Raw genomic sequence first — 576,716 nt, forward strand, 5'->3', positions numbered from 1 at the left:
CTCTGGGTAGTCTCTGTGTAGTAAAATATACATATTTAACTAAGAAATAAAACATGCTATTTTGTTGTTCTTTTTATTCTCATTTCCTTGACGACTACTGTGGCTGACAAGTTCTATTCATGTCCTTTGCTCATTTTTATTCCTACCCGTCTTAGTGGTCCTTTTGCTAATTGGCATACTCGTTATTACATAAGGGTAAAATATATTAATCCTTGCCTTTGCCCTTGTTGAGTATATATTTCCCAGTCTATCTTGTGTGTGTATGTGTGTGTGTGTGTGTGTTTTGTTTGTTTATTTTGAGACAGAGTCTCGCTCTGTCACCTAGGCTCAACTGTAGTGCCATCACAGCTCATTGCAGCCTCAACCTCCTGGGTTTATGTGATCCTCCTACCTCAGCCTCCTGACTAACTAACTGGGAGTACAGGGCATCATGTCCCACTGACTTTTGTATTTTTTGTAGAGACGGGGTTTCTCCATGTTGTCCAGGCTAGTCTTGAACTCCTGAGCTCAAGCGACCCTTCCACCTCGGCCTCCGAAAGTGCTGGGATTACAGGCGTGAGCCACCATGCCTGACCTATCTTTTGTTTGGTTATGTATTTTTATATGAAGGTGTTTTAAATTGTGTGCAGTGAAATCTCTTAACTCTTACGACTTCTTCAGTTACTCCCAAGTTTGAAAAGTTACACTGCCCCTAGAAATTTGACAAATATTTATTTTATTTTCTCTTGTTCTTTTAGGGTTTGATTTTTAAATATAAAGTCTTCATCCACTTGAAATGCATTGGGATGAATGTGTGACATAATGACTTTTCTGCCAAATATCTAACCAAGTATTCTAACACCATTGATTGAATTATTCTTCTCTTCCACATTATTTCGTGGTGCCTTTTTGAAAAAATAGACATGAAATTATTATATATAATCCAGTCTATATCTCTTATAGACCCTACTGTGATCTCTGTTCTTGGAAGACTATTTCAGTTATTGCTTTGGAATTTTCTACAATGTGGAACTCTTCACCATCATTTGTCCACCCTACCAAGAACACATATACTGACTTTTTAAAGTTAATTACTATTCATCTTTGTTCATGTAAACTTTAAAACATTTTCCTTTTCTTTTTTCCCCCATTGGAATTTCATTTGGGAGCCATTAATCCATAAGTGAGTTTGTGAAGAACTGACATCTTAAGACGTTTCTTAAGTTTTCCAGTCTGGCATACCCTCCCATTAATCAAAGATTGATTAATGGAACTCAATTTTAACTCTCTCAGTAAAGTTTTGGGTTTTCTTTATAGAGGTCACGCACATTTCTTGTAAAAAATTACTCCCAGGTACTTTGCTACTTTATCTTTTTCTTGCTGCTGCAGCTGGAATCTCCTTCTCATTATATTTCCTAATTGCTTCTCAGTGGTATGTAGAAATGCTACTGATTTGCACAAAATGCATTTAGCTCTTATTCAGCCTTTTAATTTAAATTTTTATTTTTTTTACTACGTGTCCTATCTTTTGTCAAGGAGAAGCATTCATGAGAAGAATGTTTCTGTATCATTTACAAAATTCATCGTTGCCATGTTACTATGCCCTTCAATGAAAGATAAACACAGATTTCTTTAATGATGCAGAGTTATATCAGTGTCCTCTGTATCCCTGGTCCTTGAAGCCCTGTTTTCCTTTCCACCTCAAGGCCGGCCCTGCAGTTCCAGCTGCTGCCCACAGCTGTCACTCAGGAATGCTCTTTCCTGACCCCAACTGCTGCTCCTTGCTTGTGTCCTTAGTGGTGCAGTTCCTGCCTTTGGCCCTGGGCTTGGCCAACCCATTCTGAGAGCCATTCATGGCCTATGGAGTTTTGGCCTCTTGGTCTCTTGGTCTTCATGAAGCCACTCTCTGGTTCTGGTGTCACCAGATGCTGCTACTGAGAGACTCCTTGGCTCCAATTGTCCTGCTCTCCTGGGTGTCCTTCTAGCCAGAATAAACTCTGGCTGTCCTTTGGAGGTGAGGGTCTAGAAGCAAGAGCTCATTTTGTTTCATTTTGTTTCCCCCTGAAATTTAAAGCTAAAATTGTGACTATTTAGCTTACCTCATGTTCACCCCTCTTTTATGGTTTTTCATCTTAATCTTTTTTCATTGCCTTGTTTTATTTATTTATTTATTTATTTATTTGAGACAGAGTCTCACCCAGGCTGGAGTGCAGTGGCAAGATCTCGGCTCACTGCAACCTCCACCTCCCCGGTTCAGGCGATTAACCTCTGCCTCCCGGGTTCAAGCAATTCTTCTGCCTCAGCCTCCCGAGTAGCTGGGACTAAACACGAGCGCCACCACGCCCGGCTAATTTTTGTGTTTTTAGTAGAGACAGGGCTTCACCATATTGGCCAGGCTGGTCTCGAACTCTTGACCTTGTGATCCACCCACCTTGGCCTCCCAAAGTGCTGGATTACAGGCGTGAGCCACCACGCCCGGCCCTATTGCCTTGATTTATATATGATTGAGTATCATAAACCACCTCAAATCTTTTCTTAAAATAGGCAAGATATAAGTCGTAAGTCATACCATACGCAGATGGTACTGTTAAATAAATCATACCATAAACACTATCTGGATTAACAAGATTTAAAAAAGAATAAAACAGTAGGGAAAGGACACCTACAAGTGGTACCGTATGACCAATTTTCCATTCAGAAAACAGGCTAGAATAACTTTTGGTGTTTATACACGTATGTATATATGTGTATATATGTATGTATGTATATATAGTGGTGTGTGTACAGGTTGGTATTCAAAACACATTTGGCTGGGCTTAGTGGCTCATGCCTGTAATCCCAGCACTTTGGGAGGCCAGGGCCGGCAGATCACTTGAGGTCAGGAGTTTTAGACCAGCCTGGCCAACATGATGAAACCCCGTCTCTACTAAAGATACAAAAAATTAGCCAGGCATGGTGGTGCACGCCTGTAGTCCCAGGTACTCAGGAGGCTGAGGCACGAGAATCCTTTGAACCTGGGAGGCGGATGTTGCAGTGAGATCATGCCATTGCACTCCAGCCTGGGTGACAGAGCAAGACTGCATCTCAAACAAAAACAAAAATAAAACATACCTTCATGCACAGGTGATATTAAAATATTTTAAAACAATATGGTAATTGAAATTAATCTATGAGTCGGGTGTGATGTATTGAAATTAAAATTAATCTATGGCCACCATTTTGGGAGGCTGAGGGCAGAGCAGATCACCTGAGGTCAGGAGTTCAATACCACTCTGGCCAACATGGTGAAACCCCATCTCTACTAGAAAAAAATACAAAAATTAGCCAGGTGTGGTGGTGTGCGCCTGTAGTCCCAGCTACTCGCTACTCAGGAGGCTGAAGCAGGAGAATTGCTTGAACCCAGGAGGTGGAGGTTGCAGTTAGTCGAGATCATGCTGCTGCACTCCAGCCTGGGCGACAGAGTGAGACTCCATCTCAAACAAACAAAAAAACAAAAAAACAGAAAAAGAAAAAATTCTATAAAAAAGTATAAATAAAAATTTAAAATACATTCCCTTTTATTCTGTAATAAAACTGCTTTAAATGATGTAAGTTGGAGTGCAAATAATGTATCCAATAATTTTAATAGTCTCTCAACTGTTTGTTGACTTTTAAAAATTAGTAGTGTGATCTTTCTTCTGACCTTGCTGCACTGACAAAGTGATGTTCCCCTCTCAGCCATGATTTGATACAGGCAACTGCATCAAACTCTTCCAAGCACTTCCTCATTGAACTAGTGGTCATTAGGTTTCCATAGCCAGGGACTTTGTTGCAGGCAGAGTGGCAGAGCCCGCCGCCTGCTATCGCAGCAGGTGCTGGATGCCAGTGCTTCCCACGTGGACTAGACCCAGAGTGTTTCACCTCGACCCCTGCCCACGACCTGCAACCCTTCTTGGAAAGCAGGAAACAAGAGGGTGGGTCTCCTTGTTGTCGGAATACTCCTGGGCAAGCTCCTGGATCTGATTGAGGAAAGGGGTGCTACCACCTGCAGATTCCTGGCATCACTACCAATAGGACCCAGAACAAATCCCCAGCCTTCAGCGGATAACTGCCACCAGGTGGCGCCAGCAGCAGTGGACCTGGACAGTTTGGACTCCTGCAACCCTGGCTGTTAAATCCTCAGTCACGTAACTAGCCTGGCACTAAATGACCTCACATTTACACGATTGAATTTTTTGGACTTTACTTTCTGCGTTATGGGTGGGGGAGTTAAATTTTAGATTGTTATGAGGCTGTACCTTAATTTTTTCTTTTCTCGTCAATGTTGTATTTAGAAAAATTTGAAATCTAGAGAAGTGTTACAAGAATAGTACAGTGTTATAATGAACACCCATATACCTTTCACCTGGATTCATCAATTCTTAATATTTTGCTATAGTTTCTATTTTTTCTCTCCTTATATCTGTGTGTATATATCTTTTTCTGAGCCATTTGAAAATTAGTTGCATAATCGACTCTTCATCCGCCAATACTGCAGCATGTGCCCCTTAATAACAAGGACATTCTTCCATATAACCACAGTCTCACTCAGGAAATGTGACATTAATGAAATATCATTATCTAACCTAGAGATACTAAGATTGAAAAATTGTCACAATAATGCCATTTTAATATACAGTTTTAAATCCAGGATCTAATAAAAAAGATCACAGACTGTATTTAGTTGTCATGATTCTTGAGTCTCCTTAATCTGGTGTGGTTCCTCAGCGTTATTTTCTTTTTTTCCTTTTATGAAATGACCATTTTTGGAGTGTCCAGGCCAGTTTTATTCTAGAAAGAAAACTGCTAGCCACTCACTTTAAAATTAATTCTAACACACACACAAACCTGGTTGGGGCTTCCTGGTGTGTTCTTCTGATCCCATTTTAACAAGTATATCCCACACACGAGAGATTGTAAAACAAAAAGAAATTAATCCCATGAAAACTGGCAGACCCAAGTTCATAAGGGACTCCATCTAAGTTAAGTCCCAATTAGTTCTATTAAATTGCTTCTAATAGGCATCTGGGTTTTGTCCAGTAACCTTCCTTTCACAGAGACACTGCTTCGCTCTTCATGTGATCTCAGTGGGCTGTCAGTCACGGGACTCAACTCCCCACTGTGGTGACTGGTTTAAGGATAGATGCAATGTGACCTGAATGGAGCCAGCATCTCCCCTGAGAGATTACACATGGATTCTGAAAAAGAAAGGCTCTCTCTTCCTCTGGGATCATGAGATAAATGATAATGTTGGCTGGAACTATTTGTGTTCAGCTTCCCGATTGTATAAGGGGAAGCTCTGCTGCAGAAGAGAATAAAGTTTACGACACACACAGAATGAAGCTGTGGCAAACTGAGATAAAAAGATCAATGAGGAGAGATGGAGTTAGTGCATGTGACATGGTTAGATCCATGGATCTAGCCATGCCTGAAGTTAGTTAGATGGTGCATACGTTGAGCTGGGTTTCTGTCTCTTGCAACTGAGTCTTGACCAATGGTGCTAATGATTTAAGGACTTGGTCAGAATCCCTTAGGGATATTTTTCTTTGCCACTGTGGAAGCCTAGATAAGTTACCAGGGTTCTTTGGCTATAGGTAAGGATCACAGTACTCACTTCAGAGGTACCTGTTGTGTAGATTAAGGAGATAACTAAGTAACCACTTCACAGTGCCTGGAGCATGCTAGGGAATCCATGAATGTTAGAAACCGGTACAAAAATCTGCCAGGCTTCTGCCATTTGCTTTGCGCCTTTGAATTTTCCCTCAGTCTCCCCAGATGAAAACCAGACTTTACTGAGAATAGTGCTTTGTCAGATAGTAATCATCACTCACTGTCAGCATCTTGGTTATAGTCATTCCATTTGTCCTATAAACAACATGAACAGATCATTAATATGCCTGGAGGATCTTCAGCATTTGACTAGTTATTATTTCTCCAAGTGAGAGAGAAGCCACTGGTGAGGCTAAGCAGCATTTAACTGCACTGGCACTTTTGGCAGCAGGCATTCCCAACTCAAGCTGAAGTGCAAGCAGGGGGAGGAGGTGGCAGGGAACAACACTGGGGTTGGTATGTTGAGTTTTTGCTACCCACTTGCACTCATTTTGGCCTCCTTTGTCCTCTTTCTGCAACTATTTCCAGAAGGAAATTTGTTCTGTCAGAACCCACAATATCCTTATGTTTGCCGCTGTCAAAGGGGCTAGTGGCAAATACTCTTTTGGAAAAGCAAAATTCCCAGAAAAGAGATAATGAGGTTTATGTTTGCACCTTCACAACTCAAGCATTTAACAGAGATTCCAGAATTGCAGAGTCTCACAATTGCTGCATTTTTCTTGGCTCCTGCTCTAAGGACCTCAGCAACATTAAGAAGTAGCCACCCCAGGTGGGAGCTGACATATATCCTGACTTGCTCAGGCCCAGGAGATCAGTGGAGGTGACACACAGTTGCTGGCTGGAGCAGGCTATCCCACGGCTGGGTTTTCAGCTGGCCTGGACTTTCTGCCAACTCCTTGGTGGGGTTGGAATGGGAGTGAGGGTGCAGCTGTGACCTTTCATGCCTGAAAAATCTGCCTCAAGTCGGGAGAAAGTGCTGGGCTTGCTTTGTGGAGGTCAATCATCCTAGATGTTTTGGAGTTGAGGGCTGGAAGCAGGTGATTTCACTGTACTGCAATTCCAAGGGTCTTAGTTGCAGAGTAATCTCTTCCCCTGCTAGGATTCACTTGCATAGGGCAGGGACTGGTGGGTGGGCCTAGCAGCAGTCTCTTTGCTTAAAGAGCTATTAGATTCTCCTGGAAGAGTTCATCCTAAGGACAGAGATCAAGGCACACAATTCAGTCCAACAACAATGTCCAGGCAGGAGGAGTGGTTTGCGTATAGTGCAGCCCAGCTCCCAGGCACTCTCATCCGAAGCCTAGAGGAGGCGCTACGAGTAAAAACTAACAGCTGCTCTCACACATCTCACATCTGTGAGTATCTGAACACAAGTCAGCTTTCCTTTGGGCTACACTTGGTGTGGGGCGGGGGCTAAAAGGCACAGAAAGAAACTTTCCTCCCTCCTAACAGAGCAGCTGCAGGGTGGGACTCTAGAGGGTGCAGTAGGGAGGTGGCCGCAGTGGTGGGCCACAGGGAGGGCCCTGGGTGCAGCTCTGGTGGGACCCATAGCCTCCATGGGAGCCAGTGCCCTCTGGTGGACACCAGCGGGAGTACTGTGCTGGTGCAGCTTGGTGAGCCTGAGACCTCCCCAAAGACCTCCATGGTGGCTATCAGATGATAGCATAGGAGCTTGAACTGGTGAGCCCATGAGCTCCCCAACCCTGATTTTCCAGAAATAATTGGGAGAAATGTTAAGATGGACTCATGACCATATAGTAATGAAGGGATGGTGGGAGAGATGTAAAGGAAATATGTCTTCCTACTGTCAATGTAAGCCCATTGTCTCTGTTTTACTCCCAAGAAGTGTGCCCTGGGGTAGAGGGAGAAAGGGGGCATAGGTGCCATCTGTAATTTCAAGTCCACTTATTCAGATGATAAATGGCTTGTGCCACAGAAGAGGGGAAATGAGAAATGACACAGGGCTGTTTCACTTAATTGACAGAGAAGGAGAATTTGGAGGAAGCCTGGTTTAACGCCATGGTGCCCTCAACCAGCATCCAGGAATCATAAAGGGACTTTGAAGGTCAACTCTTAGCTATACTTCAATTCCCACTGAGGACCAAGAATCTAGAGTTAACTTTAGAAATGTCTTGGGATTTGTAAGCAAAGATTCTGGTTTGAGCTGAAATATTAACAAGAGGAATGACCACACCTAAATTCACAAAATGTTTCAAGGTATTCATCTGCTCACTTGTATCAATAGCAGGTCAATTCCATGATTGGCAACAAAGTGAAGTAAATAGGAAGCAATAATACCCAGGTAGCTCCAATGCAGGCTTTTTAGAAATACCACGTGCAGAAATATTGATTATACTTATTGTCCGTGTTAAATGTATTCTACTCTAGTAAGACTAATTTGTACACAGAAATGTAAATCTCTAATGTGATTGCTGAAGCCATAAGATTTGGGGTTTTTTTCTGATTTGATTCTGGGGTGGCACACTACAAAAGACACTCACTTTGTAATCAACCTGGTTTGTTCTGCTTTTCACTAGCTTGTGTGGCTTTAGGAGATCATACCTCTCAGCTTCAGTTCTCTTACAGGTAAGATGTGGCTAATAACATCTTGCTGAGTTCCTGTTACTGTGTGCAAGAAAAAAGCATCCCTAAGTTTTAGTATCGGTTAATACAGTACAATATTTGTCATGACCTGATTTCAACAAAGTCTGTATAAGCAAAAATAGCTCGAATAATTACACATTGCAAATTAAGCTGACCACTGAAACTATAATGGCAGGTGCTGGCAATTAGAGCCTCAGGTTGGGTCAGCACTGTTTGCTCCCACTTTTCTATTGGGGATACAACTTTTAGGGGTGCTGAATATAAAGCTCAGCAACTCAAATCTGAATTACAGCAATTAGAGTTTTAAATTGTTTGAACTTTGATCTATCTACCAAGGTGAGATGATATCATATCCTGGAGAAATAAAACCCAAATACTTGGATTAAGCACAAAGCAATATAGGGCTGTGATGATGCTTTATCGAGCATTTCAGAAAAACCAAAACCTGAAGAGGAAATGCGCGTTAAGTTCTAGTTACCCTGAGTTTCTACCTTTGCTTACCCTTTAAGTCATTCTCAATGACTGTACTTCATGCGTCAGGCCCACAAAACATAGAGCCACCCCTGGCTAGGATAGGCAGTGTACCATGAGGGTGCAGAGATAAGACACTAGGTCAGGCTAGGATGTGAAACTTAAAAATGAGACTTGATGGATGATAAGGAGGTTAGCTCCATAAATAAAGAGAGAGCAGTATAATATTCCAGGAAAAAGGAACAGTCTGTGTCAATGAGTGAATAGATGATAGATAGATAGATAGATAGATAGACAGATAGATAGATAGATTGATAGATAAATACTCTTTGCCTAGAAATAAATGTATCTCCTAAATCTGGCTAGAGTTTATGCTAGTTAATGAATAATACTGACCCTTCTCCCACTAGAAATAGCACAGTGGCTAAGGGCAGCATTGTACTGTGGATTGGTTAGATCCTGGTGTGTATCCTAGCTCTTCTGGTTAGTAGTTACCTAGGTGATCTAAAACTAGTTTTCTTCCTGTACCTTTTTAGTCCTTAGGTATTTCAGTTAAATAAAAATGAGGACATTAATATTTAACTCATAGGGTTGTTGCAAGAATTAAACGAAAATTTGTAAAGCTCTTAGCACATTCTTGGCATGTAAGTAAGTCCATGTAGATTTAACCATCATCCATCATCATCAGCAGGCGATTTCTATCCAAAAAAAAGCAGTGACTGAATGTTACAGCCACTTGAACAACATTTAACAAACACCAAGGTGAGCTAGGTAAACTCAAAAGCTGAGGGCACAGGGGCATCATCTGAAGATCTTTATTGGTCCAAACACATGCCTCAGCCTGTGAGACCAGGGACTGGTTGGGATTGTTGGCTTCTGAAGTGGCACAGAGAATTGGGCTTTATCCAGGCAATACAAAGAAGCAGAATGGTTCATCTAGAAGGAAGTTCAAGGGGTTGCTGTCCTTGGTAAGAGCCGACACTGCGGACTGTAATGTTTCCCCTACAGAGAGAGTGGTGGCATGCCCACAAGAGACAAGTTAGAATGCTGTCTCTAGGTTGGGCGCAGTGGCTTACGTCTGTAATTCCAGCACTTTGGGAGGCTGAGGCAGGTGGATCATTTGAGGTCAGGAGTTCGAGACCAGCCTGGCCAATATAGTGAAACCCCATCTCTACTAAAAATAAAAATAAAAAAATTAGCCAGGCGTGGTGGTATACACCTGTAATCCCAGCTACTTGGGAGGCTGAGGCAGGAGAATTGCTTGAACCCAGGAGGTGGAGGTGGCAGTGAGCCGAGATCTTGCCCACTGCACTCCAGCCTGGGTGACAGAGTGAGACTCCATCTCAAAAAAAAAAAAAAAAATACTGCCTCTAGAACTTACTGGCTCTGTAACCTTGCATAAGTTATTTGATATCTTCTGTGTTTCTTCACATTTAAAATGGAGACACTCTACCACCTCCCAAGGTTGTTGTGGGCATTGGACAAATGACTGAAAGCAACAGACGGAGTCGCTGTGATTGATGGTGGTGGTGTTACCCACAAGCATCCAATTCTTAGACAACTTGTTTTTCTCAGACAGCAGAATGCCTATAATAACTATTTCAGGGAAGATGAATTATTAATTTATTATATACTTAGATTTACAAGGAAGGAAGTTGGTCCCTTTAAAACAATAACATTGATTTGCTTAAATAGCAGAAAACAGCACTCTTCCATCCTTATTTACAGACTCTGGAGTCAGTTCGAATACACAGTGTCACATTAGAGACATACATTCTGACCTGCTGACAAAATATAAGGGTCAAAGGATCAATTAAGTCATCTTAACTCATCCGTGGCAGGGAAAATATTTCAGCTAAAACATGGATCTTGATTCTGAAATGTAAGACAGCTGAGCTAAATCAGTTCCTGTATTCACAGAAAACAGCATCATTTCCTGGCTTGTTGCCCAGCCTTTGGAGGATGTGACTGATGAAAGGCAGGCAGAACCCCACGGTGGGAAAAGAGGAGAAAGAAATATTTATTAAGCACTTACTCTGGCCAGGAGGCCTACCTGGCCATTTCACACAAGTGGGTCACCTCACGTCTTTTAATCCCCAGAAACCTACAATTACTGCATGGAATGGAAAAGGTAGGATCAGAGGCCAATTTACTGTCATTCTTCCGCCTCAGGACTCCTCATTTACATGTGTCCCTTCTAAATAAGTACTCATTTTATACCTAAATTTGTAACTTATTATTTTTCTTAAAGCTGCCCCCAAATTGTACAAGCTTCTGGATCCACCAAGCCAGGATTCAGCCCTCAGCAGGACAGAGAGAGTACCCTGGTCGTGGAGCTAGAAGGCTTCCAGGAGGTGTGTTCAAAATGAGATTTAAGCAAGAGAAGAATTTTTACTACACACAGAAGCGGAAGGCCAGGGGAAAGGTGGGCAAAGAAATTAGGCTATGAGAAGACCGGGGTTGGGGTGGTTTAAAACATCCCCATGTGATATGGGTTGGCTGTGTCCCCACCCAAATCTCATCTTGAATTGTAGTTCTCACAATCCCCACTTTATGGGAGGGACCCAGTGGGAGGCAATGGAATCATGGGGGTGCTTACCCTCATGCTGTTTTCATGATGGTGAGTGAGTTCTCACGAGATATGATGGTTTCATAAAGGGCTTTCCCCCCTTTTGCTTGGCACTTCTCCTTGTGGCTGCCGTGTGAAGAAGGACTTGTTTGCTTCCCTTCCACCATGATTGTAAGTTTCCTGAGGCCTCCCCAGCCCTGTGGAACGGTGAGTCAACTAAACTTCTTTCCTTTATAAATTACCCAGTCTCAGGTATGTCTTTATTAGCAGGGAACAAACTAATATACCATGCATTCAGGAAGCGCGAATGCCAGAGAGCTGGATGGTTGTTGAGAAAGGTATGCTGGCTGGCAGGGGCAGCGGGAAAGGGATGGTGCAGTGAGGGAGGGGCAGGAGAGATGCTGGAGCCAGAATAGGAAGGGATATTTGCACTGAGCTCTTCAGAATGTTGACTTCTATCCTGCATGCTAGAAGGAACAACTCAAAGATTTTCAGGAGCCATTGTTTTTTAGGATTACATTTGAGAAGCACCTCTCTGGCAGCAGGATGGAGGACTACCTGCAATTAGTGTGACCAACTCTCTAGCTTACCCAGGACTGTCTTGGTTTTAGCCCTGAAAGTTCTGTATCCTGGCAAACCCATCAGTCCCAGGGAAACTTTGATAATTGCTCACAACTGCCTGGAGTAGGGTGGGCCCAATGCCAAGAGGACTACTTTGGAGATTGTCTCAGTGATCTCCCCTGAACTCCAGACTGTATGTCAACAATTACCCACATGACAGCTCCATTATGATGTCTAATTGATATCTCAAAGTCAATGTGTTTAAAACCTCAGGACCTTTGCACATTCTGTTCTCTCTGCTGGAAATGGTGTTCCCCAGGATAGCTACGTGGTACACCCCTTCACCTCCTTCATGTCTTTACTTCAATCCTACCTCCTTGGTGAGGGCTTTTTTGAAACCCTCTTTATAATCACAACCCCTACCCGTGATGCTTCCTAATCTTATCCTTGCTTTGGTTTTTTTCTTAGCGCTTACCACCACCCAGCATACTTAAAATTTGTTATTTCTGTGTGTTCTCTTTTCCCCACTAGAGAGAAAGTTCGTGAGGGCAGGATTTTTGTTTGTTTCATTCACTGCGTCTGGGACAGTGCCTGGCATTTGGTACACATCATTTTATTGAATACATTAAGTCATTCTTTTTTTTTTTTGAGATGCAGTCTTCCTCTGTTGCCCAGGCTGGAGTACAGTGGTGAGATCTCGGCTCACTGTAAGCTCTGCCTCCCGGGTTCACACCATTCTTCTGCCTCGGCCTCCTGAGTAGCTGGGACTACAGGCACCCACCACCACACCTGGCTAATTTTTTGTATTTTTAGTAGAGATGGAGTTTCACCGTGTTAGCCAGGATGGTCTCAATCTCCTGACCTTGTGATCTGCCCACCTCGGCCTCCCAAAGTGCTGGGATTACAGGCATGAGCCACCGCACCTGGCCACATTAAGTCATTCTTGATTCCTGTCAATTCTCATACACCCCAGAGACAATTCATCAGCAAATTCTGTTGGATGTATGTTCAAAATAGATCCAGAACACATCTGGTTCCTACCACCTCCACCATTTCCACCCTGGTGCAAACCACATCATCACTCGCCTGAATTATAGTAAGAGCATCCCTACCTGGGCTTCCTGCTTCCACCTTTGCTTCCTGTCAGTCTGTTCTCAAAACAGCCAGGGGGATCCTGCTAAGTGTAAAAGTCAGATCACGTCACTCTTCTGCTGGTTATCATGCTCCTGACTTCCTATCTCATGTGCAGTAAAAGCGCCACATCTTTACAAGTTGCTCCTGGTCTGCCCTCTGCCCTTCCCTCTCTGCCCCAGACGTTCACCTCGGCCTCTCCGTGGTCATCTTCAGCTGCCTCCAGGCTCCCGCTTGCTCTCTCTGCTCCAGCTGCGCAGGCTTTCCTCTTGAGCTTCAAATACACCAGTCGCTTTCCTGCCCCGGGCTTTTGTGCTTGCCATTTCCCTCTGCCTGTAATACTCTTCTCCAGGTACCTGCACGATTGCCTCCCTCACTTCCTTCAGGTCTCAAATGTCTTCCTATCAGAGAACCTTCTTTCTCAAAGGTGAGACCCACCTTCACACTGCTGAGCGCCCCCGGTTTGCTCTCTAGCGCTTGACACCTCCTGAGTCACGCATAGTGAATTGTCTATCATCTATCTTCTCCTCTCCCCATCCAGCCCTCTCTCCCACTCCCACCCACACCCACACCCACAACGTTCTTGGGTGTAAACTCCATCAGAGCAGGGACTTTGTTGGGGATGACCCTCAGTGCCGAGAACAGCAGATGGTACAATGGAGGTCTGCAATAAATATTAGTGAAGTGGATAAACATTGAATGAAGCGTCTATGCCAGGAGCGAGGAGGATCTGAACTAAGGAGGGAGCAGATGTAAGACCAACTAAGGAGGTATGAGCTGCAGAGTTTGTTGGAAACAAAAGAAATCAGAGCTCAGGCTCATCAAAAGTAAATTAACAAAATAAATTAATTTAAAATTAATAAAAGAGCTTTCATTTCATTTCTTTTATTTAAAATAGAACTAATGCCTTATGACCCAAATTCCCTTCCCTCATCTTTAGAAACATCAGAAGCCTGTGAGGTTGCTGTATGGAAAGAGCTGATTATCCTCCTCATTAGTAGAGACAGCAAGGAAGAGCAACAAACAGTTCAGGAAAGCAGTCCTTTCTCTTCTCTCCCCTTTCCTCCCACTGTATTTACCAACCTTCAGGGCATGGAGAATTTTGCTGCTCAAACCTTCTTCCTGACTCCATAGTAAAAAAAATAGTTGCTTAGCTGGGCGTGGTGGCGGGGCACCTGTAGTCCCAACTACTCGGGAGGCTGAGGCAGGAGAATGGTGTGAACCCGGGAGGCGGAGCTGGCAGCAAGCCGAGATTGCGCCACTGCACTCCAGCCTAGGTGACAGAGACTCTGTCTCAAAAAAAAAAAAATTGCTTTGCTTAAGTTGTTTATAGGCAGGCTGTTTGCTGCTGGAATGTGATGAAGGGCATTTCTCCTTTCTCGAGGACTGTTTTGTATTTTTAACTCATAAAAGTTATTTTTTTTTTCTGGCCGGGTGTGGTGACTCATGTCTGTAATCCCAGCAGTTTGGAAGGCGGAGGCAGGAGGATCACTTGAGGCCCGGAGTTCAAGACCAGCCTGGGCAACATAGCAAGACCCTGTCTCTTAAAAGAACATAAAAAAAGACAACAACGACAAAAAAACAAAATTAGCTGGGCATGGTAGCGCACCTGTAGTCCCAGCTACTCGGAGGCTGAGGTGAGAGGATCACTTGAGTCCAGGAGGTTGAGGCTGCTGTGAGCTGTGATTGCACCACTGCAGTCCAGCCTGGGGGACAGAGTGAGACCCTGTCTCAAAAGAAAGTTATTTTTTTTTTCCAACTCACCACCTCCCACTTCTCCCTACTCACCCCTCCAGGGCTTTCTACATGCTTCTCTTTTTGTGTCTTTCATAATGCTCATATTTACTGAACTTTGTGCTACGCAGTGCATATGTCTCATTTAATCTTCATAACTACCCTGTGTGGTGCTATTATTATTCCCATTTTACAAAATGGGGAAACTGATGCTTTCAGAGCTAAGTAGTGTAGTGGATACTGTCAGTGCCTCTCCCAAGTCCCTCAGGGCCTCCCCATTTCAACGGGACACTGACTGACTTCCTGCTGCCAGGATCTGTGTCTCTCTGCCTAAAGGCCTTCCCTGGCCACCAGAGCAGGCTAGAAGTGCTGGGAAATTAATGCCCACTTCCCACCCTGGCACATACCTCAGCAGACTTTAGCCAATGACTAACGGGAGTTGGTGTATAAATACCCCAGCTCCCTTGCTACTTGGGTGAGAGAGTACTGAGATCCATTTTCCACACTGGCTTCTGGAGGTTCCTAGTAGGATTACGCTTCAGTGGTCCACATAACAAGGTTCTTGATAATGAACCTTCTATTGCAGTAGAATCCTCATGTCAGCACCTGCTTCTAGATGCTGACCAAACTAAGATAAGTCTTTGCCTAAGACTGTATAGCTACCAGGTGGCAGAGCTGAGCTGCAGATGCAAACTGCCTGATTCCAGAACCTGTGTACTTCATCATGACGTACTACTTCTTTCCTTCTGTTTAGTAATTTATTTTTTTCTTTATTCCGTCCCTTGTAGTAGTGATCAACTTTTTCCTAATGTGTCAAATCATAGAAAAAAATAGTTACTTTGCTTTAAAATTTAAAACAAAAACTATCCTGACAACCCAATACGTAACTTTAGCAATTTCTTCAGATTGAAAATTAAGTTTATAATGAAAAATTTATTATAGTTGTGCAAGGACATGTTCCCACAAGTCTATGGACTAGGATTAATGGGGACATCATATGATATAAGTCATGACAGGAAGAGGGCCCCAGGTGGATTTACAATGTTAGGGGCTCTCTGTTAAGTTAAAAATGAATTTACTGGAAGGCCTTTGTCAGATTATGAAATTGAGAGAAAAGTTGGACAGGCAAGTCCCAGAAAGAACAGAAACCACAGCAGCTTTGCAGAACCAGGGACCAGAAACAAACACGCAATCTTTTCAGGGTTCTATAGTCATGTTGATTCAGCTTCGATCCTTCTCCATCCTGGTGAGTCTCATTCCAGGGACAGAGATAATCTGATTGGCTGAGCTGCAATGCAGGAAGGAGGAGAACTTAGATGGACACAAACAACAGAGGAGATACTTTTCCCAAAACCAAATCACCTGGCTGCTTCTACAGCAGATGGGATTCTGGGCAGTTAAAAGTAATAAATGGTATTGAGAAAGAGAAAGAAAAATGGCTGCTGAGTAAGGAAAAGGCAAGGGAAGGAGAAAACAGCAGCACACAGAGGAGACAGGGCATTCTGCAAAGAAAAAGAATGATGGATCTTCCCAGCTGCCTTCAGGGACCATGCAGTCTGCCACCTTCTGGCTTAATCCCCTACTTAATCCCTTTTGTCCATCCTGCCCCAGACTCACTGGTTTCCTTGTCATCCCCTATCCTACCAGGTACATAAGGGCCTCAGGACTTTTGCACTTGCTGTTCCCATTTCTGGAGTAGTCTCCCCTCTGATGTCAGCAAAACTACTCCCTTATCTCCTTCTGGTCTTTCTTCAATTTCACCTTCCCAAGAGATCCCTTTCCTGACGGCCCAGTCCCTCCACTTCCTACCCGCTTCTGTGCCTTGTCTCCAGGCAGAGATTCTGTAACTGCAGTTTTGAGAATCATTCCTGACACACAGGAGGTGCTTGATAAACATTTGTTGAATAAACAATACGTGGTTTCTCCCCTCTTTTTTCTATTATATTAAGGCTTTGGACATGAGGTTTCAAGCCACAGGCAGATGGGGATTCCCACTAGGAATGGCGTTCCAGTTTCTACATGCCATTTCCTGGCTCTGTGTTTTCTGTAAGTTAAAGTTTAGTTTCATAATCTTGTGCTTATGATAATAACAATATTTATATAAAATAATATAGAATAATAATCCAAGAGGAGTGGTTAGCATGATTATCTGTTATTTCATATAGTCCTAGGGGTTCTAGGAAAGTGAAAAGGGTAGGCCAGCAAGAGCATAAAATTAATTAACTGAGAAACTCATGGAAGAATGAACGGACCTCGGTCTTACTCAAATGAAAAATAATCCTCACCAAGCTTAAAGATCCACTTCCTGTGTGATTTTTATAAGCCATTTTTCTCTTAGAGTTTCAAAATACAGTTTAATTTATATATTTTATTTTGCAAGTCACCAGGCAGTAGTATTAAGCTTTTTTTTTTGGGTCTGCTGATTTGGGTACAAGTTGCAAAATAATGTTTTTGAATTAAATACATTACAAAGTCTTGCTCTAATTTTCTGAGATTAAGTAACATGAATTAGCTGAAGTTTGAGGCATAATAAAAGATAAATATGCATTATCAAAAATTGACTTAATGACCACTAAGATATAATAGCTAACATTTCTCGAGCACTTAAAATGGACCAGGCACTATGCCATGTGGGTATGTTCAACACAAATTTACATACATTTACACAAACTTACATTTCAACTTCAAATCCATAAACATTTATCAGGCCCTTGTGCTAGGCAATGAATATGCAAAGATAAATAAATCACAATTCATGTCTTCAACTTTTTTGTGTTAATTTCTTTTATTGAAATATGAATGAAATAATATGGAAAAATCTCCATCAGGTTTGAAGACGTGTGCCCTCATTATCTTCATCTGGGCACAAAAAGGTCTTCATACTTGGTTGATGCTGGCTTCATACTTGCTCATCTTCCCTGTATCATTGCCTGTTTTCTCCACAAATCATATCCTAACCCTACACATTTCCCTAAATAAGCCACATGTTCTTACAGCTTGTGGTCTTTATTCAGATTATTCCCTTTGCTTGAATTCTCTGATCTGTCAGCTGAATTCCAAATGCCCTTCAAAACTTATTCCAAATATCAACTCCTCCATGGGGTCTTCCTTGAAACCCCATTCCCCACTTCATCCCTTCATCCCCTAGGACTGATGAGCTGATCTACAGTTGTGGACTTTTTTTGTTTTTGCCTTTCCAGTGTCTAATTGCCCTTCTTTTGGTAACAGTGCTCTACTTTTCATCAATGAAATCACTTATCCCACTTTTAGTTCATAAGTTTTGGGTGAGACTGATCCTGCCTCCAGCTTCACAAGGTGGGTGCTTGATTTTAAAGTCCCAGTTCAGAGTCCCAGTGCGTGGCTCAGGGATGGACCCAAGACTCATCCAGACCAATGAAGACCAGCTCCAGGACATTTACTACAGCTGTTGAGAAAGGATCTCCCCATTTCAGATGAGGTTGGTAGACCAGCAGACCAATCTAGTGGTCACCTTTAGTCCACATGCAGAGAACGTATCAGAAAAAACCATCACAGAAGAAAGCAGAGCAAAGAGGGAGAGAGAAAGAGAGGCAGGTTTCTAAAGATGTGGATCCCGCTTTGAAATTCTTGAAAAGTTTACCTGGAGATAGATCAGCTGTTTCTTTTTGAATCAATGAATGAGCCAATAAATTCTCCATTTCCTTTAAACGAGTCTAAGTTGGATTTCAATCATTTGCAATAGGGAGCATTCTGTTAAATATACCCTTCCTCACTGTGAGATAGATGTATGATAGATACATAGAGATAGATATAGAGAGATAGATGTTATAAACAATAATCAGCACTATTTTCACTATACTGGATGTCTTCTCTCCCACAAAATTGTGAGGTTCTTAAGGAAGGAACATGTCCTGTTCTTCAATATCTCTTTAGTACCTAGCAAAGTGCTTGTTGAATTAGCAAAAGGATGAGTCATTCCTTTCTCTACATAAGGATGTAGTAGAATGCTATAGAACCTGAAATGAACTTAGCTAATCCCAGGAACGTTCCAAGCCATACTTAATGCATTTATGTCATATTGATGATGATGGAATTTATGGGATTAACCTTCATAACCTCCTAGGAGAAAATATTAGGATGATTACACCTATCATTTTGACACCATTCTGTTTATAAGAGATAAAAATCTCTACCTTTAGAAAAGTATGGTACCATGTGATATGGGCCAGAATTAATCCTAATAACAACAAAATCCATGTGCACTTACTATGTGCCAGGCTCTGTTTCAAGTGCTTTGCATGTATTCACTCATTTAATCCTCACAACAACTTTATGAGCTAGATACTATTGTTACCTCCATTTTCATCCAGGAAAAGAGGCACAGAGAGTTTTACCATTTGCTCAAGTTCACACAGGTAGCACATGGCAAGCCTTCCCTTCAGTAAAAGATACAGTCTAGGATGGTGGAGGCTAAGTCAAGAAAGGCTTTTAAATCGTGTCTTAGCTAAATAAAAGGAGAAGAAAATAAGGGAAAACCTCATTTTATAGAATAGAAAGCAAAGGTCCAGATTCTGTTTTATTTAAAAGTTCAGGGCCAGCTTTATGCAAACTAAGAAATTAGAAGGAGTTTTTAATTAGCATGTACTCGCCCCTTTCAATATCCAGCCTCTGTCGTCTTTGCCTTCCCAGGTACTCTCATCCCTCCCCTTTACCCTCTATGAATGCATGCTTTGGACAATGTCTACCCCAAGTCCACAACTCTAATCTCCCACTTGATTAAAATGCCTAAATTCCTTCCCTGCTTCCTATGGAGACTTTTACACACAAGGGTAATTAGTTTGTTCCCACACTGCTATAAAGAACTGCCTGAGACTGAATAATTTATAAAGGAAAGAGGTTTAATTTACTCACAGTTCAGCATGGTTGAGGAGGCCTCAGGAAACTTACAATCATGGTGGAAGGGGAAGCAAACACATCCTTCTTCACATGGCAGCAGGAGAAAGAAGTGGCAAGCAAAGGGGGAAAAGCCCCTTATAAAACCATCAGATCACATGAGAACTCATTCACTATCATGAGAACAGCATGGGGGTAACCACCCCCATGATTCAATTATCTCCCACTGGGTTCCTCCCATGACATGTGGGGATTATGGAAACTACAATTCAAGATGAGATTTGGGTGGGGACATAGCCAAACCATATCATTCCACCCCAGCCCCTCCCAATTCTCATGTCCTCAAATTTCAAAATACAATCATGCCTTTCAACGAGTTCCCCAAAGTCTTAACTCATTCCAGCATTAACCCAAAAGTCCAAGTCCTCTGCCTCAGCTGAGACTTTGCCGTTGAGTCCCTTCTGTCTATGAACCTGTAACATCAAAAGCAAGTTTAGTTACTTTCTAGATACAACGGGGGTACAGACATTGGGTAAATGCACACATTCCAAGTGGGAGAAATTGGCCGAAACAAAGTTTTGCAAGTCTGAAATCCAATAGGGCAGTCATTAAACCTTAAAGTTCCAAAATGATCCCCTTTGACTCCATGTCTCACATCCAGCTCAAGCTGATGCAAGAGATGGGCTCCCACAGCCTTGGGCATCTCCACCCCTATGGCTTTGCAGGGCACAGCTCTCCTCCTGGTTGCTTTCACAGGCCGACATTGAGTGTTTGTGACTTTTCCAAGTGCAAACTGTCCGTAAGTCTACCATTGTGGGGTCTGGAGGATGGTGGCTCTCTTCTCACAGCTCCATTAGGCAGTGTCCCAGTGAGGACTCTGTGTTTGGGCTCAAACCCCACATTTCCCTTCCTCACTGCCCTAGCAGAGGTTCTCCATGAGGGCTCCACCCCTGTGGCACACTTCTGCCTGGACATCCAGGCATTTCCATACATCCTCTGAAATCTGGGCGGAGGTTCCCAAACCTCAGTTCTTGACTTCTGTCTACCTGCAGGCTCAACACCACATGGGAGCTACCAGGGATTTGGGGTTTACACCCTGAGCTGTACCTTGGCCCCTTTTAGCTATGGCTGAATCCAAAGCAGCTTAGATGCAGGGCACCATGTCCCGAGGCTGCACAGAACAGGGGGGCCCTCAGGCTGGCCCACAAAACCCATTTTTCCCTTCTAGGCCTCCTGGCCTGTGATGGGAGGGGCTTCTGCCAAGGTCTCTGACATGCCCTGGGGACATTTTCCCCATTGTCTTGGTTATTAACATTTGACTCCTTGTTACTTATGCAAATTTCTGCAGCAGGCTTGAATTTCTTCCCAGAAAATGGGTTTCTTTTTTATTGCATTGTCAGGCTGTGAATTTCCCAAACCTTTATGCTCTGCTTCCTCTTCAACACTTTTCCGCTTAGAAATTTCTTCCACTAGATACCTTAAATTATCTCAAGTTCAAAGTTCCACAGATCTCTAGGGCAGGGGCAAAATGCTGCCAGTCTCTTTGCTAAAGCAAGAATGACCTTTATTCCCATTCCCTGCAAGTTCCTCATCTCCATCTGAGACCACATCAGCCTGGACTTCATTGTCCATATCACTATCAGCAATTTGATCAAAGCCATTCAACAAGTCTCTAGGAAGTTCCAAACTTTCCCACATCTTTCTGTCTTCTGAGCCCTCCAAGTCTCTAGGAAGTTCCAAAATTTTTCACATTTTTTCTGTCTTCTTCTGAGCCCTCCAAACTGTTCCAACCTCTGTCTGTTACCCAGTTCCAAAGCTGCTTCCACATTTTCAGGTATCCTCATAGCAGCACCACACTCTCTGCAGTATCAGTTTACTGTACTAGTCTGTTCCCATGCTGATATCAAGAATTGCCTGAGACTGGGTAATTTATAAAGGAAAGAGGTTTCATTGATTCACAGTTCTGCATGTCTGGGGAGGCCTCAGGAAACTTACAATCCTGGTGGAAGGGGAAGCAAATATGTCCTTCTTCACATGGCGGCAGGAGAGAGAAGTGCCACGAAAAGGGAGAAAACCCCTTATAAAACGATCAGATCTCATGAGAACTCACTCACTATCACAAGAACAGCAAAGGGGTAATCACCCCATGATTCAATTACCTCTCACCAGGTCCCTCCCATGACACATGGGGGTTATGGGAACTATAATTCAAGATGAGATTTGAGTGGGGACATAGCCAAACCATATGAAATGCTAATACATTAAACACTTCTCTCTTTCAGTGTACTGGCCCTTCTAAGGGGTGTTTGAATTTTAAACACCAGGCTCTAGAAAATAGTAACAAAAATCTTTAGTCAAAGGAAGATTTTGGCTTTGAACATTCCATATAATTATAGGCATATAGGTACAGAGTAACTTGGATGCTTTTGATAAGAAAATAACTATGGGTGATAGTCACTGAAAGCTTACTATGAGCAAAGCTCTGTGTCTAATATTTACATGATGTGGCAGAGATTATTAATTTCCCCCATTTTCCATTATTCAATGCATTTCTTTGATATTAAAAGAAATTCCGGTTTTTAGTTGGGCATGTGGCTTGCTAGAATAAAAACATTTCCAGCTTCCCTTTCAGTTTGAGTGGCCATATGCTTAAGTTCTGGCCAGTGGGTTAGAAACACAAGTGTCATGTGTAATGTTTGGGAAGTGTACTTAAAGAAAAGTGGCATGCACTTCTTTGTGCCTTCCTCCTTCCTGCTGGTTGTCCTGTATACATGACAGGGATGCTCAAGCAATTATCTTGGGCCATGAGGTGTGATGCCATGTGCTGGGATGGCAGTTGCCCATGCTGAGCTCTTCTAAATTCATCAATCATGTAAGTCACTCCTTCTTCTTTGGGAATCACAGAAAATCCCTGAGTTCTACCCTAATGGAAGTTCCACAAATGGAAACATGAGGAATGGGAAATCAGTTATCCAGTAATAGGAATTTTTTCTCTAATTTAATATGACTGGTAAAATTTATTTTTTTAAATATCACTTTTACTTTTGGAAACTAAAATTGAGTAATATAATAAGCGTACAGCTAGGACTTTAGTTCAAATCAACCTGTAAAATCATGTGTGTAATCACCATGCTATAGTGCACTAAGATCCCATTACTAATAATAGTATGCTGGTGAATATTTAGCTGGCAGGGGTTGGGAGGAAAAGCTCTGAATTTTAGTGTTTGCTGATTTCCTCAATGTAAATATTTCCACCAGGCTGATTTTAAGCAACCAACAATTCAGCAATAGGCTTGCAAAACTCCTGAAAATTTAGCAATCTCTTCTTGTGAGATTATATGAGCTAGCTCCAGGACACCTGTGAAATATACTTGGCTGAGCCTAAGAGACATTCCAGGCAAGCTTCAGGATGTCTCGGACTGTCTTTCCTATCACTCAGATTTTATGGGTTTGGCTCCACCTAGGATGACACCATGTCAGAGCTAGCAGAACACCTAGTGCACCCACATGATGTTGGTCATGAAGTGATTAAAGAGTAACAGCTTGACCAATGGCTTCTGAGGAAACTTAATGGAGCTACATAGGAAGTGCCATCACTTTCCTGTTCCTTTTTAATGGGCGATCCATTTTTGGAGAGACCACAAGTAGCAAATAACTCTTCTGGCCAAAGAGAGTTTAAAATGCTCCTCCTGCTGACAAAATGCAGAGAATGCCATCACTGGAGCTGAGGAAATACCATTTTGCCAAGAGAATTAGGGCTGGAGCATAAAGAGAAAGTGCTGTTGTCACAAATCCACGGTCAACACTTTACAGGCACGTTTAAGGAACTCAGTGCTTCCTACGGGAATCAATGGATAAAGACCCAATTCAATGAGAGCTGTAATTTGAGCAAGTGCTGGAGGAACAATTAAGACATTTAAAAAGGGGTCTGTGGTGACGAGGGCAATGTGGGATGCACAGATGAGGATATGGACAAAACCTGCCTTGAGAAAGCTCTCTTACCACATCCTTAGGAAGAAGGGTAGAAACTCTTAATGGAACCCACTGTGCATCCTTTGTAAAGTGCGGATGGTGGGTGTGTGCCAGAACTATAAATAGTTCTCCTGACATATTAGGTTCAGTTTCTCTCAATGAGTCATCTTGTTGACTACAAACATTCTTGAGCTAAAGAAGCTCTTCAGATTTGTTGAATACAGATACTCAATCTAGAGGACCCTGTGAGAGGCTGAGAGTCAAGGTTCTCCATGTTAGCAATATAGGACCATCAGCCCCAGCCCAGAATTTGATCTCACCTGAGGCCTAATCCTGTCTGTCTGCATTATGTAAGCAGGACATTTTTACCTTGCTTTCTGCTCTCCTTCACATGTCTCTGCTCCCTAAGAGAATCAGTTCCAAGGTCCTAGTGTTTTTGATCCAGCTCACTTTTCTTTGAATTTGTTTGCAAAACACACACTCTGTGGAGATTCTTTTGTTTTTTCCTTGTAGTAGCACTGTGCTGCTCCAAGGGCAGAGCTGTAGATGTCTTACATGCAAGTATTGGGGGATGAAGGTGTAATATTCACCTCTTAGTTCACGGACAAGCTTCTAAGGGTTCATAAACTCCTAGCTTGAGTGGATCATGTCACTGTGTTCAGTTTTCTGGGTAGTGGGCCTATTAGATTCTAAATGGACTCTGTGACACCCCCACCCCCCATCACCACCTGAATATTAAGATCTGCTGAAATTGTCCCTATCTTTTGGAAATTTTAAGCATTTGACTTCAAACTATGCCCTTTTTTTGTCATCCTGCCCCCACTGGCAACTTACACTTGGAAATGTGGACGTGACATCTTTTCTTCCATATTCTCTCAACATGATCTTCTTATCATTTATCATTATTATTATTTTTTAAATTCTGTACTGTTGAGAGAAAACTTTGGAAAATAGGTAAATGGATAAATGGGTAGTGTTGAAACTAATATTTCTTTCTTTTTTTTTTTGAGACGGAGTCTTGCTCTGTCACCCAGGCTGGAGGGCAGTAGTGCAATCTCGACTCACTGGAAACTCCACCTCCCAGGTTCACGCCATTCTCCTGCCTCAGCCTCCCAATTAGCTGGGACCACAGGTGCCGCCACCACTCCCGGCTAAATTTTTTGTATTTTTAGTAGAGATGTAGTTTCACCGTGTTAGCCAGGATGGTCTTGAACTCCTGACCTCGTGATCCACCCACCTCGGCCTCCCAAAGTGCTGGGATTACAGGTGTGAGCCACCGTGCCCAGCTGAAACTAATATTTCTAATCTGGGTCTAAGGCATTTCATGGAAAAATATTTAAGTGTTAATGAGAAACTACCAAAACGACTTTTATTAGTAAAAATATATGAAATCAGTGAATCCAAAAAATCAATATGTAGATAGGAGAGAGTCATTTTTAGCAGAGAAGGCATATAATGTGCTTAAGGATAAATTAGAGAACAGCAATGGAGCAAGAAACTCCTCTAATTCCTGGCCACTGAAAGTGTGTCCATGGATCAGCATCTTAGACATCATCTGGGAACATGTTGGAAATGCAGAGTCTTGGGCCCCACCCCAGACCTGTGGAATCAGAATCTGCATTTTAGCAAGATGAATTCCAGGTGATTCGTATGTAACCCAAGTTTGAGAAGCACTGCTGTCATCTATTTCCCCCATGCAAATGCAAGACCATGCCAAAACATCACACTCTGAAAATCAGAGCCAGGATATGTGAGTGGTGACTATATGCTGGAAATCAGGTTACACACCTGATGTGGATAATCTCACTAATCCACATGACAATCCTTTGAGGTAGGTACTATTATTAACCTCATTTTATAGTTGAGGAAATGGAAGCTTAGGGAATATGAGTAATTTACATAGATCTCCAGCCTGGATTCGACTCCAAAGCTCAAGCATTTAACCACCGCCTTAGATGAGAAGTATTTCTGCATTTAAAGAGGATCCGCTTTCCTTTTGTGAACTTAGACTGTGAGGGTATGGATTCTGTAGCAGGCAGGATTTTTTAACTTGCTAACATTTTATTTTGAAATACTTCAAACTACAGAAAAGTTGAGCACCCACATATCCTTTATCTAAATTCACCAATTAGCATACTGGCACACTTGCACTCTTACTCTATACAGATATTTTCTAAATCACATGAAAATAAGTAGTAAACATTAAATTCACCAATTGTCAGCATTTTGCCACATTTGTGCCATTTCTCTAAACAGATTGATGGGTATTTTCTTTTTAAAAAAATTTTTGTGGGTACATAATAGGTGTATACATTTATGGTTTACATGAGATATTTTGATATAGGCAAAATATCGATGTGTAATATGATGTGTAATAATCATATCAGGGTAAATGGGGTATTCATCATGTCAAGTATTTATCATTTGTGTTACAAACAATCCATTTATACTCTTAGTTATTAAAAATGTAGAATTAATTATTAAAATTTTTTATTTCTAATTTTTGTGGGTACATAGTAAGTGTATATATTCAAATAATCACATGATGGAAAATTGGTGTCCATCCCTTCAAGCATTTACCTTGTGTTACAAATGATCCATTTATACTCTATTTTTAAGTGTATGATTACATTATTATTGACTATAGTCCCCCTGTTTTGCTAGCAAGTACTAGGCCTTATTCGTTCTTTCTAGTTTTTGTACCCATTAATCGTTACCACTTCCCCCACCCCGCACCTTCCTACTACCTTTCCCGGCCTCTGGTAACCATCCTTCCACTCTCTATCTCCATGAGTTCAATTGGTTTGATTTTTAGCTCCCACAAATAAGTGAGAACATGTGAAGTTTGTTTTCTGTGCCTGGCTTATTTCATTTAACATAATGATCGTCAGTTCCATCCACGTTGTTGCAAATGACTGGATCTCATTCTTTTTATGGCTGAATATTACTCCATTGTGTATATGACCCACATTTTCTTTATCTATTCATCTGCTGATGGACACTTAGGTTGCTTCCAAATCTTGGCTATTGTAAATAGTGCTGCAATAGACATAGAAGTGCAGATATCTTTTTGAGGTACTAATTTGCTTTCTTTTGGTATATACCCAGCAGTGGGATTGTTGGATCAAATGGTAGCTCAATTTTTAGTTTTTTAAGGAACCTCCAAACTGTTCTCCACAGTGGTTATACTAACTTACATTCCCACCAATGGTGTATGAGGGTTCCCTCTTCACATCCTCACCAGCATTTGTTATTACCTGTCTTTTGGATAAAAGCCATTTTAACTGGGATAAGATAATACCTCATTGTAGTTTTGATTTGCATTTCTCTGATGATCAATTATGTTGATCACCTTTTCGTACACCCATTTGCCATTTGTATGCCTTCTTTTGAGATATGTCTATTCAGGTCTTTTTCCCATTTTTAATCAAATTCTTAGATTTTTTTTCTATAGAATTATTTGAGCTCCTTACACATTCTAGTTATGAATCTCTTGTCAGATAGGTACTTTGAAAATATTTTCTCACATCCTTTGGGTTGTCTCTTCACTTTGTTGGTTGTTTCCTTTGCTGTGCAGAAACTTTTTAACTTGATTTGATTCCATTTGTCCATTGTTTTTTTTTGGTTACTGATATAGTTTGGAAATTTTTCCACACCTGATATGGTTTGTCTCTGTGTTCCCATCCAAATTGCATTGCCAGTGTTGGAGGAGGGGCTTGGTGGGAGGTGACTGAATCATCTGGGCAGACTTCCCCCATGCTGTTCTCAAGATAGAGTTCTCACAAGGTCTGGATGTATGAAAGTGTGTAGCACCCCCCCCCACTTCTCTCTCTCTCTTCCTCCTGCTGGCCATGTAAGACTTACCTGCTTCCACTTCACCTTCTGCCATAATTGTAAGTTTGTTGAGGCCTCCTTCCCAGCTGTGCTTCCTGTATAGCCTGTGGAATTATGAATCAGTTAAACCTCTTTTTTAAATAAATTACCCAGTCTCAGGTAGTTCTTTATAGCAATGTGAGAACAAACTAAAACACCACCCAAATCTCATGTTGAATTGTAATCCCCAGTGCTGGAGCTGAGGCCTGGTGGGAGATGTTTGGATCATGGAGGCAGATTCCTCATGGCTTGGTGCTGTCCTTGGTGATAGCAAGTTCTTGCCAGATCTGGTCATTTACAAGTGTGTGGCACCTCCCCATCCACCCCTTCTCTTTCTTGCTCATTTTTTCCATGTGAAGTGCCTGCTCCCACTTTGCTTTCTGCCATGGTTGGAAGCTTCCTGAGGCCTCCCTAGAAGCAGATGCCGGTCCTATGCTTCCTGTACAGCCTGCAGAACCATGAGCCAATTAAACCTCTTTTTTTGTAAACTACCCTGTCTCAGGTATTTCTTCACAGAAATGCAAGAATGGCCTAATACAGTTGCCTGTGCTTGTGGGGTATTATTCAATAAATTTTTGCCTAGTCCAGCGTCCTGGAGAATTTCTACAATGTTTTCTTGTAGTAGTTTCATAGTTTGCGGTCTTAGATTTAAGTCTTTAATCCATTTTTGATTTGATTTTTGTATATGGTGAGAGATAGGAGTCTAGTTTCATTCTCTTGCATATGGATATCCAGTTTTCCCAGCACCATTTATTGAAGAGACTGTCCTTTCCCCAATTTATGTTCTTGGCAGATAGATAGATATTTTCTAAATCATATGAAAATAAGTTGTAGATGTTATGACATTTCACTCAACTGAACATGCATTTCCTAAGAAAAAGGACATTCTCCTACATTTGCAGTACTACTGTCACAGGAATGAAAATGAACAATTCTCAAATATATTCCAATATGTAATCTGTATTTAAATTTCCCCATTTTTCCCTAAGAATATCTGTTATTCATGCATTCATTTCTTTTTCTTTCTTTCTTTTTCTTTTTTTTTTTTTTTTTTTTGAGATGGAGTCTCGCTCTGTCACCCAGGCTGGAGTACACAGGTGTGATTTCAGCTCACTGCAACCTCCACCTCCCGGATTCAAGGGATTCTCCTGCCTCAGCCTCCCAAGTAGCTGGGATTACAGGCGTGTGCCACCACGCCTGGCTAATTTTTTGTATTTTTAGTAGAGACAGGGTTTCACCATGTTGGTCAGGCTGGTCTCGAACTCCTGACCTTGTGATTCGCCCGCCTCAGCCTCCCAAAGCGCTGGGATTACAGGGCGTGAGCCACCGCTCCCGGCCCTTTTTTTGAAAATTTTTTACTTTTAACCCAGGATCCAATCAACGTTTACACATTGCATTTCCTTATTATGTCTCTTTGGTCTGTTTCACATCAGAAAAAAACTTCTACTTTTTCCCTCATTACATTGACATTTTGAAAGAGTCTGGGCCAGTTGTCTTGTAGAATGTCCCACATTCTGGATTTGTCTTGTTGTTTCTCATAATTAGATTCTGCCTCCAGAATTTTGTCTGGAATACACCATAAGTGATGTTTTATTGCATCACATCAGGAGGCATGTGATGTCAGGTTGTTGCACTACTGCTGATGCAGTTTGTTAACATGATGACCACAGATCTCTTCATTGTTAAGATTACTTTCCCTTTGTAATAAGTAATCTGTGGGATGATACTTTGAGAATTTGCAGATATCTTGTTTCTTAACATCTTTCTTCCAATGGTTTTAACATCTATGGAGGATACTTGCCTTAATTGATGACTATATTAAAGGTGGACAAATAATAATTTCTTATTTTTTTAAATTTATCTCTGTTTCCCTTCCTTCCCTCTTCCGCTCTTTCTTTCTTTTCTTTCTTTTGTTTTTGTTTTGAGACAGGGTCTTTGTTGCCCAGGCTGGAGTGCAATGCTGTGAACCTGGCTCACTGCAACGTCAATCTCCTGGGCTCAAGCAATTCTCCTGCCTCAGCCCCTCAAGTAGCTGGGACTACAGGCACTACAGGCACATGCCACCACACCCAACTAATTTTTTTTTTTTTTTTTTGGTAGAGTTGGAGTTTCATCATCTTCCCCAGGTGGGTCATGAACTTCTGGGCTCAAGTGATCCACCCACCTCACCTATTAAAGTGCTGGGATTATAGGCATGAGCCACTGTGTCCAGCTAATTTTTTAATATTTTGTAGAGACAGGATCTCACCATGTTTCCCAGGCTGGTCTCAAACTCCTGGGTTCAAATGATACTCCAGCCTTAGCCTCCCAAAGTGCTGGGATTACAGGCATGAGCCACTGGGCCTGGCCTGCTTGCCCTTTTTCTTTTATTTTCTTTTCCTGCCCTCCCCTCCCTTCCCCTCCCCTCCCCTCCCTTCCCTTACCTTCCCTTCCCCTCCTCTCCCCTCCCCTCTCCTCTCCTCTTTCTTCCTCTTTCTTTCTTTCTTTTCCTTTTCTCTCCTTTTCTTTTCCTTTCTTCCTTCATTCTTTCTTTCTCTATCATTTTCTCCTTCCTTCCTTCTTCCCTTCCTTCCTCTCTTCATTGCTTACTCTCTTCCTTCCTTTCTCTCTCTCTTATATTTCTTCCTTGCCTTCTTTCTTTGCTTTATTTGCTGGCATTCTTCATAAAAAAGAACTTCCTCTCTCTCTTCTTTTTGGAGTATCACTATGGACTCACCTTTTTTTTTTTCAAAGTCAATGTTTCTTTGTCCTTTTGACATAGCTCCATTAATCTATGAACACTTCCTTGATGTTTGACACAAGATATCTCAATATCACCTTTTACTTTCCCTGTCCCAGACCTAGAACCGGCCAAGAAACTAATAATCTAAGAAACCCTGGTTTCTTTGAGTGGGAAATGGAATATAGAACCAAAGAACTGAGTGCAAGGTGTACTACTTGCTACTGAAGTATGATTGCTTCTGGGACATTTTATAGACAGAGTTACAGAAACAATTAAATGATGAATTCCTAATGATTCATAAATTCAAATAAAAAACAATTTAAGGCCGGGCGCGGTGGCTCACGCCTGTAATCCCAGCACTTTGGGTGGCCGAGGCAGGCAGATCATGAGGTCATGAGATTGAGACCATCCTGGCTAACACGGCGAAACCCCGTCTCTACTAAAAATTCAAAAAATTAGCCGGGCTTGGTGGCAGGTGCTTGTAGTCCCAGCTACTTGGGAGGCTGAGGCAGGAGAATGGCGTGAGCCTGGGAGGCAGAGCTTGCAGTGAGCTGAGATCGCGCCACTGCACTCCAGCCTGGGTGACAGAGCGAGACTCCATCTCAAAAATAAATAAATAAATAAATAAATAAATAAATAAATAAAAATAAATAAATAAATATAAATAAAAATAAGAAAACAATTTAAAACCTCAATTCCGCTATTTCATATACATATGCATTTTCCTTACTCCACAGTGAAAACACTCCAACATTAATATATTTACTTGTTTATACTATCTTACAATAAACACAGAATAGTTTCAGAATACAATAACCAATAATACTGCTATCAATAAACCTATTAAGTAAAGTTCAAGATTTCTTTGCAATTCTTCCGGTTTTAAGATATATTCTAGGCTGGGAGCGGTGGCTCATGCCTGTAATTCTATCACTTTGGGAGGCCGAGGCGGGCAGATTGCCTGAGCTCAGGAGTTTGAGACCAGCCAGGGCAACATGGTGAAACCCCGTCTCTACTAAAATACAAAAAATTAGCCGGGCATTGCAGTGTGCACCTGTAGTTCCAGCTACTTGGGAGGCTGAGGCAGAAGAATCTCTTGAATCTGGGAGGCGGAGGTTGCGGTGAGCCAAGATTGTGCCATTGCACTCCCACCTGGGCGACAGAGCGAGATTGTGTCTCCAAAAAAAAAGAAAAAAAAAAAAAAACAGAAGAAGATATATTCTATTAAGGATATACGTTATATATATCATACTAAATGGTATTTACAAGTTATTTGAATTAACTCATTTTACTGTGTGACTGTGTTATCTATCAGGTACAAAGTAAGAGTACTTTCTTTAATGTCAAGATTTTCTTTTATCTTTATTTTTATTTAATTTTATATTTTGAATATATAAAATTTTATATGGCTTAAAAGTTAAAACCATAAATTAGTTCTAATCAGGGAAGCCTTACTTGTATCTCTTTTCCCTATATCCCATCCACCAACCTCCTGTTGACAGCTATATTCATTAGTTTACTTTTATTTTTATAATTTTTTTGAAACAGGGTCTCATTCTGTCACCCAGGCTGGAGTGCAGTGGTGCAATCACAGCTTATTGCAGCCTCAACTTGCTGGGCTCAAGTGATCCTCCTACCTCAGCCTCCCAAGTTGCTGGGACTACAGGTGCACACCACCATGCTTGGCGAATATATATATGTGTAATATTTAAATATATGATAATATATTTATATATAATATTTAAATAATGAAAAAATATTTATATATATTCGCCGGGCATGGTGAATATACAGAGACAAGGCCTCACCATTGCCTAGGCTGATCTCAAACTCCTGGACTCAAGAGATCCTCCCACCTCAGCCTCCCAAAGTGCTGGGATTACAGGAATGAGCCACTGTGCCTGACCTAGTTTTTAATTTATCCTCCCTGACCTTCTTTATGCAAAAATAAGGAAATATTTACAAATTTGTATTTATTTCCCTATCTTTCTTACCCAAAATAACATATTCTGAACACTCTTTTGCACTTTGCTTTTTCTCACTTGGCTGCCTGCTACTCCCTATCATTCATGGAGATTTCCCTTATTCTTTTTCATAGCTGTATAGTGCTCCATTGTATAGAGGAACCATAATTTGTTCACACCCTGTGGATGAGCATTTGGGTTGTTGCTAAAATTTTTTTGTTACAAATAATGTAGTGAATAACTTATACTTTTTTTTTGTATTTGTGAAGGTATATTTTTAGGGTAAATTTCTAGCAGTGAGATTGTAGGGTCAAAGGCTTAATGTATATGTAGTTTTGCTAGAAAATGCCAAATTCCTGTCCATATGGTTGTATTCCTTTGCTCTCCCACCAGTAACATGTGAGAATATTTTTTTTTCCATAGCCTTGCCACAGAGTGCATTGTCAAACTTTTGACTTTTTTGGCCAACTGGATAATTGAGAGATGGCATCTCAATGTTATTTTAATTTGCATTTCTTTTATTATGAGCAAAACAGAGCATTATTTACATATTTAAAGGCCATTTGTGTATCTTTTTGTGTGACCTGCCTGCTCTTATCTTTTACATCGGGTAGATTTTTAATGCATATACCAAAAATCACCAAATTCTCTTTATAACTTTGGCATTTACGAAAGACTTTCACAAGTCATCTTATTTGATCCTAACAGATCTTGAAAGGCTCAGGAAGAATAAGGACATTACTATTGAAATGGAACAGTTTGAAAGACAGTTGTATTAATCTGGAAAATATGGGAGTACCTGCAATTATACACATGAAGTGTCTTGTCAGATGCTGTTAGAAACCTTGAACAGAATGTTTCAGGTAGAACATTATCCATACTGGCTGAGAGGAGCTTGTACCATCTTTAGAAGCATTTAATAAACATTCTAAGAAGTCCAAAGTTGTCACATAAAGCTTGAACTCCTTTCTGTCTACACTTTGCCTAGAAGGAATATTGGGATGAAGATGGGGGCTGGCAGAGTAGGAATGACACGTGGAAACATTATAGTCTGATGGGTCTGTTCACTTAGCTAGTTCTATATTTGTTTGCTTTTTAATCTTTGCTTTTCTTTTTCTTTTTATCCAGAATGTAACTTGAACTCTCCCCAGTTTCTGTAATGGTTGCTAAGCCCAGCAATTTTCCTTAAGCAGTTCCCTGCTAAGAACCTTCCATTTAGTAAACCAAACCACCAAATGCAAGAGGGGTCTTTATTTGGGAAATCAAGACCATTTTCTTCAGATGGGATGAACTGCTCTGCAAGGAATCAGATTGGCCCTCTGTCAGCATGATTTTCTGAAGTAAAAAGTAAAAGATGAATGTGCTTTGTCCACAAATGAAGTTAGCCAAGCAAACAGAGAAAAATAGCTTACCAGCTTCCCTATTGATCTGAAAATCACCTTCTCAAAGAAGTAAGGTGACAGAGTGCACGCATCTCTACTCCACAAACCACTGTCACTCATTGGCAGGAACAAAGAGTATCGAGTCTCTATTAGGCTTAGAGCTATCCTTAGAAATCATGTTAAAAATGCACACAGGGCTGGAAATGGAGGGGAATGGATGACTCAGGATTTCTCATGATGAATGCAAAAGAGCTACCCTCTGGGGCACTCCCTTGACTAAAGTAGAGGTCAGAAAAGACTAAACATGGATACCAAAAGGTAAGCACTGACTACAGGTAATCAAGCATTCAGGGTATCAGCATTTCTATAGAATAGTGTGGAAAATTACAAGTAGGTGGGACAAGGTGGCTCACACCTGTAATCCTAGCACTTTGGGAGGCCGAGGCAGGCAGATAACTTGAGGTCAGAAATTTGAGACCAGCCTGGCCAACATCGTGAAACCCCATCTCTACTAAAAATACACAAAAATTAGCCAGGCGTGGTGGCGAGCGCCTGTAATCCAAGCTACTCAGGAGGCTGAGGCAGGAGAATTGCTTGAACCCAGGAGGCAGAGGTGACAGTGAGCCGAGATAGCACTATTGCACTCCAGCCTGGGCTACAGAGTGAGACCCTCTCACAAAACAAAACAAAACAAACAGCAACAACAAAAAAGAAAACTAGAGGTAAAGTCTTTGCTGCATACTAAGATGCTCATGCTTAGAATGAAAGTTCACAAAGTCAGGCAAAGGGAAGTCAAGAAATAATGGGCAAATGTAGTTAGCAGATAAATTGAGAGCAGGAGAAATGAGAGCACACAGAAAAAGCTATTTACATCGGCAGACCACAGCCCCTTTCAACACACAACCACAGAAACTAGGAAAGGGGAAGAGAGTTGAGAGCTGGTTCAGCAGCTGGCATCAGGGCAGCTCTTCAGAGGGTGGTGGACAAAGCCCTGAGGCAGGAGGGAAAAATACCTTTGCTGGTTTCCTTCCCTCTCTACTCCATTCTTCTAGATTCTGTTGTCTCCTGATTAAATGTAAAAAAGATATCATCTTCATTATACCTAGTGCACTGTTTTTTTATTATTGAAATATAATTTGCAGAATACAAAATCCACACATTCAAAGTGTACAATTCAGTGATTTTTAGTACAATCAGAAAATTGTGCAAACATCACCATTATCTAATTCCAGAACATTTCCATCACCCCTGAAGACACTCCATATTAGCAGTCATTCCCCGCCAACACTCTCCACTTTCTGTCTCAATAGATTTACCTATTCTGGGCATTTCATATAAATGGAATTATACATGTGGCCCTTTGTGTCTGACTTATTTCACTTAGATTTATCTTTTAATTAATGAATTTTACTTTTTAGAGCAGTTTTGAGTTTTAGGTTTGCAGAAAAATTAAGCAGAAAGTACAGATGTCCCTTATCCCTCCGGCACCCCTAACATACACTTCTCCATTATCATTATTATTATTTTTTAAGGTTGAGAGTAAAGGAGGTCTTCAAGCCAAAGAGAAAAATCATGCCCTCCCTGGAACCAAGAGCTCATAGTCTTTAATAAAACTCTCCTTTCTCATTATCACACAGTACCCCCAGAGACAGCCTAGCTTAAGCTCTGCTGGCTTCCCTTTGCCTTTCAGGAAGCTCAGTGAAAGGCCAGAGATGAGCTCTTGGGAGCAGCAGTGACTCTCCAAGAATATGGACGTTCCTCCTTGACCTTGATGGTGCAGCATTGATTTGTTCTCTTTCACTTTAGTAAATATTTTAAGGCATTGAGGTGGATTTTAAACACCAGAGGCTTGTTTTTATTCTCATAAAACAACTGAATTAATATTGAAAGCACAAAATGATTCAACTCTAAATATGATGCTTCTCAACTTATGATGAGATTACATCCTGATAGACCCATCCTAAATGGAAAATAGTCATAAGTGGAATATCATTTAAGTTGGGGACAGTCTGTACTTGTTGAATAAGTATTCCTAAAATGAAATTGTTTATTTGCAATACATTTGTCTCTTCTGAGCACAGAGGACATTTGAGTTATAATAATTGGAATATTGATACTTTTCTGAAACATTAAAGATTTTTGCAAACATGGGGAGTAATTTAGGAATAATTCCCATGGAATTGGATTGCTTTTCAATAAAAAAATGCAGAGGACACATTGGGTAGGAAGTAGAAGGACATGATAAGATGCTCTCTTCATCTTTAGTTAATCTATATCTAGCAGGAAAAACTAGAAAAAATATTGCATTGGAAATAATAATCGCTACCAGTTGTTGAGTAATAAGTATGTTCCAGGTACTGTGCTAATCATTTTTACATGTATTTTCTCTTTTAAAACTCATAACAGTATTATGAGTTAGATGCTATTATCATTCTAATATTAGGAGCACAATGAGGCTAAGAGAAATGAAATAACTTGCCCAAGGTCTCGCATTTTGCAGGTGAATTTAACCCTAAAGTCTTTAAGTACTTGCTAACATGAGAATTGGAGCAGGTAAATTCTCATCTTGATTATGTGACTTAACATAATTGGGCCTTATTTTCTTCATCTGTAAGATGGGGGTATTGGACTATATCCGCGATTCCTAATCTATGGCTGCCTTGGAAACGTGCCACTCCATCTCCTAACCTCCTGTAGGGAGCATGGTTGACTGACAGCTCCCAGCTATTGGCCCTGTCAACCTGAGGCCACACTTACACCAGGCTGCTCCTAGCCAGTGACTGGGCATGGCAGGGGTCCTGGTGTTGACTCAGTGCAATTCCTCTAATGAGCAGTTTTGGCTGGAGGACTCCTCATCAACAGCCAAGGCCTTCTCAGAACTGTGCTCCAGGCTGAGGCTCTTGCTACCCAATCCTGCCTTCCCTCTCTCTTTCCCTGGTATTGGACATATGTTGTGATCTGAAAGCTCTCCCAGCCTACTCCTGTCCCCACCTAATTTATCCTGCACAGAAATGTCTCTCAATAAATCTCTTGAGCTTCTAATCCTATGATTGGCTTGGCTTCTGCTGATTAGAGAACCAGAACTGACTCCAAGTCCATCTCAGGGAGGTTGAGAAAATATTTCCAAGGGTTCAGAAATTTCCCATGTTCAACAAGCAGTGTCCAAAAGACACTCTTTATTCTAGCTTTCTATGAATCCTAGGTCTCACATTTATATGAACTGCTACTTTCCCAATGAACATGGTTTATAAATATAGCGCAGTCATTTCAGATCCTTGTTGAATTTATAGCTACTTGTATTATTATGTATGTGTTCAACTGGTGAATTTTATAAGAATGGTTGCTAAGAGTCTTCATGCTTGAAAATATTGGGAGCCACTGGGGTAGATGCTTACTCAGGGTCTCTTAGGTCTGGCATCCTTTGATCCACAGTAGAGGCAGTACAGATCAGTAGTTACAGAATAGTGCTCAGAGCTTGGGCTCTGCCATCAGATGGATGTGGGTTTGAGTCCTTACCTACTTCTTGCTGCACATGCTCAGCCACACTGAACATAACATAACCTCTTCAAGCCTTTGTTTCATCATCTAAAAAGTGGAGACACTAATAATGACTTTTTTTTTTCTTTTTTTGAGACAGAGTTTTGCTCTTGTTGCCCAGGCTGGAGTGCAATGTGATTTCGGCGTACAATGTGATCTCGGCTCTCCACAACCTCCGCCTCCTGGGTTCAAGCGATTTTCCTGCCTCAGCCTCCCGAGTAGCTGGGATTACAGGCATGCGCCACCACGTCCGGCTAATTTTGTATATTTAGTAGAGACGGGGTTTCTCCCTTTTGGTCAGGCTGGTCTTGAACTCCTGACCTCAGGTGATCCGCCCACCTCGGCCTCCCAAAGTGCTGGGATTACAGGCATGAGCAACTGTGCCTGGCCATAGACTTCTTTTTTTTCTTTTTTTTTTTTTGAGTTGAAGTCTCGCTTTGTTGCCCAGGCTGGAGTGTAGTGGCACGATCTTGGCTCACTGCAACCTCCTCCTCCTGGGTTCAAGTGATTCTCTTGCCTCAGTCTCCGGAGTCGCTGGGATTACAGACAGGCACCACCATGCCCGGCTAATTTTTGTATTTTTAGTAGACACGGGGTTTCACCATGTTGGTCAGGCTGGTCTCGAACTCCTGACCTTGTGATCCACCCGCCTCGGCCTCCTGAAGTGCTGGGATTACAGGCGTGAGCCACCGTGCCCAGTCCATAATGACTTCTTTATAGGGTAATCGTGAAGGTTAAATGAGAAAAATGAATGTAAAGTACTTAGCCTGGCTCAGAGCAAGTGCTAAACGGAAGTTCATTGGAATTATTATCATTACTCTTTTTTTTTTTTTTTTTTTTGAGATGGGGTCTTACTCTGTCACCCAGCCTGGAGTGCAGTGGTGCTATCTCGGCTCACTGCAACCTCTGCCTCCTGGGCTCAAGCAATTCTCCTGCCTTAGCCTCCAGAGTAGCTGGTATTACAGGCGCATGCCACCACACTCAGCTAATTTTTGTATTTTTAGTAGAGACAGGGTTTTGGTATGTTGGTCAGGCTGGTCTCAAACTCCTGCCCTCAGATGATCTGCCTGCCTTAGTCCCCCAAAGTGCTGGGATTACAGGCATGAGCCACCGTGCCAGCTATCATTACTTTAAGTACATTAAGTCATTCTTACTTTCATCTTGTGTATTCATCTTTGGTTCTAACCAAAAGATTGTTTATAGTGTATTTCATGTCCTTGACTCTTACATTATCAGGAAGGGAGATAGTATTTCTCCTTTTTCTAAATTTTATGGTTTGTCTTTCTATAAAAATTGCATCCTATGTTTAATATATGCCTGCTTCTTTGAGCTTAGACCTTTGTAACCAACTGAGCTTTCATTTATTTGTCGAGAATAATCTTGTCCCTAGTGTGTCTCCCCTGTGTAATATCCTTTCACAACCAATTTGTCCTTAATTCTCAGACTAGGGTCATATTAGCAACACGAAGAATAGAAGAAATCTATTATTTACACAACCCCATCTCAAATAGATGACTATTTCAGGCAGATTTAGGGGTTTGAGGTTTTGGGGTAGAGCAGTTTTTGGAATCATAGAAATTATTTATTGGAGCACTGATTTTACAGTTGACAGCAAGTCTTATGGGGTGCCTCATTAGTGGGACAGGTGCAAGGGCAGCTGTTTTAATTAATGTGTCAGGAATCCCTATTCTTGATTTCTATTATGGATTAAGGAAAAGCTACACTATCTACCTGATTGCACAAAAAGGTGGGACTGAGGAAGGGTAACCGTTAGGACCATTGTTAGCTGAAGGCAATAAAGTCCCATGCCTTCAGTGGCTAACACAGGAGCTTATTTCTCTCATATAAAATGAAGTCAGCAAACAGACGGTTGCTTATGTTGGTTTATCAGCTTAATGGTGTCCTTTATGTCCCAGAGATTGTTTTGGCCTTTCTTTCACTGTCCCAGAATGGCTACAGGAATTCCAATGATCATATCCAAAGTCAAGTTGAGAAGGAGGAGAAAGGAGAAAGGGAAAGGCAGAACTAGCAGATCCCGAGCACTGGATTGAACTGTGCCATGTGGCCCCCACCTAGCTGCAAAGGAAGCTGAGAAATTATGTGTTTAGCTGGGCATCTTCCTCTCCTGGACACAGACAGTATTCTGTTAGTAAAGAAAAGTAGAGAAAATATATTGGGAAGGCAACCAACACTGTCTGTTCTCAGAGGCAAGCCTAGGAATGTAACTCATGTTTATGACTTGGATCCACTTTCTTTTTCATTATGGGAAGAATGACAGGAGTAAGGAATGCTGTAGTAAATATATTGGCAATTATAATGCATCACAACAAACTTACAAGAGATGTCCACAATGCTCTAAGTTTCCACTATACTGAGAAATATTTGTGGTAAAACTTAGAAATCATATTTTTAGTCATGAAGAAATTTTTGGTATAACAATGTCCTGGCAATATGATTTACCTGCAATTATAGAATTACAGAATATAACAGAGATTCTTATTAAATTCTCTGATTTCTCTGACACAATGGGTTATATTTAGGGGAAAGTACATGCTGGAATCTGTTTGAAAGGCAGTTGTAATTCACTGAAATTTATTGTCCTCAAATTCACAAAGTTTTAAAAAAGATTCAAACTATATCAGGAGCTTACTCAAAATATAAATAGATCTTATAGTCCTGAGGTGTGCAATATAAAATAGGCCATTGCCTCAGGAGTTTCTTATGAAGATGCCTGCAACGTGAACTTTTGGACCCTGATTCTGCAAAAAAAAATCCATCTTCAGAACAAGATAAGATTGTGGAAGTTGAGTGAGTATCTGTCTGAGCTTTTTCTCACATGTATGGTATTTAACTACCTTTGTCAGAAATTACAATTTAAATCTGTAGCTTTCATTTCATTTATATTTTTAAAATACTACTAAAAATTAATTATGTGCTTATCATGGTTAAAATGAATAGAACTATTTGTCTAGTATCATACATTTATATTATATAATTTCCCCCTTCCCTCATACCTTTACTTCAAATCTTTAAATTGTTTAGGCTTTATCCTTTCCTTTTAAAAATTTAGTGAAAATTTCAGGTTATGTTCTTTATGGAAAATTTGAAACTACAGAAAAGTGAAAAAGAAAACTTCATACTATTTAAGATACATTTATAAGTGTTTATTTGTCTCAACCCTAATGACCATTCAAGATGGATCTATGCACAGATATACATTGATGAATGTGCCTGGAACATACTAGCACCTTCCTAAATCTTGGGACAAATACAACTATGTTCCAGTCACAGCTGATGCATTTGGTGAGAGCAGTCAATTTATAGGCCAGTTTGAAAATGGGAATGAGGTCAGGGAGGGCAGAAAAGTAGAAGAAAAAGCCAGAAGAGGCAGCTATGAGAGGCATTTTGATCATTTATCTATTATGAATAGACCTGGTATGCCTTTAGCTTTAAAATATATGTAAATACATATTATAACCAGAAGAGTGAAGTGATACAACTAAGAACACAGAGATGGTCACATAATCAGAACTCGAAGTTGAGCTTTCTTATCCTTACCCTAAGGAGTTCTCCCGCTAAAAATGGATGTCCAGATCATATAAGTGAACTACAAATACATTCATCTAAAAAGCCTCCTTTTTATATTTTGTATTTTTATATTTTGTGTATATTTGCTTGAGGATAGGTTGAGGAGATGAGCTATTTTAAAATATTGCCCTTATTTATAACTTTTATTTTCTTTTTTTATATCCTAACTTCTTCCCTTCCTCCCTCCCTTCCTCTCTTCCTTCCCTCCTTCCCTCTTTCTTTTCTGAGGGTGGGAGGGAAACAGTTTCAATGCATGGACTTCAGAATTAGACAGACACTGATTTGAATCCTGGGTCTGCCCCTTGCTAGATATGGGACTCTATTCAGCTTGTTTACATTTTCTATGCTGCAGTTTCTTCACCTATAAAACTGAAGTAAATACATTTGCCTTATAGTATGATTTAGGGCATAATGGTCAGTTAGGCTTGATTACACTGCAGTAGCAAATACACTGCAGTAAAAAAAATTTCAGTGGTCTCTGTAATACAAGTCCATGTGTCACTCTTGGAAAGTCAGCTGTGAGTCTGGGTGACTCCCCAGGGCTCAGCATTTAATTTCATGGCACCTGCGTATTAACATGTTCTTGTGTGATCACCATGGCAACTAAGTAGTGACACATATCATGTGACTCAGAAGTGCTTACATTTTTCTTAAATGAATAAACAGCTCCATGGAAATGCCTAACTTCAACAAGCTGGAACAATGCAATGCCCCTGTGTGTCCATAATGGACATGCTGGTAAACGGCACTAATACCTACTCCCGTCTGCTTTCCTCATCACTTTTCAATGTGCTCTCTTTCCTGCAGACAGAATCCATTTTTGCCTTCCCCAAGGAGACAATCCAATAACTCCATCTCACCACCACTTCACACTCAGAGTCCACGATGAAGCATACTTCAGATCCAAATTTGGCTTTTCTTGGTCCAGAGTCATATGACACAAGGTTCATAAAGTGCTTACTGCCTGGCCAAAAGCAAATTCATGATGACTAGCAGTGAGTGATAAGAGGTTAACAACAGCAGTGACAGTAGCATCTTACCAATCGTCTTATCACATCAACAATATCTTCTTTACCAGGACATTTTTATAGCCCAGGACATCCATTGTTTTGATAGTTCACGATCCAGTGCTCCTTCTTGGGGAATTCACCTCTTCTTATCTCAGTCCGTATGATTTATAGGGGATTTCTCCCATCCTTCAACCACTAAGGACAGGCGTATAACGAAGGCCTTAACAATCAATTTATTCTATTTTACCAGTCACAGAGGTAGGTTCAGGGATGGGTACATTACTTAAGTTGGTCCAGGAAGACTCAGTCTTAGGACTTGCACTGGAAAGGGGGGAAAACCCACTTCTTTTTCTCTGTTAAGGTTGCTGAGAGAATAAGATGAAAAATCCACATCTGCTGAAGGTCAGCATATGACCAAAGTGAGCGCCTTCCAGGAATGCTGCCAGTGCAGAAGGAGAGCCCAGCAGTGGTGAGAATGAGATGAGTTCTGCTGATAGTATTTGAGACCCTGGATTTAGCCACTGGTGGATCCCTGGAATTTTCAATAACCCGAACCATAATTTCTCCTTTTACTTAACCTGGTTTGATCTGGGATGTGTTACCTGTAGTGGTAGATTTCAAAAATAGCCACTAGGTTTTCCCCTCCATGTATTCATATCCTCTTGCTGTATAATTTTGAGGGTCTTTCCACTCAGATTCTGGACCTATTTATATGATTTGTTTTGGACAAAGAGGTGCCCACAACATGACACAGAAGGGTCTTGAAAAGTATGTGCACAGTGGGGCTTGCTCTCTCTTGACACTCTTTGGACCCCTCATCACTGCTGCCATGTAAAGAAGCCCAGGTCACCTTGCTGGATAATGTGAGATAAAATGGAGCAAAGGAGAATTGTTCCAGATGGCCCATCCTGGATTAGTCAGCTCCAGCCAATTCACTAATTGACCACAGATACATGAAAAAGCCCAGTAGAGATCAGCCAAACCTTGTTCACACCAGGAATACATCCCAGCAGTATCATGAGACAAATAAATGATTGCTGTTTTAAATCAGTAAGATTTGAGGCTGTTATACAGCAAAAGCTAACTGATACACTTGCCAGCAAGAGAGTGCTACCAGTTACAACCATGCTCTGGTAGTTCTCCTTTTACACTTTCTCTAGCTCTCTTTAAAACATACTAATTTTGTGATAGTTTAATGCGCCTGTAAGTAGGTACTCAAGGAGTATTTCTCAAATGCTTAAAATGAATAGGGAGACTTGAAAGACACTGTCTTTAGACCCCAGAATTGAGTCCAATGCTGAATATTGTAGGCATCAGGGAAGAGCTAGGAAGAAGCTGAGCATCTTTTCATGTACTTATTGACCATTTGCAATTTTCTTTTGGAAAAAGTCTGTTCAAATATTTTGCCCATTTGGTGACGAGTAGGGAGTTATTTGCCTTGTTATTGAGTTGTGACAATTCTTTATATATACAAGTCCTCAGTAGATATAAGTGTTACGAATATTTACTTTCTTGCAGTCTGGGGTTTGGTTTTTCATTTCCTAAATAGTGTCTTTTGAATAGCAAATTTTATAATTTTGATAAAGTCTAATTTATCGATATCTTATATGATTCATAATTTTTATGTTTAATTTTAGAAATTTTTACGAACCCCAAGATCAGAAAGATTTTCTCCTATGCTGTTTACCAGAGATGTTATGGTTTTTGGTCTTACATTTAAGGCTGTGATTCATTTCAAATTAAATTTTGTATATGGTATGTATAAAGGTAAGGCCTGCCTGCCTTCCCTCCCTCCTCCCTTCCTCCCTTCCTTCCTTCCTTCCTCCCTTCCTCTCTTCCTCCCTTCTTCCCTCCTTACTTTCTTTCCTTCTGTTCTTTCATTCTTTCTTTCTTCATACGGGTGTCCAACTGTTCCAGCAACACTTATTGACAAGACAATCCCTTCCCAGTTGAATTGCCTTGCCATCTTTGCTGAAAATCAATTGAATGTATAAGTGTGGGCCTATTTCTCGATATTCTATTATGTCCCATTGATCTAAGCTTATTCCAATACCACACTCTTGATTCTGTAGTTTTAGCATCTTCATTCAGGTAGTGTAAATCTTCCAAGATGGGTTTTTGTCTTGTAAAGTTGTTTTGGTTATTCTGGGTCCTCTGCATTTCTATATACATTTTAGGATTAGCATGTTAATTTCTACAAAAAGGCCTGCTGGATTTTCATATGTAATGGTGGATTACATAAATCTACAATTCAATTTGGGGATAAGTGACATCTCAACAATACTGAGTCTATCCATAGTCTATCCTTCCATTTAAGCCTTCTTTAGTTTCTTTCAGCAATGTTTTCTAGTTTTAAGAATACATACTTGACACAACTTTCATTAAATGCATTTTTAAGTATTTATGTTATTACAAATGGAACTTTAAAAAATTATTGTTGATATATAAAAATAGAATTAATTTTTGTTCAGTTTTAATAATTTGTGTCTCTGAAGGAATTTGTCCATTTCATTTATGTTGTCAAATTTATTGGTATGAACTTATCATAATGTTCCCTAAATTATCCTTTTAATGTCTGTAAGGTGTATAATAATGTTCCTCTTTCATTCCTAATATTGGTAATTGTCTTCTTCCATTTCTTCTTGATCAGTTTAGCTACATATTTTCAGCTGTATTAATCTTTTCCAAGAAATCGGTTTTGGTTTTATTGATTGTCTTTTTTGCTTTTGTAGTTTCTATTTCTTTGGTTTCTACTGTTATCTTTATTGTTTCCTGTCTTTTACTTGCTATGGGTTTAATTTATTCTTATTTTTGTGGTATCTTAGGGTGGAAACTTAGAGCATTGATTTGAGATCTTTCTTATTTTCTAATATAAGTAATGGAACCTGTAAATTTCCCTCCAAGTGCTGATTTAGCTACACCGTACACATTTTGATAATGATGTTTTTAAAATTTTTATTGTGTTCAAAATATTTTCTATTTTTTTGTATTTGTTCCATGACTCAATAGCTATTTAGAGGTATTGTATTAGTCCATTTTCACACTGCTGATAAAGACATACCGAAGACTGGGCAATTTACAAAAGAAAGAGGTTTAATGAACTTACAGTTCCACATGGCTGGGGAGGCCTCATAATCATGGCAGAAGGCAAGGAGGAGCAAGTCACGTCTCACATGGATGGCATCCAGCAAAAAGGGAGAGAACTTGTGCAGGGGAACTCCTCTTTATAAAAACATCAGATCTTGTGAGATTAATTCACTATCACAAGAACAGCAGGGAAAGACTTCCCCCCCATGATTCAATTACCTCCCACTGGGTTTCTCCCACAACACATGGGAATTCAAGATGACATTTGCCATTGCAACACCCAGAATTTGAGGATGAGATATAAGTGTCTGTTTTCAGGAAAAAAACATACATTGTTTATAAAACATAATACAATAAAGCACATTTAATATGGTAAATAAGATTGGATCTTATAACAAATTTTCTCCATATTAATGCATGAGACTCAATGCAGGGCATGTTCCTCAAAAGCAAATTCTACTTTATCTATTTTAAATTCCATTTTAGGTCTTTGAGGAATTGCCGCACTGTCTTCCACAATGGTTGAACTAATTTACACTCCTGCCAACTGTGTAAAAGCGTTCCTTTTTCTCCGCAACCTCACCAGCATCTGTTGAAATACCATTTAACCCAGCAATCCCATTACTGGTTATATACCCAAAGGAATATACATCTTTCTATTATAAAGATACATGCACTCGTGTGTTCATTGTAACACTATTCACAATAGCAAAGATGTGGAATCAACTTAAATGCCTCTTCATGATAGACTGGATGGAGAAAATGTGGTACATATACACCATGGAATACCGTGCAGCCATAAAAAGGAATGAGATCATGTCCTTTGCAGGGACATGGATGGAGTTGGAAGCCATTATCATCAGCAAACTAACACAGGGACAGAAAACCAAACACTGCATGGGAGCTGAATGATGAGAACACATGGACATATGGTGGGGAACAACACACACTGGGGCCTGTTGGTGGGGGAGGGGGAGGGAGAGCATCAGGAATAATGCTAATGGATGCTGGGCTTAACACCTAGGTGATGGGTTGATCTGTGCAGCAAACCACCATGGCACATGTTTACCTATGTTACAAACCTGCACATCCTGTGCATGTACTCCTGAACTTAAGATAAAAGTTGAAGGAAAAAAAATTCCATTTTAAATTTGGTTAAATTGTCATGAGTACAATCAGTGTTACAAAAGGCTTTTCATACAAGGACAGAATTCATGAATTAGTCTCCAAATCTATCTCACAGGTAAAAGTGTTTTTTGTTGTAAATTGAAGAGAGATTTTCATGACACTTGAGAAATGGAGACCAAGAAGCCAGAATAATCTGTTCTCTTCCTTGAGGTAAGAACTTGCTGTTCATGTTTACTTCTTCTGCAGTTTGTTCCAACTGGTTGACCCTGAGGTACTTGGGAATATCTTATTTAGCCTTTTCTTTCTTTCTTTCTTTTTTGAGATGGAGTCTTGCTCTGTCATCCAGTCTGGAGTGCAGTGGCATGGTCTTGGCTCACTGCAAGCTCTGCCTCCCGGGTTCACGCCATTCTCCTGCCTCAGCCTCCTGAGTAGCTGGTATTACAGGAGCCCACCACCATGCCCGGCTAATTTTTTGTATTTTTTTTTAGTAGAGACGTGGTTTCACCGTGTTAGCCAGGATGGTCTCAATCTCCTGACCTCATGATCCACCCGCCTTGGCCTCCCAAAGTGCTGGGATTACAAGCATGAGCCACCGTGCCTGGCCATTTAGCCTTTTCTTTACCAGTGCACCTTACTTCCTTTCAGTACAATTTATCTCTTTTTTTTTTTTTTTTTTTTTTTTTCTGAGAGTCTCGCTCTGTCACCCAGACTGGAGTGCAGTGGCGTGGTATTGGCTCACTGCAACCTCCGCCTCCTGGGTTCAAGCAATTCTCCTGCCTCAACCTCCTGAGTAGCTGGGATTACAGGTGCCTGCCACCATGCCCAGCTAATTTTTGTATTTTTAGTAGAGACGGGGTTTCATTATGTTGGTCAGGCTGGTCTTGAACTCCTGACCTCAGGTGATCCGCCCACCTCGGCCTCCCAAAGTGCTGTGATTACAAGTGTGAGGCAATAGGCCTGGCCTACCTCTTCATTTTTAAAGAAAATTGTCTAAACTGATATTTTAAATAAAAGGAAGATTTAGAAGGCAAAACAATCGGATGGTTTACATATACTCAACAAGACTAGGAAACGTGGGCCATGGAGTCCAGTTACAAATCCTGGATCTATCCATTACTAGTGGTTAATTAACCATGCTATCCCTCAGTTTTCATGTCTGCCAATAGTGGTAACAATAGTGTTAATTTCATTAGTGTGTGTGTTTATGAAATAGGTGTGTAATGAAAGCATATATATATATGACTTCTAAGTTTTATATTGTACACAATAAACTGTAGCTACTTTCATTGCTATAAATCTGGGAAATTTGATGAGAATATGTTACAAAAACACATAAAGTCTCAAAATATAAACTTGTATCTGCTTCTTTGACATCTTATTTTTTTTAAATAGAGCAATAGTTTAATTGAGGATTTTAGGACATTTCCATTTTGAGAACTCTAACTGAGAGGGGCTAACTGCTTCATATAATTTAAATGCATTTAACTTTGGGATTTTAAAAAGCAAAGGTTGTAATTTTATTTTATCTTTTTCTTCAGATATAGCAAATTATAGCATGGATCCAAGGGGGCTATTATTGTTATAACAAAAGGATATAATATTTAGCTATAATACTCCATCATTATAATTAGTTTTCCTTACCGGTGCATTTCAGATGCAAAATACTTGCTAGCTCATTATATTTTTTATCTCTATTGGGTCAGGTTTACTACTAAAAATCTGCTGAAAGCTATGTATATTAGTCTAAGTTTTCCAGAGAAACAGCACTAATAGAATATTCATATATATATAACAGAGCCAGTGGGATATGCATGTGTATATATACACATATATAATAAATCTCTTTGTGTGAGATTTTGTGTGTGCACATATATATAATAAATCTCTGTGTGAGATTTCGTGTGTGCATGTATATGTATATATGCATATATATTTTGTGTGTGTGCATGTATATATGTATATATAGCTATATACATATATGTATGTATATAGCTAATGGATGCTGGATACATATACATGCACACACACAAAATCTCACACAAAGAGATTTATTATAATATATTGGGTCATGTGATTATGGAGGCCAAGAAGTTCCATGATCTGCCATCTGCAAGCTGAAGACCCAGGAAGGCCAGTGTAGTTCGAGGTCCTGAGAGCCACTGGGCCAATGTTACAGATTCCAGTAAAAGTCTGAAGTCCTGAGCACGAGGAGCATTGAGGGCTTCAGGAAAAGATCCATGTCCCAGCTCAACAGTCGGAGAGAGAGAGGGAGGGGAGAATTCAATCTTCCTCTGTCTTTTTGTTGTATGAGGCCCTGAACAGATGGGATGATGCCTACCCACATTGGAGAAGGCCACCTACTTTACTCAGTCTGCCAATTCAAATGCTCATCTCTTCTGGAAACACCCTTAAAGATGCACTCAGAAATAATGTTTAATCAGATATCTGGGAATCCCATGGTCTGTGTCACAGAAACTAGTCATCACACTATGAATCCTCTTCTCAGAAAAAAAATTATATATATATATTCAATTTTAAATTGGGTTAAATTGTCATGAGTATAATTATCATTACAAAAGGCTTTTCGTACAAGGACAGAATTCATGAATCAGTCTCCAAACCCATCTTACAGGTAAAAGTGTTTTCAGTTGTAAATTGAAGAGAGATTTTCACAAAACTTGAGAAATGGAGACCAGGAAGCCAGAATAATCCGTTCTCTTCCTTGAGGTAAGAACTTGCTGTTCATGTTTACTTCTTCTGCAGTTTGTTCCAACTGGCTGGCCCTGATGCACTTGAGAAAACCAAAATAGGTGTGTATATATAGATGTTTTGATAGATGTATATATATCTGCATATATATACCTATTTCAAATGTAATTTTCAGGTGACTTACGAACCTCAGGAAGCCCATTCATGGGCCCTCTCCCCAACCCTCTAGTTCAGGGAGAGTTTCATGGATCAGGGTAAGAGTTTTCAGGATAAGAACCCCTTTTTTGATGTTTTGTCAGAGTAGACATTGCAATTCTGACATAGTCTCTGGCCCCAGCCAAAGTGTTTTGTAAAATGATTTCCATGCAATAGTCTTCCCTTAGTGAGGAAGATGCTTTTATTCTACAGAATAAAACTCACCCCAATTCAGGCTTCCTAAGCAATGATCCCTTCCTAACGCCTATAATCAAATATTTTTTTCCTCCCATACATTGCTTCATGCAATTAGTATTTTATAGAGTACCCAAGGTGGGCTAAGTACTGTGCTAGGTGTTGGGATAGCCTGAAATATAAGACATGGTTCCTGCTTTCCAGGGGAGGGGGAAATAAATGGATAAATAAATAAATTACAGTATGACGTGATAAGTGTTATAATAAAGATATTAAAACTTATGGGAATATAGAGTCCAACAGCAGCAATATTTTAAAATGTTTAAGTAAACTTTCAATAATGGATCAAATTCTACATCAAGTTGATTGTGGGCAATTGGAAACTAAAATACTTTTCAGATATATTTAAAAATGAGTATTTGCAGAATAGTTACTAAGCCACAAAATTGAAATGAATTATTAAAAATGTTAACTGCAGAGAGTCAGCCTCTTCTACCATCAATACAATGCAATGTTTAAGGCAGTTAATAAAAGTCAGTTTAAGTTCAGAACATGCTGAAAAGGGAAGAAGAACTAGTTTCTCTCAATCTATCATCTGAAAAAAAGTGTTTTCTTGGGAAGATTTAGAACACAGCTTTCATCAAAGTTGTGGCAGTTCATATTTTACTCCTGAAAACATGGAGAATGAATAAAACATAAGGAAATTTGAATGACAAGCTTGTCTTTATGAAATTTTATTGGCAAAATCACAAATCCTGGACCTCATCTTTCAAATGTCACTGCCTTAGTTAAGTCGTGTGTGAATCCTGCTAAGACAGAACCACTTGTTCCTCCTGGAGTTTCTGTAACACCCTGTATTTCATCACTGGTGTCATAATTCTTCCTTAACCTTTGTCCCCCTCAAGAATGTGAGGTAGGTGGAGACCACCCCTTCCCACTGCAGACCAGGACACAGGTAGCGGCTTAAAGATCTCATTACCACCTGACAACACAGATGCTGAGAACAACTGGAAGGCTCTTAAACCCATGAAGGCAGGAGGTTTATTTGTCTGTCAATTCCTCCCAAAGAGGCCAGGTCCCCTCGGTCTTTTATTTATTTATTTTTTTTGAGACGGAGTCTCGCTCTGTTGCCCAGGCTGGAGTGCAGTGGGGCGATCTTGGCTCACTGCAAGCTCCGCCTCCCGGGTTGATGCCATTCTCCTGCCTCAGCCTCCCGAGTAGCTGGGACTACAGGCAGGTCCCCTCAGTCTTAATTCTACTGTGGCACTGAATATCTCAAGGACTTGTAATGGTGTTATGTGGGGACAAGTTCAGGTAGCCTTAAGAGAGGTTAATTAATTAAATGCTACTTTTTGGTTCCTGCTAATTAGAAAGAACTGCCAAGAAGAATTAAAGTGCAATTCGTAACTCATTGTGATGGCCTTTCCTCATGACTCCATCTGAGCGGCAGCGATGGTAAATGGAGGAGAAAGCGCTGGATGTCAGAAGATAAGTTACAAACGGCCTTGGGGCCCAGCGCGGGCATAGAGGAGACTGGGGAAGCATCTCCAGGCTTAGGAAGGGGCACAAGAGGTGGAACAGACTTTAAGACGAGTGCCCAGACAGGGCTGCTGAGGTGTGGGGATGGTGAAGGGAGAACAAAGGCGCTGCCCAGGTCTGGGGGAGGCTTGGAGCGCTTGGGGAAGGCAAGCCTGGCCTGCATCGGCCCCCAGGCTAGGTGAGAGCAGGAGCTGAGAGCAGGAGCTGAGAGCAGGTTTCCCAGTCACTTTAGGCTCAAGGGTGGGCGGTTGCAATTTCAGCCTGGGGTTGGGTAGAGTGTGAGGCTGAAAAAAACCTGCGGGAGAGGCCAGTGGGGCCCTCAAGGGGCAAGGTCAAGGCAGGGAGCAGCCACCAAGACAGAGCCTCAGTTCTGATAGTGTCCCTGTCCCACCAGATCCCTGCAACCGCCCTGCGAGGTGAGCACAGCTGCAATGCTTAGCTCCATTTTACAGATGGGGAAATGGAACCTTAGAGACGGTGTCTTAACCAAGGGTCACCCGGCTGCTGGCTGGCTGACCGAGGGCCAATAAAGGACCAGATCCCACGCTCCCACTATCCTGGGCAGACCTGGCCCTCCTTAGGGGCTGGCTCCTCCTGTCGGCCGCAGTCTCAGCCTTGCGCTCACATGGGTAAGTGTGGGCCCCGACACTACATCCTAGAGCCTCGTCCACCGGTCACCCGCCGCCGCCTGGCTGCCCTCACCGAAGAGTGGGGAGGCAGGCGGAAGCGGAGGTTGGAAGCGCCCAACTCTGACGGCTGGAGAGCTGGAGAGCGCGGGAAGCTTCCCAGACAAACGCCGAGTTTTGTCTCCGCCAGATTTATTTGCCCTCGGTGCCTCCACCCGAGTAGGCGCAACCCCAAATGCAGCTAATGCCTTGACACCATCGCCCCCCAATTCCTCCCGCGCGGGCGTTTTACAAGGCCTGGTGATCACGACCTTCGACCCCGAGCCAGGAGGCCTCTGGGCCTTCCTTTTGGTGTGGTCTCAACTTTACACTTGGGAATGGCAAAGCCTCGCGGCAAGGGACGGGGTCGGGGTTGCACCTGACCCGAGGAGGCGTTGGGCGGCCTTCCTCTTTCCCCTGCTTCATCCCGCAATGGGTGCCACCGACTTATTGGGTCTCGTTCTCGCTCTCCCACTCCTTTCCCTCTCCTCAGCCAGCTGATTCTAGACGGAGACCCAGCACAATAGGGAAGGCGGGCTGAGACCAGCTCGGACATTCCATCACTCAACCTTGTGTGAGCTCGCGCCCTCATCAGATGCTGGGCAGGAATAGGACACCGGTGAGCGCCTCGTGGTAAGACAGAAACACAAACAGAGATGATAAGATGATGTACTGGGACAGGTCTGAACTGTTGGGGTCAGAGTTCGGTACTTAGTAGTCACCGACTTCACTAATAGAAGTGCGCAGGAGAAGGTTGCTACTCTCCCCTGTGCTTTGGTCTCACAGGCAAAGCCTTCTCCAGACTGTCCCCTGGGCTGGGAATCGCGCCCAGAGTCACGGGCGGCCAGACCCACCCCATGTGTTCCCCGGCGCGCTCTCCAGTGGAGCTTCCCTAGGAAAGGAGACCGTCCCGAGAGGCTGTGGCGCGCCTGGGACTCCCCGACCCTTGCCACGACATCCCTGCCACCCCTTTTGGCGTGAACCCACCGGGGATCCCGCCCGACGCCGGCTGCGCTGGGCCAAATCCGCGGCGCGCCTCTGCCGGGCACCTCCCACCTCCAGCTTCGCCCCTCCCCTCTCCCGGCCGCGCGTCCTCCGCGGCTGGTTCAATCCCCGCGGGGACCCGGAGCGCGGCTGCCGGTCTACGCCCTCTCTCCTGCCGCTCTCGCGGCGCAGCCCGGCCGGGGGCCCCCGCGCGCCGGCAGCTCTAGGGGCGAGCGCGGCGCGCTGACTGGGCGTGCTCAGCCGCGGAGCGCCCGGGCGCCGCTAGAGCCAAGCGCATGCACTCGCCGGGCCGGGCCGTCCAGGGGCGCAGCGCGCAGGGGGCCGCTCTAGCCGACGCCCTGGCCAGTCTGGGCAGGACGCGGGCCAGGATGGCCTCCCTCACCGCATACGGTAACTGGGGCCGTCGCGGGTTCCTGGGGCGGCGGGGCGGAAGGGAGGGGCCCAGGGAGCCGTCGAAACACCCGGGGAAACTTCGGGGTTCGCCTCTGCGGAGGGGTCTGGAAGGGAGGGAGACGGCGGCCGTGCGCGCCGCTCCTGAGGGGCCGATGTTCCGCGGGGTTTCGGGCCGCGGGTAACCCGGGAACCGGGTGTCTGCGGGAAAAACGCTTCAAAATTTGGGAGGATCTGGGAGCTTCGGGACTCTAGAAACATTCCCCTCGCTTCCGACCACTCAGGGGAAGGGACGCGGGTGTTAAGTCCTCCTCTAGCGGGGTGAGGCTTGGAGTTGGGAGATGTGCGTTCAGCCAGCGCTTATCTTGTCCCTGACTGACCTTGGGCAAGTTATTTAAACTTTTCAGCCTCTGCATTTCTCCGTCTGTAAATCAGAGAGATGAGAACATCTCTCTGACAGATGCTGTGGAGTTAAAATAATATGCACTGTAACATGTTTTTAATGCAAAAAAAGAAATCAGTTTGGAAATAAAAGTTTATGAAAAAGGAAGGCATTCATCGTTCCCCTGCCCATTGTTTTGTTAAATAAATATATATGAATAGACATATACATATATACATGTGTGGTATTGCATGGTTCTGAAGGAAAACAAAATCACTGTGTGAAGGTTTCAGGCTCAGCTAGAAATCCTAGCGCGCTGGGGAAGCCAGCAAGGCTTCTTATCAACGTTCTTGCTTGTGTGGATAAAGCAATTCTCTTTAGCCCTTTATCAGAAATACTGCTGAGACTTGGTTATAGGAAGCAGAAACTCAAGTAGACCTCCCTCCCTTCCTCTTGCTTGCAGTCAGTTGTTGCGATAAGATCTAGATTTGGCATTTTAAAGGGGAAAGCTGTGAGCAATTGATGGGGAATGTTCTGCAGGGACATCTCAAAGCCTGGGATGGGTGGGACGGAAATTACTATTCTTTGGTGTGGAATCTTCATTCTCTAGGCCAGTGATGTCCCCTGCTCATTTTACCAAGGTTAACAGGGTCAGTCTCTTTCTCTGGATTTAAATTGTTTAAAATGATCATTTAGGTGGCTCAGAGGGTTTGCAATTGATGCCTGGGAACCAGTAACAAATTGTGAGCAGATTACAAATTTCAGTCTGGTGGCCTGTTTTTTCTTTCCTCCAACCCCCTTCCCCCGTGCTCAGAACATTTTTGCTGGGATTTAAGTTGTTCTTACCTGCACGCACATTTAACACTCAACATTGTGGTTCCTGGGTTACCATCTGGGGATAATTCAATATGCTGATGGCATTTTAGGCATATTCATTGGCAAAACATCTATTTTTACACCTTTTCCTATCAGAGGGATCTAACTTCTGTTTTTTTACATCATTTTAGATTTTGTATGCTGCCCCATGGATACTGTCAGTAATAGGTTTACGTAATGATCAGTTCTGTACGTTTCTAGAAGCTTTAAAAGCTTAATTGAGCACCCAGGTGGAGAAAATGAAGTCAGAATAAGTGAAATCATTTTGAAAAGAAGTATATTTCAGTAATTAAAGGAAAAAGGTGGCAGATCTTTGTTTTTGGTGATTAAGAATTACACAGGTTTCTCATTAGACCCTTAAAGAGAACTGAAGCATATTTCAATAAAAATATCAATTAGAATTTCTGCTTGACACATTCTCCTCCTGCATCCATCCCTAAAATGATGCATATACTTGGCCACAAATTCCACGTTAATTCTTAGATCTGTAGCAGTGTGAGCTAAACCATGACAGAATAAATTAGTCCATCAGGGTTTTCAACCTAGTGAACAAGTTAAGGAGAAAAACATTGAGCACATTTAATACATTCTTCACCCACTGGATACTATTGAGATCATTATCTGATGAGAGCTTGGTCCAGCCCTGGAACCCTCCGCAAATCTTCTCTTTGACAATTGAATTCCTTGTAAAAAATGTCCCCTGTCAATTCTGTTGGATTTGGGTTTAGGCATCATGATGGGGGATGATCTAAACTTTTTGCCTGGAATTTATAGGGTTCAATTTTTGTGTTTAATTGACTGATTTAATAAATGCTTTATTCTTATCTTTAGCACAGGGGCTGCCAAGAGAATGAACAGTTACACTGTAGACCATGTGTTTTAGGTTCACAAGATGAGAGAGAAATTTGGCTTATGTAGGCATTTCATTAGCAGCAGCCTCTAGTAATCCTCATTAGCTTCCCTTCTAATATGCATTTCTGATCCCGTTCTTTCTGCATTTTGATCCTGCTCTTTTTGTCTTTTGAGCTTGCTCTTTCCGCATTTTAGTATGAATTTTTACTTTCAGGCCACCATCTAGACTCACATTCTAGAAATGAGAAATGAGATTAGGGTAATCAGTAACTGTAATCCCCACCGGTAAAAATATGTTCAATGAATGATGTTATTTTTAGAATTCTGGGTTTTTAAGGCCTCAACCCTTTATACTCACCACTGACATTTATTTTCTTGTCCTTTAAATGGTTTAGGTTCTTAACCACTTTAACTCATTAAATAACCATGCGCATGAGACTAAGGATGGGAGACAAGTATTTTTTAGAGAGAAATGACTGGGACTTTAATTGTTCTTGGCCATGCAAAGGAAGGCACAGAGGCTGTGTCCCCACCTGAACCAGGAAGGGCGTTGTGGTTAGACTCACAGACCTGGCCTGGACCTGTCAGCCGTGATGAGGCTTAATAAGGAGCTGAAAGAGCTGATAGAGCACAGTGATGGCTGTTTCATATAGGGAAGCCCTCTCTGAGGAGAAACTTAAGCAGAGAACTAAATGAAGAAAAGGAATGAGGCATTCCATTACATGGGGAAAGAGGATTCTTGGCAATGTGAACAGTAAGTGCAAAGGCCCTGAGTCAGGAATGAGCTTGTCATGTTCAAGGCTAGCTAGAAGGTCATTGTGGCTAGAGCAGAGAGAGCAAGCAGAAGACAGGAAGACAGTGCAGTCTGAGCCGGTGTTGTTATATAACTCCTCTCCCCTCATTTTCCTCCTACCTCTTGATTTTTTGTGTGTGGACTCCTTCTGCTAATGCTGATGTTTGCCTGGGTTCTCTCAAACTTTTAAATAATTTGACTCTCAACCATTTGGATGACATTGGTTAGATACCTCCCAGATGCTAAACAATGACCCCATGTGCAGAGTCAGTCTCGTAGTGGGAGACCTGTAAACTGGAGCAAGAAAGTTTTCAGAGTTGTAAGTAGAAGTGTGGGGTGTGCCTGGGCATGAAGATAATAATAATGGCACTTTATGTGAATTAGCTCAGTTAATCTTCACAGCAACTTTTAAGACATTGATCCAAAGTCAGCCCTATATTCATTTGAAGAAGTTGAGGCACAGATAGGTTAAGGAACTTATTTAGGGAGTGTAATGAGAGCTAAGCCTAACTGTGGAATGTGGGAATCAAATGGGGTGAGAAGACATGAGAGCCTAGGACATCATTTCCCCTCCCATGACTTCATCTTTATTCAGGTGACTCCCACATAGAAATCACCAGTTAGAACTTCTTTCTTGCATGTGCTATGCTTGTATAGTTAGCTGCCAGACTATCTGTATGCTCTTCTCTCTTTGTGTTAGCATCACAAACTCAATGTGTCCAAAACAACCCCCATCTTCCTCTCCTGTCCCTGTTTTCTATAGAGTATCTCCAACTACTGAGCTCTAACTATGTTCCAGGCTCTAGCCTTAACCCAGGGTTACTAGAACGAATAAGATCTCCCGCTGTTTCTGTGACAGATGGCAGAGTCAGCTGGAGGAGACAGACTCCTAAATGGAGAATTATAATGCAGTGTTGTAGGGAAGGGCTGGGTAGGGTAAGGGATGGGCCAAAACAGTTTCCTGGAGGAGGAGATTGGGAGAAGGCCAACTGGGAGAAGGAGGTCATTCCAGGGAGCAACAGCAACATGAATGAAGATGAAGGGGAGAAATGTCAGGGGTGTGAAGGCAGCCACTAGTAGCATGGTGCTGGTAGGTGGAACATGACATCTGAAACAGAGTGGCTAGAGGTTGAAAGGGGCCAGCATGCTCTACCCAGTCACCCTGGAATCCTGGAAGTCATTGTGGAGTCCTCCCTTACCAGCACATACTAACAGTGACCTTGAGTAAATTTTTGTTTGTTTGTTTGAGACAATGTCTCACTCTGTTGCCCAGGCTGGATTGCAGTGGCATGATCCTGGCTCATTGCAGCCTCTACCTCCCTGGCTCAAGCAGTCTTCCTTCATCAGCCTCCATAGTAGCTGTGACCACAGGTGTGGGTCACCATGCCAGGCTAACTTTTAATTTTTTTTTTTTTTTTTTTAAGTAGAGGCAGGGTCTTGATATGTTTCCTAGGCTGGTCTTTCCTAGGTGATCCTCCTGCCTTGGCCTCTCAAATCCCTGCTGGAATTACAGGTGTGAGCCACCACGCCTGGCCTGACCTTGAGCAAATTAATTCACCTTCTGTGTCTCAGTTTTCTCATCTGTAAAATGAGGTCACTAAGAAGTTAAAATGCAATAGTACTGTCAAGTGCGCAGGAGCAGTATGTAGTGCTCAGTAAGCATTAGGTATTATTATCAACTCCTGCTCCTAGCCAGTATACTCTCAATCACCAAGTCCTGTTGGTCCTTTTTCCTTAACATCTTTCAACTTTGCTTTCTCCTTGCCCTGCCCTCTGTTCTTATGCTAGTCCAGGCCACCATCATTGCCCACTTTGGCTGCAACAGTGGCCTCCCAACTGGTTCCTCTGCTTCTAGTCCTGGCTTCTTTGAATTACACTTGCAAATCTGATCCTGTTGTTCCTTGTTTAAAATTCTCCAGTGGCTCTTCTCTGTGTAGGGCTAAAAATTGAACTTCCTGCCCTTCTCTCTTGTTGCCTTTGACCCTAGCATCCCACCCTCTGGGCGGGAGGTTGTTTGAGGCCTTCTCAGGTTTCTGGACCTTGATGCATGCTCTGAACGACTCCCTCCTTCTTTACAAGGCCCCCTCTCTTTTCCCCTTGACATTCTCTGTCTGACTTGGTGCTTCCTCTGGGACTTCTTAGGGTAAGCCCTTTCCATAGCAGGTTCTAATTTTGTACTGCGGTGAGTAATCCCCTCTGTGGGTTGTAAAACTCAGATGACAAGGACCAGCTATTTTATCTTTGTGTTCCTTGTGCCTCGCACAGTGCCTGGCACATAGTAGGTGACCAGTACTTGGGTGTGTGACTGAGGGAGTGAATGGAGTATAGTAGGGGGCAGTACACCATGTGGAAGTTTTAAAAACTCCTTTTTCCTATTGCAAATAATAAGCATAATAACTTTTACCCTTCAGAAAAGACAAACAAGCAAAAGAATAAAAGCATCCAGACTACATGGTGAGATCAGGTACATGCTAGCTGGCTGGGACTTATGCTTTACCTACTAGATAAATCCAAGGAGCTCTTTAATGACTTCTCTTGTTTTTTCCCTACACCACCTGACATGCTTGTTATTATGCAAGCAAGACACTCATGGTCAACATCGATTAGGATCCTTTTGATTAAGAAGCTGCAGCAAAGCATGTACAGATTATTTTTTGACCTTCAGCCCTTCATATTTTGTAAATTTCTTTGTGGGGTAAAATTAAATTAAAAAATTTTTTTGATTCTGAGAAGCAGCATTTTAATTCTTTCCTTTAAAACGTTATGTTTTTTTGTAACAGTGTCATAGTCTGCTCTGGGCTGCTATATAACAAAATGCCAAAGTCTGGGTGGCTTAAACAACAGACATTTATTTCTCATAGTTCTGGAGGCTGGAAGTCCCTGTTGGAGGTGGTGGCAGATTTAATGTATGGTGAGGGCCTGTTTCCTGGCTTGTAGATAGTCATCTTCTTGCTGGATGCTCACGTGGCCTTTCCTTGGTGTGTGCTCAGGGACAGAGTGGGATCTCTGTCTCTTATAAGGGAACTAATCCCATCACCGGGGGCCCATCCTCATGAACAAGAAGATAGAAGAGATAGAGATTACCCAGCTAGGAGGAAAGAATAGGTCTTGAATATTAACTTTTTTCGTAAACCTATAAAATACACGGGAAACGTGGACTAAATCAACACATTGATATTTCTGAGGAACACACTCATGTATACATGTACATACACAAGTTTACACAAGTAAACTACATTTTTTTCTTACTAGTCAGTTCTCTAGAACCTTTTATAAACAATTTAGAGTGCTTTTAAAAATCTAAAATCTAAACCCAATTATGTCCCAAATGCCCCATCCCCAAATACTATCACACTGGGGGTTAGTGAGGGCCTTAACATATGAATTTTGGGAGGACACATTCAGCTCACAATAAGTAACAATGTGGATTTTTCTACTAGAATGTAGTCCTAGACACACAGTCCACAGCTCCCAAGGAAGTTTCTAGAACAAACAATTTAAAATAGGCTTTGTGAGTGCTTACTGTGTGTCAGGCACTGTTGTAGGTTCAGGAAGCAAAACAAAAACAAACAAAAAACAAAAAAACAAAAAAACCTTGCCTGTTTCATGGATCTTATGATGTAATAATAAGGCATGAATCTTTACCTCCTGAAGATAATGAAAACAGAATATAAGATTTTCAACAGTGAATCAAGTAGGTGTAAGTAGGAAAGGAAAGGCTTTTCTCTAATTAGGGTTCATGAAAGGGCTTTTGTCACAGTGCCTGCTGCTAGAAGTGGAATCAAAGGGACGCCGGGATAATGAGCACCAGACACAGTATTTAAAATGCAGGAAAGGTGATTCAAGTATTTGAAAGCTTACGGGAGGCTTTGGCAAACATTTCTTGTGCCTTCTATGCATTAGGCTGAGACAGGGTTTGAGGATGCAAGATGAGTAAAAGATGGCTTTGCCCTCTGGGAGTCTGGGTCTCACTCAGGTCTGATGCAGGTTGCAGAGGAGAATACTACTAGAACTATTACTACTTCAACTAGTATCTCTCCTGCCTGTCTTCTAGTGAAGTGGCACATAATAAATGAAAAAACGTTATGAAAACAGCAATACTGTCTTTGTTTTATGATAGTAACAAAGAGATCTGTTTGCATAGGAAAAGCTCTTCCCAGTGGAAACACACTTTATATCCTCTGATTGATTTTTCAGCACCTTAGGGAGAGACCTCCCAAGCCACCACTTTCTACCTAGGACCAGCCTGTGTCTACTATATGTTTTTTGAATGGATGAATTTCAGTCACAACAAAAAGAAAGTCCAGGCCCAGGGAGGTTAGGTGAGGAGATAGAGATTACCCAGCTAGGAGGAAAGAATAGGTCTTGAATATTAACTTACACAGCAAACATGGACTAAATCAACACATTGATATTTCTGAGGAATACCCACATGTATACATGTACATACACAAGTGAACTACATTTTTTTCTTACTAGTCGGTTCTTTAGAACCTTTTATAAACAATTTAGATTGCTTTTTAAAAAATCAGATGCAGTAAGTAGTTATAACTCACTCTATACAATAAACATATATTTTGTAAATTAAATGGTATTTCTAGTGCGCCAGTGTAGGTAGTTATTAAAGGAATCAGATGGTGAATATTTTTGCAAAGTCAGTAGTTATGCATCATTCTTCTGTTTGGTAAGTTCTTGGCTTTCATCTGTCCCTGTATATAAGCAGGCTTGTAATATGTTTTGAAAGGTTTAATGAAAACCTTTTCTTTGTAAAATTTCTCCTTACTTTCTTGTGAGTGAGATGTTTGTTTGCTCAGCCTTTGTGGATTGTGGATTCCAGGAGAAGGCTTTACCTCAGCTTCTAGTCCCTGTGTCTTTGTCAGGGAAATTGGTATCTTTTTTTTTTTTTTTTTTTTTGAGACGGAGTCTCACTCTGTCACCCAGGCTGGAGTGCAGTGGCGCGATCTCTGCTCACTGCAAGCTCCGCCTTCCGGGTTCACGCCATTCTCCTGCCTCAGCCTCCCGAGTAGCTGGGACTACAGGCGCCCACCACCACGCCCGGCTAATTTTTTGTATTTTTGGTAGAGACGGGGTTTCACCATGTTAGCCAGGATGGTCTCAATCTCCTGACCTTGTGATCCACCCGCCTCGGCCTCCCAAAGTGCTGGGATTATAGGCATGAGCCACCACACCCGGCCGGAAATTGCTATCTTAACTGTCAACCTGGCCTATGCCTAAAATAAGGACTTTGGAGCTTCATAGTTTATAAACAATAATCAAGCAATTATAAGAATTAGTGAAATTTCCCCAAATCAGAGTGAAACGGATGACATGAAGATGAATAACTTAAAACAATTGCTTCAGTAAATGCTACTTACTTCTTGGGCTAGACTCATGTCAGGATATCAGTTCTGGTTCTCCCACTTTCTAGTTGTGTGATGAAGAGCAAATGACTTAACCCTCCAGGTGCCATTACCTCAATAGAAAAGAAAGGGAAGGAGCCCATCATTCTTGTATTTCTAGCAATCTGAGCGGTCACCCCTCAGAACCCAGCCTGGGTTTGGCTGCCAGTCTAACTTGCCATTTACCTCGTGATGTGAAAGCCACTCAGCATTTCCTATTATGATTGTCAGGTAATTCTCTCAAGTAATGTCCTCTCACCTGAAATTACTTGGAGATGGACTTCTCCTCATGGTAGTTACGTGATGTGTTCATTTTGTGATAATTTTCACTGAGTTGTGCACTTGGGATTTGGGCATTTTATTGTATCTGTGTTAAACTTCAGTAAAAAAAAAAGTCCTTTCTTTTTATTTTTAAGGCCCTTCTGCCTTGGGGCAGGTCTTTCTTAAAAAGAAGCTCTTTGAATCACACGATGCATGCCATTTCTCTTCTCAGCCTCAGTCTATGAATATTCTGAACTAATCTATTTCTTGTGTTTCTCCCTTCCTGATTACACTTGTAATTCTCCCATTCCTAGCGCAGGGCAGATCATACAGGTCCTTAAAAAGTCTTTGGTTGATTCCTAAGGCCTTGAGAGTTTTGCTTATGGGCCTTAAAGTTAAGCTGTAGATCAGTGCTGCTCAGTTTAATGAGACTGCAAATCATTTGGATATCTTGTGAAAATGAAAATACTGATTTAGTAGCTTCGGGGGAGCCTGGAATTCTGCATTTCTAATGGACTCTCAGGTGGTGCAGCTGCTGCTGTTCAAGAGACTGCACTCGGAGGAGCAGGGTGGTAGAGAACAGTAGTTGGTGCTTATATAGTGAATGCTACCATGACTTATGCATGTGAACTGTATAAAGTGGCCCTGGTTAAAGGAACTAGACTTGGAATTCTGTTCTTTTAATTTAGACATTTTTGGTTGTGTTTTGCTTGATAGAAATATGCTTATATTCTCTGTTTTGTTTGGCCAGTAGTGCAACATTAAAAAAACTTTGAAAAAAATTGGTAATTTATACACACACACACACACAGAAAAGTGCAGATAATAATATTTAATAGTTGCCCCGGGACCCCCCCCGCCCATTCCCTAAAAAGGACTTCTACTCTGATTTTTATCATCACAGATTAGGGTTGAAAAACATGGCCTGTAATGATATTGATTTATTTTTTAATTGTTGAGATTTGCTTTATGGTCTAAAGTATGGTCAAGTTTTATAATACTTCACCATGGGCTTAAGAAGAATATATATTCCCTGACTGTCAGATGAAGCATTCAGTAACTGTCCATTAAATTGAGATTAATTGTACTGTTCAAATTTTCAGTGTTTTTACTAAAATTTTTCTTGCCCAAGCAATCAGTTATTAAGTATGTTAAAATCATTCTTCTCATGGTAGGTTTGTCTGTTATTCCCTGTAGTTCTGTTAATTTTTGCTTCATAGGTTTCAGATTATTTTATTCTGGCCATATAGATTTAACATTTGTTTATACCTTCTTGGATAATTGAACCCTGAACCTTTCATCATTATTACTCACCACCTTTATCCTTAATAATGCTTTTTGTCTTAAAGCCTTTTTCCTAAAAGTAATATAGGTACCCTGGCTTTATTTTGGTTAGTATCTGCTTGCTGCATCTTTATAAATATTTTACTTTCAACATTTGTGTCCTTAGGTTTTAGATGTTTCTCTTACAAACAGCATTTAGTTTTTTTTGGTTGTTGTTTTTAGAAATCCATCTCATAGTCTCTTAAATAGCAAATTTAGACCATTAACATGTATTGTTATTACTACTATATTTGAACTTATTTTTAACCATTTTACTTTGTTCTTTCTCTGTATTTTTCCTATGACTTTCCCCCTCATTTATTTCCTTTATCAAAGTTGAACTTTTTTGTTATATTCCTTCTCCCACTGTTCCTCACCACCCTACCCCATCCTTACCCCTTTGAACACAACTAACTGGTTTGGAAATGTAGTCTATTTCTGCTGTTTTAATAATTGCCCTTGTACTTTTACTTCAATCTTACTTAACAAATTCTACACCTATTCATTATATTTTGTTTAACTAACTCTAAATTTAATATGTTAACCTCTCCTCCAAACAATACTTTGAGCACCCAGCTCCTGGCTTGTATTCTATTATTATTTAGTATTTTACTTTTATTCTTTTTTTAAACCCTCCTATATTAGACATTAAAATTATTATTTTATATTGACAGTAGAGTTGCCCACATATTTACAAGAATTCCACATTCAGTGGAAAGACATAAATAGGCACTGTGTTTTCTTTTTCGTGGCGGTTAGGATGAAAGGTAAGATAGTTTAATTGTTGAGATGGGCTTTATTTTCTTTTGTTATAAGATTGTGTTGTTTATGAACACGCCCCCAAATAATTTGAGATAAATAAAATGTGTGTAGTTTTGTCCACACTTTTTCGCTAAGCAGTCCTCTGAAAACAGTAGATCTTGTTCTGTATGGAGCCTCAATGCTTAGCACATCAGATAACTGACTGTCAAAGATGTAACACCAGATACAGGAGGAACCTGCCTAACCCAACTTGTGATATTAATCTGTCCTCCTGTCTTTGCCTCTGCTCTCAATTGCTTTTCTAGTGTAAGACAAACCTGGATTCTGATTCCAGCTTTGTGACTTCCTGTGAGTGTGACTCTGGGCAAGTTCTTTAATTTTTTGAGCCCCTAATTCCTCATCTGCATAATAGAGTTATACCTTAAAAGAGTTGTTTTGAAGCTTAAATAATGGGTATAAGTGAAATAATAAATGTTCAGCATAGTGCCTGACAAAGAGTGAGTGCTCAGTAACTGATGGTGTCTAATTCCACCACCTTTTCTTTTTCCTAGGTACTTTTACAGAATTTGTATTCTAGGTTTGCCCTGCCATAATTTCCGCACTTCTCTATTTCTTTAAAAAAGTTATAGTGAACTATAATATACATGTAGACAAGTGAGGAAGAAAAATGTGTAATGTAATATATAATTATAAAATGAATGCCATGTAGCCACCACCTCGGTTAAGAAACAGAACACTTCCAGCATCCCCGAACCCACCCCTGCCCCATACTCTTTCATAACGCAAACTCACTTCTTCCCCGTCAGTGGAACCACCACGCTGACTTTTGTGCTAATTATTTTGTTGCTTTTCTTTATAGTTTTACCATCCATTATGCAGTAATAAACAATATAATTCAGTTGTGTTTGTTGTTGAAATTTTTATAAGTGGATTCACAGATATTATTTTCAGTTTGCTCCTTTCATTCCATATTTTGCTTGTGAGACTCATTCATAATATTTTGTGTAGCTTCACTTTAATTTTCTTTGCTATGTGGGATTCCATCTTATGGATATCCTGTTTCTTATAAGTATGAAATAAAAATATAGCTGGAGGTTGCAGTGAGCTGAGATCACACAATTGCACTCCAGCCTGGGCAATAAAAGCAAGGGCAAAACTCTGTCTCAAAAAAAAAAAAAAAAAAAAAAAAAAAAAAGGTAACACTAATTGAACACGTTCTATGTGGTAGGTCCTGTTATATAAATACTTTCTCATGTATTAAATAATTGAATGCTCATATAATGTTATAATATAGGTGCCTTTATTATTCTCATTTTACATATGAGGAAACAAAGCCACATAGAGAAGAAATAATGTGTCCAGGGGTTGGAATAGACTGTTTAATCTGGATACTGACTCTAGAACCCACAATGTTCATTAATCTCATTCATAGTCTCAAGTTTTCCCACTAGTTACATGATTTTATCATTTAACTCTAGGTGGTTCTTAAAGGATTAAATGGATATTCAGGCTCTTCTGTAAAATCTAGCCTTTTTGTTTTAATTCCAGTAGGTAAGAATACCTTCCTTCAGGTCATCACTTTGCACTTGGCAATTGCCACGGCTCTTTGTACTTTTGCTCTTGGAGTCTTTTCAAAATACTGCCACCAAAATTGTTGCCCTGGTTTTACCATTCAGGCTTGATTCAAATTGCCATAGTTTTGCTGTTCATAGCCTCTTCCTAGGCATTCATTTCCTAATTCAAGCATTCTGCTTGTTTGTTGATTACTGATTTCTCATTATGCTTTTTCTTCTTCATTCCTTTTCTCCTCCTCATTCATAGTCATTTCTGTGCTTATAAATCTCTCTCTCTCTCTCTGATTGTATACATTTTTTGGTGCCATTGACCTGTCCTATGAAAGTCTTCTTCCTTCCAAAATCTTATAAGTATAGATCAGGATAGAGCCCTAGAGAAGGGTTTAGAAAGAATGAGGAATGACAACTTTAGAGTACTTAGTTTGATATGTTTTAAGTCTGAATTTTATTGATTCAGCAAATTCCACAAATATATACAGAATTATTTGCTAACTATGGATTTCATGTAGCTGATTTATTTTTTTAAACCGTACCTCCTCCCCTGCCCCCCAAGAGTGAGATAAGCACTATTGTTACCATTTGCAGGTGGAGGAATCAGTACTTAAGGAAATTAAACAGCTTGGCCATGTTCAAAGAGGTTATGTGTAGCAAAGCTGGGCTTCCAACTTAGGTCTTCTGACTCTCATCCCAGTGCTTTCTCTTTGATCACAGCAACCTCTCTGAAATTAATAGGAAGGAGAATTAATTATTTGTTTGTTCCTTCTTTAATTTTGTTCCTTCCTTTTTTAAAACCAACGAACATTCATTGAGCATTTACCTTATGCCAGCCACAGCACTAAACTCTGGAAATTGCAAATTGGATAACATGTGGGTCTTCCCTGGACAAGCTCATGGTTGAGGAGATGTGTAAACCAGTGTAATCTTGCATGCCCAGTGCTATTATTGGAGGTGTGGCTAGCTGTTCAGGAAGCATTCTAGAGATTGGAGATGGTTTGGAGATGTTTCTTAGGGAAAGAGTTGGCCACATACACTTGCTAGAATTAGTTTTCCCATATTAAAAATAGTTTTAAAAATATTTCCTAGCATTTACCTTTCTGTTTGTGAATGTGCACTGGCCTCTGAGAGCCACCACTGTTTCTCTGTCCTCTGGCTTGCCACCTGCTTTTGTCAATACTTCCCAACTGCTTTCAAACCAAGGGCACCTATAGAAAACCCCTTAAAGATGACTCCTATTTCCTGGCTTCTCTGTCCAGGTACCTGCTGTTCTTTCCTGCTAAGAACATTCACCTACAAAGCCATCTTCTCTGTCAATCCACATTGTGTTCCCATTAAAGTCTGAATTGATACGTTTCTAGGCACCTTTTCTCTTTGGATGCATTTGACTAAATCCTAATAATTACTTCTTCCCCTCAGACCTATACTTTCCACCATTATAGATCAGAATTTTCTTATTGTCACATAATGTTCAAATGTTGCCTTTAGACCAGTGTTGCAACTATTTAATATGACTCTTGTAACCTGTAGTGGTTTATATTAGACAAAATGTATTTATTGTAATATTTTAAAATCACTTATACCCTATGTTAATTTTTTTACAGCAGTTTTAGGTTCATAACAAAATTAAAAGGAAGTTACAGAAGAGTTCCCAAACCCTCCTGTCCCCACATATACTCCCCTGTTATCAATATCTCCCACTGGAGTGGTGCATTTGTTACAATTGATAAACCTACATCAACACGTCATAATCACCCAAAATCCATAGTTTATATTAGGGCTCACTCTTGGTTGTTGGGTAATTTAATAATGACTTGTATCCACCATTGCAGTATCATACAGACTAATTTCATTGCCCTAATAATCCTATGTGGTGTTGCTGTTTATTCCTTCCCTCCACTCTGACCCCTGGCAACCACTAATCTTTTTATTGTCTCCATAGTTTTGCCTTTTCCAGAATGTCACATAGTTGGAATCATAAAGAATTTGGCCTTTTCAGATTCATTTCTTTAACTTAGTATTATGCATTTAAGGTTCCTCCATGTCTTTTCATGACCTGATAGCTCATTTCATTTTAGTGTTGAATAATATTCCATTGTCTGGATATACCACAGTTTTATTTTCCATTCCTCTATGGAAGGTCATCTTGGTTGCTTCCAAGTTATGGCAACTATGAATAAAGCTGCTAGGATATGCCACAGTTTTATTTTCCATTCCTCTACGGAAGGACATCTTGGTTACTTCCAAGTTATAGCAATTATGAATAAAGCTGCTATAAACATCTGTATGTAGGTTTTTGGATGGGCGTAAGTTTTCAGCTTCTTTCAGTAAATACCAAATACCAAGGGGTGTGATTGCTGGATGGTATGGTAAGAGTATGTTTAGTTTTGTAATAAATTGCCAAACTCTCTTCTAGAATGGCTGTACCATTTTGTATTCTCACCAGCAATAGAGGTCCTGTTGCCAGCATTTGGTCTTGTCAGTGTTCCAGATTTTGGCCATTCTAATAAATGTGTAGTGGTATTTTATGTTTGTTTTAATTTGCATTTCTCTGGTGTCTGACGTGGAGCATCTTTTCATGTGTGTATCTGCCATCTGTATCATCTTTGGTGATGTGTCTGTAAAAGTGATTGGCCCATTTTTTTAAGTCAGCTTATTTGTTTTCTTATTGTTGTTTTAAGAGTTCTTTGTATACTTTATATAACAATCCTTTATCAGATATGTGTTTTACAAATATTTTCTCCCAGTTTGTGCCCTGTCTTCTCATTCTGTTTGTATTATCTTTCATAGAGTAGCAGTTTTTAATCCAGTGTATCCATTATTTTTTTCATGGATCTTGTCTTTGGCGTTATATCTAAAACATCACTGCCATCTAGATGTTTTTCCTATGTTATCTTCTAGGAGTTTTTAAATTTTGTGTTCCTGCAATGTTTCATAAACAATTTCAAATACTCCTGATCTAGATTTGAGCTCTCTTCTGCCACATGCTGTCAGTGTGACCTTGGGCACGGCACTCAGCCACCTGGATTCTCAGCCTTTCCATCAGAGATGTAAGGGTGGCACCTACCTCGTGCACGAAATGTTGTGGGTGAAAATGCTGATATGCAATGCACCTGTGAGGCTTTGATTTCTTTTGCCCCCCTCTGCCTAGAACATTTTCTGTTCACGGTAATGAGGAAATTGATTCCTGTGCTGCACTTTTAGCTTTTGAGGGCATTGCATCTGCCCCTCTCTGTCTCCACTGCCACTCCTCCCATGGTTTGACCACCACTATTTCTCGTCAGAATACTGCAGCAGCCTCGCAAATAAGTCCTTCTACTCTCATCTCAGTGTCCTCCAATCTATCCTGGAAACTGCCACAAAGTGATCTTCCTAAAACAAAAATAGGATCCTGCTTTCTAGGCAGAAGCCAAACTTGTTAACTTGGTTTACAAGACACTTTGCAACCTGGCTGCTGCTCATCTCTCCTTCTCTTACTGCATTCAGCTGCTAACCCACGAAGCTGCCTGTGGCCTCTCAGCCTCCAGAGGATGGAGGATGGGGATGATAGCTCCCCTGCCTGCATCGTTTCCCTCAATTCATCCACTTTTTGCCCAGTCAGATAGTACTCACCTTTTAGGTTTTCATTAGGATGTTAAATTTCCTCCAGGAAACCTTACCTGATACTCTTTAGTCTATAGTCTGGGTCAGGCACCCTCTCTCCTGTCTAACTCCCTGCCCCCAACTGCCCAAGCACCCTTCACTCTCCCATTGTAATAATGATGACATGAAACTGCAATTGCCTGTGTGTAGCTGTCTGGGTTGTTTATTGATATGTTCTAAGTGCCCATCCCAGGGTCTGGCACCTGGCTCTCCCTAAACGTTGATGGGTGAACCACTGAATGAGTATGAGACTACCCGTGTCATAGACAAGGAGAGCTGGTTTATTTACCACCAGTCATATATTTACATTGTGGTCATGGTGTCTACTAAGTTATAATTAACCTTCTTGTCTTTTATTTTCTTAACAGACAAAGATGTGAGCAGCGGAAGTTATAACCTTTCCTCTGCAACGACGGGCAGCTACTACAGTTGTGTCAGCCAGATCACCATAGGTGAGCACTAGTGTCATTTTGATTTTTTTAAAAAAATATTATTGCCTGGAAAAGCTGGAGGTCAAGGGGGTGGCTGGGGAGGAGAGGGAAGAAAATATAAATGCATAGGCATTTATTTTCAGAATCAGAGCAATTGCTTGTGGACTCACTTTTCTGGATCGCCCTCTTGTGGATTTCTACTGCTTTTGCATGGAATTAGATGGAGGAAATGTCCAGGGAGATAAGAAGTCATCTCTTGTTCCCAGATCTTCATCATTTGCTTTAACCCTTTTGTTTTTGTAGCACCTGTACTATTATGCACTTGATAGTACAATCGAATTACTTTTTAAAGATTTATATTAATCTATTTTTAAAAGAAATAAGTGCAAATTGAAAATGCATGGTAAAAGTCTACTCTTTGCTGTTTGGAGAACATGCTAAGCAAGTGTTAGAGTGCTGCTGAAAATCAAAGTGAGACTTTCTCCTTGTTATGCTCACTCAACCTTAAACACTGGTTACTTTGGTCGAAAGTAGAAGAGTGAGCCGTGCCATTTTTCTTTTGGTTGAATCCTTCTTCTCCTTTCCATTTCCTTTCAAAACTTTCTTGATTCTAGAATGTTGGGCAGTGACTTAGAGATCAGAAAAGAAAAGTGAAGATAATAGCTACAGCTTATGCTTATTTTGCACTTATTGCCTGCCAGCTGCTCTTGACTCCCTGCATACATTATTTTACTTAATCAGAACTCTATGAGCAAGTTACTGTTATTTCTCCATTTTACAGATGAGGAAACTTGCGCTTTGCCACCCAGCTAGAAATTAATTACCCAAGATTTCATTCTAGGTCTGTTTGACACTAAATCCTATATACTCTTAAACACTATGCCGTGGCTTCTCAAACTCCAGCAATGTGGATGCCTATGCAAAGCATTAATGATGAACCTCTAAAATGGATTTAAATTATTTTTATTATGAGGTTACTTAAGTATGTTCAAACATAGAACTATATATAGACACCTTGCATTCCAAATAGCCATTAAAATTGATTTTGCAGATGAGATTTAAAATTCAGTAACCCAAATAAAAATACAAATTTACCACACTAATTGAATATGATGTATGTTGTTATTTTGCTGAAATGCAGTCACTGCTTGTAATGCAATGGGGTACTGGCTGCAGTGATGTTGGTTCTTTGAGTGCAGTACAGTTTTACTGCTAGGTACTTCATGATGACTCTGCATTGCTGCCACCTTTCTGAGTTCAACCCCCTGTGAAATCAATGTTAATGCTCACTGATGTGAGGTTATTGAATCTTCATTTGCCATGAATGTACCTCGGCATATCCATCTCTCCCCTTTTCTCATTCATTGTACCAATTGGTGCCAAACCTGATAGAAACACAAAAGTAAACCCAGGCATTAAAATTAAGTGGCAGGACTTGGTTCAGAATATGCTTGTATTAATTTTTAAATGATTAACTTTTAAATGAGAAACAAAGATAGTTTAAAAATTCTCGTGGAGAGCTCGCAGACCCTGGTTTGAAAACACTGAGCAACCTAAAATGCCATTCCCAGAGACATCAGTGAGACATTAAACATTAGCTAAGTAGTAGGAGGACATTTAGGGTTCACAGTAGGGGGGTGACAAGACAAATGTATGGATGAGAGAAGATTATTATGGTGGTGAACAGGATGGAGTTCCTATGGGAGAATCTGGTGTTGTAACAGAGTTAGTGGCTGTGACTGTGGTCTTGACATGAGACAGAAATCAACTAGGGAGGTGGGATGAAGAGGCGGGTCTAGGGGGAGAGGGATGGAATTGCTGGCAGGACTAGTCATTGGCTGGATATGGGGATAGTAAGTGTTCCCTGAGATTTTGCATCAGGGTGACAGAGTCTGAGCTGTTCCCAGGAATGTGGAAGTCAGGAAGAGGGAGGATGTGATGGTGATAGGTTAGATGTGTTGATTTGATGTGCCCGTGAGACTTCTCACGTCAGAATGCCTCACGGAAAATTAGAAATATGGAGAACATGTTCAGGAGATGAAGATATTGGCACTATCTGCACAGAGAGTTCAGTCAAATCTTTGGAAGAAGATGAGATAATAAGAGTGAGAATTAGTACGTTGTGTGTGTTTGGAGGACCAAGGACCAATCTTTGGGGGAAGCACGGTGAGGGTAGAAATAATGACAGAGGTAGGAGAACCAAGCAAGCACCTTTCTTGGAAAGCCCAGAGAATTTCTAGGACAGACTGAGGAGGTTGAAAATTAAAGTCTGCCTTGGTGACATCGTGAGAGCCACGTGAGTGGGTGGCGGGATGGGAGCCACGTTGCAGAGCTCTGAAAAGGGAGAGGAGGGCTGTGAGTAGAGAATTCTCTTTTAAGGTGCTTTTTTCAATGAAAATGGAGGGGTAGATAGTGTGAGGATGATTCAGTAGCTAACAAACACTTTGGGGAGCTTTCTTTTTGCCAAGCACTGTGTTCTAACTACTTTTTCTGTATTTACTCATTTAATCCTCAAAAAGATCCTGAGGTAAACAGTGATATTTTCCCCCATTTTATAAATGAGGAGATGGAGTCCCTGAGAGGGTAAAGAATTGCCTGAGGACATATGAGAGTAAGAGCTGCAATTTGAGCCCAGGTCATTGGGCTCCTATTGGATGACACTCTTGTTACCTGACATCTTGCAGACTTGGGCCAAGTGGCCTTCCCTGGTCCAGTCAGCTTTAGCTACCATGTCAGGGTGTTGGGTTGAAATGTATCCCCCAAAAAGGTACTTTGAAGTTCGAATCCCCAGTACCTGTGATTGTGACTGTATTTGGAAATAGGGTCTTTGCAGGTGTAGTTAAGTTAAGATGAGGTCATCTGGACTAGGGTGGGCCCTACTCCAATGTGACTAGTGTCCTTATAAGAAGGGAAGAGACACAGAGACCATACAGAGAGAGCTGTGTGATGGCAGAGGCAGAGATATGAGTGATGCATCTCCAAGCCAAGGAATACCCTGGGATTTCTGGCAACACCAGAAGCCTGGAGAGAGGCATGGAACAGATTCTCCTCTAGAGCCTTCAGAGATAGCACAGCCCTGCTGACACCTTATTTTGGACTCGCAGCCCCCAGAACCATGAGAGAATAAATTTCTGTTGTTTTAAGCCACCCAGTTTGTGGTACTTTGTCACAGCAGCCCTAGAAAACTAACCTCTGAAGGGGAGGTAGGTATGACAGATGCTTAATCTTCCCAGAAGGTGCCAGTGTAACAAGAAGGCTCTTGAATACTGCTTCAGTTCCCTGGCTCAAATTGGCTGAAACGATAGGAAATTTATTATTTCACATAACAGGGACACCAGAGGCAGGCCCGTCTTTAGGATGGGTTGATTAGGCTGCTCAGTGACATTGTGAAAGGCCTTCTCCCCTGTGCCTTCCTCTCTCAATTTATCTTCATGGTGGCAGCCACATGGCTGCAGGGTTTCAGGAATTGCATTCAGACCTGACAATGATCACAGGGTAAGAAGTTTTGGTGCCCTCCTCAGGCCATTGCTCTAGGAGCTGAGAAACTTTCCCCTGCAGCTCCTTGACAGACTCCTCCTATCTCACTAGGCAGGTCTGCGTCCCAAGACCCCATCCTTGAGCCAATCATTGACAAGGGAGATGGCATTATCTTTGGCCCTATCAGGCCCACCTGAGGCTTTTGGACAGGGATGAGGATGGGAAGGAGCCTTGTGTCCTGGGTCACAAGGCTGTGTGGGGTGGGACAGATTCCCAAATGAAGTCGTGGCTCTGTTGGGAGGGAGGAGGGGAATGATTCTGCATAGGCAATGGGCAATATCCACTGCTCACAGTCTGTCCAGTGCAAAGCACTTTTGCAATATTTATAGTAAGAACAAAAATACTTTACAACCTTAGACTCAAAGCACTAGAGGGAGGACAGATCTATGGATCATCCAAGAGGTGTTTTCTAAAATCTCCTTTGTTTTCTTTCATTTCTTGTACTTCAGTCCTTCTCTTACAGAATAGTCATCTCACACAGAAGTGTCACATTTGTGAGGGTGTTCCATTTAGGAAAATAGCATATGTGTGGATTTCCTAGTAATGTGGTTCCTAGATGAACCTATGTCTTGCCCAAAGCAGGGGGGTCAAAAAATCCAGGGAACAGAAGAAAGACTCCTCCTAAAACTATTCTGTTTATCCATGAGATACTCGATTAGCTCCTTATTTTCTAGATAAATTCCCATTTTAGCCATGTATGAGAGATTTAAGAACCACATAGTTAACATTATTTTTTCTCAAGACAGCTTACAATTTGGGGTGTTCTTTCTCTTTCTTCACAATTTTGGGTTCAGTGGGAATTGAGACCCCTATTCCTGCCTCCCTCCCCAAGAGGGGACATGATGGTGGGTGAGGGAGGATGAGCAGGCTATCAATGCTGCCAATGTGACATTTCTATTCTTTGCCCCGTGGGTATCAGCTGTTCTCTTGGATGGTTGTCTCTTCAAAATACTGTGGCTTCATTGTTGCTTTTAAATTGAGACTCATCTATTTATATTCCATCATAATTATGCAGATCTTGTCATAGCTCGTTTATATCAATAATGCAGATTAAAATATTTGCTAATGAACTCCATTTTCAGAGTAAATGATGTAGAAATTTCCTAAACAAAAAAGACTTGTTAGCTGTGTGAACTATATTTTTTCAAAATTAAATATATGCTATAAATTAGCTATAATTTTATATAAGAAATGCTAAAACCTGAAATCTTAGAGAGTCCAGAGTTCCTTAGAGACTTTTTATTTTTTTGGAAAAAGAACATATATTTATTTATTAAGTGTTTATGATGAATCAGATACTATATATTTATATATTTAACCGCATATATTTAAGGTGCACAACATAATGTCTTGGTATACATAGTGAAATGATTACTACAGTCAAGCAACTTGACATGACCATCATATCACAGTTACCTTTTTTAACATGTGTGTGGTAAGAGCACCTAAAATCTACTGTTAGCAAATTTCCAGTTCACACAAGATGAAGTTATTAACTCTAGTTCTCATGCTGTATATTAAATCTCTAGACTTATTCATATTACATAACTTAATTACAACTTGGTACTTTTTTACTTACGTCTTCTGATCCTCCTTGCTCCTGGTAATCACCGGTCCACTCTTTGTTTATATATATCTAAATCTTTATATATATATAATCTCTAAATCTTTATATATATATCTAAATCTTTATATATATCTAAATCTTTATGTATATATAATTTGTATATATATAAAATCTTTATAATTTAATGTAAATTAATCCTTATAATTTATATATATATAAAAGTTTATATATGTAAAAATTTTGTGTATAAGTGAGATCATAAACTTATTTTCTGTTATTTCACTTAGCATAATATTCCCCAGGTTTGTCCAAATTCATGTTACCTTCCCCATGTCTCAGACCCTATCCCTAGAAAGCCTCCCTCCCCTGAACTCCTGAGGAGCAGTTTCTGATCTACTTTAAAATGGTTTCTTTCATCTTGCTTTGTACTGTAGTTAGTTGTAGTTTATGGGAAAGAACATAGATTTTGGAGTCAAATCTGTGCTGAAGTTCTGCCTCTGGAACTTGATGTAGGCCAGGTTGAGATCCAGTTTTCTCATCTGTAAAACTGAAATTGTGATAGTCCCCTTGTACAATTGCTGTGAGGATTCTAGATCAGTTCTGCAGTTTCTATCTTATAGTAGGCCTTAAGTAATTTTTTTTATTATGAACACAGGTCTTATTTCCTTTATTGATTGGACTCTGAGCTCCTTGAAGGCAGAGTGGGCACTTAGCATGCGCTTAATAAACATAAGTTGATTAAGTGAACAAGAGCCATCAAGAGGGATGATGCCTGCCTGTTTATTATGAACATGCATTCTTAGCTCAAATGGTATTTGGTTTGACTAACAGCTAAGATTTTGGGGAAGTATGAAAATAAGCACACTATATGGCTTTGATTGCTGCCACTCACCTAATATGTTTATCTCACCAGGTTATGACGTTGCGGGGCCTGTGGCAATTGGGCTTACCCACTGGAAAAATCCATACGTACAAGGCAGACCAACCCTCCCATCAGATCTGCCTCTCTTCGTCTCCAAAGATGCAGGCATCCCTGTGTACCACCGATCCTTCACCCGCAAGACTGACCAGGCCACACCTTTGTCCTGTCCAGCCTCACTGTCTATCACTCCAGTGCCTTCTTACAGCAGTAGCAGCCAGGAAACCCTGAGTCAAGACACAACAGGTAAGTGTTGGCTTCCTGTTGGAGATTCGGGACTGGGTGTGTATAAGATTCCTTCATGCATTTGCCTGCTGAATAAATTGCATTTGTATTTCTGCTTGTGTGATATGATGGACCCCAACAATACCTCTATGTTCATACTGGCTTTTCTTTTTAATGAGATGGGGTCTCACTTTGTTGTCCAGGCTGGTATCGAACTCCTGGCCTCAAGCAATCCCTCCCACCTCAGCCTCCTGAGTAGCTGGGACTACAGGCACGCACACCACCATGCCCAGCTCTCACTGGCCTTTAATAGCTTTGCTATACCAGAAGGAAGGTTGAATGTGTATAGAAATATTTGACCTAAGTGCTAGTTCTGTTTGGTAAAATGTTATCTAGAAATCAACTCTGAATCAGAATTTCAAGATATGTCATATGGCTTTAATTTATTGAATGCTCTATTTAGTGACAAGATATCTATCTTGGACTAAACTCGTGTATTCAAAAAAGTCATCAAAAAGTCATCTTTGAATACCGTAGTTAATATCAATTCATGTTGCTCCACCAAATTGATCTATTTCAGGGGTCTGCAAACTACTGCCAAATCTGGCTGGCTACCTGTTTTTGTACAGCCCGAGAACTAAGAATAGTTTTTACATTTTTAAATGGTTGGAAAAAAAGTTTTTAAACAATATTTTGATACACATGAAAGTTACATAAAATTCACATTTCAGTATTTATATATAAGGTTTTCCTGGGACACAGCCACACTGATTCATTTCTGTATTGTCTATGGCTGTTTTCACATAACAGTGGCAGAGTTGAGTAATTGTACTCTTGCAAACGCTGAAATATTTATTATCTGGCCCTTTATAGAAAATGTTTGCTGACTGCTGATCTATGTGATCCTTGGAAGTCATGAGTTAAACAGTCAGGGCAAGAAGAATGCTTACAACATCCTGCCTTAAAATTTATCGCTTATATCACACTGGAAATAGCTGCAGAAATGGCCATGCAAGGATGGCCAGTTAATTGTTTTTATTTCTAAAATCTGAGTTGGAGGTTTAAATTATGCAAAATCTATCCTGCCATGTTTTCCTTCTATAGATACAGCACTTAGAGGTAATGGTTTAGTCAGCCAAATCCAATGTGTAATTCTGGTTCTGGAAATAAATCTTTGAATGTTGGGATACCACGACACTCAACAATTTATAGATGCTGCCACCTAGAGGTAAGATGCTGAGGTTGCAGAAGTTCCAGATTATCAAAACTAATCTTTAAAGCAGTAGATTGCAGACTTCACTAAAGGTTAAGAATCAGCACTGCACTTGTTAAAAATGAAGATTCCTGGGTCTTACCCCAGGGGATGCTGTGTCCATGGCACAGGGTGAGCTTCAGCAATCTGCATTTGGCAGGCTTTTCCTTCCTGGGATTTTGATTCCTGCGGTTCACAAACATACCTGGAGGACCCCCTCCAAAGGCTCTTTAGTCAAATGGCTGAATTGAAATATCAGGGATTGGTAATGAAGAGCACTGGGGAACATTTGCATACCATCAGTTCTGCACATGGCAAAAGTAATCATCTTTCTGACTGTCCTTGTTGAAGGTCAGTTTGACAGCGGAAAGAAATCACTATCTGGGGCTTGAAAATGTTTCTGTATAGTAAGTTTAAAATTTTCTGGGTTTTGCTTTTATTGTGAAGGAAAGCTGACTCTTCTTGCTTTAGTTTAATAAAATCAGAAGTTAATATATAAAGTACCTCCTTTATATATTAACCCAGGGTAGCTGAAAGCTTATGGCATTTTTTGGCAAAGAGGGGTGTGAAATGGCAGCTGCCAGATTAACATTTTATCATGGTTCCCTTAGTTGACTTTTTTTCTCCTCCATAGAGCACTATACTCAGAGTCAATCTGATTTTTGGATAAAGGTTTCTGTGTTTAACTTGGAGGTTTTCACAAACAAAAGCCTATAATTCTCTTCATTCCTGGGGACTTTCCATTAGCAATAAAATATTGATTTGTTCCAAGCAACTGCTTATTATTATTCTTACTATTAGTATCCTAACAAAGTAAGCCTGGACATCCAAATATATACTACACAAGCATGTGATAATCATTTTATCATAGAAAGTTATAGATGCTGGTATAGTTTTTGTAAGTCTCGACAATGACTATGTGTAGGCCAATTATTACATTTATTTGATTTTTTAGAACAAATTGTTGATTTTAATATGTATTTTTGTGTGAAAGCTTATAGTTTCCTTTCTTTTTATTTGTGTTTTAAAGAATAAAGTTAATTTCATTTTGTTTAAAAAATACAGTTTTATTACTCATTTATACTTAATTTTTTGCTTCTTTTGCTAGTTAAAAGAAAACTCTGAGGTGAGATAAGTCAGTTCAGCTATACTAGGATACCCTACAAATTCCAGACTTTGCCAGACATCCCTTCACAATTCTAAGCTATCTCTCTTCTCTATAAACTTTTGGACTGATATAGAGGAGCTGACAAGTTTTAGGCACAATATAACTATACAATTATTCATGGATTGTGAGAATTTTCTTATGTTTAAGAATTTCCCAAACACATTATAAAATCATTTTTCCATTTTATAAATCCCACCATTCTGCAGTCCTAGAAAGAATGCTTAATAGCAGAACACTAACTAAATGACTAGAGCTTCTTGAGCTCTCATTTTATTTAGCTGTGTTCGCTATTGTCACCATCCTATTCCATCATTCTTTCCCTTCATTGTGTGACTAACTTCTATAGTAGATTCTCTTGTATTAGACTTTACTTAACCCTGCTTGTCACCTTGTGCAGTGAACAACTTGTGAAACTGCATAGTGGTCCTGAATGTAGTTCTTCCTTATGACAGAAAAACTGTTTCCAGTGTCCAGCTTGGTCCATCCATCTATCCATCCATCCACTCACCCATTCATCCATCCAATATACACTAAGTTACCACTCCATGTTATGTATTGTGATAAGTCCTTGGGAGAGAAAATTAAGTAAGGCATCACCTCTATCTCAGGAGCTCAGAGTCTAGTGGAGGAGGCAGACAAGTAAGGCAAGCATTCTGATTCAGTGTGGTGTTAAGATAGATGATTTCACAAGACGTGATCACATATGTTTTTGTTTTAAATTATTTAATTAATATATTATTAAAATACTAATAGTATTAAAATATTTTAAAATATATATCTAAAATATTAGTACAAATACACTGAATGCAGAATATATTATTAAATTATTTCTTCAATTAAAAGAAGGTAAATTTGAGACAACCATAGGAGGAAAGCTTGGAAATGATCTCTATCTCAGATACTTTTAGTAGGTTTGACACACAATTTTTAAAAAAGTAAATGATGATAGTATTCAATTGATATTAAATTCATTACAAATAATTTATAAGCTTTGGTTTAAGAGAAAAGTAATTAGAAACTTTACACTTCAAAAAGTTGCTACTAGATACTGGACTTTGGGATATACTGTAAGAATTCTGGTTAAATCAAGAAATATTTTGAGGACAAAAATAAGGCATGAAAGGTATTTTAAAAATTAAAATGGAAATAACTCCTTCTTGCTTAGTAAGTGTCATAGAAAAAGAGTAAAACTATTGTCACTTTATTTCCTTCCAATTTTTATTTTAGGTTTGGGAGTACACGTGCAGGTTTGCTACATGGCCAAATTGCATTTCGCTTGGGTTTGTTATACAAATTATTTAATCACCCAGGTAGTGAGCACAGTACCTCATAGGTAGTTTTTTAATCCTCACCCTCCTCCCAACCTCCACCCTCAAGTAGGCCTTGGTGTCTGTTGTTCCCTTCTGTGTGTCCATGTTAACATGCAATTTTTGATAACCAAGATTTGTAACTTCCATCACCACTACCACCTCCGCCTCACAACTTCTCTTTCTAGTCATTCCTATATCCCCAGCTGATCCTCAATCACTCCATTCCTTTCTATCCAATCCCCAGCTGCATACTGATGCCCCCAAAGCCATATTTTCATGTCTGATTTCTCTGACAAGTTTTACATGTGTATTTATAAGTGCCTACTGGAACTTTCAACCCGGATATATCCCATACTATCAAAACTTATATATCCCGAATGGAACTTCCTTCTGGTAGCTCTCAAAGTTGAATTTATTATTCTATTTAATGCTGGCATAGTCTCATTGTGTTAGTTGGACTGCCATAGCAAATATACAACTGGGTGGCTTAAACAACAAACGTTTCTTTCTCACAGAAAAGAAAAAAAAGAGGCTAGGAAGTCCAAGATTAGGGCACTGACCGATTTGGCGTCTGGTGAGGGCTGTCTTCATGGTTTCTAGCTGGCTGGTCTTCTCACTGTACCCTCACAGGATAGAATGAGAGCGAGCTGGCCCTCTGGCTTCTTATTATAAGGGCACTAATCCCATTTATGAGGGCTCCACCCTCATAACCTAATCACCTCCCAAAGTCCCTACCTTCAAATGCCATCACGCTGGAATTAGGATTCCAACATATGAATTTTGGAGAGACACAAACATTCAATTAATTGCATCATCCACAGTCCTAATCCAGTGTTTTGGGTTAACCCCCTCATGCTTAACCTTCTGCTGGCCATCAGCCTCCACAGCCAGCTGGCTAACTTATTAATTATGTCTATTTTAGAAATATTGCTACTTCAAAGCTTCGTCTCCATCCCTACTGACATTATTTCTGCTCAAGCTCTCACTATCTCTCCTTAGACTAGTGCTGCTAGCAGTCTTGTTACAAGTCTTCCTGAATCTTAATTCTTCCATGACCATAGTTTAGCTTTCCCAATTCATCTCTCTCCCTCCTTTCCCTCACTCCCCCTCACTTTCTGTCTCTCCCTTCCTCTCTCTCCCCTTCTCTCTTTTGCTCTTTCTCTCTCCCTCCCTCTCCCACCTTTTCTTCCTCTTTTTCCACCTCCTCCTGCCCTCCACTTGAAAATCTCTGTTGCTTCTCCATAATAGAATAAAGTCTAAACACTTCATACAGGGTACAGGTACGTAAGGGCCTTCCTAACTAATTTTAACTGACTCTCCAGCATGTCTCACCGCTCTGTACAGATGTGTCAGCATAGTACTTACACTTGATTCTTTACTGTTCCCTAAAAGCTCATGATTTTGCACATCTGTGCCATCTACTTTGATACCTTTCCTTACATTCTTCTCCTAGAATATTCTTATTCTTCAAACTCAATTAAGAGTTTGTGAATTCTTTCCCTTTTTGCCTCAGCATATTTTGTTATTCTTTCTGTTTCCACTGGCAATTCTTATGCACAGATTTAATTTTGCTCTTATTGTACTCCAATACAGTTTTTTCATATGGCTACCATAATAGACGTAAATAAAGTTCTTGAGTTAGGAATTAATGTTTTGATCATGTACTTGTTCGCTCAGTGCAGAGCTTGGCATGTAAGAAGTATGTTTTCTATGACCATTGAAACTGCATATTAGACACAGTTGAAGAGAGAACTAGGCCTGGAAGATAGAGCTGAAGAAATTACCCCATTATCAGTACAGAGATATATGAGATACAAAAACAAGAAGGAGAAGGTTGAAATGTAGAAAGCAGAATGAAAAAGTTCAACATCCATTTAATAGAAATTCTGTCCTGCTTTAAGATAATAGAATGTATATATATGAGGAATATTTAAAAAGGCAATGACTGAAAGTTTCCCCAGAATTGATGAGGAGACACAAATTCTTTGATGTAAGAAACATGATGAGTGCCAAGTAGAATAAATAAAAATATATCCATATGTAAATGTATGGTGAGTCAGCAAAAATCAGAAACATCTTAGAAATAACCTGAGAGAAAAGACACATTACCTGCAAGTGAGAAACAAATTGTGGATAGACTTTCAAGTAGTAATGATAGAGGCTGGAAAACAGCAGCTTGATATCTTCAAAGTGCTGAAGGAAACGAAGGTCAATTCAGAATTCCAGATACAGCTAAGTGATCACTGGAGAGGGAGGTCAGCATAAGAAATTATTTGGAAAAAGACTGGGAAAAATGTATTCTATGCACACCTCCTGAAAGAATGACTAAACAACCTAGTTTAGAAAAGAAGGGTCTTGGCTGGGCATGGTGGCTCACGCCTGTAATCCTAGCATTTTGGGAGGCTGAGGCAGGCAGATCACCTGAGGTCAGGAGTTCAAGACCAGCCTGGTCAACATGGTGAAACCCCATCTCTACTAAAATACAAAAATTAGCTGGGCGTGGTGTCATGCACCTGTAATCCTAGCTCTTTGGGAAATTGAGGCATAAGAATTGCTTGAACCCGGCAGGCGGAGGCTGCAGTGAGCTGAGTTGGTGCCGCTGCACTCCAGCCTGAGCAACAAAGTGAGACTCTGTTATTAAAAAGAATGATCTTGAATCTAGAAGAAACGATGAAATAATAAGAAAAATATGTATATAAAAATTCAAAAGATCCCACTTAGAAGAATGATTTCTCAAGCAGGGATGATGTTGTTTCACAGGGGACATTTGGCAATGTCTGCAGATATTTTTGGTTGACACAACTTGGCAGGAGGTATCACAGGCATCTAGTGGGTGGACACCAGGGATACTGCTAAACATCCTACATGCACAAGACGTGGTCCCTAACTCATTGTCCCATGTTCACTGTCAATTCTTAACTCTCCTTCCTCCCTGGGTGTTTCTTGTCCTGTGTGTAGTACCTTGCCCTTGCAATGGGTCCCCTCCTTTAGGGCATTCCCAGGGCTCTCGTTTCTCTCCTAGGGCTGTGCTTGGTGAAGTATGATTAGCACCTTTGATTTCCCCTTTCTCAGGTTTCTGTGTTCTTTAACTCTCCCTAAATTGTATCTCATGCTGCACCTAGGCCTTTCTTTTTTGCTAATACCAGTTTCTCAACCTTGGTGCCGTGGACATTTTGGGCTGAATAATTCTTAGCTGTGGGGGTTGTTTTGTGCATTGTAGGATGTTTAGCAGCATCCCTGGCCTGCACCCAACAGACGTCAGTTGTGATATCTGAAAAAAGTTTTCAGACATTGCCAAATATATGTTTGCAGGCGAAATCACCCCCAGTTGAGAACCACTGACTTACACCAAAGTCTGATCCTGTTCTCTGAAGCTCTGCTTAGTGGCAGAAGTCTGGTACCCTAATCATTGATAATGGGTTCATGGGTTTTAATGCATTTGATCCTATTTTAGCAAGGGCCTTTTGCCAACCATACTCTAATCAAAAACATGGGGGGAATTTTTTTCCAAAGAGGAAGATTTTTTTCCCCCTTAAGACTACAGGTAACACCTTTGACACTTGCCCTGCCTGCTTCCCTACACCCCACCTCTCTGTGAAATTATGTCATGAATCAAACCTCCTCTGTATGTGTTCAAGACCATTGGTAATCTCCCTGCATTTCCATAAGCAGGAATCATTGAGAACTCTTCCCTTTGCCTTGTGCCCTCCTTCTCCGGCCTCACCATCTTCCCTTTAGTGGTCTTCTGGTGGGATTGTGTTTCTAAAAAAGAACACTAGGCTGGGTGTGGTGGCTCACGCCTGTAATCCCAGTACTTTGGGAGGCCAAGGTGGGTGGATCACAAGGTCAGGAGTTCGAGATCACCTTGGCCAAGATGGTGAAACCCTGTCTCTACTAAAAATACAAAAATTAGCTGGGTGTGGTGGCATGTGCCTGTAGTCCCAGCTACCTGGGAGGCTGAGGCAGGAGAATCACTTGAACCCGGGAGGTGAAGGTTGCAGTGATTCGAGATTGCACCACTGCACTCCAGCCTGGGTGACAAGAGCATAACTCTGTCTTAAAAGCAAACAAACAAACAATACTAATGAATTCCAAACATTCCTTATGGACTTTACAAATATGTTCCTCATCAGGAAAGGAGTTGAGAAATGACTATCTTCTGTTCCAGATCACTTCCCAGGAGTCTAGCTTTTACCTGTGCACCTAAGGTCTGAGCAGAGCATGGTGTCTTATATTGACGGGGAAGATGTTCACTCACCTTTCCTGGTGACCTTACCGAGCTTACTGGTACTCCATATATGCAAGCTCTGAAATCTTAGGTGCCCAATGTTATGTTGCTATGAATTTGCCTGGGGTATAGAATACCTTAGAAGAGGTGCCCATTTGATAGCATGAATTCAATGTCTTATAACAAATTGTGACCAGATACTTTCAGAACGGATGCCAAAGGAAACAGGTTTGATTTCAGAGATAGAGTGCCGCAGACAGTGACCCTGCAACCTGAACAACTGATGTGACCACGAGATGCAGAGTAATTGGACCTCACCAGGAGACTCATGTGCTCCCTTGTAGAGAAGCTGAGAGACACTCCTTGTCCTGTCCCTGCTTGCACACCATGTGCCCAGCCAGCCTGAGCCTTTCTGCTAGAGTGTTAGTTCAGCTAAATCTGTGGCACAGAGTAATGGAAGATCAGCTACCCTCTACAAAAACCAGGGCAATATAAATTAGAAAGTCTCTAAACCATTATATTTAAAGTGGGTTTCTTCTAGAGAACATAGAGTTGGGTCTAGTGTTTTTATCCATTCTGACAATTTCTTTTAATTGATGTCGTTAGACCATTCACAAGTAAAGTGATGATTGGCATAGTTGAATTAGTATCTGCCATGTTTGTAACCATTTTCTATTATTACATTTGTTCACCATTTCTTTTTTTTTCTACTTTTTCTCTTGCCTTTTCTGATTTTAATTGAGCATTGTATATGATTTTTAAAAAATGGGATGTCATCTTCCTACTTCCCTTTCTGCTTTTAAAAATTTCCCTTTTGTCAAAATAGCCCTGAAGGGGTATTTAGATTTTAATCGTATGTTATGGAATAAATTTTCCGGTTTGGTTTATATGGAGTGTGAATATGAGGGTTAACTTACTTAAGTTAGGATATTGTAACAAGTAGGGCATTTTTATGCATTTTGGAAGGTGATTTGTGGTTTCCTAAGATGCTGGCTGGGTAGAAGATGTCACAGTGGAAGGGAAGGCAAATTTGAGTTGAGGCTATTCAGGTGAGGGACCAGTGTTCCAAGCAGCAGGACAGTGTGCAAAGGCTGATTCCAGAGGAGCTGGGGGTAAATGTCTCCTTCACATTGAAGTTGAGTGCTGAATGTGTTATCAATAGAGGTATTGCCGCACAGGGTGGCTGGGTTCTCTGGGGCTGTTACTCTGGTCTTCCATGGTGCATTCCATGTGTTAATGGACATTTGTGAGCAAGCCCAGAATTTTAACCTCCATGTATACTACTTCTCTGTGAAAAACTAAGTTGGGAACCGCCTGGACTTTAGAACTAAGAGGATCATTGGAAATGTTCATTTTGACAAGAGCATTGGCTAAGAGAAATACATTGCTGAGCTTTCTTCAAATTTCCTATTTTCCTAAACTTGCCTATATTGTTCTTTTCAGAATTCAAGAACATTTCTTGTTGTTTAATTATCGATTCCAGCGGAGTCCTGTTCATTCTTCCTCCATGTGTGCTGGTTATTTAGTTTTAGAAGACTGAAAACACCAATGAATCAGGGAATGATTGGTGGCAAATGATGAAGACAAAGTCAATTTAATGATGTAGCTATGAAGTTACTTGGGGATTTCTAATATAAGAGACTGAAGAACTTGAATTAAAGCTGTGTTGAATGTGATTTGCAAATAATTATATATTTCAGCCATAAAATCAGATGGCTTTAAGATGCTCCAATAAAGTCATCCATTCTTCTAGTCATCTAAACTCTTGCTACTCAAAGTGTGGTCCACAAGAGCTAAGAGAGCCTGAGTTTGGATTTAAAAATATCGTCCAAAAGGGATAATGCGAGGGACATTTTAGAGATAGCTTCAATAGCACTTCGTAATTAATGGGATGTGATATATGACTGAATGGATGTCCCGTATATTTTCAATAAGGTTAAAATATGATACTGAAGCTTCATAGTTTAGGCCAGTGATTCTCAAACTTTAGTGTCAATATAAGCCCAGTGGACTTCTTGTTAAACTGCAGATCCTCATCCAGTAGGTCTGGGCAAGGGGTAGTGAGATTCTGCATTTCTTTTTTTTTTTCTTTTTTCTTTTTCTTTTTCTTTTTAGACAGTCTCACTCCATCATCCAGGCTGTAGTGCAGTGGCATGATCTTGGCTCACTGCAACTTCTGCCTCCTGGATTCAAGCACTTGTGCCTCAGCGTCCCAAGTAGCTGGAATAACAGGCATGCACCAACACACCTGGCTAATTTTTTTTTTTTTTTTTGTATTTTTAGTAGAGACAGGGTTTCGTCATGTTGGCCAGGCTAGTCTTGAACTCCTGACCTCAAGTTATCCACCTGCCTCGGCTTCTCAAAGTGCTAGGATTACATGCGTGAGCCACCACACCTGGCCTAGATTCTGCATTTCTAACAAGCTTCCAAGTGATGCCCATGCTGTCAGTCATGGAGCTTGGGATTCAGTACAAGACACAGGTAACAAAAAATATTATACCAAATAATTTGTGGTCACTAACAGGCAGATGCTTTGAAGGATAGGAATAATCCTCTTCTTAAAGATTCTTGGCAATACTGTTTTTATCAAAACACGCCTCTGAGTTCCCAAAACAGTACTCTATAAAGAAAATTTTCTTTACCACCAGTTATAAGTGGGAAGTCTGCTTATGCCCTGTTACAGGAATATTATTTGTCTGTGATATATAAGTGTCCAAACGTTTCCACAGACATTGTTTTGATATTAAAAACCAAATGAAAATCCCAGCAACCATGGTACTGACTCAAGAGGGAGCTTAGCTGTCTTAGTTCTGGTTCTCTGGGAAATAGATTTTGAGCCAGAGATGTGCATGCAAGAAGTTTCCTGGGGAGAGCAGTTGGGATCCGTATGTATGGTGTGTGTGTGTGGTAGATGGAGGGAAGCATAACCAGGCAGAGGGAAGATATGAGCTGTGATGATGCACAAACATGGCCTCAGCCCTCACAGAGGGATACCTGGAGCTGGGACAGTCCTTCAACATTGTCCCACAACAAAGCTATTGTAACCTGCCATCATTGCCTGGATGCAAGCTGCCACGAGGAATGAATGTGACCCTGGGGAATTCTCTTTGCGGGCAGTTTCCCAAGAAAGATTCAGCCGAGAGCCATCAGCAGCTGGGGGTGTACCATGGGGCCCACAGCATCCATGACATCAGCTGATGGAAGTGAAGTGTTTAGAAAGATCTACGCGGGAAAGCAAGTGGGAGAGAATGGTGGAATTCTCAGTTTGACCGCAAGCATGGAAAATCTCTGCTGACCTAAGAAAAAGGCCCAGAATCTGAGCAGGTTTTCCAACCCCCAGGAACTGCTGAGTATCTGGATTCTGGTTCAGTTTGTAGTTCTCTCCAGCAAAGAGGCACCTAACAGATTGGGAAACACCCTCTGGTCACTATTCCTCCTGGTTATGTGGGTATATATTTTGGAAACTATGCAGTTTTTGTCTTTTTCAGGCAAATAAGGATACAACTGATTTGTGGTTGTAATTGGAGAATGGAAGAGTTGGCTCACTTTCCTTGTCCCAGGTCGTGTAACTCATATTCATTTATTCAGCAGCTATTTATTGAGTGCCTACTTTGTGCCCAGTACTACATTAGGTGCTGGGTGTACTGGAGTGACCCAAGCAGACAAGGCTCCTTTCTTATGGAATGGCAGTGGGATAGGCTAGTAGAAGAGAGAGATATGAAATAATCACCCAAATAAGGAAATTTCATTAGCTCAGTGAAGGCAAAGGACACTATTAGGGGGTGTATAAAGAGGGCATTTAATTTGGATTTTGAAGATGGGGAAAGACTGAGGATGTGGTAGTAATTTGAGAGAGATCTCAAGGATGTGTTGGAGCTGGTGAAGATATAGTTGGAATGTGGAATAGGAGACAAAGACCTGGCTTGTCTTCTCAGCTTTGTGACTTATCATGTTACCTTCACACTAAAGACTTAACTTCTTTGAGCCTCAATTTCTTCATCTGTAAAATGGTGCAGTTATAAGACTCAAATGAGATAAAATAGGCAAAGTGTTTTTCAAATCCTAAAATGTTAGCGAAAGCTACTTTTCCTATTAATTATTCTAGCCCATGGATTCCTTCTCTCCCTTCTCTTAACTGTCTCCTTCTCATATTTCCTGTGCTGGGCTTCGATGCTGAGGTTTAGTTAATAGTAAAATGCTATGTAGTTACCTTCTTTTAGCCTATGGCTTTCAACATTTTTGAACAATACCTAAAGTAAGAAATATTTATGTATTGTGACCTACTACTACTACTACTTCTCCATCCCTTCCTTCCTCCCTCTCCCTCTTACACACACACAAACCTGAAAAAAAATTTAAGGAAATAATTCTTATTATTTATTACATACTCTGATATTTTTCATTCCATTCCATTCTGTTCCCCAAAAACAACAAGTCAAGATCCATTAAACAGATGTCACTGCTTACGAAGGAATTGCAACTCATAATTTGAACAAGATTGATTTAGATAATATAATACCTGAAATCCTTTGGAAACCTTATAGGGGTCACGCAATCTTTTTTTAATGTGTGTGTGTGTGAGGTCTGTTGTACAAGGAAATTATTTCTCTTTGAGACTGATTATTAATGTTCATTTCAAAACATCTATGGTGCCTATGGCAATGAGACTGTCTCCCAGAGTTGGCAAAGATGTGATCCCTCAAAAGGGCTCTGTATTCCCTGCAGTTCTGACATCTCTGGAGTCAGTGAAGAACTGTGGCAAAGGATCTATATCCATTAACCATTATTATGATAATACTGAATAACAAACAACCCCAAAACCTCAGTGGCATACAGGATTAAGCATTTACTCGTTTATCTAGAATCAGCTGGGACTTGGCCAGAGCTCTGCTGATCTTGGCTGGGCTCACTCAGTATCTTGGAGTTGGCTGGCTCTTGGCTGATCTAGGTTGTCCTCAATGGGAGCAATTGGGATGACTCAGCTGTGCTCCATAAGTCTCTCCTCTTCCAGTAGGCACAGGAATGTGCTTCCTGGCACATTCTCATGACAGTGGTGGAAGTGCCAGAGAAGGGGCCAGTCCAATCATGCAAGCACTCCAAGCTTCTGATGGCAGCGTATTTGCTAATAGTTCATCAGCCAAAGCCATGCCACATGGATGAGCCCAAAATTAAAGATGGGGCAGAATGTCTTATTCTCAGTGGAACAACACTGCTAAGCCACATGATGAAAGGCTGTGGAATTAGGGAACTGTGAATAATTGGGGCCAAAGACACAATCTATCACAGCCTCTCTATCTCACGTACATGATCTCTTTCACCCCAAAGAGGCCATTTTATTTTTCAAGTGGGCTCAGATCTGAGTCCTTTAGGCTGGGCCAGGAATATTTATCTGAAAGAGACATCATGCTGTCCTCCTCATACCCTGGGTAGATTGTCCTCCTTTTACCTATTCCAACCTGAAGTTGCCTATAAAGGCCCTCTCTTCCTCAGTGTACATCACTTTAGGAAGGCAGACACTTGCAGGCAGCCTGCTCTGCCAATATCTGAGATGTGCCTGGGCCTACCTGCACCCTAGCTACAGGCAAAATTTATATTAAGCCATAACCCACACTGTATTTTTTTCTCCCATTTTTCAGTTCTTCCTAGGAAAAGATTTATAGCATTATACTATAGTAGTTTTAGTTGATTCATGAAATTAGATATCTAAATGAGAGATTTTAATGCGTAAAGCTATCAATAGTACAGTACATGTCAAAAATAGCCTTTTGTTCCGACTTTTCCCCTAATATTTAGCTCTGAATTTCTGGTTGTCTATTGGACGTGTTCCCACATGTTCCCACAAGCACCTGTCCAAGCCACTTCTGTGTTCCCTGTTTCAACAAGCTGCGTCATCATCCATCCTGCTTCTGAAACACAGAGCAAAGAGTCATCTTTAACCAACCACTCATTTGCAGTCATCATCCCTCAGTTCTTTTGCTCTTGTGAATAATGGCTGGCACCATTATTCAACCAGACACTGAAATTGTTCTTTGTTCATTTACTGGGCCAGGTTCTATGCTAAGAACTGGGGATGTGAGGGTGACTAAGACATGACTCTCTCTTTTAGAAGCTCAGTATCTAGCAAAGGAGGTGAACTGTGAACACATAACTCACAATGTAATGTGCACCTATGAACACAGTGTTCTCTTCCACCCTTCCCACATCTAATTGCTCATCAATTCTTGCTCATTCTACCTCACAAATGTCCCTCAAGTCTATGCTCTTTTCTTTAGTCCTGTGGTCATTGCCATGGATCAAGTCTTTCTACTTTCTTGCCGGGGCAGGGGTAGTAGTTCCTGGCTGGCCTTCCTATCTTCACTCTTTTCCCAGTCTATTCCAACCCCCACCCCCACCACGTGTTGTCATTGTCTAAAACACTGATCTGAATCTGTGATTCCTTGGCTTATAAGCCATCATGGACTTGGTGGTCCTCAGTAAGTAAAACATAGAATTACCATATGACCCAACTATTCCACTCTGGGTATATATCCAAAAGAATTGAAAACAGGTATTCAAACAAACATTTGTAACAAATGTTCATAGCAGCACTAGTCACAATAGCCAAAAGGTAAAAACAGCCCAAATGTCCATCCATGGATGAATGGATAAACAAAATGTGGTATAATATATTATACAATGGTATATTATTCAGCTGTAGAAGGAATTAAGTACTGATACATGCTACAACATGGATGAACCTTGGAAACATAGTGCTAAGTGAAATAAGCCAGGCACAAAATACCACATCTTGTATGATTCCATTTATATGAAATAGAGTAGTCAAATCCATAGAGACAGAAAGCAGATTTGTGATTGCCAGGGGAGGGGAGAATGAGGAATGACTGCTTAATGTGTACAGGGTTTCCTTTTGTGGTGATGAAAATGTTTTGGAACTGGGTAGTGATGATGGTTGTACATTATGAATGTACTGAATGTCACTAATGGTAAATTTGATGTTATGTGCATTTTATCACAATAAAATAAATGTGTGTCCTTCTATACCTGCAAAACCCATCAATGATCTCTGGCAACCTGTAGTTTGAGTCCAGATTTCATAGTGTGGGGTTCATGCCCCTCATGGTCTAACCTGGCCTATCTTTTTAGCTCTGTTGCTCTCAAGCATCCTGCATTCCAGCTCTTCCTGGTGTACTGTTAACATTTTTGCTTATGCTCATCCCTCACCTGGAGTGCCTTGTTTCCCTTCTTTCTTGCTTGGTGAAATCCAAAGTCTGGTTCAGATGCCGATTCCTCCTCAAGGGCTTCCTCATACCCCATGCTTCTTCCTGTGTGATCCCATAGCACCTTATTCAGATGATTAGCCACCATGAATCATAGTTGAGTGTGTATCTCTGCCTTGCCAGATGGTGAGCACCATGCAGGGAGAATGTCTGATTTGAATTTGGATCCCTCTAGCCTTGTGTTTGATGCATAATAGTTGATCAATATTTATTGAATTAAATGACTTGATTATTTAAGTCTAGGTTCTATCCTGAAGCTAATGCTGTGTCCCTAATCCTTAATTTAAAATGCTGTAATGATCACTATGCCTGTACTTTGTTTACGATCATTTTTTATTATCTTCATCTAATTACCATTAATTGTCTTAGCTAATAGCAAATTTCTTCCTAGTTTGCTTGCACCTGCTTAACCCAAATATTTGTTTTCTTGGCAGTTTGAGCACTCACTTAGCTTTCACCTGTTTTCAAGTTTGCTAACAGTGCAGCTGATGTTCTCTCCTCTCCCTTTGCTATCCAAAGTCCCTTGAAACCTTAACATTTAACCACTTTCTCTGTGCTAGGGGGAATGTGACAGAGGACGAGTCTTCCACTGTTTTGTTAGAGGATCTTTGGGTCTTAGGATGACATAGTTTGCAAAGAGATTCTGAATAGTTATCACTAGGAGAAATAAAGTAGTTTTCCTTCTTTAATCTCAAGTCAGGGAGTCTTCACATGTCATTATTTTAATTACGTTTATTATTTTTTCAAGTGTCAGATACATTTTTCTTATTAATTAAAATGCAATTACAAAATTCTAAAAGTTATATTGAAGTGCTTTTAAATGCTTTATATTATCCATCTATACTGCTGGTGTCGAATTACAACATAGTAAGGGCTGTTAAAATGTTTTTGAAAGCTTTAAAAGGGCCAATATTTCAATATTGTGTGTCCTGAAATGCCACTTTACTTTGGAGCCTTCCTACATAATAAGCAGATTAGTGAAGATTCAGGAAGAAATTGAAGATACCATTTTAAATGTATGTATAGAACATTATTTATTTTTATTTTTGAGGTGTAGTCTTGCTCTGTTGCCCAGGCTGGAGTGCAGTGGTATGATCTCGGCTCACTGCAACCTCTGCCTCCCAGATTCAAGTGATTCTCCTGCCTCAGCCTCCTGAGTAGCTGAGACTACAGGTGCCCACCACCACGTCTGGCTAATTTTTGTATTTTTAGTAGAGATGGGGTTTCTCTATGTTGGCCAGGCTGGCTTCGAACTCCTGACCTTGTGATTCACCCACCTTGGCCTCCTAAAGTGCTGGGATTACAGGCATGAGCCACTGCGCCCGGCCTCAACTTGTTTTTTTCACTTGTTTTCTCTGACTCTTTGGTGGATATTTCAACTCTTGGGAGATCTCCTCCTTGAAGCTCTTCAGACGTGGGTTCTGTCCCACTTCTCTGTTCTACTTCTTCTTTTCCTTGCCTAATCCTTCTTCATGTCACTTAAATGTCAGTGCGTCTCAAATGCTTGTCCTTGGCTCTTCTTTCTTGCTCTCTCTGCTTTTCCTGGTCTTGTCCACCACTACCCCTATTTCACCTGCAATCTGTATTCTGTACTTTTATCTCAGACCTCCAACCTGAACTTCTCTGACTTCCTTCTAGACATTTCCATCTGGGATGTCCTGCAGGCACTCTGACTCAGATTAGCCAAAAATCGTCCTGTTGCCTCAGTTTTTTTTTATCTGTCCCTTCTGGAAAATGTGGAACTGTTAGTCTGACGGTTTTTAAAATCTGTCCCTTCTGCATTTTCCAGAAGGGACAGATAAAAATTGGTGAATGTACCCAGTTGCCCAAGACAGAATCATAGGCTGTCCTCTGCCCTGCTCCTCACATCCAGGTGGTAAGCCTGTTGAGTCTATCTCCTTCTATCCCCAATCTCCCTGCCTTGGTTCAAAGCCTTGTCACCTTTGACTGGACCATTACTTTGTCACTTGTCTTCCTTGGAGTCCCTCTCATTTTCCATATGGCTGTCGACTTAATCTCTCTAAAGCGCAAATCTGGTATGTCACTTCCTTTTGTAAAACTTTTTAGTTGTTCCCAATTGTGTTGTCTAGAGAACAAAGTTTATTCTCTGTAATGCTTCATGATTGGGCCTCTGCCCAATATTATCTTCGATTACTCCTACATACTCTTCTTTTTCTCTTGTAACTACAAAGGTGGGCCTGATTGTGAAGGCCTTGGATACCGTATACCATGAACTTGACTTTATGGAGGGTGGAGCCACTGCTGACTTTGCATTCAAGGAGAGTGAATTTCAATATTGGAAAAAACCTTTGAAGGCCACTGAGTCCACTTGCTCCGTTAGTTCCTGATAAGTGGATGTCCAGTCTCTGAACACAGACTGCCAACCTGCCTACTGTTCTTTGTTCTTCTTTATAAAATGGGAACAGTACCAACTTTCACACAAACATATTGTAAAGTCTAAAGTGCCGTTAAATTTATCAAGGGCAATTGTCTCACCTTTCTTTTGGATTCCTTTGCTTTTATGGTTTCTGTAGGAGTTTTTCCTCCTCTGTGGGTCTTCATCCATCTATGTCTATTTTACTCTTTTCGCCCATCTGCTATGATCAATTTGTATGTATTGTTCACTCCTTCAAGGACTGTGGATTTTAATATAAAGAAATAAAATTCAACACTCAAAACTTCCTTTAAAAAGAAAAGGCAGAAAAGATCGTGAGGATCACACCATACCCAGAAATGTCCTAAACAGGCTCTTTGGATCAGAGACTGGCAATTGAGGGCCATGTGACAGGTTCTTCCTTCTTCAGCCTCCAGCTTGTCTAACTGCAATGCTCTGATTCAGAATTGCACTGCTCATGGAAAGATTTTGGCCCCAGAGTCACCTGCCCGCGGTCTTGGCTCATTCAGAATTAGAGTAAGGCTGACATTGAACTGTACTTGAATGTGAGTTGTTAGTGCAGATGGTGGCCTTGGTGTGTAATGCTTGCCATGTGACTGGTGCCTGGGAGCAGATGGGCACCTTCTTTCTGTACCAGATGACACTCCAATCTTCCTCAAAGGCACAAGTGCAAGTGGAGTGAGGCAGTCTGGAGCCAGCAAAGCAAGGGGAGGCATAACCTTAGAGCTAGTCACCAGCATTCTGTCCTCTCTGGAGAGAATTGCTGGGGATGTATCCTTAGGTGCAAGTCTGGGATTTGGTTCCTGAGAGGATTTGTTATTCTCTTAAATGTTGTGATCCCATAATGACAGCTGACACTTATATCACTCTAAAGAATTGACAGTGTGCTTTCCCACACATGACCCTGTTTGATGTTCATATTGACCCTGTAAAGGAGTTATATTAATTTCTTAGGACCGCCACAACAGAGGACCACAAGCTGGATGACCTAAAACAACAGAAATCTATTCCTTCACAGTTCTGAAGGCCAGAAGTTTGAAATAAAAATGTCAACAGGCTCTGCTCTCTCTGAAGATTCTGAGGGAGAATCCTTTCTTTCCTGTTCCAGCTTCTGGTGACTCCTGGAATTCTTTGGTTTGTGACAACATTACTCAAGTTTCTACCTCTGTCTACACATGGCCTTCTCTTTGTGTCTGTCTTCCCTTTTTCTGTCTCTTATACAAACACCTGTCATTGGACTTAAAATCCATCCTAATTCAGGATGCTCGAGATCCTTAATCTTAACTATATGTGCAAAGACCCTTGTTCAAAATAAAGTCACTTTCTGAGGGTCCAGATGGGCATATATTTTGGGAGGCACTATTTAACTCACCACACTTGGTATTAGTATCCTCATTTGAGGATATGGAAACCTAGAGATGGTAGGTGTTTTACACAGAGACACATTGGACCATGGACTCTAACTCAAGTTTTTGGATGCCAAATCTTACATGCTTTCTGCTGCATCATATTAGTCTCTCAATATGTGGGTGTTTTTGTGTGGTGAGAATGTTGCTTTCCTTTCGTGTATTTATTTAGCACCTACTACATGCCTGATGAAGTATATATATTTTTGTTCAACTAAGAACAGACTGAAAAATTGGAGCTTTCTTATCTTCGTGGCTGAGACTAGAATCAGGAGAAAGCAAGTCAATGATGAATTCTTATCTTGGCTCAGTCATTTCTTTCTCCTTGTTCTTCTCTTTCCCACATCTTCAGGGATATCAAGAGGGACTGGGCACAGCTTAGCTTCTAGGGTTATGTGGTCAGTGTGATTGAGCTAACTTGGTAAGACCCGAGAACCCTCCCACATGCCTGCTAAATGGGAGCTATGCTGCTTCCTTCATTCCCTGGACAGAAGATACCTACATGCCAAGCCTAAAGCTTGAAAGGAAGTGTAAATATGAACTACTTTTTCAGTTTCTTAGCACATTTCTTAGGAGGGCCAGGTGAAACTGTGCTAGAGGTCAAGGTTGTGATGTACCATTTTGAGCCCGTTTCCCCATGGAACACCCAGTGTCTATTGCTAACCTGTTCTCTGGGCCTCCCCTGCTGGGGTAGTTTCCCATGCTCCCAAGGTTTTCCTTTCTTCTTCCCCCCATATAAAGACTTTATAGTCTCATGTGCTACTTTGTCAAACATTTGTTTCTTTTTATTTATGTAAACATTTTATGAAATATTTCAGACATGTGAAAGGGCATAAAAACAATATGACAAGAACACACATACCCAGCACTCACCTGCAGACATCAGACATGACTGATAGCTTTGAGGCCCCCATGTACCCCTCTCCTCCCTGTCAGAGGTAACTGTTGTTCTGAATTTGGAGTTTGCCATTCCCACGCATTTCTTTACAATCTTACTTCATTGCCTCTATTCTTGTGTGACACAGTCTTGATCCTAAAGGAACACTGGACTTCAGCAGGCTTTAAAGAAGGTCATTTGGAGTGACGTTTAGGAGAGATTTTGGGGGCTAATATTCATTGAATACCTACTATGTATTGCCTTCTGTGTTTTCCATGAGCTTTCACTGACAGCAGCCCTCTCTGTTTGGAGTCATTATCCTTGTTTGACAGCCAAGAAAATAGAAAGCAGAGATGGTGAATAACCTCCCCAAAGTCTAACAGCTGATACCTATTTGACTCCATCATGTGTTTCTCCTCAAATTGAAGCTCCTTTCTCTCTCAGTGAGAGGTGAAGAGGGCGCTGGTCAGGAGTGCTGGATGTGTGATTTAGACTGAGTGTCCAACCTCTCTGATCTTTCCTGTTCTCTAAAATGAGGAGTATTGAGTCAATCCCTAAGACTTTTCCTGTTTTAAAATTCTATGCATCTCTTAGAAATCTGTGGATATAAATGCTTTATGCTGTGGAGTCTCATTTCAGGCCCTTCCCCTCTAGTCTTGTAAAACGTTCAGGTAGATATCACTTTATCACTCAGAACTTCGTTTTGGTTACACCCATGTCAGTTTGCAGCTCCTCTTCTGTTCTGCAGGCTTGGAGGAAGATTTCTATACATCGTCATGGGCCAGCCCAAGAGGTGAGAAATGCCAAATACTCAAGCTGGCTTGCCCATCTTCTCCTTGCCATCTGTACCTTTTGGGCTTGTTTGGATAGCGAAGTCAAGGTGGAGAAACTCATCAAGGTGGAACATGGTCCTTTCTGGGTAAAGAGAGACTCAGGCTAAGTTTGAAGTAGGCACTCTCCTGCTTCTCATCCTATGTATCTTAACTTTCTCCCTTCTTCTTTCTCTGGGAGAGTTCTTTCTCTTGCCCCTTTGGCTACCAGGGACTTCCTTAATGCCTCTAGCCATTAACGGCAAAGCCTATCTTTGTGGTGCCTTTTGCTCCATCCCTCCTTTTCTTTTTCTTTTGTTCCAACTCCTAACTGTATTTCCCCCACTCCAAGCAAAACCCCAATTCTCCCTAGATCCTCAGTGGTGGAGGAAGGAAGGCATCTGTCTAGAAGGCATGAAGAAGTTTTGGCTGCTTAAGCCCCAGGCCTATGTCTCATCTCTTGGGGTGATTTCCAGTGGATCCTTAGCATTAGGGGTCCCCAAGACCACTTCCAGATTTGGTGATTTGCTAGGAAGACTCACAAGGCTCAGCACATACTCACAGCTAAGATTTATCATAACAAAAGAATACAAAATGAAATCAGCCAAGTTTCCAGAAAAGGTGGATGGGGCAAATTCTGGAGGAAATCAGGAACAAACTTTTAGAAGTTTTCCCAGAGTGGAATCACACAGGATGAGCTTAATTCCTTCAGCATGAATTGTGACAACATGTGTGAAGTGTCTTCCAGTGAAGCTCCTTAAAGACTTAGCACCCAGGGATTTTATTGGCCGTGTAGGTACCTCTGCTTAGCATGTGCAAAAATCCCAGGAAAGTGGGTGTTCAACATAAACCACATTGCCTGCACAAACTGTTTAGGCACAGTGAGCCACTCTTATCAGTTAGAGATTTGAGAAAAGCCTTCTGAAATCTAAGTTCTTAGATGCCAGTCATGTGCCAACCCTGCAAGCAAGACTTCCTAAGGAAAGCAATCTCAGGCCTGTTATGTTGACTTTTCTGCACAATTCTAGTCTTCTTTCCCTACCTAGGTCCTAGTTTCTCAGCTGTTCTCTGAATCTCTCCCCACCCACCTGTACCCATGGCTCCAAAGCTGCCCTTCTTTCTCTGCTTCTGGGTTTTTCCTTTCCAGAGCTCATAGTGGAAGAAGCTATGACCTCTCCTGCCCTCCAGTGTACTTGCCTCTCCTTCACTGAGCACACAGAGGCTTTATTATTAATCACTAGGGGGAAAGGGGCTGTAACAAAAGTAGTAGAAACCTTACAAAGTTCCCTTAATTGTGAGCATATCCTGCTTCCATTTCTTACTCTTCAAAAGTCATTTTTATAAGGTGCTGGAGGCTTTCCAGATGATTCTAAATGCTGGGATTTTCAGGACCCAGTAACTAACCCACCAGAGTTTGGAACAGTTGAGAGGCAGGTGCAGATGCTCAGCATATGGAGGTGAAAATACCACCTTTTTTCCTGATAGAGCTGTGGGGAGAATGTGGCCCGAATTGGATAATGCTTCCCTCTGCGCTTTCCATCCAGGCCCCAGAACTAGCCACCTCAGGCACAATTTGAGCCAATAGAGCAACCACTGATATGTGCTGGTCCCAGTGGAGAGGGAAGAAAGGAGACCAGAATCTCTAGTGCTTTTGACTTTTGACTAGACTACCTTTTCCCAGTTGAAAAGCAAGGCTCCCCTGGCAAGGGCAGGTGACCAGAAGGATCAGTTATTCTAGAAAGTTCTCCACATGAAAACCCAGAGACATGAGAACAAGTGCTTACTTCCCTGGGGACAAGTGCACATCTTCAACACTAGATGATACTGTAGTCAAAGGAAAGTGCAAGTGGGCTCTCTGCTTGGCTGGCGGAGGTCTCAGGCCCTTCCAGAACCTGCTCAATTTCTCTCTGGATCAGGCCTTAGAAAAACAAGAAGTTCTAATATTGACATGTCCTGAACACATACTCTGTGCCATGCCTCGTCTGTGGACATGCATTAATCCACTAGAATGCAGTTTCCATGTGGGCAGGGAGTTCTTCCTGTTTAGTTCGCTGCTGAGTCCTCAGCACTAAAACAGTGCCCAGAACATAGTAGGCGCCTAGTGGATGTTTGTTGAATGAATCATTTATTCCACTGAGTCTTCAGAACAGCCTTTTGAAGTACTAGATGAGATATTGGTTTCATTTTACAGATGAGAAATCTAAGTCAGTGAGATTAAATAATTTGCCCAAGACATGGAACCTAGTAAATGGGTGAGCAGGGATTTGAACCAGCGTTGTCTGGTTATAGTCATAGGGGTCTTCAAAAACCATGCCTGCTTGGCTTGCCTTTAGAATTCTGGATATGGCATACTCTACTGGCAGGGAGTTTGTCTTGTGTAATTTTTGCTCAGTGTCAGCATTGGAGCCTAGTTTCTCTGGACTCCATATGGCCACAAGGGTCTGTACCCACTGAACAGAAACCCACAGGCGTGGCAGCACTATCACCCCAGGAGCCAGTGGGTACTGCCCCTGCAACAGATTTGAGTAACAGATTTTTTCTTATTTTGAAGCAGTTGAGCCATAACAGAAACAAAGTAGGCATATTTCCACCAAGCAAAAAGGTTAAATGGACACATATTTCACACTAAAGATCAAGTACTCCAGAGGGTATTTGATACTCAGGTAAGCAGAATCTCTAGTGCTTTTGACTAGCCCTTGCTGTGCTAGCCCAGCTCTCCAGCTCCTTACACATCATTCCCCTTCTCCATCCACAGTCACCTGTTTACAAATGGCTGACTTTCAAATGGGCAGCTCTTGCCAGAGCCTCCTTATCTCCCCCAGTCCTGCTGCAGGAGCAGCTGGTGTCTGGTATACTGCTCCCTTTTCAGTTCACATAGGCTTGGGTGTTTTATTTCGGGTCATGTGGGCTTTCATGAATTGACCTTGAATTTTGCCACCACTTATAACCCCATTTCTCCCATTCATCTATCAATCCTTCTTTATTGAGGACATGTTGGGTTTTGTGTTATGATGTCCTGGCACTATAAGGTGAATATACTTACTCCCATAGTCACATGGAGAGCTTGTTTTCTGGGTTTTAAACAAAAGGCCTAGGAACCACTTTTTTTTTTTAAATTTTTAAATCAAAGACCAACTGTTATGTATCTCAAGTTCCTTTAGGATTTGATTCTTGCCTTTGTTTCCTGTTGGGGTAGAGAATAGCAGGATGTAGTACTTGGGTGAGCACTATGTCAAGACTCATATTTTTCCATTGCTACAATTCCACAAGATCTCAAGTAGTGTGTATCTAGGCATTCTGCAAATAAGAGCTTGAATATCTTCTGCTATTGTCATTTTTAAATGCAATTTCATTACATTAATAACATTCAGCTTCTATCATAAAAATGGTTCTCAAAGGCAGCTAATATACAGTGCAATATGGCATTATTGGATATGAACTACTTAGATTTGTCTAAGATTCTCTGACAAAGCAGTTCTGGAACTGGAACTTAACTATCTAGGAACCCAGCTCAAGATCCTGACTCCCTCCACAAGAAGTTTACTTTGCTCTGCCGTCAGGACATCAGTAATGTGTTTATGCCTCAGAGTTCTAAGAAAACTCAAGATTTTGCTAAATGTTTATTTCATCTCAGGACATTTCTTTTTATAAGTAAATAAAGCAATTTGACATTTTTACTCACTTTAATTATCCTTCTCAGAACACTTTCTCCTTGCAAACTCTAATAGCAACAATAACAGTATAATCAAGCAAGCAATACCATTAACACATATAATCAGCAATGGTTGCTGAAGTTACCTCTTGCATTCTCCAATAAGAGTGTGAGCAACGGTATTTGTTTTTACTTTATACATAATCAGCACATGTTTGATTAAATGATGCTCCAAGGAAGCATATAAACAAAAATGGTCACCTGGTAATTACCTTAGCTGTCCATGGCTGTTAGGAGACTTTTCCCACAGTTTAAATGCAGCCTGCAGTTAAGTATATTAGGTCTCCTTAGAGGCTGACTTGATCATGGTGTATAATCTTTAAATGTTCTGTTTAATTCATTGTGCTGATATTTTGTTGAGATTTTTGCATGTGCATTCATCAGGAATATTGGCCTGCAATATTCTTTTCTTGTAGTGTCCTCATCTGGCTTTGGTATTAGGGTAATGCTGGCCTCATAAAATGAGTTTGGAATTGTTTCTTCTTCAATTTTTTTGAAAGGGTTTAAGAGGGATTGGTTTTAATCCTTTAAATGTTTGGTAGACTTTACCAGTGGAGACATCAGCTCCTGGGCTTTTATTTGTTGGAAGGTTTCGATTGCTGATTCAATCTCCTTTCTTGTTATTCTTCTGTTCCGAGATTCTATTTCTTCATGATTCAGTCTTGGTAGTTTGTATGTTTCTGGGAACTTATTTCTGTTAGATTATTGGTGTATAATTATCTGTACTCTCTTATGACCCTTTGTATTTCTGTGGTCTTGGTCCTGATACTTTCTCATTCATTTATAATTCTATTTGAGTATTCTCTTGTTTTCCAAGCCTAGCTAATGATTTGTCAGTTCTGTTTATATTTTCTTTCTTTCTTTTTTTTTTTTTTTTTGAGACAGGGTTCTACTCTGTCACCCAGGTTGGAGTGCAGTGGCATGATCAGTAGCTCATGCAGCCTCAGCCTTCCAGGCTTAAACAATCCTCCCACTGCAGCCTCCTGAGTAGCTGGGACCATAGACATAGGCTACTATGCCTGGCTAATATTTTTAATTTTGTTTTTTGTAGAGACAAGGTCTTGCCAGGCTGGCTTTGAACTCCTGGGCTCAAGCGATCTTTCCGCCTTAGCCTCCCAGAATGCTAGGAATTCAGATGTGAGCTACCACGCCTGGCCTTTGTTTATGTTTTCAAAAAAAAAAAAAAGAGTTCTTAGATTGATCTTTTCTATTTTTAAATTTAATTAATTAGATTTTATAAATAATAATTATGTATATTTATGGGGTACAATGTGATGTTTTGATATATGAATACATTGTAGAAGGATTAAATCAAGCTAATAGATATATTATTCACCTCAACTAGTTTTTTTTTTTTGTGGTCAGAACATTTCAAGTCTATTTTAGCAGTTTTGAAATATACAATGTGTTTTTATTAACTCCGGTCACCATGCTATATAATAAATCTCCAAAATTTATTCATCCTATCTAATTGAAATTTTGTACCCTTTGACTAATATCTCCCTTTACCCTATCCCCAGTCTCTGGTAGTCACCATTTTACTCCCTGTTTCTATGAGATTGACTTTGTAAATATTCTACATATAAGTAAGATCATGCAGTATTTGCCTTTCTGTGCTTGGCTTATTTTACCTAGCATTCTGTCCTCCAGGTTCATCCAGGTTGTTGCAAATGATAGAATTCCTTTTCTTTTTAAAGCTATATAGTATTCTGTTGTCTGTGCTCTTATTTCTTTATGCTTTGATCTTAGTTCTGTCCTTTTGCTGACTTTGGGCTTAGTCTTCTTTTTCTAGTTCCTTGAGGTATAAAGTTAGCGTCTTTATTTGAGATCTTTCTCTTCTTTCTTAATGTAGGCATTTATTGCTATAAACATCCCTCTTAGAACTCCTTTGCTGCATCCTGTGAGTTTTGGTATGTTGTGTTTCCATTTACATTTGTCTCAAGATATTTTTATATTTCCCTTTTGATTTCTTCTTTGACCCATTGGTTTTCAGGAGTGTGTTGTTTACTTTCCCCATATTTGTGAATTTTTCAAATTTCATCTCGTTATTGATTTCTATTTTTATACTATTGTGGTATAAAAGATACTAGTTATGATTTCAATATTTTTAAATTTTTTAAGACTTACTTTATGGCCTAATATGTGATCTATCCTGAAGAATGTTCCATCTGCACCTAAAAGAATTCTGCTGCTGTTGGATGGAAGTCTGTTTGATCTATAGTGTTGTTCAAGTTTGCTCTTTTCTTATTGATTTTCTGGCAGAATAAACTGTTTATTATTAAAAATGGGGTGTTGAAGTCTTCTACTAGTGTTGTGTTTCTCTCTATTTCACCCTTCATTTCTGTTACTATTGCTTTATATATTTAGGTGCTAAGCACTGGGTACATATATATTTACAATTGTTGTATCTTCTTGATGAATTGACCTCTTTATCATCATATAATCATCTTATTTGTCTCTTGTGACAGTTTGTGATTTAGTCTATATTCTGAACACTCCTGTTCTCTTTTGGTTACCGTTTGTATGGAATATCTTTTTCCATTTTTTATACTTTCAGCTTATGTGTGTCCTTAAAGCTAAAGTGAGTCTCTTGTAGGCAGCATATAGGTATATTTTTTTCTTTTTAAATTTATTCAGCCACTGTATGTCTTTTTATTGAAGAATTTAATCCATTTACACTTAAAGTAATTATTGATAGGTAAGGACTTACTACTGCCATTTTGTAATTGTTTTCTGACTGTTTTGTAGTTTCTTTGTTCCATTCTTCCTTTCTTAACTGTGTTTCTTTGTGATTTGATTTTTGATTTTTTAGTGGTATACTTTGATTCCTTTTTTCATGTGTGTAGTAGATACACAAAATATTTTTTCATCTTTTCCTTTAAAGGAAGTACTTTATGGCTTCTCTTTGGCATATGCAAATTGCTAGCATCTCATTTGTGTATTTTGGGGCCATTATTAAGTCAAATAAGGGTTACCTGAACACAAGCACTGTGATACCATGATGGTTAATCTGATAATTTAGACAGCTACTAAGTGACTAATGGGCAGGTGGTGTATACAGTAGTATGAATATACTGGATAAAGGGATGATTCATTTTCCCAGGTGTGACAAAGTGTAACAGCACAAGATTTTATCATACATTCAGAATGGCATGCAATTTAAAACCTATGAATTGTTTATTTCTGGAATTTTTCATTTAATAATTTTGGACCATATTAGACCATGGATTACTGAAACTTTGGAAAGCAAAACCATGGAGAAGGGAAGCCACTACAGTTATAAAAGTGTATTTTAAGCTGATAACAACTTTACTTTGACCACGTACAAAAACTTTACACTTTCCCCACCTCACATGGAGGCTGGGTCCGTGGGTGATGGACTAGAAACTAGTTCTGAGGGAGCAGTACTGGAAGCTGAGTGGGGAGCTAGTGGGGCAAGCCTGGACCCTGGATCTAGTGGAACATGGGGCTTCATCAGTCAGCCTGTCTCTGTGGGTGCCGCCCTGGTCCCTTGGGCCATGGGGGCTGACCTGGCACTGGGGCAGTTCTGAAGCCTGGGGTTGAGGGAGTTGGCCTGAAGCCTAGGGCTCTGGAGCTGGTTTGGCACTGGCATAGGCCTGGGGCATGAGTTCATGAAAACAAGCTTGGATCCTGGGGCCATAGGGGCTGGCCTGGTGCCAGGTTTCACTGGTGCTAGGGTCCGTAGCCAAGTTGGGTGCCCACTTCCTTTTTCTTCCACCATTCAGAGGGTATCTCCACACTGTGCTGGCTGGGCTTGGGAGAAGGATGACATGGATAATGTGAAACTGTCCTTCTTACTCTTTCTAAATGTATCTTCTTTCTGTGCTACACCTAGATGCTATAATCTCTCACCTGGATTCCTTGACTCTTGTGAAGGTATTTTTATGTGTGAATAATTGTTTAAATTGATGTTTCTTTGGGGGGACCAGCACTGGAGTGTCCTATTCTGCCATCTGATGAACATCATTCTACCATACTGTGTTTAAATTTATATGCCAACATATTTGGCTCTTTATTTGGTTTCTGAGTGCCTCTGGGTCAAGAACTTTTTCTTATTTCTCTATTTTCAGTGTCTTGCACAGTGCCCCTACATAGTAATTCTTCAGTGTATTTGTTGAATTTAATTGCTTTACTTGGTTTATTATGGCTTTGAGTCGTAAATGCCATACTTTTATGTTAATGGTTTTACTAGTATTTCTGAACAACATAAAATTTGATATTTTTGTGAAACTTAAAATGGTATAATTTTCCTGAATTTTTATATTTCCCATAGTGAGTTGATATCACAGTTAGACCTTTCAGGGAGTGTGGGTGTAGAATTAAGTTTGGCATCACAATTCTGTTTTTATAAAAATCTCAAAGACATGTTGACTCTCTTAGATTCAAGTAATTAGCAGATATTAAAAATGTCATGTCATGAATCTCTGTGCCTGTGATAGCATCTAACATGTGAAAAACCATCTGTTCAGGTAGCTATTTACAATGTGTCAAGTAGCTTCTCTGTTGAAACCAGGAAACAACCAAAATACAATGACAAAAAACCTATTTTAAAAAAACCTATTCACACAATCATTTTTCAGCCTAAAAATCCATATTTTGTCACAGGAGGATTTTTGAAATCATTTTTTGGATTATATTCATTTAATTACAAAATTATTCATCCTCACTTTCCTCATCAAGGATGAAAGAATATCCTGAGAGGTATGCATTTGTAATTTTAATATAAAGGAAAGATGCTAGTGATCTAGCTGGCTCCTGAAATTGATCCGAACTCTTAATAAATAATGCAGAAAGGTAAATAGGATATCATGAAGGTAATAGAAATGTAATTGTTACTTTGGTGTTATGATCTAATAAGGAGAGTTTATAGTGTAGGCATCCCACTGGGGTGGAAAGAGGATACCCTGGGGTTTCAGTCTTGCCTCTACCCTTACCAGTTGTTGTCCATGGGCTTGTCTCATAGACTCTGATCCTAGTTTTTCTATTTGTGAAATGAGGCTGTTATAAATTTGCATAGTATTATTATGATGCTTAAAAAGGATGTACAAGGTAAAGGATTATTACAGAAGGGCAGGTCATCTGGATTATAGATTATTCCTAGGAAATAATTAAGTCAGTTCTTTGGACATAGTTAAGTGCAGATGCATTCTAGAATGATGTATTTTCACTCATTATATCTAATATGACCTCTACTTCTCCCACCCCATAGCTGTGTGGTAGAGCTGCATTAAGTTGCTTGAACTTAAAACACTTGCCACAAGCCGTCTCTTATGGAAGCCTTGGAGCCAGAGGCAAAATTATAATAGTTGGTTATAAGATATTTGCTTAACACATATTTCCAGTAGTAAAATAAACTGAATTTTATTGAGTACTATTTGATATACTTTCACATAATTTTTTTCTTAGCCAAATTTTCTAAAGTTTTAGGAGTTACCATGTATTGATTCCAAGTAATTCAGCATAGAGATTGTTCATTATGCAGACAGCAATAAAACACGTTATATTACTTTTAGAATTTATAAAAATGTTTGTCTCTGGTTGAATATTGCGATAGCTATGTAACACCGTGTTTTCCCTTTTTGCTTTGGCTACCAGGACACTCAAAACTCAACTTTCAGTTATAGAATGTTTTAGCCAGTGTCAGTGTTTCTTAGAGGGCTGTCCTTAGACTACTGCCATCAGAATCACCGGGAGTGCTTGTTCATGTGGACTCGGGTTCTTACCCCAGATGTACTAATGTAGAATTTTTCTATTATGGGCCTGAAAATCTGCATTTTAGACAGAACACTGTTTATTCTTAGACACTAAAGTTTGAAAATTACTGGCCTAAGAGTTCAGATTCTTTCTTCTTCCTCCCATTACATGGATTTTGATTTTCTGTTTCTATTTTAGTAGCTATATTGGCTATCTTATCCTAAACCATCCATAGCCTTTTTAGAAGTATGAAGGACAGAATAGCTGAAAACGTAGAAGTTCAATGGGAAAAGGTTATAGAAACCAAGATAGAGTCAAACTAAAGAGAATAGTTTCTGCCAGTTTCCTTGTTTTCTCTTTCCTTAGGTGAAAGTAAGGGACACAAACACCTCTTGCATTGAAGGAGGTGAGAAGGAGGACTTGTAGCTGGGACCTCTGAGCTCATATTTAACCCCCTGTTTCTGGTAGAATTGATGATGCAGATATCAAAAGGCCCTGGAGATCCATAGATTTCAGAATTAACAGAGTGGAAGAGGCCTTGGCTTGAATTTTTTTTTTTTTTTTTTTTGCATTACTTATCTGTATCTACTTTGATTGTAGGATCCCTTCTTATAAAGGGGCAGGGACTCTGTTTTATACCTCTTAGAAATAGCACAGTGTTTAGCACTTAGAACACAGTTGGGAAGATGAAAGGATGGAAAAATGGAAGGTAAATTAGTGGAGCTGGTGGGCATTGAGAATCCGAATTTAACCTATTGGTTTAAGTTACTGAGAATTCTTGTATCATTGAATATGCCGATCTTTAAAAATACACATTTTAGAGCCAAATCTAAGTTATTTAAAAATATGATCAAATACTCTTCATATCACTGTCATATTGAAGAGGAACGGGTTAAATTGGAACTACCAATTTTTGGCCAGTGAACCGACCTGCTGCAGGCAGGTATGGGCAGGAAAGAAGGGTTTGATGGGGGCCATGGCAGACCTGTTCATCAGAGCTCATCTAGGGTCAGATCAGTGGGTGGACAGGAAAGCTAGACCATGGAAATGACAGGCAGAACCAACTCTACTGACTCTTGCATAGACCAGACGGATCTGTCATGATCTTAACTGAGCTGGAGATAGCTGAGCTGTCAGGTGTCAGGGTAGCTGATTAAGTTAACAAGCCAAAATGAAAGCAACAGTCAAGCCTTTAACTACTTACTGCAATAGTGTAAGCAAGCAGCTAAGCTAGAGAAAGCACCACCCCCCACCCCAGTTCCATTTTCCCCCATGGACTGGTATACTTGTCCAGGGTCAGGTTTATCAGTGCAGACATGAGGGCTATCTCACTGCTGATGGAACCCTGAATAAAAGATTTCTGCAGTTTTATGGACCCAGGGGCTAGGAGAAGGGAGAGGGGAAGGGATAGGAGTGAAAAGCTACTGAGTACTGAGTCAGAATGGAGAAAAGCATCTTCAAAGTTTTCCCTACCCCTGACAAGGAGGTCTTGTTAGAAGGACCTGAGGAAGGCCTGGGTGACCAGTGGCCATAGATAAATCGGCTTCTGCATGAAGATGCCTAGGCTAGGAATGCGGGTATACGTGAGTGTGGTCAGGCAGGAGGGCCTGAGTCCTTGACTGCAGCTCCCTGCAGAGACTGCCATACATCATTTGTGCACCAAGTCTGGTGTGGGGAGGGCAGCATTCCCTGTGAGTTCTTCTAGGCAAAGCCTTTGTCATTGCCTATGATCACACATGAAAAATCACACATAGGATTTTGGTAGGAGCCAGACTCCTCAAGACCTTCAGTGGGAAACTGACTCTTCCTGGAGGGCCAGAACTGAGCTGGACTATATCAGGGCTAAGCAGGTATGTCAGCAATTAAAGAATATTTAGTAGGGCCTGTCATAGATATAGTAGGTGGTGAACTCAAGGCCACTATTATTACCACCATAAGAACATTCAGTTTGGTACTAGTTGAGGAAGCATGACATGGGACTATAGCTCTACAGCTGTCTTCAGATATGTGAAGGAATGATCATGTGCTTGTATGAGTTATGCAATATGTATTTGTTGATGAGTTTAGAAGATCGAAAGGGCGTTTAGTGTGGATTCAAATTATAGAATTACGCATAGGCCCTTGTTTCCCTACCTCTTTTCTTTAAATGCCTCTACTGCTTCTACTCCTCTGCCTGGCACATTACATCCCCTCACCGCCAAATCTCTGCTTGTCCTTCAAAACCCAACACAGACGACATGTGATTCCCAGGGAGTCCATGTGGCATAGTGGAGTGAGCATGGGGCAGGAAAACCTCAACCCTGGGATGTCAAATCCTCAGGGAGTCCTGATACTTCCCGAAATATGTGACCAGGGCAGATGCTGCTAATTGATTGCAAAATTTTCCCTTTGGAGCCTGACGCAGCTGCAGATCCCAAGGCAGCTCATCAGTAAACTACTACCAACCGATTAAGTAGATACAAAGGAAAAATCATATTGCCATGGTGACCTTCAGCCTTTCATTCTTCCTGGTCAGAAGAAACCTCCCAACCCCCTTGAATTCTTTTTAAAAATGGGTTTTCATTAATTATTGAGTAGATAGAAATTATTTATGATGTGTAAGGAAGATGTAAAAAATCACACGATCTCAAACACTTGTATATGCACTATCCAGTTTAAACAAAAGAACGTGAATGTTGCCTTTGAAGTCTCCTGTTTCCTGTCCCAATTCTATCCTCTTCTTTCTCTCCTGTTAGAGGTATCCAGTCTCCTAAATTTGAGGTGGTCTTAGCCCATTTAGGCTACTATAACAAAATATCATAAACTGACCAGCTTATGAACAGTAGAAATTTATTTACTTCTCACAGTTTTAGAGGCTGAGAAGTCCATGATCAAGGTACCAGCAGATTAAGTGTCTGGTGAATGCCTGCTTCCTCATTCACAGATGGTATTTTTCAGGGTGTCCTCACATGGTAGATGGGACAAGGAAACTGGGGCCTCTTTGATAAAGGCACTAATGCCAGTCATGAAGGCTGAGCCCCATCTCCAAATGCCTTGCCTTCAAATACCATCACCTTAGGGTTTATGTTCTGTCTTATTTCTTCAATTAGACTACAAGCTCCATAAGGGACTCAGAGTGTCCTAGATATTTGTGTTCTCAGAGAGCCAGGCATTACAGATTGAACCTGGTCATTGCACAAGAATATTTATTGAATGAAATAATTAAAGAGGGTCAATTTTGCATTATCCTTTCCCCCACACCCCACATTTAGACACATTCCCTCAGTGGTTAACTGAACACCTGCCAGGAATGTTGCAAGAGGAATTCCTACATTGGGAAGGATCTTGTACTACATAAGTTTCTTCCAACTCCAACATTTCTCAATCTCTGGGAAAATCTCTGACCTATCCAGAAAAGTTCCCTTTAGTATACAGAGGGAACTGCCTTTAAGTCTTGACCAACCAGCTTCCCTGGATCCCTTGGTTCTTTGCTTTAAAAAACCCAACTTTATTGTGAAATATAACATATATGCAGACAAGTGCATAAAACATAAATGTACACTATAATGAATGATTACGTAGCAACCAAGTAAATTTTAAAATAACCTCTATTGTGATGCCAGGTTGAAGTTCAGCCCTTTAGAAATTCAGCCCCTTGATATGATCTAGAAAGGGTTGGAAAACTATTACCTGTGTGCTAAATATGGCCCACTTCCTGGTTTTGTAAATAAAACTTTATTGGAACGTAACCATGCTCATTTGTTTTCATATTGTCTATGGCTACTTTCATGCTACAATGGCAGAGTTGAGTAGTTGCATCAGAGGTCAAATGACCTGCAAAGGAAATATTTACTGTCTGGCCTTTTTATATAAAAAGTTTGCCAAGTCCTCTTATGTAAAAATTTGCCAACTCCTGTTCTAAAGTCTGTCTTGAAAAAAATATAACCGTCTGTGCATCCTATGTGGTTTTACCCTCTCAGTAAAACAAGTCTAGTGAATCTCTGGTTGAGAAAAGGAAGTTAAATAATTATAACATTCAAAAATATTAAACTCTATGGTCTATTTTAATGAAATCTTAAGAATAGCCAGAAACTAAACCCAAAGCAAATTATCTCTAAATCTTGACCTCCTTAAGGGTCTGCTGAATTGCATCAACAACATTTTATAGCTAGAAGACTGGAGCAACCCAATATTTTTTTAGGTCATGGGGTGTAACTAATTGAATAGAAAAAGAGATCAACATCTTGAGATTATATCCCTGGAGAAGGCAACACCTGAAACAGATTGAGTTTTTTGATTAACTTATTCCTTAGTGAGTAGAGGTTAAACATCCAAGTAGATGAAAAGACCTAGAAGGAAATAGAGTAGAGCACACATCATTCTTTAGTTGACATTTGGAAAGTGCATTTGCACAGTTACCCTTCCCCCACAACATATGCGAATGCACTTGCACACACGTGAACACACACAGACACAAGAAATGATGCTTAGTCAAAGACAAACAAAAACGAGATGGCCACTGTCCACGTGTTTTCTACTATGAACACAGAAACTTTTGGCTTTAATTCTTTCCTATAATCATCAGTCACTTTCCCTATAGCAAAACCGATTTTGTTTCCTTGGACAATCTTGTAAATGAATATGAAAAGTAGGAAATAACTTAACTGCCTACAGGGGAAATGCATTTGAAGACAAATGATTGTATAAAGTTCATTTTTTAAGAATCAAGTGTAATTTCTTATGCAAACTGTATTTCAGTCTAAAGATCTCTAATGCTCATAAGGAAGTACCTTTTGTTGTACTTCTTTGAGGCAAAGAGAGAATTGTAATCTGAGAAAGAGATACACCATTCAAAGCCTGATTACACTGCCTCCTTAAATCTTCTCTCCCCAACTGAAAAATAATTATATATAAAAACATCTTGCTTTTCAAATTTGCATTTAAAGAACGCTTGTTTGGGGCTGTCCGAGTGAAAAACTGAGCACACTAAAATAGCAGTCTTTCAAACATACAGAAAATTATTTTTTCATCCCCAAAGGAGGTTGCTAGAAGTGTACCTCCTTGAAAATACGTTCGTTAAAAATGACATATAGAGCATAGACTCACAGAGTTTGATATCAGAAGGAGACCATAGACCCAAACTGAGACCCTCTCGTCTAAGAGAAAACCAATCCATGGTTGTGAATGCATATTTCTTTTTTTATTAGTTGCTTTGCATTCTTTATTAAAGCAGAATATAAACGATACCTGATAGTGGGACAAGTGGTTGGGGAACAGTGTTATCAAACAGATCTGGGCTGGATTCCTACATCTACGCTTTATAATTGTGTGACCTTGGGAATATGTCTGTCTCTCAGAATCTCAAGTATCTCACTTGAATAATGAAAACGATATGGATCTTTACCATTATGTTGTTTGAAGTATTAAATGAAATAATACCTATAAAAAGTCTTAACGTGTAGCCTGGAATGTAGTAAAAGGATGAGAAATAAGAGCACAGCATTCATGTGCTTATTAGCAGCCACTCCAAGGCTAGAAGTGATGCCACTAACACCTAGTCCAGATTTTTTCTTCCTATTACGATTATGAGTTCTTAGAGATAAGAGCTTTTTATTTGTATGTTTGTTTTTTAAGAAAAAAAAAACCTAGTGGCTTTCCCCCAGCTGTTGTGTTTTTAAGTACCTATGATTTCTTTTTTTTAATTTGCAGTCTGTACTAATGTGTACTGCGGCCACTGATTTTTCTTACCAGTTGATGAATATAGGCAGCACTGAGAAAAAAAGCTAACAGGCTGAATGATGATAATAGTTAATACTTAGTGAGTGCTTACTATATGCCAAGCACTGTTCATTCATGAATTTGTTTCTTTAATCCTCAGAAAACCCTATAAGGTAGCAGTGTTATTATCCCCGCTACACAGGAGGGGAAATGGAAGCACTGAGAGGTAAAGTAACCTGTCCAGTTTTCATAGCCAGGAATGAGGAGACCCAGGAGTCCAGGCCAGGCAGTCTGGCTTCACGCTTGCTCTGGGCTTGTCCTATGTCCTGGATGCCCAGGTTCCCCAGCCTGATCTGGGCAGTGACTGGATTGCTTGCTGGAGCCGAGGCTCTCAGAACCACCTCGCGAGGGCTCTTTGTAGCTCTCCAGACCGACCCCAGAGCTTGGATAAGTTAATGGTTTGGTTCATAACCACCCCAGGGATTCAGCATCAGAAATGACCCAGGACCCCACCTGCCTAAGATGAGAGGGTTGCATTTCAGTTTACTCTTGTTTCTAGACCTTTCATTGGGGGATACAGGGGCAAGGGCTCTAGTATAATTGCTAGAATCTGTTGAGATCTCTTTTGTGGACCATTGTTTGAGCAAGAGTAACTTTTAATGTGAAGGGGCTGCTTGAATTTGCCATAAAAATAATGGTAGCCTTTAAGAGCTAGTCTAAGGATTAATTGACTTAAGATTTTTCTTGTTTAAATCTCCTTCACCTTTAGGGCCCACCTGCTGGTCACTTGACCTTTTGCCTTAATTTATTTTGTAAATACTAAGCCAACAAGAGGAAAAGTGAATACCTTTTACAAAGACTTCCTTCTCTTTTGCATTGGGAGTAATTTTTCCTTGTAGATTAACTTTGGATGACTGGCTGGGGATGAGAGGATGATGTGCAAGAGTGACAGAATATGAGGAAATATGCAGGTAGTGGTATTTACAGTGACTCTTTAGGGACATTGCTTACCAAATGTCATTTAGTTGGCACAATGGGTATTCAGTCCAGTTTTAGAGTTATAAGGCACCCTGAAGACAATTTAGTCTTCATTTTTACAGCTAAGGAAGATGAAGAAAAGCAATTTAGTGACAGAGCCAGGACTAGAAACCAGATATCCTGATTTTTTTTTTTTTTTTTTGAGACAGAGTCTCACTTTGTCACCCAGGCTGGAGTGCAGTGGCGTGATCTCGACTCACTGCAACCTCAGCCTCCTGGGTTCAAGCAATTCTTGTGCCTCAGCCTCCCAAGTAGCTGGGATTACAGGTATACACCACCAAGTCCAGCTAATTTTTGTATCTTTTTTTTTTTTTTTTTTTTTTTTTTTTTAGTAGAGATGGGGTTTTGCCATGTGGGCCGGGCTGGTCTCGAGCTCCGGACCTCAGGTGATCTGCCTGCCTTGGCCTCCCAAAGTGCTGGGATTACAGGCATGAGCCACCATGCCCAGCCCACGTATCCTGATTTCTATGCCTTTTCATTTTTTATACTGTTTGCTGCTTGGGTAGAGTAAAAAGCCATGAGAAGGAGGCAGCCCTTAGAAACTCCCCTTGGCTGGGAGACACAGCCCGAAGATTCAGTTTGCCTAAGCTTGGGTTCTTTTATAGATTCCATTAGTTAAAACCCTTTTTCTAAGTTTTATATGGGAAAAGGAAAAAGTTGTATATAAAATATGGCAATAAATAGTGCCATTATTTTGTAATATTATTGCTTGGAATTCAGATTTATAAATTTAATCTTCATCTTTCCACTCTCACAAAATAAATTTTAGCATTTATAAAGACTATTTTACAACCTTTTACTCATATTAATATTTTCTATTCAACAATTGTGATTTGCTGTCTTAATATTCACTTTGTTCAGGAATGTTCTTACTTATCATCACATTGTGAGAGTCTCTCACAAGCTAAATGGTCTTGGTACTTTCTTGTCTTTAGAAGATAATGCTTACAATTTTTTTTTTTTTTTTTTGTGACGGAGTCTGTCTCTGTCACCCAGGCTGGAGTGTAGTGGCGTGATCTCGGCTCACTGCAAGCTCCGCCTCCCGGGTTCACACCATTCTCCTGCCTCAGCCTCCCGAGTAGCTGGGACTACAGGCACCCGCCACCATGCCCGGCTAATTTTTTGCATTTTTAGTAGAGATGGGGTTTCACCGTATTAGCCAGGATGGTCTCGATCTCCTGACCTCGTGATCCGCCTGCCTCGGCCTCCCAAAGTGCTGGGATTACAGGTGTAAGCCACTGCACCCGGCCGATAATGCTTAAAATTTTTGAAACATCATTTTCCTTTCTCTTTGCCATAGGAAGAGTTTCAGTGGACTTAAATACCTTTTGTGACAAGTGGGGGTGAATGTATGCTTGAATTTTTTCTGGGATCTTAAGGTTCTTGAAGGCAATGTGAGGTAGTAAGGTAGACAAGTATAATTTAATTAACTATATAAAAACTAAATATTATGGCAGCCTAGTTCCAGAACATTTAGTGTTGCATTCTGCTACCAGGAAGATGCAAAACGCAAGAATCCTAGTCAGATAAAGTCCAGCAAAGACACCTCCCATAAGCCTCCTTTCTGGATCTGGTTTAGGGCTGTCTCTTGCTGCTGGAGGTTGTATGGGGTGGTAGAAAGAACACTAGACAGAAGATCCAAAGATCTGGGTTCCTGGGATCTCCACCTGTGCTTTGGGACAGTTAATGTTACCTCTCTTGCCCAAAGTTCTCTCATTTGTAAATTCGGGTTACGGCTTAGACCAGTGGTTGTCAGCACAGCTATGTATCCTAATCAGTTGGAGATTTCCCAATATTTCATCACAAAGTTTTAAAACGCACAGAAATGTTGAGAGAATTTTGCAGTGAACACCCGCCACGTAGATTCTACCATTAGCATCGTATTAAAGTTATTTTTATCACATACCAATTTATATATCCATTAGTTGGGAAGCTTCACTAACACACTCATATCTGTTGTAGAATATATACCTTTGGGGTATTAGGCAGGGTGAAGAAGGGAGATTTCTCTTTCTCCTTTATATACTTGTGTTTGAGATTTTTGTTTAACAGTGAGCATGTATTACTACTACTATGACCAAAAGAAAAAAAAAACAAAAAACAAAAAAACAGAAAAACCCATAACAAAACAAATACACATATGCATATATTCCTGGGCCACCAACCCCCAGAGAGTGTGATGCAGTAGATCTGAGGTGGGGCTTAGTATTTTTTGAAGTGTAGCCAGGATTGAGAACACAGGACTATGCCTCTCTGAAGTGCCACTGGGGTTTCATAGTCACAGAGTTTATGAAATCTCTTTAGTGACAACCTGAAGCTCCCCTCTGTAGTAGATTGATTCCAGCTTCTTCTAGTTTGATTCCAGATTCTTCCTGGTTCATACTGGGCATTCAGCCGAATGCTGCTATTGGCATAACAATGAGCTTGCAGCCAGCAAAGGAACTGTGTAGGTGGAGACAACCTCAGAAGCATGAGATGCAGCTTTGCTTCTTGGCAATTTCTTTTTTATTCTTATTGATTCTACCATGGCAGCTGTTTCAGACCTCTATTATTGAGCCCTTAAAACCACCTCTTTTATCTCTTTATAAATAATCTGTTTGCCTCAATTGACACCATTGCCAGCCACTGTTGTAGGTGGCTCCCCAGTCACACTGTGTGGCTCTCTCCAGGAGAACCTTCTCTACCCCTCATATGTAGGTTGGTATGCCAGACTCCCCAAACATGCTAGCCTTTCCTCCTTTAAAGTATTTTTCTCAGACATGTAGTTGCCATTGCTTGTCTGTTCTGTCATCTCCACCATGCTGTCCCATTCATCTTTGTACCCCCAGTTGGTGGCACATAGTAGGTGCTTGCCATGTAGGCTGTAGATATTGTCCCTTTATATCAGTGATCAATGTCATTGCGAATTGTTTGGTATCCTTGATAGGGCTTTCATGCTCCAAAAATACTTTGTATTTCCCAGCCATTAAAAAATTAATATTTATTTCATTAATGTTACAAATTCAAAAACCTAGTTTTTCTTAAAGCTTTTAACTTACAAACTTTATTTTCCAATTTTCAATTTGTTTTTTTTAAGACAGGGTATTACCCTGTCATCCAGGCTGGAGTGCAGTGACACAATCATAGCTCACTGCAGCCTCGAAATCCTGGACTAATGCAATCCTCTTGCCTTAGCCTCCCCCGAGTAGCAGAAGCATGATACCACGCCTAGCTAATTTTAAAATTTCTTAGACAGATGAGGTCTCACTAATGCAGGAAAACCCCCAAATTGAGGCTTAGCTCAGGAGGTTTCTTAGCTTCACTCAGGAAAGAATTCAAGAGCAAGCTGACAGTGAAAGAAAGCAAGTTTATTAGAGCAACGGGGTGCAGCAAAATGGCTGCTCCACAGACAGAGCAGGGCTATCTCATAGACAGAGTAGCAGCCAATAGCACTCGTGGATTGCTGGCTAGCTGTATTTATACCTACTTTTAATCATATGCTAATTAAGGGACAGGTTCTTCATGAACTTTCTGGTCTGGGAAAGGATTAGGTAGCTCCCAGAACTGTATAAGGTAACTTCTGGGTCATTGCCTTGGCATTTGTAAACTGTCATGGCACTGGTGGGAATGTCTTAAATACATTATAATTAGTGTATAATGAGCAATGAGGGCAACTAGAGGTTGCCTTTGTTGCCATCCTGGTTTTGGCCCATTTCTTTGCTACATCCTGTTTTGATCAATAGAGTCCTGACTGAGGGTCGGAACACAAGTACTGCTGATCTCCTACCTCATCCCTATGTTGCCCAGGCTGGTCTTGAACTCCTGGCTTCAAGCAATCCTCTCACCTTGGCCTCCCAAAACGCTGGGATTACAGGTGTGAGCCTCTGTGCCCAGCCGCAATTTAAAATTTTTAGGTGTTAATAGTCACAAGGAATCTGTTGGTCATTGTTTGGCTTCATTTATTTAATAAAATTATCCTAATTATTTTAAGGCATTAATAATTTTAATATTCTGTCTTTTAAACTTCATTTGCCTGCCTAGCAAACAAAATCTAATTCTCATAAATCTAGTAAATTAAATATATGAACACAGTGAAACTTAGATTCTCTTAAACATTCCGATTTTGTAACAAATTTAGCAAAATTCTGTCATAGCTTTTAACTTGAACTCACAAGTCTCAGCTACTCAATCACTCAATTTACATTAGTCACAATGCTCATTTATTAGATACTCTAATGTGCCAAACTCTCTTAAATATTATAAACACTTTTAATATCAGACATTAAAATATTGATAAGAAAGATTTTATTTATAACAGTATTGGAGCGCTCCCTGGCTCAGTAGACATTTACTCACTGCAGTGGGAGCATTTCCACTATCAACCACAGAGCTGTTTTGCTGGTTCTTGAGGTTAGAGGCTTCAGGTATCCAGGCAGATTTTTCTTACAACTACAAGCAATGCATAGACCCCTCTTCCTTACATGCTGTATCAGTGAGGTTTCCATATATGCCTGTGCCCATAGAATGGTCTTATAGTCCCCCTGCTTTGGATTCTGGTTATACCTTGTCTAGTCTGATTTAAGTCTGTAATCATCCACCCAGCTTGCTTCCCTACTAGATTGGATTTAATTAATCTATTTACTGCTTGATTGTATTCTGTTTCTGTTTTTTGGCCACAACATTTAAATAATGTCTTACTGTATTGCGTATTTCTATAGCTCTGGAGAAATGGCCTTTAGTTCTAATGACAGTTAATAACTGTTTTGCTACATAGGGCTCCTTTCATTATCCCCTGCCATGGATGCATGTTTTGAAGACTAATAAAAAAGACAGCATTTAATTAATGATGTTTAATTTGTGATCACTTTCTTCTGGTTAACCAAAGACAAATTCAACTGTCTATCAGAGCTTCTTATCAGCATGAGATAATCAGTACTACAAATGGGTTGATATAATTCCAGTCAAAAGGAAATAACTGGTTTCTGTTTGTGTGCAGCTTGATCAGAGGCAAATACATAATTTTTGTGAGTCTCATTGGCAATCTGGAAACTGTTCATCAGCTTTTCATCACTTCCTTTGTGGACATCAGATTCAGAACCACAACTTAATCTTATCATTAGTCTGTCTTCTCTCCTTTCTCAAAAGCTGGGTCATCCCTTCTCAGTATCTCCTGGGGACCTTTCTTATTCATTGCCTTTACTTCCTACATCTCTGATCTCCACTCTTCACTATTTCTGTGACCCATATGCATCTCACATCTTTCCGATGTTAAAGAAACTCATGCCTGACTTTGTTTCTCCCTCTTACAATCATCTAATCTCTATCCTTCCAATGACCATACAAGTTTTTGAATGTGGCCCATAGAAAGAACCTATTCTTTCTCTCCTTACGTTTTACTTCTGTACTTCCTTCCTACTTGGCCCTATCTAAGGTCACCTGATTATGGTTAAAAACCATGGATTCCTCTTGGCATTTCCTAGTCTGCTCTCATTATTTTGGGTCTACTTATTTGGCTTCTGCATCATTGCATTTATCTGCCTCTCTTCTTTCCCCTCTGCCAGTCCTTAGTCACTTTCTCTACCTTCTTTTTTTCATGGAGGCATAATGAAGAGCATAGGTTTTAGAGTCAGGCAGACATAGGGTTGAATCTCTGCTTTTTCGTCACCAGTTGTGTGACCTTGGGCAATGCTGAACTTTGCCCAGCTTCAGTTTCCTTATCTGGAACATGGGGATAATAATACCTTACTTGTAAGTTGCTGTAAGGATTAAAAGAACAATCAGTGTGTAGATATGGTAACTGATATTTTATAGACTTCCTTCCCTTTGTAGTTTGTAATACTAAGGGTATTATCCAAAGTGTACTGAGGCTTTCTCTTTCCCACGAAGCAGTCAGCTTTCATTCTGTATATTAACTCCAAAATTTGTATCAAGCTCACATATTTCCCAACTTCCAGACACATATTTCTACCAGGTGCTAATTTTCTTCACTTGGATGCTTCATTAATCCAAAACTCAACATAATTCAAGCAATACTCAGCCTGTGATTACTTTCATTGTTAACAGAATCTGAATCCTCACAGTGGCTCCGAGGTTGGAGGCTTCTTCCTCCCTTCCTTCCTTCCTTCTCTCTTCTATCTACCCAACAACTGTGTCTTGAGCACTCTGTTATGGGCCATCCAGTGTGCTTTGCACCTACGGTACAATGAGGAGTATGACAAAGGCGATCTGATTGAGGAAGTGTGGTGGGTGCTGATGGTAGGAGGACAGACTGCAGTGGGGGCACTTCAGAGGATCCCCAGCAGAGTTGGGATGAGGTAATGGCCAAGTTTACATTTCTTCTCCTATTCCTACCCACCCCATTTTCAATAGATCTTACTTTCAATTTATGAAATATCTTGTTTCCATCCTTCTTTTTCATTCCTACCATAACTATTTCATTCAATCCAAGTATTCCAGGTACCTCGTTTTGGCTGGACATTCGTAAGACCTTCCCAAATCTGTCTCTAGTCAATCCATCTCCTTTCCAATTTGTTTTCTAAGAAGTTGTCAAGATCACTTCCTGAAGCACAAATCTGATCATTTATTTCCCTTGTTAAAAATCCTTATCGGTTATACCAGTCAGGATTCAGTATAGGAAAGAGAAGGCACTCTAAGTATTTAATCAGGAAAGGATTTAATGTGGGGTGTAGGTTTATAAAATCTAAGGGTGGCTAGATGAGCAGGCACAAGAACCATGTGCCAAGGATCTGCAAGTCTAGAGGTCAGGAATTTGCAGCTTTATCTGCTGTTCTTGGATCGGGAAGGCAATGATATTACTAGCCCACAACTGCGTTTCTTCACTTCAGAATGGTGATGTACCCTGGGTGTTGCTGCAGAAAAACCTCACATCTCTGTGATCTTACTTGTCAAAGTAGAAAACTGTCCATAAAGATCAGGAAGATGGTCTCCCTCTCATTTCCACCTTCCAAATCTCAGATAAGGGCAACTAATTAGTGGGACCTAACCTAATTTGTGGAGGCCATGGAGTGTAGTGTGGAAGAACACACTCCATGGCTCCATCTAGCCAGGCTGTCTGCTGCCTACGGCAAGTGCAATCTAATGTTCAAAGCCGTGTGTGGTTTTTCACTGTTGTATTTTGCTTAACCCCTTGTCTTCCGCCATCTGTTTCTGTCACTAGCAGTTGCTAAACAGATACTTGTTGAATGCATTAATGAACGAAGGAATCCACTCCTGACCCAATTCTCTCTTACCTTCTGGCCATAATGTTAGTAGGAATGCCCTTCCTGGCCTGTACCAACTTCTTCTACCTGCCAGAATCCTCCTACTCTTTCTCTAAGTCCCAACCAAATCTTCCCTCTTGTAGGGATCTTCTAACTACACCCAGAACACCCCTTGTCCCCTTTTGGAACACAGCGACTGTTTCCTTCATTGATATGGTACTCTTCCTCTACCCTTACCTTGGGGTTTATTCAGTATTTCCTTCTCCTTTTCTCCAGGCAAAGCAACTGCAGTTCTCTTCTAAGGATATTCATTTTCCTCTCTCTTATTGTTGTAATTGCAGTTGAGAGTCAATAATTTACAGATGTAGTTAAATCTTTTGTAGCTGATTCTCTCGTTTTTACTCTTGCGTAGAACCCCACATGCAGTTTTTCTCCTCTGCTAACATAGTTCCTGTTTTAGCCCTAGACAGAAATACAAAATAAATCTAAAATGGGAGGATCCTCCAAAGGAAAAAGGAAGAATTCTTGTTTATAGGTTTCTTTTTACTTTTTCAGTGGAATTCACGATATGTTCCCAGTGTTCTGGTTTGTTAGGCCTTGACCAGGGTAAGTGTATTACAAGAATATTCCATTCCCCTAACATTCATGTTTGGATTCAGTGCTGTAAAAGCAGGGCTATGCCGTTTGTCTGTGTGCTTGCCCCAGTGGATTCCTTAGAACTTGACTTTGTTTTATGTGGGGTGTAGGGAATCCTCTCACTATTTTTTTTTTCATCTTTTCTTTCTTCTTCTATTCTCTCTCTCTCTTTCTCTTTTTAAACAAAGCCCTTTGTTTTCTAGAGGTATCTACTTCGTAAGACAACTTAAATTAGTAAAAAGGCTACCTAGTCTTCAGGGAAATTCAGTTTTGTTGTATTTAAATAGACTTTATTTTCTAGGTTTACAGCATAGTTGAGATGAATGTACAGAGATTTCCCACACACCCTCTGCCTCCCACATATGCATAGCTCCCCCAACTACCAACATCCCCCACAAGGTTAGTATATTTGTTACAACCAATGAACTTACATGGACACATTATTATCACCCAAAGTCCATAGTTTACCTTAGGGCTCACTCTTGGTATGGTATATTCTATGGGTTTGGACAAATTTATAAAGACATGCATCCACCATCATGGTTTCATGCAGAGTAGTTTCACTGCCCTAAAAATCTCCTGTGCTCTGCCTGTTCATCCCTCCTTCCTCCTTCCACCTTGGCAACCATTGATATTTTTACTGTTTTCCTAGTTTTGCCTTTTCTAGACTGTCATAGAGTTGGAATTATATCATATGTAGCCTTCTCAGATTGGCTTCTTACACTTAGTAATATGCATTTAAGATTCCCTCATGTTCTTCATAGCTTGATAGCTCATTTTATTTTAGTGCTGAATAATATTCCATTGTCTGGATATACCACAGTTTTATTTTTCATTCCTCTACAGAAGGACATCTTGGTTGCTTCCAAGTTTTGGCAATTATGAATAAAGCAGCTATAGACATTCATGTGCAGGTTTTTACGTGGACATAAGTTTTCAGCTCGTTTGGGAAGATACCAAGGAGTATGATTGCTGGATCGTAAGGTAAGAGTATGTTTAGTTTTGTAAGAAACTGCTAGTATCTTCCAAAGTGGCTGTACCATTTTGCATTCCTTCCAGCAATGCAGATTTAGGAGGTTCAAAGGACTTCTTAAAAATTTATAAAAGGAAAAATTCATCCCTATAAAGGTGTAGAATGTTCAGTGGATGGCCTAGTTTTATTTTACCAAAATATGAGCATGTCACAGTCCTTTAAAATGCTCATTCTGCTTTCTCCTCTCAGCTCAAGTAATAGAACTTGAAATTGGTTGCAGAGAAATGAGGGGAAATTCTATAGCAATGGCACACTAGCTAATCACTCCTGTAGCACTGATATTAGAGTTCATTCTTAATTTTCTGCTTATGGATCAGCAACACTGAAGGAATGGGGAAAGCAAGCTGGGTCCCTGCAATTGCCTAAGTGGGCTTTCTTGCTTGCTTGAATTTAACCCGACCAAGGGGAGTGTAGTTCTTTAGGCGCTGATGGTTATTGCAGTTATGAGCAGAGGCATTTAATTTATTCCACTTCTTTGGATGCACTATAGCTAACTTCCTGTGAGGTAGGAAAAGGTGGGGGGGAATTAAATAATCCTCAAGCTGGTGTGAAGGGTCCCTTGTAAGCCCCAGTCTTGCCCTACTTCTTCAAGCCACACCTGTTCTTGGAATGGTACCTCTGCATTGGGGCAGGGCACTGGGCCACCAAGGAACATCAGCAGCCCATTGGGATAGCCCCAGTCTCTACACTGAAATTTTGTGCTCAGGAAGACAGGGTTTTTTTCCCTCCAAATTTGAATGCTGGTGAAATCTCTCCATCAAGCCCCTTCTGCCTGGAAGAATCAATACCTATTTCTCTGCCAGGCAATTCCAACTAGAAAGTGTGTTTGGAATGCTTTACTATCCCCAAGGTGCCTCAATTACTTGGGTTAGCATTAAAAGCCAAGGATTTCAGAGGATGAATCTTTGTGGGATAAATTAATGCCTGTGGTGTTTTATAATCTCAAGGAGAAGGAGATGTTTTAGATTTAAATTTTAATAAATGAGCTAATTAGAAATCAGTTCAGAGGGATTTTTAAAATTCTTTGTACTGAAGAATTTTTTCTTTTTAGCCAATCATACTCTAAATAATTCTACAGATATACACTGAGGATCCATATGTACCAGGCATCACAATAAGCTGAGAGGTTAGAAAGATAGGTAAAAACACTCTCCCATCCCTGAGGAAACATATAGTCTAGTAAGAGAGCCAGACACACAGAGACATCCAGTCTTTTTATAATCACGTATTTGAGTGTCTCCAGAGAGAGTTTATCTCTTGGGATACAAAGATGAATAAAACTCAGGGTGGGGACTTCTCTGAAGGAAACACATAGTAAGACAGTTATGCTACTGTGTGATCGGTGCCAAAACTTGGAGATGGGTTACTCCATTGGGGACATGCAGATGGACTGTCAAGGAATGCTTTAAAGAGGAGAAAGATGCTTGGGTGGTCCTTGGAGAATAAATAAGGATTCACAGGAGGAGGGCAGGGAAAAGAAAGTCCAAGCATTGGAAAAAGCCTGTGCCAGGACCCTGAAGTTTTCAACAGCTTGGTGAGTTTTGCAACTCTGAGTATGAGGATGTAAGTGAATGAGAGGATGCAAGTGGGGAATGATGGCAAGAAGAAAGGTAGGAGAGCAGTCATGGGGCTTGTGACAGGTCTCATCCTGCACACAGTAAGACGCAGAGGAGAGTTTTCTGTTGGAGAAGGCACGATGGCATCTTCATTTAAAAATCCTCGGGGTTGGCCAGAGTGAGGCTCAAGGCAGGGAGGCTGCTTCTGAGACTATGATATTCGCTCTGGGGAAAATTAATAGCTAGACTGGGGCAATGACAGCACAGTGAGGATAGAAAGAAGAAAGAAATGTTCAGGAGGTGATATGGACAAATGGGTTAAAGTGAGGATGGCACTGAGATTTCTAGCTGCCCTGTAATGTGGCCAAAACAGTCATCCATATAGGATTTTGATAAATGTCATTTTCTTTGGGCCACAGAGTAGATAGCGATGCATTTACATGGAAAAATGGAAAGTCAGAGGAAGTGCAAGCTTGGAGGAAAAAAAGCTTGGATTTGGTATTGGGTCTAGGGCATTTATTCCTTTAAAAAACAAAGCTAGCTGTTTCCTGCTGATGACAAATACATTCATATGCCTATTTGGTAGATGGACATGCTGTTGCTAATTGAAAATGCTCTAATTGAAATGACCGTTAGAAAATAACCTTCATACTTTATCCCTGATTGCCATGGTTATTTATTTATTAGGCCTCCTCTAAGGCTAGGCCAATGAGAAAAGAGGGATGATGTGGTCAGGCTTGGGAGGATTTTGTGTATCTCACCTTTGAGACAGCTCCCTGGGAGGAAAGAAAAGTTGCCTAGATTTCTGGGCTCCCTGAAGTCATTTGTGCTAGTTGATAATTCAGGGATCAAGTCTTCCCAGGATAGACTTGGACCAGATCGATTTTAACATAAAATAAGAGAAGAAAAATGTGAAATGGGATCTATTGAACTTCCTGACTTATTAAATAAATGTAATTTAACGTTTTTACTCAGTACCTTAGTTCCAGTTATAGAGGTGAGGATCAGCTTGCCATTCTTGGTCATTCCTGTTTCTGTAGGGTGCAAGAGTTGGCATATTATTTGTAGGTTTTCCTGTCACTGGATAGCATTTTAATCTTTGTTAATGGGTGTTACACGTTATTATGTATCTATATAAACTTGAACGTTGTTATACTACCCTGAGCTCCATACTAAGTGATCTCCTTGATTTCATTCCTACTCAAGAGTCAGAGATAGCTGGAATTTTGTACAGATGTAGAGAACATGGGAACAGTTGCATAAACATTGGTCACGCTGTAAATATTCAAGAAATCCATCTTGAGTGTATATTGAGTGTGTATTATGTTCTGGACACTTTTTAGGCCCTGAGGGCTCAGTGAGGAGCACAGAAGAAACAGTCCTTGCCTGAGTGGAGCGTACATGATAGTGTAGAGGATAGACATTAAACAAGCAATCAAATACAGTGGTTACAGATAGAGATAAATGTAATGAGAAAAAAAAAAAGAGTAACGAGCTGGAAAATGATTGAGGTGGGGAGTCAGGGAAGCGTTTCTGATAAGAAGCCATTCCAGGATCTAAGGAAAAGGGGTTCCAAGCAAAAGAAACAGATATGCAGACCCTGGGATGGGAATGATCTTGGTGAGTTCAAGAAACAGGAGGACAGTGATTAGGGCTTGTAGATGTGATAGAGCTGGGGAGAAATGGCTACCTTCTTCCCACCACTCATGGAATGCTTATTAGAGGCTCAAAAATATAATGGATGTATGCATACCATATATAAATATATATACCCCATCTCATGCTACATAGTCAGGCATTGTTATTCTCATTTCCTAGATGAGGGAACTGGGTCTCAGAGACCAGGTCTACATAGTTAGGAAGTCACAGAGTGAGGCAGAGTCAAGGCCTTCCCACTCCACTCTTTCCACCTCATCCTAACTGCAGACCAGCAGGACTGAAGCAAGGCACTTGGAATGACATAAGTGCTGAGTCACTGGCCTCCTAGGCTGCTTGCATGGAATACCTATCTTAACAAAATTTGCAATGGCTTTTTTGGTATATTAGCAACAATAACAATTATAAAGCAATGATGACAACGGTGACAATAGCTATGCCTACTACCATATGCTTTTATAGTTTGTAAAGTTCTTTATCATACAGCACCTCATTTGTAGCTCAGAAAAGTTCTCAAAGATAAGCGGGACAAGTTTTATGCTTCTCATTTAGGTTAAGAGATTGCCTGAGGTGACACAGCGCACTGAGCTGGGACATGGCTGTTGTGATTCTAATTCAGTGCTCTTTACTTAAACCATAGAAACTCCTGGTTGAAGGAGGAGATATATATGGTTCATAAGCTTGTAGGCATGAATTCCTGGAAAACAAGTTTGTCCTTTCTTCAAAGTGCTTTGGACTGTAAGGAAGAGGCATGAAAGATGGATTCATTCTTTGTGTACTTATTGAGCTCCTGTTGTGTGTCAGACACTGGAAATAACAAAGGGTCCCACTTAAATAGGTTAAAAGGTACTAATTTAGCACAGTGTTATCTGCTATTTGTATTTGATAAAAAGACGAGAAAAAACACTGCGGAAACACAGAGGAAGAAGCGATTAAGTAAGTCATTTTGGGGAATTTGAGGATGGCCTCACCGTGAAGATGGCATTGAACTGGGCCTTGAAGGATGATTGATAGTGGTGGGGAGGGATTCTCCAGGGAGAGAAGCAGGAAGGCTATTCTAGGAAAAAAGGATTATGGCAATAGAAGAATACACTCTCTGTGGGGAATAGCAACAGGTGTAACCAGGGCATGAGATAATATAGGAAGTAATGGTGGGAAATTATGCTGGAAATGTAGACTGAAGTCAGGTTGCAGAGGGCTTTGAATGTCAGGTGCAGAAGTGGGTGTATTTGGCCTGATCATCCCAGACCTGTTACAAGGGGATGGCATGATTATATTTGTTGTATTTTAGAAAGAAAATTCTAATGGCTAAGGTAGGTCAGATTGGAACCAAGGAGAGTTTAGAAACCATTATAATAGTTTAAAAGAAAGAATTGGTTGCAGCCCCTAATTCTGTGTTGAGAAGAAGTTTAGAGGTAACATTGGTAAGACTTAAGTACTGATTGGATGTGGAGACACTCCAGTTAGATTTTAAATGCACACGCTAATTTTCTAACATTGGTGCACACACACATACTTCTTATTTTGGCTTCACCAGACTCAGCCTAATTCTCCCTGACTATTTAAGTCAGCCACTGATTTATTTTTCTATCTTCAGAAAAAAAAAAAGAAAAAATTATAGGTCTGTGATCTTATGGATTCTTTCTGTATGATTTGATTTTGATGATCCCATAGGATTCTTCAGGCTAAGGAATGCTGACTGTGCAAACAAATTTTTGAAGACTTGGATGCTCTCATTATATTTATGTGCTGCAGATACCTACTATTTGGAATGGTTGTTGCTATTTGCAAACCCGCCTACTAAGCACTTTGGGGAAATTATTAGCAGCCATTGACCTCTGATAGGGAAACATTAGCAGTTCAACCTATCCTCTCTCCATTTCAGGTCTCCTGCTGAATGCTGAAGGATAATTAGGATTTTAGAATTTAGTGAGGGACCATACTTTAATGTGTATGTCAGTCCCATACTTTTCTAGAATATTCTTTCCCTCTATAGTATTATTCTAGTAAGTAAGGACTATTCCTCTTGGCCTTAAAATGTAATTCAAGGCTGGGTGTGGTGGTTCATGCCTGTAATCCTAGCACTTTGGGAGGCTGAGGCAGGCGGATTGCCTGAGCTCAGGAGTTCGAGACTAGCCTGGGCAACACGGTGAAACCCTGTCTCTACTACAATACAGAAAATTAGCCGGGTGTGGTGGCATGCAGCTGTGGTCCCATTGGGTATGGTGGCATGCACCTGTGGTCCCAGTTACTTGGGAGGCTGAGGCAGGAGAATTGCTTAAACCCGGGAGGCAGAGGTTGCAGTGAGCCGAGATCGCACCACTGCACTCCAGGCTGGATGGCAGAGCGAGACTCTGTCTCCAAAAAACAACAACAACAACAAAAATGGTAATTATAGGGTCAGAGTTGAGAAACAAAAATCAACAAATACAAATCATTTTCTCTTTAATTTATAAGCATTAGGAATTCATTTTTTGTTGCATAAAAGATTTACATTTAATCTCTGAGGTAAAAGAAGTTTCGGCTTCAACTTGGACTTGTGTCATTCCCACCTCATCCAAATTCATGTAACATGGTGGGAAGGGTCCTCTATTGTCTCATACATTTAGTCTAAAAGCATTCTTGGGGGACCCCCTCCTATGTTCAAATCAGTGTCTCCATATAAAAGGAAGCTCTGAGGCTGTTCCAGTTGTTCCTACATTGTCTTTGCCACTTGGGTGAGCGTTTTCAGCCTCCCTGAGCCCCAGGTGCCCCAGTGTACATAATACTTACACTATGGGTGCTGCAAAGGCCTGGAAAGATAGGTGGAGCCATTGGAGTCAACTCTGGCACATGGTGGGGTTTAGTTATTTTAGACACTGGCTTTCAGAAGTTAGATGGAAGAGACACAGACTTTTCCATATGCAGATTATAACTTAGTTTTCAAAACCATTAATTGGCAGAAAGTTATTTAAAAGTCCCAATTCTCATACCTCCATTAAAATATTCTGATGTCAAAAATGGAATTATGTGGCCGCCTACCCTCTCGGTGGTCTGGAAAATAGTCATATTTTCACTTTTTCTCCTTAGGCTAGTTACAGAACACAGAACCCACTTCCCATGAACTGTGTCTACCCTGGTGTTGAAAGACTGAGCTTGAAGAATACTTGTCTTTTAGCCTTTAGAAAGCTCTGTCAACAAGCTTCTGTGAAACAAAGTTCCTGAAAAAGCTATCTTATTTCTTTTTAAATAAGTGGCAGATACAGGTACATAATTCAGTTTATCTTGTAGTCAGGAAAAAGGCATTAAATCGTGCTGTTGTAGAATTTTAGCCACATTCTTTTGGCCATTCAAATGGCCATCGATCCAACAAATACTGATTGAGAACCTATTATATGTTAAGTACTACACCAGTTCAACACCAGTGAACAAGACACAATCGCTGATATCATCCCAAGTTTAATTGACTTGTATAAACAATCTGTACATTACAAAAATTAATGTTGTTGCTATCTGAAATGGGAGGCATTTTCTGTCATTTTTTTAGTAGAGAGGAATAAAGAGACCGAACTTTAAAAATTAATGGCGTTTGAGTTAATAACTGGAATACCTATTTTTATTGATCAATTGTCATATAGATGTGCAGTTACTTAATCCACTAGATAATTTGTATTTCTGCAGTATTTTCCATTTCATGCATCATTATAATGCTGTGTATTCAAGGTATGAACCCGTTTCATCAACAGTATTAATCTCAATTCATTTAGGAGCTTTAAATAATATTCCCTTATTAAGTATATTCTTGATATGCTGCCCATGCTTTTACAGTGTCAGAAGCCGTTAATGCAGATAAAAACAAACATTCAGTTAAAGAACCTTCTCATATATTAATTCGATTTCAGAAATTATTTGTGCATTTATATTTCCTGAATGGCTTCGGTTATGACAAACATCTAACTAGGCTAATTCAGAGCTTTGAGGCTAAAGTCCAGCCTCATGGATTGGTTTAATCTGAAGAACATTAAAATAGTAGAACATTTTCTGTCTTGGCAAGAATCATAGTGTTGAAATTTCAAGAAGAAGATTTAAATTTGTCCATGAGACTGTAAACTTCTTGAAGGCAAGGACTCATCTCTGTAGCCCTGATGCATAATTGATGTTCTTCAAATGTTTGCTGATTTGAGTTGAACTGAGGAGAATAACAAAACAGCATTTGAGAATCAAAGTCTCCCAGGTTTTCCTTATATAATTTACAAGGACTTCCCTGGCAAACTATCCTTTCTTCTTCGTTTAAAAAATTTCACTTTATTATGTTCATCTTTGATGTGGAACATTTTTTATGGCCTTCTGCTGTGACTCATTTTGGTGCTGAGTTATCTGCTTCCTTGGAGCTCAGCCCTTCCTTTTAAGCTGTGGTATTCAGGCTCCCCAAAGTCAGCTTGCCTACGGGTAGAGATCACAGCAAAATGTGCAAATGGTATTCCAACTTCTAGGTAAAAACAGACAACTAAAATTAAAAACTCTACATCATGTAAGTCACCTGGAAAAAAAAAACAGAAAACAAAACCCGAGGGCATTTGTATATTCCTGTTAACTCTTGACTGACTAAAGGGAGTTATCTTTTCTGCAGTGATAAAAAGGTGGCCCAAGACAATCTCCCCATCTTACAAAAAGTTCTGAAGTTTTACTGTGGAGTCCAATTAAACTGGCATTTAACTTCAGAAACTACATCCCTATATAATGTAATCATCACAACCAAATACAAATTAATTAATATATATGGACAAAGTTTATAAGTTCAATATTAGAATAGGGGAAAAGGGAAGTAGGAAAAGTTTAGAGTCCTCCACGCATCCTTCATTTATCACCAAGAGATTTGCTCCTTTGCTCCTTCTGTTAGTGTAAGTCAGAATTTCTCAATTTTCAGTGTGTTTATGAATTGTTATTATTGTTTATCCCAAACACATATTTTGTCTTATAGGTGATTTAAGAGCTCTAAAAGGGACATGTTAACTATCTTCAGAAGCTCACCTCTAACAATATTTCTATACCTATATTATACAAGAAAACTAATGAAGATTGACAGTCAAATTCCTGGAGAGACCTTTGACCCTTCTCTGTCTTAAATTTTTCACTTCTGAAATAGAAAGCCGGGTCACTGGTCATCTTATCCTGCACTTTGGGCATAAAGAAGCTTAGGTCCAAAGCGCCATTACTGTACTCATGATGACCCCTTGAAGGCACATCAGTAGGGCTGTCTGGACTGTGACATGCCATCAGACATCATTTAGGGGACTTCAAGTCTGGCTTCTTGCAGAGATGCTGTGGGATGCCTCAAAAACTTCCTGCATGGCTAGTGTAACTATGGGGCTTTAGATCTTTGTTAAATACAAGCAAACATTAACAGCAGCAGTGGAGAGGATAAGTTGCCAATCCTCCCAAATTTCTTTTCCAGGCAGGGGGTTGTCCTGCCGCTCTCAGAACTGGCTGTCATCTGCTGCTCTCTTGTCACACTGACACGGCCCCCTGGCTGGGCTGATTGGTCGCTGGCAATAACTGATATGGAATACTGATGTTCTCTCCGGCAGTTCCTTCCACTCTAAAGAGACTCCTTTTCATCCCTCTTCTCGCCTTTCCTAGCCCAGCCTAGTGCCCACCCTCCCCCGACCATGCCTCCCCTGCACCTGGGGAGGGGGAGGACCAGTCCTGGGCGTGATGCTCTGAGACGGTGGTGAAATCCACCAGGCTGCTTTCACTCCGGCTCGCTCTCCGGAGAGTCCTGTTCCAGACTTCTCAGGGTTTTTACAGCACAAACAACTGCATACGGCCCGAGGGGAGGCTGAAAAGGACTTGTGTGTGGTGGTTTTATTGCCTGTCATCACTTTGCTGGCCTCCTCCCGACTGGAGCCTGGAGGTTCACAGTGGATTTCTTTCTGCCGAAGACACCAAGGCACTGAGGAAGGATCCCTTCTCCTTCTGTTGACTCTTTCTATTTTTATGGTAAGTGCTTACGTTGAATGAGCTGCTCTGTTGCTGCAGTGAACTGAACCGTTCGTTCCCCCTCTTCCCAGCTAAGCTTAGTGACCTTCCTTCTGCATTTCCTCTGTTTTCATGGATCTTGTCTGGGATGATCCAGCTTCAAAAATGCCAGGGGTCATTTGCCTGGAGTGTTTGTCTTTTTATCTTTTTTCCATAAACGTGAGCTCTTCTGCTGTGATACGAATATAAGTGCTCTGTCTTTGTCCTTGAAGCAGCAGCCGGGGAAATGTGTTCACGATGGTAAACTGCAGCAGCGTGCAGGGAATCTGTGGAGGATGACTGACAAATTTGGGCAGGATGAATCCTCAGTGTGCCAGGGGCACTCACTCAGGATCAGAAGGGCCGGGGGTGACCTGCCCACATAGCAAACTCTTCCATCTTTGTGGATAAAGATGAGCACACACGTGTGAGTTATGTTGAGTCTGCTGTGGGCAGCTGTGTTTTCTGCACCTGCCCGTGTGGGTCTGGGATGACCCTATATCTTGTGGGGTTTACAACTTGGGCAGGAACATTCTCAGCAGGAGGAATCCTGAGCTGGCAGACGGAGTAGACTGCATGACCTCATTGCTTCTTTCCCTTCTGAGTCTCAGGGTACCCAGTTCTGCAAACCATATTTTACAGGCTCTTCAGAGAGTGGTAGGGCAGTGATGACAGGAACATTTTTGAGTTGACAACATAGTTTTGTCCTCCTGCTAGGAGATAAAATACTTTGAGGTTATTAGAATGGTTAGACTTTTCTAGGAGAACATAAGCAGGTTTCTGACGAAGACTATGGATGTGGCAGATTGTTTATTCCAGGGACATTACTCTTACAATAGTGCTCTAATTTTTCACCTGGTCTCCTGAGGTTTGCTGCAAAGAGCATCACAACTTCAAGTCTATTACTGGCAGCTTCTTGACGCCCAAAGGAAACCAAGAACATTTTATTAGTTTCACTCCTGTGCGTTGCAGGAGTCTCTCTTAACAGGGATTTTTTTTTTTTTTTTTTGGTAGCAGGTGTGTCGAACTATTTTGGTCAAAGCATCATTCCAAAGAATAGCTTCGCAGTTGTAATTCTATTTAGTTATTTTCAAGTCTTGGACCGGAGGTGGGTTATCTTATTTGTGTAGGTTTTTCCATTCTGGTCCATTTCACTCTAGAGAGGGTTCTTGCCAAATGTAATTCAGTCTCTGATTCATAAGGTACTGAACTAATACAATGTGATTTTTTGTGATAAGTGAGGGGAGAGAATGTGGGGTGAAATTTCCAGTCTCTCCTCCTGCTCTTTGGGAGTTTGGAATGTAAAGTTCCCTAACTGCTTGCTCATTTTCACTACTTTTATGTCCCCTGTTCATGTGGATTTTTCTTGAAATAGTGGTGATGACATCAGACATATGCCTTTACCTTCTTCTCTGGGTCCAAAGTAGATGCGTTTGTTGTTGTTCTGTTTTTGTTTGTTTTTTATTTCAGTGAAGGGTTCCTTGCATTTGTAAAAGCATACGTTTAAATAAAAAACAAGAATTTGTAGATGTTTACATGTTAGCCCTGTTCAAGAGTAAAACCAGCACAGAGGTTAACAGCAAAAAAAAAAAAAATTCAAAACAATTTTTAAAATATTATCAGCATTGCTTGGCTTAGCTGTTCTAATATCCACTCTTCCCTACACTCGATTGTGGTTCGCGGCAATACTGTATTGTAATTTGACTGTCAGACTGCTCTGCTTCCTCTTTAATTCTTTAATGTTTAGCTGTTTACTTTCATCCTTAATGGTGTGTTCTTACTTTGCTTAATCTTTTTTTCTCTTTTTCTAATTGAAAGGATGTTATATAGTGCCTGGTAACTCAACTGAGGATACTCATTAAGATGGAAAGTGTTAGAATCAGCTTGGGTGTCATGGAAATAGACTCAGTATTTCTCACTGCAGGCAATTTCAGAATCATTTAGAACATATTTCATTTTAATTAGTAGCAACTTTAGCCTTGAGAAAAAACATTATTTAGGTTTCCTTTATTTTGCTAAACAGATTGTGTACCTATGCAATCAGAATTGTATATATATGTGCAATTGTTTATATATATGTGTGTGTATATATATATATATACACACATATACAAGCGTGTACACAAATGTACTGTTGTTTGTACTGTGTCAATTGTATATACTTAAAAAATTGTTGTAGCATGCCCATTTGGAGAACAGAAGGAAAATTCCTCAGATATTGCTTTAACTGGCTTTTTTTTTTTTTTGGTAAGGATTTCCCCACTTCCTAGACCCCACTTCCAGATAATGCCTTTAAGAATTTCTTTGAATTGGGAGAGTGCATTTTTCAGCATTTCCTTGTCTCACAGCATGGTGTCATGTTAATTCCTTTGCAGGGTCTCTGAAAGCAGCATAGAAAACTACTGCAGGAAAAATTGATAAAAGCTGTGCTGAGCGGAGCCTGTAGCCTCTTGGTGTGATGAAGTCACTGCAACATTTTGTGTGTATTTATTTTGCTGCTATGCCTTGCAACTGATTTTGCTTGCAGACTTAGCAAATTGAAGTTATTTAAAATGGGTCTGGAAACACCTAGATTGGTGTAGATGCAGTTGATGCAGTTATTCTTTTTTTTTTTACACTCTTTAATTACAACTATCATCAAAACTGTGCTTTCACTGTTTCTTTTGGTGGTGGTTTAATTTGAAACTTGCAGCTTAAATTATAAACCAAGTCTCCCTTTTAAAGTCCTCTTGCCTTCTGCTTTCTCTCTTCTTCACTTTTGCCATTTTATATATGTGAACATGCCTACATGTACACAGACAAACTCAGACAGTGAAAAATGTACAACAATTAATGAAGAGATGATTACAGCTTTTCTTTTAGTAACCAAACTCCAAATGTTGAAACCATAATCATGTAACTGAGGGAAGAAATTGTTTCTGTTAGTATAAATATAACCTCATACTTCTGCAGGCATTCTTATCATTGAAACTGTTTTCCATAGTTGATTACCAGGACCAGAAATAGAATTGATTTTGCATTTTAATTAATGACATTCTGGATCTGTCTAGGTTGGACTGCCCTCAAACCTTGATATGTTTACTGTCTAAAAGGTCTTTGTGTTAAGAGGGGGAGTTTATGGGTGTTATAAAGTAAAATCATTTGATTATGTGATACAGCTTTTCTTTGGTAACTGAATGAACCATATCATTAGAATGTTGGCTGAATTTTTATGTTGCTTTTCCCAATATTATTTAGCCAATATAATCCCTTTTACCATCTCTTTGAGCCCCTTTTACAGAGTACAAAGAGTTATGTGCGACTCCCACATGAGGCTTCTTAGAGGGAAGACTGTTCTTCAGCAGAGATTCAGAACTACTTCTAGCACCAGCTCTGGTAATCTACTTGGAAAGGAACTTGCAATTCAATTGGCAACTCAGGCAGATTGTATAAAATAGGAGAAATGCTTCATGAGCTGTGTTGAATACTGTATTTTTGATCTGTGCCTCCCTACTAAATTCATTTAGGACTGTCTTTACTAGATCAGTTTTGCAGGGAAAAAAACATGTCCTCAGTAGCATAATAATCTATCCAGACTGTCATAAATGTTTATATTGCAAGTTATACTTCTTAGGAGTTGGAGGGAGATGGCAGAATTTTGGAGGAGAACCAAATCACAGCCCCAAAATAATGCAAGACGAAAGGGGAACATTCTTCCTATGTTTAGCATTTAATTCTCCAGTCAGGCTGTTTGCTCTTAAGTCTGAAGAGCGAAGAAATGTAAAAACACATAATGACAGGTTTTGTGGGCTTTTTCTCTAATAGAAATCTTTAACCCTTAATTAGGCATCTGCTGACTGACCTTTTGGTGTGTGTGAGCCAGCAGCCATTCTTATAGAAAGCAGACATAATGTAATACAGTAGGAATTCAGTTACTTACATCTTTCCTGTTGGTCCCCCACAGGGGACCTCCTCTGAGTGTCAGAGAGGGAGTGAGTGTCTGGAGACCATCAGAGACCACAGCCAGTCACAGAGAGATATCTTCAAGCCCCTTGGATTCCAGTTCAGCCCCCACCACTAACTGGCTGTGTGACTCAAATTCTGTATCTGCTACATGAAGCTTGGACCAGATAATCCCAGAGGACTGTAACCCAGCCATTAAAAATTGTGAAGTATTAATTCACTTCTATTTGCTACTAGATGAACGATTATTTCTAAGACAATTGACCCATATTAGACATTCCTGGAGGGAGTAGGCTGTAACTTCCTTTGACCCTGCAAAGCCCCCAGAACTGTGACAGTGACGTGAGCATCAGTGTTACTCAGAAAAGTGTGATCATGGTACCCTTCATGAACAGGGCGAATATGTATATGATGACTATCTGCTTATCCTGGCACATTTTGGAAAGTCTCTTGTGATTATCAAAAAGGACCTTGGCCAGGGGCGGTGGCCCATGCCTGTAAATCCCAGCACTTTGGTAGGCCGAGGTGGGCAGATCATGAGGTCAAGAGATCGAGACCATCCTGGCCAACATGGTGAAACTCCATCTTACGAAAAATACAAAAATTAGCTGGGCATGGTGGGGCGCGCCTGTAATCCCAGCTACTCAGGAGGCTGAGGTAAGAGAATCACTTGAACCCAGGAGGCGGAGGTTGCAGTGAGCCGAGATTGCGCCATTGCACTCCAGCCTGGCAACAGAGCAAGACTCCGTCTCAAAAAAAACCAAAAGGAACCTTAAAGAGCAATTTACCTAATCCTCTCATTCCACAGAAGTTAAGGAAGTGATATGACTTCCCCAAGGCTGGAGACTCACATAGCACCTGGGCCGGATGACTTTAGTGTAAGGTGCATTCATTTACTCAGAACCCTGCTCCATTCCCAGTGTGGGGCCCCTTCCATGATACACAGCTGACACTGTGCCATTCATTGTTCACAAATCTGCTTTGTGGCATCTGTCTCACTGGTGTCCATTATTTCTGGGTTCATTTCATGCAGATTACGTGGCTGTACCAGTCAGAGTGAGTCATATCAAGCAAATGTTTATGGTAATTTGTTTATGCTTGTGTGGAAATGCATTTTTATGTTGAAATTCTGCTTTTCCTATAAACATTTAAAGAATTTTACAAAAACTATGCATAGTTTTTCCCCTTTGCTTAAACTATTTAAATGATCATTGATTTCTATGTAGAGGGGGTGATGTTTGTGAATTAATTCCTTCACCATTCACTCATTTACCTGTTACTTACTGAGCACCTATTGTGTCCACCCTACTGCCAAGCAGCAGAGATCTAGTGGTGAGACAGCCAGACACATCCACTCCTCTTGAGGAGTTCAGAGTCTACTTATACTTCATGGAGTTGGTTGTCTTTTCATTGTCAGCCAGTGTTCTATTTACTGATTCACAATTTCTCAAAGAATCTGGTTGAAAAATAGTTTGCTTGGGCAGATTTTTTTCCCTGTGGTTATTCCATTGAGAAATTCTTTTCGTAGAAGGGCACCTTTGCTGTCGTGGTGACATATATCTTCCAATTTTCGAAGATATTATTTTTAGCTTCTGATTTTGTGACCTGACTGAACAGAAGAGACAAATTAGCTAAACTTATTTGCACTATTGTTGTGATTCATGAAATGACAATTCGTGTCTTTGATAAAACTTACCTGTTTCCTAGAATCTTAAACTGACAGCCTGGATAGCACAGTGTCCATGGAACAAATCACAGATTAAATACCACACTCCTTTGCCTTGCATATCAGGCCCATAACAGTGTACAGCCCTTGCTTCCTTGTTCTATGTCTGGTTCCGAAGTTCCATGGAATGCTCTAGGAGTACCAAAACCATTTGCAATACTCAGAAATTTACAGTGCTCTCACTTGCCTCAGTGCCTTTGCACATGCTATTTCCTCTTCTCTCTTCAGACTAAACTTTCAAAGCAAATTTGATGTCATCTCCCTTGGAAGTGTTTTGACACTTGCCATCCTTATTGACTTCTTTTGCCCAGAGCTGAGCTAGGTATACTATCTCTGTTGTTCTGTATCCCTCAGGACCTTACAGACTGTTTGTCTACTTGTCTCTCTCTCTCTCTCTCTCTCTCTCTCTCTCAAACAGACTTTTTGTTTCTTGAGGGCAGGGACTATATGTTCTGTACCTCAAATCTTGGTTTAGTGACTGCTGTAGAGCAGATAACCAATAATCCTTGAACAAACAGATGGGAATCACCATCTAAAACCTATGGTGCTGTCATTGGCAGCTTCTGCTCTATGTGGAGAGTTTAATTTTTCAAACCAATGTGACTATGAATTATACTGAGAAGGATAAAGAGATTGGCAGACATCCTGATGTAGTTCATTAGAAATTCTATTCAAAACCCCAGGAAATGTTTCTGCTTTCAAATGAGTTTCAGCAAAGTAAACAATGAAAATTTATTAAGTGCCTTCTATAAGCAAAGCATTGCATTAAGTACCAAGGAATGAAAGATTTTTTTTTTTTTTTAAAAGCACAATTCCTATCCTCCAGAAAGCCACAAACTAGTGAGGGTTTGTCCCATGTGTCAATGACTGGTAATGAGGCTGACTGCTATAAACAGAGACTGTAGTCAGCTGTATACTTGCAGATAAGGCAGGGGGTAGAAAGGGCATTCTAGACAGAGGGGCTGGCTTGAGAAGGAACTTAAAGTTATGATGGTCGTGCCAGCAATCAGGTGACTTTGATGGAGCAGGGGCTGGGGGGTGGGGTGGAGGGAAGGTGGAAAATGCAAGGAAAGATGAGGAACGTTGTGTGGGGAGATGGGAATGGTATCAGGAACTCTAAATGCTGTTTATTATTTTTGAAAGTTGGAGGATAGTTAATAGGGTCTGGAAAATGCCAAATAGAAATTTGTTTGGAATCTCTTCTCAGGTTTAATTAAATCAAAAGTCTGTATTCTGCAGGGAAGGAGAGCAGTTGCGCAGTACATAACTGCATAACACGTTTTTTTCTCACCCATCCCTTTTGCCCTTGAGGGTACACTTTGCCATTCAAAGTCATCACAAGGAAGTGAAGCCGGGAAGTCTAACTTAAATCAATCAGTTTAGACCTGAAGGGAGTTTAGCATTGAGATCACTGAGGTGCCTGTTAACAAACTGTCCAGGGTGTGGAAAACCCCCTGGGTCTTTGGTGCTGTATTTCTACTGTAAAAATTTAGTTATTTTTTTATTTGACAATTAACTTTGTGCTATTTACAAGGAATACAGTTGTTTTATGAACCAGTGAGATATGCATGTGTAAGTTTGTTTCATGTAGGTGAAAAAGTGGCTTGGAAAATTCTGTCTGTGATAGATTCAATTCATCATCAAAATATGATTTCTGCTTGCCTTGTCCCTCCTTTCTTTTTCCTAAAAGAATGAGTGAACATATTCTTAGGGAATGGTAAGTTGGTAGGTTTTCTGCATCTCATAATTAGATCTGACCAGATGACTCTCCACCTTGAAATTAGTCTAAAAAGATTGAAGAATTTGGAGGAAGATCTCTAGATATCTTGACCAGAGCATGAAAGCAAATAAATATTGCTTGTGGAGTGAGAGATGATGTGGTAGAAAAGAAGCTGCATTCATTCATTCATTTATTCATTCATTTGCTCACTCCACAAGTACTTAATCGAGCACGTACTATGTTTCAGCTTCCTGCCTTCATGGAGCTAACATTCTGGTCAGAGTGGGAGGGGGAGACAGAAAAACACATTAGCAAATACGAAGCAAGTCAGATGGTGATCAGTGCTATGGAGGGAAAAAAAATGAAGAATGCTTTGGCTGCTATTATCTTCACATTTGGTTCTCTTTAAAGTTATTTAACTTATGCATTATGGTTAGGTTATTTTCTTCTCTCCACTCATTGTTTTTAGCTGCCTATTTTTATATTCACTTTCTGACAATTCTATGATAAACCACCATCTTGAGGGTTTTTTTCCTCCTAGATAAAAGCAGCTTTTGAAATAATTGGAGTACTGTGAACAAAAGTTATAATGAAGCATTTACTTCTGGAATTGATTTAAAGAAAAGTACTACGGACATCAAAGCCCATTAGTATTTTTCTCAAGACTAAAGTTGTCAGAATTTAGAGGAACATGGGATGGAAATGGATCTGTCCCTCACTTAACTCTGAGAGGAGCAGTTTGGGGTGTTCTGAGAGGATGGGAGCTTGGAGTATAGGGAACTCCAACCCCGGGAGCAGAGAAATGGTGGGATCACCCATGAGCAGAGCTCATTCAGAGAAGAGACGGGAGTGAATTAGAAAGTGAACATGCAAAAATTGAGCAAGGAATTTCTCTTTGGGAGGAAGGGAGGTAGGGAGGATAAAACCAGTGAGATAAATGTCAGTGAATAAACAACATTTACAAGAACAAATTCTGCCCAATATAGAACATCTGAGTGAGCTGGTTAGTGGAAATGGTGCCTCGAGATAAAAAACAATATTTAGGGATTTCCCAATATTCCCATCCTATATTTTGTGGGATCTTTAATTCAGCATCAATGTTCCATTTTACTGCAAGCAAGCCTTTAGTCAATACTTTCTACCTTGCTTCTAAAATAATTAGGATTTAAAGGAAAATGTCTCCTAGCGGTGGAGTGCCTGGGCTCTGGGGCAGACATTGTACCCATCCTTACTCTGCCACTTACTCACCTTTGGACCTTGGGCAAGTGAGCTGGTCTCCTTGTGCATCATTGTCCTCAATTATAAAAATGAGATTAACTAATTACCCCTACCTCAGAGTTGTTATGAGTGATAAATGAAATAGTCCATGGAGAGCCCTTAGCACAGTGCCTGCAAGATGATTGCATTATCTAACAATTGTTAACCTGTTATTACCATGACTTGTCTCTCTGGTGTTAGTGGTTTAGAGAAGTTCTCACATGTATATATGTATTTTCCCCCTTAGCAGAGCTTTTTTTTTTTCTTCTTCAACTTTTAAGTTCTGCGGTAATGTGCAGGATGTGCAGGTTTGTTACATAGGTAAACGTGTGCCAGGGTGGTTTGCTGCCCAGATCAACCCACCACCTGGGTATTAAGCCCAGCATCCATTAGCTATTCTTCCTGATACTTTCCCTGCCCACACTGACAGGCCCCAGTGTGTGTTGTTCCCCACAGTGTGTCCATGTTTTCTCATCATTGAGCTCCCACTTATAAGTGAGAACACATGGTGTTTGGTTTTCTGTTCCTGTGTTAGTTTGCTGAGGATAATGGCTTCCAGCTCCATTCATGTCCTTGAGAAGGACATGATCTTGTTCCTTTTTATGGCTGCATAGCATTCCATGGTATATATATACGACATTTCCTTTAGCCAGTCTATCTTTGATGGGCATTTAGGTTGGTTCCATGTCTTTGCTATTGTGAACAGTGCTGCAGTGAACAAATGCATGCATGTATCTTTATAATAAAATGATTTATATTTCTTTGGGTATATACCCGGTAATGGGATTGGTGGGTCAAATGGTATTTCTGGTTCTAGGTCTCTGAGGAATTGCTACAGTGTCTTCTGCAATGGCTGAAGTAATTTACACTCCCACCAACAATGTAAAAGCAGTCCATTTTCTCCACAACTTTGACAGCATCTGTCGTTTCTTGACTTTTTAGTAATCACCCTTCTGACTGGCGTGAGATGGTATTTCATTGTGGTTTTGATTTGCATTTATCTAATGATCAGCGATGCTGAGTTTTTTTCATGTTTATTGGCCGCATGTATGTCTTCTTTTGAGAAGTATCTGTTCATGTCCTTTGCCCACTTTTTAATGGAGTGGTTTGTTTCTTTTTCTTGTAAATTTGTTTAAGTTCCTTGTAGACTCTGGAGATCAGACCTTTGTCAGATGGATAGATTGAAAAAATTTTCTCCCATTCTGTAGGTTGTCTGTTTGCTCTGATGATAGTTTATTTTGCTCCTCAGAAGTTATTTAGTTTAATTAGATCCCATTTGTCCGTTTTTGCTTTCATTACAATTGCTGTTGGCATTTTCATGTGAAGTCTTTGCCCATGCCTGTGTCCTGAATGGTATTGCCTAGGTTTTCTTCTAGGGTTTTTATAGTTGGGTTTTGCATTTAAGTCTTTAACCTATCTTGAGTTAATTTTTGTATAAGATGTAAAGAAGGAGTCCATTTTCTATTTTATGCATATGGCTAGCCAGTTCTCCCAGCACCATTTATTAAATAGGACATTCTTTCCCCATTGCTAGTGTTTGTCAGGTTTTTTCAAAGATCAGGTGGTTGTAGGGGTGTGGTCTTATTTCTGAGTTCTCTATTCTGTTCCATTGGTCTGTGTGTCTGTTTTTGTACCAGTACCATGCTGTTTTGGTTACTGTAGCCTTGTAGTATAGTTTGAAGTCCGGTAGTGTGATGTCTCCAGCTTTATTCTTTTTGCTTAGGATTGTCTTGGCTATTTGGGTTCTTTTTTGGTTCCATATGAATTTAAAAAATAGTTTTTTCTAATTTTGTGAAGAATGTCAATGGTAGTTTAATGGTAATAGTATTGAATCCGTAAATTACTTTGGGCAGTATTGCCATTTTCATGATACTGGTTCTTCCTATCCATGAGCATGAGCATTGATTATACCTATCCATTTGTTTGTGTCCTCTCTTATTTCCTTGAGCAGTGGCTTGTAGTTCTCCTTGAAGTGGTCCTTCACTTCCCTTGCTAGCTCTATTCCTAGGTATTTTATTCTCTTTGTAGCAATCACTTTCTTCTTCCTGTTTGTGATTAATGATTTTAGGGTAAATCTTTTTGGAGGGATCTCACTTTTTTTTTATTCAGTCTCTTAGATAGTTATTATAATTTGGAATTTACTTAGATTTTAAGTCTGTATCATAGAACCTAAACAGTGGAATTGGAGGACCATGTGGCCACAAGGTCCCTGGGAGGAGGACCCACTAGTCACAGTAAGTGATGTTGTGGCAGGAAAAGAGAAGAGTAGAGTGGATGAGAAAAGGAGCAACCTAACAGCAAATATGATCAATGTTCTTTTTCTCTGTTGCCATTCGGGAGGATTTAGGGATGAAGGCTCCTTAGGTGGTGTGTAGTGTAGACAGGCTACAGCTTGCAGTTTCCTGGAGGGAATAGCCAGGAGAGTGTGATTTGTATAAACAGGGGCAGGTGGCTAAGGAAGTATAGTTAGGTGCCAGTAAGTTTGTAGGAAAGAATTCTAAAAGTGGAATGCCTGGTTCACAGGGTATGTGAGTTTAAAAATTCTGATGGCTCTTACTGAATCACCATTAACAGAAGTGCGCCAGTTTATACTCCCATCAGCAATGAATGAGAATGCCTGTTTCCTCACACCTATGCCCACTAGCAAGCATTTTGATCTTTGCTAATCTGCTGGGTGAAAAGTAGCATCTTATAGTTTAATTTGAGCATCTTTTCATGTGTTTACTTTGTATTTTCTTCTTCTATGAGCTAACTCTTTGTTCATGCCCTTTGCAGGCCCACTTTCAACTATTGAGTTTTGATTTTGATTTTTAGGAGGTTTTTTTTTTGTTTCGTTTTTTTTTTTTTTTTTTTTTTTTTTTTTTTTTTTTGTGAGACAGAGTCTCGCTCTGTCACCCAGGCTGGAGTGCCGTGGCGTGATCTCGGCTCACTGCAACCTCCGCCTCCTGGGTTCAAGCAATTCTCCTGCCTCAGCCTCCTGAGTAGCTGAGATTACAGGTGCCCACCACCATGCCCAGCTAATTTTTGTATTTTTAGTAGAGACGGGGTTTCACCATGTTGGTCAGGCTGGTCTCGAACTGCTGACCTCTTATCTGCCTGCCTTGGCCTCCCAAAGTGCTGGGATTACAGGTGTAAGCCACTGCGCTGTCCAGGAGCTCTTTATATACTAGAAAAATTCACATTTCCTTATGATTTTTTTTACCAAGTGTTTCTGCTTATTTTGTTATTTGTCTTTGATATTGTTTATGGTATTTGAGGCATAATAAATTTTTATATAAAGTTGTCACATGTTTCTTTTGTACTTTCTGGGTTTTGTGTAATAATCAGAAAAGCCTAACCCACTCTGAAAAGTCATGCTTCTACAATTTCCTTTTGTATTTTTATGTAAATAAAATCATACTTATTTGATTCATAATTATTTTGGATTAGTAATGAAATAGAAATTCCATTTTATTTTCCCCCAACAACTACCTAGTTCTCTCCAAACATTTCAGGCACGATGTGTCTTTTCCTTGCTGGCTAGGTGGTGATTCTTGAGAAAGATGATTTTTACTTGGGCCAAGGCAGGGGTGACATGGAAGGGTATCATCATCTATGAAATCCCCTTATGTAGTTAGAACTATTTTTGGAGAGTCTGCTCCATTTTCTTGACTTCCAGTTTGTTGCAGTTCCACACTGTGTTAATCACTCTAGTTTTATGAATTTTAATATATGATATGGCTAGCCTCACCCCTATTACCCTTTTGTTCCAGGATTTTTTTTGATCTTCCTACATGTTTATTTTTCTGAATAAACTTTAGAAATTGTCTCATTCTAAAAAACAATCATGTTTTGGAGAAAGGGTTAAATTAAATTTATAGCTTAATCTAGGGAGAGTGTTTTTTAACTTTTAAGCTCAGGGGTACAAGTGTGGGTTTGTTGCATAGGTAAACGTGTGCCAGGGTGGTTTGTGACACAGATCAACCTATCACCTGGGTATTAAGCCCAGCATTTATTAGCTATTCTTCCTGATGCTTTCCCTCCGCCCCTGACAGGCCCCAGTGTGTGTTGTTCCTCATAGTGTGTCCATGAGTTCTCATCATTCAGCTCCCACTTATAAGTGAGAACACATGATGTTTGGTTTTCTGTTCCTGCATTAGTTTGCTGAGGATAATGGCTTCCAGCTCCATCCATGTCCATCCATGTCCCTGCAAAGGACATGATCTTGTTCCTTTTTATGGCTGCATAATATTCCACGGTATATATGTACCACATCTTCTTTAGCCAGTCTGTCATTGATAAGCATTTAGGTTGATTTCATATCTTTACTATTGTGAATAGTGATGCAGTGAACATTCACATGCATGTATCTTTATGGTAGAATGATTTATATTCCTCTGGGTATATACCCAGTAATAGGATTGCTGGGTTGAATGGTATTTCTGTCTTTAGGTCTTTGAGGAATCGCCACACTGACTTCCATAATGTCTGAACTAATTGACACTCCCATCAACAGTGTATAAGCGTTCCTTTTTCTCCACAACCTCACCAGTATCCTTTATTTTTTGACTTCTTAATAATAGCCATTCTGACTGGTGTGAGATGGTGTCTCATTTGATTTGCATTTATCTAATGATCAATGATGTCAAGCTTTTTTTCATATTATCGTTGCCACATGTATATCTTTTGAAAAGTGTCTGTTCATGCCCTTTGCCCACTTTTTAATGGGGGTGTTTTACTTGTAATTTGTTTAAGTTTCTTACAGAAGCTAGATATAGACCCTTGCCAGATGTATAGTTTGCAAAAATTTGGGAGAATTTTTTATGATACTGACCCAACCTGTCGTCACACAGGGTATATGTTCCCATTTATTCAGATCTTCTTTTATGAATCTCCTTAGTTAATGTTTTAAGATATTCTTCCTATATATTTTGGCACGTATTTTTTAAAACATTATTTGACATGGTTTATAAGTATTTGTTTAGTCTTCACATATTTGCAGAGGTATTGAGGAGTGAAAAAGGAATGGAAGTGTTTCTTTGACACCGTAAAATAGATTACCTGGGGAAAAATATTGAAACTTTGCATAAGTAAATGTAATTGATTCATTTTTTCTTTTATCTCTTCTGACCCTATATTTCGAATTGTTGATCTAACTATAAAAACGTATTTGTTTTAAATTTGCAATTGAATTTAGTAAGTGTTTTTCACACCCACAAATTCAAAGCACCAATTGCTGAGATTCTTTTGCAAAGTGTTCCATATCATTGTCTTATATTAATTCATTGACTATTAATTAATTAGCTTAGTAAGCACTTAATGAACACTTACTATAGACCAAATGTTAGAAATATGAAGACTAATAAGACATGATCCCTTTCATTGAAAGATTTGCTGTTTACTCAGAGATGGAATGAAATGATGAAAACAAAGAATTATAATAATATAAGGTAATGTGCTTTACACTCTGGGAGGCCAAGGTGGGTGGATCTGGATCACTTGAGACCAGGAGTTCCAGACCCACCTGGCCAACATGGCAAAACCCCATCTCTACTAAAGATACAAGAATTAGCCAGATGTGGTGGCATGCACCTGTAATCCCAGCTGCTCTGGAGGCTGAGGGAGGAGAATTGCTTGAACCCAGGAGGCTGAGATTGCAGTCAGCAGAGATCGCCCCACTGCACTCCAACCTGGGCGACAGAGCAAGATTCTGTCTCAAAAAAAAAAAAAAGGGTAATGTGCTTTCATGAAAATATGTGCAAGGCAGAGTTGGAACATGGAGTGGGAGAGCCTCAAGCTGTCCTGGGGCAATCAAAGAAGGCTTTACTGAGCAACCAGCATCTGAACTGAGACCATTCGGATGAGTTGCTGCCAGGTGGGCAGATCAGGGGAGGCTTCTCCAGACAGAGAAACTAGCAAGTGCAAAGGCACTGGGGCATGAATCAGTTACAAGTTATTCAGTCTATGGGGCTTAGGAGATTAGGCTTAGCCAGTAGGCAGCTGCCAGATCTCAAAGGCTTTATATGACATGCGCAAGAGGTTGTGCTATATTCTGTAGGCACTGGAGCAAATTGTGAGCAAGAAAAGGTCAGATTGTAGACTACATAACTCTGGTAGCCATATGGAGAGCAAAGTAGAAGGGTATGGGTATAAAATCAGGAATACAAGTATGGAGATTATAACAGTGGGCCCAGTTAGAGACTGTTTTCTCTTAAACTAGGACAGTGACATTAGGAATGACAGAGAGCCCCTATGGAAGATTTATTCATTCAACAATCATTTATTAGAATCACCTGTATGCTAGGCTCTGTGCTGGATGCTAGGCATGCAGCAGTGTGCCAGACAGATATGCTCCCCACTCCCAAAGCCATCCCATTCAAATGGGAAGAGCCTGATAAGGTGATATGTAAGTTGATATGTTAAGCAGTGGTATATGATGAAGCAGAATGCAGCAGGATGAAAGGGAAAGGGAACATGGTTAGGAGTATGCTGATCAGGATAGTCCTCTGGGCAAGGTGATGTTTGATCAGGACATGAGCTGGGGAGGGAGGGAGGGTATGAGCCAGGGAAATGGTGTCCAAGCACAGGGAAATGGTATCCAAAAGAGAAATGGTGTCCAAGCAGAGGGAACAGCCAGTGCAGAGGCCCTGAGAAGGAACTGTGCTTGGCATGGTTAAGGAATAATGAGGAGGCCAAAAGGGCTAGAGCAGAGTGGTGGAGGAGGTGGCTTAAGTATTTAGATTTTATCCAGAATGAGATGGGGAGCCAGGGCATTATTTTTCATACGGCAGTAGCATGATTTGACTGGCAGCCTTTAAGAGGATCTCACCTGCTGCTGTGTGGAGAATAGAGGGAGTCAGGGTGTAAGTAGGTCAGTTACAAGGCTGGTGCAGAGGTCCAGAAAGGGAGGTGATGATGGACCAGGATAGTGATTCTGGAGGTGGTGAGAGGTGGTAGAACTATGGATCTGTCTTGAACTTGGTACTAGAAGGATACAGGAAAGTGTGCATAGGAAGTAAAATGGGCAAGTGTAGATTAGATAACTGCTAAGTGTAGATTAGATAACTGCTAAGTGTAGACATACAATATTTTAAAGGGAGATGAGGGAAGTATAGCCAGGGAGGGTCACTTTAGCAAGAGCAGTCCATATGGTCAATAGGTCAATATGATGAGTACACTATCATGAACTCTTGCAGGCTAAACTTTTATTATTTGTATACTTATGAGCCACACTGGATTGTGTGACATGACTAAATAGAGAATTCCTGAAATTGCCTCTGGGAGGATGTATTAAATAGGGTCAATCAGAAGTACGTAAATGGTGTCTACTCTTGAGCAATAAAATTTATAGAAGCCACATCTAAATTTAGCTTTAAGCAATTTCGGAGCCTGAGAATTTTCAGGAAATAGTAATCAAAGCCCTGATAATACAAGAAATTGACATCCTTTTTGGACTGACATGGGAGAGGAATAATTTGGGCGGTCACAGAAACGGACTCATAGATCATAGATCTTGGGAATGTGGGGTCAATGAATTAAATATGGCTGAAAATTATAAATTACCTCACATATCCAATTGCTTTTAGCTAAAATCAAGAGAAAGGGCTTTCTAAAGCCGAGATACTTTTTTTCCATTAGCAAAGGGTTATAAGATGTTCTGGAGACTTGAGTCAGGCTAGTTCCCTTATCTTTGGAAGATATTCTTGAGTGATGCAGTGCTATCAGTTTCAAATAAGTATATTTTTGTAAATCAGGTGATGTTATATAATGAAACTGACATTTGTAAAAGTTTTTTATGGCTCCCAGCCAGGTGCCCCTTTTGTCAGACCCTGACTTTTGAAGGATTTTGGGCTGCTTATAAGGATTCAGAGTTCCCCTGCAAAATTGATGTTGGAAACCATACCCACAGTCTGCGCCAGTCACTGTGGACTGGATACATTTCCACAGTGTGAGATGAAATCAGAACTGAATGAGAGTGGCCACTGTTCTCTTGGCCATACCTGACCAAAGGTTCTAGTTTGATGCAGATTATTATTCTTTAGTTAACTGTACAGTAAACCATGCACAGTCCTCATTGTAATTAGGTGGGTTCATTCTTTCTTAATTTTACCTGCTGTTGTCGTCATGAGTCACAAAGTTGAATAACTCTTCAGTTATTATTGTAGCCAGAGTGATGGATAAGATAGACTCCCCTAAACCATGGTAGTCGATATAAAGCTTTTCTTCTCTTGCCCCCATAGTTAGCACTAACTGGCCCCTGTTTTGTATAACCTTATACAGACTTATGTCATAGTGCTAATGATATACCACATGTGTGTACACATATGCACATACCTACTCACATATACACATGCACACACATATATGTGTACACACACACACACGCGTAATTCCTCTTCTCTCCCCCCACAGACTGTAGTAGGCACTTTGAATCATGAATCGTTCTTATTTTCCTTTTAACTATTAACACTTAGCTCAGCATCTGGCATAAAGTAGGAGCTCAAAACATGGTTGTCGATTGAAATCTAGAACTGGGTTTTGCATTTTCTTGTTATTGCTTTGTTGTTGTTCTGTTGATTAAGTAATTCTATACCTAGTTTAGGTTTGAATTGCTTTAGAGACCCTGATGATGGTGCCTTGTGTTCTTGGCCACTTGATTTTATGTGACAGTCTTCAGCATATTCATAACTCCAAGCTTTACAAAACAGGCAATATTTTATAGGGAAGTAGCTCTGTTGCCTTTCTGGATGTAGAGGCAGCATGAGATTATAGGATAAAACTCCAATATGTTTGTATTTATGTATATATATATTACCTTATTCATACATAATAATGTGTATACATACATAATAATATGAAGTAAAAGTAGGTCAGAAGTAAAGAAGAGGTGGGAACAAAATGAAAGCAGGAATACAATTAAATTGCATGTCAGAATGACTTACATGTAAGATACAGAGGCCACCTTTAAAGGCTTTAAGCTTTCAATCAGCCAGAGGGAAAAGAACAGGCTTATGGGGGTAAAGATAAACCATTTGCTCAGGTTGATTTTAACCATACTCTTAGCACCAACATCAGATAAGAATTTCTCCCAGGAGTCCCTATGAAGAGTACATTGTGTTTCGTTATGAAAATCATCAAGCTTTGCAAGGCTGATTCTCATAAGACAATTTTGTGTTAATAGCATTGCCTCAAGGCAAAATTTTGTAAAAGCAGTCGGCAAGGTTCTGTTTAGGAATCAGTTCTCTGCTGGTCAGTTTGACTCAGGGATATGAAAAGTGGGTGGACTACTTGTCTTTAAGCAATCTTTCCTGTGTATTGTTTATCTCAAATAAAGCTTTGAAAATTGTTTTTTAACATTGAACTTGAAGTGGCACTATTCTCCAGCAAGTAAGGGCCTACAGTGTAGCTACTATTCTGTGTAGCTAGTTAAGGAGAGACCTGGCGTCCTAGCAGTGTCAAATGAAAGCTGGTATTAGCATCCATATGAGGAAGCTGACTTGCCTAGCAAAGACATTTACCTGAATAGCAGGTTGCCCTCCTTATTTCCAGGGGAAGCATGGGAGAACCAAGCAGCTCAGCCAGGATTATGCATAGAAAATTGTTTGGACCCACGTTATTGCTCAGACAAATGGGTGATCCTCTCCAAGGGCTTTAAATAGGTCCTTTTGGGGCAGGGAACCCAAACACTTAGCAAAGTACAGAAGGTTTGAAGGGAATGAATTCCCAGAGTCTGGATTGGATGCTCAGTCTCATTTCTCACCTTCCCGTTTACAATCCCTCTTTTTCCATTTTAGCAAAGCAAGGCATCCTTCTTATCCATCTCAGATCTTACTATAGTGCATTGTGCAGGGGTGTAAAAACAGCCTGGGCACCAAACAGAGCAGCAATTGGAAATATTTCTTTGCAGAGAAGTATGGTAGTGTGAACAATAAAAGACTTTCCAATATAAACATATGCTACATTGGGATAAAACTCTGTGGGGAAGTGGGCTGGATATGAGTTAAAGGAGAAAAACTAGCGATGTAAATTTTCCAACTGATAAAAAGGAGCTTGAGCTTGGTCAGATATCTTAAAAATGGTTGAATGTGGGATATGACAGTTGTGTTTTAAAACCTCAATGTTTATGTATGCCATAAATTATATTCTTTGTAATCCTATAAGCTTATGATGAAGTCAACTTAAAACTTCACTGAGTTGGGGCAGATCTTCAGAAGGGGATACATAGCTTTTTGTTTTGTTTTGTTTTGAATCTTTGGGCCATGCGTGAGCAAACATGTTTGAAGACCACTCATCTACTGCATGTAATATGGCTCTCAATCAGTCCTCTAGCTCTTGCATCGACCTCAAGTGTTAGGTCAGCCTCTAGCTGTAACTCCCCTCCCTGTTCTTACCACTACTTTATATTTACTTTAATATAAGTCTAACAGATTGCATCCATGATTCCTCTACCAAATAGGAAGATCTTTAATTCTCGAAAACGGTATACTATATACTCTGTAGTTTCCAGGAATTTTTTTGTGGTGCCTTATGTAAAGGCAAACTTTAAAAAAATTATTGAGATATAATTTACATATCATATAATTCACCCATTTCAAGTATAGAATTCAATAAGTTATAGTAAGTTTACCAAGTTGTGAAGTCATCATCATAAATCAGTTTTAGAACATTTTTGTCACCCCAATACGATTTATCATGCCCATTTACGTGAATGTTCCTATGTTTTTCTAATATTTAAGGGGCTACAAGTTCATATGACAACATGCGTAGAGAGCAGTAAGGATGGAGGAAAACAAGAGGGGCAGGGCCAGAATTTTATCATTTATGGAAGCATGAGTGCTAGCATCTTCTATTTTTATTTTTAAAAAACCACTCTGATGTTCTTCTAGTCCTTATATGTTTTTATTGATACAAATATAACCACATGTTAAGGCAGGACTCTGTCTATCTCAGTTTTGGCTAAGATCCCAATGGCCAAGAATACTAGATTAGGTTCCCCCATATCAGTTACCTATTTAGAACATACAAAACATTGTATGGGAGTTAGTTATTGTCTGCTCCATAATATGTATGAGGTTGATGTTGGGGCCCTGGTGAATGTGAGGGTGGGAGAAGGGTACTCCATCTTCACTTCAAACCAAGTGAGAGGAATCCTTATTGAACTTGACATTATCTCCTGATGGGAGTTTGGGGACATGAGGTTCACCTGAACCTGTGGAAGGCTGTGATGAGAGCTGCCGCTAAGAACAAAGTGGGAGAGGGGGCTGCAGGGAGATGGCCGCAAGTTGGTGGGACGAAGATGTGTGAGATTTTATCATGGATCAGGTGGATGCTCTGGGATCATTTTAACTTTGGAATGCACTCAAGAGGGATGCCTGGAGGGAATGGGGGAGAAACAGAGAGAGAGAGAGGGCATGAGCAAGTGCATAAGTGATGGTGGGGGGAATGGTTATCAGTTACCTAACTATTCTGGATACGTAAGAATGTAGTGCTTAGAGATTAGACAGAAAAATGAACCATTTGCCATTTGACCATCTGGGAGACATTATTGTATGGTCTTTAAATCTGATAAACCTGAATTTAAATCTCTCCCTGACCCTCAGCAAGTTACTGTATTTTTCTGAGCTTTCAGAGTTGTCATGGCCAGTATTTGTCGTAATGATATAATCATTGACTTTGACAAGTCCTGGAACTTGCCTTTCAAAGTATTTTTGATATTTGACACTGATTGATGAGTAGATAAATATGAATATTCTGTATAGACAACATCTATGATCTAGCTAGAGATCTAAAAGTCATTGTTAGGTACCATAAGCGTGTAACATATAACATTCAATATTTTGCAAAATCCATGGTATTTCATTTACTATACTGCCATTTACTTTCTTATTTGGATTACGTAGGTGATAAATTTGTACAAGCCTGTTTTCATATACTTTGAAAGTGTGTGAAAATAATTGTATATAAATGGTAATTCTGATTTTCTCTAGAATACAATTCAGATTTACCAGCCTTCAAATAATATTATTTTAGATACTATTGTTAATAAATAATATTTTTTATTTAGCAAATAACTTTACATATATATGTGTGTGTGTGTGTGTTTGTGTGTGTGAATTTATGCATATGTATTTTTCCAGCCAACATGAAAGTCTTTTGAGGACAAAATTGAGTATTTGCCATCACAAAACTATAAATAACTTAAAAATTTGGCATATTTAAATATTGCAGTAAGCAATAATACTTTTATCCATTTATGCAACTTTTGTACAGAAACAGATCTTGTAGATTATCAGGTAGGATCTATGGAGTGAAGTTTGATAAACTTTTAAAGACAATGAAGTTAATTTTTAAAACCTCTTAAACTCAACTCTTAATTATTCTTAATTGTGTTCTTTAATTTCTTAAATTGTGTTCCCAAAGCATTTAAAATATATAACTATCGTAGTACTGAATGCATGGCATAGTATTATTTCATTAATTCATTAATTTATTTAAAATGACTGTAGTGAACTCGTATGGTACAATCTCTGTCCTTATGGAGTCTAGAGTTCAGTGGGATAGACGCATGAAACAGACACATGAGTAATATATAATTACAAATTATGATCACTGTTATGAGTTACAGGCAAATGGCATGAGAGAATAACTGTGGAAGCATAATTTAATTGGAGGGAATGATTCTCTGATGAAAGATCTGAAAGATGAGTGGTCCATTATCAGTTGAGAATGGGTCAAAGAATATTTCAGATAGTGGGAACAGCATATTACAAAGGCCCTGTGGTAGGAAGGAGTATGAAATATTTAAGGAAGAGGCAAGGAGTGGATATAGATGCCTCATTTAGGAGGCAATGGGAATAATTCATTCTGGAAATGAGGTAAACTAGACACTAGATTAGACTAGAATAAGTTAGTGGCAGTACAGTTAGAAGTGAATGGATTTTAAGAAATAGTAGAAATTAGAGTCAATAGGACTTCAACTGTTTATAAAGGAGAAAGGAGAAGGTGTTGATAAATAAGGCTATTTGTAAAGGTGGATGGTTTGGATTCTAGCACATTGTACTGTGATTGTTATACCATAATTTATCTTCTGTGAACATTGCAAGGAAGTTTCTGCACTTATTTTCAAGTTTTGATGTGTATATTTTTACAATACTGTTCACTTTTCTAAACTTTTCAATTGTAAGTTTCTTATAATTGAGAATTGTTTTCTCTTTCTTTGGTATATGTCCAGAGTTCTTAGCCCTCTAAATTCAGTTGTTGTTGAGTAAATTTTATTTTTTTAAAAAATAGAGATTAGAACATCTGATTTCAGATATTTAAAAAAACTTAGATATTTATCTTGTGGGGAATGACTTAGGAACAGTTTTCTTGAATGTAGAGATTTGAAATACCAATTTGCCTTTGGGTCATTATTTTGTAGGAATGTGGGAAGATATAAAATTCAATGAGCAATATGATTAGGCATTTATATAATTCCTTAAGTATATGCTATGTAGATCTTTCAACATATATATTAAAAGATTAAAAAATGCTTGATTATCTGGCTCTGGGGTATACTTGTAAAACTTGCCTATTTGCTAAGGTCAAAACAGGCATGCATGTATTTTATATTCTAGCTTTATCTATGGTATATTAATAATATAACTGGTTTCCAGCAGACACAACCTAGAGTAATCCCTGCCTAGGCTTAGCCTAGTTAGAGCCTAGTTAGGTCTTCTTGGGTTTGGACATGATTTGAGATATTGAAAAGAAAATAATTGAGGAGATTCAAAGCAGTATTCTAATGAAGCTATATGCAGGTTTACTAAACAGCCAACTTAGCCATTTATCTAAAAAAATAATATATGTAAAATGTGGGTTTTACTGTAATATAATTACCGAGTCTCCTTACCAAAGGATGGGAAAACTTTATAGCCACGAGTGACAGAAAGAAACTATTGTTCAGTTGTTGGATTCCATGTTTATGTCTGCTAAACTGGTCATTGATTTTCATACTGTGAACTTTCTTAACATTGCCAGGTATACAGTTAGAAGACCTCTTATCCTAAATGCTTAGGACTAATTTCGTTGGTCAGTGGAAAAAGATGGTTAAATGAGGGAATAGTTAAAACAATATGATACATGCATTTCTTGAACAATTTATTTTAACCTAAAACAAAAATTAATTTGCTAATATTTTGGTGGGGGCTAAGGGTTTTACTTCAAGTAATAATTCATTAATTTTTTTGTTTTACAGTTTCTTTTTTGCATAATCATGCCTGGAATTCATTACCTATAAGGACATAGACACTTGTGAAGACAATCCTAGTGCAGAATTCATCTAACTTTAATGAATCATTTCATTAAAGATTTCATGATTTCCCTTATTATTATTATTACTTATTATTGAATGTATGACTCAGCCTTATAAAGTGTTTCCTAAACTTTTAGCTTATTTTAAAAATAGAAACACCAACTTTCTTTTTACATTTACATTTCATTTGTTTACATGGTACTTAATTAAAATTATATAGTTATAATAATAAGTATGAATGACATAAAAAGTTTTGGAAATGAGCACAAGTAATTCTTGTTAAACACTATAGTTTTAAAAAAGTGAAGGGAAATGGACCATTGTTCTAAAGATTAGACAACTTAAGCTATGAGGCTTGGTGAGCTGTGGGTATCAGTCTTTATGTTTAATAAAGGGAATGGAGATTGTTGGCTAAGTTGAGGTCAAGTAACAGAGCCCCCTTTTTGTGCTGGTTTCAGCCCATTACCCTTCAACTTTATTCACTAAATCAGATAGTTACAGTGCTGCTTAGAATAGCTCCTGATATTAAATAGTGTCAATAATAATACTTTAGCAGTCATCTCTGAGCTTCATCATTATAAACTAGATAAATAATTAAAACAAATAATAATAGAATGTTTAATGGGAGAAATAGGCACTGTTGAGAGAACAGTCTAAGATTCAGATCATTTAGCTCTATGCCCAGGGATGCCTTACTCTAGGTTTGTGACATTGAATAAATTGCTAAACCTTTCTGGATTCAGCTTCCAAATCTACAGGCTGGTAGTTCTCAACAAATCGTGATTTTGCCTCCCAGAGAACATTTGACAATATCTGGAGATATTTTTGATTGTCATAATCTGGGGAATGTTCCTGATATTTAGTGGCTAGAGGCCAGCACTACTGCTAAGATCCTGCAATACACAGGACAGGTCCTAACAAGAAAGAATTATCAGTTCAAAATTTTTGTAGTGCTAAAACTGAGGATCCTTGGGCTAGCTAATTTATGATGGTTTCTTCCTCTTCCCTATGTATCTATCATTCTCAAACTTAGGCTGATCATATATATATGTGTATATATATATGTATGTGTGTATATATATATGTGTATATATATATGTATGTGTGTATATATATATTTCTATTTTAAATAACCTGAGTAATGACATTAGATGAATTTTTTTTGTCTAGTAGGTGTTTAAATGATGCAATAGTAATTTTCAATGTCTTATATAACATAAACAGAGAAGAATAAATATAGCCAAAATTTACTACTCTGTACTTTTTCTAATTCAGCATTCCCAAATGTAAGTTAAATATAACTGTAGAAAACCCACAGTAGATTAAAATATTTATTCTTTCAGTAAAGGGACAGTTTACCAATGCTGTCAGGTAGATAGGTACCAGCAATATAGATAGGAAAGGGGAAAAGCTATGTAATGTTGGAGAGTTTAAATACTGTAATTCAGTTGAAAACTATATTTCAGCTAATAGCAACTTTGGGATTTATATATGTATATCCCTATGATTTAAAGTAAGATTCATCAGTGGTATAAAAATGATATTTTAGTGTGCTCAATTTTATGACTTGAGACCAGTTCAAAACAAGCATCACTGCTAGTATAATTCTAAATTATTTTGGAGGAAATGTATATTTTAAAATTCTTGGTGGTAATTAGTGATGATAGGTTCGCTGCTCTATACTTTTTTATGAAATAAAGTTTGACTTAAAGAACCTGAGAACAGGTTTCAAAAGTAACAGCATAGATACCAATCACATTTTTTCTGAGTTTTTAATTTGTTGACAAAATTTTTTTTAAAAAACTGTGATGAAAGCATGCGAGACTTGAGATGGCTGTAGAAGGAGAAACTGAGTAAGTTCCTCTTCTTGTCTTGTTTCCTCTCCCTATTTCTCCTTCTCTGTTTTGCTTACTCCAACTCCATGCACACTTGAATCACCATGAATGGTGCCCAAGTTGAAGCCCAAATCAAGTTCCTTAGTTGTTGGGGCCGTGTCTTATTTGTCTTTTGATCCCTGGTATCTGGCATGTAGAGTCTCTAAGTAAACTCTCTGCCCTTGACCTTTCTGCATATTATAGGCTCTGTCTTTGGGTTCCTCCCTCCCTCTATTTCCCTTTTTTCTGCTTCTCTCTCCCTTCCTTCCAGTTTAGTTTGGCATTTATAGTTTTCGTGGTTGTGTGGCTCTTTTCATCTAACATTTCTAGATGTTTAGAGCAGAAGGGGGGGCCCTCCCACCTGACCTCAGCCTACCACATTGTTGGAATCCATTCATTCTTCAACCTATTAAAATCTTACTCCATTTTATTACCAAGTAAACTCTTTCAAACAGTTAATTTATGATTCTCCTGGTTTTATTCTTACCCCATTCACCCCAGCAAGAAAGTCGGTTTCTCAAAAAAAAAAAAAAAATGCCCTTCTTTCCCTACCTGATTATTATGTAGCATGAGAATTGACAGAGCACAAGCAGGGAATGATTACACAACATTTTTAAAAACTCTGTGTTGAAATGTATTTGTGGCATTACTGTCTCAAGGAAAGCCAAATGCATGCCTCAGAATTGAGAAAAATGTAAGTCGGCAAGCTTATCTCTAACTCCCCATGATAAAATAAATTGAGTGTTTTAGAGCTGTCAGTAGTACTTGCGCAGTTCTATCTCTACTGCTATGTCAGTTAATATTTCCTCCCTCAAAACAAAACGAGTGCATAGGCAAAATGTAAGCCAGCAGTTGAGATTCTGAACTACCTCCACCAGTGGGTTTCACCCCAAAGTGTCTCCTGAAGGCCTATTCATCCTGGGTTTGCAATGCTGGGTTGCAATGTTAATCATTTTTTCATGTGCTGATGAGGAAAATGATAAAGTGATGGATGCTGCTCTTCCTTCTGCTTTGTCATCCTGACCCTGATTGTGCTGGGTGGACTTTCTCATTAACGATGCAAAGTCCGGTGATTTGCACTGTGCTCAGCTGGGCATCATTTCTTGTATCTTATTTTTGTTGGTCAGCATTATAGCTAGTTGTTGGAACTGATTTCCCTTGCACTCTCTGTTTGACTATGCCATGGCCAGCACACTTTTGAATGAAACCGCTGATGGTTGTCGAAACTAAAGGGACATTCCTATATTTTGGATTGGCTCACGAATTCACCTGTTGATGCCCTGGAGGTAATTTTCACTGGCTTTATTTATAGAAATGGCTTACACAGTGTAGTTGTGTCTAGTCAGTTGCCATATGGTACCCTAATATGCCACCAAATGGTAATCAAAACTTAGTAGTAAATTTTCAGGAACTAATAAAACAACTGTGATGGAGGAGCTTCATTTGGGATGGTAGATATCAGTGGCTGGAGCAATGAGGAAGGCCTTGCCTTTCTCTTAGTGCTATTTGTTAGACAGAAGTTTTTAAACAGGTATGTCCAGAATAGTACTTAATTTCTTAAACTATAAAAGCAATATATGGTTATTATTAAAAATCGATTTGGAATGGAAGAATAAAAATAAAATGACTCAGTTCATTTTTCTGCTATCCCAATACCAGCCTTGGAGAATATGCTTTCAGGTAATCATAGAGTCAGAGAAAGAATAGAGATGAAGACAGAGTCACATATGTGAAGTTAAAAAAATGTAAATTTATCACAATATATATGATTTTCCAACTTACTGTTCTCAATGAGTTTGTCTTGAAGAGTGTTACGTGTCAGGATATATAGGTCCACCTCATTCTTCATAGCAGCAGTGTGGTACTCCAGACCACAGATGCAAAACGCCATAATTTAGGTAAGCCTTCCATTATCGATAAACATAAGGTTATTGCCAATGTTTTACAGTTATAAACAGCAAGTTAATGAACATTTTTGTACATATATCTTACAGTATGTAGGCTGACATTGCCGTAGTATTAACACTTAGAAATGGAACTGATCATTCCATAGTTAGGCATATTTTAAATTTTGATGGATATTCTCAAATTGCCCCTCCCCAAAGACACTATATGAAAGTGCTCATTTCCTCCACATCCCCATCAATGCCCAGTCCTTTGCTTGATGGAAAAACAGTTTTGGGCATCTTTAGTGTTCTGGTCCACAGCTCCCATCCTGACCACACTCACCAAATAGAATCTTACTTTACTCTTGGACAGAACAGAACAAATTAAAACAAAATAAAAATAACAAGAAACAGCTCAAGAGATGTGGATCTTTTGAGCAGCTTAACCAAAACCTAAACAAGGCAAATAAAGTGACCCTTTGTTATCAGCAAAGGCCTGTGCTTCCTCTGTGCTGCTGAGCCACAGTCAGCTAGGCTGGATCATGTGGAGAACTACTCAACAAAGCTGGATTTCCTTGACCAGTCAGCAGGTAGAAGGTTTTTCTTCACTTCTTTCCCCAAAGTCCCAACTCGAGTCTAACTACGATTCGAAGAAAATCAAGAGCTCCAGTGTACAAGTGACAGAGACCATTTGTTTTAAGACTTAGCAGTCACCCTGTTCAGGTCTTCTTAAGGGAGACGGCAGCTCCTGGACCTGGCCACAGAGTGTGAGAAAGATGGTGGAAGAGAGAAAGCTGTACATACACACGCACATACACACACGCACAGGGCGAGACAGAAAGGCAGGAGGCAAATTTTTTCCAAAGAAATCCAAAACAATAGGTAAAGAGGATGGAAAAAAGAGAATGGTAACTGGGCATTACCTTAACCACTGGGAGGAGAACAAAAGTAAGTCTTAAATCTGATCAGCCATGGCTTATTACTTGATAAGGTGAGGTGAGGAGGGGAAGATGGTAGAAGAAACTTGATCTTCCAGTAGGAATCAATAAAAATTGTATTAGATGTTCCCCTTATCTTTGGGGCTCTTGTCTTACTCGTACTTCCTTTGTGGTAACTTTAGGATTCTCATGTTTCTCTTCCTTGACGTTGCAAAATTTGATATATTTCCATTTGTTTTGTTATTTCTTTTCAGATCTCACCGTTTGCTGTATTTTGCTTTGCGTAATATTTTCTTTTCCTTCTCTTTCTGCATTATTTGCTTTAAAACAACATATACACTAAAGAAATGTAACCTCAACCTTTTCATTCAAGTGTGTATTTCTGAAAAAAAATCAGATATTTACAGATAATGAATAACACCACAAAAGTTGTTTTATGCTGCAACTGTACTTAGGTTCAATGTCATCTTTGCCACCTTCTCCCTGTGTTATGTAAATATTCCATTTATTGCAGGCATAAAAATACCACCTTTCACTGTACTTTATGAGGAAATGGAAGCCAAATGACTTTTTTTTTATAGTTTAAAATTCATTTACTTATATATGTGGCAAATTCTAAGGCAAGCCAGCTCAAATCTGTGCCAAATTCAGGAAGAAAAGGATTATCACAAGAAATAATAAGTGGATTATCACAAGAAAGAAAAGGATTGGTAAAATATCTGTTATTTCACTTACAGGTGGAAGGCCACCCCTTTTTGTCATTTAAATGCTAAATTTTCTTCTCCTTTTTCATACCTTTCATTTTCCCTCTTGCTTTGTTTTTGCATACAAGCGAGTTGGGACATATATTGCTTCTATCTATCACTTTTACATAAAAGATAGAAATCCGGGAAATTGCAAAAGGTTTACAGTCTTTCCATAGACTAAAATCACGAGCCAGATGTTTTAAAACAATTTTATATTAAACAATTTTAAAACTAGTATTTGTATAAGCCAGTAAATCTATTTTTTTCATAAATGTCCTATCATGTTTTTCCCCCCATTGGGCACTTGGATTGGAACTACAAACCACAATCTTCAAATAATTATTAAATCTGAAAAACCTATGTCTTGTAGTTTGTGGTGACTCTGTAGGTAGCCACTGCAATAAAATCTATTTGGAGAAGGAGCTATTATCTATGCACAATGTGTATTTGATGAAATGGGTAGGCAATTACAGTTCACAAAAACACATACTGTATTAGAATAGTTCACATATAGCAAAGATAATTAGATTTTTCATACAGTAACCAGTCAGCCAATAGGAGTAAAAATGCTACAAATCTTATTTATAAAAAGTGCCATTAAAAGATAATCCCTTCTAATGTTGCTTGAGCATTTTTCTGGATATGAGTGGGCAGATGAGTAATAGAAAAATAACACTGACATAAAAATTAAGCCTGGGAGATTCCTGAGTTTGTTTTGTGCAACTTGGAGTTTTGAGGCTCTGTCAGGAGACCGCTGGAGACAAGAGTACTGGATTAGAAGCAGGAAGATCTGGTGCTTGACCTGACTGTACTGTCAGTCAGTCATGTGACTCATCCCCCAAGTCTCACACTTCTCATTTTCAAAGAGAAGAACCCTGTACTGCAGAGTAAGAGATCAATAAATGTTTGTTGAATGAGTAAAAGAATGAACAAAGATTTTAAAGATTCCTTTCCAAGATTCTGAAATTCCACTAGGAACTTGAACAAGCAATAAAAAGACAGCATTGCAAATTAAGAACAAACAAACAAACAAAAAAAAACTTTAGCCAAACATTCTATTTAGTTTAAATTTGTAGATATACAGATTTTCTAAATATCAGTTTTCCTCAAATGGACTTAAGATGACTTCCAGACTCAGGGTACAGTGTCACATTAGCTGGTTTAGCGAGAGTGTTGTATTCTACAGAAATGTGACTCTGAATAATGCCAGTTTGTCACAGATGGGGATGAAATCAGATTTTCTCCAAAACACCCAAATGTGTGATGCATAAAGCAACATTGGCAGCCAGTGGGGAAGATCTTATCAATGAAGTACACAAAGCTCTGAATGTTTACTTCGCAGAGGAAATGGCTTCACAGACCGGAAAATTTAAGTTGTCATAGAAACCCCCATGCCATATATTTTGTTTTAATTTGAGTATTGGCAGATTAAGAGGACTCAGTGACAAAGGAGCTATATTAAAAATGTTGAAATTGAGTGTGCTGGTTTTATTTTTTAACTTAATTGATATCTGTTTTCAAAAGGACTTTTAATATCTAGAAGGGCAAAAGTATTTCATGCAAATTGTGCATAGATTTCTGTTGAAAAACAATATGGCATTGGAACTTTTTGTTATAAAATGGTGTGTTTTCTCCTGTTTATTTCTTATCATAAATTATCTTTTTACCGTGGTATCATCAAAATAACTTCACTGGTATCAATTAGTAACATAGGAAGCTATATATCCCAACTGTCTACATTTTTATTCCAACTCTTTTACTTAAGGAATCTGATAGTAGCTGCTATTGGTTTAGGAAGGAAAATTAATAATTAGTTTGACAATCTACTTGAAGTCAAACATTTAGGAAAACAAACAAATACTGAATCCCTTAACTATCTGGAGAGCTAATATTTATTGAGGGACTGCTCTGGGCCTCGCTGTGCTAGATTCTCTATGTACATGATTTCATTTGGTCCTTCAACTACTCTGAAATATAAATTATTTCATTTCTTGATATGTAAGGTGAGACTAAGAAACATTACGTGATGCTCAGTAAAAAGGAAAATCTGGAATTTAAACTTTTTCAACATCCAAAATGGCACCACACTGCCTCATGTCATATAATTAACTAGACACAAATGTCTAAGGAGCAGAACAGACATTTTGTGATAGATAAGACATAACTGATTCTGTAGTAAGAAGAACTAGGAAGATGTCCAGGCCTCACATATGACGGCCCCTTCTGGACCAAGTTAGACCTTGAGTTAGTCTTCAGTAACTAGCATCCCAGCTTGGTGTGAAAATTTGGAACACTTAATTATGGACATTAACATATTTACACATAATTAACACTAATACCATTTTGATAAATGATTAAAAATATTCCTGCATATATCTTCAGCTTTTACAAAGGGAATTATGTGATTTTGGGTTTTCAATTATGTGCAACCTATTGACTGGACATTTTCTGATGTTTCCATGGAGGATTTAAGTGTTATTATGTATAATATGTTAGCTATTAATTTTTAAATAACAAGTTTAAATTGCACAAAATTACTTTATTATAGAAGCTGTTGCCAAAATCAACTGGCTTGGGAATGCACATCACTGAGGAATTTGAACCAATCAAATCATTAGCCAGAGAAATGTAATTATTTATAACTCAGCCAAGCTCTTATTATGGGCAAGTTAGTTGCACTTTTCTCCGCTCTTTTGTGGTTGATGTGGTATTTTATAATGAACGTAGATTAGTGGGAAAGGAGCAATATTTATAAGCAAAAGACAGTGTAACAGAGTGAAAAATTGAAATATGAAAAATTATGAAAGACGGAAACATTCAGAAAGCAGATTTTCTGAAATTGTGTTTAAAGACAGATAAATAAATATGTTTGAAGATGGAATTGAGAAAAAAAGATGGAAAATGGTCATTGCTCACAGAAAAAGATTCACTAAGCTTATTCTTTTGATGTGATATAATAGTGATTTGATGGATGCAGCTAACAAAATGTCTACAAAAAGCCCAGTGGTATCCATTAATATTGATGCATTGAGTTTCACTAACCGTATTCATGGATGTATTATTTCTAGCACCTTCTGTGTTTTTCTTTTTGTATTTGGTCCATACCAGCGTGTTGGGTGCTGTCCATGGTACTGGACCAGCGTTGCTTGCTAGGGCCTGCTGTTTGGGAGATTCTAGGGATGGTTTCCTCCTCCCAACCGCAATGGCCCTGTTCCTTTATCTTACACTGTGCTTGAATTGTAAATACAACTTGTGAATTTATTAGTAACATTTCTAGTTATTGTAGTTTCTAAGTATGAGATCTCAGTGGAGATCTCCAAACTTAACCTGGCTAAAACTGAGCTTTTATTTTTCTCCAAACCAGTTCCTCCTGCAGTCTCTTCCATCTCCGTCAATGGCAACTACATCCTTTGTTACTGAGGCTGAAATCTTCTTATAATCCTTGACTCCACTCTTTTTTTCACATCCCACATCTGTCAGGTCTGCCTTTAAAATATATTCAGAATCCGACCAGTTTTCACCACCTCACTGTGGCCATCCTTGTGTGAGCCCCCATCATCTCTCCCTGTAATGGACTTCTAACTGGCCGTCCTACTTATGTCCTTCTACTTCCCCAGGCCAACTTTTAAAGCCTGTTCTCTATATAGTAACCAGAGTAGTCTTGTAAAACATGTCAGGTCCTATTACTCCCTTGCTGAAAATCCTCTGATGGCTTTCTGCTTTAGTCAGATAGTAAAAGACAAAGTCCTTATAATGGCTCTTACATCATCTGGCCTTCTTGACTCTTCCTCATGTACCCTATTTCAGCCACACAGGCCCTTTTGATGATCCTTGAACACACCCAATTATGTTTTTGCTTTAAGACCTTTGTACTCGCGATTCCCTGTGCCAATACAGATCTTCCATCATTATATGCATAGCTAATGTCCTTACTTTCTTCAGGTTTTTATTTAAAAATATCTTTTTCATTGATATTTTTCCTGGTCTTTCTATTTAAACTTGTTAAAAAGAAAGAAATACCCCCCCATAACAGCTTATATTTTAAATTAAATGTATCTTTGTTGTTTTTTTATCCCTCTAAGATGTTGGCTCAATGAAAGTAGGAATTTTTTCTGTTTTGTCTACTGCTATGCCTAGAATAATGCCTGCATAGTAGGAGCTCAATAAATATCTGTCAGCTGACTAAATGAATGGAATTATGTTAACAGATGAATGATTTTAGCGGAAATAAATGTCAATATTTGATGATATAAATATATATATTAGATTATAATCATTTATCAGATTATTATTTTAGATAATAAAAGCATTTTTAGCATTGCTTGATTTATGGTTAGGATTCTGTATTTGGAGGTGCTAAAATGGGTAAGAAGTCCAGCCATTGCAGATGCAGAGGCCTTTAGCTGAAGCTCTAGAGCTGTTGGGGTCCCCAGGAAAAAGCTCACATGAGATCTCCTGATGCTACGCTTCTGGCCTTCATTATTCACCCCCATTTCTAACATATATATGTTGGGGGGAAGCTTAAGGTTTTCAGTGGTGTGGGGCTACGACGGGTGTCCCTTCACACCATTTCAAATGGATAGGGGTAAGTTATATCTAGAGTCTTAGTTCCAGAAACAAGGTTGTGATACATACTCCTGTTAAAAAATTTTTTTTTGATTAATGTGCACCAGCCACTAGGGGATGCTAGACACTCATATTCAGAGTAGGGTCCACTGTCTCATTGGGCTTGGCAAGAAGTCTGGTCTACCTACCTTCAGACCATTTCATTATTTGTATTCTTTTTAGCCTTTTGTGTAAAACTAACATTTATTTAATATTTCCTCCATTCCTCCTTTTTTCAGCACATTCCCCAATTGGAGAGGGGTATTTTGGATGCATCTGGGTTCTTGCTTTTAGGAACTGTGTTTAATCATGGAAACCTCATTCCTATTTTCCAAGTGGCAGTGACTCATGCGGGGAGAGTCAAGGCCCTGGGTCTCTGCTAGTGCTTTCCCCATCCTTTAGCATTTCTTCACTTTGCTAAAAAGCGTAAAAGTCTTTTCAGTGATTCTGTCTGTGGGTGTTGGAAAAAGATTTTAAGAAAAATGATTTTCAAAATGACTAGTATTTACACGTATGAGTCCCTATCTTTTCAAGTTTTTAGTTTCATGCCACTTTAGGAAAATAATAGCCCATGCGGTGCCACCTTATTCTTTATATCTTTTACACGTGATTGATTGTAAAGGCGATGAGGATACCAGTATCCATTGCCAGGAGGTAAGCAGGAATCAGATAAAAGCAAAGGGTGGAAGGTGGAGATAGAAATACATATATGAATAACATTCTTCTTCTCTCCAACTTCATATAGCTTATCAAATCCTTAATTTAGCTTTGGGAGGCTGGTGGATCACTTGAGGTCAGGAGTTTGAGACCAGCCTGGCCAACATGGTAAAACCCCATCTCTACTAAAAATACAAAAAATTTAGCTGGGCATGGTGGCATGTGCCTGTAATTCCAGCTACTTGGGAAGCTGAGGCATGAGAATCACTTAAACCCAGGAGGTGGAGGTTGCAGTGAGTCGAGATTGTGCCACTGCACTCCAGCCTGGGCAACAGAGTGAGACTCTGTCTTAAAAAAAAAAAAAAGCTTAATTTAAACTTTGATCTTAGGATGAAATACCCTCATAGTGTGCTCTGCTGTTAGAGATTCATGTGGGAAAAACATATATCTTGGTTTCTTTAAATAAATTAGTAGAGGGAAAAGCTGAATCGACATATGTTATCATATAAAGGAGTTAAAATCATGTTCTTTGGTGTGAATAGACCTTGGTTTGAAACTAAACTCTGCTGCTTATTAGGTGGGTAACTTCAGAGAAATTACTTTTTATCTCTCAATCCTCAGTTTTCTTATCATTAAATGAGTTTAATAACTTCTATCCCATAAAGTTATTGTGAAGATTCCTGGGAAATATGTATATACATATTTAATAACCATCAGCACAAAGAATGGCATGCAATAGTTGCTCTATAGAAGTTAATTCCTTTCCACTTTCATGTCAATATTTTTAACCTAGCTGTTAGATGATCTCAGATCTCAGTCCTAGTGGAGGAATTTGAACTGGACTTTTTCCTCCCTTAACATAGTACAATGTGTATGTAAATCACTAGTAGGAATTCTGTCATTAGAATTTTTAAAGTGTAAGTTAAAGTTAATATTTTGCTTTATGAATAAGATATTTTTGTTACTTCTGGGTGGATGTCAAGGAAGAAATCAGTACAAGGTAATCCCTTAATATTTCCTTGAAATGTATGTTTGTAGTATTATGCCTGATTGTAATAGCATGGGCAAAATCAGTTAAAATATAGTGAGCTGCACACAAAACCTTATATGAAATTCTTTCTTTGGCTTGATAAATGCCAAGACCTAATTCTTTGTGAAGTGGGTGCCATAGCTTTCAGTGACGTTAATATCATTCATGTAAAATCATTGTTCCTCCAGCATATTTTTATGGGTCTCAGAGGTCACGTGTTCACAGTTTGTGTAAGAACCAGCATTGTGGTGGAGTGGTGACAGAATTGCATTGAAATCGTGGCTCTTCTACTCAATAATTGTGTGATCTTGAACAAGTCTGTTAATCTGTGTGAGATACAGCTCTTAGACATATAAAGAGTAGGACTATAGTCATTATGCCTATTGCATATCATTGTATTGATGCTTAAGTGAAAGAATATACATGAAAGCAGTTTATGAGCTCTCAAGTGTTCTCCAAATGGGAGATGGTTTCTCATTGCCACATTTCTGGCTGCTGCTTTCACTTGTCAAACCACATTCCTGAAGCAACACAGTTTGCTGTTAAAGGGAGAATATTTAAGGGGCCCGAGATGCTGTAGGAAAGCCATCTTTCTCTTCTTTCTTTTCTAAATGGCAGCAGTAAGAGGTCTGTGAGATGGGAAAATAGGGGATTAATTAGAAGATGATTCTACATTTGCCTGAGAAGATGAATGATGTTTAATGCGCTTTGAGAATTAGGCAGTGCTCGGGAGTCCATTTTATTTTTCTACTTGAGTGTTCCAGTGTATTCGTTGAGTAAGACCTAGACAGATTATTTTACCTTATCCCAACATGCCTTTCTCTTTACTTTGGGTAAGCCCAAAGTGTAGGTTCTGTCATCACAGACCATCAGCCCTCTGTTCTTACAGCAGATGAACTGCCCCGGGACTGCTTCTTGGGTAATAATGGACATCACATGGGCCATCCAGCCACTCTCTGTTGGTTCTTATGTCATCCTTCCTGCTCAGACAGGGATTTCATACCAGATACTTCTCCTGCCATCATTGTGATCCAGCTGCTGAGATAACGTTTCTTACATTTTATTTCATTACTCTAGCATATTTATAAGAAATGGTTAATTTGACTTGAGTTTATCAGTGACTGTACTGTGAGCTCACTTTTAGCTTAAGTATCCACTTTGAGCACAAAAGTGTGGATTTTTTTAAGTTATTTTTTTCACTTTTAATGAGTATACCATAAGCTCTTATAAATATTATATAGAAATCTGTCTCTTATGGAAAGTAAGCTAGACCCATTCCTCAGTGACTAGCGTAAAAATCTATTTCTGCCTCACTAAGAGTTTAACATATGTGTACCTTTTATAATGCCTTGTAACTTGGCTAAATATGCCATTTTGAACTGATATTTAAAACTGTATAAAGATCCTGTGGTTATTGATAAAAGTACTTGATAGAAAATGCTGTGACATTTAAAATTGTCAGGCTGTACTGGATGACTTTTCCTTGAGGTTGTTGCAGACACTCCACAGTCGACATTTAGTTTAGTTGCTATTTCTGGTGGCACGTGTCTTGCATGGGCCTCATGAGTATGTTGACACTTGCGTATTGTGCATTTAAGAAGTACCTGGAGAGGACTCCTCCCCTGTCAAAAAGTTTTCTCCATCAGTTTTCCTATAGACATTTGCTACAATTCCAGGTTAATTTCTTTTGATTTTCTGTTTTTGAACAGGTTATTTTATGAGTGAAGTCACTCAATGAGTATTTCTTGTGTTCCTATTATATAACAAGTCCCGTGTAGGGTCTATAGTCAATCACTTCCACCTGTGGAAAAATAATTAGCTTGTTTGGATGGGGATAGGGAGAAAGAAAACAATTTGGGGAGGGCACTGGGCTCCTCAGTGTGGTAACACAAGGCTGATGGAGAGGAAAAGAGTGTATGAAACTTTGACTGTAGGAGATGCTTAATATGTATTTATTACATAAAATGTATTAAAATAAACTTGTGGTTCTAGCTTCATTAGGTTGTGATAAGGTGGAAGGGCCAGTGTCCTGAGTGTCAGAAAACATGGGTTTTGCATGGCTAGCCCTGCCACCCAGCCACTTAGCTGTGACCCTTTGAACAAGCCATTTCACTTTTCTGGGCTGTGACTTCTTTATTAGTAGAGTGATAGAGTGGGACTAGATGATTTCTAAAATTCCAGACTCTTCTGATTTTTTTCCTGAAGCATGCCACTTGCATTTTAATGAAAATATTGATTGTTAATATTTATTGAGAAGTATAAATGTAGCGGGCTGGTACCGTCTTTATTCCCATATTACAAATGATTCCATTTGTAAGTTAACAATCCTTAAATCTGTTCTGGTGTCAGAGCCAGGGTTTGAACTGAGATCCACCAGTTTCAGGTATGCACATGTTTATGCAACACAGCCTCCAGAATGAAGGCTGATGAAGACAGGGACGCTCATTCCCCACCCCCCAATCCTCTGTGTAAGCTTTGAAGATCACTCTGGAAGAGTCTACCTGTCATGAAAGAACGCAGATGACTTTTTAAGAATATTTATGTAGTCTTATATTTCAGGGTACCTGAGAGGCCCTTTAAGGTCCTAAATTATTTTTTGTTCTATACAGGAATCCTTTCTGTAAAACCCTTGACTAAAACTGTCTCTGCTAAAGGATGGGTATTGGCAGGTGTTGGGGTGAGTTGACGAAAAAGCAAAACAATAGTTTCTGTGAAAATGCATGTTAAAGAGAATTAGCAGTAAATGAACGTGTGTTTCCTTAAATAACCCAACACCCCAATCCACCTAGAACCGATGACTTTTGCTAGTTTTTACCCATCACCTCAGGAGTCATTCTGGTTTCTTGGAAACGTGTAAAGTATCTGCTTAGGGAAATATTATTTTATGTTGCTGATGTTGGGAGGTAGCATCTACTTTAGTTGAGGAATAGTCAGCTAATAGTTCTTTTCTTTGCTGTGCTTTTGCTTATGTATTTGTTCAGACCTGCTGCTTAATGATTTCAGCTGGCCACCTGCCATGTCAAAATCACTTTCCTCTCAAGATCTGTGGAACCAATTTTATCTGAACACAATGGAAAGGAACTCACCATTTTGAGCTACATATGGTCTTAAAGATACCATCTTAAATAAAGAGAAAGTGAAGAAAACATGGTTTCAATCATTAGTTTCTTTCCCAGAGCCACTTTCTCCACCTCTAATATATTGTTTATTTTCTGCTAACACTTTAAACACTTATACTCAGTTAATATTTCAACTCTTGTGTGAGGAATTGGTTTTTATGCTTTCTAGCAGACAGATTGCCTGAGACTGACACTTCTGACCAAGTAAAATAAGCATATTTAAAATGCTCTGTAGCTTATTTTCGCAACGTATTTGTGAACACTAGAACTTCCATATGGAAGGGACTGGGGGAGAGGATGCACACAGTTTGAAAAACTATTCAGGAACTGGAGAGGGTAATGAAAATGAAAAAATGTAACTTATGGCCTCCAATCTATCTTTTCAAAAAGTAATTAAAAACTGAAAAGCAAAAGAATAATTACTTCTTAGTTTAATACCCCCATTCTAACACCTGATGTAATCATTAGGGTTTGATGCAGCTCAAGATAAACATTGTATAAAAAGAGTAATATACAAATGGAATATATTGTCATTCACATGCATAAATAGATTAGCTTACTATTTTAGAGCACTGATTCACTAATTTATATTCAAATTTGTGTTTCTTACCCAATTCATGTTTCTAGCCTCACTTCCATTCCTGAGTCATAGTCAGGATGAATAGTCATAGCCTGAAGATTTAAATTTAGATGTTCTACCATTTACTACCTCATAATTAATCTCAAGTTTTATTCACCACCCCTCCAATTAAGAGGTTCTTCTATTAGTCATTTGATCTTCTATCTCAGTCTTGCTTACACTCCCTTGAAACCACACTTTGATCTTGTCTCAAATCTAAGCTCCACCTTTGTCTTACTAGTTGTGGGTTCTTGAGGAAGGTGTCTAGCAGAGTGTCTGGCTCATAGTAGGAGATTTTAAAGTATTGTTTCTTTTTTCCTTGTCTCAGAGCCTCATCCTTCCCCACCCATCCAGATGATCCTGTTCATTATTCAAAGACTAGATCTGATCACTTCTCTTACATGGACCCCATGGGACTTGCATTCTTCTCTGAGCCAAATAAGGAAACGTATTTGTCCCTTAATAAATACTCTGATTTATTATTTTCTTTTTCATGTTGTATCATTGGAGTTTTTGGATACAAGCAATAGAAAGGATTTGGCTGACATGGGTAAAGAGAGGACCTTTTGGGAGGGCTAAGGTAGCTCACTCGATTCACCAGTCTAGAGAACCAAGCTTGGGAATGGATGGGAAGCAAAGAGGTATCACATGGGTGAGAGACGAGGAATCTGGTGAACAGTCTCATAACAGGAGCAGTTGTTGAGCAAGCCACCACCACCGAGGTGAATGAGCTCTGACTGCTTCTTCCACTGTTGTGGCAATTGCTTAGGGTGCAAATAAGAAGAGACTGTGTGATGGGTTCAGCCCAGCTACACCAGGGCAGTTAGTGGAAGGATCTGCCCTTTCGACTGCCCTAGTACGAGGCCAGGCACCTGAACTTATTATCACCAAAGACTTCACACAGCAGGAGACACAGAAGTCCCTGAAAGGAAGTCTGGATGCTGTTAGGAAGGAGAAACTGAATTGCAGTGACCAGACCACCAAAACGTTCCCTACCATTTTTACCCTTCAAACTCTGGAAATTTTCATTTCCTGAAGAGCATAGATTGTAATTATGCTAGGTTTTGGAGTTCCTAAAGTTTGTATATTCATGACATATTTATTAACCCTTTAATATACATGTACCAACATTTATCTGAGGTGCCGTGTATATAGCAGTGTATACATAAACATTCCTGTCTTCCTGGAGCTTGTATTTTGGTGGCAAGGTGAGGCAGTCAATGAGCAAGATTAGAAAAATGCAGCTTGTATTAGTGATGTGTGATGGAGGAAAAGATGACATGGCAGGGCAATAGAAAATGCTATGGTATATGACTTGAAGTTTTAAAAAGTGATTGGAGAAGGTCTCACTAACTAAGGAGGGGACATTTGAACAAAAACTGATGGATGTGAGGAAGCTAGCAATGCAGATATATGAGGGAAGAGTGATCCAGGCAAAGGGAATGGCAAGTGCAAACACAGGTGCATGTGTTCCCCTGGCACGTTAAGGACCAGCCTAGAGGTCATTGCAGCTGGAGTGGAATGAAGGAGAAGGAAAGTAGTGGGAGATGAGATCAGAAATGTAGGAGGGAACCAGACTACCATAGATGCGACACATGAACAAGATGTGGCCTCTGCTTCCAATGGCCTTGTGGTCTAAGAGGAGGCACAGATGTGAAAGGACGTACTTCAGTACATTGCAGCAAGCACCAAAATTAGGCAGAGGGTGCAGGCTAACTGCACCCAGGCAGGAGGATGGGCCTGGTTAGATCTCTGCTTGTCTGTGAGCTCTTTGAGGGAGTGATGTATCTTATTCATTTTGCATCCTGGGTGGCTTGTAGAGTGCCTGACAAATACCTTTTGTATATATTTTTGAATTCATTTTGAGTGGTTGAATTACAGATACAATGGGCATAATGTGTGAGAAGGAGCAGGATTTTCCTTAATCACAGACAGAGGAGGCTTAGGGAAAGAGATTAAGGAAAATAGGAAAGCCACAGACGGTTGAAGAGCCAAGAGTTGAATCTCTGCAGTCTTCTCTCTACTCGGTACTTTTTCTGTCCTTGGCATCATTGCTTTGATGTTGTAAAGTATTGACCACATAAACTACTATAAAAGTTTTTTGAGAGGTAAGCATAATGTCTATATTAGTTGCATGATCTGCAACATCAAGGTAGTTGATTATTTTACTGCAATTTAGGGGTTTGATTTACTGGCTTATTTGTGCTGTTTTTTCCCCATGTGGACGGTTTTGTGCTTGTCTTTATACTTTTTCTCTACAGGGCACTCAAGGAACACCAAAATGTAAAATAGAACCACACCATTGTATAGCAGCTGTAGACAGATATCAGTGAGGCTGATAATTTGGATTTTTCTATTGCAACTGCTACTGCCATCTAGTATTATCTAATACTGAGTGGCTTCTTCCATGATGACTTCTTGAATTGTGAAGTGGAAATTTGGTAGCCTTATGTAACCAAGCACTTACATTATTTAATTAAGCAAGGTGCTACATGAATCAACAAAGCAACACAAGCTGAATATCAGGAAAACACATTTCAATTAGTGACAGCAGGACCAGTGCCTGAAGGCCCTATTCATTGGGTAGAAAATATGACAATGCCAGGGAAAAATGCAAATTCATTTCTTATAATATTCTGTGTGCTGAACTGCTAAACTAATATTTATTAGTAATCTTAGAGTCAGTAGTCTTTGCATATACGTTTTACTTCCTTTCCTTTATATTTCATTTATCAATAAGTTTTTGGAGTCCCCGTGGGTGAAAATGTTGATCTGTTAGGGATTTAGAAAATCTAGTAAAAGTTTGCCTGGGCTCAGAAGCTTATTAATCTATTTGAAAAATATGTGTCTGCCACTGTACTAGGCATTAAGCATACAAAAATGAATAAAATATGAAGTCTTTTTATATATATATTTTTATTATACTGTAAGTTCTAGGGTACATGTGCACAACATGCAGGTTTGTTACATATGTATACATGTGCCATGTTGGTCTGCTGCACCCATTAACTCGTCATTTACATTAGGTATATCTCCTAATGCTATCCCTCCCCCCTCCCCCCATCCCACAACAGGCCCTGGTATGTGATGTTCCCCTTCCTGTGTCTTTAAGCTCTTTCTGAACAGGAGAGAAGCCACAAACTATCATATAGTGTGATACGGGCTGTGATATAGAATATCTGGGAGTGCTTTGAGAACCTACAGGAAAGAGGAGGTCTTCTAATGAGGTCATAGGCAATGCTTCCAAGGGAGTTTTTCTTCAAATGGAGGAAAAGGAAAAGGGATTCTAGGTGAAGGGAATAGGATGACCCAAGGTCTAGGAGTTTGAAAATGATGGCACTTGAAGAGATGCATACAAGAATGCTGGGCTGAGGGATTTGCATTTGCCCCATAGGTAGTGAGGAGCCAGGAGAGATATGTGATATTCCAGGTTCCTGTGGATGAACCATCCAGGTGAAGACATCAGAATACAGTAAGAGTCTTAACTTTGACTGCAGGTCTAGAACTCACAAGGGAAGCTGGCTTGATAACATCCCCAAAGGAGAGAATTTACATTGAAAGAGGAAGGCTGATGACAAGACATTAGAGAAAAGCAATATTTTAATAGGTAGGTTGAAGAAATGATATCAGAGAAGCCAGGCTTTGCCTTGTGTTTGGAACAGGCCTGCCAGTAGATGCCTTTATAGTAAAAGATAAATAACAATAAATGAAATGCTTTTATTGTTAATAAAAATGTTGATGATGATGACAATGATAGTAGTAGCTAATACCTATTGAGCACCTACTCTGTACTGGGCACAGCTCTAAGAATTTTTCATTTAATCCTACAACAACCATATGAGATAAATAGTACTGTTATAATATCATTTTCGTTTGGCAGATAAGGAAACCAAGATGCAGAGGCTTTAAAGTCAGTTGTCCAAGGTCACACGGCTAATAAGCAATGGGTTTAGGACTTCAACAGTCTTGCTTCAGAGTTTACACTCCCTATCTGCTATCGTATCTTTTAAATAGTCTAACAACTGTTTGGGAGATGTCTTATCAAAATTGCTCTCTCGACCGGGTGCAGTGGTTCACACCTGTAATCCCAGCACGTTGGGAGGCCGAGGCAGGAGGATTGCTTGAGCCCAGGAATTTGAGACCAGCCTGGGCAACATAGTGAGACCACTTCTGTTAAAACAAATTAAATAAAAAAGTGCTCTCTCCCTGGGAGTTCAAGATTTCAGTGAGCTATGATTGGACCACTGCACTCCAGTCTGGGTGGCTGAGGGAGACCTTGTCTCTAAAAAAAAAAAAAAAAAAAGCTCGCTCATACCCAAAGTCAGGGCAATAAAGGTTTGAGTGGTCAAATAAAGGGTTGAGTGGTCAAAGTCACATAAAGGTAGAGCTTCAACAGATTATTTTTCTTTAGATTTTCAAGTCAGCATGAGGTTGTCTGATACAAACATCATAGATGCCATGGTTAAATGGTTCTGTTTCTCAGAAAGCCCCCTTTCTTCTTATAACTGCCCCTTCCTTTTTAACAGACCAGCTTAGCCTGCTCAGCATGAGTGAGCCTTGACTATTCAATATTCCACAGGCCCCTATAGGGCCTGTTGGTGGCCATGGTAGGGGGCATAGTGGACTTGCTGATCCTTGTGATTATTGAGTATGAATTTAAGATGCACATGGCTGAGGCTGGTGGTGGTGAAGGTGCGAAGATACAGCAGCATGAATCCAGGAGGTGGAGGATGCAGTGAGCCGAGATCGCTTCATTACACTCCAGCCTGGATGACAGAGTGAGACTCCGTCTCAAAAAAAAAAAAAAAAAAAAAAGATTTGCAAGAGTTACCACCTGCTGCTATAAGACTGTAAAGAGCATGGACTAAAACTGAATGGGGGTATGGGGTGCCACCTTGGCAGGAGTTGACTGAGCCTCAAGGTTTGTTTGGTTTTTGATGATTCTAAGCTGACAATCATAGGGAAAAAGAATAAGAGTGCACATTCAGTTTAAAACCAAAATATACTCACTATCAGCATAGCAGGAATACAGAATAAGAAGTCCACAGGGCCTGGAAAAGTCAGAAAAGACTTTGTCAAGGGAAAGAGATTACAGCTGAATAGGTGGAGGAGAAGGTAGCTTGATCAAAAATGTGCTGTTGGGAATACATATGGTAAAAACAAAAGATAAAGAGACTGGCCCAAGCATCAGGTCAGATGTGTGGAGAGGAAGGTGGAAAATAAAGTTTCATAAATAAAGTGAGGTCAGATTTTATGGGGCCTTCAAAGGAGTTCGATGTTTTAGCCATGGGAAAAATGGGGCAGGTGGGAATGCTTGAACTAGGAATTAATGATGAAAGAGGTATTTGAAGGTCATTAATCCTAATATGTTGGATTGCAGAGAGACTGCAGGTAGGAAGGGCAGTTAGAAAACTGTAATTATCAAGTGTTTGAGATGGGTTAAAGCCTGAAGGAAGATGTGGATGGAGGACTGAGAAGCAAGGAGCAAGTCCAATGGGCAGTATAGTTAGATGAAACAGAAGGGAGACTAAAAGCAGGTTCCCTATCTTGCCTTGAGGATTAGAAGACTGAGGACATCACCAATGAGGTACTTAGGAAGATAAGCCTATTTTCATTATTAGTTAGAAAACTATTTTTTTTTTCTGAATTGATTCTCCTAAGAATTTTATACTGTATTGTTTTCAAGATGGACATCATTCTGTCTTTGGGATGTGTCTTATACTTCTGCTGGCCAGGCCGTAATTGTGATATCATTGCTTTTGATTGTGGATTTGTACCAGAACTTGCAGAATGGGGGCCAGTGGCTCAGAAGAAAATCTCGGAGATAATATGTGATCTCTCTTTGAGGAGATGCTGTAGTACCTCCCTCTTGATGGCAGAGAGAATGATTTTGTGTGGAGAAGCACAGAAACTGAAAACACCAAGTCACAATTTATTTAGTAGATTCCAACTGCAAATAAAGAAAGTTTAGGGATACCTTAACCAGTTTATTTCTTTGTAATGTAGGTACAAGAATATATATTACAAAAAACAATCTGGGCAAGTTTAAAAGCACATTTTAATAAAGATAAAAAAATTTTAAGTGATAAAGTATTCTTTCATAGTTTAATTGGCCTTTTTTTCATTCCCAGTACATATGGCAATGGGGTATCTTACAATCAGTGGCATTTTCAAATAAATAAGGTAAAATATCCAGGACCCACTGCTTGTTTGAAATTTGCTTGCTGGAGTTAAGAGAAGTGAACATTTTAAAGATTTTTTTTTTCCTTTAGACAGAACCTTATTTCATTTGTGAAGGCTGACTGGACTTGGATGCTGCCCACTAGTTAATTTAGTGTGGCAAAAAATAAGAATTCTGTGTCTGGGCTTCACTGTCTGCAAAAATGAATGCATTATTGTAAAATGTGCACTAATCTAAAAAGTGTATTGCCTTCCTAGAAGTCTGAGTAATGTCTTACACACATAATCACACTGCCCGTCTTCATATGGACATGAGTCCTATAGTGCTTGAGAAATGGAAATTATTTGACTGCATCAGCTAGTGCATCGTACTTCTGGTTATTTTGAATTTTTGTAATCAGATGCTGCTGAGGCTGTGGCCTTTTCCCCACCTCCTCTCTCATACATATATATGAGTGGTGTGTTCAGTGAAATTTTCTGACATGAAAAAGAAGTCCTTAAACCAAAAATAATAATAATAATAATAACAATAAAGGGACCACTGTCTTAGAAAACATTAGTTACCCGTTCTCTTTCCTTCTCAAGGAGGAATGACTTCAGTGCAATTAACAATCCGTGTCTTTGTGTCCCAGTTTGATCTTGCCCAGTTTGAAACAGCTTGCACTACTAGATTGGTTCTTGTAAGTGTTGAAAGTTCTTAATTACAAATTAAATCTTGATCCTGTAACTTGGTAGTAATCCTACCATCTATATATAACTTTACGATTTTCAGAGGACTTTCTTTATTGAAGGCAGTATGAAGCAGGAAGGGCAGGCATTGTGCCACTTTACGGTTGGGGAAACTGAGACACAGAGAGAGTAAATGACTTGTTTGGGTCATAGCAGTTAGTAGTAAATGTCAGAGGAGGGATGGAACCTAGATTGGGTGACTCCTTGTTCAGTGCTCTTTTATTTTTACTTCTCCTGTTCATATTGAATTGTTTCAGAGGTTGGAATTAGGAACAAAATAAACCTATATCCCATTTTCTGAGTCACAGTCCCTCAGACATGTGAAGGCAGCAATCATGAGTTGTTGTTTGTTTTCCAGCCAAACATATCTCTTTTCCAGACTGTAGTAACATAGAGACCCCCTCAAAGATCCCTGATGTGACAGAGGTAAAGACATTTACTAGAGTCAGAGGTCAGCTTTCTTACCTGTGAATTGGCCAAAGGCATCTATTAGGCTATGGAATGTTAATTATTTCCTGCATTTGTCTTTGGCTAGCCTTCTCTAAATGCACCATAACTCACCTGAAAAACTACCAGATCATGTTGTTTTTGAGTTAGGTCACCAGCCCTCATCAGGATCTTTTAGGCATGCCTGGAACGTTGGTTGACAAAATCCAATGAAATGACCACCTATTTTTCTCTAGCCAGTGAGTCTTAATAGGAGGTGAGCAATGGGAACACCTTTAAAAAAAAGATGCCTGTGCCTCATCATATAGTTACTGAACCAGAAATGAGGGGAGAAGATCTCAAAGATGGATATTATGATGGTAAATACACTTGGGAAATTCTAATGTATCCCTGAGATACCACTGTCATACTACTAAAGCCTAAAATGACATTTAAAAAAATGCTACCACCTATTTTTATTGGCTCATACAAATCTTGTCATCATTTGATATTGTCATGACATCCGCCAAAATTATAACTGACCCAGGTCTCCCTACTCATGTACATATTCATTCATTCAACAAGTATTCATTGAGTACCTGGTACGGTGGATAAGGTAGTGAATAAGACAAAGTCTATATCCCACAGAGCTCGTATTCTAATGGGTAAGAAGGCAGCAAATAAATAAGCAGAAACATCTCTTAGGTAGTGGTAAATGCTACAAAGAAAGATGAAGCTGGGTGAGGAGATATAGAATAATGAATAGGGGGTTGCAAGCTACCAAAACAGAATGGTCAGGAAGGCTGAGGTGGTGACATTTGACAGTCCTAAATAAAGTGAGGGAGCATAGGAAGATCCAGGGTGAACGGTAGTCCAGGCAGAGGGAACAGCAAGTGTCAAAGTCCTGAGGACAAATTTGGACTGCTAGCCTTCATATTAGTTTAAAATCATTGTTTGATTTTATAAGACATACTAGCCTTTCAGAAATATAGGATATAATTGATCAGGGCCTGAAGGATGAACTCATTTTCTTCTGTTAGCTCCAGGTACTTCTTAACAATACTTAATCTACTTTTGCTGTTTGCTCTTTGTAGACAACAATGCAGAAGTTGGATGCATCTTCTATGACATTTTTGGACTTGTGTTTTAAGAGAGGTACATTGCCTCTTTGGGGATCTGGAATCTTCCTGATAGCGAGTCAGCAAGATTGGTGGGCCCAACACTGGCACATGTCTCAGCCAAATTCTCTGTGTAGCTTCTGACAAATGCCAAACTACTGGTAAATATCCACCCCCCCCCCCCCCCCACTGAAAGCCAAGGACAATAATATTCTTTATTCATTTTCTGGCTCTGAGTATCTTTTCTTTTTGTTTTTGCAGCCTAACCTTTTTGTCATCTTTGGCATTTTTCACAGGCTCCAGCTCATTCCTGGCTTTAGTTGAACTTTTCTGACATTCTTCATATAGGTCAGTGCTACTCTTATATTTCATTCTTTGTTATATGATTCTCCTTCCATCTTTTATGTGGTTGTTTTGAAGCCTGAACCCCTCAGAAAGTTTCCTCTGTGACCACATTATTTTCTCTGGAAGCCTGCTCTTTTATCTCCCCTCCGCAGCTGTTTGCAAGTGTGTGTATGTGTATGTGTGTGTGTGTGTGTGCCTGTCTGAAATGTTTTTTAGAGGCTCATTCCTTTCTGAGGTAGGTAGGTTCCTATTTAGAACTTCTGAGCCTAACATCATGCTTAGTTTACTTCTAATTTTAATGAACACTTTTATTAAGATCCTGTCTTAGTTCATGTGCACTGCTATAACAAAATACCTTAGACTGGGTAATATAAAGATAATAGAAATTTGTTTCTCCCAGTTCTCAAGGCTCAGAAGTTCAAGATCAAGATATGAGCAGATTCAGTGTCTGGTGAGGGCTGTTCTCTGCTTCCAAAATGGTGCCTTGTTGTTTTGTCCTTACATGGTAGAAGGTGGAAGGGTAAAGGGGCCTACCTCGATCCCTTTAGCCCTTTTATAAGGCACGAATTCCATCCAAAAGAGTAGAGCCCCCATGGCTTAACCACCTCCTAAAGGCCCCACCTCTTAATACTGTTGCACGGAGGATTAAGTTTCAACAAGACTTTTGGAGGGGACACAAACTTTCAAACCATGGTATATTCTAAATTTGTGTCTTAGTTCATCCTTTCTCTTTCACAAACTCCAGGATGACATAATTTATTTCCTCCAAAATTTCTGTCACACCAGCATCACCTTCCAGTGACTTCTTCTTCTTAGAATTATGATAGAGGAGCTGTTAATCTTCTTTTATAGCATAGCAATTGAGACCATGGGAAAATCTGGGTTCAAGTCCAACACCACCGCTTACTCTCTGGGTTGGCTGTAGGCAAATTGTTATGAAGACTGAAATAGTGCACACCAAGTGCTTTAGGAATGTGCTTGGTATATTTTTAGTCCTCAATAATTGCTAGTGGTTACCATAATCATTATCAGCATCAATATCATGATTCTGAGATAAGAAATTATTGTCAAGCTAAGTCAAGAATGAATAGATTCACTAAACAAGTATCTGGACTGTCGACATTCCCCTAACTATAATATTGTAACTCTGTAAAAATATTTCTAATCTATACTCAGAAAATATCCTTCACACCTTCTGTTCCTGAGAGCTTCAATGTCTTTTTATACAGCAGTTTAACTGTCCTCAACTTCTCGCCCCAAACTTACATATTCAAACATTCATCAAGATGTTCAACAGAATAAAGGGCCTTACCAATATCAAACAAGCACCCTTTAAAAGTGCTCTGTAAAATTATCCTGTAATTTAGAAGACAGGTAGACGACGACATGACCACATAAAATCCTGTTATTGTTAGGAATGATTACTACTCCTTCAAATACATACAAAGTCACTTTTAAGTTGGTTAGGCTTTTGAATAAGGAGAGAGGAATGGCTCAACCAGTCATTTTAGAATAAATAATTATCCCATGCTGATAGAGTGGAATGGAATAATCTGAGAGTGATTGTGGGAGTTTGGACTTCAATTTGAAATATACAATGAGTTGTTCATGTTGAAAAACTGACCAGGATGAAAGACTGTTGGAGTTATTAGATAATTCTCTTCCGATAGAAGCTGAGCTAAAAATAAACTTCCTGTTTACTTCCTTTCCTTTCATCTAAAGTCAAGACGATGCATGTCAAAGATGGCTGTGCTTCATTCATTCATTCATTCATTCATTCATTCAGCAGTTATTTATTGAGTATCCACTGTATATCAGGTACTGTTCTGGGCATTAGAATTACAGAGGTAAATGCAAGGTGCCTGCCTTCATGGAGTGTACACTGTACAGGAGGGGATTAGATTTAAGCAAGAGAATAAGCCAGAAAGATAATTTCAGATAGTGTTAAGGCCTGTGAAGAAAAGAGAACAGGCCAATGGAATGGGTAGTGCAAAGAGGGAGGAAATGAGATACTTAGAGACAAGAATGATGATAAGTTTCAGATCTGGGGAGCATTCTCTGAGGGGAAACTGGATTTTATATTCTATCCAGTGTGGATTGAGAAGCCATTTAGAGGTTGCAAGCAGGAGAGTAACATGTTCTGGATTTCATCTCACAGCAATTCCCCTGTGTTCTTAGGATAATGTATTGGAAATAAATCTGACTGGATGTGAGGATGCCAGTTAAGAGTCTGGTCCAGGAGAAAAAGGGTGGTGGATTGGATGAGAGTTGGGGAAGTGGGGATGGAGAAGAGTGACTAGAGTCAAGATTTATTTTGGGTTCTGAAGTGACAGGAACTCCCAACAGACACAGCTCTGTGGGGTGGTAAGGTAGAGGGATGTTTCTGACCTGCCTGTCTGGTGGAGGGTGGAACCCTTTGTTGAAATTAGAAAGGTAGAGGAGCTGGCTTTTTGGAGAGGATAGATATAGAGAGTGAGGAATGAAAAATTAAAGTCAGGGCTTTAAAAGCCTATGAGGCATCCACGTGGAGGTATAAAATAGTCAGCCGGAGGGATAGTCAAAGCAAGAGGGAAATTGGGGAACATTAGCATGTTCATAATATTAATACTATGGGAATAGGGGAGATCAACAAGGAAGAACGTAGAGAGAGAAGAAAAGAGGACCCAGGACAAAGCCCTGGAGAAATTAATTAGTGGGTAGAGAAAGAGGATGTTGAAGACTGAAAAGGAACAGCAGAGGAGTTGGGAAAACCAGGCAGATATTTTATTGCTAAATCCAAGAGAAGAGCTTTCAGAAGTTCTGAAAGTTGTCCACCATGTGAAGTTCTACTGGGAGATTAAGAACCGGAGAGCAGGAAAGGCCCATCATAGTGGCCAGATGGAAGTCATTGTGCTGTAAGCAAAAGTGTTTTGAGTGGGGTGTAGGTGGGTGGAGAAAAGATTACAGGGAGTGAGAGAGTGAATGGGACGTGAGGAAGCAGATGGAGATGGTGAGTGCACATAGTTTTTCAAAGAAGCTGTGAATGGGCGGAACCTGGAGGGGATATGAGTCATCACAGAAATATTAGACATTTCTGAGATGGCACCTGAAAGAAAAGTTGACCTGGGAGAGGACTGGCTGGCATATAGTAATTACTCTGGGGTTTAAAGGGTAGGAATGGCTTGAGGTTAAGGTCTCTGACCTCTTTTTAGCTTAGGACAATCTCTCTTCCTCTTTTGTTCCTCCCAAGAGGACGTTGTTTGAGCATCCATCCATGACTGAAACTTGCCTGTCCTTGTACATTTTAGTAACATGAGCCAATAAATTTGCTTATATTTTTATAGCTTAAGATGTTTGCAATAGAGTCTTTTTATTGTCTATATGGTACATATGTCTGTATCTATGTGATACATGGCTACATAATCATATAAATATATTGTCTACATGGAGTTTCTCAGAATTAAGAAAAAGCACAATTACTCTGTAGTTCACCCTAATAGTTATCTAAACTAAGGAAAGGGGGAATAAATGAAAAAAAGTAACATTTTATCATAATGTTGTTTTTAGATAGCATATATAGCATTTACTTTACCAGTTCATTGTAAGTTGGCAAACATTTAGAACTTGAAATGAAATCAGAGCTCATCTGGTTTAGTTTCATTGAGTAGAGGAAATGGAAGCCTAAAGGGAGTGAATGACCCATGGAAGGAAAGAACCTAGGACCTGGCTTTCAACCTAGGAACCAGAGCTTTGGAGTAACACAGACCTGGGTTTGAGTTCTGCCTCTGCCACCCATACCCTTGAAACTCTGGGTGAATTATTTAGCTGCTCTGTGTTTATTTTCTAATCCATAAAATGAAATTATAAGACATTGATCTTGTAGTTATGAGGCATATATGAGATTGCAAATTAACTAGCAAGGCGTCTAGCACATAGAAATCCCTTGATCAGTGTTAAATCTGTAGTGTCCCAAAACCTTGAATGAATTAGTAGTAAGCTGAAAAACATGAAGATCATCCTAGTATATAAAAATCATACTTTCCTCTCTTGTCTTCTTACTGTTAGTTTTTGGGTAAACCAGTAATTCCATTTTTCAACAAATTATTTGGATAATTATTGATTCATATAAAGTTATAAGAAATAACAGAAAGAACTTGTGTACAGTTTCCCCCAATGGTAACATTTTGAAAAACTTAATAAAATATCACTCAATAATTTGATGTTATGAACAACAAATATTTTACTGGTGCTAATATCTATTAAAACATCAGAAAATTCAATTTTATGTAATTTGGGACTAAAGCAATATCCTGAATTTCAGTATCTGTTGGAACCATTAGACAAATGGATCTAGTGCCACAGACAGCTGACTTTGCTCTGACTTGGTGACCTTGGCCAAGGCACTTAATTTTTATGCTCTAGAGCTAATTATAAATTGGGACAAAAGTACTCATCTCTGCTTAATTCAGGGGAGTGTTCCAGATTAATTCGATACTGTGCATAGGTATCCCCTGGCTATCTCTCCTGCCACCTTTCTTTATATACTGTCTATGTTTTCCTTTTCCTTCTTTGCCAACCCATAATGATTTTCTCAGTTTTCAAAGCACACCATGTTTTATCTCGTTTCTATACATTTTCTAATGCTGTTCCTCCATGTCTATCTTATTCCCTTCCTACCCTGCCTCCCAATCTATACATACACTTATTCTTCCTCCTCTTCTTTCCTTCCACACCCCCCCCCAACTTCTACTTAATTTTTGAAATCACAACTTTTACAAAATCTTCAGGGGAAGCTCTGCATAACCCCCAGACCAGATTAGGTCCCAGTGGTGTGTTCCCTTAGCATCCTGGGCCTCCATTCACAGCACTTTACCCCATGTCCTTATTGTGCTTTGTCTAGTGTTTGTTTTTACCAGTATGTGAAGTGAGGGCAGGGAGAAGATTGCCTTATTCACCACTTCATTGTACTTATCACAGTGTCTGCCACAGAGTGGATGCCCAGTAAATACTCATTGAATGAGTGAATGAATACATTTAATAAACATACACTTGCTTTTTTGGAAGGAAACGCTGTGCAGATCAGGTGGAACTGTGGGTGGTATTTCTATTTAGTATGTGACTCATCTATATTGAAGGCTGTTAAATGTTTAAAGTGTATCTTTGTATGGTAGTTTGGTTTTCCTTATTTCTTTCTTTTGTTTTCATGTCAGAATTACTGTGTAATTATGTCTTGCAAAACACCTCAAATGGTGGCCAAGATAATTTTTTTTTTTTTTGAGGTGGAGTCTCACTCTGTCACTCAGGCTGGAGCGCAGTGGTGCAATCTCGGCTCACTGCAAGCTCCGCCTCCCGGGTTCACGCCATTCTCCTGACTCAGCCTCCCGAGTAGCTGGGACTACAGGTGCCCACCACCACGCCTGGCTAATTTTTTGTATTTTTAGTAGAGACGGGGTTTCACCGTGTTAGCCAGGATGGTCTCGATCTCCTGACCTCATGATCCGCCTGCCTCGGCCTCCCAAAGTGCTGGGATTACAGGCGTGAGCCAAGATGAATTTTAATAGGGAAGACAAACCCAAAATAGAGATGAATGTTTACTGTGGTGCATTAAAGCATTAAAGAGTTGTGAATGTGAAGCTCTCCCCAGTCTTTAGTAACATCAAGTTATCTTGGTACAGGAAGCAAATAGCCACTTCTCATTTTGCCTCAGGTGGTGAAAAACTTCCCATTTTAGGCCAGTTGAGATTGTATGTGCTGTATGGCTATGAATGCCAAATATGAGTCTTAAACTCCAAATATGTGGCTGAGCTAAAAGTAATGTTAAATTGTACTGTCTGCTTTGGTGTCTTATAATGACTTAAAATAATCAAAGTAAGAAGAAATTTTTGTACCTATGTCAACTGAGATTTCATTTGTTTTTTTTCTTTTTCTTCCTGTAGATTAGGACTTATAAATGTTCCCCTTCAGAGTACTAGCCTTGATTTATCCCATTGTTCCTGCCTTTTGCTTTCTCTGTCTCTGGTGTTGGGATAGCCCAATAAAACCAACTTTCTTCTATACTCAGCAATTGCATTGGGAGGGAGGAGCAGAGACTTTTCCTTGTTTCATTTCTAGTCACTAAGAGGGTATTTTGAGCCTTGAGGTGTATATATCAGAGATCCTAGATACCTAGATCCTATAGTTGGTTTACTATCAGAATCACCAGGCAAACTTTTAAAAAAAGTGCAGATTCTGGGACCCATGCCCAAAAATTCTTATTCAATAAGTTTAGGGTGGGACTGAAAATCAAACTCTTTTGATGATACTGATGTATAACCAAGTTTGGAAACTACTGTTTGGGAATCCCAAATGCTTGAAACCCTTTGTGAGTCTTTGGTGTCTTTGGGCTAAAATTCCAAACCTTGAGCATGGTCCTTTGTGGTCTGACTTCTCCTGGTCCATTGCTCCAGCTTCTTTTCTGCACGCGACCCCCTCACACTCTTCTACTGAGCCATGGTAACTACCTGTAGGTTACTGATTGCTCAATGGATTTTCTTAACTTTTGGACATGGTGGAACATGTTTTGCCCCCTCCATGTCCTGGGTAATTCCTGTTGTCTTTTGGACTTCTCTCACCTACTCTGATAGAGCTGGGCTTGTCTGGGCTCTCCTGGTGCCTTATCTCTTCCCTTTCTTTTCCTACTTATCACACTGTATTGATTTGTCCTGCACATAGTGGGAATAAATAGATAGTTATGAATGGAATAAGTTGCTTGCTCAGTTTTCTGTCTTTCCTACTGTATTATGAGCTCCTTTAAATAAGACCTGCATCTTTTCCACTTTGTAGGCCTCGTGCACGTGTTAGCATGTGGAGAGCACTTAACAAATCATAGTTAAACATGTAAATTAATAACTGATATTGAAAATAAAAGAATCCTGTCCTTTGGGTAAAAGATCCTGCAGTAGTTAATGTTCTGAGCTGGAAAACATTTGCCTATTACAATAGACATGTATTTTACTAGAATAGAAAAGAACCTGGGCCATAAACAGTAATTGAGATTGGGAATATTAATAGAAAAACAGAGAAACATACAGTTAAATTGTTCTGTATGTATTTTCAAGTGTTTTATTTTATTTTCATATAGGTAATACCATCGTATGTTACAAATTTTAAAGATAAAATAGTATACAGGGAAGAAAGAGTCTCCTTCCTGCCTCATTTCTCAGCCACCAATTTCTCCAACCCAGAGGCAGTCAACGTTTTAGTTTTATACCTTTCACAAGACGAATGGTAACATAGGCTGCAGGCTGTCTGTTTGCTTTTTTACTTACTGGTTTGTCTTACTGGCAAACATCTATATAAATGAGTGAGTACACAAGGAGATTCTTTTTATCTCTTTCATTGTTTCAAAGTATTCCACTCTATGGATATATTCCAATTCATTTTACTAGTCCATTATTGATGGATTTTTAGGTGACCGTTTTAAATTCCATATCTGTGAATTCATTTTTTCACCCATGTCATTTTGCGCATGCACATGTATATGTAGGAAAATTTTTAGAGCTATATTTTCTAGGTCATTGAATGTGTGCTTTGTAATATTACCAAACTGCCAAAATGGGGATTATATCAATTGTTCTGTTAATTGTCACCACCAACCTCAAATACCTGGGACCTTGTGGGCTCCGGATCAATTGTTCTGTTAATTGTCACCACCAGCCTCAAATACCTGGGACCTTGTGGGCTCGGGCCATCAAGCAGATGGTCTTTCAGACTGTGCAATGTATTCTGTAATGTGTACATTTGGTTGAGATGAGTTGAAAGTATTTGAGAGTACCTGGAACTCTGAAGCTACCTCAGCTACCTGAAGCAACCATTGAGGCTGAATTTTCAGAATGTTAGTGTTTATCTATTAAATTAATCGTTTATTTAGGGATATTTAGTTAATAAATAAAATAATAAAATGTAAACATTTTCTCATTGGAGTTTTATCAGTATTTCTGCCATTGATCCTTGGAAAGGGGACTTATATATGATTAGAGTCAGGAATTTGGAAATCATAGGAAGTAACAGCAAAGTTGACAGTTGACTGAAATAATTAAAAGAAGGTCTAGGAGGACATGGTTCTTCCTTGTACACCTACTGGTCATGCCCAATGAGGAGAGTCATTCCTCCTATGCTTTCCATTTTGTTGAAGGATCATAACAGGCTGCACTTTCTGATAGAATTTCACATAGTGCTGGAGCCAGGTTCACCATCATTTTCTTTATTTTGGTTTGCATTTCTGTCTTGAGGATCTAAATTTTTTTCTTAGGTAACTTTTCTGGCATCAGAAAATTTTCTCAGGCATACATTTTACCTGAAATACTTATTATGAACAATGAATATTAATCATTCTATTGAGACTGGCAGAACCTAGGATCATGAACACCACACTTTAAATGTGCTTTTATTTTAAGTAAGAGTCATTTTTTTCTGGGATTTTTAAAATTGTTGATAAAAATTTAGGAAATTCAGAACTATATTTTGAAAAGGAAAGAAAATGTTTCTACCTTTATCATATGAATGCAGAAATTATTGATATTTGGTATGTTTTCTTTGATCTTGATTATATAGATTTCTTCACATTCTTAAACACTTATACTGTGCAATGTATGTAGCATCCTGAATTTTCAACTATATGAAAATTACATATTTTTTCAGGTTAAAAATTATTTTAAATGATTTTAATGAGATATTAATATTCTATATTATGCATATAACATAACATATTTAACCATTCTCATATTGTGGGATATTTGTGTTTCTATTTTTAGCTCTTTTAAAATGTGCTGCAGCTAATAACTTTTCTGTGAATGTTAGTCTATGACTATCTTGCTATGCATATTGCAAGTGGAAATACCAGATCAAAGGGTATCAATATTTTTTAAACTCTAGATACAAAAATGCCAAGATGCTTCCAGAGTAAGACTCTAATTTATACCTCCATCATCAATTTATGAAGTTGTCCATATCATATATTCTTTTAACTTTGTCCCCCATTTTTTAAAAACATGCACAATTATATCTTCTTGTTTACATTTTAAACATTATTATTAGTGAAGTAGAGTATTTTAAAAGTTTGTTACTCATTTTTCTTTCCCTTTTTGTTAAATATCTATCCCTGCCTATCCTTTTGTATTTCTGTCTTTAGGAGACTTGCTGCTTTTTCCCAGAGATTTTAATGTTCTTTCTATATAAACTATATTTCAATGGTCACAGATATTTTCTCCAGGAAATTCCAGCTTTTTTGCCTTTTAATTTTCTCAGACTGGGTAAATTTAAGAATTTATTTATATGAAGTCTACTAATCTTTTACTTTGTGAATTCTTTCTTTGCTTTTGTGTTGGGAAATCCTTTCTATATTCAAAGTGATGACAAATATTCATCCATATTTTCTCCTATTTTAAAAATAATTTCATTAAAGGATAAGTTCTTAAAGGAGTAATTCTATAATGTATCAGGTGGTGGGAAATGCAGAGAAGCAAAGTGAATCAAGTAGGGGGTATGTGAAGTGTGGGCTGTGAAGGAAGGCCTCGCTTACCAGATGCACCTGACCAGAGACCTGTGGGGGGAGGGGAGGGAGACAAGCCAACGTACCTGATGCTCCAAGCAGAGGGATCAGCAAATGTAAAGGTCCTTAGTGGGAGTATGCTCAGCTCAAGGGCTATCAGGAAGGCCTGTGTTGGGGGAGCAGAATGAGTGCTTGGGAGAGAGCAGGTGGAAATGAGGCCTGAATTTCAGAATAGGCCGGGGGCAGGAGCATTCTAGCCTCTCATAAACCATTTTGGGTGCTTGGGTTTTTACTCTTAATGACACAGGAATCATTGCAAAGACTTAAATAGGGGAGTGACCTGACATGACTTACTTTTAAAAAGGATTACTTTAACTGCTTGAGAAAGCATAGATATCTAAAAGAAAATGTCCAGGCACAGGGATCCTATGTATACCCTCCTTCCTTTTGAAATTTGTGCTTTCTTGCTTATAAACTTGCTATAATCTATACCTAATCTATTAAAAACATATTTCAAATAAATAAGAAAGAGATGGATGTAGCAGTTCAGTTGTGTTCAGATGTATGTAACAAACCCTGCTGCAGAGGTTGAATCCAGTGGGGCTTTATTTTTCTCTCATCACAGGAAACCTGGAGGAAGACAATTCAGGACTAGTTCAGCAGCTCAAGGAAGGCCTCCAGGATACAGGCTTCTTCTACTGTCCTAAACATGTATGTGGCTATCATCCTCATGTTGACAAGATTGATGCTTTCCTCCAGACACCACATTCTGCATCCTAGGCAGGAGGAAGGAGATGGTCAGAAGACAGCTGAAACTGTCTTTTCACTAGGAAACAAACCATTTTCCTGGATCCTCAGTAGTAGGCTTCTGATTACTTCATGGCCAGAACTGGGTCATACCACTATTCCTTGTGGGCACGTTGCTGCCTTGAATACCAGCTATACCTTCTTACTAAGGAAGATGGAACTAACAGTGTTTGTGATAATGGATAGCCTGTAGAAAAATGGATATAGATGAGTCTCAAAATAAAAATATACAAATATACATGTCCTAGTCAATATACATAAAAATTACAAAATCTGTAATATTCCAAAACGCAAACTAAAACTGTCAGTTACCACTTTGTCCGTCATGTTGGCAATTTAAATAAATCGATAACACTCAAAGTTAGCAAGAATAGGTAAAATGGGAATGTTTTATGGCGCCAGAGGTATAACCTTCCTGGGAACAATTTAATCATTCATGTGGTGTGTATGTAAGTGTATCTTATTGAGGGTTTGCTTTGCATTTCCCTGATGACTAATGAAGTAGAGGACCTTTGTACAACTTTCTAACCATTTGAATTTCCCCTTTGATGAGCTGCCTGTTCAAGTCTCTTGACCATTTTTCTACTTAATTATAATCTTTTTATATAAATATGAAGAGGTTGTTTATATTTTCTAGATACAAGCCATTTGTCTGGAATATGCACGGCAAACATCTTCTCCTAATAAGTAGCTTGCCTTTTCAAAGCTCTCTTAATAATTTATTTTGTGAACAGAAGTTTTTAATATTATATAATTTACCATTCTTTTATTGTTAAGTACATTGTATGTCCTGTTTAAGAAATATTTCCTTACTCCAACTTCATGAAGATATTTTCTAATATAATGTTCTAGAGATTTGTTTTTACCTTCATATTTATTAAAAAGACTGTCCTCTACAATTACTTAGTAATATTACCTTTGCCCTAATTTGAATGTTTTCATATGCATTGGTTTCTTTTTGAGCTTTTGCTTCTGTTCTATTGGTCTATTTGTCAATCACTGCACCTGTACCACTCTCTCTTAGTTACCATAGTTTTTAAATAACTTTTGGTATCCAAAATTTAGCAGGTTCTTCCCCATTTTTTTCCTGTTCAGAACCTATAAAGTCTTTCATTTACCTTTACTTTAGAAATTACAGCATACTTCCGTGACCTATTAACTTCCAATGTTGACTGAAGTATGCATAAATGTTTTACGTGTATATTTATCAAAGGCTAAAGGTAGTATCTCTGTCCTCTTCCCAAATAACGCAAGGATCTAAATACCATTTAACTACAATCTTCCCATTCTTACATATAATATTACAATTGTTCAGTATTTTACTTATACCTGCTTTTTGATACTCCCCAAATAAACCATTATTACTATTTTGTTGTTGTTTTTGTAGCCAGTCAGTAGTTCTAGGTAGACTTACCAACATGACAACCAGTTTATTTATGTATTATTGTTTTTGCATTTTCCATGTTCCTTCCGGATTCTGTCTGGCTTCTAAGAAGGAGCATCTTTTATGGACAGTTCTGAGTGATAAAATCTCTCTGGCTTACTTTCTGAAAAATATCTTTATTTTGCTTCATTCATGAATATAGTGTTGCTAAGTATAGAATTCTAAAGTGATAGTTATTTTTTCTTAGTTCTTAGAAGATAATCTTTTTGGATGTCCTTAGGAGATATTTTTTCATCGCTTTCTGTCATCTTCTGTAGCTGATGAAAGAAGTCTGTCAATGTAATTATGGTTTCCTTGTCAATAATTGTTTTCTCTGTTTGCTTTAGCTGTTTCCTCTTTTCTTTGGAAGAGTGCAGTTTTACTTGTTGTGTTAGCTGTGGTATGTTTAGAAATACTAGAGACCCGTGTTTTCCTTCTATTATGGAAAGTTTTCAACCATTACTTTGAATATTCTCTCCCTTATTCTCTCCTCTTTTATTTTTAGAATTTATGTATACACAGCATTGAGTATTCTGTGCCTCATGTTTCTTAATGAATCTTTCATATTTTTTATTTCTTCATTTCTCCATGCTGCATTCTGCATGATTTTCCCAGGTGTATCACCTCCCTTATTACCTCCCTCTTTAGTTGGTGTCTTTTTTGTTCCTTTTCAAAGCAACCTTTTATTCCCACAGAGTTATAAACTAGTCCTTTCTACTCATTCACTGTATTTATCTAATAGTCCATTTTAGATTTTCCTTTCTTCAGTTGTGGGGATACAAATTATTGTCTATTTTTATCTGCTTAATCTTCCTCATCATGTTCCATTTCCTTTTGTGTTTCATAGCTTTTCTTTGTGAGTTCCTCTTCTGCAGAAGTTTTGATAGTTGTTGTTTGTATGTACATTTTTGAGGAGGGGATTCCATGTGTCCTGGCTTCTCATGGACTGGGTGGCATTTTGAGGTCTGTGGCTTCGTGTAGGGAGACTGAATGCTAGCTTTCACCTCATGTGGTCCCAAGTTCATTTTTTTTTCTCCTCATACGCTTTATGGCCCAAACCCCTAAGTTCTAAAGTCTAAATCTAAAGTCCATTTGAAGTGCATCAATTCCTGCCTCTTGGTCAGGAATCAAATGCCTTCTTTGTTTCTATAGCTGGGGCATTCCATTTCTTAGTTTCAAGCTTGGCTTTGTAATGCTTTCTTTGTTGTATTTGCATGCATCATTTAAGTGTGTTAGTAATGTCATTTTGGTCCATCGTATCCTTTTTTCTCCCCTTTATTTGTTTTATTGTCAATAACTTCTACTTTCTGCCTTTAGCTTTAATTATTAGTTACTAAAACAACTTTATGCTAACATCAGAGGCTTATAAAAAATAGAAAAATTTCCCCATAATCCCATATTGAGTCAAAATGATCTATTTTTATTCTCTAGATATCCTTCAAATCTTTATTCATAGGGTGCTGTTGTTACAATCATGCCATATATTTAATTTTGTGTTATAACTCTCTTCTGGTTTACATTTTGCCCGTATTTCTTTGTAATCTTCAAATTACCATTTTAATGGCTCTATGATAGCCTCTTGAATTGGTGTACTCTATCATACTTACAGAGTTTGTTTTCTGTTTTTCCTTGTTTATACAAATTTCCCCAGAATATTTTTGCATTTGTAGTGTTTGCATTATTTTCTGCGGCTAAAATCTCAGAAGAGAGGATGTTAAATTAAAAATTCTTAACCATGCATTGCCAATTTGACCTTTGAATGGCTTTTCTCATTTTACAGTGACATTAGGAATAAATTCACATACCGACATAAATTTAATACCTACTGTGTGGGAAGTTCTGTGCATTTTGAGTGGCATAGTGACAAATAGGACCTGCTTCAAGTTTCAAGGAATTTACAGTGAAATCAAGGATATAGATATACTATCAACTTTTATAATATTAGGATAAATGGAGCAAGTGGTACAGTCAAAATCTAATCAAAGAAGGAATTTTATAGAAGAACTTGTATTTCAGCCAGGGATAGAGGAAGGGGTGGAGTTTCCCTGTACAAAGGGAGGCTGGATAATATTCCAGGCTGAGAGAACTTAACGGAGAAACAGCCAGAGGTATGAAAAAGTCTACAGTGCATTTGGAAACTATTGAAATCGATGGTGTGGCTGGAACAATGGGTGAGAGAAAGGAGCTTGTAGGAGACTTGAAGTACTTTGCCGAAGGATTTTGGTTATAATCAGCCAGAATTTTCATTTCTGCCACTAATTGCAAATGCTGGTTTGAGAAAAGCATGCACTGTAGATTCATGGTAGCCTGTGATTGGCAGAACCCACCAGTCTCCTATTTTATAGATGAAAACAATTTCTACGGAAATTAAGAAAATTTTCCAAGTTTACACTAGGAGTGTATCTGAAGGCACACTTGCTCCCTTTTTCAAGAAAAATTTGTTTAGCATCTGTTTGTAACTCAGTAGTAAGTGCTTGGAGGATAGAAAGTAAATACAGTATAGGGTCAACTTCTGTAGCCAGCTGGGGGAAAAACAAATCAATATTTGTAAAATGGCAGGATAAGACAATGATAGAAATGAGTAAAGGGTATTTTGAGAACACAGAAGAGGGGAAGCTATTTCAGCTTGGCAAGAAGGATGAAGAGTGGAAGATGGTGGCTCTATTAAATCATAAAGGATGGATAGGAAGAAGCTTGCCAGGTATACCTCACCCATGGTGAGGGAAGGGAGTTTCAGCCTGAGCAAAGGCACGGGGTAGGAATCAGCATGGTGGATGTGGGAATCAGAGCAGCTTCGCATTGTGGAAGAATCACATGTGAGGCAGAGAGTGGCAGGATATAAAACCAGGGCTAGATGGTGTTTGCTATGGTAAGTAGTATGGGCTTGATTTTTTTAGGGCTGCTGAGGATCTTAAAATATTTAAGAGGGAAACTTGGCAGGACTTTCTGATTGACTGGATGTGGGAGTAAGGATGTGAGGGAGAGAAGAGCAAAATATGATTCTCTGGTAGACTTCTTCTTTCTTCTCTAGTTAGTGAGTTTATCAAGATTTAAGATGGTAGTGGTTTTGTTTCAGCAGAAGCCATGCAGTGTGGTGTCATGTGGCAGTGGAAAAACCATCATGGGGCGTATGGAGACTCAAATGTTCCTGAAATGCCTGAGAGAACATCCAGGGACATTTGGAGGTCACTGCCAGAGGCCATGCACATTGTCCAGTTTTCAGTGGTTTCTCTTCGTTGCTAAGAAGCTTGAACATATACAGAATGCATTTAATAATGTTCAGAAAACCTTCTTAAGTGGACAATCTCAAATGTACAACAGACAAAGCAGAATCAGATATTTTTTTGGATGGTATACCTCATTAGTACAGAATAATTACAACATTAGGTGATAATAATAGCAACTGATATTTATGGAGTACTCACTGTTTTCCATGTAGGATGTTAAATGCTTTACATTCGTGATCTGACTTAATCCTTACCATAATCCCTACTCAAGGAAACAAAGGCACAGAGCATGTAATTACTTGCACACGGTCACTAACTCCAATGCAAACCCTGAGGCATGCCAACTCCAAAGCCCTCATTTATAAACTCCAGGCCATATTGCCTCCCCATGAAGCTGATACGCAGACAAGTGTGGTGCCACTTTGAGATTCTCTGGGTTCAGCTGTCAAACAATGACATCATTAAATTATCCATGTAAAATAAGAAGTTGAGTCCTCTATATCCGCTGTGTTTGAGGAGTGGCAGGATGTGGGATGAAAGAAAGAAATTGGATTGCCTCTGAAGCCCTCTGAATTTGTAATAGAACTACAGCCTCCTCAAACCAAAATTATAAAATAACCTACATCACTCTGAAAGAATTTTCTTACTAAATACGTTAATGTGAGAAGACAAAACCAAACCACCAAAGATAATATTTGAATATTGATAATATTCAAACCTCATTTGAAATCAAACCACTAGAACCAGAAAAGAAAATGAAATGTGACTATTTAATTCCTCAGCAGAGATATATGTATGAAAACATAATTTCTATCACTGGTGATAGGAGAATTTGATATTGAGGACTTCATGAGTTGGGAAGAGCGATTTCTTAAATGAAGGTGATAAAAGCCTGTATAAATAATACAGTCATGTATTGCTTAATGATGGTGATATGTCTGAGAAATGCATTGTTAGCTGATTTCATCACTGTGGGTACATGAAAGACTGCACTTACACAAGCTTAGCTAGTATAGCCCACTACATAGCTAGGGTACATGGTATGGCCTGTTGCTCCTAGGCTGTAAACCTGTACATGTTACTGTATTGAATACTGTAAAAAACTTTAACACAGTGGTATTTTTGTGTCTAAACCTAGAAAATGTACAGTAAAAATATGATATTATAATTTTATGGGACCGCCATCATATATGTGGTCCGTCATTATGAGGCTCATGACTGTCTAAGATAAAACTGTAGGCCTCATACCAAATAGAGAAGATTGGCAATATCTATATGTATATGGGTGTGGATTGTATAATTAATTTCTACTTAGTATCCTTTGCTTCTTAGAAACTTTAAGTTCCCTCAATTTAAAAAAATCCTTCTTGATTTCTTTTGCTTTTTAAAGATATTTTGATGTAAAAGAGCTTTTGTTTTTATTTTCTTTGCCTGGTTCTCCACTCAAAAATTTAATGCCTGTGTGACTTAGAATTCTCATAAGATTTAGCTTTCTGTCTTTTTACAGATATGAAGTGGCATAGTAGGATTTGGGGTCCATTTTCCCTCAGCTTCCTATTTCTTGCCAGTAGCTTCATTGCAAAACCACTCTACCATCTGCCCTGCTTCTTTTTCTGCTTCCACCCCCAGTTCCCTCATTTTCTAATTACTCCCAACAGGAGTGACTCAAACATATATTGGAAGCAAGATTCCCACAGTTGCCAAATAGGAGCAGGGAAGTGCCACGTACTAGGTTTTCACAAAAGAAGTCATTATGTATCTGGATTTTTATCTGCCAGAGAAGAAGAGGAATGCTTGAGGAAGTCAAGTCTCAGGGCAAAAAAGTAACATAATAAACAAATTAGAGAATGGCACTTTCACATTACCATTTCTGTTACATTTTGTGGTAGTCTTTCAGGCTGTTCACAAGTATATGGCTCCCTTCCTTTTTTGGGCTATAGTACAGTATCGTTCCGTGCTAGTATAGTTCGGTCCAGGCTCTTCTGCACTCCACTGAACTCGGATATGGCCATATGACTTGACTTGTTTTAGCCAGTTAAATGTGAGTGGCAGTGACAGGTGTCACTTCTGAGAAGAAGCTTTAAAAGCCAGTGGCTTTAAGAGCATATTTTGATGTCTTATTTTTGACAGTAGTTGCTCTATCAACTTGAGTCTTTAAGTGACAGTGTGAACAGAGCACCCTCCCCATACCAGCTGACTCATAATGGCCAGGTGACATGGGCAAGAAAGAAGCCTTTGTTGTTTTAAGTCACTGAGATTTGGGGAGTAATGTTATGGTGGCAGAATCTAGTCTGTCCTGACTAATACACTGAAACAGTTTTAGCATGTATAATCTCATGTAGTTAAGAGATTCAAATCATAATTCCTCCGATACATGGATCAAAGATAATAGAAGACAAACATTTAAAGTGTTTTTAAAGCATTCACTCAAAAAGAATGTATTTTGTTTGCATCCATATAGTAGCATCTAACCTATCGCACAATAGTTTTGTGTTATATAATAGATCTGCCACTGCTTCAGAGCCTCTGTGAGGGCAGAGATAAGGTCTCGTTCTTTTTTAATCCTGGCACCTGGCACTAGGTGTGGCATTTAGTGGGTACTTAATACTATTAGATTAGTGAAGAGGACTGAAAACTGCCTGGCACATGAGAGGTACTGAATAAATATTTGTACAGATATTAATGTTGTTAATATCTGTACCAAATATTCAGCACCTGTCATTAAAATTCATCCATCACCTATCATAAAATTAATTAGCATTGGAAATTCTCTTTGTACAATCACAAATAATTGTACAAAGTGCATTTTCAACATTTCAACCCCTTGGTAGCTACTGGGCTAATTTTTCAGGCACAAAGAAGCAGTTTAATGTGGACCCTCAAGTTGTATTTTTTCCTGCCACCAGGGCCTTTAAAGCCTTACTTAAGGAAGTACCATTATTTCAACTTTGGCAGGAGGGATGATACATTTGCATGTAAACTGGTTTGGAGTTTGATGCTGAGCTTGCATCGTGACCACCTTTCCACTGGACATTATAATTAGGGGGAAATTCTGATGCTAAAGCTTGGCCAGTGTATAGTTATTAATTCAAAGTTGATTATCTCACCAGGGATTGTGAAGAGTTTCATTTGGTTTTAAAACTGCCTAATACATGTTATTCTAAGGTGTTGGGAAATTATCAGTGTGGCTGCTTTGTGTGCTCTCCTTGGTCCAGTGAAAGCTTCACCTTACTCCTTGGCCCCTGCCAGCTCCTATTTTATCTGTTTCTTCCCAGGAAGGATTTCAGGCATCTGGGAACATACATGTACACAAGGTTGTTGTCATCAGGTCCCTGCTTGCCTACTTCCTTCTTCCTAAATTTAGATTCTCTAAATGGAGCTTACTTTCCTATGTCTCTGTCCTGTCTAAGCAGTTTCTCCATTACCCAAAATGCAATTCCCCAGGTTCATTAATTCATTCTCAAATATCTCTTAAGAGCCTCCTCTATACCAGGCATTGTTCAAAGCCTTGTGAGTACAGCTTTCCTGGAACTTCTATTTCATTGGAAGAGACAGATGATAAATAAAAAAGTAAATACAGTCATGCATCACTTAACGATGAGAATATTTTCTGAGAAATGCATTGTTAAGTGATTTTATCATTGTATGACTATCACAGTGTGTCCAGAGTTCGTTCCTTCTGGTGCATTTGTGTTCTCGCTGACTTCAAGAATGGGGCCGCGGACCTTCGCGGTGAGTGTTACAGCTCTTAAAGATGGCACAGACCCAAAGAGTGAGCAACAGCAAGATTTATTGTGAAGAGCGAAAGAACAAAGCTTCCACAGCATGGAAGGGGACCTGAGAGAGTTGCCGCTGCTGGCTTGGGTGGCCAGCTTTTATTCCCTTATTTATCACCACCCATGTCCTGCTGATTGGTCCGTTTTAGAGAGCACTGATTGGTTGATTTTACAGAGCATTGATTGGCCCATTTTACAAACCTCTAGCTAGCTACAGAGCACTGATTGGTGCATTTTACAAACCTCTTGTAAGACAGGAAAGTTCTCCAAGTCCCCATTCGACCAGGATGTCCAGCTGGCTTCACCTCTCAACAGTGTGTACTTAAACCTAGATGGTATAGCCTACTATGCACCTTGGGTATGTGATATGGTCTATTGCTCCTAGGCTGCAAACCTGTACAGCATGTTACTGTACTGAATAGTGTAGGCAATTGTAACACAGTGATAAGTATTTGTGTATCTAAACATATCTAAACATAGAAAAGGTACAGTAAAAATACAGTATAAAAGATAAAAAATGGTACACTTGTATAGGACATTTACCATGAATGAAGCCTGCGGAACTGGAAATTGCTCTTGATGAATCAGTTTGTGAGTAGTAAATGAATATGAAGGCCTAGGACATTACCATATACTACTGTAGACTTTATAAACATCCTACATTTAGTCTACACTAAGGTTAAATTTTTTTGTTTCTTCACTGTTAAATTAACCTTAGCTTACTCTTTTTGCTGTATAAACTTATTTAAAAAATGTTTTTGACTCTTTTGTAATAATATTTCACTTAAACACACATTGCACAGGTGTACAAAAGTATTTCCTTTCATTGCATTCTTATTCTATAAGTTTTTTTCTATTTTGAATTTTTGTTCTTTAAACTTTCTTTGTTAAGAACTAAGATACAAACTCACACATTAGCGTAGGCCTACACAGGGTGAGGAACATTAGTATCACTGTCTTCCATCTCCACATCTTGTCCCACTGGAAGGTCTTCAGGGGCAATAACATGCATGGAGCTGTCATCCATGATAACAATGCCTTCTGGAATACTTCTTGAAGGACCTGCCTGAAGCTGCTTTCTAGTTAACTTTTAAATTTAATTTAATTTTAATTTTTAAATTTGTATTCTTTTAGAGCCACGGGGTCTCATTATGTTGCCCAAGCTGGCCTCAAACACCTGGGCTCAAGCGATCCTCTCACCTCAGCCTCTGGAGTAGCAGCTGGAACTATAGGCATGTGCCACTGCACCCAGTTAAATTTTTAAATAAATAGAAGGAGTATACTCTAAAATAACAATAAAAAGTGTAGTACAGTAAATACATAAACCAGTAACATAGTTTTTTATTATCCTTATTATTATTATTTGAGACGGATTTTGCTTTGTTGCCCAGGCTGGAGTGCAGTGGTGCAATCTCAGCTCACTGCAATCTCCGCCTCCCAGGTTCAAGTGATTCTCTTGCCTCAGCCTCATAAGTAGCTAGGATTACAGGCGCCTGCCACCATGCCCAGCTAATTTTTGTATTTTTAGTAGAGATGGGATTTCGCCATGTTGACCAGGCTGGTCTCAAACTCCTGACCTCAGGTGATTTGCCCACCTCAGCCTCCCAAAGTGCTGGGATTACAGGCGTGAGCCACTGTGCCTGGCCTTTATTATCATTATTAAGTATTATATACTGGACATAATTGTGTGTGCTACACTTTTATGCAACTGGCAGCACAGTAGGTTTGTTCACATCAGTATCACTGCAAACATGTGAGTAATGCATTGCCCTATGACATTATAATGGCTATGACATCACTAGGTAATAGGAATTTTCCACTTCGGTATAATGTCATGGGATCACCATCATATATGTTGTCCATCATTGACTGAAACGTCATTATGCAGTGCATGACTGTATACGGTAAGTCAGGCAGCTGTAAGTGCTACAGTGAATAATAAAGAGGGAAGAGGTATTATGTTTGTGGAAGTAGGGTGGGACAGTGTTACTAATCATTTCAGGACAGGAAAAGCCTAACTGATAAGGTGTTAGGTAAACAGCTGAAACCTTAAGGAAGTGATGAAGAAAGCCACGAGCACATGGGGTGAAGAGGAGCTAGAAAGGTTCCCAACAGAGGGGACAGCAGGAGCTGAGGCAGGAGCATGCTTGGCAACTTCAAAGAAGAGGAAGCAGGCCAGAGTAATTGGGGATCAGAGCAGGATGGGCTGAAGTGGATTATACAGATCTTGTAGGGCTTTTTGGTCAGTGTTATTTAGTCTTTAGCCTGAGTAAGGTAGGAAGCTGTTGTGAGTTTTTGAGCAGAGGGTGCCTTAAGAGGATCTGGCTGATACGGTAAGAACTGGTCACCAGAACAGAAAAAGGGTGACCAGTTAGACATCTGTTAGATAATAATTCAGGCATGAAATGAAGGCATTGACTTTCAATACTCAGCTCAAGTGTTAACTCTAACTAGGAAGCCTCTCCTAACTCCCCTAGGCTGAGTTGAGTCTACCTCTTTTGAGTTTCTGTAACAATCTTACTCTTGAAATGAAGGCTTTCGGCTGAGTTCACTTATATTTGGAAGCTGACTATATAGTTGAGAGGTCTCTGAATTAATTTACAATTAGAATAAAGTTTATTTATAGATAAGTAAAAGGGCTAACTTAGTATATTATGTATTATATATTCATTATGTACAAATATACGTGCATTATATTATTAAAACTTAACAATAATTGTGGCAATTACTTAAAACTTTGTCCATTACAAAGATTTTTGGGACAGGATTATTTTGATAAGGTTTAAAATTGCCAGAAATGGTAAAATAAAAAGCAGAGTGACTCATGATGGGTTTTATTATTGTTTTCAAATTCTTTATAAACTACCCCGTAATGCCTATACCCACAGTGGACTGATCTCACTGCCTTGTCTTGATATATCACTGATGGTAAGATCTTTTATTCAAAGTGCCTTGAGCAAAAGAAAATTCCTTCAGGCACGGTTTGATCCAGGGAGCTCGAACAGTGTCATCAGAGCTCCTCCAAATTATTCCAATCTGTTTTCCATCTGTTTTCCTCTGGGTTGGCTTCCTTCTACAGCAGGCTGTCTACTTTTAGTTGCAAGATGACTGACAGTGACTCCAGCCATCCAAATGCCTTTCTCCAGGTCACTGCAGCAGAAGTCCCAAAATATGACTCTAACAATGTCGTATGCCCGTACTTGAACCAATCACAGTGGCCACAGGAATGCAATATTCTAATTGGCCTTTGAAAGTCAATATTCTAATTCTGACAGGCTTGGGTCACTTGCCCCCATTTGGAGCTGGGTATGGGGTAGGTCCATTTTACACGAATTACATGGAAGTAGAGGAGGAAAGGCAGGCCCCCAAGAAAAATTAAGATTGCTGTTAGCAGAAAAAGAGGAGATAGATATGGGATATTCAAGCTACATCCATGTACTACAAGCAATTATTTCTGATTCCTATCCAGAATTCTGTCCTAAAAGTGTTCCCACTTGGTAAATCAGGTACATAGATATGAAGTTCTCACCCCCGCATTGATTGCCACTGTAGCTTCCTCTTCCTTTCGTAGGATTCTCAGCAGGAATCCCCTCTTCAGCCTCTCACTCACACACCCACACACAGACACCTTTCATCATAAGCCCTGCTTTTGCCTCAAGGAGCTTTCATATTGTGTGCGTTCAGTAAAGCAAAAAATAATTCCTCACAAAATCGGCATTTTTTATTATACTTTAAGTTCTGAGATACATGTGCAGAACGTGCAGGTTTGTTACATAGATATACATGCGCCATGGTGGTTTGCTGCACCCATCAACCCGTCATCTACATTTTAGGTATTTCTCCTAATGCTATCCCTCCCCTAACCCCCGACACCCTGACAGGCCCCAGTGTGTGATGTTCCCCTCCTTGTGTCCATGTGTCCTCATTGTTCAACTCCCACTTATGAGTGAGAACATGCAGTGTTTGGTTTTCTGTTCCTGTGTTAGTTTGCTGAGAATGGTTTTCAGCTTCATCCATGGTGTATATGTGCCACATTTTCTTTATCCAGGCTATCATTGATGGGCATTTGGGTTAGTTCCAAGTCTTTGCTATCGTGAATAGTGCTGCAATAAACATATGTGTGCATGTGTCTTTATAGTAGAATGATTTATAATCCTTTAGGTACATACCCAGTAATGGGATTGCTGGGTCAAATGGTATTTCTGATTCTAGATCCTTGAGGAATCGCCACACTGTCTTCCACAATGGTTGAACTAATTTACACTCCTGCCAACAGTGTAAAAGTGTCTATATTTCTCCGAAAAGCAATGACAACAAAAGCCAAAGTTGACAAATGGGATCTAATTAAACCAAAGAACTTCTGCACAGCTAAAGAAACTATCATCAGAGTGAGCAGGCAACCTACAGAATGGAAGAAAATTTTTGCAATCTATCCATCTGACAAAGGGCTAATATCTATAATCTACAAGAAACTTAAACAAATTTATGAGAAAAAAACAACCCCATCAAAAAGTGGGCGAAGGATATGAACAGACACATCTCAAAAGGACATTTATGCGGCCAACAAACATATGAAAAAAAGCTCATCATCACTGGTCATTAGAGAAATGCAAATCAAAAGCACAATGAGATATCATCTCATGCCAGTTAGAATGGTGATCATTAAAAAGTCAGGAAACAAAATTTGCATTTTATTTTACCCTGTTGATGCTGTATAAATCCAGGTCTCAGCAGGAAACAGATGGAACACTCAAATTAGGATAATTCAAGAAGAGTATAATAAAGGGACTATTTGCAAAGGTGTGGGTATCGTGTAAGAAAAGCACAGGGACATTACAGCGCTGTGGGACTAGTAAATGAAGCTCTGTTTATCTCCCCCAGGTCTGAAAAAGGTTGGGGGAGGAGATAGCCATTGCCAGAGCTACCAGACTTGGTGGGGAGACACAGCCAGCTGTGGATGATTTCATAGGAAAGCCACTGGGGTAGTAATACTCTGACATCTCTCTCCCTTAGCTTTCCTGTCTTCTACAAGTGCCTTTCATTGGCAGAAGCCACACGGCAGGGGAGCCCATTGACAGAGTCCATTCCAGTCAGCCTCTAGAGTGGAGGGCAGGGTTGACAAGAGAGGAGAGAGGATACGGAGGGGAAGTGGATGTTATCCAGAAGAGTCCATCTCTTTGTCCTCTCAGTATATGTGCTTATCTTTAAGTGAAAAGTTCCTGTTCCCTTCACAGAGGACACAGGAAGTCTCATCGCTATGGCTCTATGTTGGATAATTTTACTTTAATCATACTGCCTCTTCAAAGCAGTGGCAGGGGAATAAAGGAATAATGGAAGGCATAGCACCTGCAGTTCTTGATTCTGAAGCATAAGGTGTCTACTCTCACCATGACTCCACGTTCCCCTTACCTTCTCCAGCTCCTCAGCTGGATGTGGCTGGATGGCGGTGACCCAAACCTTCGTTCTGCAGAATCTCAGTGCCACCCCTGCCCCCACCTTTTTGGATAGCTTCAGTGTTATTTGGTTCCAAGCATGGTCCTCAATGTTGTATCAGCAACCCAGCTGCTCCCTGGTAGTTGGGCTTACTCTGTAAGTCCTTTTCTCTGTGTTAGTTCAGTAGGATGATGAATCCAAACTACCTAGGGGCTGTCTTTGCTTCCAACTTAATGGAATTGTGGCTGTGTTTCCTGATAGAAGCATTTCTACATTAAACATGAGGACTTCCAAGGTCATGTGGTCAAGCTCAAGGTCATAGAGATGAGAAGCAAAAATTCTGTAAGTGGATAGTTAGTGATTAGGGTTAGAGTTAGGATAAGAACACTGATACCTCTCCTTGTTCCTGGTCCTGTGCATTCTGGCTGAGGAGGAGATACGTTATACAAAATACTGTTTATGTAAAATGCTTTTTGAATGCATATACTAAATTCTGTGGGACAGCAGCCCAACTTTGTAGAAGTTGTCTCCTCTCCTAGCTCCCACTGTAATTGAGCCTTTGCTCTAGACACTAACAAGACAGAGAGGCCTGATACAGTAAAGGTGTACTGTTATCCGCAGTAAGCAAATGGATCCCGATTTTCTTTACTGATGGGGCTGGAGGTGGGAGGTGAGGGCATGAGTACATTAGTCTGGTCAGTAGCTACATACCAGGCACCACACTCTGTGTTGATTGCTGCAATAAAAATATCACTTCTGGAGCCATAGTTGTGATTGGCAATATCACTTGGTTCAGTTTATGACTCTTGCTTAACGGTCTTCATGTCTTCAGACCATCTTGTATCAGTCAAGGTTCTCCAGAGAACCAGAATCAGTATATTGCCCAGATGAGCATTAAGCAAACTGGAGACCCAGGAGAGCCACCAGTGGTATATTTTCAGTTCATGTCCAAAGGCCTGAGCAGTAGGCGAGCCAATGGAATAAGGTCTAGCCTGAGTCTGAGTCCAAAGGCAGGAGAAAACTGATGCCCCAGCTCAAAGACAGTCGGGTGTAGAGAGTTAGTTCTTCATTATTCAGTCCCTTTGGTCTATTCAGTGTTTCAGTGGGTTAAAGAAGGCCTGTAGAGGACAAACTGCTTTACTCGGTCTACCCATTCCAATGTTAGTCTCATCCAGAAAAACTCTCTCTCTGTCTCTCTCTCTCTCACACACACACACACACACACACTCAGAATGACGTTTAACCAAATATATGGACACCCCATGGCCCAGTCAGGTTGACACATAAAATTAACCAGCACACATCTGTCTGACTGTTGCTGAATTAAATGAAGATAACATAGGAATTATGCCTACATTCTTTGAGTCCTGGATAGTAGCACCAAGCTCTGCAATTCCTCCAGGTGTGTGGCTTTGTTCTTAGTTTATTCTACAGGGAGGGGCAGTTTTAGGAGTGTCATTTTGCACTCTTTCATTGCCCTCATGCAATGAATCAGTAAACCAATGTAGTGTTTTGCCAGTTGATAAATATATCTGCTTCTACTATACAATATGGTACTGGGGAAATAACATCAGGATGGATCTCTGGTGCCGTTGGACCCACTCTGAGATGGACTCAGGCCAAGACTCTGTCACCTGTCTCCACAAGCCTCCCATTTGAATGGTGTACCACAGCAATATTTCAGAGAGCAACTTAAGTCTAGACCCACAGCTAACCTGGGGAAAGCCTGAGCCTTTCTTTCTTCAGTGCACAGTCACCCTGGAAACAGCCATAGGATGCTATGTGGGAGGCTTGAAGGGCGAGTCACAGCATGCACCTGAGGCAGCATTGTTGGGTCCCTCTCAAAGACACCCAGCCACTTTCTCTATTGAGAGGCTCTAGGTCAGTGGAACTTGGTGAGAGGCTAAAATCCTTACTATGGTGACTGCATTAGGTCCCAGCCCACGAGAGTAGAATTTTGTCTCTTCTATATGCCAAGTAGCACCTTAGTAGGTGGTCCATCTATTTTTGTTTCTATTTCTGAGATTATTTAGTCACCACCACAGATCCCTGTGGAATAAGATTTTGATTACCACTCATCCCTGTGGTTTGTTTCATTTACCTTATTTCTGATAGTTAAATGCCGCCAACCAGTTGGTCTCCCTTACTCTTGGGTTCCTTTATCTCCATTGATAACAAAGACACTGATTCCATTTCAGCCACCCCCATCCCATTTTCCAGGCTGCAGAAGAAAGCCACCACACCCAGGGCAGCCACCACAAGCTTTCCAAGAATACTCCTCCTCCCCCTTGTGGGAGTTGTGGTTAGAGAATGGCTGTTGCTCATCCTAGGTCCACTTCACCACTCCCATTTCTGAGACTTCAGATTTCTTCCTCTCCAGCAGGGATCAGCTCAGGACCAGATCATAAATATTTTAGGCTTTGTGAGCCAAGAGGCAAAATTCAACAGGTATTCTTGCCAAAGGCTGATAGTTTTGTTTGTTTGTTTAACATTTAAAAATTGTAAAAACCATTCTTACCTTTCAGGCCATACAGAAACAGACAGCAGGCCAGATGTGGCCCACAGTCTGTAGTTTGCCAACCCCCTTCTCCACAGGATGCCACAGAAGTTCAGTTGAACCACATAAACACAGACTACCCTTGAGTCCAGGCTTTAATTGTCCAATTAGGTAGATTACTGATGCCACTCCCTGGTACTCAACCTGAAACACTGAATCCTAAATCCGGGGTGAGTATATCCCATGAGTGAATTTAATGAGATCAAGCCTTATGTTTTGTCCTCATTGATCCAATGCCTTTCGAAACTCATACCTTCTCTCCTGGCTCCTGCCAATATAGACTGGTGTGAGGTTCTATAAATCTTATGAAAGATTTCTTATGTAAGGGATGTAGGCTGTCTCATATTTCTCCCTCTGAGCTGTGCTTGGACCTGAGTCTTAGATCAAGAGGCAGTGAGAGGTGATAGGAATGAGTCCTGAGGGAATGACCAGCAGGTTATTATGCATGGAAAAGCTGTTCTTCTTAGACAGGGAGGACAAATCTGTCCCCATGGGCAAGAAGATTTTGTGGGTTCGAAGTTTTCATATTTGTCCGTGTCTGCCCAAATGATCGCAATCCAGTTATCAGGGTCACATTCCCTTGATATGAGACCCCTCGTATGAGCTGATCATGTACTTGGTGCTGCAGCTCTGCAACTTTTGTTAGGCTCTGAGCTTTGTCCTCAGCCATATCTGCCGTGGGACTCTGGAAAATGAGGGGTTGCTGCAGTTATACCATCTGAATAGCTACAGGGACTTTCTGATTTTTTCTATGCGTGCTCTCAATTGTACATTCAGAGATTTCAGTTTCTCATTTTCCTTTTGTACACCTTCTAAGGCTGTGAGAAGAAGCCAAGAGACTCAACAGTCTTTATAGTCACTGCTGTAACCATAGCAATTAAGTGCCTCTGCCACTGACCTCCCAGCATCTCCCCTTCCACCTGCATTTCATCTCCTACCACTGCTAGAGACAACTTGAATAACTGATGTCACCACTTGTCCTGGATTATTTGTTTTCTGTTTTTTCCTGGCAAAGTGGTTCTACCTGTGTTTCTCAACAACATGATCAATCTAATCCTGGAATCCCACTTCAGGATCTCAATAGAAAACAGAATGCTCAAATTGGGATAGTTGAGGAAAAATTCATGAAGGGTTATAGAGGCCTAACCCAGTGATGATGAGGAGCAGTTACTGGGACTTGGAGACAGGCATAACTGTGGAAAGGGTTGCTGGAAAGAAGCTGGGATCCTAAGTTAAGCAACACAGTCATCACTTTTGACATTTTCCTCTAATATTTTGTGCAGTTATGCAGCAAATTGTATTTCAAAGGTAAACCTTATTTAAAACCCCATAGCATCATATGACTCCTATTTTTAAAAGTCTGCAAAATAATTACATCCCTTTCTTTAGTTATCCTTATCATATTCTACAGCTGATGGAATTCAGTTAAGCAGCATTGGTTGTCTATTCAAAACTAAATTAATATAGTGAGGATTTATTTTAAGTTTTCATTATTTTTTTTTACATCATAGCCCTTGAAACATGACAGTTTGTCATTCCATGTATTTGCAGGATTTTTTTTTAAGAAAACCATCCTGATTCTCTATTTTCTTACTTTCAAATACCATCACAGTATAATTTATTTTAATCCCTTATCCTGTGGGTCACTTTTATCTGATGATTGCTTTCATTTAAATTTTAATTGGGGTTTGAAAACTCTTTTTATGGACTGGAGGACAATAAGTAAACTTTTGTAGTATGGCAGGGTGATCTATAGTCCAGGAAATCAATATCTAGGCTTCTATATGCAGGAGCTGTTCAAGGCAGGAACTATTTTCTTATTTATTTTTGAAGTCACATTAGAGTTCCAAATGTATAATTATACAGGATTCCATAAGTTAATAGTATAGGCTTATTGGTTTTAAAGAAGTCTTCTTCTTCACAGTGATATTTTTTCAGGTATTATTGAGATGTGTCCTTATTTATCTGGAGAATAGATATACTTATTCTCTGCCTTCATTTCGTTATTGCTACCTAGTGGTAGGAGATGACAAAAAACCTCATCTAATAGGTGTCACTTATACCTCTTAACATCACTATTTCCAAATATTAATTGTTCCTTGGAAATCCTTTTACTAGGGCTGTTCTTGATGGTCTGTCTGCATTCATCACTTTGTGATTACTGAGTTTTCATATCACCTTAAATCTTTGATGAGCTGTTCCTCAAAGAAAGAAGGTCATTTATCATGTCTGTTTTACTGAAAGAAGGACAAGATGAGACAAAGAGGTATTACATAATTCAGTGTGCCTATGAAGCTTTCTAGGCCGTATTCCAAAATAGATAGCAGTTTCTTCAATCAAACTCTGTATAAGATAAATGAGATATTGTTTGGTAAGAACCCCCCACCCCACTTTGTGCCAAACTTGTTGGCACCCTGCAGTTTACAGCATGAAAGTCAGCTTCTCTGCACAGTGATTTTTAAGACTGCTAAAGGCAATCAGCTGTTCTTAGAGCTGTGCCCCAATGCACTTTATATGCCCTTCTGTTATAGCACTGAGCACCTGGTGGTTTGTAACCTTTTACAAGTCTTTTTCCTTCTGTAGACTGAATGCCCTGACAGCAAGGACTGTTAATTATTCACCATTCTGCATACACTCTGATTGGGTGGCTTACAAACAACAGAAATTTATCTCTTGCAGTTTTGGAGGCTGGGAGGTCCAATATCCAAGCACTGACAGATTTGGTGTCTGGTGAGGGCCAGCTTCCTGGTTCATACATAGCCATCTTCTCACTGCATTCTCACATGGTGCAAAGGATGAGGGAGCTCTCTGGAGTCTCTTTTATAAGAGCACTAATTCCATTCTTGGTTTGGGGTGGGGGCTCTGCACTCATGACCTAATCACCTCCCAAAGGTCCTACCTCCTAATGTCATCACATTGAGGATTAAACTTTCAACATATGAATTTTGGAGGGTCATAAACATTTAGTTTATAAAAAAGGGCTGCTTGGTGTATCATGGCCACTGAATAAATTTTGAGTAGCAATCTTACCTGGTATGCCATTGCATTTATATATGATTGCCACTAATAACTCAAATTACTGAATTTATGTTGTATCGATGATGCTGTTTTCCTAGTCTTAGTATTAGTAGCCAAATGGCCTTGGATTAACTTTCTCAATATTATTCATTCATTCATTCATTCAACATTTATTGAATACCTTACTAAATGGCAAGCTCTGAATTAAGCTTTGAGAATCCAAGAAGACTAAGACTTTGTTCCCACCTTTCCCTTCAGCTTCCCTTTCCTAAGATAGACATAATAAAACAATTGCATCACAACATGATGGATCCTGTCATAGTCAGAGTGGAAATAGAAGGAGATTGAGTGGGACAGGGGAGTTGAAAGATGCCCAGCAGCCCCCAGGGAGAGTGAAAACGTGATCTCAAGATCAGCTTTATTTTCTGACCAATTCTCATATACCAAGTGTGGTCAGGAACATATATTTATGTGTCTAGGTAGCCAGTTGCATTTCATTTTATGAAGCTAAGTGATTATGATGATTAGCTATGGGATTAACATACGTTTTCAGCTAAGCAAGTCATTAAAAACAAATGCAAGTACAATTATCTCCTCCTTTAGCTTCAGTAAATTAACATGTTATAGTAAGAACCTTGTTCATTTGTATGATGCTAGGAAAAAGCCACACAAATGACCTGCTTTTTACTTTATATTTCGGCAGCTATAATTTTGTAAAAATGGGACATGTTGGCCATCTGAAAAGCACTTAGTTGTATAACTTCTACAAGTCATTGAAAGTAATTATCACATCATAATCCAATGTTTTCCTGAGGTTCCCATGGGAAGTAAAGTATATTCTATCCTGATGTGGTTTGGATGTATGTCCCTGTCCAAATCTCATGTAGAATTGTAATCCCAGTGTTGGAGGAGGGGCCTAGTGGGAGGTGATTTGATCATGGGGGCGGATTTCCTCCTTGCTGTTCTTGTGATAGTGAGTTCTCACAAGATCTGGTTGTTTAAAAGTGTGCAGCACCTCCCTCTTGTCTTTCTTCCTCCTTCTTTGGCCACATAAGACCATGCCTGCTTCCCTTTTGCCTTCTGCCATGGTTTTAAGTTTCTTGAGGCCTCCCCAGCCATGCTTCCTGTACAACCTGTGGAATTGTGAGTCAATTAAACCTTTTTTCTTTATAAAGTACCTAGTCTCAGTTAGTTCTTTATAGCAATGTGAGAATAGACTAATACAGCAAATTGGTACTGGGAGTGGGCATTTCTGCAAAGATACCTGAAAATGTGGAAGTGCCTTTGGAACTGGGTAATGGGCAGAAGTTGAAAGAGTATGGAGGGCTCAGAGGAAGACAACTGGGGGAAAGTTTGGAATTTCCTAGAAACTTGTTAAGTTGTTGTAACCAAAATGCTGATAGCAATATGGTCAATGAGGTCCAGGCTGGGGAGGTCTCAGATGGAAATGAGTAACTTATTGGGAACTGGAGCAAAGGTCACTTTTGTTATACACTAGGAAAGAGGTTGGAGGTATCATGCCCCTGCCCTAGAGATCTGTGGAACTTTGAATTTAAGAGTGGTGATTTAGGGTTTCTGGTTAAAGAAATGTCTAAGCAGCAAAACATTGAAGATGTGGTGTGGCTGCTTCTAGCAGCCCATATTTATATTTGTGAGCCAAGAAATGACCTGGTACTGGAACTTATATTTAAAAGGGAAGTAGAGTGTAAAAATTTTGAAAATATGCCAGCCCAGCTATGTGGTAGAGAAGAAAAATCCATTTTCTGGGGAAGAATTCAAGCTGGCTGCAGAAATTTGCATAAGTGAAAAGGAGCTGAATGTTAATAGCCAAGACAATGGGGAAAATGCCTCAAAGGCATTTCAGAGCAGCTCCTCCCATCATAGGGTCAGAGGCCTAGGAGGGAAGAGTGGTTTTGCGGACTGGGCCCAGGGCCCCGCTGACCTGCGCTACCTCAGGACACTGCTCCCTGTGTCCTAGCTGCTCCAGCTCCAGCTGTGGCTAAAAGGGCCCTAGATACATCTTAGGCCACTGCTACGGAAGGTGCCAGCCATAAGCGTTGGTAGCTTCCACATGGTGTTAAGCCTTCTTGTGCACAGAGGGCAAGAGTTGAGGCTTGGGAACCTCTGCCTAGATTTCAGAGGATGTATGGAAATGGCTGGATGTCCAGCCAGCAGTCTGCTGCAGGGGTGGAGTCCTCATGGAGAACCTCTACTAGGGCAGTGTGGAGGGAAAATGTGAGGTTGGAGTCCCCCACACAGAGTCCTTCACTGGGGCACTGCCTTGTGGAGCTGTGAGAAGAGGGCCACTGTCCTCTGGAACCCAGAATGGTAGATCCACTGGCAACTTGTACCATGTGCCTGGAAAAGCTGCAGGCAATCTATACCAATCCTTGGTAGCAGCCATGGGAGCTGATCCCTGTATAGCCACAGGGGCAGAGCTGCCTAAGGCCTTGGGAGCCTAGCCCTTGCATCAGGTGGCCAGGATATGAGACATGAAGTCAAAGGAGATTATTTTGGAGTTTTAAGTTTTTTTATTTTTTATTTTTATTTTTTTGAGACAGAGTCTCACTCTGCTGCCCAGGCTGGAATGCAGTGGCATGATCTTGGCTCACTGCAACCTCTACCTCCTGGGTTCAAGTGATGCTCCTGCCTCAACCTCCCAAGTAGATGGAATTACAGGTATGCACCAACCTGCCTGGCTAATTTTCATATTTTTAGTAGAGACAGGGTTTTGCCATGTTGGTCAGGCTGGTCTCAAACTCCTGGCCTCAAGTCATCTGCCCGCCTCAGCCTCCCAAAGTTCTGGGATTCCATGCGTGAGCCACCACACCCAGCCAGGAGTTTTAAGCTGCCCTGCTTGGTTTTGAACTTGTATGGGTCCTGTAGCCCCTTAGTTTTGGCTGATTTCTCCTTTTGATTGGGTGTATTTCCCCAATGCCTGTACCCTCATTGTATCTTGAAAGTAACTAACTTGTTTTTGATTTTACAGGCTCCTAGGCAGAAGGGACTTGCCTTGTCTCAGATGAGACTTTGGACCATGGAGTTTTGAATTAATGATGAAATGAGTCAAGGCTTTGAGGAACTGTTGAGAAGGGATGATTGTATTTTGCAATGTGAGAAGGACATGAGATTTGGGAGGGGCCAGAGGTGGAATATGTGGTTTGGGTTTTGTGCCTGCCCACCTCATGTCGAATTGTAATCCTCAGTGTTGGAGGAGGGACCTGGTGGGAGGTGACTGGATCATGGCGGTGGATTTTCCCCTTACTGTTCTTGTGATAGTGAGTGAGTTCTCGTGAGATCTGGTTGTTTAAAAGTGAAACCCGGGGTACACCATCCAGACAGGAAGCCATGAAGAGAAAGGGTAGGTGATTTCACGCAGGAATGTTCTATGAGCCAGGGCAGCATACATCACTTCTGACCAGAACTCAGACACGTACTACAAGGGAGCCTAGAAATGTCGTCTAGCTGTGTGTCCAGAGGAAAAGAAGGAACTGGGTTTGGTGAATAACTAACCACAATGATGATAAACTTTTAAAAATTAATCACATTATCTATAACTGCCCCTAAACTGCTTCAAAATTTTCACAACAGCCTCATTCACCCAATTTCCTATTGACAAATATTTATTGTTCTCCTGTAATGTGTCAGAGACATTGAGCCAGAGTGGAGACAGTAGACGTGGTAAAAAGTTGATCAGATTACTGATATATTTTAAAGGTAAAGTCAATAGGATTTGCTGATGGACTGAATCTGGGATATAAGAGCAACAGAGGATTCAAGAATGACTTTCAGATTTTGGGCATGAGCAACTGGGAGGATAAAGGATGCCATTTATTGAAATCAGAGCACTGAGGTAGAGAGGTCATTTTGTGGGTTGGGGGGTGGGGATAACTTAACAGTTTGCTCTGGCCATGTCAAGTTTGAAATACCTCTTAGACATCCTAGTGGAGATGCCAAAGAGTCAGTTGAATAAACAAATCTTAATTTTTAAACAAAGTACAACCAGAGCCAGCTTCATGAGTGGGCAACCCATGCAGTCCCACAGGGCTCTCCTACATGGAAAGGTCCCATACTTGATGTAATGGTTTACTGTTGCAGTCTTGAAATTTTTAATAAATTACTTAGTAAGTGCTCCGTATTTTTATTTTTCGCCAGGCCCTACAAATTATGTAGCTTGTCCTGGGAGGAATTCTTTTTGAGGCAGTGGAAACTTGTAAGTGTGGGGTTCTGAAGGCAAGGAAAAGAAAACCTTTTGAGAAGAAAGAGATTGTGAGAGATCAAGGAATATAAAGACCAAAAAAAAAAAAAAAAAACAGTGGGAATTATCAAGATGGAATTGCTAGTGATGTCGACAAGAGCCATGTCCAAGGGTGGAGTGGGGGAGGATAAAAATCCTGTTGGAATGAGCTGAAAAGAGGAGAGCTGCCTATGGCCACAGTTTCCCCCTGCAGGGAGCAGGGAAATGGGATGATAGCTGGAAGGTTGTGCTGAGTCAAAGCATGTTTTTGAAAAATGAGAGAAATTAAAAATGTTTGTCTGCTGATGTGAGGGATTCAGGAGAGAGGGAGAAACTGATGATGCAGTGGAGAAAGGGAAGAATTACAGGGAAAGTACGTAAGTCAAGGACAATGGAGGACATGTGGAGGAGCTGGCTGTAAGAATAGTCATGTGATTCCATTTCAAAAGCAGAGAAGGCAGATTTCTCAAGACCATGTATTGAAGAGACTATCCTTTCTCCACATATGTTCTTGGAACCTTTGTTGGAAATCAGTTGACCATAAATGCATGGGTTTATCACTGGATTTTCTATTCCCTTCCATTGGTTGATGTGCCTGTTTTTATGCCAGTACCATACTATTTTGATTACTTTAGCTATGTAATATGTTTTGAAATCAAATAATGTGATGCTTCTAGCTTTGTTCTTTTTGCGCAAGATTGCCTTGGTTGTTCGGGATCTAAAAAAGTAAGAAATTTTGTCATTTGTGACAAAATGGATGAACCTGGAGGATATTATGCTAAATGAAATAAGCCAGGTACTGAAAGACAAATACTGCATGATCTCACTTATATGTGGAATATTAAAAAATAAAACTCATAGAAGCAGAGAGTAGAATGATGATTGCCAGGGGCTGAGGGTAGGGGACGGATAAAGGAGAGCTGTTGTTCAACGGGCACAAAGTTTTGGTGAGACAGGAAGGCTAAGTTCTGGAGATCTATTGTACAGCATGATGACTATAGTTAATAATAATATATGGTATATTTGAAAATTGCCAAGAGATTAGATTTTAAATGTTATAATCACAAAAAAAGATAAGTGTATGAGGTGCTGGATATACTAATTAGCTTGATTTAATCATTCTATAATATATGATATTATATATATATATCAAATCATCACATTTTATAGCATAAATATATATAATTTTTATTTTCCAAATATACCTTAATTTTTAAGAAACAGAGAAAGCAGAGTCTATGGGTTCCAGAAGGTTGGCAATTTGGGGTTGGTTCTAGACCACGTGCTTTTTTTTTTTTCTTAATGGAATATGAGGTGAGGTCAGCAGCTGAGGTGGTGGGAGGAGTCATGAGTTTGGTAAGAGTAACTTCAGAGAACTGAAAGGTTAATTTACTAGAAGATGGTAAGATTGCTGGGCAATCCTGTGCTGAGTTGCCATTTGAGATTTTGTGAATATCCATTTGCTGTCAACATCGTCGAGTGATGTTTTTTTCTCCAGCATCTTTCAGCTGCTCAGGTGCAAGTACAGAGTAGAGGGATAGTTGAGTTTAGACATGATTGGTTCTGTTATGGCTCTTATTTTACAGATGAAGGGACTAGGGTTCAGAGAAGAAAGTAACTTGCTAGTAATGGACAGAGTTTGCACATAAATCTTCTCTGACCCTCGACTCCAGGCTCTTAAGCAGTATGTCATATTTCAGAGCTGTTCTTAATATCATGGAATAAAAAGTGTAGATTCTGCAAACTTCTATCCCTTCCCCTAGTGGCGAGCAGGTGAATAAGCAATACTGTAATTTGTATCTCAACTTTTTTTTTCCTACTAGCATTATCTAAAAAGGGTATCTCAGCTAGTTACCAAATCCCAGCCTTGGGAATCACAAAGCAATATTGTGCATTGAAGATATGCTCATGGGATAGAAAAAGTATCACTGAGTTTGATCACCATCTCTCCTGCCTGCTGGCCATGTGACTTGCAGCATGGTTGTAAGAATCTGTTCAGCATTAACTGAGCACCTATGGTATGCCAAGCAGTAAGGAAGATACTGAGAAGATATTGATGAAACTGAATTTTGTCCTCCTAAGAATTATAGTCCAGGGAATTCAGTGAGATAGTATATGCACAATGTTGTGTCCAACACAGGGTGGGCACTTAATAGGTGTTAATTCTCTTTGCCTTCTCTATCCATTTGTCCTCAAGTACCTGATGACACCTCTTGGTGAAAATATCAACACTCACTGAGATACTAAATGAGGGCCCCACTCATGTGTAAATATCCAATGATGTTAATATTTAAAAATTAGTTCCCATCCACTGAATCAGAATCTCAGCAACTTTGAGTGAAGGCAGGACCCTTAACTGAGTTGAGTCTTCCTCTACCCATAAAAATATACTGTATATAACTTTTTCCTGAAGCTATTGGAATGAATACAAGTTAGCATGATTGTCTACTGGCAATACTAGAATAATCTCCCTAAGGCGTGCTGTTTTCTGGCTGGAAGTTATTTTATTCTGTTGAAATGTATTTTTTTAAATGAAAGGGGCATTTCCTTTTCCTATATTATTTGCTTTCAAAAAGCGAAGAGAATTCTTTAAACATGGCAAATTAACCACTGGTGAATCTTAAATTTTACCTTCTCAATGATGCATGTTCTGATTCACCAGTCAATATTTATTTCTAAGCCTTCAGATCTCAAAAAGGTCTATATGGTACCTGAGTTAGTGCATCTCAAGTAACCAACCCCTGGGAAGGTGTTTTATTTCTGTAACACAAATGAGGCAGGATTTTATGCCCCTGGAGGGGAGATGTTTGTCTTTTATCTCTATATTGGGGTACCTAATACAGGAAAGAGTGTTAAATGAATAAAGGAATGGACCCACAGTGGGGAAAAGGAGCTTGCTTGATATCAGTGTGTTTGAATTTATTACCATGAATCTCACTTTCTAAAATTGCTAGCACTATTAAAGTTTCTGACAGTGAAGCAAGCCATTGGAACATGTTTGTGGTGTGAATATTAGGTGTATTATTATGCACTCAATTTAGCTTTTTTATTTTATATAATTTCTCTCCAAGTGGAAATCATGTTCTAGGTAAAGGAACAAGAAATTAAGCAGTGTGGAGGTTAGATTCAACTTCCACTAATGGAGAAGATGACTTTGGATAACTATTGGCTCCAGTTTCATTTGGGGATTAGGGATTGGATTAGAATTTGTAAATCTAATTGTTGTTTCTCTGTAAAATTGGGAGACCCTCAGGGTTGAGAGCAGATCTTCCTCTTTTGCATCTATTTCAGCACCTAGCCCAGTGCATTGTAAATGCTTAATAAATACTAGATGAATTAAAAGTGAAGTATTCTATTTATTCTTTAGAGAAAGATACACAGACGTTTTTGCCAACCAGCAGAAATGAAGGCAGCAACCACTTCTAGTTTATCTTGTATTCCTAGCATCAGGCAAAATGATAGGGACATGGTAGGCATCCAACAACTGTTAATTGGCTCCTCCAATCACCCTTTTTTGTCATCCTTCCACAGGAATTTATTGAATGCCTTCTAAGTGTCAGAAACTTGGTTTATATTAATGAAAGAACACATTCCAGAGGAGTAGTTTTATTTGTATAGGCAATTACAAAGTAATGGGATACAGGTTATAATAGAAGTATGTAAAATTTCACTGAAGTTCACAGGGAGGAGAACCTCATCTGCTCGGGAGTTGGGGAAGACACTCCAGGATGATGAGGGTTGAGCTATTGAAAGAGGAATGGGATTTGTTAAAGTGGACCAGGGTTTGAGGGTATTAGAACACACTCCAGTTAGAGAAGATGGCACACACATGTTCTTGGAGCTGTGATATAGCACAGTACACATTGTAGGGGTAGTTTAGCATGGCTATAGGAAGAAGTGGGTAACATAGGGGAAGGAGGTATGGACAGAATTGAGAAACAGGGATGATTCTGGGAGGTTATTAGAGGTCAGAGTTTGAAGAACATCTCAAAACAGGAAATACTGACTGGTATCTGAGCTTCTCTAGAAGGCTGAAGTTAAATTCTATAGGTCATGTCTCAGTAATAGCAGTGGTAGTAATAGCAATGGCTAATATTTATTGAGCATTTGTTAGAGACAGGTGCCTTTCTAAGCATTTCATCTTCTTAATAACTTATAAGGTAGATATTGTCTTTATCCTCATTTGACAGATGAGGAGATTGAAGCGTAGAGGTGCCTCATTCAAGGTCACCGAGCAAGTCCAGACTTTAACTCAGAGGGTCTGGCTGCAGAATCTGTTCTTAATCACTATATTATATTACAACGCAGAAAATATAGTGTTGTAATGCTCCAAAGTTAATTTATACAATAATACAATCACAAGGATTAGAACTTCATTCTCACTTTAAATCCAAACAGCAGCATGAATCACTGCTTCTGCCTTTCATATGTTTTTTAATGGCTTGATCATTGTCTTCCTGATGATTTGATTATGTGAGGAGGGCAAGTTAAGGTCACTGCCACTAGGTGCTCACTGTTGTTGCCCATATGCAAGACCTCAGTAAAAGATGTCTATATGGCGAATGTAACTTTTAGCCAGGTCTTTGCGCTATGAGAGTATTTAGTCTGTCTGATCTTTGAAGATATCTATGCATGGACCATTGGCTCTAAAATCCCCCTCTTTGTATCCCCACAACAATGCATATTTTCATCTAGTGTACTCTTAAAAGGGGCCAGATTTTGTGAACATAGATGCCTGTCCTTCAGAGTTTATTTATAGAATATGCTCCAAGCTCAATTCCCACCTATGAGTGAGAACATGCGGTGTTTGGTTTTTTGTCCTTGCGATAGTTTGCTGAGTATGATGGTTTCCAGTTTCATCCATGTCCCTACATGGACACAGGAAGGGGAACATCACACACCAGGGACTGTTTTGGGGTGGGGGGAGGCGGGAGGGATAGCATTAGGAGATATACCTAATGCTAAATGACGAGTTAATGGGTACAGCACACCAACATGGCACATGTATACATATGTAACAAACCTGCACGTTGTGCACATGTACCCTAAAACTTAAAGTATAATAATAATAAAATAAAATAAAAAAAGAAGAAAGGCAGGAAGAAATGGAAGAAGAAAAAAACCCATTCCTTTATATTATAATACAAATGCATATTCATATTCTGAATTTTAACATTAACATTATAATAAAACTGTTTTTATCTTTAGGAAAAAAAAAAAAAAGAATATGCTCCAAGCATTTGCTTCTCAAATTCTCCACTATTGGATAACAAATAAGCCATAATGTAACAGGATTTTCATTTAGGTTTTTCCATTAAGCCTTAGCCATGGATTGTGATGGTATCTGGTTGAGGCCAGATCTGAGTTTAGTTTTTACTCTGCTGCCGAAATTGTTGTGTGATCTTGAGCCAGTCATTGCACTGTTCTCAACCTCAGTTTCCTCATCTGGAAAATGAGGGTGTTGGAGCAGACGATCAGTGAGCTTTCTCCCAACTCTTAACATTCTCTACTTGTAGAGTTTTTATAATCAAACACAATTATGTAAAAGAGAGAAAAGCAGTTGTCATGGAAACTGTTATTTAATACATAACACTGTTTCTTAATCAGCCTGTTTTCCTTGAAGAAATTTGCTTCTCTTGTGATACAGGCCCAAAGGTCTCCTAATTCTGCCTTTAGAAAGGCTCAGATTTCAGTTCCATCACTTAAGAATTCAATGCATGGAACCAGTTACTTAACCACCCTGTGCCTAAATTGCTTTATTCTAAAAGTGGTATTGACAAGAATACTGACCTCATAGTGTGGAGCATCAGGCCTGATGCACAACAACAAAAATGTTAATGATAATAATACCAATACAGATAATATTAAAAATATCTAATGTTTATTGAGTTACTTATTGCTACTCTGTGCTAGGCATTAGTAAATGTATTAACTCATGGAATCTTCAAACCAACCCTGTGGGGTAAATGTTACTATTAATCTCATAATTAGATCAAGTTACGTACTTGTCCCAAGTCACACAACTTGAACGGGGTGGAACCAGAATACTTGTCGAGCTACATAGGCCAATTTCAGAGCCTACACTCTGAACCATTAACGTTTCTCAATAATAACACTGTTAATACATAATTGTGAATAACCAGCATCTTTTATGGCCTTTGCTATATGCCCAAATCTGTTCTATCCTATGAGGTAGATGATATCATCATCTCTATTTCGTAGATAAGAAAACTGAGACCTCTAGAGGTTAATTAAAAACACATAGTTGGTAGTAGTGGAGGCAGGACTTGAACTCTTGCAGTCTGGCTCCTGAGTTCATATTTTTAACGATGATATCTCAGTATGAGCTATTATTACCCTACATCCAGTTCAGTTTTGTGTCCATGAATGATGTAAGATGATTATAGCTCCACCCACTAGATGATGTGAGCCTTTGGCAGTCTTCTGGAACTCTGTTTTTTTTGTTTGTTTTTTGTTTTTTTGTTTGTTTGTTTTTGAGACAGAGTCTCTCTCTGTTCCCCAGGCTGGAGTGCAGTGGCATGATCTTGGCTCTCTGCAACCTCTGCCTCCCGGGTTCAAGCAGTTCTCCCTTCCTCAGCCTCCTGAGTAGCTAGGATTATAGGCACCCGCCACTGTGCCTGGCTAAGTTTTGTATTTTTTAGTAGAGACGAGGTTTCTCCATGTTGGCCAGGCTGGTCTTGAACTCCTGACCTCAGGTGATCTGTCCGTCTTGGCCTCCCAAATTGCTGGGATTACAGGTGTGAGCCACCGCACCCAGCTGGAGCTCTGTTTATGCTCTTTGTTGATTCCCTATTGTGCTCCTAACTACCACAATCGTTTATGGAAAAGCCAAGCTGCGACACAAGTATCTTGCCATGTCTTATAAAATAAAACAAGAGGAGATAAGTACAAAAGTCTATGAATTTCAGGCCAGTAAGCTCTAAAATTTCAAACAGCAAATACAGTCCGTAAAACATTTGAGAGAGAGTTTACTTCAGTAGCTCCAATTATCTGAGCAATGTTTTCCAAATACCTTAGCACCTATTGATCTAAGAGTGAAGTAGGAGAACTTCTTTAAAGATCAGATAGTAAATATTTTCAGCCTTAAGGGCCATAAGGTCTCTGTCATGACTGTTTAACTCTGTTAAAGTGCAAAAGCAGCCATAGATGATAGTAAACAAATGTATCTGTGTTTCAATAAAACTTTATTTACAAAAACAGATGGTAGGCCAGATGGCCCAGAAGCCATTGCTTACTGACCTCTAATCTAAGAGAGAGATAGCCTACTGATAAAGTATTTAATGCCAATGGGTTTTGGGATAAGTGGCCTCTTGTACGTGCATAAAAGCAATAGTAATGACATGTTTATTTTTTCCTTCCCTCCTCATTTTTAATGAGTCCTGATCTTGCTGTTCCACATTTACTAAATTAGGTACTGGCAAAATGTGATAGTGTAGGCTTACACTATTCACATTACTATCTGCTACTTGACTCAATATATTGAAATTTGACTTTAAGGACAGACTTTCAGCAGTAGGAAGCAATGTTGACAAAACAACTTTTAAAAAAGATCATATAGAATGAAAACGTGGATATGTGCCTTGTTTTGAGCTATCTCAAATCCTTTTGCTAAATAAGTAGGGGGTAAATTATTTTAAATGGGGAAAATGGAACACAATTTTTAAATATTTTAAGGCATTTCAAATGGGCCTTAAAATACAACGGTTGTCCTCTGGAGGGATTTTCATTAATTATTAACCATATCAGAAATGTAATTAAGTCAGTGCTGAAATTAGTCAAGATCAGCTTTATAACTCAAATCACATAAATAACATATATGGGTTCTATGAATTAATCATTGTAGATTTGATTAAAAAGTTCCATTTCAAAGTTCATGCAATTTAATGTCATGTTGTTTCTGTTTTTCAAACATTTGTTAAACCAACTGTCTATAGAGGCACATTATATGGCTAAAGATCTAATTGCACCATTGTTAGCATAGAACTGTAGTCAGTAAATAATTAGTGGCTTGCATTGTGAAGTTTTGATAAATTTTTAGGCTTCTCTGAATTAACATTTGTCTTATGGTCAGTTAAGGAAATTAAATATCGATTAAGGAAATTCAGACAGGGCAGCTTCACAGTCTCCCTCCTCCACAGGGCCCCCCATGACCACTGCCTTGGAGGCTGTGCTGACTTTGGGGAAGGCCTATCAGTGGCTGTGACCTGGGTTAAGCTGATGGACCAGGGGCATTTTTGAGAATATTGATTAGATTAAGGAGAGGTGGGGACCTGTATTAGTTTTTTATTGCTTCTGTAACAAATTACCACACACTCAGTGCCTTAAAATGTCACCAATTTATCTTACATTTCTGTGAGTTAGATGTCTGGTGCAGGTCTCACTGGGCCAAAATCAAAGTATTAGCTGGGCTGTGTTCCTTCTGTCTTTCTGGAGACTCTAGGGGAGAATCTGTTTTATGGCCTTTGTTTTTTGGGATGGAATCTCGCTCTATCACCCAGGCTGGAGTGCAGTGGTGCGATCTCAGCTCACTGTAATCTCTGCCTCCCGCATTCAAGCGATTCTCCCGCCTCAGCCCCCCGAGTAGCTGGGATTACAGGCATGCGCAACCATGCCCAGCTATTTTTAGTATTTGTAGTAGAGGTGGGGTTTCACCATGTTGTCCAGGCTGGTCTTGAACTCCTGACCTCAGGTGATCCGCCCGCCTTGGCCTCCCAGAATACTGGGATTACAGGCATGAGCCACCATACCCAGCCTCGGTGCCTTTTCCAGCTCCTAGGGCTGCCACATCCCTAGACTCATGGTCCCTCTTTCATGTTTGAAGCCAGCAACATAATGTCTCTCTGATCCAAGCCACCAAAGGTTCTCTGTTTTTGAGGTCTTATGTGATTAGATTGCCCCCCTTCCTTTTGGATATCCCAGGATAACCCCTCCATTTCAAAGTCCTTAAATCTGCAAAGTCCCTGTTAGTCCCATGTAAGGTGACATATTCACAGGTTCCAGAGATGAAGAGTTGGGCATTTTAGCAGAGCCATCATTCTGTCTACCACACAACCGACATTCAGTGTATTGGATTCACTGTCGGCGCTTCCTCTGTTTACCAGCCCATCTTCTTATGTTTCAGCTTCTTGTGTCCTGACACCCATTTTTGTCTCAGTCCACTTTAAACCTTGTTCTTCTCAGTTCTCAATTTCTCTGACCTTCCTTTAGCATGCAGTCCAGTGGACCTTCTTCTGCTGAGAGCAGTATTGCTGGCCAGGCTGTCTGGGTTCAAAGCTAGGCTGTGCCTCATAAACATGACCTTTGGTAAGTTATGCAATATCTCTGTAACTCAGTTTTCTCATCTGTAAAAGGAGGATAAAGAATGTGCCTGGACTACATATGATTGATGTGGTGATTACATGCATTAATATATTCATCACTCTTAGAACAATGCCTGAGACATAGTAAACCATCAATACATGCTAACCATTGTTGCTGTGAATTTGGTTACTCTCCTTTTGGGTGCTGGTAGAAATTCCCTCAAGATTTTATCTGTGATTTCTTGTATTTTCTTCGGAAGTTGCAGCTTCTCTCAAAGCTTTAGCATTCATCCCTAGGCAAAGAACTCCAGCTGGACGCATTTCCAAGCTCTATACCTTTATTTCTGGCAGTACTAGGTGAACATTTTTGTTTGGATGTCCCAGGGGAGCCACAAAGCTGAACTTAACATCTTGCCTACCGAAATATTCCATCCGTGTTCTTATTTCTATTACTGTCTTTAGATCCGAAGTCAATTTTTATTCTTTCCCTCTCATTTACCACTAAACATCAAAAAAGTTATCAAATACTAAAGACTCTACTTTCAAACTATCTTTTAATCTATTTGTGTCCCCACTTCCACTGCTCTGATCCAGGCTTCTATGACCGTTACCCTGATTTGTTGCCCCAGTTGAAGTAGAACAGTATTCTTAAACCTTTGCTCTGATTATGCAACCCCCACCCCCAGACCCGCCCCTCCCTTCCACCTTGCTCCAGCATCTTAAGTGATTCCCCGCTGTCTTAGCATGGAGACTACATCCAGTGTAGCATATAAGTGAGTTTTCTTCAGGAATTCCCTAAAAATTTAAAAATTTCATACAAAAGTATGTTGTGAAGATCGTTGCTTTCAGTCTCAACAACCAGTCACTGCTCACGCATCTTAAACATGCTTGAAACAGGACATCTTTTCCTTTCATGAATGAGCCTTGTTCTTTCATACCTGAACCTTCACCATGGGGGGCGTGCTCTTCTCCTCCATCTCTGCCTATGAGAAATCTACCCAGCAATGAGGCTTAGTGACAATACCCACCACTCTCTTTGTGAAGCCTTCCCTGGTAGCCTTTCCCTGAACCGTGTAAGTCAGAGGTCAGCAAACTACAGCCCACAGGCCAAATCCAGCCTATTGCTTAGTTTTATAAGTTTTATTAGAACTCAGTCACACTCATTCGTTTATGTATTGTCTGTGGCTGCTTTTGGGTCTACAGTAGCAGAGTTGAGTAGCTGCAACAGAGACCATATGGCCCACAAAGCCCAAAATAAATTATGCTCTGGCTCTTTACAGAAAAAAACATGCTGACCCCTTTCTCCCCTCAGAGATTACATAGTCTACCTTGTGCATCTTTGACATCTCCTTCTGTTAGAGTCACTTCTGCACAACTTTTTTCCTGGCAAGAACGATCTCCTCTTGTAGACATAGATTCTGCCTTTTTCATCCTTGTTTCTATCCTTGGGCCTAGCAGGGGTAGGGCTCAGTAGTTGTTGGGGACAATAGATTGCCTGTAAAAAAATTTTTTAAACTACATTTTGCTCACTTGGCTAAGTGACAAAAATCTTATATAAAGCAGTGTTCCCTTTAGGGGGTTAGTGCTTATCATTTGATGTTTCTGGTAGTAAACCATTTCATGTTTCACTTCGAGAAGCGCTTTTTTGACTGCCAAGATAAGCTGCAAAATTGAGTCCAAGGATCTTAAGAAATAATATTCCTAAGCCATTTAAGCAGCTCACTTGGTGATCTCATTTAATAAGTGGTCCACTGAAATTTAGGATTGCAGAGTATACTTTTTCATTATGCATGGGTTTCACCATGTGAGGTAGATATCTAGTTCCTACTCAGCTATTTTTGTTGACTGCCTAGGGTATGATAATATTTGACCATGCTACTCTCTTATGAAAAATGCCAAATAGTTAAATTTGTTTTAGGAAAACCAGAGATTCCTCTCTTGCTCCTAAAGGAGAAACCAAATGACCCTGGGTTTCTTTCTTTTTTTTTTTTCTTTCTAAAACCCAAGAAGTATTGATGTCATGTCCTCCTGCGAAGTGCATTAGCTGTCCTTGCCTTTGCTGCTTTAGTACTGGGGAATGCCTCTGTCAGACAGTGAGCTCATGAGTGCAAGGACTCTGTCTTTTAATTTCTGAATCCTCAGTGTTTGGCACAGAGAAAGCTCTTGACAAATATTTATTAAATGAATAAGTCAATAAATAATTGAAGATCTCAGAAAGAACCTTTTCCCCAAGGTATTACTTTTAAACTATAAACTTACAATTGCCTACTTCTATCTAGTTCACATCCTTAAATATCACTTGGGAGAATTTCCTGTTGTGATGATATAGAGTTTATGTCTAGCTGTGGGAGGTCAAGGGTGGGCTACGTTGTGCCTAAGTCCACAGAACACAAGGAAAACCCTTAAACTTTTGTGAGGTGACCGGAAATAAATATCTGCTTCCTAAGTATTTCCCTGAGTGAGAATGTAAAGGTTTAAGATAAATTAAGTATCACAGGGTGAGACAAAGTGAGAAATTCAGGATTTAGATTGGCATTCAGAGCAGGGAGGGAAAAAAAGATGACCCAAATTGACACAAAATGAGAAAATCTTGGGAAATAAAAGTAAACGGTAGCAAATGTGATGTATTTGAGAACCTTACAAGGAGGTTTTCAGTATGTTCCAGTTGATTTATAGGATGTAGAAACATTAAGTGTTAAAATGGAAAGGGGTGGATTTTCAAGACTCTCACAGTGAGGGTTCAGTTAGGAATCAGAATTCCAACAAACAAACAGATTTTAATAAAGATGTTACAAAGGAGAGGCTGGGTTATGGAAATTGACAAGAGATGGTGAAGCACCCAGGGTCTAGCAAGGGTGAGGAGCCTTTATAAAACATGCCTCAAGAGGCAAGGGCAATATTGGAGCCGCGCAAGAGCAGGAGCCCTGGGAAAGGGGCTACCCAATAGGAGTAGACCTTGCAGAGGGCTTTCCAAATGGCTAGGGCCCTCACAAGTATTCACACAGGAAGGGAGCAGGGAAGAAGTAACTCAGCCTGTTTTTCCTCCCAACCTTTAGCTCCTTCTTGTGCCTCCATTGGCTGAGGCCAACTGGAGGCCTGTGAGGGAGCCCAGGTGATGAAGGAGTCACCTTCCCAGGACACAGAACAGGTGGAGAATGGATTTGAAGTAGGTGGAGGCCCACAAAACGTCACCAGCACAGGGACCATCTCCAGCCTTTCAGTTTACAAATGAGGAAAACGAGGCCCAGACTGGGGGAAATGAACACCTTGGAAATTCATCCCTTTCAGCCTTAACACTTAATGTTCTTTTTTTTCTTTTTATAGGTAGTCTCTTATTTTTATTATTATTATTATTATACTTCAAGTTTTAGGGTACATGTGCACAATGTGCAGGTTTGTTACATATGTATGCATGTGCCATGCTGCTGTGCTGCACCCATTAACTCGTCATTTAGCATTAGGTATATCTCCTAATGCTATCCCTCCCCCCTCCCCCCACCCCACAACAGTCCCCAGAGTGTGATGTTCCCCTTCCTGTGTCCATGTGTTCTCATTGTTCAATTCTCATCTATGAGTGAGAACATGTGGTGTTTGGTTTTTTGTCCTTGCGATAGTTTACTGAGAATGATGATTTCCGATTTCATCCATGTCCCTACAAAGGACATGATCTCATCATTTTTTATGGCTGCATAGTATTCCATGGTGTATATGTGCCACATTTTCTTAATCCAGTATATCATTGTCGGACATTTAGGTTGGTTCCAAGTCTTTGCTATTGTGAATAGTGCCGCAGTAAACATATGTGTGCATGTGTCTTTATAGCAGCATGATTTATAGTCCTTTGGGTATATACCCAGTAATGGGATGGCTGGGTCAAGTGGTATTTCTAGTTCTAGATCCCTGAGGAATCGCCACACTGACTTCCACAATGGTTGAACTAGTTTACTACTCATCTGACAAAGGGCTAATATCCAGAATCTACAATGAACTCAAACAAATTTACAAGAAAAAAACAACCCCCTCGAATAGTGGACAAAGGATATGAGCAGACACTTCTCAAAAGAAGACATTTATGCAGCCAACAGACACATGAAAAAATGCTCATCATCACTGGCCATCAGAGAAATGCAAATCAAAACCACAATGAGATACCATCTCACACCAGTTAGAATGGCAATCATTAAAAAGTCAGGAAACAACAGGTGCTGGAGAGGATGTGGAGAAATAGGAACACTTTTACACTGTTGGTGGGATGTAAACTAGTTCAACACTTAATGTTCTATATCCTCATAAATCAGTGTTCAAATGAGAAAGACAATAAGGACTGACTGAATAAATAAATGGAAGAATAAATTAATTTGAAGAATAAATGAATTTTTCATATCATAAATCCATTTTTCACCAACATGTTTGCTAGGTGGCATTCTAACCTATCAGTGGACCATAATATATTTAACTATTGCCCTATTAACAGTTATTTTTCTAGTTTCTAATATTACTATAATCATAATTATTATAGTTATGTCAGTATTAATTATAATTATGATACTAAGTACTATTTATTGAGTATGTCAGGCACCATGCTGTGTGAAAACATATACTTTTTTTAGCCCTTATTATGAATATTTGAAGTATGAATTTAAACTCCCATTTTGTAAAAGAGGAAATTGAAGCTCACGTAGTAACTCAATCATAACTCATCAGAAGTTCCACAGCTACTACAAGATAGACCCAGAATATGCACGAATATCCATTCAACACAAAAGTCCATCTCTCTATTGCTTCCCTATTTAATAAAAATTTTGAATGGAACATTTTCTTACGTAACTGTTAGTATGTCTTATCATTTTCTTGAGATAACTTCCTAGAAGTAGAATTCTTGGGTCCAAAGAGATGATCCTATTTTTAAGTAGTAAGAAATAACATTTAGTTGCAATTTGAAACATATTAAATATCTGTGAGAGAAACCTTATATGGGTATGAAATTTTTAGTTTTGTCAAATGATCTGATTGCGAATGGTGAGATAGCCATGTCTGAGAGCCCCCATTTTCTTATGTTACCAGCAGTGAAGAGCATCTTTTTTAATAGCCTGTATTTTTTAGAGCAGTTTTAGGTTCACAGCAAAATTGACTGCAAAATACAGACATTCCTTGTGTATCTCCTGCCCCTACATGTGCATAGCCTCCTCTATTATGACCTTCCCACACCAGAGTGGTACAATTATTACAATTGATGAACCTACATTGACACATCATCACCCAGAGTCCATAGTGTGTATTAGCGTTCACTGTTGGTGTTGTACATTCTGTGGGTTTTGACAAATTTATTACAATATGTATGCACCATTATAGCATTAAACAGAGTAGTTTTATTGCCCTAAAAATCCCTTGTGCTCTGCCTATTTCTCCCTCCTTTCTTCTTTCCTCGTGGCAACCACTGATCTTTTTACTGTCTCCATAGTTTTGCCTTTTCTAGAATGCCATGTAGTTGGAACTATGTAATATGTAGCCTTTTCAGACTGGCTTCTTTCACTTAGTAATGGTTCTTGAACATTTAAGGTAAGTAAATGGACAGTTAAGGTTCCCACATGTCTTTTCATGGCTTGACAGTTTGTTTTGTTTTAATGCTTAATAATATTCCATTGTCTGAATGTATCACAGTTTATTTGTCAGTTTACCTACTGAAGGACATCTTGGTTGTTTCCAAGTTTTGGCAATTATGAATAAAACTGCTGTAAACATTCATGCGCAGGTTTCTGTGGGAACATAAGTTTTCATCTCACTTGGGTAAATACCAAGGTGCATGATTGCTGGATTGTATGGTGAGAGTAAGTTGAGTTTTGTGAGAAACTGCCAAACTGTCTTCCAAAGTGGCCATACCATTTTGTATTTCCACCAGCAGTGAATGAAGGTTCCTGTCGCACTGTATTCTTGCCATCATTTGATGTTGTTGGTGTTTTTGACTTTCACTATTCTAATAGATGTGGAGTGGTATCTCGTTGTTTTAATTTGCAATTAATTACCCAATGACATCTACATTATTTTTTAAGATTTATTTTTATTTTAATATTTTATTTATGTACTTATTTTCAATTAACAAATAAAAATTGTATATGTTTATCATTTATAACATAAAGTTTTGAAATGTGTATACATTGTGGGATAGCTAAATCAATGCAATTAATACATATGTTATATCACATACTTGTCAATTTTTATGGTGAGAATGCTTAAAATTACTCTGTTAGTGATTTTTAAGAATACAATACATTATTATTAAGTATACCCACTATTTTGTATAATAGATCCCCAGAACTTATTTCTCCTGTCTAAATGAAATTTTGTATCCTTTGACCAACATCTCCACAACTGAGCTCCACCCCCCAGCTTTTGGTAACCGCCATTCTACTCTCTGGTACTTATGAGTTCAAAATTCCACAAATAACTGAGATCATGTGGAGTTTGTCTTCCTGTGCCTGGCTTATTTTACTTAATGTCCTCCAGGTTCATCCATATTATTGCAAATGACAGGATTTTCCTTGTTTTTCTTTTTAAGGTTGAATAGAATGTCTTTGAATATATCCACCACACATTTTCTCTGTCAATTTTTCCATTGATAGATACTTAGATTCCATATTATGGCTGTGTTTTGGCTATTGTGTCTAAAGTTGCAGTGACCACAGGAGTACTGATAGCTGTTGGACGTACTACTTTCATCTCCTTTGGCTATATACTACAACATTTAAAGAGTTTTAAATCACTCTTTATGAATTAAAAAAAATCTCAGGTTGTTTTCACTGTAGATGGGCTAGTAGGGTTGAGGAAAGGAGAGTGGGAAGGCTAAGCTATTCAAGGTTGTCTTCAATGACCACTTTCCCTTACTCACCCCCTCTTCCAAGGTCTTAGCTAATCTCCCAGGGACTGAACACTCTCCAGACAAAATCAACGTAACAGAAGTCTGGCATTTGAGAATATTTGAGTTTAGTTACCTGTAGTCTTCCTTAGGTATCCCTAGAAAGATTAGTTCCTGGATAACCACCTCCCTCCCTTCCCCAGATACCAAAATGTTCAAGTCCCTTACATGAAATAGCAAAGTATTTACATATTACCTATGTGCATCCTTCCATATACTTTAAATAATCTCTAGATTACTTATAATACCCAGTACAATGTAAATGATATGTAAATAGTTGTTATACTGTATTTTAAAATTTATTTTCCTTTATTATTGTTTTAATTGTAGTTTTTTTTTTTCTGAATATTTTCTATCCGAGGTTGGTTTATTCCACAGACATGGGAACTGCAGATAAGGAGGGCCGTCTGTACTTTGTTTGATACCTGTCCTGCCGGCTCCCTGCCACCCCCGGCACCCTCCGTTTCTTTCTAGAACTATTTACATTAATGTCTACTGTGAGCTAGGCATTGTGATAGGCATGAAATAAGACACAGTCCTGGCCCCACATTCAGGGGACATATATATAGACAATCACAGTGCAGTTGGGTAGGTCTTGGTGTAGTTATGTACCAGGTGCTAACAGAGTGCAGGGGAGGGACATGTGAGCTGAGGGTTCTGGGGATGCTTGGTAGAGTTAGGGGTTGGGAATAATGGGGTTTCTTCAGAAGGGTGGTGAATGAGCTGATCTTAGGAGAATATATTGGATTAGGGCTATGAAAGAGAGCATTTCAGGCAAGAAGGAGGATTTTTTTTTTTTTCATGAACTCACTACTTAGGACCAAACTGTGAGCACCAGCACTGTTTCATTTTCACCTTATGGAGACCATTATTGGAGGTGTGTTCATCAAGTTTTTTCTATGAACCAACAAACCCAAATCTCAGTGGTTCACACCCAGAAACATTTGTCTTTTTGTTCAGAGTTTTTTCAGGCAGCTGTTGTTTGCCTGATATTGGCTGGTTTAAGTAAGGCTTGGTCCAGGTTGCAGATCAGGTTTGAGTTTGTTCTTAGTGTCTCCTTCTGGGACCCATGGCTAGTCGGGACATGTGCTTTTTATGATAATAGCAGAAGCAAAAGAGACCAAGCCTAAACCACACAAGCACATTTCTGCTTTCATCTGTTTGCTAACATCCCTTTGACTAAAGCAAGTCATGATGGCCAAGTCCAAAACCAATGGAGCAGGGAATATACCTTCTCTCTCTATTGGGAAGTACTAACAAGTCACATGGCAGAGAGAAGTTATGAATTACGAATCAGGGGCAATAATCTACTCTGCCACTGTGGTTTCCTGAAATGAAGTCCTGATAGAATTTGGTCGCAGGGGGATTAAAAGGGAGATTCTCACTCAGCCTCAGCAACAGGAAAGAAAGAAGTTACAAAAAGCCTGTAAAGAATCTAAAGGAGGATTTGAAGGAGAGAAAGCACCAATAATCTAACTGCAGCACTTTATTTGAATTTAAGTAACGCTGGTCAAACATTCTTACAGGCTCTTACCCTTTCTGATCTATAAATTCTTCATGTAGATATTGAGCCAAAGGTTAGATCTAGAAAATATTATATCTAGTCCTTAGCATGTTGGTTTCTTTTCAATGCGCTTAAACGCTCAGTTAACGTGGCTTTAGACATAATTGTAACAGAATTACAAAGGACAGCACCTTGGCAGAAAGTTCTTCCTGGTTTTGATGTGTTGCTACTGCCAGATTTTTGTGACATGCTGATGCTAATCTGTCAAATAGCCTGACACTAAGTGAGAAGAGAAATAAAAGGAGGCATGACAGGGCCAAGGACCTGGTGTGGTGGAGGATGGTTGGGCAGTAGCAAATCCTCTCATCAGCCCTACTGAGACTAAGCAACAACCTATCTTCAGGTCTCTGGGTTCGGTGGTTGGGGGGAGCGGGGGCGGTCCTACGTGGGTTAGAACTCATACTACTCTCAGAAATGCACCTACTTTCAGTTACCCACCAATTCTGATGCTCAAAGCCCCTCCAAACCTGTTTTCTGTGGGTCCACCTGAGCTCGCTTAACTAAGATAGCACAAATTCTGCCCCCTCTTATGGGAACATACCTAAGCTAATGACACATGAGGTGCTACCTCTTCCGCATGTATACCTACGTGTTTGAGCTTTTTCCTCCCTTGGATGTGGGAGGGTATCAGTCTATTTTATAAACATTTTGTCAAGTGTCCTTTGAGTCAAATAAGAGAGGATATTAGAAAAGCTCCAGAAAACTTTGGGAGGCCGAGGCGGGCGGATCACGAGGTCAGGAGATTGAGACCATCCCGGCTAAAACGGTGAAACCCCGTCTCTACTAAAAATACAAAAAATTAGCCGGGCGTGGTGGCGGGCGCCTGTAGTCCCAGCTACTTGGGAGGCTGAGGCAGGAGAATGGCGTGAACCCGGGAGGCGGAGCTTGCAGTGAGCCGAGATCCCGCCACTGCACTCCAGCCTGGGCGACAGAGCGAGACTCCATCTCAAAAAAAAAAAAAAAAGAAAAAGAAAAGCTCCAGAAAGTTTGGAAAAGTAAATTCAGACCTGAGAGTAACCAAGAGAGTTCCCACCTTCCTTCTGGTCAATGTTCCAGGAAGGCGAAGCACTGGATTTACCCTCCACTTTGCAGTTAAAGAGGAAACTCGAAATAAATATTCCCTTCTACAGGTTTTTTTTTTTAATTAAGAATAGATGAGTCTTATGTTTTGTGTGTGGTGGTGACATTCAAAACATAGTTTTTCAGTGTTTTGAAAAGTAATTTACCTAAGAAATGACAAGAAGAGTAATGCAACACATAGACAGCATTGCTGTGAGTTGTAAAACATTGACAGAACGACAAATGTTCCTGTGGCATAGAGTCCTTCTGAATCACAGAAATGACATTTGGATGAAAGCAAATCATTTTTACATAGGCACACTGCTAACTGTGCAGTGAAGCCAGAAATAGCACACCTTGGAAGTGGGCCAGAGAGAAAGAACACCTAAGAATTTTATGTTATTCAGAAAAATTTTCACTTTTTCGGTAGGATTTTTGAGGAGTAAAGAAAATATTTGAGAGCCTTAAAGAAAATCTGAGCTTTGTTTTTTTTTTTTTTTTGAGACAGAGTTTTGCTCTTTGTTGCCCAGGCTGGAGTGCAGTGGTGCTATCTCAGCTCACTGAAACCTCCGCCTCTTGGGTTCAAGCGATTCTCCTGTCTCAGTCTCCCGAGTAGTTGGGATGACAGGCACCCACCACCATGCCCAGCTAATTTTTGTATTTTTAGCAGAGATGGGGTTTCACCATGTTGGCCAGGCTGGCCTCAAACTCCTGACCTCAGATGATCCACCCGCCTTGGCCTCCCAAAGTGCTGGGATTATAGGTGTGAGCCACTGTGCCTGGCCTTTGATTTTTATTTATTAAAATATTAGTCATTTATTGTGTTCCCGTATACTCATCAAGTGTCTCTTGAGAAAACTCAGACCAAGCAGGAAACATAGGCTTGATGTTTAGGAGACAGAGTAAAGTGGGAGGCATGACATGGGGAGCTGATCACACAGAGATTACAGATGGAGATAAGGAGTGCATAACATCCCCAAGGATGGACAGGATGGAGAGAAGAAAAGGCCAAAATCAAAACTTTGGAAAATGCCCACTGTGGTGGGCTGATAATGGCTCCCAAATATCTGTCCACATTCTAATTCCCAGAACCTGCAAGTGTTACCTTGTTTGAAAAGAGTCTTTGCATATGTGGTTTACTTAGGAATCTTGAGATAGGGAGATTATCCTCCATTATCCAGGTGATCCCTAAATGTCACAACCAGCGTCCTTATAAGAGAGAGGCAGAGGGAGATTAGACACAAACACTGAGAAGGTGATATAATCACAGAGATAGAGATTGGAGTGATGTTGTCACAAGGCGAGGAACACCAAGGAATGCTGGCGCCCGTGAGAAGCTGAAGGAGGCAAGGAATGGATTCTCCCCAGAGCTTCTGTCTACCTTTCTGGAGTCTTGATTGGCCTACAGGTGTTCAGTTTGCACTTCTGTGGAAACAGGGAACATACAGCAGTGACACAGAGCCCTGCCGACACCATGGTGAGAGACACCTGGCCTTCAGAACTGTGAGATGATAAAATCTTGTTTGAACTCATCCTGGTTGTGGTAATTTGTTAAATTGGGCTTTGGGAACTAATATACCCACCTTTGGGAACAGGAACAGAAAGAGTTTAAAAAAGTAAGGGGAGGTAGCAAGAAGCTTAAGTGTCATGAAAACGAAAGCCAAAGCAAGAGTTTAAAAACAGATGAGCAGAGGCAATGGTATAAACGCTAGAGCCTAAAGCCTAATGGGTAAAAATGAAGATTGAGGAGAATCATTGATATGATAGAAGCTAATGATGGCAGCTAACTTGTACTGAGCACCCATTATGCTGGACATTGCCATAAGCACTCTGCAGATATAAACTCAATTCTCACAAAACCCTATCAGGTATGAATTATTGTTACCCCATTTTACAGGTGAAAAAACTGAGGCAAAAATTTAAATAAATGCATTAAGTAACATAGGTGGTAAATGGTGTGGCCAAGATTTGAGCCCAGAATTCTGGCTACAGCATCCACATTTTAGCCACTACTTTGTACTAACCTCACCTTATCCCCCAAGGTGTGTGTTTCCCAAGGTTCTGACTTTGGGTCTTTTATCAAGTAAGGTAGATGATGTGTCTCAAGAGGAAAAGGTATTTTTGTAATGATTATTTGAGGTTGAAAGGAGGAAGATTAGGAACTTTATATCACCTGGACCCCATCTTCTCAGCTGAGTTGGAGAGGAGGCTATCTGATGAGGCTGAGGGAGGCAGCTAAGTTTCTGACCTCAGGGAGCCTAGGAAAGACAGTGAGGATACAATAAAACAGGAAGCACTAAATGAAAAACTTGCTGCACAGTGAAGCATGCTCAGTGTTATTTCCTTGACTGGCTTTTGGCACTGTGCCATCTGTGCCCAAGATGTCTGCACCATGTAGCGTGCCAAGTGCAGAAGGAAAAGGGACTGAAGGGGCATCATCGCCCCACACCTGCCCTATGGAAAGTACTTTGTTCAGAGACGAAGAAGGAATCCGAAAACTGCACAATATGACCTTTGTCATTAGAAACTCTTGAACGTTTGAGAAATGGACCATCCATGTACTGGCAGATGAATGAGAGTTCAAGGGCATTACATGATAAGGGCTAATTGCAAGACTAGAGACTGGAGTGGGTCAGAGGAACTGAAATGTGTCAAGGGGAAGGTACAGCTCTAGATAGTTCTTACTAAGGTCTTTGACAGCTGATCAAGAATCAGGAGGACATTTCAGCCTGGACGATGCCATGGGCCAAGCATGGGAGAGGGGAGAAACAGATGGTTCTTTAAGAGCTTAGGCCAAAGGACTCTCAACATTCTGGGCTTCCAATCTGTCCCCCACCCAGGATAGCTTTCTGTTAAGTTACTATTCAGAACCACTGCAGGCTTAAAACAATGAGTGTTTATATTGGTATTGAATCCATTAGACTGCATGGTATAGTGGAAAAAGGCAAGGTTAAAATATCAGTTAATCACTTTGTTGTGTGACCTTGGTCAAGTAACTTCTCGAGCCTCAGATTTCCCATTTGTAAAACATAGATACCAATTCTCAGGCTCTTATGGTTGTGATGATACATTAATGGGATAATGATCAATATCGAGTGTGGTGCCTGACATTTAATAGATAGTGTCAACAATTTTTTTTTAGACTAAGAACAAATTGGATGATGTAATTTATTGGCTGACAATTCATTTCTAAAGATGTGACTTCAGAATGTTCTATAAATGTTAACATTTTCAAATGCCCAGAGTATATTTTCTATCTTGCATACTAGCTATTTATTTACAAATCTCTTTCTCCCATTGACTTAGCCCTTGTGTGAGGAGAGCTCTTTTAGGCTAGGCCCTTTATCTGTACTTTGAGGACCCTTAATTCCTAGAGGAAGAACATGGATTTTTCTCAGGCATTAAAGATTCCTTCCAAATTTCCATGTAACATACCCACTTTCCTCATACCTATCTTCTCCTGGTAATATTCTTGAATTATTTTTTATTTTTAACATTTTTTGCTATGATCTACATTATTATATTTTAAAAACACAATTTCAAGTTATATATTTTAAAAAAATGCCATTTATTTCCATGATACAATTTCTATTCTCATTTACGTCATTTTGTGCTTCCTTCAGAAAAGTTATATAAAAGCTAAAAGTGCTGTGCTGAGTCAGAATCCTGTTCCCCTCAGCCCAATAAGCCTCTGCAAAAAGGAAAAGAAGAAATTTTTTCAGGAGAGCAGTCTATTTCATATTTGCAGACTGAGAGTGCATGTATCATCTGATGTTGACTTAAAATGTCTCTCCCCTTCCCTTCATCTGTCATCCACAAAGCTGTTTGCATTCTTCTGGAGTCTTGATGGGTCTACAGATGGTTCAGTTTGTACCTCCGTGGAAACAGGGAACATGCACCAGTGGCACAGAGCATGGTGGAGTGGAAGAAAATCACTCCACCATGATGTGGATGATGCATGTGTGGTTGATGCTGTGGTGTCTGTCCTACTTATAGAGAGAGACCTCTGGGAGTAGAAGGCTCATACTTGCCTAGGCACCTGAGCATCAGAGTGCCTGGGGGCAGCCTGCCAGCCTATCTCCTACGGGGCCACCCAGCCTGACAGTCCTAACCTGGGTGAATCTCCTGAGACCAAGGCTTAGGCTCACAGCATTGTGGGCTTAGAAACAACATCTTGGGGGCAGACTCATACCAAGCAATTCATGTGGAGGTAGATGTGTGAAAGCCCAGGATGTCCATCTGTTAGCTCACACTGAGAACCCTAGCTGCCAGGTAGACAGGAACACTAGCGTGAAAACTCTCTTCCTGTACTGGAAGCCCAATCCTAATCCATAGGTTATCCGGTGAGCACTGTTGGAATGAGGGCAGTTAAATGGATAAAGGAGAGTAAAACCATATGTCAGGACTGTCTGGCGGTGCAACTGGAATTCTTGAACTTAGTCTGTTTCTTAGATGAGTGCTGCCTATATTTGTTACAGTTTGTTTTAATGATTTCCTGGCTTAACAAGCCCTAATCTGATTTGAGTCATCCTTCCTTAAGATTTGCTAGAGTTTACAAATTGGCCCAGGTCATATCCTCTTTTTCCCCTGGGAAAATTTAAGGTGACCCTTCTTACCTTTGACATGACCTATGATTGGTGATTTTGCAGTTTACCTCTTAGCAGACTTGTTATTTTCCCTGTTTCTGGGTTTTTAGTAGACTTCTTATTGTAGCTTTAAAATAATTTTTTTTACATTCCATTTTTTTAATGTTCAATATCCATTTTAATGCATACAACAACATTATAAGGTAGATACTGTTTTATATCCCATTTACATATAAAGAAACCTGAGACTCAGAGGCTAATGAACTTGCCTAGAAATACCTGGCCAGTAAAGGAAGAGGTTGTGATTCAAACCTACGCACTCTGATTCCAATACTTAAGACATACCTGTGGCTACTTTTCTGAATGTTTCACATGTACTATCTAATGTAATCCTTACAGTTACACAATTTTTATTAAAAAGTACAGTTCTCACTCAGAAAGAAAGAAGGATTTGCATAAAAAAGAATTTCAAGCCCAGAAATACTAATATTACAGGTGTCAGGAATAGTAACATCCAGCCTACTTCCAGCCTTTCTCTCTCTCTCTTTCTCTCCTTCCCTCCTTTCTTTTCTCCCTACTTCCTTCTCTCTCTCTCCCTCTCCCACCCTCCCTCCTTCTTTCTCTTTTTATTTACTTACTTATTTATTTATTTTTATTATACTTTGAGTTCTAGGGTACATGTGCACAACGTGCAGGTTTGTTACATATGTATACATGTGCCATGTTGGTGTGCTGCACTCATTAACTCGTCATTTACATTAGGTATCTCCTAATGCTATCCCTCCCCCCTCCCCCTACCCCATGACAGGCCCCAGTGTGTGATGTTCCCCTTCCTGTGTCCAAGTGTTCTCATTGTTCAGTTCCCACCTATGAGTGAGAACATGCAGTGTTTGGGTTTTTCTGTCCGTCAATGATAGACTGGATTAAGAAAATGTGGAACATATACACCACGGAATACTATGCAGCCATAAAAAAGGATGAGTTCATGTCCTTTATAGGGACATGGATGAAGCTGGAAACCATCATTCTCAGCAAACTATCACAGGGACAGAAAACCAAAAAATCCAAAATAATTTTTAATTCTCTTTCTTATCGGTGTTTCTTAGCAAGAATTCTTCTGTAGTGAAGAATTTTCCCTCATCAACTAATAAAAAATGGCTAGTAAAGGCAGGATAAATGCTTGCTTTATTCCCTTTATTAATCTTCTGAGTAACGAATTGGTATCTTAGGAACCTCCAATGGTGAACAATGAGTGTTTTAAAAAGATACACATTGAACTCAGCCTTTCTTTATACAGTTGATATGCATCAGTAGATGGAGTCCATATTAATGATGTAATCTATATAGGCTGATGTAATCAATTCTACTTTTGAGGAGATTGACATGATGTCTGGAATTTGCTTTAAATACTCCAGCATCTAAAAAGCAAATCAACAACAAAGGGAGTGGGATCGATGAAAAAAAATTGGAAAAATCTTGATATTTGTTGACACTGGTTGATGAGTACATGGAGTTCATTATACTATTCATTTTGCTTTTGGTATGTTTGAAATATTTCCAAATAAAATAGTTCTCAAGATGCATATAATTCTAAGGTTATCAAGAGTGTAAATGTGAGTTTAGCCAACAACTTTGGCCTATCTGTGAATCTTGTGGAGAAAGTTCTTGATTTTTATTGAAATTCCAGATACCCCAACAGTAGTTCCTAAGCCCTACTGCTTTGGCAACAGCATGTCAAATATGTGCACATTTTCCCAGCATTTTGGAAGGAATTTTTATAAGAATTTTCAGATTTGACTGATTGGATCCTGATTCATAAAAGTCTTGTCTTGGTAACTAAGGATGTCTACTTTTGAGTGATGCATACCTTAAGAATTTGAAACATGGTTGCTTCTGTTCTCTGGACTTCATATGAGAGCGTAACAGCCTTTTAGCCATTCTGAAGTGACTTCTTCAGTCTAATGGTGCCATTTCTCATTCCAGGTTTAAGTTTATCTATTCATGGGGCTGAAAAGCGTTTGCAAATCCATCAACGGCGAAGTGTGGCAAGCCGCCCAGCGTCACGTCGTCGCCTGCCTGTGGTCAGGCATTCCTCACTCCCACCAGGCAGAAGGTCAATAAAAATGGAGGCAAGCTCTTCTGGAATCACTAATGGAAAAACCAAAGTCTTCCACCCAGGTGATGCATGGGGAAGTTCAACGGGGACCCATTTCAGTAGCAACCTGACCACAGTCTGCATTATATTTTTATTGTGTAAATATGCCATACTTTCAGCTAAGCTTGCTTTTGTTAGGAGTCTTGTTCTATTTCCCCTTCTGCTCACCTCAGTCAATGGTAAATATCACCAAGACGAATAAGAGGGGAGAGAGCTTGGTGGTTCAGAGAAGGTTGAGGCTATGTGCACAGTGGTAGAATCTAAATGAAAATCAGAGTGCATAAACTCTTGCTCAGTTCAGGAAAGCTCATTATATAATAAAACAACATAGAGATTTGGTCATTTTCCTGATAATTTGCTCTAAGATTGGTCAGGAAAAAAATTCAAGCCAAAAAACACCCACTTTGAAACCTAGGTTATCTGTGTTGGCTTGCCCACATCCTCCTGAGATCAGGAGAGAAGACTGGAGTCATTATATTATATTGTTTTAAGTCTTCTGGGAAGCATCTGTGATCTCTTTAAAATATTAAAATGATTCTACATTAAATGAAGTAAAAACATCTTATGTGCTTATTTGGGGGAAAAGCTCATTTAAGTATTCATTCATTCATTGAACAAATATGTATTGAGTGCCAGCTACATGCTAGGCATTGTTTTGGGTTCAAGGAAATATCAGTGACCAAGGCAATGTTCCTGCAAAGTGACTTTATAGAAACATCAAATTGCGAAAGAATTCATAAGTCATTGAGAATAACTCTCACCCAATCCTGATTCCTCTCTGTAATGTCCTAGTGGATGACCACACAGCTGCTACTGAAGCCAGCCTCCATCTCTACTCATGTCACACCACCTTCTCTCTCTTAGCATGTAACCTTGCTTCCTAACCCATCAAGAAACACCAGGGCCGTTGGGCATGAATTACTGGAGGTCCCTTATCCTCTCTCTTCAAATGTATTGCTCTTTATGCATCATTCCCCACTTTCCTCCAGTTTTCAGAAGATGAGGGGCCTCCCACTGTCTTTGACCAAGCTCTTACCCATGTCCTTTAGCCATGGTCACCTTTCACCTCTTCTGAAGCTTCCTCAGGAGAATGTGTCCTCTTGTTTTCATCTCTTTCACCCTTCCACACTGCTAGCTGTTTACCTTCAGTCTATGAAAAGGCTCAAGCTTCTACCATTCTGATCATTTAACACTGTACCCTTTTCCCTCTTCTGCCACTTTTTCCTCCTCCCTTCCAAGCCAAACTTCTGAAAATAATAATTTACTTTTGATTGCTCTGTTCTGTCGAGAGTAACCAACACAATCTGGTTTCTAGCTCCTCCATTCCATTCTGGCTGTTTTTGAGGCCCTCAGTGACCTCCTTTTATCACAATGTAGTGGATGCTTGCCAGACTTTCCTGATGCACCAGACCAAGGTGGACAACCCACTTGTTTCCCAAACACTGTTCCCTTGGCTTCCATGACAATCTTAGGGTTCTTCTCTTATTTCTCTCGCATGTAACTTTCCTGGTTTCTCCCACTCCAGCATCTCTTTCCTCCTCTTGCCTCCTTTCCCAGTACGTACCAAATCCAGAATGATTCATCTGTACCCCTAATCAGTTACTGTGCTTGTTCTACCAATTACAGGGTCCAGTTCAAACTTCTTAGCATGTTAAAAACAAATGCCTTTTGTGATCTGGCCCCTACTGCTTTCACCCTTCATTTTTTGCCCTCTTCTTCCTTAAGCTTTATTACTATAGTGCATCAATCAAGGTTCAATCAGAAAAGCAAAACCAGTAGAAAGTATGTACTAGAGACTAATTACAAAGAATTGGCTTTCATTGTGGGAGATGGCTAGGCAAGTCTGAATTCATAGGTCAGGCTATCTGCAAGGGCAGGCTGGAACTCTTGGGCACAGCTCTTAAAAGCTTCAGCTCTGCTTTTAAGGCTTTTCAACTGACCTAGATTATCAAGGAGAATCTCCTTTACATAAAGTCAACTGACTATGAACTTTAATTGCATCTACAAAACACCTTCATTGCAGCACTAGATTAGTGTTCATTGAATAACTGGAGACTGTAGCCTGGCCAAGTTGGTTCATCAAATAGACCATCGCATCTGAGTATATCAATGTGCTTTCACTTCTCTAAATATGTGATGCTGTTTCATGCCTCCCAACCTTTGCTCCTGCTGTTCTTTCTTCCCAGGATACCCTGGTTTTGCTCTGTTATCTTTGAACATGTTGAAATTACTTGTCTATCCGTCCACTGAAAGGTCTTTAAGGGCAGGGATTCTGGATTATTTATCTTTGTACTCCCAATAAATATTTGTAGGGTAGGACCGAACAAAACCTTCATTAGCTGTGTTTTAGACTACTACAATAGCTTCTGAATTTTTCTGCCTGCCTTTCTTTCAACAAGTACCTGATATACATCAGTAAACAAAGCAGACAAAAGTCCCTGCCCTTGGGGAGTTTACGTAGTAGCTGCAAGAGATAATAAATAAATATATTAAAGAGACCAACTGTGTAATCTATATTATAGTTATATGTAAGCTATATATAACATATAGTGTTTAGGGAAAGGATAAGTATTATGGATAAAAGAAAAAGTAGGGGAAGAGGGTAGCATGTTGCAATATTAAACATGGTGATCAGGGTAGGCTGAGTCACGAAGATGTGTAATCACTGACTAGAAGTTTCTGAGACAGCCACGTGGATGTCTGAGCAACTTCATTCCAGCAGAGGGACAGTTAGTGGACAGGTTGTAGGGTAAAAGTGGGTCTGGCAATTTGAAGAATAGTATGGAGGCTCCTCAACTTGGAGTGGAGTGAGTGAGGTGGGGAATCAACTCAGTGAGGTTGTAGGGACTAGATCGGGCAGGACCTTATAGGCCATTGTAAGGACTTTGAGCCCTATGTGAAAGGAAGCTCTTACAGGGTTTTGAGCAGAAGAATTCCATAATTTGATTTATATTTTAACAGGATGTAATATAGACTATGGGGAGAATAGATTATAGGAGGAGAGGATAAAAGGAGAAAGGTCAGATAGGAGGCCTCCAGAATGATCCAGTGGAGAAATGATGGTAGCTCTGACTAGGAACAGCAGAAGTAATGGTGAGAATTTAGAGTCTGGATATATTTTAAAGCTGGGCCAACAAAATATCCTAATGGATTGGATGTAGGGTAAAAGAGAAAGAAGAGCAAAGGATGACTGAAAAGTTTTTTTGGCCTGAGTGAAATCAGCTGAGATGGAGAAGGCTGCAAGAGAAGCAGATTTGGTGGGTTTGAGGGCAAAGGTGGGGCTGAGTTCAGAAGTTTGATTATAGATGTGATAATATTGAGAGCTGGCAAGATCTTGTGGGTGGTAGTTTGAGCTCCATGTCTGGAGTTTGAAAGATGATTGGTCTGTGAAAGAGATATAAAACTAATAGTTGTTGACATATAAGTGCTATTTAAAGAAATGAGATTGCAAGAGATGACCAAGGGAAGAAGTATAAATGGGGAAGGGAGAGCATCAAGGGCTGAGATCTGGGACACTCCAATAATAAAGGGTCAAAGAGGACATGAACCACGAGCAAGAAGGCCAGGAAAGAAGCACCAGCAAAGATGGAGAAAACCCAGAAGTGCCACATCTCAGAAATTACAAAAGTTTATCAAGAAGAGAAGAATGGTTTTCTAGGCTAAATGTTATTGAAAGTCAAATAAGATGAGGACTGAGAATTAGTCGATTTTAGTAAAGTGGAGGTCAATGGTGATTTTGATAAGAGCCGTTTTAGTGGAGTGGTGGGGATGAAACCCTGATTGAAGTGGATTTAAGGGAGATGAGAGGATATAAATTAGATGCTCTGAATATGGGCAACTTTTTTGAGCAGTTTTGCTATGAAGTGTAGTGAAGAAATAGGGCAGCAGCTGGAGGAGAAGTAAGGTCAAGAGTTTCTTTTAAAAATAGCAGCTCTCCAGCAGATAATTTATGGTGTTCAAGAGAGGGGAGAATTTGTGATGTGGGCATCAGTGAGAGGATGAGAGCTATGCACAATAGGACCATGGATAGTTTATCTGTGATAACTGGTGGGAAGGAGGCGTATGTATATAATGGCAGGTGTGCTGAGGGTCTAATAAGTTCTTTTCCTATGTTGTCAGCTTTATCTTTAATGTGAGAAGCAAGGTCATCTCTGAGAATGAGAATGGAGCCACAGGGAGAAAGAGAGAGAGAAAGAAAGATATGGAGAGGGGAAATATGTTTGCCAACTCACATTAAAAGGGATTTGAGATTCATAGTCATGAAACTAAAGTAGGACTAGTTATCATCATTGTGTAGTTTTTAATTTTGTGTAGCTACATGAGTAAAGACATACAGTTGGTGGTGAGTTGGATTTGAACAGCAGTGTGGTTTTGCAAAGGAAGTAGGAAAGAGAGAAAGGGAATCAAAAGTGCATGGAAGGGAGTGATGATAGTGATTCATTTTGTGATTTGGTAAAGAGGGTACAAGACATCAAGGGAAGGAGGTACAGTGAAAAGTTGGTAAGATCAATCGGTTGAAATTCCCAGAGGGTTCAAAAAATTGTGGGGGTTAGGGTAATAGAAGGAGGATCTGGAAGGATAAGAGAGGTGGTAAGAGAATGGAATGTGTGGCACTAATATTGTGGCACATATCTTAATAACATTTATTTAATTTTATTATAGTAATATCAACACAAGATGCTGTTACTGGTAATGACAAGGTTTAGGCCAAGGTACAAAACAAGGGACTATAAAGGGTAGAAGGCAAGATCATTGAATGAAAAAATTCCTAGGGACTGAGAGGCCAAGATGTGAAAATGATTGAGTCAAGAATTGAGTAGCTTTGGGAAGAATGATAAGCCAGGCATTAACTTTACTGAGAAATAAGGGAACATGATCTGGCAGGTAGCAGGAGAGTACAAAGATAAAGGGTAGAAGATGATGTAGTATAACAACTTGAGATTCAAGGCTGAAGGTGTTTGGGGAAGAGGGAAGAAGAATGGTCTGAAGGTGGATTTGAGACTCAAGAAAGGTATCTACTCCTCTTTCAGATGCGTTGGTGCCAGGGCTATTGGAGAAAAACAGTTCTAAGTGAAAGAGCCACAGGGAAGCATGACCACTGGGAAGATCCAGGTTTTCCTTAGAGCAAGGTGAATGGGGCAATCTGAGAAGAGATTGACGACATTCAGAGAATTCTGGAGAGCCCAGTGGAAGGTTTTAGATGTTGGACAATTGTCTTCAGTGGTTCTCTCAGACACCAAGGTTCTCCTCCAGAGAGGATAATTAGCATCAGCCTTCCTCTTCTTAAAATTGTTATGGCTATCCCGAAGAAAGTGCAGCCTTGTGAGCCCACCTTTTCAAGTCCTCTCCAATTTAGCCTCTCCCTACTTTTCCAGGCTTATCTCATTTTACACTGTCATTATCCATGTTATTCAGCTTCAGGCATCCACAGGCTTTTTAGTATTTCTCAAGCAGGCTTTTACTCTTCCATTTTCTTTGCCATTGCTCAAGCTCCTCTCTCATCTTGGAATATCCCTTCCCCTAATAAATGTCTACTAGCCCTTCTCATTCCTCAAAATGTAACTCAAATTCCGCTTCCTCCAAGAAGCTTTCTAGATCTTATAGTCAGAATTATTCCCCTACTTCCCCGTGCTTCCACAGAACTTAGAAGCCTTATCAAAGTCCATCTGTTTCTATGGTCTTATAGTTCTCCCAGAAGGCAGGAACTCTCCTCAATTCATCTTTGTATCTTCCGTCACTCCTAACATCATGCGTTGTCCCTAGTAGGTTCTTAATAAATGATTTTATGTTGTTTGTCAAAATCTGTTCTACTCAGCAGATATAGGTTAGCATTCTGAAGTTATATGGCGTAAATCTTAACTCTTCTTTCATATGACAATCCTTCAGTTGTTTAAGAAACTCATCCCTAGCTATTTTCCAGGTGAAACATTTCCTAGTGTCTTCAGTGCTTCCTTGAATGACATGATACTCAACTTCTTTACCTTTGTACCCTCTCCACTCTTAGAAACATTCTTATTTCATTGCTATCTCTTTGAAAATGCAGTGCCCAGAATTGAGTATTCCATTAAAGTCAAACGCAGGCAGTGTAGATTCAGTCTGTCCTTTCCTTTAATTGATATCCTGTGTTGATATTACTATAATACAATTAAATGAATGTTATTAAGATATTCCTAATGGTGTTTTATCAACATGGGCTAATTCAGCCCACATTGTGAGTTAATATTTCAAGTCTCTTCCCTCACCTTAAAAACACATCACTTGGATGAGTACGGTGGCTCACGCCTGTAATCCCAGCACTTTGGGAGGCCGAGGCGGGTGGATCAGCTGAGGTCAGGAGTTCAAGACCAGGTGGAGAAACCCTCTCTCTACTAAAAATACAAAATTAGCCGGACGTGGTGGTGCATGCCTGTAATCCCAGCTACTCAGGAGGCTGAGGCAGGAGAATCACTTGAACTCGGGAGGCGGAGGTTGCGGTGTGCCAAGATTGCGCCGCTGCACTGCAGCCTGGGCAACGAGCAAAACTCTGTCTCAAAAAAACAAAAACAAAACAAAACAAAAAAACATCACTTTACTTATCTACCCATCATTTTATCATAGATCCTTAAACCCTACATATGTCGAGTATTGGTTGAAAATATAAATAAAGCCAATCCTCTAGCCTAGAATTATAATTAAGAAAAAAATATATTAAGTTACAATTAGAAACTTGTTATTTAAAAAAAGTATTTTTAAAACTCATATTATTCTGGCAAGGTAGAATATGATTTCAGTTCCATTCTCTTTATTTTTAGTGTACTTGGACAAATGCATCATAGTTCTCTGTTGGGAAATTATGGAAGAGCTCTCAAACTGAGTTTCTTAAGTGCAGTGAGTCATAGATCTTAGTAGCAGCTTGGACAATTTAGTCATATTGAGGCCTATTAAGTCATCCATCTATTTTTTACAAAGTTAATAATCCCTGTTCCCGAAGTGTTCTCTAAGGCCCACTCGGATTGGTTACTAAGAACAAAAAGAGAATTTGGGAGTCTTGTAGATTTTCTGTTCCATCTGCCTGAACAATTTCAGTATGTTTATCCTCCTTTGAGTTTACAAACTTTTATGAGGGCCTACTATTTACTAACAAGGATTTATTGGGAATTTGCCCTCCTTGGAGTATTTTGAAATGGTGCAGAACTCTATTAAACATGGGTCTTAAGGCACTCAGTCATGTCCAAGAGAGACAATCAGTCAGGGTTCTTTGTTACCAACAAGAGAAACTAATCATTTAGTCCAAACAAAGAAGGAATTTAAATTTGAAGAATGTGGATGGAAAACCTAAAGAGCCAGCCTTGGAAAAGGAATCGAGAAATCAAGAATAGCTATTTGATTAGAATAGAATATCTTCTATTTGACTATCTGGAATGATTGAATTCTTACCGGTTTTTCTAGTTTTGCATCATTTGGCTCACGTTTTGAAGATTTAGGAGGACAGTTCTATTGGCTATGCACCTTTCCTTTGGTTGGACAGACAGTGCTGAGACAAATGATAGGACAGAAGACCTCTCTCTTCAGCCTTCATAGTGGGAGGGTAGGACTCCTTGATTTCTTCTGCTACCTTGACTACACACAGCGAGGGAGAAGGACTTCCCCAAAAGGAAATAGAGGTGATGTTAGGAAACAACTTTATGTGGAAGAATGCCCACTACAGGGACATGTGCTTAAGCTGCTGTGATAGAAGTCAAACTGTATTAAGGGCTGGAACACAGAAATAAATAAGGTTATGGCAGCATAACCTTATTATGCTGAAGAGAATTTAGAAAGACTCAAAACACATATGGTCTACCAATTTGACTTTGAAGGTCAACTAGGATTTCAACAGAAGGAAGAGGCATGACCATTCAGATGCAGGAAAGAGCATAATGATAGGAACGGTGCATTACACTGGTTCTGAAAGCAAGCTTTATCGTTAGGTGTTTAAAAGCTAGATATGTCACCTGATGGCTATTACAGCCTTAGACAAATTACTTAATTTCTCTGAATCTTAGTTTCTACATCAGTAAAATGAGGAAATTAATACCTACCTTATAGTATTAGGGCTGCCAAATTAAATACAATGTTCCCAATTAAATTTAAATTTCAGATAAACAAGTATTTTTGAAATACTTGTTTGAATTTTTGAATATTTGAATATTCCTAATTCAAATATTTGAAATTCAAATATTTGAAAATTCCTAAATATTGCATACGACACACATAATAAAAAATTATATCGTTTGAAATTCAGATTTAGCAGGACATCCTGTATTGTAATGTATTATGTCTGGCAATCCTACATAGCCTTGTTATGGCAATTAAATAATTGGTGTAGAATGTCCAGTTTGATTTTTGGCACATACTTGGTGTTCAGTAATAAATGGTTGATAAATAAAGAAATCATTTTTCTTGTCACCAACATGATAAGCAAAATTCAGAACCCTGAAAGTACCTATGCCTCAGAATCCTTGTTATCTCAGTTACCACTTCATTTAGCAGTTTCCCAGTTAACTTGTGCTAGAATACCAATAAGATGGTCTCTCATTATGCTGTATAAATACAGAAACCATTCATCTTCATCTTGTATTTGTATGGTTTCTCTTTCCTTCTGATTGTTTCAATTCTTTCTCCTGTTTATCAATTTCATTTTGACCTTATCCTTTAGACACTCATAATTAATGAATATTATTTTCTGCTTCCTTTATGGACCAAAAATATAAGTGGTAAATGGTACTAGGTTTGGGACTATAATTTAAGACTCAAGAGCATAGTAAACTGAAGCACTGATTTTGATTTTTTTGAGTTTGAAACTATAAAGCTTAGTGGATATAGATCAAATTATCCCAGCTAATGACTATGCCATATAAAATAGAATTGGAAGCTTTCTGAAATCTAAAATACTTCTTCTATTGCTTTTTCCTTATCTGTTAGACCCATCATACAATCCTAGAGAAGTGTCATTAATCACAGAATATGTCCTTTAGTCTCATTTAGAATTTGTAAAATAATGTTTTGCCGATATGTGTTATTCCCAAGTAATTTCTAATACAGGTTCTTTTATCTCACTTTTTAAAACCTATGGCCCTTTCCACATTTATGCATGATTATTGTTCCCTAAGAATCTATCTAGTATTTAAATGCTAGGACATAATTGATTTTCCAGGAGAGAAACATTAGGATTTTCTTGTTTCCAAACAGCTAGAATGATTAGTACTGTCTGTATACTTAGGCATTAAATGCATAGTTTGATAATAATAAAATTATAGCTACAATATATTAAGCCCTCTACCATATTCCCAACCTCAAAAACTGTTCAACTGTTTTCATTCATTATCTCATTTAATTCCCATAATATTCTCATGCTATTTTCCTTATTTGATGGGTGGGGAAACTAAGGCATGAAGAAGGGTAAGTACCTTGCCTAAGGTTATACAGCCAGTAAATGGTGAAGGCAAGATTCTAGCTCAGGTATTCTTATTCTCTTATTTAATGTGCTATTACTTTCTTCTTCACACAACTTGGCAGAAACATTTCTAGCAAATTATCATAAAAAAGCCTTAGAAAATTTAAATTAAAAGCCCTGCAGTAGCTCAAACCTTAGCGTAAGAAAACCATACTAAAGAAGGGACCAGTTAGGTTCTGTTGATTGCTTGTGTAATCGTCTTCAAAGTTTATTATTTCCTTCAGTGTAAGTGATGTCCACTTTGTAGCTTCTCTTTCTGGTCTACTATGCTCTGGACTTTTGTTTTTCATCCTCCATTTTTTGGGTTCTGATATAATAAAATTCATTCCTATTTCCCTGAGTTTCAAAGATTTCTTTCTGGAACCAATGTCAAGGCCTGGTCTCAAATTAGGGAACAGACTGTCTTCTGTTTCTCCCTTTAAAGAGCAGTACCAGAAGATGTGGGGAGAGGGAGAGGAGAGGATTATTAAGGAGAGACTTTTAAAAGAAGAAGGACAGTCAAGAAAGACTTGTTCCTAGTTCTGCCAAGAGTCAGGATAAACTTATGCTTTAGGGAAACAAAAATAAGGAAAAGATAAATATATGACCAATCTTTAGAATAACGATCATAATACTGCAACCCTACATTTACTTGATATTCTGTTGTTTCCAAAGGGCTTTCACAAATTTTTCTCCTGCATTTCATTTAGTCCTCATAGCAGTCTGTGAGGTGGAATTATGCCTATTTTACTATGGCATAGGAAGTGAAGTTACTAGCTCAAAAGTACAAAATTAGCAATTGACAGACCCCAACTAAAACCCAGGTATTTAATTTCTTATGTGGCCGGGCGCGGTGGCTCATATACGTAATCCTAGCACTTTGGGAGGCTGAGGTGGGCGGATCACCTGAGGTCAGGAGTTCGAGACCAGCCTGGCCAACATGGGGAAATCCGTCTCTACTAAAAATACATAAATTAACCAGACATTGTAGTGCAGGCTTGTAATCCCAGCTACTAGGGAGGCTGAGGCAGGAGAATCGCTTGAACCTGGGAGGTAGAGGTTGCAGTGAGCCAAGATCATGCCACTGCACTCCAGCCCAGGTAACAGAGCAGGACTCTGTCAAAAAAAAAAAAAAAAAGAAAAAAGAAAAAAAAAAAAAAGCTGAAGCAGGAGAATCGCTTGAATCCGGGAGACAGAGGTGGCAGTGAGCTGAGATTGTGCCACTGCACTCCAGCCTGGGTGACAGAGCGAGACTCCGTCTCAAAAAAAAAACAAAAAAACAAAACTTATTATGGGTGTTTTTTCCACGGTGTCAACTTTTTATCTTGAAGATGAGCATTAGTTAAGAGTGAAATTTTGGGGGCTTTCTATCCCCTTTTCTGAAAATAGACACTTTATTGAGAAGTGTGGCTGAGGTTTGCTTATAGGATCTAAGGAACCTGGCTGTTCTCTTGAACAGAACTGAAGCGTGGATGAGATAATCAGTCTTCCTATTTGTGAATGGATTTTTGGGGTGGCTGGAAGATAAAATTGTATGGAAAAAGCGACAAGGGCTACTTTGGACTTCTGTTTTATTTCTCATTGCATTGAAGGTGAATGTGGTGCCTTTCAGAACAGTTAGTGCTGTGGTTTAGAAATAACACTGTAATTATCCTTCATTTGAATCTCTTCCTCTTTAAGTGGGTTTTTTTAGATGTGTGATGTGAGTTTAGTCAATAGGTGGGGGTGCTTAGGAAAACAAGCTATTTTGGTCCTTGGCAAATGTGGGCATTGGTATCTGTGTTCCTTGCTATCATTTGCTGAGTAACAACATTATTTTTTTTCTAAAAATATATACCACATTCTTCTCTTATTTGCATTTGCTTTTCATTTTACTGAGGGACATATACACACACATTTTGATCTATAGGATGCATTTAGAGGGAATTTTCTGAAAAATCATTTTACAACCTTTTGAGCACAGAAAGTGAATGAAGAAGAGCCATAAAAAGGCAGCCACAAAGAAAAGCAAATGGTTAATTTCTGGAAAAGAGCATTGCGTTTTGTGGAATTTAAAACTGCTTCTTCTGCCTGAGGCTATTTAAAATAATTTTATATTTTAGAAGCTTGAAGAGATTTAAGTACAGCAATGTGCCCCTTATCCATAGCTTTGTTTTTCATCGTTTCAGTTACAATAAGAATTCTGAGAGAAAGACAGAAATTGCTCTATCATTATTGTTATAATTGTTCTATTTTGTTATTAGTTATTGTTATCAATCTCTTATTGTTCCTAATTTAGAAATTAAGTTTTATCATAGGTATGTATGTATAGGAAAAAAAGCATATATATAGGGTTCAGTACTATCCACAGTTTCAGATATCCACTGGGGGTCTTGGAATGTATCCGCTGAAGATAGGGCGGGATGCTTTAACCATTTAGCTCAGGATTATACAACTATAACTAGTAGAGCTGAGATTTAAAAGTCTAAGCCCTTAGCCATGGTGGATAGTCAGTTAATAGTGAGCTTTTATTTTGCTTGATTGTCTGAGTTTGAGCTGACAGGCCGATGCACAAGAGGGGCAGAGTCCTAGCTTTTTTGAGGATTGTCATTTCGCAAGGGCAATATTCCTTCTCATATTTATCTCAAGCCCTTCATGTATAAAGACTTATTCAAGACAAAAGGGTAAACAACATTTAGTGAGGCTGAAAATTGCACAGTTTCTGTTCTGTAACGCCTCCTAATCCTGAGTTTGTCTCTTCTCCTCATCTGCAAGAGCCCTCGTCATCACAACAGACCTCAGCATCTAGGAGATTGGAAGACACCACAGAATTCTGCCTATGTGATTCACAAATCCTTCTTGCTATTTGAAGCTTTGCAATTCTGACTTCCAGGCCCTCTAGGGAACTTTTAGTGCAGGGATGCATTATAACTTAGGAGATCATGATCTTACCAATCCTGGAAAACATAGAAGCAATTCTGCTGAAGGAGAGCCATTACTGGCCGATGCAGTAGAATTATTATTTCCATTTTAGACCTGAGAAATATCTGCCTGCTGTTAGCCAAATGTGGTTCTCCCATCAGGACCCAGTAAAGAACTTGGCCATTAGGACTACTCAGCATTAATCATTTGAGGGAATAGCTTTAGCCTTATAGTGACTAGTGTGAGTGAATCAATATGTTTATTCCTGCTAATATGAGCCAAGCTTTCTTCTGTAAAAGAATGAACTTACAACATCATAAGATTTATGGTTTTACACAATACTAATAAAATGACATGAATATTTTTTGCACGTATGAAGCATCTTCTATTGTGAAGCTTTTTTAGTTTATGCCACACACAAAAAAAGGATTTTGGTAAGTGCTACAAATAATGTTAAAAAAACAAGATGGAACTTTTTTTTTCAGAACCAGTAGCATTTCCTACATGTAAATCTATGGTTTCCAATTTCATATTCTCCAGAAGAGCTGAATTCATTTCCTTTCTCTCTTCTTCAGAGACTTTTCTTGAACACTGGCTGATGCCAGGAAAGTCTGTAAAGACAGAATGGACCTCCCTCCCTTCTTTTTTATTTTTATTTTTTTAAGATACAAGGACTCTGTTGCCCAGGCTGGAGTGCAGTGGCATGATCATAGCTCACTTCAGCCTCAAACTCCTGGGCTCAAGTGATCCTTCCGCTTTAGTCTCCCAAGTAGACGTGATTACAGGTATGCACCAATATGCCCAGCTAATTTTATTTTATATTTTTTTTTAGAGATGGAGGTCTTGCTATATTGCTCAGGTAGGTCTTGAACTTCTGGTCTCAAGCAGTCCTCCTGGCTCAGCCTCCTGCAGCTCTGGGGTTACAGGTGTGAGCCACCACACCCAGCCTTCCCTTCTTTCTTAACACCATTCTCCATCTCAGTACTGTCTTAGGAACACAGAATTCACCTATGGGGAGTTCAATACAAAACTCCCAGTTTAGAAAATGGGTTCTTTGGTGCCTCTTAAGTCCAAAAATATTACATGTGAGGATTTATTTTAGATATGTAGCTCAAGTTTTGAAATATCACTGCTACCTATTCTATAAAAAATGCTGTGTTTGAGAATTTGTATTAAGTATACCTCTCAGGACAGGAACTACCAAATAAAAATATTTGTAGAATATAAATAGAATGTAGACAGAAGCTCAGCTCTAGCAACAGTTATTATGAGGCTATCATAGAAAATATCATTTGTCCTCTTAAGTCTGTTTTACACACTCCCCATCTTTTCTGTGACATGGGGAGGGTAAGAGCTGATTTGTCAGGCTTTCCTTTATTTTGGTTTCAATATGAAGTAACTATTCCAAGTCCCAGGTTACAAGATTTTTAAAGTGGAATTGTTTTTACTTAGCCTAGGCCCCAAACCTGGAGTAGGCCCTCATTTTGCAGAGAATGAATATATAAAATTTGTAGTGAAGCACCTAGATCTAACATGATGGGCCAAATTATTTATGTATAATGTCTATAATTTGTACTACAGCCTCCAAAAAATTTTAGTTTCCCATTTTTTCAATGAGAAAGATAAGGCTTATTATTATTTAATGAGTCAAGGTCACATAAAAGTAGCATTCAAATCCAGGTTAGTTTAGTGCCAGTATCTCCTTTTTCAATCACTTGTGTTAATTTACATATATGACATATGTCTATAATTGATTGAACAAGGAAAGGAATTTTAAGTGATTTATTTAAAGTAACTAAACTAAGGCAATCTAATGAAATTACTAAGAATAGTGATTTGGTGAGTGAGTGGAGGGCAAGTGGAAAGTGGTAGTAATGTAACTTTTACATTGTTATGTGTCACAGCAGAAAAACCATATATAGTATATAAAATTGGAAAATCATGAAACAATGGGACACACACATAGAAGGATCCAACAGAGACTCTTAAAAGTCCTTTTTCCACTGAGGAAGAGGACAGAGATTGCAAAAAGGGTAGCTATTGATTTTTATTGTAAGCCCTTTGGTACTTTGATATTTTGTTTATTATTTGATAAAATTTAACAAGATTTTACTAAAAATCAAAAAGTTATGATCTATAATATGTCTTTCACAGTAATCTACTGATAACCTATCAAGATGCTTTAAATTGTAGACTAAAAAAAAATCAGAGCGTCTTCTTAGTTTATATTCATTATTGTTATTCATAATGTGAAATTGCAGTGAAAGAGCATTAACTGAGCATCTAATATGTTCAAGGCCTTGTTCTAGGTTTTATAGGAGATAAAAGGGGGATACAGTTTGATCCCAGGCTTCAATGTGTTACTGTCTAGTTGAAGGTGCTCTCAATGAGGAAGAAATCTAGATATGGAAAAACTAGGAACTTAAACATTTTCTTTGTCTGCTTCATACTGTGCTAGGTACTCTGACTCATTTTTCATAGAAAACATATACTATAGAAAAGACAAAATATAAAGAGCTATGTGAGTTCAGTGGATAGAAAAATGGTTTTTACTTATCAGGATCAAGAAATGCTTCCTGAAGCAGAGAATTCTAGGTGGGCCTTGAAAGCAAGAAGGGATTTCTATGGACAAAGAATGGATGGGAAGGCATTGACATATTTGCTAATCAAGAAACTTATGTTTGAAACTCATTTTTTTGTTGCTGTTTCTCTTGTATAAAAGTGCTTTGATGCCCTGGAAGTTGAGGCTGCAGTGAGCTGCGATTGCATCATTGAACTCCAGTCTGGGTGACAGAGTGTGACTGTCTTAAAAAAAAAAAAAAGCCTAGCTGTAAGCTAGGTACAGAATGAATTTTAAAAATATTGCTTGTCCAGCTAAAGACTTTTTATTAAATGTAAATGCTGTTACCAAAGTTACAGAATCACAATTAAGTATTGAGTATAACTTCTGTCCATAAAATGTGGGGAAACTTAAAGACAAAATGGAGATCACATGGATTTTGTAGCTATTCTTGATTTTTTTTTAATTGGTCAATGTGTTTCCACATATTTAGGGATCTTCTTAGCTTCCCTCTTTAATTTATTTGTTTAGTTTCCTTAGGATTGTACTTAATTGCATGTTAATTACTGATGCCCAGTGGGGCTGTATTTTAAAGAATCTTCAGTTTGAATCTATAGTATCTTTACCATCTTGCCTAGTTTTTCAAGTCTTTGTGTTCTGATCCAAAGGCCAAGATATCTGTGGCTATGGCAAAGAACTCAGATTCTTAGGTTTTTAGAAATTATAACAAAAAGCTATATGAATAACAATAAATAAATAAAATCAGTAGTACGAAGTAGGCATAGTACATTTTTTACATTGAAGTCATTTAATCTCTCTCACTTGGGCACTATAAGTTAAAGGTGGAGATTGTCATCTTTGAAGATTCATTGGTACACTGATCACTCTCCATTTAGGAAAGCTTACAAAAGTCCTTGTTTTACAGCTCCCTCTCCTTTGTAGTGTTAGACTTAATGAACGGCTTATTGTCAGAAGTTCCAGACCATTACATTATACTCTATGAAAGAGTATTCTGTATTTCTTCTAGAGCAGAGACAGAAAAATATCTTATATTTGGGGGACTCTATGTGTGATCATAATGTTTAGCATGAAGAGAATGTTGCATTTTGAAGCTGTTTGGTTTATACATTTTAAAAAATTACATGAATTTAGAAAATCTGTTATATTAAATTGGATATTTCACATCTATGGTTTAATATCTGCAGTCTTTATTTTCAGTCTTAAATCCTGAACTCCAAATAATTATTAATCTCCACAATCCCACTCTTGAATTTTTACATGTCTTTAAAGTTATAAAAGTGTTTTGTGCTAAGGGCAGTTGCAATGGCTCACGCCTATAATCCCAGCACTTTGGAAGGCTGAGGCAGGCAGATCACTTGTGGTCAAGAGTTTAAAATCAGCCTGTGAAACATGGAAATACCCTTTCTCTATACAAAATACACAAATTAGCCAGGCATGGTGGTGCGCACCTGTAGCCCTTGGCTACTTGAGAGGTGAGGTGGGAGAATTGCTTGAGCCTAGGAGGTTGAGGTTGCAGTAAGCTGTGTTCGCACCACTGCACTCCAGCCTAGGTGGCAAAGTGAGACTTTCTCTCAAAAAAATATTTTTATTCTTATTGTGAAAAACATAAAAAAGATAAAGTATAAAACAAAATCTACCCATCATTTCACAGCTGAGGGATAACTTCTGTACCTATTTTGAGTATTTTCTTCCTGTTATATTTTTCTAGTCATATAAATGGGTATGTTTTTTAATATGCAGTCATGCACCGCATGATGACTTTTTCATCAGTGATGGACCACATAAACCATGGTGGTCCCATTAAGATTATAATGGAGCTGAAAAATTCCTATCGCCTAGTGATGTTGCAGGTGTTGTAATGTCATAGTGCAATACATTACTCACGTGTTTGTGGTGATGCCGGTGTAAACAAACCTACTGTGCTGCCAGTTGTATAAAAATATAGCACATACAGTTATTTACAGTATATAATACTTGACAATTAAACTACTATGTTACTGGCTTATATACTCTACCTTTTATTGTTGTTTTAAAGTTTACTCCTTTTACTGATTAAAAAAAAAAGTTAACTTTAAGATAGCCTCAGGCAGGTCTTTTAGGAGGTATTCCAGAAGAGAGCATTTATATCATGGGAGGTGAGAGCTCCATTCATGTTATTGCCCCTAAGACCTTCCAGTGGAATAAGTGACATTGATAATCCTGACCTTGTATAGGCCTAGGCTAATGTGTGTGTTTGTATCCTCATTTTTTACAAAAAAAGTTTTAAAAAAGTTTTTAAATTTAAAACATAGAAAAATGCTTATAGAATATGGATATAAAGAAAGAAAATATTTTTATGGAGCTATAAAATGTGTTTTTGTTTTAGGCTTAGTGTTATCACAAAACAGTCAAAAGTTAAAAAAAATCTAAAAGGTTACAAAGTAAAAACTTACCATAAGATAAATTTATTATTGAAGAAAGAAACATTTTTAAATAAATTTAATGTGGCGTAAGTATACAGTGTTTATAAAGTCTACCAATGTGCAATAGTATTTTAGGCCTTCACATTCACTCACCACTCAATGACTCATTCAGAGCAACTTTCATTCCTGCAAGCTCCATTCATGGTAAATGCCCTATACAGAGAGACCATTTTTTATCTTTTATACTCGATTTTTACTGTACCCTTTCTTTGTTTAGGTATTCAAATACCATTGTATTACAGTTACTACAGTATTCAGTGCAGTAACATGCTGTACAGGTTTGTAGCTTAGGAGCAATAGGCTGCACCATGTAACCTAGGTGTGTGGTAGGCTATACCAACTATGTTTGTGTAAGTACACTGTATGATCTTTGCACAATGATGATATCTACCAATGCATTTCTCAGAAAGTATCCCATCCTTAAGTGAGACATGACTGTACTTGGGACATGTCTCTGTGTGTGTGTGTGTGTGTGTGTGTGTGTGTGTGTATGTATGTATGTATGTATGTGTGTATGTATGTATCTATCTATCTATCTATCTATCTATCTATCTATCTATCTATCTAATCTATCTGTCTATATTCTTGTATTGGTTTTCCTCACCTTTTCATTATAAACGAGCATTTTCCCACATCATTAAGTATTCTTTGAAGACAGAATTTAATGGCCTGTATGCTTCCTTTATGGTGCTTCTTTTGTGTCTTATACTTCTATACTGCCCTCTCACATTTAAAAAAATTATTAAAGGTTTTTGGAATCTTTGTTATTAAAAATTCTAGTTATCTAGTAGTCATAGCTACTTCTACCTGAGTTTATGAGCCCCTGCTTATGACAAATAACAAATAAATAAATTGGGCTTCTATTTATTAGTCTATTTAGGAAGTCACTTGTTTTTTAGCTTATGTAATGTGTTTTGTCTTGATCTGAAGTATTAGAACACAGGATCATTTTACTGGGTTATGTTGGATTTATTTGGCAAATCCAGTTCTCTTATCTCCAATAGCCTGTGTTTGTGACTGCTTGGATATGGGTGATTTTAAAGACTAGTGAAGAGCATGGATTGTGATTACATATTTACACCTCAATAGCTGTGTGACTTTGGGCAAATTACTCCATTGCATCGCACCTTCTTTTCAAGATTAAAGCCTAAATGATATCATAAAGTACATAGCCCAGAGCCAGGCTGATAATTGAATATTTTTGTTATTTTTCTGTCATTGTTGTAATTATGAGGTCTTTGGCCATCAAATAGAACAAAGCTGACTAGCCTTAGTTGAGATTGAAAAGCATCAGAACTTTTCTTTACCCATTAGAAGTAACTGGCCATGGAAGAAAAAAGCAAATAACCCATTTTAATTCTGGACCAGCAGGAAGGCGTCTTTGTCTGTCCTGTCTAAGAAACTCTCATAAGTAGCTTCAGACTTTGCAATGAGGCAGCTGCATTAGTGCATCTGAAAAGTTCACTGCTGTGGCTGGAATGTTAAATAGCAGTTCTTGACAGTGACCGAAATGCATACCTGGGGTCTCAAGGAAAGGACTTAGGACTTCCTTTTCGTTATTCACATTGTTCAATACCTAGTCTGTCTCTATATAAATGCCAGTGTTGCTTTAATAAATTATTATGGATGATCATAGTAATACCTGTAGCTGCTATTTACTGAGTGCTGACTACGTGACAACTAAGGTTTTTGTGCATTATCTCATTTAATCCTAGTGGCTGCTCTGTGAGTCTGTTATCATCATCCCTATTTCACAAAGGAGGAAACTAAAATTTAGAGAGGTTCAGCATTATCTAATAAGAATTTCAACGTTGGTCTCTCAGACTCCAGAATCTGAGCTTGTAGCTTTGCTCTTAGCTCTGTTGTTTTGGTTTTATAATTACTGCATAGCCTCATTCATTCATTCAGCCTGAGAATCTACTTTGTTGAGAATCTACTTCATGCCAGCTCCTGTTCTAAGTGCTTGGGTTATAGCATGCAGGCAAAGTCCCTGCCCTCCCAAGGCTTATTTTCTATTAAATATAATAGAATATTAAGTTACCTTCAGGTGTTTTACTCCTAGAATAAGCGTTCCTGTGAGGCTATGAGTTATCTTATTCTTGAGCTTTAGGAACGTAACCGAAATTTTGTATAAGGCTGAGTATACCTCCTAAGCTTATGAGATTTCTACAGAATTTCTACAAAATACTGGAAGCTAGGGCATGTTCCATTTTATGCATCAGGCTGTTTATTTTAGCATTGGCTTTTTAGCCCTGGCAGACTCCTCAAATCGGAGACGTTCTTACTGATTACTTTAAGAAGCTTTTAGAAGGTTTGGAAGGTTTATTGTTCGTGATAAAGCTACTTTTTGATACCTTGGTTTCTTTGACTTCCTTAAATGTTCTATAGGTGTATGGAGCAGCATAAAAACTTTCTTTCTTTAGAACATGCCAAAAATACATCAGACAAACCTAGAACAAGAGGCTTAATTACTTCATAGAATAAATTTTCAAATTCGGATACAGTTGAAAAATAAATGATGAATCGGGGAGGTCTAATTATGAGGGACCTAAGTATTAATACCTTGTTTCCGTAATATCAAGAATATTAAATCCATCCTTAAGAATGAATTATTATAAGAAGAAGATGATATCATAAAGTGTTTGTGTTAATGTCACATTTAATCCATGTGGAAGCTGAAAATAATTTTAAATATCCTTAGGTAGAGGCTATGTTATATTTTTTACGTAGGGAATTATCAGTAAATACTATGAAGTGTGTTTCCTTATAAAAAAGTAGTTGCCTTATTTTGCATTGGAAATACAAGTGAACCTTTTTGGTCCCATAAAATGCAAATGGCTTGTATATGTTCCTTTTTTTTTTTTTCTTAAGTCCTTTGTCTAAGAAGGAGGATCATTGGCAAACCAGCTAGCCATTCACTTTGGATTTTGACATAGCTTCTCCTTGGGACCCTAATGACAGACTCTCTGATAACCAGTGCAAACTCCATGAATATCTTTCATTTCTCTAGAAGGAGGTGTGGATTTGCAAGGCTACCAGCTGGATATGCAAATACTACCTGACGGGCCAAAGAGTGATGTGGACTTTTCAGAGATTCTTAATGCAATACAAGAAAGTAAGTTTCACTCAAATTTTAAATTCGCCGTGAGAGAAGAAGCTATTATAATACTTGGGAGGGGTAATAAACTAGAAACCTTAGATGTCAAGCTTTAAAAAATATTAACAAAATGATGTCTTGAAAGAGATACTGTGCAAAATAATTTTGAAACTAGAAGAGATAGTGAAAGAGGTTTAATTTGTGAGATTAAATCACATAATAGTGGAATTTTTGAAAAAGCTATAACGGAATGATCAATTCTGTATATTGTATTTCATGTAATAATATTTAGTAAACCTTGGAGTATTGTAAATTTTTAGATTTCTTGATTAATCATAATCAAAGAAAAACCTTTAAGAAAACAAAATACAATTCCTCTGCTCAAATGGAAGTAATAAGAGGGAAATGTTAGTGGAGCAAGGTGAAATCAGGAACTTCTTCTCCAAAATGAGTATCTGGAGTCATTGATGATGGACTGCATGCCAGAAGTGAACCCTCATTTTCTAAGCATTTTGAGTAATCAAGGTTTGCTCTTCTTCGAGTATTTTATTTCTGTTTTATAGCTTTCACTCAGAATTTTATCAGAATCAACACATTTACTCAAGTTAAATATTTAGCATTGAGGATGGGTGATGCGGTGTCTCATACTAAGTCATTACCATTGATATTTCATTATCAGAGCTCTAATTCTAGATGATGAAGCTCCTCTTAATATCGAATAATTTATCTCATGTTGGATTTGAGGGATTTTGATGTGAAGAACATTGTATAAACAACCATTGCAATTTTTTCTTACTTCTAGTTTTGGGACATTGCATTTTCTTTTCTTTTTTTATTATTATACTTTAAGTTCTAGGGTACGTGTGAACAACGTACAGGTTTGATACATAGGTATACATGTGCCATGTTGGTTTGCTGCACCCATCAACTCGTCATTTATATTAGATATGTCTCCTAATGCTATCCCTCCCCCAGCCCCCCACCCTACGACAGGCCCTGGTGTGTGATGTTCCCTGCCCTGTGTCCAAATCATCTCATTGTTCATTTCCCACCTATGAGTGAGAACATGCGGTGTTTGGTTTTCTATCCTTGTGATCATTTGCTGAGAGTGATGGTTTCCAGCTTCATCCATGCCCCTGCAAAGAACATGAACTCATCCTTTTTTATGGCTGCATAGTATTCCATGGTGTATATGTGCCACATTTTTTAAATCCAGTCTATCATTGATGGACATTTGGGTTGGTTCCAAGTCTTTGCTATTGTGAATAGTGCCGCAATAAACATACGTGTGCATGTGTCTTTATAGTAGCATGATTTATAATCCTTTGGGTATATGCTCAGTAATGGGATTGCTGGGTCAAATGGTATTTCTAGTTCTACCTCCTTGAGGAATCACTACACTGTCTTCCACAATTGTTGAACTAATTTACACTCCCACCAACAGTGTAAAAGCATTCCTATTTCTTCACATCCTCTCCAGCATCTGTTGTTTCCTGGCTTTTTAATGATCGCCATTCTAACTTGTGTTAGATGGTATCTCATGGTGGTTTTGATTTGCATTTCTCTGATGGCCAGTGATGATGAGCATTTTTTCATGTGTCTGTTGGCTGTATAAATGTCTTCTTTTGAGAAGTGTCTGTTCATATCCTTTGCCCACTTTTTGATGGGGTTGTTTGTTTTTTTTCTTGTAAATTTATCTGAGTTCTTTGTAGATTCTGGATATTAGCCCTTTGTCAGATGGGTAGATTGTGAAAATTTTGTCCCATTCTGTAGGTTGCTTATTCACTCTGATGGTAGTTTCTTTTGCTGTGCAGAAGCTCTTTAGTTTAATTAGATCCCATTTGTCAATTTTGGCGTTTGTTGCCATTGCTTTTGATGTTTTAGTCATGAAGTCCTTGCCCATGCCTAGGGACATTGCATTTTCTTGTTAACTTTCTTATGAATAATTTTATGCTTTTTAGTTATCCCCATTTATCATTATACCGTCCTCTTGACCTTATGAGATAGTTATTACCTCCACCTTACAGATGGAACAACTGAGGGTGGAAGAAATTAAATGACAGGGGAAGATGATAATAATGGAGACCAGACTGCAATGATGGCTGTTTGTTCCTTCATTTAATTCCTTCATGAATGTGCTCAGTACAGGATTTAAACACATTGAGGTGAAGGATCCTGAAACTGAAGATTAGGCTACTTTTAAAAGAAATGTTTTTAGCAGAGAATATAAGGGGATCAGCTATTTATTCCGGTTGAACAATCCCTTTATATTACATTAATGAATAAAAGAGAAAAAATTTCCACAAGAGAATAAAAATCAGATTATTAGACATTGGAGAGAAAATAACTTTTCATGGAAAGTTATAAAATTATGTAATTACTTCACTTGATTTGAAAGATGATAGGTTGTACAGTGCTCAAAGAGTTCAAATTTTTTTTCAATAAATGATAAAAGTTGGCTTCCATGCAAGTGCTAGAGGTGAACTTAAATTTAAGGAGTGGGGGCTAGAATGAACTTGCATCAGAATGAACTAAAGGTTAGTAAGGTACTATTTTTATAGTAATTTTTATTACCAGATCTTAGTAAAGACGTGTGTATCTGATGTTAACTGTTCTGTAGTTTAGAAGGGTGATCTTTCTATGAACAGGTAGAGGAGTATAAATTTATGAGTACTTAACAGAAGAAAAAGGAAATGTTACTTGACTTTAAAATGCAAATCCAGCCCTTTATAAGTTTATGCATTTTCTATTGCTTTGGAACTAATTTATTTTCTTGTTGCAAACAAGTTTTGTGCTAATTAGATTTGAGAAGCTGCCCACACAGGCTGGGTCATTTCTGGAAGGAAAGATTTTGGGCCATTCAGTCTCTATTTAGGTTCCAAATATGATCGAAATTTTTAGCCAGTTCATGGAAATCTCCAAGCATAAAAATAGGTAGCTTGGTACTTTAAGGGACTGTAGCTTAGATTATCGTTTCTGGAAAGCTTTGCGAGACCATCGTTAAGTGTGTAAAGAATATGGAGTTCTGCGACTGGCCCCAGTGTGTGATGTTCCCCTCCCTGTGTCCATATGTTCTCATTGTTCAACTCCCACTTATAAGTGAGAACATGCGGTGTTTGGTTTTCTGTTCTTGTGTTAGTTTGCTGAAAATGATGGTTTCCAGTGTCATCCATGTCCTGTCGGGGGGTGGGGGGCTAGAGGAGGGATAGCATTAGGAGAAATACCTAATGTAGATGACGGGTTGATAGGTGCAGCAAACCACCATGGCACGTGTATACCTATGTAACAAACCTGCACGTTCTGCACATGTACCCCAGAACTTAAAGTATAATTAAAAAAAAAAGAATACAGAATTCTGAACATCAGTATAATTCCTCTCCTTTTTGTTAAGATTAACAAGATGATGGAAAATTTTCACTTTTTTCTTCAAATGTTGTGACTATTTATATATAGTATATATATATATATGTATGCATGTATATATGTGTGTATACATACATATACATACATACATATATATACATACATATATATACACACACACATATATATATATATGAGACCTTCAAGATCAAGCTAGAAGTGCATATGTGCATGCTTACATGTGTGTATTTCAAACATTTCTTGAGTGTCTGGGGTAGGCTGGCCATGATGGTGTTTTCCCAAAGTATCTCTTTTCAATCTTAACCCTAAGTAATAATAGATAAGATTTTCTCCATTTTAAAGGTGAAAAAACTGAATATAGCTCCCCAAGGATATATGGTTACTATGTGATAGAGTCAATATTTAATTGTATGTTCATCCTTGTTCTGCTAAATACTAAATTAAATAAAAATGATTAGGAAAAATGAACTACTTTGCATTTTTAAAGTTGTATTATATTTTCACATCTTGATGCAAGAATTTTGCCACCATGCTTCTACATTGTGAAATACATTTACAGTATTTTATCTTTTAGTGTGCATACCCTAAGTATATCCTCATCTCTTCTAAAGATGTCTCAGAGTGGCTGGCCATACTCAAGTGCTTTTTCAGATCCTCCATATTAGATGTACAGCTTATAAAAAAGAAAAGAGTTATTTTAACCATCCATCCATCTTGCCTGTCATGTGTCAGGTACTGTGCTAGGCATAATACCTTAAGGCAGTGGTGAATGTTTGGTACAAAGTCTAATTCAGGAAAAATGAAAACGTTTTCAGATCACGTCTTGTTTTGGTGTTCAACAGGAAAACAACTTGATTGCTTTTTAGGAACAGGCATTTACATGTGAAAGTATAACAAGGGTGTGTTTGTGTGTGTGTGTGTGTGTGTGTGTGTTTGTTTCTTTTCGTTGATGTTATTTGTCCCTTCCTCTCTATTCTCACCCTTCACTCTCCATTCCAAGATGGTAGTCAGGTACCTTGAACTCCTTTGTTTCAGCAGAGTTTTGTGTTAACTAAAGTTCCTGCCTTTTTTTTCTGAAAGCCTGAGCTTCCAAGACTGATGCTTGTATGGAAGAAGAAATTGCAAGAGAGATGCCCTGTAGAGGGAGCCAGGCTTCTGGTAGGGGGAATGGAAAGGGAGGGAATGGCTATGTTGCATGCCTGGGAGACTGCAGGGGAGCCACCTGAACTGTCAGTCACACAGAGAGTTCCTGGCCTGAGAAAGGAACTTAGGAGTCTCTGGGAAGGGGGCAGTCTCATCTTCCTGTTTCTTTGTTTTATCTCCAGTGCCTTGAACAGAGCATGGAGTGTGGTAGGTGCTTACTAATATTTGTTAGTGATTGAGTGAACGTGTGGAATCACTGGAGACTTGAAAGGTGGGCAGCTCAGTAGTAACCAGTGTGTCTTGGACACCTGACTGCTCTTTCTAAATGTTCTGCTCTTTACAAAACTCCTAGGACCTTTGCACAGTTCTGGATACATGAGGCAGGAAAGTGGGAGTGTCAGCAATAACTGAAATTAAATTGTCCACGAAGCCGGTGGAATGGGAACTTGCAGATAGATTTAGTTTGATGCAATGATAACAACATTACAGTGCAATTCCTACTCTTGAGTTCATCTAGTAAGATTCAAACCCTCCATCCATAGTTTAAGGAGTGGAGTGCCTACTCAAATCTTATGTACAGTAGCACCTATTAAAACAAAAATAAACAAACAAAAAGAAAAACACTGCTTTTTTAATCACCAAAGTTTTCAAATCCGAACATTTTAAGAGGTAAGCATTTTAAAATATTTCCTTCTGAAACTTGATTGAGAATCATGTCTTAAAGCTCTGCAGTCCATGAATCAGGTGTATGTGTGTGTGTATGTATGTGAGCATTTATTACATTAGCTGGCTACTGTGAAGCATGTCATTCAAAGGTTATACTGTACTTTTTCATTCTCACTTTAAATTATTTTCAATGTCCAGCCCTTTTTAGAGACCATTCATCCCCCTACCATTTGTTGCCCACCCCTCTTGTTTTGCTCCTAGTTTTTCCTTTCATGATTCCCAGCATATCTGGATATATACTGTAGGGACACTCTTGAATGGCATCCATACCCTGAAACACATGATTGTGTTGTATTCCATCAGGTTCTGATGAAGGAAAGAGGGCACAAGATAGTGTTTGCAGTGAGATCTGAGGAGTTAAAAGGATTGTGGGATCATTGTTATCCTGCAGTCTGTTTGTGCTTGCACGTGTGTCTACATAATCATATAGCTGTGCCTACATTAGGGGTGGTGTATACTTTTGTGGCTGAGGAGACTGAGTCATTTCTCAGTGACACCGAGTGAGTCACTTTGAATCTAATTCTTTAGCCCTGATTTCCAATTTTATTTTTAACCTGCATGGTCATGCCATTTCAGAGGAGCAGATGGCAGGGTATGGGGTATGGGGGTGAGCGGGGCCGGGGGGGCTGGCATATATTGAGCAGATAATCTTGTCTGGCAATTTTGTGGCTGACCTTTTACCTATGTTATTTTATTTAGTCTTTAACTCTCTTTGCCTTAATTTCCACATCTGTAAAAGGAAAATAGTAATAGTACATCTATGTAAAGCCTTTAACATAGTGCCTGGTACACAGTCAGGGGTGTATAAGTGTTGACTGCCACCTTTGTCTTTATTCCTCAATCATTCATTCTGTCTGGGAAATTGTATTTCCATATTTAGAAGATAAATAAATATTTAGAAAATAAAGAAATTAAAGCTTGAATAAGTTAAATATCCCAATCTAATAGCTAATAAGTGGAAGGGCTGGCATTTGAACTCAGGTCTGTCTGAATCCAGAGCTCATGCTCTTTCCAAAGAAGGTGAAATTGTGGTCAGTAGACTTGGAGGCTCTTTTATGCAGAGCATGAATGACCTCACTTTATGTTATGGAAAGGTCGCCAAGGCTAATGAATGAGCAAAGATTGAATTAGGCACATAGTTCTTCTCTAAATGTCATTCCCAGGGCTGTAAGAAGTGCCATCATCATTATTTGCCTTTTTATAGAAGTAACCAAGGTGTTCACCTTTTTTTTACAATGAAGTAGTAGTAAGAGAAGCTCTTCTTAGCAAATACGCTAAATCAGAAACAAGTTAATGATCTCAACCCCATTGTGGAGTGCTGGGGTTATATACAATACCATCATCTGTGCTGTTTTATAAACATTGCCATTATTGAGCCAGGTGATGACAATGACATCTTTTTTTATTTTAATTTTTAATTTTGGTGGGTACATAGTAGGTGTATATATTTATGGGGTACATGAAATATTTTGATACAGGCATACAATGTTTAGTAATCACATCAGTGTAAATGGGGTATCCACCACCTCAAACATCCATTCTTTCTTTGTGTTACAAACAATCCAATTATACTTTTAGTTTTAAATGTACAATAAGTTATTATTGACTCTAGTTACCCTGTTGTGCTATTAAATACTAGATCTTATTCATTCTATCTAATTATATTTTTGTACCCATTAACCATCCCCACCTCCCTTCCGCTCTACTACTCTTCCCAGCATATGGTAACCACCATTCTACTCTCTATCTCCATTAGTTCAATTGTTTTTAGTTTTTAGTTCCCACAAATAAGAACATGCAAAGTTTGTCTTTCTGTGCCTGGCTCATTTCACTTAACATAATGACCTCCAGTTCCATCCATATTGTTGCAAATGACAGAATCTCATATTTTTATAGCTGAATAGTACTGCATTGTGTATATGTACCACCATTTTCTTTATCTGTTCATCTGTTGATGGACACTTAGGTTCCTTCCAAATCTTGGCTATTGTGAATAGTGCTGCAGTAAACATGAGAGTGCAGATAGCTAGTATACTAATTTCCTTTCTTTGGGGTATATACCCCTAAGCAGAATTGCTGGATCATATGGAAGTTCTATTTTTAATTTTTTCAGGAACCTCCAAACTGTCCTTCATAGTGGTTGTACTGATTTACATTCCCACCAGCAGTGTATGAGGGTTCCCTCTTCTCCACATCCTTGCCAGCAGTTGTTATTGCCTGTCTTTTAGATAAAAGCCATTTTAACTGAGGTGAGCCCTGATTTCCAACTTTATTTTACAATGAAATTATATCTCATTATGAAATCTGAACATTTTACAATGAGATTTCTCATTGTAGTTTTTATTTGCATTTCTCTGATGATCAGTGGTGTTGAGCACCTTTTCATGTGCCTGTTTGCCATTTCTGTGTCTCCTTCTGAGAAATGTCTTATTCAGACATCTTGCCCATTTTTATTTGGATTATTAGATGTTTTTCCTCTAGAGTTGTTTGAGCTCCATATATATTTTGGTTATTAATCCCTTCTCAGATGGATAGTTTGCAAATATTTTCTCCCATTCTGTGGGTTGTCTCTTCACTTTGTTGATTGTTTCCTTTGCTGCGCAGAAGCTTTTTAACTTGATGTGATCCCATTTGTCCATTTTTGCTTTGGTTGCCTGTGCTTGTGAGGTATTACTCAAGAAATCTTTGCCCAGTCCAATGTTCTGGAGAGTTTCTCTAATGTTTCCTTTTAGAAGTTTCTTAGTGTGAGGCCTTAGATTTAAGTCTTTAATCCATTTTGGTTTGATTTTTGTATATGGTGAGAGATAGGGGTCTAGTTTCATTCTTCTGTGTATGGATATCCAGTTTTCCCAGCATCACTTATTGAAGAGACTGTCCTTTCTCCAATGTATGTTCTTGGCACCATTGTCAAAAATGAATTTACTATAGATGTATGGATTTGTTTTTGGGTTCTCTGTTCTGTTCCACTAATCTATGTGTCTGTTTTTATGCCAGTTCCATACAGAAATTAGTTTTAAATGAATATTTTTTTTAAATCTCATGACTTTTTGTTTGTTTGCAAAGGCATATTTTAAATCTCAATAACTTTCTGTGGCAGAAGGAAGGTTCCTGCTGTCATATCTGTAATAACTAGAACCGCAGGTTCTTTAGGGAGATGTCAACACAACCATTTAATTGTTGCCAGAACACACTAGCAGAAGTTTCTAAACTTTTGTAAAAGCAGTAAAATGTATTTTTCCCCAATATATGATCAACATATAACTTCAATATACAAAACAGAAACTGAGTTGTTTGGTATAGGTAGGGGTAGAAGGTGAGCCTTGCCCGCTCAGTTGTCTCTTTGTCTGCTCCATGGCCCCTGAAACTCCTCAAAAGGGCTGTAGGGTTCCAGAGAACAGAGATTGAAAACTGCTGGCCTATTAGAAGGGAGTAAAATCGGCTAAGGAAGCATTATGTCCTTTCTAATTGCTTTATTTATTTATTTTGAGTTTTTAAACTTAAACCTCCTTTTTTCTTATTGGTAAACCAGGCAGCCTTTGCCTTAGGGATGCTGTCAAGATACATTTGAAGAATAATGAGCATCTAGAGAGTCTTGGGCTTGCTCGTGTCATATACATGCTAAATAGTGTTTAGTTCTTAAAATCCCAGCCTAAGGTGTTCAAAGCTGTATTGTGTCTTTGTATTTCCGTGAATTTTTAAGACAATAATGGATCTATTTGTTAAATTTTAGAAAGTTGTCAGAGCTGTCAGACTACAGATGTAAAGTCTAGCTTTATTCAGATAAATGTTGAAATGGCAACAAGATAATTGCTTGGTGGTTAAATGACTTCCATTCTTGAAAGCCAAACATGATTTAAGAACAGTAAAATGCTTCCCACAAAAACAAAAGCCAGCTAGAAATGGTATGGATTTGGGGTCTGAATTGAATGAAAATTCATCTTTGTCACTTACTAGCTGCATGGCCACACTTAGCATTTCTGAACCTGGCTTCTTTATAATAATACTTGTCTCATAGGTTGTTTTGAGAATGAAATGAGAAAATAGACCTGAAAATCATTAACACACAGCAGGCTGTCAGTAAACTGTAATTCCTATCTTTGTCTCCTTTCCCACTTCCTTCATGTTTAATCTCTGTGATTCTAAGAGAGAAGTAGACATTTTCAAGCCATCTTACTAAGGTAATCAGAATAAGAAAAAACTGAAAATTGATGTCATCCTACAATTAGCTTTTATTTATCTTAAAATGCATATTGAGTGTCTCCTACTTGGTAGCCCTTAAGCCGAATTGGAGCTACCTTAGCTCTTCACCTTAAAGGGACCTTAGTCTAAAGACATAGAGATGGACTTATTATAAAACAATCTGGTAAGTGTTAAAATTGAGATATAAACATTTTTTGCATTCTAAAATATTCCCGGAGGTGTTCTTTTTTTTTTTTTTTAAGTGATACTTTGAGGTCAGTATGTAATCCCTTGAGAATTCTGAGTATCAGATGCAATAACTTGGAACTTAGGACAAAAATAGTATAATGAACTGGCGCTCTAGAGAATGAATATAGATACTTGGATTATGCTGCAAAGCCCTCTTCTGTCTTCTTCAATGACCTGTAATTTCACCTTCTTTTCTCTGCATCTGAAATTTATATATCTGAAACTTCTATACTGTAATATCAAGGTGGGGTTATTTTGCTGCATTTGGAAAATAGAGAAGTAAAGAAAAGAGCAATGAATCAAAGTCTTTGATTTTTTTGATTGTATTTCTTACTGTCTTCTAGGCTATTTCTAAAATACACTTGCTGGTTTTTTTTTTTCATTGCCTTTATAGCATTGATTCCCAAACTTTGTTCTCTTGCCTGGAAGTGTGAGGGCTTCCCACTCATGTCATGTCCAGCACTTAACTCTAAATCTTTGTTCAATGAACAAATGGCAGAAAATAATTCATTAATTAGTTCGTCCATTTATTTGAGTCCTTGAAATATATTTGTGATCTCTTATCCATAGGGTATTAACAATAGCTAACATCTCAAATGATTTTCACTGGAGGAATAATTGAAATAATTGCAAATAGTTGATTTGATTAGTAGATTTAGTATTACCAAAGTAAATTCACCTTTTCATCATGTAAAGATCACCATGATCTGCCTGCCTGCTGGTCCTCTCCTGACTTTTCTGCTCTGCCTCCATCCTGGGATGATGTAAACCAAGCCAGCTGTCATAAATCTCTGAGTTTAATGCTTTACTCAGACTCTTTAGCTGATTTTTCGTCTCCCAGGCAATTTAAGGTCCTTGATCCTCGTTGTTCAGTTATAATATGTGAGTCCTTGCTGTTTTGTTCCCAAGTCATTTTTTAGGCTGAGCTTCTAATCTTTGCAATAGGGAATCATTTGAGTATCCCCCTTGCCTTCCCAAATGCATGGTATACACCTACCCTGACCAATCTGTGCTGCCTAATTCTGTTCACACAGCCCTTCCTGGGTCTGAATGAAATGCAGATCTATTACTTGAGTTGCATGGTAGTTTTGCATTTTCTCTCCTTCTTGTCATTCTTTTTTTTTTTGCATTTTTTTAAAATTATATTTTAAGTTCTAGGGTACATGTGTACAACGTGCAGGTTTGATACATAGGTATACATGTGCCATGTTGGTTTGTTGCACCCATCAACTCATCATTTACATTAGGTATTTCTCCTAATGATATCCCTCCCCGAGCCCCCCATCCCACAACAGGCCCCGGTGTGTGATGTTCCCCGTCCTGTGTCCAGGTGATATCATTGTTCAGTTCCCACCTATGAGTGAGAGCATGCGGTGTTTGGCTTTCTGTCCTTGTGATAGTTTGCCAAGAATGATGGTTTCCAGCTTCATCCATGTCCCTGCAAAGGACGTGAACTCATCCTTTTTTATGGCTGCATAGTATTCCGTGGTGTATATGTGCCACATTTTCTTAATCCAGTCTATCATTGATGGACATTTGGGTTGGTTCCAAGTTTTTGCTATTGCAAATAGTGCCACAATAAACATACATGAGCATGTGTCTTTATAGTAGCATGATTTATAATCCTTTAGGTGTATACCCAGTAATGGGATTGCTGGAATGGTATTTCTAATTCTAGATCCTTAAGGAATTGCCACACTGTCTTCCACAATGGTTGAACTAATTTACACTCCCACCAACAATGTAAAAGCATTCCTATTTCTCCACATCCTCTCCAGCATCTGTTGTTTCCTGCCATTCTAACTGGCGTGAGATGGTATCTCATTGTGGTTTTGATTTGCATTTCTCTGATGACCAGTGATGATGAGCATTTTTTCATGTGTCTGTTGGCTGCCTAGATGTCTTCTTTTGAGAAGTGTCTGTTCATATCCTTTGCCCACTTTTTGATGGGGTTGTTTTTTTCTTGTAAATTTGTTTGAATTCTTTCTAGATTCTGGTTATTAGCCCTTTGTCAGATGGGTAGATTGCAAAATTTTTCTCCCATTCTGTAGATTTCCTGTTCACTCTGATGGTAGTTTCTTTTGCCGTGCAGAACCTCTTTAGTTTAATTACATCCCATTTGTCTATTTTGGTTTTTGTTGCCATTGCTTTTGGTGTTTTAATCATGAAGTCCTTGCCCATGCCTTTGTCCTGAATAGTATTGCCTAGGTTTTCTTCTAGGGTTTTTATGGTTTTAGGTCTAACATTTCAATCTTTAATCCATCTTGAATTAATTTTTGTATAAGGTGTAAGGAAGGGATCCAGTTTCAGCTTTCTACATATGACTAGCCAGTTTTCCCAGCACCATTTATTAAATAGGGAATCCTTTCTGCGTTTCTTGTTTTTGTCAGGTTTGTCAAAGATCAGATGGTTGTAGATGTGTGGTGTTATTTCTGAGGACTCTGTTCCGTTCCATTGGTCTATATTTTGGTTTTGGTACCAGTACCATGCTGTTTTGGTACTTGTAGTATAGTTTGAAGTCAGGTAGCATGATGCCTTCAGTTTTGTTTTTTTTTGCTTAGGATTGTCTTGGCAATGTGGGCTCTTTTTTGGTTCCATATGAACTTTAAAGTAGTTTTTTCCAATTCTGTGAAGAAAGTCATTGGCAGCTTGATGGGGATTGCATTAAATCTATAAATTACCTTGGGCAGTATGGCCATTTTCATGATATTGACTCTTCCTATCCATGAGCATGGAATATTCTTCCATTTGTTTGTGTCCTCTTTTACTTCATTGAGCAGTGGTTTGTAGTTCTCCTTGAAGAGGTCCTTCACATCCCTTGTAAGTTGTATTCCTAGGTATTTTATTCTCTTTGTAGCAATTGTGAATGGGAGTTCAGTCACGATTTGGCTCTCTGTTTGTCTGTTAATGGTGTATAGGAATGCTTGTGATTTTTGCACATTGATTTTGTATCCTGAGGCTTTGCTGAAGTTGCTTATCAGCTTAAGGAGATTTTGGGCTGAGATGATGGGGTTTTCTAAATATACAGTCATGTCATCTGCAAACAGGGACAATGTGACTTCCTCATTTCCTAATTGAATATCCTTTATTTCTTTCTCCTGCCTGATTGCCCTGGCCAGAACTTCCAATACAATGTTGAATAGGAGTGGTGAGAGAGGGCATCCTTGTCTTGTGCTGGTTTTCAAAGGAAATGCTTCCAGTTTTTGCCCATTCAGTATGATATTGGCTGTGGGTTTGTCATAAATAGCTCTTATTATTTTGAGATACATTCCATCAATACCTAATTTATTGAGAGTTTTTAGCATGAAGGGCTGTTGAATTTTGTTGAAGGCCTTTTCTGCATTTATTGAGATAATCATGTGTTTTTTGTCGTTGATTCTGTTTATGTGATGGATTAAGTTTATTGTTTTGCATATGTTGAACCAGCCTTGCCTCCCATCCTTCCTGTCATTCTTAATGGACTTCTCAGAGTATTTGACTCTCTTTCTCATTTAATGAACCTAACAGCAATATTCTACCAGGCAGATAATTATCAAACATTTTTCTATTTAGGAGAAGAAGTCTAAGGAAGGTGATGGGATTCATTCACAAATGACCCTGTTTGGATGAACAGCATCTTTGTGATGTTCGTGCCCATGGATAGAAAGGCCTCACTCCCACTCTGACTGGACAGTGAGCTCTGAGAGCAGGGCCATGCCTGGGCTCTCCAGTACTTCAGCCCCGGTTCCTAGCTCAGCTCAGTGTCTGCCCGTGGTAGGCACTGAATATACTTATTGATTAAAATTTATTTTAAAAATTGGTTAGTGTTGGAAGTTGAGAGTTGCTTTTTTCTTCTTAGAGAATCAATGTAAGTTTGAATCAAAGATTTTATTTTGTTTCTAAAACTTACCTTGTAGTTATAGCTGATAATATCAGAAACAGTGATGAAATATGGATGAAGTGCACATACTTTTTATGCCTGTGGAGTGTTTATATGGTCTACAGTCTTCTTACTGACCACGGGTTCAGCTGGACATTCTCTCACAGCAGACTTTCTAATCTCTGCTGAAGATACTGAGAGGCTGGCAAGTGATAAGGTTGGCTTAGTATCACCTATTGTCTAACAGATTGCCATGACTGACTGATTTCCCTGAGCTCAAGTGGCAGTAGCCCCATGACTTCCAGACAGTGATTCTGATGGGAAAGAAAGAGCTCTCTTCCTTTCCCAAGTTAGCTGCTCCTTCTAGAATCAAATCCCTTGGGCTTTTCATGAAGAGTAGGAATTCTCAACTTCAGCACCAATTAATATTCTAGGCTGGATCACTCTGTGGTAGGGGCTGTCCTGTGCATTGTAGGATGTATAGCGGCATCCCTGGCCTCTACTCACTGAATACCACTTTCACTGTCCCCCTCTCCCCAGTAATGACAATAAATATATCTCCAAACAATGTCAAATATGGTCTGGGAGACAAAACTGGTCCCAGTTGAGAACCACGGACATAGAGGGCATTGTTGAACTGATTGTGCCAGTGCCAGAAAGTAATATTGATAGAAGATGACCTGATATTTTCTATCCTTGGGAAAAGCCTAAGGGGATACATACATATATCAAGAGTTTCTCCTTAGTATGAGCCAGTCACCTAGACATGAACCTCAGTGTCCTTGTTCCCCCTTTATCTCACACCCCGTCCTAAACCATTTCTCATAACAACCATTCCAACTTGTAAATATCTCTTCTGCCTTCTCATATTGATAAGACCAAAATACTCACTTTAAGCTCCCAGAGTCTAGCTAGAATCGACAAATCAGCATTTGTTGTGGGTCTGCCATGTGTCAGTCACCCTGCTAATATGCACATTGATGTAATCCTCTTCGCCACCCTGAGAGAGAAGTTTGCTATTCCTGTCTCACCAGTGAGGAAACAGAAGCACATATTTACACAGCTAAGTGGCAGAGTTCAGAATAGCGAGCAGGTCCTCTGACTTGGTTAAACGATACTTTTATCTTATTGTTCAAATATCATCAACATCGACTTGAAATTTAATTTAATCACTGTCTGCTTGAAAATTTAATCACATTACTTGAAACCATGGAATCCTGGCTTGTGAATAAGAATCATGTTAGGAAAACCATATGCCAAGTCCCAGAACCATAGAATGTTAGAGGAAAAGGGCTCTCAGATATCGTTACATTGTGACCATCTTCAGGTCATCATTCTGTCATTTAACAAATATGTGTTGAAGGCTTACCTGTGCCAGAGCCTCTGTACATCAGTCAAGACAGACAAGGTCCTTGCCCTATGGAACTTACATTGTAATAAGGTAAACATCCAATAAACAAGTCTAATAAATAAATGAACAAATAAGATAATTAAGGATTGTGTTAAGTGCTGGAAATGAAATGAACAATGAGAGGACAACAATTATGGGAGGGAGATCTTTTTACATCCAGTGGTCAGGGAAGTTGTCTTTGATCTTGACAGCTCCCAAAACACTGGACATATTAGTCTTCCTCAAAAAGTGTTAGTTCCTCTCCATAAGCACCTAGCACAGTACCTGGCACAATGTAGGTGCTACAACCCTTGGCTGTATGAAAAGACCATGGTTTTTTTTCTTTGTAGCCTTATAGGTCTAAAATCCTATAATATATTGTTTTAGTTTCCTTTTGGTGCTATAGCAAATGACTACAAGCTTAGTGGCCTCAAACAATATGTTTATTATCTTATACTTCTGGAGGTCAGAAGTCCCAAAATCAAGACTCTCCTCTCTGGAGGCTCCAGGGGAGAATCTGCTTTTTTGTCTTTTCTGTCTTCTAAAAGCCACCCGCGTTTCTTGGCTCGTGGCCGCATCCTGTATCCTCAAAGCCAGCAGCATAGCATCTTCCAATCTTTCTCTCTGATTCTGGCCTTCTTGCCTCCCTCTTCTTAAGACCCTTGTAATTACATCAGGCCTACCTATATACTCTAAGACAATGTCCCCATTTTAAGATCCTTTGTTTCACACATCTATAAAATCCTTTCGGTGATAAAAAGGTAAGATATTAACACGTTCTAGGAATCAGATCACCTTTGGGGGGGTCATAATTCACCCTCTCGTAGTTAGCAATAAATGTTAACTTTATTCCTATGCCCATTATATTTTACAGATGAAAAACTTGGAAAGCTAAAAGTGTTGCCTAAAATCACATGCTTGGATATAGCTTTATACCTGGTCATCTCATCTACGTAGATCATCTCTATTCTCTCTATATCCAAACTCTGCTCTTTTCATTAGAGAATTCACCACAAGTTACGTGTCTTTGTTTTCTTCAGTTATTGCCACAAGGGCAGGAAGCCAGGTCACTTTTATTCACCAAGGTGCAATCATCACACAGCTCTATGCCTGACACACAATGTGCACATCTCTAAAATGTTTTTGAATGAAAGAATGAATACTGTATTACGTGCTTGGGTAAGAAGAACCCAATCCCTCATGAATTATTTTGTGCAGTGGCTTCTGACAGGTTATAAACCCTCAGCCATTTTTAAAGCATCAAAAGAAAAAGTGAACTGCAATGCTGGCCCATAATTGAAGTGGATAAAACAGAAGGGACTCAACCCATATCTTTCCTCTGCTGGTGATGAACTTAAATTTCTGGCGTGCTGTAAGGCACTCTGCATTTGAACGTGGTAGCCTGTACCTAGAACCGTGATATACAGCACTTTATATATTGACATGTTATTAACGTCAACAGTCTTTTGAGAGAGCTTCTGAATGGCTCACTTCATTATTTCAATTCAGGATAAGAGGAAGAAAAAAGGCCAAAAATCTAAGTGCATGCTTTATTGTTGCATTAGGTTTTCTCTGTTCTGTCTTAGAGAAGTAACAAAGGAGGAAAAAAATCACAGTTCTTACTGAATAGTTCAAGTGGCACGTTTATGGGTTCACTTGGCAAGCTATACGACACTTAAATGAAAAAATTAAATTTAATTTAAAAGTATAGGTCATCTCCAACCCTTTTCCAACCTAGAAGTCTTAAATCAAAGTACCTTATGCCAAACAACTATGTGAAGGAAAGCGAAACAAATATAACACCTCCTGCTATCATGGAAGACAAATTATATTTACATTACGGATGTACTTTGCTTTTTATTTTCCTTAATCTTGCCTAATGAATACACTGTTTGGTCAAACATGTTTTATGTCTGACATACTTTTCTTTTAGGAAATAATATGCTTGTCACTCAAGGAGTTAATGAAATGATGAGAAAATATGAACCCAAAGGGAGATGTTTTCTCTTTTAGCATTGCTTTCAAGATCCCAGATTTTTACCCACCTTATAATGTATTTACTTTGGTTCTAGTGGCCAAGGATGTCAATATTCTTTTTGATGAATTAGAAGCTGTCAGCAGTCCTTGCAAAGATGACGATTCTCTTCTTCACCCTGGAAACCTGACTAGTACTTCAGATGATGCCAGCAGATTGGAAGCCGGGGGAGAGGTAAGAGTATATGATTTCTTACAAATGTAATTCGTGATCCAGGCAGGAACCTGTGAAGCATGTTCCAATGGACTGTTTAAAGTCATAATCTCATTGAACTGTAGGCTCTTGTAAAACAAGGGACAGGTTTTATATTCCTTTGACATCCCCCATGTCTAAGCATATTTCAAGGATCCTAAATCTACCTATACACAAAACAAAGTTTCAGTTTTTCTTAAACCTATCATTTTTTTAAACTGTCCGTCATTTTAAGATAGCCTACATTCTTGAGTGTCTCCCACTGGTACAAAATAAACTTTACAGGGATGGGCTTCCTTGTATAGATCCCCCAGTGGGTAGAATAGTGACCTAAAATGCACCAGCCTTCAGTTGATTGTGTTGTCTGAAGTCTCTCTGAGTTTCCATTTGCCTCTGTAATCTGGAAACTTCATTGCAACTGTAAATAGACCTATCTATTTGTGTGCCATTTTGGAAAAATTAGTATTTTTTTTGGAGGCATTCCCCTTTGTTCAGGTTGTGTCTCAATAGAGTTTAATATTTCCTTTGTACATGTACTGGGTACAGGTAATAGGCACACCGAATCAGAGTAATTTATTTATTGCATATTCCTAAGGTTTTTATATTCCAGAGCTAGTTAACTGCTAAAAGGATGACACCTGGAACAGAGAAAATTGTTTACTCTTGCCAAGCTTTGCAGACTTCACCCCACAAACACCATATGCAGCTATCCAAGTTTCTTTTTCTGTTTTTTTTTTTTCTGTTTGTTTCATTAAAAAAAAACACTCATTCTGTTATTATCTGTTTACACAGATACTTTGGAAACCATAATGTGGCGTAAAGAATGGACTTTGAAAGGGACCTCAGACAGCAACTTGTCTCATCCCTGTAACTTACAGATGAGGAAACAGTATCAGAAATATTAGGGCTTTGCCAAAGGTGGCACAGCTCATTGTTCTGCTTGGAGCCAATACCCCTCCTAATGTCTTGGCTGAAGCCATTTTTGAAGGCAGATGCTAATATGCTGAATTCACAGGACAGCCTTCTTGCTTGGCAAATAAGTGTTAACTAAAGTGCTTATTCAGGTAGACTCCTGAGTGTCTCTTAATGTAAAATCCAAAACATAGTGAGGATTGGTCATCAATTGAAAATGTCTACATCAAGACATGGTACATGGTCATTCCATTTCCCCAGCTGAGATGTTTTTTTCGATTAAGGTTTGTGCAAGAATGTGGTTTCTAGCAATGGCCCTTCAGGTCTGGCATGTTTACCTTCTTCATACCACCATTGGAAAAGATAGAATCCACCCATCCACTTGGCTGGGTTTATAGACACAATTTTGAAATCTATTAGGCTGAGAAATTTGGCTCCAGCCCAGTGAGCCCATACTTGATGGTCTCTTTCAATGTTGTACAGCAAGCCCGAAGAGCCTGGATGAAAATTCAATCCACTCCTTTTGTTCTTTACTTTTTAATATTACTGCAAAATAATATTTGTAACTTCTATGTAAGTTACAAAGTATGATAATAAAATGAACACCTGGAACCACCATCTGATTTATGAACCAGAATGCTATTTTTCAAATTATAGTGACAAACTAATTGTAGATTACTAACTCCAGTTTTTTTTTAATGGAATGGAAAATTAATATTGGAGTGTATGAAAACAGAAAGGGTAAACAATTGTTTTGTGAAACTTGTCTCATATTTTGTATATGTATGTTTACATATATGCACACAAAGGTAAAATGTTTTTCTTGTTGTGGGTAAAAAAAAAAAAGAGAAACACTGAACTAGAATATTCCTAAAACCACGGAAGCTACTTTCAATCCCATACCTCTACCCTACCAGAGGTATCATCTTTCTAAATTTTATTGTGTTTTATTCTCTTGCTCTAAAGACAGTTTTACCACATAGATTCGTAGTCTTAACAACTTATATTTAGATTTACTTTATTTTATGCTTTGTAAAAAATGGTATCATGTGGTATGAAGTCTTCTGAGACTTGCTTTTTTTATCAGTGTTGTCTTTAAGATTCATTTTTATTGTTAGATGCAACTATAGTTTATGCATTTTCACTGCTGTATAATATTCCAGTGAATGAACTGTCTATAATTTATTTATCTATTTATTGTCTGTTCATGGACATTTGAGTTGACTCCAACTTTAAACATTTTTCTACTATTATAAGTAATGTTGCCATGAATATTCATATACATGTCTCCTACTTGCCTTATCAAGAATTTTTTCTCTAGGCTTACATGTTATGCACATATTCAGTTTTGCAAGATAATGTTAATGTGTTTTCCAGAGTGAGCATATCAATTTTCACTCTCATCTCACCTGCAGGATATGAAAATCCTTAGTTGCATCACATTCTTGGCTACACACGGTATTTTTAGATGTTTTACATTTTGCGCACTTAACTCAATGCTTCTTCCAATTTTTATTTTGTTTCCTCTTGATTACATTTTTCACTAATGAATATGTAATTGAACACAATGAAAAAAATTATTATTATTATTATTATTATTATTATTATTATTATTTTGAGATGGAGTCTCACTCTGTTGCCCAGGCTGAAGTGCAGTGGCGCGATCTGGGCTCACTGCAACCTCCACCTCCCAGGTTCAAGCAATTCCCCTGCCTCAGCCTCCAGAGTAGCTGGAACTACAGGCACACGCCACCATGCCCAGCTAATTTTTGTATTTTTAATAGAGACAAGGTTTCACCATATTGGCCAGGCTGGTCTCGAACTCCTGACCTCGTGATCCACCCGCCTCGGCCTCCCAAAGTGCTGGGATTACAGGCATGAGCCACCGCACCCGAACTGAAAAAAGTTATTTAGTTTTAATTGTTCTTTAACATTACTCACTTGAACCTCAATTTGATGAATGACTTAAACTGGTCCCTTTCTCTTTGTGTGCAGACAGTGCCAGAAAGAAACAAATCAAATGGACTTTACTTTCGAGATGGAAAGTGTCGAATTGACTACATCCTTGTGTACAGAAAATCCAACCCCCAGACTGAAAAGAGAGAAGTATTTGAAAGAAACATTAGAGCAGAAGGATTGCAAATGGAGAAAGAGGTAAATAGTTTGCTTGGATGAGAAAAAAATATATACATATCTATTCATATGAAGAGGCAATAAGAAATAAGCAAGCAGTCTTAATGTTAACCAAACATTTCATTTGGTCAGAGTTTTCCAGTCTTCAGAGTTTGGGGAATGTTCCAATATTTAGACTTTGACAGCACAGTTTGCTTTTGAGATAATTTTAATGCCAAATGATTCCATGAAAATCAAAATATTCTATTCCAATTAAATGGATTGTTTCAAAGTGTGATTCCTTATCTAACTTCCTACGTCTGCCATTTCTCTGTATATGTAAATGGAGGGTTCTGTTCGCGTGGATTAAAGAAAACTTTGAGTGAAATCCAGTCACTCTCTCTAGAGGCTCTTTTTACATTTCAGGAAATATCATGAGCTTGGGCATCCTCGTACACCAGAGGAGACTGCCTGGCCAATTTGGCCAAAAGCAGCTGGAACTTACAAAAAAGATTCCAGTTTTAAGAGACATTCAGGCTATTTTTTTCAGGTCCCCAAGCTCAAGAGTGCCTTACCAGTGTTTGGTTCTTCCCCTTCCTTCCTTCTCTGCATGGGGAGCTTCAAGGCAGAACTAAGTAAGGAATGTACAAGAGGCCAGCCAGGCCTCTGATAGTAATCCATGATGGGCTTATGGTGTTCTCAGGAATACTGTGCACATTTGTAGAACTTGGCCCGTTAACTGAATTATGTAACTCTTCTCGGCTTCTCCCTAAACATTGTGCAAAGCTTCTGGAGCTTTTCATAGTCAATAAGAACAACACATTGGTAATTTAAGATACTTCTGATTCTGTTCCTCAAGGCTGAGGGGATAGATCTTTGAAGTCAGACATCCAGGTTTTTCTTTGTATGATACAGTTGCAGTTCGTACAACCTGCGAGTTGTGCCAAGGTATCAAATATTAGAAGCATAATATGCATATACTTGTTATCTGATCTTGGGACACTTCAGATAAATGGGATTTTTTTCAGATCTGTTAGGCTGACCTCAGCTCTTGAATGTTTATAACACGGAAGCAGCATTTTTCTGGAATGTCTCCAAGAGAATTGGAAAAATGGTGAGATGAATGTGGCTGTAAGGAAACAGGTTCTTATTCTCAGGAAAGAAGAACCAGCTTTCTCAAAGACCATCTTAATTAGAGGTTCCCTGGTACAACAAACAGAATTAAAAATGTTGTTTCTTCCACCTTTGTGGAGTTCCAGAAAATCTTTCCTATACAAACTGAGTGTATAGTTGATAAATCTTACTCTTTAAGTTCTAAATTGTCTCAGACAATTGCATTTTTTTCTTAACATTAATAGCACATTCATATTTTTCTCCTTAATCATGCCTTCTTCTTTTATTCTCATTCCTAAGTGGCAGAATTTTTATATGAAGAAATAAAAGATCTGAATTGCTACTTAATCTAAAATAATGGAAGTCCTCCCTCTGACCCATTCTGACTCTGTCAAAATTCTGATTCCCATCAAAACTAGATAGCTTTGTTCAATTAATGCAAGATTTATATTTTAAGCTTCATAAGTATTCTCTACAGGCCTAGGGCTTCTTCTGTATAGATCTTTTCAATGTTATTTCGTGATTTATTCGTTAGAACTTAAAAAGCCTAATGCTTTTCCAAATAGCGCACATTAAAGTGATGGAAAGTGTCCTGTTGTGTATCCTAAAGCATCACCTGTACTGCAGTGTTTAGCTACCAGAATTTGAGGAGGATCATGCTGCCTGTTGTACAGTTGTGCTGCACAGTACAGTGTGGAGCATGCTGTGAAGAATGGACTGCTTGTACGATTTTGTCTATATACAAGATAGTTTTGTTTGTTGGAATTTAAAAAAAAAATTTTAACAGGTATTTATTTTAATGTGTACTGGAAAAAATAGCAATTGGAAAAAGGGAATTATCACTATATGGCAAAACATCATAAAAACTTATCTAAGCATTTCCCCCCTCCCCACTTTCCCCCAAAAGTTCTTCTCTGGGCATCACCTTCCATATTTCTCCTTTCCTCCACAATCTTTTAGACACTACAAACAGTTAGGTCTTCCCCTTTCTGGAACCTTCTTCACAAGTGACCTCTCCCGCTGCCTGGCTCGAGTCTTGCCCTGACTTTGCATAAATGGTGCAATTTCTCTCTAATGCAGCCTCCCAGCTCTGCTTTGCATCTTCGTGGACTCAGTCAGCTCAGCAAGAAAAGGGCCTTTGCAGGTTCTCTTATAGATAAATTAATTTTTCCCTGCCATAAATAATTAAAAGAAAATATCCCTTGGCTGAACAGTAAACAAACCTTCATCCTTTATTCTCATAATAAGTGGCAGAATTTTTATATGAAGTATCTACATTGTATTATTAAATTTAGAAACCGTTGGAAGTATTTTTATTTAAATCAAGTTTTTTATAAGCAGCTACAGCAGAAAGACAATTTTAATGGCGATTTCAGCTTCCAGGAGTTAATTCAACCTTTTATAGGACATAAAATGAAGAACTTAGTTCAGGGTGGAAAAGAAGAAACACCCTAGGGACCCTTGTATATCTGAAACGTTTGACACTATGCACATTTTATGAATTATTAGTATCTTCTTAATTAGCTGTTGTCATGATGTCTAACAATTATGAAAAACATGTTTCACAGACAGATGCTTATGTTTCCAAATAGACAAAGACAGGCTTTCTAGTTCAGTTTAACATCCTTATCTCTTTAACATTGAATTTCAAGAAACACAACTAGGATAATCTTTAATTCATGATAAAAGTGAGGACATAGTCAAGTTTAATCTTTCTTAAAACCTTTGCTCCAGGCTGATTAGTCAACACATAAGTGCTTGCTTTGGTACCCTGGGTCTTTAATATTCTGCAATTCAACTTTCATAATAGCCCAGAGAAAGCAATTCACAACAAAGTTCCCAAACAAAATATCATTGAAGTCCAGGTGATTTACTTCTTAGTATCTATCCACTTAAAGTGATTCCCTTCTTAAAGGTAAGCTCATATTTACTAATTAACATTTTCTATTTCTGATTTTTTCATTTTTAATTCTATGTCCATTATTGATCTTTGGATACCTATTTTGAAATCATTGTCCTCAATAAGACATTTATCTTTTCTTTTGTATAACTAGTAAGAGGATGAGTTAACTTTGAATTATTTGGAATGTGTGAGTAACAGTTGTACTAATGGAGCACCCTCCCGCTTCAGAATCATGTGAAACATTGGGGAAGACCTTTATCATTACAGTCCTTACAAAACTAATATAATTAGGTAAATCATATCATCTTGATGATGGTTATTTCATTCAAAAAATATTTATTGCACACTCACTCTATGCCAGGCATTGCTTTAAGGACTAGGATCTCAGCAGCAACAAATAAAACAGAAAAAAAAATCCCTGCTTTGTTGGAACTTAAACAAAAAATATGTACAACATATACAAATATCAGTAAGTGCTAAAGAGAAAAAAGTAAAGCAGGAAGTGTTGAGAGGGGCTTGCAATTTTATAAAAGTCAGCAAGAGTGGGCCTCTTTTCCACAGAAAGAGAATAGCAAGTGCAAAGAGAACAGCTCCACAGGATGGAGCATGCCTGGTGTGTTCATGGAACAGTGAGGATGCCAGTATGACTGGAGTTCACTGAGCAAGGTGAAGAATAGTGAGAAATTACACCAACAAGGCAGTGGAAGCCTTAGTGATCACTGGGGGATGTTAGCTTTTCTCTGAGTGACATAGGAAGCCACTGGAGAGATTTGAGCAGAAATATAAGATCTGTTTTCTGTTTTAATAAGGGCATTCGGGTTGCCTGGTAAGATTAGACTGTGAGGGGTGGAGGTGGCAAGGGCAGAAGCAGGGAGAATAATTAGGAGATTCGTTGCAAGAATCCAGGAAAGAGATGATGGTAGCTTGGTCAAGCACATAGAAGAGAGGAAGATGAGAAGAGTAGAAAGTAGCACTGATGGGAATTGCAGACAGATTGAATGGGCAGTGTAAAAAAGAAGAGTCACAGACTATTTGTCTGACACATGGTATTTATCTAAGCAGTTGGGAGAAGACAGTTGCCACTTACAGGGATGCGGAAAAGAGTAGGTCAAATTGTAGACTTGTTAAGATTGAGATATCCCAATGGAGATGTTGGGTAAGATAGAAGAGTCTGGGATTCAAGGAGAGATCTGGACTAGAGATACACATTTGAATGAGATCTCCAAAGGAGTAACTGCAAATAAAAATGAGAAGAGGTCCAAGGATTGAGCCATGGGGAACACTAGTGTTACAATTTGGATGATAAAAAGGAGGCAGCAGAAGAGACTAAGAAGGAGTCACCAAGGAGCTAGAAGGAAAATCTAGAGTGTGTGGTTCAGGAGAGATGGAGGAATCAACTGTGTCAAATGCTGCTGATGGGGTGTGTACGATCAAAGCTGAAAGTTAATTATTGGATTTAGCAATATGGCAGGTTTGGGTGGTCTGGGCAAGAGAAGTTTCAGTGGAGAAGTCAGGGGTGAAAGCTTCATTAAAGTGTCTTCAAGAAAGAATGGGAAGAGAAAATACAGAGACAACGAATACAAACAGTTCTTTCAATATGTTTCACTGTAAAGGAATGGAGAGAAATAGAATGATAACTGGAGTATGAAGTTTGGTCAATAAAGAGTTCTTTCTATTTTAGATGGGAGAAATAAATACATGTTTTTATGCTAATACAAACTATATATTTGAGATGGAAAATTGATGTTGGGAAAGAGTGGAGGAAGAATTTTTAGAGAAATGTCCTTGAAGCAATAAGAAAAGAATGACCACAAGTATCTCCCATTGCATGGACTCACCTATCTGCCTCTGTGCCCACAAATGCCACCCTTCCCCAGTGCTAAGGGTGTCCTGTCCATACTCATTGGTAAGGCCAACCCTTCACTTTGCTTCTAAGACCCCATACCTTCTCAGTCCCACTCAAATACATTGCTTCCAAAAGAGATAAAATGTAGTACGCTTTAAAAACTGAAATGCACAAACAATACAATTTGTGGAAGTAGTTTGTTTCTGTTTGCACTCATCTCTCAGAAGGAGTGAAAAATCCAACTGCAGTAAACACACACACACATGCATGAGCACATGTGGGTGCACAGTCGAGGTTGAATATCTTGGATACTTCTGTGTAATATGATACAAATTACATTATCAAAATTTTTATGCTCACATTTATTAATCACTTACTATTATAATTTCCATTTAACAGATGAGACCATTGGTAACTTGCCCCAGACAACATAAGTAGTAAGAGATAAAGCCATTATTAAAACCTAAGCATACTTGCTCTTTGCCCTTATATTGTGTTGATTTCTGGTATCTAAAGGTGAATTTCAGGGTTAAAGAAGTTAGGAGAGGCAGGGCATGGTGGCTCATGCCTATAATCCCAGCACTTTGGGAGGCCAAGGCGGGCGGATCACGAGGTCAGGAGATTGAGACCATCCTGGCTAACATGGTGAAACCCTGTCTTTACTAAAAATACAACAACAACAAAAAAAATTAGCCGGCTGTGGTGGCGGACGCCTGTAGTCCCAGCTACTCGGGAGGCTGAGCTGAGATCATGCCACTGCACTGCAGCCTGGGTGACAGAGCAAGACTTCGTCTCAAAAAAAAAAAAAAAAAAAAAAAAAAAAGTTAGGAGACAGGCTGAGAAGACAAGTAGTGTTATGAAAAGGAAAAGGTAAAGGAACAAGGAAAATTGGGATGAATAATGAAGTTGGGTGCTGCCCAGACTGTGGTTCTTATGCCTCTAGTAGCCATAGACTTGAATCTTGGTACATAACCACTTACAAGCTGAGTGGTCATGGGCAATTTATCAGATTTTTATGGATCTCTGTTTCCATTGTTAATCCTGAAGGTGATATAATTTATCGTAAATGATGAAGATTAAGTGGACCTATATATAGTGCCAATCTTTGTTTTTCCTAATTTTTACTTTTAAATTTCATATTATTGTTTTACTTCCAGTGTAAGTTGTTCAGCTACCTTCTATTTATGGCAAGTGATATTTGTTTTCCCTTTATGACTGATATAAAAGCTTTTTGTAAAATGATTATTTAAAAAAGGGAGTTATTTAAAGAAATATACAAAATTAAGATATTGTAGATGGTATTACAAATTTGACAAAAATTGTGAAGGTGGCCCGCGAATGATAGCATTCTGTGTTACTTAGCTAGTCCTTGTGGTGGACAGACTCTAAAGTCTGTGATGCCTGCTTCCTTTTCACACCTTCCCTTCCCCCTGAGTTCAGGTGGGACCTGTGGCTTATATTTAACCAATAGAATATGGCTTTTGCTATCATAGAATATGACAAATTTAATGGGATGTCACTCCTGTGATTATCTTATATGGTGTATAAGATCTCATCTCAGCAGACTGGCGTCAGAGAGACCCTCCTTGCTGGCTTTGAAGAAGTAAGCTACCATATTGTGAGACAGCCTATGAAGAGGGCCACCTAGCAAAGAAAGGTGGGGTGGCCTCTAGGAGCTGGCATCCAGCTGACGTCCAGCAACAAGCAGGGATCTTAGTCCTACAACCACAAGGAGATGAATTCTGCCAATAACTGAGAATCCTGGAAGCAGGTCTTTCTTCAGTTGAGCCACTGATGAGACTACAGCCCCAGGCAAGACCTACATCATAGCCTGGTGAGACCCTAAAGCAGAGAACCCAGCTCAGCTGTGCCTGACTTCCACCCTCTAGAAACTGTGAGATAATTAATATGTGTAGTTGTAAGCCTCCAAGCCTATAGTAATTTATTATGCAACAATAGATAATTAATACAGTGATTAAAAGTCTGGGATCACACATTCTGAGTGTTCATTTGGTTCTACCATTACAAGCTGTGTGCCCTTGTAAAAGTTAACTTATCTGCAAAATGAGGCTAATAATGGGATTTATCTCATGGGTTATTTTAATTAAGTGAGATCATTTATATCGAGTGCTTATCTCTGTGCCTTTTATATGGTAAGCATTTAGTAAACTTCATTATTATCATCATTACTGTTATCATAACGGCTAAATACAACGTGTTAACACTTTTATTTTGGAATAGTTTTCAAGGTAAACTTTAAGAAAAATTTTCATCCAGTTTACAAATTCTTTATAACGCAACCATTAGGAATAGCAACATCAGTGGGTCATATATTGTTACTGTGTATGCATTAATGAGATTTATAATTTAATGCTCTTGGAAGAACTCGGAATACATTTGGTAACAAGTTTAGCATGATCAAGGTTCAGATGTTTATCTGCTTGGAGAGGATTTGGTTTTAGATTCATCTGGGTATAAAGTTATAGATCAATTCAGAGCTAAACAACAATAGTAACAACAACAACAAAAACTGTATTTGATTGTCCATCCCAGTGTTTCTTTACCCCCATTCAAAGGAAATCTTCACAAAGATTTCCCCACTTAAAGAGCTAATCTCATGCAGATGGCTCTGTTCCCTTGTAGACTTCCTGCCCAAATTACCCTAATTTCATCCCCATTTATATACTGCAGCCACATCCAGCTTGTTGCTGTAGATGCTCTCTCAGCATCCAGAACTCCGAGGATACAAGAACGACAACATCCTCCCTTCCTTCACAGTTGAAAACATGATGATGAGTGTCTCAAATAAATGAGTGTCAGGACTATGTGCACTACCCAGATTTCTGTCCTCTAGGGCTTTCTGGTCAGAAAAGAAAAAAAAAGAAAAAGAAAATCAGACTTTTCTCCACCCAATAATCTCCACTTTACTCCACTCAATCTTCTTATATGTCACACACTTGTATTACCAAGGGTCTCAAGTTAAGGTGACAAGAAAGGAGAATTTAGGACAGTCATAACCAAAGAAGGAAGAAAGCAGATTTTCTTCTGAACCTCAGAGCCCTGGCGATTCCTTGAGTGTCTTTCAGGAGCTACCAATGTCAGTCCACACTTGTGGTGGCTTTTCTGTTAACTTGAGTCTTAGGCTGGATTTCCAAAGCATAAGCAGAACTTGAGGTGAGAATTCTTCCTCAAGTTGTTGATGGGTGGGGCAATCTCAGGAGAAAGGGGCATGAGAGGAGCAGAAGAGAACAGCTAAGCCAAAAGCATGGCCTCAGCTGGACACTACCTTCAGCCTGATCCCACAGGGGAACTCGGTAATCAGCAGGTGCAGCACAGAGCTGGTCTACTTTTCAGACACGGGCCCCCACGTCAGTCAGTCATTGGCTGAGGTCTGTGAAGGTGGTGAGAGGTAGGCACTGTCCGTTTGGCTGAGGATCATTCTGGGTACCAGCAGCATACATTACCACTGGTATTGAATTAGTAGTAGAGATGCTGCCAAATCTGTGGTATTCAGACAGCACTTTTTGAGATGCCAGCAAACATGAAATTCATGGGGGTCCTTGACCAAGTGAAGAGAGAACAAGTACACATTGGAATTTCTTCTGTTTTAATTTGTCAAGTTGTTCTTCTAATTTTAGGATGCTATTTCTCAAAGGTAAAGATTCCATGTTGCTAGTGTAATCACTTTGAGGGAGGACATACATGTGGCCAACAAGCATATTAAAAGCTCAATATCACTAATCATTAGAGAAATGTAAATTAAAACCACAATGAGATACCATCTCACACCAGTCAGAATGGCTATTATTAATACTAAAAAGTCAAAAAATAACAGATGTTGGCAAAGTTGTGGAGAAAAGGGAATGTTTAGACACTGCTGGTGGGAGTGTCAGTTCAATCACTGTGGAAAGCAGTGTGGAGATTCTTCAAAGAGCTAAAAACAGAACTACCATTCAACCCAGCAATCCCATTACTGTGTATATACCCAAAGGAATATAAGTCATTCTACCATATAGACACATACACATGTATGTTCGCTGCAGCACTGTTCACAATAGCAAAGACATGTAATCCACCTAAATGCTCATCAATGGCAGATTGGATAAAGAAAACATAGTACTTACACATCATAGAATACTATGCAGCTATTAAAAAGAACAAGATCATGTTCTTTGTAGGGACATGGATGGAGCTGGAGGCCATTATCCTTAGCAAACTAATGCAGGAACAGAAAACCAAATACTGCATGTTTTTACTTATAAATGGGAGCTGAACGATGAGAACACATGGACATATGTCTCTTCTTTTTTGAGAGAGAGACTTTGTCTTACTGGTTTTTGCATTCCAAAGACTTATTACAGTGCTTAGCTTGTGGAATCCTGAGTTTGCTACAAAAGATTGTGGATAGCTGATTTTCACAGCTGAGTCTGGGTAACAACAGTCAATTCATCTCCAGGGTTTTTCAACATAGACCCTATTGGCATTTAGGGCTGGATAATTCTTTGTTGTAGAGGGCTATTCTGTGCTTTACAGGATATTTGGCAGCATCTCTAGCCTCTACCCACTAGATGCCAGTAGCACCTCCTTCAAGTAATGACAACCAAATATATCTCCAAGCATTGTCACATGTCCTGGTGTGGGGGGAGGGAGGAATCATCCCTAGCTGAGAATCCCTGGGTTTGACCCTTGATCCAATATTATATGGTTTGTTGTAGTGTCTAGGGGGTAGCGCTTCCATTCTTTTATCCATGGTCAACCAACTTATTTCAGCACTCTTAACATCAGACTCTTGAATCAGAAAAGAGGCCTATGTATTTGAGGGGAAGAATAGAGTATGTGAAGACTGGCTCTCAAGCCAGACAGCTGGGATTTAGATCCACTTACTACTTCACCACTTACTAAGTGAATAACTGTGTAAAGCTTTTAATCTCTCTGTGCCTTAGTTTCTTTGTTTGTTAAGTGCCAGATAATTCCTATCTCAAGGGCTATTATGAGGATAAAATGAGTTAATAAATTACAATATGCTTAGGAAAGAGTCTGGACATATTGACAGCTTTAACGCATGGCTGTTGTTGGCATTGATGGTACTGATAAAGAAGGGAGTGATTTCAACCACTGGTCATCCTGTTCCTGAAGCTCAAGCATTCAATCCTGTCACCTCTTGGGCTGAGAGTCCTTGTGTGTCTGGGGAAAGCTGAGGGGACCTGGTAGATGGCAAGAGATATAACGATAAGTCCCACCTCATCACCAGGACTCAGTCCACCTACCACTGCCCCATATCAGTCTGTAGAATCAGGGCTGTATTCTTACTGGTTCATCTTGTTAGGGCAGTTTTATCAAATTGATGATGGTTTGAGAGAAGGTGTTCTCCCTCCTTTCCCTCCCTCCCTTAGTCTTACTCTAATTTCTGAGACCGGTTTAAAGATCTAAGGGCCTCATTATTGCCTCAACTGCTTTTGCTTATTTAGGTAGACAAAGTTTAATCAAAACATTTCTGTTGCCAGGTCAAGATGACCTGTACAAAGTTATCTTGATTTATTCAAAGGATTATTCCAAATCAACACGTATTTCATATAACTCACGCATATTACTTCAGTCAAGACAGACCAACTTTAAGGGAAAAAAATACCCATTATACAAGGCACAGCTGAAAAACTCAAGTCATTTTATGAACTATTGTCATCCCACAAAAAGAAACTTATTTAATCTAAAAGATTTCTCAGCAGTCTAAATTTAACTTCTCTGATATAAAGCACGTTTTGCATAATCATCATTATGTGCCACATGTGGGCATTGTATTATATTTATGAAAGGAATTGAAGTCCTTTGTGATACTTTTGCTCCTGCTGTTTTTGCTATGTTATGATAAATTGCTGAAAATTATGCAAAGTATATATCATGAATATGACACTAATTATTCATTAATGGCATGGAGAGATTTAAAAGCTTTGAAGCAGCCTGGAGAACTGTAAATCCATTTACAATCTCCAGCTTGTAACCCTTACAAGTGAAAAATTTGAAAAAGATGAAGTGTAAGCTGAGTATTATTAATTGAACTTGACATACCTTAGTTGCAAAAATGATGATGCAGCACTGCCTCTTGAGGCAAGGGCCCTGGCTTAGCTCACTTCCTGTTGTATCTTAGGCATATTTTAAGAGCAGTCTGTGGTATCTAATAACTCCATTTCCAGATGAAGTAATTCATTCATTCATTCATCAAATGTCTGATGAATATCTACTACTATTGAAGGAAGGGAGGCATTAAATAAATATATCAGATGTAATAGGTATTGTGGAGAAATATACAGGAATACTGGGAAGGAGTCACTATTTCATTTCAGGAGTTCAAGAAAAATCTCTATGATAATGGGTGAACTAAGCACAAAGAGAAATTGGAATTTGCATGTCTAAACCCAACTCTCTAAAGCATTGCAGAATTTTCCCACTGCTGGGTTTCCTTTGTTTTGTGCATTCCTATGCAGGCTGGCATGGGTGTAGGAAGAGTAAGTGGAGTAACTGAATGGGGGGGTATGGTAGCAGGGGGAATAGCTGGATTTGGCTGTGGGATAGAGGTAAACTCTGGTGTTTGCATCTAAATGAACAGGGAAAAAAGTCAAGTGCACGAGCAGTGTTGGGATTTTGGAGAGGCCCGACCTAGTTGCAAACACCTCCCTAACTTGTCCTTTTCCATTAATCAGTTGAACTCTCATTCTGGGTGCTACCTCTTCACTTTTGCCTACCCAGAAACCCAAAGTTTCTTCTTTAAAATTCTTCCCTAGTACTTATAATTGCCTAGCCCCTCTTTCATTCAGGGTTGTGCGGGAAAGCCACTCTGTGTCCTCCAGGAATGAAGTGTTCAATAAATAATTTTACAGCACTGTAAGACCACTTAAAAGGTTGGGCATGAAGGTCAGGGAATCCACCTCCCATCACTTCAGCCTGAAGCACCACAGCAGCAGGTCACAGGTGCCGGCGTGGAAGCCACTGGGATCTCACTAATGCCCTTCTGCAGCACATGATTCTCAAAACTTACCTGGAGCTGCTTCAAACCTCAAATCTGCCTGTAACTACCTGCCTGAGAAACAGCCTCTCCTTTCCCACCTTCCATCTGAGCACCCATCATTGTACACTTTAACCCAGAACTTTATGGAGAAGGGGATTCTGGGAAACCAGAACCAAGTTCTGGTCGCAGCTTCTCAGCAATGCAGAGGACTCAGAAGGAGGTGCTAAGGTGACAACAAACAATATAGTGCAGCCACCAGCCCTCCTAACAGGTTGTTCCCTGTCCCTTCATTTGAGGCTATGCTAGCCCCATCTCTGTAATACCCAGATGGTTTAAAAGTTGTAAGGTCTGAAATCTAACACCTGCCTTTGAGACAGAGGAGCAGCTATTTCTGTTTTTTAACATGGGCATGGCTGAGTAAATCACCCAGTCAGAGTTCCTCCCAGAAACCCACATCTTTGTTCTGATGCTAACGTTAGGCAACTGTCTTTTTTCAAAGCATAGCAGAATTCACTGGGACCCAATATTTAATTGGATAGTCAGCAGCAGCCACAAGCCTGCCTATGGAAATGTCCTTGTGTTTGTGATGCAGGGGAGGGAAAAGAAACAAGGAAAGACAAGCTAAAAATTCCTTCCACCATAACTGCCCACAGAGGAATTAAAGAAGGTTCCCTTTGTCGTGTCCAGCCCCTGCAGTGAGAGTATCAATCCTCATGCACACGTGTATTGAGCGTCTATTATGTTCCAGGCATTGTGCCAGGCACTGGAGAATAAAAAATAAATGTTCTAGTTATCTATTATTGTATAACAAACAACTCCAAAACTTGTATGTTAAAATAATAGTCATTCTTTTTGCTCTCAAATCTGCAATTGAGCAGGACTTGGTAGGGACAGCTTCCGTCTGCTCCATAGGACATCAGTCGGAGCAGCACTACTAGTGTCTGGAGGACCCCCCTTTTAAGGTGGCTGACTCACATGGCTGGAATGTTGGTGTTGGCTGTCAGCTGAAAGCTCAGTCAGGGTTGTGGGCTGTGGGCCTCTTCACAGGCTGCCTAGGCTTTCTCATGACATCGTGGCTGGGTTCTAGGAGAACAAGGTAAAAGTGAACTTTTACGACCTAGCCCTAGAAGCATTTATTCTGCTGTACTCCACTGGGAAAGGCAGAATGAAGGGGAAGGGACATAGATTCCACCTCTTGATGGAGAGTCATAAGGTTCTAGAAGATGTGTGGGATGAACAGTAATGTTGGGGCCATCTTTGGAAAATATAAGCTGCCACAATATGCTCAGCGTATTTGAGGAGCTCACTAACTAGCAATGAAGGCAGATGTGAAACGGATAGAATACAGTTTGAAAAGTTCTATGGAAGCCCTGGGGAATTTCATACTCTGCAGAGATTTCAGGAAGGTTAAGAGAGGTGACCTGGGACTTAAAGGATGATTAGATATTCACCAAGTCAGAAAGTAGAAGGGCATGGCATTCCAGATGGGAAACAACATAAACGATGGCATGATAGACTTTGAATTGAGGCCTTAGGGCTCCTCTGTGCACCTCTGCTTCCCAGACAGAGTGTGAATCCCATGAGGACTGCACGGATTTCTCCCTAGTCCACAGTGCCTGGCTCATCATGTCATCTTGACTTTCACATTATATATGCTCGCTTAGCAATTTCCCATGAACATAATTGACATCAGATACAATTGTTCTAGACCTTAATGACAGAGCTAGAAAGATGTGCATTTTATAGTAATTTTTTTCCAAAATGTTGCAACCAAATATCATTTAGCCTCTTTACAACCAAATCCATCACACTGTACTTATATTTAAATAAGAATCATCTCAATGCCAATTTCTTTCAGGCCAAGGATTTTACTAAACAAACTGTACCAGCCATTACCTACAAACTTAGCCAAGATCATGATGGTCTTCGAAGAAGGTGGTGTTACTGCTCACTAGAGTACTTTGTTTTTCAGCTCCATTCTTCTTTCTCTCTGTTTTCTACACATGTTGAAATTAAAAAGAGTTTTCTAGAAGACCAGGAGTAGAGCAGGCAGAAAAATGAAACTATACTACACATGATTTTCCTTGACCTTAGCAGTCCAGCAGGCAGGAAAGAAAAGTACATGTGGTGAGACCTTGTGCCCATTAGAGTTTCAGAAGTGCATTATGTCGCCTCTTGGGGACTCTCTTCCTCCTCAGTCTGTAGGTTCCTTTCTTCAGCCAGAATATTCTTTTGGATTGTGTAGCAGTAAATCACTTTGGCATTCATCTGAGGCTGCCTTGATTCAGTTTCTCAGACTCTAATAAGAATCTTCTGAAATCTAGTCTTTTATCAGTGACTCATGGATAACATCATATAGTTATAAAAGGGTAACCTGTTACAGGCGTTCGCTGTTCGCTGTTGCTTCTGATTGTTCAAGGGGATCTCCCCCAACTGCACGTATCTGTAGAAACTCCAGTCAAGTGAAAAACTGTTAGTCTTGATTCCTTATGTCACATAATGTTTTACTTAGTTGACAGAACACAGTTAAGCCATCAATTAAGTACTGAATTTTAGTTTGTCATTTCCTTTTTTTCTCTGGTCCCATTTGTACATAGCAAAGCTGTACCTTAATGCCTTTTTAAAATTAACTCTTTTTAAGGAAAGGGAGTTCTAAATAAACTCTTAAATACTTGGAACTGAAACTTTCTTTGAATGATGTCTTAGTTTATTTTGTGTTGCCACAACAGAATACCTGAGATGGGGTAATTTATGAAGAAAATATTATCATTTAGTTCATGGTTCTACAGGCTGGAAAATACAGGAAGCACAGCGCCAACACTTGCTCGGCCTCTGGTGAGGGCTTTTGTGCTTCGTCACATCATGGCAGAAGGTCAAAGTGGAAGTAGACACATGCGAAGAGAGGCAAAACCTGGGAGGTGTCCTGGCTTCATAACAACCTACTTTTGTGGGACTAATCCATTCCTGCAGGAACAGGTGCAGTCTCACCAGAGTGAGACCAAGCACCAAGCTACCCACAAAGGCAGCACCCTCATGATCCAAACACCTCTCACAAAGCCCCACCTCTCCACACTACCACACTGGGGGTGACATTTCAACATGAGTTATGGTGGAGACAAACAAACCATATCCAAACCATGGCCAGTGGGTTTAAATTGTCCAAAAATGTCATTGGGGAGTATATTGACTGTGATAATAAGCCTGCTGTTGAATTATCCCAACCATTTTTTAATTTATTATTTTTATTTCTTCTGACAGAGTCTGCTCTGTTGCCCAGGCTGGAGTGCAGTGGCGCGATCTCAGCTCACTGCAAACTCCACCTCCCAGGTTCAAGCGATTCTCACACCTCAGCCTCCTGAGTAGCTGGGATTACAGGCGTACACCGCCAAGCCCGGCTACTTTCCTGTACTTTCCAGCCTGCAGAACTATGAACTAAATGATAATATTTTCTTCATAAATTACCCCATCTCAGGTATTCTGTTGTGGCAACACAAAATAAACTAAGACATCATTTTTATATATTTTTTTTAGTAGAGATGGGGTTTCGCCATGTTGGCCAGGCTGGTCTCAAACCCCTGGCTTCAGGTGATCTGCCCACTTCAGCCTCCCAAAGTGACAGAATTACAGGCATGAGCCATGCCCAGCCACAACCATTTTTTTAAATCATTATTTCATGTCCCTCATTACTTAGCTTTGATTCTGTAGTTCATCATCATGACCACTCACAAGCACCTGAATTCTCTCACTCCTTTATTCCTTTGACTTATTTGCCGGGCAAAGCCCCGACCATGGTTAAACTGCATCTTGTTCATGCCCACCCCTGAGTGATTTAATGTTGCTGGAAAAAACATGCTGACTGGTTCACTTTACATCATGACCGCAGTCTCACACAGGTACCAGAGAATGCTCAGTGAGCCTGGTACTTTTGCTTCGTCCTCTCTATAAAAATCAAGTAACTTTCTTCCTCCCTCTTTTCCCATTTCACTCTCTCTCTCTTTGCTTCTTTCTTTCATTGATTCAATTTTAAAATTTCAATCATTAAAAAATCATATAGTGCCTGGCACAATTCAAGGCACTTGGGATACATCAGTGAACAAATCAGAGAGCCCCTACCCTTGTGAAACTCACATTCTAGTGAGGGAAACCGTGAACAATAAACATAATAAATAAGTAAATAATACAGTATGTTAGAAGGTGATAAATAGAGGGCCAGGTGCAGTGGCTCATGTTTGTAATCCCAGCACTTTGGGAGGCCAAGGTGGAAGGATTACTTGAGTCCCAAGTTGAAGACTAGCCTGGACAACATGGTGAAACCTTGTCTCTACAAAAAATGCAAAAAATTAGCCAGGTGTATTGGTGCATGCCTGTAGTCCGAGCTACTTGGGAGGCTGAGGCAGGAGGATTACTTGAGACTGGGAGGTTGAGGCTGCAGTGAGCCAAGATTGCGCCCCTGCGATCCAGCCTGGGCAACAAGTGAGAACCTGTCTCAAAAAAACAAACAAACAAACAAAAAAGAAGGTGATAAATGACATGGCACAAGAAAAACCAGAGCAGAGTGTGGGTATGAGAGCACTAAGGGAAAAGGATAGTCATTTTAAATAGGGTGTTGGGTGGGGGCTCACTGAAGGTGATGTTTGACCAAGATCTCGAATAGGTGGGGGAGTTGGCCCACTGTTACTTCACACTGCCCTCTCTCTGCCCAATCAACCTTCTCACCTGTTTTCTCTGCACCCTCATCCCTCTCAACCCCCCTCCACAGACACACACACACAGTTCTGCTGATAACCTTGCCTATACTCTGATAGAAAATGAAAATGCTCAGACAGGATCTTCTGTGACTCCCCACCCTCAACCTTCCCTCCCACCACCACTCTGTGTGTGCTGTCGCGGGAGCTCTCCTATTATTCGCTGAATCCCCTCTCACCTCACCTTCTCAAGGACTTTGCTCCTGTAATTGTCTTCCTCTATCTCTCCTGCATCATCATTTTTCCTCTCTACTCAGTTGTTACAAACATGCTCCCATAACTCACAAGATGAAAAATCTCTTGACCCCTATACTCTCCTCTAATGACCACTCCGTTTCTCTTCTACACTTCACAGAAAACTTCTTGAAAGATTTGTCTAGTGTCCTGTCTCCATCTCCTCACCTACCATTCTGTTTTCAAACTTCTCAGTTTGGGCTTTCTCCCTCACCATTTCACAGAAACCCCTTTTATAAAGGTGGCCTGTGATCAAATCCAGCAGTCATGCCGTCTCTGTTATCTTACTGGCCTCACCAGCAGCTTTCCTCCACATGGTGAGTCATTCCTTCCTTGAGAAAAACATGCTTCTCTTGGCTTTGGTGACATCTCATGCTTTCCTGGATTGCTTCCTTCTTCATTGGCTCTTTCTCAATCCCCTTTGCTCACCTTCTCTTCTGTTTGATCTTCAAATATTAGTCTTTTAAGACTTGATCCTGGGTCCCCTTTTCTTCTGTATCTCCATCTTCCTGTGACTTTTGTCCAGTTCCATAGCTTTATATAGCTTCTGCCTGTCACTCGAGGCTTTGTCATCTCAGAGGCTTTAGGCAGCAGGGTTTAGTTTTTGATCTCAGGATGGCAGAAGTGGAGGAGGAGGAATGCTCTTTGCTGCGACCAGGGACCCAGATAACAGAAGCTGCATCCAGACACCTGCCTCTGGGGCAGGGAAACACAAATCACACACCAGACTTCAAGGCTCTGCTCACAGCTCAATGGCTAGAGCTCATGATATGGCTCCTGCCTACCCAAGTGGGCTAAGGAGCTCAGATTTCCCTGTGCCTGAAGGAGAGGAGAACCGATGCCAGGGACACACTAGTGACCCCCACAGAAAATGTTTTCAAATGTACTTTATATATACATGTACATACATATTCACACACACGCACACACACACACACACCCTATAAAGTAGGTGAGGGTAGTTATATCAGCATTATACCAATGAGGAAGTGATATGAGTTGAGGTATAACCTATCAGATTTCTCTGTTATTAAAAATCATAAGAGCCCCATTTATTGACAGTTTTGTATAACCTTTAGGTAAAAACACTTGATAGACTATACCGCTGTGTGCCCTGTAACATCCTCTAATTTTGATCAGCATTTCACCAAGACATAAATATAACAGACTGAGGAGGGATGTCATAACCCTTCCCAAGTGCACATGTATACCTATGTAACAAACCTGCACATTCTGCACATGTATCCTGGAACTTAAAGTAAAATAAAAAAAAAAAAGACAGATAGTAAAAAAAGAAAGTATTTCCAAAGTTAAATTGCTTCCTCACTAGCAGAAGACACCAAATTCTTCTGTCTTTTCTGGGTCTTGCTTATTTCATGGCTGTTAATCTCTGCAGCGTACTAAGGGCATAGCGATTCATGGGTTACTGATTGGGTCATAGCTGTGAATGGCTGTCAGTGGGTTGATGTTTTGTGATAATAAAAAGTATACTGTGATGATAAAGTTGTCCCCAAGTTCAGTTTATCTCATATACCATCTAGAAGAGTAGGGAAAACATTATGATGGTCTGTAAGAAGTGAAGGGACGTTTGGAATTTTATAGATCAGAACTGACATTGCTTACTTCTAAGGAGAGATTTAGTACTGGGATTACCTACAAAGGGAGTATTTTCTCTCCCAATAGATAGTAGACCAACCTCTGTTCATACTAATTACATTATTTATAATTAGGGTCATCATTGCTTTGCTGAATTTTGAGTTCCCTGAGATCTTGAACTATGTCTTAACCTTCTTTGTATCCCGAGGGTCCAATTAGGGCCTATGCACTAGGCAACACAGTGCACAGTAGTTAAATCATCTTTAGGTGTTTGCTGAATGATTTTATGAGTCATTGTGTTGTGAGGCAGATAAAACATTTGCTTTTCATAATAGATCTAAGAAGGTGATGGAAGAAGGTTGTCTATATCAGGGTGTATTAATTAGCAGTATCAGATATACTCCCACTGCCGGTGGTCTTGTGGATAGATGTAGCCATATGACTACTTCTGTTCAATGGGCTGGGCACAGAAGTGTTATGTATCCTTATGAGGCCCTCTGAGCTCTGCCTTCCCTCTGGCAGAGTGACCCATCAGCATGAACCACTAAATCACTGCAACGAGCTGACCTGCAGTAGACATGTAGCATGAACAAGAAATAAACTTTATCATGGCACTAGCCGATAGAAATAATGTAATTTAAAATATTCGGGAGCTACATATAAAAGGTAAAAATAAACAGATGAATTTAATAATAGTTTTGCTTATCCAATAGATCTAAGATATCATTTAAACATATGATCAACATACGAATTATTGAGATATTTTACATTCTTTTTTTGTATATATGCTAAGTCTTCAAAATCTGGTGTGTACTTTCCACAGTCAGCACATCTCAATTTGAACTAGTTATATTTTAAGTGTTTAATGGCCCCAGTTGCCTACTGTACTGCCAGTATAGCTCTGCTGTTTGAAGTTACTGATATTTGGGGGTTATTAGTTGCTGCAACATAACTTAGCCCATCCTGACTGCTACACTAAACATTGATTTTCCTTGGATACCCTGATGAAGTAAGTCTTCCAGACTTGACATGGGGATCACCAGGGTTGGTACAAAGTGACAAAGAGTATGTTGCATCAGGGGATTCACTTTATGGCAACATAGAGAACCTCTAATGAAATGTGTGAAGATTTGTGCTCAGCCCCTCAGCACTGAACATCTCCTAATTGTGGCCTAGAGGAGAGTTTACTTTAGTTTCTCATAAATTTAGCCACATTGAAACCTCTGTGGTAAGAGGATGAATTTTTTTCTGCCTGATAATAGTGTTTTAACAAGGTAATCAATAATGTGAGAAAGCTACTCGAAGTCTCGATCACAAGATGTTCATAAATTCATTTAGGAAGCATTCCTTCTCAATGACTGTGTGCTCAGTAACATGCTGGGTGCTGGGAATACAACTGTGGAGAAGTGTACAGTCTCACAAAGACAGCAATGAAATCTATAATTAGAGTATTCATTAGCTGGAATATGACCTGCATTAGTTTTATATCGCGGCTGAAGAGATTACTTCAAACTTCAAGGCTTCAAGCAACCTATGTTTATGCTCCCACAGTCTCTGTGGGTCAGGAGTCTGGGTACAGCTCAACTGTGTCCTCTAATCAGGATCCCTCCAAGGCCACCCCAGGGTGTCTGCCAGGTTGCATTCTTTTCTGCAGCTCAAGGTCCTCTCGCATAGTTATTGGCAGAATTTAGTTTTCCTTGTGGTTGTAGGTCTGAGGTCTTCATTTTCTTGTTGGCCTTCAGCCAGATATAGTTCTCAGCTTCTAGAGACCCCTCAGAGACCCTCACACAACACAGTGGCTTATTTCTTCAAAGCGAGCAGGAGAATCTCTCTGACCTCTAGGCTCTTTTTTAAGGACTCATCTAATGCATTCGGCCCAATCCACGCTGCAATGGAAGGAGCCCAGCCATGAGGCTGTTGCAGTATTCAAGAAGAGAGATGATGGTTGCTCAAAGGAGGGTGGTGGCAGTAGAGATGGAGAGAAGTGGATAGATTAGAGAGAAGTTTAAAAGGTAGAATCAATAAGACTTGGTGATTTGTTGGATATGACATAAGGAAAAAAGAAGTTAAAGATGGCTCCTGGACTTGAGCTACTAAGAGGATGATTGTGCCATTTCCTGGTCTGGGGACACTGAGAAGAAGAGCAATTTTGCCAGTGAAGCAGATCCATTATAGACATTGATGTGTCTGATCTGCCAGTGAGACACCAGGTACCAGGTGCCACAATGACCACTGGCTACACTGATCTGGAGCTCAGAAGAGAGGTGTGGGCCAAAGATATGAGTCTTGGAGATATCAGCTAATAGGTGACATCTAAACCCATTACAAGGGATGAGATCATCTAGGGAGGACAGGTAGAATGAGACTAGAGCCTGGATGAAGTCCTCAGGGACCTCCACTTAAAGGTCTACTAAGGGGGAGGGAGTGGCAATTTCACACACACCAATTTCTTGTTGCTGTTACTAATGTCACTTTCAGGGAATGAATATTGTAATCATTTAGGAACATATAGTACTTCAAGAGGCTTCTCTCCACCAGGACACTGTGTGTGTGTGTCTGTGTGTGTGTGTGTCTGTGTGTGTGTGTGTATGTGTTGCAGAGAGGAAATTGCATCCGAATCAGCTGAAGAGCATTTGTAAACTACACTCACAAATTCCAATGTGTCCCTAAGGGAAAAGAATAACAGATGCAAAAAATTTCTTTTTAGAGACACGTGCCCTCATTTTTTAGAGAAAACTGGAGCTCATAAAAGTACAAGTCATTTGCCCAGTGCTACACAGTTGGCTAGATGATAGCCCCACTGAGAGGAGTTAAAGGAGCCCTTTAACCCTCGAGGAATGTACACTTATCCATCAGTTTCACAGGCTAGATTCCAGAAACATCAAGGAATTCTAGTGTCAGCTATTGGGGGTTACCCAAATGTCCCCCAAGCATTCAGTACCTGTGAGTGGAAGAAAGAAATTCTCACTTATTGAACCAGTACTATACAACCATGACAGCTCCAGAATGATGCTGCAAGGCAGATATTATTTTCCTCATTTTACAAATGAAGAAACTGAGGCTTATGAATTGAGTAATGTGCCCACAGATGGCAGAACCAAGCTTGAAATTTGCTCTTACTACTGGCCTTACATTAATTTTTAGGATGTTAAAGCCAACTGTATACATTGTGCATTGACTGTAATATATAATTAAGCATTCCTTCAAAAAAAAATTACAGTGGAATTGAGTTCATGAGCAAATACATAGTGTGAGCCTCTCAGCTTTCTTCTTGTGAAACAGCAGTTCTGAAGCCAGACTGCATTGATGAGAACCAGGCTCCATTCCTTACTTGAGTAAACTTAGCCAAGGTACCAGACTTCTTTGTGCTTTAGTTCCTCATTTGCAATAAATTAGAATAATAATAATACCGGGGTTGCTGTGAAAATTGAATGATTTAATGTATGCAAAAGCTTTGAAACACCACCTAACGTGTAGTGGCACTATGTAGCTGGTCCCGTCTCTATCATTACTATTCATTTGCATTCACTATGATTTTTTTTAATCCAAGAGGCTTATCTGAGTTTCCAATTAGAAATTAATATCTCCTCCTAGCCCCAGAATTTTAGAGTTTTGCTTTGTCCTCTTAACAGTATAGTTATGAGAAAGTGATGCCCAGATAGTTACCTAAGGGGATACAGAGCAGATGCAAGTGGCTAACCTGATTTGATCCTTCACGCTCAGTAAATTGAAACGTCAAGCATATTTATGCCTCAGGGCCTTTGTCTTCTACTCTTCTCACTGACTGGAATGCTCTCTCCCTGTGTAATAGAACAGCCTCCCTGAGTAATTTCTTCAGGTCTCTGTTCAAATGTAACCTTATCAAAAGGCTTGTCCACACCACTCTATCTAAAATAGCATCTCCTTCCCACCATTACTTTCTATTTTCTTACTCTATTTTTCTTCAAAGCACATCATCAGAAGTATTACACGTCTATTTATTGAGGGTCTGTCTCCCCATTAGAGCTTGAGTTCCGCAAGAGCAGGGATTTGGTCTGTTTTGTTCACAGCTGTATTCCCAGCACCTAGGACAGGCCCTGGAACATCACAGGCCATCAGTAAAGATTTGCAGAATAGATGAGTGGATGTGTGAGTGAATGCTAAGTTACAGTTCACACAATGGGATTCATGGCTATCTGCAAAGACCACCATGATTTACAGGTGCATTGTCACCTACACAACTTTGGGACAAACTGGACAGCTCCAGCCCCTCACTGCAGTTAAGAGTACTACCATCTGTCCAGTTCCCCAGGCCAAATAACCTCTTCATCATTCTAGGCACGGGATTTTTTTTTCACCCTCCTTATTTGTTCAGTCCCAAGTTCTTTCAAACCTACCTCCACTAGATCTCAAGTCCGTCTATTTCTCCTTTCGTTCTGGTTCTAACCACCATCTTGTCTCACCTGGCTACTAGAATAACTTTCTTATTGAACTTCCCACTCCTATGCTTCCTGTGGACCATTCTCTGCAAAACATGCAGCACGCACTTTTGGAAACAAGTGATCCCTGCCTGTAACTCATTAGTGGCTTCCTATTGGCCTTGGAAAATAAATCCAAACTTCTTACCACATTGTACCTGGCCTGGCATGATCATTCCCAGCCCTCTTCTCTAATCCTATCTTAGGTAACTCTCTCCACCTCACACTTTACAATGTTCAATCACCCCAGCCTTTTAGTTCCCGGAACAATCTCTGGGCCTTTGTTCTTGCTGTTTCTTCTGCTTGGAATGCTTCTCACTTGACTCTTCCTATGCCTAACACCGTCTCATCTTTCAGATTTCAGGATAAAAGTCACCTAATCACAGATCAACCAGCAAATCTTAATCAGGTGCCTCCAGTTCTTTTCTGCCACAGAACTATATTCTTTTCCTTTTTAAATACTTTTCATAATTTTACATCATGCTTATTTGTTGTCTGATGTCTGTCTCCCACTCTAGATTGTAAATCCTATCTACTGTGGTATATCCATCACCTGGAAGAGTCCCTGACACAGAGTAGCCACTTAATGAACATTTTTGGGTGTTATTGAATGAATGTCACAGACGAACCTGCAGGAAACCCTGAAGATACTGAGGGAAAAAAGACAGGAATTGGGTGCTTGGATCTCAGGATTTCTGGTGGTTCGGGCTTGTCATCAAAGACTGATAAATCCTTCCAAAATACTGGTTTCTTATTTATTACCTTCTCAGGTTATAATTTGAGTGAGTAGGAATGCTGTGTTCTTTTCACCATACCACCAATATGATGTGGCCCCTCTTGGAGATAACAACAAGCATATTTTTAGATTTACTATGAGCACCTTAACGGCATTATGCCATTTAATACGATTCAATAAGATATGCATTGCTATCATTTCCTATTTTACATTTGAACAAACTGAGGCACAGAGAAGTTAAATAGCTTGTTCAAGATCACAGGGCTGGTAAGAGGTAGATAAATGAATATAAATATGTGAAATCCAACCTCACAGTCCGAATTGCTAACCTCTGAGGCACAGATGCCCACATGGCATTGTACCTATACTCCCATAGTGGCCTCTACCAGCCCTTTAAATATCATGTTTATCCTGGACACACTTGCTTTGTATCTCTGGCCCAGACTTCTACCCTGAGCTCCAGACTCATTTGTCTAACTACCCACAAGACATCTTCTCCTGGGCATGTCAAACTTAACTTTTCCAAAACTGAGTTTATGATCTACCTCTGTACCCCCATCCCCCATGCCCAAACCTGGTCTGTCTCTATTTCCTCTTCTCAATAAATGGCAACAGGAATCATGAGATGTGGAGATGTGTGTGTTTATACTATATATATACACACACATGTATATATATACACACACACACATATATATATACACATATATATACACACACACATATACACACATGTATATATATATACACACACACATACACACACACACACACACACATACATATATATATGCATACACACTCCTTTGAGAGATGGACTGCTTGGATTAGATAGTGGCATGGCATTTCTCCTGCCTTACTGTTGCAAGGACTGTGACTGTTACATACCAAGGCATGGACCAAAATTTATTAAATAGAAGGTTTTCAGTATGTTCTTGCTGAACAAAAGAAAAAAAAATTTTGTGTGTGAATCTTATCTCTTTTTACTCCAGGTAATTTCCCATGATACTCGTTAATTTTCTCAGTCATTTTTCTAAGAATATTTTCCCAAACTTCTCTAAGTGGTAATTTTTCTCTCCCCAAGGTTTTATTCCCAGGAATTTGTATTGCAGTATATTAATGAAACAACTCTATGTTTCATAAAAATCATTTTCATTTCTTTTCACTTTGGCTCTTGTGCACTTGGATTTATGTGGCAAGGAATACTTAATAATAAGGAAAGACCTATCTAGAAACAGCGGTGTAATCATTTGGCAGTAGAGAAAAGAATGATTTATGGGCCATATAATTAGCAATCATCTGTTTCTCATTTATTTCTCAGGGCTGAAGTTCAGAAGGCATTCAGTAACAAGCAGTAGGTAATGCCTTCTCAGTTCTTCCTTGAAAAACTGAATATAAATAATAAGCCCCATACACTATATTTTCCCTTAAGTATGTAAAGAGGACACACACACACACACACACACACACACACACACACAGAGGACTCATAGATATTCATCGCCATTCAAGAGAATTCAGGTAATATTTTTTCTCAAGATAATCAAAAAAACCTTTAATAGCCCCAAATAAAATCACAGTTCATTAGTAACTTAAGTTTGCTTTACATGAAGGAAAGCCTCTTTATTTTTGTTGCTTTGTTTTCTAAAATATGAAATTCTTTTAAGATGAATTTGTATAAACTGATAAAGCAACAATTCAGTCTATGCATCTTAAATGCATTTGCAAAGCCATGGATTTATTTAAACTTCAGAAGTTATCAGGTATAATTCAAAAGGAAGTTAAAAGGTGAGGGTATGGAATCAGCTCTGTCTGGGGTAAACATTCAGTTTGGCTGTGGGTGAGCCACTTGTCACCTCTCTTTCTCCTCCTCTAAGAAACTGAAGGAAAACCACTCTCACAGGGTTCATATGGGAATAAGATGGGGTAACATGTGAATGTGCTTTGACAATTGCAAAACATGAAAAATAATAAATAAATAATATTGTTATTATTTAAATAATAAGTGATTTTTATCCAGCTGAATAAATCAAAACAGCTATCCTTTTATGCATAAAATGGTTGAGATCCCACGTCAGAATTTTAGTTGATTCAGTATGTGTTCAGATAATGAACTTAGCTTTTCTACATATAGAAATGTATTTATATTGTTCTCTGAGTGGAATATTTTAATATATTTTTAATGTTTACATACATTTATGAAAAGTCTTCAAATGATTATTTTCCCACTAGATTGTTTATTTTCTGTAAGACCTAACACTTACAGTAAATCTATGGAGAGAGTATACTCTAAGCGCTATATTCTGCTCTAAATCATTTGTTTAATTCAGTGACTCTATCACATTTCCATATAGTGTCTTCGGTGTTGCCCAATTTTACTCTTTCTCTCATAGGAAGATGAGTGAATATAGAACCTTATAGGAAAGCTAAGTGAATTTAAAGAAATCCCATTATCATGATTAAAATTTCCAACTTAGGAAGCCACAAAGCCTTCCCAGATCTGAAGTATATCTTCATATAAAGAAAAAGAACTATTTTTAGGAAATACAGTCTTTCTTCTGCTTTATAACTTGGAAAACTGTACTATGTATTGAAAAGCAAGCGGCAATCTTTTCTGAAGTCCAACAAATGCTCAGCTGAAAAGCTGTGAGACCATTTCAGATCCCCAAGGCATCATTGCGTCCACAGGCATGAAATGGGGCAGGACTGACTGTGTGTGTGTGATGTTTCTGTATGTTCTCTATGGGCATCGCAGCCTGTGAGCTCATTCACATACCCCTAACTACTTAGCTCTGATCTAAGCAGCTGTGCCGGGAGGACTGACCATAATAGGTTACTCAACAGAAGAAAACAGTGTTTACAAAGAGACAAAGCATTGGCCATCAAATTTTCAGTTGTTACTGGTTTGTCCACTCCCTGGACAGGCACCTCATTTGCAGTAACCTGCAGTGTTCACTCTAAGAGTCACTTCATTGACAGTCACTTCCTGCTTCACAGGAATCACAATATCCACCTAGGCCAGGTCTAACGGCCCACATTTCACTAATCATGTTCATGGATTAGATAAATATTGTGTGTGTGGTCCCTCCATGCCAAGCACTGTGCTAGGCCCAAAAGATCCAACTATGAATAACAGAAATATTCCTTGTTCTCAGGAGGGTTATACTCAGGGCACTACTTGTCCCAAGCCAGAAGATAAAACCTCATTTCAGCCTGAACTGCCAGAAAGTTAGACTTTTCAGACCAATATTAGAGAGTGCCTCCCACTACTGATGGGCCCTGGCCTTCCTACCCTTAGGAAATTCAGCATCACACCAGTCTCTGAGAACACTGCAGTTGATGCCAGTTTGATTTTCATAATATCTTGATGAGTTGATTTGTGTAGAGTATTTATAACCCTTGAATGTTTATAATTCAGGTCAAAAAGACTCTGAATTAAAGTATCATAAATGAATTACAACTTTACATCCATCTGCAATTTGAAAACAATTTCCCGGAGTGCAAATTTACCCCAGCTAGAGGAAAAAGTTGAGCTTCTATTTTTGTCAGTTGTGCAAAAACAACAAGAAGAAACAACAAAGGATTGTTATACAATACTAGTATAAGGAAAGTCTAGCCACAAAGCACAAAGTCCTAACATATCTGTCAACATTCCTAAACTATAAAAACTTAAATGCCATGCAGTCCAGATCAATCCTATATGAGAAAGATGGGGATAAGTAATTGGCCACTTTACTAATTTAAACTAGCTTGGCTCATATTTTCTCACTTTCCTTCTACAACTGATCCCTCCTTGTGGAAAGTGACTTCCAAAGAGAAATCTCCTAATTGGTTTTTCATGTCCTTTTGTCCAGAGGCATAGACCAAAATCTGTTGGATGGTTACTGGGGTGTGAAGTCCTAATTTTACTTCCCTATGTTCTGGGTTGATAAAAAGCCCTGAAGGAGGCAAAGGTCTTTGTCCAAAGAACACAGCTCTTTCAAAAAGCTTTGCCAGTCACCCACCCAGATTGCAATCTCACATCTTTTGGCTCCCTTCATCTCCACCACCACCAACTTTTGCTTTTGCCTGGATGACTGAGAACATTCCTTCTTCTCCCTCATCATTTATTCTCTATGAAACAGCCACAGTGACCTTTGACAACCTAAATCAAAGTGGTTTCCCAGTGTTCCTAGAATAAAGTGCGCTGCACGTCCTGTCTTCTGCTCACTTTCTCAGCCTCTTCTGATGCCACTCTTCCCTCCTTAGTACGCCTTAGCCCTTTGCTCTTCTTTCTCTCCCTCAACATACCAGGAAGCTTCCCAGCTCAGGGCCTTTGCACCCAGAGCGCTCATCCCATGCTCTTTCCCCAGCTGGTGCCTTCTCCTCCTTAGGTCTCAGCTCACATGTCACTTCCACAGAGGAGACTTTCCTTGACCCCTTGTCCAGATGAGTATGTAGCCCCCTCCCATAACTGTTTCTGTCATTACTTTATCTTCAGAACACTCAATATTATCTGAGTCTTCCCTCCCTCCCTTCCTCCCTCCCTCCCTCCCTCTCCTTCCTTCCTTCCTTCCTTCCTTCCTTCCTTCCTTCCTTCCTTCCTTCCTTCCTTCCTTCCTTCTTTCTTTCGACAGAGACTCCCTCTTGTTGCCCAGATTAGAGTGCAGTGGCACAATCTCAGCTCACTGCAACCTCCACCTTTCGGGTTCAAGCGATTCTCCCGCCTCAGCCTCCCCAGTACCTGGGGTTACAGGCACCTGCCACCATGCCTAGCTAATGTTTGTATTTTTAGTAGAGACGGGGTTTCACCATGTTGTCCAGTCTGGTCTCGAACTCCTGACCTCAGGTGATCTGCCTCAGCCTCCCAAACTGCTGGGATTAAAGGCGTGAGCCACCACGCCTGGCCTATCCTTGCTTTTCAACTTGTTTTTGCCTATCTTCTTTAACATTTTTGTAGAATGTAAATGTTATTCATACCTCCCTTGTTTACAGCTGGGTCTCCAGCTGACATGAGTGCCACACACACAGTGGGATGTTTGTTAAATGAATACTTGCACTTGTAAGGGTCTGGCCTATTGGTGAGGAATGCCCCAAATCATAAACTCTGTCCAGGTCCATGCATTCTAAGTTCCAACTCAACTTAAACTGTGGGAGCCTTGAATATACTTTTCAATTTAGTTTCTTTTTTCTGTTTCAGTCCTCTCTAATAAATAGTGACATTATCTTTGTGAAGTTGCATGCCCCATGGGAAGTCCTTGGAAGATATGCAGAACAAATGAATGTAAGAATGCCTTTCAGGTAGGTGGAAATGTATTTTATTCCACTCTCTCTGCTGCTTCACTGTAAATCTAATGTTCTCCTCTCTCAGAACAAATAAAACTGAAATGCAGATTGGAAGGCCATTAGAGGAGGGAATCTTTCAAATGTTTAGGATATGCAAATAAGCCTTCATGGCCAATAATGATTTCATGGCTTTTTGTGAAAAATTCTGGCTAATTTAGTTCTTAGCAGGTAGATATTTCCAGTGCCTGTAATAAAGAAGCATTTTCCAAGTGGCATTTTTATTTCCAAAGTGCCATTTTTAGAAGTCCTGTGTACTGCTGCTTTGAACAGCCAGACCACAGGCAGCAGTTGCACAGGGGCATGTTTTCATGTTCTTTACTGACTAGTCTCTTCCAGAAAAACATTAAAATGTATTTCTGTAGATACAAGTGCAAGAAATTTCATGACAGTGTGATCTTCTTTTTAAAAAAAAAACAAAAAAAACCACTTTTTTTAATTTTAAAAAGTCATAAATACTTTGCAAACACGAATATTGATATTTGTTCCAAGGGGAATAGAAAATACTTTGTATTCCTTAGTTATTTAAAAGGATTAATTTACCTTCATTTCACAATGAATATTTTTATTTTCCCTATGGATTATGGAAAAGTGATCTGCATTTGCTATACAGAAATAAAATATTAAACCTCAAATTAGAAATGCCAAGATATGTGGGTCTTTTGTAATGGAATCTGCTAAAAAGATGGATGGATGTAGTCCCAAGGACAGTTCTGAGGGGACTCGAAGAATAACGTACTTTTGGTTTGCAATTTGCCAGTAAGACCACATTAGGTGACAGAAATGAGGCAAATTGGTACCAACTCTACAGTCTGTCTCTTAATGAGCTGTGGAAAGTTGTGGAGACAAAGAACATTTATAGAGACAGAGAGAAGGGTTAGGGACTCATTTAGAGAAAGGCAATTTCCATTCACAGGCTTGTAATGTATCTCCCTGGTGCATCTTATCTTCTTTGTTCATTGGCCTGTATGTCCTAATACCAAGTCAAAATAGAGGCTATGATTTCTAGCATCTGTTTTCCTGGAGGCAAAATTCTCAAAATGGATAATAAATATAGTTCTGATCTTATGATTTATTTTTGTATTTAACTGTTAAAAAGAAAATCTGAGAACTCAAGGATTAAAAAAAGGAATACATATATATATCCACTAGGGAGAGATAAGGAATGTCAATTTAGATTCCACTGAAAATTTTTATACTATAATAGTTAAAGCCAAATATGTATCAATGATATAATAAGTGTCTAATGTGGATTAATACCATATTATACCTAAGAACCGAAAGAGAAAGAAAGAAAACCCTACAAAATATGTCTAGATAGAAATTTATACACCCCTCTCCAGTATAAATAAATCTCATAAAACCTTCTGCCAGAACACACTTCTGTAACAAAGAACCCAGGGAGATGATAGAAACTTGAGCAATGGTAATGCAAAGCCAATTCTCTTACTACCTGCAAAGGATTTTGTATCTGAAGGGCCTGGCCACATCATGAATAACACTTCTGCATGCCTACTACACAGCAGAAATGTGCTGCCTCCAAGCAGCATTAATACTGTTTTAATGCAGCATTGAGAGAATGTGAACCAAGCAATGAAATGAAAATGAACATGAACAATTATCTTCTTTTTAGATATAGGAATTCCTGCAGGACAATTTTAGAAGAAAATATTGTTAATGTGTGACACTAATTGACCTCATTAATATTGATGTAGGTTTACCTACTAAACATGGCTTCACTTGTTGTAACCTGATGGATTAAAAACTTTTGCTATTATTGTGTCCACAGTTTCAGACAAATAACTCTAGTCTAAGGAGATACATGCATTTCCAAAGGAGGAATTCTCCTACTACATCATTTCAACAAAATGTACAAACATCATTTTAGCTGAATTTTAATACGCAAAGAATCTTACCTGTATTCATAATTTTCTGTAGATTCATAATTTTCTGTACTTCTGAATCCCAAGTTTAGTCTCCATGGATTTTTATCCCTATAATGTTTAAAAGGAAATATAGGAATAGATTTCTTATGAGAAATTACAGTAAAACCTGCTTCTTAAATACTTATATGTCCATGGATATTTTTTATAACTAATAGACCTTACTTTTTAGAGAAATTTTTAGGTTTATAGAAAATTGAGAAGATACTAGTGTTCCAATATACCCCTTCTCCCCCAGCCTACAGTTTCTTTATTATTAACATTTTGCATTAGCGTGATATATTTGTTAAAGTTGGTGGACCAATATTGATAAATTCTTATTAACTAAAGTCCATAGTTTACTCTAGGGTTGACTCTGTGTGTGTGGTTCTGTGGGTTTTGACAAAGGCATATCATGTATCCACCATTGCAGGATCATGCAGAGTAGCTGCACTGCCCTAAAAGTCTCCTGTGTTTCATCACCTTCCTTCTCCCCCGACCTGTACCTCTGGCAACCACTGATCTTTTTATTGTCTCTATAGTTTTGCCTGTGTTTTAAAGCTTTCACAAATACGCAAAAAAATTGGTGATATATAAACTTACCATTTACAGAAGTCAGAGAGTTCAGTAACAGTTCGGGATATACATAAAAAGCACCTGTTTCATTATTATTCCATTCAGTTTCGGTTGAAGCCTGAAATATGGAAAGTGAGGTTGCATTTTAATAAAGAATCTAATACATGTATTCTCCATTCAAACTACACCAAGAATTTTCATTTTTAACATTTTTAAAAGATAGATATATAGCAATCTGACAGAATAAGACTGATTTTTGTATAGTTTCCAGAATTCCTTGATTTTACTTATTTAATTCATCTAAAGCCAGGGCCAGTGGTTAGCCAGTGTGCCCCGGTGTGGTTATGTACAGCTGGGTGTTGATGCTGACAAGTGAGTGTCCTTCCCATACTGGTTGTGAAATACATATATATATATTTATTTATATTTATATTACTCCTGTCTATACCATGAGAGACGTGTCTTGTGTAAACTTAAAATGCTATATAAATATTAGTTAATATAATAGCGTGCCCACTAAATTATGTATGTTGCCCTCTGATCCATCTTTGCATTTTCCTGGGGAAAAAAGCTGACCTCAGCTGAAGCTGTGCAAATACCAATCACTCCAAATTATCATACTGCACATGCTTTGTAGGCAAGGAGCAACCATTAAAAAAAAATTATGGTAATGGGTAGAGGAAGAAATATCAATGGAAACTGTTTCATAAGATTTCATGACTCAAAAACGCATGCCCTGTGTTCCCACTGTATTTCTCACTGTTAATCTCTTTTTAGTTTTTTCTTCTTCACCTCTTACAGGCTTCTATCTTCAATCTCCTTTCCTTCCTTGCTAGTTCAAACTGTAACTGACGATGGGTTTTCTTCTCGACTGGCTTCATTTTTGCTGTTCTTCCAGGAGAAAAATCTATTACCTGCCCCGCCGTTACAAGTTCATGAGCAGGTTAGTAGCACGCTCTGTCCTGACAGTGTTTGTCTTTCTGTTGGCCCGTGTGCTCCAACAATGACAAGGAGCTATAAGCTGGGGAAGATGAGCCTGTGTCACATGGGAAAGTTGGCTGCCATGCACATTTTAAAATCAGCTGTGTCTGATTAGCCTGAGGAGAAAAAAAGATGAAAACGTCCCTCTCCGCGTCTTCCCAGTAACTTCTTCCCACTTGGGGGGATTGCCATTCATCTGCAAGTGTGCTGGGGCTATTGCTTTTTAGCCCATTCTTTTTTTTTTTTTTAATTTCAATAGTTTTTGGGAAACAGGTGGATTTTGGTTACGTGGATAAGTTATTTAGTGGTGATTTCTGAGATTTTGGTGCACCCATCACCTGAGCAATGTATACTGTACCCAATGTGCAGGCTTTCATCCCTCGCCCCCTCTTTTTAGCCCATTCTATTAGATAAATTATCAAAAATCCCAATATCTTTGGCCTAGATGTTCTCCCTTCCCTTCCCTTTCTTTTTCTTTTTTCTTTTTCTTTCTTTCTTTCTTTTTTTTTTTTGAGACAGAGTCTTGCTCTGTCACCCAGGCTGGAGTGCAGTGGTACCATCTCCGCTAACCGCAACCTCCGCCTCCTGGGTTCAAGCGATTCTCCTGCCTCCAAGCGATTCTCCTGCCTCAACCTCTTGAGTAGCTGGGATCACAGGCATCTACCACCACGCCCAGCTAATTTCTGTATTTTTAGTAGAGAGAGGGTTTCACCGTGTTGGCCAGGCTAGTCTCGAACTCCTGACCTCAGGCGATCCGCCCACCTCGGCCTCCCAAAGTGCTGAGATTACAGGGTGAGCCACCACGCCTGGCCAATGTTATTTTTTTCTACAAAAATTCCTCCCTCCACTATATGTAATTTGAAAGCTTGAAGTGCAGATAGTCATCCTTAGCTGCTGGCTACTTGACTTCATGAGTGGGGTCCTCCTATGTTAGTAATATTTTGTTAATAACATATGCAGATGTATAGCCTCACTCAGGTGCCCTTCCTACCCTCTTTTCTGCCAAAAAAAAAAAAAGAAAAAAAAAACCCACCAGATGAAGATTGCATCTACTATACTTTGTATCCTCCGAAAGCTTGTTTTTCCTTGTTTTTTGAGGAGCTAGGGAGAAGGGGAATGCATCAATGATGATGTCCTCTAATTTGATTCTGTTGTGATCATTGGAGAATCTAATTTCAAAATCTTAATTGATCTTATGTTTTCATTCACCCTGAGCTGAGCTGAGCTGATGGTTAAACTGGGAAACTAGTAAATTTCTCTGAAAATCCTAGTTAGTTCAACTCTATGAAATTTAGAATTCAGGTTCCCTCTGTTTATATGCTATGTTGAGTGATAAATAAAAGAGTAGTTGGTACATTATGGTGGGTTTACTCAAATGCATGTTTACTCAGTGAAGTACAGTGTGAGAACTGACCTCCAAAGAAGTGAAAATGTTGTTTCTCAAAAATTGCCTGCGAGCAAGCTTATTGGCAGTTCTTTCATTAAGCAGTTGACATGACATTTGGATTCACCATGATTTAGATTGCTACCTTGTCACACTGTAATCATCTGTACAATCCTGATATAACAGTTTAGCCTATATTAATAGTTCTCAAACTCCAGCCAGCATCAGAATCACCTTGTTAAGGCACAGATTTCTAGGCCTCAACCCCAGAGTGTCTTGTTCAGTAGATCTGCAGTGGGGATGGGGAATTTTCACTTCTAATGGATTCCCAGCTGCAGCTAATGCTGCTGGTCACGGGACGATGTTTTGGAAACCATTGGTCTGTATGATAGGCCAAGCTCCATCTTCTCATTAAAATACGGATTTGACTGACTATGGGACGGGAAAACAAAAACCAATATCAAAGAAAACCTGAAGGAAACACAGCAAGGTGAAGAGAGGTTTCTCCCAACTTTGAGGGCTAAGTGGAAATATCAAGTTTGTACATGATACTGTTTCAGTATTCTAGATTCTAAAAAGAATGTAGGGTTGGGAGAAGTCTTATTCTTGTTTGGAATTGCCAAGTCAGCAAAGTCAGTATGTGTGGAACAGAGCACATTGGGGTCATAAAACCTATGTTGGCACTGGATGACTTTGGGCAGGTTACTTCACTTCTCTGAGCCTAAGTTTTTCACATTTATAAAATGATATTAACTTCTCCCCTGTATGGTTTATGTGAGGTTTAGTGCCTAGTATGTAGCTGATGTGCACAAATAGTATCTATTAATACTTATTACATGTAATAATTAATACATGTAATAATTAATAATTACATGTAATAATTATGTCTTTGCAGAAGGGTATCCTTCTATTCTTTCTGTCGTGCTTCTGAATTTGTTATCCATCTGTAAGTCTCTCCTTTCTTCTATCCTCTAGCAACTAGTCCACTAACTGTTCTGAGTTTATCTGCCAAGTAGTCATTTTCTCCATTTATATTCTCTATACAGGCATTGGCTCTACTTCCCACACAGTCACCTAATTTAAAACCTAAGGGTCCAGGTGTGGTGGCACACACCTGTAGTCCCAGATACTTGGGAGTCTGAGGCAGTGGGATCACTTGAGTCAAGGTGTTCAAGCCTAGCTTGGGCAACATAGTGAGGCCCCATCTCTAAAAATGTAAATAAAAAAAACCTAAGGGTCATTTTGGATGTTTTGCTTGCTCATCTAGTCAGTCTCTCAAATTCTGCGGGTGCAGATGAATATTTCTAAAAGTCTATATATTACTCTTCATTCCCACTGCCATTGACTTAGGCTGAGCTCCCATCACCTCTTGCCTAAACATCAGTTTATCTTCCTGCCTCCTTTCTGACCCCTTCCAAACTCTCTTCTATTCATCTCCTGAGTAGCAAATCTGATTATTGTCACTTGGTGGCTACCATAGAGTGATCACAATAAGGTTAAAAGCATTAGCTTAATTACAGCCCTTTATAAACTGTCCTCGCCCATCGCTTCCCTCCCACCACTCTTTGCTCCATCCATATTGAGCTCATCGTTTCCAAACATATGTTATGCTCACGTGGGTTTATGTGCTTTTGCGTATAGTGGTCCTTCTGGAAGATCCTTTCCTTTATTGTTCACCAAGGTGAGGTCTACTCAGTCCTCAAAACTCAGTCCACATTTTTGCCTTTTGCCCAGGTCAAATGATCTCTTTTCTGCTTTTCCATTAGAATCCTATGGCCCCATCACCCTGTGCTGTAATCTATGATGTAGGTGTCTAGCTCTCTACCTGGGTGGTATTTGAAGGCAAGGATGACTCATTCAATTCTATATTTCCAGCACCAAGCACATAGGAGATGGAGTGAATGAACAAATGAATCTCCACATGCGTGTATGAGGATTGGAGTAGGGAGAAAGGAAATCACGAAGAAAAGAAGCATAGAAAAACCAGGTCTGCCTAAAGTTTCAGACACAGCCTTGGGGTGAAAACATTTGCTCAAACAGTGGGGGTGGGATGGACAATAAGGGCTTAAAAGAAAACAGTGATAAAAGGAACTATAGAATCTCAAGGTTTTATGGGATATTAAATGCCATCAAGTCCAACCATTCATCAGATACTTAAACTTCTGCTTTCTGGTCAGCCAGTCTATGTTTGAACATCTCTGGAGATAGTAAACTCCCTGGCCCATCTGTGGGCAGCTGTGACTGTTACAAAGTTCTTCTTTAAAATAAGCTATAATCTCTATCTCTTTAGTTTTCACTCTTTGATTGGAGTTCTGCCCCCTGGATGGATAAAAAAATAATCTAGAGCAAAAAGGCAAAGCATGTGAGAAATATTCTGAAATATAGGCAAAAGGGCTTAGCACTTAGCAGCTATTTGGAAATTCAGAGTTGAGGAGAATGAGGTTCTGACACCTAAGGGCTAGGGAAAATATTGTTGGAGGTAAAAGAAGACTGGAAATCGAGAGGAGATACAGGTGTGGTGAGGAAGTTGACTTTTTAAAATTGATTCTGTATTATAACTCAACAGTAGATTTCTTAGGTGTTGGTGTCTTAAAGGCCTTTGGAACTGATGGCAAAGCAGCTGAAGAGAGTGGTAATGCTAGAGAATCCAGTGTGGGAGTCAGCATGACCTTAGCGAGGGGAGTGTATGGAATATCCCAGGAGGAGATGTAAAGGGTGAAGAGAAGAGCGCCTGTGGCAGTTCCTTTGAAAATCTGCATTAATGGGATGGGGGAGACCTGAGGAGAATGAAAAAGAACAATTAGAGAAGTAGAAGGAGAATGAAGAGAGGGTGGTGTCAAAGGCACCAAGAATGAGATTCCACAAGGAGGGCTGTGCTTCAGCTTCTGATGATCAATCAGAGATGAGAATCAATTTTGGATATTTAGAAGTTTCAGTAATCTCTGTGACAGCAGTCTCCATGGAGTGATGGTTCTCAAACATGTGTCAGGATCATCTGGAGGGCTTTTAAAAACACGGATCACTGGGCGCATCCCCAGTGTGTCTGATTTGGTAGGTCTGAGGTGGGGCTCGATAATTTGCACTTCCATCAAGATCCCAAGTGATACCTGTGCTGATGTTACTGATCCTGGACCACATGTTGAGAACCATCACTATAGAGTGGAGGATAATGGAAACCAAATTACAGCCAGTGGTGGAAGGATGAGGGCTGGATGAATCAGAGGCAATGAGGGTTCACTGCTACTTTGATAAGTTTCATGGTAGAGGAAGGAGAAAGAGGGGACAGGATTTAAAACAGGAGCCAAGAGGAGGAAGGCAGAGGAGACTATGACCTTGTGACCCATCACATGTTCTCCATGTGTGCAGAGGAGAGGCTTTGAGTGAATAAGAGCTTGAGAAATAAACTCTTCTTTCTTTTATTTATTTTTTTTTTTGAGATGGAGTCTCACTGTGTTGCCCAGGCTGGAGTGCAGAGGCACGATCTCGGCTCACTGCAAGCTCCGCCTCCCGGGTTCACGCCATTCTCCTGCCTCAGCCTCCCGAGTAGCTGGGACTACAGGCGCCCACCACCACGCCCAGCTGACTTTTTTTTTTTTTTTTTTGTATTTTTAGTAGAGGCAGGGTTTCACTGTGTTACCCAGGATGGTCTCGATCTCTTGACCTCGTGATCCTCCCACCTTGGCCTCCCAAAGTGCTGGGATTACAGGCGTGAGCCACCACGCCCGGCCGAGAAATCCTTCTTTCTAAAGCTGAAGGAATGGCTTACAAAACACTAGTCTTTGGGCTGGAAACATTGGTGCTACTTCTAGCGCACACATCACAACTACAGAAGAATTTAGGCATTGGAAGGTACTGGAAGACTCTGGGCCAAGCTAAAGGAAAAAGAAATCCCAACGAAGGTAGTTGATTCAGAATGGCCTCTCAAAATAGGCTTCATTGCATACCACATAGAATTAAGTCTTTGATATCACTGGGATGTGTGACTTTCTGAAGCCCAGTGTATGGTGTACATTTAAAATCCACGTTGTCAGAAAATGTTGCATCTACCTTAACTCTTCATTTCACATCAGAACAGACTGATTTAGATGATGGAGAGTGTCTTTTTCTTTGTAGCCAGCTCTGATATTCTAAATTGAAGGCCACATATACAACTTGCCATCTAGTAGTACATCAATAATGCAACACTGACCTCCAATATCCTAAAATTCCCGTCGTATGAAATCTTGATATTTAAGTTAGCTTGGAGTTTCATTTATATAAGTGATATTGAATTTTATTAATCCATGAAAGCATCTCTGAAACAAACCTATTCCCTAAGAATAAATGAATTAATATCTCTAAGGTTTCTGAGCAGGCAGAGAAATAAAGCACTTCTTCATAATATCTTTATTTTAAAAAATCACTTGACTCTCATAAAGCATACTCATGTAGTTCAGACATGGATTTTTGGAGTTAATGCTCTTTTTATCCATGTACTTGGTCTATTAAATGCTGCTTTCTTTCTTATCTTTGGACAGGCTTATAGCCATTATAAATTGCCTATCCAATAAAAAGGAGGAATTTATCATCTTTTGGCTGCCCTTTTTTTTTGCCTTCATAAAATATTGCAAATATAGTCTGTGGAAGATATGATTACAAAATAACAAATCTGATTATTATGGGTGGCTTGTAGGTGGAGTCTCATTACTACTCCTTCCTTCCACCCCCCATATGCATTCTGCCTGACTTGATCCTGGGTGAGGCTTGACAGTGTGAATGCTGGACTGTATTGCATTATACATTCAATGCAGTCACAACTTATCAGATGAGCATACAGGCAAAAGGACAAAATGGCTTGTGTATTTTCATCCTCGTTTTAAAAAACTAATACATGTAAATGTTCCAAAGCCTTTGGAGTCTTCTATAAGGTATTTAGGCTATGCTCCAAATAGTACCCCTGTGACCTAAAAGAATAACATTAGCTTTCTAAGATCTCTAAATTCTATCCAGGCAGAGGCTTGTAAATCTGGAGACTTGGCTCTAAGAAAATGAAAAACAAATTCATGCCTCTGCTGTCTATTATCATTCCAAGAGGGTGTCATTTACTGTAATGTAGAGCTGTGTGCTACTGAAAGAAAGAAAAGGAGGGAAGGAAGGAAGGAAGGAAGGAAGAAAGGAAGGGAGGGAGGGAGGAAGGAAGGGAAAAGAAAAGAAAAGAGAAAAGAAAAGAAAAGAAAGCTCATCTGTAGGTTCCCTCTAGGCATATCATCGCTGATAATGTAATCTGTTAGAAACATGATGCTATTATTATAATATTCTTTACTGGGGAAAAGTAGGTGTCTTCAAAGTAGGCCTGCTTCATTTAATTCAGTCTGATTAGGTTATCATTAGTGTACAGTCCCTCCTGGGTTGTTAGTGGCTCAAGGGAAATGACCTTTCTTCTACTTCCTCAGGCTATGCCCACAGCATGCAGGTTGGCATTCTGTACATTGTAGGCAGTTTATAAAGGTCTCCTGACAGGTTAGCATGTTGGGAGCAAGATCCTTTGCACATATGTGGCCTTTTCCTTAATCATCATCTCTCCTAAGTTGGGTAAGATTATCTCCCCTTTAGAGCTGAGGGAACTGAGGGTCAAAGAGATCAAATAGAACCTTCCCAAGACCAAACTTGGGAAGCCATCGCAGAGCTGGCAAGTTTGTACCCATTTGCTTATACTGTATTGTCAGCTCTTCCCAGGTACCCGGAATCTCACCTATCATGAATCAGCATGAAGGAAACCTGAGCTTACCATCAGAACAACTTTCTGTAAAAATAACTCACATTGTAGTCCAGATATTAACTTGACAAGTTAGGGCCAGAAATGCCCAAGTGTCTGATCCATTTTCCCTTTATTGATTTGCCTGTGTAGTGTGTAAGAGGGCTTTTGCTCAGTAAATAGCAAAAATGGAACAAAGTGACAACATACCCAACCAAAATCAATGCTAAATCATTAAGCCAATGTTTTCTCTTTTCTATTCCCTATTGGTGGAGGCTTCATTAAGTAAAGTCTATACTAAAGTCCACTCCTATACTGAAGAGACAAATGGGGTGCTTTCTGGTTAGTTGGTTTCCAGACTTTAACATATCTAAGTAAATTTCAGGGTTAACTATTTAGGGATGTTTATTAGGTGGGAACACAGACATCAATCTACTAGGGAGATTCACAGATTTTGAACTTTTATTGGGAAAAGAGCAATCTATGTAGAAGTTCATCATTATTGTCACCATAATTTTCTTCGTCCTAGAAACTATCACTCAATCGAGCCCTTTGTGCATCCAAGGCATTGTGTAAGCACTTGATATCCATGATCATGTTTAATCCTTACCATTGCCTTGTTCTATGGATTCTGTTGGCTCATAGAGGTTTAATTACTTGCCCAGCAAGGTCTATAAAACTGGAATGTGAATCATCAGCTTCCAGCTGACTCCAAAGTCCATCATTGTATACTAAAGGTTATCTAACATTGTATACTAAAGGTTATCATTAATTCAAGTTTGAATTAATCACATAAGTGACATAATCAAGATATTATCACCCAAATCACCAACAACCTGTAGTATCTAAAGAATATCTGGCTGATCATCATTTTAGAGATGAGAGCACTAAGGTTAGGTGAGGATAAAGGGCTTGTCCCAGGCCACACTGATGTATGACCACAGAATCAAGAGTCCAACTTGAATCTTATGCTTTCCAGCCTAGTGGCTTTTGCATTATGTGCTTCTGTCTTGCATGATTGAAGGGGGCCCTAAGTGAAGTCTGAGTGTGGCAAAGTTTGGAGACAGGAATGTGTTTGTGGAAGAGCAGACTAGGGGAGCACTCACTCATTATCCTGCCACAGAGAGATAGACTCTTGTTCCCAGAGCCACCTAACTGGGAGGTGAGAACAGCATGTGGAATGGCAGCCTTAACAGTGGGAGCCTGGCTAGCTGTTGCCAGGTCTTGAGGAGAGGATCAGACCGAGAGTGTTTTAAGAGGTGTATTCATTTCCTATTGCTGTCCTAACGCATTGCGACGAATTTAACAGCATAAGACTACACAAATGTATTAGCTCACAATTCTGTAAGTCAGAGGTCCAGGAAGAGGAGGCTCAACTGGTTTGTCTGTTCAGGGTTTCCCAAGGCTGCAATCAAGGTGTTGGTCACCCTGGGCTTTTATCTGGAGACTCTGGGGAAAATCTGCTTCTGGGTTCATTTAGGTTGCTGGCACAATTCAGTTCATGTAATCATAGGACTGAGATCTCCATTTCTTTATTGGCTGAAAGTCTTCCTCAGCTTCTAGAGGCTGCCTGCATTCCTTGCCTCCTAGCTCTTTTCATCTTCAAAGCCAGCAATGGTGGGTCAAGTGCTTCTCAAACTTTGAATCTCTCTGATTCTCCTTCTGCCACATCCCTCCTGCTAGAGAAAGTTCTGCTTTCAAAGGTCTCATGTGGTTAACTTGAGCCCATCTGAGTAATTCAGGATGCTCCCCCTATCTTAAGGTCTGTAACCTTCCTTACATCTCCAAAGTCCCTTTTGCCATGTAACATAACATATTCACAGGTTCTGGTGTGTACATCTTTGTGGGGGCAACTCTGGTAACCAGAGGAAGACACAAACTGCTGACCATGTTTGAGTGTTTGGTTTAGTCGTAGTGAAGTGCACACAGCATGCACAGCCGTGTGTAATGGAACCTGGACAACATGCCTTGTCCACCTGCTTCTGCTCAGGCTCCTCAGTGAAGGCCAGTTCACACCCTCCAGCCCCCATGCCCAACCAGTGTCTCGGGGATTTTATTTATTTATTTATGACACGGAGTCTTACTCTATCTCCCAGGCTGAAGTACAATGGTGCGATCTCGGCTCACTGCAACCTCTACCTCCCAGGTTCAAGTGATTTTCCTGCCTCAACCTCCTAAGTAGCTGGGATTACAGGTGCACACCACCATGCCTGGCTAATATTTGTATTTTTAGTAGAGATGGGGTTTCACTATGTTGGCCAGGCTGGTCTCACGCCTGTAATCCCAGCACTTTGGGAGGCCAAGGCAGGCAGATCACGGGGATTTTATTTTTAAGATGTTCTTTTGAATGTGTTTCTTCCACCACAGTTTTTTAAAAAGCCCAGTTCCTTTGCTTTCCATCACTTTTATGTTAGTCCTGTGTGGTCCTTAAGAAATTATTAATAATGCTTGCTATCTGTCTGGCAGCTTCTCCAAAGCATTTCATACTCACCATGTTTTATGAGCCCACTAACCACTCTGTAAGGTCAGTAAGATGATAATGATGATAATGATGATTATTGTTACTATTACCTCTATTTTATAACCTTGGAAAAGAAGGCTCTGAAGGGTAAATAACTTGTGGAAGGTCATACAGCTGAGGCGCAAGAGAGCCACCCCAGTTACAAATCTCAGCTTCCTTTTACCATGCCAAGCAGCATCCTCTTGCCTCCTTCTTGCTTCCTCTTTTTCACATATTTCAATTAATTAATCATTTTAATTACCCTGTTCTACTCTCTTTTCATCATCTCCACATTTCAATTAAATTGTGGTGCCACAGGCTGGCTGCTGAAAGCTGCCATTTCACTCCTATAGAGTAGTTATGCCTGATTTTTTTTTTTTACAGCTTTATTTGTTTTTATCCATGCTGAGCACTGTACCCAGCTGGATTCAATTCATAGTCATCGCACACAGAGCCCAGATTCTGTGGGAATGTGAATTTTACAAAGTGTGATCTGATTAGTCCTGCAGACTGGAGATGTGTGGGAGGTAAAAGCTCTATAATAAAAAACCTTTGGGCCAATGGCCTCTTTCTTGAATGAGTTTTAAGGCAATCAAATGAAATAAAGCCAAGAGCCATGGGGAAGGCCACCATCTTAGCTGAGGAAGTCTAATTTATGTGTCCATATAAGGACTAAATCATTGAGCATAGACTAGTGATAGATGCTGGTGAAACACAATTAACTTTGAATTAAAAAGCAAAAAACAGAAATGTTAAGCGGCAAGCTGGTTGCTCAATATTTTTATTTTTGGAAAAAAGAGAAAAACAGTAATAATAGCCAGCATTTCCTGTATACCAGACAGTTCTAAAGACTTTATATATGTATTAATAAGTTCATCATCACAACTCTACGAATTGGGTATCATTATCATGCCCATTTTATAGATAAGGAAACTGAGGCTCAGCAAAGTTAAATCACTTGCCCAAGGTTTTGCTGTTAATATTAACAGAGCCAGGATTTGAATCTAGGCATTCCAGCCCCATAGTTCATGTTGTCAACCACTGTGTCATGCTGCTTCTCTAAAGCCCATCATCTCACTATATTTTAAGTATATTTCTTTTGGGGCGGAGGGTTCTCTTGGGGAGGAGGGTCCTAGAGCCACTGTGAGATTCTTTTCAGTTTGACCCTTTGGGAGTTCTGAAGAAGGACAGCCACCACCAAGCAGAGTTGGGATCATGGTGAGGCTGGAACAATGCTGAGAATAAAGGAGATAGTGAAAGAGAAGTTTACCATTATTTTTTAGTTTGGAATTGATTGGTTATATAAATAATATTATCTTCAGCTGAGAGTTTCACTGTGATGGTTAATTTTATATGTTCAACCTGGCTGGGCTAAAGGATGCCCAGATAGCTGGTAAAACATTATTTTGGGGTGCATCTGTGATAATGTTTCCAGAAGAGATTAGCATTCAAATCAGTAGACTTAGTAAAGAAGCTGATCCTCCCCAGTGCAGGTGGGTGCCATCCAACCCATTGAGTGGAACTAGAAGATGGAGGAATAGTGAATTTGCTGCTGCTTGAGCTGGGACATCTCTCTTCTTCTGCCCTTAGACATCAGTGCTCCTGGTTCTCTGGCCTTCAGACTTGGATCAGGATTTGCACGGTTAGCTCATAAGATTCTGGAGAGCAAGAAGTCCCGCAATCTGCAGTTTTTAAGAAGGAGGCCTAGGAAACCTGATGGTGTAAGTCCCATTTCCAGTGTAAAGGCCTGAGAACTAGGAAGGCCAATGTCCAAGGGCAGGAGAAGATGGATGTTCCATCTCAAGCAGACAGCAAATTCACCCTGCCTCCACTTTTTTGTCCTATTCAGGTCCTCAATGGATTAGATGGTGCCCACCTGTGTTGGTGAGGACCAACTTCTTTACTAAGTCTACAAACTCAAACACTGATCTCTTCAGGAAACAACCCCACAGACACACCTCAAAATAATGTTTACCAGCTATCTGGACATCCCTTAACTTAGCCAAGTTGACACAGTAAATTAGCCATAACATTCACTGAAAAGAATACATTGCCATGTAAATATATTGTTTTAATTAGGAAAAAAATAAAGCATGACCAAATTCCACGTGTTTTCAGTTAATAAATTTAGAAGGTATTTTTTCCAGTAGTATAGACACTTGAGGTAGTGCTATCATTTTAAAGTTTGGTGTGGTTTTTGCGCCTTCTGGTGTTTTTCTGTGAACAGTGATTGGGAACTGTTCACTTGGAAGCCAGATGTTTTCATCAGCAGAAGTCAGTGGAACCGAGGGACCAGGGAGATAGCCAGAGAGAAAACTGTAGCTGAAAACCACTTTTAGGATACTGTTGTTTTCATTGACTTGGCTTCATTAGAGTGACACATGTGTGTCACGATGCCCTAGCACCATGAGAACCATGGAGCCTGCTTAAAAAGAGATCAATGAAAGCCAAAAATCCGGCTGCCTGCTGAGAGGCTGCTCAGGGGAGGTGGGAGAGGCAGGAAGCAAATCATGGCATGGAGCTCTCTGCACAACTCCCAGGATGTGCTGCCAGCACCCCCTCCCGAAAGTTAATTACAGCTAGAGCTCTTCTCTGACCTCAGATGTTTTCCAAACACAAAATGAATTTTTTAGAACCTACAGAATGTAAGTTAAGATCTCTGCTGCTTGCTTAAGGGACTGTTGGAATCCTTTTCAGAGCTTTCCAGCCTTGTTAGGACTGCTTGGTCATTTATTATTGGCATGTGGGTGGACATCTAACTCACAGCTGCTATTTCACAAACAGTAATAATATTGAGGCCACTTGGTGAAATCAAAACAACACTAGAGTTCTGGCTGTCTTCTTTCCATCTATAAAACAAGGATATCCTGAGTGCAGTGAGAGGGCCTGGAATGTGTGGTATGATAGTTGTGGCTCTGCGGAGACCTTCCTCCTGTGTTTCAGGGCATTGCTGACATGCTGTACCCTTTGGTCTTGCCTTCCATGTACCACAGGATCGATAAACAAATAAGCAGGTTTCGGAGATGGTTACCTAAGAAGCCAATGAGGCTGGACAAGGAGACACTGCCAGACCTGGAGGAGAATGACTGCTACACTGCCCCTTTCAGCCAGCAAAGGATCCATCAGTGAGTGTTCCATGTTAAAGCCCCATCTCACTAAGGATGTGCAGCTGTGGTAGAGCCTCACCCTGCACGCCTTTGATTCCTGGGCATGAGGAAGGAACAGCATAGTGCCCTTCTCCCCTAAAAGTCTTGTGAGTGTTCATATCCCTTTTATTTCAGTCAGGGGAAGATAACTGCTGTAACCAACAATCCCTGCATCTCAGTGGCTTAAGATGATACAATGCTTGCTCATGTGTGTGTTGGGTAAATGATCTTCTCCACAGAAAGGCAGTGACCCAGGCTCTGTCATTCTCATTGCTCTGCCAACTCCCTGTGCACGGAGCCCCCTGCAGGCTCATCTGCATCTAGCCAGCAGACAGGAGGAGTGGCCTACACCTTTTCCCATTGAAAAGAGGGTTTTTTGTTTTCCGGTTTTTGTTTTATCTTGGTTCACTTCTCAGTTCCCCTTTCTTCAGCAGTTCACTGGGTTGCCTTAGGAAAAGCCACATCACCTGGCAGCCCACTTGCTGAGTCATCTGTCAGATTGTCTCAGAATGGTTATTTGTCACTTTTGACATGGGGGGAGGAAAAACAAGTTGGCTAAGTCACTGAGCCTGTGAGGAACTGCAAAAATGAAAGAGAATTTACTCTGAAGCTTCTGAGATGACAAGAAATGATGGCTGGATGCAGGGCAGGGCAGGCAGGAGGACAGAAAAGCCTGCCGTGTGCTGGAGACTGTAAACAATAGGAGAAACACAGCCTCTCAGTGGAGGCAGAGATCAGGTCAGCCCCACCTCCCTTGCAACAAGATCAGGAATTCCAGGCCCTCTTGCTCCAGCAGTAGTGACAGCCTCCATAAAAATGACTTACCTGGAGGGAAGAAAAGGGTGATGGATTTAAAAAAAAAAAAAAAAAGGTTGCTGATTTTGTGAGAAAGTAAACCAGGCTGAGTGCTGTGGCTCACATCTGTAATACCTGCACTTTGGGAGGCAGAGGCAGGCAGATCACGAGGTCAAGAGTTTGAGACCAGCCTGACCAACATGGTGAAACCCCGTCTCTACTAAAAACACAAAAATTAGCTGGGCATGGTGGTGCACACCTGTAATCCCAGCTACTCAGGAGGCTGAGGCAGGAGAATCACTTGAACCTGGGAGGCGGAGGTTGCAGTGAGCCAAGATTGTGCCATTGCACTCCAGCCTGGGTGACAGAGTGAGACTCTGTCTCAGAAAAAAAAAAAAAAAAGAAAGAAAAACAAAAAACGAAGGTAAGCCAAATGGCAGTTTTCAAGAAGTTGCAGGGAGTGCCAGGTGGGGACATATTTCAGCAACAGAAAAACGGTTAAAGTCTGTGGAGCTCTGCAGGGCAAAGGGGAAAAGAAAAATCAAAGAATAGATGTTCTGAATCAAAAATGTGTAACAGTAAGAGCAGTCTAATGCAGGGGAAGCAACTCTGTACGCCTCTGAAATAGCCGAGCTGATCCCCACAGGTCAGATTAAAGCCAACCCAGCTGCAGTATGTGAACATTTGAAAGGGTCATTGAAGCAAACATGGAATTCACAGACTGGCCTCAAAATCTTAGTTCGATCCTCAAGAGAAAGTGGGAACTGGAAGGGACATAATGTTAATTCAGAGATCAGGGTGTTTTCTTAAGAGAAAAAGACAGAAAAAAGCTGATACGTTCCCATTCTTAATTTAAACCCCTACCATGTCTCTCTTGTTCATCTTGGAAGTTTTTTAGACAATGAGTTGTTTCCCTAATTCTTCCGGAATGATGTCTGGTTTACAGGCAGGTTTTCCCTGTGCTTCTACCTGTTTATGATAGAGTTCCTAGCACAGTGCAGAAGGGTATCACCAATTTTGGATGATGGATGGATGGATACATTGATAGGTTGCTGGGTGGGTGGGTGGATGGATGGATGGATGGATGGATGGATGGATGGATGGATACATGGATAGGTCACTGGATGGATGGATAGATGGATGGATGGATGGATGGATGGATGGATGGATGGATGGATGGATACATGGATAAGTCACTGGATGGATGAGTGGATACATGGATACATCACCAGATGGATGGATGGGTGGATAGATGGATGGATATATGGATGGATGGATGGATGGATGGATGGATGGATGGATGGATGGATGGATAGATGGATGGATAGTGTATATGGATAGGTCACTGAATGGATGGTTGGGTATACACATGGATAGGTCACCAGATGGATGGATGGATGGATGGGTGGATGGATGGATGGATGGATGGATAGTGTACCTGGATAGGTCACTGAATGAATGGATGGGTATATACATGGATAGGTCACCAGATGGATGGATGGATGGATGGATGGATGGATGGATGGATGGATGGATGGACAGATGGATGAATAGATACATGGATGGGTATAGGAGTGGTTGTGTAGGTGTATAAATGAATAGAGGAATAAATGAAGTAAGTGGTATACACTCTGGGATTTTATTTCACTTCAAAGGGAGGATATATGAGATATAGGTAAATGGAAGAAAAAAATGAATGAATATATGGATAGATGGATGGATAAATTAGTGAAGTATGTGATGTGTGCTCTGGTATTTTGTTTCACTTCAAAGGGTTATAGGTGTATGGAAGAGGAGGGTTTCCCACCTCCTCTTTTCATGCTGTTTATATTCTACAGTGTTCTTGCTTTAGAACAATACTTCTCAGCGTGATTCTTAAAGTCAGAAGCCCTTGGATACCCAGTAGAATTTCTAGGGACTAGAACTGAGAATCATATTTTTGGAAGTATTTAAAAATATATAATAAATGAGGGATGATTAGATTAGGGATATTTAGCCAACTCTCTCACATATTTGAGAAGCCCTTTTGACATGCTTTGGTATTAATTTGTCAAATAATTGATTTATTCAATAGTCACTAATTTAGTGTTCACTTCTTGCCAGGCACTGTCTGGGTACAGAGGGTATAAAGATAAACAATACTCAGTTTGGACCCTGGTGTAGTAAAGATGCAGACTATTTTAAATAATTGTAAACAGTATGATGGGTGTGACTTAAGAGGGGGAATACTCAATTCTCCAGATTTGGAGGGAGGTTGGTAAGTGATGAGGATTGATCACAAGAGAATGCTTGATATGGGTCTTGAAGGATAAGACTTGCCCAAGTGGATAAGGGGCGAAAGGCATCCCAAGAGGAGACAGTAACGTGTGTATAAATGAACGAAGGCGTGAAATAGGATGGAGTGTTTTGAGGAACCACAAGTAGCCTTCTCTGAGTAAGAGCATAGGTTTGTGAGGAGGACCTAGTGTTGTTTGAAAAAAGAGAGTGATCAATGGAAGATGAGATATCAAGACAGGAGAACCAAGGAAGAAAAAGCAGAGGACAGCTGGAATGAATCAAACCGAAGAACCAGACCTCAGTGGGACCAAGAGAATAGAGGCAATTTTATCGTGTAAATAAGAGGTGAAAAATTAAATAAGTGTCTTGAATATTATGAGTGGTGAGGATTTATTTCTCTTTGAAAATTGCCATGTCACATAGATAGCATCCCTCGGGTGTATAAAAGTATGACTTGAAGAATGCTGGCTGTCAAATTGGAAACAATTGTTGGGTACAATCAGAAAAGAATTCCCTAAGGATGTTTTGAGAGTGACATTAATGGATTTAAATTAATCAGAAGTAGCTGGTTAATAAGCTCTGGGAATTATAGCATGATATTCCTGGCTTTCCAAATATAGTCCAAAATCCCATGTGACTTCTTAGTTTTCCAGAATGTTTCATATTGTGTTTTTCTTGGAATACAAGCTAATAATAGAAATGTAAGTGTGTTCGTTAGGGGGTGAGGTGGGAGGAGGGCATGAAAATAGTAAAAAAAAAAAAAAAAAAAAAGAGAAAAACATTGAAAGTTTAATAAGTGTTTCATCAGAGACATTTCCCACTGAAAAACCTTTCGAGATTTTCCAACCTCCACCCCCAATTCTGGTTGAGATGTACTCATCTATGTTTTAGTAATATTTTTCTTTTCCTTAACCAATATTACCACCCATTTTAATTACTTTCTCCAAGTCTAGAGACTCCTTGAAAGACTATGCCTTTCTCACTCATTTTTGAATCCCATAGTAAGTGCTTAATAATGATTTTTTAAATGAAAAAATAAATGAATAGATAGAAACAAAAGTAGGAGAATCATGTAAGTAAAGAATAAAGCTGATGTGAAGTCAGCTGACTGCACACTCATCTCAAACCAAATCCAAGATACCTTCTTTTCAAATGTAGACTACCTCCATTGTTCCCTGTCTCAGTAAACAGCACTAATATTTGTCCAGTTGCTGAAACTGGAGTCTGGAAGCTATTCTAGACACCTCTCTCATCTCTGCTTCTTACAAGTTATACATCTCCACGGATTGATGATTTTACATCCTAAATATCTCTATACTTCAGACTTTGTCACTGTATTTCACTTGAAATTCAGAAATAATATAACAGGTCTCCCTGGTTTTACTCTTGTCACCACCAATCCATTCTCTCAGGTGCATACTGCATGGTGTCTTCAAAATGTGCATCTAATCATGTCACTTCATTCTCTTTAAAAACTTTAGACACCAAAATTATTACTATGACTTACAAGCTCTTAAATGCCTACCTGCACTGCCATCCCCTCTCCAGCCTCATCTGCCTTTCTTGCCTCCCACTCTTCATTTGTTGTGATCCAGACACATGCAGCCTCTCCTCTCTCAGCTCTTTGGATATACTCTGCCCCAGGACATTTGCATATGTTGTTTCCTCTCCTGGAATTCTCTTCCGATTCTTTCCTTCTTCATGTAGTATGCTGTTATTCATCCTCCAGAACTCAGCTCCAAAGACTCCTGCTATGGAAGCCTCCCCTGACCCTCTCCTTCCCCACTAATCCTTCCAAAGATTGGGTCTCTGTTCTATACTGTTGTAGTTAATGTTTCCTAGATAACATTTTTTTAACAATTGAAATGCTATAATTATTTGAGTAGCATATGATTAATGCCTGTCTCTCTAGGTAAATGGTATACTCTGTGGAGCCATAGGCCATATCTGTTTTTGCCCATGATTGTATCTCCAATACCTAACACAATACCTAGCATAAAATTGGCACACAATGCTGGTCTTCTAAATGAAGGAGTGAGGATTGAAGTCAGAAAGACAGCACAGAATAATCTAATTGTAAACCTTTATTCTTTAACTGCACTGTACAAAAATATTAAAGTTGAGAATCTATTAAAAAACAAATACCTGCCAGCCACAGTGTCTCACCCCTGTAATCCCAGCACTTTGGGAGGCTGAGGTGGGAGGATCACTTGAGCTCAGGAATTCAAGACCAGCCTAGGCAACAGAGTGACACCCATCTTTACAAAAATTTAAAACTAGCAGGGCGTGGTGGTGCATGCCTGTAGTCCCAGCTACTTGGGAGGTTGAGCTGGGAGGATCATTTGAGCCCAGGAGGTTGAGGCTGCAGTGAGTTATGATTGTGCCACCATACTCCAGCCTGGGCAACAGAATGAGACCCTATCTCTCAAAGCAAACAAACAAGCAAACAAACAGCCTAGCATTCCATTTGAAAATATATCTGTATTTAAGGAGGAAGAAAGCAAACCTGTGGGTGTACAAGTCAACATACAAATGCTACTTGGTCACTTTATATGAGCTTACCAAGGTGGGCCTACAGGTAGAAAAATTCTTATTGTATGCCAGACACTATTTAAGAACTTTAATACAATAGTTTGAGGGCTGAGGTATTATTATTATCACCAATTTACGGATGAGGAAAGTGAGGAACAAAATGGTCAAAGAACCTGCTATAGGTCGTACACCTAGGCGAGGCTACCTGTCTAAACAACTCCCAAATATCAGCAGTAGAACAGCATAGAAGTTTACTTGTTCACAGCACTATCTAGTGTGGGTCACTCTGGGGGAAGGAGGCATATGTCTCTGATTCATGTAGTCATTCAGGTACCTAGGCTACTGTTATCTTGTTATTCTGCCATCCCCTAAATCCCTTACAGACAAGGAAAAAGAGAGATGAGTGATTTTTTAGGAAATTTTTATGGGCCAGGCCTAAGAGTGGTATATAGCACTTTCACACACATTTCGTAGTCTAGAGCTTAGTCATGTAGTAATGCTGGGATAACTAGTCTACCTGTGTGCCCAGAAGAAAAAAAGAAGCAGATTTGCCGAATAAATAATCGCAGTCTGTCTGAGTGATAGAGCAGGAATTCAGGTTCGAACAGGAAGGCTCTAGGTCTCACCCTTATAAGCATTACGCTCTATTGTGAGATTTCTCAGCCTCAGCACTAATGGCACTGGGGCTGAATAACTCCTTGTTGTAGGGAAGAGTCCTGTGCAGTGTAGGATAGTAAGCAGCATCTTTAGCCACTAGATGCTAGTAGCATTCCCCAACCCTTTAGTTGTAAGAGAATCAAAAATGTTTCCAGACACTGCCAAATTTCCCCTGGTGGTAGTGGTGGGATGGGTACAAAATCACATCCCTTTCCTCCAGCCTTGAAAACCATGGTTCTACTGTCTTTCATCACATGACACCCTTTAGGCAGGGCCACCCATTCTCTGTGATAAATTAAACTCTATTTGAATCTAATGACTATGACAGCCAAGTCCATTTAAGAATTAATTTATCTCTCTTCACCTCTGTGCCTGTGAATGTTGCCCTGCTTAAGTATCATTGCCCTTCATTCTTAAAATGGCATTAGCGATGACACCCTTGAGGCAATTACTTTCTAAGGTCAATACCCATAATAAAGGTTTTCTGCTGGTAGACAGAAAAAAGGAAATATGCAAGAAGAGTCGTGTTACTTTTTATAATAGATATACAGGACATTCTTTCAGGAAATAGATCAATTCTGATTGTCTTTCAGAAAAATGTGCTAGATATAGACAGAAAAATGTTCTCCCCTGCATTTTCTGTGTTTTTATTATTACCATTATTTTATTTTTGTAAACACCCATAAAAATTGAGGTTAAATTAAATACCAGTTCTTAAGAGAAGAATATGAAATTTATGCTATGCTACGTGCACATATGTTTAAATATATATTCACTCATCCACGTATTCCATACCAGTTGTTGCTCTGGGTGCTTGGAGATCAACAGTAAACAGAAAGGCAAAAATTCCTGCCCTCCTGGAGCTTACATTGTAGCTGGGTGTAACTGGTAATAAATTATAAACCAGCAGTTGTCAGTGAGGGGTAATTTGACAACGTCTAGAAAAATTTTTGGTTGTCACAAGTTAGGAGTGGAGATTGCGACTAGTGTCTAACGTGTAGAGGCCAGGGATGCTGCTGAACATCCTGTAATGCACCCAACAGCTCCCCACAACAAAAAATTATCCAGCCTCAAAAGTCACTATTAGTGTGCTGAGGTAAACATTTTTTGAAGTCAATTTAAAAGCAAGTGAAAAGGGGATAAATGCTATGGGAACAGAGAAAAAGAGGGTGGGGTGAGGGGAATGGGGAGGACTGCATGGGGGTGGGGGTGCAGGTTGTATTTCCAAAAGACAGTGTTTCAGTTCTTCAAGGCAGGCCTCCTACAGAAGGTGTGATTGGAAAAAATCTTGCAGGAGGTGAGAAGGGCAGAGAGAGTTCCAAGAGGGGAACAGAAAACAAAACCAAGGCCCTAATCTGGGAGAAGCTCTGATTGTGTTTGGGGAAGAGAACAAAGACCTTGTGGCTGGAGCAGAAATACCAAGGAGAACAACAATAGTGATGAGTTAGAGGCGTGGGAGGGAGCCTGATCCTGTAAGGCCTGTGGGCTTTTACAGAGGAATGACGTGGTCTGACTTAACTTTTGACAGTGTCATTCTGACTGCTCTGGCAACTGCAGTCATCCGTGTGAAGCATGATGTATTTATATTTTTTCAAGTTTCTATCTTTTCAAAATCAATAATGAAAATACATGCCACATATAACTCAGCATTGACCCATTTCTTTGCAAAGCTTTTGTGTTGTACACAAAATGTTTTAACTCATGTACTGTGCATGTATGAAACAGATATTATTGAAAGACCCCTTGAAATAAAGTCTGCCTTTAAAAGGCACAGATTTTATGTGAAATAAAATCACATGGCTTTAGACTCCTACTTTCATCTCCTACTAGACCGTGAGCTACCTGAGGACAGGAGCTATGTGCCTGGGAGCAAGGGGCACCCAGGGAATGTTTGTGAGACCAAAGAGAACAGGAAAGGAGCAAGGCAGAATTGGCATTGTTACCGCTGGGGGACAGAGCCAGGGCTCTGGAGCCAGCTTCTCTGATCTTGATGCAGCATCTAAAAACTGTAGAATATTTAGAAGAGAAGTGAAAAATGCGGTCAACCACAATGGTCAATTGTGGTTTCCATGTCCAACTTGAACTTTCCCTTGACTTGATTCAGTTTTGGCTTTAGTTCTGCTAACTGATAATCTATCTTCTCTATCAAACATTTTACGGCCATTAAATTCTGTTATCAGGATTCACATCTGATACTAAGATATTTAATTCATGCATCACACTTTTTAATTATGTGTGATGTGTAGTATACAAAATGGGCATTATAAAAAGACCACCTGACACAAAATTTGCTTTCACGCCTTTTTCTGCTTCTATGCTGTGAGCTAGGGCATAAGAAAAAAGTCTAGAGAATAACAAAATGACATAGTTCTTTGTGCCTAAGAAAAAGCGCTAACAATGGAAATGTTGGTGCTGGGGTCATGGAGGGTTTGTAAGAATGGGAAAATGTTGGCTGGGTGCAGTGGCTCATGCCTGTAATCCCAGCACTTTGGGAGACCGTAGCAGGTGGATCACCTGAGGTCAGGAGTTTGAGACCAGCCTGCCAACATGGTGAAACCCTGTCTCTACTAAAAATACAAAAAATTAGCTGGGCGTGGTGATGGATGCCTGTAATCCCAGCTACTCGGGAAGCTGAGGCAGGAGAATCACTTGAACCTGGGAGGCGGAGGTTGCAGTGAGCCGAGATTGTGCCACTGCACTCCAGCCTGGGCAACAAGAGTGAAACTCCGTCTCAAAAGGCAGTGGGGCAGGGAGAAGAATGGGAAATTGTTGCTGGAGGGACAGTGAGTGGGAGATTCTCTGAGATTCTCTGTAACATCCCTTTGATTGTCTTCTTATCTTTTGACTGTTCTCAGCAGAAAAGGCAGCAAGTTAAAGCCAGTAGTGATCAGCCAATCAAACAGTGGTAGCACCAATGGCAACAATAAAAATGATAGCAACCACTGTTTACTAAACAACTCCTTCATTCCAGGGTTACACCATAGGTATATTACAAGTCTGTGAGGGTAAGGGTAGAATAATGATGGTCAGAGAGGCTGAGTGACTTGCTCATGGTTGCTCTGGTCACTGTTAGATGAGTGAACAGAAAGAAGTGTCTTTTCAGCTGGGTGTGGTGGCTCACGCCTGTAATCCCAGCACTTTGGGAGGCCGAGGCAGGCGGATCACGAGGTCAGCAGTTTGAGACCAGCCTGGCCAACATGGTGAAACCCTGCCTCTACTAAAAATACAAAAATTAGCTAGGCGTGGTTGCGCGTGCCTTTAATCCCAGCTACTCTGGAGGCTGAGGTAGGAGAATAGCTTGAACCCTGGAGGCGGAGGTTGCAGTGAGCCGAGATCCCACCACTGCACCCCAGCCTGGGACAGAGCGAGACTCTGTCTCAAAAAAAAAAAAAAAAAAAAGTGTCTTTTCTCCACAGTGCTGCCACCTCCTGTAGGTGCCACATAAATGGAGCCTAAATACAATTTTTCAACTGCCTTACCCTAGGGATAAGCCTGTGCATGTGAAGACATCTGATTTCCTTTGGAATTTATTGTTAAAGCATTCGAGATGCATTAAACAGACATGAAATAAAATGGTAAAAATATAAATGAATATTCTGAACCAAGGAGAATATAAGTTAAAGTAGGCATTCAAGTTCAGGGAAAAAGTAGGCTCAGATTTGCAGGCCTCAGTGGCCTATGTATCTGTAATGGTTGACGAATAAACTAGAAAATTGGCCTTTACACCAAAGGGGCCAAGCGGAAGGGAGAAACGTAGTAACTCATGTGATTCTGATTGTCAGAGACGAAGAAAACCAATACCATAGGTAATGGGTTGCTTTTTGACTCTGAAATAAAATTCTTGCACAGGGTCATTGGAGTGGACAGTGAAATAGTGATATGGTGGACAGTATCCCTGGTAACCTCTTTATCACAGGTGCCTTGCAGGACTTTTCTGAAGGCTGTTTCTGGTAGTCCCATCAGCATGGTTCTGAAGACTTAACTGCTCATGGCCATAACTTTCTGTGAGAGTTTAGGCAAGGTATCCAGCAAAATACTGCAGTATACCTGTGATGGTTAATACTGACTGTAAACTTGATTGGATTGAAGGATGCAAAGTGTTGATCCTGGGTGTGTCTGTGAGGCCAAAATAGATTAACATTTGAGTCAGTGGGCTGGGGAAGGCAGACCCACCCTTAATCTGGGTGGGCACCACCAAATCAGCTGACAGTGAACATAAAGCAGGCAGAAAAAACGTGAAGAGGCGAGACTGGCCTAGTCTCCTAGCCTACATCTCCCTCCCGTGCTGGATGCTTCCTGCCCTTGAACGTGAGACTCCAAGTTCTTAAGTCTTGGGACTCAGACTGGCTCTCCTTGCTCCTCGGCTTGCAGGCAGCCTATTGTGGGACCTTGTGATCATGTGAGTTAATACTTAATAAACTCCCCTTTATCTATCTATCTATCTATCTATCTATCTATCTATCCATCCTATTAGTTCTGTCCCTCTAGAGAACCCTGACTAATACAACACCCAAACTAATCTAGTTGTCTTTGTTGTTTGAACTGTATTCTTTAAAAACTAAATTTGAAAACTGATCAAAAAGCAAATAACATCACATTCTAGTTGAAAATGGTTCCATGTTTGAGAAACAATAGAAGCTAACCAGTGGGTACACATCTCTATACGTCAATGCATAAAGCCCTTCGTCATTTTATATCTTATCACAAGAGCTAGGCCTACAGGCTGCCCATCAGCCATGATTGTATGGCCACCTAAACATCTGACCCCACAGAAAGCTCTCTCACACTAGCCAGCTATGGAAACTCAGGTTGTCAATATTAGAGTCAGTCATTCCAGGAGGCCCCTCTCAAAACTCAATTTCAGAAAAGGTCATTTCAATAGAACCATATGAAATTTATTATAGGAATATGATAGCTAACATTCATATAGTGCTTAGTGGGTTCCAAGTACTTCACGGTTATAAACTCATTTAGTCCTGTGAGTAAGGTATCGTCATTATCCCCATTTTTACAGAGGAGGAACCTGGGGCACAGAAGGGTTAAGTAACTTATCCAATGTCAAACAGTTGGTAAGAGGTAGGGCCTGGATTTCAAGGCCAAGCATTCTGGCCCCAGTCTTATCTTTTTAACATTGCATGTTAGTTTTCTATGGCTGCTATAACAAATTATCACTGACTTAACTGTTTAAAACAACAAAATTTATCATCTTACAATTCTGAAGGCTAGGGTGCAACATGGGTGACACTGAGCTAATTAAGGTATGTCAAGGCTGCACTCCTTTCTGGAGGAGAATCTATTTCTTTGCCTTTTCTAATTTCTGGAAGCTACTACATTCCTTAGCCCATGGCTTCTTCCTTTATCTTTAAAGCCAGCAACGGTAGTTGAGTCCTTCTCACATCACATCACTCTGACTTTGCTTCTGTCTTCACATCTTTTTCTTCTCTGACTCTTTTGCTTTCCTCTTCCATTTTTAGGGACCCTTGTGATTATATTGTACCTATCTAAATAATCCAGGTAATCTCCCTGTCTTAAGGTCAGCTGATTAGCAACTTTAATTCCATCTGCATCATTAATTCCTCTTTGCCATATTGCTTAACATTCTGAGGATGAGGATGTGGATATCTTTGGAGGGCCATAATATTGCCTATCACAGCTGTACAAATTTGCCAATCCAAAAAGTGCCAAGGGTTGGGACAGAGGACAGGAAAGTTTTGATGGGAAAAAAGAAGGAAAGAAAAGAGAGAGGGAGAGAGGAAGGTGGCAATAGGATTTGGGGACATTAAATGAAATGACATATGTAAAAGACTTAGGGCCTGGCGCGATGGCTCACACCTGTAACCCCAGCAATTTGGGAGGCCAATGCAGGCAGATTGCTTGCAGCCAGGAGTTTGAGACCAGCCTGGCCAACATTGTGAAACCCCCTCTCTACTAAAAAAAAAAAAAAACTTTAGCCAGGCATGGTGGTGCAAGACTGTAGTCCCAGCTACTCAGGAGGATGAGGCAGGAGAATCACTTGGACCAGGGAGGCAGAAGTTGCAGTGAGCCGAGATCATGCCACTGCACTCCAGTCTGGGCAACAGAGCGAGACTCCATCTTAAAAAAAAAAAAAAAAAGGCTTAGTCCAGTACCTGGCAGATAGAAAGCACTCAACAAATCAACAAATGATAGTTATCATTATCATTATTACCACAAACCAGCAGTATACTGAGAATCCTTTGGAGAATCTGCAAAGTTGCAGTTGGTGTGTAATGGGAAAGTTTGAGGTGACAGAGACTGATTTTGCAAAGGCTCATAACTGACCTGAACTGGAATTGCTTTGCTTTTAAGCCAAATGTTACTCAGTGTTCCAGATACTTTGCCATTTAACATTTTATGTGTCAGTAACATATGACTACTTGCTTTTAAACTCTCAGCATAGATATCGGAAGATAGTGATTCTTCTAACCTGTGCCTTTTACTGTATTTTTGTTTCAAAGAACTGAAGAGTTTTTTTTATTGTTTTCATCGATCTGAAATCTTTAGAGAATCCTTCAGGCAGAGGTACCAAGATTGATTTACGTAGGATTAAGGTTCTTTTAGTGCCTCAATGACTTAAAGCAGTCTCTGAACACTTATTTTATTGCAGTTACTTATTCGGCATTAGGATCCTCAATATTCAGGTTGTTTGTATTGATCCTTAGAGTCAGGGGAAACATATCTATGTTCTGGAAAGTCTTAAACTGAAATGAAAATGAAAAAAGCCACGCATCTTGAGATTTGTGCTTCTCAAGATCATACAGCTCCTTTTAAGTAGGACATAATTTAATGACTTTAAAGGGACAAAGAGGTCACCTAATCAGGTGGGAAAAGCATACCTCTGGGTATCTGGAGGCCCAGTAGTTAGTTGGGTCTGTTATCTTAATATTTGTGAGAACATCTGTGAATAAGTCACTTGGAAATATTTTATTACATTTATCTATCTGTAAATACATAGTTTGTTTTTCTGCTTATCAGTTCATTCATTTAACAAACACTTTCAATGCCTATTATGTGCCACATATTGTACTATAATAGAAAAATATATACAATATGTTGATGTATATTTATGTGTGCATGTATATTTATGTGTGCATGTATATTTTTATTTAAAATTTTAACTTCAGTATGTTAAGTTCGATAGTCAAGAGGCTATTTTCCTCATCAGAATGGTAAAAGGCAATTTAAAACACCTATAGGAAAGGGAAAGAGTTGTCAAATTTACGTACAGTAAAATAAGGAGGGGTTAACCTAAGAGGAAGGAAGGGAACTAGGATCCCATCTGTTGCTATAGTATACGTATGTAGTCACACTGTGCATTAAGTCTTAGGAAACAACAGTGGTGAGAGGAGACAAGGAAGAGCAGAGGTGAGGAAAACCTAGTGCTTCACAGGCAGGTAGACACTCTGGTGCCCCATTGGTCAGTATTCTGTGCCAGGCTGTGCACTGCACGCCCTCCACATTATCTTTTTTGACCCTTGCAAAAACCCTGAAACATAATTTTACAGAAGGAGGCGCAGAAACTCAGAAACATTAAATACTTTAAGCCAGGGTTACCCAGTAACAAATAGACTTGGAGTTAGAACCCAAATCTGTCTCATTGCAAACCCATGCTCCTTCCATAATACAACCTGACATATATTGACTGCCCACTAGACACCGGGCTACCTGGGAGGCTACTGGTATTGTTATTTCCGTTTAGAGAAATGGAACACGGAGGAGTAAGTCACCTACCTGAGTTGCACAGTTGGTCAAAGTAGGAAAACACCCTGAGCAGCTGGGGGAGGGTCATTTCTGGGCCTGCTTCTGACTCACATCCAGGAGTGGCACTGGGGAGAAGGAGTTGTTAAACCTGTAAACTGTGAAGATGGTAGTTTATTCAAATAACCACTAATTCAAGACCACGTCTTAGAAATGTCTTTGTCTGTGGGGAAAAACCTGATTCTTCTCACTTCCCACTTTCCTCACCCCTGATACAACACCCACACCATCAGTTTGGTGTTTCCCATTCTAGATGAGTGATTTCACCACTGTGTGTTGACCAACCTTGACGCTCCCATCTTCCTCGCTGCCCACCATCACCACCAAATCCTTTCGGCCCTTCTCCTCCTTTCTAACCCCACTGCCATTGCCTTAGTGGAAGCAGCCACTTAGATGAACAATTACGACAGTCTCTTCACCTCTGTCTTTCCTCACTCCCAAATCTGTCTATCCCACTCATGTCACAGGACATTTGCAAGGCTGCTGGCACTGGTTCCTACAGTACCTGTGCACAGTTAGAAGAAGGACATCCTTCCTCTAGGAATATTCGTAGCGCATGGATTGGCAAGCAGAGTATGGACAGGGTCAACCCTTCATCATGCCCTTGGCTGTGCACCTGCAGGAGTGAATAATGCACAGTAGTGCCACGTGTAGTAACATTGCTTCCTTGCTTAACAGCTTTTAATGATTCCCCAGGGCCTTTGGGATAAAGCTTAAATTTCTTCACATGGCATACAAAACTGCCTTTTTAGCTTCTTCCCTTCTCCCCCCAGCCTTTTGGGCTGGTGCTCCTGCAGCATGGGAATGGAAGTGACCCTAAATATTCCATGACTATTTTTCCTCTTCCCAAGGTGTGCTCTCTTTCCTCTCACTCTTTGGTAATATCCTGTTCTTCCCTCAGTAACGAGTTCAGGTGTCATCTTCTTTATGAAACATCTTATGTCTCATGTCTCATGCAGACAGCATTAGACTTCTGGGCCCATTAGCCTCTGTAAATGCTTTAATTATGGCACTGACTATTATATCACAGTTACTTGTTTTCATGACTGTGTTCTACACAAAGCCCAATTCAGCAGCCAAAAGTAATTAGAAGGGAGCTCCAGACTAAGTTTCTCAAAGGACATAAAGGGAAACCATATCCTCAGCATCCATTTATTATCATCCTTTCCTCTCCTTCCTTAGTCAAAGGTCATCCTCCTACTGTTGACAAAAGCATTCCTCCTCTGCCCTAGCCTATACGGTTTTTCTTTCCTCTTCCTATGTTGCTCTCCTCCCCACAAACCTCAGCCCTCTCTCCTATTGCTTTCTTATATGGATTGCCACAGCTTCTCCATCAGGAAAAAAGAAAACACTCATCTTCTTCAGGCGAAGCCATAAATTACAGGATTATCATTGTTAGGTTAGAGACTGTGTCAGCCAGGTTCTGCTGGGTTCTGATACAACAAACCCTCAAATCTCAGTGGCCTGCACAAAGGTTTATTTATAGCTCACATAACATGTTAGCAACGGGTCAACTGAGGCTTTGCCTCACATGATTCCTTTATCATGGGATCTGGACTGAAGAAGCAGTCTGTAAGACATGCATTCTCATAGCAGAGGGAAAAAGTAATGGCACAACCACACATTGACTTTTGAAATTTCTGCTCAGATGTGGCATATATCACATATCCTCACACTCTGTGTGCCAAAACAAGCCTTATGACCAAGCATAGTATCAATGTGGTAGGGAATTATATGCTTTCTCCAGGCAGGGAGAATGTCAGTAACATGGTAATGAGTAGAGATATATTTTCAAAGCAGCAAATTGGGACTAATAAGACAGTATGCTCAGGAATACCTCGTATTAATATTGTTTTGTTTTGTCACATTCGCATGGCACATCAGTCTGTGAGCTTACGGGGCTCAGATGATGTCTCATACTTTTTTTTATGATTTACACGTAATTGCACATATTTATATAGGAGGAATAAGTTCTGGTGATCTATTGTATAGTAGGATGACTAGAATTAACAATCATGTATTGTATATTTCAAAATATCTAGAAGAGAAGTTTTTGAATATTCTCATTAGAAGGAAATGGTAAATGTTTTGTTCTGAACACCTAGCATATTTTTAGAAAAGGAATTTTCCATGCAAGTTAACAAAGACCTGGGCAGAAGAGAGATCTCTGTAGGGTAGAAATCACACTTGAAACTGGAATATTTGAAAATTCCAAATCAAAAATCTATCTTTATACTTGGGTGATATTCCTATCAGATTACCAAGCAGGATAGGTAGATGGCTGCTTCTGTGGTGTGTAGTTTCTCAGAGAAGGAGGTCTCCTCTCCAAAGAATGTTTCTTTCTCTAGATCCCTATACTACTTAGGTTCCATTCAGGAAAACTGAAACCTGGCAGTTATTTTTTTAAAAAAAGGATACTGTGGGGGAAGTGAAGAACTATAGTGTCGCAAAGGAAACACTGAAGTCAAGCAGATGATAACTGCAGGAAGTGAAGCAGCTACTGCCTCTAGAGTTGGGGGAGCAAAATGAAGAGGTTGGGGTTATCGGAACCAAGATGCTCAGAGAGGCCCTGTGGAGCTGAGCCTCGGACTCCTGGGGAGGAGATTCTGCCCTTGTGGTGCTGGGCCCTCAAGGATATGGGGCAACGGAGTGAGCCTAGTTTGGGGAGTGTTGCTTTTCAGCTGGAAACTGGAACCAGCTGCCATTGTGAGGTCAGAGGATCATTGCTGACAGGAACAGGCAGGCAAACAAGAAGGACCAAGGTCCTTTCACCTGTTCTCCCTTCCAGTCTCCCTCTCATGCCCTGTACTGACAGAGCATATCAGAGAGACAGACAGCAATGCAGAAATGTAGTTTGCAGAGTCTCTATTCTGGCATTGTATTATAGAAAAGAGTAAGGAAGGGGAAATCAGAGATAACTTAATAGACAGCACACTCCCTAATACCTGGAATTTTACAATTTGAACTTTAATCCTTTGGCTAAAGTCATCCTCAATTAAAATAAAAATGTCCCTTGGAAAGATGAAAATTTTAATGTCCTTCTTTATTGACACCCCATTATGAATAGTTTATTGAAAATAAGAAGAGGAAGCAAGAGATACAGATGAGGTATTTTGGCCGTAGCAGGGGCAGATAGAGAATGCCACAAAGATGGTGGAGGGCCAAAAAAGAGCAATGAAAACAGGGGGATCATGGAAGATAAATTTTACCAACTTCCAGATTTTGCAGATGCTTGGCAGAGTTTCTAGGACTTTGCTGCTCCCAGCAATATAAATGAACAGCAGGGACAGAGATGGATCTGTCCATTTGGTCAACATTCAGAACAACTCAGCTCATATAAAAATGAGACCCATGACTAAGATCAGACTAAGATGGAGGGAGCCATGGTTGAGTCACTGAATAATAAACTTATGCAGGGACAATTGCCTAAGTAATTCAAGCAAAACCTTACTATTGACTGAATTACAGTAGTGCCCTAATTAGTGGAACGCTGAGAGCTTAGCTTATTCTAAATTGGATTTTTCTGGTCTGAGGATTAATTAGGAAATATTTCCAGACTTGTTTTATAGATTAAAAAAAATGATTTCCTCTTTATTCTGGCTCACTTTTGAATAGCAAATAAAACTAATCTCTAATAAATTTGAATATTGCATTGTTTTCATTTTTGAGTGTCTATCTCAGTTGAGTCTGCATCAAGTACCAGTTCTGTGGCAAGAACTGTGTAGAGCTGGACAAAGATGAATGAATCATTTTCTGACCTTAAGGATTAATGGTTGAGCTCACTCAAGCTCTGGTTGGAAACACAGGGCCTGGGTGCCCAATCCCAGCTCTGTAACTTGTAAGGTATGTGATTCTGAGCTTCAACCTCTTCATCTGTAAATTGGAAATAATAAAAAATAGCCATATAATATTGTGAAAATTAACAACACAGTATATCAGTGCTTATGGTATATGTTCGATAAAGGTATTTTATTTTTGTTGATAATTTTGATGGAACCTTATATATAAATAGATAATTTTAGTATATGTGAATTCTATAAATGCTGATTTTCATGATCCAGTCTTAAAGGTAGATAGTTTAAGATTGGTGGGAAGTTTTCCCAATTCTAGGATATTACTTTTTTCTCTTACTTTTTTCTTCTCTTTTCTATAGCATCCTTTCTCCTTTCTTTTCCCCTATCATTTCCTCTTCCTGCCTCCTCCTCTTCTTCCAGAATTATCCAGATTGCTATCCACCTCTCCATTTCTCTTGGTTGTGTATACCTAGCCAATATCAAAGGTACTGTTTGGCCTACTGTGCCTTACCAATAGGTTTTCAACCTCTGGCTCAATTAATGCATATCCTTTTGTTAGATAACTGACTCTTTAAAATATTTATTGATGCAACCAATAAATAAAAAGAAAAAGGCTATTCCCCAGCCTTTTTCTACTGTGATACTTTACTTATGCAACATGCTCCCTCATGTTTTCCTGTTCCTGCAGAAAGCACGTTAGAATACCTGGGAGTAAAATGATCCTATTATAAAGGTACCTTAAATCCATTCTGATTTATTTTTTTAATCATTCCCAAGTTTTGGCATTCTAATCATCATTACTGTCAAATACACACCTCACCATTTTGTCTTATTAGGATGTTGTGACACATGGGTGAATAAGACCCCAAAATTTGACTATTGCTTCTTTCTTAAGACCTGTCCTATTGGACATGCACCCTTAGTCCTAGTAATGCTCTTCCTAAAGTAGGTACTTCCTCAAAACACTTGCACATGTGCATTTTGCAGAACGTTCATTAGAGCATTGTTTATAATAATAAAACTTTATAAATAGCCTAAGTATCCACTAGCAAGACAATGAGCCAGTAAACTGTACTGTCCCATACAGTAGACTTCTGAGCAGCAGGGAACATGATGGACTAGAGCTCCTTGTATGAACATCATGAACCTCAATGCTGAGCAAGCAAAGCAACTTGCAGGAGAGTAATTATAGCATGATACCATTTCTATAAAGTTCTAAAATATGCAATACTGTATTTTTAGGAATACCTGCATGTTGTGGATTATAAAACATTCCTGATAGTGGTTACCTCTAGGGGAGGAGAATACAATTAAAAAGGAGGACACAGAGAAACTTCAATTATATTTGCAAACTTTTGATTCTTAAGTTTGTTAGTGGGTATATAGGTGTTTGATGTCGTTCACCAGTGCATTTTTGTATGTTTAAACATATTTTATTAAAAGAAAAAGATGTTCACAAGATCTTATTTCAAAATAGCAGGAACTTATACACTGGGGGCCTGTTTGAACCATGAGAGTCAGTAATCTTATAAAAAGTGACAAATAGTGGGCCAGGCACCATGGTTCATGACTGTAATCCCAGCACTTTAGGAGGCCGAGGTGGGTGTATCACTTGAGGTCAAGAGTTCGAGAGCAGCCTGGCCAACGTGGCGAAACCCTGTCTCTACTAAAAATACAAAAATTAGCTGGGTGTGATGGCATGCGCCTGTAGGCCTAGCTACTTGGGAGACTGAAGCAGAATTGCTTAAATCCGAGAGGCAGAGGTTGCAGTGAGCGGAGATTGCACCACGGCCCTCCAGCCTGGGGGAGAGAGTAAGACTCCATCTCAAAAACATTTAAATGAAAATTTTTAAGTGACAAATAGATGATAATAAAAATCATGAAACTACCATTTATGAGCATCATGTGTATGTAACCACACTGCATGCAGTATCTCTTAATCCTCAAACATCCTCTGAAGTGGGTGTTATGGTTGTCCCCATTTGAAAGATAAGAATTCTAAGGCTTAGAGATGTTACTTTTCTAAATTCAAACAGTTAGTGCTTGGCAGAACCAAGATTCTAACCCAGGTTTGTTTTTTCTTTAACCAACAAAGTAGATATTATTGTATTCCTTCAAGATGTTGTCATTCCAACCAATAAGATATAACCTAGCTATATTATTTGGGGGGGAAAAGAGTGACCCAGAACTCAGAGTTTTGTTTTTGTTTCATTTGGAGATAAGGTCTTGCTCTGTCACACGGGCTGGAGCACAGCTGCGTGATCATAGCTTACTGCAGCCTTGAAATCCTGGGCTCAAGCAGTCCTCCCATCTCAGCCTCCCAGGTAGCTAGGACTACAAGTGTGTGCCAGCACACTCAGCTTGAGTTTCTAAAAAAAAATATTGCGAGCTGCCCACATGTTTACAATATCTTGGGCTCACAAAAGGTAAATTCTATCTATGAGGCGACTTCCCTCAAAAGTCTACCTTCAAGCTGGAACATCAGTATTTGTCAGTCTAATCTAGTGCATAAAATACTGAGCCCTAAAAGCAATAAGAATCATTGTGAAGATTCTGACTTTATTTCAATGTGGATGTTTTATTTTTGAAAATAATTCAATTTTTTAAAATGTTAGTTATCTTTGACAAATATGTTATTCCAAAGGGTTCCTTCCTTCCTTCCTTTCCTACCACCTTATAAATTAAATTAAAATTAGACATGTATACATTTTAAATAGCCCTACAAGGTTTGTTTTGAAAAACAGCAATCCCATGCTTCAACCCTTTATATTTGCCCCTCCCAAGAAGCAGCCCCTTTCAACTCTTTTACCTGTTTATTTTGGCAATTAATGCCTCATATCTAAATAAACTATTTTATTATTACTTTGCTGTTTTTCAGTTATAGCAGAATCTATTACTTCCCCCATAGAGAATAAGAATTTGCTGTTTGTTTCTTCCCTACAATTCTTACTACAGTAGATACCTATTCTTATCCTTTCAACGTAGTTATATTACAATTTAATTACATTATCATAATGTAGATCACTATTTACATAATGACTATACAAATGCTACCCAGAGCTAGGTCATATAGTACAATATGAATCATTTTCCTTTTTTGCGCTATTTTTGCTTGAACTGGAGTAACTCATTCTCTTGATTTTTAATTTTCAAAATTTTCTATGTACCTATTACTAATTCCATCTTACATTCTGCCAGTTATTTGGCAGAGTTTACCTAAATTGTCTAAATTTCAAGATGTTCAGATGCATCATACGTAATCAATTTCATCTTCCTGAGAAAATTACTCTGGAGCCTTCTGACAAGTTCCAATCTGAACTCTTGCCTTCCGCTCCTGTTATAAATTATCATCTTGGTATCTTCCTTTACCAAGGATATCCTAGGATTCTCTTTGTCTTTCACTTTTGTGGCATCTTCTGTTTCCTGTGTATCATTTCTTACACTTTTTTTATTGTACCCTCATTTTGCATTCTCTAGTGACTTCCTAATAAGATTACGTGGATGATATTATTTTTGCGATCATGCATACTGTTATGGGTCAAATTGTGACCTTCTGAAATTCACATGTTAATATCCTAACCCCCAATATCTCAGAATGTGGCCTTAGGTGGTGATAGGGTCTTTAAACAGGTAATTATGTTAAAATGAAGTTATTAGGATGGGCCCTAATCCATTATGACTGGTGCTGTTATATAAGAGAAAATTAAAACACAGACATACACACAGAGAAGATCATGTGAAGACATATAGAGAAAACAGCTATCTACAAGTCAAGGAGAGAAAATTTAGAAGAAAAAACTCTGCTGACAGCTTGATCTTGGACTTTCAGCCTCCAGAACTGTGAGAAAACAAATTTCTGTTTTTTGAGCCACTCAGGGTATGGTACTTTGTTATGACAGCCCAAGCAATGAAGTATATGTTCATTATACTGCACTCATTATGATAGTTGGGCTAGGTATAGAATTCTGTATAAAACCAAAATCTGTTTTTCTCACAATTTTTAAGTTCTTGATCTTTTAACTTCTAAAATTAATATTCAATATTCCTGCTGAGAACTTCAAAAACATTCCAATTCCTAATTCTCTGTGCGTAACCTTTCTCCTCTATGGAACCTTATATAATTGTCTCTTTGGCCTCAGTGTTCTATAATATCATAGGAATGTATCTTGATGTGGTTCTATGTTTACTTATATTACTGGATGCTCAGTGAACCCTTTCAACCTGTATAGTCTTGTCTTTCGGTTCAGAAAAATTTTCTTGAATAATTCTTGAATGTTTTAGCTGATTTATTCCTTTTTTGTCTTTCTGGAATTCCTATTTTTCAGTTATTGGACTTCCTGGGCTGATCCTCTAATGTCCTTATCTTCCTCTTTTTTTGATAATCTATATATTTTTGCTCTGGGAGAATTCTTCAAGTTATTTTCTGGACCTTCACCCCACTTCTTTAGGTCACTGTGTGCCCCAGTTCTAAGATTTTCTGGGATTTCGTAGTATAAATATTATTGTTCTTGGGTTTTCCCCAGAACTGGTTTAGCATTCAGTTTTTTCTGGTTTTCTAAGTCTATTATTACATAGATCTGTCTGCTTGGCACATTCCAACATTTTGATGCTGTTGTTTTGTGCTATCTTTGTTCTATGAGTGTTCTTACTGTTATTTAAACATACACACCCACTATGCATGTTACTATCATTTTCATGGGATTTTGAGAGAGACAGAAAAATTGTATGCAAATGTTTAATTTTCCATCTTTACTTGGAAGCTCAAGAGCAAATGTTTCTTAATTTGTATTTAACACTTAGATAACGAAGATGATATCATGAAGTACAATTAGAAATGGCCATTTGAATAAGGAAAATGACTCACAGTCCTTTACATTTCAGTAACCTGTCATCCTGATCTAAAAAAAGAAACTTTAAAATCTTTACCAAATAGTCAGAACTTTCAATGTTATATATTTGGCCTGACAATCTTCTCATCTTTTTGCTCATAAAATGTCTACTCAAGATTAGAAGTTAGATATTGTGCTGCAGTTGCCTAAGGCCCAGAAAACGCTCAAAATAGGCCTTGTCACATAAAAAATTAATTGGTTGCTTTGTTCCTACTTAGATTTTCATTAATTTGAGGACATAATATAAGTGACAGTTAACTGTATCACCTTTGCTTCTCCTTGTTAAAAAAGAAATACCTATTTAAAAGTCTAATTAAGAAAGTTTCCTGAAATATTTATTTTTAAGGCATTAACCTTCCCTTATTATATTATGGAATAACACAACTTTAAACATCAGAAAAGACTGGTATGTTGGTTATCTATTGCTACATAACAATCTACTACAAAATTTACTGACTTAAACATTTTATTTGCTTATTATTCTTTTGTTTTAGCAATTTGTGCTAGATTCAGCTGGGAAGTTCTTCCACTGCTTTCACCTGGAGTCAACATGTGGCTGCAGTTGTCCCTTTGCTCAATGAGCTGGACAGTCCAAAATGGTCTCTGTCATTCACATAGCTGGGGGATGCTGCCAGCTCTTGGCTGCATTTCTGTCTCCACATGGCTCATCTTCAAAGAGGCTCGTTTGGGCTTCTTTACCCTGGCAGCCTTGGGGCAGCATTCCAAGTGGGCAAGAATGGAAGCTGCAGAACCTATGCCAAAAAATCATGGAAATTACTTCTGCTGTATACTGTAGATTAAAGCCATTCACAAATCCAGCTCAGTCTACCTCTTGATAGAAGGAGCAAGAAATTCACATCCCAAAGGAGTGTATATACAGACATAGGAGGAATCATGGCCTTTTTTCTTTTTTTTTTTTTTTTTGCAATCTACCACAGACTGCTGTCTGGCTGAAACTTATTCACATTTTTTCCATATAGAAAATATTCTCATTCCCATTCCAGGATCTCCATGGGTCTCATCCCAATATTGCATCAGGTTCACAGTCTTAGATCTCATGCTCTGCATCAGGTGAGTTGAGGATGAAAACCCTTGGCTACAACTCCTCAGGTGTACACTCTTTGTGAGCCAGAGACCTGTGAATGAAAAAGACAAGTTACCTGCTCCCTACAATTCCAACACATGGTGATGGAACAGAGGCAGAATAATTACAATAGGTACTGCCATTCAACATGGGGAACAACAAGAAGACTGTAGCAGTCACTTGTTCACATTAATCTGAAACCCAGCTGGTCACATGCTTCAGGCTCCTTCACTCCAGGGTCAAAAAACCTACCTTGATTAGTTATCTGTTTCTGTTTCCTACTTTGCCACATGCCTTAAATTTTTAGATTCACAGAGGTCAATAATGTGACTATAATTCTAAAATAATTGTACAAAACCATCTGTAGGTAGTTAAGTGCTTCTTGACAAAGTTACCCCTTCCTCCTGAAGTTTTTAACCATGCAGATTTTCATACCTTTGAGAATACTTGTTTGTTTGACCCACCTCAGAAATTTCATAATATATGTAAAAAAAAAATGGAAAAACCATCTTCCTTGCCTTTACTTCCCCAAAAGTAGTACCACATACAAAGCATCATTATAAAATGATACTGATTTTGAGAATCTTCAAATTACAAAAAAAGTTAAAATTTATCTATAATATAACCTGACAGTTTCTGGAACACCCAGTGGTTCTCTATGGGAATCACATGATTTACTTATTTACTTGGGGCCTAGAGTAGAGCATGAGACAGACCAAGCCCTGCCCTCACAGAGCTTGCAGTCTGTAGGGGGAGAGGGGCAGACAACAAAAATGTAGACACATCCCCACCTCATCCCAGCTCTATTTTTAAAAATTTTAGGGAGTAAAACATAAGAGAATAAAACAGGGTAATGGAGGAGAGAGAATGAGTGACAGAGTGAGAGAGAGAGATTATTGGGGCAGGAGAGTGACTATCTTAGCTAGGATGATGAAGAGGTGACATTTAATTTGAGAACAAAATGTTGGGAAGAAACAAGTTGTGCAAGAATCTAAGAAAAGCATGATCAAAAGCCCTGGGCAGTAACAGTCTGGGTTTGTTTGTTCAGGGTCAGAAAACAAATTCAATGTTGCTTGTTTACAATGAGCAAAGGGAAGAAAGGAGATAAGGTCATTGGTATGGGCAGGAACCATGAAGGACTGTGTGGAAAGGTGAAGTCATTGAAGAGTTTTAACTGGAAAAGCATAAGATCTTATTCATTTTTTTTAAAAAATCATTGTGGTTGCTGTGTAGAGGATGGACAAAAGAGACAGTGAAATTAGATAGTACAGTTAGGAAGCTATTGTAGTAGTCCTAGAAACAACTTTGCAGTAGGAGGGTGAGAAAGGGTCAGATTCAGGATAATATTTGGGAAGAGGAGCCCAGAGACCTTGATGGATTGGATGTTGGGCATAAGAGAGAGGGTCAAGGATGCATCTCAAGTTTGTGACTTGTGAAATTGGGTGCACTTCAGTTCCTTTTTTTTCCACTTTTATTTTAGGTTCAAGGGTACATCTGGAGAAAAGGGAACTCTCATACACTGCTGGTGGGAATGTAAATTAGTTCAGCCATTGTATAAAACAGTTTGGTGATTTCTCCAAGCATTTAAAACATAACTACCATTTGACCCAGCAGTGCCCTTTTTTAAGATGGAAAAGCCTAGGGGAAGAACAGGTTTTTCCTTTATAAGGGTCCAGATCAAAAGTTCTGTTTTGGAAATATTTGGTTTGAGTTTTTTCTTAGACATCAAGCGAGATGTCAAACAGGCAGTTGAATGTGGGAGTTCAGTCATTTACCAGCAAGCCTTGATGACTTGCCTCATCAATACTTTATAGTCTCACTTTGTGACTATCTAACCCTATCCTTGGGCAACTAAGACATGGGGACCCTCATTTCCTGACAAGTAGAGACTCAATGAATTACCCAAGGACACACAACTAAAGTGGAAGAGCAGGGCTTGAACCAGGTCTTCTGGCAACCTACACATAGTCCTGTAGGGCACTGCTAACCCCTCCTCTACTCTCCTGCTTATTGTAATCAAGGGGAGATGCAGGGTTTTAAGATACCATTCTGGAGGCAGTGGGTGTGCCACATCCTCAAAGTGTCACCCATGACTTAGGCAATTGTTTATCCATGCTGTTCATATAGTATCCACCAGCCACATGTAGCTACTTAAATTTAATTTTTAATCAATTAAAATTAAACTAAGTTAAAATTCACTTTCTTAGTTTTACTAGTCACAGTTCAAGTGCTCAATAGTTACATGAGTACCATATTGGATAGCACAGATAAAGAACATTTTCATGATCTCAGAAATTTCTATTAAACAGTGCTGGAGTCTAGATTAATCTAATGTTCCCTTCAGTTATATTAATTTGTGAAGAAAGTGTAGTCTTATCCTAAAAGCTGTGATCTAAGAGGAAAGTTTAGGAAAAAAAGAAAGTTACCTGCTTTAAAATTAGCATATTTTATAATAAGCTGATTTTAGATCCAGCATTAATGAGCACCTTTCCCCAGCTCACACCCTTGAATATTTGTGTGTTTCTCATGTTATCTATGAAGGTGTAGGTTCCTCTGAGGAGAGAAACTAGGTTTTTTTCACCTTTGCATTCCCCTCTCAAAATATATAAATATACAACGCCCATGCCCATATATACACACCCTCAATACATATTGCTTTGCACAGAACAAACATAATATTTACTTGTTAAATGACCCAGCATATCACAGCATTTTACAACACTACTGTGGACAGTTGGCCACAGGAAGAACCTATCAATCAGAGCAAATAAACTCCAGGAGGTCTGTAACTAAAACCCGATTGCGCAGCGTATTTATTTCTCATTTCTCCCTTCCTAGCAAAAGGAATATTGGGACCTCAATCTTCCACCACCCCGGGTGAAAACGAGGTTGCTCACTACCCTAGAAAGCATAAAGGTCGAGCCTAGAGGAGAGTCAGTGGGAAGTTCAGGCCCTGGTCTGCCCATTACTTCATGAGCAGGCCAGCAAGGTCTTCCTCATGGGGTGTGATGGAGATATGCAGAAAGCCCTTCACACACATGCACACAGGCAGACCTGGGCCCCTCACAGTTCCCTTCACAAACGCAGGAGAAAATTTGGAGCAAAACAGATGTTTTCTGAATTCCTCCTTGCCACTTGCTGTTTGTGTGACTTTGGGCAAATTACATTAGCCCGTCAAAGTAGCAGGATAAGGAGATGTGTGGATATAGGCCTTGATCACAGAGTTGATGCTACACCCATTCAGCAGTTTATTCCCCTCTTCACCGAATTTCAGGGGGAATGTGAGAGCAAACCTAGAACAGAAATGTGCTTTCCTTTTAAGTTTTCTTTTTAAAAATATTTTCAAATGTTTTTTAAGAGGCAGAATCTCACTCTATCACCCAGACTGGAGTGTTGTGTTCATAGCTCACTATACCCTCTAACTCCTGGGCCTAAGGGATTGCCCTGCCTCAGCCTCCTGAGTAGCTGGGACTATAGGTTCACACCACCACACCCAGCTAATTTTTTTTTTTGTAGAGATGGGGTCTCACTATGTTGCCCTGGTCTTGAACTTCTGGCTTCAAGCGGTCCTCCTGCATTTGCCTCCCAAAGTGCTGGGATTGCAGGCATCAGCTACTGCACCCAGCCAAAAATTGCAGTTTTTTAAAAAATGTGTAATAGTACTTACACATGGTAAAAATTTCCTAAGTATGTACAATGAAGTTTTCCTCCTGTCTATCCAGCCACCCAGTTCTCCCCAGAGGCAACCAATGTTTTCCGAGGTGTATGTGTCCTCCCATAGTCATTCTGTGCATGCACAAGCAAATATGCCTATCAACATATTCATATGCATGTACTTCCTAATATGTGCACATTTTCCTCTGACACAAATAGCTGTGTGACTGTTTTGAACCTTTTCTCCTTGTCCTGTCTTGGAGATTTTTTTAGATCTACACCAAGGGCCCTTAATCTATTTACAGGTGCAGAATATTCCACTGTAGAGTTGTACCATAATTTTCTTATCCTATCCCCCACTGATTAATAATTTAGGTTATTTCCAGGCTTTTGCTATTATAACCCATGCCATAATGAACATTGTTGTACATCTGTCACTTTGCACACGGGTAAGTATATTTGTAGAATACATTTCTAAAAAAAGAAATCCCTAGATTAGATGGTATGTAGTGAAGATATATGCGTAGTTTTGATAGACCTGACCAAATGGCCCTTAAAGAGTTTGTATGTTTGCTCTCCCCCTAGCAGTGCATGGGAGTGGATATGAGTTTACAAGCCAATGTGAAGCCCTGGTCAGAGACTGAGCCCCAAGCCTCATGTTTGCCAGAGTTGCTTAGCTTACATTGTGTGCATGAGGGGATGGGGGATATGTGTGTGTATGAGAGAGAGAGAGAGACTTCATTTGGAGAAAGCTGTGGCTAACTGTGAGAACCATGATATGGGGAATCATCACTGTTCCTTCTCATAATCCTCCAGTTTGAAAGAATGACCCAGAAAATGAAAGTGTTCCACACCCCGCAGGAAGATCCTTAGACATGCAGTGTGGAGGCAGTAGTTCAGCTGATAGCTAGAAGAGATGGCAAGAGCAAGAGCAGAGGCCAAGGTATAAGGAGATGAGATTTAGTTTCATAGCCCCTGTGTTAGGTTATTTGCATTGCTATAAAGGAATACCTGAGACTGGGTAGCTTATAAAGAAACGAGGTCTATTTTGGCCACAGTTATATAAACCTGTACAGGAAGCATGGCACCAGAATCTGCTCCTGGTGAGGACTTAGGAAGCTTCCAATTGTGGTGGAAGGTGAAGAGAGAGCAAGCATGTCAGATGGCAAGAGTGGGAGCAAGGGCAAGGTGGGGCAGGGGGAAGTGGGGAGCCACACTCTTTTAAACAACCAGCTCTTACATAAACTACCAGAGTGAGAACTCACTCATTACCATGGGCGTAACACCAAGACATTCATGAGAGATCCACCCCCATGAACCAAACACCTCCCACCAGACCCCACCTCTAACACTGGGGATTCCATTTCAAAATTAGATTTAGAGGGGACAAACATCCAAACTATATCAGCCACCAACATTAGCTAGTGTTCTTCAGATGGTCAGCTCATTTGATCCAACTTTAAGTGTTTATCATGTGCTAAGCCCTTTACCTGTGCTGGAAATACAGAGATGAGCATGGCCGGTTTCTGCCCTCAAGAAGCTCACCCAAGGAAGTGGGCCATGTGGGCGGACAGCTTTCATGGAATGTAATAGAAACTACAGCAATGATGACAGCTAACTCTGAGAACATCTTCAATGCCAGCCAGTGGGCTCAGCACTGCGTGTCATCTCACTTAATTGTACAATAGCCCTGTGAAGGTGATTACAGTGTTATCCCCATTTCACAGATGAGGAAACCAAGACCCAGAAAAGTTGAGGGATAGCCCTAAAACCACATCATAGGTGGCACTACTGGAGTATATGCTGAGGTCTGTCTGACTGCAGAGTATTGAGATAAATCAGAGTGTTCAGCATACTCAGAGCTAAAAGTCGCTCCTCCTCCTCCATCAGTGGTTCTTTGCTTCCTTCTCTCTTTATAGCATCACATTAGTTGTTCTCACGCTGCTAATAAAGACACACCCAAGACTGGGTAATTTATAAAGGAAAGGAGGTTTAATGGACTCACAGTTCCAAATGGCTGAGGAGGCCTTGCAATCATGGTGGAAGATGAAGGAGGAGCAAAGGCACATCTTACGTGTTGGCAGGCAGGAGAGATCATGTGCAGGGGAACTGCCCTGTATAACACCATCAGATCTCATGAGACTTACTCACTATCACAAGAACAGCACTGGAAAAACTCACCCCCATGATTCGATTACCTCCCACCAGGTCCCTCCCATGACACATGGGGATTATGGGAACTATGATTCAAGAAGAGTGTGGGGACACAGCTAAACCATATCAAGCACCACACTGCATTTCAGAGTGAGGGCATGGAAGTCAAGCCAGGGCCTCTGGGGAAGATATGGCCTGAGCTGAGATTTGGAAACAAATGAATAAAAACCTGGAAACAAGAGCAATCTGGACAGAGGAACTCTCAGCTGACCTCCAGGAGACTCAGCCTCCAGGCCTCAGGAAGTAGCTGGCAGACAGAGGCAAGCGAGCAAACAGAGTCACCACAGGGGTAGCCTTTGGAGCCAGACTGCCTGAGTTCAAATGCTGGTTCAGCCCTTTTTTAGCTCAGTGACGTTGGGTGCATCACTTAACCTCTCTGATTCTTCACCTGTAAAATGTGGCTAATAAGTACTACTTCCCTTATGGGTTGAAATAGGGATTGAATAAGTTCATGTATTGAGACTGTTTAGAATAGTGTCTGGCACATGCCCTGTGTGTGTATTCCTCTACAGAACCTCCAGGCTCCAGGTACAGCCTAGATGTAAGGAAAAGAAAAACAAAAATTTGAAGCTTGTCTGTGGTGCTTATTATAGAGAACATTTACATGTGCTCAGAAAATGTAATGTGATGCTATAAAAAGGGAAGGAAGCAGAAAACCATTTAATGGAGGAGGGACATGGGCTTTTGGCCTTCAATTTTCTTGTCAAGCATAGTTGTGCTTCTCAGCTTTCAGTTATCATCTAGAATTGTGAGGCAAAATGTGCTTTTTATTTATTGTCTATTTCTTTATGACATCTTTACTTGGTGTTAAAATATAATGGCCTGTCTCAAATCAGGTGAAAAAGCAGAGGAAGATAAAATACAAAGAAACACATTCAGTGAGACTCTCGGTTTTCTCCTCTTCCTCTTTGATGCTGTAAAATGTTTTCAGAGATAAATGTCAGATAAATGCTGCAGCATCCTCATTTACCCACACAGCGTTTATCGCTCATCCACCAACTCAAATTACCTTTCTCCAAGAGCGGTATTCAGTAAGAGAATCCAAGAGAAGTAAAAGTGAGAGAAAAATACTTCGGTAAATCAGTTCTCATGATTTACTTTTTGTCTCCATATTCCCTGGCCTTTCTTTCCTTTATCTGTTATCCCAAAGTCACATTTCCAGCCCTGTTTCCAAACCAAACCCCATGCTTGGACTACTCTTTCTCGAGGCCAATTTTTTCTCTTCCTCTCATTATTTGAACAACTCCTGAGAATTCATTTCCTTGAAGAAAAACATTTAGCAAATTCCACATCATAAATTACCATGACCCTCACATACCTGTGTACCAGCCACTCACCGGATCCCTGGGCTACAGAAGTGATGATTCAGCCCTTTGTCCTGAATGAGCTCATGGTCTTACATGGAAGGAAAGGCATGCAGAAGGAGGTTGACCTTGCCTTTCTCTGGCATACACTCACATTCATTTCCTTGATGCTCTTGCTTCCCCACTATACTGTAAGCTTCTCAAGGACAAGGATTTTATCTGTTTTGTTTACCACTGTATAATTTGTACCTTAAAAGAGTATCCTCAGTAAACATTTGACGAACAAATGAAAAAAAAATGACAATATGGAATGATCAGTAAATTGATGTGCTTGCAAAATAAGAAATAGCACAAAGGAAGGAGTAACTGAATGCTTTGGGGGACAGAAGTGTAGTTGGAGGGGTGGGGAGACTTGCTGGAGGAGGTGACTTCTGAGCTGAGTGTTGGGGAAAATGCCTACATTTATATGCCTTTGCATGATGTCCAGCTTATAGGAGGTGCCCAAGGAAAGTTTGCAGGGTTGATAAACTTTATAATTTATGAAGGAGTTACATATACAGTATCTCTAATATTCTACCATTTTTTGCATTCGTAAAAAGGGGAAACATGGCCATTTCATGCTGGATTATGTAAACCTGGAAGCTCTATCTGCTACCTAGAAAACCTCTTAGTAGGGTACAAGCACCTACTGGAAAGCCGTGTGTGTGTGTGTGCGCACACACACATACACACACATACCTGCACATGCACCCTTGACAAAGTAGAGACTGGCTAGGGCACTTGCTGGGAGGCAAATCAATCTTAAGTGTGTGCTTTAGAAGAAAGATCCTATTCACGAAAGAACATGGAAAAGGTAAGGACAGAGGTGATTTCCAGAGACTGGCCTCTCACCTCACCTGTGAGCCAGACCACAGCTCATTACCTAACTCCTATATCCACCACCCAAGCCAGTTTTATATCTTAAAATTTCTGAAAATCCATTGATTATGCCATGGGAGAGCCTGAGGTAGGAGAGAAGAGGAGAGAAAAACAAAATGAATTTTTAGTTGAATTAATATAATGAGCTTACTGAGAAAAAACAAGATACAAGACCTAGACTTGCTATTAGTTTATTTTTAGGTTTCTTAACTTTGTTTAGCTCCAGCTCCTTCCTAGCATGAACGATGTTGATGCTGAAAACCAAAACTACTCATACCTATGAGCCTACTATCCTGGTGTGATCTCTGGCTCCCTCAGGCTGTTCCAGACACACCCTGTCTATGACTGACTGAAGACATCTGCATCTGAGCAACACCAAATTATAACAAAAATTAGATCCTTCACCTCCGATTAATTCTCAACTTGTATTTTTAATATATGTATGCAGCTTCATCATACACAACAAAGAAACGTTCTTCAACAATGCCACAAGAAGTAGAATCGTGCATCACATTTTACAAAGAATAAAATATGAAGAAGGAAAAAACAAGATTGGTAAGTAGTATGTTAGTATAACAAACTACATTTGGCATTTGGGAATTACAGACTTCTTCCCTTGGTTTTATTAAGTTTGTATCAATTCTAGCAATGCTTGTCACTTATAAAACCCCTAACTAATCCTTTGATGAATAATTCACAAGTGTAAAATCTTCGTCGCATCCTTAAATATCTTCTTTAAATAGCATGTTGTCTCATTTGTCTAAGATCATGGAGAAATTCTCTCATTTTAGAAAATGTTGTGTGCCAGGCACTGAACTAGATGTTGGGGAGATATGCATAGTTCTGATCTGGAGCTTGTGTTCAAGAAATTAAAAGCAGACAATAAACCAATAAGTAAATACAATAACATGAAGAAATTAAACTGGATGATGATACAGAGATAGGCTGGTAAAAGGTGGGAGTGAGTTCAAGCTGAGATTTGATGATGAGGGCAAGCTTCACTGAGAAGCTGAAATTTGAACTGAGACCTGAATGCTGGGGAACCAGTGTGGGAAGATCGAGGGGTAGGGTGTTCCCATGCAGAGGGAGCTGTAAGCACGGAGATGAGCTGTCCCACAAAAGCAACTTCTCCAGTCATCTCCTCCATTAAATAGCCTCTACCATATATATTTTAGGCATTTTTATGAGAATGTGTCCATATTATATTACACATTTCCTGCCTTATTAAACAGATTATTATATATCAGGAAGGGTTGGGTGGCTTTGTTCTTATCTCTTTTTCCAGCAAGTTTTTTATCAATAGTTTTAATAATGACCTATATCAGTCAGGGTCTAATCAGGAGACAAAGGCACAAGTAAATTGAACAGAGAAAGTTTTATATAAATAATTAACTGTGACAGGGGATTGGAGTAATGGAGGGTTGGCTAGTCAAGGGTAAGAATAACTCTAAAGAATACAGGAATAGCAGATGTTAGGAGCAGCTACCACCTCTGAGAAGACTCCTCGCTACAATGCTAAGCTGCAGATCCTGCTGGAAGAGGTACAGCCATGGCAGTGCAGTTTGCTGGGGGCTCTAGAAATCTGCCCTCTGGAGTACTGGGGGAAGCTGCCTCGAGTGGCTCCAAGGAAGTCATTCTTTGGGAGTTGCTACATCAGCAGCACTACTCTGTGAAGCCCCCCAAGGGGATACTGAAAATCTGCCTTTGAGGAGTACCATGTGTTTCCAGCCACCACGCACTGCAGGAGCTGGGTACTGTAGAAGTATGTGCTACAGAAGCCTGCTGAGATATCATACTGGTATCAGGAAGAGAAACCCCTTCCTCCTCCAGTGTCCCTCCCAGTGTCTTCTGCTGGCAAAGCTTAACATTGAATCAGCTGACAAAGGAGAAATAGTTACAATAGTTACATTATTGCAAAGCAGGCAATGAAGGTGCATTTGGAGCTGAGGGGAAATAAGTTAATATCTGGTGCATAGCCCAGATGACCTGCTCATCAAGCTTTCGGGTAGGGTGAAACTAGAAGGTTGCATTAAATGACAAGACTCAGTAGCTGGCACTCAGCCAAATCCAGCAAGATGACATTTAATAATTTTGCGTTGACCATTTCTAATGTGTATTTTCTTTTCCTTTCAGTCTTTTAAAAAATATTTACTAATTCAGTGAAAATGTTATTTAAACATACATTTGGTTATTAATGAGATTTGAGATTTTTCAAATGCTTATTTTATTCATTTACATTTGTTCGAATAGAAAAGGAAGTACATAAAATTTTACATTAATATCACTGTAAAAAATTAAAAAAATAATTTTTAAGGTAAAGTCTTACAGTCAAATTCAGCAAAACAACTACCTTGGTACAGTGTGGGAGAAATGTTGCTCAACATCATAAGAGGAACAGATTTGAGAGTTGAGCTGAATGCAAGCTTGGTGTGAGTCACTAGCATAATGACTCTGCCAAAAAAAAAAAAAAAAAAACACCTACTTTGATCCCAAGCTGCATAAATTAAAATATAACATGGAGAAATAGATAGCTTTCTAGTCCAGATCTGATTACAACTGGAATATTATGTTTTGTGAGAGTCAATGTATGGGGGTATGGTGAAGTCAAACCTGATTTAGGTCTTTCTTAACTTTGATGGATTTTAGTTAAACACATTCCCATTTCTCTGCATTAGTCATCCTTCCTTGAAACACATTCCTTCAATAAAGTCCTCTGTGACCATTCCAGCTTGAATGAATTCTTCTCTCTTCTGAATTCCTATGGCAACTATTTTTGGAGTCTATTTGATAGTTAGTCATATACAACTCTTCTTTTGTTGTCTTGAACTACATTCAATAACATTATGAAAATCTACCACATAAAGAGAACCACTCATAACATTTGCGTACTGAATAATTTAAATGTTACCTTAGTTACTTTTATATCTTAATTTCTTATTCATTCATATGGTTTTTAGAAACAAACTTAGGATGTGCTATGCATCCTTTTTACGAACTTTTTTCAGTTAACATTGTACCATAAACATACTAGAAAGCAAGTGAGTGAAAGTGAAGTTATTATTGCAGTAGCTGTTCTGAATCACTTCATAAAATGCAAATAACTCCAAATGGCATCTTCACTAATAATGGTATTATCATTTGCAGTACAACTTATGACTCTTTTTTTTTTGTTGAGACGGAGTCTCGGACTGTCACCCAGGCTGGAGTGCAATGGCAAGATCTCAGCTCACTGCAATCTCTGCCTCCCAGGTTCAAGTGATTCTCCTGCCTCAGCCTCCTGAGTAACTGGGATTACAGGTGCCCGCCACCATGCCCGGCTAATTTTTTGTATTTTTAGTGGAGACGGGGTTTCACTATGTTGGCCAGGCTGATCTCAAACTCCTGATCTTGTGATCCGCCTGCCTCGGCCTCTCAAAACGACTCTTTATGAGACACTAGTGTATTAAGAATCTGCAGCTGAATGCTGCTCATCTGGATAATAAGATCCTTAACTGTAAATAAACTGCCTTATTTATCTTTATATCATCACTGCCTAGCACAGTGCCTGGCATATAGTAGGAGTTCAATAAAGGCGTGCTGAACTGAAAAGCTTTTAAATTATTGTGCCTAATTTTGCGTCTCAAAATGTGGGATGCTTTTATAAGCAAAAGAAGGACAGAGACAGTGATTTTTAAATGTTCTGAAGAAGCACAGGAAGTGTAGTATTGTTGCTAGTCAGAAAGGGTCTTTATAAAAGTTTCTTTCATTTGATGAAATAAGGAGTTTTCTATTCAAAGACCTCCATGTGTTGAAAATTGGTAATAGGCCAGGCACATTGGCTCATGCCTGGAATCCCAGAACTTTGGGAGGCTGAGGCAGGAGGATTGCTTGAGCCCAAGAGTCTGAAACCAGCCTGAGCATAATGGTGAAACCCCATCTCTACAAAAAATACAAAAAGTTACCCAGGCGTGGTGGTCAGTACCTATAGTCCCAGCCATCAGGAGGCTGAGATGGGAGGATTACTTCTGGGAGGTCAAGGCGGCAGTGAGCTGAGATTGTGCCACTGCTCTCCAGCCTGGGCAACAGAACAGGAGTCTGTCACAACAAAGAAAAAGAAAATAATAAAAGAAAATTGGTAATGATGAACTGGAATCATATCTAATTAGAAATAACCAATCAGATAGTAAATTATTAAGCCACAACCAAGCATTATGCTGAAAAACATGGAGCAAAACTACTAATGGCCTGTAGATTCAATATTTCATTATCATCTTTGGTTTTGTAAATAAAAGAAATAATATGTTAGAAGAAATTTTAATTTCTTGATAGAACTAATGTTTATCCAGTATTATTTTCTGCCTGAAACTCTTTCTGAAAGTGGCATCTTGCATGAGCCAACATCGATTAGAAATAACATGAAAATACTGATTTGTAGACATGATTCATAAGGATATTTTAGTGGAATGTAAACTGCCACTATGTACATTTTTCAACTTCACTCTGAATTTATTTCAACTGTAAAAATCAAACCTGGTGAAACCCACTTTCAAAATAGAGCCATTTAATAGCTCAACAAAGATTTATTTAACAATGTGGGTGCATACAATAAATCTTGAAATTGATTTGTATTTTTGAATTTGGTGCTTAGAGGAGAAATTAGTAAAGTGAAAAAGATTTCAAATATTGGCTACTTTCTCACTTTGCAGGACTTTGATAAATTATGATAAACTTATAAAAGTTATCATCTGAGGCCAGGCACGGTGGCTCATGCCTATAATCCCAGCACTTTGGGAGGCCAAGGCAGGTGGATCAGTTGAGGTCAGGAGTTCGAGATCAGCCTGACCAACGTGGTAAAACTCCATCTCTACTAAAAATACAAAAATTAGCTGAGCATGGTGGCACTCACCTGTAATCCCAGCTACTTGGGAAGCTGAGGCACGAGAATTGCTTGAACCCGGGAGGCAGAGGTTGCAGTGAGCCGAGATCGCACCACTGCATTCCAGCCTGGGCAACAGAGTGAGACTCTGTCTCAAAAAAAAAAAAAGTTATCATGTGAGTCTCTTATTAGGTCCTTATGAATCCTATTTTTTCTAACATCTGGGATGTTTGAAAGTTATTGATGAGATATGTAGAATTCCCAATAGAGACTCCAGGGAATCAAAGCTTTCTACATAGTAATTCATTACAAAGGTATTTATTGAGGGCCTCTGGTGCGCTAGACAAACTATAAAGCCTTGTGATATTTGGATTTCAAATGTTTTTCTTAGATATTTAGTATTAATGTGAAGCATCTTAAAACATATTAATGTGTTACTATGATTAAAAGCATCTAAATATTGATTGATCCTCCATCAATGAAAAGTGAATCAGTGCATGTGCCATTTTCCAGTTAGGCTAAACCTCTAGATTCTGGTAAGGATCTAAAGCATAGGTAGCATTCCTCTCAAGCCACTTGAGAAATTATGATAATCTCCTTTGAGGTGTATTTTAGGAAGTAGCAGAAATCTTGATCTGAAAGGAGCTTTAAAGATCAACATGTTAAACTTCCACTTCTGGCCAAGATGGAGCAACAGGCACAAGATTTACTCTCCCACCTGAAACAATCACAAAAGAAAAAACAGACAAAATGTATGAAACAACTATTTTCAAGACACTGAATATTGGGCAACCCAAAACAAGGATCTCTGAGAGACAGAAAACAAATGAAATGAGCCCTGCTGGGCCCTATCTTACCACCTTGACATAGTTTCTAGACAGCACCATGAAAAGTGAGAATGTAGGCAGGACCTGAAAGACTCTCTAAGTTGAGAAGTTGTTGCTAGGAGTTGGGAAACAAAGGCAGCGAGAGTTCACAGAAAGAAGTACCGGAAGGCAGCGAGAGTTCACAGAAGGAAGTACCAGAAAGCAGAGAACTGCACAGGGCTAGAACCTTGAAGATCTGTAGAGGGTCTCCCTCAAGTATTCAGCAAGTGCTGATCAGTGCATACATGTCCGGAGAATACCCAAGGCCAGAGAAAGAACCATCCAAAAGAATTTCCAGTAAGACTGGAACACCTCATAATTCACAGAGCAGTGAGGAGAATACTCAGAAAAGTCTTTCCTCCTGCAAACATAAAGAAAATTTAGCAAATAAAGTTTAACAATGTATAACAAGGGTAATACATCATGACCAAGTAGAATTTATCCTGGACTGCAAGGTTGGCTTAGTATATGAAAATCAATCAATATAATTCACCATAGTAGCAAACTAAAAAAGAAAAACCATATGTTCATATTTATGAACATGGGAAAAGCATTTCACAAAGTTCAACATCCATTACAGATAAAAACTCAGCAAACTACTAATAGAAATTATCTTCCTCAACCTCATAAAATACATCTATGAAATGCTTATAGTTAAAATTATGCTTAATGATAAAAGACTGAATATTTTCCTCCCAAGATAATGAACGGGACAAGTATGTCTGCACTTGCCACTTGTATTCATTTTACTATCCAGTGCAATAAAATAAAAAGAATTAAAACTGTCCTAATTATCAGATGACATGATCACCTATAAAGAAACTCACAATGGAATCCATTAAAAGGGACTAATAGGTGAATGTAGCTAGGTTGCAAAAAATGAGATTGATATAAAAACTCAATTGTATTTCTCTCAATCTGCAACAAACAGTGAGAAACTGAGATTTTAAAAACCAAATCACTTATAATTAGCCCCCAAATATGAAATATTAAATACTTAAGGATAAATCAAACAAAAGATACTTAAGAATTGTACACTGAAAACTACAAAACATTGCTGAGATAAATTTAAGAAGACCCAATAAATGGAGACATATACTATGTTTATGAGTCAGAAGACTCAATATTGTTAAGAGGTCAGTCTTAACAAATTGATCTATAGATTCAGCACAATCCAGTCAAATTCCCAGAAGGTGTTTTGTGTGTGTATATGTGAAAATTGACAAATGAATTCAAAAATTCATAGGGAAATGAAAGGACCTAGAATAGCCAAAACAACTCTGAAAAAGAACAAAAAGTCAAGTCTTTGACTTGAGACAAAGGGTCGAAGTCAATTCAGTGGGTAAAGAATTGACTTTTCAACATATGATACTGAATTCAAACCCATATGCAAAAAAATGAATTTAGGAAAACTCGTATACAAAAGTTAACTCAAATGGATTATAGTTCAAAGTGTAAAATTTAAAACCATAAAAATTCTAGGAGAAAATAGAAAATCTTTGTTACCTTGGGTTAACCAAGGGTTTCTTAAATAAAAGCATAATTCATAAAAGAAGAAAAAAATGGATAACCTAGACTTCAAAATTAAAACTTCCCTTTTCAAATGATGTTTTCAAGAGAATGAAAAGAAGGGTGGGGCCAAGATGGCTGACTAGAAACAGAAGTGATCAGAGGCTCCCATCAAAAAGAACCATCATTAATGTGTGAATCCTTCATTGGCAACCAAGGTATCTTCTCATCAGAACTGACTAGGTGGCTAGACTTGATCCACAGAGAGGAAGGAAGAGCAGTGTGGTGCGGCAGCCCGTCTGAGAGCCACACGGGGCAGGGGAGCCCCCACTCCCCAGCCAAGGGAGGCAGTGAGTGAGTGTGGTACCCAGCGTGGGAAACCGTGCTTTTTTCCATGGGACTGTGCAACCCACGGATTAGAAGATCCCACTCAGGAACCCACGCCACTGGGACCTAGAATGCCAACCCCAGAGCTGCACAGATTCTCAACAACCTCTCAGCTGGAATCTGCCTAACCCTGCAGAGCTCCTGCGGGGAGGGGTGACCAGTGCCACAGCTGCTGCTGCCTGCTGCCTAAGCCATTTGAGCTCCTTGGGGGAGGGGCAGCAGCCAGCACTGGGACTCATAACTGCCTGATAAGCTAAGCTCTCTGTGGGGGAAAGGATGGCATCCATCTCTATAACTCCAGGCCATGCTTTTCCCCTGCTGGAGCCAGGGAGGCTGGATGGCTTGGTCCCCAAGAGTGGTCCCCCACAGCTCAACACACTGGCTGTGGCAGACTGCAACAAGAGCGCCTCTTCAGGCACTGACATATCCTTCCTCACTTCCTATATGGTGGGGCTTCCCTACAGGAACTCCAATAACTCCAGCCAGAGACTCAGGGACAGAACCTGGATCTCCCTGGGCCTTATCCCCTAGTGGGAGGAGTGGCTGCAGTCTCTGCAGACCAGCAGACTTAGCCCAGAATGCCACCCAGCAAGGCACACTCCCTCCACCAAGAGACAGTGAAAATGCTTCATTAAATGGGTCCCATTTCCCTTGTCACCCAAATAGGTAAGACCTTCCAACAGGGGTTGTCAGATACCCTATACAGGAGTGATCCTACTGGCATCAGGTTGGAGCCCCTCCGGGTTAGAGATCCCAGAAGAAGGAGCAGGCACCCATCTTTGCCTTCTCCAGCCTGCTTGAGTGACATCTCCAGGTGCGGGAGCGAACCAGATAAATAGGGCCTAAAGTGAACCCCCAGCAAACCACAGCAGCCCTACAGAGGAGGGACCTGACCAGTGAAAGAAAAACAAACAGAAAGCAACAACAACAGCATCAATAACAAAAGAAGTCCTCACAAAAACCCCATCCAGTGGTCAGCTGCCTCAAAGATCGAAACTAGACAAACTCACAAAGATGAGAAAGAATCAATGAAAAAATGCTGAAAACCCAAAAGGACAGAGTTTCTCTTCCCCTCCAAATGATTGCAATGACTCTCTGGCAAGGGCATAATTGGGTGAAGGATGAGATGGACAAATTGACATAAGTAGGCTTCAGAAGATGGGTAACAAAAAACTCCACTGAGCTCTAGGAGCATGTTCTAACCCAATGCAAAGAAGCTAAGAACCTTGAAAAAAGGTTACAGGAGCTGATAACTAGAGAGAGTTTAGAGGGGAACATAAATGACCCGATGGAGCTGAAAAACACAGCACAAGAACTTTGTGAAGCATACACAAGTATCAGTAGCTGAATTGACCAAGAGGAAGAAAGGATATCAGAGTTTGAAGACCACCTCACTGAAATAAGGCATGCAGACAAGATTAGAGAAAAAAGAATAAAAAGGAACAAACAAAACCTCCAAGAAATATGGGACTTCATAAAAAGACCAAACCTACAATTGATTGGAGTACCACCTGAAGCAGACGTGAAGAATGGAAACAAACTGGAAAACAAACTTCAGGATATTATCCAGGAGAATTTCCCTAACCTAGGAAGACAGGCCAATATGCAAATTCAGAAAATACAGAGAACACCACTAAAGTACTCCACAAGAAGATCAACCCCAAGAAACATAATCATCAGATTGTCCAAGGCCAAAATTAAGGAAAAAGTGTTAAGGGCAGCCAGAGAGGAAGGTCAGGTCACCTGCAAAGAAAAGCCCATCAGACTAACAATGCACCTCTCAGCAGAAACTCCACAAGTCAGAAGAGATTGGGGGCCAGTATTCAACATTCTTAAAGAAAATAATTTTCAACACAGAATTTTATATCCAGCCAAACTAAGCATCATAAGCGAAAGAGAAATAAAATCCTTTCCAGACAAGCAAATGCTGAGGGATTTTGTTACCCCCACGCTGGCCTTGCAAGAGCTCCTGAAAGAAGCACTAAATATGCAAAGGAAAAACTGGTACTAGCCACTGCAAAAATACACCAAAATATAAAGACCAATGACACTATGAAGAAACTGCATCAACTAGTATGCAAAATAACCAGATAGCATCATGATGACAGGATCGAATTCACACATAACAATACTAACCTTACATGTAAATGGGCAAAATGCCCCAATTAAAAGACAGACAGGAAATTGGATAAAGACTAAAGACCCATTGGTGTGCTGTATTCAGGAGACCCATCTCATGTGCAAAGACCCCCATAGGCTCAAAATAAAGGATGGAGGAAAATTTACCAAGCAAATGGAAAGCAAAAAAAATGCAGGGGTTGCAAACCTCATCTCTGACAAAACAGACTTTAAACCAATGAAGATCAAAAAAGACAAGGTCATTAAATAATGATAAAGAGAACAATTCAACAAGAAGAACTAACTGTTGGCTGGGCATGGTGGCTCAAACCTATAATCCCAGCACTTTGGGAGGATGAGGTGGGTGGATCACGAGGTCAGGAAATCAAGACCATCCTGGCCAACATGGTGAAACCCCATCTCTACTAAAAATACAAAAATTAGCTGGGTATGGTGGCATGTCCCTGTAATCCCAGCTACTCGGGAGGCTGAGGCAGGAGAATTGCTTGAGCCCGGGAGACAGAGATTGCAGTGAGCCTAGATCACACCACTGAACTCCAACCTCGTGAAAGAGCAAGTCTCCGTCTAAAAAAAAAAAAAAAGAGCTAACTATTCTAAATTTATATGCACCCAATACAGAAGCACCCAGATTCATAAAACAAGTTCTTAGAGACCTACAAAGAGACTTAGACTCCCATACAATAATAGTGGGAGACTTTAACACTCCACCATCAATATTAGACAGATCAACAAGGCAGAAAATTAACAAGGATATTCAGGACTTGAACTCAGCTCTGGATCAAGTGGACCTAATAGACATCTACAGAACTCTCCACCCCAAATCAATAGAATATACATTCTCAGTGCTACATGGCACTTATTCTAAAATTGACCACATAATTGGAAGTAAAACACTCCTCAGCAAATGCAAAAAAACTGAAATGATAACAAACAGTCTCTCAGACTACAGTGCAATCAAATTAGAACTCAGGATTAAGAAACTTATTAAAAACCACACAATTACATGGAAATTGAACAACTCGCTCCTGAATGACTCCTGGTTAAATAATGAAATTAAGGCAGAAATAAAGAAGTTCTTTGAAACCAATGAGAACAAAGAGACAACATACCAGAATCTCTGGGATACAGCTAAAGCAGTGTTAAGAGGGAAATGTATAGCACTAAATTGCCCACATCAGAAAGCTAGAAAGATCTCAAATTGATACACTAACATCACAATTAAAAGAGCTAGAGAGGCAAGAGCAAACTAATCCAAAAGCTAGCAGGAGACAAGCAATAACTAAGATCAGAGCAAAATTGAAGGAGATAGAGACACAAAAACCCTCCAAAACCAGGAACTGTTTTTTTGAAAAAAATAAGAAATACCACTAGCTAGACTAATAAAGAAGAAAAGAGAGAAGAATCCCATAAAAAATGATAAAGGGGAGATCACCACTGACCTCACAGAAATACAAACTACTAACACCTCTATGCAAATAAACTAGAAAATCTAGAAGAAATGGATAAATTCCTGGACGCAGACACTCTCCCAAGGCTCAACCAGGAAGAAGTTGAATCCCTGAATAGACCAGTAACAAGTTCTGAAATTGAGGCAGTAATTAGTAGCCTACCCACCAAAAAAAGCCCAGGACCAGACAGGTTCACAGCCGAATTCTACCAGAGGTACAAAGAGAAGCTGGTACCATTCCTTCTGAAACTATTCCAAACAATAGAAAAAGAGGGACTCCTCCCTAACTCATTTTATGAGGCCAGATCATCCTGATACCAAAACCTAGCAGAGACACAACAAAAAATAGAGAATTTCAGGCCAATATTCCTGATGAATATCGATGCGAAAATCCTCAATAAAATACTGGCAAACCGAATACAGCAGCACATCAAAAAGCTTAGCCACCACAATCAAGTCAGCTTCACACCTGGGATGCAAGGCTGGTTCAACATACATAAATCAATAAATGTAATCCCTCACATAAACGGAACCAAAGACAAAAAGCACGTGATTATCTCAATAGATGCAGAAAAGGCCTTCAATAAAATTCAACAGCCCTTCATGCTAAAAACTCTCAATAAACTAGGTGTCGATTGAACATATCTCAAAATAATAAAAACTATGACAAACCCACAGCCAATATTATATTGAATGGGCAAAAGCTGGAAACATTCCCTTTGAAAACCAGTACAAGACAAGGATGCCCTCTCTCACCACTCTTACTCATCATAGTATTGGAAGTTCTGGCCAGGACAATCAGGCAAGAGAAAGAAATAAAGTGTATTCAAATAGGAAGAGTAGAAGTCAAACTCTCTCTGTTTGCAGATGACATGATTGTATATATAGAAAACTCCATGATCTCAGCCAAAAATTTCCTTAAGCTGACAAGCAACTTCAGCAAAGTCTCAGGATACAAAATGAATGTGAAAAAATCACAGGCATTCCTTTACATCAACAGTAGACAAGCAGAGAGCCAAATCATGAATTAATTCCCACTCACAATCACTACAAAGAGAATAAAATGCCTAGGAATACAGCTAACAAGGGATGTGAAAGACTTCTTCAAGGATAACTACAAACCACTGCTCAAGGAAATCAGAGAGGACACAAACAAATGGAAAAACATTCCATCCTCATGGACAGGAAAAATCAATATTGTAAAAATGTTCATACTGCCCAAAGTAATTTATAGATTCAATGCTATTCCCATCAAACTACCATTGACATTCTTCACAGAATTAGAAAAAGCTACTTTAAATTTCATATGGAATCAAAGAAGACCGCATACAGCCAAGACAATCGTAACCAAAAAGAACAAGCTGGAGGCATCATGCTACCTGACTTCAAACTATACTACAAGGCTGCAGTAACCAAAACAGCATGATAATGGTACCAAAACAGACACATAGACCAATGGAACAGAACAGAGACCTCAGAAATAACACCACACATCTACAACCATCCGATCTTCAGCAAACCTGACAGAAACAAGCAATGGGGAAAGGATCTCCTATTCAATAAATGGTGCTGGGAAAACGGGCTAGCCATATGCAGAAAATTGAAACTGGACCGCTTGCTTACGTCTTATACAAAAATTAACTCAAAGCAATGGCAACAAAAGCCACAATTAAAAAATGGGATCTAATTAAACTAAAGAGCTTCTGCACAGCAAAAGAAACTACCATCAGAGTGAACAGGCAACCCACAAAGTGGGAGAAAATTTTCTCAACCTACTCATCTGACAGAGGGCTAATATCCAGAATCTACAATGAACTCAAACAAATTTACAAGGAAAAAACAAACAACCCCATCAAAAAGTGGGTGAAGGACATGAACAGACACTTCTCAAAAGAAGACATTTATGCAGCCAAAAAACACATGAAAAAATGCTCACCATCACTGGCCATCAGAGAAATGCAAATCAAAACCACAATGAGATATCATCTCACACCAGTTAGAATGGCAATCATTAAAAAGTCAGGAAACAACAGGTGCTGGAGAGGATGTGGAGAAATAGGAACACTTTTACACTGTTGGTGGGACTGTAAACTAGTTCAACCCTTGTGGAAGTCAGTGTGGCGATTCCTCAGGGATCTAGAACTAGAAATACCATTTGACCCAGCCATCCCATTACTGGGTATATACCCAAAGGACTATAAATCATGCTGCTATAAGACACATGCACACGTATGTTTATTGCGGCACTATTCACAATAGCAAAGACTTGGAACCAACCTAAATGTCCAACAGTGGTAGACTGGGTTAAGAAAATGTGGCACATATACACCATGGAATACTATGCAGCCATAAAAAATGATGAGTTCATGTCCTTTGTAGGGACATGAATGAAATTGGAAATCATCATTCTCAGTAAACTATCGCAAGAACAAAAAACCAAACACCGCATATTCTCACTCATAGGTGGGAATTGAACAATGAGAACACATGGACTCAGGAAGGGGAACATCACACTCTGGGGACTGTTGTGGGGTGGGGGAAGGGGGGAGGGATAGCATTGGGAGATACACCTAATGCTAGATGACGAGCTAGTGGGTGCAGCACACCAGCATGTCACATGTATATATATGTAACTGACCTGCACAATGTGCACATGTACCCTAAAACTTAAAGTATAATAATAATAATAATAAAAATTAACTCAAGATGGATTAAAGACTTAAATGTAAAACCCCAAACCATAAAAACCCTAGAAGAAAACCTAGGCAATACCATTCAGGACATAGGCATGGGCAAAGTCTTCATGACAAAAACGCCAAAAGCAATTGCAAGAAAAGCCAAAACTGACAAATGAGTTCTAATTAAACTAAAGAGCTTCTGCACAGCAAAAGAAACTATCATCAGAGTGAACAGACAATCTACAGAGCGGGAGAAATTTTTTGCAATCTAGCCATCTGACAGAAATCGAATATCCAGAATTTACAAGCAACTTAAAGAAATTTACAAGAGAAAAAACAACCCCATGAAAAAGTGGGCAAAGGATATAAACAGAGACTTCTCAAAAGAAGACATACATGCAGCCAACAAACATATGAAGAAAGCTCAACATCACTGATTATTAGAGAAATGCAAATCAAAACCGTAATGAGATACCATCTAACACCAGTCAGAATGGCGATTATTTAAAAGTCAAGAAACAATAGATGCTGGTGAGGCTGTGGAGAAATAGGAACACTTTTACACTGTTCTTGGGAGTGTAAATTACCCCAGCCATTGTGGAAGACAGTGTGGGGATTCCTCAAGTATCTAGAACCAGAAATACCATTTGACCCAGCAATCCCATTACTGGGTGTATACCTAAAGGAATATAAAGCATTCTACTGTAAAGACACATGCACACATATGTTTACTGCAGCACTGTTCACAATAGCAAAGTTGTGGAACCTACTCAAATGCCCATCAATGATAGAGTGGATAAAGAAAATGTGGTACATATCCACTATGGAATATTATACATCCATAAAAAGGAATGAGATTATGTCCTATGCAGGGACATGTATGAAGCTGGATACCATCATCCTCAGCAAACTAAGACAGGAACAGAAAACCAAACACTGCATGCCCTCACTCATAAGCAGGAATTGAACAATGAGAACCTATGGACACAGGGATGGAAACAACACACAATAGGCCTGTTGGGGAGTAGGAGGGTGAGGGGATGGAAGTTAGAGGACAGGTCAATAGGAGCAGCAAACCACCATGGCACACGTATACCTATGTAACAAACCTGCACATCTGCACATGTATCCCAAAACTTAAATACATAAATAGAATGATAAGAGAAGCCACACATTAGGAGAAAAAAGTTTTCAAAAAATATGGCTAGTAAAGGACATCTATATCTTGCCTCTAGAATACATAAAGAACACTCAAAACTCAGTGAATCCAAAAATCTTATTGAGCATAAGATATGAACAGACATTTCACAAGAGAAGATATACAGATGGCAAACAGCACACAAGATGATTTTAAATATTATTCATTAAAAAATGAGAATTAAACACGATGAGATATCACAACACACCCATGAGAGTGGCTAAAATTTAAAAGACTGACCATACCATGTGGAGGACCTTGAACTCTCATATGCTGCTGATGGAAATGTAAAATTGTACAACCACTTAAGAAAACAGTGTGGCAGTTTTTCAAAAAGTTAAATGTTCATCTACTATATGATCTAGTGGAATCACTTCTAGGTATTTGCTAAGAAAGTTAAAGCATATATTGATGCAAAGTTTTGTATATGGATGTTCATAACAGCTTAATTTGTAATAGCCCCCAAACTATAAAGGACCCAAATGTCTATCATCAGGAGAATAGATAAACAAATTATTACATGTGATGGAATACTACTCAGCAATAAAAAGAAATGAGCTACTGATATTTGCAACAACATGAATGAATCTCAAATTATGTTGAGTGATGAAAAAGAGTAAATGTTATATGATTCCATTTATATAAAACTCTGGAAATTTCAAACTAATTGATAGTGACAGAAAGCAGATCAGTGTTTGCCCTGGAGATAGCACGGGGAAGGGTGGCAGATTAGAATGTGGCATGATAAAACTTTGGAGGCAATGGATATGTTTAGATTCTTAGTCGTACTGATGGTCTTATGAGTATATACTTATGTCGAAACATCTAATTAAACAACTTATGCTGTCTATTGTATGATTGTTATACCTCAGTAAAGCTGTTTTTAAAAAGATCTGCGCATCCCTTCCCATTTTATGGATGAGGAAATTGAGTCCTGAGGACAAGAGAACTTTTCCAAAGTCATACCACTAGTCCAATGCAGAGGCATTAGGTTTGTCCATAATGAAGCTTCTGAATGAAAATAGAAGAGCTCCTGGTGTAATTCCAGGGAGCTGAAGGCCATTATCCTAGGTGAATTAATGCAGTAATAGAAAAACCAAACACCACATGTTCTCACTTATAAGTGGGAGTTAAACATTGAGTACACATGGACAAAGAAGGGAACAGGAGACACTGGGGCCTACTTGAGGGTGGAGGGTGAGAGGAGGATGAGGATTGGAAAACTACCTGTCAGTACTATGCTCATTACCTGGGTGACATAATAATTACACCAAATCCCCCAACACACAATTTACCCATGTCACAAACCTGCACGTGTACTCCCTGAACCTAAAATAAAAGTTAGAAGGAAAAAAATGTTAAAAGTTAAAATGGGCAGAGAAACTGAATAGACATTTTTCCATATAAAACACACAAATGGCCAACAGGTATATGAAAAGGTGCTCAATATCACTAATCATCAGAGATATGCAAATCAAAACCACGGTGAAGTATCATCTCACACCCGTTAGAATGGCTCTTATCAAAAAGTGGTAAGTGTTGGCAAGTGTGTGGAGAAAAGGAAACACTTGTGCGCTGTTAGTAGGAATGTAAATTGGTTCAGCTGTGATGAAAAACAATATAGAGGTTCTTTAAAAAATAAAAAATGAACTACCGTATGATACAGCAATCCTACTTTTGGGTACATATCCCAAGGAATTGAAATCAGTATCTTGAAGAGATATCTGCACGTCCATGTTCATTGCAGCATTATTTACAATAGCCAAGATATGAAAACAACCCAAGTGTCCCCTGATGGAAGAATGGATAAAGGAATTGTGGTACATATATACAATGGAATATTGTTCAACCATAAAAAAGAAGAAAATCCTGCCATTTGCAACATGGATGAACTTGGAAGGCATCATGCTAGGTGAAATAAACCAGACACAGAAAGACAAATACTGCATGATCTCACTTATGTGTAGAATCTTAAAAAGCCAAACTCTTAGAAACAGAGAGTAGAATAGTGGTTGCCAGGCCCTGGGGATGGGGAACATGGGGAGGTGTTGATCAAAGAGTATAAAGTTTCATTTATAAAATGAATGAGTTCTGGGGATCTAATGTACAGCATGGGTGGAGATAGATGTGTTAATTAATGTGATTGTGGTAATCATTACATAATGTATATGCATATCAAGTCATCACATTATAAACTTTGAATAGATTCGATCTTTATTTGACGGTCAAATATTTTAATTTTTTTAGTGAATTTCCCAGCCCTTGATCCCAATTTCACGGCAGCAGAGCTTTTTTTCTAACTCTTGGTGCCCCTAAGAGGGTTGATAGCCTAGATTGTTTCCTCCAAAAAGCACCACACTTATATTTGTTTTGAACATTGTGAGTATTCAAACTCTGTATTAATTCAAATGGACTTATTTGCTGTTTTAGGTCTGAATCGTTTGCTTACCAATGGCTCCTATGAAGCTGCGTTTCCCCTGCATGAGGTATTGTGCTGTCTTTAATCTTTATCTTTCTTTCAATCGTTTGTTACTAAAGTCAGCTTCTAGAGATAGTCAATAATTGAATTTGTTGACATTTGCTCAGAATGAATTTAATTTGTTCAATGGGTAATTAGGGAGGGTCTACTTCAATTGTTATATCTCTTCCTCAGCATAGACTTATTTCTATATATCTTTTCATGTAATTGCGAGAATACTTAAATCAATAGTCATGCAGCATGAATTCATAGGAATGGCTTAGAGACTTTAAGTCTTAAAATTAAAAAGGCATTGACAATTTGCATGAGGCACCAAATCCACAAGAAGAATGTTCTTGAAATATATAGTCTTTGCAACAAATAAATGTATAGCTATTGCTTAAAAGAGTGGGAGGAAGCCATCTTGAAAAGTCTCTGGTAACCAACGGGTGACAAATAAAAATTAATAATGTTGTACTCATCATTGTTCACCTAAGATGTATAAATACTGTGACTCTATTTCCTACATAGTCTCCATCATATAAATTACTTTCGCAAGTGTAACTGATTACCCCAGCTCTACTTTCCACAGAATTATTTAATCCAGAATTCCCCTACACCTGGGTTTTTAGGAACATAATCCCTCATGATTATTGAGAAATTATTGTCATTTTCATGGTGTGGCACCCCTACTGTGGTCACTATATGGCACAGAGAATACAAAGATAAATGTCATAGCCTCTGTCCTCTGGGACCTCACAAAGTAGCCAATGTGCAGCAACTGTTAGCTGATGTTCAGTACAGCCTGTTGGAAACAATGGTAATAATTTGTCAATAGACTTTGGAAGACGGTTCCAACTCTCCGTAAATGGCAAGTCTTTCCAAAACATACTTTTTTTTGGCTTACAGTGGTACTTCTCTTAATTTTAAACACTAAGAGGGTGCAAAAGATGAGGTAGATTTTTCAGAACTTTATTTATTAAGAAAACCAGAAGCTGCCATCTGAAACTCTGTTTAGACTGCCAGGAAATGTGTTTGGAATGCTCCATTTACTATGACAGAAGCAAACATTTTGACACAAAGGTTTGCTAGAGCCATACGCAGGTGTTTCTGAACTCTAAAGACATACTGTTCCCCAAAACATCATGTGGCTTCATCATGTCATTGTTAGTTGGCATTGCCCAGAAAAGGGTTTTGTGAGAACTGCATCCTCCCTGCTCTCAGCCCCAGCTCATGGTATGGGCTGTGTCTGATATGGTAAGTGGCAGAAGCGTCTGTGCAGGGGAGTGGGTGGGTGGGCATGGGAGTGTCTGAGGAGATGCAGCTACAAAGCCCCACAGAGTGACTCATGCCTTTCACAATGACTTTCCTATCTCAGTAAAGCCCTGTATTCTATGAGAAGTTCCAAATTGGTAATAGCAGCAGCAATCATTGCATCATTGCTTTTCTGACTTTTTACTCTCAGTTTAACTTGATTATATTATTTAACCTCAGAGGCAAAAAGGCAGAAGGTCAGATATTGCTGCTCTTGTTTCACGTTAAAGATTTAGATAGAGGTTTAGAGAAAGGTGAAACCTCCTTAAGTCACACAATGAGTTGGTGGTTGATCTGAGACTCACCTGAGTTTCTTTCTCCTAGCCCTGTGTTCTTTCCATTAAGAAAGGACTTCTTATCAGGTGTGGTGGCTCAGGCCTGTAACCCCAGCACTTTGGGAGGCCAAGGTGGAAGTATTGCTTGAGTTCAGGAGTTCGAGACCAGCCTGGGCAACATATTGAGACATTGTCTCTAGCAAAAATAAATAAATAAATAAATAAGAAAGGGCTTCTCCACTTAATATGAATAATTAGCTTGCCTCCAGAAAGTACCGTTTCTCTTTGTGAAACTATCATTGCCACAAACTAACCTCAGAAAAACATGCACTTCTCTGGCCCTTTGTCTCCTCACTTCTTCAATGAGGAGGTTGAATTAAATTTGAATTACAAGAATTCTGAAGTGACTTCCAGCTTTTACATTCTAGAATTTTCTTGTCGATAACATTGTGACAAGGTTACAACTATGGCTGTTTACCAACTATCCTATCTTGAAAGAAGTGGGAAGAGAGGCCAGGCACAGTGGCTCACACCTGTAATCCCAGCACATTGGGAGGCCGAGGGGGACAGATCGCTTGAGTCTAGGAATTCGAGACTAGCCTGGGCAATATGGCAAAACCCCATCTCTACAAAAAATACAAAAGTTAGCCGTGCATGGTGGCACATGCCTATGGTCCCAGCTACTTGGGAGGCTGAGGTGGGAGGATTGCTTGAGCCTGGGAGTCGGAGGTTGCAGTGAGCTGAGATTGCGCCACTGCACTCCAGCCTGGGCAACAGAGTGAAACCCAGTCTCAAAAAATAAACAAATAAATAAATAAAAAGAAGTAGGGAAGAGAACTAATAAGCCTTGGGCATGGCCCCTGGGCCAGACACTTTATTCATTCAAACCACATAAGAAACCAAATGGGACAAATATTAGTTCCACTATGGATTAGGAAACCAAAGCTCAGAGCATTTAGGGAACTTGCCCAGGATCTTCTAGCTGAAAAGTAGCAGAATTGAATTTGAACTCAGTTCAAACCTTCCTGATTATAGCAAGCACGTGCATTTTACTAGATATCAGCAGTAGCAAGACAATGTCCAGAATAACTCATCAAACTGCCTGCCCTTTAATAGAGAGGATTCATTTCTTTCTCATACCACTCCTATCACAACACCTGCTGTAAGACACTTACATTACCATCAGCATTTCCTTGTGACTTTTGTGAGTACTACCTCACTGGCAGTGGTGTTTTTATCCCAGGGAAGTTATAGAAGTAAAAACTCCATTCGAACCCATGGAGCAGAAAACCACCGACATCTACTCTATGAGTGCTGGGCCTCCTGGGGCGTGTGGTATAAATACCAACCTTTGGATCTTGTAAGGTGAGTTTTTAATCAGCTGCAAATATAAAGCTTGCACAGAATGATTAGGGCAGACTGTCAGCTGGGACAAGCTCCCAATGAAGCAAAAAGAGCCTGAAGTGTACAGCTCTCACTCATATCTGGCTTCTTCACAAGAGGAAACTCATCTGAGGACATCAGCTGTTCTTGGTAAACCTACCATCGCTCTGATGAGGATGGAATTTCCCCCAAAAAGAGTCTTAGAGAGGGGCCCAGGAATGGGCATGTGAGATCAGCCAGGCCTGTCACAAGACTTCGTAAGAAGCGAGTCACCCATGTGAGTCTTATTGACAAACCATCTTGTACAAAGGTAACACTGCTTACATATATTACTGACAAAGTAAAATATTTACTACTGTTAGCAAATAGGACAAATGGAGTACTGTCATTCCAATACATTTCAGGCTTAGTTTTCATTCAGAACTAATAACCTTTAAAGATTGTTTTAATCTGCAGATCAAAAAGTATATCAGCTTTTAACCTATGATAATTGTGAAGTGGAAATGTATGTTTTTTTATTATTATTATACTTTAAGTTCTGGGTTACATGTGCAGAACATGCAGTTTTGTTACATAGGTATACATGTGCCATGGTGGTTTGCTGCACCCATCAACCCGTCACCTACTTTAGGTATTTCTCCTAATGTTATCCCTCCCCTAGCCCCCCACCCCCCATAGGCCCTGGTGTGTGATGTTCCCCTCCCTGTGTCCATGTGTTCTCATTGTTCAACTCCCACTTATGAGTGAGAACATGTGGTGTTTGGTTTTCTGATCTTATGATAGTTTGCCGAGAATGATGGTTTCCAGCTTCATCCATGTCCCTGCAAAGGACATGAACTCATCCTTTTTTTGGCTGCATAGTATCCCATGGTGTATGTGTGTGTAAATATATGTGTGTGTTTTTTTTTAACTATCTATATCTTCCCAACCTTCTGCCTTGGCAGCATTATTCTCTGACATCTCTATTTATTTAGAGGCTGGTTATTAAGATTGGGTAATAACAACCCACATTTCCTGGATTCCTTATTAAAGAGAAAGTCATGTCTCATTTCCTAGACTAGCTAGATGTGTTGTTTCACTTAAATACCAGGGCCATAAAATAAAATGAGCCCAGAGGGGAGGACAAACAAAAGACAATGCACTTTATATTTGAGCCCTTATCACCAAGTGTTCCAAGGGCATTGATGAATTGTGATCCATTCCTTGTGTTGGTAACAGATAATCCAGATAATCTTAGTGAATGGAAAATATTTTCTGAGATAAGATCATTTTCCTTTGGTCAGACTCAGTGTATGATAAACAGTGGGGGGAAAAACAAAAGTAAATTCTCTTCCCAGCCTCGGTGCCATGTTACAGGATTACATTGATTAGAAATCACAGATAATTGCTGTAGGCAGCACATTTCCCATTCATGACAGTATTTTGATTAAGATTTTGCGGTTTTGGTTAGTCAATGCATATTAATTAACTGTCTATTGTGTATCTAGTACTGTGCTAAGTACTATTGGCAAAGCCAAACAGACGCCAAATGGTCTCTGGCTCTGAAAAACTCAGTTTTCCTCAGCAACACAGGCCCTGCATACTTGAAACATCGAGAAAAGAAAATACAAGGCCATGCATAATTAGGTAAAATGTGTGACAGAGGCCATAAGTTTTACAGTAATTCAGAAAAATGGAAAGAACGGATGTGGCAGCACCCCTGTGGAAGTCTCTGGAGAGCTGAGCCCTGAAGAACAGTGGCATTTATGTTGGGCAAATAAAGGGGGATGAAAAGCACAACCAAGCCTTGAGTAGAATGAAAGTTGTGGAGCATCTAGGGAATGTCATCTCTTAGACAGTTCCTATCCTATAGGTTTTACTTCCACCATATCTCTCGAATCGGGCCCCACCTCAGCATCTCCACTGCCTTCACTTGTTACCTGGACTATGACAGCTGTGTGCCTGGTTGGTCTCCCTTTGCCCACTCCGGCCCCTTCCAGTCCATTCTGTCTTCTCAGAATAAGCTTGTATACAACCATGTTATTTTATGGAAGGGCTAATTCTAGTTCTGCTATAGAGTAGTAGTAGAAGAAATGTAAGCCCAGATCCTAGATTTGATGGGATGTTCTTTTATCTTGGCTTACCTTGCTTGCAGTTTACCTCGTAAGGCCGCTACAAAGTAAAATGACTATACGAAGTTTCATAATGCTTAACTTTACACACTGCACTGTAATTTGCAAGGCCGTTGTGTCTTTAACAGGCGGTACTTTGGAGAGAAGATTGGGTTATATTTTGCCTGGTTGGGCTGGTACACCGGCATGCTCTTCCCAGCTGCCTTCATTGGATTGTTTGTCTTTTTGTATGGCGTCACCACTCTGGATCACAGCCAAGTCAGGTACGGGGAGCTCTTGGATGAGTTTGCCTTTGTTTAGTACTTAGAGGTGGCTGTTTGCACTTTGGGGGTATTCACAGATTGTGGAGACATTTAGCTTTTCACTCAAACTTCCTACCCTCTCATGGAAAAACTCAAAGTTTCAGTTCACTAGGACCTCTCCATCCATTGTCCTTGCTGCCATGGTCTTCAGATACCATGCAAGTAAAAGTTACCTTTTCAGACATACAAGCCACTATATATCCACAGAACAAGCCGCCTTCATTCACTGGCTATAAGTGCTCTCTTTTTTTACTTTTTCACTTTTTTTCTTAGCTGATACTGCAAAATAGTGAACTAACAATTCTCTCTTATGAATTCTGTGTTTTTACAACTTGAGCCAGAAAGACATCTCACCAGCTTGCTAGTATCTTGGGAGCGGTTCAGTGTCGATGACCATTATCTTGGTTGTCTCACCAGAATATAGGTCAAGGTACTCACAGAGATCTTGTTGCAAGGCTGGACAATGATCTTAAATTGTAAATATGCCTTTTAAATGTGATTGCAAAAATAAAAGTGAGTGATTAAGCCTTCCACCTACGAAAACATTTTACTTTCTGGTGAAATTGTTAATGTGTTAGTTAAATATAGTTTTCCCCCAGGATAGGGCTAGAATCTCTAGTCATTTATGTTTTGTTTTCCATATTAGTTTTAACTTATCATACACATAGAGATCAAGATAAGTATCTTTATATATCTTCTTACTCCCTTAATTCAGTATGAAATTGCTTCAGACCTTTGAAAAGTGAAGGACATTTCTATAATTTGGGATATAACAATCAATGTTTGGCTTCATGTATTTTCCTGAGTTTAACTTATTAATACATAAAGATAAGGAACAGCCTCATAAGTAGGTTTACCAAATTATTTAAATGGGCAAGAACTTGTTTACATTAATAACAGATAAAGCTAAGATGCTTCTAAGGGCAAACATTTAACCTACTGGATCTTATTTACTAGTTGAACATTCTGGTGAAGTTAGAAAAAAATGTTCCATGTCATCAAAAAGCAGTCCTTTCTGTTCTCTTTTCCAGTAAAGAAGTCTGCCAAGCTACAGATATCATCATGTGTCCTGTGTGTGATAAATACTGTCCATTCATGAGGCTGTCAGACAGCTGTGTATATGCCAAGGTAATTTCAAACTGTAGCATTTTAGATGAATTGAATTTAACATACACCTTCCTGAGGGATGGTGGGTAACTCTATTCTGTCATTTCCAGTCTTTGATTTTCAAGTGAATGTTGTAGGATAGACTTATCTCCATCATTCAGTATTCTAATTCCCATATCTTTGTTAATTGTCCATGTATTTGGAAGGCATGGCTCTAGACATCATCCATGGAGCTGCAGCATGGCACAGTGTGAGGAGCACGGTGCTGGAGTCAGAGAAAGTTAGGTCCAAATTTTGACTCTGCTGTTTACCATTTCTCTATCTGGGAATAAGATATTTAACTTCTTTGAGTCTCAGTTTTCTCATCTGCAAAATGGAGACCATGATGCTTGTTTCACACGGAGTTAAGGTGTATACTGAGCATAGTGCTTGGTAAATAGACCTCAGTAAATGACAGCTATCATCATTTGCCTCCTCTTCATCATCATTATTGTCAAAATGACCTCCAATTAAGGCTAGCTCAGCCACTTACCTCTTTAGCCCTGAAATGTGCCCCCTTTCTAAGAAACTCTTTTTTCATAGAAAGAAGCTCAGTCTTCTGAGCTTTCTTGTCTCTAAAATACAGGAAATATGTGTCCTCTCTGTCCTACCCTATTGGCATGACGTGAGGACTAAAGAAGAGAATATATGTGAAAGTGCTATGAGAAAAAAAATACATGACACCACTATTTCTATTATGTGTTATTGCATACCTCTTTCTCGTGATATGCCTTACTTTATTTCTTAGACATATTCCTCACATTCCTAGAGTTTTTTGATACTTAGGTGGTGGTGTCCATAACACAAAACAATAGCTGAAGTTTGAGTTTGCGAAGACTTTTCCAAGAGCTACTGCCTTTTGGCTTGCCCAGATTCAGATATAAATGGCATTGGCAGATTTTATCCAGCTTTTGTAATCACTGAAGCCTGGATCTATCTAATTACTCTCTTGGCATTGCAGAGTTTTGTTCATTTTAAACAAGGGAACATTTGATAGGCAACCCAGGATCCCGCCTATCTATAATGTCTTTAGTACTGCAGGTGGCCGGTCTGTGTAGGAGGAGCCCAGACTGCAGCAGTGAGCAGTGGTTTTAGAAAGATTTGAGCTCTTATGTTGCAAGGGACAAAAAAAGCACAAAATGCTCTGAGCCCTATCTTTAGGAAACACTCAGATAGACCTGAGTGGATAAGGATAAATTTAACAGAGTGACTTTAGGACATAGAGATTTGGTGAGCATCAAGAGCTTTGTCAGTAATATAATTTTGTTTAAAGGTCAGATATAAGCCTGAATGACTCAGGTTTTAAAATTCTGCTTCTGGGGAAACCCCAAAATCAGAAGCCAATTTTTTTTTTTAATGTGGAAAGATATGCTTGAGTAAAATTCTCTTTTTAGGAGATCCTTAATAATTCTTTTAAAGAATCGTCATGAATAGTTTATGAGTGCTCAGATTTTATAGGGGCTTATTTTGGGAGTTATTCTCCCTAACTTAAGACCTAGAACAATAATAATTATAATAGTTACAGCTATAATAATAGCTAGACAATCTACATTGATTATTTCTAATTCTCACAGCAACTTCAAGATAGGTGTTATTATTTCCATTTTATTCAGAGACTCAAAGAGGTAAAAATTACTCATGCATGGTCATGCAGCAATAAGTAGCTGGGCCTTGGTTTATTGCACTGCAAAACATGCCTTCTTTACCACTGTGCCCTGCTGAGCCACAAGATGTTTAGATTCTGAATTTAACATTTGGCCTTGCCTAGAAACTTAGTAAAATGAAAGATAAAAAGCCTTAGAATGACAGAATTGGAGTTATACAGGGTTTCCTTTAGAAATATTTATTAGAGATGTCAGAGTGATTTCATGGGACTGTGGATACACAGAAATATTAAATCAGATTGGCGCTGGGATCTAGTCCAATCAGTGGCTGTTCTGCTGATAGGGATGCTGTATCCTTGACTCTTGTGTTTGCAAGAATCAGAAACCCAACTCCTACTGGCTTAGTCAGAAAGTGATGTAATGGTACATTTTGCCAGAACAGATACTGGGGTGGCTCACGCTGTGGGATCATGAGGGCCTCACAGCCTGGAACTGTTCCTCCAGGGACCCCGGTGGCCCTGCCCACATGATCATTCTGTAGACTAGTTCTCTGTACAATAGAAAAGATGGCTACCAGCTGCCTTGGCTCCAGGCTTACGTTTTCCTTCCCTTGTCTCCTTAAGTGGATTTTTGTGCTTATTTTAAACTCCTGGTCTGCTGCCACACTGTGTCTATGGGAATCTTCTTTGGAGGGGAGGGGTTGTTGTCTTCCCCATATATTTCATTATTTTGGCCTGTTGGGTACTTGTCCTCTGGAGGCGTCAGCCACTTTGAGTAAGGGTCAGAGGCCAAGGCCAAGTTTGTCAGTCCTAGTGAGTTACAGAGAGGACAGCGTGCCCCAGGCACGACTGAGTGCTACTGCTCTATCAGAGGACTTTTCTGGTCAGTTTCATTTTTAAACCTGCTTAGAACAAAGCAGAATTGGGCACTTTCCCTTGATTGTAATCTGCCAATGCTGGGGTTTAAGAGGAGGTGGACTATGGAGTGAATGCCCCAGGGCAGCTATCCAGGTAGCACCTGCTTTTCACCCATGTCTAACAGAGCAGGACTTTGAGCATTCCCTGATATTGCTCCAGGAATACCAGCACCTGTGGTGTGGCCTGCTTAGCTGATTTCTGAGGGAGGGGAAACTAATTGTCCAATGGCCATTTGAGGGAGAGAGGCTAGAGTAGAGCTTATGTATTTCTCTAACCTGTGCTCTCACTCTACCTGGTATCTACAACCTACCTCTCCCCACACACCACCACCATCACACACATACCAGTTCAAGATAACCTCCCATCTCCCCTGAGGTTTCTCAGGGTCTTTGTTTTTTGTTTTTGTGTTTTGTTAGTTCCTGGAATCTACTACCTTGCTTCTCCAGGACTGATTTTGGCAGAAGGTGTCATCAGCTTAAGCTAACTGACTATCTCATTGGGAACCGGAGCCCCTATAACCTTACCCCTCCTCATTCATATATTGTCAAATTGATAACTGCAGCAGAAAGCTGTCTGTCTCCAAATGTTTGTGTATCAGCCCCAGGGCAGTATTCTGATTGGTTCTATTTTGAGCCATGTGTCCCTTGGGACCAGCAGGAGTTACCTGGAGAAAGGAGAATGGAAGACAGATGATCTGGGTAGCCAAAACAATGATAACTGCAGTCCATTCCAGAATGGACACTGATGGTGCAAGCTACACTTTCTAGCAACTCTCAGTAAATACTCTGATAGAGGCTGGGCGCGGTGGCTCACGCCTGTAATCCCAGCACTTTAGGAGGCCGAGGCAGGCGGATCACCTGAGGTCAGGAGTTTGAGACCAGCCTGGCCAACATGGTGAAACCCCATCTCTACAAAAATACAAAAATTAGCTGGGCATGATGGCGGGTGCCTGTAATCGCAGCTACTTGGGAGGCTGAGACAGGAAAATCACTTGAACCCAGGAGGTGGAGGTTGCAGTGAGCCGAGATTGCGCCATTGCACTCCAGCCTGGGTGACAGAGTCAGAATCCATCTCAAAAACAAACAAACAAACAAACAACAACAAACTCTGATAGATAGCACAGTCCAGTCAAATACCGCTAGAACCTTCAAGGTTGGTTTGATACTGAGTGCCCAATATACAGCTTAACATTCCCTCTGGCATATGAAATAGATTAGCTTCAGACATTTGTCTCACAGTAGGTATTTGAGTGCTGCCCATCTCTCCTCTATTCAAAGAAAGAGAAACTTCTGGAATAATCTGAAATACTTCACGTTCTGATATAACATGAAAAACCTCTTTATATTTGGTGCATTCTCGAAGGAACAATAAAGTATACTTTATAGGTAGCTATAAAGTACCCCCAAAAAAGGTTATTCTTTATGAACCTATCAGTCATCATTTCAATTTGTCATGGACATTGGTATTATTTATACTAGAGGCAGGAATGAGCTTGGCAGTTTTGCAGTAAAAATGGATATTTTTGCTTTCTTCTGTGGTGTTTGCAATAGAATATATTATTCTAGCAATAAAGTATTGCTAGTTGTCTTTGTGTTATGTGCAGTAGGTAAATATAGTGATTACCCAAGGCTTTAATAAGGGTAGAGTTGGATTTAGTTAATGGTTCTGCTCTTTTTTATAAGGCTGAAATCCAGAGGGCAGCCCAGAAAATGTTTGCTCAAAACTGCATAAACAAAATAGCCATGTTTTCAAAGTGAATAAATGAGGCATTAAAAACAGTGCTTGGGAAGTTGAAAACCTTTAAAGCAGCACTAACAATACCTTCCTGGTCCTAAATATAACTATATCCATACACATATGTACGTGTATAAGAGTTTTGTTGTGCACAAAAGGGGATTCTTAGTAGCACTATTGGGGATGCTGATAAATGTTCAACTAGATGATAACCACATAAAGAGAACAAATTGTATCCTCTATATATGAACTACCTTGCAATTAGAGGAAGCCTTTTCTTATTTATGGTTCAAAAGGAATATTCCCCCTACCCAAAACAAAGCCTGTAAAACTCATTATATAATCACAGCTATTTTTACAGAACTTGAAAAAATTTGAATTGGAATATCATATATGAGAAATTAACTCAGCACCGATTCTTATTATTCACAGGTAACCCACCTTTTTGACAATGGAGCCACTGTCTTCTTTGCTGTTTTCATGGCAGTCTGGGGTAAGTGTTCTATAACCATAAAACTTGAGTTTTCCTCATATGCCCTATGATATATTCCTTTAGAAGTTTCACTTTGGATGTGAAAGAAAGAAGCTTGAGTAAATGGAATTAGCTTTCCTATTAGTAGAAAGTTGGTAAATAATTTATTGGGTTTATTTTAAACGATATTGTAGAAGAGAGACATGTCTGATTTCTCTTAAACCTTCAACAATGTCATTAGCACTCTGTTATTAGAGTAGAATTTACTTTCTGTTGGACACAGAAATAAAGCTTATGGTACAACTTTAGTTTAGGTCAGGGGAGAACTGAAACACCATCTCAGTATATATAGGACTTTCTATTGTAAGTGGCTAATGTGTGAGTACCCACCTTTAGCTTTCTTCTAGCTCTGTACAAAATTACCCCTAAAAACAAGGTCTATTCACAGGACTGATTTGAGCTTTTTGATATAATTTCAAGCTAACAGCCCCATCACACAAGGTGTGATGGAAACAGTCAAATATTTGGAAGTAACAGGACTTGATTGAAATCTCAACTCCCTTTACACACTAGGCTGTGTGATTTTTGGCAAGTTATTTAACCTACCTCTTTGTAAAATGGGTTAATATATAATAGTCAAATAATTATAAAGCTTCAATTTAATGATATAGAAAAACATCTCACAAATTCATGGAAAGCAGTTAATGGCAGTTACCTTTGGAAAGGAAGATTCATGGAAGAGTAAGTGAACAACGAGGAGAGACAAACTTTATGCTATATATTTTTAGTCTGGTTTGAATTTTTTACAATTATACTTTTCTCCTATAACTTTAATTGCCAAAATCTGAATTTTGATGTAACAAAATTCTACTACCTTTAGACTTAGGCTCATCTTGTTCATTATGTCTGCTATGAATATTGGAATCTTCCCCATCTTTCAGGCCCCAGCTGAAATGTCATCTGCTCCAGCCAAAAGATGTCTTTCTCCTTTGAATTTCCATGGCATTTTGTTCTTAGGGCACTTAAAATTATTTTCACAGATAACTTGTCTTGCCTAGTAGATTTATGGTCCTTGAGGACCATTATGATTATCAGAGATCTCATATTTTTTTTTTTTTTGAGATAGATGGAATCAGTAAGTTTCTGTTGGATGGATGGGTGGGTCAATGGATAGATAGGTGGATGGATGGATGGATGGATGGATGGAAGGAAAGAAGGAAAAAGAGAAGAAGAAAGAAAAAGAAATTACCAAAAGTATTTATTTATGATACAGTGAATGTATTTAAGAGGTCTTTTTTGATAAGTGGAAACATAAAACCTTGTTCACTTGAGGGAGCTTGTTCTTGATATATTGTGTCTTTTGTACCTAGAGACTGTCAAAGGAAAATTGTCCCACCCATCACAGCTCTGTTGAAGGGACATGTTTTGAACCCCATGACTCCAGTCCCTCTCAGCCAGTAAGCATTTGAACCAAGATCAGTCAAACCACAGGTTGGTGAGTGGCCTGGGAAAAGGCCTGAGGTTCTGCCCAGACAAGGACTGGTAGGGCCACCCAGATTCTTATTCTCCAGAATGTGGACTAGAAAATGTAAAGGGAAATAGGGAGTTAGCAGCAGGAATGGACACTGAAAAATACAGAGGGCAGGAGGGAGGGAGAAAAAGAAAGATTAAAATTGACCATTGGGTAGAAGTAGGGACCAGGAGGAATTAGGAGGCTGAAGTTATGAGAATCAGAACCTAGAAATAGATAGAAGCAAAGAACTAGTGGAAAAATTAGAGGGCGAAAAAGCCAACTGGGAGAAAATGTAAGACAACCAGAGGGAAGCAAAGAGAGAATATAGCCAAGTCATGTTACTAGTGGAGTGTCAGGATGAAGACCCAGACTCTCTTGTGGCTGAGGCCTCTCTCAAGCTTCGGGCTTCCATATCCTGTCTCTGAACAGGCCATGTATTTTTTCCTGTAGGATTCCTGCCTCCCTTGGTGGACCTTGTGAAAAGCTTTCACTGTTCATGCTACCCTTAATGCTTCTCTGTCCCTTGCAAACAAACTAACCCTAACAGAATTTTGATTACAGGCCTGAGCTCTCAGATAAAGAATGCGTATATAGTTTTACTAGAATCTATTAGTATCATACACCGTGATTCGGATAAGCCATATAATGCTTAAGCTTTGCCATGGTCACAAATGAGGGGACTCTGGAAATATATTCATTTCCTAAACCAGTATTATAAATACTAAATGTATTCTGTAAACCTTAATGTATATAGTATTCTGTAAACGTAAATACTAAATGTATATTGTAAACCTAAATGTATTCATTTCCTAAACTTTTCAGGTCATAGCACACATAAAAATGAAAATATTTACACAGCAGCTGCTGTACATGGAGGAGCCTCCTCATGGCCATGGATAGGGCTGTCCCAAACACCCCAGCCTCAGAAGCCACAAGGGTTGAAAGGGGCATTATTGTTATTCCTGGCATAGGCATTTGGAAGTTCTGCCTTGGGCTGCTAATTTACTGTGCAATGAGTTAATGCTTCTATATAAGAGTGGTATCCTGGTGGTATCCTGGAAGAATTAAAACACAAAACTTCCTTACCCACTTCAATATTTCACCAATTTCAAATATACTTTGAATTAAATAATGGTTTCTTCTCACAGTTTACCTCCTGAGACTACATAGAAGTAAATTTTTGTATGATGACATTTGTTCATAAGGCAGAGGTTATTACTCTCCCCCACTACCTCCATTATAAAATGGATTGCATACCCTCTTTGCAAGTTGTGTTTTATGTTATAGATGACAAATAGGTTTTGTTTTATCCCCTTGCCAACCTCAGCTGATTGGTGCTGGCTGCCTGGAGCATGGAGTTGAGAAGTTTCTGAGGTTGAAAGTGGGTGGATTGGAGATTTAACAGCCCTTGTGGTTTGGAGTATACTTTGTAAGACTCTGATGGATGTTTTATAATAAACTTTGGGCACAGAGGAACATTTTAGGGCCATTCCAGGCAAGACATGCCTGGAATAATTCACCCTCTGAATTGCTTTGTCTTAGATGACAACTTATTGCTTAAATCCCACATTATTCCCAGAAATGTGCTAGTTTGAGAAAAAGAATGAGTTGCCCCAAGTGTTTCTTTGTAGATAGAGATAATGCCTTTTGCAGAAATCTGAAAGAGTCAACAATATTAACAGTTATATTAATAGCATTCATTTCCGAGGGATTACTATGTACTAAATGCAGTCCTAAGCATTGCCCATGTATCATCTCATTTAATCTCTCCAGCAAGCTTTTAAAAAGGTACTGTTCTTATCCTCATATGACAGATAAGGAAACTGCAGCAGTAGCTAGAAAGTGGCAAAGCCAAGAGTTAAACTGGGCAGTGTGAGCTCCTCTGCTCTACTGCTAGAATCAGGTATTGTTTGTTACCATTTCCTTCTGTTTTAGAGACCTGAACCTTAAAATAAAGGACTGCTATGCCTGTCCTGAGCCTCATTTATCCTGCTTTGAGACAGTAATGTTCTATAAAAATGTGTCAGTTCTAATGGAGCTCAGTTTAATGGTCTCAGGATCATCTCTTATGATCGACAAGTTACAGCATTAAAGAAAACAAATGCACTCTATTTTCAGGAAATTGCTAGATATGGAGCTGATGAGAACAGATGTAAGTGGTTTACAAGACTTCTGAAGGGCTGGGCTTGACGTGTTCATTTTGTTACCTTTGCTTTGTGTGTTCACCGGAAAAAAATAATAAGGCTCCATCTGTAACCAGTTTGTAGCAACTGGGAGGGCCTTGGCATTGGGTTAGGAATCCTGACAGAACTCTACTACCTTTGTTCAGGTCACGTCTGTGTGAGTGCAGGGCTCCCTCGGGATCCCTGAGGTATGCTGTGAGCCTGGGTCTCGGCTGGAATTACAGTGTGGCTCATTCCTCAATGCTCATTTTTGTTCAGAAAGGTCCAAGGGTCAGAATGATTATGGACTAAATAACTCCTCTCCCGAGGGAAAAAATGAGTCATCAGGGAACTAGATGTTGGCAGAGACCTGTCGGGGAAACAGATTATTTCCCTCTGTTCTGTTTCTGGTTTGGTTTGTTTTTTTTCTCTCTCTCCCCCTTGTTTTTCATTTTTTACTTCTAGGATTGCCAAAAGTTAAGTTATCCCCAGTAAACACACCAAGCAAGATCCACAAAGCTCTTTAATCAAAATGACAAGATGGTAATTATTTAGTGTGATCCTGTTAGTAATTGGTGAATGAAGTATGTCTCATTTAAAAAAATAAATTTTGCAAGAATCAGCCTTTTGTTTCTAGATATTTATGCTAACTTTATATTTTATAGTCTTATCTACATGTTCCACAAAAAAATGGTAATTGTATGTTGAAAAAGGTACACATTTACTAAAGGCCTACCATGTTTGTATGCACATTCACATAGGATACCTCATCAATTTCTCATCACCCATTAGAAAGAAATTACTAACCTCATTTTATAGATGAGGATACTGAGGCTCAGAGAGGTTATGCAACTTGCCCAGGATTCCAGTAGCTGATAAGGTGTGGAGCCTAAACTTTAAACCAGATCTGGTCTGTTTCACTCCAGAGTCATTCCAAAGTGTGTCCACCATGTTGTGCATCTTCTGTGAAGTGTGTCAATTAAGATCTCATTAACTCATACACAAAAATGAGTTAGATGTGATCTCTGCTTTCAAAAATCTCAGTATATTAAAGAAGCGTTGATAATTATAATACAGGGCAAGTCCAATTTACAATAGGCCAATGAGGGTTTATGTAGTCAACTTCCTGAGGCAAAAGGAAAAGCAGAAAAGGTTCACCCAAGAAGAGATATTGGAAAGAAGTCTTAGCTTTGCCAGGCAGAGTAGTGGGGTTGGAAGGAGACATAGATAACATTCTTAGGTGACAAGAGTATTTGTAAAGCTCTGAAAAGGAAGAATTGGCTGTTCAGAGTGATAGGGAGGTTGAGTGTGTATTAGTTTCCTAGGACTGCTGTAACATAGTACTACAAACTGGGTAGCTTAAAACAATAGTTTATTGCATAACAGTTCTGGAGGCTCAAAGTCCAAAATCAAGGTGTCAGTGGGATTCTGAGGGCTGTGAGGGAAGGATCTGTTCCATGCCAGTCTCCTGGATTCTGGTGATGGCTGATGGTCCTTGGCCTTCCTTGGTTTGTAGATGCATCACTCCTATCTCTGCCTCTGTCTTCACCTGGCATTTGCCCCGTGTCTCTGTGTCTTCACATGGCTATCTTCTTCTCAAGACGGTGGTCATATTGGATTAAGGGCCCAGCCTACTCCAGTTATGACCCCATCTTAACTAATTACATGTGCACTGACCCTACTTCCAAATAAGGTCACATTGTGAGGTACTGGGACCTTTTTTGAGGGGACACAGTTCAACCCATAGCAGAGTACCTGTTGAAGGCTGAGAGCTACTTATCACAGACCACTTGAGCTACAACAGAACATGGCTTCACGCTGTAAGCAACAGAAAGCCAACTGGAGTTATAATCCGGGAAGGGACATCATCAATTGTATTTGGGAAATAACTCTGGCAACAGTGCAGGGAGAGGTGAAAGTGGAGGCCAACTGGTGGCAGGCAGGCCCCTTAGAAGGCATTCTAGTACTCAGTCAAAATATTACGCAGAACTTGGCTTCAGAAAAGATCCAATTTCCAGAATAAAAACCACACGTGTAAAATGTTTTCCTAGCTTTAGTTATTTATAATATGCAAAATTTGTGAACAACGTAAATGTCCAACAATAGAAGAACGGTTTGGTAAATTATAAGCAGCTATTATAAATTGCTCTTTCAAAGCATGTTGATAATACAAAGCTTGTATTTAAATTTTTTTAAAGTAGGGTATAAAGTATACAAGTAAAACACGATTTTGAGTATATTAAATGTAAATGAAAACAGAAAGAAATGATGCCATAATATTAATGGTGGTTTGCTTTATGTGGTGGGATTGTGGGAAGATTTTTTTCAACTTTAAGTATAATTTATGTGCAATAAAATCCAGCAACTTTAAGTGAACAATTCAACAAATTAGGTCAAATATATATAGTCATGGAAGCATCACCATAATGATGATATATAAGAGAACTTTTTTTCTTTTTTTTGAGACGGAGTCTCGCTCTGTCCCCCAGGCTGGAGTGCAGTGGCACAATCTCGGCTCATTGCAAGCTCCGCCTCCCGGCTTCACGCCATTCTCCTGCGTCAGCCTCTCGAGTAGCTGGGATTACAGGCGCCCGCCACCACGCCCAGCTAATTTTTTTGTATTTTTAGTAGAGACGGGGTTTCACTGTGTTAGCCAGAATGGTCTGGATCTTCTGACCTTGTGATCCGCCCGCCTTGGCCTCCCAAAGTGTGGGAGCCACCGTGCCCGGCCTAAGAGAACATTTTTATCCTCTCAAAAGTTTCCTCATGCCTCTGCAGTCAGTCCCTTGGCAACCTGAAACCTGCTTTTTACCACTGTAGTTTCAGCTGTTCTAGAATTTCATGCAGATTAAATTATTCAATATATAGCATTTTGTGTCTGGCTACTTTCACTTCAGTTAATGCTGTTGAGATTCATTTATGCTGTTGCCTGTGTCAGTAGCTGGTTTCTTTTTAGTACAGAGTAGTATTCCAGAGCCTGGCTATGTCATAATTTGTTCGTCTACTTACCAGTTAATGAATATTTGGGTTCAGTATGGTTTTTAACTACTATAAATAAACCTAGAAACTATTGGCTCTTCTAGTTTTTTGTTTTTGTAAATTTTCATAAAAGCCTTTGTAGCCATTCATCTTGGATGAATAATTAAAAGTGGCATTGCTGGATCATGTGATAAGTGAATGCCTAACTTAGTAAGAAATTGTTTCCCAAAGTGGCCATATCGTTTTGTAGTCAATATCAGCATGATATGAGAATTCCAGGTGTTCCACATTCTCACAAGCACTTGGAATTGTCAGTCTTTATAATTTTAGTCATTTTAGTGGGTATATGGTATTATCCCATTGCAGTTTTAATTTGCATTTCCCTAATGAGTAGCGATGTTGAACATCTTTTCATGAGCTTATTTGCAATCTGCACATCTTACTTGGTGAAGTGTTTGCTCAGATCATTTGTCCATTTGTTATTGGGTTGTCTGTCTTATTTTTAAGTTAAAAGAGTACTTTTATATATTCTAGGTAGAAATGCTTCATCTTACAGGTGTTTGCAAATTTTTTTCCCTGTCTGAGTCTTGCATTTTTATTTTTTAATGGTGCCTTTTGAAAACCAAGAGTTTTTTCTTTTTATATAGTCTAATTTAAATTTTCTTCTGCACTCATTTTTTGTTTTATTTATGAAATCTTTGCCAAACTCAAAGTTTCTAAGATTTTCGTCTATATTGTCTTCTAAAAAGCTTATCGTTTTAGCTCATATGTTTAGGTTTATGACTTATTTCAAGTTGGTTTTTGTATATGGCATAACGTAAGGGGCAGATTTATTTCTTTCCATGTAGATATCCAGTTTTCCTAGTACCATTTGTCAAAAACGCCGTTCTTTTCCTTTTTGAATTTTCTTGGTACATTTTGGTTGAAATCAATGGGCCATATATGTATGGGTCTGTTTTCAGAATTTTTATTATGTTTGATGTGTATGTGTACACATGGCAATAATCCACTGTCTTGATTATTATGGCATAATAACTGTTAAAATCATATTTTTCTTTTCAAAAATTGTTTTGCTGTTTTAGGTTCTTTGCATTTCCAAAAAAATTGTAGAATCAGCACTTAAATTTCTTCAAAAAAAGTGTTGATATTTTGATTGGGATTAAGTTGAATCAATGTCAGTTTGGAAAGATTGAGTGTCATTTAGCTTTTTGTTTATTTACATATTCTGTAATTTCTCTAAGCAATGTCTTATTATTTTCAATGTACAAGGCTTCCAGATATTTTGTTAAATTTATGCCTATATATTGGATTTTTTGAGTTTTTTACAAATAGTATTTTTCTGTAATTTCAATTGCCAGTTATTCATTGCTACTACATAGAAATACAATTAACTTTTGTATATTGACCATATATCTTGTGACTTACTAAACTCAGTTATTAGTGCTTCTAGCTTTTTTATAGATTCCTTAATATTTTCAACATAGATGATTAAGAAATTTATAAAATAAATAAGTTTTCTTTCTTTCTAATCTATATGAGTTTTATTTCTTTTTCTTGCCTTATACTGGTTAGGACCTCCAGAATAATGCTGGATACAAGTTATGTACTAGACATCCTTGCCTTATGCCCAGTCTTAGGGGAATGTGTTTAGTCTTTCAACATTAAGTATGATAGAAACCACAGGTTTTCATATATGTCTGTTATCAAGTTGAAGGACATTCCTTCTATTATTAGGAACTGAGGGTTTTAAAAATCATGAATGGGTATAGAATTTTGCCAAAAGCTTTTCCTGTATTAACTAAGACAATCCTGTTTCTTTCTTTCTTTTATTTTTTTATACTTCAAGTTCTGGGATACATGTGTGGAACGTGCAGGTTTCTTACATAGGTATACATGTGCCATCGTGGTTTGCTGCACCCTTCAAATCGTCATCTACATTAGGTATTTCTCCTAATGCTTTCCCTCCCCGATCCCCCTATCCCCCAACAGGCCCCAGTGTGTGATGGTCCCTGCCCTGTGTCCATGTGTTCTCATTGTTCAACTCCCACTTAGGAGTGAGAACATGCAGTGTTTGGTTTTCTCTTCCTATGTTAGTTTGCTGAGAATGATGGTTTCCAGCTTCATCCATGTCCCTGAAAAGGACATGAACTCATTCTTTTTTATGGCTGCATAGTATTCCATGTTGTGTATGTGCCACATTTTCTTTATTCAGTCTATCATTGATGGGCATTTGGGTTGGTTCGAAGTCTTTGCTATTGTGAATAGTGCCACAATAAATATACGTGTGCATGTGTCTTTATAGTAGAATGATTTATAATCCTTTGGGTGTATACTCAGTAATGGGATTGCTGGGTCAAATGGTATTTCTGGTTCTAGATCCTTGAGGAGTCACCACATTGGTTTCCACAATGATTGAACTAATTTACACTCCCACCAAAAGTGTAATTAGTGTAAAAGCGTTCCTATTTCTCCACATCCTCTCCAGCATCTGTTGTTTCCTGACTTTTTAGTGATTGCCATTCTAACTGGCATGAGATGGTATCTCATTGTGGTTTTGATTTGCATTTCTCTAATGACCAGTGATGATGAGCTTTTTTTCATATGTTTGTTGCCTGTGTAAATGTCTTCTTTTGAGAAGTTTCTGTTCATATCCTTTGCCCACTTTTTATGGGGTTGTTTGTATTTTCCTGTAAAGTTGTTTAAGTTGCTTGTAGATTCTGGATATTAGCTCTTTGTCAGATGGATAGATTGCAAAAATTTTCTCCCATTCTATAGGTTGCCTGTTCACTCTGATGATAGTTTCCATTGCTGTGCAGAAGCTCTTTAGTTTAATTAGATCCCATTTGTCTATTTTGGCTTTTGTTGTAATTGGTTTTGGTGTTGTAGTCATGAAGTCTTTGCCCATGCCTATGTCCTGAATGGTATTGCCTAGGTTTTCCTCTAGGATTTTTATGGTTTTAGGTTTTACATTTAATTTTTTAACCGATCTTGAATTAATTTTTGAATAAAGTGTAAGGAAGGGGTCCAATTTCAATTTTCTGCATATGGCTAGCCAGTTTTCCCAACACCATTTATTAAATAGGGAATCCTTTCCCCATTGCTGTTTTTGTCAGGTTTATCAAAGATTAGATGGTTGTAGAAATGTGGCGTTATTTCTGAGGCCTCTGTTCTGTTCCATTGGTCTATATGTCTGTTTTGGTACCAGTACCATGCTGTTTTGGTTACTGTAGCCTTGTAGTATAGTTTGAAGTCAGGTAGCGTGATGCCTCCAGCTTTGTTCTTTTTGCTTAGGATTGTCTTGGCTATATGGGCTCTTTTTTGGTTCCATATGAAATTTAAAGTAGTGTTTTCTAATTCTGTGAAGAAAGTCAGTGGTAGCTTGATGTGGATAGCATTGAATCTATAAATTACTTGGGGAAGTATGGCCATTTTCACAATATTGATTCTTCCTATCCATAAGCATGGAATATTTTTCCATTTGTTTGTGTCCTCTCTCATTTCCTTGAGCAGTGGTTTGTAATTCTCCTTGAAGAGGCCCTTCACATCCCTTGTAAGTTGTATTCCTAGGTATTTTATTCTCTTTGTAGCAATTGTGAATGGGAGTTCATTCATGATTTGGCTCTCTGTTTATCTGTTCTTGGTGTATAAGAATGCTTGTGATTTTTGCACATTGATTTTGTATCCTGAGATTTTGCTAAAGTTGCTTACCAGCTTAAGGAGATTTGGGGCTGAGACGATGGGGTTTTATAAATATACAGTCATGTCATCTGCAAATAGAGACAATTCGACTTCCTCTTTTCCTATTTGAATACCCTTTATTTCTTTCTCTTGCCTGATTGCCCTGACCAGAACTTTCAATACTGTGTTGAATAGGAGTGGTGAGAGAGGGCATTCTTATTTTGTGCTGGTTTTTGAAGGGAATGCTTCCAGCTTTTGCCCCTTCATATGATATTGGCTGTGGGTTTGTCATAAATAGCTCTTATTATATTGAGATACATTCCATCAATACCTAGTTTACTGAGAGTTTTTAGCATGAAGCGGTGTTGAATTTTATCGAAGGCCTTTTCTGTATCTATTGAGATAATCATGTGGCTTTTGTCATTGGTTCTGTTTTTGTGATGGATTATGTTTATTAATTTGCATATGTTGAACCAGCCTTGCATCCCAGGGATGAAGCCAACTTGATTGTGGTGGATAAGCTTTTTGATGTGCTGCTGGATTCAGTTTTCCAGTATTTCATTGAGGATTTTCGCATAGATGTTCATCAGTGATATTGGCCTGAAATTTTCTTTTTTTGTTGTGTCTCTGCTAGGTTTTGGTATCAGGATGATCTGGCCTCATAAAATGAGTTAGGGAGAAGTCCCTCATTTTCTATTGTTTGGAATAGTTTCAGAAGGAATGGTACCATCTCCTCTTTTTACCTGTGGTAGAATTCAGCTGTGAATCCTTCTGGTCCTGGCCTTTGTTTGGTTGGTAGGCTATTAATTACTGCCTCAATTTCAGAACTTGTTATTGGGCTATTCAGGGGTTCGACATCTTCCTTCTTCTTTTTCTTCTTCCTGGTTTAGCCTTGGGAGGGTGTATGTGTCCAGGAATTTATCCATTTCTTCTAGATTTTCTAGTTTCTTTGTGTAGAGGTGTTTATAGTATTCTCTGATGGTAGATTGTATTTCTGTGGGATCAGTGGTTATATCCCCTTTATCATTTTTTATTGTGCCTATTTGATTCTTCTCTCTTGTCTTCTTTATTAGTCTGGCTAGTGGTCTATGTATTTTTTAATCTTTTTTAAAAAACAATTCTTGGATTATTTGATATTTTGAAGGGTTTTTCATGTCTGTCTCCTTCAGTTCTGCTCTGATCTTAGTCAGCCTTCTTGTCTTCTGCTAGCTTTTGAATGTGTTTTCTCTTGCTTCTCTAGTTCTTTTAATTGTGATGTTAGGATGTCAATTATAGATCTTTCCCGCTTTCTCCTGTGGGCATTTAGTGCTATAAATTTCCCTGCAAACACTGCTTCCGCAGTTTCCCAGAGATTCTGGTACGTTGTGCCTTTGTTCCCATTAGTTTCAAATAACTTATTTATTTCTGCCTTAATTTCGTTATTTACCCAGTAGTCATTCAGGAGCAGGTTGTTCAGTTTCCATGTAGTTGTGCAGCTCTGAGTGAGTTTCTTAATCCTGAGTTCTAATTTGATTGCACTGTGGTCTGAAAGACTGTTTGTTATGATTTCCGTTCTTTTGCATTTGCTGAGGAGTGTTTTACTTCCAATTATGTGGTCAATTTTAGAATAAGTGCAATGTAGTGCTGAGAAGAATGTATATTCTGTTGATTTGCAGTGGGGAGTTCTGTAGATGTCTATTAGGTTCGCTTGGTCCAGAGCAGAGTTCAAGTTCTGAATATCTTTGTTAATTTTGTGTCTCATTGATCTGTCCAATATTGACAGTGGGGTATTAAATCTCCCATTATTATTGTGTGGGAGTCTAAGTCTTTTTGTAGGTCTCTAAGAACTTGCTTTATGAATCTGGGTGCTCCTGTATTGGGTGCATATATATTTAGGACAGTTAGCTCTTCTTGTTGCATTGATCCCTTTACCATTATGTAATGCGCTTCTCTGTCTTTTTTGACCTTTGTTGGTTTAGGTCTGTTTTATCAGAGACTATGATTGCAATCCTTGCTTTTTTTTTCTTTCCATTTGCTTGGTAAATATTCTCCATCCCTTTATTTTGAGCGCATGTATGTCTTTGCATGGAGATGGATCTCCTGAATACAGCACACAGATGGGTGGTCTTGACTCTTTATCCAGTTTGCCAACCTGTGTCTTTTAATTGAGGCATTTAGCCCATTTACATTTAAGGATAATATTGTTATGTGTGAATTTGATCCTATCGTTAGGATGCTAGCTGGTTGTTTTGCCTGTTAGTTGAGGTAGTTTCTTCATAGCGTCAATAGTCTTGACAATTTGGTATGTTTTTGCAGTGGCTGGTCCCAGTTTTTCCTTTCCATATTTAGTGCTTCCTTCAGGAGCTCTTGTAAGGCCAGCCTGGTGGTGACAAAATCTCTCAGCATTTGCTTGTCTGTAAAGGATTTTATTTCTCCTACGCTTACGAAGCTTAGTTTGGCTGGATATGAAATTCAGCGTTGAAAATTCTTTTTTTTAAGAATGTTGAATATTGGCCCCCACTCTCTTCTGGCTTGTAGGGTTTCTGCAGAGAGATCTGCTGTTAGTCTGATGGGCTTCCCTTTGTGGGTAACCCAACCCTTTCTCTCTGGCTGCCCTTAACACTTTTTTTTTTTCATTTTAACCTTGGTGAATCTGACAGTTATGTGTCTTGGGGTTCTCTTCTCAGGAGTATCTTTGTAGTGTTCTCTGTATTTCCTGAATTTGAATGTTGGCCTGTCTTTGTAGGCTGGGGAAGTTCTCCTGGATAATATCCTGAAGAGTGTTTTCCAACTTGGTTCCATTCTCCCCATCACTTTCAGGTACACCAATCAAATGTAGGTTTGGTTTTTTCACATAGTCCCATATTTCTTGAAGGCTTTGTTTGTTCCTTTTCATTCTTTTTTCTCTAATCTTGTCTTCACACTTTATTTCATTAAGTTGATCTTCAGTCTCTGATATCCTTTCTTCTGCTTGATCGACTCGACTATTGATACTTGTATATGCTTCACAAAGTTCTCATGCTGTGTTTTTCAGCTCCATCAGGTCATTTATGTCCTCTAAACTGGTTATTCTAGTTAGCAATTCCTCTAACCTTTTTTCAAGGTTCTTAGCTTCCTTGCATTGGGTTAGAACATGCTCCTTTAGCTTGGAGGAGTTTGTTATTACCCACCTTCTGAAGCCTACTTCTGTCAATTCGTCAAACTCATTCTCCATCCAGTTTTGTTCCCTTGCTGGCAAGGAGTTATGATCCTTTGGAGGAGAAGAGGCATTCTGGTTTTTGGAATTTTCAGCCTTTTTGTGCTGTTTTTTCCTCATCTTCGTGGATTTATCTACCTTTGGTCTTTGATGTTGGTGATCTTCACCTGGGGTTTTTGAGTGGACATCCTTTTTGTTGATGTTGATGCTGTTCCTTTCTGTTTGTTCGTTTTCCTTCTAGCAGCCAGACCCCTCTGCTGCAGGTCTGCTGGAGTTTGCTGGAGGTCTACTCCAGACCCTGTTTGCCTGGGTATCAGCAGTGGAGGCTGCAGAACAGCAAAGATTGCTGCCTATTTTTTCCTCTGGAAGCTTGAGCCCAGAGGGGCACCCCCCAAATGCCAGCTGGAGCTCTCCTGTATGAGGTGTCTGTCGACCCCTGCTGGGAGGTGTCTCCCAGTCAGGAGGCATGGGCATCAGGGACCCACTTGAGGAGGTAGTCTGTCCCTTAGCAGAGCTCGAGCACTGTGCTGGGAGATCTGCTGCTCTCTTCAGAGCTGGCAGGCAGGAACATTTACGTCTGCTGAAGCTGCCCCGACAGCCACTGCTTCCCCCAGGTGCTCTGTCCCAGAGAGGTGGGAGTTTTATCTATAAGCCCCTGACTGGGGCTGCTGCCTTTCTTTCAGGGATGCCCTGCCCAGGGAGGAGGAATCTAGAGAGGCAGTCTGGCTATAGTGGCTTTGCCAAGCTGCAGTGGGCTCCACCCAGTTCTAACTTCCTGGCGGCTTTGTTTACACTGTGAGGGGAAAATTACCTACTCAAGCCTCAGCAATGGCGGACACCCCTCCCCCCACCAAGCTTGAGCATCCCAGGTCAACTTCAGACTGCTATGCTGGCAGCAAGAATTTCAAGCCTGTGGCTCTTAGCTTGCTGGGCTCCGTAGGGGTGGGATCCGCTGAGCTAGACTGCTTGGCTCCCTGGCTTCAGCCCCCTTTCCAGGGGAGTGAACAGCTCTGTCTTGCTGGCATTCCAGGCACCACTGGGGTATGAAAAATAATTCCTACAACTAGCTTGGTGTCTGCCCAAAAGGCTGCCCAGCTTTGTGCTTGAAACCCAGGGCCCTGGTGGCACAGGCACCTGAGGGAATCTCCTGGTCTGCAGGTTATGAAGACTATGGGAAAAGATACTAATCTGGGCCAGAGTGCACCATTCCTCACAGCACAGTCCCTCAGGGCTTCTCTTGGCTAGGGGAGGGAGTTCCCCGACCCCTTGTGCTTCCTGGGTGAGACAGTGCCCTAGCCTGCTTTGGCTTGCCCTCCGTGGGCTGTACCCACTGTCTAACCAGTCCCAATGAGATGAGCTGGGTACTTCATTTGGAAATGCAGAAATCACCCACCTTTTGCACTGATCCCACAGACTGAAGCTGTTCCTATTCAGCCATCTTCTGTTCTCAATCCTGTTTCTTAAAAGCTGGACAATATATTAATTAAATTGATTCATTATGAAATAATAGGATGATCTTGCATTCCAAGGATCCCACTTCATCATAATATATTACCTTTTATGAGTGTTGCAATATTTGATTTGCTAAAATACTTTCAGGATTTTTCCATCTATCTTCATGAGGGTTATTGGCCTGTAACTTTTTACTTCTAGTGTCTTTTTGTTATTGAGGTGATGTTGGCCTCATAAAGTGAGTTAGGAAACGTACTTTCTTCTAGAAAGTAGAAATGGTGTTATTTCCATCTTGAATGTTTGGTAAATTGTACCAGTGATGCCACCTGGGCCTGGAGTTTTCTTTGCAGGAAGGCTTTTAATGCAATCTTAGTCATTTAATGGATGGAAGGTTGTCCAGGTTATCTTTTTTTTTTTTTTTTTTTTTTTTTTTTTTTTTGCCTTTGAAAGAGTCAATTTGTGAATTTATTGGCATAAATTTGTTTATAATATTCTCTTATCTTCTTTCTAATTCCTATAGGATGTGTTATGATATCATATTGGTCATTCCTGAAATTGGTAATTAATGTCTTCTCTTTTCCTGTTCATTCTGTCTAAAAGTTTATCAGTTCTATTGATCTTTTAAAGAACCAGCTTTTGGTTTTAATGATGTTTTTCTATTGTTTTTATGTTTCATTTTTCATTGATTTTTGCTGTTATCTTTCATTTTGTTCCTCATGCTTGCTTTGCATTTAATTGCTCCTTTTTCTAATTTCTTAAGGTAAATGCCTAATTATTTATGTGAGGTCTTTCTCATTTTCAAATATGAGTTTAATGCTATAAATTTCCTCTAAGCACTGCTTAGCTATATCCCCCAAATTGTGTTTTTATTTTTAATCAGTCCAAAATATTTTCTAATTTCCTTTGTGAGTTCTTCTGTGATCTGTGAGTTACTATGTAGAAGCGTATTGTTTAATTACCAAATGCTTGGGAGATTTTCTAAATTTCCACTTGCTGTTAGTTTCTAACTTCATTCAAAGGACATAGTTTGTGTGGTTTCAGTTCTTTTAAATTTACTGAGAAATGTTTTATGACCCACAGTATGATATCTTGGAAAATGTTCCAAGTACATTTGAAAAGACTAGTAGTTCCCCACATGGACACGCGGAGGGGAACATCACACACCAGAGACTGTTGATGGGTGGGAGGCTAGGGAAGGGATAGCATTAGGAGAAATGCCTAATGTACATGATGGGTTATTGGGTGCAACAAACCACCATGGCACATGTATACCTGTGTAACAAACCTGCACATTCTGCACATGTATCCCAGAACTTAAAGTATTATAATAATAATAATAATAATAATAATAATAATAAAAGATTAGTAGTTCCCCTTTTTCCACAGTTTTGCTTTCCACAGTTTCAGTGACCCACTATCAACAACGGTCCAAAAATATTAAATGGAAAATTCCAGAAATAAACAATTCATAAGTTTTAAATTGTGCACAAATCTGAGTAGCATGATGAAATCTCACATTGTCCTGCTCCCTCCCACATGAGATGTGAATCATTCCTTGTTTGGCATATCTACACCGTTCACACTACCTGCCCATTAGTCATTTCGTAGCCGTCTTGGTTATCAGATACTGCCACTGTATCACAGTACTTGTATTCAAGTAACCCTTATTTTACTTAATTATGTCATCGAAGTGCAAGAGTATTGATGCTGGCAATTTGGGTATGCCAAAGAGAAGCTGTAAAGTGCTTTGTTTAAGTGAAAAGGTGAAAGTTCTCAACTTAATAAGTAAAGAAGAAAAGAAAAAATCTTACACTGAAGTTGCTAAGATATACAACTGTAAGATATATTCTTACAGTTGGTAAGAATCTTCTATGCATGAAATTGTGAAGAAGGAAACAGAAATTTGTGCAATATATATATAAGGTTCAGTAGTATCTGTGGCATCTTCTGAGGGTCTTGGAATGTATTACCTGTGGATAAAAGGGGACTAGTGTATATTCTGCTGTTGTTAATTATAGTGTTATCTAAATTTCATTGATTATTAAGAGAGAAGACCCAAATAAATAAAATCAGATATGAAAAAGGAGACATTACAACTGATACCACAGAAATTCAAATAATTATTAGAGGATACTATGAGCAACTATATGCCAATAAATTGGAAAATCTAGAAGAAATGCACAAATTCTTAGACTCATACAACTTACCAAGATTGAACCATGAGGAATTCCAAAATCTGAACAGACCAATAATGAGTAACAAGATAGAAGCCATACTGAAAAGTCTCTCAGTAAAGAAAAGCCCAGGACCCAATTGCTTCACTGCTGAATTCTACCAAACATTTAAAGAAGATCTAATAGCAATCCTACTTGAACTGTTCTAAAAAATGGAAGAGGAGGGAATATTTCCAAACTCATTCTATGAGTCCAGTATTACCCTGATACCAAAACCAGACAAAGACACATCAAAAAAAGAAAACTACAGGCCAATATCTTTGATTAATATTGAATCAAAAATCCTCAACAAAATATTGGCAATCAAAATTCAACAATACATGAAAAAGATCATTCATTATAACCAGGTGGGATTTATTCCAGAGATGCAAGGATGGTTCAACATATGCAAGTCAACCAGTGTGATACATCATATCAACAGAATGAAGGATGAAAACCATATGATCATTTCAATTGATGACAAAGAAAGAATTTGATAAAGTTCAACATTTATTCATGATAAAAACCCTCAAAAAACTGGGTGTAGAAGGAGAATACTTCAACATAATAAAAGCCACATATGACAGACCAACAGCTAGTATCATACTGAGTGGGGAAAAGTGAAAACACTTCCTCTAAAATCTGGAGCATAATAAGGATGTCCGCTTTCACCACTGTTATTCAACATAGTACTGGAAGTCCTAGCTAAAGCAATCAAATATGAGAAAGAAATAAATGGCACCCAAATTGGAAAGGAAGACATCAAATTATCCTTGTTTACAGATGATATGATTTTATATTTGGAAAAAACCTAAAGACTCCACCAAAAATCTATTAGAGCTGATACATTCAGTGAAGTTGCAGGATACAAAGTCAACATACAAAAATCAGTAGCATTTCTATATGCCAGCAGTGAACAATCTGAAAAAGAAGTCAAGAAAGTAATCCCATTTACAATAGCTACAAATACAATCAAAGAACTAGGAATTAACCAAAGAAGCAAAAGATCTCCACAATGAAAACTATAGAACACTGACGAAAGAAATGGAAGAGGCTTTTTCTAGAGATGCCCTGCTGGGAGAGTATCCATGGCTTTGCGTCCCCATCATGGCCCTGCGGTCGGCGGCCTCCTCCTGGAGCACAGCAAGGTCAGGTGGCACCTGCTTGAGTCCTGCGTTGCCATGGCCACAGTTCCTGAGTTGCTGCAGCAGCAGGAGGAGGACCACAGGAAGCTGAGATCTGTATCTGTGGACCTGAATGTTGATCCCTCACTTCAGATTGACATACCTGATGCGCTCAGTGAGAGAGATAAGGTCAAATTTACAGTGCACACAAAGACCACACTGCCCACATTTCAGAATCCAGAGTTTTCTGTTACAAGGCAACATGAGGACTTTGTGTGACTACATGACACTCTTCATGTACCCTAGAACTTAAAGTATAACAAAAAAAAAAAAAAAAAAAAGAAAGAACAGACCATGCTGGGCTTATTGTGAGTGTTTTAGAAAATCAAATAAGCTAGTTCTTTCTGCCTTGCTATTCATTTAGTTTAAAGAGACTTATATCCACTTTTTATAATGGATTGTGAAAATTTTGATTTCATCTACCTACTAGAGTATTTGCTAACTATTGGGTAAGTGGAAAATATGTGAAGGAATAGTGTTACAGCTTTGAGGTAATGCATACAGGCTTACATTATTTATGTTGTAAAGTGGTATAAACAGTGTAATGACTTTAGTCTTATTTACCTTTAGGTTTGGTTTTTCTCTGGTATGTTCTTTCCAATGTCAGTAGAATTGATTTCTAGGAAACATTAGTATTGGTAATAGTATGTGATAAGATTTCTCAAAAGTGCTGAAGGAGGCCATGCCTGTAATCCTAACACTTTGGGAAGCTGAGGTGGATGGATTACTGAGCTCAAGATTTCAAGACCTGCCTAGGCAACATCATGAGACCTTGTCTCTACTAAAAATATAAGAAATTAGCTGAGCATGGTGGCACATACCTGTAGTCCCAGCTACTGGGGAGGCTGAGGCATGAGAATCACTTGAACCTGGGAGGTAGAAGTTGCAGTGAGCCGAGGTTGCACCACTTCACTCCAGCCTGGGTGACAGAGTGAGACTCTGTCTCCCAAAAACAAAAAAGTGCTCAAGGAGGCAGTTTTCAGCCCTTGATTGTTAATTCTTGGCTGCAGGAACAGAGGCTTAGCTGATTTTAAAGGAGATTTCCATGCATTTTGTCCTGCCATGCAGACTGAAGAATCTGTCCAAATGACAATTTCTTAATAATTGAACAAAATTAGTACTGAAGCTTATATTTAGATATGTTCTGTTCATTCAAAATCAAAGTCCTTGATTATCCTTTGGGATTAGGAAAAAAATCCTTTGGAATACTGGAGACTTCATAATCTTGATGGCTAATCATTGGTGTTTAGCATTTGTTGTACTAGTTTTAGGCCAACATTGAAGCAGTATAGACACTGTTGTGCTCTGAACGATTGTCTGTAATGGATAAACTGGGCAAATGATTGCCATCAAAGTGAATACAGGAAGATACCTCCTTTTAAATGGCCAGAAGAAATAAGGAAGGTTAAGAAAAAACAGGAGTTGACTTTTAAATAGCCCCATAGGAGTGGAGTGGTTGTCTCCTGTGGACCAGCAAGAGTAGAACGAGGCACCAGCTAGAAAACATCGCTTCTGGGACAAGAGACTCATGAGTTCCTGCCTCTGCTGCAGATTCCGCCTGCTCCTACGAAGGCTGACTTCAATGGTCCTTGAGAGAAGATGCAGAAACTGGGAGAAGGTAAAGGGTCTTTGACCAAAGAAGAATTTGCCAAGATGAAATAAGAACTGGAAGCTGAGTATCTCGCTGTTTTTAAGAAGACTGTGTCCTCCCATGAAGCCTTTCTTTAGTGGCTTTCTTCTCACCCTGTTCTCAGTAAAGATCGCAACTTTCATATTTTCCTGGAATATGATCAGGATCTAAGTGTTAGGTGGAAAAATACTAAAGAGATGTTTGGTGGCTTCTTCAAAAGTGTGGTGAAAGTGCTGATGCAGTCCTTTTTACTGGAGTTAAGGAGGTAGATGACTTCTTTGAGCAAGAGAATGACTTCCTTATTAACTATTAGAGTAGGATCAAAGATTCTTGTGTGAAAGCTGACAAAATGACCAGATCTCATAAAAATGTTGCCGATGACTATATTCACACTGCAGCCTGCTTACATAGCCTGGCTTTAGAAGAGCCCACAGTCATCAAAAAGTATCTATTGAAGGTTGCTGAGCTATTTGAAAAACTTAGGAAAGTAGAGGGTTGAATCTCATCAGATGAAGATTTAAAGCTAACAGAGCTCCTCCGATACTACATGCTCAACATCGAAGCTGCTAAGGATCTCTTACACAGATGCACCAAAGCCCTCATTGACTATGAAAAATCAAACAAAGCTCTGGATAAGGCCCAGTTTAAAGAGCAAAGATGTCAAGTTGGCTAAGGTACACTAGGAGGAGTGCTGCCAGAAATTTGAATAGCTTTCCAAATCTGCAAAGGAAGAACTGATAAATTTCAAACGGAAGAAAGTGGCAGCATTTAGAAAGAATCTAATTGAAATGTCTGAACTGGAAATAAAACATGCGAGGAACAGTGTCTCCCTTTTGCAGAGCTGTATTGACTTGTTCAAGAATAACTGATATGCCTTCACTCTGAAGAAAAGAAATGAATGTGAAAGAAAGCCAAACATCACTTGCACTTAAATCATTACCAGCGGAAGATTTATTGTCTTCAACTTTAGTTTAAAATTATGTGAATAAATATTTTGATTTCTACAAATCTTAACATTTAACCATGTTGGTTTAAAAATATTGTTGCTTGCTATTTGGACATAACTAATTTTTCCTTGTGCATTTAATACCTCTGGGCAGAATCTAAATACTGAGTTCTCCTGTAGTATGTCTTTAGTTACTAAGAGAGGATGTAGGAGACATATGCCTTCTGGAAACAAGTAGAAGCAATCATCTGGCCCATGTCCTACAAACCCATGAATGTCAGGGAGGTGCCAGTTACAGCAGGTGATTCAGCAACTTGAGGCAGGTAACAGACCTTCCATTCCTCACTGAAGGTGGGGTTTGTGTTTTTGTTTTGCCCCCTGTTACTCCCCTGGTAGTCATCTGGTGTTTGTACTATAACAACAGCAAGAAAATCTCATTTGTCTTTATGTACTCTTGGCACCTCCTTTTTTTAAATCGAGATATAAATATTTGAGGGGAGAAAAGTATCTACGGGTATATATGGAAACTGATAATGTGGTCTACTTTATAAGATGGCCAGATCTACATTAGGAAAAGTATGAGCTCCTTCCATAGTGTCTGTGGGAGGTGATGGGGGGAGAGGGGACAGTGTATGTCTTTGGCGTTTGTTTTTTTATAAAGTATATAATAAAATAATCATGCTACTAAAAAAAAGAAATTGAAGAGGACACAAAAAATGGAAAAATAGTCCATGTTCATAGATTGGAAGAAGCAATATTGTTAAGATGCCCACACTACCCAAAGCAATCTACAGATTCAATGCAATCCCTATAAAAATACCAATTATGTGCTTCACAGAAATAGAAAAAATAATCCTAAAATTTATGTGGAATCACAAAAGACTCAGAATAGCCAAAGTTATACTGAGCAAAAACAACAAAACTGGAGGAATCACATTACCTGACCTCAAATTATACTGTAGATCTATAGTAACCAAAAAGGCCAAGTACTAGCATAAAAAAACAGACATATAGACCAATGGGATAGAATAGAGAGCCCCAAAACAAATCCACACACTTACAGTGAACTCATTTTTGACAAAGTTGCCAAGAATATACATTGGGGAAAAGTCTTTTCAATAAATGGTGCTAGGAAAGCTGGATATCCATATGCAGAATAAAGAAACTAGACCCTTATCTTTCCGCATATACAAAAATTCAAATCAAAATGGATTAAAGACTTGAATATAAAACCTCGAACTATGAAACTACTAAAAAAAAGCATTGGGGAACTCTCCAAGACATGAGACTGGGCAGAGATTTCTTGATTAATACCCTACAAGAACAGTCAATCAAAGCAAAAATGGACAAATGGGATCACGTCAAGTTAAAAATCTTCTACACAGCAAAGGAAACAACATGAAGAGACAACCCACAGAACCCACAGAAATGGGAGAAAATATTTGTAAACTATCCGTCTGATAAGGGATTAATAACCAGAATATATAAGCAGCTCAAACTACTTTGTAGGAAAAAGACCTAATAATACTGTTTAAAAATAGCCAAAAATTTGAATAGACATTTCTCAAAAGAAGACCTACAAGTGGCCAACAGGCATATGAAAAGGTGCTAATATCATTGCTCATCATAGGAATACAACTCAAAACTACAATGAGATATCATCTCTCCACAGTTAAAATGGTTTTTATCCAAAAGTCTGGCAACAACAAATTCTGGCAGGGATGTGGAGAAGAGGGAACATTTCTACACTGTTGGTGGGGATATAAATTAGTACAACCACTATGAAGAAAAGTTTCGAGGTTCCTCACAGACAAAAATAGTGCTACTGTATGATCCAGCAATCTCATTATCAGGTATATATTCAAAAGAAAGGAAATCAATATATTGAAGAGATATCTGCACTCCTATGCTTGCTCTAGCACTGTTCACAATAGCCAAGATTTGGAGGCAACCTAAGTGTCCATCAGCAGATGTATAAATAAAGAAAACGTGGCACTTATACACAATGAAGTACTAGTCAGCCATTAAAAAAAAAAAAAAGAGAATGACATCCTGTCATTTACAACAACATGGAGGGAACTGGAAGTCATTATGTTAAGCGACATAAGCCAGGCACAGAAAGACAAACTTCACATGTTGTTCTCACTTATTTGTGAGATCCAAAAGTGAAAACAATTGAACTCATGGAGGTAGAGAATAGAAAGATGGTTACCAGAGGCTGGGAAAGATAGTGTGGTTGGGGGTGGAGGGCTGAAGAGGAGGGGGGATGGTTAATGAGTACAAAAAGAAATAGAATGAATAAGACGTAGTACTTGACAGCACAACATGGGGACTATAGTCAATAATAATTTAATTGTACTTTTTAAAATAACTAAAATAATATAACTGGATTGTTTGTAACACAAAGGATAAATGCTTGAGGGGATAGATACTCGATTTTCCATGATGTGATTATAATGCATTGCATGCCTGTAGCAGAATATCTCATGTACCCCATAAATATATACACCTACTAAGTACCCACAAAAATTAAAAATAAAAAAATTAAATTAAAAAAGGTACAGCATTTTAACCCTTCCTTGGAACCTAAGCTATGCATCTGAAAGGGGAGTTTTTAACTGTATAAGTCTGTCTAAATGCCTTAGTAACGTGATGAATTATAGTAACTCAGTGTTTTTTCCTCCCTATTTGCAGAATGTTAACCATTGCTATGTTTTCCAGAAAAACCCTATATTAGTTAGGATGAGTAAAGTTAGCTGCTATAATACACAAACATCACAACCTGGTGTTTGATAGAGCCCAGTCAGATGTTCCTGGTTGGCAGATGGTTTTCCTTATGATCTTTCATATGGGTGGATGAGTTCCTTCCATCTTGTGGCTGCATCCCCTTCTGGATCTTCAGCATTCTCTCTCTTCATTCAGCTAAAGTATAAAGAGAGCACAGGGAAGATATACCTACTTCTTAACTCTTTGTCCAAAAATGACATATATCACTTCTTACTTTCTATTAGCCTAAACTTGGTTTGTGGACACATCTGAGATAAAGGCTGCAAAAATATAATCAAACTATGCCTAGGAGGATAAGAAATCATTTTGGTAAATGCACAGCAGCCTGCCACAAATTTATTTGAAATTGATAATAATTGTTCTATTTAAGAAAATACCATAAAAACCCTAGAAGAAAACCTAGGCAACATCATTCAGGTCATAGGCATGGGCAAAGACTTCATGACTAAAACACCAAAAGCAATGGCAACAAAAGCCAAAATTGACAAATGGGATCTAATTAAACAAAAGAGCTTCTGCACAGCAAAAGAAAGTAACATCAGAGTGAACAGGCAACCTACAGAATGGGAGAAAATTTTTGCAATCTACCCATCTGACAAAGGGCTAATATCCAGAATCTACAAAGAATTTAAACAAACTTACAAGGGAAAAAAAAACATCAAAAAGTGGGCAAAGGATATGAATAGACACTCTCAAAAGAAGACATTTATGCAGCCAACAGACACATGAAGAAATGCTCATCATCACTGGCCATCAGAGGAATGCAAATCAAAACCACAATGAGATATCATCTTGCACCAGTTAGAATGGTGATCATTAAAAAGTCAGGAAACAACAGATGCTGGAGAGGATGTGGAGAAATAGGAACGCTTTTACACTGTTCATGGGAGTGTAAACCATTTCAACCATTGTAGAAGACAGTGTGGCAATTCCTCAAGGATCTAGAACTGGAAATACCATTTGACCCAGCAATCCCATTACTGGGTATGTACCCAAAGGATTATAAATCATGCTACTGTAAAGACACATGCACACATGTTTATTGCGGCACTATTCACAATAGCAAAGACTTGGAACCAACCCAAATGATAGACTGGATTAAGAAAATGTGGCACATATACACCATGGCATACTATGCAGCCATAAAAAAGGATGAGTTCATGTCCTTTACAAGGACATGGATGAAGCTGGAAACCATCATTCTCAGCAAACTGTCACAAGGACAGAAAACCAAACACCGCATGTTCTCACTCGTAAGTGGGTATTGAACAGTGAGAACACTTGGACACAGAGCAGGGAACATCACACCCCAAGGCATGTCGTGGGGTGGGGGGCAGGGAGAGGGATAGCGTTAGGAGAAATACCTAATGTAAATGACGAGTTAATGGGTGCAGCAAACCAACATGGCACATGTATACATATGTAACAAATCTGCACGTTGTGCACATATACCCTAGAACTTAAAGTATAATAATAATAATAATAATAATAATAATAAAAGAAAATAATAGGGTGTGGCCTGAAGAACATTCAGCCCTGTCCCTTTTGTGTCTGTGATGGGCCTTATGAGACACCCTTCTCAACGGTCTGTGATTCTGAACCAAGAGTGTCCTGGTATCTGAACACTAACCTGCCTGAACACTACCCCTGATCCTACCTTTACTTAGAGAGTGGAATCCTCAGATTTTCCTAATATGTCGACTAACGTTGTGAGAAGATTGCTATTTGGGATTGGCATTATTAACACCTCAGATGAACTTTATTTGTGGGTATGTTTTTATTTTTATTTTTATTTGTGGGTAGATTTTATTTGTGGATAGGTAGGTACATGGTGGAGGTGAAGGTAGAAAATGGAGCAGAAAAAGCATGCAAAACTCTGTCTTGTAAATACAATTAATCGAGTGTCAGATGTTGTGGCTTGAGAGTGTCCTTTTCTAAGATCTGTGAGGGAAATGGTAGACAGGTTGTTTCATCTTCATGCCTTCAATGCAATGTCTTAGTGACCAGGTGACTTCATCTCCATTAAGGTAAAATGCCTATGTTCATTAAGATAAGGTTAGATCGCTGTAGCACAAAGGCAGTGGCTTTGAAAAACACAGAAATTAATTTCTATCACATGTATAAGTATGAAGTGAGCATTCCAGGCTGGCAGACAGCTCCACTCCACATGGTCACTCAGGGACTCATGTTCCTACAAAAGAGCTGTTTCCCATAACCCCAGAGCCTGTCATCACTTTCACGGTCTCACTGGGTCACCTGGGTTCTACCCGTCCAGAAGGGGAAAGTGGATACGGAAAAAGCACCCCGCAATGTTTTAAGAAGTCAACAGGCAAGTACTACACATCATATCACCTGTGCTCATATTTCACTGCTGAGAACTATCCTTTGGTCACATCTAATGCAAGGGTATCTGGAAAATACAATATATGTAGGCAACCATATTCTCAGCAACAATCATTTTATTGTGGAGGAAAGCAAGAAAGAATCTTAGAGGACAGTCAGTAGTCTCTGCCACAGGGTCCATACAACCAAATAATGAGAGTGATAGTTAGAACAGAATCACACTTTTATTGCAAGACAAAAGAGAAGCATAATAAGCTTCAAACGTTGATACTATTATTAAGTTATTTAATAGGCCCTGGTGTGTAAAGCATTCAGAAAGTGTAGCTGCATATTCTTCAAATTCATATCTTAATTTCTTATAAGCATATGAAAATATTTAGAAAATTAAGAATAGTTTTCCACATTTGCTTTCATTCTCAGGACAGCATTTCATTTATGCATTTATGGAGCCTCTCTGCGTGCCAGTTGCTGTGCTAGACTCTGAAGGTATAAAGACAACTAAGATACAGCTCTGCTCTCAAGAAGTCCACAAACTAGTCATAGATATGATCTGGGTTTGGGTTTTTATTGGTTTTGTTTTTACAGTGCTGAATGGTGTGATTAGCGCTGACCTAGAGTTGTGTGCACAACTCAGCATGGGTGCACAGGGATGATTCAGGGGGCGTAGTTACAGAACACACGGGGCTAAACCTGAAAGTGAGGGTAGGAGTTGACCAGATGGACCCAAATAGGGAAAAACATTACTCGCTAAGGAAATGGTGTGGGCAAACTGAGAAAGTATAAAACAGCTCATGTGTGAAAGTGTTAGTGAGTTAGCCTGGAGTCTGAAGTGCAAGTCAGGGCAGAGCGAGTTGGGCTTATGAGCTTTGCATCGTGAGCTGCTAACAGATTTTATTCTATAGGTGATGTGGCTCCACTGATTCCCAAGACACCTGGTTGGATCTGGATTTAGAGAAATCATTAGCAATGTAAAATGATAGATTGGAATCTAAGGAGTTCAAAATGCCAGCAGTAAGGCTAAACATGCTGATGCTTTAGCTGAGAAAATTCTTGTGGAAAGAGTTCCATGTGCCAAAAGAAAAAAAAAAAAAACACTTGACAAAACTCTTAGGAATTTCGTCTTTTGAGAACAAAGTCATAAAAGAAATACACTTTTTAATCAAACTTATCATAGTGCCAGGTAGTATAAGAGAAATATATATATATACACACACACACATACACATATATCTTTATATAAAACATAAAGATACATATATCTTTATATAAAACAAATATATATATCTTTATATATATATATATAACAAAAATATGTATAGCATAAACCACCTTTGAAGGAGACAAGAAAGTGTGAGCTCATGACATAAGACAGTGTATAACTAGGCACACTGAAAGTGCAGGGGCTCCCAAGGCTGTGAGTATTCAGAGGAGGGAGTTTAAACCATGGCATAATGAGGGATTGGAACTTTGCCTTGAAAAGAGACAACCTGTCTTGGTTTGACTACGTTTCATAGGTACAAATAGAGGCAGATTCTTCTTCCTCAAATGAATGGGCATTTCACCCAAACATACCGACAAGGGAATGGCAGTTGCACAAGCAGCTAATTTCTTCTTCTCTTCCTATTGAGTACTATAATGGAAGAAAGGAGAGGATTATTAGCCAAAAAAGGGAATATTATAGTGTGAATATTTATGTTCCCCCAAATTCATATGTTGAAATCCTATTCTTTAAGGTGAAGGTATTAGTAAGGGGGGCCTCTGGAAAGTGATTAGGGCATGAGAGCAAAGCCATCATGGTTGGATTATTGTACTTATAAAAGAGACCCCAGAGAGCTAACTACCTCTCCCACCATGTAAGGGCACAGCTGGCAGGTGCCATCTAAGAACCAGAAAGCAACCCTCACCAGACACCAAATCTGCTGGTGCCTTGATCTTATATTTCCCAGTCTCCAGACCAGTAAGAAATAAATTTCTATTGTTTAGAAGCTACCCAGTTTATGGTATTTTGTTACAGCAGCCTGAACAGACTAACACAGGGAATTAATGGTTAGAATCTCTGTTTCCTCCAGGCAGGATTCAGCAGGAATACTGAAGAAGGGTGATGGAATAATTGTGACAGCCACTGGCTCATCTTAGAAGTCAGTTCCCTCAGATGAGAACCATAGAGGGTTGGTAGGGCGTAGTGAGAGCAGCAGCTGCCAGTAAGACAGACTGGATGTGAATCCTATGGCCTGAGGCTGTCCCAGAATGGTCCCCCATCAAGTGTCTTTATGCTCATGGAGGTACCTTTGTGATTTTTATGGAAAATAGCCACATATTCAGGGGCTGGGCCACTTGTCTCTTCAAGAACAGGGAGACCCTAGAGACCAAGGAGGGAAAGTCTTTATAAAGTGGCATTTGCTTGAGGGGCTAGAGGACCTGATAAAGGAAATATCCCAGGGACTCTGTGCAAAGACAGTTTGGTGAGGCAGAGGGCAAGCGTGCAGCAAAGAGTTAACACAGCAGGCCTGCTTTAGAAAGGCCTGCTTGCAAGGGTGGCCCTTGGCTGGTGTCTGGGAACTTGGCTTTCAAGACAGTTTCCACCACCCTGACTGCTAAGGGTAACTCGTGATGCATAAACTACATGTGCCAACAATACAATTTATGCTTTCTCCCTGAAACTCTGGAATTTTAGTACATGCTAAGCAGCTGGTGCCTATGTGACCAGCCCCCAATAAAAACCCTGGGCACTGAGTTTCTAACGAGCTTGCCTGTCAAACAGCATTTCACATGTGTTGTCACAGCTCATTGGGGAGGAATTAAGTACATCCTGTGTGACTTCACTGGGAGACGACTTGGAAGCTTGTCCTGTTTCCTCCCTACTTTGCTCCATGCACCTTTTCCCTTTGCAGATTTTGCTTTATAGTGTTTCACTGTAATAAATCTTAGCCATCAGTACAACTGTATTCTGTGTCCTGTGAATCTTCCTAGTAAATCAAACCTGGGGATGGTCTTGGGGATTCCTGAGACAGCAAGACTCACTGGAAGGACTCCAGTAGAAAACAGCTGCTCAGCATTGACACAGATAAGCACATATATTTGTTTTAATTTCTATCTTCCAGAATAAGACATTTGATTATTTTAGGTGTATCTTCCTTAACAACTGTAACTACTCAGAATCTTTCAGATTTTAGGAAGGCACTGAATATACCATATATTATTAAATGCCCCAGGAGGCCTGGGGAATACATACTAATGTACTCAAATACATTAGTATGGCTGCTTTTAATACATGAAAAGTCTCACTAAGAAGAATAAATAGAGGTTATATGTAGCCTCACATCAGTCCAGGTCAGGGCTCACCACCAGATGAGTTTCTGCCAAACTTAGGGGAAAAACACTTAAAATTTTTAGAGCATTTTGAATTTTCGCATTGCAGATAAGGGATTGTGGACCTGTATTACCCTCCTTCTTTTGCTTATCCGGAAATTAAGGCTTAGAAAAGTTAATTGATTTGCCAACAGTAGCACAGCTTGTATCTGATCTGGATTTCAAATTTAGGACTGTCTAGGCTACATGCCCGAGAACTCTTATCTATCACTCTAGACTGTCTTTCTAGCTACTTATTTTAAGAATATGTCTTCAGTGTCTGCATACTACTAAGGAGGAAGTAATGTGTGAACAAGGGAGAATAGAAAAGAAGAAAGTAATTATATTTTTTTGACATGGCCATTTACATAATTTACTTTCCTTCATGAAATGGATTCCTAATATATATTTATTGTTACCTTCTGTAAGTCTAACTGCATGACAAGGCCCAAAAGAGAAATATCCACCCATTCTCTCTCCTAGGGTATGTCTGTTATATCCTTATAGTCATTCTCAGAGTGTGAGTGAGAGAGTGTGTGTGTGTCTGTATGCATGTGTGTGTGTGTGTGTGTGCCCCTGTATTTGCATTTTGCCTTCCAAGGCAGCAGGAGTGTGTCTTATTTTCTCTCTGTTTCTCTTTTATTGCATAATGCTCAATAATTCATTTAAGTTGATATGCTTTCATTAAATTGAGTAGAAAATTACCTTGGCTGAATGAAGATAACTCCCAGATTTCTCTGCATGGGGAGGCCAGCCACCTCGCACTTACTGGAGAAAGTTCTTAATAGACTTACCCACTTTTACCCTCATTGTGGCAACAAAGAAATGGTTTGGAGAAAAGAGAAACAACAGGACTCCTTCCAGTAAAACAGGAAAATATATTTTACATAGGTATTTGCTGTGAGGAGGATTTGAAGGGACAGGAAATCACTATCAAATACATGTGAACTGCCAAGTTTCATTTTGACTTTTCTGCTCCTACCTGCCTCTCACTTTAAAAAATAAGTGCTTGCTTACCCATGTTTAGGCAATAGAAAAAATAAAATAAAAAAAAATAAATGCTGTATCAATTAGATAGATGTCGGTAACCCAGTTTTCTGAATCCTGACATCCCAGAATGTAAGAATTTGTCATTCTAATAAGTCTGTTCTGCCTCAACTTGTAAATCAGCTTAATTCAATTCTAAGTGAAATCTCTCGTTTTTCATTATGTCTGACACAAGCTTAGTAATTCTCAGAAAATAGTCCTTGTGAAATGAAGCTCAGCTGGAAATTCTGATATTCGATGATGCTTACACTAACAACTGTCATTCTTGGCAATGGCTTCATTATTCAGTGACACAGTTAAGAGCCTTGTTTTACTTTTATTCAAAAATGTCTTTGTCTTTCTCTGCTTGTTCCAGCAACAGTTTTCCTGGAGTTTTGGAAAAGACGGCGAGCAGTAATTGCTTATGACTGGGATTTGATAGACTGGGAAGAAGAGGAGGTTTGTATCATTTACCTCAGAATGTTGTAAAAAGCAAATCACCCAGAACCACACGACCCCCCCCCAAAATTGTCACTCTCTGTTCTGTGACGGAAGTCAGGTGTACTCATAAAGCATTTTCAATTGCCTTTTCAGAAAATTTCAAGCAGTATAAAAATGGACTGACAATTTTTGTAAATTTTTGATTCCTTAGTGGAATCAAATCCCTTGATTAAGTGGAGAATTCCACTTGTAGGTAGAGGCACCAGAAGAATTGGTGGTGTAGCTTTTTTTTTCCATTTTCTTAAAAATCATCCTTTTTTCTCTAACTTCAGCAGAAAAAGAGCATTCATTTGACATCTCCAGGTACATGGAAGCAATCCTTCCAAGAGAATTACCCAAAGGCAGTGTGTCTGTGAGCAGCACCCAGGACCGTGCCCAGGTGTGCACAGGCTCTGAAGTATGACATCAAGTGTTCCGTGCTGGGGACAATCCACTCTGAAGCGGCCACCTTGGGAGACGTGGTTAAATGGAGGGCCAGCTCTAGACAAAACTGCCAAGGAGGGCCAGACTCAGCCCACCACTGTCCCTTAGCGTCTTCTAGGCCAGTCCGTTGTTCTCCTCCTGACCTGTCTTGTTCTAATAGTCTCTTCTTGCCCCTATTCCTGTCGGAAGTCTGAAGTACCCACACTAGGCGTGGTCACCACGGTCCCCTCTTGGACCCTGCTTCCCTTGACAGTTGGTCCAGGCCTCAGCCCCACTCTCCTCCCTCTCGTTCATTATCTCTTACCCCTCCTGAGTCTCATTTCCTCAGAGCCTTGCTGTGCCAGTAAATCAGATAAACCACTCATATGTGTAATAGTTTTTTGATCATGGCTATTAATATGTGTTTTCCTTGAAGGGAACACATGTATATATTTTCATGTATAAAAAAGAATCTTTCAGAAATATGAACGATGTGAATTTTAGCCCTGTGGTAGGCTTGGTGGGGGAAGTAATTCTGAGAGGTATTTTTGTTGTTGTTGTTTGTTTCCTTCACACTATGCCTCCTCAATGGCTGCCTGTTCCCCTTCTCCCATGAACATGTTTGGGTAGTTTTTTGGTTTGGTTTGGTTTGGTTTTGAATGTACTTCAGGTGTACAACAGGAGGTTTTGATACATGACACTGAGATTTTCAGCAATCCTTGTTCTCCTGATAAGGCTTTCTTTCATGTTTTTATAAATATTCTCCAGGCCAGGTGCGGTTGCTCACACCTGTAATCCCAGCACTTTGGGAGGCCAAGGAAGGGGTACCACTTCAGGCCAGGAGGAGGATTTGAGGATAGCTTATAGATGGCCATCTTCTCCCTGTGTCTTCAGGCCAGGAGTTCGAGACCAGCCTGGCCAATATGGTGAAACCCCATCACTACTAAAAACACAAAAATTAGCTGGGTGTGGTGGCATGCAGCTGTGATCCCAGCTACTTGGGAGGCTGAGGCACAAGAATTGCTTGAACCCAGAAGGTGGAGGTTGCAGTGAGCCAAGATTGCACCACTGCACTCCAGCCTGAGTGACAGAGTGAGACCCTGTCTCAAATAAATAATGTGTATATATATTTTTTCTAGGTTCTAGATATATATATATATATATTATATATATATATATATACATACACATATACATATATATAAATAGATTTTCTTCAAGTGGCCAATTTTCAAACATATATATATATGTGTATATATATCTAGAACCTAGAAAAAAAATATACATATATATATGTATGTGAGTGTGTGTATGTGTGTGTGTGTGTGTATACATATATATTCTAGGTTTGAAGAAGCTTCCCAGGCTGACTATGACATCTATTGGTAGCAGCCGGACTGCATTCAGAAATTCCTCTTGTGTGGTGCCATTCTGCTGTTTCTGGTTATATGTGTTCATGGGAACAGTTCCCAGTGGGATGGAAAATATTCTTTCCTGGGAATCACCTTGGGCAATTTACTTCACCTTTGGACTTTAAAAATCTCTAATGAAAAGAAGTGGGACTAAATTTTCCCCTTCTATCTGTAAAGTGTGGCCCTATTTGAGTAACTTTGACTAAACCAGTCTACAATCATTGTTGGCGTTTGTGGTGGGCCCCTGATGTGGGCACCCTTCTGGGGAACGTATGTATCCCTTATAAGTGTGGAGCCTTCTGTCTTCCCAGCCCCTGATAAAAAGCGTGGAGTGCTGAATTGTCCTCTCACTCTGCATACCTTTGTACAGGAGCCTACATACGTAGCCATTCCCAGCTTGGGATTCCTTGTGGAAATGCCTCACTTCTAGCCCATGATTTCTACCTTATTGTGCAGAAAAACCCAGACTCGCTGCAGACCTTCTGGGGCAACCTCGCACATTAGTTTGTCAGGGCTGCCATAACAAAGTACCACAGACTGGGTGGCTTCAACAATAGAAACTTACATGCTCACAGTTCTGGAGGCTAGAAGTCCAAGCCAAGGTGTCAGCAGGGTTGGTTCTTTCTGAGAACCATCAGGGAAGGATCTGTTCTAGGCATCTTTTCTTGGCTTATAGATGGCCATCTTCTCCCTGTGTCTTCACATCGTCTTCCCCCTGGGTGTCTCTGTGTCCAAATTTCCTCTTCTTATAAAGACACCAGTCATATTGGAGTAGGGTCCACCCTAATGACCTCATTTGAACTTAATTACCACTATAAAAAAAACCTGTTTCCACATATGGTCACATTCAGTACTGCGGGTTAGGACTTCAGCAGATGAATTTGGGGGAAGCAAGACACAATTTGGCCTATAACACCCAGCGATATGGTTTGGCTGTGTCCCCACCCAAATCTCATCTTTAGTTGTAGCTCCCATAATCCCCATGTGTTGGGGGTTGGACCTGGTGGGAGGTAATTGAATCATGGGGGTGGGTTTTTCCTGTGCTGTTCTCATGATAGTGAATAAGTCTCTTGAGATCTGATGGTTTTATAAAGGGGACATCCCCTGCACATGGTCTCTCTTGCCTGCCACCATGTAAGATGTGTCTTTGCTCCTCCTTCACCTTCCACCATGACTGTGAGGCCTCCCCAGCCATGTGGAACTGTCCATTAACCCTCTTTTTCTTTATAACTTACCCATTCTTGGGTATTTCTTCATAGCAGTATGAAAATGGACAGATACATCCAGGAACACAGACCTGTCTCCATGATTGGCCTTAGTTCTCGGATGACTAGCTCAAGGGCTCTTGATGACACTTATGGCCCAATAAATTGAAAGTTTCCCAAAGAAGCAGAAGATTCTAGGTCTGCTATGTTTATCTCCTCAAGTATAACTGCCTAAAATAAATGAAAGACAGAGCCTGCTCCTAATGTATCTCCTGCTGATCTTACCCATGACCTACCCCTGAGGGAAGTCCAGCCTTGGGCTAATTCAGTGGCAGGAGCCAGGCTGAGCCATGTGAAGGCCATCCTTCATGCTACATGGGCAGGCTGCTGCCAAACTGGGCTCTCTCTCCATGACCTCTCTTCTGTCAGCTCGTTCCTTGCTTTCTGCCAGTACCTTCATCCGAATCTTGACCATTTCTGCCTGGATTAACTCAATCTCCATTTCAGCAGAGTTTCTGCTCATTTGCCATCCTCTCCCAACACTCTCAAACATAATGCATGCTTAATTAACGGGAACCACATCAGGTTCCCTTGCTGATTGCCTTTTCCTAATCTCATAATTGGTTTTTAGTCAGAAGCTTTTCACATTCAGGAGGCTCAGCTAAATGAAATAAAATCTCAGTTTGATTTAGAATTGGAGGAACCTTGATTTTAACTGGTTTTGAAAGGTGCTTACCTTGTTTTCAATTAAGAATTAAGAATATACCTAAAGTCTATTGGTTAAAGATGAATGACTCCTATAGGAACTTATTAAAAAGTAGATTCACCATGTTTTTAGTGAACTAAACCTAAAAATGCAAAAAAAAATTGCTGGAGAAAACTAAGAATTATATTGTCATTATAACTTACAAAATGGATTTTGAACATTTTCCTGTAGAGAAGCCTTCTTTGTCCTGGTGTTTCTTATCACTCTCTGGTAATAAAAGTAAAAGCTTATTAGTTGTTCCAAACCATTAGGACAGGACAGCTTGTCCCTTTTAAAATACCATTCTCAGGGTGGTTTTTTCTTCAAGGTTAGTTTTATAAGATAACAGATAAATGTAACTGTTAGTCCAAATTTCTTTGCTTTTGATGATAGTAAATCTTGATCTTCACTCTTTAGATTTTCTTCAAGTGGCCAATTTTCAAACATTTAAGCCTGGGCACCCAAACCCACTTCATTGGTTGACTAATTAGTGTGGCAGCTGTTGACTCTGTTTTATGGTGGGGTAAAATGATATTTCTTTTTTTATTGTGTGAGCACCTCTTTAGTGCATTAAAATGTGTCTGCTTGTCCTTTAGGAAGAAATACGACCCCAGTTTGAAGCCAAGTATTCCAAGAAAGAGCGGATGAATCCAATTTCTGGAAAGCCAGAACCTTATCAAGCATTTACAGATAAATGCAGCAGACTTATCGTTTCTGCATCTGGAATATTTTTTATGGTTTGAAACTTTTAAAAAAATATTTGTTTCATAAAATACAAACCTATAGCATAATAACAGTAATCATATTGGGCATTTGCATTGTTCTACAAAATATTTTTGCACTTTGTTATTTATTCCTCACAGTAACTTCGTCTGGTGGTCAGGGATGGTATTGCTATCCCCATATTACAGATAGAACAACTGAGACTCCAACAGGTTATGGGGCTTGCCCGAGGTCAGCCAGTAGGTAGCTAAGAGCTGAGACCCTCTAATCTGATATTCTTTCCTCTTGCCATATTCTACTGTGTGATGCTGAAAGGAGTCAAAAATGTGAGACAGGATGTACAGTAGTGTTTTTCAAACTTTTCACCATGCCCATACAGTAAGAAATATATTCTCTGTCATAACCCCGAATATGCCAAGCAAGTAGATGTATAAAACAGTGTAAGTAAAACAGTGCTCACCTTTATAATATGCATAAGCTCTGATTTTGTTTTATTATAGTATATTTTTAATGACAGATTAGCCTCCTAAAATTAATTTCCTGACTCACTAATGATCATGTCAGTTTGAAAAACAGACCTCAGTTTTTAGCTTTTCCTAAAAAGCAGTCTTAGTAATTAACTTTAACACTGTTAATTACTGAACAAAACATATGCAGATGTTTCTGAAATGTCATTTTAGAACAGTAAAGGATGATTAGGATCCTCCTTTCCTTTTTTCAAATGATGAGTATATAAATATATGCCTAGACCATTAGAGTAGGAAGGACAAGACTATAGCAAATTCAGACAGGCTACTCCCTTTTTCCAGTGAAGAAACTGGGGAGATGAAGGGCTGGGCAGCTTACCCAGACTCCTTGGCTCAGACCAAGATTCAAATCCATGCCTGTCTACAGATACTGCTTTTAAGCAACTGTGTCATGCTTTGCCTTCTATGTACATATTCATATTTATTGTATTGTTTCTTACAAAGACCCATAGACATAGATTAAGCTTTTCCTGTTCTATGGATGGGGAACTTGGAACACAGGAGGCTGGAGCTATGGAAAGGACAAGCTTGCCCAAGGTCACACTGCTGGGTGATAGCTGAGCTAGGGCTCTAATCTCTCTTCTGACTTTGAATCCAGCCAGCTGTCCATCCTACCTCATTGCCATCCTTGTCTGAATTTCAGCATAGATTTTACCTGTCTCCTGATCAACAGCACTACAATTAAGATCTGGACAGGTTTTTGTTTATTTTATTGTTATTTTGGCCAGTCTGAGCTAGGACTTGTACTTGAGCTTTTAGAACATATCTCCCTTAAAAGTAAGCAGAAAATAAATTATGTGCAAAACAGGAATACTTTTGTGAAGAAAGGAATCTCTAAATCAGCAGAGGCCTTCCTGAGGCCTGGCTTCAAGGTCTAGCCTTTGATAATTAAGTGGGTTAAGGTCTCTAAGACATGTTAATATTAGGTAATCATCTAATGAAAGTCACAAAACTTTTTGGAGTCTCAGATTTGCATTAAAGTCAGCCCTATGTGTCTGTGGGTTCTGCATTTATGAATTCAACCAGCCACAGATGGAAATTTTTTTTAAAAAAAGGTTAGTTGTAGCTGTACTGAACATGTACAGCTACATGTCATTATTTCCTAAACAATACAGTATAACTATTTACATAACATTTACATTGTATCAGGTATTATAAGTAATCTAGAGATGATTTAAAGTATATAGGAGGTTGTGTACAGGTTATATGCAAATACTACACTATTTTATAGAATGGACTTGAGCATCTGTGGATTTTGGTATCATGGTGTTGGGGGGTGGTTCTGGGCCAATCCGTCATGAGGATACTGAGGGACAACTGCATTTCATAGAGAAAGAAGATATGCTGTATTGTTCTCAAATGCCATGAAATCTTCAGGGAAACATGCTTCAGTCTGTGTGAATATCAGATTAACAAGATATGTACCTATCACGTAGTTGGTTCACTCAACAGCAAATAACTGAGCACTTACTATGCATCTGTAATTATGCTAAGGTGCTGTAGAAACCATGTGAGCAAAAAAGACTCCTTCCCTGTCCTTATGGAGCTTACTTTCTAGTAGGGGAGCCTGAGAATAGTCAAACAGATTGTTAGAAATTATAAGTAGTGTCCTGAAAAAGATGTAACCATATGGTATGGCTACCACATGACAACACGAAAAACAAATAGTCTGGGAGTCATGAAGAACTTTTATTATGAAGTGGTGTTTGAGCTGAGAAGTGAGGAAGGATGAGTAGGTGTTAACTAGGCTGTGTGTGTGTGTGTGTGTGTGTGTGTGTGTGTGTGTGTGTGTGTTCGGCAAGAGATTGGGTGGGTAGGTATTACAGGCAAAGGAAATAGTCTTGGCAATTAAGGGTGCTTAGCCCGTTTGATGTAATGAGAGAAGCTGTGGGGACCCCAGAGGGAAGGAAGAATGGTGCCCAAAGGGGCTAGAGAGAGGGTCTTGCAGGCTGCGTAAGGGTTTTGCTTTTATCCTAGAATAATAGGAAACTAATAAACAATTTTAAACCGAAGAGTGACATGATAGGATTTCCATATGAATATTTGTCCATCTGCTCAATGTATATTCTGCATTAAAAAGTGTTGTCCCATAGCTTACACAGATTCTCAACTTTCAAGCGTGTAGTTCTTTTATTTTAATTAAAAAAAATAGAAAAAGGCAAGAGAAAGTATTAACCACAATGAAAAGTATGCATTTGATTGTGATCTCTTGAGCAGTACTGCCATGGTGTTACTTCCTTTTCCCATCAGAGGATGTTCCAGGAATGTGAATCCTCTTCCTGTAACATTCCACCAAGAGGTTCACCGGGTGTCTTGTCTTCCTGCCAGATCTGCGTGGTGATTGCTGCCGTGTTCGGGATCGTCATTTACCGGGTGGTGACTGTCAGCACTTTCGCTGCCTTTAAGTGGGCGTTAATCAGGAATAACTCTCAGGTTGCAACCACAGGGACTGCTGTGTGCATCAACTTCTGTATCATTATGTTGCTGAATGTGGTAAGTGAGCTGCAGTGGCTAGCCAAACGGATCAAAATGTGTGGGCTGCAAGTGACAGTTTTCTTCTGTTGCTAAGGGGATCTGGCCTCAGAGAGGTGGGCCATTCACATAGCACTGATGTCCTGGCAGCGAAGTGCCTGGCATGAAGATGCACTTGGGTCTGAGTGCTTAAAAGTCTTGATTCAAATCTAGACTCCGGGCTTTTCTGCAGTATAAGATTGGGCAAAGCACATAACCTCTCTGAACATTAGTTCCCTTATTTATCCAATAAGATTATATTGTGAACCCCTTAAGTAAATTTAGAGAAAGAATTTAGAACACTCAGAACCTGTGACACAGCATTGCAATGTTGGTTCCTGTTTCTTTTTGATTATCAATGATAGGAAGATAGACAGTATCCAAAGCATTCCTGGCTAGGTACAGGGGCTCATGCCTATAATACCAGCATTTTGGGATGCTGAGGCCAGAGGATCGCTTGAGCCCAGGAGTTCAAGACCAGCCTAGGTAACATAGTGGGACCTTGTCTCTACAAAAAAAAAAAAAATTAATTAGCTGGTCATGGTGGTGTGCCCCTGTAGTCCCAGCTGCTTTGTGGGGCTGAGGTGGGAAGGTCACTTGGTTCAGGAAAGTGAAGGCTTCAGTGAGCAGTGACAGGGCCACTGCACTCAGCCTGGGTGACAGAGGGAGACCCTGTCTCAAAAAAACACAAAAACAAACAAAAACCAAAGCATTCCTTGATATAACCCTGCAAGGAAACCGCCAAGCTGGTACATATTGCTTTTGTTGATTTCCAGGCTTTTTCAGATAGCATATTTCAGCCCAGATTTCTTTCCTGAATCCCCAAACTCACACGTTAAACTGCCTGCTTGACCATCTCCACCTAACACTTTCAAACCCAACTCCTCATCTTCCCTCCAGAATCAGCTCCTCCCACAGCCTTCCTAATTGTACTTGCCCAGACTAAAAGTCGTGGCATTCTACTGGACTCCTCTATTTCTCTGGCTGTCTAAATGTATCCAGAATTTGATCACTTTCTGCACATCCCGAAGTCCCACCCTGGTCCAAGTCTGCAGTGTCTCTTGCCGAGATTATTGCAGCAGCTTCCTAACTGGTCTCCCAGCTTTCACATTGCTCCCTTCAATCTAGGCTCAACATGGAAGCCAGAGAGAGCTTCTTACATGTAAGTCAGTTCACATGGCTCCTGTGTTCACAAGGTGTAGTGGCTTTCCTCTCTCTCACAGTAAAAGCCTGCGAGGCCACATCTACACAGTGGCCTCACGGGCTTTCGCTCATCTGGTCTGTGTGACATCTCTGACCTCATCTTTTCTTTTACTCACTGTGATTCACCTGCTCCAGCCGCACTTGTCCTTTTGATGCTCTCACCCCAGGACTTTTTTTATTTGCTGTTCTCTCTGCCTGGAGCCTTTTCCTCCCACAGGGTCTGCATCGCTTAGTCCCTCACCTCCTTCCAGTCTTTGTTCAAATGTCACTTCTCTAGTAAATGCTTCCCTGGTCACTCTGTTTTAAATTGCAGCCCACTCCTGCTATCTGACAATTTCCCATCTGCTTGCCTGTGTTTTTTCTATAGCATTTATCACCATCTAATATGCTATATATTTTACTTATTTATTTTGTTTATCTGCCATTTCTTTTGGAATGTAGGCCCATAAGGGCAGAAGCTTTTCTTTATTTTGTTTGTTTGTTTATTTTTTTTTCACTGTTGTTATTCCCTAGTGTCTGGAACAGGGCCTGGCACATAGTAGATGCTGTGTAAATTGTTGTTGCTATTTTTTGTAGAACAAAAGTAGTGCCTGACATGGTCGGCTGCTGAGGTCAACCTATACATAAAAATATGGCCAGGCACTGTGGCTCATGCCTGTAATCCCAGCACCCCATCTCTACAAACAAAATTTTTTTTTAATTAGCCAGGTGGCACACCTGTAGTCTCAGCTACTTGGGAGGCTGAGATAGGGGGATCACTTGAGCCTAGGAGTTCACGACTGCAGTGAGTCATGATTGCACCACTGAACCCTAGCCTGGGTAACAGAGCAAGGACCTGTAAAAAATTAAAAAAATTTTAAAAGCTGACCTTAAAGGTTTGTAGTGTAAATAAGTAAAACAATGTACATAGAGTGCCAAGGACAGTTGTTAGGCATGGAGTAGATGTTCAATTAATTATAGTTCCCCTATCCTTATTTATACTGCGTCTTAAATCTGGGCCATAATGCTGAAATGCTTACATCTTTGAAAAAAGATTTTCCAAAGGCCAACTAATTTAATACTATTATCCATACAGGTTTATCTATGTAGCTTATCATTTCTAGTTCTTTAAACAATCCTGAGTTCCATAACCAATAAAACTTGAGTGATTCCTAAGAGAATTCAACCTACCCAATAACAAAGAACTTAATTTATGATCACTAGGTTAACTAGTAATCAATGAGCTAATTAAATGCAGGTAGCTCATTATTAGTATTAAAATACATAAAACATCTTTATTATTTTAGGAAAAAAGTTTCAAGACTCAGAAGTAATAAAAAAAAAAGGGCAGTTGCTGATCATTTTGACGTGATGTTTGTGCGACAGCTTAGCAAGTGGAGATTGAAAGTAGATGGTTAGCACTTCCTGTACCTCCCCCTTTTGACCCCCCACCAGGACTCGGTCTGTGTTAACTGTGGAATACACATTGTAGGTAGAGAGTGATTCCTAGTGAAATTAACCAAACAGCCATAGGTGAAATGTTTTGCATCCCATTAGGATGCAATGAATTAATGCCTACTATATTGTTATCATCTATTTCCTCCAATGTCTTAAAATTTAATTTATACATCTTCTTAACAAATAAATGCCTGTGTGGCATGGGCAAAGGCTTCATGACTAAAACACCAAAAGCAATGGCAACAAAAGCCAAAATTGACAAATGGGATCTAATTAAACTGAAGAGCTTCTGCACAGCAAAAGAAACTATCATCAGAGTGAACAGGCAACCTACAGAATGGGAGAAAATTTTTACAATCTACCCATCTGACAAGGGGCTAATATCCAGAATCTACAAAGAACTTAAATAAATTTACAAGAAAAAAACAAACAACCCCATCAAAAAGTGAGCAAAGGATATGAACAGACACTTCTCAAAAGAAGACATTTATGCAGCCAACAGACACATGAAAAAATGCTCACCATCACTGGCCATCAGAGAAATGCAAATCAAAACCACAATGAGATACCATCTCACACCAGTTAGAATGGTGATCCTTAAAAAGTCAGGAAACAACAGGTGCTGGAGAGGAGGTGGAGAAATAGGAAAGCTTTTACACTGTTGATGGGACTGTAAACTAGTTCAACCATTGTGGAAGACAGTGTGGCGATTCCTCAAGGATCTAGAACTAGAAATACCATTTGGCCCAGCCATCCCATTACTGGGCATATACCCAAAGGATTATAAATCATGCTGCTATAAAGACACATGCACACATATGTTTATTGCAGCACTATTCACAATAGCAAAGACTTGGAACCAACCCAAATCTCCATCAATGGTAGACTGCATTAAGAAAATGTGGCACATATACACCAAGGAATACTATGCAGCCATAAAAAAGGATGAGTTCATGTCCTTTATAGGGACATGGATGAAGCTGGAAACCATCATTCTGAGCAAACTATCGCAAGGACAGAAAACCAAACACCGCATGTTCTCACTCATAGGTGGGAATTGAACAATAAGAACACATGGACACAGGGTGGGGAACATCACACACCAGGGCCTGCCGGGGGTGTGGGTGAGGCGGGAGGGATAGCATTAGGAGATATACCTAATGTAAATGACGAGTTAACGGGTGCAGCACACCAACATGGCACATGTATATATATGTAGCAAACCTGCACATTGTGCACATGTACCCTAGAACTTAAATTAAAAAAAAAGAAAGAAAGAAATGCCTATGTACAGGAAGTGAATCTGTAAATACACACTTGCCCATATGTTTCGAGCAGGTGCCAGTGTTGTCAGAGTAAAACACTTCATTTAACTGGAAATCATTGATCCAGCAATATCTATTTCAAGACACAGCCTAGATAAGAGGAAGTAAACAAATTCAAAATGAAGACGGGAGCATAGGGAGTGGCAAAAGTACGTAGTTGCTGATGTTACAAAGCACCTGCTATATGCTGGGAGCTAGGCTGCTAGGCATTTTACATCTTTTGTCTCCCAGAGTGTTTTAGACTAGCCAACATGGATGAGGTAGAGTTCACACTCGAAAGCTAACACATATTATTCTTAGGGATGCCCTTGTGGTTTTTCATTTATTTTAGATATAACATGAACATCTTTGGTACTCTGATTTTCAGCCAACATCAAACTAGAATAACATAAGGTTGCTAACGCAAGAATACTGATGAGAACAGGGAATGACAAGCCATAGCAAAGAGAGGGAAAGAAAAGAAAAAATGTACATAAGAACTCTAAAAGCAGCATCAACCAGGACCTCTTTGTGCAGGGGCCAGTTATCTTACCCTCCTCAGCTATCTGTGATGATGTCTCATCCCCGCACACACATTTACACTCCTGTCCCCTGAGGTTTTGTGGGTACCATTATGAGGGCAACCAAATGTGTAATATAGTTGGAATGGTTTCATCAGAACATCTTAAAAAAATTTTAAGTCGTTTCTATCAGCATAAGGGATGACAGACTAAAGGTTGTAATATAGCTTTGACCAGTTCAGAAGTAAACTCTCCAGTGGCTTCTGAAATTACTCAATGTGAGATATTATCGTGACCCAATATAGATTTTTTACAGCTGTCTATTGTTTTCAACTACTTAACATATTGACCATACTTTTCTTCCAAAGGTAATCATTATTTAGACATTAATTATTAATAATTTTTATCAACTAAATATAAAAACCTTGAGAGCTAGATTAAAGACTCTGATTTTTTAATAATTATTATAAATCACATATCCCATTTCTGACTTTTTGCTAGATTTGTCCAGTGCTAACTAAAATAACTAAAATATTTTTATATAGTATTTACTTTAAAATTTATATTATTTTTACAAAAGCCCTCTAGGTCCTAATGAAATATTATGCCTCTTAATGGCTGGTTAAGGGGCACTTAGTAGTTCACATTTTATTCCGTGTCTTGAAAAATAAATATTTCAAAGATAGAGTGAATAGAAGTGAATAGGATGGAATTTCTTGTTCCCGATCATATTGTCTCAATTCTGTTCTGCTTCACTAGTGACCGAAAAACATCCCAATATGGTGGTTGCAAGCCAAATAGGCCAACAAAGGCTATATCCCAGGAATAGACTAAAAAGTTATTATCATCCTTTTTATCCAGCCATGCCAATCTGAATCAGATATTTAATTATACTATAAACACATCTCATCTTCCAAAAAAAAAAAAGTAAAAGTACACCAGATAATATAGCTTGCATCAGAGCAAGTCCACATTTATTGATCAGCCTGGCAAGATAAAAGTAGAAGTACACACAGCTTCCTTTTGGACATATCTGTAAGATCAGAAAGCTTTCTGCCGGTTACAGATATTCACAATGAGAATTTGCAGCATCCAGTTTGGAAACTTAGATTTTCCACTGCTCTTAGCAGAACAAACTTCCCGTGGTTTATCTCTCAACCGTCTAATGAGAAATCAGACATTTTTCCAGAAACCACTCATGTGGAGATCTCTGAGCGGCTGTGAGTCCCTCTGTGTGTGTGCCCTTCCCTCCTGCATCCTGTCCAATGTCTCACAGTCCATATCCTTATATGTATATCCTTCAGCATATATATGAAGTAGTCACAGATGCCATGGATCCCTACTGTGTCCCTGTATGCTTTACCTTATTTTTCACAAGGTTAATATTACTCATATGTTGACTCTTATGTTGTTCCTTTTTTTAAAATTACAATGTTTTCAGTGTTCACACCCATGTAACAAAGGCATATCCTCAGCTCCGAGGGCCTTTTAGACAAGTGTGCAAAGTGAGGTACTGTGACCTACACATCATTGTGAAAGACATAAAAGATAAACCAGTTAATCAAGAATTGTATTTTTGAGAAAGGTTGTCTCATCAGTCAAATTAATTTTCCCTGATAATTACATAATTAAATAATTGTAATGTTATAATGCCTTCGTAATACATTGTAATATTAAAATATATTTGATTAGAACATCTGTTCTTATCTGTTGTTTACTAGGATTTTGTTTTTATGATCAAATGGGTATGACTAACCTATGTCACAAGGTTTCTTATGGAAAATGACACCAATCTCCATTACCACTGGACTCCAAGAGTCTGAGATTTCTAGACATAAGATTTGTTCCTATGCCATATTAATATATCCTAATATAGCAAACCATAATTGTTGCTGAAAGTTTGGAGTCATACATACAGATTATGTTGTTTATTTCTGTAATTAGCAGAAATCTCAGATAAGAGAATTCAAAAATTAAGCAGGACAGGAAGGTCAGTAAGTTCAATACCCATCCTGCCCACATATAAAGAAAAGGATGGTCTGAAGAAGAGATAAGGAACTTGCCAAAGTCCTGTAGCTTGCTGGATGGTCAAGCTGTAATTCCAGCCTGGGCAATTTTAACCAGTGTGTTTTTACTACTTTCATCTAAATGTGTTCTTAATCTTCATATTGTTCCAGTCTATTAAACTACTTTTCCTTTTCATTTTCACTTACCGTCTTTTGTTTTAGAAACAGCACTTGATGTTTCAATTATACCCACTCTGGGGAATTTCCTAGAGCTGGATTTACCCTAGACTATACTCTCTGCTCCTTGGTACACACACGCACACACAAACACACATACACACATGCATACATGTACCCCACCCTCAGAACCATCTATTGACCAGATGGCTGGGTGAGTTAAGGATGCGTGAGTTAAGGAGGCATCGGGTCCACCAATGGAAAAGTGGAGTACCATAAGCTCTGGGAATTTCCAGTAATGTTTAATCACTTCAGTGCTTTTGAATGCTGTAATCTAGAGTTTACAGCAGTCCATAAAGAATAGGATTGCAGGATCTTACCATCAGAAGCGGGCTTAGAGATTTTACGTTCAAGATGCAGAGGTTCAGCAATATTATGACTACCCAGCACTGCCTAGAAAGCTGGTAATGAATAGCAGCTAGCCTTGTTGCCATAAAATTATTCGCCCCAAAATAAGAAGTGAGATTTTATAAATAGTTAGATAGGACCTTGTACATTTCTTTCTTGCCCTGAAAATTACGCTAATCTCCATTACCAATGGACTCCAAGAGTCTGAGATTTCTATACACAATGTTTTCATTGGTTGAGCAATGGATGCTTAATGAAATTATTTTGACTCGTGATTTGACTCCCTATTTCCTTTGTGATTATAGATTTTATAATACGTGCAGTTCATTTATTAAATGCATGAAATTTATTTTACAGCTCTATGAAAAAGTTGCCCTGCTTCTGACGAATTTAGGTGAGTGGAATCCTTTCTATTTCATAGAACTGTACTGTGGGCTAGAGAGTATGGTTCAAAGATTCCTTTCTCTAATACTGCTGGAAAGAAATAGTCCCTTTATTTTAAAATTCATACAACAAGTTTTTTCTTTGCCTTCAACAGAATAATTTAAATATGTCTAGTAATTTTTCTATATAAATCTTTAAAATCTGTCACAAACATTATCTGTCATGAGCTAATGTAATTTAAGGTAGATTTTCTCTTCATGCACAAAAAATAGCATTACAAAAGTACATTTGTATAAAGTATCCAGTATAATTTAGGAAAGTGTTCATTTGCTATTGCCTATAATTTTTGTTTAATTAAAAATGTATCAAGTTTTTATGGTATATAAACTCACAGCAAAGTTAGTTTCTTTGAAGACTGGAAGGCCAGGCATGGTGGCTCACATCTGTAATCCCAGCACTTTGGGAAGCTTTGGCAGGAGGATTCCTTGAGTCCAGGAGTTCAAGACCAGCCTGGATAAAATAACAAGACCCTGTCTCTACAAAAAAATTAAAAAATTAGCCAGGCATGGTGGCATGTACCTGTAGTCTCAGCTACTCCAGAGGCTGAGGCAGGAGGATTGCCTGAGCCCAGGAGGTCAAGGCTGCAGTGAGTCATGATCATGCCACTGCACTCCAGAACAATCTGGTAACCAGTAATAACTTGTACATTTATCACATTTTCAAAATAAAGAAATTGTCCCAATTTTATTAACAAGGTATTGGTCATTGTGCTCCATGCAGTTTGAGAAAATTACATGCTCCCGTCCACAACTTGCTTTAATGCATTCCATAAGAAGCTTGTCCAGAGGAGAAAAAACTCACAAAAGTGTTCCTATTTTTATTCATCATTCTGACAACAGATAGCATTTACTGAAACTTTCTATGAGCTGGATACAGAGCTAGGCACTTTACCTTATCTCTTTTAATGTCATTGAAATCTTCCATCACCACCAGTTCTTGCCCAAAAAGATAGAAGAGGTTTATGTCCATGGAAGAGGTAACTGCCCATTGGTAGACAATGTACCCTGTGGTAGCTTGATCCAGGCTAGCAGAAATGCCATTGGAGGTACAGTCCTGGTCCATCCACGGTGGGGACACCTGGGAACCTAGCTGGTGACCAGGAGACCTTTCCATGTAACCAGGAGTTCAGTAGCAGAAGTGAAACCCTTTAAGAAAACCCTTTAAGAATCCTGTGTCTTTTTGGCCCTCCGCAACAGTATGGCCTTGTCCTAAAACTGACATTTTAAACCATTTTAAATCAGATTTACTTTCATTCTCCCTTCCCTTCTCAGACATGCTCCCTAAAAGCATTTTGAGTTATAATTTGTGGAAATGAATTGATTAAATGAAGTATTAAATGAGAAATCAGACACTCAGGGAATGTGGAAGCAGACAAAATGCTACTGTATTAAATACATTTCATTAGACATTGCTTGCTCATAGAATGTAGCTCCTGTGAAAGGATAAATTCATTCGACATGAGATCTCTAGCTGGAGATTTGATCTTAAGGGCAAATGGATCCATGTTTTGGTTCACACCATTATGTCCAGAGAACATTTGCTTTATGGAAGTTGAAATATATGGAGATGAGATTGGCCCCTGACTGAGGTCAGGAAATTATAAGACACAGATGGTGATATGAATTAAAACCTCTAAAGATGATGCCACCTCCTTGATATTTGTCCATGAGAATGGAAAATGGGGGATAAGGGTAAAAGCAAATGAGTCAAATGCTCTTAGCCTTCTATGATAGGCATTTGACTCCCTCTTAAGCAGTAGGTTGGTATAATATGAGAACTAGAAGTTGAGACCAAGGAACTCTTTGGAGCTGGGAGGAACTAAGCCTGCATAGATTAAGAGGAAAAGAAAAGGCTACTGCAGAGAGCCACGACTGGGAATGAGGCCTCGACAGCCTGGCTGTCTATGCTGCTGGCTCTCCAGGTATCCTGTAAGAGTGGAACAGTCTAGGTATTCAATTCTATCAGATTCTTCCATAGCCACTTCTCATGAGACCCTTGTTGGGTCTGGTCTGTGAGCTTGAGGATCCTATGAGTGGTCTGTTCCACCACACGCCATCCGTGGGTAAACTGGAGTCTCCTGCAGCCTCCTCAGGACTCCTGCGTCCCCACCCTGTGTGTGTGGGGAGGGAAAGAGAGGGAGTTGAGAGGGGATGAGATTCAGCCTTTCAAACTCTGCTCACCTTTTGTCCACAGAACAGCCTCGCACAGAGTCTGAGTGGGAGAACAGCTTCACCCTGAAAATGTTTCTTTTTCAGTTTGTCAATCTGAACAGCTCCACATTTTACATCGCATTCTTCCTCGGAAGGTAAGAACCTGACCCCTGCACACCTCCCCAAGCTGAGGACAGAACACTTAGAAGGCACTGACTCGTGGGGACAGAGAAGCCCTCCCTTAGGGTGATTTATACAAAGTGTAAAAAGGGAAGAGCATCCTCCTCCCTTCTCTTCCCAAATCTCAAAACCACCTGGCATCCCAGGGAAATCATCTCCACTCAAAACTGTCTGTGCACCTTTTGTTGCTAAGATAAGCAGAGGAAAATAGTTTGTGCATGTGAGTGATGCATTGAAAACTTCTGGCCTCTGTCTGCACCTGAATCAGGCCCCTGGCTTTCCCACCTATGACGGCAGGTGGTACAACGGGGAGGGGGCTGTAGCATGTCCTGGATTCCTGACTTCACTTAAAAGGGAAGGACATCCTGACAGGAAAGGGGGCAAAAATGGGATACAGAGGATGCTGGGTAACTTTTAAATCCAGCAGTTATGAGGATTTGGGAAAGATTCCCTGGGTAGTGGTAATGTCGCATGAATTCCCTTACATCTGGAGGCATTTCAGAGGAGATGGGAACCTGGGAAGGACCAGGTATAGGGTTTTGGTGAGATCAACACAGCAGTCTCTCCTTCATTTCTAGCTATTCCAGCAGCACAAAATTCTAGGCAAATAGTTCAATAATTTTTTTAACAGCATGACTATTACTCAGAAAAATCAAATGTGTTTAAATCCAGGAGTAAAACTTCTGCTTACACAGGTCAGAGCAATTGATATGCAGCAGAAAATGTTGAAAGTCCACAGCAAGCAGCAAGAACTGGCTTCTGCTTTAGGCAGCCTGACAGAAAGGCCAGAAGAGACATGTGCCCTGGAGAATTCCAGAAGCTATGGTTATGACAGATCTGGAGGGTTTCCTAATTCCCCCAGACCTACTACTTATAGTAGCAGTCATTCACATTGGAGAATGTGCTAAACTAAATGTAATATTCGCTGAAAGCTTGGACCTAGAGCACTAATGGCTTGTTTTTCTCTGTGTGTTGAAGATTTACAGGACACCCAGGTGCCTACTTGAGGCTGATAAACAGGTGGAGACTAGAAGAGGTCTGTATTCTCCCATCATTCCTTGTTTCCGACAGACTTGCATTAAACAGCCTTAGGGCAACTTTGTGTAGATTATAAACCAGACACCCTTTCTTCCTCTCCATTGATTCTGGAATTTCTGTGTTTGCTTACCTTGCAGTGCCACCCTAGTGGATGCCTTATTGATCTGTGTATGCAAATGGGTATTATAATGGTGCTAAAGCAGACCTGGAATAATTTCATGGAACTTGGCTACCCGTAAGTACCTTAGTATCAATAATTGAGAGGCAGCATTGCTCATTATTGGCTTTTCTAGGTGTGGCAAGTAAGATAAGCAATGCAGACTCAGCAGTTAAGCCAGTGCGTGCACCTGGAACTAAGTGCTCACATTTAGACATCCAAAGGCAGCCATGAAAATCATAAACATTGGCTCTTCTGGGAGATTTAGCACAATTCACATGAACAAACGTGAATATTCTTTAAGGAGACTCTTTAGGCCCCTAAATATTGGATACTTGCTTGTGAGCCACTTTAAATACCTCTGACCTTTCGGGCTCCAGCATTGCAAGTCCTTAGCTATGTATGACACATTAACTACATCTCCACTCTCCCATCCTCATGGTAAGGCTGGTGATAAGATGTTGACAACAATGAGCAAAACCTTGCATCAACTTGGTAAGGATGACCTTGAATTCTGCTGTGTTTGCTCAGTTATGGTCAGTTAAGTTTTAATGGGGACATAAATCAACAATGCTTCTATTCTGCTTTAATTCCACACCTATTGGTTTCCATGTCAGCTCAATGTCTCTGTAGAGACAAAGAAAACTCAAGGTTTCAGGGAGGACCACTCAGCCAGAACGATTAGTGGGAACTTGGTTCACTTCAGAAAATCTTTTCTTAGCTCTCTGTCAGAACCAAAGCCAGTAATTTTCTGTTCTTAGATTTATTTTTAGAAATCTTGTTCCAAGTATTTGATGTTTTCTATAAAACTTTTAAAAAATAAAACATTAAACAAAAATTATCAGTGTTGTATTCTACTTTAAGATATAAATCACAATTAAAATGTCATAGACATCAAGAGAATTATATTTTATCTTCTGATAATAAGGACATAGAGCAAAATTGTAAAGTAGGCAGTTTGTCTTTGATGTTCATTCCTTTATTTGCTTCATTTCCCATGTGTTTTGTTTTTTGGCCCTTCTACTCCTGGATATCCTTCAACTTTTTCCTTGTCCTGTACAGAACACAGACCTGCCTCCAATCTGTCATTTCCTCAATGCTTTCTCATATTACAAAATGCACTCCTGAACACTGCTAAGGGTTCCTGTGCTAACCTTACCAATGCCGGGTGCATTTTACTGGGAGTCAGAGTCCCTGTGGAGAGCTCATGCCAAAAGCAAACAAGTCCAGTTGTAGAACTGCAGGTGTTTGTGTGCCAAGAGAGGAAGCATTTTGTGGGTTTGCAGATCTTTAGGCCCCTGATGTCAGAGTATACAGCTCAGCACCCATGTAGCAAGACTGCTCAAGGGTCCTAAATCAAGCCACTTAAGCCAGATATTCCTCAAGATATCTTGGTGTTGCCTTTGTACTGGGGTATCCATTTATAGATATTCTCAGTCCTCTATTCAACCCTCATAGGCAATGCCCAACATGAGACAGTTTCATGAATGATTAAAACAAGTTCATCAATCATTCTGTTTACTTGCAAATATAAATACTTGAAGTATAGACTCCATTGTTATTTTCTTCCTAACCTGAGGCTTTATTTCTTTGATAGCCTGTCCTGAATTTTTTCAAACTATTGTTTCTGTATTCAAACTCTCCTTTTTCTTATTACCTAAGTCATATGATCAGTTACATTTTTTGTAAGAAATTGATCTTTTTGCCCAGGTTAATTCAGAATTGGTGGACTAGAAGAAAAGTACGACAAGAACATGGACCTGAAAGGAAAATAAGTTTCCCACAATGGGAAAAGGACTATAACCTTCAGCCGATGAATGCCTATGGACTCTTCGATGAATACTTAGAAATGAGTATGGAAATATTCTACTTTATCTTATTAATTATAAATTTTAGATCTCCAGGTATATTCAACTAAACATATACCCGTTATCATCAAGGTCCTCAGTGCGTAGGGATTCCTAAGGCAAACAGAGAGGAAGGCATGTCCTGCTTAAACTGTGCTACACTTACATTTAAGGAATCAGATTTCTCTGGAATCAAACCGAAGCTATTTCTCTTAGCACGTATCTAAGACCATGGGCTTTGGAAGTAAATTATCTGGGTTCAAATCCCAGCCCTATCATTTATTAACGGTGAAACTTTGGGCAATTACTTAATCTCTCTTTGTCTCAGTTTCCTCATCTCTAAAGTGGGAATAATAATAAGAGGAACCATTTCATAAAGTCTTTGTGTGGATTAAATGAGTTAATGCATGAACATGACTTAGAGCAATGCCTAGCTCACTATGTACTTGGTACATGTTACTTATATCATTATTATTCTCTTATTCTTTTTGTCTTCTGGAGGGAAAGGCAAATAAAATATCTTAGATAAATTAAGTATGAATATATTTTCTTTCATTATTAAATTGAATATGTATATATTTCCTTTCATTTTAAGCTCTAACATAGGAGTGGAAATGAGGGAAGGGCTGGGCAAGAACCATTTCTTCTAAAGGTAGCAGTTCTTTCTGGTCAAATTAGAAATTTAAAGGAATAGTAGAATTGATGCTTAATGTTTCTTAAATTGCTTATGTTCTAAGTATCTACTTATGTCTTTAGAGTTTCAATTATAGAATGGAAGAATGATATAACCTAGGGAAGAAATCAATTTGGACATTAAAAATAAAACTTAATAAAGAGAATTCATTAAGAGAACTAACCACTTTGAGATCCTTAATGGATTCTTCTCCCATAAAGAAGACAATGAACAATAATGTTGGTATATTGAGTGCTTAAAAAGAACCTTTTATGTGGCTAGAATTTGGTAGTGCTCCAAATCCTGAAGTATCTTTGCAACACAAAACAAATCTCAGAAGTATCACAAGCAGACTGATGAGTTCTAACTGCTCACTTCTGTTCTTTTGTTTTTGCTATTTTCTTAATAACTTCCCCACTTTGTTATGTACTTTAAAATGTATTCACTGAAGTATAATAGTGGAAAAGTGTATATAAGTGTAGAGACCAATGAGTTTTTGCAAATTTACACACAAATGTAACCAAATATATGTAGATGAGAGGTTGGCAAACTATTGCCTGCAGGTCAGATTCAGCCCACTGCCTGTTTTTGTAAATAAAGTTTTATTGGAACACAGCAACTCCCATTTATTTACATATTATTTGTGGCTGCTTTGGCACTGCAACAGTAGAGTTGGGTAGTTGTGTCAGAAAGTGGCTGGTCTGCAAAGCCTTCTTTATTTCTAGAAAATGTTGCTACCCAGTGAGCTAGATCAAGAAATAGAATATTATCAATATCAAAGAAGACTTCTTTGTCCCCTCTTCCATTTATAACACCCTCTCTAACCACTTTCCTGACTTCTAACACCATAGATTAACTTTACCTTTGTTATTCTCCATTTAAATGTAATTGTAGAGTACATACCCTTTGTAGTTGGCTTGTTTCATTCAACATCATCTTTCTAACATTCTCCCATTTTGCTACAGGTAGTAGAACTTCATTTTATTGCTGTATAGTATTCCTAGAATGTAGACCAGGAGCCAAATTATGAAACAGGAGTTTGTCTTTGACACCCACCCTCATCTTTCCTTAGTCATGTGGGTTTTTCTGTTTGTTTGTTTTGTTTTGTTTGCATTTCCACTCCCAGATGAGCCCCAACTTTGTCCCCTGCTGCCCTGACACAGCACACAGACCCCTATACCACCATCAATCCCTCAACCCTCCACATATCATGAAATGTACTCCTGAGCACTCTAAATAATAATATGCTAGGTAACTGCATTTTAACAAAAGCAAAGCCTCTGCCAAGCTTGAGTCAGGAAAAAAAAAAAGGCAAATTCACTTGTAGAAGTGAAGACATCAGTGAGCCAAAAGATGAGCTATTTTGTGAGTTTGCAGATCTTCTAGGCTCCTGAATAATAATGTACTGTTATTGACCAGGCGTGGTGGCTCACACCTGTAATCCTAGCACTTTGGGAGGCCAAGGCAGGTGGATCACCTGAGGTCACGAGTTCAAGACCAGCCTGGCCAATGTGGTGAAACGCCGTCTGTACTGAAAGATACAAAAATTAGCTGGGCGCAGTGGCAGGCGTGTGTAATCCCAGCTACTTGGGAAGCTGAGGCAGGAGAATTGCCTGAACCTGGGAGGCAGAGGTTGCAGTGAGCCAAGATTGCACCATTGCACTCCAGCCTGGGAGAGAGAGCAAAACTCCGTCTCAAAAAAAAAAGAATGTACTATTATTTATCCATCCATTCTACTGCTGATAGACACTTGTGTTGTTTCCAAATTTAGGCTCTTATAAATAATACCTTTACGGCATTTTTGTACATGTATTTTGATTAACATACGTAGATGTTTTTATTAAGAATTTACATAAGAGTGGAGTTAGGAGGCCATAGATATGCATTTGTTTGTCTTTAATAAACACTTGAAAACAGTCTTCAAAACTGGGCTGTGCCAGTTTATACTCTGGCTAATAGTAGAACAGTTCCAGTTATTCCACAAACTTACTAAAACTTGCGTTCGTATTTTAGCCATTTGGGTTGGTATGCAGCAGTATCTCATCATGATTTTAACTTGAAATTTTATGATAACTAATAATGCTGAGCACCTTTTCATATGCTTATAGTTATTTGGATAAACTTGTGAATTTATATTCAAGCCCATGTTTTTTTTGTGGGTATCTGTCTTTTCCTTAGGGATTTGTTATTTATATATTCTGGATATCAATTATTTGTCAGATATATATGTTGAAAATTAAATATCACTTCTCAGTGGTTGGCTTGACTTCTCATTCTAATGGTGTGTTTAAATGAAAAGAAATTTCAGCTTCATTCTTCTTCAAAATTGTTGCCATATAAGTTTTAGAACCAGATTTCTAATTTCTATAAAAATCTTACTGAAATATTAGTTGGGATTAAATTGAACTCCTACATCAATTTGAAGATATTTGATGTTTCCCCAGTCCATGAAAATGGTATACCTTTGCATTTATTTATGTCTTTTTACATTTTTCTCAGCAATACTTTTTGTAGATTTTAGTATATAGGTTTTGTAAAATTTAGATTAGAGTTGTTTCTAGGCACCTTAGGAATCTTTGTGCAACTGCAAATGATGTTTTTATTGTTTTATTTTCTAATGTTTTGTTACTAATAATATACAGAAATATTGTTGTTTTGTATGTTTGCTTATGCAAACTTGCTAGCATCTAATGTCAATTAGAGTTGCTTATATATTTTTTGAGATTTTCTACCATATATACATAATTGTATCATCCACATATAATGATAACTTTACATTTTCCTTTTTAGTCATTTTATATATATATATATATATATATATATATATATATATATATATATATCTTTTTGTTCTTGCCTAAATGCACTAAGACCTTTTATATAATGCTGGATAAAATTGATGATACTGGACATCATTGTTTCTGACCTGAGGGTGAAAGTGTTCAATATGTTACCATTAAGTGTGGTGCTAGCTGTATTGTTTTGTACATACTTTTTATTATTTCCTTAAAGAAGTTTTCATATATCCCTAGGTTGCTGAGAGTTATTATCATGACTAGTATTACATTATATCATGTCATTTTTCTGAATCTATTGAAATGATTATGTGATTTTTTAAAAAATTTTACTAATGTGGTGGATTTCATTGATTATTTTTTGTTGTTAAAAAGTTGTTAAACTAACCTAGCAAACTTGGAAAAAATGCCCACTTGGGTCACCATGCATTTTTTTAATTACTAAGTTCAATTTGCTGATATTTTGCTTATGATATTTATATATACATTCATGGAAGATATTATAGTGTAGTTTTTCTTTCTTGTAACGTTTCATTTAGATTTGGGTATCATTTTTATGATAGCCCTTTAAAATGATTGGGTAATTATTTTTCTCTTAAGCAGTTTACATAAGATTACTATTATTTCTTTCTTACATACTTGGAAGAATTTACAATGAAGTAGCAGGACTTGAAATTTTCTTCACAGGAAGAACTTTAATTATAGATTTATTTTACTTAATAGATATAGGACTATTTCATTTTTTTGTTTCTTCTAGCATCTGTTTTCATAAGCTGTGTTTTAGTCATGTATTTTTTCAAGAAACTTGTTCATTTCATCTAAATTTTCAAACTTAGCAGCGTAAAATTGTTTATATATCTCCTTATTAACTTTTTATGTATCTAGGGTGTATAGTGATGCCCTTTCTTTCACTTATAATTTCATAGTTTGTGCTTTTCTCCCTTTTTTAAAACAGTACCTTAGAGGTTTATTAATCTTTTCAAAAGAAAAACTAACTTTGGTCTTTGTTGATTTTTCTCTACTACACATTTGCCTTTTGGTTCATTCATTTCTGCTCTTATCTTTATTTCCCTCCTTTACTTCCTTTGGGCTTAATTTCACTTTTTTTCTCAGCATCTCAAGATGCTGATTTTCAGATTTTCTTTTTTTCTAATATAGGCATTCAGAGCTATAATGTTCTCTATAAATACTGCTTTGGCTGTATCCCACAAGTTTTTATATATTGATTTTATTAGCAAAACATTTTCCATTTCCCTTGTAATTTATTTTCGACTATGCATTTTGAAGGAATGCATTAGTATCAAAACATCTAAAGAGTTTTGATATATTGCTCTGTCATTGATTCTAATTTAATTACACTGTTATCAGAGTATATTCTCTACGTTATTTCAGGCTTTTGATAATATATATATGTGTGTGTGTGTGTGTGTGTGTATGTATGTGTGTATATATATATATATATATATATATATATATATATATATATATAAATAAAAAGATTTACCTTATGCTCCTTTATACCATCTATGTTGATATATGTTTCAAGTATGTTCTGCATTTAGTTGTTTGGTATAATGGTCTACATTTTTATGTCAATTAGGCAAGATTGGTTAATTGTGTTTTTCAAATCTTCTAAGTCCTTGTTAAATATTGTGCCTCTTATCTACTAGTTACATACTTGAAATCCCCAAGTATGATTGTGGATTTGTCTTATTCTATTTTTAGTTCAGTCAACTTTTGCTTTATGTATTTTGAAACTGGGTTATTATGTACATACAAGTTGGATTATTCTGACTTACTGTTGAATTGGTGTTTTTATCATTATGTAAAGTAATTATTGAATAATGCAACACTTTGAGGATATGATGGGCAGGAGGCTGAAGAGCTAACCTTAAAACCTTTCAAAGGGCAGAAGTGAGCCTCTTATTGCCTCTCAGAGCTAAGGAGATAGGGACCCAGCAGTTTCTCAATCACAGCAAAGGAACAAGAACAAATCAAAGGTGGAGTAAGCTTTACAAACACTCTATGCCAGCACTAGCCCAGCTTAATCTGTGACCAGCTTTAAGTGATTTCTCTTATCTGCCTAACATCACCAGGAGGAATTCTTTCTTTATGGTAGAAAAGAACATCACTGAAAGCGGAGTATCACAAATTTGTTCCTAAAGAACTAGATAGTAAATAATTTTGGCTTTTTGAGCCAATGGCAAAATCAAGGCTATTTTGTAGACACTTTTACAGCCATTTAAAATATAGCCATTTAAAATGTAAAAACTATTCTTAGCTCACAGATGGTTAAAAAAGAAAATCAGATGGTTGGTCAAATTTGGCCACAGGCCATAGTTTGCTGACCCTTGATCTAGAGCCTCTACATGTGTGGCATACAATAAAAAGATTACTAGGTATGCAAAAAGGCAAGAAAATGTGACTAATAATCAAGAGGAAAAAGGAGACCCAAAGATGATTCAGAAATTGGGTTTAGCACACAGAGACTTTCAAATAGCTATGATTTACGTATAAAAATAGAAGAAAATACTGACAAAAATGATTGAAAAATTAAGACTTTTGAAAGAGAATTAAAATCTATAAAATAACTCTAGAATTGCAAAATATAAATCTGGAATTAAGAACTCATTTGATATGTTTAATAGCAGATTGAGGCTGGGTACGGTGGCCCACGCCTGTCATCCCAGCACTTTGGGAGGCCAAGGTTGGTGGATCACCTGAGGTCAGGAGTTCGAGACCAACATGGCGAAATCCTGTCTGTACTAAAAATACAAAAATTAGCTTGGTGGTGCGTGCCTGTAATCCTAGCTGCTCTGGAGGCTGATGCAGAGAATCAGTTGAACTGAGGAAGTGGAGGTTGCAGTGAGCTGAGATCATGCCACTGCACTCCAGCCTGGGCGACAAGAGCGAAACTCTGTCTCAAAAAAAAGAAAAAGAAAAATGAGCAGATTGACTTAGCGTAAGACAGTAAATTAGTGAACTTGAAGACAAGTCAATAAAAAGAAAATCCAAACAAGCCCAGAGAAAAGAACAGAAAAACAGAGCAGAAAACATAAGAAACATGCAAAACAGCCAAAAAGGCTGAAATATTTGTAAGAGAAGTCCTAGAAAGAATTAAAGAATGAGAAAAAGTGATATTTGAAGATGTAATGTCTGAGAAAGGGTAAATTAAAAGGAGGTAAACTTATATATTAGAATATAAAACAGTTAAAAGTTGAACTAGGTCTATATAGATCAAGATAATATCTCAAAATTATCATGTGATATGAACAGGGCAAAAAAATTGTAAATAATGATATTATGTAAAGTTTAGGCACAAAAATTATTTACATGATATATGCACTATGTATAATTTATTGATATATGGATATTCATGTGTGTGTGTGTGTATATATATATATATATATATAAATGAACTGGAAGGATGCATGCAAAACTCATGTCAGCAATTGTCTCTATGAAGGGAGAGGAAACCACTCAAGAGCAAAAATAGAGGAGAATTCAGTTTTATCTATATAGTATTTATTTTATTTATAAAAAGATATTAAGCAGGTATGACAAAATGTTACCAAGAGTTAATACTAACTCTTCCATGGGTATATGGAAGTTTGTTATATCATTCTTTATGCTTTCCAATATTTAAAAGTTTTTTCCCAAAGAATTTTTAAAAATTAATCTACCTCTATGCTACAAGTCTCTTCCCTTGAAAAAAAAAAGCAGCAGTTAATGGGCATTAATCACTTCAAGACCAATATCATGTGGGTCACCTTTGTGCTATGTAAAAATGATTGGTTGGTTTGGTTTTAGGCCATAATATTTAACTAGATAATGAAACTCATTAGGTGTCAGATAAACAAAAACTACCAATGAATTAAACACATTTTCTTTTTAAACTTGCAGTTATTTTCATTATAAATATAACCTGAAAGAACTAAACTCTAGTTGCTTTTTCTGTCCATAACATCCATTACTGTTAGTGATTGTAAGAATTATCTCTGTCAGTTTTATTTCTACCTGATAGGTTTTCTTTGTGTTCTGGCCTTCGTTGTAATTACATGTCAGTCATTGAACCAGCATTATTTGGTACCTGACAAGTCCTTCCCATACACAAAACCCCTGTAGTGAGTATGTAGGAAAAAGAAACATAAAGAAGTTGCTGTTTCTACTTTCATGAAGCTCACTGCAAAAGGGGAAAAAGGCAAAACGCCGTAAAATCAAGACAAAGTAAGTTTTATGGTGGTGAGCAGAGTTGTGGCAGCTACAGAGGAGGTAGTAGTTAATTACAATTATGAAAGACTCAAGAGGGTATATTTGAGTACTCTTGAAGGTAGAATGACTACTTCATCAAAGTAGTCATAGCAACACTGCATATATGCTGTATCCCCATAAAATCAGAAGACTAGTGTGGCCAGAGTAGAGGATTGTTTGGGAAACCTGTTTTCTGTGTGGGGTGTATTTGGACATGAGGCTTGGAAGTTTGCTTGGAGTCAATTTATTGAGATCCTTGAATGGCATGGTGAAGTTTCGGATTTATTCTGCAGCCAGTGAGAACCTACTGAAACATTTTGTGTAGGGAGATGAGTGATGGGGTTGAACCAACATTTTAGGCACACTGACAGCAGAATGATAGGGAAGGGAGCTGAAAGTTTGGAGGCAAAAAAGTCAGTTAGAAAATCAGAGTCTGAACTCAAGTGGGGACAGTGGAGAGGAGGGAGAAATGAGAGACATTTTTGAAGAGTAATTGTCAGGACTAGGAGGCTAATGGTTCTGAAGGCTAAGCTAGCAGAGACCTGGTTTTTATGCAAGTTGATTCAGAAGGGAGGAAACGAGAAGGGACATAAAAGGATAAATACGTTCAAGGATGAGGTTCAGAGATTGGTTTGGGGAGTGCTGTTTCTGTAGCATTACAGACAACTGGAAATTCCCTGAAAAGAGTCAGGGTTAGCGATAGAGAATTGAGAACCCTTATCAGAGAGATAATAATGAAGTCATAGGAGTAGATGGACTTACCAAGGAAAGAGAGAAGGCAGGAGAAAAATAAAACCAAGGTTGAAACAGAAGGGAACGCCCACATCTATTTGTGGGTAAAGAGCCACCTAGCACAAGCACTAAGTGTGAATGTGACCAAAGACAGGGGACACCTGGAGGTGGCAGTGTAACCAAGATGAGGTAGATGGACTCTGCAGAACTCTGGAGCTACAACGCTGGGATTAGAGTCCTTTCTTACTTAACTTGTTTTGGGCAAGTTACCTGACCTCTTTGTGCGTCGGTTTCCTTACCTGTAAAATGAGGATAATAGTAGTACCCACCACCTAAGGTTGTCATGAAAATTAAATGAGTTAGTGTATATGAAGTAATTAGAACAATGCCTGTTTTTACATAGAAAATGCTATATATGTGTAGTCATTGTTTTGTTGTTGTTACTTTCTAAAATAAAGTTTGTAAATATATTTTTTACTATTTTTACAGTCATATATGTATATATACATAGTCATTCAAACAGCCAAATACTTTTTGTCCATGATGCCCAGTAAATTTTATTTTTTTATTTTCCATTATGATGACTGGTTGTTTTGCATCAGAAACCACCTCCTTTTGAAAAAATTTTTATTTTGCAAGTTGCAAAAAGAGTAGTTTCTATACCTTACTTTTGCTAATGTTAACATCTTACATATTTATTAAAACAAGAAAAGTTAAGAATACAATGCTATTGTCTAATCCACAGACCTTATTTGAATTTTGCATTTTCCCAGTAATAACTTTTTTCTTGTTCACAATACTTCCAAGATCCAGCATTGCATTTAGATATGTTGTCTCCTTAGTTTCTTTTAATCAATGACAATTCCTCAGTCTGTCTTTGTTTTTCATGATCTTGACATATTTGCAGAGTATTTGTCAGTAGTTTTGGAAAAGCTCCTTCAATTCAGGTTTGTCTCGTGCGTTTGCACAATTGGGTTGGGGTTATTCATTTTTGGCAAGAATACCACTTAAGTGATGTTATACCCTCCTCAGTGCATCATATCGGGGTGTGTAACATCATTATGTCTTGTTACTGGTGATATTTACTTTGATCACTTGGTTAAAATTATGTTTTCGGCTGGGCACGGTGACTCACACTTGTAATCCCAGCATTTTGGGAGGCCAAGGCAGGCGGATCACAAGGTCAGGAGTTTGATACCAGCCTGGTCAACACAGTGAAACTCTGTCTCTACTAAAAATACAAACATTAGCTGGTTGTGATGGCGGGCGCCTGTAATCCCAGCTACTCAGGAGGCTGAGGCAGGAGAATCACTTGAACCCAGGAGGCGGAGGTTGCAGTGAGCCGAGATCGTGCTGCTACACTCCAGCCTGGGGGACAGAGCTAGACTCTGTCTCAAAAAAAAACAAAAAACAAAACAAACAAAAAAGATGTTTTCCAGGTTCCTCTGCTAAAAAGTTTCTGTTTTGTAATTAGTAAAAGTTATGTGAGGAGATACTCTGAGAATCTACAAATATCCTAGTTTCTTCAATACACTTCCCCCTACTAATTTTAGCATTCTTTGATATTTCTTGCCTACAAAAATTATTACTGTGATGTTTGACTAATGGTGATTTTTTAATTTTCATAGTTCCTCCTATGTTGATTAATTAGAATTCTACCATAAGGAAGAGCCACCCCTTATCTCCCATTTATTTATTTAATCACTTATTTACGTAAGTATATATTTACATCAGTCTGGACTTAGATACTTAGTCTTTGGGTCATAATCCCATGCTTTCATTATTAATATTCTTTCATACAAATTGTTCCAGATTTGGCCGTTAGGGGTGCCTTCAAGTTTGTTCTGTGTCCTATTGGCATGTCCCCATCATTTGTTGAGCATTTCCTTCCTTTCTGGCATCACAAGATGTCCCAGGCTTCTCTTGTATTGTCCCTACCGTAGCTCTGGAATCAAACCATCCTCCAAGGAACACTGATTCCTTTGGTTAGAGAATGATATTTAGGAAACAAGATCTGGATCCTAGGTGTGCTCATAGCTCCCAGGATTCCGTTGCTTCCAGGCCCAGGAAGTGCCTCTTTTTCCAGTCTCCTGGCCATCTTTCTGGAAGAGATATCCCCTGTGCGTCTGTATTGGGAAAAATGGGACTTAAGACAATAACATATTCAGATTATGATCCCTTTGAAAATAGTAATGGAAAACCAATACTCTCTGCTCTTTTTCCTTTTTTCTTTTCTAGTTCTTCAGTTTGGATTCACAACTATCTTTGTGGCAGCTTTTCCCCTAGCACCACTTCTGGCCTTACTGAATAACATAATTGAAATTCGACTTGATGCTTACAAATTTGTCACACAGTGGAGGAGACCTTTAGCTTCAAGGGCCAAAGACATAGGTAAGTTGGATTTGGGTATGTTTTTAAAAAACATATTAAACATCTGGTGGATAAAATTTTAAAAGCCACAAACTTTAGATTTTTAATTATGTTTTCCATTTAATATAATTCACCTAATTTTTGCAAAGAATAATTATATTAGTTTTAAATAATATTAGACAAGAAGTAAAGCTACCTATTTGGAAGTTTATAATTTCCAGTGCTAGAGAATTTGTGCTTAAATAGAGTCTCAATTTGATTATTTCTATCTTAAGATTCTAGAATCTAAAATTTAGATTTATTATCACTTATATCCTTTTTAAAATAGATCTTCCATTTGCTTAACCTTGATTTGTTCTTTCCTAAATGTTTGCCTGATTTACATGAAGTATAATCCAGTTTTTCTAACGGCAGAGATGAACTTTGGTCTTTGACTAGAGATGCTAAGTTGAATCAGATGCAGCTCGCATGAGAGCTGCCTGAGATCAAAGACTGTCTTTTATTCATTTCTGCATTCAGTGCTTAGCACAGAGCAGGCAGTCACCCAGCCAATATGTGTGGAAGAGAATTGCATGTGGATGTTATTGTTAATGACGTCTTTTAACCTCCACATGAAACAAGCACACATTCTGTGAGCACCTACCCTGGGTCAGTGTGTTATTGGCAGGGCCCACAAAGATGAACAGAAGGGACCAAATCCATACCCTTAAGGAGCTCCCAGTCTGGTGGGGCTTGACATTATGTGTGCTGATCCTATCAGATGGTATTTTGGTGCCTTATCATTAACCAGAATTCTCTGCCTCATGTCTGATCCTGACTATTAAGTCACAAGCATATAGACACTCCCATAGAAACTCCCTCAATGCCAAGTTGTTTGCACAAATCTTTCCTCCTGGTTGCAACTGTCAGTATTTGGAAAGATGAAGAAAGGACCCATGAAAAGGACTTTTAAAAATTAATTCCATTTTTTCATAATTATCACCTCTGTTTTGTGTATGGAACTAACACAACACTTCTATTTGAATAGGAATTTGGTATGGAATTCTTGAAGGCATTGGAATTCTCTCTGTTATCACAAATGCATTTGTCATAGCGATAACATCTGACTTTATCCCTCGCTTGGTGTATGCTTATAAGTATGGACCTTGTGCAGGCCAAGGAGAAGCTGGGCAAAAGTAAGTTTGCTATAAAACCACTATACAGTTTCTATTTCCTAGCCATTTTTTGAGGTTGGACACTCAGACAGAAGACTGCACTGGAGAATATGGAATACATGCCCAGAAGGAGAGGCCTGTGATAGGGGAGGTGGAATTATGATTTATTATAAATAATAATAATAACACTGTCAGCCAAAGAAAACATGTCCTCATCTACCAAAGAGTTGGAGGACATACAAGTCAGACAGGTTTTAGATGGAATCCAATGTAAGAGTGGCAATTAATCATTTTCCCCACCCCTGACCTCTGCCCACTATGAATTTAGAAATGTGTGATATGCTAATGTGTATACCAAAACAGTAGCATATGATGTATATATAGTTATATCATTTTATGAGTTTGCAAAAGGACAGTTACAATCTGATTTACATTGTGTCATTATGTGTAAACTCTGCAGATCTTACATAGGAAATACGGAACTAGGTACTGAGTACCCAGTAGGTCCTCAATAAGTATTCGTGGAATAAGTAAGTGAATGACTTTTTCATGGGTATTGACCTGACCAATGCCTATATTACCCCAAGCAAGCTGAGTGGACTAAACTCCTTGGGAGGATCAATTCTATGGCATTGCCTCAATGGTTTGCAAAGCCAGGGCACGCTATATATGGTCAGATAAAGATAAGTCAAAATTATAACATCCCCTAGTTTCATTCCTGTACCTTGGAGAAAGGGCAAGAAGTCTTAACATGCTTTAAAAATCCCTGTTTGGTTAAAGCCAAAATAGTTAAACTCTTATTATGGGATTTTGATGTCTATAGGTCAGAGTGAGGTGTGTTTGGGGATCACAGGGTCTTCTTAATAACCCAGAAATCACCCTACATGGGCTGCTGTCTACTTATACAAGCAGCCCTGGTTTACTAGCCTGAGCCAGATTGATTCATCCTCTACAGCCATTGTAGCTGATCGACCCCAAGGAGTTAAGTGCCACCAAAGCAAATCAACTGAACTCATGCAAACCTGGCCTGGGTCCAATTCATTATGAATCCTACATAAATGGGCTAAGGTGTGGATGATTGAGGAATGTCATAAAGCTCACAATCCAGTTATTTGAAAAGGCTTCTGTAAAGTTCTTGACTACTATAAGCATGTGGCCATGACACACTAATTATCTAGCAACTTTTAGTGAGCATACCATCCCATTTTAAGAGAAATGTAAAGACATGTTATTTTGCCCAGGCATTTCTTTCTAATTGCAACTATCGTTGACATTCTCTGCTTGGCTTAGCCTGAAAAAGCTTACTTTCACTCAAACCACTTTCACATGTGTTTTTAGTTGATTCTCAAAACAGCCCTGGGAGTGGGATGTGCATTATAATCTTCACTTTGAGGAGCAGGAAGAGATTAAAAGAGGTTAAGTCCAGAATCACAAGGCATAGTAACTCTGGGAGCCCATGTGAAGGTGGAGCCTCGACTCACTCTCCATCCCGCACCTCACAGCCCTTGAGGCTGTCCCTTAACAGTAAACCCCCTGGATTTTCCGTCGTAATGGTGTTTCAGTTCTTTCCCAAATTCAAATATGGTGAAATCTATCTTGTTTTAGGGGGAACCAAAAACAAAATGGGAACCTTTATGCACAATTGATAGTGAATCAAAGATTTAGAATTTTAACAACCTGGTAGATTTAAGACAATGTCCACAGTGATTAAAGTGTATCTCATAGCCTCCTTGTATCAATTTTACTGGGCTCTTTGGAGCTTTTCTTTTCTTTCTTTCTTTTTTAACCTTTCTCTTTGACTTAGGAGCCTTCTGCCACTTTCAATTTATGGATCTGCCTTTTGTTTTCTAATCCATTAGTCATTTTTCATGTTTTCAAGTAGTTAAATTTATGTATGTTTCTTCATGAATCTTATTTTCTGCCTCACTGGCCACTCTATTACTTTTCAGATTTTTTTTATTTTTCCAATTTAGAAATGCTTTAGAAATTATTGAACTCATAAGAGTAGCAGAATTGTCAAGGTATAGAAAGTCATAAGCCTTTAGGGTAGTACAGTGATTGCTGGCTCATCCCTTTCTTATGTATTAAAGGATTGAAAATTATAAGTGGTGAGTGGCTTTCACGGTAGAATTCTCACATTTAAATGAGTGTGTGGTCTTCTCAGAAGTTACATGGAAGAGATATGCATCCTAATCCAAATGGCACTACCCTGTAGAAGACATTTTCTAGATCTTTCTTGGAAGTGCCTACAGAGGCCATCTACCATTCCTTTAAGAAAACTGACTTTATATTCACAGGAAACCCTTCGTCTGTTACTTTTTTCTTGGTACTTCTCAATTCTCCCTGATCATCAGTGTAGCCTCATCTCCCTCTGTCTCATTGAGAGCTGGTGGTGGGTCACAGTGAGGGTATATAGCATTCCTGCCAGTAAACCCAGTGATAGACATGGGCTCTCTACTACCTGTGACCTTCCTGCTATAACAATGGGTCAGTGAGTTGACACTTGCATGCCACTAGCTGAATTTTATACAGCAAAATGTGATAAATCTCACTTGCCTGAATTGATGACAACTTTCACTATTTGATATTGACAATAGCTAACAGTCTACAAAAGGTGAAAGGAATTAGTGAAACGTCTAGCTGTCCGTGCATCTTTTCCCCCATTATGGAAATGATATGGAAGGAAGATGTACACAGCTGATAACTGTGTGTTCCTGTACTAGGTACACATTTAATGCTTTGCACTCAGGAGTAACCACCCTCTAAAGACACATTTTCAACTTGGATTTATGACTGTCATTCATGCATTAGGTCCATGAAACAGGTGTTTTATTTAAATTTAAATTTTCTTAATGGAGTTTTTGAGCAGAACAACCAATGGACAGTAGCGTTAGTCTTGATAAAGCCTCGGGGCTGGTCTGTGAGATAAGAGTGCAGGAGGGGTTATGAATATTCCATTTCAGTGCTGGGCCTTTTTTTTTCACCAGTTCCCAGAACACCTTTCCCTTCCCACAGCTCAGATCTCTAGAAAGACTCTGCTAAAACTTACTCCCTCTCTGTGACAGCTAATCATCCTCAAGGCACTAATTTATTTTCATGTCCAGGTCTAGACAGTTCCTAGGTAAGGGAGACATCATTCCAAATTACCCTTTCAGTAGGGGAGTCCTGCTGCCAGTTGGATTAAGGCATGTTACACACTCCCTGACCATTTGTTTTCACCCACGAGTGACTTGACAAATGGGTCCTTCAGCTTGGTTCATTTTTTTTAAGGCCATGATAAAGCCAGTGATTTGTCTTGAGCACGATAACATGCAGAACCCATGTGTTCTCAGAACTGTGTTCATGTCATCATTTTGGTTTAGTGTTCAGCAGCTTGGAATAATCATGCCAGACTTGTTAATGAAGAGAATCTGAAGATCATGATTTATTCATTCAATCAGTAATTACTTATTGACCCCCTGCTAGATGCAAGAAATAAATAAAATGAATAATCACCACTCATGTTTATCTTACTTATAGGCTAAGATCTTATCACATGCTATACATTCATTGTTTAATATAATCCCCTCAAGGACCCTATGAGGTGGGAACTTCTGTCACTTTAAGAAGTTACGTAAATCGGGTGTGGTGACACATGCCTGTAGTCCCAGCTATTCAGGAGTCTGAGGTGGGAGGATCGTTTGAGCCTGGGAGGTCAAAGCTGCAGTGAGCCATGATCATACCACTGCACTCCAGCAATGAGCAACAGAGCAAGGCCCTGTCTCAGAAAAAAAAAGAAGAAGTAAGAAGTTATATAACGTGCCAATATTACATGACTAGAAACCAGCAGAACTAAGATTTGACCCCAAAACCCAAGCTTTTGTATGTAAAACACTATTTAAAGAAAAATGTATACAGGATGTATCTAAGTGCTAATTTCACCCAAAGTTTCAAACATTGTTATTTCAGTAAGTGCATGTGTTAACCACAATGTTCAATATGTAAAACTGTTTAGAGACTTGGAGAAAAGATGTTTCTAAGAGTGCTACTTGCTATGATACTTTTAAAATGGGCTTTTTCTTGAATGGAATTATTGACAGAATGATTAAATCTTGATTTTATCTACCCATTCAATCTAGAATGATCAATAGAATCTCATACTTTAGTTTCCTCCAATCAGATCGATTCAATATTTATGGGATTCCTACACTGCACAAGACTGTCCTAAGTCATAGGATACACAAATACCTAAGATACCTGCTCTGCTCCCAAAAAATTGCAGTCCAAAGGAGAGGGCATACATATATGCTGCCAACTCTAGTACAAGCGATCTGGTAATGGTGAACTAAGTAAGTATGGTGGCACTACAGAGAGAGGGAAAGGAGTGAGATGTTGTGACTGGAGTGATTAGGTTGTCTTCCTAGTAGGAGTGGTGTTTCAGTTGGCCGCTGAAGGATAAATACTATTTCCACTTGTAAAGGAAGAGGTAGGGAATTCTAACAGAAAAGATAACAAGCAGAGGCATGAAAACATCAGAAGCTTTCAGGGAATATAGTCTAACAGGACTGTAGCATGGGATATGAGTTGGGGGGATCATATGCACACCAATCATATTTGGAACATTTTGAGAATATCTATAAATATATATGAAACCATTAATGAGGAACTGTGTTTATGTGTATCATCAACAAAAGAAGCTGTGGCTTACATACAATTTATGCCCATCATGTAATGCTGCTTTTTACCTATTTCACTGAAACATTAATTGGGGTAGAGATGTTCTATATGATGATTCTGCAGAAAAAGGATGAGAACCAAAACAAGCAACTTGTTCCTGATTCAACATGCCCAGGGCTTTCCAGCGTATCCCAACCTGAGTCCTGGTTGACAAGGAAGGGCCAGTTAAAGGCATTTACAATTGCAGTGACGTCTGGGAAGCAGGGTCTTCAGGGAACTGGATACAGAGAAGGTGATGAGTGTTCTAATGGTAGAATGTGCCTCCTCTTATAGGTGCATGGTTGGCTATGTGAATGCCAGCTTGTCTGTATTTCGAATTTCTGACTTTGAGAACCGATCTGAGCCTGAATCTGATGGCAGTGAGTTCTCGGGGACTCCTCTTAAGTACTGCAGGTGAGTGTGGCACCCAGCGTGGCTCTGCCTGAGCTGGGCTGGCTCCACCGTGGGGAGGTTTTACTCTGAAGGCCCCTTCTGGCTGAGTGTGTTTAAAGCAGTGACTGTCAATCTCAACAGTGCATTAAAAGCACATGAAGAATTTTCAAGCCTTCTCTTGCCCGGGATACAACCCAAACCAATTAAAACAGAATGTCAGGGAGTGGAACTCAGAAACCAGGTGCAGTCAGAATTGAGAACTGCTAGCTTAAAGGGAAAAACTAAAAATATAGTAGTGAAGGTTATACCGCTGCTCCAGGGACTCAGGGACAGACAATCCCCAGGCGGGTTGAGCGACAGCTGTTGAGGGCACTTGTCTTTGTTCTGCTTCTCTCTCTTGCCCAGAGTATATCACATCACATTTCTAAATGTTAAACAACTCAGAAGCCTGTGGAAAGAGGCCCAGTTCATTTCAGGTTCCACCACAGTAGCCTCTGCAACATGTGCTCATTCTCTCTTTCTTTCTCTCCCTCTAAAAGGAAATGAATTAAACTGTGCCTCTTGATGTGTATCTATACAAACGTACATGAAGGAGAATTTGTTGAGCACCTACTCTGTGCCAGAAACTGTTACTCCATTTAATCGTCACATCAGCCTTCTAAGTTAGGCAATATTATCTCATCTGACAAATGATAAAACCATTCACTAAAAGCTCAATGAGATTACTTGTGCACAGTTCTTGAAGAGTCCAGATGGCACCTTTTTCTCTTAATACTTTGACGTTATAAGAATTTTGTGGGCTCACACCTGTAATCCCAGCACTTGAGGAGGCCAAGTTGGGAGGATCACTTAAGTCCAGGCAGTCAAGGCTGCAGTGAGCTATGATAGCACCACTGCATTCAAACTATGGAGCAAGACCTTGTCTCAAAAACAAAACAAAGAATTTTGGAGATTCCCTATCATGACATTCTATGTTCTCCCTGTAATCAAAGCCACAAGGAAGAACAGCCATGGAGTCCTAGATGCTTTGACATAGGGACTTTTGTAATGATCCACTTCAGTCCCTCATCTTACAGAAGGTGAAGGTGAGAGAAGCCAGGGGCTCCCCATTTCTGTGCAGTGACAGCATACCCTCCACCCCTTTAAACACTCATGCCAAGTTCCCAGGTCTCATTGGCTGTCACATCTCATCAGATGGCTTATTTCCTTTCCCACATGGAGTAACAAGTAAGATGGGGAGAAAGACTGGCTGGAATATAATCTAGTGCCGCTCTCTGTTGGGGTCTAGTGGAGAAGCAAGCAATTAAGCAACAATTGATACTTTCTTCAGTAGATTTCCCACTTGCTTGTCCAGACCATTTCGTACATGAAATTATTTAGCAAGCATTGTTAGACATATACAGGATCCTAAGTATGAAATGCTTCAAAATAAAATGCCAACTATTATTTGGAGTTAAAAACTTTGTAATCATTTGAAAATAAGATAAAAATACAGAGTCTTTCTCCTCTTCTGCTTCCTGGCTCATAATTCTTCCTGCCTGTCTCACATAGTATCATAAAAGTATATTCCAGAAATTATTAATGTGAATGGAGGTATTAATGCTGGCACCATTAAGTTAAATTATGATTGTTTTGTTTAGCATTTTTCTTAAAAGTCCCCCAAAGAAAACATTTTAAAATTTCTAATTAAAATCATGTAAAATAATATTTTCAGGTTTGTTTTCAGTCATATAGCAGGTGAGGCACCCAGATCAGCTTGCGGGCTGAAAATATCTAAACATGTAGAGAAAAATTTAAAAACACCTTCTCAAATACATTAATGACCTGGGAAGAATATTTGGTATTCTAAGGCAGAAAGAAGTGGTACACAGAGCATTGCAGCCAACTTTTACCCAAAGGGAATTTGCTGAAGTGAGTGGACTGGAGCTTTCTTTTTATTTATTTATTTATCTTTTTATACTTTAAGTTCTAGAGTACATGTGCACAGCATGCAGGTTTGTTACATATGTATACATGTGCCATGTTGGTGTGCTGCACCCATTAACTCATCATTTACATTAGGTATATCTCCTAATGCTATCCCTCCCCCCTCCCCCCACCCCACGACAGGCCCCGGTGTGTGATGTTCCCCTTCCTGTGTCCAAGTGTTCTCATTGTTCAGTTCCCACCTATGAATGAGAACATGCGGTGTTTGGTTTTTTGTCCTTGAGATAGTTTGCTGAGAATGATGGTTTCCAGCTTCATCCATGTCCCTACAAAGGACATGAACTCATCCTTTTTTATGGCTGCATAGTATTCCATGGTGTATCTGTGCCACATTTTCTTAATCCAGTCTATCATTGATGGAGCTTTCTTTTTCAAAGCTTTCCATGGTTAGGGAAAGTGAAAGAAAATATAGAGGCCAGGTGCAGTGGCTCACCCTGTAATCCCAGCACTTTGGGAGGCTGAGGTGAGTAGATAGCTTAAGGTCAAGAGTTTGAGACCAGCCTGGGCAACATGGTAAAACCCTGTCTCTACCAAAAATACAAAAAAATTAGCCAGGCATTTTTGTGCACACCTGTAGTCCCAGCTACTTGGGAGGTAGGAGTATCACTTGAGTCTGGGAGGCAGAGATTGCAGTGAGCCAAGATCGCACCACTGCACTCCAGCCTGGGTGACAGAGCGAGATTCTGTCTCAACATAAAAGAAAAGAAAATATAGGAATGACCAGCCTGTAAGTGTATACTTATATGCTATATAAAACAACCATAATATAGTCACACTAGAGTCTATTATACAGCAATAAAAATAAACCACATGCAATAATGTGAATGAATCTTAGTGACATAATAGTAAAAAAAGCAAGCCCCAGCAAACTACATATAGTATAGTACCCTTTCTATAAAGTTCAAAAACAAACTAAATAGTACAATATTCAGACAAATGCATATACATATAAGTTAAAAATAAAAATGAAATTCAGGGTAAGGGAAGCAATTGATGTAAGTTCCTGGTAATGTTTTAGTTCTTGGGCTTCATAGTGGATTTATGAGAGCTTGTTGTATTATTAAAGTATTACTTTAATGGAGTCACATGGATTAAAGTTCTCTGAATAGTGCCTGGTCCCCAACAGGTATTCGGCAAACATTTGTGGCATTTTATGCCGACTCAAAAGTGATAGCTGGAGGATACATTAGGAAGGACTCTTCTAGTGGCAAGTGGCAGAAATCCAGGGTAAACTGACTTAAACAACAAAAAATTGTTCAGTTAGCTGGGAGAGTCAAGGGGTGATATGAGCTTCAGTAATGGCCGGATCCCAGGCCTCAAGCAGTGTCAGCAGGATGCTGCCTCTCTGCTGTCTCTGCTTTGTTTTCTTGACTTCCTTCTCAAGCAGGCTCTCTCTCTCCATACAAGGCCACCAGGAGTCCCAGGCTTTTGCCTTCTGTGGGCTTAGTGATCATTCACTAAGTGATAGTTCTGGCAGACATCTTGATGATGTCACTGATCAGGTCTGGCTCATCTTTTGAGCTGAGATCAGGCAGGTGGAGGGGGAAGTCCTAGTCAACCCACACAGATGATTCCCCAGAGAAGAGATATTATTTTATCAGAAGAAAAATGCTGGACAAGCAAAACAACAGATATCTAGTATAGAGAAACTTCAAATTTCCCTCCTATTGAATGAGGACTATATAATGAGAATGGAAGAGATTTGAGAATCAGAAAAATCATAGTTTGAATGCAACATTTTTCTGTGTCTTTATAGATACCGGGACTACCGTGACCCGCCTCATTCACTGGTGCCCTATGGCTACACACTGCAGTTTTGGCATGTCCTAGCTGCTCGATTAGCTTTTATCATTGTCTTTGAGGTAAGTTTCCTCAGCCAAATTCTTTATTTCCTTTGACATAATGAAGTCAGTAGGAGTAATGAATAAAAATAAGTGATGGGGATTTTGAATGTGATTATCTATATTTCCAGAAGTAGTAGTGTCATATTATGTAACCTCTTTTTGATCTTTTTTCTTAATTGAAGTATTTGATTTTTCCAAGACATATTTGAAAGTCCATAGTTGGTTTTTAATGGACAAATCTGAACTCGTTGCTCCTAAATGTAATTTTCTGGGGCCATAGTTCTTAAACTTTAGCAAAAATGCAGTTTTTCCATCCTCACTCCCAGATATTCTGACATACCATGTCTGTGGCTTGTTTTTCATGAGCTCGTTGTAATGATTCTGACTATAGGCATTCTGGGACCATAATTTGGAAACATTTGGAAAACATCAGCCCAGTAAGATTCATTCTTTTTTTCTTTTTCTTTTTCAACTTTTATTTTAGATACAGTGGGTACATGTGCAAGTTTGTTACAAAGTTACATTGCATGATGTTGAGGTTTGGGGTGCGACTGAACCCACCACCCAGGTAGCGAGCATAGTATTCAATAGGTAGTTATTCAGCCCTTGTCCCCTCCCCCTCTCCCCTCTATAGTAGTCCCCAGTGTCTGTTGTTCTCATCTTTATGTCCATGTGTACCCAGTGTTTAGCTTCCACTCTAAGTACGTACAATAAGAACTTGCAGTGTTTAGTTTTCAGTTTCTACATTATTTCACTTAAGATAATGGCCTCCAGCTACATCCATGTTGCTGCAAAGGACATGGTTTCATTCTTTTTTATGGCCACATAGTATTCCATGGTGTATACATACCACATTTTCTCTATCTGGTCCACCATTGATGGGCACCCAGGTTGATTCCATGTCTTTGCTATTGTGAATAGTCCTGTGATTGACATATGAGTACATGTGTCTTTTTGGTAGAATGCTTTATTTTCTTTTGAGTATATACCCAGAAATGGGATTGCTGGGTTGAATGGTAGTTAAGCCCTTTGTTCTTTGAGAAATCTCCAGACTACACAGTAGTTGGACTAATTTACCTTTCCACCAACAGTGTGCAGGTGTCCCCTTTTCTCTGAAGCCTCGCCAGCATCTGTTAATTTGTTTACTTTTTTTTTTTTTTTTTTTTTTTTTTTAAGACTGATTCTCTCTCTGTCGCCCAGGCTGGAGTGCAATGGCACAATCTCGGCTCACTGCAACCTCTGCCTCCCAGGTTCAAGTAATTCTCTGCCTCAGCCTCCTGAGTAGGTGGGATTACAGGCACCCGCTACCACACCTGGCTAATTTTTGTATTTTTAGTGGAGACGGGGTTTCACTGTCTTGGCCAGGCTGGTCTTAACCTGACCTCATGATCCATCCGCCTTGGCCTCCCAAAGTGCTGGGATTACAGGCGTGAGCCACTGCACTTGGCCTGACTTTCTAATAAAAGCCGTACTGACTGGTGTGAGATGGTGTCTCATTGTGGTTTTGATTTGCATTTCTCTAATTTCCTTAGAGATTCTGAGCATTTTTTCATATTATTGTTGTCTGCTTCTATATCTTCTTTTGAGAAGTATCTGTTTGTGTCCTTTGACCACTTTTTAATGGGGTTATTTGTTTTTTACATGTTGATTTGTTTAAGTTCCTTACAGATTCTGGGTATTAGACCTTTATTGGGTGCATAGTTTGCAAATATTTTCTCCCATTCTGTACGGTGTCTGTTTACTTCTTTGACAGTTTCTCTTGCTGTGCAGAAGCTCTTTAATTAGATTTGACTTAGCAATTTTTGTTTTTGTTGCAATTGCTTTTCAGGACTTCACCATAAATTCTTTGCCCAGGCCAGTATTGAGAAGGGTATTTCCTAGGTTTTCTTCTAGCATTTTTATAGTTGAGGTCTTACATGTAAGTCTTTAATTCATCTTGAGTTAAATTTTGTTTATGATGATAGGTAGAAGTCCAGTTTCATTCTTCTGCATATGGATAGCCAGTTATCTCAGCACCATTTATTGAACAAGGAATCCTTCCCCCACTGCTTGTTTTTGTCAAGTTGGAGATTCACTCTTTCTAAATGTCTCCAATTATTGCCATCATCATTACCACACATATTGAAATATACTGATTCATATAGTTAATTTATGATTTTCAAATAGTTATCAGGATTTCCCAACATGATCATAAGCATTTTCCAATAGGACTGGGTATTACAAGTGGTATTTCTGGTTGTGTATCATCACGGAATTATTTATATTCAAGCATCCAAGTAAGTATTTATTAGCTAAGACTCAAAATGGAATTATAAAGTAAAATCTGTCTAGCAATTGTCTATATTATATGTCAATAAAAATATATTATCTATTTTCTTTCAGGGTTTAAGAAAATTGCTGTAAAAATAGTTTGCATTTCTATGACTCTAGTCATAAGTGGAAATTTCATCTCTTGTCACATATATTAAAGCCAGATTAATAAAAGCCAAGGTTGCCTCTCGGCTTGGATCTAAAGTTTCCTAGACCTCTTCAAGACTATTCTATCACTGCTTTTTCCTTCAGTCCAGGGAACCAAAAGAAGAAAATATTAAGCTGCTCTTCCCTGGAAATTATCTTACCAATGGCACACTCTCTCTTTAAAGAAGATATTTTTAACCCATCACTGTCTTAAAATTTTTCAGACAAAACTTCTTGTTGTTTGTTTGGGATTTTTTTATTTTAAGTTCCAGGGTACATGTGCAGGACATACAGGTTTGTTACACAGGTAAATGTGTGCCACGGTCATCTGCTGCACAGATCAACCCGTCACCCAGGTATTAAGCTCAGCATCCCTTAGCTATTCTTTCTGATGCTCTCCCTTCCCCCACCCCCACCCCCAACAGGCCCCTTTGTGTGTTGTTTCCCACCATGTGTCCATGTGTTCTCATCATTCAGCTCCCACTTATAAGTGAGAACATGTGGTATTTGGTTTTCTGTTCCTTTGTCAGTTTGCTGAGGATAACAGCTTCCAGTTCTGTCCATGTCCCTGCAAAGGACATTATCTCATCCCTTTTTATGGTTGCATAGTATTTCATGGTGTATATGTACCACATTTTTTTATCCAGCCTATCATTGATGGGCATTTGGGTTGATTCTATGCCTTTGCTATTGTGAATAGTGCTGCAATGAACATATGCATGCATGTATGTTTATAATAGAATGATTTATATTCCTTTCTAATAAGCGCCATACTGACTGGTATGAGATAATATTTCATTGTGGTTTTGATTTGCATTTCTCTAATCTCCTTAGAGATTCTGAGCATCTTTTCATATTATTTTTGGCTGCTTGTATATCTTCTTTTGAGAGGTATCTGTTTGTGTCCTTTGCCATACAAGTTATAGAATTGCTGGGTAAAATGGTATTTCTGCTTGTAAATCACTGAGGAATTGCCACACTGTCTTCCACAATGGTTGAACTAATTTATACTCCCACCAACAGTGTAAAAGTGTTCCTTTTTCTCTGAAACCTTGCCAGCATCTGTTGTTTCTGGACTTTTAAATAATCAACATTCTGACTGGTGTAAGATGGTATCTCATTGTGATTTTTATTTGCAGTTCTTTAATTATCAATAATGTTGAGCTTTTTTTCATATGTTTGTTGGCTGCATGAATGTCTTCTTTTGAAGAATGTCTGTTTATGTCTTTTGCCCACTTTTTAATGGGGTTGCTTGGTATTTTTTTTGTAGATGTGTTTAAGTTCCTTGTAGACTCTGGATATCAGACCTTTGTTAGATGGATAGATTACAAAAATGTTCTCCCATTCTATAGGTTACTGTTTGCTCTGATGATAGTTTTTTTGTGCTGTGCAGAAGTACTTTCATTTAATTAGATCCCATTTGTCAATTTTTTCTTTTGTTGCAATTGCTTTTGGTGTTTTCATCATGAAATTTTTGCCCATGCCTACATCCTGAATGGCATTGCCTAGATTTTCTTCTAGGATTTTTATAGTTTGGGGCTTTACATTTAAGTCTTTAATCCATCTTGAGTTAATTTTTATATAAGGTGTAAGGAAGGGGTTCAGTTTCGATTTTCTGCATATGGCTAGCCAGTTCTCCCAAAACCATTTATTAAGTAGGGAATCCTTTCCCCCATTGCTTGTTTTTGTCAGGTTTTTCAAAGATCAGATGGTTGTAGATGTGTGGTCTTATATCTGAGATCTCTAATCTGTTCCATTGGTCTATGTGTCTGTTTTTGTACTAGTACCATGCTGTTTTGGTTACTGTAGCCTTTTAGTATAATTTGAAGTTGGGTAGTGTGATGCTTCCAGCTTTGTTCTTTTTGCTTAGTCTTGTCTTGGCTATTTGGACTCTTTTTTGGTTCCACATGAATTTTAAAAGAGTTTCTTCTAATTCTGTGAAGAGTGTCAATGGTAGTTTAATGGGAATAGCATTGAATCTATAAATTACTTTGGGCAGATGGCCGTTTTCACAATATTGATTCTTTCTATCCATGAGCATGGAACATTTTTCCATCTGCTTGTGTCCTTTCTGATTTCCTTGAGCAGTGGTCTGTAGTTCTTGAAGAAGTCATTCACTTTTCTTGTTAGCTGTATTCCTAGGTATTTTATTCTTTTGCAGCAGTTGTGAATGGGAGTTCATCCATGATTTGGCTTTCTGCTTGCCTGTTGTTAGTGGTTAGGAATACTAATGATTTTTGCACATTGATTTTGTATCCTGAGACTCTGCTGAAGTTGCTTATCAGCTTAAGAAGCTTTTGGGCCAAGATGATGGGATTTTCTAGACACGGGATCAGGTCATCTGCAAAAAAAAGATAATTTGACTTCCTCTCTTCCTATTTGAATACCCTTTATTTATTTCTCTTGCCTGACTGCCTGGGCCAGAACTTCCAATACTGCGTTGAAAAGGAGTGGTAAGAGAGGGCATCCTTGTCTTGTGCCGGTTTTTAAGGGGAATGCTTATTGAGAATTTTTAACATGAAGGGATGTTGGATTGTTATCAAAGACCTTTTCTGCAGCTATTGAGATAATCATGTGGTTTTTGTCTTTAGTTCTGCTTATGTGATGAATTACTTATGCTTATGTGATGTTTACTGATTTGCATATGTTGAACCAACTTTTTATCCCAGGGATGAAGCCAACTTGATCATGGTAGATAAGCTTTTTGATGTGCTGCTGGATTTGGTTTGCCAGTATTGTATTGAGGCTTTTTGCATCAATGTTCATCGGGGATATTGGCCTGAAGTTTTTTTGTTGTCTCTCTGCCAGGTTTTGGTATCAGGATGACACTGGCCTCATAAATGAGTTAAGGAGGAGTCCCTCCTTTTTAATTTTTTGGAATAGTTTCCATAGAAATGGTATCAGCTCTTCATTGTACCTCTGGTAGAATTCTGCTGTAAATCTGTCAGACAAAACTTTTTAAAAGGCTGCCTTATTTGGCTTTTCAAATAGAATTTTCCATTTTCTTTTAATATTTTGTTATTAACTATTTGAAAATATGAGAACTATGCAGAAAAGCTTCTTAATTTTGTGCCATCCATGCATCACCAAATTTATCAAGTTTTAAATAAAACGAAGAATACTTAGCAGTATCATTTGAACATGATTTAGTCTCTATTTAATACTTTAGAATTGTAATAGCCCTTAAATTGTCATCTAGTACTTCCTTGGTCACCATTATATAGATGAGCAGAAGTGACAGTGACTCTAGAATTCCAGCTATTAGTATTTCAAGTAAAGAATTTGTGACTGTTTACCAAAAAGAAAAAAGCTTCTTCCTGAAATGATCATTTCCCTAGGCCCACTGATAATTCTTATAACCAAGATTTGTAAAGCACTTGACAGTCTACAAGGCATTTTTAAACATTTTCTCATAATTCTCACAATACTCACTTTATAGATGAGGGGAATGAGGCTCAGATAAATTAAATAATTCATCCTCAGGTAGACAGACAGCCCTTAAGCAGTGAAAGCTACCAGCTTCAACCTGGGTTTTCTGACTCCACAGAATACATTCTTCTGGCTCTCCTTTGAATTAATTATCTGACCATTCTTTTCCCACCTTCCTTCCAGACTCCTCTTTCTATTCCTTAGGTGGTGCCATCAGACCAGTTCAGGCCTCACCTGTCCTATCATCTTGCATTACACACGCCTCCCCTGGTCACTTTGCACTCTCCACATACCCCAGAGGGTCCACATCCTTCTTCAGCCAACTCTCTAACCTCATTCAGGATGCACAGTAGACCTGACGCTGTTACATTCTCCTCTGTTTTAGCACCTCGTGTTTTGTATAAAGCACCTCATTTCATATCTGATCCCAGACCTCCCAAAAGACCTAAGGGATCGAATGAGAAGAGAGAAGTACTTGATTCAGGAGATGATGTATGAAGCAGAACTGGAACGTCTCCAGAAGGAACGAAAGGAGAGGAAGAAGAATGGAAAAGCACACCACAACGAGTGGCCGTGACCATGTAGGTGAGAGGTGTGCTCAGCGTCTGAGGCCATTCCGAGGTTGAATGGGTGCTTTAAACTCCCTGAAGCAAAGCTTACCATTGTTGCAGTAACAGGGATCAAAATAAACTCCTTAGAAGCTTCCCAATCCAAAAGAAGCTTGTTTTTTACTTTAATCGTTGCAAATTTTGCTTGATCTTCCCCTCCCACATACCTTCTGCAACACTTCTCTGCCTTCTTGCCAGACTCTGGCCTATCAGTCAAGGTCTTCATGAATTGGCCTAGGAGTTCCCTGAAACAAAGCGTCCTCTCTCTTTTCCTCCAGCCGGGCTGTTTTCTTTAATATCCCCAGGGAAACATGCCCCTTCTTTCTAGGTGGGTGGGAGGCAGACATTAGCAAAGAGAATTCTTCCTGAAAGCCTCAGCGGCCAGAGACCAAGGTGCAACAGGGCTGTCCTGGGCTGCAGGACCAGTAACTGATGAAGAATTTCTTCTGGCCCCACCACTACTGGCTGCTTTCTTCCCAAAAAGGCCATTTCTAATTTTTGCTTGAAAGCATAGTATCTGCCTGCCTGTTTCTATTTCCCCAATAGTTGGCAGGATGTGATGTTGCTTTAGACTGCCCTTCTGACTCAGTCTGTTCACCCATAAAGCAAGCATAAAAATGTTTATACCATCCCTGACTCCATTTGGGGTTACAAATTCTTTGAATGCCTTTGGTGCATGGTAAGTACAAACTATTGCACCTCATGTTTTAAAGCAATTGTGTATGCATAAGATCTTTATGCCTTCTTTTCTCTTTCCAGAAAATAGTCCCTTTCCAGGCCAAGGACCTGAATTCTGTTTACTTCTTCTGGCTGTGCAAAAGCACACTCAAGTGAATGACTAAAAATGCAACCACAGTGCATGTTGCAGATACCGGCGGCCGCAGGAGGGGCAGCATCCAGTAGAGGACTGGCGTTGGAGTCACACTGCTGTGAAATCACGTTGCAGTCCAGCGCACAATTGCTATCTATCCATAGACCATTCTTGACCAAGCAAGCATGCACATTATGGGCAGTTACATTCTCAAGTTTTTAAAATCAAGGGGAACTTGTATACTGGGCCTGTTTTTCAGCCTGTTTGCTACCTTTTTTGCATTCTATCCCATGTGAATTTTACAGACACTGGGCTAAAAAGGGTATTCAGACACATGGACACACATTCCTAGAATGTCATCATATGGTCCTAATTCCATGTCACCAACAACACAGACAAGACCCTGTTTACAACTTTTTCTTTCCTTTTTTTTAATTTTAGACCTTTCTGAGAAGATTATTATATATGACATATCTATAGCTATGTGTATGGCCATAGATGTATTTCTGTGTGTACATATGTATAGTCATGTATTCCTGCATATGTACATACAAATACAGAGATATATAAAGTACATAGAAATTCCTTACTTGTAAATAGCCAAAAAGTACTGACATGAGTGAATTTTCACATTTAAATAGTCATCAATATGAAGCCATGATTAATGCTTGTATAATGTGATGCAATAAAATTTAAAATAAATTTCTGCACATGGAATATTTTCAGCTGGCTCTTCTGACATTCTGTTGTATTTTTGTCTCATAGAATAAGAGAAATCACAGAATAAGTAAGTGGAATCTTTAATGTGAGGAGAATATCTGAGGGACTGTGCAAGAAATCAGATGTTTGTTTATTGCATAAATGCATGCAAAAACAAACAATATAGCCAAATATCAGCGTATGTTTCTGATGAACTTTTTTCCCCAGTCTTGATGGTGGAATATTTTAAATATAAGCCAAAATGAATATGCCGTAATTTGAGGATTTGATAATCTACCCAATTTTATAAGTCCTCATAAGACTAGAATATTAGAAATATCCTACTTCAACACTATAATCTTCATTAAAACCTCAGTTGTCTGCAATTAACAATTGCAAAAATACAGAACCAACCTAAGTGCCCATCAACCAAGGAGTGGATAAAGAAAATGTAGTATATAGCCGGGCACGGTGGCTCACGCCTATAATTCCAGCACTTTGGGAGGCCGAGGCGGGTGGATCACGAAGTCAGGAGATTGAGACGATCCTGGCTAACACGGTGAAACCCTGTCTCTACTAAAAATACAAAAAAATTAGCTGGGCGTGGTGGTGGGTGCCTGTAGTCCCAGCTACTAGGGAGGCTGAGTCAGGAGAATGGCATGAACCCGGGTGGTGGAGCTTGCAGTGAGCGGAGATCGCGCTGCTGCACTCCAGCCTGGGCAACAGAGCGAGACTCTGTCTCAAAAAAAAAAAAAAAAAAGAAAAAGAAAGAAAATAGTATATATACCATGGAATACTACTTAGCCATAAACAGGAACAAAGTAATGTCTTTTGCAGCAATTTGGTTGGAGCTGGAGGCCATTATTGTAAGTAAGTGAAGTAACTCAGGAATGGAAAACCAAATATCATATGGTCTCACTTATAAGTGGGAGCTAAGCTATGAGGATGCAAAGGTATAAGAATAATATAATGGACTTTGCAGACTCCAGGGGAAACGGTGGAAGGAGGGTGAGTGAAAAAAGACTGCATATTGGGCACAGTATACACTGTGTGGGTAACAGGTGCACCAGAATCTCAGAAATCACCATTAATGAACTTACCTATGTAACCAAAAACCACCTGTACCCAAAAAAACTATTAAGATAAAAATTTTTTTAAAGTTTTTTTAAAAAACCTCTGTTGTCTGAATCACTCACTCAGGAATGTAGTGATTCCAAACAGTTATCCAAATAGTTAGCAACCAGGCTGGGCTTGGTGGCTCATGCCTGTAATCCCAGCACTTTGGGAGGCCAAGGTGGGTGATTTGAGGTCAGGAGTTCGAGACTGGCCTGCCCAACATGGTGAAACCCTGCCTCTACTAAAAATACAAAAATTAGCCAGGTGTGGTGGCAGGTACCTGTAGTCTCAGCTACTTGGGAGGCTGAGGCAGGAGAATCACTTGAACCCAGGAGTTGGAGGTTGCAGTGAGCCGAGATCGCGCCATTGTACTCCTGCATGGGTGACAGAGTGAGACTGTCTCAAAACAAAACAAGACAAAACAAAAAGCAAGCAGGGTTAACTTTTAAACTGGCAAAATAATATGCTGCTTGATTTTTTGAAGTGGAAACCTGTCTATAAATGCCATATACTTTCCAGATTTCTTGTACGAAGGAAATCATATCCTTCCATTGATAATTCAGTGGCATCACTGTAAAACTCCAACCTTTCTACAAATGTGTCTCCCAAGTCTTGTCCCCTGGGATCCCCTAAAGCCTCACATTGCACAATCTGCCCTACTCACTCAGACTCTTTCCCCTGTGCAGTATTCCTCACCTAGGACATGCATATCCTTCTTATAGCCCCAGATAGCTTGTAAATGACTGTATTAGTCTGTTCTCATGCTGCTAATAAAGACATACCCGAAACTGGGTAATTTATAAAGGAAAGAGGTTTAATTGACTCACAGGTCCACATGGCTGGGGAGGCCTCATGATCATGGCAGAAGGCAAATGAGGAGCAAAGTCACATCTTACATGATGACAGGCAAGAGAGCTTGTGCAGGGGAACTGCCCTTTATAAAACCATTAGATTTCGTGAGACTAATTCACTACCATGAGAACAATACGGGGGAAACCGCCCCCATGATTCAGTTATCTCCACCTGGCCGTGCCCTTGACACGTGGGGATTATCACAATTCAGGGTGAGATTTGGGTGGGGACACAACCAAACCATATCAGTGACAGAGGGCGAGAAACCCACCTTCCCCTTCCCCATTGCCCAACAGAGTGTGATGCCTTTACGCAAGTTTTTTCAGTGCTTTTTTTTTTTTTTTTTTTGAGACGGAGTCTTGCTCTGTCGCCCAGGTTGGAGTGCAGTGGCGCGATCTCAGCTCACTGCAAGCTCCGCCTCCCGGGTTGACACCATTCTCCTGCCTCAGCCTCCCGAGTAGCTGGGACTACAGGCGCCTGCCACCACGCCCGGCTAATTTTTTGTATTTTTAGTAGAGACGAGGTTTCACCGTGTTAGCCAGGATGATCTCGATCTCCTGACCTCCTGATCCACCCGTCTTGGCCTCCCAAAGTGCTGGGATTACAGGCGTGAGCCACCGCGCCCGGCCTTTCAGTGCTTCTTAAAATAAATGACTCTAAAAGGGAGACAGTAACATGCAATCAATTTAAACTCACTTTCCTGTAACTATATATTTCAACGTGAAAGAATTAAGGGTAGGACCTCAACTTCATACAATCCTGTACTCTAGAGAAGGAGTTAACGCTACTCAGATCACATGTGATATGTAAGTGCCAGTTACTGTTTTCCCAAAACAGACATTGAGTAATTTCCCAAGTTGCCCATTGACTGTCAGCATTTAGACACCAATTTTATAATATTTTCAACAAAAAAAAAAATTAAAGAAGACTTGCTTAACAACCCTTTTAGTGGTTAAAACCACATGAGTGGTTTTAAATACCTAACTGTTCAATTTAGATTCCACTAATCCCCTGGCAGGGAAGAGTAAATAGTAAAGCTGTTACCAGTGGGTCGCAGCTTGCATACACATTAGCCCCCAAGGAGGCAATCTTGAACCTTCATTAATTCAGACCTTCCTAATTAGGAAGTTGTGATCATTTGGATAGCCTGAGGTCCGTTATGTAAAACAAGTTCTATGAACAAAGTAAAGGAAATAGTCCAATCGTGTGTGTGTGTGTGTGTGTGTGTGTGTGTGTGTGTGTGTGTGTGTGTGTGATGGAGTTTTGCTCTTGTTGGCCAGGCTGGAGTGCAGTGGCGCGATTGATCTCGGCTCACTGCAACCTCCGCCTCCCAGGTTCAAGCGATTCTTTTGCCTCAGCCTCCCGAGTAGCTGGGAGTACAGGCACCTGCCACCAAGCCTGGCTAGTTTTTTTGTATTTTAAGTAGAGACGGGGTTTCATCATGTTGGCCAGGCTGGTCTCGAAGTCCTGACCTCAGGTGATATGCCCGTCTCTGCCTCCCAAAGTGCTGGGATTGCAGGTGTGAGCCACTGCGTGTGGCCTCAATCATTTTTTAATATTTATTACTATTTTGCTTATTAACACAAACTTCAAAAACTTGTACTCAGGGATGTATTCCTAGATATTAAAAGCATAAAATAAAACGAAGTGTTTGCTTTGGGGTGTGAGTGAGAAGGGATAAACAGGCATCCAAGGTGCTGGCAATGTACTATTTCTTGACTTGAGTAGTCATTTTACAAATAGTTTTTAAAAGAATCATTTATTTAACATTTATTTGCTAATTATAAACCCAATTTTTATTTTTTCCTACTAATTTTCATGTAGTCCAGTATTCCTCAAACTCTACCATACATTAGAATCACCTGGGCCCTACCACCACCACCGTTTCTGATTCAGTAAGTATATGGTGGACCAGGAAATTTCAATTTTGATAAAGTACCTAGATGATGTTGTTTCTATTGGGTGGGGGCCACATTCTGCAAACTACTGATCTAATCAATATCTTATGGCCATAATTTGAATCACTTTAATATACTCTACAATTCAAGCTGAGTTTAATTCATTTTATCTGATTGTATAATATTTTAGTGAACTACCACCCTGGTAGAAAGGCAGGTGGGCAGCAATGTCAAACTGTAATCTTAGTTACAGTAGCAATTATCAGTTAATCATATCATTCAATACAGATCACTGCTGTGCAGGCCTCCCAGCTGAGTGGAGCATAGGGTGTTTCTTTTGTTTTGTTTTGTTTTATTATACTTTAAGTTTTAGGGTACAGGTGCACAACGTGCAGGTTAGTTACATATGTATACATGTGCCATATTGGTGTGCTGCACCCAGTAACTCATCATTTAACATTAGGTATATCTCCAAATGCTATCCCTCCCCCCTTCCCCCACCCCACAACAGGCCCCAGTGTGAGATGTTCCCCTTCCTGTGTCCATGTGTTCTCATTGTTCAATTCCCACCTATGAGTGAGAATATGCGGTGTTTGGTTTTTTGTCCTTGCGATAGTTTGCTCAGAATGATGGTTTCCAGCTTCATCCGTGTCCCTACAAAGGACATGAACTCATCTTGATGGATTGGGTCAGTGCCACACAAAGGTCCTTCACCTTGGCCTGCATTTTGCATTAACCCAGAACACTGAGAATAACTCTTCCCAAGTCCAACCAGCACCCTCGCCAGTTTAGGACTGAGTTTACATCACCATGTACAATAGAGAAACTCTATTCTGATTATGGGCTCTGGAGTCAGACAAAACTAAGTTTGGATCCAAGGTGTAAGACAAAGGACTTAAGTTTTCTAAGATATAGTTGCTTCATGGGGTGGACACCATGGTATGCTGCCAAGGTCCCTCTTCAATGAAAGATGTCTTGCCCAAGCTTTTGGGAGTGCTGTTGGTAGACTCCCTCCAGCTGTCAGGCTCCTCAAGACTGTTTCATTGCAGAGGGTCACCTGATCCAAGACCTGCCCCTTTCTGTGGCAGCCCATGTCAATGACTAATCGATGCATGAATACGAAAGCCTGGCAATATTAGGACAACTGTGAAGGGCTCCCTCACTTCAGTGCTCTCTGTGGGGAGACTCTGCTTGAACCTGCATTGTAGCTCAACCTCCACCTCTACCCAAACCTGCTTCCTTCTTCTTTCTTCCATAGATATTGATCCTAAATAAATGCTAAGCACACTACCCTCCCTATTAGAGTCTGCTTCCCAGGGAATCAAGCCTGCAACATTAATTTTTTTAAAAAAGTGGACAAAAACTCTAAGATGTGGGAATCCTATGGATTCGTTCATTCATTAAATATTTATTGAGCCAGCCAGTTCTGTTCTGGATGCTAAGAATACAGCAGTGAACACAGGTGTCTAACTTGAAGGGAAACAATTAGGAAGAGCATTAAGGTTGAAATCAATCATTAGGTACAGTATTGATTGACTATTTGATATAAAAAGAGAATAAAAGAATAGTGTCTCTTCCTCTCATCACCACTCCCCATCCGCCTTTTTAAAATTGCCTCAGTTTATAATATTCATGTTCTATTCTGCAACCACAGATTCTTGATTTCCTAAGCATGTCTCAGCCTGATTGAGCTTTACTGCCATGCAGGTTTCCTTCCCTACCTCCATGCTGCCCTTGGGAGCTTGAAAGTCATTATACTGTTTTTCCACTACCATGGGTGGTGGAAAATTGTGAGGCTGTTTAGAGACCTATTCCCCTGGATACTTCAGGCAGCAATTTCTTCTTTTAATGCTCACCAAACATGGTAAAGTCTCTCTAACTTTCCAAAGCCCTATGTTTGCTTAGAAACACCACTCAGCTGTGTCTTTCCTGGGGTCTTGTGACTGTAAGCTCTATCCAAAAGATGGGGAACAGATTTTGTCAGCTTTTAAATTCCACAAATCGATGGTGGTTTGCTGCCACCATCCCAGAGCTCAGCATATGGTGTTAGGACACAAAGAACCAATGGGGATATAGGCCTCAGAGACTTGATAATACATTGGTGCTCACCTGTTCCCTCCAACTTTCCCAGCACAGGAAATCCATTTCCAGTTTGGGGTTGGGAAACCTAGCTCCTACCACCCAAGCTGTTTTATTATTGTCAACATAAGAGGCTAGACTTTGGATCATTGGTTAATGCTCCGAATATCCCACCACTATACTTTCCTCTGAACCCTCTCACACTCTTCTCTGGTTGATCACTTCCCTTGTAGACTCCCTTTCCACCTCATTGGGCCAGACCCTTGCCTCTCCAAAGGCATATAAAGCAAGGCATTCCTTGAATCTCTCCTACCATTTATTTTCAGTCTTGCTCTTCCTGGGTATCCTGGCTTCCACCCAGTGTTATATAATGATGCCATCCTTGGTTTGAGCAAAAAGGCAGAACTATGCATTTATCTCTCCTCTTAACTTTCCACCTCTCTCATCTGTTTCCTTTTTTTCTCTGTCCACTTCCACAACTGGTCCTGTTATAAATTGCACTGTATTTTGTATGTCTTATTTACTAAAATGTCATGTTTCTACTGCGACTTAAATGGATGAATAGGAGGCTTTATATTTCTGTACTTCAAAAGTCCCATTATATTTTACTTCTGTGACTTTTCTCTGTAACTCAGAGAACTTCAATTAAAAAAAAAACCTCTCCAACCCAAAGAATGGGGAAAAAAAGGCTTGCAAATTATGTATCTAAGGGGATTATATCTTAAATATATTAATTGCAAGTCTTAAACATAAGACTTCTGAGAACTCTTACAACTCAATAATTAACAAAAACAAATAAGCCAATTTAAAAATGGGCAAAGGATTTGATTAGACATGTCTCCAAAGAAGATATACAAATGGCCAATAAACATGACAAGATGGTCAATATCATTAGCCATCAGGGAAATGCAAATCAAAGTCACAATGAGATACCACTTCACATGCATTAGAATGGCCAAAATAAAATATACAGATAATAAGTGTTGTCCAGGATATGGAGAAATTGGAACCCTCATACACTGTTGATAGGAATGTTAAATGGTGCAGCTGCTTTGGAAAATAGTCTGGCAGTTCCCAAAATGGTTAAGCATAGAATTACCATATGACCCAGCCATTCCACTGCTAAATATATCTCCCAAAGAACTGAAAACATATGCTCGCATAGAAACTTGTACACAAATGTTCAGAGCAACATGTTTCTTAATAACCAATAAGTGGAAACAACACAAATGTTCATCAACTGATTCATGCATAAATAAAATATAGGATAGCCATACAATGGAATACAATCATATGTCACTTAACAATTGGGATACATTCTAAGAATTTAATCATTGAGTAATTTTATCATTGTGTGAACATCATAGAGTGTACTTACACAAACTTAGATGGTATAGCCTACTACACACTTAGGCTATATGCTATATAGCCGGCTGTCCCTAGGATACAAACGTGTATAGCATGTTACTATACTGAATACTGTAGGCAACTATAACACAATGGTAAATATGTGTGTACCTAAACACAGAAAAGGTAATGAGTTGCTTTATGACTGTATGATATTACAACGGCTGTGATGTCACTAGGCAATAGGAATTTTTCAACTGCATTATAATCTTATGGGACCACTGTCAAGTGTGAGGTCTGTCATTGACCAAAAGGTCATTATGTGGTGCATGATTTTATTAGGCCATAAAAATGAATGAAATACTGATACATGCTACATAGATAAACCTTGAAAACATTATGCTACATGAAAGGAGCCAATCACAGAAGACCACATAGAATGTAATTTTATGTATATGAAGTGTTCAGAATAGACAAATCTACAGAGACAGAAAGTAGATTAGTGGTTGCCTAGGGCTAAAGGGAGTGAATGGGACAAAATGGAGACTGAATACAAATGGATATGGGGTTTCTTCTGGGGGTAATGAAAATTTTCTAAGATTGTGGTGATAATTGTACAACTCTGTAAATACAAAAACCATTGAGTTGCACATAAATGAGTGAGTTGTATGGCATGTTAATTATGTCTCAGTAAAGCTATTATGCAAAACCAAAAATCTCTCACTGTCCTCCAGCTTTCATGTGTTCCGCTTATATTATTGTATTTTGCATGTTGCTTTGAAATTGCCATGTGTGATGGATAGCTCCTCATACCTCCACAACCCAGGACTGAACAAGTTAAAAGAATCATAACAGAGAGCTAGACTTTCCTGGCTGCTACAAAACCATTGAAATTCTGGGTAAAATGTCACAAAATAAACATTTTAATGCATAGTCAAATTTATAAGAATAAAAGAAAAGCTCCAATCCCAGAATTGAAAAGGAAATCAAAGCAAAGAAATGAAGCCAGGAGATGTTGAGGAATAAGTGCAGGTGTAGATCTGCTGAGTTCTTATGTTTTCATGGGAGGAAAAATGAGGTTTCTGCCTACAGAATGTAAAGAAGCTAGAACTTGATTCCAGGTATCATCAAAAGCCTGATATCTTAAAGAACTGCCTGATCACTTAAAAGGGGATTTTTAAAAGCATACCAAAAGCCTTAATTAAATATTAAGAAAGTTTGCTTCTAGCCAACTCTTTGGATGGAAAACAAACAAAAGTTACTTGAGGCATCAAAATTTAAGCCCTGTGCTTAAGTTTTGTGCCATGGGTCTAGGATGCAAATTTATATTACGAACCTAAGAGAAAAGCCCTAACCTGAGATGATAATGTAAAATTGTTTGAAGGCCATTGAAACAACTAGGACACAGCAAAATCTAATTTGAAACTATGTAGGGACTCTTTCATTAACCACAGCCCAAGGAACTGTCACTAGAAAAAATGCAGCCTCTTCTGAAGATAAACTCCCAGATAAAAAAGATCAACTACATAAGAAAAGGAACCACCAAGACAGAGAGTGTGCAAATGAACAAATAAAAGAACTAGCACCCCACTAACTTCAGATAATATAACAAAATTAAGGGGTCATAAATATGGTTAAAATTATTGGAGTAATAAAATAATGATTGAAAATAATAATGAAAAAATCCAATATTATGAATTAAAGAATAGCAAATTTTGAAAAAGAAGCATATCCAACTCTAGAAATGAAAAAAAGTTAAGTCACTGAAATGGAGAACTGTATGGACAAATTAATAGCAGATTAGAAACAGCTGGGAAGGGGAATGAAAGAAAATATCTGAGAAAATTGTCCAGGATGCATCACATAAATACAAAAAGATGGAAAAGATGAACCAAATTAGGAGATACGAAGGACAGGATTTAAAAGGTACAACATACAACTAACAGGAATTAAAGAGGTACAGAATAGAAAAAATATGGGAAAGGGGAAATATTCAGACATAATACCAAAAATATTTCCAATATTAAAGGTATGATTCTACATTGAAGAAACAAAAGTCCCAAGGAGGAAATAAAAACAAATTCATACCTAGACTCATTGTGGCAAAACTAGAGAAAAAGCACAATAAGGAGTAAATTTTAAATGCTTTCACAAAGAAAAGAGAGATTACAGTTGCCCCTTGGAACAACACAGGTTTGAACTGGAAGGTTCCACTTTTACATGGATTTTTTTTCAAATGAATGCAGATCGAAAATATACCAAAAATGAAGTATTTGCAGGAGGTGAAACTTGCATATATGGAGAGTCAACTTTTTGTATACACGAGTTCTGCAGGGCTGAATACAGGACTTGAGTATATGCAAATTTTGGTTACGTTGGGAGACCTAGAACCAATTATCCACATATATCAAAGGCTACTGTATCTCCAAGGGATAACAACTAGGCAGACAGCAAACATCTCAACATCAGGAATAGATACTAAAAGATAATGGAAGAATATTTAAAAATGTTGGGTGAACTCTCAAACTAAAATTTGTTAACCAGATAAATTGTCATATGAGAGTTAATCTAATATTTTCAGATTAACAAATGTTCTGAAAAATTTAGCAGAAAATTTGAAGTTTCTGGAAAATATGTCAGAAAAATAATATTAACAAAAACTGCAATTACTTTTGTACCAACCTAATAAAAGAAAATTAGTAAGACACTCAAATACCTTCCCTTCCCACAAATAATCAGCTACTAATAGTCTATGGAACCCCAACATGAATAAAACAATAGTAGAAGGAGAAGGAGATGAGGACAATGATGAAGAAGGAGCAGAAGAAGGAGAAGAAAAGGATAAATGGAATGGTTACAAATTGATTATGATTTTAGTATCACTAATAACTCACAGATTTAATTTATTTTATTTTTAAGAACTTCCCTAGGTTGAGAATTGCTGCTGGAACCCAATAGGTCTGAAACTGAGCATCCTATCCTACACCAAGTTTTCTATGGTAACTACCTTTTGAATGGCTCCATGTCCACCCAAAATGCTTAAGCAGAAAAACATAAGTAATTTCTGACATCTTTCTTTCCAATAATGTACCAAGTCCTGTCAATTCAATCCTCTCACATGTATCTATCTTTCTTCATCCTCATTACCACCATCATAATCTAGGCCACCATTTTCTCTCACAAAGACTACAACACAGACTCCTAAATAGTCTCCTGATCCTCAGGCATACTCCCTTCCACCCATCCATTCTTCACTTTATAGCTATGGTGAACTGAACTTTCAGAAATCCAAATTTGATCATATCGTACGTCTCTTCCTACAACTCTTCAGTGGTTTCTTATCCCCATAAGGATAAAGTCTAAAACCTCAAGCATGACTTCCCATAGTCTGGCTGGTGCCCATGTTATCATTCACTCTACCCTATATACATACTCTTCTTATGCACCATGATCCCTCAGTCCTCTAGGCTTTAGAACATGTGGTTCCCTTTGCCTAAACCACTTCTTCTTTTCCTTTCCTTTGCTTAGCTAATGACTATACATCTTTCAAATCTGAGCTTATTCCTCATCTAGTCAGGAAAGTATTCTATAGCTGGATTTGGTCCCTTTTTGTCCATCCCTGTTACTCCCTCGTTGATACTTATGTCACTTAGCACGTGTTTGGATTATAGCACATGCAATGCTCCAATTGCAATACTTACCACACTGTAACAGTGAAACAGCAAAAGAACTAACATATATAACTCCATTTTTGTTTAAGGAGCCTTTACCCATTCCTGCATGTAGGTTAGGATCATTTTAGAGCAGTGAGATAATATGCTGAATTAGTCCGTTCTCGCATTGCTATTAAATGTAAGAAACTACCTGAGACTGGGTAATTTATAAAGCAAAGAGGTTTAATTGGCTCATGATTCTGCAGGCTGTACAGAAAGCATGGCTGAGGAGGCCTCAGGAAACTTACAATCATGGCAGAAGGCAAAGAGGAAGGAGGCACATCTTACATGGCTGGAGCAGGAGGCAAAAGAGCAAAAGGGGAGGTGCTACACACTTCTAAACAACCGGATCTCATGAGAACTCATTCATTATCACAAGAACAGCAATGGGGAAGTCGGCCTCATGATCCAATCAACTTCCAGCAGGCCTCTTCTCCAACAGTAGGGATTACAATTCCACATGAAATTTGAGTGGGGACATAAATACAAACCATATCATATGCAAAGAAACAATCATGTAGTTTTTGAAACTAACTTTGTGATTAAAGGGAAAGTATGTAAACAACTATGTTTTGTTAAATATTTATAAGAGCATTGTGACCTGACCAAGGAAATAGAAGTTCTCAACCTCCTCAGACCCTTGTTGGTGCCCAGATGTCTGCAGTTGTCAGTCACCTCTTGATCCCACCCACCTTTCCTTCCCCCTGTTCTTAACATAAAAATAATCTGCAATTTGTACTGACTTAAGATGGTACTTTAGGACAACAGTTTATCATCTTCTTGGTCTGCTGGTTCTCCAAATAAACCTGCGTTTCCTCCCACCAACTCTCTTCTCTCTTTATTTTAGTTTTCAAGTGGCGAGCAGGCACATCTGTGTTCAGGTTACAACACTTTACTGTAACTACTTGTATTTTGCCCATTTTCTGTATTAGACAATAAACTCAGTGATGGTAGAGATGAGTCTCTTATTTATTACAATATTACTAATATTATTGGTAATGGATGATTGGAAGACATGACTAACTACAAGTCAACAAAGTTTCCCTAACACTAAATCTGAGAATTACACATATCTAGTCACCGGCTGGTGTCAAGACCCCAAGCATCCCTATGGAAGCAGGCTATTTTTATCACTAACCCTTATCTCATGACCAAAAGCATGTATTCCAATTTGTATTGAGTGCCTTCCATGTTCTACATCTGCTAGAGAAATTACTAAACAGAACCAGCAAAAATCCTCACCTCTTGGAGTTTTTATTTTATTGGGGAATGACATACAACAAACAAGTAAAATATTGTGTGTTCAATGATAATAGAGATGGGAGAGAAATAAAGCAAGCAAGGGGGATAGGATGCATGGCGGAGGAAAGTTGCAATTTTAAATAGAGATCAGAGAATACCTCACCTAGAAGATGACATCTGAATAAAGACCTGTAGGAGCTGAAAGAGTGAGCCAAATGGATATTGAGTAGGGTGTTGTAAGCAATGCACATGACCGTGAGGTGGGAACATGTTTTTAAGGAATGGCAAGACCTGGCATGGAGTAATAGAGGTCAAAGAGATCATGGGAGCAAGGAGTTGTAAGGCATAGATCATGCATATTCTTTAAGCAGGCAGATGCCAAAAAGAAATGGAAGTGGAAAGGACTAAGATATACATGTCTGATTCCTCTCTCAGACTTACTGATCACAAAAGTCACTTCCTGTTTACATAGGGAGAATAAGCAGGAAAGGGGCAGAGAGAGATCCAGAAAGTTACTCTAATGGACAGTTCATCCACCTGGATGGAAACATCAGGAATAGAGACTATGTGCCACCTAAGAGATAGCTGTGTACATTAATACATGTACAGTACAACAAAATGACTAGAGCCGGAGGTAAGTATAAGATCACGATCACCCATGGAATGTGTCAAGAGTTAGAGAAGTGATAGGTAAGCTGGGTTCTAACAACTGAGCAGGTGTTTTTCAAAGATCTGAGAAGTAGACAGAGGATGGGTAGCCTAGACAAAGAGGATAGCATGTAAAATAACAAGAAGGCAAGAAAATGGTGGTATATTTAGCACATATGAGAAGCTCAATGTGACAAGCCTATGTAACATGTGAAGGAGGGTACCAATAAATACTTCTGAGAAGCCCATCAGGCTAAGGGATGGGGCTTTTATTCTGTAGTCATAGAGATCTTCAAGCAGAGGAGTGAATCATCAGATTCGGTTTCCAAAGAGACAACTGTGGACTGGAACAGTAGTTTCCAAAGTGTGACTCCCAGACCAGAAGCACCATCATCCTCAGGAAAATTTTGAGAAAGGTAAATTCTCAGGACCCACCTGAGAGCTGTTAAATCAGACACTCTGGGGTGAAGCCCAGCAATCTGTGTTTTAACCAGCTCCTCCAGGTGCTTCTGATGAACACTGAAGTTTAAGAAGCTCTAGAATAGAATGAGAAAAGCCCAGTGACAGACCAGATCCTAATACAGAAGAGAATAAAGGTCTGGCTTTGGAAAGTTAAGGAAAGCAGAAATGGAGAGAATCCTGAATCCTTGATGCACATGTGTGAGTGAGTCTGGAGCTCCAGGAGTGAATCCCATCCATTGATATCCAATGACCTTTGGTGGTGCAGCCTAAACAAGGGTAAGGGGTAAAAGAAGCCTTTTTAAATGAGGAAGGGAATAACAATACATGATTGCAAAATGGGAATGAGTAACAAAGTCAACAACTTCAAAATATTCTTTCTTTGATGAATTTAAATGATGGAGACCTGATTTGACCTTTAAAGTGAAAGGTTATGCCAAATTTCCTGTATATGGAAAATCTGCATTTTGCTTAATCAAGACTTGAATAGGTAGGAAGTAAGTAGGTGCTTTAAATGAGATGACAGACAGGTGCTTTAACTGAGAGAAGTGGAAACTTCACACTAGGGGGAACACTGGCAACTGCTTCTTTGATGATGTGGTTCCAAATTGGGTGATTGAGTATAAACATGGTCATCTTTGGCACCTAAGTTCTCTGTCTTAGTTGTCCACTTAATTTTATACCCCACAAGCAAAACTATAGCTTTGAGATATAAAATAGAAATTTAAAACTTCAAACTGATATTTTTTCAAAAGAAAGAAAAAACACTCAGGTTAAGAACTTCTGTTTCTCTTTTAAAGTCCTGATATTATCAACAATTAACTTGGACCAACTTTTAAAAGATTAAATTACCCCAATTAAAAATTGGATTGGAACAACTATTGGGTATCTGCCTAAAGGAAAAGAAGTCACTATGTCAAAAAGACACCTGTATGCACATGTTTATCGCAGCACGATTCACAATTGCAAGGATATGGAATCAACCTAAGTGCCTATCAACTGATGAGTGGATAAAAAATGTGAGTATATATATGAAATGTGAGATATATATATATATATATGTATATACATACACATACACCATGGAGTACTACTCAGGGATAAAAAAGAATGAAATAATGTCTATTGCAGCAACTTAGATGGAACCGGAGGCTATTATTCTAAGTGACATAAGTCAGGAATGGAAAAGCAAATACCACATGTTTTCATTTGTAAGTGGGAGCTAAGCTATGAGTACACAAAGGCATACAGAGTGGTATAATGGACATTAGAGACTCAGAAGGTGGGGAGGCTGAGGAAGAGGAATGAAAAACTATCTATTGGGCACCATGTACACTACTCAGGTGACCAGTGCACTGAACCTTCACACTTCACCACTATACGATTCACCCATGTAACCAAAAACTGTACCTCTAAAGCTATTAAAATAAAACGTTTTATAATGTATTGGGACAGAAAAGTTTGTACTTTTTTGTACTTTTTATTTTTCAATACGGTGTTAATTCATTAAAAATAAAATAGTCTTCTGTGACAAAAATTCTACATGTTTATACTTTTTGTAATCTACAGACAGCACTTAGGAATAGTCCTTTATGTTGTAAATAGGGTGGAAGTATCTTTTTGTAAAGGCTGATAAAATTAACTGTATTCAATTTGACATTTATCCCCCCAAAACAGACAACTGCAAAGAAACTTGCAGGGAGTTTAATCAGCAAGTTGAAAATTCAGATTCACAACCATGTTTTTACATTGAAATGTTCAACTTTCTCAAGGATTTCATAAACAATAAGCTCAAAACTTAGAAAAGCATACAGTGAATTTTCAGTAACTAAATGCTCATGTACTCAATAAACTCTTTGTCTTTATGGAAAAACTCAGAATTTCCTATAAGAATCAATACAGAGTTACTTCCGCCATCTCAACCCCCTCCCTGTTCCTTGTATTTATATCCTGGACGCTCAGTTGAAAAAAAATTCAAAATCTTTACATGTATGTATTTAATATTTCCTTCATCCTAATGTGTGTCAATATTAGAAGGCATGTGGAGAATCTAAACTGTCCTAAGACTTCTTTAAATAATTATTCACAATTCTATGGTCCTTAATAATTTCATAATGCTGTGAAAATACATGGTCATTGTTCTGCATCATAATATTAGATATGCCAGTGGCATTTTCATCCTTACCTGTAGATGAGAACATTCAGATAGAATTTTCAGGCTGTTTCCCTATAGAAACACAACCAGGCTGTGTGACTTCAAGAAAATCAACCTTATTCTCCAGGGCAAGGTTTCTCCAACTCTACACTATGGACATCTTAGGCTGGATAATTTTTTGTTGTGGAGGAGGAGAGCACCCTTGCAGGCCTCAGGAGATGTTTACCAGTTTCCCTAAATTCTACCTACTAGATACCACTAGTGCCATCCAAAAATGTCTCCAGACATTTCCAAATATCCCCTGAGAGGCAAAATTGTCCCCTTTGAGAACCAATGATCTGGAGAGAAAATGATTGCATAAGCAACTAATAAGATGAATGTGAATTTATGCTGTTTTACATCTTTCCTATAAAATTTTCATTTTCTATGGGGTGAATATTACTGACATATATATATTATATATGTCAAAAATATATATGTATTTTTTGAGATGGAATCTCGCTCTGTTGCCCAGGCTGGAGTGCAGTGGTGTGATCTCGGCTCACCACAACCTCCACCTCCCAGGTTCAAGCGATTCTCCTGCCTCAGCCTCCCGAGTAGCTGGGACTACAGGTGTGTGCCACCATGCCCAGCTAATTTTTGTATTTTTAGTAGAGACGGGGTTTCACTATGTTGGCCAGGCTGGTCTCGAACTCCTGACCTCATGATCCACCCACCTCAGCCTCCCGAATCATATTTTTCTTTAAAGTTTACACTCCCTCTGTTGGAATAATCCTGCTGACTCCTAAATATATTTTACTATTTCCATGACACACATTTTTAAGAGAAGGCACTATCTCTACATCATGATATTGCAAATTAACAGCTCTATTTTTTAAAACTGGCAAATGACTTTTGTCTCAAACTTTGATTCCCAATCATATTGAAATATTAAGTAACACTATTTGAGTTAGTAAAGTGCTATTCTGCCAAAGAACTCAACCTGATCTTTTCTACTGACATTATTTCTGTGAGGTAGGTAGGAGCTTAGTGCTATGTACCATTGTTAGAGGAGATTAGGGGTCAATTTAAGGGTATACAACTTGTCAACAGCAAAACAGACATTGACAACTTGTATGGATTTTCCCCCACTGGTGTTTTTGTCATTCAAATAACTAAGAGTAGCAGATTATGTAATTTAAGTGACAATGGATTAACATTTAACCCTTATTTGGTTTTATCTAAAAATTTAGAAATTAAGATAAATTATTTTGAGCTAATACTATTACATTGCTTTCTTAAGAATTCTATCAGGCATTCTCCTGTGTTTATAAAACTAAAATATTGATAGTTCTAAATGTCACAAAAATATATTCTGTCTAAAGGAAAGTGAACAAGAATGGAAACATCATGTTTCTCATTAAGAATACATGGCGTAACTCCCTGGCAATCAGGTAAGACAAAAAAATGGCCTGACTTTGATTTCCAAAATTGAAGCATTTTACACACATATGCATTTAGAATTATTAAACAAATAACCATAGTTCAAAACACATTCATGTAAAACAAACATATCTTTCTACTTATTAAAACATTGTAGAAAGACTTCCCTAAATTTGATATTTGCTTACAAATACAGTGATTTAAAAATAACATATATCGAATCTGGCCACTGGGCCAAGGAATGCCCACAGCCTGGGATTCCTCCTAAGCCATGTCCCATCTGTGTGGGACCCCACTGAAAATCGGACTGTTCAACTCACCTGGCAGCCACTCCCAGAGGCCCTGGAACTCTGGCCCAAGGCTCTCTGACTGACTCCTTCCCAGATCTTCTCGGCTTAGCGGCTGAAGACGGACACTGCCCGATCGCCTCAGAAGCCCCCTAGACCATCACGGACGCCGAGCTTTAAGTAACTCTCACAGTGGAAGAAAAGAAGGAATACCGGGGGAGGAGCCAAGATGGCCAAAGAGGAACAGCTCCGGTATACAGCTCCCAGCGTGAGCGACGCAGAAGACAGGTGATTTCTGCATTTCCATCTGAGGTACCGGGTTCATCTCACTAGGGAGTGCCAGACAGTGGGCGCGGGTCAGTGGGTGCGTGCACCATGCGCAAGCCGAAGCAGGGCGAGGCATTGCCTCACTTGGGAAGCGCAAGGGGACAGGGAGTTCCCTTTCCGAGTCAAAAAAAGGGGTGACAGACGCACCTGGATAATCAGGTCACTCCCACCCGAATATTGCGCTTTTCGGACCGGCTTAAAAAACGGCGCACCACGAGATTATATCCTGCACCTGGCTCGGAGGGTCCTACGCCCACGGAATCTCGCTGATTGCTAGCACAGCAGTCTGAGATCAAACTGCAAGGCGGCAGCGAGGCTGGGGGAGGGGCGCCCGCCATTGCCCAGGCTTGATTAGGTAAACAAAACAGCCGGGAAGCTCGAACTGGGTGGAGCCCACCACAGCTCAAGGAGGCCTGCCTGCCTCTGTAGGCTCCACCTCTGGGGGCAGGGCACAGACAAACAAAAAGACAGCAGTAACCTCTGCAGAATTAAATGTCCCTGTCTGACAGCTTTGTAGAGAGCAGTGGTTCTCCCAGCACGCAGCTGGAGATCTGAGAACGGGCAGACTGCCTCCTCAAGTGGGTCCCTGACCCCTGAGCAGCCTAACTGGGAGGCACCCCCCAGCAGGGGCACACTGACACCTCACAGGGCAGGGTATTCCAACAGACCTGCAGCTGAGGGTCCTGTCTGTTAGAAGGAAAACTAACAAACAGAAAGGACATCCACACCAAAAACCCATCTGTACATCACCATCATCAAAGACCAAAAGTAGATAAAACCACAAAGATGGGGAAAAAACAGAACAGAAAAACTGGAAACTCTAAAACGCAGAGCGCCTCTCCTCCTCCAAAGGAACGCAGTTCCTCACCAGCAACGGAACAAAGCTGGATGGAGAATGACTTTGACGAGCTGAGAGAAGAAGGCTTCAGACGATCAAATTACTCTGAGCTATGGGAGGACATTCAAACCAAAGGCAAAGAAGTTGAAAACTTTGAAAAAAATTTAGAAGAATGTATAACTAGAATAACCAATACAGAGAAGTGCTTAAAGGAGCTGATGGAGCTGAAAACCAAGGCTCGAGAACTATGTGAAGAATGCAGAAGCCTCAGGAGCCGATGCGATCAACTGGAAGAAAGGGTATCAGCGATGGAAGATGAAATGAATGAAATGAAGCGAGAAGGGAAGTTTAGAGAAAAAAGAATAAAAAGAAATGAGCAAAGCCTCCAAGAAATATGGGACTATGTGAAAAGACCAAATCTACGTCTGATCGGTGTACCGGAAAGTGATGGGGAGAATGGAACCAAGTTGGAAAACACTCTGCAGGATATTATCCAGGAGAACTTCCCCAATCTAGCAAGGCAGGCCAACGTTCAGATTCAGGAAATACAGAGAACGCCACAAAGATACTCCTCAAGAAGAGCAACTCCAAGACACATAATTGTCAGATTCACCAAAGTTGAAATGAAGGAAAAAATGTTAAGGGCAGCCAGAGAGAAAGGTCAGGTTACCCTCAAAGGGAAGCCCATCAGACTAACAGCAGATCTCTCGGCAGAAACCCTATAAGCCAGAAGAGAGTGGGGGCCAATATTCAACATTCTTAAAGAAAAGAATTTTCAACCCAGAATTTCATATCCAGCCAAACTAAGCTTCATAAGTGAAGAAGAAATAAAATACTTTACAGACAAGCAAATGCTGAGAGATTTTGTCACCACCAGGCCTGCCCTAAAAGAGCTCCTGAAGGAAGCGCTAAACATGGAAAGGAACAACCGGTACCAGCCGCTGCAAAATCATGCCAACATGTAAAGACCATCGAGACTAGGAAGAAACTGCATTAACTAACGAGCAAAATCACCAGCTAACATCATAATGACAGGATCAAATTCACACATAACAATATTAACTTTAAATGTAAATGGATTAAATGCTCCAATTAAAAGACACAGGCTGGCAAATTGGATAAAGAGTCAAGACCCATCAGTGTGCTGTATTCAGGAAACCCATCTCACGTGCAGAGACACACATAGGCTCAAAATAAAAGGATGAAGGAAGATCTACCAAGCAAATGGAAAACAAAAAAAGGCAGGGGTTGCAATCCTAGTCTCGGATAAAACAGACTTTAAACCAACAAAGATCAAAAGAGACAAAGAAGGCCGTTACATAATGGTAAAGGGATCAATTCAACAAGAAGAGCTAACTATCCTAAATATATATACACCCAATACAGGAGCACCCAGATTCATAAAGCAAGTCCTGAGTGACCTACAAAAAGACTTAGACTCCCACACATTAATAATGGGAGACTTTAACACCCCACTGTCAACATTAGACAGATCAACGAGACAGAAAGTGAACAAGGATACCCAGGAATTGAACTCAACTCTGCACCAAGCGGACCTAATAGACATCTACAGAACTCTCCACCCCAAATCAACAGAATATACATTTTTTTCAGCATCACACCACACCTATTCCAAAATTGACCACATACTTGGAAGTAAAGCTCTCCTCAGCAAATGTAAAAGAACAGAGATTATAACAAACTATCTCTCAGACCACAGTGCAATCAAACTAGAACTCAGGATTAAGAATCTCACTCAAAACCGCTCAACTACATGGAAACTGAACAACCTGCTCCTGAATGACTACTGGATACATAACGAAATGAAGGCAGAAATAAAGATGTTCTTTGAAACCAACGAGAACAAAGACACAACATACCAGAATCTCTGGGACGCATTCAAAGCAGTGTGTAGAGGGAAATTTACAGCACTAAATGCCCAGAAGAGAAAGCAGGAAAGATCCAAAATTGACACCCTAACATCACAATTAAAAAAACTAGAAAAGCAAGAGCAAACACATTCAAAAGCTAGCAGAAGGCAAGAAATAACTAAAATCAGAGCAGAACTGAAGGAAATAGAGACACAAAAAACCCTTCAAAAAATCAATGAATCCAGGAGCTGGTTTTTTGAAAGGATCAACAAAATTGATAGACCGCTAGCAAGACTAATAAAGAAAAAAAGAAGAATCAAATAGACACAATAAAAAATGATAAAGGGGATATCACCACCGATCCCACAGAAATACAAACTACCATCAGAGAATACTACAAACAACTCTACGCAAATAAACTAGAAAATCTAGAAGAATTGGATACATTCCTCGACACATACACTCTCCCAAGACTAAACCAGGAAGAAGTTGAATCTCTGAATAGACCAATAACAGGCTCTGAAATTGTGGCAATAATCAATAGTTTACCAACCAAAAAGAGTCCAGGACCAGATGGATTCACAGCCGAATTCTACCAGAGGTACAAGGAGGAACTGGTACCATTCCTTCTGAAACTATTCCAATCAATAGAAAAAGAGGGAATCCTCCCTAACTCATTTTATGAGGCCAGCATCATTCTGATACCAAAGCCAGGCAGAGACACAACCAAAAAAGAGAATTTTAGACCAATATCCTTGATGAACATTGATGAAAAAATCCTCAATAAAATACTGGCAAACCGAATCCAGCAGCACATCAAAAAGCTTATCCACCATGATCAAGTGGGCTTCATCCCTGGGATGCAAGGCTGGTTCAATATACGCAAATCAATAAATGTAATCCAGCATATAAACAGAGCCAAAGACAAAAACCACATGATTATCTCAATAGATGCAGAAAAAGCCTTTGACAAAATTCAACAACCCTTCATGCTAAAAACTCTCAATAAATTAGGTATTGATGGGACGTATTTCAAAATAATAAGAGCTATCTATGACAAACCCACAGCCAATATCATACTGAATGGGCAAAAACTGGAAGCATTCCCTTTGAAAACTGGCACAAGACAGGGATGCCCTCTCTCACCACTCCTATTCAACATAGTGTTGGAAGTTCTGGCCAGGGCAATCAGGCAGGAGAAGGAAATAAAGGGTATTCAATTAGGAAAAGAGGAAGTCAAATTGTCCCTGTTTGCAGACGACATGATTGTTTATCTAGAAAACCCCATTGTCTCAGCCCAAAATCTCCTTAAGCTGATAAGCAACTTCAGCAAAGTCTCAGGATACAAAATCAATGTACAAAAATCACAAGCATTCTTATACACCAACAACAGACAAACAGAGAGCCAAATCATGAGTGAACTCCCATTCACAATTGCTTCAAAGAGAATAAAATACCTAGGAATCCAACTTACAAGGGATGTGAAGGACCTCTTCAAGGAGAACTACAAACCACTGCTCAAGGAAATAAAAGAGGACACAAACAAATGAAAGAACATTCCATGCTTATGGGTAGGAAGAATCAATATCGTGAAAATGGCCATACTGCCCAAGGTAATTTACAGATTCAATGCCATCCCCATCAAGCTACCAATGACTTTCTTCACAGAATTGGAAAAAACTACTTTAAAGTTCATATGGAACCAAAAAAGAGCCCACATCGCCAAGTCAATACTAAGCCAAAAGAACAAAGCTGGAGGCATCACACTACCTGACTTCAAACTATACTACAAGGCTACAGTAACCAAAACAGCATGGTACTGGTACCAAAACAGAGATATAGATCAATGGAACAGAACAGAGCCCTCAGAAATAATGCCGCATATCTACAACTATCTGATCTTTGACAAACCTGAGAAAAACAAGCAATGGGGAAAGGATTCCCTATTTAATAAATGGTGCTGGGAAAACTGGCTAGCCATATGTAGAAAGCTGAAACTGGATCCCTTCCTTACACCTTATACAAAAATCAATTCAAGATGGATTAAAGATTTAAACGTTAGACCTAAAACCATAAAAACCCTAGAAGAAAACCTAGGCATTACCATTCAGGACATAGGCGTGGGCAAGGACTTCATGTCCAAAACACCAAAAGCAATGGCAACAAAAGACAAAATTGACAAATGGGATCTAATTAAACTAAAGAGCTTCTGCACAGCAAAAGAAACTACCATCAGAGTGAACAGGCAACCTACAACATGGGAGAAAATTTTCGCAACCTACTCATCTGACAAAGGGCTAATATCCAGAATCTACAATGAACTCAAACAAATTTACAAGAAAAAAACAAACAACCCCATCAAAAAGTGGGCGAAGGACATGAACAGACACTTCTCAAAAGAAGACATTTATGCAGCCAAAAAACACATGAAGAAATGCTCATCATCACTGGCCATCAGAGAAATGCAAATCAAAACCACTATGAGATATCATCTCACACCAGTTAGAATGGCAATCATTAAAAAGTCAGGAAACAACAGGTGCTGGAGAGGATGTGGAGAAATAGGAACACTTTTACACTGTTGGTGGGACTGTAAACTAGTTCAACCATTGTGGAAGTCAGTGTGGCGATTCCTCAGGGATCTAGAACTAGAAATACCATTTGACCCAGCCATCCCATTACTGGGTATATACCCAAAGGACTATAAATCATGCTGCTATAAAGACACATGCACACGTATGTTTATTGCGGCACTATTCACAATAGCAAAGACTTGGAACCAACCCAAATGTCCAACAATGATAGACTGGATTAAGAAAATGTGGCACATATACACCATGGAATACTATACAGCCATAAAAAATGATGAGTTCATGTCCTTTGTAGGGACATGGATGAAATTGGAAACCATCATTCTCAGTAAACTATCGCAAGAACAAAAAACCAAACACCGCATATTCTCACTCATAGGTGGGAATTGAACAATGAGATCACATGGACACAGGAAGGGGAATATCACACTCTGGGGACTGTGGTGGGGTCGGGGGAGGGGGGAGGGATAGCATTGGGAGATATACCTAATGCTAGATGACACGTTGGTGGGTGCAGCGCACCAGCATGTCACATGTATACATATGTAACTAACCTGCACAATGTGCACATGTACCCTAAAACTTAGAGTATAATAAAAAAAAAAAAAAAACTAGAAAAGCAAGAGCAAACACATTCAAAAGCTAGCAGAAGGCAAGAAATAACTAAAATCAGAGCAGAACTGAAGGAAATAGAGACACAAAAAACCCTTCCAAAATTAATGAATCCAGGAGCTGGTTTTTTGAAAGGATCAACAAAATTGATAGACCGCTAGCAAGACTAATAAAGAAAAAAAGAGAGAAGAATCAAATAGACACAATAAAAAATGATAAAGGGGATATCACCACCGATCCCACAGAAATACAAACTACCATCAGAGAATACTACAAAGAACTCTACGCAAATAAACTAGAAAATCTAGAAGAAATGGATAAATTCCGCGACACATACACTCTCCCAAGACTAAACCAGGAAGAAGTTGAATCTCTGAATAGACCAATAACAGGAGCTGAAATTGTGGCAATAATCAATAGTTTACCAACCAAAAAGAGTCCAGGACCAGATGGATTGACAGCCGAATTCTACCAGAGGTACAAGGAGGAACTGGTACCATTCCTTCTGAAACTATTCCAATCAATAGAAAAAGAGGGAATCCTCCCTAACTCATTTTATGAGGCCAGCATCATTCTGATAACAAAGCCGGGCAGAGACACAACCAAAAGAGAGAATTTTAGACCAATATCCTTGATGAACATTGATGCAAAAATCCTCAATAAAATACTGGCAAAACGAATCCAGCAGCACATCAAAAAGCTTATCCACCATGATCAAGTGGGCTTCATCCCTGGGATGCAAGGCTGGTTCAATATATGCAAATCAATAAATGTAATCCAGTATATAAACAGAGCCAAAGACAAAAACCACATGATTATCTCAATAGATGCAGAAAAAGCCTTTGACAAAATTCAACAACCCTTCATGCTAAAAACTCTCAATAAATTAGGTATTGATGGGATGTATTTCAAAATAATAAGAGCTATCTATGACAGACCTACAGCCAATATCATACTGAATAGGCAAAAACTGGAAGCATTCCCTTTGAAAACTGGCACAAGACAGGGATGCCCTCTCTCACCACTCCTATTAAACGTAGTGTTGGAAGTTCTGGCCAGGGCAATTAGGCAGGAGAAGGAAATAAAGGGTATTCAATTAGGAAAAGAGGAAGTCAAATTGTCCCTGTTTGCAGACGACATGATTGTATATCTAGAAAACCCCATTGACTCAGCCCAAAATCTCCTTAAGCTGATAAGCAACTTCAGCAAAGTCTCAGGATACAAAATGAATGTACCAAAATCACAAGCATTCTTATACACCAACAACAGACAAACAGAGAGCCAAATCATGAGTGAACTCCCATTCACAATTGCTTCAAAGAGAATAAAATACCTAGGAATCCAACTTACAAGGGACGTGAAGGACCTCTTCAAGGAGAACTACAAACCACTGCTCAAGGAAATAAAAGAGGATACAAACAAATGGAAGAACATTCCATGCTCATGGGTAGGAAGAATCAATATCGTGAAAATGGCCATACTGCCCAAGGTAATTTACAGATTCAATGCTATCCCCATAAAGCTACCAATGACTTTCTTCACAGAATTGGAAAAAACTACTTTAAAGTTCATATGGAACCAAAAAAGAGCCCGCATTGCCAAGGCAATCTTAAGCCAAAAGAACAAAGCTGGAGGCATCACGCTACCTCACTTCAAACTATACTACAAGGCTACAGTAACCAAAACAGCATGGTACTGGTACCAAAACAGAGATATAGATCAATGGAACAGAACAGAGCCCTCAGAAATAACGCCTCATATCTACAACTATCTGATCTTTGACAAACCTGAGAAAAACAAGCAATGGGGAAAGGATTCCCTATTTAATAAATGGTGCTGGGAAAACTGGCTAGCCATATGTAGAAAGCTGAAACTGGATCCCTTCCTTACACCTTATACAAAAATCAATTCAAGATGGATTAAAGACTTAAACGTTAGACCTAAAACCATAAAAACCCTAGAAGAAAACCTAGGCATTACCATTCAGGACATAGGCATGGGCAAGGACTTCATGTCCAAAACACCAAAAGCAATGGCAACAAAAGACAAAATTGACAAATGGGATCTAATTAAACTAAAGAGCTTCTGCACAGCAAAAGAAACTACCATCAGAGTGAACAGGCAACCTGCAAAATGGGAGAAAATTTTTGCAACCTACTCATCTGACAAAGGGCTAATATCCAGAATCTACAATGAACTCAAACAAATTTACAAGAAAAAACAAACAACCCCATCAAAAAGTGGGCGAAGGACATGAACAGACACTTCTCAAAAGAAGACATTTATGCAGCCAAAAAACACATGAAGAAATGCTCATCATCACTGGCCATCAGAGAAATACAAATCAAAACCACAATGAGATACCATCTCACACCAGTTAGAATGGCAATGATTAAAAAGTCAGGAAACAACAGGTGCTGGGGAGGATGTGGAGAAACAGGAACACTTTTACACTGTTGGTGGGACTGTAAACTAGTTCAACCACTGTGGAAGTCAGTGTGGCGATTCCTCAGGGATCTAGAACTAGAAATACCATTTGACCCAGCCATCCCATTACTGGGTATATACCCAAAGCACTATAAATCATGCTGCTATAAAGACACATGCACACGTATGTTTATTGCAGCATTATTCACAATAGCAAAGACTTGGAACCAACCCAAATGTCCAACAATGATAGACTGGATTAAGAAAATGTGGCACTTATACACCATGGAATACTATGCAGCCATAAAAAATGATGAGTTCATGTCCTTTGTAGGGACATGGATGAAATTGGAAATCATCATTCTCAGTAAACTATGGCAAGAACAAAAAACCAAACACCGCATATTCTCACTCATAGGTGGGAATTGAACAATGAGATCACATGGACACAGGAAGGGGAATATCCACTCTGGGGACTGTGGTAGGGTTGGGGGAGGGGGTAGGGATAGCATTGGGAGATATACCTAATGCTAGATGACGAGTTAGTGGGTGCAGCGCACCAGCATGTCACATGTATACATATGTAACTAACCTGCACAATGTGCGCATGTACCCTAAAACTTAAAGTATAATAAAAAAATAAAAAAAAAGAAAAGCAGGAAAAAAAAATAACATATATCCACATAAGAAATACATGAATATATAGTTAATTTATTTGTATTATTTATTTATTTATTTATTTATTGAGTTAGGGCTTCATCACCCAGGGTGGAGTACAGTAGCGCAATCACAGCTCAGTGCAGCCTCGACCTCCTGGCTCTAGCAATCTTCCCACCTCAGCCTCCTAAGTAGCTGAGACTACAGACACACACCACCGTGCCTGGCTAATTCTTGTGTTTTTTTGTAGAGATGGAGTTTTGAACATTGCCCAGGTTTATGCAGTTAATTTAAATGTTATATAAATCTCCCTCTCTCTCTCTCTTTTTTTTTTTTTTTTTTTTTTTTCCCAGAGACAAGATTTCACTCTGTTACCCAGGCTGGAGTGCAGTGGTGTAATCATAGCTCAATGCAGCCTTGAAATCCTGGGCTTAAGCTATCCTCCCACCTCAGCTTCCCTAATAACTGGGACTACAAGTATGTGGCAACATGCCTAGCTAAGTTTTTTTTATTTTTATTTTTTATTTTTGTAGAGATGAGGTCTAACTATGTTTCCAGGCTGGACTTAAACTCTGGACCTCAAGCGATCTTCCTGCCTCAGCCTCCCAAATGTTCAGATTACAAGCATGAGCCATCATGCCCAGGCTTTTTTTTTTTTTTAAATTTCTTAACATTGTCAGTTAGCAACCTCTAAATGTACAGGGCATGATTACCTAAATAACACGTATCAGAAAATAAGCATAAAATTATTTAATCATAAAAACATTTGTATGTATCTAAATATTTCTCTTATGTTTCTAAAAAAAATTGAGTTTAAAAAAGAACTTTTAAACAGTATCTAATGTGGGAACTGTACAAAAAATAAGTTATTGATGAACTCCTATAACCAAACTCTTAGCTAGGAACATAGCAAAATAAACAGCTAAGCAACTTTGAGACTGCTACTTAAAAATTTTAAAACATGGAACAAAGCATTTTTTGAGTCCAGACGTTTTAAAAAAAGTAGTGTTTGCTTATATAATTTAGCCCTTTAACTGGATAAATATACCGAAATTTCAAAATTTCTAGGCATATGTATCTTTAATTGATTGCAAATTAGTTGACATTCAAAAGTTCAACTTAATAGCATTAAGTGTAGTCATCTAACTCCATGGAGCTTAACCATTTTGAAGAATATAATATTCTTGGATCATCAAGTCCATAAATACCTACATCAAGTATATGTTAGTACCAAGCTAATGGGAGTTCATAATTTATAGTCTGGGACTTGATAAGCCAGGATTTGGGGTGGCATGATTCACATGAGTGTCTTGAGACATATCCAAGCCCAGGGCAATAAACAGAAAATTATGAAGACAAGCTCAGTTAGAGTGCACAATAAAACCCAAGTTGATAGGTCAGAAACTGGGCATGCAGATAAAAATTACAGTCTAAGAAAGGCAGTATCAGCAGCCAAAGCCCAGAAACTCTAGAAAACAAGCCAAAAGGCACAAGAATTAATGAACAGCACCAAGAAGACTTTGATCATTGGGCCCACGGTCTTTCCCAGCCAGAATACTTATTGATTACCACCTTCCTGATTCAGAATCAGTTTGCAGGTTAGTATATGCCCTGGACTGATAGGGGGATAAAAAGCAAAGATCTAGACAACACAGACCTGTTACCTCATTGCTCCCTAAGAATGGTGTATGTGGTAGGAGGGAAAAAAGCTCTTTTCAAGATGAATTGTGATGTTGGCAAACTTCCAAACTTATATGCTAGCACCAAGGCATGGAAAATATTTTCAATAATACCCAAATTTAAGAATATACCTTTGACAATCAAATACATGTGCATATGTGTGTATTAGCCTTTCAGCATCTATGTAGTTACAATTTTCACAATTATAGCTTCATCGAAATAAAGGAAAGAGAGGGAAATGTCAATGCCAGAATTCTAAACTCCAGAGTAACATCAATTAATGATGTAGTAAATGAAGATAGTCCAGACTTTGTTTTAACAAAAACTTATCCCCCAAACACTCATGATACAACACACACACACACACAAAGAAAACCTGATCCAATTATCTTAGAAAACATATAAAATTGAAACATCATTTAAGGATATCTAGTATCAGAGCAGCTTCACAAACGAGTCCCATTGCTCTTGCCACTCTGATCTGAGTTCAATTCAATGTGGTTGAAAGCAGGATTATCAGTTCCACCATCTTCCACTGGATGTGATTTATAGCTCAAAACATGCTTCTTCTAAAAGAAAATGTTAACATGGTGATTAGGGGGAGAAAAAGAAGCTCTTCATTCATGTAATTCTAAATAATTGTTTCTACTATTTTTATTTCTCTGCATCAGCTTTCTAATCTACTGAGGGAGAGAAATATATAACAGGTATACTTCCTCAGAGGATACCGAGATATTCAACAGATACAGGTTATCAGAAGATAGATACAAAATAGCCCATCAGACAATAGATATACAACAGATTTATAATATCAGAGGATAGACAGATATATAGAGAGATATAACAGATATAAGTTATCAGAGGATAGACAGATATAGAGAGATATACAACAGATACAGGTTATCAGAGGATAGACAGATATAGAGAGAGATACAATAGATATAGATTATCAGAGGATAGACAGATATAGAGAGATATACAACAGGTATAGCTCATCAGAGAATAGAGGGATATACAACAGATATAGGTTATCAGAGGATAGAGAGAGATAGATATACAACAGGTGTAGCTCATCAGAGAATAGAGGGATATACAACAGATATAGGTTATCAGAGGATAGAGAGATATACAGCAGATAAAGATCATCAAAGGAAAGAGGATATGCAACAGATATAGCTCATCAGAGGATACACAGATAAGCAATAGGTATAGCGTATCAGAGGATATGGAGCTATAAAACAGATATAGATCATCATAGGATAGAGAGCTATCCAACATATATAGATCATCAGATTATATAGGGTCTATACCTTCCTTGTCCATCACTTTTCAAGAAAGAGGTTGAGAACTAATTAGTGTTCTATCCAGGTAATAAAGCCCAGTTTCCTAACTCAAGGTAAATGAAAGCCAACTCACTTTCTTAAAAATATCAAAATTGGATAAAAAGTCCTCTTTGGTTAGTATGTATCTGGGGTCTAAGTTCTGTTTTCTTCCTCCTGGAAAAAAAAATGTACATGACTTACGTTGTTAAAAAGGACACCAGTAACTACACAGAGACATTCCATTATACAGGCATTTAACTTGTTCACGTTCAACTCCATACATTCAAAAAACACAAAGAGAAAGGGAAACTTAAAAGCACTGATCACTTAGCCCGCAATTCCCCTTTCCTTAATTAGCCCCAGGTCTTGAAAGCCTCTCACTATAATAAATATGAGTCTCTCTCTCTCTCTCTCTCTCTCTCTCTCTCTCTCTCTCTCTCTCTCTATATATATATATATATATATATATATATATATATGTATCATATATATGTGTGTGAGATAGAGCTTAAACGCAAGCCAACTGCTTCATCTGGTACTCAACTAGAGAAACAGTCATCTGGCCCAATGCTGGTAGGAAAACTGGTTTAAAAGCACCCTCCATGCCATCAGTAAAATATCAAACCATCTGCCCCGCTTCAGACAGTGGAGCTGCTTTTCCCCACTTTGTTGGCTACAAATATACATGTCTATGAAGAAATGCAGGCAATTCGGAACTGCTGAATAAATTACTTAAGTGAAAATTAGTATGCTGACTGACGTTTGATCCAAATCCTCTTCCCTAAGGTTTTCTTTACAAAAAAAAAAAAAAAAATTCTATTTTGCTTTGGTATTTTTTGTGGATCAAAGAGGATGCTTTTAAAAATTGTGTATCTCAAAGAGTGGTCCTCAAACTACCCTTCCCCAAATCATTCAAGGAATGTACTTAAAATGCAGATTCCCAGACTCTAGCCTGGACTGACCAAATTAGGACCTCTGCAGGTAGGACCCCTGAAGCCTGATTTTTATAAAATTTCCAAGAGGATCCTTATGCCCTCTAAAGTTTAAGAACCACTACTTTAGTACAAATACTAGACTTTTAATTATGGGAACCTCTGCTGTTCTGGAGATAGAATCAATTTTAAATGAATTCGTTCAATGTTATTGAGTACCTACTGTGTGCTGGAGATGCTGCTAGGTGCTAGAGAAACAAAGAAACAAAACAATCTCTGTGCCCACAGTTTGTGATCTACTTAGGAAACTATTTGCCCCCATTTTCCTGATGAAAACATAGCCTTCTGCATAGTAAAAATCAGGGGAGTGCTGAAACGCCAACCAAGTCTGTAAGGCCTGAACTCTTATGGGAGTTTTAGTATACTACGATAGGTTTTAAAATCTGTTTCCCAGGGAGCATCAAAATTGTGTGCTTCTCATAGTTTTCAAGGTACTCACTGCTTCTGTGAAGTAGGAATAAGTTATTTGTGAAGTTAATGAAGTTGAAGTGTTTTCTATTACTGGATCCCAGTCACTGAGGTAGAGTGTTACTTCTTGAAACAAAAGATATAGCTGTATATGGTTTTTCAGAATCAAAGCATTTAAAAGAAAAAAAGGAGTATTCAAAGGAGCTACTCTGATACTCCACTTTCTTTTAAAAAATGAGCTAAATAAGGACCAAAGGGCAAATAGTACAGGGAGACTGGTTAGGTGTATTCCAGATCTGAACAACTGAATAACTGCTGGGAAAAGATGAAAATCTGTCTTAAGACTGGGCATGGTGGTGGCTCACGCCTGTAATCCCTACAATTTGGGAGACCAAGGTGGGCAGATCACCTGAGGTCAGGAGTTCGAGACCAGCCTGGCCAATATGGTGAAACCCCATCTCTATTAAAATTACAAAAATTAGCCGGGCGTGGTGGTGCGTGCCTGTAGTCCCAGCTACTCGGGAAGCTGAGGCAGAAGAATCCCTTGAACGCAGGAGGCAGAGGTTACAGTGAGCCAAGATCGCACCACTGTACTCCAGCCTGGGCAAAAGAGCGAGATTCCATCTCAACAGCAACAACAACAACAACAAAAATCTGTCTGAAAATATATCAAACTGGACCAAACAAATTAATAAACCTACTGTACTGGGAATTTTATTTTTGAGAAAGAGCACAGTCCTTTTGGAAAAGAAAGAATATTTTCCAACAACTGAGAAATAATGAATAGCAACAAATTTTATAATTATAAATACAAGTGTCACAGAAGTTTGAGAGACAGTGCTATCTCAGTGCCAAAAAACAGAAAATGATAGCAGGATTCTGTAAAGTGGCACAGTGCTGGCAGCTTTGTAGCATGGAGCAAACAAAGACATCAGACATCCTTGAACACAACTAGTTGTAACACATGTTGAAGGAGGCAGTTGCACCCTTCCCCTGGCGTGGCTGCTATGGATGCATACATGTGAGGGGATGTAGGGAGTCAGGGAGCCCAGCATGTTTCACCAACTCCGCACTACCCCGGCCCCAGCACTGTGATCTCTCACCTGGGTTACTGCAATAGCCTCTTCCCTGCCCTCGTTCCCCTACAGACTATTCTCAAAATTGGATCAGAGCACTCCTTTGAGAATTATTGGAAAAGTAAGTGAAAAAATATCTCACATAGTAGACCTAAAAGACACGGAGAGGAAAAATAAGAGAGAAAAAAACGAGAAAATTAGAGGAACTGTCCATGATTCTGATTCAAATGTTTGACTAATAGGAGTTCTCAGAGAGAGAACACAGAAAATTATTAAAAATAGAAATAAAAAGGAAGAAAAGAAAACAAAAAAGAAAATGTCCAGAACTGAAGGGCATGGATCTTCAGATTGAATGGGCCCTACTGAAGGCCTAGGCCAAGGCAGTCATTGTGAAAATGGGACACACACAAAGTGTCAGCTGGTAGCAGAGCGCTGTCACAACAGCAACATAGCAAGCTAGAAAAAAATTCAGACATCCTCTCAGAAAAAAGAAAAGTTCTTTTCAACCCTAGCAATTTCTACTCAAACAATCAATCAAGCATAAGATAGATTAAATAATTTTTTTTCAGACACACAAAGTTTCCAAAACCTCTTCTTTTGTCTACTCTTTCTTGAGAATATGCTATAGGATGTGTTTCATTCAATTAAGGGAGTAAATGAGAATGAGAAGTAATGAATATAGGCAGTAGAAAACCCAACACAGGAACAGGGGCTAAGAGAATTCATAGAATGAGGACAAAATGGAGTCCCAAGATAACCGTTCTATAGCAATCCCAGAGAGCAATTTATATACTATGTGTATCAATTTGATTTTTTAAAAATGAACACACTTTTTAAAAAATGATAAATATCTGAAAAAAAAGCCTCCACACTATGTTTAGATATAACCTGTGTATGCTTCTTTACAGTTCACAAAGAATGAATACTGGACCATGTAAAGATCACAGCATATTGGGTTATTATAAAAATATGTGTAAAATCCCTAACATCATAGCAGTTATGAAGTTCTTTTCAAGCATCTTATTTTTGTCTTACAGCAACTTGTGAGATGGGCAGGTCGATTATTATTGTCCTCATTTTATACATAAGAAAGCTGAGGCTCAGTGTAGCTATGTGACTTGCCCAAGTTCATGCAGCCCCTAAAGGGCAGAACCAAGATTCAAATAGAAATGAGTCTTCTGCTTTCAAGTCTAGGCCTTCAGATTTCCCATGAGTAAAACAGAAGAAATAATTAAACTAGTTGGCAATAGGATCATAGTAAAATAACATAAATAGCTATAAAACAGATACAGTAAAAACTGATATAGAGGTAAATACAACAATACTAATGTTTAGATAGTTACCTGTTGATAAACTGACAAGTATCCCCACTAATAATGTTACCAAAGTTCCAACAGTGCTGAAGTACAGATATGATAAAGAATACCAGTTATCCATCAGTGGAGTCCTAAGAGAGCAAAAACACAACGGTAAGATTTCATGTAATGCCACTAGCAACTACCAGTATATACCAGTGATTCCCATGGCAAGGTCAAAATATAACACTTAATAATGTTTTTAATGTCATAACCTGCTGTCCTAATTTTATCTTATCAGATCAGGAATTGAAAGCAAAACTTCACCTTGACTATATACTAAAATACTTGAAGGTCATGTTTATTCATTCAATTCTGCATGATGTCCCAGGCACTGCTCTTGTGATTGGACAGTCAGCCATAAATAAGGTAGATAAACCATTTGACCCAGCAATCCCACTACTGGGTATACATCCAAAGGAAAATAAATTGTTCTACCAAAAAGACACGTGCACTTATATGTTCATCGCAGCACTATTCCCAACAGCAAAGACATGCAATCAACCTAGGTGCCCATCAATGGTGGACTGGATAAAGAAAATGTGGTACATATACACCATGGAATACCATGCAGCCATGAAAAAAGAACAAAATCATGTCCTTTTCAGCAACATGGATGCAGCTGGAGGCCATTATCCAAGCAAATTAATGCAGGCACAGAAAACCAAATACCACATGTTCTCACTTATAAGTAGGAGCTAAATGTTGGTTACTTATGGACACAAAGAAGGGAACAATAGACACTGGGGACTACCAGAGGGTGAAGGGAGACAGGCAAGAGTTTACCCAAGTAAGAAACCTGCACAGGTATCTAAAATAAAAGTTGAAATTATTTTTTAAAAATAAAGTAGATAAGATTCCTGCTAACATATAGTTTATACTCTAATGGAGAGATAAATACAATAAACAAATTAATAAATATAATAATTTCCACTAGTAGAAAGTGCTGTAAGGAAAGTAAAACAAGATGATGTGCTATTAACAGGGTGAAGAGGGAGGAACTACACTACAAGTGGTCAGAGAAAACCTTTGGGAATAAATGACATTTGAACTGAGATCTGAGAAACAAAATGTTCTTGAGGAAAACAGAGACTAAACACCAGCTGACTGAGGCACAGTGAGCAAGACAGTGATTACAAGATGAAAGATAGGCAGGGGGCTTTTTGTGGGACCAGGCATGAGTTGGAATTTTACTCTACAGGCAATGGCACTCATTGCAATGTTTTAAGTGAAAGAGTAACATGAACATTCTATGATCATTTCTACAATGATTGCTCTAGGATTCCACTTTCAGTTTTGATAGCTGCTTGATTTAGAACAATCATTCTGCTGAGAACAATATATAAAACCTGGGGCATGGGGAGGGAGGCAGGTTTTTGAAGCTATCAGAGAGATCAAGACAATGAGAACTTGGCTGGGGTGGTGGCACACACCTATAATCCCAGCACTTTGGGAGACCAAGGCAGGTGGATAACCTGAGGTCAGGAGTTCAAGACCAGTCTGGCCAACCTGGTGAAACCCCATCTCTACTAAAGATACAAAAATTGGCCAGGTGTGGTGGCACATGCCTGTAATCCCAGCTACTTGGGAGGCTGAGGCACAAAAATCACTTGAACCCAGAGGTGGAGGTTGCATTGAACTCGAGCCTGGGCAACAGACTGAGACTCCGTCTCAAACAAAAACAAAAACAAAACAATGAGAACTTGAGGTGACAAGAACCCAGAAAGGAGGGGAACACATTGAGTTGAGCTAATGAAATTAAGAGAGTGTGATATTGAGCCAAAGACAGACAAAATAGAACAGAGTAGAGAATTGAGAAATAGACCCACAGAAAAATAGTTACTTGGTTAACATCGTTTTCATCGCCAGTGCATTCAATGGGGCAAAAGGGGAGTCTTTTCAATAAATGGTGTTTAGTTAACTGAGTATCCACATGGGGAAAAATAATCTTGATCACACCACCCACAGAAATCAATTCCAAAGTGGATTACACTTCCTCAATGGAAATGGTTAACAATAAAGCTTTTAAATAAAAAATTAGTGGAATATCTTTATGATTGCAGGGTAGACAAGGATTTCTTAAACAAGACACATAAAGGACTAACCATATAGGAAAAAACTGAGAAACAGAAATAAATTAAAATTAAGAAATTTTGACTGACAAAAAAAGTATCATTAAAAGAGTAAAAAGGTAACCCATAGAATGGGAGAGAAACATTTTCAAAACATATCTCATATCTAGAATATGTCATGAACTTCTATGTAAGTAAGAAAAAGACAGAGAATCCATTTCAGATGGACTAAAGACTTCAATAACTAAGTCGCAAAAGTAAATATCCAAATGGCCAACAAACAAATGAAAATGTATTTGACTTCATTAATCTTAAGGGAAATACAAATTAAAACCACAGCAAGCTACCAATGTAACCATCAAATATTGTAAACTTAAAAAAATCAAAACTGAATCTAGGCAATTGAAACAATTTGTATCTAGGCAACCAAAGCATCACACATTCAACCTTCAGCTGGGTGGCTCACAACCCTTGTGCTCCAGCCCTATGGAACTAGGATGATTTCCTAAGATGCCCTGATTCTTCAGTCCTTCATGCTTTTGCACCGGTCGTTTCTTCATTCTGCGACACACACTCCTCCTTCCTTGCGATACAGATTGTGTCCCTGTGCTCAATCCTGCTACCTGACTAACTCCAGCCCATGCAATTCTCCTCTAAGAAGGTTTCCTTGACTCCAGTCAGGCAGACTTCCTCCTTCTGGCTCCCATGATATCCTGTGAATATTACTTACCACAATGCATGTTTTAATTTATTTTCTTGTCCAATTTCCCTTCTGGTCATTTTCTGTGACAAGAATGACTTTCCAGATCTTCCCCTTCATCTAGCCAAACCTATGCATTCTTGAAGTAGTAGTATATCTCTGAAGTCTTCATGCTAACTTACACTCCAACTTTGTACTCACTCTTTTAACAAAAATGTATCAAGTATTTTTTATTTACTATGTCTTAGTTTTTATACTTAGCATGCTTACTGAGTTTATTGTTTTGCGTATATTTGCACATTCCCTCCTGCTAGATTAGAATTTTCTGGAAGGCAGGAAACAGTGGCTGGGAGAGGAAGATTTTCTTCCATGGATACTAAATAAATGGCCAGCACAGTGCTGGGTACATAGTCCATGCTCAAAAATTCTTGTTTATTAGCTGAAATATTTGATAAGTAAACTAACATATAAAACTATTATGGTACCAGGCATAGAATAAACTTCAGCTAATTTATTTGTTTCAGGAATCCAAATAACCATTTTGCCTTAGACTTTTAAGGGCAAATATTTACATAATTAGGAAAACGCTAAGCAAAATCATAAAACAAGAAGAACATCCTGTGTCTTCTCACTTAACCTTCAATTAATCTTTTCTCCCTTTCTGACTCTGATGACTCTCCCAGTCCCCTCCCATTAGTGCTTTCATGCCTGTCCAGACTGCTCTCCACATGTCCTTGCCCCTCTCTCCACAGCACCTCACCTAGTAAAACTTCCCTCAAATACGCCTCAGGCTCTGGAACTACCTTTCCACTCTACCATACACAGCTTACCTGCCTGGAACGCCCCTGGAAGTCCCACTGGCTAGCTTTCTCATAGCTGAATTCTCTCCAGAACACAAATTGCTAATAATGGCTATATGTATGATCACGTTCCTTCTCTCAGGAGTGTGTCCATTTTAAGAGGGGTATGCCGTGTCTTGACCCCAAAGGTATGACTATATTGATGTCATTCCAGATAAGCTGGCACTGGGGCAATACTCTAGGGGCAATGGCATCATCTTTGCATTCCTTGAACGTATTCACAGGGTTTGTGCTTTAAAGCTGGACACTTATATATCCACTAAAGAAAGTCTTGACCTCACATTCACTGTACAATAAAGCATGCCTCTACCCACTATTTCAGTACGTTAAATCAGACAACTTCAGCATTTAGAGGCTCCAAAGTGTACTGCATGACTGAAATCTGTAGCATGAAGATCACAGCTGCAATCACTTCTAATGCTTTAAAGATTTGGAATCTTCAACTGAACAAATGGCAGTTATTTAACATGTTTAAATAATTGTAGCTTTTGGTCAGTAAAATCTATCTTTCTAAGACTATATAAGCAATATTTATTCTATAATTGTGCTTTCCATTTTAAAAGTTTTTCCAAGACAAAGATAATTCTTCATGCAGCTAAGAGCTGGTGTTTAGGAGAGTTTACACATAACAGAAGTTTCTCATTAATATTTAAGTTTTCTTAGATCTGTAGACAAGGCAGAAATTTCTAGAGAAATTATGAAAATATGACATTTTTTGTTACCGCTGCAGAAAATACTATAGCTAACCACATGGGTTTTACTCATTTCAGAATTAGGCAAAATCACAGTGTTGTAAGCAAGACAAAAAGCAAGTGGGGTTCTCTACTTGTTGCGTAAATTTTTTAAAGTATAATGTAATAAAACTTAATTCAATACCTTTGAACATTGTATATTTGAAAAACACTAGTAGTAAATGGCATTTCTGTGGTTGTCATCAAATTTGTCTCATTGTAGGTGCTGTTACAGCCTTGGATATCAAGGTGCAATGGCAATGTTCTCTCAGGAAGTGGAGGATATATTTGAGCTCCAATTCCAACCCATAGAGAAATGGCAAATCCAGCCATCAGACCAACAAGTGCTCCCTGTAAAACAAGAATGCCTTTAAAAGAAAAATAATACAATTTGCTTTGATGTCAAAATTAATATTAGAAAGCCAAGTTCAACATGGCACGAAATTATAAAACTCACAAGGGCAGAAACATTCAACGCTCTCTCCTCCCAAGATAGTGCTCAGCCCATAAAAATCTATTGAATAAATGAACAAGTGAATAAATGAATGAAAGGTATTGAGGCAGGGAGAGAAAAAGGAGTGAGAAAGGCCACTTTTAAGGAAGGCAGATAATCTGCTGGTGAAAAACCTGGACATGGTTTAAAAAAAAAAAAGATACTGTTTATGGCAGGAAGAATAGTATGTTATTCTTCCGTTACCGCCCCCAGAAAAGGACATGTTAGCTTAGTCAGCTACAGCTCTTCCGGAGGAAATACACGCTGGCAACAAATGCCAAATATCAAAAGTTGATTTTTAAATACATTTTTCTAATACTTAACAAACTAATGCATTTCATCACGCAAAGAATCTAATCCAAGCTTCAACATTCTGAGGTGGACACAAACAAATCTCTTTCATTGTGATTAATTCCTACAAAAGCAGCTTTTCATATGACATTTCATTGAGGATAATAAATAATAACCACAATAGTCCTTATTAATATCTGCCTTACCAATTCCTAATGCCTTATAAGGAAAATAGAATTCCAAATGTGAAGTCAGAGTTCTATGGCTATTCTATATCTGAAGCGACTGCACATACATTATCAGTTTTTCCTGAACTACATCTTATAGCCAGACTGAACCAGTGGACTTTCTTCTGGGTTTCAGAGAAATAATTTCTAGCTCATTTATTCCAAACAAAAGTTAGCACTTCTAAGCACAGATATGTCTAGGTAGAAGGACAGAGATATTACGTCTTTCTGGAAAATATTCCCAATTATGATCACCCCTTTGGGGCTAAATCATGTTGTGGGAGCTACAGCTTTAAATGTCAGGAGTAGAAAATTCCTGGCCAAGGTGGTAAGATTGTGTTCCTTCTCTTTGCTGTGCTATGGCTATTCACAGAAATCCTAAGTTTTCTGCCCTTAAATCTCTCATCTCTGAGCCTATTGATCTCTTTTAAATCCTAGCTATTAATTTTTGAGAAGGGCAAGTAGGTACGTGCATAAAAATGTTGCTCCTTTAGTTATATTATGAATATTTAAAATTGCCCTATATGGTTCTGGAAGTTTCCATTGAGCTTCACACATTTAGGGTCCCCATACATAGTACTTCCTTGTACACTCCACCAAAGTCAACAGAAATAATTTAAGTCATCAAGACAAGTAGCTAATGACAAATCTCAAAGGAACCAACTGAGAAAAAAGTGTAGAGCTGCTAGTATAGTTCAAAAAGTAATCCTCAAGCATATTCATTCTTTGTACTTACAATTGAGTTGGCAAAGGGAACCAAAATGCCCAAAGCGAACAGGCCCATAAGTGGTCCACCAACCATACCAAATACGCTGAGTGCTGCCTACAAAAATAATACAACGTCAGCAATTAGCAATCTCAAATCGAAACTCAAATATTTCAAAGTCATTTCATCAGGATAATGACTTAAAGTATTCGGCCTCCTTCTGAAAATCATAGTTTCAGTCATGATAGCCTTATCACTGGAAAAGAAGTCATTAGAACTTACAAGTTTCTGCATCTCAGTCTCAAGGATCCATCTGTTTCTGCAAGTAGCCTCAAAAAAGGCCACACAACACAAAGAAGATAGAGAGGTCTGCGACAATGGTAGTGCCTATGTGAATGTATAAATCATGAATGATACCTCTCCTCTTAGCATTGCTCTTGCAGGTGTTTATAAATCACAGCACTCCTTTGTGCTTTGATAATCTCAAAATCCTCTCATAACGGTGGACGAGTACTGCTATGTGACCAGAGAGGAGGATGAAACCCATTTGCCATTCCTGATTTGATTCCCTAAGGATGAAACTAGAATGAGAAATACGATTTTAAAAAGACTGATCAAATCATGTAGAAATAGATTTAAAATCTAATTAGATAACTGCAACCTTTGCTTTGATGTAGAGATATCAAATCCATGATAGTAAAAAAGATTTACAGTGCAAACATCGCATGAGGCAAAGCAACTAAATGAAGCTTCCAAGAGATATACGTTCCCAATAATCTAATGCCCAGTTCTTAAGAATGGACACAACCATAAAAGAAGAGCAGGGAATCACTGGTTTGTCCAGAGAGTAAAGGGGTTTAATAGAGCAGAATGAATGAATCAAAGAGAAAATACCAAGTCAGGGAAATATTAGAGGAAATAGTGCTTCTTGTTGTCGTTGTTGTTTTAAATAGGCCTACTTCATGGAAGAAGAAAAGGATGTGGTACTGAGTAGAGAGGAGAACTAGTGTTTAAAAGGATGCGGACTCAAGGATGTGATCCTGAGTCAGTTTACACACAGTCCAGTCAGAAGGGAGATAGACTTCACTGCAAGACGTCATATGACCCACAAAGCAAGTGATGACTGTGTGATCTGTGAGCAGTTTTGGAGACATAACAAAGACACCCAAAAAAGATTACAAGAGGAAATAAGACCTTGGCTAGAGATGAAGCAAGGATGAACTGGCTTGGAGTTATGATGACTTTGCTAGAACATGTCATTGTATATAATCAGGCCATAGCTGATATATGGAAAAAGGGGAATCAACCACAATAAGAGCTCCAGGCACTAATGCAGACTATGAAGAAAGCAAATTCTGTATGACTGGCTGTGGTTTAGGAGTGCTGGGCAGGCTTGGAGCTTCTGGATCTAATTCATTCATTCATATAATCAGGGATGGGGTCAAACTATTTTACAACTGCTATGTCCTAAACAACAACCAACCAGAATGGCCCCAAGCCTTAGGACTGAAGAAAGATCCTGGAGGACCCCTGCTGTGCCAGTACTAGCCTTTAAGTTTCTAGGTCAAGGGGAGGTCCAGGATCCCAGAGGAGCAGCCCAAGTGGCCAAGGAAATTTCAGGGAGCACTTGGGGTCATCAGATAATAGGATATTTATGAGCCTAACTACATTATTAGTTAATATTCAAGCTAAAGTTGTTAATGTCTTGCTTTGTCCTGGGCACTGCAGTAGGAACCAGATATTTGATACAGGATTGAACAACGAAGTCATCTTCCCCACCTTCATGAATTACAGGCTATTCAGTAAAACAGACACTAAATAAATAACTGTAATACAGTTTGATAATGGAGATGATAAAGAAAGTACAAGGTGCTTCTAGAAACATTTAGCAGAAGGGAATGCAAATGTATCCAGGTAATAGGAAAAGTCTCTTTAAATAAGTAATGTGTTAAAATGAAAACTGAAGAATAACTAAGGCTTAGGCAGTGGACGAGGTAGAGAGGAAGGTGTTGCAGGCAGAGGGAGAAGTCTATGCCAAGGCCTGCGTGTTGAAGACAGTGAGGTGCCCACAGGGTTCAGGAAGAAGACACTGTTGTAAAGATTGGTCTGTCCTCTCCAGGCCCACAGCTCCACAGGAACAGGAGGGAGCTTTCCAACACAAAAATGCTCTCTAATCAGAAGAGCAAACGCCACAGGAGGTGAAAGACCCTTCAGGTAAATAAACAAATTTTTTTTAATGAAGTATTTCTACTTCTGAGAAGATAAACATATGTTTCTCTATTCCTCCTACTAATAAAATTAAAAATCCTGACATTCCATATAAAATAAACATAAGAAGACTCTGAAAGGTGCAAAGAAGGCAGCCCGCTAGGGACCCTGGACCTGAAGAATGGTACAGGGTGAGTTCCCTAAGTTTTCTTTTTGCTTCATGTATCCCAGCCTGAGAACTGAAGAAGCCAGCCAGCCTGGAAATGGCAACAGACACAGGCAAAAAAACTTTAAAAAGATAAAAAGCCCTCACAAAATCCTGTTCTCTCTCTAGACACAGGGCCAGGAAAGGAGCAGCCTAGGAAGATAGAAAACTCTTAGACCCCAACCGCTCCATTCCATCCGAACACCACAGAATAATCTGTTCACCCCACCCACACCCATGCCAGCCTAGATTCCATCCCCCCAGACTGTCACCAGGCACCCTTTGCCTCCCTGCTGGCAATGACATGGGAGGCCTAGTGGAGAATCGGGACTTTCACCATGGCCCAGCAGTGACAAAGCCACCTCCTCCATGATGTCAGTGAATTCCACCCTGTGGTGCTCGCGTGTTTCGGGTGGTCCTAGTTAACCAGCTTCCCAGGGAAGCCTCTTCCCTTGAGTTCGCTTTGCATCATTGTTGAGTCTTGTACACCGTCTGATGCTCATGCATTTTATTCTGGCAGTGCTCTTACCAGAAGAATAGCAGGAGCAGGATGGTGTCGTGGGCCAGATTTAGTCACAGGTTAGATGACTGACAGACCAGGAGGGTTTTCATCTAGAGACCTTTCTCAGAGTTTAGGGGATCCTTCCTCCTTTCTTATACTTGTATTCAATCCAGGTCAGTTACCAGGTGTTTTGTTCACAAAGAGAGATTAAGCTATGCTTGTAAGGGTAAGCTTTGTTCCAAGGTTTGTGAAAATTGCATCGTGCTGAGGTGACCTGGTCTCCTGGAAATCTGGTTGGAAATCCCCGGCCAGGTTGCTTCATACTGCTAAGTTTGACAGATAGGACTGACCCTCTGAGTTGCTTGAGTGGCCTTATGCCTATCATTAATCTTATAGCCATAATATATCTCATTGTATACCACACTCCACCCCTGACCCTGAGGGGGTCAATAATTGAGAGGCTGCCCAAGTTTGAAAGTGCGCTCCATGGTCAGTCAAATCTTGAGAAATGGATCTTCTGTAGGACGGTGAGTAGGAGTTGGTGGCGCCCTTGGAAAAACCTGGAAATGAACTGTATCATCACAGAGAGGATACAGTAGATCTAGTGTCCAGCTGAGCAGTTAGGGGAGATCATGAGAATGGGGTTCGGCTGTGGCTTTGGGGCAGACTCGCCAATGATGGGGGAAGAGTGGAGGACAGGTAGCGACCAAGTCTGGACGGGAAGCAATGGATGTGTGGCAGGCCAATGAAGGCATGCCCAGCAGGCTGGAAGGTTAGCTGCTCAGTGGGTGGCCAAAATGTGGTGGAGGCTGTCAGTGACCTCAGTGCCAAGTAATTGGTGAATAGGTCTGGAGAAGCCACAGTTGGATGTGGAAAGTCAGGCCACCCGGAGTAGCAGCAAAAGAACACGGGCACACTGGGGCTTGGAAACACGATTACATGAGCAGGTGAAAGGAGTTGAATGGACTCAGTGGTAGCAGGCTTAGAGTTGCTTGATTACAGAGCAATGACAGGTGAAAATGGAACAGAAGGATAAGGAGGACACAGAACTAAGCAATTAGGTCTGGGGACACTGTGTGTGCTGAGGTGCTGTCAAAGATCCAAAATCGTGATCTTGAACACGGCCCGATGAAGCCAAAGTTCAAGGTGTTGTCCATTCCAGATGGCTGTCAGGCACAGCTGGGGCACCAAGTGTCTCTAGGAGGCACTGGCTGCAGGAACAGTGGTGGCCCAAGAGACCCCTAGGCAAATATACCAGTAAAGGTCTTGCCAGGGAGGGATATAGGTAGGGTGGGTGGGACAGTCCAGGTGGGTCATCCTGGACACAGGGCAGGAATGTTAGCAGTGAAGACATCTTCCCAAAGGTGGAAGTTGATGCTCAGCCATCCAGATGGGTGGTAGGTCAGTGGGTGGGATGACTGGACGACATTGGTATTAAGGAGAGTTTGCAGGAATTCATGAGGCTTGCCAGACAGGAGCCAATTTGGAAGCACCCTTCAGCGTATCTGCCAGTAGAGGTCACTCTGCCCTTGTGAACAGCTGGACTGGGCCTCATCCCGTGGGTGAGGGGTGTGAGAAGGCCAGGGAGAGCAGAGCCCAGTGTGAGACCTCTGGCTGCAAGGTCCTGTGTGGTGGGTAGGGAGCGAGGTGCTGTTGTGAACACTGTTGGATGGTTCTGTCTGAAAGGTGCAAAGAAGGCAGCCCGCTAGGGACCCTGGACCTGAAGAGTGGTATAGGGTGAGTTCCCTAAGTTTTCTTAGGGATTCTTAGCTATTCTTCAGCATTTTCCAGGGTGATGAGGACCTACAGAGCTCAATTAACTTCAGGGACTGTGGCCATCAGGGCCAGGAGAGTTGGTTTGGCTTATGATGGGCTCTCCTTAAAAACATCTGTAAACCATCCGGGTGCAAGGTGGTCTGTTCCAAGGTCTCCCAGTTGTGCCCCTGTCCCATGGGAGTGGCGGCTGTGCAAACTCACTGGAGCATGCCTAAGCGCCACAGTGGCTCCCCTTCTTCCTCAGTGTGCACCAGCCACCTTCAGCCCTTGATGAAAAGAGGCTCATTCTGGGGGTGCTATTTGCCAGGCCTGAATAGCCACTGCAGCGGACTGCAGGGACAGTTATGTCTACCCACTCTACTCTGTGCCTGGATAAGCTCAACAGGGTCTTGAAATAAGGAAATGATCTTATTATCTTTAAAGATAGCCGCTGGCTGCTGTATTTGTATTTCTCGGCCTATGAGTTGCAAAGCACTTCCTCTCAGGTACACACAGCACAGCCAGGTGGTGCCTTTCTCTTTGGGTTCCTGCACCAGGTCTTTGAGCAGGCTTTGAATTTCTGTCCACATTAGGGGTGAACCTCTTCATGGACCATATGGTGTCTAGGACACACTTCCTCATCTCAGCCAGCTGTGGAGGTGGCAGCAGCTTTCTCAGCCCAAGTGATGACTGGTGACACCTGTGGTGTGGCCAGCGGTAAGCCAGCACACCCAGGATCATCATTCCACAGCTCACAGGGCTCTGGATCGACCAGGCAGAATGACACGACTCTGAGGTGAGCCCGCGTGACTTGGGCATGTTGCCTATGGGCTGCTGCCAGCAACACTCAGCAGACATCACAGGCTGGGGCACACCCCTTGAGAAGCCACACTGTCTCAGCTGGAGTGCATGGTGGGCTGGGAACAGCTGCGACATGCCCTTTGATGATTCTTGTGGACTTCACTGGTGGTGTTAGTCCAAGGATCTATTGGGAAATATGCTTCTAAGTCCCTAGCTGGTGGGCAACAGCACATAACCCTTCAGCAGGTAAGCTTCACCTTTGCCTTCTTGGTCTGTGGCATCACAGTGCCAAGATCCTTGGGGGCAAGGAGCAACCCTCCCACAGCAGGAGCCAGAGACACACCAGCCAGTGGTTAGCTCTTCAAGCCGGGGCATCCTCCACCTCTGCTTCCTCCTCCTTAGAGCCTGTCCCCAGTTACTGGGGACCAGAGTGGTCTTAAGAATAATTTTGGCAGGTTTTTCATGGTGGCAATTTCACAACAGAGGCACAGACAAAGTATGTAGAAGGCAGCAACAGGCCACAAAGTAAAATAAAAACTACCAGACACACTACGGAGTGTTCCGGAGGGCTTCATTTGACTTCTTGATCAGAACCAGTCCCCAGTCACCCTTTCCCAGTCCTTCCTTAGAAATGGGTGCCATTACTTACTTGCTCACTTACTTATCCTATCCTCAATGCCAGTTGTGTTCAGAGGTTGTAGGTGGACCTAGTTAACCAGCTTCCCCAGGGGCGATGTCTCCTTTTCTGTTCACTTCACATCAAAGATGAGTCTTAGGCACCATCTAATGCTCAATCGGTTTATTCTGGCAGCACTCTTAGAAGATGGATAGTGAGAATAAGCTGGTGTCATGGGCCAGATACAGTCAGGGGGTCAGATCATGAACTGACCAGAGAGTCTTCATCCAGAGACCATTGTCAGACTTTGGGGGTCCTTCTCCCTTTCTTATACCTGTATTTAGTCCAGGTTAGTTACCAGCTGTTTCTTTCATAAAGGGTATTTAAGCTATTATTGTAAAAGTAAGCTTTGTTCTAAGGTTTATGAAAGCTGCATCTGTGCTGAGGTGGCTTTTTTTTCCTGGAAATCCCTGAGCCAGGGTTGTAAATTCCTACATGACATGTAGTATCAGCCCTGCAAGATATTTCAGTGGGCCTCATGCACTATCATTAATCTTATAGCCACAATATGTCTCATAGTATTCTACACACCCCTATCCAGCATAACAAGGAGCTCCTCCCTCTGGACTTCTACCTCCACCTGAAGTAATGAGGCGGCACCCTCCCTTACGCTACTGACGTAGTGTCAGAGAAAGCTGGCTAAAACAGAAGGTAAGATTCAAAGTTTCATCACATAATATTGAAATGCCCAGGTTTCAACAGAAATTAACTTTTCATAGAAAGAACCAGGAAGATCTCAAACTAAATATAAAGATTACAGAAACAGAATTATTTGATAAAAAATTTAAAACAGCCATGATTTAAAAAATGCTTTAACAATTAGAATTCACTTGAAACTAATGAAAAAATAGAGGGAAAAAATATATATAGAGAGAAAAATCTCAGGGAAAAAAAGAAGATATTAGGAAGAACCAAATGAAACTGTTACTCTGAACAAATACAATAACTGAAATAAAAAATTTTAAATGAATGGGCACAATAGCAGTATAGAAGGAACAGAGAAAAAGATCGGTGAACTGAATGACAGAACAACAGAAATAACCCAAACTGAACAATAGAGAGAAATGAAATGAAGAAATATAAAATAAACTTCAGGGATCTGTAGAACTATAACAAAAATATTTAACATTCATGTCATGAGAGTCCCAGAGGAAAAGAGAAAGAAGATGGGGTGGAAAAGTACTCAAAGAATTAATGTCTGAACTTCTCAAATTTGATAAGAGACATAAATCTCTTTCAGACTTATGAAAGAAGCTGATTCAAGATTCAAGAAGCTGAGTAACCCTAAAAACATAGGAAAAGAAAGAAACACGTGCCAAGACACATCAAAAACTCAAAACAAGGAAATACACACCAAGATACATCATAATTAAACTTCTGAAAACTAAAGAAAAAACAAAACAAAACAAAACAAAAAAACCTGAGAGCATTCAGAAAGAAATGACTCCTTACCTGTAAGGGAAAACAATTAGAATAGTAGCAGATTTATCATCAGAAATGATAGAGACAAAAAGAAAGTAGAAAAATATTTTTTTAACTCCTGGGGAAAAAATACTAGCAACTCAGAATCATATACCCAACAAAAATATCCTTTGGGGATAAAGGGGAAACTCAAGACATTCTCAGGTGAAGGAACACTAAAAGAATGGCTAAAAGAAGTTTTCTAAACAGAAAGGAAATGGTAGAAAGAAGGAACCACAGAACAACTCACAGGAAGGCAGAAAACAAAAAACAGAAATACCAAACAGACAACTAAAAACTGATTCTTAAGCCCTAACATAACATACCAATAATTATATTAAATGTGAATGGTCTAAGTACACCAATGAAAAGACAGAGATTGACAGGATGGATTTTTAAAAAAGACTCAACTGTGTGCTGTCTACAAAAAAACTCACTTCTAATATAGCAACATAGGTGGTTCAAAGTGAAAAAATGGAAAAATATACTATGCAACCATTAATCAATGGAAAGTAGAAGTAACTATATTAATATAAAATAAATACACCTCACAGCAAAAAAATTTCTCAGAGACAGATAGGCACATTATATAATAACAAAAAGGTTAATCCTTCATTAAGACCCAATGCATGAAGCAAAGCAAAAACTGATAGAACTAAAAGGGAAATAGACAAATACACAATTATAGTTGAAGAATTCACCACCCCTCTCTCAACAATTGATAAAACAACCAAACAGAAAATCAGCAACCATCAACAAACAGAATGTAATTGATATTTATGGAACACTCTACCTAATAAAAAAAGAATACACATTCTTTTCAAGTGCTCATGGAACATATACCAAAATACCATATCCTAGGTTATAAAACAGACCTCAACAAGTTTAAAAGTACTGAAATCATAAAGAGTGTGTTCTCTGATCACAATAGAATCAAACTAGTAATCAATAACAGAAAGATAACAGGAAAATCTTTGAATACTTGCAAACTAAGTACCATACTTCTAAATAATCCATAAATCAAAAGAATATCTCAAAGAAAACATAAAAATACATTCAGCTGAATGTAAACAAACATACAAGATGTCAAAAGTTGTGGAACACAGCTAAACTGGTGCCAAGAAGGAAATTTTCAGCAATAAATGCACACATTAGAAAAGAGGAGAAGATTCAAATCAGTAATCTAAGATCCCACCTCGAAAACAGCAAATTAAAACTCAAAGCAAGGAGAAAAGAAATCATAAAGATAAAAGTTAAAAATCAATGAGTGAAAACAGAAAAACAACACAGAAAAATCAATGAAAAAAAGAAGCTGGTTCTTTGAAAACATCAATGAAATTGACAAACCTGTAGCAAGACTGAAAAAAATAAGATACAAATTACCAATATTAGGAATGGAACAGGGGCTATCACTACAGGTCCTGCAGATGCCAAAGGATAGTACAGAACTACTATGAACAACTATACATGTATAAATTTGCAAACTTAGATAAAATGGAACAATTCCTCAAAAACATAAATTGTCACAATTCATCGAATATGAAATGGATAATTTGAATAGCTCTGTAACTATTAAGGAAATTAAATTCATAATTTTGAAACTAAAAAAAATCCAGGCCCAGATGCTTTCCCTAGAGAATTCTACCAAATAATTAAGGAAGAATTAGCACTAATTTTAGACAATCTCTCCTAGAAAATAGAAAACAGAATCCTTCCCAATTTATTTTATGAAGCTAGTATAACCCTGCTATCAAAACCAAAGGCAGTATATACACACACACACACACACACACACACACACACACGCATGCATGCACACACACACACCACTACAGATCAATATCCTTCATGAACATAGATGTAAAAATTCTTAATAAAATATTAGCACATATAATTCAGCAATATATAAAAATAACTACACACCATGACCAAACAAGGTTTATTCCCGGTATGCAAGGCTGGTTCTGCATTAAAAAACCAATCAATGTAATCCATCCTGTAAGCAGGCTAAAGAAGAAGATCACATGATCATATAAATTGATTACAGAAAAAGCATTTGAAAAAATTCAACTGCCATTTATGGTGAAAACTCTCAGAAAAAAATAGGAATAGAGAATAGGAATAGAGAGTTTCCTGTTCACATTGGGGAACTGGGTAAGGATTTCCACTCTCACTACTTCTATTCAACATGATATGGAAGTTGAAGCCAGTGCAATAAGGAAATAAAAGGCATTCATACAGATCAGAAGGAAAGAAATAAAACTGCCCCATTCGAAGATGACAAGACTGTTTATGTAGAATATCTCAAGGAATATAACAAAACAAACTAAACCATAAAACAAAGAAGCAAAAAATTATCAGAACTAATAAGTGAGCTCAGCAAGGTCACAAGATTGAAGATAAATATAAACACATCAATTTTATTTCTACATTTTAGCATTGAACACATAGACATCAACATAAAAAATACGATTTGCATAGAAAAGCTAAATAAATGAAGAGACATACCATGTTCATGTTTTAGAAAATTCAACATGGTAAAGATGTCATTTCTTCTCAAATGGATAAAAAGCTTTCAGGCTATCAATATTTAAGCAAGATTTTTTTTGTAGATACAGACAAGATTATCCTAGACTTCATATGGAAAGGCAAAAGAACTAGAATAGCTAAAACAATTTCGAAAAATAAGAATACAGTGGGAGGAATCGATCGACCTGATCTTGAAACTTATTTTAAAGCTGCAGTAATCAAAATAATCAAATTATAAAGCTGTGTGGTATTGGCAGAAGTACAGACACATAAATAAATGAAAGAAAACAGAGAATTCAGAAATAGACTCACACAAATATGCCTAATGGACGTTTTACGAAGGTGTAAAGGCAGGTCAATGGAAGAAAGCCTTTTCAACAAATGGTGCTGGTTGCACATCCATAGAGGAAAAGAGAATGTCAACCTAAGTCTCACATTTTATACAAAATTAACTCCAAAGGGATTGTAGACTTAAATATAAAATGTAAAACTCTAAAACTCTTTGAAAAGAAACATAGAAGAAAATCTTCAAAAGCTGGGGCTAGGTAAAGTTCTTAGACTTTACACCAGAAACACAATCCATGAAAGGACAAATTGATAAACTAGACTTTATCCAAACTAAAAAAAAAAATGCACTTTGACAGACCCTGTTATGAGGATAAAAAGACAAACTACTGTGTAAGAAAATATTTGTAAACCACATCTGACCAAGAGCTAGTATACAGAATACATAAAGAACACTCAAAACTCACCAGTAAAAAAAGCAAACAATTGAATTAGAACATGAGCAAAAGACATTATGAGATAATGTATGAAAGAAGATACATAGATGAAAAATAAGTCGCTGAAAAACATTTTCAACATCATTAGCCATTAGGGAAATGCAAATTAACACTACAATGAGATATCACTATATGCCTATCAGAATGGCTAATATAAAAAAAAAGACACCACTAAATGCTGGAAAGAATGAGGTTTAAACTGGGCCATTTGTCTATGCTAGTGATATAAAAATGACATGCTCTGGAAAATAGTTTGGCAGTTTCTTTTAAAAGTAGACATTTAGCAGTCACCTGACAGTTGCACTCCTGGGTAGTTATCCCAGGGAAATGAAGACTTATGCTCACACAAAAACCTTTATGTAATGTTTGTAACAGATTTGTTTGTAATACTCAAAAACTGGAAACAATTTAGATGTCCTTCATCAGCTGAGTAGGTAAACAAACTGTGATACATCCCTACCAGAGAATACTATCTGATAATAAAACAGGACAGATTATTGACATACGCAACAACCTGGATGAATCTCCAGGGAATTATGCCAAGTGAAAAAGGTTACATTCTATGTAATTCCATGTATGTAGCATTCTTGACCTGGTAAAATTATAGAAATGGAAAACAGATTAGTTGTTGCCAGGGATTAAGGAGGGAGTAGGGGCAGAAGGGAAGTGGTTGTGGCTACAAATGGGCAACAGCAAGGATTCTTGTAGTGATAGAAATGTTTTGTATCTTGGCTATATCAATGTCAATATATGAGTTTGATATTGTACTATCAAGATGTTACCACTGCAAGATGTTACCACTGAGGGAAACTGAGTAAAGAGTATATGAGATCTCTCTGTATTATATCTCACAATTGCATGTAAATCCACAATTATCTCAAAACACAAAGTTTAATTAAAAAAAATTAAAAAGTGTAGTCATCCCTGCCACTTGATATGTCCAGGTGTCGATATATATCGAGAGAAGTCTGGAAGGATGGTCACATCAACATTGAAAAAAGATTTAGTGATTTATGACTTAAACCTCCAGGGGCCAGCTCTCACCTGCAACAAAGCTCCCATAAGTGACGCCAGCGCAGCCATTCCAATACACAGGGCTCCATACACCACACCTAAATGGACAACATAAAAGCCAGTGTAAAATCCACACCCAGAGAATTAGAATTCTCAATAGAATAATCCACCACACCTTTGATTCAAAGTGGATAATATGACTGTGGTGAAGAATGGCCACACACATCAGAGCCAGTGAATAAAGGAAATGGCTATTTTCCTCTAGGATCAGCAGTGTTTCAAGAGGACGAAGCCCTTACATTGTGTCCCAGGATTAGTTACAACAGTAGGTTATATAAGTAAAGAGTTCCTGGAATAAACTATAGGTATTTAAAACTAAGAACTATATTGTGTTATTAATCTAATCATCCATAAACATTTGTATATAAAGAAAGGCTCAGGTCTCTGTTTTCAGCTTGCCAAAAATAGAATACTATTCAGCTCTGCTCTGTACAAGGTGAGAGAAGGAGTAATAAACAGAAATTAGACTCTTCTGACTTTAAGCATTCATTTCCCTTGGGAAGTGGCAATGGACACTATGGGGTGTTGGACGACTTTTAGCCCCCTCATAATCTCCATCAGTATCCTCAAGCCCTTCCTATTAAACTAGCAAAGAAAGGCAACTTCTGGATAAGTAGCACATCTGCCCTAATGCTAAGTTGTTTTCCCCAGACTTCTTTAAAAAAATTTTTTTTTCATAGAGACGGGGTGTCGCTATGTTGCCCAGGCTGGCCTCAAACTCCTGGGCTCAAGTGATCCTCCCACCTTGGCCTCCCAAAGTGCTAGGATTACAGGTGTGAGCCACCACACTCAGCCCAAACTTCTTTATAAAAGTTTTCAAACCACCACTGGTGGTCAGATTGTGGAATATTTTTTTCTATTGACTTTCAGTATTTTCTAAATTTTCTCCAGGTACATGTATTACCTTTTAAATTATAGGAAATATCATGCAAAAAAACCCCCTTTGTTTTAATACTTCCATTCAGCAAAAGTCACCTGAAATCAGTTGATATAATTTCCCAAATGCAAAACTCAATATACAGAAAAAAAATGAATGGGAAATTTGTCCATCATAAAATTTTTGTATTCCTTATGTTATTTCTATTTTATTTTAGCATTCATACCTTTGTTAAACGTATTGAGTAAATAATGCATCTGAATGAAAAATTTTAAATTGATTTTTTTGAAGAGTTCTCATTGCTATGATTTTTACGCCTCTCAATTTTAATGTAAATAATATTTTCAATATATTTGGTTTGATTCTCCATTTGATAGGTTATGAATAGTCACCATTATAATTTTGGGAATTCAAAGTTATTGGAAACACATTCAAATCATCTGCCACATTCTTCTCTATGTCCTTACTGCATATACTTCAAGATTGTGATTTCATAGTACCCTTTAAAATGAATGAAAGTCTCGTCTATATTAGCAGAGTTGATTTGTCATTCATCAACATCATTCCATGAGCACCAGCCAGTGCCTCCCGTTTTATATGCATTATCTCAAAACCCAATTCTGCAAAGTATTTGTGTGCCCATTTCCTATATAGAGAAATAGAGGCTTGTATGGGTAACTGGATTTTCTCAAGGTTAACAGCTAGTAAATTAACAAAGCAAGACTGGGTTTGTCTGGCTTCAAAAGCATCTATTCATCTATTCATTCTACTAAACCACACAGCTTCAATAATCCCATAATGAACCAGTCTAAAAACCCTTTAGGAAGCATTGCATCATTCTGAAATTATGTTCCAGGATTAAAATTGGGTACATAATAAAATGATGCATTGCTATTTAAATTTAGGGAATACTGAAGGATATAAATTAAGGACTCATTTCAGGCTACAGTTGTGGCAATTTTACATAGAATTATGGCTACTAATGGGGTATAATTTACTATTTCTTTGACAGTCTATTGATGTTATTGTGTTGAGGTTAAAGATTCTTTCTCGAAAAGGAATTTGTTAGTCATGCATTTCAAGGTGTCAAAATGAAGAATGCAGTACATTGGCAAGATTTCTTTGAGTTGGATATTACATTTGAGACATCTGGGAACTGAAGATGCTTAAACCACTCTATTCAAGCTGGTATTTAACCCCTAATGAGGCTCTACGATTGAACAGAACAGAAGTTGAGAATTTCTTGCACAAATTTATAGTTCATCTCCAGGACAGTGTACATAAGCAGACAGAACAGACAACTAAGACGAGTCAAAATTCATAACACTCTGTTTCTTTATCTTCAATTCATCTAATCTATTAATCTAATTTAATCTAATCCTCTGTAAACATTTGGGAAGTGTTTATGGGAAGACAACATAACTGAAACTGACAGTGCCTTCTTAGGTAACAGAAAAAGTGTGGCTCTTGGTTACAAACTAGGGATATTTCTTAGAACTGTGGACTACAGTTGAAAAGGAAAATAGTTGAATTTTTTGTGTGTGTGGCTAAGAATTTTAACACAAATTTAGGATAGGATGAAGGCACAGGAAAAAAGGACAGCTAAATCGGTCCCCTGGAAATTGTCCTTTGTGGTTCACTGACAATTAATTGTTTGAAGTGTCTCCCAAATCTTGATTACAGATATGGTAACATTAAACATTGATACAAACATTTTTTAAAAATCTGCATTGTCATAGGCATACATATGTGGATATCCAGTCATATTCAGAGGTCCTTCCTCTGTAGCTTCAGTGGAAAAGAAATTTTTGTGTCTCAAAAAATCATCTCTCTGAGCTAAAATGGAATTATGAAAACAGAAACTTACTCATTCCTTGGGAAATCCAAGACAGAGACCTTTCTGAGAGCGATCTGAAGTAAGGTTTGATTAGATCTTCCACAGTTACTGCTGCTAAGGCATTAATACTGGAGGACACTGTGCTGTAAGGGAAAATAAAACTTTTGATTTATAATATTTTACCTTTAATAATACTTTAAGTGGGAATGAGAAAGGGGGAAACAAATTGTCACTTCTAAAATATAACCTGATTTCTACTATGCTTTTTTTTTTTTTTTTTTTTTTTTTTTTGAGACGGAGTCTCGCTCTGTCGCCCAGGCTGGAGTGCAATGGCATGATCTCGACTCACTGCAAGCTCTGCCTCCCGGGTTCACGCCATTCTCCTGCCTCAGCCTCCCAAGTAGCTGGGACTACAGGCGCCCGCCAACAAGCCTGGCTAATTTTTTGTATTTTTAGTAGAGACAGGGTTTCACTGTGTTAGCCAGGATGGTCTCGATCTCCTGACCTCATGATCCACCCGCCTTGACCTCCCAAAGTGCTGGGATTACAGGCGTGAGCCACTACACCAGGCTCTACTATGCTATTTTTAATAATCACAGCACTGTCTTTCTTGAAACTGTTATCATCCAAAAATGATATTCAGGCAATATCTACAGGCTTGACAGTAAAAGAGAAAGGATATGTTCATGTTGCTTCCACTTGCTGTTAATCCTCAGTGTCTAAAAGAGTCTACATAGATTACTCCGTATTCCTATGCATAACAACTTTAAAATGTATTTTTCTTTGTGCATAGAAAGGACTGTCATAAGTCCTCCCTACCATGTGCTGTAAATATCAACAATATTAATTTCCTGAATCCCCACTAACACACACTGTACATGTTGATAATAACAATTCTCTGGAACAAACGCAAGGAGAAAGGGCAATGATAGATCACAAAATGTAAGATTCTTTGGGCAGTATATATTATTCAACATGTAAATGGAAGATTTCATTCTAATTTTCCAGTTGACCACGCTTCAGCCCCATGTGTGTTTTCAATCAAGACTGTGGCACCCATTTTTGATCACCAGTGAAAGCTACCATCAACCGATCGTCATTATTGTGACCATAGGTATCACATCATAGGATGTATGGTGGTGTATTAGAGAGCAGGGACCTAGTTAAAAGTGGAGCCGATGACAACAGGACGCTAGTCCACAGAGATAAGTCAGACCACAGAGAGGACACATACAGCAGATTGCCTACTTTGGGCCATCTGTGTCTGTGCCCAGAACTCCACATTATCCCGCTAAAGTATCTAATAATAAAAGAAAGATCCCAACAGGGAAATCATATGTTATTAGAGTCATAGTTCATACCTTAATGTCCCACTGTAAGCACAGGCCACAAAAAGTCCAGGAAGTCCTGGATAATCTTGCAGAATGTCCAGTACCAAATAAGGCATGAGCTGAAAAATTCCAAAATTTATTTCCAAGTACTTTCGCTACTGAATAAAATTAATGAATGCCTAGTTTATCATTTGTCTTGTCTCCTTCGGGAACTGAAAGGAGTTATTCCACACAAATGAAATTTTCAAATACCTAAAATTAAACTGTTTAACTACTAACACTTAGAGAAACGAATAGCACAGTAGTTAAGTAAAGAGGCTTTGGATTCACACAGATACGGCTTTTGTAACTGAAGTTCTGAGCCTCAGTTTCCTCATCTATAGAATAGTTGTAATAATACTAACCTCATAGAGTTGCTGTAAAAGTTAATTTAGATAATTTATGTAAAACTCATAGTATAGTATATGGAATATAATAAATGCTCAAAACAAAGTAGTTGCTATTCTTGAGAATAATAAGTTGTCTTTAAGGAAATATTTGACACACCTCTGTGCTTAAGTAAGCAGCATCCACTTAACTTTACTTGATGACTCAAGGCCATTTTGTGAACTTCAGTCACTGCCCAGGACAGAAGATGTAATTTTAGGTGCATCAGGTACGAGACATAATGATGGGTGGAGAATGACTTCAGGAAATCCCTTAAACTTGCTTCTGTTAAAAAACTTCCTGATACTAACTTGCTTTTTGATAACTTATATTTTAAAAAATAAATATCAAATTAGGATAATCAAGTGTGTGACTTCAGGACTCTGTTGCATGGCAGTTTTTCTACAAAATCAGTTTCCGAATCAAAAGAGTCCTAAGTGGACAATTTTCTCGAAGAGTGTCCTCTCATTTGCACTAAAACCTTATTGATTACTTCTCCCACAGTACAGAGTAGATGACATGTCCTATTTTATCGGCTTCCATAGCCTCTTCAATTTCATTTAACAATAGTGTGCTCATGGGATATGGAAGAACTTCCTCCACTGTTGAAAAGAAATGTTTCAACATTAGGATTGTTTCAGTTCTTTTAGGACTGTGTTCTCCACTTTTCCAAAGCTTACTCAATCTTTATTCTCAGAAAAACGGAATAGCATTTATCCCTATATGAGATCAAGACCCAATTTTTCCAAGATATCATAAAGGTTTAACTTTAAACAATGTCCCACAAATAGCAAAAGTAGGTTCCATCTATAGTGTTATAAAAAGGTCCAAAATCCTCTATCCTATCTTCAACTTTCTCAAAAATCTGTGGTGTAATTATTTCGTATCTGAGTGGCCCCCTCAAGTATAGGTAGAACCAATGAAATAGGATTGATGGAGAGGAAAATAGTAAAACTATATCTAGAAACTGGCCTGCTTCCTCTGGGCAAATGCCAGCAGAGCATAGAGAAACATATCCTTGCTCTCTTGAGGATAAGGGGTTTTTTTGTATTTTTTGTTTGTTTGTTTTAAGGCAGTCTCCCTCTCTCACCCAGGTTGGAGTGCAGTGGCTCGATCTCGGCTCACTGCAATCTCCACCTCCCAGGTTCAAGCAATTCTCCTGCCTCAGCCTCCTGTGTAGCTGGGATTATGGGAACCCACCACCACGCCCGGCTAATTTTTGTATTTTTAATAGAGACGGATTTTACCATGTTGACCAGGCTGGTCTCGAACTCCTGACCTCAAGTGATTTGCCTGCCTCAGCCTTCCCAAGTGTTAAGATTACAGGCGTGAGCCACCACGACTGAGCGAGGATAAGGTTTTGACACGATCTTCCACTGTCTTATTTGCATGGTATCCCCAGTGAAGTGTTAATTGAATTAACTTGTTAACTAACACAGTCCTGGAAATATATCAGTTGGGGAGAAATCTTCACGGACTCTCTAAGCGTATGCAAGCAAGACACCCTGAATGTATTCTACAAGATGTCTCAAAGGTAGGAAGCCGTAGGGATTTTTTTTTTTTTTTTTTTGGCCCAGGGTAAAGGCAAAGTATATTACAAACTTTTTTTTAAAGTCGTTATTGTCTTCATGATACAAACTACAGACAATACAGATTGATAACAGTCACAAAATATTCTTTATTAGAGGGGATGTAACAAGTGTGCCTCCATCTTCATAGTAAACGTGATTCTTACCTTCTCTGAGAGAACAGAGAGGGTGTGTTTATCAAAAGGAGGGCATAAGTTAAGATAGGGTTGAGAAACAGCTCCAGGGTGTTTTTATTTTCTCGGCCCACCAAGTTGTATTTTTCTGGGAGCATGAGATGCATTTGCATCAACAGAAATTCAATCTATTTTCATTCTAATGAATCCCCTAGGAACTTGTTCCGCAAGTGAGTCTTAGAAAATAATTTTGGCAAGAACTCAGGCTTTAGGGTTGGGCAATCCTGTGTTTGAATTCTAGTTCCCCTTTTTGAAAGACAATAAATGGCACAGAGGTTCAAAGTTAGGACTCTGGTGGCAGCTTGCTTGGTTTTAAATCCTGGCTCCAGGTTACTAGCTAGTTATTCACTTAACTTCTCTAGGCCTGAGTTCTCTCATCTTTGAAAGGCAGATAATCATAGAACCTACATCAGAGGGTGACTGTGAAGATTAAAAGTTGAAATTTATATGAAGCATTATGGTAGTGCCTGGCCCATGGTGGGTATTTGATAACTGCTCATAGTTATTCTTACTTATTAGCAATGTGACCTTGGGTAAGTTATATAACCTCTCTGAGAAGCATTTCCTCATCTGTAAAATCAGGATTGCAGGGTTGTGAGAATTAAATGAAGCATGTTAAGCTCTTGGCACAGAATCTCACCACATAGTTGGTACTCAGTAAATATTCACTTATTGGATCCATCTCTCCATCATTTAAAAAATTGGAAGATAAATTGCTTATAAATGAATGCTCTAACAAACACCCACAAAATGTTCTATAGTACAATGGTTTGTGTAGTTTAAAAAACAAACAAACAAACAACAACAACAACAAAAAACTGTGTTCACATTCCTACTCCCAACCTTGAGCTATTCCTATTTAACACTCTGCTTGATTTTTTCCTGGTATTTCCATATTTTCATTTTAGATGCAGTACTCTTCATTCTTGCTATATCTGCTAAAATAAATTCTTAACAAAGTTTTATAGAAATGTAAGATGATGATGGCATGTCCACTTTCCGTTTCTCTACAAGAATATGAATGCTCTTTCCTCTCAACTAATAAGCTTTTTGAATATTATTAATACACCTGTAAGAAAGACATGGTACTGAACCTGGTCTGGTGCAGACACTTTCTTGGCTGTCCAAGGATCACAGTCATGGTACCTGGAATATAGGGCGAGCCCACAAAACACTGAGCATGTGAGGATTGCCCAGAGTCCCACAAGATTGATGTAGAGAGACCTAAAGAAGTGAAAACAAACCAGCAAAAGACAACTGTAATTTCTGTCCCAAAGATTAGGAAACCTGTTACATGATCAAAAGAGACCTTCATGATTAGACTCAATAAATGTACATTATCTTTTGATTATCGAAAACTCTACTTATTTTATTCTAGCCTAATATTCTGCTTATGATACCAATCAATCGACAGTGTATTTGGAAATATTTGAATGGATGGGATTTCCCCATGAAAGAGTGTATGCTCGTGGTCGGAGCTCCAGGGGCATTGTTAGCTTTATAAAGGTACCTAGTTATACTACTTCAGGTCTTCTTGTCATGAAATAAAGATTTTAATAGTCAATCGAGCATTAACTATTACTCATTTTCCTTTTAAAAGTAATGCAATTGTAAACTGCTAAACATTGTTAACATTTACACAGTAACTCATGAAACTTGTTTAAATGTTGTTTATAAGACCACACATTAAGTAGGAATGCAAATCTGTATTCCTTGGACAGGTATCTTCTCAAACAATATTCAGCACTGTAATATACTGTGTGTGCTCCAGTAGAGAATAAAGGTTTACACACAGCACTGGAGCCAGTCCTGAGCATAAATCCTGGCTGTACCATAAGTGACCCTGGGCCAGTAATTCAACCTCTCTGATCTTCAGTTTCTTCACTGAAGTGTAGGATAGCAATGCCTATGTCACAAAGTTATAAAACTAAATGAAACAGTATATTATCATATAGCATGGTACTTACACATAATAAACCCCTGTTAAATACTAGTTATTGATATTAGTGTTAGTGTTATTGAATCCTATGTCTTAATAATCAGTTGAATAGTAAACATTTCTCTTGCTAAGATGGCTACATATTTTTTCCACTGGTGCTGTAGTGGACAGTGATGAGCTGCCCGAGGTGGAAAAGAGGTACCATCCCTGAAGTCATGCCTCCTTCTTCCCAACCCCCGCAGGAAGTCTGCATCCAATGACAAATGGATTCAGAGGTTTAAAGGCCCAGTCCCCTCACCCTAACATGGGACTAGTCTGAAGAGCCACCCTAGCTCTAGAGCTCCCTTTGAGGCCTCTGTTCAGACTGCATTACAGTCCAGCGTCTCCCTCTCGTCAATCCTGTTTCCTTTTCTTCCCTTCTACATATAGCGATTCTCTGATAAACTCTTCCATGCTAACCTCAACCTCAGAGTCTGCTTCCGGAAGAATCAAAGGTGGGTTTATCAGATTTATCCTTCTCCCTTGAATTGACTAACATTGCAGTATGTTTTGCTATTGCTAGCTCATCTCCAAATCACCAGAAAATTATGCCCAGATACTCTCTTGTCCAAACACCTCCTGTCTCTTATATATGAGTTTAATATATTGTTTTATTTCACTTTGATGCTATTCAGATTGACCACTTATCAACATCTCATACTGTCTTTTGTCAATCAATGTCAGTAGGTCTTGGTTTTTTAGCAGGGATTCATTCTTACCATAGCGTAAGTGTGAGAAGGCAGACGAAAATGAGTCCCCTGGGTTTCGAGAGTCTGCTTCATGCAGGAGATCTACTATGCTTATGGGAATTGATTTTTATCAAGAAAGCTCTAATGCTGCTATTTAAGTTATCAAGTCGGGCTTTTTGGGTTTCATGTTCCCAAGGGAAGAGAAGAAGAGCTTGTCCACAATTACTCTGGGAGAGGTATCAGCTCTAGTATAGATTTAAAAGTACAATAGACTACTCTATCTATAAATTACATTCCTCCAATATTCCGTAAAATACCAGAATTCCTAAGTTCATTTTGGGGGGATCCCATATCTGGTTATTATATCCATATTCATATAGATTTTTCACTGTGAGTTCTTCAAAGATTTAGGTAATCTCTAAACCAATTTACTCTCAATATATTGAGTTCTGACATATGACATCACAATATTTTCATTTTCTCCTTTAAATAGAAATAGAATTGTCCTCCTTCCCTCACCCTATCCACCCTGGACTCTTATTCAATCTCCTTAGAGCTTTAAAGCCCCTAAAAGCATGTCAGCAGAGTCAGCCTATTTATCAGCACAGGGAGTGGTGAGCACTGCAGTGATGTGAGGCCTCCAGAGAAGGAACCAGCCACCATTCCACACTCTTTGCTCAAGCCAAGATGGGCTTGAGAGTTCTGGACCATGCTGTCCTTCCTACCTCTGTGCGTTCATCCAAATCACTCCACCTACCTAGAATGCCTTCCTACTCTTCTCCACCTGCCCAAATTATGATCATTCTTCATATTCATTCTGCCAGTTCAATAGGAATCTCTCATCCATCCTCCACCTTCACATCACATCAGTTGAAGTGGAAAAAGGAACTTACATATACTAGGCCTTTACCATGCGTATGCCAAACACAGTATTTTACGACACCTCCCATGAGGTGTATAGTATTTCTTATGCTCCTTTTACAAGTTTAGAAACTGCAGCTCAAAGAGACTGCAGAATGTGCCCAGGATCACTCAAATAGCAAATATTAGAGCAGGGTTATAAATCCATGACTGTGTCTGAAAATGAAATATAAAGCACTATATGTACTCTGGAACATTTTCTCTATTGCTATATCATTTCATGAAACTGTTACATATCTCCAGTATTATTTTATTTTTTCACATACTTGCATGTATTTTCCTAATTTGAGGTTAATTTTCTTCAGACAAAAGCCATATATATTTATCCCCCATGGGTTCTTATGCAAACAGATGCACAATAAATGCTGATTTGTTTTCATTAATAATTCCTATAAATATTTTCAAATAGCTGATTTAAAACATACAGTAACAATTTGTTCTTGGTCCTTTTGTAACCAAATATATCATTTATCTCTTGGAATTTCATGACACAAAAGACATAAAGGAGCTAAACGTGACTTATGAAAGAGTTTCCATAAAGACAACTGATGGTTATTAATGATTCATATACCATGGTGTGTGACTTACAGTTTTGCCTGGAATCTGCTTTTACAAGAAATATATCTCTGCACCTGGGATTGGTTGACACCGTAGATGCTGGTCCATGTGAAGGTCCCTCCTATAATAATTGTCCAGAAGGTGTGTCTTTGCAAAGGGTTAGGATTAAAACTAAATGACAAGAAACAGAAAACAAATCTGAACTATTAGCAGAGACTAAAAAAAATTCTCTTAGACTATATTTGGAAGCAAGCAATGCACATTTATATACACAACACATACATAAATATGTAAAAATTTATTAATTAATTTAAAAGGTAGAAATATTTCCAACTTAAGTTCAATGAAATAAAAAATACTATTTTCAGAGATCTGAAAATACTAGAAGAGACTGGGGGAAATGAATGTTGCAATCCTTCTGAGCATTTATATAACTTGTTCTCCTGTGATCTAAGGAAACTGTCATTTAAACAAATCTGACATGATATAATCAGAGAAGAACATGAAACATAGAGAAAGAGAAAGAGAAAAACATTCCTAAGTGCACCACAGCAGACGAGATGGCACTAAAATGAACACGAAATCAACACATTTTGTGTATAGAATTCCTCTCCCAGCACATGTAATCATAGTTCTAATCTATATTCACGTTCAACAAATCAGTCAATTAATGCAGTTTCAAGTTTTGCATTTTCTAAAAACTGCATGTCATTGTAATCATGCTTTATTAAAATGCTGTGCGTGCAAGCTAAATACTAATAGTTTAAAGCCACTTTATGACATCATGTACATAAGTCCAAAACATTGTCACAGGGAAAGCTCAACTTCCATGTTTGAAAGATCTTTTAATCTTTTTTACTGGAAGGAATGATTTTGTTCATCTCTGATATACAATATGAGCTAGAAAACTTTCTGCAAAGTTAGCTTTCATGGAGACTTCCTTAAAATTATGAAATTTTGCAAATTCATTTCAAATCTTATATTTGAGATCAGTTAAGTGCTCTAATTGTATGTGTATTCTGGCATTCTTATGGAAATGTGAGAGCCTCTATTTCATGTCTAACATTTCATATCAAAGTGTAAGAGTTTCAAGACTGTTGACCCTTTCTCCCCAAGAGAGAGAAGCTACTATATTAGCTAACTGAAGAGCCAAAAGGAGCCAGTAAGCTATCTGAGGGAAGTATGACAAGATTTAAAACACTCACTTTAGTGGTTTAGGCCATACAGAATACATAGGCCAATGGCAGACGACACAGAAAATACCAATACAATATCCTTCTTCTCTTCATTTATCTTAACTTGAGCAATACTTTGTCTATCATATTCTCAAAACATATCAGAATAACAAGGGATACTCTTGAAAAGTATGAAACACAAATAAGGCTTTTTATTGTTACTTAATGACTTTCAAAACTAAGGTCATAAAAATGTTTAATCTTTTTTTAAAAATCTCTTACTAATGTGTATAAGCTATCACTTCTGTGCTCCAATATATGTATCCTTCATATAAAGTGACAGCTATCTTGCAGAAAAATGATTGGTTCCATACCCTCTCTCCTCAGCCTGGCCTACCAGGAAGAGATTTGGGAGCAATCAAGAGTAGTCATTGGTTGTTTCCACTTCCTGGACTTCCCCCCTCCCTGTTCTGGTAAAAGCAACCCAGGTTTGCTTTGGGGAAACTACCATTTCTCCATTAAATAGTCTCAATTGACGATCAGTCAAAATATCTTGTTCTGCCCTGGCCAAGGGGTGGAACCAAGGTCCAAGCTAGGCAACTAGAGCCTCTTTTCCTTAGAATCTGAATCTTGAGCTAAAAGAAGGAAAGAAATATTGAAAATAGTCAAAGTTGATTCACTAAAATTTATCCCTGTAAATTAACACATTGACCCTGTCCAATTTCTGAAAAAGCTTTTTCTCAAACTTTGGTGCTTATTTTCAGAAGACCAGAAAAGAGCCACCAAGTGCAAAATGGGTTTTTTTTTCTTCAAACTGCCTATGTTAAAGCGGGGCTGCGATCTCAAAGAGAAGATAGGCTAATTCAAGACAACATGGGTTGTCCCTTTCCATATTGCAAAAGGACAACACTATTGATCCAAAACGGAAGGCGTTTTCAATATTCTTTTGAATTGTGTGATATACTTGGGATGAAATATCTAGTCTCTTCATTGTTCTTTCTTTAGGAAAACTGAATAACTGCTTAAAACATGTTACATCATGTGCTGTACTGTCATTTGAAGCATAGACTGTAACTTTCCTAGTCAATTCTCTAGAAATAATACTTCATATTAGATAATGTTCATTATATAATACATACACATACATAGAATTATAATACATAATCATAAGCTACTATGTTAATATACTATAGATTGCCAGGGCAATATCAAAAGAGAAACTCTCAAAGTTGCTTAAAACAAAGAATTGTCAAAATGAAATCACTGTCTTTCAGTGTCTGTCTCTGTCTCTTTTTTTTTTTTATGGCAGGTGCTAATCCAATATGCTAGTGTTTGTCTCTTAAGAGGCTACCTTTTCTCTTTTTTTTTTTTTTTTTTGAGACAGAGTCTCACTCTGTTGCACAGGCTGAAGTGCAGTGGCGTGATCTCGGCTCACTGCAACCTCTGCCTCCTGGGTTCAAGCAATTATCCTGCCTCAGCTTCCCAAGCAACTGGGATTACAGGTGCCTGCCACCACACCTGGCTAATTTTTTGTATTTTTAGTAGAGATGGGGTTTCGCCATGTTGGCCAGGCTGGTCTCGAACTCCTGGCCTCAGGTGATCCACCCACCTTGGCCTCCCAAAGTGCTGGGATTACAGGTGTGAGCCACTGTGCCTGGCCAGAAGCTGCCTTTTCTTAACTTTCCACTGTCTCTTTCCTTATCACCCTGTCCCACTTTTCAACCTATTCTGGACTTTAATACCTGGAAGAAAATACTTTTTTTGCTTTAAGTCCCTTCTCAGAAGGAAACATTGCTCTAAGCACCATGTAGCTAAGTACCATCTGACAGGTTTAATCCCTTAAAGAACAGAGGGAGGCTCCTTACGTATTTACTTCTCTGCTTCAATTTGCTCTACCACATCCTTAGCAATTTGTTGGCTTGTTTTTTAATGTAAATCTACTATTTCAATAAAGAGATTATTTTTATAGAATACAAAAGATGTGTTCAGTTACCCAAGTACTAGACACTTACTTCCAGAAATTTAATCTTCCACCATCATAGGCATCATTTAAAATAGTGCTGATTCCACCTTGCATCACCACAGCCTGTATAATCACGGATGCAAATCCAGCCACCATGATCCCAACTTGAAAAACATCTGTCCAGATAACTGCTTTAAGACCACCCTTTGAGGGGAAAGTATATTAGGATTAATGCTTCTATTAGACATTATTAAGCATCTACACACTTATACACTATACTGGAGAAAAATGATATAAACATGAATGTTGGCTAAGAAGTGCACTCAAGGGAAACAGTCAGGTTGGGAGAATCTTCATACAGAAGGATATATTTAAATCAAGTCTTCAAACATAAGCAGAGGCAAAGATGGAGGTTCCGCCCAGCAGAGAAAACAGCATGGGCAAAAACATAAAGGAGTGAAACTACATGGCATGCTGAATGGGGCCAGATACATTCCACAGAATAAAGTGGAGTGGTGTCGGGAGATTGTTGGGAAGAAAAATCCGAGTCAAATTACTAGTAAATAATATGAATTTTATCCTACAGGCAGAGGTGATATTTAATTGGTTTTCACTCAGATGGTCATTTCCACTGTTATATACTATAAGTGATCTGTACTAGCCACCACAAGAAATTTCCCAAGTTTCTCTATGACCTAAGCAGAACCAGCACCTGGCTGAGGGCCCCATCTTCTACAAGATCCAGCACCTAAAGGGTTAAGACATAGAGTGTCAAGGATTCCATAAGATTTTCTCACTGCCTCGGACCAGCACACATAATAATATCAGTGCCATGCCATACTGATTTTGCATATTTTGTCACCCCTACCTATAAGCAAGGGGAAGTTATCACAGATTTGTTTTTGTTTTGAGACAGGGTTTTCTTTGCTGCCCAAGCGGGAGTGCGGTGGTGCAATCACAGCTCACTGCAGCCTCAAATTCCTGGGCTCAGGCGATCCTCCCACCTCAGCCTCCTGAGTAGCTGGGACTACAGGTGTATGCCACCATGCCTCCTAATTTTAAAAAATTTTTTTTGTTTTTTTGTAGAGACAGAGTCTCACTTTGTTGCCCAGGCTGGTCTCAAATTCCTGGGCTCCAGTGATCCTTCCACCTCGGCCTCCCAAATTGCTGGTATTACAGGTGGGAGCCACTGTGCCTATGACCTATGATAGGTTTTTAAGCTGAGGAATAGTATGAGCACAAATATAATAACTTGGCAACAGTACAGATGAATCAAGAGACAAGATTAGGAACCATTGCAATGGATCAGATAAAAGAAAAAATTTCAGTTATGCTCCATTTTCTACAAAGGATCAAATTATACTACAGATTATTTCTCACACAAAAAAAGTTACACTGCAGGAGGTTGGGAATAGGAGAGTAAGTGTGGACAAACAAGATTGCGGTATACAACAACTGGAATTTTCAATTTTGCAAAGCAAGTGGGTAGAGTGAAAAGGGAAATATGTCCTGGACGTACCAGTGTGCAGTAGAATGTGCAGACCACCCCCGTTGCCACTACCGCGCCCCACAGATCAAATCCTGTGACTGTAGAAAAAAATAGAATGCATATATAATTGTGAAATATGCACAATAAAAATAATCCTCAAAAATCATCAGAGAAGGAAGCTATATCATTTATCAGGCACCTTCCTCTATACCCACTTGCCTAAAGCTAAAACTAGCTCCAAATCTCATAAATGTCTCAAAAACAAATGGAGTTTAAAATTGTATTTGATAATTTTCTACTCTCAGACACACAGATCTGACACTGGCTTAATTCAATACATGGAAAGGCGTTTATATTGTAATTAAGCTAAGAAACTCCTTGATACTGTGATGGGTATTTCTTATCTCTCTCCCGATTAGACGCGGTTCAAATAAACACTCTATTTTTATGTAATGTTGCAAATACCTGAATTTGAGGATAATGTATCATACTGACAATATAATGACAATATCAAATTGCTATGATGTATAGATTCAAATGAAGACAACACGAAAGGATTCAAATGTAATCTTTATAACATTGCAGATTGCGGATCTGATTTCAGAAATTTAATAAAGGTAATGGTAATTCCTTTTTTTTTTTTTTTTTTTTTTGGCGAAGTCTTGCTTTGTTACCAGGCTGGAGTGCAGTGGTGTGATCTCAGCTCACTGCAATCTCCACCTCCTGGGTTCAAGCAATTCACCTGACTCAGCCTCTCGAGTAGCTGGGACTACAGGCACGCAGCACCATGCCCAGCTAATTTTTTGTACTTTTAGTAGAGACGGGTTTCACCATGTTGGACAGGATGGTCTCAATCGCCTGACTTCGTGATCCACCTGCCTTAGCCTCCCAAAGTGCTGGGATTACAAGCGTGAGCCACCGCGCCTGGCCGGTAATGCTTTTTAAAAAACTTTTAAGTTCAGATGTACATGTGGAGGTTTGTTACATAGGTGATCTTGTGTCATGGGGGTTCCTTGTACAGATTATTTCATCACCCAGGTATCAAGCCTAGTACCCATTAAACCATTTGTTGTTTTTCCTGATCCTCTCCCTCCTCCCACCTTCCACCCTCCAATAGGCCCCACTGTGTGTTGTTCTCCTCTGTGTGTCCATGTAAACACGCAATTTCACCAGTCCTTGAAGAAGGCGTTACTAAGATATGTGCTACCAAAATGGGATCTAGATGGAGAAAAGTCTTTATAATTTGCTCCTATTTATCTAAGAAGTGGGGACTTTATTTCATTTTTTTAAAAGAAAAGAATTGTGCTTGTTTCAGCAGTACATATACTAAAATTAAAGGATAAATCAAAGCCAAAAAATTACTCCTAGGAGAGGGAGAAAACAGGGTAGAGAAGACAGAGATACAAGTCAGGCTACTTTAAACATATTTTGATGTATAGATTTCACTTTGGAACACATAAATATTCCACATAAATATAAAGTTAAATTAGAAAAAAAAACTCCTCAAAATCAATTGCAAAATGAAATAAATGGAACCTAACTGTATATCAAGTTTGTGACATTACCACACAGAGGAAACATGTCACAAAATATTTAACACAGTAATTTAACATACATTCCTACTGAGATACACCCAAGAAAAAAGAACAACAAAGAATAATATTTTTAACTGTGTTAGGCCATTATATTATTCATTATGGCTTAGAGTTGCTATTCTAAAACTATTACATCCATGGCTCTCAATTGTGACTGCACCTTAAAATCAACAGAGGAAATTTATGGAATCCTGATAACTGGGCCACTCAACAGCCTAATTAACTCAGAGTTCTGGTGATGGGGACTGAGGTATTGGTATTTTTGAAAGCTCCCCCACCCCGCAAGTGAGTCCAATATGCAGCCAAGGCTAAAATCAGGAGGAACTTAAGGGGGCTCCGGCTGGATAAAAATGGGACAATTTGAGCATCAATAATAATACTAACGATAATGCTATGAAATAACAGCAAACCTTTAAATCCATGAGTTCGTAAGAATTTTTTAAAAATCTCAGTCACCCTTGGGGGATAGTAGGAAACCAATTTATTATTTTTAAAATTCATAAGGGGAAAAATCTGACATTTATCCTCCCTTTCCTATACAAACTATTTTTCAGAGAAAGCAAATAGTTGATAAGAGGAAGTTTCTCTTTATAGCAGTATTCCATCTAACTAATGAAGAAGAATTCACAGAACTAGAATACTCCATTTTATAAGCCTCAATGAAATAATGAATCTAGAATGATCATCAATAGCTGCTGATAATTTTTCAAATGACATTCTGGGACTCCTGAAGGAAATAAACTTATAGATATTGCCTATGAAATATGATTTCCAAAAAGTTGAAGTGGAGTCTGAAAAAGAGTCTAGATCTAACTACTACTAGTAAACTACTACCAGTTTACAAGAAATACAGAGGAATGGTGAACATTAAATGACCCCATACAGATGTAATTGTTAAACCTAGAATCTGGAAAACTGGACAGAACAAATAACCCAGTTTCTTCTGCAAATATGTTGCAATTTAAATGAAAAGGAATAGAAGGGAGATTGTAAATTTAAAAAGAGACTTTAAAAGAGCCTCACAATACATTCAGTAAAAATTGACAGAGAAATAGCAGCAATAGAAAAATTGATAATTATATCTGGAGATTTTAGCATCCTTCTCTCAGCAATTGGTAGAACAAGTAAAACAAATTCCATAAAGATATCAAAGATGTGATAACACTATTAGCCAACTAAACCTTTGACCTTATAGAACATTACATCCAAAAAGCACACAATATACATTCTTTTTGAGAGCATATGGAATGTTCAAGACAGACCTGATCCTGGGCCATAAAACAAATCCATAAATTTCAAATGATTAAAATCATATTAGTTCTCTGACCAAAGCAGTATTAATTTAGGAATAAATAACAAAAAGACATGATAGAAAATCCTCAAATATTGAAAATTAAGCAATACACTTATAAATAACCCATGGGCAAAAGAAATCACAGGAGAAGTTAGAAAATATTTTGAGAACTAAATAAAAACACAAGGTATCAAAATATATGGGCTGCAGATAAAGCAGTGTTTCAAAAAAATTAATAACTTTAAATGTTTGCTTTATGAAATAAGAAATATTTAAAATCAATGACCTAAGCGCCTACCTTAAGAAGCTAGAAAACCCAAAGTTATTAGAAGAAAAGAAACAATAAATAGCACAAATTAATGAAATAGAAAACAAAGAAAATCAATGAGCCAAAACACTGATTCTTAGAAGAGATTTAAAACATCAATAGAATACTGGAAAGATATATCAAAATAAGAAGATAGAAAACTTATCGATATTAGGAATAATTAGAAGGGATGTCACTATAGATACTATAAACATTAAAAGCATAACAAGAGGGTATTATATGCAGTTTTATGCTAATGAATTTGATAAGTTAGACCAAATGGAAGCATTCCCTAAAAAATACAATTTACCAAAACTGACCCAACAAGACTTTTAAAATATGAATAACTCTATATTTACGAAATAAACTGAATCCATAAACCAAAATCTTTCTACAAAAACAAAGAGTAGGCCCAGATGCCTTCAGGGTGATTTCTACCAAGCATGTAAGAAATAAATACACAATTTTATATAAACTATTTCAGAAAATGGAGGAGGGAACACTTTTCAATTCATTTATGAAGCCTTATCAAAATGTTAGCAAATCGAATTCGGTAATATATAAAAAGGATAATACATTATGAGCAAGCAGGGTTTATCCCAAGAATGCAAAAATTGGTTTAATATTCAAAATTCAGTCAATGTAACTTTTCACATTAACATTACAATAAGACAGGAAAGAGAACTAAGAGCTATAAGGATTAGAAAAGAAGTAAAATTGTCACTATTCATAAACAACATGAAAATCCTAAGGGATCACCAAAAATCTGCTTGATTTAAAAAGCAAATTCAGCAAGTTCTCAGGATGGAATATCAACATATAAAAGTCAGTTGTATTTTTATACACTTGCAACGAATAATTGAAAAATAAAACAATGACATTTGCAATAGCATAAAAAACAACAATTATCTAGGAATAAATCTAAGAAATAGTAAAAGACCTCAACATCCAAAGCTACAAAACATTACTAAGAGACTTTTTATTTTATTATTTCTTTTCTTCCTTTTTTAAAAAATATGGAATGCTTCACAAATTTGCATATCATTTTTGTGCAAGGGCCATGCTAATATTCTCTGTATTGTTCCAGTTTTAGTATACATGCTGCCAAAGTGAGCACTAAGAGAAATTTTTAAAGGCCTAGGTAAATGAATAGATATATCATGTAATGTATTAGAAGAATATCTGCTTTTGTGAAGTGTTCAAGTCTTTGGCTCACTTTTTATTAGGTTATTTGTCTTTATTCACTTTATTATTTCAGAAGCCAATAAGCTAAGCCATAATAGTCTAATAATAAGCTAAGCCATAATAGTCATATAGAAAGTGAAAACTGAAACAACAATAAAATAATAGGTAATACCCACTAGAATGACTGAAATAAAAAAGAATAATATCAAATGCTGGCAAGGATGTGGAATGACTAGAATTCTCACATATTGCGTAGTGGACATGGAAAACGATATAGCCACTTGGAAAAACTGTTTGGCAATTTCTTGTAAATTTGCACACATTTCTATCCTCAGCTGGGTCCAAATAGAATTATATTTTTAATTTTATACTACATCCATGTATTTCATTTCCAATGGAAGTGAAAACAGGTGTGAAAAAGAAAAACAAAATGCACAAAACCTTTAGAAGAATGTTCTTGGCACCCTTACTTCACTATAGCCTAAAACTGGAAACAACCCAAGTCTATAACAAGAGAATGGATAAAAAAATGTTGGTAGAGGCATAAAATGAAGTACTACCAGCAAAAAAAAAAAAAAAAAAAAAAAAAAAAAAAAAAAAAAAAAAAAAGGGAATGAACTACTGATATATATGTAGCAGCATGAATGAATCTCAAAACATTTTGCTGAGCAAAAGAAACCAGACATGAAAAGGCTCTATATGATTCCACTTATATAAAATCTAACAACAGGGAAAACTAGTTTATGGTAGCATAACTCAGAAAATGATTTCTTGGGCCCATAGGAGATTTGTTAGAAAGACATGCAAGGAAAATTTCTGAGAGTGGATGACGGAAATAGTCTATATCTTGAGCGGGGTGGTAGTCACACAAGCTATTAGGCAACTACTAAAACTCATCCAACTGTACACTTCCCCATGCTCTGTGCATTTTATTGTATGTTAACTATACCTCAATAAAAACTAGTTTTCTCAACAGGCATCAGGTGGTCAGGAAAAAAGAAAGAAAGAAAAACTGGTTTTCAATTTTAAAAAGCAGAAAAGGGAAACTTAAGAGACATCAACTGATTGCAATCACATAAGCTTATTTGGATCCTGATTCTTATAAACACTGAAAAAAAATCAGGGAAATGTAAACACTGACTTGATATGAAATTAAGAAATTAATATTAATATTTTAGGTACAATGATGGTATGATTATGGTTTTTAAAGTCTTTATTTCTAAAGGACATACTGAAATACAGATGAAATGACATAACATATTTGCAGCAAAATAATCTATTAGAGGTAAGGGGGAGTGAATTAAAATGGACCATGAGTTGATAAATATTAACATAGAGTGATGAATGAGCACATTAAGGGGCTCTATTCTCTCTTAGTATTTGTATGAGGATTTCCAAAATTTAAAAAAGAAAAAAAGAGGTTAGACCTAGAGAATGTTAATTTTCAATTCAGTTAAATAAGCTTTTTTGAGCATCTATTGCACACTAAGTTCTGTGTCTATGCCTGTACCTACAGCTTTGGTCACAGTAAAACACACAACTGACACTCTAGTCATCAAAACACCTTCACTTTCATTCTAATTTACTCTCAGGGAGTGGTTTGAGCCTGATAAGAACAGAATGCTTGATTTCTTCACAGATTAAAGTCAGTCCTCTGGTAATTCCCAGAACTGCATTTTAAAACCATAATATGTTCAATTACACTTAAGTCCTAAATAGGTAACTCATGAAGTTTATAACTCAGTTCTCGACAAATGAGATGATCCACTTGTGATGTTGGTAATACCGATGTGGAACATGCCCAGAATTCAGAGTTCAAGAGCACCTTACACATGAAGTTCCTCTTGGTAATAATATTGTTCACTTCAGAAACAGGTGGTAACTACTGTCATGTCTATCATAAAATCAAGAAAACAGAGTGTGGAATTAGTAGGTTTTCTTCATGTCATTTTAACCCCAGGAATTGTACCACATTCTTCCCATCACAGAGTCCACATGTCCATTTTACAAGGACGTTTTAGAGAAATTCACTTCGAATAGATAAGAATTCAAAGGGCATGGTGTTTCCCCAAAGCCTTTTGAAACTATGACTAGCATGAACGTTTGCTTCAATAAACTATCCCAGCCTCACTGCATTTATCTTCCCAAATCTAGAGAGTATGGGTACTTTGTTGAGCAGCACAATCTTCCTAAATTTATTTGTAAGGGCACTACAGACATCTGTCCTTTTGTCACTAGGAGCAGTCTGATCATTCAAATCACATGGCTCTCTTTCTCTTTCATTTTGGGCCTTATTAGAAGTGTGGAGAAGAAAAGCTTTTCTCCCTGCCAGATTTTACAACAGGCCTGAGCAGAATTACAGGGAAGCTTCCTGGAGATGGGCTCCAGGTTATAGATTCACAAGAGGGGATGCCGTCAATCCTGACTTTGGCTACAGGGAGCTTTAATTCTAAAGGAGTGAATGGGCTGATGGGCACATCCCAGAGAAGTACCACCTGGAGAAGTCCACCTCTGTGGTCTACAGACACTTTGGAGCTGTCCATCCAAAAACCCAAAGAAGCTAGTGTAGACACTGAACCCATCCTGCCCCGCTAAGTAAAGCTGATGCAGGTTACTAGAAGCATTCCTCCATCTCCCCATCTCCCCAAGGAGAAAATAAGGCTTGTTGAAAGTGAACCCCAAAATGTGAGTTACCTAACTGGCAACTCTAAAATGTACCTTGATTCAAAGCCAGGGCAGGGGCATAAATAACAATTCCAGTATACAGAATCTAGGGGGGAGAAAGAAAGCCAAATGAATTATATGAATTATAAAATTCATGAATTACGTCTGAGTTATAAAATATTGATTGTTTTCCTATAACTTCAATTATGACTTAAAACAACAGTTTCAAAACACCTAATAAAATTTGTTTGTAACTTGCAAAATATTTAAGTAAAGTTGACTCTTCTGTTTACGGTATGACCGGTCATAAGTTACAAATATTTTTTTGTGACCGGCTTATGTAAAAATACGGACTTTTATATGGTGCTTAGTGCAAATGGTCACTGATCCACCAACTCAAGCTTGAAATAAAATTTCCTACATCTGAAATAATTAGAAAAAAATAAATAATAATAATATAAAAGAGGATGACCCCTCAATTATGTCTTCAAACTGTTAATCCCTGCATAATTAATCAAGAAAATAGTAAAAATTTGGAAAGCCTATTTCTAAACTTTTACTGTTCATAAATTAAACAAAAGTATAAATTTGCACTAAAAAAATCCTGAAAGCCAATGAAAACCACATTCAATCTTTTTAATATTATTCATTATTTTCATTCATACACTTAACTATTTATTGATCTGGGGTACAGTAGTGAGTAAGATAAATACGGTCTTTTTCTCAAAATGTAATTTTGATTGCACTTGATCTTTCAAATATATCCCATAAAAGCAAATTCCATGATTATTCTATAAAAGCATATTATGAAAATAAAAATCTATTCAGTACCTTTGAATGTTTGATTATATTACATGAGTAGAGCTATGAAGTCCTTCAAATGGGAGGTGGTAAAGCTCCCCTCTTTTTGCAAAAATGAACTAACTTTCCACAGTCATTATTCTGTCCAAGTTGAAGATTTAAAAACATGACCACAGGCCACCTTCCTAACACTTATCCCTACTTCTGATTTCTGTTGGCATCTCTAACAAAGATCCAATGAGGTTCTGAACAGTTGGTGAATGCAAGCTACCAGGCTCAAGTCTCTAAGAGACACCAAAGGATTCCTTCCTTTTACACTGCAGTTGTTAAGGACTGATAAAATTTAAGTTATATAATTTGCAAAGATATAAAATGGAGTCAAGTTACATAATTTACAAAGGCACTCTGTCTCACTGCAGCAAATCCTAAGGCAGCTTTTTTTCCTTTTTTTTTTTGAAACAGAGTCTTGCCCTGTCACCCAGGCTGGGGTGCAATGGCATGATCTCGGCTCACTACAACTTCTGCCTCCTGGGTTCAAGTGATTCTCCCACCTTAGCCTCCCCAGTAGCTGGGATTACAGGCACCTGCCCTCATGCCTGGCTAATTTTTGTATTTTTGTAGAGATGGGGTTTCACCATGTTGGCCAGGCTGGTCTTGAACTCCTGACCTCAGGTGATCCACTTGCCTTGGCCTCCCAAAGTGCTGGGATTACAGGCATGAGCCACCGCGGCTGGCCCTTAGGTAGCTTTTGATTGGAGAAGTGGAATTGCAATTAGAGACAAGAATGCAAATCTCTTCCACAACCTCCATTAGCAAACCCAGCCCTAAAGTGCTTAACTGACAAGAGGAAAATGTGTATATAAATAGTCATGACAATGATCATTACAATCTTCCAGAAGCACGGTGAACAGTGGAAAGCATTCTCTGTCACTGACCACTTGGCAAATCCTTGCTTTCCCTTTGTGTCAATCAGTAGATCTATAAGCGCATGTTCTTGAATTACTGGATTGAGTATTTGGCTTTAAAGAGTCCTCCAGAGTTTTGATTCTGTTGTTTTACACTCTAAGGACTGCTTTAGTTGGTTCTTGTAGTCTAATTTTTAAAAGAGCACTGACTTTTAAAGTACGATTTCAAAGAAAATTATTTCCTACTGTCTTCCTATGGAAGTTAATTTTTTCATACCTATTAATATGTTACAGAAATACTGTGAACATGCTACTTGTTTTCCTTTTGTTAGAATTCCCACTGTCAGCAACAAATATCTTTGTCATGTAGTAATGCCCTTCCTGTCACCTTGGTGGAGGTGAAGGGAGGTCAGATAAAGGGAAGCATATTTTCCGACTGTTGCTTTATCAGTATAATATTTAACATTCACTTAAATCCCAGGAAGTAAAGCATTTACTGAAACACTGTTTGATGATCTTAAGGGTTGATGCTGTACAGTGACAAGTGTTTTTCCTTTTTTGTTCCCTCATTTTTTCAACATCTCTTTTTTGTCTTTTATGTGATTCCCAGGTAAGCTTAATCCAGATGCCATGGTTAAAAACATTTTAGCTGACAAAAGATAAAATAAATGGAGAGCTACTTACTGTTTGAACAATGAAGAGGACTGTTCCACAGAGACGAACACATTTGTTAAATCGAAGTTCTAAATACTGTTGCAAAAAAAAAAATTATGCGAATCCTCTGGATGCCTTTTTTAAAATCAGCAGCTCAAGAAGAAAATTTAAATTTAGAAATGTAAAGCAACTTCATAACTGATTTGTATTCTGTATTTTTATTTTAGTGTTATTTTTATTTATACACAGCAAAATTGACTCTTTTGTTTTAGAGTACAGTTCAATGGGTTTTAACACACACTGATTCATGTAACCCCTGTCACAATCAGGACACAAGACAGTTCCATCACCCAGAAAACTCCCTCGGGCTTCCCCTTCATGATCAAGCCCTCTTCTCCCCCGCCAAACCCTAGCAATCACTGATCTGCTTTCCCTCTCTAGTTTGGCCTTTTCCAGAATGTCATATAAATGAAATTACTTTCTGTATTTTTAGAGCGAGCAATCTGTTGTTCTCTTTCTCTTGGTATCTACTCCATACATTTTTCTTGGCTCACCTGGGGCATCAACCCTTTCTGACTGCAGACTATTGTGATGGAATAGTCAGCCAATTGCCCTGCCTCTTCTGACCAAGAGGAAATCACATGATCCCAGCTCAGCCAATCAGCTTTTCCTTCCATTGGGTATTTGAATCTTAAAGGCAGGATACAAAGACAAAAAATGACTGATCCTGACAGAGTGGCCTGAAAAGGCTGCCCCGGTTTCTGTCCTTTCCAAGGCTTGCTTACTCAGCCTGTCCCTCTGTTCTATGAGCTACCCCCATGTCCTTCTAACAATTGTTTTTTTAAACTTAAATCACCCAAGTCAGTTTCTGTTCAGTGCCAATGACCATGCCAATTTTTCCTATTCTACTTGAAATCTGCTATGTCTTATAACATAGTCTGCTTGTCTACTATGTTATATAATGTATTATAATATACATATTACAGAGTTAGGATCATAGAATTTCAGAGCTGGGAGCTAAGATTTTCTTTAACTTGAATATAATTACTAAGAAGTTTAAGGCTGACAACAATCTTCATAGAGTAGAAAAGAAGAGGAAGGAAAAACTGGCATTAGGTAATAATCAGAGGAAAAGACATCTGATTTTTTTGCCCCGTGATCATGGCTAACACATACAGAGTACTTGCTGTGTGCATGGTCCTCCCAACAACTCTATGAGCCAGGTACTGTGTATAAACCCATGTTAGAGACAAGAACACTGGGCCTCAGATAGAACATCAAGTTGAAAACCTTGCAAACTTGCCAGGGCCACAGTACACATTTAAAACCTTTGATGCCAAAATCTGTGCACATTTTTCTGCATATATAAGTAAATAATCTGACTACATATTTAAGACTCAATAAGTGAATGGGTGAAACTAACACAGAGTAAGACCTCACTCCCAGATCACTGATCGGTGACAAAAATACACAGTGCCTTGTAGTACACTGGAGGAAGAGTTCCAGCCCTTGACCCAGTCCCACGCCTGACTCCATCAGCTTGTGGCAATCATTCTCCAAATGTCAGGTTCTTTCTCTTTAAAATGAGGGGCATAATAATAATTTGTTTCCCTCTCATTTTGCAGGGTTTGGAGACTATTCAGTGACATAAATGGATGGGGAAATGTAAACTCAAAAAGTAAGATATTAAGAACCTATTGGTATCCAAATCAATGGGCCTGGAGAAAATTGAATCTCAATAAATTACAAGTGTCAAAATCATTCAGGGATATTTTGGAAGCCTTTTTAGAAGACTGGAGAAGTTTATTAAGTCTGGGAACAAGGCAGTATTATTATATTTCTTTAGAAGTTTATTTTTGGTTTGTTTGTTTTGTAAATCTCTATGAATCACTAAACATGTGAATGGACATCAATAGAAGAGAAGTCTTTGTTTTTTCTAGGTACATGAATCCAAATTGCTGGAGACCCAAATAAATTGAACCAAACTGAAGCAAGTAAGTTAATCAACTGATCCAGGGAAACCTGTGATTTAAGCCCAAGGACCAACTCAAGACAGAACCAAGAAGTCTATTATGATCTCAGCCATCAATTACTAGGCTGCTGAAGAAATACCCGGAGACTGGACCAGATGCCCAAGTCACTGTGCAGCAGCCTTAGGGAATACTTGTAAGACTTCTAGACATAATTACAGAGTAATGATAGGTGCCTAAATTAATCAAGATCTCTCGTGGTCCTCAGAACTTTGAATTGCTTCTGTTGATATGAATAAATATATAAATAACAAAGAAACATAAGGTCTAAGCAACTCAATTTAAAACACAGATTTAGTTGGCTCCAGAAGGATCTTGAAGAATTGGTGGATTAAATTGGATTCCTGCATTATACTTGGGTCTGGAAGTTGCTAAACACCTATCAGGACTACATTTTGAAGGCAGTGATGGATGAAAAAAAATGCTTGTGAACAGCTAATTTTCACTAAAGAAATGTCAACAGGGAGAGATTTCATACTTGAGCAAGAATGCCAGGGTATCAATCACTCAACACTGTACAGCATATTCTGTATAGATTCTGTACCTCTCAGCATAAAACAATAAACAATATACTCCACAGGAAAGTCTTTGCCATGACCAATTGGGAGGGTCTTAGCATGTTGCCTAACTTCCCCGTTCCCAACTGCCTGGCACCCTGGAGGTGGATGCCTGCAGTGTGCCCACAACTTCACGTGTCCTATATTGCTTCCCTTGTTCTCTCTGCACTGGCGTAAGCATTGCTTGGGGTTATAACAGACTCATCAGAGCCTTCAGAAGCAGCCAGTATGCTGCTAGGCATATGTCTACGCTGCTTCACATTCCTAGTAGCTTAACTTACTCTGAGTCTCTGTCCACAAAATGGGGCTCTTGATAGTACTTGCCTCATAAGGATTGTTCTGAATGTGAGTCAGATAATGTATGTAAAACATGCAATGCAGCCCAGTGCCTGGCATGTGTTCAGCATTCAATGAACTTTTGCTTTTTGACATTTTTAGCTGGAACCCCTGCTAACTTAGCCTCTACCACTGCAAGCATGAGGGAAATCTGTTTCTGCTTGAGTTAATGTTGTAGCCCCGAAGAGGCATGGGTCAGTGGTTATGAGAGCAGCATTCATGTGTGGGGACTGAAGTCCTCCTGCCAGATTCTTCAAACCCTTTCCAAGTTTGGGAATTGGTTAGCTATAGATCACAGCTCACAGACTCAGATGCCTCCAGGTTCCATCAGGTAACATACATAAGTGACAGTGGCCAGGTGTTCACATATTAACATGTTGGAATATTCCTCCCACCCACTAAGATATATGTTTTCTTACATCTCCCTGGAAACAAGAGATCCCTTTACCCCTGTCCATTTTGCCTTTCACATTTTTTGATAAAGACATAAATGCAGATAAAAATTTCTCTACCAAAAAAACAGTAACCATGAAAACACAAAGATAAGACTTCAATATAGAAGTTTAATAGAGAGTGAGAGCAATAGCTATAAACTTGAGTTCCTGTGGCCACAGGGAGCATGGGCCCAGTGTTACCAGCCTTTTGAGTTCTCGAAAGAAGTCATAGTCTGAAATTATATTTTATTTCTTCTCACTATAAGGAGAAGTAAAAAAAAAAAATGACTGAGAAGTGAATTTGGTCTGGGGAATTTCGCCAGTTTGTCACTTCTGAGCAAACCTGAGAAACTGCATCCTGCTCACTTCTGGGATAATTATTGAGCTCTCCCAAACACAGCCCCAGAGTGAATGGAAGGCAATGCTGCCCAGGGGTGCCTCGCCCTGGAAGATGTCACTAGAGCCCAGGCAGAGTGTGTCACCAATGTTTGTTGTGCCGTTAAGGCCCTGTCCCCAGCACCAGTTGAACCAGCCTCACTAGGAAACCACCTGCCAGAATCTCAGGATTGGAGTCCTCTGGGTAATGGCCTAATAGAGAGGAAACTTCTGCAGGCTTGTCCCATGTAGCTCAAGGACCAGTGCTGGGTGAGGGAGACCACTGAAGGCACTGAACTGGGCCCCGCCACTCCCCTGAGCTTTGATCCCGCCCCCACCTCCCATTCAACAGCTCTTTAAACTAAACGTGCATCATCTTTTCAAAGCCCTTTCTTGCAGACAACTTGAGAAAACCTATAGCCAGGGGACCTGTGCAATAGAGGAAAGACAGTTTTCCTTAATTGTCTTTCCATAGAGAAGGCAGAGCTGTTTGAGAACCTTGCTGCCTAATTTTCCTACTGATCCCAAGATAACTACCACCATCACAACTAGCACCACCACAGTAATTATGGCCAATACCTATCTGGCACTTACTCTGTGTCAAACTCTATTCTAAATGCTACACCTTGCATCATCTCATTTAATCCTCCCAACTGGATGAGGTAGGTGATATTATTTTATTTTTGAGGAATAGGCACAAAAGGTTGGGTAAGTCACCCAAGGTCACCCAGCTAGTAAGTGGTAGAATCTGGTCCGAAATACAGGTACTGGTACACCTTAGCCACTTGGGTGCCTGTTTCAGTGGAAAGGGGGTGGGTGTGGAAGGGGAAGGAAGGGGAGTACAAATTCTTTACCAACTATCTTGGAAGAGTGAATGGGGCTGAGGACCTGGAACAAGAGTATTCCTTTCAAGAAGCAGGGCCTGAGACCTGAAGAACTTACCTTCCCCAAAAATCTTTCCCCTTGCCTGGGAATCAAAGATGCTAAAGGTAGAAAGGACCATAGCGAGCACTACTGTTGCAATCCGTTCACTTTGGAAGCCTCTTTTTTTCACTAAGCCCAGGAGAGTAAATCCCAAGAATTTTTTCACCCTTAGAGGACGCCTCTCAGTAGAAGGGAAAGATGCCAGGTGAAGATCGGGGGACGGGGAGGAGTGAAGGGAGGGTGATGATGACGATGGACGGGGAGAGATTTCGATGTGGCAGTGACAGTCTGCCCCCAAGAAAACGCCTCCAGAGGTCTGCAGAGTCCCCTTCCCCCGCGCCCTGCATGGTCCCAGCCCACCCTGCCCCTTACCTCGTAGGTGCTGGTAATTCCCAGTTTGTAGAACACCGGGAGGAAGACCTCCGCGCTGATGACCACCACAAAGAAGTAGGTGAAGGCAAAGATGCTAAAAATGGCCCCAAAACGGTAGACCTCGGAGGGGGTGCCCAGGACAGTGACGGCTGACATGAAGCTAGCGGTGAGGGACAGCGCCACGGGCACTGCGGTCATTCTGCGGCCGCCCATCAGGAAGTCCTTGGAGGTCTGCTGGCCGCCCCCAGCGAAGGCGTAGTAGATGCCGATGGCGGCCGAGATGACCAGCATGCCCGCGAACACCACGTAGTCCCACACCACGAAGGTGCCGATGCCCCGTGGCGTGTCCATGGCCGCACGGTCGCCTGAGCCCTGCGCGCAAACTGGTGGCCCCGCGGCGCGCAGCCGGAGCCCGGCGCGCACTTCTTATCCCGGATCCCTGGCGCGCAGGCGTGGCGTCCCGCGGGGACTGGAGGCGTCCTCCAGGTGTCGGCCTCCGAACGCACCCCGAGGCGGGGTGAGGGCTGGCAGTCGCCCCTGCACCCGCCGCTGCGAGCCGCGCCCCTCAAACCCAGGTATGGGACCTCGGAAAATCGACCCGCTGCCCTGAGTGCTCACCACGTGAGGAACTGGAGTGGCCGAGTTCGCCAAGGCGCCGGGGACACCTGAGCAGATGAGAACTGGAGCCTCCAGCTGCTTCCAGCGAATCTACACAGGGAGCGCTCTGGGCAGGTTTTGTTCAAGTGGTACCCGAGGGGACGCACCATTTAAATAAGCAGGCGACCGGTGGAGGAATGTGGGACAAAGGGCAATTGTCACGCCTTGAATTTTAGCTTTCCAGTTCAACAGTCCGGGTCCTTACGGAAAGGGACGCCTGGAGTTTTTAGACTGCCTTATTTGATAGGTTAATGGGTGACAGTAGATTAATGCAGGTGACAATCTGTAGTGAACAGAGATCACAGTCCTTAGACAGGTCATCGATCGTAAAGGAGAGCAGGAAATCTGTGCTACTGTTTCCTTGTGTTTTTACTCAACAAACGTTTCTGAGCCCCTTCAGCCTGTTGTTGGAAATAGTAGTTATTGGAAGATTAACAATAATATCCGCTTTTTAATGAGCCTTCATGTGACACATACATGCTTGGCACGTTTTATATTAGTCAGTGTAATTCTTTTGGTGAACCAGTGTAATTCTCATTACCCTTGAGATAGGCATTTTCAAATGCAGAAATTACTGTCGAATGATTAAGTCACTTGCCCAATCAACTGGCAGAGATTAAGATCTTTAATCTAGGTCTGATTTCAGAGTTTGCTCTCTTAATCACAATGTGTAGATACGTGTTATAGGTAGGCAAAATGTGTACACTTAAATGAAGACACTTGAAAACACTGAAGAAAAGATCATTTCCAGCATCACCACTCAGGACATATTTTAAGTGGCTTGTCTTGAAATACTATTAACACATGAATCACACTCAAATAATATGATTCTCAGGTTTTCCTTCTAAAATAGACGCTCCAGCCAAATGTGCTCAGCTATCAATCCATTTCAGGCAGTCCTTGTTCATTTGTATACAACTTTATAATATACCATCTGGTCCTAGGTAAACAATCCACAGAATGCATTTAGTCTAGCCTAGTGTATGATAAAAAAGCTATATCAGATTTTATTTTTTGTAAACTGATGTTATTTGTATAATATTTTCAGAAGGAAATAAAGAGGGAAATAGAAACTAAATCCAAGTAATTCAATTGGTTAAACAAATATGTGGTTTGGAATTACGTCCTACCAGTGTGAAATGTACTATATTTATATATTACATATGATGTTATACATACTTATATATAATACATAAATTATATGTGTATATTATATAACTTATATATATATATAAAGCAACCTGTTAGAGTAACACACAAAAGAATCCACCTTGATCCTTCTGGGAATTGGATTCACTTCTGGGAACTTCTTTAAAGCCAACAGCCCTAGATATGGGAAAATGCTATCTAAACAAAATTCATCTTCTTTTGGACACCTAGAGTTAAGAACAGAACTTCAGGCAGCTAATGATCAATACATTTCTATAGTCATGTTAGAAGCAGAATAGTCTGAGGTTAAATCTGTAGACTGCAAACTCACCTCTTGACTGCCACCTACGAGCCATGATATCTTAGCCAAGTGCTTTCTTCTACGTCTTAGTTTCCCATATCTTAGATGGGGATATTGGTTTTTATCTCACGGAATTAAAATGGGTTAAATGAGATTATATGTGAATAGACCCTGACACTATAAAATACTAGCACTGTATGATTGTTTAGCTGCCTTCCAATTTATTGAGAATTGGGCTACTGTAAGTTATGGCTTGGAAGTACTGCTATTAGACACAGCTTTTGTTTTCCCAAGCTATGTCATCTTGCTTTATAACATTTACATAATGCCATGAACTATGTGTAATCCATACCCTATTCTTCTTTCACATCTTTCGGGTGTCTGATGTATGTCTCCAAATAATATTTTCATGAAGAATACATGAATGCTCTATTTCCTGAGCCTTTGAATATATGGGATTGTTCATTTGTTGTCTTCACATATGAGAAAAAAAATTCAGCTGAGAAAATTCTTAGGTCATAGTCTTTTTCTTCAAAAAATTTTAAGTATTTTTTCTGTTGTCTTCTGGCATTTCTTACTGGAGAGCTATCTGAGAACAGCTAGATTTTTGTTTCCTCATAAATTACTTGCTTTATGACAGAATACTAATAGATGTGATTTTTTTCTTTATACTTGCATTCCCAAACCTTTGCCAGGGTATTTCTAGAATAGCCCTCTTTTCATTACTATCATCTAGAATGGTGAGTCCTTTCAATTTGAATAGTCAGGTCTTGTTTTTTAAAGTGATATCTTTAATTATTGTTGTTCTAATTCTTCTAGTACCTTCCTCAGAAATGTATAATTCTTAAATAAATCTATCCAGTCCTCTATATTCTTCTTCTTTTTTTTTTTTTTTTTTTGAGATGTAGTCTCACTCTGTTGCCCAGGCTGGAGTGCAGCGGTGTAAGCTTGGCTCACTACAACCTCCACCTCCCAGGTTCAAGCGATCCTCCTGCCTCAGCCTCCTGAGTAGCTGAGACTACAGGTGCACACCACCACGCCCGGCTGATTTTTGTATTTTCAGTAGAGACAGGGTTTCACCATGTTGGCCAGGATGGTCCCTATCTCCTGACCTCGTGATCCGCCCATCTTGGCCTCCCGAAGTGCTGGGATTACAGACGTGAGCCACCATGCCCAGCCCCAGTCCTCTATATCATTCACTTGAATCCTTTTTTCTTTTACCACATACCTGAAAAGATCTTAAGTTTGTCTTTCATGTCATTGACTCTGGTGTCTGTCATAGTAATGCTACAGGAGTCTACATTCCTACTCCCGATGTAGATTTTACTTCTGTCATTACATTTTTAATGTCGCTGAATTTTTAAAAGTAATCTTCTCCCTTTTATCTCATTCTAAAGTCTTTTCACCTTTAGAATGCCAAGCAGTTTTCTTAAAATATTTTTTACATTCTAGGAGCAAATAATTTTTATAGTGATTTTCTTTCTCTGAGTCTTTGAAGCATTGATCCCATTCCTCTGCCCCTCAGGAGTTTTTCATAGGATATATATTGATGATTTTTCTGGCAATCATCTCAAATGGAAGGGTAATTTCCAGACTTAGTGTTAGCCAAAAGATCAGTTGTGTTGTTTTCTATCTTATTATTCTCTTCTTTGGGGCTCTAGGTTTTACAACTGGATGGCATAGCAAAGTTTAGTACCTAACTCAATAGCATGATAAGCAGATTTGCATTTACTATGACTCTTTTGGACAGAGACAATATTGTCACCTGTTCCCTCTGTCTGGCGTTCTCACACTATCACCATGAAATACCATCATAAAAGCCATCGGTTACAGCATCCACTGCATCTGAAGTTCTTCCATCTCTACCAAACTGTAGTGCTTTATTTGTAAGGATGACCCCTCCCAAGATTCACTGCACATTGCCAGTTTACTCTATCCTCATAAGCATCCAGCCAGAGGATTAAGATAACACATTCTCTGGAGGTGGAAGCCTCTGATTGTACAGAGAAAGATGCACTTTGGTAAAAATCACCCAACAACAGATGGCTGGCTGCCCAACTGATATGGTTGGGCTCTGTCCCCACCCAAATCTCATTTTGAATTGTAGCTCCCATAATTCCCACATGTTGTGGGAGGTACCTAGTGGGAGATAATTGAATCATTGAGGTGGTTTCCCCCATACCGTTCTCCTTCTGATTGTGAGGTCTCCCCAGCCGTGTGGAACTGTGAGTCCATTAAACCTCTTTTTCTTTATAAATTACCCAGTCTCGAGTTTGTCTTTATTAGCAGTGTGAAAATGGACTAATACAGTAAGTTTGTACTGGTACAGTGTAGTGCTGCTGTAAAAATACCTGAAAATGTGGAAGAGACTTTGGAACTTGGCAACAGACAGAGGTTGGAACAGTTTGGAGGACTCGGAAGACAGGAAAATGTGGGGAAATTTGGAACTTCCTAAAGACTTGTTGAACGGCTTTGACAAAAATGCTGATAATGATATGGACAATGAAATCCAGGCTGAGGTGGTCTCAGATGGAGATGAGAAACTTGTTGGGAACTGAAGTGAAGGTGACTCTTCCTATGTTTTAGCAAAGAGACTGATGGCATTTTGCCCCTGCCCTGGAGATTTGTGGAACTTTGAACTTGAGGAAGATGATCTAGGGTATCTGGTAGAAGAAATATCTAAGCAGCAAAGCATTCAAGAGGTGACTTGGGTGACGTTGAAAGCATTCAGTTTTAAAAAGGAAGCAGAGCATGAAAGTTTGGAAAATTTACAGCCTGATGATGCAATAGAAAGGAAAAACCCATTTTCTGGGGAGAAACTCAAGCCTGCTGCAGAAATTTGCATAAGTAATGAGGAACCAAATGTTAATCTCCAAGACAATGGGGAAAATGTCTCCAGGCCATGTCAGAGAACTTTGCAGCAGCCTTTCCCATCACAGGCCCAGAGGCCTAGGAGGAAAAATGGTTTGTGGGTCAGGCCCAGGACCCCCTGCTGTGTCTAGCCTAGGGACTTGGTGTCTTGTGTTCTAGCTGCTCCAGCCATGGCTAGAAGGGGCCAAGGTACAGCTTGGGCTATGGCTTCAGAGGGTGCAAGCCCCAAGCTTTGGCAGCTACCATGTGGTGTTGTGCCTGCTTGTGCACAGAAGTCAAGAATTGAGGTTTGGGAACCTCTGCCTAGATTTCAGAGATGCATGAAAACATCTGGATGTCCAGGCAGAAGTTTGCTGCAGGGGCAGGGCCCTCATGGAGAACACCTGCTAGGGCAGTGCAGAAGGGAAATGTGGGGTTGACGCCACCACACAGAGTCCCCACGGGGGCACTGCGCAGTGGAACTGTGAGAAAAGGGCCACCATCCTGCAGACCCCAGAATTGTAGATCCACCAACAACTTGTGCCATGTGCCTGAGAAAGCCACAGACAATGCCAGCCTGTGAAAGCAGCCAAGAGAGAGGCTGTACCCTGCAAAGCCACAGAGGTGGAGCTGCCTTAGACCATGGGAACCCACCTCTTGCACCAGTGTGACCTGCATGTGAAACATGGAGTCAAAAAAGATCATTTGGGAGTTTTAAGATTTGACAGCCCCACTGGATTTTGGACTTGCATGGGGCCTTTAGCTCCTTTATTTGGTCAATTTCTCCCATTTGGAATGGGTATATTTATCCAATGCCAGTACCCCCATTGTATCTAGGAAGTAACTGACTTGCTTCTTGATTTTACAGGCTCATAGGTGGAAGGGACTTGCCTTGTCTCAGATGACACTTTAGACAGTGGACTTTTGAGTTAATGCTGAAATAAGACTTTGAGGGACTGTCGGGAAGGCATGACTGGTTTTGAAATGTGAGGACATGAGATTTGGGAGGGGCCAGGAGTAGAATGATATGGTTTGGCTGTGTCCTCTCCCAAATCTCATTTTGAATTATAGCTCCCATAATTCCCATGTGTTATGGGAGGGACCCAGTAGGAGATAATTGAATCAAGGGGGTGGTTTCCCCCATACAGTTCTTGTGGTGGTGAAAAAGTCTCATGAGATCTGATGGTTTTATAAGGGGAAACCCCTTTCACTTGGCTCTCATTCTCTCTTGTCTGCCACCATGTAAGACATGCCTTTTACCTTCCACCATGATTGAGAGGCCTCCCTAGCCACATGGAACTGTGAGTCCATTAAACCTCTTTTTCTTTATAAATTACCCAGTCTCAAGTATGTCTTTATCAGCAGCATGAAAATGGACTAATACTCCATCTCTCTCATGAGAGTAGGTGTTATGATTCTGAACCCATTGTAGATTGTAATGGAGGGACAAGAGGTCTTCCCATCATTTCACAACATTTTCTTTTCAGAGTGGACACAAAGTATGATTTTTAATCAACTTATCTCCTGTCAATTTATCCTACACTGTCTGTCCCCTGACAAGCTCTGACATCTCTTCTTACCACTTCTTTTCATCCACTTACTCTTCTCTAAGCACATCGTCTTCCTTACCATTTCTGGAATCTGCCAAGCCTGTTTCTGTCTCAGGGCCTTTGCACGTGTTGTTCTCGCTGCTTTGAATGCTCTTCTTCCAGATATCACCAGAACTCCCACTGTCATTTCATTCAGGGATCTGCTCAGATGTCACCCTCCTCCAAGAGGCCCTCTCTGACCACTCAATTCACAATTTGTGTCTATCATTTTCTACTCCTTTCCTTTGCTTTGTTTTTCTTCATCTACATATACAAACTGACATTATATTTATTTTTTTTATCTTGATGGTGGTCTCTGTTCTCCCACTAGAATAGAAGGTCCATGAAGACAAGAACTTTATCTGTTTTGTTCACCACTATATTCCCTGGGCCTAGAACAGCCTAGCACATGAGGGGTACTTTTTAATAAACATGCTGAACAAATGAATAGACAAAAGAAGGAATTATTAGAAAATTCTCTCAACTAAGTTGCACTGGTCCTAATTTCTAATGTTGTAAATTTCCTCTTTTTCTGTGTCTTCATAGACATTTTGGAGGAAAAACAGAGAACCCATATGAGGAAGTACTTTTTATTTTAAAGCTTCATTAGACATAAAGCAGTTTTCTAATTTATCATTTTTTTTTACCAATTTTATCAAGTAGTATTGAGTTTGGCTGAGTGACAGAAACCAAAATAACAATAGCTTAAACAAGATGCAAATGTATTCTCTTTCAATTTAAAGTACAGAAATAGGTAGCCCAGGATTGGAGTAGGTCAGGGGATGAGGCCATAGAAAGTTGTTTGGGATTAAAACTCCTCTCTTAACAGTTCTGCTATCCTCACATTGGACTTCCACTGTAGTATGAAAAAGGAAAGGGCTGATGGGGCATAGCTATGCCCTTTAAGGACTTTTACCATCAATTTTACAAGGCAGTTCCACTTACATCCCATTGGACAAAACTTAGTCACATGACCACATGTAGTTGCAAGGGAGACTGGGAAATGTAGCCTTTGTACCAGAGGACCACATGCTGAACTAAAAACTGAAGGTCCTATTTCTAAAGAAGGAGAGAATGGAACCTAGGGGATAGTAGCAGTCTCTGCCGCATCCATCTCACCCACAACCTCCACCGAACAAATTTCTTTCTCAGAGACCAGTTTCCCAGATATTTTACTCTTTCCCCATCAATCATCCTTAGTTGGCAAAGTTAAAAGTTCTCAGATTTAAAAACACTATGACAATAACCAGTTCCTACTGTTACCTTCTCTACTTCAAGTTGATAGTCTCCAGTTTTTCCCTTGTTGTGGCAAACAGCTGTTCTCTTCTAGGGAGCTACTTAGAAGACCACTGGCACCAGGACCACTGAGGCAGAAGCACGGTGAAGTGGAAGGCAGAGGCAGACCCAGAATGGAGAGACACACAGTGCACCAGAACGGTATGGCATCTTGACACAGTGGACTGCCCCTTACTTGGCTGCTCAGATCCTTTGAAGAAAATATTTCTTGAGTATATTTTGAAATATGACTTACTTTCCCCCCCCTCTTTTTTTTGAGATGGAGTATCTCTCTGTCACCCAGGCTGGAGTGCAATGGTGCGATCCTGGGTCACTACAACCTTCCCCTCTCGGGTTCAAGCCATTCTCCTGCCTCAGGCTCCCAAATAGCTGGGACTACAGGTGCCTGCCACCATGCCTGGCTAATTTTCGTATTTTTAGTAGAGATGGGGTTTCACCATTTTGGCCAGGCTGGTCTCAAACTCCTGACCTCAGGTGATCCACACACCTCGGCCTCCCAAAGTGCTGGGATTATAGGCGTGAGCCACCGCACCTGGCCTTCCCAATATTTTTCATTGTGGTAAATACACATAAGATGAAATCTACTATCTTAACCATTTTAAAGTGTACAATTCAGTAGCATTAAACACATTCATAATGTCATGCAACCATCACCAACGTCCAACTCCATAACTCTTCATCTTGTAAAACTTAAATTCTATATCCATTAAACACTAACTCTCCATTGACCCATCCCCTAACCCCCTACAACCACCATTCTACTTTGTCTCTGTGGTTTTGAATACTCAAAATACCTCATATAAGTGTAATCATACAGCATTTGTCTTCTTGTGACTAGTTTATTTAACTTAGCATAATACTCTCAAGATTCATCCACATTGTAGCATAGGTCAGAATCTCCTTCCTTTTTAAGACTGAGTTATATTCCATTGTATGGATATACCACATTTTGCTTATCCATTCATCTGTCAGTGGACACTTCGGTTACTTCCATGTTTTTGCTATTGAGAATAATGCTGCTAGAACATGAATATACAAATGTTTCATAAATCCTTACTTTCTATTCTTTTGAGCATATACCTAAAAGTGGAATTGCTGGATCATACACTAATTCTATTTTTTTTTTCAAGAACTGCCATACTGTTTTCCACAGTGGCTGTAACATTTGACATTCCCACCAACAGTGCACAAGCATTCTAATTTCTCCACACCCTTGTCAGCACTTGTTATTTTCTTTTTAAAAAAAATAGTAGCCATCCTATGGGTGTGAGGTGGTATCTTGTAGTTTTGATTTGCATTTCACTAATAATTAGTGATGTTGGGCACCTTTTCATGTGCTTATTGCCATTTGCATATCTTCTTTGGAGAAGTGTTTATTAAGTATTTTGCCCATTTTAAATTGTTTTTTGTTGAATTGTAAGATTTCTCTACATATTCTGGATATTAATCGCTTATCAGGTATATGGTTGGTGAATATTTTCTCCCATTTTGTGGGTTATCATTTTCCTCTGTTGATAGTGTCTTTTGATGCACAAAATTTTTAAATCATTATGCAATCCAATTTATTGACTTTTGTGCCCTGTTCCTTTGGTGTCATATCCAAGAAATCATTGCCAACTCTAATATCTTCAAGACTTGACCTATGTTTTCTTCTAAGAATTGTATCATTTTAGGTCTTAAAAAGTCTTTGGTCCATTTTGAGTTAATTTTTGTATACTGTGTTAGGTAAGGGTCCAACTTGATTCTTCTGCATGTAGATATTCAGTTTTCCTAGTACTATTTGCTTAAAATACTACCCTTTTCCATTGAAAAGTCTTGTCACCCTTGTCAAGAATCATTTGAGTTGCCTTTGAATTTAAAATTTCATTGGCTTGTTGTCTAAAAGGATTATAGTATAAAAACAAGATCCTTCTCTAAATGAGGTAGATAATGTTAGCTATAAGGTAAAAATCCTCACTTTTTTGTTTCTCTCCAAAACTTTTCTACTGAGTTCAGTTTTATTCCTCTCGCTAATCAATGAACTTAAAAACATATAAAAATATCTAATATGCCTATTTTTATAATGCTTTATAACTGCATAGTTCTTTCAAGTTTTGGAAGATATTCACATTTAGTATTTTATGAAAAATGTTAGTTTAAACAATAGGGCAAGGCACCAGTAATCCCAGCATTTTGTGAGGCTGAGGCAGGAGGATCCCTTAAGGCCAAGAGTTCGAGGCTGCAGTGAACTATGATCAGACCACTGCACTCAATTGATATATATGCACTATTTTTCAGTCCCATATTTTGGTGTGTTTTCAAAGTTTGGCAAAATATCTTTTTTTCCCAGAAAAGTGGTTGCTGGCCCTTTGCTATATCTGAAGATTATAGGTAGATATTGAGAAGAGGGTCAAGAAAAGTAAGCAGGCTTCCCTAGGGCGAAAATAAGTTTGTATTTTCTGTTACTCATGTCACATTACTAGGCAATATTTACTTACCACTTATCCTGTAACAAGGAAACAAAGATGAAGTTTATATAAAAAATTACAGTATTGCATTATAAGTCATTTCACATCTTTTTGAGTAGATTTCTTTTATAGAACTATAGGAATAAATGAACTTTTCATTTTTTTTGAAGCAAAGTAGTTAGAGGGAAGCCAATGGAAATGGACTGATAATTGGCAGTAATTCTTTCCAAGTGGAGAAAGGACCTAGAATATGCTGACTTGCGTCATAGCTGATGCAAAGATAGAATCTACTCCAAGAGCTATTTAATTTTCATCATAAAACCTAACCACCCCCAGGCACCTTGGAACATACACACCTGGTTTCTCTCTCCCCCATATGGTTCTTTCACTAATTAATGCTCTCAACCTATCTCCTCCTGTTAGAATCTTACCCATCATTTAAGGTGAACTCAGTCGTAAAAATTTTTCATGTAATATTTCACTATTTCTAATCCCACCTGCTCCACAATAATATGTGCTTTCTCTCCCTCTTTGAGCCCCCTTAGCATATATTTCATAGTCTTCACAGTAGTATTGTATTACAGTTGTTTGAATCAAAACTTTTAATATGGGAGTATCTCATGGATCCCATGAGGCCAAAAGCAGGACTGGAAAGCCACTCTGCATGCCTCTTTCTCTCCAGATGTGTTTTCTCTGCATTGCCACTGGTGCCTGGTCAGAAATATCCAAGCCAGTGCTTCTACGCCCTTAAATCAGTGGACAGCAGAGACTGATTAGCACCTTTGAATTCTAATTTTAAATCTTTGGAGAGGAAATCCAATTGGTTTTCCTTAGGTCACGTATCTCTTGACCTCTAATTTAATCAGCTGCAGTTAGAAGGGCAGGGTTCCTGTTTGTGGCTTCCCAGATTCACCTTGTGGGTGGGAAAAGGGGACTGGGTCTCCATGTAGGCAGGTGGCTAGACATGTGTAGCTGGCTAGACATTCTGAAGCTCTCTCCTCTATTAATCACTTGTGTCATTTTATTATCTCCTGTGAGACACTGTAAGCTCCTTGGGAAAAGGGACTGTTGCTTGCTCATCTTTGTAAAGCCCCAGAGCCCTGTACTGTTTATTGCATAAAGAAAATGCTAAACCTGCAATTGTATTGATACTATTTCACAATGCCTTTTGGCATCAAGAATTTCCCCCAAAATTTCTAAAACTGTAATTTGAAAATCTGAGCATGATCTTATTGGGCCCTGAATCTAGGCTTACTCATACACTTTCTTATCAGGAAAAAAAAAAAAGCCTATTTTCTCTCTCTTTGAGAGGAAAAGTAAAGGAATATATACTCCTAACATAATTCCCTACTGTCTGTTTACTTCTTGCCTTGAAATCACAGTCACAGTTGCTAGAGGGCTCTGAGAATATCCTGTTGAAATGGAAAAGAAAGAGAAGACTATAAGAATTCCTCTACAGGGTACTTTCTTAATGTCCTTCCACCTAGAAACCCTGAATAAATTGGGAATATAGAGTGAGTAACAACAGATGGTGTCATCACAGTGCTTGAGTTGGGAAAGATGCCAATCAATCAAGACTTAGCATCCCTACCCCTCACATCTATCTTTATTTATTTATTTTTCTTATCTGGGTCTCACTCTAATCTCTTCAGTAGAATCAATTCCAAGTTGGAGCACCAAGAACTTTTATTCAGTTACAGAATCAACTCACTCAGTAAACTTAGCAGAAGTTTTATCTGATGCCCTGGAGTGCTTCCTGTTAGATAATGAGGGCTGAGAAATTCCTCCTGTTCCTCCTTTTAGCAGAACTGCCAAGGTGTTTAGTAAGGGCCAACCTTTGTACAGTCACGGCCTATATCCTTAGCCTAGATTTCCACCACAGGTGTTTCCTTTCTTTTACTACTTGATATTTTTTACTTTTCCCAAATTTCAACTTTTTTGCATATGTATATTTTATTGCAACAAGCTCAAATCCTCTTTTGGATATAGAAAGTATGAATGAAGAAAGAAAAATACCTAGGAAAATGTATGGATTGTATATACTCCACTAAAATGGCATTAAAGGAATAAAAAAGGTGTTTAGCTTATAGGGACAAAGAGAAGGAGACAAGGGGTGACTGCAGATAAATACAATTTATCGACTGTATTCAATACAATTTTGGAAGAATGAATGCAGACAAACAAGTGGAAATTAACTTCAATTTTAGCCTTCTTCATTTGTTAAATACCATAAAAGATGAAAGGCAACAAGAACAAAACAATCTGTGCTATAGTGCTCCCTGATATGGTTTGGCTGAGTCCCCACCCAAATCTCATCTTGAATTGTAGCTCTGATAATTCCCACATGTTGTGGGAGGGACCTGGTGAGAGATAATTGAATCATAGGGACAGTTCCCCCATACTGTTCTCATGTTAGTGAATAAGTCTCAAGAAATCTGATGGTTTTATAAGGGGAAACCCCTTTTGCTTGATTCTCTCTCTCTCTTTCTCTCTCTCTCTCTTTCTCTCTCATTCTCCCTGGGGCCATGTAAGACCTGCCTTTCACCTTCCACCATGATTGTGAGGCCTCCCCAGCCACGTGGAACTGTGAGCCCATTAAGTCTCTTTTTCTGTATGAATTACCCAGTCTAGGGTATGTCTTTATCAGCAGCGTGAAAACGGACTAATACATCCCCTAAGAAATATCCAAAATCAGATATGCTGTATACCTCTAAAGGCAGAGATATGAGGTAGAATGAAAAACCCAAGGACTCATATACGGAGTTCTTAGAGACCACATCCTTTCCCCTCTCCTAGACTGGGCAGCCAGGTAACTGCTCCTCCCTTCTTCTTGACAGAAAACTAAAGATACCCTTTCTGGAGAGGTTAAACTAAACAAAAACCAAAAAACTCTGGCTTAAGGGCACTAGTCACAGCTAAGGGCTAGAGCAAGGCATTTTACTGGAAAATAAAAATCAGAGAAGTTCGCCTAATGAAGAGTGAGACAACACTCCACCATCCCTGACCCATCCACCCTTTCCCCTACCAGGCTCCCAGAATGCTAAATACCAGACTTACACTATTTTAGGCAGGATTGGAGAGAATTCCTTTCTAGAAAAACCAAGCAGCCCAAAAGAATAGACAAAAAACAAAACAAAACAAAAACTGGCATTTAGAGGCTATAAAAAGACAGGGCTCCCACCTGGTTATCCTAAAGTGAGACCCTCTAATCTGTATGTCCCCCCTCCGCATAAGTTTCTGATTAGCTCATGGTGCCTCTCCCCTTCACATGAACTGGTCAGTTAGGGATCACTAGCCACTTGGAAAAAACCTTTCACATAGGAGACAGAGTCCAAAATAAACTGTAAAAGAAACATTGAGAAAACAGTAAATGCAGAGGCAAAAGAAAACATTTTAAAACTAGTTACCATTTTCTAAAAAAGGAGGACAATTTTGCTTTCATTAAATGTGAAGAGTTTCCTATTAAAATGTCACATATAAAGAATAAGAAGGAGCTCTTGGAAACTAAAAAATATAGGAGCAGAATTAGTGGAAGGGTTAGGAGATAAAATTAAGGAAAGCTTCTATAAAGTGGAACAAAAATACCCAGAGATGAAAAATAAAAGTGGAAAGAAAAGAAAATTAGAGGTTTAATGCTGGAGGTTGAAAACATGACTCTAGGAATTCTAGAGAAAGAGTGGAGGGAAGGCAATTATCAAAGGAAAATTCAGGAAAATTTCCAAAAATCTTAAGAACATATTCTTCATACTGAAATTGCTCACCAAGTGTGTAGTGAATTTAACAATTCACTTCTGTTGTGAAATGTCAGAAACACAGAGACAATCCTAAAAGCTTCCATAGAGAGGGAAAAAAAAATAGGTCATATACAAAGATCAGAAATCAGAATGGCATCAGACTTCTCAACAGCAACATCGAAAGCTAGAGGAAAATAAAAATGCCTTCAAAGTTTTTTATGAAAAATTATTTCCAACCTAAAATTCTCTACCCAAACTATTTACTATGAGTGGAGAATAAAGATATTTTCAAATATGCAAGGTCTCAAAAATAGTATTTCCTTACACATCATTTCTCATGAAGCTTCTGGAAGATGTGCTCTATGAAAACGGGAAAAATGCAGAAAAAAAAAAGACATGAGATTCAGGAAACGGATGATTGAGGCAGAATTAGTGAGCAGCTAGTCCCAATTGGAGCAGGTTGTCAGAAGCTCTACCTGAAATCTTCTCTAAGAAAAAGCAATGGAACATGTAGGTTGCCTTATGGGTCTGCCCTCTATAAGAAAGGAGTTTTAGAAGCTCTTTCCAAAAGTGCAGTGATGAAGCGATAGAAGGTACATGGAAAACTTAACAAGGTATTTCCAGCTGAACACGTTAGGTTGTACAGCCACCACTGAAGTCAGACAATACCAATGTTGGCACAAACGTGGAGCACTGGGAACTTGCATAGACTGCTGGTACAAGCACTGTGGAAAACAACGGATAATATCTAGAAGGATGAAGATGTTTATGCACTGTGCCACAGAATTTCCACTTCTTGTGGCATACCAAATGAAACGTGTGTATATGTGCACAAATAGTGTGTACAAGAATATTCATAGCATTAAGATTTACTCCAAACTAGAAACAACTCAGAAGTACATCCACAGTAACATGGATAGACTGTGGTATCCGTGTATAACCAAAGTGGATATATGTAATGATGATGTGGTTGAATTTTACAGAGCTGAGTAAAAGAAACCAAACACAAAAGAATATGCACCATATGTCTCTATTTACATAAAATTCAAAAGCAGGCAAAGCTAAACTCAGTTGTTTCACAATGGATACATAGGTGGTAAAACTGTAAAGGAAAAGAAGGAAGCAGTAATCATAAAAGGTAGGATGGTGTCACATCTAAAGGGAGAGAACTAGTTGTAATCAGGTGGGGACATATGGGGGGCTTTAGGGAAGCTAGCAATGTTTATTTCTTGATTTGAGTGTTGGTTAATGATCATTCACTTTATAATATATATTAAACTGTATGCATATATTTGGTAATTTAAAAAGAAAACCACTTTTTAAACAGTGTGGCAGATTGAGCACATATTTTACCTTTTGTTCCCTTCCAAACTTCACAAAAATGACTCTAGTCATAAGGATAAAGAGAGTAAGAGACAAAAAACAAAACACTCATATAATTCTGGGATCCAAAAAGCAGGTGAATAAGAAGAGACTCACTTAGAAAAGCAGAGAAAGCTGAAATTCAAGACAGCAGCATGAGAAGGTCTTAGAAGCAGGCTTATTTGTATCTCAGAAGCCCCAAAAGGAGCAGGAATTGGATGTTGTGATAGCTCTTGAAGCAGGGCCTATGTTGGGATAGAGACTTAAAAAACAGAGTTGGTTGCAAATCTGTATGAAGGGACATTTCACCTATCCCCTTGCCTACCCTGTGCAGCTGGGCAACTGTCCCTCCCCTAGCCTAGCAGAAGACTGAAGTCTTACTCACAGAACTTAACAGGAGACTCCGGACAGGGAACACTGATGTAACTGTGAGGCGGCCTCTGTATTGAACACTGGGGAACTAAGGGAATGTCTACATACTCAGAAACAAAATCAAAAATGAAACACCCCCTGCAACCTTCCCCCATAATCTCCTTCCCAAACTCTTCCCCAAGAGCGTAAACCTCCACTTAATATGTTTTGAAAATCAGGCAATCAATGTGGACTGATTGTTATCTAGACCTGGTGCACAGTGGTTGTCTTGGGATCTCAGTTTAAAATATGGTGGGAATTATTCTGGCCTGTATCCTACTGATTCTTTATTGCCTGAATCTCATGTTTCTTCTTTGGATACTCCCTTGTCTTGGCCGTGCATATCATCCAGTAGCGTCCTGAGAAAGCATGCACAGGAGATCATTATTTTGAGAATGAGCATATGTGAAAAAACCTTTATTCTCCCCCTAGTACTTTATGGCCTGTTAAGCGGAGGTGTGTCAACCATTGGGCTTTTCTATGGGGTGTTCTGGCTGAGTTCATTAGGCAACCTCCAAATGTTAATATTAATATTATCATGGTATTCTTCTTTCTCCACTTCTTCCTCCTCCCTTCTCCCTTTCCTTTCCTTCTCCCTCTCCTCTCCTTTCCCCTCCTCCCCAGCACCCCTCCTCATCATTCTCCTCCTCCTATTTTCCCTCCCCTCCTCCTTCTCATTGCTTAGTCCATTGTCTAGAGCAAGAACCCTCCCAGCATAGTGACTCATGCCTATAATCCCAGCACATTGGGAGGCCAAGGTGGGAAAATCACTTGAGGCCAGGAGTTAGAGACCAGCCTGGGCCACATGGCAAGACCCCATCTCTACAAAAAATAAAATAAATACCCATGTGGTGGCATGTACCTATAATCCCAGCTACTTGGGAGGCTTAGGTGGGAAGATTGCTTGAGCCCCAGGAGATAGAAGTTGCCGTGAACCGTGATTGCCACTGTATTCCAGCCTGGGTGACAGAGCGAGACCTTGTCTAAAAAAAAAAAAAAAAAAAAAAGCAAGAACTCTGTGATTCACTTACCCCTGAATCTCTGTGGCCTAGTACCATACCTGACACCCAATAAATATTTAAACTGAATTCAAATTAACAACTTCACGTTGAAGTTAGATGAGCTCTCTTCCTCTACTTTGTGAGCTATATGTGAAGGGGTTGAAAATGCAAGAGTAGATAAAAAGAGAAATCTTCCACTTGAAGAAGTTGTATGCAACAATTAAACTGAGCATCATGACATCTGGCAGCATCCTCCCTTTGCTGGACTTCTCAGCAGCATTTCACAGAGTGGATCATTCCCTCCTAGAAATTTTTTACCTTCCAGCACACTCTCCTGGTTTCCTCCAGCCTTACAGGTCACTCCTTCCCAATCTCTTTTGCTGGAGCTCCTCCTATTTCTGGACTGTGAATGCTGGAGTGACCAGGACTTAGTCTTCCTCAGTACTTTCATCCTGTCCCGCAGCTTTAACTTCTGTTTATGAGCTGAACATTCCATATAGCTCAGCTATCTCCAGTTCTGGCTCCTTTCCTAAACTCCAGATTCTTCACACCCTATGGCCACACAACATTTCCACTTAGAGGTCTAACAGGCATCCCAAACTTAGCATGGCCAAAAACCCAGGCCTTCGCTATCCACTCCCCCAAACCTGCTCTGCCTCAGGTATTCCTGTCTTGGTCGATAGCAACATCACCCACTCAACTGCTCGGACCAAAACCTTGTGACCATGGAATGCAGTGTTTGCAGTGATTGTGAATCTCAACTCTGCAGCCAGAACGTCTGGGGTCTAAAATCAGCTCCAGCATTTCCCGTGTGCATTGCCCTTCCTGTCTGTGCCTCAGTTTCTCATCAGAAAATGGAAATGATAATAGTGCCTACCCTATGGGATTGCTGTAAGGGTGATGTGGGTGAAAGTAGATTAAAGCATATAGAATCTGGCATAGGGAAGGTATTAGAAAGGCATTTGATATTATTTTTATTGTTATGAATATATGTAAAACATAGGAACAAGGCCTGACATAGAGTATGCACTAAGATTGATTCCTCTTTTTCCCTGATGTATCATATTCAATTCAAAGGGAATCCGGTTGGTTTTATATTCAAACTACAGATAAACTATAACTATTTCTCTCTGTCTGCACCATTGTAACCCTGACCCATGCTTTTACCTCCTCTTTCAGTTGAACCCCACAATAGTCACCTAACTTATCTCCCTCACCCACAGTCTCCTTCTCACATGTGAGTCTGATTGTGTCACTCCTTGCTCAGAAGTTTCCACTGGCTTCCAAAGTACTCAGGTCTTCAGTGTGGCTAGCAAGGTGCTCTCTAATCTAGCACCTAGCTACCTGGCCAGCATTAGCTTCTACCACCTAGCCCTCCCTCAGTGGGCTCCCTCACACCAGACTCCTTGTCATTCCCCCATCTCCACCTAACATCATTCCCTGTCCTCCCCATCCTATCTGTCCTACCACATATCACACCCTGCTATTACGCTAGTCAATGCTGCCCTGGATAGAACTGTGATAGGGGGTGGGAGGTGTCATAAGACAGAGACTTAATCAGTTTATTTAGTTCCTCAACTTTAGCTTATGAGGCATTCTTCACATTGAAGGAATGTGATTCAGATTTGGGGGCTGTGGGAAGCTACTGAGCAGATTCAGCATAAGTTACCACATGTCAGCTCTGCAGTCTTAAAAATTATACAAGTTGCTTTAAGTTTCTCCTTTAAAGTACTCATGGAAGTCATCATCTTCTCCATCATTTTCATCAATGTCCTTAGTCTTTATTGATTATTTTGCTGGGGGTGGTATGATCTTACTCATTTGTTAAGTAAGTCAAAAAATCTTATTTTTGACTAGACTCAGAAGTAGAAGCTTACAGAGGGGACAACCTGTGTCTCTGGTAATCTGCTCCTGGAGTTTTTCTTTAGTCTCCTTCATTCTCTTGGCCAAAAGTTTAACATATTTTGTGGCTCTTTCTTATTTTTCTTAGTATGCTGTTTCTTCTGAGCAATACCAGTGTTTGTATTGCAGGACATGTAGAGTAACAAGATGCTGAATCTTGGGTGCTTTGGTCCTCAGTATCTTACTCTCTTTGTTTAAGGGCTTTCTGGCAACATATGGGTGGGGGGCATTGTCTTCTTTAGAGAGACTGAAAAGTTTGCATTTCTGTTAGCTCTTTTGGGCCCCCAGCAACATGACACCATAGTATCAGTCAGTCCAGGAGTATCCTTCCCTCCTTTTTTTTTTTTTTTTTAAGATAACCAACTGGAGAATGCTCAGATTGGCATGCACAATGAAACCCCAAACAGATTCGCACTTTCTTTCTCCAGTTCTCCTTGGTCTATAACAGGAATGCCCCTACTCAGTAGCAGTAGGCAGACCCAGCCATGGGTCAGGACACACTGCTTCATGAGGAAACCTTGTTCGTTGGTCCCACCACTGACTCGGACCACATAACTCTTCCAGAGCGTCGGCAGCAACCTCTGTGCCATATGCTTCTCATAAGTACAAAATTGCCATTCGTTGTCCAATCCAATGAGTGTCTGTCAGCCAGTGGCTGGGGAGGAGATATTTAGCTTCATCCTGAAGCAGCTAATTGCCTCCAAGGTGCCACAAAAAAGAGCTCATGTTTTTGTTTTTGTTTTTTCATTAAACATTTAATTACATAAACGCAGAGAATCATATGGTTGCTTTGATGCTTTATGAGCACAGACATCAGTCCTATGATAACCATTTACCTTTGAGATAATTGTACCTGTTTTAATGGGATTGATGTTATTTTAACATAAATAGGTGTTAATTTGGGGGCTTAAGAGAAAAGAGTGTCTTTTCTGTCAAAATGAATGTTAGGTACATTTTCAGCCTATGAGAATTCACCCACGAGGACCTTTATTTAGGAACAAATTATCTTCATCATGGTGGAATGTTGTACATTACTTGGTTATGTACGTATTCTATGTTGACCCCTCCAGAATCTTCATTATGTGAGGACAGCAACATTGTTTTATTTAGAATAGTGCCTGGTGAATGTAAACATTTAATAAATAAATTATAAATAAACATTAAACATTTACTTAAATTGTAGGTTAAAAAAACACTTCGTTTTGGTCAGGAGTTTGAGACCGGTCTGAGCAATATGGTGAAATCTCGTCTCTGCTAAAAATACAAAAATTAGCCAGGCATGGTGGTAGGCACCTGTAGTCCCGACTACTCGGGAGGCTGAGACAGGAGAATTGCTTGAACCCGTTGAACCTGAGAGTCCGAGGTTGCAGTAAGCCAAAATCACGCCACCGCACTCCAGCCTGGGCAACAGAGCGAGACTCTGTCTCAAAAACAAACAAACAAACAAACAAAAAAAACAGAAACACATATGGTTAATGGCTATGATTATGTTAAATGTATGAAAATAATGTTGGAAGGAAACATACAAGAATGATAATAGTTATCAGAAGGTTATGATTATAGGTGATTTTTAACCAAAATTTTAAATTTTATTGAAACATTACATTGTTCTTTTTTTTTAAAAAAAAAAAAAGTAATGTCACAAATGAAAGCACATGGAATTGGCAGTCCAAGTCCCGGATTCCAGTACTTACTGTGTGGAGTGGCATTAGGTAAGTCTCTTGAGCACTCTTGCTGTGCTTCTGTTTCCTCTTCAGTAAATGGAAGGTCATAGGACTTTGCAGTTCCATAATTCTGATTCTCACTTCTGCCAACATTAGCCACTCCAAATCCTTCCCTCTGTAGTTTCTATTCTTCACTCAAGGCCAGAGGAATGAAATGTTCTAAAATATTAAGAGGCCAATTTAGAAAGGCGGAACTGGGTCGGGCACGGTGGCTCACGCTGGTAATCCCAGCACTTTGAAAGGCTGAAGTGGGCTGATCCCTTGAGATCAGCAGTTCGAGACCACCCTGACCAACATGGTTGAAACCCCGTCTCTACCAAAAAATACAAAAATTAGCCAGATGTGGTGATGCATACCTGTAGTCCCAACTACTCGGGAGGTTGAGACACGAAAATTGCTTGAATGGGGAGGCGGAGGTTGCAGTGAGCAGAGATTGTGCCACTGTACTCCAGCCTGGGTGACAGAGTGAGACCCTGTCTCAAAAACAAAGGAAGGCATAACTGTTTTCATTACTAATTGTCTTTATGATAATTGTTTTCTTTAAAGCAATATTTATTTTGTTGTACTTGCAATGACTGGCAGTGGCAAAGTAACATGCTTTCCTGATTCCATTAGCTCTGGTTCCAGGAACACATCAGGAAACCCCGAGCCTGGCTGGCCGGAGGAAGAAGCACAGCACATTTCATGAATTAGGCTCCTGCCCTTCTGGTTTGGGTGGGGTGATGGCTGGCCCTGGGCTGGTACTGACTTTGCTTTGTTTTCATTACGCATGATTTGTTGCCCTGGAAATACGAGAGAATCTCAGACAGAGTAAGTTTCCTTCCTCTGCCCATCTGCTGGGGGAATCTACAGTGCTATGAGGCCAACCTTGAAAACTTTGTGTGTTACAGCCTGAATTTACTTTACATACAGTCATTTCAGGGGCATGTGTGATCACTCTGTGCTTCATAAGATTAATGAGTCAGGCAGGATGGTACTTGGAGAATTCCCGTGTGGTGAGTGAGTTCACACAGCAGTGACTTGGGATCCAGTGGACTCTCTGTTTCAAAATCTCTACTCATAGAAACAATTTCTTTAGTTCATCCACACCTCTTCTTGTAACACATACAAGTCCTAATTTCATGACAGAGTTGAGGCACCACATCTCTGTGCCAATGTAGTAACTATTTCCCTAAAGTCTTTCAAATGAATGTATGAGTGTCACTTTATCATGCTGACTAGGATTGTAGAGTATGTCAACCTGATTCTGTAAAATTGGAAAATTATCCAGCTTTTGAACACAGGATGAGTTTCTTAAGACAATGTGGAGGCATGTGATTAGAAGAATTATTTTTAGGATTGAATAAGCTAACACATGTAAAGTGCTTTAAGCAGATCCTGGCATATAGTAAGTGCCCAATAAAAATTAGCTTCTGTTGTTGTTGCATTTGTTGCTATTGTGAGAAACAAACTCACCATCCAAGCCCAAAGAATGGACTCAGAGACCCAGAGAACAGTAAAAGTGAGATTTTTCGTGATGGTCTTGCAAGATTGGCTGTCCGGTGGGCAGGCACACCCAGCACAGTTACAAAAAGCAATTTATTCCCTAATGCACAGGTCCCTTCCCCCGGTTCCTCACAGGCTGAGTACTATGGGGTCACAGTCTTCCTGGACATTGCCTATCGGTTGTTGGGTAGTGGCTTTAGGTGTTTTCTTTAGGGTTGTCCTGCTGCATTTTGTTGCAGCCCACAATACATTGCAATCCTAGTTAGCTTAGGGACTCAAGTATTTGACTTATGACCTAAGTAGCTGGGTAGGCTAATAAGAACAGAAAAAACGAGCTATTTTGCAGGCTAGTAAGCTTTCATTTCAGACTAAACTTCTTTGGTTTGGGTGAGGGCAACTAAGGGGAAGTGGTGACAAGCAGGCATTGGCTATCCAAGCAGGGGCCTAGTATATCCTATTTCTTCTGTGGTTTGCTGACCTAAACCGATTCAAGGCACTTTGTCTTGGAAACGGACCACAGCATACATTATTTCCTTCACTATTATTATATTCAAATACATTTGTAGTTTCATTTCCCTCTATGAGGGAAGAGTGTTGTTGAGGGCAGAGATTATCTCTACCCGCAATCATTATAGAAAAATTAGAATATGTTTATCTTTTTGCAGATAGACAAAAATACCCTTACTTTAACCCAGGTTTTTCTGATGGAGGTATTATTCAACATTTTGTAGAAAGAGAGGAAGTAATTTGTGAATATCAACAACACACAGTGTACATTGAATACCTATTATGTGTAAGATCTGGGCTAAGGACTGTATTAGTCTGTTCTTGCATTGCTAATATAAATAATTGAGACTGAGTAATTAAGAAGAAAAGAGGTTTAATGGGCTCATGCTTCTGCAGGCTGTACAGAAAGCATAGCTTCTGCATCAGCTTCTGGGAAAGCTTCAGGAAACTTACAATCATGGCAGAAGGCAAATACAGGAAGCATAGCTTCTGGGAAGGCTTCAGGAAAGTTAGAATCATGGCGGAACGCAAAATGGAAGCAGGCATATCACATGAGGAAATCAGGACCAAGAGAGTTGGAGAGAGATGCCACTCACTTTTAAACAACCAGATCTTGTGAGCACTTACTCACTATCACGAGAACAGTACAAAGGGGAAAGTACTAAATCATTCCTGAGAGATCGGCCCCCATCATTCATCCAATCACCTCCCAACAGGCCCCACCTTCAACATTGGGGATTACATTTCAATATGAGATTTGGGTGGGATAACATCCAAACTATATCAGGGACTAAGATAAAAAGAAATGTGTCACACCAGTCTTGACTTCATGGATCTTATATTCTAATCACGCAGACAAGGCTCATGAGAAAAGTAAATTATGTGTGTGTATATATATATATGTATATATATACATATATATGTGTATGTGTATATATATATGTGTGTATATATGTATATATATATATATATATATATATATATATATATATATATATATATATATAAAATAGCTGTAATCCCAGCACTTTGGGATGCTTGAGGTAGGAGGATCACTTGAGTCCAGAAGTTTGAGACCAGCCTGGGCAACATAGTGAGACCCCATCTCTAAAATAAAATTAAAAAATCAGCTGGGCATGGTGGTGCATGCTTTTGGTTCTAGCTACTTGTATTGTTGTTGCTAGCAGTTATACCCAGTCTTAGCACTTTTGTTTTATATAATACGCATCTGAAAAAGATGTATCATAAATTGATTTTTTGATCAATCTAATAATCTAAGCAGTCTTTGGTGAACCCTTTTGTAAAGATCATACTTCAAAACAGATACTCATTCTTTAATTTACTTTATCACTCAGTTTTTGCATGTCAGGTTTAAGATAAGGTGGGCTTCTTCTACTGCAAGGACTAAGGAATGCCTAAGGGAGATGTCATACCAATGTGGCACCAGAGTAGCAAGGGTATTCTTAACTCTTGGGCTCTGTATGGCATGGGCACTTGTCTCTGGAGATTCTGGCAAGGGTCTGGTCCAGCCCTCTCTGTGACTGAACTAGCATAGAACTATCTTTATACTGAAGCAAATGGGCTCAGAACCCCTAAGATGAGAAGAAGGAACAACAGCAGAAAGCAAATGTTCGGAATTTCCTTTCCTCTAAAGGTGCAAGAAGTATCTCTTCACATTGCAAGAGCTCTGCTCAAAGGCACTGTGGGGGTCTTTCCCCCTACCCCCTACTTTCTTCTCCTAAGTGTAGCCACCTGGACCAGGTGGTTATGTTGGAACTGTCATTGGCTAATGGGAGTTTGATGCCAAAAGAAGGATAATTGATTCCTGAGAAGCTTGGCCTATCACAGATGGGAGAAATGCTCCCAGCTCAGCCCTGGCTGCTCTTCGAATTCTAGAAGTTGGAGGGATTTTACTACTCAAGTGGAAAACTTGGGCAGACCAACCTAAACCCAGTAAATTAAGAGCTTTCACTTTTCCCTGGAAATTTGAAGCTTGACTGAAGAATTTGGAAAGTTTGCAAAGTCTTATTAAGCTGAATCTATCGTCAATTTAATTTACCTTCCATGGCACCCTGTGTGCTTAATCTGACAAATCTCCTCGCTTACAACATCACAAACCCCTTCACCTGGAAAGGAGCAGCCCAGAGAAAGGAAGGAGAGCTGAGCTTTCCAACTCATTCTCAGATTAGGAAAGGGACCATTAGGCCTCAAAACTTAACTCTCAACTTTATGTCTAGGAAAATGGAGTTACATGGACCTAAAAACATTAGCTCTGTTCAGGCCATTGCTTTACAAGCATCCGAGAGGATGCTGTTCACCCCCAGCATGATGAGAAACAGTCGAACAGTGGGGCAAGTTGGCGGAAAGAAAGGCTGTATCTAGAATCTCCTAAGGCAGTTATTCTACCATTACTGGGTTTGAAATGTGGAAAGTCCATCCTTATGAACAGGTTATGTTCCTAAAGTCCATTTATTTAAAAACTGGCTTGGAACTAGGAGTAGTACCCTACCCTGGCCCCAGACAATTGTTTCCTCTTGTTTTATTAATTTTTTTACTTTTGATATTTGTTTTTTTGAATATTAGTTTCTTGGAAGGGTCTCTGATTTTATTAAAATTTTAATTGTATTAGGCTAATACGTGTATATCAGCAAAACAGCCAAATAAGGCTATAAGGCTTTTAACCAAAACAGCAATAGTGTCCCTACCTCTGATTTCCACTCACCAGCAAAAAAAAAAAAAAAAAAAAAAAAGTACATTATATTATTTTAGTTGTTTCTTTTTAATATTGACCACTATATGTCTACGTAGCTATGTATGATAGCTATTTCCTGATGTTTTAAAGCTTAGGTATTTTCTGTTAATTTCCTGCTAGGGAAATTTAGCTCTCTTACCTAGCCCCCTCCTTTCCCTACCTTCACACACATATACACACACTTCCTGTTCCATAATTCCCCAAGAGAGATATGTCATAATTTTTTGTTAGAGAAATGGTCAACACATATTTTATTTTTGATTATATAAATATTATTCACAGCTAAGTCACACAATGTGCTAAGAAGAAATTGGCTTTTTTATGTAACCTTGTGCTTTTCTTAGAATTAATAGTTGTTTCTCTTTCTTTTCTTTTTTCTTTTCTTGTTTTTTTTTTTAATCTCTTAGAAATTTTTTCATCTTCAATGTTCCAATTACTCTCCACTCTCAGGCCAAAACTCAAGATTTGCAAATAAGTAACAATTCTCAACCTTCTTTCAAGTTTCTTTATTTCAAGTTTTTTTCCTTCTTTCTTTCTTTCTTTCTTTCTTTCTCACTGTGAGATACAACTCTTGAATAAAAAAACTGTACTCAGTGAGATACAACTCTTGGGGAAAAAAATTGACTAATCAAAGAAAGCCTGTGTATTTTTTAAAAAAGACATTTCCATTAACAGAATTAGAAAAGACTCTGTCTTGCCTTTCTTTCTTTCTGGCAAAATTCTTCTATTGATGTTCTTTTACAGAAAGGTGAGTTCTCCCTTTTAAAAATAAAACAGGAAGGGGAACAGCACACTCTGGGGACTGTTGTGGGGTGGGGGGAAGGGGGAGGGATAACATTAGGAGATATACCTAATGCTAAATGACGAGTTAATGGGTGCAGCACACCAGCATGGCACATGTATACATATGTAACTAACCTGCACATTGTGCACATGTACCCTAAAACTTAAAGTATAATAATAATAAAATAAATAGAAAATAAATAAATATATATATATAAATAAATAAATAAAAATAAAACTGGAAACTATCAAAAGCACAAAGAAAAGTGACTCTAAGGAAATTCATGTTGAGAATAGAAGGCATACTGTGTCAGGAAGACACTGACTATATAATAAGCACTACTGAAATATTTGAAAGGATACAAAAATACCTGTTCCCATGCCTGACAGCCTCAGCCCTCTCAGTTCTATACGCCTTCCATGTGTTGGCAGTGTTTCACTGCTTGGGTTTTTTAATGACAGGTGGCTATTACTAGATGATGGTTAAACCAAAGAGTTATGAGGCACTAGGGTGCTCCCTTAGAAATTTGCGTACCTCTCTACCAATGGAGTCAGAGGAAGCAAAGTTAAGACCAGGAAGTGGTCCTCACAGACCAATCTTCAATGGGGAATTTCCCTTTTTGTTTGTTGTTGTGGTAGCATAACTTTTCTATTTGTTTTATTCATTATTCCTTACAATATTTGAGTAAAACCAGTTGATCTGACTCAACTTAAATAAACATAGGTAGATTTTGGAAAGGTTATAAGGAACTGCTTATTTGCTAATTTAAGAGCCTGGTCAAGGTGTAACAAACAATGAACACTAATGAAATTCACATACTTTTTTGCTTGCTACCTGCTAATGTGTCCTTTTCTTGACTACAATGTAATGAAGTCTTACAGAAAGATCAGGTGATCCCCTTTCTTAAAAAAGGATCTCATAATTTAGATGTGTAAATGAGGGCTGTTGCCTTGAGAGACTATATTCTAGTCTCATAATGCTGCCATTAACAAAGCAGTTTCAGAAACTCTTCTTCTAGAATTATTTTCAGCCCTGGGTCGGGCTGCCAGACAAAATACAAGTGCCCAGTTAATTTGAATTTGTTATAAGCATGGGACATAAATTATAATGAAAAATTATTCACTGTTTATCTGAAATTCAAATTTAACTGGGTGTCCTGGAATTTGGTGGAAGAGGGGGATGGTTTGGTTGGTTGGTTGGTTTTTTTTTTAACTCCAGAAACCCTATGTCTGTGCACTTGTATGTAAACAACTTGACTGATGCCAACCTTGCTTGGATGGTGGCTGTGATTTTAGACACAGTCTAAAGTCTTTCAAAGTGAAGTCTGATGTCAAGAAGGATAATGCCACTTTTGGTTAAAAATAACACTATAAAGTAAACAGGTTTTCTCATGGGTCTTGTAAACTGTCTCTCACAGAAATGCTTAAAGAATTTTTGAAAATGGGTTTAATCAGTGGCAGAATTTTATTATTTTTATTTTTATTTTGAGACAGACTCTCACTCTGTTGCCCAGGCTGGAGGGCAGTAGTGCAATCCTAGCTCACTGCAGTCTCCTGGGCTCAAGTGATCCTCCCACCTCAGCCTCCAGAGTAGGTGAGATAACAGGCATGAGCCACTGTACCTGGTCAAAAGGCAGGATTTGAAAGAGTAGTTAGCTTTCCAAAATATTCAGTGAAAAAGGTAGTCAGATTCTGAGCAGGAACTAACAAAACAGAGCCATAGGTTTGTGTACAGTATAAATGTTAGTATCATATTAAAGATTGACATTCACCTGCTGAATCTTTTACAGATTTGGTTGTGTGATTTTATTATTTGCATATAAACTTATAAAGCCTTTGGCTGTGCTTTGGAAGAATGGTACAAGAAGGAACACTTCTCCAGAGATAATCAAAAGAGTTAATCTCTGGTAGATTAACTTTCTCCTTGAAAATTTTGGTTATGGTACCTTCCTGTCACCACGATAGGCTATAAGCCTCAGACTCTGTGTTACAGTCACTCTTATTCACCAACATTCTTGGCAGTGCGCTACTTCATAAAGTATCACTGCATTGCAGGCACTTTTTCATCCTATTGTTATTGTTGTTATTTTCATAACAACACTGCAATATTGACATAGCAGGAATTATTCTTCAACTTTTGCAGACGTGGTTACTATGGTTAGGAGACAGAAAGTGATTTGCTATTAAATAGCATCAGACACAAGCCCATTGTACTAAATGGGTGCTTTTTTCTTTAGGCCAAGCTGTCTCTGAAAGAAAAGGAAAAGTTGAGTAAAGAACATTTTGAGTTTTCCTCTAAACTTGACGGTTAAGCTGTGACTCAAAAAAATAAGGAAGGTGGAAGCAATATTTTACTGAAATGTGACATCCCAAGACATATTTGTTGGCTATTGGGTTCTATATGGAAATTTAAAAATTAAGCCTCTTTCAAAGGTAACTGAACTATCAACCTGTCTTACTGTCTATGATTGATGTCGCCTGAACGTGTGGTCCTTAAAATATCACTTAGATATGATAAGACATCACTGGAATTAAATTCGGAGGTGGCCACATTTTCTTAGACAGGACGCAATAAAACACTAAATATAAAAGGTAGAAAAAAGTATAGATTATGTTAAAATTGAGAACTCTGTTCATCAAAAGCCATCAAGATGAAAAAGCGACCATAAAGTTGCAGACAATATTTGCAATAATTATATTAGATGAGTCACTCCTAACCAGAATTTATAAAGAATTTCTACAAATCGATAAGAAAAAAGACACTCAACAGAACAATTACCAAAAGATTTACAAAAAAACAAGAGGATATTCAAATAGCTAAAATGTTTATTAAAAAGTGTTCCTCTTCATCAGTCATCAGGGAATTGCAAATTAAAACCATAATGGGATGATATTAGTACTTACCCACCAGAATGGTTAAAATAAAAAAGATGTAAAATGCCACGTCTTGACAAAGATGTGCAGCAACCAGAATCCACATATGCTATCGGTAGCATTGTAAGTTAATACAACCTCTTGGGAAAACAGTTTGGCAGCATCTACTAAAGCTGAACATATGCCATCCCTAAGACCCAGAAATTCTCATATGTGTATGCCAATGCATACATGTGTTCACAGAAAGACAAGCACTAACATGTTTGTAGCAGCACTTTAAATAATAGTCCCCAAGTGGAAATTTCCCAAGTGCCCATAGACGGTAGAATGGATAAATAAATTGTCATATATTCACACGATGGAATTCTATGCAGAAATGTGAACAAATCTAGAACTACAACAATATGGATGAAACTTAGAAACATAATGTTAAGCAAAAAAGCCAAATACAAAACAGAGAATGTGGTATTGTTCCCTTCACATAAAATATAAAAGTAGGAAACACTAATCAATGTTGGTAGAAGTCAGGACAGTGGTTGTCCTGGAATGGGGGAGAGGGATGTGGATAAGAACAGAAAAGAAGCATAAAGCAGGGCTTCTGTGGTGTCAGTAATGATGGCAGTGGCCACTCCAGATGGCTTACTGCTGTCATCACACTGGCTGCAGATGGCAGGCAGCCTGGGGCTGCATGTTCCATGGAGTCGGCAGGAGCCGGGGACAAGCAAGAGCCCCACCCCTTGCAAATTAGGGCAGGAGCTCCTGGAGTACCGCTGCAGCCACCCAAACCACCGCTGCAGACCCAAGCCTCCAACTCCACGGAGCAGGTGGGAGCCCCACCCTCCTGGGCCAGGCTGCAGCCTCAGGCATCCCTGCACTATTGTGGGCCTAGGAAGGCCCCCTGCCCTTGCAGGCTCCAAAGAACCTGTCCTGCTGCCTAGTTTTTCCCTGCTGTTGGTGCTGGCTCCAATCTTGGAACAACGTTGGGGCTGAGTCTAGGCAGCCATGAACAACAGCAGGAGGCAGACAGATTCCTGGGCAGAAGGAGATGGGTCCTCCATAAGGCTCCACCTTCAGACCAGGGAGGTCCCAAAGGCTGAGGGCAGGGCTTCCAGACCCACGTACCAGAGTGGGGACCTGTGGTGCCTTTTCTGGCCCATCCATGGTTGCCCATGGACCAGTTGCTGTGCACTTCCTCCCCTCTGAGGTCCATAAAAACCCCAGGCTCAGCCAGAGCAGGGCAGAGAATAGAGAGATGATGGCATGACCATTCTGTAGAGATGAGCTACTGTCTCTGCTGATAGCGGGATATGAGGTGACCAGATGCACCGAGGAGCTACCCTCTCTGCTAAGAGCTGCAGAGGTGACAGGATGACCAGCTGGCAGAGAGAGGCCACCCTCTCCAGGGCCTCCTTTCTGCTGAGAGCCGATTACTCGGTGGGACAGCCTGCCTACAGAGAGGTGCTACCCACTGCAGGTCTCCTCTGAGCTATTCTCACACTCAATAAAGCTCCTCTTTATCTTGTTCACCCTCCACTTGTCTGCATACTTCATTCTTCCTGGATGCAGGACAAGAACTCAGGCAAAGGCACCAACGGCCACAGAGGTTTCCAGCCAGAAAAGCGACATCCCAAAGATCCCATAACGGTAATGTGCCTTCATCTGGATGGTGGTTTAAGATGAACTCAGTTCGTGAAAATTCATCTATTTGTACTCTTAGGATATGTGAATATTATATAATTCAATAAAAAATGTCTAAAATCACTGGAATTCTAAAGAGACCCAATATTCCACATTTACCAGAATGTCTTTGGAAGAGAAGTTTGTATGTGATGGGAAGCAATATTTTCATGAGATGCTGATGTTCTGTGAAAGGGCCATATATACAAATTGGCCCTCAAGTGCCAAAGGAGCTGAGAAACCAAAGAACAAGACAGACAAATCCAGTTTGTTGGCAAAGAGTGTTTTATTGGGGGAACTTACAGATAGAAGTGTGGTCTTAGGCAGCCACAAGACAGGTAAATCTTTGCACTGTTACTCTGCTGACCCAAGGCTTATATATGAATATGACAGGAAAATGGTATACATGCTCCAGCAAGACAATTAAAGGCGACCCTCCCAAACAGGCAAAAATGTGTGTGATAACATCAAGGTTGACATGTTCTTATACACAAACAGTAAATAAAGTAGGAATCAGGAGATATTCACAGGATTGTGGCTAATCAGAAGTCAACATGGCAGGTTAGCATCCAAGATGGAGTCACTTTGCCTCCCAGCTGGGTAGTAGGCAGTATAGTAGACAGCTGTTGTTTTGCCTGCCTGCCCTGTGTACATTCTCGCCTTTTTAGAGCAAAAAAAAAAAAAAATTTCTTTGGGTAACTATCTGTATATTACATGATAAGGCTTTCAAATGTAATGTTCTTCTCCCCTTCTCCACCGCAAGGGTAGGCATGAAACCCAAGCCAACCACTCAGAGAACTCTATCCAACTAGACACAATGATTGGTCCTAATATCTTATTATATAGTATCTTATTATAGATACATTAAATCTTTAATGATTGGCATGTATCTAAAAAGGGCCAGTCAGAGTCCTTTTTAGTAGATCTGAAATTGAGGGTGCTTGGTACACCCTTGGCCTCTCAGGTATGTAAATCAACAAATCCCTTTTTTACTTAAGCTAATTAGAATGGATTTCTGTCACTTGAAGCCCATAGAGCTCTGACTCATGCAAGTGATGGGGTCTCTGAAGGGTGTGTTCAGGTAACACAGTCATTCATTAAATTATCTTGTAATTAGGGTGGTTCCAGTTAACAAGAGAGCTTTGGCTGAATGGTATATGCAACCTTCCCCACTCAGTACTTGTATTAATCTGTCACTGTGTAACAAATTACCACAAATTTTGTGGTGTAAAACAACACACATTTGTTGCCTCCCAGTTTGTGTGGGTCATGAATCCAGGTACAGCTTAGCTTGCTCCACTGCCTACAGGGCCCTCACAAGGCACCATTAAGTGTCAGCAGGGGCTGAGGTTGCATTCAAAAGCTTGACTGGGGAAGGATCTGCTTCCAAGCTTGCATGCTTGTTGGCAGGATTCAGTTACTCATGGGCTGTCAGACTGAGAGCCTCAGTTGTTTGCTGGCTGTTGATGGAGGCTGCCCTCATTTCCTTGCGACATGGACATCTCTTAACCCAGCTGCTTGTTTCATCAAAGTATGCAAGCTGAGAAGGCATTGAGAGGGTCTGTTAATAAAACAGAAGTAAAACTCTTATGTAACACCATCACAGAAATGACAGCCCATCACTGTTGCTATTTTATAGTAGTTAAAAGCAAGTTGCTAGGTCAGCCCACACTCATGGGGAGGAGATTACACAGGGCATAACTACCAAGAGGCATGGATTATTGGGGTTCATTTTAGGATCAGCCTATGACAGTGTTC

At 39.3% G+C, this 576,716-nt stretch overlaps 2 protein-coding genes and 3 pseudogenes across 20 annotated transcripts, besides 6 other annotated features; 2 read left to right on the forward strand and 3 right to left on the reverse strand.

Moving 5' to 3' along the window:
* Nucleotides 1–52,220: 52,220 nt before the first annotated feature.
* ANO4 (anoctamin 4) lies at nucleotides 52,221–463,601 on the forward strand. 17 transcript variants are annotated; one of them, XM_011537912.3, is made up of 30 exons: nucleotides 52,221–52,507; nucleotides 68,734–68,817; nucleotides 74,814–75,065; nucleotides 236,606–236,800; nucleotides 257,186–257,290; nucleotides 274,275–274,411; nucleotides 277,337–277,495; nucleotides 306,266–306,366; nucleotides 309,805–309,849; nucleotides 322,499–322,630; nucleotides 354,994–355,100; nucleotides 372,055–372,110; nucleotides 374,915–375,036; nucleotides 377,294–377,428; nucleotides 378,499–378,595; nucleotides 383,301–383,361; nucleotides 414,153–414,235; nucleotides 418,638–418,778; nucleotides 421,620–421,784; nucleotides 429,216–429,252; nucleotides 431,496–431,607; nucleotides 432,611–432,668; nucleotides 432,808–432,905; nucleotides 434,538–434,680; nucleotides 445,364–445,516; nucleotides 446,523–446,670; nucleotides 451,639–451,758; nucleotides 455,480–455,585; nucleotides 461,839–462,038; nucleotides 462,821–463,601. In XM_011537912.3, exons 1-29 carry the CDS (start codon nucleotides 52,393–52,395, stop codon nucleotides 462,028–462,030), a joined length of 3,459 nt encoding a protein of 1,152 aa, XP_011536214.2. In that variant the 5' UTR covers nucleotides 52,221–52,392; the 3' UTR covers nucleotides 462,031–462,038; nucleotides 462,821–463,601. The 17 variants fall into 17 exon arrangements, with proteins under 17 accessions (XP_011536214.2, XP_011536213.2, XP_047284258.1 ...); XM_011537911.3 differs by having other exon boundaries at nucleotides 461,839–462,034; XM_047428302.1 differs by lacking the exon at nucleotides 309,805–309,849.
* Nucleotides 321,727–322,252: an enhancer, noted in NCBI's record as "NANOG-H3K4me1 hESC enhancer chr12:101380545-101381070 (GRCh37/hg19 assembly coordinates)". NCBI's record gives its function as "activates a minimal SCP1, AML or CMV promoter by ChIP-STARR-seq in naive H9 embryonic stem cells {active_cell/tissue: H9 hESC(naive)}" and the evidence as "EXISTENCE:reporter gene assay evidence [ECO:0000049][PMID:30033119]".
* Nucleotides 323,305–323,828: an enhancer, noted in NCBI's record as "H3K27ac hESC enhancer chr12:101382123-101382646 (GRCh37/hg19 assembly coordinates)". NCBI's record gives its function as "activates a minimal SCP1, AML or CMV promoter by ChIP-STARR-seq in naive H9 embryonic stem cells {active_cell/tissue: H9 hESC(naive)}" and the evidence as "EXISTENCE:reporter gene assay evidence [ECO:0000049][PMID:30033119]".
* Nucleotides 352,986–354,185: an enhancer, noted in NCBI's record as "P300/CBP strongly-dependent group 1 enhancer chr12:101411804-101413003 (GRCh37/hg19 assembly coordinates)". NCBI's record gives its function as "activates an origin of replication core promoter dependent on BRD2, BRD4, P300/CBP, MED14 and CDK7 cofactors, with strong dependence on P300/CBP, by STARR-seq in HCT116 cells {active_cell/tissue: HCT116}" and the evidence as "EXISTENCE:reporter gene assay evidence [ECO:0000049][PMID:35650434]".
* SNX5P2 (sorting nexin 5 pseudogene 2) lies at nucleotides 401,567–404,960 on the forward strand (annotated as a pseudogene).
* Nucleotides 436,303–436,508: a silencer, noted in NCBI's record as "fragment chr12:101495121-101495326 (GRCh37/hg19 assembly coordinates)". NCBI's record gives its function as "represses an EF-1alpha promoter that drives an FKBP-Casp9 reporter gene in an ReSE screen in K562 erythroleukemia cells {active_cell/tissue: K562}" and the evidence as "EXISTENCE:reporter gene assay evidence [ECO:0000049][PMID:32094911]".
* Nucleotides 441,674–441,843: an enhancer, noted in NCBI's record as "experimental_22530 CRE fragment used in MPRA reporter constructs". NCBI's record gives its function as "activates a minimal promoter by MPRAs in K562 erythroleukemia cells, with activity observed for both the introgressed and non-introgressed 12:101500577 variant alleles {active_cell/tissue: K562}" and the evidence as "EXISTENCE:reporter gene assay evidence [ECO:0000049][PMID:34662402]".
* A 26,851-nt stretch (nucleotides 463,602–490,452) lies between the features above and the next one.
* Nucleotides 490,453–545,198, reverse strand: SLC5A8 (solute carrier family 5 member 8). Of its 3 annotated transcripts, none has more exons than NM_145913.5 (15): nucleotides 544,458–545,198; nucleotides 539,460–539,525; nucleotides 537,124–537,175; nucleotides 530,055–530,122; nucleotides 528,585–528,739; nucleotides 525,428–525,568; nucleotides 522,346–522,475; nucleotides 519,094–519,182; nucleotides 517,763–517,875; nucleotides 514,989–515,056; nucleotides 503,056–503,142; nucleotides 501,454–501,659; nucleotides 496,934–497,037; nucleotides 493,209–493,288; nucleotides 490,453–492,361 (listed from the first exon to the last, which is right to left on the reverse strand). In NM_145913.5, the coding sequence occupies exons 1-15, from the start codon at nucleotides 544,806–544,808 to the stop codon at nucleotides 492,239–492,241; spliced, it is 1,833 nt and encodes a 610-aa protein (NP_666018.3). In that variant the 5' UTR covers nucleotides 544,809–545,198; the 3' UTR covers nucleotides 490,453–492,238. The 3 variants fall into 3 exon arrangements, 2 of the variants coding, with proteins under 2 accessions (NP_666018.3, XP_016874399.1); XR_007063055.1 differs by lacking the exon at nucleotides 490,453–492,361 and adding an exon at nucleotides 495,618–495,741; XM_017018910.3 differs by lacking the exons at nucleotides 490,453–492,361; nucleotides 493,209–493,288; nucleotides 496,934–497,037; nucleotides 501,454–501,659 and adding an exon at nucleotides 501,669–501,822.
* Nucleotides 529,595–529,782: a silencer, noted in NCBI's record as "fragment chr12:101588413-101588600 (GRCh37/hg19 assembly coordinates)". NCBI's record gives its function as "represses an EF-1alpha promoter that drives an FKBP-Casp9 reporter gene in an ReSE screen in HepG2 liver carcinoma cells {active_cell/tissue: HepG2}" and the evidence as "EXISTENCE:reporter gene assay evidence [ECO:0000049][PMID:32094911]".
* RNU6-768P (RNA, U6 small nuclear 768, pseudogene) lies at nucleotides 534,231–534,337 on the reverse strand (annotated as a pseudogene).
* RPS6P19 (ribosomal protein S6 pseudogene 19) lies at nucleotides 563,060–563,877 on the reverse strand (annotated as a pseudogene).

This window comes from Homo sapiens, chromosome 12 (assembly GCF_000001405.40).
Source record: "Homo sapiens chromosome 12, GRCh38.p14 Primary Assembly".
Taxonomy (NCBI): Eukaryota; Metazoa; Chordata; class Mammalia; order Primates; family Hominidae; genus Homo; species Homo sapiens.

Bases quoted from the DNA above. Each gene is read 5' to 3' on its own strand.
- ANO4 (XM_011537912.3), top strand. From the start codon at position 52,393: ATGCACTCGCCGGGCCGGGCCGTCCAGGGGCGCAGCGCGCAGGGGGCC. The intron at 306,367-309,804 runs GTAGGTGGAAAT...CTGTTCTTCCAG, and splicing joins AATGTAAGAATGCCTTTCAG to GAGAAAAATCTATTACCTGC. The intron at 421,785-429,215 runs GTAAGTGAGCTG...TTTATTTTACAG, and splicing joins TCATTATGTTGCTGAATGTG to CTCTATGAAAAAGTTGCCCT.
- SLC5A8 (NM_145913.5), bottom strand. From the start codon at position 544,808: ATGGACACGCCACGGGGCATCGGCACCTTCGTGGTGTGGGACTACGTG. The intron at 517,876-519,093 runs GTATGAACTATG...TTTCCCTTACAG, and splicing joins GCTTACAGTGGGACATTAAG to CACAGTGTCCTCCAGTATTA. The intron at 503,143-514,988 runs GTGAGAGCTGGC...TTATTTTTGTAG, and splicing joins TTATGGGAGCTTTGTTGCAG to GCAGCACTCAGCGTATTTGG.